The sequence below is a fragment of the Monodelphis domestica genome, chromosome 4, assembly GCF_027887165.1.
Source record: "Monodelphis domestica isolate mMonDom1 chromosome 4, mMonDom1.pri, whole genome shotgun sequence".
Taxonomy (NCBI): Eukaryota; Metazoa; Chordata; class Mammalia; order Didelphimorphia; family Didelphidae; genus Monodelphis; species Monodelphis domestica.
In genome coordinates this window covers 158,624,110-159,200,825 of record NC_077230.1, presented here as the reverse complement: position 1 = coordinate 159,200,825, position 576,716 = coordinate 158,624,110, and the positions used below count along the sequence as shown (strand labels likewise).

General features: G+C 34.6%; 1 protein-coding gene and 1 pseudogene across 4 annotated transcripts; both read right to left on the bottom strand.

The window, feature by feature from the left end:
- Positions 1-102,288: 102,288 nt before the first annotated feature.
- KCNJ3 (potassium inwardly rectifying channel subfamily J member 3) lies at positions 102,289-363,471 on the bottom strand. Of its 4 annotated transcripts, XM_007494181.3 has the most exons (4): positions 360,885-363,471; positions 349,153-349,369; positions 110,966-111,569; positions 102,289-102,401 (listed from the first exon to the last, which is right to left on the bottom strand). In XM_007494181.3, exons 1-3 carry the CDS (start codon positions 361,590-361,592, stop codon positions 110,983-110,985), a joined length of 1,512 nt encoding a protein of 503 aa, XP_007494243.1. In that variant the 5' UTR covers positions 361,593-363,471; the 3' UTR covers positions 102,289-102,401; positions 110,966-110,982. The 4 variants fall into 4 exon arrangements, with proteins under 4 accessions (XP_007494243.1, XP_001365736.1, XP_056649856.1 ...); XM_001365699.4 differs by lacking the exon at positions 102,289-102,401 and having other exon boundaries at positions 106,406-111,569; XM_056793878.1 differs by lacking the exons at positions 102,289-102,401; positions 349,153-349,369 and having other exon boundaries at positions 106,406-111,569.
- Positions 363,472-498,585: 135,114 nt separating this feature from the next.
- On the bottom strand, positions 498,586-501,482 carry LOC107649144 (glyceraldehyde-3-phosphate dehydrogenase-like; annotated as a pseudogene).
- Between the last annotated feature and the right edge of the window lie 75,234 nt (positions 501,483-576,716).

Here is a 576,716-nt window from a genome sequence, read left to right as displayed (position 1 = left end):
AATGAGATTGTGAAGATTGGATTTAGCTCTCCCTTGATTATAACAATGAAGATACTTAACTTTTCCTTTATTGTGAAGATTAAATTGTAATCTGATTGTAACAATGAAGGTACTTAGCTCTTCCTTTATTGAGAAGATGGAATTGTAATCCACAATCTATTTTTAGATTTTAATTTACAAAAAGATAACTCAGTATTTTAAGACCTTCTGCCAATTTAACTACAAAAAGATGTTAAGTAACTAGAAAAGGTGAACTAACCAAAAAAGTTAAGAAACCCAAAAGGTATAATCTAACCAAGGAAGGTATGAACTAATGAGTGGGCAGTCCTCAAGAAAAGTGTCTGCTGTAATTAGTAGATATAAAATTTAGCGGAGGTGAAACAAGGGAAAAATATCTTTAAAAAGAGGAACAGAGGCCAGAATTGGAGATATTTGATTCAAGATTTGAGTTGAATGGAGGATACTCTGACTCAGAGTTGGACTGGAAGAACTGAACCCCTGAAGGAACTCATGCAGGAGACCTCAGACTGCTTTTCTATTTTAGACAGTCACTGTTGGTGAGTAAAAATCTGACTTAGTGACCCTGCCTTTTCTGAGGTGTAAACCACTGAGAAAGGCCCATTGTCTTGAGACGTTTTTCCTCTGGCTGGAGTTTAGAAATTCTAACTGATATAAGAAGTCAGATCTCTCTCTCTCTCTCTCTCTCTCTCTCTCTCTCTCTCTCTCTCTCTCTCTCTCTCTCTCTCTCTCTCTCTCTCTCCTTTTCCTCTCTTCCTTCATATCTTCCTTCTATTATAAATAAACTATCATGCATTCCATTTACTTTAGTAATTCATTTTGGTATTTAGAAATTAAATCCCTGGTGAACATCTATAAAAATATTCAGAGTCCAACCACAAATAAATTTTAACAAGGTAAAACTGATTACAGTCTTCATAGGGGAAAGTGATGATTAAGATACTTAAGATACATATGGTATAAGAGAAATTTGAGATAGTTAAGATACTTTGAGATAATTAAGTGAAATAATGGGAGCAAGCTGATCACATTGCTAGTATAAGTGATAATTAAGATGCTTAAGATATCTATGATATTTGTTGTACTTAAGATACCTATTGTACTTAGGATACTTAAGGTAATGAAGATACTTAAGAACTTTCTCACCATTAGAACAATGAATCAGAGCATATGTAGAAAGAGAGCAGGAAATAGATTGAATATAATGGGATTTTTTTTAAATCAAGGGATAATAGGGAGTAATACGCTACAAAAAAAGAAAGAGAAATAGAGAAAGTTATGATGAAATTAGCTCACATGAAAAGTCTTGAAAGAATCAATACAGAGGAAAAGAAGATGAGAGAATGGAAGGAAATGCCTTAACCTTATTCTCAAAGAAATTGGTACAAACATTTGTTGAATAAATCTATATTACCCAACAGGAAAGTAAGAAGAGATAGAGAACAAAAAATGGAGTTTGGGTACAAACAAAAGGAAGAGGGAACTCAGGGAGGCAGATATCACTAAGAAAAAAAATTGTGAAAAAAATGTTAAAAAGAGAAAGATAAGGATAAACAGAGGGAAATCAGATTGAGAAAACAGAGATAGGGGAAAAGGACCTACTGGCACAAAAACATTTTCATTACTTTTTTTTTTTTAAATTTTAATATTATTTTATTTGGTCGTTTTCATACATTATTCACTGGAAACAAAGATCGTTTTCTTTTCCTCCCCTCCCCCCCCCCCGCCTTTCCCTCTCCCATAGCCGACGCATGATTCCACTGGTTATCACATGTGTTCTTGACTCGAACCCATTTCCCTGTTGTTGGAGTTTGCATTATAGTGTTCATTTAGAGTCTCTCCTCAGTCTTATCTCCTCCAACCCTGTGGTCAAGCAGTTGCTTTTCAGCGGTGTTTTTACTCCCACAGTTTATCCTCTGCTTGTGGGTAGTATTTTTTTTTTAGATCCCTGCAGATTGTTCAGGGAAATTGCATTGATACTTATGGAGAAGTCCATCACCTTCGATTGTACCACAATGTATCAGTCTCTGTGTATAATGTTATCCTGGTTCTGCTCCTTTCGCTCTGCATCACTTCCTGGAGGTTGTTCCAGTTCACATGGAATTCCTCCACTTTATTATTCCTTTTAGCACAATAGTATTCCATCACCAACATATACCACAATTTGTTCAGCCATTCCCCAATTGAGGGGCATCCCCTCATTTTCCAATTTTTGGCCACCACAAAGAGCGCAGCTATGAATATTTTTGTACAAGTCTTTTTGTCCATTATCTCTTTGGGGTACAAGCCCAGCAGTGCTATGGCTGGATCAAAGGGCAGACAGTCTTTTATCGCCCTTTGGGCATAGTTCCAAATTGCCCTCCAGAATGGTTGGATCAATTCACAACTCCACCAGCAATGAATTAATGTCCCCACTTTGCCACATCCCCTCCAGCATTCATTACTTTGCATAGCTGTCATGTTAGCCAATCTGCTAGGTGTGAGATGATACCTCAGAGTTGTTTTGATTTGCATCTCTCTGAGTATAAGAGATGTAGAGCACTTTTTCATGTGCTTATTAATAGTTTTGATTTCTTTGGCTGAGAATTGCCTGTTCATGTCCCTTGCCCATTTGTCAATTGGAGAATGGCTTGATTTTTTGTACAATTGATTTAGTTCTTTATAAATTTTAGTAATTAAACCCTTGTCAGAGGTTTTTATGAAGATTGTTTCCCAATTTGTTGCTACCCTTCTGATTTTGGTTACATTGGTTTTGTTTGTACAAAAACTTTTTAATTTGATGTAATCCAGATTATTTATTTTGCATTTTGTAATTCTTTCTAATTCTTGCTTGGTTTTGAAGTATTTCCCTTCCCAAAGGTCTGACATGTATACTATTCTGTGTTCGCCTAATTTTCTTATAGTTTCCTTCTTTATGTTCAAGTCATTCATCCATTTTGAATTTATCTTGGTGTAGTGTGTGAGGTGTTGATCTAAGCCTAATCTTTCCCACACTGTCCTCCAATTTTCCCAACAGTTTTTATGAAATAGTGGATTTTTGTCCCAAAAGCTGGGATCTTTGGGTTTGTCATATACTGTCTTGCTGAGGTTGCTTGCCCCCAGTCTATTCCACTGATCCTCCTTTCTGTCTCTTAGCCAGTACCAAATTGTTTTGATGACCGCTGCTTTATAATATAGTCTGAGATCTGGGACTGCAAGACCCCCTTCCTTTGTATTTTTTTTCATTAATTCCCTGGGTATCCTTGATCTTTTGTTCTTCCAAATGAACTTTGTTATGGTTTTTTCTAAATCAGTAAAAAAAATTTTTGGGAGTTCCATGGGTATGGCACTAAATAGATAGATGAGTTTGGGTAGGATGGTCATTTTTATTATATTGGCTCGTCCTACCCATGAGCAGTTAATGTTCTTCCAATTGTTCAAGTCTAGTTTTAGTTGTGTGGAAAGTGTTTTGTAGTTGTGTTCATATAGATCCTGTGTTTGTCTCGGGAGATAGATTCCTAAGTATTTTATTTTGTCTTGGGAGCTGTGTTGGAATTATATAGAAATGCTGATGACTTATGTGGGTTTATTTTGTATCCTGCAACTTTGCTAAAGTTGTTGATTATTTCAATTAGCTTTTTGGTTGAGTCTCTAGGATTCTTTAAGTAGACCATCATGTCATCTGCAAAGAGTGATAATTTGGTCTCCTCCTTGCCTATTTTGATGCCTTCAATTTCTTTTTCTTCTCTAATTGCTACTGCTAGTGTTTCTAATACAATGTCAAATAATAGAGGTGATAATGGGCATCTTTGTTTCACTCCTGATCTTAATGGGAATGCATCTAGTTTATCCCCATTGCAGATGATATTAGCTGATGGTTTTAGATATATACTGTTTATTATTTTTAGGAATGACCCTTCTATTCCTATGCTTTCTAGTGTTTTTAGTAGGAATGGGTGTTGTATTTTATCAAAGGCTTTTTCTGCATCTATTGAGATAATCATGTGATTCTTGTTGGTTTGCTTGTTGATGTGGTCAATTATGTGGATAGTTTTCCTAATGTTGAACCAGCCCTGCATCCCTGGTATGAATCCTACTTGATCATGGTGGATGACCCTTCTAATCACTTGCTGAAGTCTTTTTGCTAGTATCCTATTTAAGATTTTTGCATCTATATTCATTAGGGAGATTGGCCTATAGTTTTCTTTCTCTGTTTTTGGCCTGCCTGGCTTTGGAATTAGTACCATGCTTGTGTCATAAAAGGAGTTTGGTAGGACTCCCTCTTTGCTTATTATGTCGAATAGTTTGTATAATATTGGGGTTAACTGTTCTCTGAATGTTTGATAGAATTCACTGGTGAATCCATCAGGCCCTGGGGATTTTTTCTTAGGCAGTTCTTGATGGATTTCAATTTCTGATATGGGATTATTTAAGAAAACTATTTCTTCTTCTGTTAGTCTAGGCAGTTTATATTTTTGTAAATATTCATCCATATCACCTAGATTGGTATATTTATTGCCATATAGTTGGGCAAAGTAGTTTTTAATGATTGCCTTAATTTCCTCTTCATTTGAGGTGAGATCCCCCTTTTCATCCTTGATGCTATTAATTTGCCTTTCTTCTTTCCTTTTTTTAATTAAATTAACCAGTACTTTGTCTATTTTGTCTGTTTTTTCAAAGTACCAGCTTCTAGTCTTGTTTATTAGCTCAATAGTTCTGTCACTTTCTATTTTATTAATTTCTCCCTTAATTTTTAGGATCTCTAGTATGGTTTTCTTCTGGGGGTTTTTAATTTGTTCATTCTCAAGTTTTTTGATTTGCATTTCCAATTCCTTGGTCTCTGTCCTCCCTAATTTGTTAATATATGCACTCAGGGATATGAATTTTCCTCTAAGTACTGCCTTGGCTGCATCCCATAAGGTTTGAAAGGATGTTTCGCCGTTGTCATTTTCTTCAACGAAATTGTTAATTGTTTCTATGATTTCTTCTCTAACTATCCGATTTTGGAGTATCATGTTATTTAATTTCCAATTAATTTTTGATTTGGGTCTCCATGTACCCTGGCCGATCAATATTTTAATTGCCTTGTGATCTGAAAAGGCTGCAGTTAATATTTCTGCTTTTCTGCATTTAAGTGCCATGTTTCTATGACCTAGTGTATGATCTATTTTTGTGAATGTGCCATGTGGTGCTGAAAAGAAGGTGTATTCTTTTTTGTCCCTATTTATTTTTCTCCATATGTCTATTAATTCTAATTTTTCTAAGATTTCATTCACCTCTTTTACCTCTTTCTTATTTATTTTTTGATTTGATTTATCTAAATTTGATAGTGGTTGGTTCAAGTCTCCCACTAATATGGTTTTACTGTCTAATTCCTCCTTCAATTCTCCTAGTTTCTCTATTAAAAATTTGGATGCTATACCATTTGGTGCATACATGTTGATTAGTGATATTTCCTCATTGTCTATACTTCCTTTTAGCAGAATATATTTACCTTCCCTATCCCTTTTGATCAGGTCTATTTGTACTTTGGCTTTGTCAGATATCATGATTGCAACTCCTGCCTTCTTTCTATCGGTTGAGGCCCAAAAGGTCTTACTCCAACCTTTAATTCTAACCTTGTGAGTGTCAACCCGTCTCATATGTGTTTCTTGAAGACAACATATGGTAGGGTTTTGTGTTCTAATCCAATCTGCTATTTGTCTGCGTTTTATGGGTGAGTTCATCCCATTCACGTTCAAAGTTATGATTGTTATTTGTGGATTCGCTGGCATTTTGATGTCTTCCCCTAGTTCTGACCTTTCTTCTTTAGCTTTCTCCTTTTGAACCAGTGATTTACTTTAGGTCAGTCCCCCTAGTCCCCTCCCTTGAGATGCTTCCCTTTCTAGCCCCTCCCTTTTTATGCTCCCTTCCCCTCCCCCCTCTCCTTCCCTCCCTTTTTGTACTCCCTTCCCCCTCCCCCTCCTTAATTTTCCTTTCTTTCTTGCCCTAATGGATAAGATAGAATTCAGGATCCCACTGGATCTAGATGTTCTTCCCTCTCAGATTTGATTTCACTGAGAGTAAGGTTTAAGTACTTCCACTTCACGCTCTCTTCCTCTCCTTCTCATATGAGAGTTCTTCCCCTCCCCTTCCCATGTGTATCTTTATATGGGAAAGTTTATTCTATTGATTCCCCCCCTATTTCTTGAAGTTAATCTTAGTATTATCACGGTTCCCCCCTCCCTTTTCCTTTTTTTGCCCCAACTTTCCCCAAATCTTCTTGATTCCCCAATCTTTCCCTATGCATGTTTCTTCTAACTACTCTTATGATGATACAATTTATGAGAGTTACACAAAACATTTTCCCCACATATTAATATATATAATTAGATGTAAATGTAGTCCTTATAGAAGAGAGTTTGACTTAAAGAGAAAGATAAGATTTATCTCCTTTTCCCTTTCTTTCATATTTACCTTTTCATGTTTCTCTTGCTTTCTGTGCTTGGATATTGAACTTTCCACAGAGCTCTGGTCTTTTCTTAGCAAATGCTTGGAAATCTTCTATTTTGTTGAATGCCCATACTTTCCCCTGGAAGTATATACTCAGTTTTGCTGGGTAGTTGATTCTTGGTTGGAGACCCAGCTCTCTTGCCTTTCTAAATATTGTGTTCCATGCTTTGCGGTCTCTTAGTGTGTTAGCCGCTAAGTCATGTGTGATCCTTATGGGAGCCCCCTTATATCTGAAGCTCTTCTTCTTGGCTTCTTGTAGGATTTTCTCCTTTACTTGGAAGCTCTTGAATTTGGCGATTACATTCCTAGGCGTTGTCTTTTGGGGATTTAGTATAGAAGGTGTTCTATGAATCCTTTCTATTTCTATTTTGCCCCCTTGCTCCAGAATGTGGGGGCAATTTTCTTTTATAATCTCCTCTAGAATAAAATCCAATTTGTTGTTTACCTCTGGTTTTTCTGGGAGACCGATGATACGGAGATTTTCTCGTCTTCCTCTGTTCTCCAGGTCCGTGACCTTCTCAGTGAGATATTTTATGTTTTCTTCCAATTCATTAATTGTTTGGGTTTGCTTTATTGATTCTTGCTGTTTTATCATCTCACTTTCTTCTAGGTGCTTGATTCTGGTCATTAGGGACTGGATTTGCTTTTCAGCCTTGTCTGCCCTTGTATTGGATGCTTCGAGTTCTTTTTCCAATTGAGCAGTCTTATCTGTCAGACAGCTGATCTCTTTCTCCCATTTTTCTTTCCAGAAGGTTTCCATCTTTTGGATAAGTTCCAGTTTGAGATCTTCCAGAGCTTGTTGATAGTTTCCATTTTGGGAGGCGTGTTCTGAATTTTTTTGGATTTCCTCCTCATTCTCCTCTTTTCCTTGGGTACTTCCACCATAAAAGTTTTCAATAGTCACTTTTTTCCCTTTCTTCCTGGAGGCTTGATTTTGGGCCATGTGAGCCATCCCTTTGGTGGTTTTATTTCCCTTTCCTTTTTGGTCTGGGGTCTGGGTTATAAGAGTGGTTTTTCTGTGAATTTAGGTTGCTTCAGACTAGTTCTTCCCAGCCTCCGAGCCCAGGTATTCAGCTCCGCCCAGATAATCAGCACTCGTTGTTCAGCGCAGCCCGCCCGAAGTCCGCTGGCTTCTCCAGTGAAAGCGCCCTGAGACGTTTTTTCCTGGCAGTCCCCAGATCCCAAGGACCCTGGAGTGCCCCCCCAGACAGAGACGCTCCCCACTCACTCGCTGTCCCGGTGAGCGCTCAGGTAGCTCACTCTGGTTTAGTGGGGGAGGTGGGGTGGGAGAAGGGCGGCTCAGTTCACTTTTCTGTGCAAGCTTTTCCTTCTTTTAGTGTTGAAATGTTCAAGCCCCACGTACCTTTGCCTCTGTGGGGTACTGGGGAGTCCTTCTGTTACTCCAAAGGTGATTTTATGCTCCTTTGATGTAGTCTATTTCGTTCGGTGCTGGGGAGAGAAAGCGTGCAGCGTCTAGATTGCAGCCATGATTACCCGGAAGAAATTCATTACTTTTTTTGTAGTGGCAAAGAATTTGAAAGTTAAGGAATGTTTATCATTTGGGGAAGGGATGAATAAGTTATGGTATATGGTAATGTTGAAAAACTATTGAGCTCTAAGAACTGATAAACCAAATGAGATTAGAAAAACTGCAAAGAATTACATGAAGTTTGAAGAGAGTAAATCAAGATTAGGTTATACAGTAATAAAAATATTATACAATGATCAGTTATGAAGTACTAAAATATTATCAGCAAAACAAGACTTCAAGATAATGTCAAAGGACTCATGATGAAATAAATGTTATCCACAGCCAAAGAAGGAACTGTTGGCATCTGAATAAAAATCAAAGTAAAACACCTAAGTGATATGTGTTTTCATCTGCAATGTAGAGAATATGGAAATATGTATTGCATGAAAGCATTTAAATAATCTATATAAGACTATTTACTACCTCAAGGAGAGGGGAGGAAAGAAGGTAGAGAAATTTAAATGCAAAATGTTAGAAAATAATTGTCAAAAATTGTTTCTATATATAATTAAAAAAGAAAATTCAATCAAAAGAAAAAATGAGAAAATTAGCGATGCTTAAAGTCAATGAGTAAAGATGAATATATTGAGCTTAATATGACATGTAGATTTTTAATCATTGACTTTGGCTAGGTGTTTGTGAAATTAATATTTTTAATTTATCAAATAAAATTATCTGTTGGTTAGTGTATACATTTAAAGGTAGGCTACAATTTATACCCCAAGAACATGACTTAGAAATTCCAAGTAAATTCAAGTATAGATAAGGACCATTTACAAAAAATAAAAATACATTAAAGTATTATAAAGAAATAAATAAACAAGAGATGTTTGTGCATTGGATAATTATTAAAACTTATATTAAGACCATATTTTAGCTCTCCGGAATCCCATGAGAAAAGTGATTGCTTTTATATCAGGTCACTGTGTTTTCTTCTTTGGGTCATGGAATATAGCCTCTGGGATTCTACAAACTCAATAATCCTATGACTTTGAATTAACATGAATACTATGTCATGCAGAGAAGTTTTAATGCATCATGAGGAATGCTATCAACAAAATTAGCAGGGGTCAGCATCCTTAAAGTATTTTTAATACCCTCTGCTGATAAAAGGTAAGCTATTTCTTCAACATTTGCCCTTCATGTAGGCATCTGTTAGTAGTAGAATTCACAATAAAAATGGATAGTTTTTGTTCTTGAGATTCTAATAGAGAATGCCATTATTGTTATTATTATTTTAAATAGCTCTTATTGGTCACCTCCATAGGTTAAAGTTGTATCTCTATCAGATGCCTTGGTTTCTCTTATATTTTTAGTGTTTCCACAGAATAATTTTGTACAACTACTACAAGTTGTTACATTTAAATTCAACATAAACTCAACCAGGGAAATGCATTGAAGGAAGATGCTGGAGTGTGGTCTGAAGATTTCTTGTCCTCCTCAATTGCCTTCCCACCCCAACAACCAAAAATAACTCCATGAAATTATGACTAAACTCAGAAAAAAAAAACAGATGAGGGGCTAAACAAAGCTGAACAGCTAAAGGCAACTAGGGGAAAATATTTCTGACTTCCCCAGCCTTAGTCCCAGTACCATAAGCCCTGGGAGCAGGAACAGAAGAATTAAAGGGAACCCAAAAAGTGTTCTAGAAGGGCACGATTAGCATCATTACTTTGTTTAAGAATACTACTGGAATCTGAATTCAGGGCAGAGGAGCCTGGGATCAATTATATCTGTTGGCTCCACAGATTCCATCTGGTTCATGCTCGGGACTGAAGGAGTATATATACCTGAGAAGTCTCATTGACATCAAAGGTGGGATTTGGAGGACCAAGAAGAAAGGACTGGACATGTGTTTTGTCTTGGGTTGTAGCAAAAGGAGAGGAGAAGGGAAGAAGGGGCACTCACTGGTTTACTGAGGGACTGGGGCCACATTAACTGTAGTCACTCCCAGGAGAGTAGAGAGTTGTTGACACAGTGGGAGGCAGACTGGCTGCTTCTATCTAGTTGCAGTAGAAAAACTGCACAGGGGCTCTGGTTGAAGCACCTGAGCTGAATCATGGACTGGGATTTGAATGGGGATTTGGTTGATACATCTGACTCTGGACTATAAAAGTTCAATAACTAAATAGAACCTAGATAAAACATATGCACACCAAAACATCTACAACATGGAGTAAAATACATCAATACAATAAAAAATGTGGGAGTTCAGAAAAAAGCCAATAATTTAATCTATTAGCTTGGCTGCTAACATTTTAATAATAATAAATTAAAATGAGCAAGCAAAGGCAAAAGAACCCAACAATTGGTGGCTATTATGTGGACAGAGAAAAATCTCAATTCAAACTCAGAGGACAGTAAAATAAAAACATTTACTTTAAAAAAAAGCAAAGGAAATACAATAGATGTTCATAAGCTCAAAAAGAGCTTTTGAAGGAGTTTTTAAAAGACCTTAAAAAACAAATAAGAGAGATTGAGGGAAAACTAAAAAAAATAAGAGTAATGAAAGAAAATCAAGTAAAATATGAAAAAAAAAGGATCACCCAAGTGGAAAAGGAAATCCAGAAGCTTTCAGAAGAAAATAATGTATTAAGAACTAGAAATGGACAAAGGGAAGCTAAAGATTTCCCAAGACAACAAAAAAAATTGTGAAACAAAATTAAAAGAATGAAATAACAGAAGACAATATGAAACATACTGTCACATAAAAACTGATCTGGAAAATAGGTCAATGAGAAGTAATATAAAAATAGTTATACTCTTGAAAAGTTATGACCAAAAAAATAGACACCATACTCCAAGAAATCATCAAGGAAAACTGTCCAAAAATTTGAGAATCAGAGGCTAAAATAGAAATTAAAAGAATCTATCAATCACCACCTCAAAGAGACCCAAGATGAAAATGCACAGGAAGATCACTGCTAAATTCCATGGCTCCCCCAGATTAAGGAAGAATAATCTAAGCAACAAGAAAAAATAAACAATTTTTAATAAAGTTTATTAAGGCTGTATTTTCTATTTGGATAATATATTTTCAAAAATTTATTTTTCTCTGAAAATTCCTTTAGCTATATCACAAAAAAGGAACATTAGTATGTTCCTTTGTAGTTAATATTTTATGTAGCTGTTTTTATTTCCATGATTTGTTCTTTGACACACTCATAACTTGTCAGGCATTTTTCTTTATTAAATGCTAGTTTGAATTTTCCCCCCTAGATTTTTCTAATCTGGGTCAAGAAACAAAACAAAATGTACTGAAATAAACCATATTCTACAAAGTAAGCTCTTTTAGAAAGAATATGTCATTTTTTTAATGTTTGTAACATCAGACTAGAAAATTCCTTTGCCTGAAGTGAGTGCATAAAAATATATTTTTATGATTTTTAAATTATATTTCCTACTTCAGGAGTCCCATAATCACATATTTGCTGACTCAGATGGATGTATTAAGGAAAAATGAGGATTACAATATTTTTTCATCTTTTCAACTTCATTAAGTAGCATTCATTAAGCAAGTAAAAATTGGTCAAACTGATAAATTGTATCAACCTTTGAAATAACACAAAATCTCGCATTTTAAAACATTCAAAAATGTTCTTGAAACAATCATATGTAAAACTAGTTTTTCCATTAAGACATAATGAACCCCAGTGAGCTGGACAACAAGGATGATTAAGCATTGTTAAGAATTTTAGTGGACATTATTTACTATTATACATTCTTAGGTGTCTAAATTGTTTCATTGAAAAGACAGATCCTCTGAAGATTCTTTTCCATTATTTAAAATAATGTTAATATGATTTAACAAAGAAAGAGCACTGTTATGCATCACTTTTCAAATTTCCACTTGAAGTGTTTTTCCATTTATTTAAAGAGCATTTCCATTATTTTCTGAATTGTTGTATCATGGTGTAGGAGGCTTTGATTGGAGATGGCATTAATTATAAGTAAGGGTAATTTAACAGATGGATAATAAAGAGGTACACTGAATTACTGTGAGAATATAGACTTAGAAGGAATACAAGTACTGTCCAATTATTGGGCAGACTATTTTTTAAAAAATATTCAGAAGATAATCAGAATATTATATATATTTTAAAGATATTTCACTAAAATGAATTTTCAAGTATCTACATGTACGCATTGGTTCTCAAATTGTTATTTTTTGATAAATATTAATAATGATTCTCTTTATTTCCATTTGAAATATGATATGCCTTTGTACAAATAAAATCTAATATGTATAAGATGGAATTTCAAAACATCAATTAAGGGAATAAAAATTATTTACCTAAGAAAATTATTCTTGTTTTATAAAATAATTTCATTAAATGTTATATTCTTTTGGTTAAAGTTGGGGAGGTAAATATTTCATAATATTACTTCTTTGAAAGAAAGTCAGTCCCCAAAGTGTTAATAAGGAAAAATACCTGTTCAAAAATATTTATAGCTGTGCGCTTTTTGGTGGCAAAAAAAAATTGGAAACTGTGGGAATGTACATCGATTGGGGAAGGACTGAACAAATTGTAGTATCTGATGGTGATGGAATACTATTGTGCAAAAAGGAATAATGAACTGGAGGAATTCCATGTAAACTGGAAAGACCTCTAGGAATTGATGCAGAGTGAAAGGAGCAGAACCAGGAGAACATTGTACACAGGGACTAATACATTGCGGCAAAATTGAATGTAACAAACTTTTCTACTAATAGCAATGAAATAATCCAGAACAACACCGAGGAACTTATGAGAAAGAATGCTATCCTCCTGCAGAGAAATAACTGTGGGAGTAGAAATGCAAAGGAAAATATATATAATTAATCACATGGTTCAATGGGCATATGATTGGGTTTTTGCATTAAATATTACTCTCTTGCAAATATGAATAATATGTAAATGGGGTTTTAACACTGATACGTGTATAACCCAATGGAATTGCTTGTCAGCTCCAGGAGCAGGGAATGAAGAGGGCTGGGAAAAATCATGAATCATGTAACCATGGAAAATATTCTAAAAAAATAAAAACATTTTTTTTTAAAAAAAGAGAGTCAGGAACCCTTAAAACACAATCATAAAGTTAAATGATCCTAGGAATCATCTAGTCTAATACAACTCATTTTTATACATGAGGAAACTGAATACCAAGTTTATGAAACAGACAGAAAAAGTAAATCAGAGTAGCTGGAGCCCATTACAAAATAAGCATCAATGACAAGATAAAGAATTCTTGAAATTGAAATAGGACAAGAAAATTATTTAACGGAAAAATAATTTGTGTACAACTTTTTAAGAAACATGTCTATTAGAAAGTGTTATAACTATGTTACTATCTATATCTATACCTTTATCTACCTATCAGATAGCTAGATAGCTATAGATAGATGACAAACATTTAAAAAAGATTATTTAGTAGTCACAAGAATACACCATATAAGAGTAAGATTCCAAAAATCTATTTTCAGAGCTTTTTCTTCCCCCAATGTCCAGTCTTACATGTAATTCTAATAGACTCATATCCTATTTAGAAGTGTGGCTAATATATACAGTTGACCTAGAAACTGCGATTAGCATCTTAGTTTTTCTATTCATTTCAAAAGTAATATATTGCTAATTTTAATATAGTTTTTACTTTTATAAGATATTAATAAGGTACTTGGACCAAATGTATGTGTACATTTGTATATGTATATACAGATGCATTAACAATACTAAGGGAAACAACAACCAATATTTTATATTCCATATGAATGTATATTCTTACTATGTGCTATACATTGTGCTATGCATTTTTAATTATCTTATTTGAAATATATGAACACATGTATATGTTGCACAAAGCATATTTATATGTATGTTATGTAGTCATGTGCACAAACATCTGTGTGTACATATACATACATGTGTACATATAGTTACATACACTGTAAAGATTAAAATTAAGGGGAAACTGAGGCAGGTAGAGATTAGTTTCTCTCTGTAAGGAGTATTATATTTTATGAGGTTTATTAAAGATTAAGGATTAAATAAAAATATAGGATAAGAAACACATGCCTAGGCCAGAGAGGCCTAAACAAGATAATCTCACATGATGGAAGAGCCGCATCTGCTCCAAAATGGAAGTCCAAAAGAGCCCACAAAAGCCTTTGCAATCAGGTTAAATCCCTTCTATATCTTGGCCCACCTGAGAATTCAGTGGGATTACAAAGCATTTTGGGGAAGTGGAGCAAGGGCTTGTGGGGATTGAAGTCCAGAGTTCAAAATCCATTTTTTACAACACATGTATGTGCTTAAAATCTGTCATATATGCTATTATATTTATATGTTAACATATATGTGTATATATATACATGTATATATATACACATATACACATATACACATAATTATATATGGAGTATTAGAGGAAAACTAAAATCTTTAGAGTGAGGATTGTCCACCTGTCACTCGACTCTCACTTGTAGTTCCAAGAACCTATTGCATGTGCAACAGTCACCCTCCAATAAAGCCGTAACAGTAGACAGCTTATATCAGTTTGAGGGTAACTGACATGCCTCAAACCTGTCTAAGAGTTAGAGAACACATGTCTTCCTTCAATGAAATGGACTGACAAGAACAATTCATTCTAATAGCTGAGAAGGCAGCTGAAGCAGGTGTTTTAGAGTGATTAGAGCTTGGTCAGACATCTAAGATGCCAAAGTCAGTCACTAACTCAGAGGTTCTCATTAGTCTTCCTGACTTTTGTCCTGTTACTAGATTTTGATGACTTTGTGCAATGCTGCCTCACTAGAATCCAATTAAAAGTCAAGGCAAGATATCAGTATAGGGAACTGAGAGCTTAAATGACTTGTCTCTTAATGGTAATAATAGTAGTTCAATAGCAATTAACATACTTGCATAGTATGGCAAATTGTTTAAGACAAAGGAATATTAAAAAAAAAAACATAGTTTAGACAACTTTAGGGTCCAGCAGAGTGCCAGATAAATATCAAAATCCTAATAAATGCTTGTTGATTAATTATTAGATAGAATGTGTATAGAGTTGCATGTTTGTGAGAAGAAACAAAGGCCTTGATTATTCATATGTAATGCTACTAATCACACTGGTTAATCACTACATTGTCCCTGAAAAGAAATTTTCTGTTAAAAAAACAAACAAACATCTGATAGGTATGAGATTATATGTCCTACTTCTGTAAATTTGTATTTCTCCAATAAATAGTTTTTAATGTATTTTTTTCAAATGACTAGATAGCTTTGACTTCTTTAATATCTCATTCACTACTTATCATTTTCATTTTCTGATACATTAGCCAAGATGATAGATATAAGTTCAGATCTATAATATACATTTCTCTAACCAGAAGTGACTTAGATTTTTTTTTTTTCATATGACTACAGATGGCTTTGGTTTCTTCTTCTGAAAACTGCCTGTTCATATCCTTTGATAATTTATCAACCAGGGAATAACTTCTTTTCTTATAAATTTGATTCCATTCTTTATATTTTTGAGAAAGGAGGCCTTTGTCAGACACTTGCTATAAAAATTTCCCCCATTTTCTGTTTTCCTTCTAATCTTGGTCGCACTGGTTTTTGCTAGTGCAAAACAACAACAACAACAAAAACACTTAAATTTAACACAATCAAAATTATTTATTGTATATCTTGTAATGCTCTCTATCTCTTGTTTCTCCTAAATTCTTGCCTTATCCATAGATTTCAATGGCAACATTTTCAAAGCTCCTCTAATTTGCTTATGGTAGGGCCATTTATGTCTAAATTGTGTATTCATTTTGATCTAATCTTGGTAAACAGTGTGAGATGGCAATGTATATTTAGGTTCTGCAAAACTGATTTTAAGTTTTCCCATCAGTTTTTGTCAGATAGCTTGGATCGTTGGGTTTATCAAGCAGTAGATTACTCTGGTCATTTTTTTTTACCATATGTAATGTATCTAATCTATTCCATTGATTCACCTCCCTGTTCCTTAGCCAGAATAAGATTATTTTGATGATTACCACTTTATAGTACAACTCATGATCTGTTACACATAGGCCACTCTCCACCTTTTTTTCCATTAATTCCCTTGATATTGTCAGTTTCTTATTCTTTTAGATGGGTTTTATTATTCCTTTTTTCTAACTTTATGAAATAATTTTTGTTAGTTTTGATTAGTATGGCACAGAATAAGTAAATTATTTTAAGAAGATTTTTGTCATTTTTGTCATATTGGCTCAGTCTATCCCTGGGAAATTATTACTTTTTCCCATTGTGTAGTTCTAACTTCATTTGTGAGAAAAATATTTTGTAACTGGTTCATAAAATTCCTAGGTTTGTCTTGGTAGATAGACCTCCCCCCAAATATTTTTTATTGTCTACAGTTATTTTAAATGGTATTTCTCTTCCTATCTCTTACTGTTGAATTCTATTGGTAATATATAGAAATGCTGATGATTTATGTGGGTTTATTTTATATACTTCAACTTTGCTAAAATAATTATTTTAATTAGTTTTAAAATGGATTCTCTAGATTTCTCTATACCATCCTACCATTTTCAGAGAGTAATAGTTTCATTTCCTCATTATGTATTCTAATTGCTTCAGCTTCTTTTTCTTCTCATTGCTACAGTTAGCATTTCTAGGAAAATATTGAATAATAGTGATGATAATGGGCATTCATGCTTCTCCCCTGATTTTTTTTAAAGGAAGGCTTCTACTATAACTTCACTTCACTATTTTAACACTACTTTGTCTTTTGATGGCTTTAAATAGATGCTACTTATCCTTTTAAGGAAAGCTCCATTTACTCCTTTCCTATCAGGTGTTTTTAGAAGGAGAGTTGTATTCTGTCTAAAGCTTTTTTCTGTATCTATTGAGATAATAATATGATTTATAATAGTTTTGTTATTGATATGGCCAATTATGCTGATAGTTTTCCAAATATTAAACCATTTGCATTCCTGGTATGAATCCTAACTGCTCTTAGTGTATGATCCTTGTGATTTTTTGCTCTAATCTTCTTGCTAAATTTTTACTTAAAATATTTACAAAAATATCACAACAATATTGCAACAAAAATTTGGCAAAACAATGCATAAATATTGCAAAAAAATATAATTTTGTAACAAATGAAAAAGTATTTGCAATACTTCAGGAAATTGATCTATTGTTTTCTCTCCCCATTTTTGTTCTTCCTCATTTAGGTATTAGCGCCATATTTATGTTATAAAAATTTGATAGTATTCATTTTTCACATAATTTTGCAAATTTGATGATCACATATTTGAATTAATTGTTCTTTAAATATTTGATCTAATTTTCTTATTAATCCATTTGGAAATGAGAATTTTTTTCTTAAGGAGTTCAGTAATGCCATGTTCAATTACATTTTTGGTAATGGGGTTATGGGCAATTTATATTTTTGTAAATATTCACCCATGTACCTTAGATTGTCAATATTATTGGCATATAATTGGACAACAGATCTCCTAATAATTGCTTTAATTTTCTCTTCATTGTTGGAGAATTCACCTATTCCATTTCTGATACTGGTAATTGTATTTTCTTTCTTCATATAATTGCTCCTACACTTATTGATTAGTTCAATGGTTTTCTTTGTTTCAGTTTTATTCATACTTCCCTATTTTTAAGATTTCCAATTTGGTGTATAATTGGGGAATTTTAATTCATTCTTTTTTTCTCATTTTTTAAGTGTTATGCCCAATTCGATGAACTGCTCTTTCTGTATTCAATTGTGGTAAGCATTTAGAGATATAAAATTTCCTTTAAGTGTTATTTGGTTGCATCCCATAAATTTTGGCATATTGTCTCAATGCTGTCATTCTCTTTAATAAAATTATAGATTGTTTTGTGACCATTTTTTACCAACCCCGTTCTTTAGGATTAGGTTCCAATTAAATTTTAATCTGCATTTCTACAACCCTTTAATTAATGTATTGTTTGTTGCATTGTGGTCTGAAGAGAATATATTTAATGTTTTTGCTTTTCTGTGTATGGTTGTGAAATTTTTATGACCTGATACATAATCAGTTTTAGTGTAGGTGCTAATCTTCAGAAGAAAAAGTTATATTCCTTTCTATTTCCATTCACTTTTCTCTAGAGATTCTATCATATCCACCTTTTCTAAGTTCTATTTATTTTACATGCTTTCTAATGTTTATTTTTTGGTTATTTTTATCTAGTTCTTAGAAGGTAAAGTTGATGTCCCCCACTAGTATGGATTTTCCTCCTGTAATTTATTTAATTTCTTTAAGTAGTTGAATGCTATGCTATTTGGTGCATAGATTTTTAGTATTTGTTTTACTTAATTATCTATGGAACTGTTTATTACGATATTATTTCCTTCTTTATCATTTTAAATTACATTTGTTTTAAATTTTGTGTTTTCTAAGATCATTATTATTCCCCCTGTTTTTTTTCTTCAACTTCAACTGAAACATAATAGGTTCTGCTCCAGCCCCTTAACTTTACTCTGTGTGTGTTTCTCTCTGCTTCAAATGTATTTATGGTAACTCATGTAATGTAGGGTTCTTTAGTCCATTCTATTATCTGATTCCATTTTGGATGACTTTATCCAATTCAGCTTTATAGTAATTATTCCTTTGTATTTTATTCCATCTTATTTCCCCTATTTATCCTTTACTTTCTCCTTTCACCTTTTTTTCTCCTCAGAAATGTTTTGCTTCTGTTATTGTTAGATTTAGGGATGGAGACTGAATATAATAATTATTGTTTGCCAAGGATTTTCTTTATGAAATCCTAAATGAAACACTCAAGTCAGAATGGAGTTTTTATGATGATTTAATTATAACAGGAGAAATTATTAGATGGAGAGAGAAAAAGGGAGAGAAGGAAAGGAGTTTAACTCAAAACCGCTCTGGCTCAGGCTGAGCCAAGGTGGGAGTTTAAGGCCTTGGAGAGAAGGGAGTCAGTCTTTATCACTCATATGACTGATCTGAAGGAAAGCTGTAGGCAGGGTTCCTCCAAGCTCGAGCTCCAGGATCAAACTGGCATCTAGCTCTCTCCATAGGAAGTCACGAGAACTCCAGAGGCTGTTTTCTACCTTACTTCCTGCATCTCACATGTGACAATGGTGGTTCAAGCTTGGTTTAGGACAGCCCAGAGAACAATTAGTTATTTCTGATTTGTCATTAGCTAGCACATGCCCGTGTAGTGTGATTATGCACATTCCTGGGTACTAGACCAAGCAAGATGGAGGAAATTTAAAAATCACACTTCTTACCACCAAATCCCCCAATTCACCCTCTCTTCTATCAGTTCCCCCCTTCTTTAATCTCCCTCATCTTCAATTTCCCTTGAGAGTAAGATATATTTCTATACTTAATTGAGTTAGGTTTCTATTCCTGGTCATTTTCTCTAGTTGTCCCTCATGTCCTAACTGTTCTCCCTCCTCCACCCCAACTACTGACATTCATGGCTTCCTACAAATTCCAATTAAAATACTACCTTCTGCATAAAACCTTCCTTGTCCCTCTTGATTCCAGTGCTTTTCCTTTTTTTAATTATTTAATATTTATGCTGTATATAGCTTGATTTGTTTTTCTTTATATTGTCTCCCCCATTGAGATCATAAGCTTCTTGAATACATGTAGTGTCTTTTGCCTCTTTTTGGATTCTTGGTCCTTATCGCAGGGCCTAACACATAGGAAGTGCCTAAATTAAAGTTTATTTAGTGAAAGAATAAATGAATGAGATTATTAAATTCTCGAGACTAGACTAGTATTTAAATGGTTCTCTTGGTATCATGACTACTACAGAATTCTATAAGGTTAAACATTTAAATAGTTTGATCAAACATTTATTAAGCAATATGTAAGGTATTGTGTAAGGCACAGATATACATCATGGTTTAGTTTTCAAAGAAACAGCTGAGATAAAAAAAAGACTTAGTTTGAATTTGGCTTCAGTGATTTTACTAGTTGCATGACACTGAACAAGTCATCTAATTCCTCTAGGCTTCTGTTTCCTCATCTGAAAACTGGCAATAATACTAGCACCTACCTCATCCCATTGTCCTGAGATAATCAAACAAAATAAGGTAGATGAAGTACTTTGTAAATTTTAAAGCGTTTTACAATGTGTTACTATTACAAAAAAAAAAAAAAATTGAAATAGTCCCTGCCCCATTATACTTTTTGATGATGACAGAAAAATAAGAGGGTTCTTATTTGTCCAAAAATGCTTTTTTGAAGTGTTCCAACAGCAACTTTTATGGTTGCAGTATTTCTTCCAAATGGAGGGTGATTCTCCTGTGAGATGTCTTCATTTTTGTTTCAAAAGCAGTGCTAGGAATAACAACTTGTGAAATGAAGGTTTGACTTCTGATGCTTAAATCCAAATATTTCTGAGGTTTGAATGATTTCCCATAGGATTAAATGAGAGTTCCAGGGAAATCTGATAGCTTTGTTCTTTATTTCCTGTCCAAGCAAGGCCAAGGGAAATGCACTTTAGCTAAGAGAAAGAACATAGATCTACAATGTCATCCTTAGTGGCAAGAGACATCATGGCCTCAAATTGCTAATGCTGTTACAATGTATTTTTTTTCTATTTATGTCATGAGAGGGGTATTTTAAGCAAGGAGGAATTTTCTTTTTTTTTAAAGTATCGTACAAAATAAAGGGGAAAAAATTGGCACCCATGGCAAACCTGACATATACGTCAATTTGCAATGAGTACAAGGTTATCTTGATTTTCAGGACTCTTTGTTCTCTTAAAGCTCTGCCTTCCCTCACTAGCCCCTCTACCCCTTTCATCTTATGGGCTCTTGAGTTTCCCAGTATCATATTTCCTGGTTTGCTCACTACTATGTCTCTCTCTTCTTCCCTTTTCAAAACTCTGTCCCATTTTTTGAGGGATCCTTTCCATTTAGGTAACAATGAGTATGAATTGGTTTTAATGAGTCACTTTGCTAGATGAGAGAATTTCCTGACTCATTAAAATGCTAAAAGTCTCAGGTATAATGCATTTAAATAAGGGCATTGCTGCCCTATTTTAGAGGTTCTTTAGCTCAGCCTTAGACCAGTGTATTTCCTGAAAGAAGATATTTATTTTCTAAAAGACTTAAATAATTTTAGATAGATATTTGTTTCATTTGCCTTTTTACTAAATAACAGTTTGTCCCCTTTGATAAGTCAATGGCTATTTCTTAAAGATCTCTTTTGGGCCACTTACTATGGTGGATATAAGAGAAGTATATGATATACTACCTAATTTCAAGGAGTAAATACAAAGTAGTAGGAAAAAGGGAAGAATTTATATACCTCCTTGGCACATCCATCTGAGCTAAGCAATAAAGAGTTTTATAAATATTATCTCATTTGATCCTTATAAAAACACTGGGAGGTGGGTGCTGTTATTATCCCCATTTTACAGTGTAGAAAACTAAGGCAGTGGTCCAGTGACTTACTCAAGGTCACATAGTAAATGTCTGAGGTCAGATTTGATCTCAAATCTGTCCTGACTCCAGTCCCAGCACTCTATCCTCAGTGCCACCTAGCTTACCTTCTTTGTGCCTCAGTTTTTTCACCTGTAAAATAGGAATAGAGCTTGAATATATTACTTACAAAGTTCTTTCTATCTCTAAGCTTATGTTTTTCTCTCCCTAGTATGTGATTTAATGCCACAATGCCAAGTGGTAGGGTACAAAATTAGCTCAATTCTCACCTTCTGCAAGAAGGTTCCCCACCCCAATCTATAATGCTTTTCTTTTAATATTACCTTAAGTTACATTATATATATATATGTATATATATATACATATATATATATATACTCATATATTCAACATTGGTTGAACACATTGAGTTAAAGACAGAAAGAAATTGGAATGTAAAAGTGAGGGATAAAGAGAAAAGTGGTCTGATAGCTGTAAGATCCTGAGATAAAAGGTTACATACATAACATTGGACCAGATTACAAAGGATCCTAAAAATCTGTACAAAGACAGGCTTGATGCTTATATTTCAGAATTAATCCTTTGATTCTTCAAAATTTCTCAAAATCTATAATTTCATCGTCATGCTTGTCCTTCTCTGACTAAAACAAAACTAAAAAAAAAGCATCTATGCTTTAACAGCTTTATGAGTTGCTGTGAACACAAGATTAATTTCCTACTTGTTGACTTTTTCCAATTGTATCTCTCTGCCTTCCAAAAATTATGTTGGAGACATAATCAAAATCTTCATTAGATTGAGGAAAACCCTGAAAGCTAGAATTCTATTATCCTAGCCTTTGAGAATTCTACAGTATCAAAAGCCTTAGGGATAGGACTTTAATGGTGTAGAGTGTTTGTGTGTGTGTGTGTGTGTGTGAGAGAGAGAGAGAGAGAGAGAGAGAGAGAGAGAGAGAGAGAGAGAGAGAGAGAGAATCTGTCAATATGATTTATTTAAAATAAAGTCAATAGATGAAACTTCATGCTCCTGAAAATGTATTACTGAAAAGAACCACTGCCCTACAGGATCATTGACTAAATGGCCTGGTAGTGGTTTCAAACAGTAAAAATACCTCCTAAATGGAGAATATTTTCTTCCTCCTCACAAGGAGTCTGATGCAATAAGCATCATCCCTTGTTTGAAATCCACAAGACTGCACTCAAGTAGGTTCCTCCTTGCTGGAAGTTAGAGCAATACCTCTCATTTCTAATAAGGTAAACTTTTAGTATCAGCCTAAGCAACGCAATATTAGAAATATGCTCTGACAAAGTAATTCTGTCTCTGAAAGGAAAAGAAACTATATTTTATGTTGTATATATACACGCATACAGACACTGCTTGCTATAAAGAAAACTGAAATACAGAAATTAATTCACTAGATGAGTGTAAGCATCCTAAGTTGGGTAGACTAAATGTTTTTTTTTTATATTGTTTTCAAGCTAAAGGATTATGCAATTTTTAGAATGCACAAATATATGTTTAAAATGTAATCTTTTCTCTCTCTTTATTTTTAAAGAAAAAGGAAATAGTCTTAAAATACATAGTAGCTTTTTCTGCAAGATCCTCTTAGACCTACGGATACTTATACATACTCACATAGGTTTGCTGATTTGAGCATTTTCATGAAATGGATTGCTTAAGCAGAACTAATAATGAAAATATTCAGAATCTATAGAAGCTACAATCTTAAGGAAATTGATGTTCAGCAGTATATAGCCTTCCTTTTTTAGAACACTTTATCACTTATTCAGTCTGGTTTTAATGAATTATTCCTGAAAAAATGCAGGTGAAGACACAATACAAGACTAATTGTTAATTGATTTCTGTTTTAGAGGGGAAAAAACCCCCAAAACTTTGTACAGGCCTGAAATAACCATTTTCCTCTTGATTTACATTCAAGAGTGGGAGAAACTGGAAAGCTTTCTGCCTCTTTTCTCACTGAAACTGAATAGGAAATCTATAATTAGAAAGTACTATTCAACTTATTATTTTAAGAATCCTAATAATGAAATGCAAAATGCTGGTTCAAACAGCTTTGAACACCAAAATATGAATTTCCCTCTCCTCACCATCAGCCAGAAACACTTATCAAGCCCCTCATCACACAGAGGCCACGTGAGGCACACACAAAGGATCAAGTGACTGAATTTTTTTCAGTTAAAATGTTTTTTATTGTGTCATAAGTCTCCTAATGGCAGGATCTCATAGCTCCCTTGTTTCGTCTAGGCACATAATAATTTAGTAGTTTACCTAGGACTTTCTAGACATCACTAGTCAGATTATTGCTACTTCCCCCTATCCATCACTTCTATTATCTTCCCATCAGACAATTGGATTTTGCCTCTAGAACTACTCTAAACTTTGATGGTCCAATTTTAGCCTTAGACTTGGTTCAAAGTCTCCATAGAACTTCTCAGACATATTTAGCCAAGTGTAAATCCTTCTCTTATGCTTTCCAGATTTTCTTAATATGTTATCTTCTTCTATTAGAATATAAACTCTTGAAATTACCAAATATCTAATAAGCTTCAATTTGTATCCCTACAACTTAGCATAGAATCTGTAGTAGGTGCTTAATAACTGCTCCTTTTCTTCTTACTATTTATTTTAATTTACATTACTATAACTATTGTGTATGTCTTCTAGGTTCTACTATTTCATTCTAAATCAAATACATCTTGTATTTCTCTGAAATCCTCAAATTGATTTCTTATAATAAAGTAATGTTCCATTTACTCACAAAATAGAGATTATTCAAATATTCCCCCAATAAATGGGCATCTAATTTGTTTCTAATTCTTTGCTGCAACAACAAAAAGTATAACTATGAATATTTGTAGCGAATTAGGTAGCACAATGGATATATCACTGGTAGGCCTGGAATCAGGAATGCATGAATTTAAATCCAGATTCAGATACTTATTAACTGTGGCCTTGTTCACCTTTATCCCTTCCCCCCATTTATAAAATGAGATAGAAAAGAAAATGGCAAACTACTCCAGTATATTTGCCAAGAAAATTCCAAATGGGGTTATGAAGAGTCAGACATGACTGAACAATACCAATAAAATGACTATTTTGACATGGATGGAACATTTCCTTTGACTTCTTTTAGGTATATCCCTTGCATTGAAATGTCTTAGTCAAAGCATGAATAGCTAAGTTCTTTTTCTCACATAATTCTGAAATGATTGACAAAATGATTGGAATAGCTCTTAGTTTCACTGACAATGAACTAATACGCTGTCTTCCCACATATATTTCAATGGTAACTACTTCCATTTTTGCCTGTCTTTAATATGTTCATGGGTATAGAATGAAATTTATGAAGTGTTTTAATTTTTTACTTTTCTTCCTATTAAATTTTGGAGAATTTTCTCATTACTTATAGTTTTCAATCCTTTGGAAGACAATATTCTTTGGTCATTTTCCTAGTTGGATATAGCTCTTGGTCTTATAAGTTTGTGTCAGTAGTTTCATATGGCTTGTCATACTTATAAAATGTGCATCCTTTTATTATCTCCTCTTCTTCCTCCATCATGTGAAGTTTATTGTGGTATATAGATGTTAGTCTGAACCTAATTTTCACAAAAAGTATTCTGTAGTTTTCTTTGAAATTATTTTTCTAACAATAATAGCAACAATAAGTCACCCCATCCTGAAAGCAGAAATAATTTTCTTATCTCTGTGTATCTTATAGAAAACCCTGTTCTCCCCCATTTCCTATTACTTTTCAATAGAGATGGATCACATCAATATGGCTTCATGGAGTAAATTACAGAAGAGAGTGACTTAATTGTATATAATTATTTACTCATGACCACAGAAGCATAATTTCTTTAACTGCACATGCATGTCTATATACACATATATGTATACACATAAAAAAACATTTCCTAATTGATAAATTGTCAGAGGATATGAACAGGTAATTCTCAGGTGAATAAATTAAAATTATATTTAGTTATATAAAAATGTGCAAAATCTCTATTGATTACAGAAATGCAAATTAACACAACTCTGAGGTACCACCTCAAACCTATCAGACTAACTAGCATGACAGAAATGGAACATGATAAATGCTAGAGGGAATGAAAAAAAAACAGTTCACTGCTTGTGGAATAGCAAACTAATGCAATCATTTTGGAGAGCAATCTGGAACTATGCCTAAGGGGCTATTGTGAATATTAGTTTTGCTCCACCCTGCTTAATCTTTAGAATCTTAGCAACCAAGGATTAACTGTGAGGAGGATGGCCTATGACCAACATGTGCTATCAAGCGACAAATCAGAAATAACTGACAGACCTCCTGGGCTGTCCTAAGCTCAAGCTACCATTGGTACATGTGAGATACAGGAAGTGATGTGAAGAATAGCCAATTCATTTCAAGTCCCTTCCTCTCTCTGCTGGCTCTCTTGGAGACCTCGCTTTCACTTGGAGACTTTGGGCTCTCGCGTTTCTGCCTAGGGAGCTCCTGACAGCAGTTTGGCATTTGCTGCTTGGTGGCGAGGTTACTGAGAGAAGCTTTGTAGCATGGTTAGGTGAGGCATCTTCCCTCAGTGATCTGGGTGAGTGGTTAGGCTGATTCCTCTTTCCTTGACCTCCTAAAACACTATCCTCTGAGTAAGTCCCTCATCTCGGAGGAGACCTCATGCCTGGAAGCCAAGCTAGATTTAATCTTCTGAGAAGGCCTCATGGCTGAGGCCTCTGAACTTCTCTTGGTTTAGACTAGGCCAGAGTAATCTTATACCCTTTCCTTTCTCTCTTCTTAATTTTTTCCTACTATTGTAAATAAACCACCATAAAAATCCCAAACTGACTTGAGTATTTTATTGGGATTGAATTTAAATCCCTAGAGACCACTAAAATAATATCTTCAGTCAATAACCCTAATTTTACCCTTAACACTATACTACTATGCATAGCTATGACTTAGCAATACCAAATTGTGAACTTTAGATTAGAGGGTTAGACTACTTAGTCTAACAAAAATACTACTACACCTATACTTAAGGATTAAGTATTTAGGAGGATGGCCTATGACAGACATGTGCTAGCAAATGACAAATCAGAAACAACTTATAGACTCCTGGGCTGTCCTAAGTCAAGCTTAAGCTACCATTGGTACATGTGAGCTGCAGGAAAGTAATTTTAAAACCATCTATATATTTTACTTCACTTCCTCTCTCTGGTCTCTTTCTGTGGAGAGGTGGATCTGGCAGCAGCTTGCTGAGCATTTCAGCATCTTGGCATGGTGACAGCTATTGTCTGGGATTGGTGGTGAGCTTTCCTTGATACTCTACTGGGAGAATCTTAGTAGCCTAGTTCAGATGAGGCATCTTCACTGAGCTCTCTCGGAGTTTAGTCTGATTCTTTTCTCCTTTACCTGTCAAACACTACCCTCTTAGAAAAGCATCTAATCTTCTTCAAAGACCTCATGGTGGAGGTCTTTCTCTCTTTCTCTTTCTTCTCCTTAATTCCTTCCCTCTATATTAATTAAAATAACCATAAATTTCCAAACTGACTTGGGTATTTTATTTGGGATTATCTCTGGCAACCAAATTAATTTAGATCAGGTCACAACCCTAAAATTATCCTTATAGTCTGGTGACCATGAGAAACAGAGGGATACAAACACACACACACACACACACACACACACACACACACACAGAAAGAGGGAGAGAGACAGAGGAAGAGATAGAGAACTAATTATGGGAATCAGGAATGGCCTCTTATAAAAGGTTGACTTCTGAGTTAGGTCTTGAAGGAAACTAGAACTTCCAAAAAGAAAAGGTAAGTGGCTAGAAAATGCCAGGAATTGAAACAACTTATACAAAGGGTCAGACAGAATATAGATGGAATATCATATATCAAAAATAGCAAAGACTTCAGTATGACTGTATAGCAAATACAAGAGGCAGTTCTGTGTAATCAGAATGCAAAAGTAGGTTGTAAAAATCTTTAAATACCAAGAGGAGTCTGTATTTTATTCTAAAGGCAATAAAGAACCACTTTTAGAGGTCTTTGAACAAAAAAATGTAATAATCACATATGATTCAAGAAACAAAATAAATATAAACAAAGGTCAATTTAATACTATATTATGATTAACAACTCTAAGTGTTAAAAGAGTCTTAACTTACCTACTAAATTTTCAGTGCCTAAGATTAAGTATGCTCACAAGTAATAATGGAAGATGGTAATCATAAAAGTAAATAATAATAGCTAGTACTTGCTCTTCAAGATTTGTGAAACACTTTACATATATGATTTCATTTTATTTTCGCAACAACTTTTTAATTTGTTTTTTTTTTTTTCAGTTTAGTAAATTGAGGTTGAGAGAGGGTAAATGATTCACCTAGTTACATAGCTAGGAGGTGCCTGGGCCAAGATTTGAACACATTTCATGTTCTGTCCTCTGCCTACTATATCACCTCTATGAGATTTGTTAATGAGTAATTTAAGTGATGTGTTAAGAGGCAGAGATGGGCAAACATGTTGATTTGATAAAAAATGTCAGAAAATTTTTCTAGTCAAAGTGCAAAGTAATGAATTTAAGCCAGGCTATACAGAGTAACTATATTCTTATTTTACAGTTTTTTTCCAAGCCAGAATTGATTATATAATGATCAGTCTTGGTCCCAGAGATAACATGATGAAACCTCTTTCCTTTCTGTAGAAAAGGGAGGGATTATAGATATGGCATGTTATAGACATTATCAGATGCAGTCACTGCATGGATTGGTTTTCCTCCTCTGTTTTACTTTGTTACAAAGAAGGGTTTAATGGGGCTTATAAGGTCTGACAGTAATGCAAAAATGATACAAATGAATACAACTTTAAAAAATAATTATAAAAAGTCCAAAAGTGGTCTGGTTGAGTTCTAGTCGAGGTAGAAAGGATTACTTAGAACTTTTCAGCAACAATTCTGTGCACTGATGGAAATTCAATGAGCAGCACTATCTTTGGATAAAAGGATATCTATTTTATCCTCCATTCATATATCAGCCTATCACTAATTAATCCAATGAGTTTAGAGTGTGAATAACATTCCATCTGTACTTTGGCTTTTGAACAGGTAATAACATGTCTCAAAAAGCCATCAGCCATATTTAGAATTTGATAATGAAACACCTGAGAAAATAGGACTGATTTAGAAATAATGAAAAAAATTGACAGAGCTAAATCTCATGCTTTTAATATAAAATGCCCTCCCATCTTGGGGTGTAGAACAAGGTTAAACTGAGTGATGGATCATTTGAAATTCAAAAGTCATAATAATTTATGTGTGCTAAAATGAATTAAGACATACATTTCTGATTAATAGCAGTAATTTCCAAGTTGAGCCTTCATGAAAATTTAAGGAAATATAAAAATGTTCATTCAGCTCACATTTACCATATCTACAGTAAAGAGGAGTTTACAAGAGGTTGCAAAAGCTCACTCTATGAAGAACTTCATAATAATTAGAGCTGCCCCAATGCTGGGATGCTTTATGAGTTCTCTGTCCAAGAAAAACTGATAGTAGATGGATGACCACTTGTCATAGATATTATTGATAAAGATAATTAGGTAGTATCATGACTAGAGTACTGTACTTGGAGATAGGAAGATAGAATTCAAATTCTACCTCAGAAACAAGCTGTGTGATGTTGAATAAGTCACTTAAACTTTCTCAGCTTTACTTATCCCATTAGTAAAATGAAGATAATAGCACCTACTTCACAGGATTCTTGTGGGGCCCAAATTAGAGAGTTCAGGTAAAATGCTTTGTAAACATTAAGGTGCTATATATGCTAGCTATTTATGTATTACAAAGGAAATTCATGCATCTGCAAGGCAGTTATACTAAATATCCACAAAGATCTCAAGGTACTTAAAAGTTAATTTTAAATGTGTAAAAAACAAAGGTAAAAAATCTATTTTCCTACTATGGGATCAGAGGGACACTAGAACATAATGCAAATGAAGCTTTAAAATTATTCATGTAAAGATCAACTCTTTACTAAAAACATTTCCTTGCTTCACAATGGGGTGGAGGTGACTTAAAAAAAAAAGTTGTACCAAACAAAGCAAAACATCTGATGATTCCTACCACTTTAGAGGTTCCATATTAGGGTCCAGGAATAGACTGCCTGGCATCTGGTCATGAGCCAAGTTAATTTTGATGAACTATCACCAAAAATTGATCACCAGGTATGATTTGGAGGTGGTGGTGATGGCAAGAGAGCAAAGAGGTAGGGATGTTAAGCAACGCATTAATGGAATATCCTTAGGGATAACTATAGCCTGCATTGCTAGAAGGGATACACACATTGATGAAATCACAGAACCTTAAAGGATTAAAGTATTTTTCCCACTTCAATCAGTCAAGCTTAAAAGGAGAAGTGCTTCTAAAGGAATAGAAATAAAGATGAATTGAAAAATTAGAACAATGTTAGGTACCCTTGCCTCTGGTCCCCTGGGATTTAAATCTCAGTTCCATTAACATAACTCTTGCAGAACTCAGTCTATAGAAATAATCTCAGAGGTAATCTGTATAAAATGAAGTTTTGATCTAGTTTTTTTTTCTTTCCCCATTTTAATTCTTTTTTTTAATTAATGACTGTGGGAAGGTAAGGGTATAGATCATCTTCAAAAATGTAGGTTTTACATGTATGGGTATAGTACACACACACACATATATGCATATACATATATATATAATGTATTCAAGACATACTTCTTTTAGCTTGAATTAATAACAAAGCTTAGCTATGTAATAAGAATCTCTAAAATGGTCTGCATTCCCACCCTATATAATTACTAACTCTATGGAGTGAAAATGCTTCAAGACAGCTTCTTTTGAATAAGAGAATGACCAATCTATCCCAGTAATGTTGACAAGTCTCTTAAGTACTGGATAATTTCAGTGAATACTCATTTCCAATTTGATCTTCATCAGAGTATAATGGAAGTCATTGCCTAGCAAATTCTATTGTGCTATTTAGAAATAAATTGACAGCTGCTTCATAGAAACACACCATTGACAGTATTTAGTCTTAGGATGGGCAAGAGGAAGAAAAAAGAATTTAGTGATAAGCCAAAATTCCAAAAACAAGACTACAAGGGAATAATGTTGATCCTAGAAAACCTACCTGCAACTCTCAAAGCATGGTAATAGGTTAAGATATAGTACAGAGAATGGTTCATTTCCATTACAAGAAACTTGGTTTACATGACATTTTTCATCAATTTGCCTAGGGCAGCCATGCTTCTCTCATGGCTTAGCTCATGAGTCTCCAAAAATTTCCACTTTTCCTTCTTATGCTGACTGGATTTACCTATGCCTTTTCACACCCACAGCCCCCAAATTGATGATTTCTTCCATGAAAATTTCATTTGAGGATAGGCACAGGCCAGTCATGGTCATTTAATTACTAGGTCATACAAAATATAGGTACTGTGACTGGAATCAGGAACACCTGATTTAAAGTTTGGCCTAAGACACTGTAAAAATTGAAGAAAGAACAGCACTTGTCTCATAGAACTATTATAAGGGTCAAATAAGATAATAGTTATAAAACAATACAATGCTTGGCACATAGTAGGTACTTAATAAATGATTGTTCCCTCCCTATCTCCTTCACTTCTCTTCTGGCTCCATTCCTATAGTTTCAGATTTCCTATCTTGTCTCTACGTAGATTCTCTCCTTGACAGCATTCCTAGTTTTAAGGCTTCAGCCACTAGAAGTAAACTTCTAGAGAGTAGAGACCTTTTTCTTTACATTTGCATTCTTAGAATTAGAACAGTACCTGTAATATGTAAAGGATAATTTAATTAAGCTTATGTTCATTGTGTGGTACCTCTTTATAGCCTTATATCTTTGCATGCAATCCCATTACCTATTAGTTGATTGAAGGACTATAATTAAAATATGAATAATATTTTTAAAATCCCCTGCAATATTTTGCCAAAGGGAGTTTGCACATGCCTGCAGCATTCTGGTATGTGATCAGATGATCCCAAGGCTGTGAAGTCATATTATCTCATTTTGCTTTTATTATGTATATTTTGGTATAATAATTTTCTTGGAAGGTTTTTGTTTTCCATAGTATTGTAAGTTGATTTGAATTATTATTTTTAGGTAGATTTTTAATTTCTGTAAGAGTATAGTTAAATGTATGTTATTTTTGTAATTAGAAATGTATATAATTGAAATATCTATAACTGTAATGGGTGACTTGCATTTTGCAAGATATTGTCTTACTTTCTTTCCTCCTTTCTTTAACTCTCCCTGTCTTAATTAGAGAATATTTATACTCAATGAATCTCAGAGGGAAAATGTTTATTATAATTTATTTTTAATTAGCTATCTAGTGTAATTAGAAGCAGAGATATAGACCAGAGCAAGGATTTTTGTCCTGTCCCCTTTAAGACAAGGCTAGAGGAAGATGATTTTTTGCCATCACTATAATGGTTTTTCCTTCCCTTTCCAGTCAGAAGTCAGTGAGAAAGGCAGGCTTTCCGTGTATGGAGCTAAGGAGTGTGGTTTTTGCCTGAGGTCAACTCTTGAGACTCCTTGGCTTCTTCTCTTTTCAGACCTTCTCTGTGGTATCTCTGCTTCTCTTCTGCACTCTTCTGCCTGTTGAGGTCTCAAGTCTAACTTCTCTCAGGAATAGACCTTTGGTGGTCTTACTCAGCTGCCAAGGACCTAGAGGTGCCCCTGGCTCACTCACTGATTCTGCACATGCTAGTTCTGAATCTAGTGCACTGGCTCCATAGGTTATATGGGGAAGGGTAGATCAGCTTGCATTTTGGTGTAAGCTCTTTCATCCCCTTATAGTATGGGAATGCCCTAATCCCATATACCTTCAATGCTACACCCTACTGTGGAGTCCTTTAGTTCATATGAATTTTTTGTTTTGTTTTGTTTTGTTTTTTGTCCTTTTTAGGTAGTCTATATTGGTAGGCCTTATGGAGAAGTAGATTCCTGTGTCTAAGCTGCAGCCATGTTTACCTGGAAGTCAAGGTTGTCCTACTTTCAAAAGCAAAAATAGATGTAGTTGACTTAATACCCAGCCACTTCTAACCCCTTTATTGAGAGATTTGTGTAATTTGACTCTTTTGCATAAAACATATCAGGATGAAAAGTTCTAAGTCTCTCAGACTATGTTGAGTGTGTCCGGAGACCATGACTTTCTAATTTGCATGTTCACAATAAAATCAATTTTGCTCACAATATTGTTCCTAGTGTTTTTCTTTTACAAATATAGGAAGCACTTATTAAATACTTTCTCTAATATAACCTAATTACTCTAGTCACCTACCACATATACATTAAATTCCTATGATAAACAAAAGGGTAGAAAAGTTCATTTCAGCAAAATTCACCAACATAATAATTTCATGAGAAAGAAAATATGGCCTAAATATAGCCTAATTAAAGATGAATAGACAACAAATAGAAAAGAAGCACTGAACAAGGTAGTTTCAAGAAAAATTAGTGGAAAACTAAAATATTATACTATCCCTATCTCCAATCCACCAGTTTAAAAAATCTTTTGAAAATTTATGTTGGATTTCCTTTTTGATACTTCCATGGGAGGGCCTTGGTCTCAACCCTTTCACAGTCCACAAAGAGACACTGATTTTAGCCATCCATCTGAATAGTTCAAAGTGTTGGTGACAAAGGTTAGAAGAAGGCAGGGTACAGTCTAACTATAGGAGAAGTCCTAGAAAAGCAGTTCTCAAACATTTTATTATCTCAGAATCCCTTTATACTCTTAAAAACCATCAAGGACTCCAATGAGCTTTTGTTTATGTGGATTAAAACTCAATAATTATTGGATTAAAATGTGTGAATATTTATTTGTTAATTTTAACAAAATAAACATATATTAACATAAATCACATTTTTTCTGAAAAATATCTATTTCTAAAATAAAAATTATGAAAAAAACTATATCACATATTTTTCAAGGTTCTTTAATATGTCTCAATAGAAGACAGATAATCTGTTGTAATTGAATGCTTTGATTGTTTTGGTTGAAGCATATGAAGAAAATCTGGCTTTACACATCTGTATAATTGAAAAAGGGAGTATTTAAATACTTTTTTCAGATAATTGTGCATATTATTGTTGACATTGCACCAGTGCTAAACAAGTAGTAGTTTCTTAAAGGATATTATCACTGAAAAAACTGAAACTATACCAATGAACTTTTTATACTTTATTATATTTGAAATCCATTTGTCTACCTGGTGCTTTGAATGGATCTCTTACACATTTATGAGTTGGTAACTTCATTCATTGGTCATTTGAAACATTGGTTTTCTGAGTTATTCATATCTTCCAATTGCAGAGAAATTTCATTACAAACTATCTCAAAATCACCTTTGTAATGCACTGTGAAGTTAGCAAATTCATGAAGATAAATATAAAATTTTCAAAAATCTAGTTTTTGCATGACTGCTTGAGTCTTGTCATTGAAAAAAAAAATTCTGTCAGTCGTTTTTCCCTGAAGTGACAAGCTCACTTCATTCATTTTTAGGAAAATGTCTGCCAAATACCCAAATCTAAATAACCATAATTTTTCTGTCAGTTGATCTTCCAAGTAAAAATGAAATTCCATTAAAAAAGGGACTAGTTCAGCTCACAATTCAATCACATAAGTGTTTTTCCTCCATAACACCATCATATTTTTGTAAGAGGTAAAAATGTGTTTGCATACTTCTCATAAAGCATATCAAACAGAAAATTTAAAATATGTATAATAAATTAAGGTTTATTTAATCAAATTAGTAATTTTTAATTTTTCTTCAAGGACAGTCTAAGGTAAAATTGAATTTAAAATGTTTTTTGCATGGCAGTGACAAAGACAATAAGTACTAGTATATGGTTTGGTGCCACTTCCTTGATTCATGCTACTATTTAGCTACTACTGCTCTGCATAATCAGTGCAAATATCAACAAAGTTGTTCTAAGATAAACCATAAGATTCATAGGTGCTTTTCAACACTTGGAATATTTAAGAAACCCTTCGGTTTATTGTCATGGATAAAAGAAGAACTTGGATAATTTGTGTTTGCTGATGTCAGACAAATACAAGCAAAATGGTGAATTCAGCTTCATTTGTAGATTTATCCATTTGTAAGGCAAAATTATCATTCTGCAGGTGAGATATTACCCTCAGGTTTCAAGTTTGCTGCTACATCTTTAATTTATAGGTCACTTGGCCTGTAGAAAATTCCACTGTACCATCATGAAAAAATTAATGATAATTGCAAGTAAAATATTAGTATTATAATAAAGGGCACCTAGGAACTAGAATAGCTAGAGTTCTGTGCCTGGAATTAGGAAGACCTGAGTTCTATTCCTGCATCAGATACTTACTAGTCATCTGACCCTTAGCAGGTCACTTAACTCTGTTTTTGGACCAGTTTCTCCATCTTTAAAATAATGGCAAACTGTAGCATTACCAGCCACAACAAAAAAGTTCTCACATGGGTTTTAATCACCTGTGGAGGGAATCTAAAGACTGTAGATCAATGTATAAAATCTTAAGGACTAGGGAAAAAGAGACATGGGAAGAAAGATCTTCAGTATCCTATCAGCAGGCCAGGTCACAGAGAGAGCTTCTGACCTCACTGCAGTGTTTATTATAGGTTATCAACATTGGAGGTTTTCAGTCAATCAAGGGGAACAGAAGAAGTATTACTATAATATTAGCATCCAATTACAAGATATAGGAATGAGTAGCAATATAATTGTTTAGTCAGGTGGCCAGGAAAGAAGCTCATTTGAAAGGTCTTCCAGACTTTAGTCAAGCCTTCTTCTTCCTAGAACACTGGTGCAGACCTATTCAGAGTTTGACCACTTTTTCAGATGTTCAGTGTAAGTCTTTGACATTTCAAAGGACATTTACAAGTTGTTTGCTAGCTATCAGACTGCAAATAATTACAGAGGCTTAATTTTTAAGTTCCATAAAATTTAAGCCCAATCCAATTTAAGGATTCAGAAATCAGTCATGTGAAACATTAGAAATATATCCATAATTCTGGTCCATGAGCACTTTGCTCATTAGTCAGCTTTTTAATACATCTTTAATATCTTCATGATTCATTATAACTGAGACCCTTCACAAACTCCAGAATCTTTGCTAAGAAAACCCTAAATAAGGTAACAAAGAGATGGATGTTATTAGGATTAAAATTCTGTGGAGACTTCATATTAATTTATAATTATTTATCAAATTGTGAAAGTAGGTTGGATGGCAAAGAGTCACATAATCACATAGCCCATCATCCAGCTAACTTGCATTTGCTGCTTACTCCATATCCTATTCACCCCATCTGCTTCCTAGGAAAGAGAGTATAAACTCCTTGATCCATAATTTGTAACCCCAGTGATGTAACTTTTTCTGGATCTCCCTGATTGTACAGACTTGATAGCCTGGGTCAGAGGCCACAATCTTTGGGACACCCGGAGTCCTGAGGCACATGAGGCACAACAGGCAAACTTTGCCTTATATAGATAAGCCTCAGGACTTGTTCCCAATCCCATAAAAAGGGTAGGTAAATCCAAAATGAATTTTCAAAATTTTCTTTTTAAAAAAAGTGTGAAGGTACAATTAACTCTCCTTTTGTCTATTTTTAGTTAATCAAATCAAGAACTTAAAGTACCCCTACTTTGTAGCTAGTTAACCTTTAGTTAAGTGACCTCACAAGTCATTTACTAGTTCACACCCCCAAAGGTACAAGCACTGCCCTCCCTTGTTCAGCACTATGCAAATTGGGAACCTGCAATTGTTTCCTATAAAGAAGGAGAGAAACAGGAAATAGTGTGGGAAAAGGGATATAAAAAAAGAGACCAACATGGTCTGCTCCTCTTTCTTTCCTTGGTTTTTGGAGGGACTGGTTTTACGGAGCTCTTTCCTGCCTTGCCTTTTGAAGAAACTCTTCCTTTGGATTCTGCATCAGTGAGTGGAGCTGTAGAGACAGGTTTTTCCTTGGAGTCATTCTGTGTTGGTGGAATTCTGGCTGAAGACACCACAGGGACTTCTGATTGAGGACTTCTGGGACTTCCCGGTAGAGGTCAGGACTTGAGGGAGCCCTTGCCAGGGGCTGAGTTGGACTTCGCATGGTCAGCACTTAAGCTGGTAGGCTTTGAGTTCCTACATTTCCCACTTTCACTATCTCTACCTTGTTGTAAATAAAAGCTTCTAACAGTCATTTTGACTTAAGGGCTAATATTTTATGAACAGTGACCACTTTTATATCTCTTATATTGAGTCAACACCCAATTTAATTTTTACAAAAGAAAGAGGGGAACAAATTTTTGTTAAAATTCATACAAGGCAATGGAAATTACTAAGCATTAATAAAAATATTATGAAAATAATTCTGATATTTTCAATGCCTTGGAAATGGTTTTCAGAGACTCCTAGTGGTCCACAGGCTAGTATTTAAAAAGTATTCTTCTAGATAATGAGGTTCTAGAAACTTAGTGGAAGTCAGTCTCTACCCAAAGTTTATACTGAGCAAGAAGCTAGCTAAACCTCTATAGACAATGCAAAGAAACCAAAAATATTCAGTCTCTAGAATATTTATAGTAGTGAAATTAAAATATACCAAATGTTAGAAAGGAACACAAGGAAAAGTTCTAAGAAATACAAAAAAAAATGTCCAGAAGGCAAAAAAAACCCCAAAACATAAAGATTAGGTGCAAACTTCATTTCCTAATTTATAAATTCCTCAGAGTTAATCACAGACAGAAATTTAAAATAAATATAAATTGAAAGAAAGGTCATAATAACTGGAACAAGTATTATATTTTGAAAAAATGAAAAGGAGAATTGGAAAGAAAATAGAACAATAGAAAGAAATTCTGAAATAGTTAAAATAGAAATAAAACTTTTTAAAAGACTATAAAATAATAAAAAATAGGTCAGAAATCAAAACTTTTAGATGCAGAATAAAAGAAAACCATCAAGGAAGAAAAATTAAAGAACAGTGTTGTGAATCTCTCCAAAGAAGTAAGAGTTCTAGAAGAATGCCAGATTTGTCACTGAAAAATTCAAAAGCAAAAGAAAATGTTGCAGAAAATATATATTCACTTTGAAAGAACACAGGAAATCTGCACAAGCTGAAGTTAGAAATCTTAGAGACAATATAAACAAAGATAACCTAAGGATCTCCCAGGGAAGCATGATAATTAACAATACCTCAATAACACATTCCACTAAATAAAACAAGAAAATGTCCCAGAACATTTGAATACAGAAAATAAAGTACTTATTGTTCATATCTACATATTATTGCCAGAGGAAAATTGCTTCCCTTGAAGTTCTAAGACATGAGTGTTATATTTCATCATACCTAAGAAGTTTTGCTATTACCTTATTAAATTATACATGTAAGATGCCTCAAAGTTACATACAGTCTAGTACATCAAGACTTTTGGGATACCATATATACATGTATGTATATTTAAAAAAAAAACTATATAAAATCCTGTGAATGGGAAATCCACTACTCCAAAGTCAATGCAACTCTATGGCTTAGTTAAGAATTAACATTATAGGTTAGTATTATAGTATTATATCAGTATCAGTAAGTTTTTCTTTATTATATGTCATTATGATATGTTTAACTCTCTTTAAGAAATAATAGTTCATTTCTGTAATTCTAAAAATCTAAAAACTTTCCATATTTTGCTTTCGAAGTATTAGTTTAAACACAACCATGCCATCTGATCATATTTAATGCTGAGGAACTAAAATAAGACTTAACCCTTAGGGGAACTTGATGACTTTATGACTCTATAATTGATCCCTGGGGAACTGTAGTCTATCTTGTACTCAGCTATTGATATCAGCACTAATTGATTTTTGTCCCTGATCTTGTACCTGAAGCATCATTGTGTGTGTGTGTGTATAAAATGAGGCTACTCACAAGGTTTGAGGTCTTTGGTCTTCACCAGAGTCTGATTCTATTGTGAGACTGGCCCTCTCTCAATAAACCTATTTCTTTTTTTGGCTTGGAGATTTTGTTGGCATTTCTGTTGATCAATAATTTTTGCCACAATCCACAATTTATTTTACAGTGTTTTTGCATTCTTCATACCCTGAATGTGTATTTTTTCATAATTGAAATGAAGGTAAACTGAGGCATGAAACTTCAGTATTACTCAATTTTTTAATAAAGCTAACAGTTACCAATGAAAGAGGTCTTTAGATTCTCAGCAAATCAAAAAATTTCAAATGAGAGAAGTCAGATTATCTTTACAGCTAAAAGGAAGAGAATCCAGACTTGAGAAGGATGTAAGGATGTATCATAGATGAGGAAAACAATATGATTGGTTACAGAGTCTGAAGGAATACAGGAATGGGGGATAATGTGATTACCTGGAAATCATGAATGTGGGCTAGCAACAAATCACCCTTCCATCTAGGAAATTCTGATTTATTTAGGCTACCTGACAAAATAAGTAATAGTATAAGGATAAAATGTCTTTTATTTGTATAAGGGAAGTACAATAGTATAATAATAGGACAGAGATAAAGGCCTTACTTTTCATTAAAATGATTTGAAGAGAAATCATTTTTAAACCTAACTCAGAAAAGAAACCTGAATTTCTGAACTCATGAAATTCTGAACTTCACTCAGAGGTGAAGAAACGGACAGCCCTAATGATCTTGTTTTATGGAACCCCAAAATTTACTTTTGTCCCTTTTGTAATTATCTTCAAGGAACTCCAAGATTGGCCCTATTCTTAGACTGATCAATAAAACTTAAAGTGCTCAATGATCTCAGTCTAGATAAAATTAGTAGATATAATCAAATCTTAAGCACCTGTTTGTCTCAGAAGTTTCTCCATTGTATTTAGGCCTCTCCTACATAGTCTACCCCTGGCTAGAAACCTCCTTCCCTTGTTTTCATGTAATCTAATCAATTGTCCTTCCTTTCCTTCATTTCCCAAAGGGTATATAAGGTTCCAAGTTCTTCAGTTCAGAAGGAAAATTCCCTTCTAAGAAGTGTATTCCCAGAGTCAGTGTTACCAGAGGCCCAGAGCTCCTCTCCATGCAGTATTTTGTTCATAACTGTGCGGTGGCCCTTAGAGCATTGTCTTCCTTGTCCTGATTAAAGAATTGTTCTTTCTAACTAGTTTGGTAGTTCTGTGTTTTTCAAGGTTGACAGCCCTCTAGACAAAACTTCCTGCAGTGGTACAAAATAGAAATAATTATAAAATAGAATCAATTTGATTTTTGCTCTTTGCAAGGTCAAAGGAGAAAGTCTTTCAGTTATGAAGGAATGTCAATTCAAATAATGAAGGATTACTCCAATGCCTAATAAAGAGAAATAACAGAAATGAATGGAAAAGGCAATTATAAAAAGCAAAGGATTTTAAATTGCAATCACAAATATCAAATCTTAAAGACTTGAATAAAATAATTAATGAAAAATGTGTCTTCTTTTAAAAGACACATTTGAATCATTCATTCTGGCAAACCTACATAAATATTTTAATGTGAAAATTAAATAAAATGATCAAAAAAGACAAATCGGTGATATTAATTTCTTGGGTTTACAGATTTTTTTAAATTATAATTTTGTAAATTGTTTTATCAAGTGACAAAATGATTTCAGGAGCTAAATTCAAGGCAAATTTAAATGATCAAGAGAAAATATTGCAGAAAAACCAAATGAATATTTCCTGGACTAGGACTCATGATTCTCTGTAATATAATCTTCTTTTATGTGTATGTGATATGAATAACAGCAGAAAAGTACTACCAGGCAAAACATTATGGGACAATCATCCGTAATGGACTTTCCTACTAATAGTAATATAAAGATATAGGAAAATCCCAAGGGACTTACAAGAAATAATGCTATTCATGTTGAGAAAAAGTGGCACGGGACTCTGGGTTTCCTTGGACACTCTAAATCCTATAAGTATTTCAGATTAAAATAAAAACATGAAATTAATTTCCTTAATTACATTCTTGTTAATGCTGAGGAAAACATGATGTATGGCATCAAAGATTCACAATAAGGAAAGACCCCTGAAAGAAATATTCTCCTTATATTCTCCCCTAGATTTTAAGATGGACATTGACACTATCAGGTTGTATCTAGAACATCCCCTGCTCCTGCCTAACCTCATTCCATTCCCTCACTTCTGGTCACCAAGCCCCTGTATTTATAAGGGTATAAAAAAAATCCCAGAACTCATCCCCTCAGGGAGGTGGTATCCCATGCATGTTGTCCTCTCAGACACTTAAACATGAATTCAAAATTAATAAATTTCTCTTTTTATTTCTAAGCTATGCTATGGAGTCTTCCATTCTTACAAAGGGTACCCAGCTCAATCCCCAAGATTTTACCTCAAACCCCTCACAGCAAAAGAACTGTTGGGATAGAAACACAGAAGGAAAACATTTGATTTTTCACTTCTTTATATGAGTAAAGGATGTAAGGTTTTGGTTTTTGAAAGATTACTTTATTACAAAAATAAATAATATGGAAATAGGTATTGAATGATAATATGTGATTAACCTCATGGAATTGCTTGTCAGCTCTGGGGGAGGGAGAGAGGGAAAAAACATGAATCACATCACCACGGAAAAAATACTTGAATAAAAATAATTTTTAAAAATTAAAATAAAGAAAAGTACTATGAGGGAATAAAGGAAGGCAATACAAAACGTCAAAAAGAAGAGATAGAGATGCATCCCAACATAGCCTGGAGGTCAACACAAAAGGGAAGAGGGAGTTAATAGGTCTGCTAGACTAGGAGTTCAGAAGATGTGAATTTAATTCCAGCCTCAGCCACTTACTAGTTCTGTGACCCTGGGTAAATCATATAACCTCCTTCAGTCTTTGTCTTGATCTATTAAAAGGGAATACTGATACAACTTACCTACCAGTGTTTCTGCAGGATTAAATGAAATATTTGCAAAATTCTTTGCAAATCTTAAAGTACAATATAAATGTTAACTATAATAAAATTACTGCTATTATTATTAATTTGATTAATACCTCAAAAACAGTGGAGGGATATGGAGAATAGAATGAAAGCAATGGAAATTACATAGTAGAAGACAGGTGTCAATTCAGAAGAGGAAATGAATAGATGCCATTAGTAAATATTCTTGTAGATCTTCTAGAGAATGTCTATGTTTGAGATGTGTCATTTCCCCACTATAATAACACATAGCTTCAGATGTGATTGGGATAACAATAAAAAAGAAAAGGAAGTTACAGCCATAAATATAAGCAAGAGACAAAAATTAAGCTTGTTTGTAGAAGGAATCAGAGAATAAGCAAATAAACTAATGGAAATAAGCTTCAATAAATTAGTAAAATGAAAATCAACCCAAAGGATCAATCAATATTGTTTCTATATAGCAAGAAATAACTAATTGAAAAGAATTGTAAAATGCAAAAAATAAAAACTTTAGATTGAATCGCTTTTTATGCTTATGGTTACATGCATATAAACATTGGAACATAATCTGAAGAATGGATTAACTTTGGCTTTTATGAAAAGAATAAGAATGAGAATAAGGTAAAAAAGAAGAATAAGATTCTGGTACATACTAATCTAATATTTCTTAGACTCATAGATACAATTATATATTAAATCTACACTTGTGTTTAGTTCTCCACAATGACCAAATCTAGTTCAGCATTGGGTCACCAATAACACTGCTCTTAATTGAATTAGATGAAGTATTGTTTTGCTACATAATTGCCACCTCATTTATTTCTGAAATCACAATGGGAATAGGTAGTTCATAGAAATTAGCTTCAGATAAATAATCAAAGGGAATCAACTAAAATCAAATGGCACTAGTCCCACATGGCTTATTTATATAATTTTTATAAAATGACATATTCATGAGATCAATGATTTAGAAGAGGGTAGAGGCTCAGAGGTCATCTAACTCCACCCCTCTATTTAACAGGTTTAGTAACTAGAGTCCAGAGAGGCTAACTGCCTTATAAACAGTCATGCAGATAAGTACTAATATTGGAATTTGAATCCTTATACTCTCACTGCAAAGACAATGTTTATTCCATTATGCCACACTGTTTCAAGTTTTAAAAAAGGAGATAAAGAATCCTAGGGCACCAGAAGGTGATGCAAATGCAAGAATTTTAACAGCTTTCCTCCCTTTGAAGAGTTTAAAAGAACTTTTCAAATATTCTCTCTTATATTGTTAGAAAGCTCTTTAGAAGTAAAAGCTGTAGGGTTATAATATTTATTGAAGAAACTGAAGCATGGAAAGAATCAAATGACATTTCCAGGAGAATTCAGTAACAGGTTCAAAAAGAGAGTCTCACAGTTTATAATTCCTGTTTATGTTAGCTGGATAAAAATCAGCTCAAAAACAACTGACCAATTATTGTCATTTGCTTAGAATAAATGGATTTGTCTTCATAAAAGTATTCAATTGCTATTATGTTTCATGACTACAGGTCTGCTATAATTTTAAAAATTATAATTATTTTCTGAATTTTTTGATGATGATTCATTTTGTAATACTTGCAGTAATTATTTACTTATTGGGAGCAAATGGCTATTTTTGCTGAAAATATAATTTCGCTAAAATAGTAGAGTATTGGCATTTAAAAATATTATTCAATTTTCATGTATGCTAATGATTATAAAAAAGAAGATGCTTGAAATATATAAAGATTAATGCTTTAAGCCAAGAAATTTGGGCTCAGGACTTAGAGACATGTATTATGTATGTTACTGTGGTCCAGTCTTAACCTCACAACCTCTAAGTTTCCCCAAACTAATCTTAAAAGTCAATGGATAATGCCCAAAGGACCATAAAACAATGAATATATTTTGACCACACAATACCACTACTAGTCTATATTCCAAAGATATCACAGAGAATGAAAAAGACCTACTTGTGCAATAATATTTTTAGTAGCTCTTTTTGTAATGGCAAATAATTGGAAACTGAGGGAACATCCATCAATTTGGGAATGACTGAACAAACCGTAGTGATGGAAAACTATTGAGCATAAGAAATGATGAAATTCAGAAAAATATGCAAAGACATGAACTAATGCAAAGTGAAGTAAGCATAATCGGGAAAACAGTGTATACAGTAACAGAAATATTATATGGTTATCAGCTGTGAAGGACCAAACTATAATCAGCAAAATAAAGTTCCAAGATAACCTGAAGGGACACAAGAAAAAAAATGTTATCCACAGCTAAGAAAGAAACTGTTGGAATTTGATTGTAGATCAAAGCATGTAATTTTTCATTTTATGCCCTTCATGAATTTCTGTTGTTATATATGAGATATGTGTCTTTAGTCATGACATGGATTTTGCATAAAAGCACTGGTATAACCTATATCAGATTATTTATAGCTTTGGGGAAAGAAAGGGAAGGGAAGGAGGGAGAAATTCTGAATTGCAAAATGTCATAAAACAACTGTCAATTTTTTCTACATGTAATTGAAAAAAATAAAATTTATTTTAAAAAAAAGCACTGGGTTTCTATAGAGAAGGTTCATAATCTAGTGAGTTTCCACAACCAATGAAATCATGTCTAGTGCCCTGCCTTCACATCAAAATGATTTTTAAAATGTCTTACTAATAATACTTTTCATTCACATCCATGATTTTTTTTGGGACATGGACCTTATTTTCTCTTTACTCACACCTCAAATCAGTGGATACCATTGATCCTTATTATTGCCAAAGTAAGATGTGAAGTCCTTTTAAAGTCTTTTACAACTTTACCTCTCTTGACCATTTAATTTTTTTTTGCTTTATTGCCTTCCACATACTCTATGATCTAGCTATACATACCTACTTGTTTTGCCTCACACATGGCATTCCACCATCTGTCTTTGTTCTTTTGAATTGGTGGTCTCCTAGATCTGGGATTGAAATTTTCTCCCTCTTCACTTCTGCCTCTTAGCTTCCCTGATTTGTTTTTTAGATCATTTAGGGAAGAATAATGATGATGATGATGATAGATTATAATTTATAATGTAGAGTGGCTTGCAAAGCAAACAGATATAATTTCAGTGGAACCTGACAGCTCTGTAAGGCAGGGTTTTTTCCCCTCACAATTTTTATGGTTGAAGAAACTGAGGGTCATGAGTATTTCAACACTATTTTTTTCAGATACCTGGACCAGTGATATAGGATATCTACCACATGATTCAAAAGCCATTCACTATCCTAGAATTTAGAGCTAAACAGAATCTTAAATGTCATCTAGTCAAACCCCTTTATTTTAAGGAGAAGGAAACAAAGAGAAGTCCAATCATTTTCCCAAGCTCACAAAGTTTGAAAATGGCCAACCCAGAATTTGGAATTTGGTATTAGAATCCAAATTCAGTGTTCTTTTCACTGTATAGTATTACTTCTAATATTACAACACTTGTTTGAAGCATGAATCTCTTTTCCTCCTTTCTAATGAATTGTCGATTTATCTCTATCTACAGAATTGAAAATAAATTACTACTTTTTGAGGATGCCCATACTATTGTAAGAAATCTCTAGTTATTATGAAATTATTCTTTTTGTTTTGATCCTTGTTCTCTCTGCTGAGCCTAAGAAGAATAAATTTATTATACTCACATGGCATGATTCTAAGCCAACTTAGGTGATTACTCTTTTTGGAGACATTTTTCAATGACCAATTCAGGGTGAGAGAGTGAGTAGAGTGCCAGATTTTAAGTTATTCAAACATCAAATTCGGATTCAAATTGGGCTCTGAAATGAACCAAATCATGCAACTATGACTAAGTTAAATAAATTCTGTCTCTATGTCCACATCTGAAAAATATGACTAGTAATATCTATAGTACCTACTAGAAAGGGTTAGGAGGAGGATTAAATAAAATAATTTTCAAATCTTAAGAGTTTTAAAATTTGACTTGTTGGCATATGATACTTACTAAAGTCCCAGATCATTTATGGAGGACTGCCTGTTATTAAGGAAAATTAGATTATTCAGACTAAAAAGAAATAAAGTTCAGAAACCCCCAATCAATCCATTTTATAATACCCCAAAACTTAAGTGACTGCATCATTTCAGATATATTATCATAATAATATAATCACCTTCATTTCTTTTTCATTAATCCAGAAATTTGCCATCCATTTTCAGCCCCAGAAAGTAGATTTCCAAAAATCAAGTACACAATTGGGTCATGCCAGTATAATAAAAATAAGCACATGATCCAAAATAATTTACTATATTAATTTATTCTAATTAAACATATAATGTAATGGTCATCAAATTGCAGCAAGTGGCTGCCTGTTTTGGTATAGACTTGTGAGCTTATAATATTGAAATATTTTAATACAATAAAATGTTATTTAATATTGTACAATTCTTCAGCTTGCTTACTGTATAAAAACAAGCAGCAGGAAGTAATTTTCTGCCCTTTGATCTGGGAGATACTTAATAAAGAGCTAGACAAAGGGGACAGACTGGATATGTGATGTTTTTACATTCTCAAAAATGTGTAGTTCTACAGAGTAACTTAGAGTACTTAAGTGATTTGTTCAGTCACACAGCCAAAATGTATCAGAGGAAGGATTTAATCAAGGTGTATCCAGATCTGTAGACAGCTTGCTATCCACATACTATCTCAAGGAAAAAAAAACTAACCATGTTTGAAGGATAAAAAAGTCTAAATGTCTAGGAGTTCTAAACCCAAGGTAAACATATTATATTCTCTCCCCAAATCTCCCCCTCAAAGGAATCTGAGGATGGAATTCAAAGGGCCTATGAAATTAGATGGCAAAATAAAATATATATTTATTAGTTTCCTTTGTAATCTTACATTTGTATGCATTTAAAAGCATTATTCTGAGAAAAGAGAGAAATAGGAAAAAAAATATTCTGAGAACAGGCTTCTCCAGATTGATAAAGTATTCATATCACACGCAAAAATATAATTCTTATGTAGTTAAAGAACCCTAAAGTGTCAAGTTAAATTTTCAATAAAACAATAACATAAACAAGATCATAGAATATAAAATTTTATAGACAATTCATCAACATGTCTATATAATACCATGATAACCTAGAAAGAAGAGGTACAAGAAGAAATTCCATTAAAATTTTGTGGTGGAATGGGAGCCTACCTTCCAAGAAAATGCCAGAAATATATAAATACAAGTATAAATAAATATTTATAGAAATAAGGATATACTTAAATATTTAGGGGAAATGTTAGGATGAGCCAATATAAAAATATTATATTTTTCTCAATTAATTTACTTAATCAATACTATACTAAAGGAGTATTCTATGGAATTTGAACAACTATAATAAAAATAATTTATTTGGAGGAAGAGAGGTGAAGACTCAAGAGAAATAATGAAAAGAAGTAGGAATAAAGGGGAACCAGAAGTGCCAGATCTTAAACTATAATATAAAGAAATAACTATTTAAAATTTTTAAATTATACTCTTAAAAAAAAGAAAGCCCTATCAGTAGAATAGATTAGGTGTATACTATATGGAAGCAAATGTACCTAGTATTAGATAAATGCAAAAAAAATAAACTACTTGGATAAGAACTTTTACAGAAACTGCCGGGAAATGACCGTAGTATAAAATAAATTATATTCAGACCAGGAAGAAACAATTTATCTCTTACCAAGAAGTGATCAAATATATAAAATACATCAAAGTGTATTTACTTTGCTCAAATGTGAATATTCATAACATGAGCTTGGTTTTCTTTTCTTTTTTTTCAATGTACAGTGAGTATCAAGAAAAAAAAACTGATTTCTGTTGCATTTTTTTAAACTGAGAGGAAGTGGATGGTTCTCATGTAAAATAGTATATTCAATTTTAGAAAGATAATTGCATTATTTGTTATAGTTAACTGTTTCATGTTGTTACAAAATAACCTCTCCCAAGTGAGAATAATCTATAATTACAGGCATAATGTGCAAAATATATGCATCAAAATTCTTTTAAAAATTATGCATCAGAAACAATTAAATTCAGCAACTTATTGTTCAATAAACCCCAAAACATGAATTATCTGGGGAATTAACCATTTCACAACATCTACTGACACAAATGGAAAGGAGTACGGTTAAAAATATGTTTAATATATTATTAAATACTTATTAAGTACTACTGATGAGCCAGGTACTGTGCTAAGCATCGGGGATAAAAAGACAAATGTTAAACAGTTCCTGCCCTCTAGAAGCTCTCAATCTAGCAAAGGGAAGCTACATACATTCTCAGACTCATTTATTTAATCAATGGTTTTGGAACTTAGTGTGTGTGAGTCACAATGGTGGGTGGTATACATTCACTTTTCAATGTAGATAATTCAGATTTACCATGCCAAAAGCCAATATCATCAGATCAATTTAACTTTCTATTATCCACTAAATTGTATTGATGCTCAATCAATACATTGTTGGCCTATTTCTGTCCTCAGTTTTATATGTGAATTTTCTACATCTTGGAAGAACATACAGAATTTTGGCTCAGCTAACATACTATTCGAGGATCTAGGGTCATCTCCATGACACAGTGAAATAGAAATAGGGCTTTAGTGAATAATGGCTCAATATAGTTTTCAATATTTTTCTTTTACTATGAAATCAAGCTAAACCATGTTTGAATAAAAACAGACATTTATATTTCACTTCCAATGACTTTTGTGTATTAGATTTCTTCAGATTCAATCACCTTGGTTATAGTTTCACTTTTCTCTTAAAGAAAGACAAAGTTTGGCTTTAAACATAACTTCTTTATCATCTTCCTTTTACATTCACCACTTCCAGGTAGTAGCACCCTAAGGAAAAATATGTTCCTCACTCACTAGCCACTTAGCACTTAATTTTTCAGCAAATTGCTAAACTCTCTTCCATCCCAAAAGCTCAAATATTTTTGCAGATGTAATGAAGTGATCCTACCATAGCATCTAAATACTAGGGAAAAAACAATCCAAAAAAAAAAAAACAAAAACAAAACCTTCTCACCACCTGTGATAACATGATTATATACCATATTTTTCTTTCCCACATATTTGATGCTAGTTTTAACTTGAAATGTGACAAAGCTGTCTGTTCAATTGGTCCATGGGGATGAGCCTCTAATTTTGCCTCCTTAACAGCTTCACTGTGGCCTGTGTGCATATTAATGTGTCTTTGTACAGCTCTGAACTCAAATGGAATCAGGGCCTTTCAGACTTAATATAGATGGCTCAAGAGCAAATAAGCCATCATACTTATCTTAATGATCAGATGGCAACCATTGAGGCAAGGTGACAGATTCTTCTACAGGTCAGAGCTACTGTATTGTTATTAAATATTATTTCTATGCTATAGCTAAATAAACTTTTGCTAATTGTTAAGTAATCTGCAAGCATTTCGTTTCATTACACCAAAGGACCTAAATCAAAAAGGGGCTGATTATACTATCAAAATTCTTGACAGTGTCAACATAATATTAGAAAGAGATATGATTTTATGGGCACAGAAAACATTAAGATGTAGAAACATTAATTTTTTATTACTCTCTAACACCCAGGATATATCTTTTTTACTTGAATATAAAATACATAGATATAGAAATGCCATGGACAAGGTCCAGCCTCACTCGTGACTCCAGAGGTTCCTGACAGGTGGTGAATGAAAATCAAGTCAAGAAAATAACTAATGGAAGACAGTTGTATCTTTATGGCTATGGGAATTCTTTGCATCTGATAGCTGCTCCGCCATTCCCAGGTGTGGTGTTTATTTTTATACCCATTTTCTTGGCACACAGATACATTACCTAACACACATGCCTAAATGGAGATAATTGGAAAAGTGATACATTAACTTTTAACAAATCACTTGATTTACATTCTATATTCTTGTGTTGTGATTGCATATTCTTGACAGAATAAAGGTTTCACGCAAGATAGATGATTTTGTCACAGGTGGCTTAATTTTCTCATTACCCTGTGAGGAGTTTTTGAGCTTACAAGCAATCAAGGAAATTTACTTATTAGAAGTAATTAATCAGAAGTTCTTAAAGACAATTCAACAATCAAAACATTGTGGTTGAGAGGTCCTGGGAACACAATTCAGATTTAATACTAGACTGGTCATTTTTTAGGGTTTACGAGGGAGTTTCTGAGTTACTGGTTTGTGAAATCAAGTCACTGAGGCATGGTGAAGCTTAGTTTACCTGTAGTGTACCTGTATGTCTTGTATGGGCCTTTATGATTGATTTGTGTGCTGGCTTCATGAGAATAAGTTTCTGTAAGTGGGAAAGTTCTGGGCTTGGCTTGTAGCTACGGTTTTACTGGGAATTATGTACCTAAGTAGAAGTTAATCCATAATAGTCTTTTGGGATTGGGTTTGAGGGTCTGATCTTTTGGTGATGTTTTAGAGACTTAGGGTACAGCTATTTTGCTCTTGCATTATTACTTCTGAGACTAGGGGGGATGATAATCATGCCAATTCCATAGGTAAGGGATATTAATGAGAGAGGTCATGCAAGAGGGACTGAGTGGGCAATCACATTTTGCCAAGGGCCACTCTGTAGCCTTTTTAGCTACCACACGTGACTTTGTCAAGGCATCATGGCCTGATGGCTCCCAGCAGAGAAACATTTCTGTGTCTATAACAATTTAAATCTATATCCTTATCTATATCTGTTTTGTCTCCCCATTAGACTGTGAGCTCCTTGAGAAAATCTGCCTCTGAATTTCAATTTGTATCCCTGGTACATGGTACTTTTCTCATATTAAAGACTCAGCTTCTCTTCATTTTTCTTTTTCTTCCTATTATTATTTGGTCAACTGTATTTATGTATGGGCTAACCTATAATAGAAATAAAAGTAAAGAATATGGATAGATAATATAAAATCAGGATTTCTTATTAAGAGATACCACATCCTCAACTCTGGATTACTCCTACCAACTAAACCTCTACACCTATTAGCATTGAAATATCACTGGAAAGAAAAAATGGAAGCAGCCTTTCTTAACATTTTCAATTATAAATGACATGTGATAACTACAGGTTCAATATTAAATTGCTGCATTGTAATAGTGAATATTATTCATTGAGATGTAATGGTGTGCACCACACCAATCATTACAGCTTTTGTTACTTAGGAAATTCTGCTGATTCTTGTCTAGATATAGAAATAGATTCCTTCTACTCATTTATCCTTGGCCATAATTCCAGAGACAGTTCGGCTTTTTTATTCTTTTTATAAAACTGTAATGAAATTTCCATTATTTTAAAATGAAATAAAAAATGCAAACTGGAAGATCAACTCCATGGGGTTTTCTTTTAGATCAATGCTTTGGATTGAAATTAAAGTATCACATCAATTAAAGAAAAAAAAATAAGTTCATATTATGACAGAATCAGGTAGCATTTAGATCCAAAACTTGGTGAGACTGAATCCTTAATCAATGTGAAAGAATTATAAGATTTTTGCCAGTGGACAAAAGGAAGATGATACCACACAGGAAAATACTGTGTTTGCCTTAAAGGTTAGACAGACTTTTAAATCTAGGTTTAAAAATAGCAGTGAAGCAACAAGTAAATATTTTCAGTTTAGAGGACTCTTATTTTGGGAATTAGAGCTAAGCTCCTCAAAGGAAGTTGGTCTTTGAAAAGAATGGAGGAATACTTTCTTTTTATTTCCCTCTCTCACACTGACCATGTCTTGGGAGACTTGCTAATAACAGAATAAGTAACAGGGATTTCCCCTTTATAGAAAAGCAAACTTGAAGTATAAAGGATTAGCTTATAGAAAGAAGATAAAACTCTCTTTTGTCTTATTCAAGGAAGTCAAATGGTAAATACATTAAAGCACTTACAATAGAATAGCATTTCCATATTCCTTCACTTCATGACCTCATAATATGATGAAGGTTCAACTAAATGCTGGCTGGAACCACACAGATAGTAAATGTTCCCAGTGCCAGGCAAATAGACCATCCATCTGGGATGAAACTGAGGATACCAGTAGGAGATTGTATATCCAGATGGGAGAGACAGTCACTTGAGGAATAATAGCTTCAGGATGACCCTAGTAGCAGAAATAAATATAGAATATGGACTCTACAAAGATAGCAATTTTTAGAGCCCAGTAGAAAGCTACAAAAAAGGAAAATACCTTAAAAATTCAACAAAGGAACATTTTAACAAATGAGCATACGAGTTATTATTTTGCTATTGTGTTCCCTAAACATATGGTTCGTTTTCCTTGTACTTGAATTTTGTGTACACTCCATGGATCCCATGTGTATTTAGGAGAGTGTGCAACTAGGAAAGTCTGGAACCAGTTTGTATAGGTTTTAATTAGTTCAATGTTAAGTTTTTAGTGCAATAATTTATAAGAATTTACTTCTTAGAAACTGGCAAAAATTACAAATCAGGCCTTGTTTTATTGTTCTGTTGCCTGACAACAACAAAATTAGTGGAAAAAAATGTTAACTATGTAGACTAAACTAAAAATTGTGTTGTACATATTCCCCACACCTTTTTGAGAGTCAATTGTTAAACATTTACCAGAATATTACTGTGTACCACACAGTTCTGGAAGAATCAATTAGTGAAAACAAATCAGTAGGGCTACTGAACAATAGTAGTTGCAGTTCAAATTTTCAGTGTTATCTCTAGAAACCTGAGGATATCATTCTGGAGCTTGTTCTGTCCATGCCAGTAGAATTCAAGAAAGGAGCCCAGGATAGTATGCTACACAAACATGAGAGAATCAGCCTGCTTGCTACAAAGGTCTGAAGAAAGAAAATTTCTAAAGTCTTCATGAAGGAGTGATAACTAATTGCTTTAGTATACAAGAATTCCTAAATTTATAAAGGAGTTCTACGGTTTTCTGTTTTAAAAAAAATTGTTGTGGTTTTCCTCTCAAAATATCCCACTTTTCTAAGATATTTTTTATTTCATTTTTGGGTTATAAACAACTAATACTGTAAATTTCTGCTATTCTTTTCCTCCCTTAATTTTTAAAAGTCACTAGCTTAGCCAGTATCCTTTCTATTTCTATAGGAAAATTACTCTGCTCTTTCCACGGTCACTGCTTTCTAGCCATATCATAATGATCAATGGGCACCATAGAATGAAAGACATTCATATTTAACATAGAAAGAATCCTCTCCATAGCAGATATTGTTTATCACTCAGTAGGCAGAACTCTGATTAACCTTCATGACCTAAGGAAAAAAAAAGCAATACTAGTTGAGGTCAATGGCTATCACAGCATACAAAATGCCACACTAAAATGCCAGCTCTTAGAGAGATTACAGGGGAGAAAGGGATAGTGAAAAAGAAGACAAATCTTTCTTGCTTAAATCAAATAACTTTTACTAGGACATGTGTTAACATAGAATTATTTGCGTGTTGCCATCTTGTGAGCAGTAAATAAACACTTCTTCCTTTATCACAGCAGTAACTAATAATGAATAATACCATCAAAATCCACCTAGGTCACCAATATGCCATCTGCTTGGAAGATCTCAAGGATTTCCCCCCAAAAAAATCCCTGGCACCAGAATAGCTAAATATTACAAATAACATTATAAATCATGTGTACCCAACCTTCAGCATACAAGGTGCTACAACATTAAAGCCTTTCTCTGGAATTTGGAATCGGCAAGGTACAGAGACAACTACAGGTCTTCCACTAGACCTAGAATCAAAAAGCCTTGAGCTCAATTCCAAGGCCAGATACTTTCTAGATGAATGAACCTGGACAAATCATTTAACTTCTTTCCCCCTCTGTTTTCTTTTCCATAAAATGGAGAAAATAATAGCACCCACTCCCAGGTGGTTACAATGATACAGTAAGATAATATTTGTAAAATGATTTATAAACCTTAAAGTAAAATGTAAATGTTAGCATTGTATATTACTAATCTCTTTTAGGCCTTTGGTCTTTGTTTTCATATTGATAAAGAATAAGAATAACTTCTATCCACAGACATGGTATCAAATCAGAAAAATCATTCATTCTTGATTCATTTCATAGGTTTCTTCCATATAATTTTACTGCTCTGTAGAAAACTAGAACATACACCATAGCTTTTTTATGAAAAATAAAATGTAAGGCAATAGATAATAGTAGAGAGTTAGGAGTATTAAGATATGGGAGAGAAAAGTAAATTAGGAAGGAGCATTAAAGGAAGCAAGGATGAGTGTTTTTTTTTTAATAAAACATTGAAATCAAAGTCCCAGCTATAAAAAAGTTGTGACAATTTCTAGGAAGCATAAAGAAAGCAGGTCCAGTTTAAATCCCAGGTTTAGTGTTTTATAGCTGTATGACAGAGTATAAGGAAAATAATTTAATCTATATGAGCCTCAATTTATTTGATATTAAAATAGGGACAAAATCTTTGTTTAACAAGAAAGAGGCAATGTGGTATAGAGATTATATCCTGGGTCTATAGATAAGAAGAAAATGATTTATAATGCACCTTTGACCCCTAGTAATTGAAAAGTGTCTAGGAAACTTAGAAAGCAACTTAACCCATTAGAATCAGGGAGCTATAAGGTAGAAAGTTCCATTTGGAATCATGGCACCTGAGTATGAATCTTGGTTCTTCCACTTAATATGTGTATGACTTTAAGCAAGGAAAAGTGTGTTTTTTTTTAACTCCAAACATCAGTTTCTTTTTCTGTAAAATGAGAAGTGTGGACTCAACAATTTACCTCTAAATTCTCTTCCATTTCCAGATATGTGACCTTCTGTTTCTCTAAGATATCTCACAACTTTCTAAGATATTGTATTCTAAGTGGTTAGTGAAGAATATCTGCCATGACCCTAAGAGAAAGAAATTCTAGATCTTTTGTTTACACAAATAATATTCATCCTTCCTAACACATTAGTGGATGATTCTGAAAGTTTCTCGTATTAGTAAGTGTGAAATATGAACTCATATCATTCACTTCCATTTGGGACAAATGAATGCCACTAGCACTAGATTAGCAATCAGAAGATGGATTCTATAACCATCTCTGGAATTAACTAGAGATGACCTTGAGTAAATTGCTCTAGCTTCCTTAATTGCCAACTAGCTTCCTTCTTTTTTGGAACACAGTTTTGACCTGCCTTCCTTCAACTGAAGGGAACCATAAAGTCTGGATATTTGGAAATTATTATCATTTTTATTATTGGTCAAGACTTATGATGCAATCAATATAAGGAATTCTGTGTGAGCAAACTTCCCATACCAAACATTTAATCAACTCCTTCACAACTACTGTCTTAGATGGTCACCACCTGTGGCAATTAGAGGCTAAGAAATTTTCCTAGGGGACGGTACCATAGAGAGGATGTCAAAATGTGTCTTCTTGATTTTAAGTCTAATTCTCTTGACTCTAGGCAAACTGCTTCTTATTTGATATATACCAATATTAATACATTAACAAAATGTGTAAAGAATAAGTTTTTTTTAACCTATAAAAAACAAAGGAACTAAAAATTGAATGTTATCTGTAATACAACTTTCTTCTATCAGTGCACATTCTTAAAAACACATATTGAATTTCTTTCCTTTCCATTTCATTTTTTCCCAGTAGCCCAGGGTAGCTGCCTTTGTCATAGGCTAAAGGAATTTCAGGAAAGGTTTCTTTCCAAGGATTATAATTAACTCTTTTAACTAGTTTCACTGGTGCCTAATCATCTTACCAGAAGACCTTCCTTAGAGTTTTCACAATGAAGGTGACTATTAGAATTTGAATATTAACTGAGAGAATAACATGTTAAATCACTATTACCTTGCATTATTTCATGAGCTGCTGAACACAAAGCAAAGGCTTTAGGGAAGGGCATGAATCAGTTTTGAACAGAAAGAAGACAGGATCTGAGCCTCCCAATGATAGGTCCAAGTAGTTGGTGGGAGGAGGGAAAGAGTGGAATATTCAGGGTACTGTGTACCTTTGGAAGCTTGGAGAGATACAGAAGATGAGCAGGGGACTGAGCAGCAGGGAGAAATTGATCAACAATAAATTGTATATATGTCCCAATTCAGTCCAGTGATAGTCAGTAATTGCTAATTCATTAGCATGTGCATTCTTGTTTAGGCATCTATTTTTATTATATGGTCAAAGTTTTACAAAGTTACATGAGAAGCATTTCATGTGGAAATAATTCAGTTTCTAATAATTAGAGTACAGGCTTCCATCTTAGTAGATGCATTGTGGTAGCCAGAGAAAATGCAAACATGTATATATGTATGTATGTGTGTATATAATGTATACATACATGCATGTTTGCATTTTCTCTGGCTACTATGTATATAATGTATACACAAATACATACACACACACACACACACACACACACATATATATATATATATATATATATATATATTCTGCATTTTTATCTACTCAGAAGCAACCAAACCCTTTGTTTCTTTATCATTTTTCTGGAAGGTAGAGGCAAAGAGAAATAAATCAAATATCTCTACCATTCTGGATTATCAAGTCCTAATATACATTTTGTTCAAATTTTTCATGTTTTCAGGAAGACTAGTTTATTTAAAAATAAAATATCATCATCACATTCTCAACCCCACTATTGAAATCCATTGATCCATTGAAACTTTATCTTTGAAATATCTCATTTTTTCCTGTAAATGCTACATAACTTGAAAACTTTAGCTGCAAAGCTTATCCACAGGTCTGTTTTTGTTTGTTGGTTTGATTCAGGTTAATTTTGGAAATGGTGGGTAGGCTTGAGTAATATGAGTCATGACAAGACCTATAACTTCATAAAAGTAAAGATTTTTGGTAAAAAACTTTCATTATGTGTGAATCTGCAGGTTCTTTACAACTTAAAGAGATTAAATGACTTGCCCATGGTCACAAAACAAATATATGCATGACTCTGAACTTGAACCTCAGTTTTTCTGATTCCAGAGTCAGTTCTTCATCTATTCTATTGTGTTATTTTTCATCTCTACACCATGTATACTTAGAGGAATATGTCTGTGCCCAGGATTTTTGTTGAATGAAAGATCTTGCATTTGGAGGTTATTTCATCTTCTCCTGGAGGGGAAAATTAAAAAAAAAAGATAGCTTTTGTAAATGAAGAAACAGAGGCAGAGATCAGTCTCTTCACTAGAAATAGCAGTATTAGTAGAAATCTCAATTTCCCTTTCAGTTTTTTGTTCTAACTTCCATGAAAATATTAGACTTCCCAATGTAAAACTCTAGGATGGATGAGGAAATATGCCAAACTATTGGACAATCACATTTCCTAAGGAGATATAATGTGCTGTTCACCATAGCTTTTTGTAACATTTCATTTGGGAATTTAATTGCTTCATTTTACAATTCTAGTTTCCGGCATCACTGTGCAATTTCCCTGCAGTTTTTCTTGCAGATGTGAAGAAGATGGAAGAACAAGAATAATAGAATTTTGATTTAGCTCACCTGAGAAAAAAATGACATCCTTTGAAAAATGATGTGTCTGGAAATACTGCAGTTCCAATTGTCATTCCTTTCCTCCTGAGCCATCACATATTTCTCTCAAAATTTATGTTGTTTGAATCTTGTCCCTTAACCTCTCATGTTTCTTTTATTACCAACCAGGATACTGTTTTTTTTCTCTTCATTTGCAATCCTTTAACTTCATTAAGTACATGTTTTCTTCAACTCAAATGAGAGGACATTTCTACATGAAGGTTAAATTCCTTTACAGTTTCTTTATAACTAAAGACTACTAAGCCTGAGATAATAGTCTATTTATTCTGAGAAATATTAGAAGCTATTCAATGTTGGAACAAAGACAGAATGTAGACACCCTCTTGAAATGCTTTATAATGACATTGGCACAGTCTATTGTTTTTTTTTCTCATTTTTATTTCATTTTTTATTTGGTCAATTTCAAACATTATTCCTTGGCTACAAGAATCATATTCTATCCCTCCCTCCCCTATTCTCACCCTTCCAGTAGCTGATGCACAATTCCACTGTGTATTAAATGTAACCTTGATCAGAACCTATTTCCATGTTGTTGATGTTTGCATTAGGATATTCATTTAGAGTCTACATTCCAAACCATATTCCCTTGATGCATGTAATCAAGCGGTTGTTTTTCTTTAGTGTTTCTACCCCCACAGTTTTTCCTCTGAATGTGGATAGTGGTGTTTGCACATAGATTCCTCCAAGTTGTTCAGGATCACTGCATTGCCACTAATGGAGAACTCCATTGCATTAGACTGTAACACAGTGTATCAGTCTCTGTGTATAAAGTTCTCCTGGTTCTGCTCCTCTCACTCTGCATCAATTCCTGGAGGTCATCCCAGTTCCAATGGAATTCCTCCACTTTATTATTCCTTTGAGCATAATAGTTTTCCATCACCAACATATACCACAATTTATTCAGCCATTCCCCAATTGAAGGGCACCCCCTCATTTTCCAATTTTTGCCACGAACACAAAAAAGTGCAGCTATGAATATTCTTGACTGGGCCTTTTTCTTTATTATCTCTTTGGGGTACAAATCCAGCAGTGCTATGGCTGGATCAAATGGCAGACAGTCTTTTAGTGTCCTTTGGGCATAGTTCCAAATTGCCCTCCAGAATGGTTGGATCAATTCACAACTCCACCAGTAATGAATTAATGTCCCAAATTTGTCACATCCCCTCCAGTATTCATTGCTTTCCATAGCTGTCATGTTAGCAAATCTGCTAGGTGTGAGGTGATACCTCAGAGTTGTTTTGATTTGAATCTCTCTGATTATAAGAGATCTAGAACACTTATTCATGTGCTTATTAATAGTTTTGATTGCTTTACCTAAAAATTGGCTATTCATGTCCCTTGCCCATTTTTCAATTGGAAAATGGCTTGATGTTTTGGTACAATTGATTTAGCTCTTTATAAATTTGAAAAATTAGACCTTTGTCAGAGATTTTTATTATGAAGATTTTTTTCTCCTGATTTGTTGCTTCCCTTCTAATTTTTGTTGCATTGGGGTTTTTTTTTGTACAAAATCTTTTTAATTTAATATAATCAAAATTATTTCCTTTACATTTTATGATTTTCCCTAACTCTTTCTTGGTCTTAAAATCTTTCCTTTTCCAAAGATCTCACATGTATACTATTCTGTGTTCACCTAATGTACTTATAGTTTCCTTCTTTATGTTCAAGTCATTCACCTATTATGAGTTTATCTTGGTGTATGGTGTGAGATGTTGATCCTAACATAATCTCTACCATACTGTATTCCAATTTTCCCAGAAGGTTTTTATTAAATCGTGGATTTTGGTCCCAAATGCTGGGATCTCTGGGCTTATTATAGACTGTCTTGCTGAGGTCACTTACATCAAGTCTATTCCACTGAACCTCCTTTCTGTCTCTTAGCCAGTACCAAATTGTTTTGATGACCACTGCTTAATAGTACAGTTTAAGATATGGTATTCCTAGGCCACCTTCTTTCACATTGTTTTCATTATTTACCTTGATATTCTTGATCATTTGTTCTTCCAAATAAACTGTGTTATTGTTTTTTTCTAATTCTATAAAAAGTTTTTGGCAGTTTGATGGGTATGAGCCCAAATAAGTAAATTATTTGGTTAGGATGGGCGTTTATATTATGTTAGCTCATCCTACCCATGAGCAATTAATGTTTTTCCATTTATTTGATCTAGTTTTAATTGTGTAGAGAGTGTTTCATAGTTGTGTTCATATAGTTCCTGCATTTGTATTGGCAGAAAGATTCCCAAGTATTTTATACTGTCTGTGTTGAGTTTAAACTTAATTTCTTTTTCTAACAATTGCTGCTGGGATGAATTAGAAGTATATAGAAATGGTGATGGTTTATGTGGGTTTATTTTGTATCCTGCAACTTTGCTAAAGTTGTTGATCATTTCCACTAGCTTTTTAATTGATTATCTAGGACTCCTTAAGTAGACCATCATATAACCCCCTAGGAGTTATAGCTTGGTTTCCTCATTGCCTATTTTAATACTTTCAATTTCTTTTTCTTCCCTAAGTGCTACTGCTAGTGTTTCTAGTACCATGTTAAATAATAGAGGTGATAATGGGCATCCTTGTTTCACTCTTGATCTAATTGGGAAGGAAACTAATTTATCCCCATTGCAGATGGTGTTTACTGATGGTTTTAAATATATACTGTTTGTTATTTTTTGAAAAGGCCCATCTATTCCTATGCTTTCTAGTGTTTTCAATAGGAATGGGTGTTGTATTTTGTTGAAGGCTTTTTCTGCATCTGAGATAATTATGTGATTTTTGTTGCTTTGCTTGTTTATATGGTCAATTCTGTGAATGATTTTCCCAAAATTGAACCATCCGTGCATTCCTGGTATAAATCCTACTTGATCATAGTGAATACCCCTCATGATCACTTGCTGAAGTCTTTTGGCTAGTATTGCATTTTAGATTTTTGCATCTTTGTTCATTAAGTAGATTTGTCTATAGTTTTCTTTCTCTGTTTTTGATCTACCTGGCTTTGGAATTAGTACCATATTTGTGTCATAAAAGGAATTTGGTAAAACTCCTTCTTTGCTTATTCTGTCAAGTAGTTTGTATAGCATTGGGAATAATTATTCTTTGAATGTTTGATATAATTCACTTGTGAATCCTCAGGCACTGGAGATTTTTTCTTAGGGAGTTCATTGATGGCTTATTAAATTTATTTTTCTGATATGGGGTTATTTAAGTTTTCTATTTCTTCTTCTGCTAATCTAGGGAATTTATATTTTTGTAAATATTAATCCATAACTCTTAGATTGTCATATTTATTGCCATATAGTTGGGGATAATAATTTTTAATGATTGCCTTAATTTCCTTTTCATTAGAGGTGAGGTCTCCCTTTTCATCTTGGATACTATCAGTTTGGTTTTCTTCTTTCCTTTTTTTAATTAGATTGACTAATACTTTGTCTCCTTTATTTGTTTTTTCAAAGTACCAGCTTCTAGTCTTATTTATTAACTGAATAGTTCTTTGCCTTTCAATTTTACTAATTTCTCCTTTGATTTTTAGGATCTCTAATTTTGTTTTCTTGTGGGGATTTTTAATTTTTTCACTTCCTAATTTTTAAAGTTGCATGCTCAATTCATTGACCTCTGCCCTCCCTAATTTGTTAATATATGAACTCAAGGATATAAATTTCACCCTCCATACTACTTTAGCTGCATCCCATCGATTTTAAAAGGATGCCTCTTCATTGTCATTTTCTTCAATTAAGTTACTAATTGTTTCTATGACCTGTTCTTTAACTTACCAATTTTGGAGAGTCATATTATTTAATTTCCAATTAATTTTTGATTTGCCTCTCCCTATACCCTTACTAATTATTAATTTTATAGTATTGTGCTCTTAGAAATTTGCATTTATTATTTCTGCTCTTTTGCACTTGTTTGCAATATTTTTATGCCCTAGTACATTGTCAATTTTTGTGAATGTTCCATGAGTTGCTGAAAAGAAGATGAATTCCTTTTTGTCCCTATTTATTTTCCTCCACATATCTACAAACTCTAATTTTTCTAAAATTTCTCTTACCTCTTTCTTACTTATTTTTTGGTTTGATTTATCTAATTCTGATAGAGGAAAGTTCAGGTCTTCCTCTAGTATAGTTTATATATATATATATATATATATATATATATATATATATATATATAAATATCTATTTCATCCTTGACCTTTACTAGTTTATCCTTTAAAAATTTGGATGCTATGCCATTTGGTGCATATATGTTGAGAATTGATATTTCCTCATTGTCTATACTGCCTTTTATCAGGACATAATTACCTTCCCTATCTCTTTTAAATAGGCCTATTTTTACTTTGGCTTTGTCAGATATCATGATTGAGACTCCTGCCTTCTTTTTATCAGTTGATTCCAAATAGATTTGGCTCCATCCACTTACTTTTACACTAAGTGTGTCTACCTTCCTCATCTGTATTTCTTGTAGACAACATATGTTAGGATTTTGGTTTCTGTTTCACTCTGCTATTATCTTCCTCTTTACAGGTGAGATCATCCTATTCACATTCAAAATTATGAATACTACTTGTATATTTCCCAACATTTTCATTTTCTCTCCTTGTCCTGCTCTTTTATCTTTCATTATTTCCATCTATACCAGTATTCTGTTTTTAATCACTCCCCCTAATCCATACCCTTATTTTACTTTACTTTCCTCCCTCCCTTTTTATTCCTCTCTTCATTTTCTTTTGAGGTTTTTTAAGCTACCCCACATACTATCTCCCTTGAATTACTTCCCTCCTAACCCTCCCTTTCTGCCCCCTCCCTTATTATTCCCCTTTTGTTTTTTTAACATCTATTAAATTATCTTTCTCCTCTTCCCCTCCCCCATTTTTAAACACCCTTCCACTCTGCCCCCCTTAGTTTTCCCTTCTCAGCTTCACTATAGGGTAAAGAAGAGTTCAATATTCTAATGGGTCTAGATGATCTTTCCTCTAAGAATTGATTCCACTGAGAATAAGGTTTGAGTATTACCTTTTAGCACTCGCTTCCTCTCCTTCTTATACTTGTATTCTTCCCCTCCCTCTCCCATATGCCTTTTTGTGTAGTATAGATTATCCTAATTTTCTTATTCCTTCAATTTTCTCTTGATGCCATCCCCCCCTTTCTTTCTTCTTTTTTATACATGATTTTAAACCACTTAGTACCCCAATCTCTACCTATGGATAATTCTTTTAACTACTGTAATAGTAAATATAAATTTTGACAGTTGCAAATAACATTTTTCCATATATATAAATGATTTGGCCACATTTGAGGCCCTTAGAAAACAACAGCAACAAAAATATAAGACCCTTCTCTTTCTTGTTTATTTCATCATGTTTCTCATGTATTTTGGATTTCAATGTCAAATTTTCTGTTTAGTTATGGTCTTCTGGTTTTTTTTTTTACACATATTTGGAAGTCTTCTATTTTGTTGAATTTCCATACTTTCCCCTGGATATATATAGTCAATTTTGATGGGTAGGTGATCCTTGGTTGAAGATCCAATTCTCTTGCCTTTCTGACTATCATATTCAAAGTCTTGCAATCTTTTAGTGTAGAGGCTTCCAGATCCTGTGTAATCCTGATTGGTGCTCCTTGATATCTGAATTGTTTCTTTCTGGCTTTTTGTAATATTTTCTCCTTAGCTTGGAAGTTCTTGAATTTGGCAATTACATTCCTGGGGTTGTCTTTTGAGTATTTAGTGTGGTGGGTGATCTATGGATTCTTTCAATGTCTATTTTGCCCTCTTGTTGCAGAACCTCAGGGTAGTTTTCTTAGATAATTTCTTGTATTATGGTATCAAGGTTTCTGTTTTTATTCCAGGTTTTCAGGTAGGCCTATGATTTTCAAATTGTCTCTCTGACTTCTATTTTCAAGTTCAACTACCCTTTTAGTGAGATATTTTGTGTTGCTTTCTAATGTCATTTTCTTTGGCTTTGGTTTAATTCTTGCTATCTTGTGAGATCATTGGCTCTACTTGAGCAATTCGATATTTTAATGATAGGTTTTTCAGCTAATATCTTTTGATTTTCCTTTTTGGTTTGATCTATCCTGATTTTCCTGGCTTCCAGTGGGTCATTTCTGCACTTTAATTTGCTTATTATTTTAATAATGGGCTTCAATTTCCAAGTGGGAGATCCTGTCTTTTAAACTGTTATTTCTTTTTGGACTATTTCCCACCTTTTTCCCCACATCTCTTCCATTTTCCTGACATTCTCAGATTTAAAGTCTTCAAGAACTTGTTACCAATTTCCATTTTTTCCCCAAAGGTTTGGATGTGTTTAATTGTTGGTCATCTTCTGCTGCCTTTTCATTAGTCTCATTTTTTTCTGTATAAAAATGATCAAGGTTCAACATCTTTTTCTTGTTCTATTTTTTTTTTTGATTTGTGGATTTTAAATCCTGGGACTTGTTGGCCATTTTTCCTTCCTGGTCATATGTCTAAGTGAGGAATGTGGATGATTGTTGTATTGGGCTCTGGAGAGGTTTTTGCCCTGAGGGTATTTTTTCCAAGTCCTCAGCAGAGTCCAACTGCTCTTAGGGGCAGGTACAGCCCCCAAGAGCTTAAAGGTTGCCTTGTAGATATTTGGGTGTGGGGTGTTGGCAGGTCTCCTTATTGAGCACTGGAGAGGTTTTTGTCCAAAGTCTATTTTTTTGGTCTCTGTAGAGTTTTCCTTTGAGCCTCCCCTGTCTGCCCAGGCTCTGTGCCCTATCTCCACATATCCTCTGCTTCATGGTGTTCCTAGTCTTGCTCTTCTTATGTGTAGGTCCAGCCCCTGAGAACTTAGAGGTCGCCAGGAAGAGGTCTGGGTGTAGGGTGTAGGGACGTCTCTTTATTGCGAACTGGAGTGGTTTTAGCCCAAGGGCTTTTTATGATTCCCTGTGTCATTTTTGCTGTGAGCCACCCTGTTTCCCAAAGATCCACAACCCCCTCTCTCCATATTTCCTCAGCCTCCCAGTGTTCTGAGTCATTTCTTTTAGGAGTAAGTCTGTGTTGAAGTGAGCCAGCTTCCCTCCTGGAATTTAGAAGTATTCCGTGTGCTGGCTCAGACTCCATAAAGGTAGGTGAGGTGGGGGAGGAATACTGAGCTCACCTCTTAGTGGGGGAAATTTCACCTCCTTTTAGCATGGAAATGCCATAAATTTTCCTACCTTCTGTGCTCTGTCCTACTGTGAAACTACTTCGCTCTTTTGATCTTGGTTATATCTAATTGAGGCACTCTGACTTGATTGGTGGAGAGGAGAAGAAGAGCTCTGTTCCTACTCAGTAGCTATCTTGTCCAGGAAGTCCTATTCCTATACTTTCTACTATTTTCAATAGGAATAAGTGTTGTATCTGGTAAAAGGCTTTTTTTTTTTTCATCTATTGAGATAATCATGTGCTTTTTGTTGGTTTACCTATTGATATAGTCAATTATGTGGATGGCTTTCCTAATATTGAACCACCCTTGCATTCCTGGAATAAATCCCATCTGATCATAATGAATAACATTCATGATGACTTGCTGGAGTGTTTTTCCTAGTATCCTATTTAAGATTTTTGCATCTTTGTTCATTAAGCAGATTAATCTATAGTATTATGTCTCTGGTTTTGATCTGCCTGGCTTTGGAATCAGTACCATATTTGTGTCACAAAATGAATTTGGTAGAACTCTCGCTTTGCTTATTATGTCAAATAGTTTGTATAATATTGAGATTAGTTGTTCCTGGAATGTTTGATAAATTTCACTTTTGAATCCACCAAGCCCTGGGAATTTTTTCTTAGGGAGTTCTTTGATGGCTTGTTCAATTTCTTTTTCTGACATGGGATTATTTAAGAATTCTATTTCTTCTTCAGTTAATCTAGGCAATTTATATATTATATATATGAATATATATATATATATTCATCCATATAACCTAGATAGGCATATTTATTGCCATATAATTGGGCAAAATAGTTTTTAATGATAGCCTTAATTTCCTCTGTGTTGGAAGTGAGGTCTCCCTTTTCATCTATGATACTGTTAATTTGGTTTTCTTCTTTCCTTTTTTTAATTAGATTCACCAGTATTTTGTCTATTTGTTTGTTTTTTACCAAACTTACCAGCTTCTAGTCATATTTATTAGTTCAATAGTTCTCTCATTTTTTTTTATTTTATTAATTTCTCCCTTAATTTTTAGGTTCTCTAATTTAGTTTTCTTCTGGGGATTTTCAATTTTTTCACTTTAAAGTTGTTTGATTTGCATGTTCAATTCATTGAACTCTGTACTCCCTAATTTGTTAACATATGAACTCAAGGATATAAATTTCCTCCTTAGTACTGCTTTGGCTGCATCCCATAGCTTTTGAAAGGATGTCTCATCATTGTCATTTTCTTCAAATAAATTATTGATTGTTTCTATGATTTGTTCTTTAACTTACCAATTTTGGAGAATTTTATTGTTTAATTTCAAATTAATTTTTATTTGCCTCTCCATGTGGCCTAATTATTTTTTCATTGCATTGTGATCTGAGAAGGCTGCATTTATTATTTCTGCTTTTTTGCACTTGTTTTCAATTTTTATGCCCTGGAACATGGTTAATCTTTGTAAATATACCAAGGAAGGTGAATTCCTTTTTGTCCATATTTATTTTTCTCCACATATGTATTATCTCTAAATTTTCTATGATTTCATTCACTTCACTTACCTCTTTCTTATTTATTTTTTGGTTTGATTTATCTAGTTCTGATAGAGTATGGATCAAGTCTCTGACTAGTATAGTTTTTCTCTCTATTTCATCTTTGAGCTCCACTAGTTTCTCCTTTAGAAATTTGGATGCTATGCCATTTGGTGCAAGCATGTTAAGTACTGATATTTCCTCATTGTCTATGCTGTCTTTCATCAGGATGTAGTTACCTTACCTATTTTTTTTACTAGATCTATTTTGACTTTGTCTTCATCAGATATCATGATTGTGACACCTGCCTTCTTTTTCTCAGAGGATGCCCAATAGTTTTGGTTCCATCTGCTTACTTTTACCCTATGTGTGTCTCCCTTCCTTATCTGTGTTTCTTGTAGATAGCATATGGTAGGGTTTTGGTTTTTAATCCACTCTGCTATTTGCTTGCTTTTTATGGGTGAGTTCATTCCATTCACAGAGTTATGATTACCAGCTGTGTATTTCCAGCATTTTTATTACTACTTCTAGTCCTGCCCTTTCTTCTTTCACTATTTCATTCTACACCACTTTTTTTTAATCAGTCCCCCTAATTCCCACCCTTTTTTTACTTTCCTTTCTACCCCACTCCCTACTTATTCTCCTCTTATTTTCTTTACAGTCTTTTTAAAAATACCCCCTAGGGCTTCCGGGTAGGGATCGTGGCAGTCTAGACACAGGAAACTTCCTCTCCTCAATACCCACCAATACAGACTACCTCAAAAGACCAAAAAAAGAGAAGCGAAAGAAGTGACTCTATAATAGGGAGCAGATTTGAAGGTATGTAGGATTAGGGAATTTCCACACTATAAGAGGGTGAATAAGCTCCCACCCAAAAATGAGCTGATCTACCCTCCCCCACCCCTCCTACAGAGACAGAATCAGAGTTAGCATGTGCCAGAATCAGCAAGTGAGTGAGGGGCACTGCTAGAGTGAGCAAGGAGTCCCTTGTGAGCTGACTAAAACCACCAAAGATTTACCCCTGAGAGAATGTACACATGAAGCCCCAGTTGGCGGGCGAGCCCAGACCTTGGGCACTCTCGGGAAGATGGTGCAGAGAAAATGCCAGAATAGAGAAGGCTATGGAGATTCAAGAGGTTGCCTCAGGCAAGATCCTTGATCCTTAACTCCATACACAGAGACCCTGCCATCATCTCACTCAGATTTTTGACTAGAAAGGGAAGGAAATACCTCCATAATGATGGCAACTGTGCACAGGACCAACAAATACCCTCCAAGAAAAAAAAAAAGAAAGTGACCCTCGAAAATTTTTATGGAGGAAAAAACCAGGCTTCAGAGGAAATACAGAAGGAAATTTTTTAACAGTATTTTAATTGGTCATTTCCAAACATTATTCATTGGAGACAAAGATCATTTTCTTTTCCTCCCCCCACCCTTCCAACTCTCCCCTAGCCGATGGGCGATTTCCATTGGGTATCACATATGTTCTTCATTTGAACCCATTTCCATGTTGTTGGTATTTGCATTAGAGTGTTCATGTAGAGTCTCTCCTCAGACATGTCCCTTCAACACCTGTAGTCAAGCAATTGCTTTTCCTGGGTATTTTTACGCCCACAGTTTGTCCTCTGCTTGTGGAAAGTGTTTTTTCTCCTAAATCCATGCACATTGGTCAGGGACATTGCATTGACACTAATGGAGAATTCCATTACATTCGATTGTACCACTGTGTATCAGATTCTATGTACAATGTTTTCCTCGTTCTGCTCCTTTTGATCTGCATCACTTCCTGGAGGTTGTTCCAGTCTCCATGGAATTCCTCTACTTTATTATTCCTTTTAGCACAATAGTATTCCATCACCAACATATGCCACGATTTGTTCAGCCATTCTCCAATTGAAGGGCATCCCCTCATTTTCCAATTTTTGGCCACCACAATGAGCACAGCTATGAATATTCTTGTACAAGTCTTTTTCCTTATTATCTCTTTGGGGTACAAACCCAGCAGCTATGGCTACATCAAAGGGCAGACAGTCTTTTATCACTCTTTGAGCATAGCTCCAAATTGCCCTCCAGAATGGTTGGATCAATTCACAATACCACCAACAATGAATTAATGTCCCTACTTTGGCACATCTCACCAGCATTCACTATTTTCCTCTGCTGTCATGTTAGACAATCTGCTAGGTATGAGGTGATACCTCAGAGTTGTTTTGATTTGCATCTCTCTGATTATAAGATATTTAGAACTCTTTTTATGTGCTTATTAATAGTTTTGATTTCTTTATCTGAAAACTGGCTATTCATATCCCTTGCACATTTATCAATTGGGGAATGGCTTGATTTTTTTTTTGTATAATTGATTTAGCTCTTTGTAAATTTGAGTAATTAAACCTTTGTCAGAGGGTTTTATGAACATTGTTTCCCAATTTGTTACTTCCCTTCTGATTTTAGTTACATTGGTTTTTTTTGTTCAAAAGCTTTTTAATTTGGAATAGTCAAAATTAATTATTTTACATTTTGTAACTCTTTCTAAGTCTTGCTTGGTTTTAAAGTCTTTCCCTTCCCAAAGGTCTAACATGTATACTATTCTGTGTTTGCCTAATTTACTTATATTTTCCTTCTTTATGTTTGTGTCATTCACCCATTTTGAATTTATCTTGGTGTAGGGTGTGATGTGTTGATCCAAACCTAACCTCTCCCACACTGTCTTCCAATTTTCCCAGCAGTTTTTATTGAATAGTGGATTTTTGTTCCAAAAGCTGGGATCTTTGGGTTTATCATATACTGTCTTGCTGAGGTCACTTGCCCCAACTCTATTCCACTGTAGCAGTCCACTCCTAGCTATGGGCAAGGGGAACAGTTGGTATGTACATATTGCCTTAGAAGAGAGCATGCTCAGTCTTGAGCATGCTCAGTATTACACGTGGCTGGGAAAGCCTCTGACCCTTGACCCCAGCTTCCCCCAGGTTAGGCAGGAACACAGGTTTCTTTGTGCTCACCTGGTTGAGAGAAACCACACCTATACCTTGTCATTAACCAATGATGATCATCCCTGTGTACTGTGTATATTTGCATATCAAAGAGATTAAATATGCATCAGCCAGCTCCGCATTTCTCTCTTCTGCTCTTCCTCCCTTCCAGCTCACACTGATGCCTGTCCTTGCTGGGGCCTGGCCTTTGGCCAGGCTCCATCTCTAATCTTTCTCTATCATCTCTGACCAGTGTGGTATTGAATCTGGATCTCTGGACAAGTATTAGCTTTCAGAATGGTCCTTTGATCAGAGCTTTGCTGTGGCTCATTGATAATTAATAAAGACTCATTCCTGCCACCTCATATCTCTAATTCGACTCCTTCATCCCCCTCATGGTATCTAAAACTTCTATCCTTTCTCTATCTTCCTACCTTAAAGCTTCTCTCTCCCCTCTGAGGAAGCTTTATCAACTGATACTCCTTTCTGTCTGTTAGCCAGTAGGAAATTATTTTGATGACTGCTGCTTTATAATACAGTTCAAGATCTGGGACTGCAAGGGCCCCTTTCCTTTGTATTTTTTTTTCATTATTTCCCTGGATATCCTTGATCCTTTGTTCTTCCAAATGAACTTTGTTATGCTTTTTCTAAAACAGTAAATAATTTTTTTGGAAGTTCAATGGTGTATGGCACTAAATAGATAAATAAGTTTGGGTAGGATGGTCATTTTTATTATATTGGCTCATCTTACCCATGAACAGTTAATGTTTTTCCAATTGCTCAAATCTAGTTTTAGTTGTGTGGACAGTGTTTTGCATTTGTGTTCATATAGTTCCTGTGTTTGTTTTGGGAGATAGGTTCCTAAGTATTTTATTTTGTCTAAGGTGATTTTGAATGGGATTTCTCTTTCTAGTTCTTGCTGCTGAGCTGTGTTGGAAATATATAGAAATGCTGATGACTTATGTGGGTTTATTTTGTATCCTGCAACTTTGCTAAAGATGTTGATTATTTCGATTAGCTTTTTGGCTGAATCTCTAGGATTCCTTAAGTAGACCATCATGTCATCCTCAAAGAGTGATAACTTGGTCTCCTCCTTGCCTATTTTGATGCCTTCAATTTCTTTTTTCTTCTCTAATTGCTACTGCTAGTGTTTCTAGTACCATGTCAAATAATAGAGGTGGTAATGGGCATCCTTGTTTCACTCCTGATCTTATTGGGAATGCATCTAGTTTATCCCCATTGCAGATGATATTAGTTGATGGTTTTAGATATATACTGTTTATTATATTTTGGAATGACCCTTCTATTCCTATGCTTTCTAGTGTTTTTAATAGGAATGGGTATTGTATTTTATCAAAGCCTTTTTCGGCATACATTGGAATAATCATGTGATTTTTGTTGATTTGCTTGTTAATATGGTAAATTAGGTAGATGGTTTTCCTAATATTGAACCAGCCCTACATCCCTGGTATAAATCCTACTTGATCATGGTGAATGACCCTTATGATCACATTCTGGAGTCTTTTTTCTAGTCTCCTATTTAAGATTTTTGCATCTATATTCATTAGGGAGATAGATCTATAATTTTCTTTCTCTGTTTTTGACCTGCCTGATTTTGGAATCAGTATCGTGTTTGTGTCGTAAAAGAAATTTGGTTAAACTCCCTCTTTGCTTATTATGTCAAATAGTTTGTATTGTATTGTATAGTATTAGCATTAGCTGTTCTTTGAAAGTTTAATAGAATTCACTTGTGAATCCATCATGTCCTAGGGATTTTTTCTTAAGGAGTTCCTTGATGACCTTTTGGATTTCATTTTTTGATATGGAATTATTTAATAATTCTATTTCTGCTTTAGTTAGTCTAGGCAGATTATATTTTTGTATATATTCATCCATATATCACCTAGGTTGGTATATTTATTGCCCTATAATTGGGCAAATAAATTTTTAATGATTGCCTTAATTTCCTCTTCATTGGAGGTGATGTCCCCCTTTTCATCTTTGATGCTGTTAATTTTCTTTTCTTCTTTCCTTTATTTAATTAGATTGACCAGTACTTTGTTTATTTTGTTTGTTTTTTCAAAGTACCAGCTTCTAGTCTTATTTATTAGTTTAATATTTCTATCACTTTTGATTTTATTATTTTCTCCCTTAATTTTTAGGATCTCTAGTTTGGTTTTCTTCTGGGCAGTTTAATTTGTTCTCTTTAAGTTTTTTATTTGCATTTCCAATTCATTGACCTCTGTACTCCCTAGTTTGTTAAAATATACCTTTTAACATAATACATTTACCCTCCCTAGCCCTTTTAATCAGGTCTACTTTTGCTTTGGCTTTGTCAGATATCATGATTGCTACTCCTGCCTTCTTTCTATCAGTTGAGGCCCAGAAGGTCTTACTCTATCCATAAATTCTGACCTTGTGAGTGTCTACCACCTCATGTGTGTTTCTTGAAGACAACATATGGTAGGGTTTTGGATTCTAATCCATTCCCCTATTTGTCTATGTTTTATGGGTGAGTTCATCCCATTCACATTCAAAGTTATGATTGTCACTTTTGGACTCCCTGGCATTTTGATATCCTCCCCTAATTCTGACTTTTCTTCTTTAGCTATAACTTTTTAAGCCAGTGATTTACTTTAAATCTGTCCCCCTCTTCCCCTCCCTTGATATGTTACCCTTTCTAGACCTTCCCTTTTTATTCCCTCCCTCTCCCCCCTTATCTTCACTCCCTTTTTGTGTTCCTACCCCCCTTGGTTTTCCCTTCTTCCTTACCCGGTTGGATAAGATAAAATTCAATATCCCAATGGATGTGGATACTCTTCCCTATCAGTGTTGATTTCACTGAGAGTAAGGTTTAAGTAAAAATTCTCTTCCTCTCCTTCTTACAGGAGAATTCTTCCCCTCCCCTTCCTATGTGTATCTTTGTTTGAGAAAGATTATTCTATTTAGATCCTCCCCCTATTTCTTGGAGTATATCTTAGTACCATCAGCGATTCCCCCCTCCCTTTTTCTTTCTATCCCCCTCCTTTCTCCATATTTTCTTGATGCCCCAAACTTTCCCTATGCGTGATTCTTCTTACTACTCTAATGATGCATACAATTTTTGAGGGTTACACATTACTTTTTCCCCACATATTAATATACATAAATTGATATAAATGTAGTCTTTATAGAAGAGAGTTTGAATAAAAGAAAAAGATAACATTTTTCTCCTTTTCCCTTTCCTTCATATTTACCTTTTCATGTTTCTCTTGCTCTTTGTGTTTGGATATCAAACTTTCCACAGAACTCTGGTCTTTTCATTACAAATGTTTGAAAAATCTTGTGTTTTGTTGAATGCCCATACTTTCCATTGGATGTATACAGTCAGTTTCTATGGATAGCTGATTCTTGGTTGAAGAGCCAGCTCTCTTGCTTTTCTGAATATCATGTTCCATGCTTTATGGTCATTCAGAGTGGAAATTGCTATGTCCTGTGTGACCCTGATTGGTGTTCCTTTATATTTTAATTGTCTTTTTCTGGCTTCTTGTAAGATTTTTTCTTTTGCTTGGAAGCTTTGGAATTAGGCAATTACATTCCTGGGAGTTGTCTTTTGGGGATTTATCATAGAGGGTCTTCTGTGAACTCTTTCAATGCATGTTTTGTCCCCTTTTCTAGAATCTCTGGGCAGCTTTCTTTGATGATATCATATATTATGATATCAAGAATACTGTTTATTTCTGGTTTTTCAGGCAGACCAATGAATCTCAAGTTGTCTCTCCTTTTTCTGTTTTCCAGGTCTTTCACCTTGGCAGTGAGATATTTTATGTTGTCTTCTAATTCTTTAGTCTTTTGATTTTGCTTTATTAATTCTTGCTAGTTTGCAAGATTATTGTCTTCCAGTTGCCTGATTCTGATCATTAAAGACTGGTTTTCCTTTTCAGATTGGTCTGACCTATTTTTTGAGATTTAAAGCTGTTTCTGCATTTTCATATTTTGGTCTCTCACATTGCTGAGTTCCCTTTGCATTGTTTCCCATTTTTCCTGACAGAAGGCTTCCATCTTTTTGATAATTTCTGGTTTAAATTCTTCAAGAGTTTGTGGAGAATTTCCATTTCCTTTGGAAGATTTTGGAATATTTGTTTGTGAATCCTCTTTTATCTCCTCTGTATTTTGTATTTTTGCTCCATAAAATGTGCTCAAAGTCACCCTTTCTTCTTGCTTTTCTTGGTGTTTGGGAGCTTTTGCACTTCTGTACTGTATGCCATCTCTATCTGAGTGAGGAGGACTGGCTCTTAGTTTATCTGTCTGATGGATGGTCTGAGGCTTTAGCCCCAGGCAAATTGTCCATTCTCCGCAGCTGAGTTGTCTTCCCTGGGAATCCCATGGTCTGCCCTCCCCTGCCTGCCAGTGTTTCAGGTGTTACTACTCTCAGTTCCCTCCTGGTGCTTCTCTGCTGCCTTAATTCCACACTCTGAACCTGGCACAGCACTGTCCACAAGGTACCGCACTGCCTTTGCCAGCCCTGAGGTTTCTGTCCTTTCAGAAGACTCTGCACTCTAAGCGGGGAGGGGTCTTGGCCTCCTTGAGCTCTGAGGTCTCCTGGTGGTATTAGGTTCAGCTGGGTTTGTCTTGATGTGCCCCAAAGCAAAAATCTCTGCTGCTGTCTATGTTGGATGCCCTGAGAGTGGCCCAGGTTACTTGTACGGTATTACCTTTGGAGCAACCCCTTTGCAAGCCCTGATGTTTCTGTCCTTTCAGAAGACCCTGCACTCTAAGGGGGGGGAGGGGTCCTGGCCTCCCTGTGCTCTGAGGGATCCTGATGGGATTAGGTTCAGCTGGGTTTGTCTGGATGTGTCCCAAAGCAAAAATCTCCACTGCCATCTGTGTTAGATGCCCCAAGATTGGCCCAGGTTACTTGTAAGGTATTCCCTTTGGAGCAACCCCTTTGCAAACCCTGATGTTTCTGTCCTTTCAGAAGACCCTGCACTCTAAGGGGGGGGAGGGGTCCTAGCCTCCCTGAGCTCTGAGGGCTCCTGATGGGATTAGGTTCAGCTGGGTTGGTCTGGATGTGCACCGAAGCAAAAACCTCTGGTGAGACTCAGATGGAGCCCCCTGTCTCTCTCTGTTTCCCCGCCGTCTGTGTTGGATGGCCCAGAGACTGGCTCAGATTGCTTTCAAGGTGAGCCCTTTAGAACAGCCGACCCAGAGGCCCTTTTGCAGGCCCTGATGTTCCAGCTGCTGCTGTGGGCTCAGCGCTCTGTGTTGGGGGGGAGGGGTCCTTCCGAGTGATCTAGATTCAGGCTTTTGGGGGGCATACCTTATGATCCGAGTCCAGGAGGAGGGTTCACTGGCTCTGTCCTATTGTTAAGTTTGAATTTCAGTCCTGTAGGAGCATTCAGTTTGTGATCGGTAAGGAAAGGTTATCAGAGGTCTGAACTTTTGCTGCTTCTAAACTGCCATCTTGACTGGAAGTCCTACAGAAGGAAATTTAAATGAACCCCAAACCTTCCCCCCCCAAATGGAAATTGTCCACAAGCTCTGAAAGAATTTAAATTTGAGCTCATCCAAATGATGGAAGCCTTCTGGCAAGAGAAGTGGGAAATGGTTAAATGAGAAAATTTAAAAAAAATTAAAGCAGAAAACCAAAAAAGATTATAACAGAAAATCAGACCTTAAGGACCAGAATTGAGCAACTGGAAACCAGTGATCTTGCAAAAAAGCAAGAATTAACAATGCAAAGTCAAAAGACTGACAAAATAGAAGAAAACATAAAATATCTCACTGACAAGGTGTCAGATCAGGAAAATAGGTCATGATGAGACAATTAGAGAATAATTGGTCTACCTGAATAGCCAGAAATAAAGAGAAATCTTGACATCATATTACAATAAATCATCCAAAAAAACTGCCCTGATGTTCTTGAATAAGGGGGAGAAAGAGATGTTGAAAGAGTTCATAAAAGACCCTCTACACTAAACCCCCAAAAGACAACTCCCAGGAATTTAATGCAAAATTCCAGAGCTTCCAAGCTAAAGAGAAAATCCTACAAGAAGTCAAAAAGAGATAAATCAGATACCAAGGAGCACCAATAAGGATCACACAAAATCTGGCATCCACCACACTAAAGAACCTCAAAGCCTGGGGCATGATATTCAAAAAGGCAGGAGAACTAGATTTTCAACCAAGAATCACCTATCCATCAAAACTAGCTATATACTTCCATGGGAAAGTATGGGCATTCAACAAAATAGATTTCCAAGTATTTTTAAAGAAAAGACCAGAACCAAGTGGAAAGTTTGATATCCAAACACAGAGATCAAGAGAAACATGAAAATGTAAATTAGAAAGAGAGGGAAAAGGGTTAAAATATTGATTTTATTCAAACTCTCTTCTTTAAGGGCTACAATTAGATCAAATTATATATATATCAACATATGGCAAAAATGTTATTTGTAACTCTCAAAAATTGTATTCTTTATTATAGTAATTAGAAGAATCACTCAAGGGAAAGACTGATGCATTAAAGGCTATAAGATGATATGTAAAGAAAATAAAAAGGGTGGGGGGATTGATGATGGTATACTTGAAGGAATAAAATAAATGGGATAATATGTTTCACACAAAAATAAACATGGGAAGAGGAGTGGAAGAATACTCTGATAAGAAAGAGAGGAAGAGAGGGCTAATAGGTAATACTTAAATCTTACTCTCCATTGGGATCTTGAATTCTATCTTATCCTACAGGGTAAGTGAGAAGGGAAAACTAAGGGGGGCAGGGTGAAGGGAGTACTAAAATGAAGGGAAGGAGAGGAGGTAGGGAACTTAATAGACACCAAATAAATAAAAAAATAAGAAGGGAACAAAAAGTGAGGGACTAGAAAGGGAAGCATATCAAGGGAGGGGATTAGGGGGACTGAATAAAAGTAAATCACTGGTCTTAAAGAATATAGCAAAAGAAGAAAGGACAGAACTAGGAGAGGATAGCAAAATGCTAGGAATTCACAAGTGACGATCATAACTTTGAACCTGAATGGGATGAACTCAACCATAAAGCATAGATGAATAGGAGAATGGATTAGAATCCAAAACCCTACCATATATTTCCTCCATGAAACACACATGAAGCGGGTAGATACTCACAAGGTCAGGATAAAAGGTTGGAGTAAGACCTATTGGACCTCAACTGATAGAAAGAAGGCAGGAGTTGCAATCACGATATCAGCCAAAGCCAAAGTAAAAATAGACCTGATTAAAAGGGATAGGGAAGGTAAATACATCCTGATAAAAGGGAGGTTAGACAATGAGGAAGAATTGCTAATCAACATGTATGCACCAAATGGTATAGCATCCAAATTTTTAAAGGAGAAGTGGAGTTGAAGGAGGAAATAGATAGTAAAACTTTTCTAGTGGGAGACCTGAACCTACCACTATCGAATTTAGATAAATGAAATAAAAATAAATAAATAAGAAAGAGGTAAAAGATGTGAATTAAATCTTAGAAAAATTAGAATTAATAGATATATGGAGAAAAATAAATAGGGACAAAAAGGAATACACCTTCTTTTAAGCAGTACATAGTACATTCACAAATATTGACTATATGCTAGGTCTTAAAAACATGGAAAACAAATGCAGAAGTGAAGAAATAATAAAAGCATCCTTTTCAGATCACAAGGCAATAAAAATAATGATCAGTATGGGTACATGGAGAGCCAACTCAAAAATTAATTGGAAAATAAATAATATGATTCTCTAAAATCAGTTAGTTAGAGAACAAATCATAGAAACAATTAATCATTTCATGGAAGAAAATGACAATGAGGAGACATCCTTCCACACTCTATGGTTTGCATCCAAAGCAATACTCAGGGGAAAAATTATATCCTTGAGTTCATATATTAACAAATTAGTGAGGGCAGAGGTCAATGAATTGAATCAAAAAACTTGAAAGTGAACAAATCACAACCCCTTGAAGAAAACCAAATTAGAGGTCATAAAAATAAGTTATAAATTAATAAAATTGAAAAGGTTAGAACTATTGAACTAATAAATAAGACTAGAAGCTGGTATTTAATATAATAAAAAAGGAAAGGAGAAAAACAAATTAATAATATCATAGATGGAAAGGGACTACTCATCTCCAATGAAGAGGAAATTAATGCAATAATGAAAAACTATTTTGCTCAATTATATGGCAATAAAAATGGCAATCTAGGTGACATGGATGAATATTTACAAAAATGTAAACTGCCTAGATTAACAGAAGAAGAAATAGAATTCTTATATAATCTCAAATCAGAAAAAGAAATTGAACAAGCCATCAAAGAATTCCCTAAGAAAAAATTCCCAAGGGGTGATGGATTCACAACTGAATTCTATCAAACATTCAAAGAACAGCTAATGCCCATACTATACAAACTATTTGACATAATAAGCAAAGTGAGTGTTCTACCAAAATCCTTTTATGACAGAAATATGTTTCTGATTTCAAAACCAGGCAGGTCAAAAATTGAGAAAGAAATCTACAGACCAATCTCCTTGATGAACATAGATGCAAAAATCTTAAATAGGATACTAGCAATAAGACTCCAGCAAGTGATCAGAAGAGTCATTAACCATAATAAAGTAGGATTTATACCAGGGTTGCAGGGATGGTTCAATATTATGAAAACCATCAACATAATTGACCATATCAACAAGCAAACCAACAAAAATCACATGATTATTTCAATAGACACATAAAAAGCCTTTGACAAAATACAACAGACATTCCTATTGAAAACACTAGGAACTATAGGAATAGAAGGGTCTTTCCTAAAAATAATTAACAGTATCTATCTAAAACCATCAGTCAACATCATCTGCAATGGGGATAAACTAGATGCATTCCCAATAAGATCAGGAGTGCAACAAGGATGCCCCTTATCACCTCTATTATTTAACATTTTACTATAAACACTAGCAGTAGCAATTATAGAAGAAAAAGAAATTGACAGTATTAAAATTGGCAATGAAGAGACAAAACTATCACTCTTTGTAGATTGATATGATGGTCTACTTAAAGAATCCAAGAAAGTCGACTAACAAGCTAGTCAAAATAATAAACAACTTTAGCAAAGTTGCAGGATGCAAAATAAACCCACATATGTCATCAGCATTTCCATATATCTCCAACACATCTCAGCAGCAGGATTTATAAAGAAAAATTGCATTAAAATCACTCTAGACAATATAAAATACTTAGGAATCTATCTGCTGAAACAAACACAGGAACTATATGAACACAACTACAAAACACTTTCCACACAACTAAAACTAGATCTGAGTAATTGGAAAAACATTAACTGTTCACGGGTAGGATGAGCTAACATAATAAAAATGACCACCCTACCTAAACTAATCTATTTATTTAGTGCCATACCCATAGACCTTCCAAAAAACTTTTTTACCAAATTAGAAAAAAAAACATAACAATATTCATTTGGAAGAACAAAAAATCAAGGATATCCAGGAAAATAATGAAAAAAAAATCAAAGAAAGGTGGTCTTGCAGTCCCAGATCTCAAAATATACTATAAAGCAGTGGTCATTAAAACAATTTGATACTGGCTAAGAGACAGAAAGGAGGATCAGTGGAATAGATTTGGGCTAAGTGACAGCAGTGAGACAGTCTATGACAAGCCCAAAGATCCCAGCTTTTGGGACAAAAATCCACTATTTGATAAAAAGACAGTGTGTGAGAGATAGGCTTGGATCAACACCTCACACCCTACAGCAAGATGAATTCCGAATGGGTGAATGACTTGAACATAAAGAAGGAAACTATAAGTAAATTATGTGAATATAGAATAGTATACATGTCAGACCTTTGGGAAAGGAAAGACTTAAAACCCAAGCAAAACTTAGAAAGAGTCACAAAATGTAAAATAAATAATTTTGACTACATCAAATTAAAAAGATTTTTTACAAACAAATGAATTTAACCAAAATTAGAAGGGAAATAACAAACTGGGAAACAATCTTCATAACAGAAACCTCTGACAGAGGTCTAAGTACTCAATTTTACAGAGAATTAAATCAATTGTACAAAAAGTCAAGCCATTCTCCAATTGATAAATGGGCAAGGGACATGAGTAAGCAATTTTTCGTCAAAGAAATCAAAACCATTAATAAGCACATGAAAAAGTGTTCTAAATCTCTTATAATCAGAGAGATGCAAATCAAAACAACTCTGAATTATCACTTCACACCTAGCAGATTGGCTAACATGACATCAAAGGAAAGTAATGAATGCTGGAGGGTATGTGGTAAAGGCCAGACATTAATGTATTGCTGGTGGAGTTGTGAATTGTTCCAGCCATTCTGGAGGGCAATTTGGAACTATGCCCAAAAGGCACTAAAAGTCTGTCTGCCCTTTGATCCAGTCATAGCACTTCTGGGTTTGTATCCCAAAGAGATAATAAGGAAAAAGACTTGTGACAAGAATATTAGTAGCTGTGCTCTTTGTGGTGACACAAAATTGGAAAATGAGGGGATGCCCTACAATTGGGGAATGGCTGAACAAATTGTGGTATATGATGGTGATAGAATACTATTATGCTCAAAGGAATAATAAACTGGAGGAATTCCATTTGAACTGGAATGACCTCCAAGAATTGATGCAGAGTGAAAGGAGCAGTACCTGGAGAACATTGTACACAGAGATTGATACACTGTGGTACAATTGAATGCAGTGGACTTCTCCATTAGTGGCAATGCAGTTATCCTGAACAAGTTGGAGGGATCTATGAGAAAGAACACTATCCACATTCAGAGAAAAAACTGTGGGAGTAGAAACACAGAAGAAAAACAACTGCTTGATTTAATGGGTTGTATGGCTAGCGATGTATTTAACATCCTAGTACAAACACCAACAACATGGAAATGGGTTCTAATCAAGGACACACAGAATATCCAGTGGATTTGTGCTTTGGTTATGGGAGGGGTCGGGATTATGGGAAGGGATGGGAGGAATAGAAAATGATTTTTGTACCCAAGGAATAATGTTTGAAATTGACCAAATAAAAAAATAATATCAAAAAAAGAAATTTATAATCTTAAAAATGAGAATAATGAACGGATAATTAAACTTTTGTTTTTATAAGAAAAAAAATAAAATAAAAAGGGAAAAAATCCACCTACTCCCAGAAAAACCCTTTGCGGTTTCAATAACAGAGAACTCAATCAGAAACAGACTAATTTCATTTGAAATTAATTTTAATCATCTGTCTCTACTCCCCACAGCACCATTTTAATCTTAAATTTCCATTTCCTTCTCTATATTCTAACTTTCTATTGTTGATTATCATATGTCCACCACCTCTCCAGCTGATGATATCAATGAACCATGTTTACTGGAACAAAGAACTGTATCTGTCACATACATCTCATTAGTGAATCCAGGTCTATTTTGGTCGTTCACTTTTTTCAGTCTTATCTGATTCTTTGTGACCCCATTTCAGCTTTTTTTAGCAAAGATATTTCTTTCTCCAGCTTACTTTGCAGATGAAGAAACTGAGAAAAATAGAAATTAGTGAATCCTCCAGCGTCTGAGGCTGGATTTGAATTTAGGTCTTCCTGACTCTAAATCAAGGATGTGTTAAACAGTACTGCCTCGCTGCCCCTCCAGATCAATACCTGTATGAAAACTTCAGACCCTTTCCAAACTTTTCATTCTCTGAAGCATTGTTATTCATCTTCTCATCATTATTGCAAGCCTGGTTTTTATTACAATGGCACCTTACTCTGTACTGCCACTTTTATTACATTTTCTTCTGTTTGAGACAAATAATGAATATTTCCCTCTTTACATTATTGAACCACTTCTTATCTCTACCTGCTATCTTATTTTTCCCATATCTAGGTTTTTTTTCTTTTCTTTTCTTTTCTTTTCTTTTCTTTTCTTTTCTTTTCTTTTCTTTTCTTTTCTTTTCTTTTCTTTTTGCTTTTTGCTTCTCTGTGCATACCCTTCTTCCCATAGGAACCTAGAAATACCTGTTTTCGAACTTCTGTCTTAGGAAAGCCCACATGTAAAAATGGATCTTTTGCTTTGCCATTCAGATGTAAACATTAACAAGTCAACATAATTAAGTAAATAATTAATATTATATAAGGAATAGTACGTGCAAAAGGAAATGACTTTTAAGCCACTTTCTAAATGGGATTTAATTAAACAAAAAGCTTACTAATAAACTTTTGCCATTTTCCCTTCTATTAAAGTGATCATCTTTTGTAAAAATGGATTCTTGAATCCAGGACTTCAATCCCCAGAAGTCTTTGCTCCACTTCCCCAGAATGCTTTGTAATATCACTGAATTCTCACCTGGACTGAGAGCGAGATGGAGCATTTAACCTGGTTGTAAAAAGGCTCTGGTCTCTTTTCACTTCCGCCTCGGAGCACATGTGGCTCTCCACCTAGCAGGCAAGATATGTGCTTTCCTTACTTGTGTTTTCTTTATATTTTATTCTTCAATAAACCTCATAAAAATAATACTCCTTTCAGAGAGAAACTAATTTCTACCTGCCTCAGTCTCCACCTAAATTTTAATCTTTACACTTTAGAGTCTAATGGAAAAACTAAGCCCAGAATCAGACTCATTTTTTAAACATTTGTTCTTCAGAAAAATTGGAAACTATAAAAATCTTGCATTATTTTCTTTGGTCAGGATAGCAAGATGAGAAATAAATCAGCAATCTGAGATTTTTCAGCTAAGTGAAATACACATTGGATATCATTTTTTATTGGATGGCACTCTAAAAATAGCAGGAAAGTAATCAGTAAGCCAGTGGTAAAATGGACTTTAGGGTAAGAAATATTAAAAAGTCAAGAATTGGATCCATTACTTTGAGTGGGACCATATTCCAACTATAATGTTTGGGGCCTTCTACAGGAGAAAAGGAAACATATCAAATTAAAAACAGAAAGTTTGTGAATATGCAAGGGAATAATTTGTTGATGGAAAATTTCCATTTAAAAGGAACACACAAAATCTGTTCCTAACTCCTACAGAAATGAAGAATTAGAAGCAGAAAAATGGACAAAAGTAGTGTCTGAATTGAAATAGTACAGTAGTTAATCTATGAATTTGTGTAAAATCAATATTATTCTGTTACTACTTTCTAGGGATGAAGATTTTATATTTTGTACATGATTTTATTTATTAATTACTCTCTAAAGTTAGTTTTACAATTAGTTAATTCTTATTTCTAAAAGTAATGTATAATTTATTATGAGTGTATAAACACAAATGCAAAAAGAAATTTGTGAGGTTGGATAGCAGAGTAGGCCATGTAGAGGGCAGGTCTTAGAATGAGGAAGATAGGTTGAAATATTGGACTGCTGACACCTACTAGATATAGGACTATGGGCAAGTCATTTAACCTCCCAGTGTCTTAGACAATAGTCTAGGACACTAAGTTACAAACATGTTGTGCTGAATCTATATCACTAATTATAATTTCTCTCCCAGTAGTTATTTATTTTTATGAAATCACAGGTATAGGCCACTTACAAAAAAATATCATTTTCTTGCATATGGAGTTGAAACACTTCCATTGTTTTTTCCTTCTTCCTTCTCTTTCCTTAAACAAATGGCCCATCACAAAATTGATCCATGTTTTACCTCGTTTGGATAATTTTATTTTTAGAATCATAAATTCATAGTTTTAATAATGGACATCAAGTCCATTTTTCTCATTTTACAGATGAGAAAATTAAGGCCCAGAGAGTTTGTGAGTTGTTCAAAATCATGCAGTGAAATGAAGAAACTTATTAGGTATCTTCTCTGATTCCCCCATTTTGGTCATAGTCTGATATATCTCCTCTTATTTTATTCACTCCAAACACAGTGCCTCACACATAATAAGTACTTAGCACATATTTATTCAGTGAATTTTCTTTTTCCTGAAGAGAGAAAAATTTCGGTCAATATAGGAATATTTTCATCCATAGTCTTAGACTATTTTTCAGTTTAAAACAGATACAATTACAAAATGCACCCCTTCCCCATCTCAGGCTCATTAAAGGCTAATTTGGTTCCAAATGATGCAGACTACTCGCATCCTCAAAAAAAACCTGATTTTTATTTGATAAATAGAATTAGCATTCTGCTCAGTTAAGGATAATTTGTATATTCATTTCCCCTTGCTGTGTCAACAAGAAGTAGCAAGAGCATAAGAAAAAAGCTTAATCATTACATGATGGTAAGTACTCTGTAGCAGGATCTCTGCACTTCTAAGTAATATAATTCCTACAGAGATGTACTTCAATTATTGTTCAAAGATAAACATCTCTATATAATTTTCCACTCAGAAGTAAGAAAGAAACACAAGCAACTACATTGTACATCTTGCCTTCCTTTTTAGTAAAATGATACTGGGTGGTTGGGAATAGAATATGGCTTGCTCTGTGCCTCTGTTGGAAGTGGCAGGAATATGATATAGCAAAAGATAGTTGGAATTTATTTGTGATGGGAGGCATGACTTGGGAGGAATTCTCTCTTAGGTAAAATATTAGGTAAAAAAAAATCACATTAGGTAAAATAACTAATTTAGTCAGATATGGTATCTCCTCAACAATTGTGGATTATGAAGTAATGAATGACAAATACAGGTCATGATGGTGAACTAGACAGACAGTATTTTTAAATGTTTTGCTGGTTTTCTTATGTAAAAAACATCAGAGCTTAATGATCCATAACCAATCATTTTCAATGGACTAATCAAAGTAAGAGCTCATTGTATGCTTGTTTTTGTCTTAGTAAACAGTGGTTTATCTGTTTTCTTTGTCCTATACTTCTCCATCCGCATACATATACACTCTTTTTTTAAAGAGCATTTTATTTTGTCTTATTTTTTGAAAATTTTACTTAATTGGTAAATTTAGAATATTTTCCCTTGGTTACAAGAGTCATGTTATTTCCCTCCCTTCCCTTCACCCTTTCCCATAGCCAATGTGCAATTCCACTGGGTTTTACATGGGCTCTTGATCAAATCCTATTTCCATATTATTGATGTTTGCACTAGGGTGATACTTTAGAATCTATAGCCCCATTCATATCTCCATGGACCCATGTGATGTTGTTTTTCTTCTATGTTTATAGTCCCACAGTTCTTCCTTTGGGTGTGGATACTATTCTTTTTCATAAATCCCTCCAAATTGTTCTGAGTTGTTGCATTGCTACTAGTAGAGAAGACAATTACATTTGATTGTTCCATAGTGCATCTGTCTCTGTGTATAATGTTCTCCTGGTTCTACTCCTTTCACTCTGCATCAATTCCTGGAGGTCATTCTAGTTCACATGGAATTCTTCAAGTTCATTATACCTTTGAACACAATAGTATTCCATCTCCAATGTATACTATAATTTGTTCAGTTATTCCCCAATTGGAGGGCATCACCTCACTTTCCAATTTCTTGCCACCACAAAGAGCACATCTATGAATATTCTTGTACAAGTCTTTTTTCTTATTATCTCTTTAGGGTGCTCCAACATGCCCTAAGTACTCCACAGTGCTTTGCTGCTTCGCCATTTCAGCCATTGAACCTTCTTATTGGTTTCTTCCGCCTGTTCTGCTGAAGCAGTCTTCACATGCTGGGTGAGTAAAGCCCTGGTTCACCAGGGGTCGATGACCTGATGGCTGCCCTCACAAGGTTTAGCCGGCCTGTCAAAGCCATTGCCCAGAGTGTGGCCTCTGCCGCATGCTAACAGCTACTGGGAGCCACAAGTGAGAGCTAGGTGTCAGGTGGGGGTCAGAGGCTGGAGAGCTGCCCTAGGAGGGCATGACAAGCCCTCTATACCAGAGATACTACCCCTCCCTGAGCACCCCATACACCCCAAGACAACACGACCATCCAATGCAGCTGAGGAAGTCTCCAGATGTAACAATTTTTCATGCCAATGGACCCAGGCTTCCAATGCCAAGAGAGTGGGACTGTCTCTGTGCATCGACTTTTCCACTTAAATCTCTTTCATGCACAAGTATCTTTGTGCACACTCATCTATCCTAACCCCATCCACCCTCTTCAAGACCTGCGGCGATGGGGGAGTGGCAAAGCAACAGGTGGAGGTGACCACTGGCAGTTGTAGTCACGATCCTGCACATAGGTGGCCCATGGACCAGTGGTCACTTGGCCGTGTAGGGCAGCAGGGACGTTCGGCAGCACCCTGGGCGACTGAGCAGCCCTCTCTAGGACACCACTGCTCACCCTAATCAAGGGAGAGGAATAGAAAAGGTGTCCCAAACATTTCCTGCCCTACAAACACCCATACCCGGTCAGCACACCGCGGCTGGCGGGTCATCCCTTTAAGCGGTCAAAATCAAAAGAAACAAAATACAAAGAAACTCCTACTAGGAGCATGGAACATCAGAACATTACTTGATAGAGAGAATACCCCAAGACCTGAGAGAAGAACAGCTCTAATCGGTAAAGAACTGGCGCGATATAACATTGACATCACAGCATTAAGTGAAACACGCTTACCAGAAGAGGGATCACTCAGCGAACCCACCACTGGATACACCTCATTCTGGAAAGGTAGAGCCACAAATGAAGACAGAATCCTGTTGTTGAAGAAGGTGTTGGCCTGGTTATCAAGACCAGTTTGCTTAAACAGCTGCCAGACTTGCCTGTGGGCATAGCGAGAGGCTCATGAAGATCCGTTTACCTCTCAGCAAAGACCGGTATGTCACAATCATCAGAGCATATGCCCCAACACTCACTGACCAGCACAGAGGAGATCATCGAGCAGTTCTACTCTGACCTGAGTGCCATCCTGCACTCAGTACCCACAAATGACAAGCTGATACTACTGGGATACTTCAATGCCCATGTTGGCCAGGACCATGAAAGATGGAAAGGAGTGCTCGGCAAACACGGTGTGGTCAAAATGGACAACAAAGGCCTACTGCTACTCAGCAAATGCTCAGAGTTCAAGCTCACCATCACGATCACTGTTCAGAATGGTGAACAAATATAAAACAATGTGGATGCACCCACAATCAAAACAGTGGCATCTCATTGACTATATCATTGACACCGGTGAGACATCCAGGATGTAAAGATCACCAGAGCCATGAGAGGAGCTGAATGCTGGACAGACCACCAATTGGTTAGAGTAACTCTTCAAATGCGCATTGCGCTTCGCCATCCAAAATGTGCCCAGACAGTTCGCACGTTTTACAACGTGAGTCTTAGAGATCCATCTTATGTGCAAACATTCCAGTCCTGCCTGGACAACAAGTTGTCTGCCAAGGGACCACTCACTGGAAGCTCAACTGAGAAATGGAACCAGTTTAGAGATGCAGTGAAGGAAACATCAAAGATAGTCCTAGGCCCCAAACAACGCAACCACCAGGACTGGTTTGGCAAGAACAACACTGCTATTGAAGACCTATTGAGCAAAAAGAACAAAGCCTTTATGAAGTGGCAAAATAACCCAAACTCTGCTCCTAAAAAGGACAGATTCAAGTTTCTCCAAGCCATGGCACAGTGTGAGATCAGGAAGATGCAAGTCCAATGGTGGGAAAAAAGGCAGAAGAAATCCAGTGTTTTGCCGATATGAAAAACTACAAACAATTTTTCAGTGCCCTCAAGACTGTCTATGGGCCATTAAAGCCCACCACCACTACCTTAATATCCTCTGATGGGGATACTCTCATAAAAGATAAAAAAGGCATCAGCAACAGGTGGAAAGAACACTTCAGTCAGCTTCTCAACCAACCCTCTTCAGTCGACCAAAGAGCCCTTGACCAGATCCCCCAAAACCGCACCATTGAACAACTTGACATCCCTCCTTCAATAGAGGAAATCCAAAAAGCCATTAAACAAATGAGTGAAGGCAAGGCACCCGGTAAAGATGGGATCCCAACCGAGGTGTACAAGGCCTTAAATGGAAAGGTGCTCCAGGCATTCCATATAGTGCTGACCAACATATGGGAAGAGGAAGACATGCCCCCAGAACTCAGAGATGCCTCCATCGTATCCTTATACAAGAACTCACAAGCAGCCTGTGACAACTAGAGGCATCTCACTACTCTCCACTGCTGGAAAGTTCCTCACCCATGTTATACTCAACAGACTCCTGTCATCTATTTCAGAGCAGAACCTGCCTGAATCACAATGTGGCTTCCAACCAGATCGTAGCACCATCGACATGGTCTTCACGGTGAGGCAAATGCAGGAAAAATGCCTTGAGCAGAACCTAAGTCTCTACATTGTCTTCACAGACCTGAAAAAGGCGTTCGACACAGTGAACAGGGACACATTGTGGGTGAAGCTCAGCAAGCTCGGTTCCCCAGCGAAATTCGTCAAACTGACCCAGCTCTTTCACGTCAACATGACAGGGGAAGTCCTATCTGATGGAGAGACTTCCAATCACTTCAACATCTCCAATGGTGTGAAACAAGGCTGTGTTCTCGCTCCGGTACTATTCAACATATTTTTCACCCAAGTATTAGGACATGCTGTGATGAATCTAGACCTGGGCAGCTACATCAAATACCAACTGGATGGCTCACTATTCGACCTTCTCCACCTGACTGCAAAAACAAAGACAACAGAGAGACTCATCCTGGAAGCTCTCTTTGCAGATGACTGTGCTCTCATGGCCCACCAAGAAAATCATCCTCAAACCATTGTGGACAGGTTCTCCACTGCAACAAAACTGTTTGGCCTGACTATCAGCCTCAACAAAACAGAGGTGCTGTTCCAAACTGCAACGAGGCCAACTAACCAGCCGTGCATTACAATCGACGGCACACAGCTTTCTAACATCAAAACATTCAAGTACCTGGGCATCACCATCACCAACGATGGGTCCCTAGACCATGAAATCAATGCCAGGATCCAAAAGGCCAGCCAGGCACTCGGGTGGCTGCGCTGCAAAGTCCTCCAACACAGTGGTGTAAGCACTGCAATGAAGCTCAAAGTATATAACGCAGTGGTCCTCAGCTTGCTCCTGTACAGTTGTGAAACATGGACACTTTACTGGAAGCACATGAAACAGTTGGAGCAATTCCACCAACGCTCCCTCCGGTCAATCTTGAGGATCCGATGGCATGACCGAATCACCAACCAGGAAGTCCTCGACAGAGCCAACTCCACCAGTATTGAAGCCATGGTCCTCAAAACCCAGCTACGATGGTCGGGACATGTCATCTGCATGGACCTACAGCGAATACCAAGACAGGTATTCTATGGTGAACTGTCAGCTGGACTCAGGAAACAAGGTCGACCAAAGAAAAGATTCAAGGATCAGCTAAAGTCAAACTTGAAGTGGGCTGGCATTACACCAAAGCAACTAGAACTTGCTGCCTCTGTCAGAAGCAGATGGCGAACCCACATTAACCATGCTGCCACCACCTTTGAAGATGAGTGACGTCGACGTCTTGCCACTGCGTGTGAACGCCAACACCAGGCCACAACCGCACCTCCCGTAACAACTGGTGTCCCATGCCCAATGTGCCACAAACTCTGTGCCTCAGTCTTTGGACTCCAAAGCCATATGAGGGTACATCAATAGATGATAATGCACAAAGACAATTGTCATTCTCGGTCACCCAAGAGACTACCACTCTTTAGTGTATAAACCCAGCATGTGCTATGGATGAATCAAAGGGCAGGCAGAATTTATGGGCCCTTTGGGCATAGTTCCAAAATGCCCTCTAGAGTGGTTGGATCAATTCACAACTCCACCAGCAATGCATTATGTCCCAATTTTGCCACATCCCCTTCAACATAAATTAATTTCCTTTGCTGTCATGTTAGCCAATCTGCTGGGTGTAAGGTGGTACCTCAGAGTTGTTTTAGTTTGCATGTCTCTGATTATAAGAGATTTAGAATTCTTTTTCGTGTGCCTATTAATAGAATTGATTTCTTTATCTGAAAATTGCCTATTCATGTCCCTTGCTCATTTATCAATTGGGGAAAGGCTTGATTTTTTTTTTAAACATTATTTTATTTGGTCATTTTCATACATTATTCACTGGAAACAAAGATCATTTTCTTTTCCTCCCCTCCGCCCCATTCCCTCCTTTCCCTCTCCCATAGCCGACGCATGATTCCACTGGTTATCACATGTGTTCTTGACTCGAACCCATTTCCCTGTTGTTGGAATTTGCATTATAGTGTTCTTTTATAGTCTCTCCTCAGTCTTATCTCCTCCAAACCTGTAGTCAAGCAGTTGCTTTTCATCGTTGTTTTTACTCCCACAGTTTATCCTCTGCTCGTGGGTAGTATTTTTTTTTAGATCCCTGCAGATTGTTCAGGGAAATTGCATTGATACTAATGGAGAAGTCCATCACCTTCGATTGTACCACAATGTATCAGTCTCTGTGTATAATGTTTTCCTGGTTCTGCTCCTTTCACTCTGCATCACTTCCTGGAGGTTGTTCCAGTCTCCATGGAATTCCTCCACTTTATTATTCCTTTTAGCACAATAGTATTCCATCACCAACATATACCACAATTTGTTCAGCCATTCTCCAATTGAAGGGCATCCCCTCATTTTCCAATTTTTGGCCACCACAAAGAGTGCAGCTATGAATATTCTTGTACAAGTCTTTTTGTCCATTATCTCTTTGGGGTACAAGCCCAGCAGTGCTATGGCTGGATCAAAGGGCAGACAGTCTTTTATCGCCCTTTGGGCATAGTTCCAAATTGCCCTCCAGAATGGTTGGATCAATTCACAACTCTACCAGCAATGAATTAATGTCCCCACTTTGCCACATCCCCTCCAGCATTCATTAATTTCCATAACTGTCATGTTAGCCAATTTGCTAGGTGTGAGGTGATACCTCAGAGTTGTTTTGATTTGCATCTCTCTGATTATAAGAGATGATTAATAGTTTCGATTTCTTTGGCTGAGAACTGCCTGTTCATGTCCCTTGCCCATTTGTCAATTGGAGAATGGCTTGATTTTTTGTACAATTGATTTAGTTCTTTATAAATTTGAGTAATTAAACCTTTGTCAGAGGTTTTTATGAAGATTGTTTCCCAATTTGTTGCTACCCTTCTGATTTTGGTTACATTGGTTTTGTTTGTACAAAAAACTTTTTAATTTGATGTAATCCAGATTATTTATTTTGCATTTTGTAACTCTTTCTAATTCTTGCTTGGTTTTAAGTATTTCCCTTCCCAAAGGTCTGACATGTATACTATTCTGTGTCCGCCTAATTTTCTTATAGTTTCCTCCTTTATGTTCAAGTCATTCACCCATTTTGAATTTATCTTGGTGTAGGGTGTGAGGTGTTGATCCAAACCTAATCTTTCCCACACTGTCCTCCAATTTTCCCAGCAGTTTTTATGAAATAGTGGATTTTTGTCCCAAAAGCTGGGATCTTTGGGTTTGTCATATACTGTCTTGCTGAGGTGGCTTGCCCCCAGTCTATTCCACTGATCCTCCTTTCTGTCTCTTAGCCAGTACCAAATTGTTTTGATGACCGCTGCTTTGTAATATAGTCTGAGATCTGGGACTGCAAGACCCCCTTCCTTTGTATTTTTTTTTTCATTATTTCCCTGGATATCCTTGATCTTTTGTTCTTCCAAATGAACTTTGTTATGGTTTTTTCTAAATCAGTAAAAAAATTTTTTTGAAGTTCCATGGGTATGGCACTAAATAGATAGATGAGTTTGGGTAGGATGGTCATTTTTATTATATTGGCTCCTCCTACCCATGAGCAGTTAATGTTCTTCCAATTGTTCAAGTCTAGTTTTAGTTGTGTGGACAGTGTTTTGTAGTTGTGTTCATATAGATCCTGTGTTTGTCTCGGGAGATAGATTCCTAAGTATTTTATTTTGTCTAGGGTAATTTTGAATGGGATTTCTCTTTCTAGTTCTTGCTGCTGAGCTGTGTTGGAATTATATAGAAATGCTGATGACTTATGTGGGTTTATTTTGTATCCTGCAACTTTGCTAAAGTTGTTGATTATTTTGATTAGCTTTTTGGTTGAATCTCTAGGATTCTTTAAGTAGACCATCATGTCATCTGCAAAGAGCGATAATTTGGTCTCCTCCTTTCCTATTTTGATGCCTTCAATTTCTTTTTCTTCTCTAATTGCTACTGCTAGTGTTTCTAATACAATGTCAAATAATAGAGGTGATAATGGGCATCCTTGTTTCACTCCTGATCTTAATGGGAATGGATTTAGTTTATCCCCATTGCAGATGATATTAGCTGATGGTTTTAGATATATACTGTTTATTATTTTTAGGAATGACGCTTCTATTCCTATAATTTCTAGTGTTTTTAGTAGGAATGGGTGTTGTATTTTATCAAAGGCTTTTTCTGCATCTATTGAGATAATCATGTGGTTCTTGTTGGTTTGCTTGTTGATGTGGTCAATTATGTGGATAGTTTTCCTAATGTTGAACCAGCCCTGCATCCCTGGTCTAAATCCTACTTGATCATGGTGGATGACCCTTCTAATCACTTGCTGGAGTCTTTTTGCTAGTATCCTATTTAAGATTTTTGCATCTATATTCATTAGGGAGATTGGTCTATAATTTTCTTTTTCTGTTTTTGAGCTACCTGGCTTTGGAATTAGTAACATGCTTGTGTCATAAAAGGAGTTTGGTAGAACTCCCTCTTTGCTTATTATGTCAAATAGTTTGTATAGTATTGGGATTAACTGTTCTCTGAATGTTTGATAGAATTCACTGGTGAATCCATCAGGCCCTGGGGATTTTTTCTTAGGAAGTTCTTTGATGGCCTGTTGGATTTCTTTTTCTGATATGGGATTATTTAAGAAAACTATTTCTTCTTCTGTTAGTCTAGGCAATTTATATTTTTGTATATATTCATCCATATCACCTAGGTTGGTATATTTATTGCCATATAGTTGGGCAAAGTAGTTTTTAATGATTGCCTTAATTTCCTCTTCATTGGAGGTGAGATCCCCCTTTTCATCCTTGATGCTGTTAATTTGCCTTTCTTCTTTCCTTTTTTTAATTAGATTAACCAGTACATTGTCTATTTTGTCTGTTTTTTCAAAGTACCAGCTTCTAGTCTTGTTTATTAGCTTAATAGTTCTGTCACTTTCTGTTTTATTAATTTCTCCCTTAATTGTTAGGATCTCTAGTATGGTTTTCTTCTGGGGGGTTTTAATTTGTTCATTCTCAAGTTTTTTGATTTGCATTTCCAATTCCTTGGTCTCTGTCCTCCCTAATTTGTTAATATATGCACTCAGGGATATGAATTTTCCTTTAAGTACTGCCTTGGCTGCATCCAATAAGGTTTGAAAGGATGTTTTGCCGTTGTCATTTTCTTCAACGAAATTGTTAATTGTTTCTATGATTTCTTCTCTAACTATCCGATTTTGGAGTATCATGTGATTTAATTTCCAATTAATTTTTGATTTGGGTCTCCATGTACCCTTGCCGATCAATATTTTAATTGCCTTGTGATCTGAAAAGGGTGCAGTTAATATTTCTGCTTTTCTGCATTTGAGTGCCATGTTTCTATGACCTAGTGTATGATCTATTTTTGTGAATGTGCCATGTGGTGCTGAAAAGAAGGTGTATTCTTTTTTTGTCCCAATTTTTTTTCTCCATATGTCTATTAACTCTAATTTTTCTAAGATTTCATTCACCTCTTTTACCTCTTTCTTGTTTATTTTTTGGTTTGATTTATCTAAATTTGATAGTGGTTGGTTCAAGTCTCCCACTAATATGGTTTTACTGTCTATTTCCTCCTTCAATTCTCCTAGTTTCTCTATTAAAAATTTGGATGCTATACCATTTGGTGCATACATGTTGATTAGTGATATTTCCTCATTGTCTATACTCCCTTTTAGCAGAATATATTTACCTTCCCTATCCCTTTTGATCAGGTCTATTTGTGCTTTGGCTTTGTCAGATATCATGATTGCAACTCCTGCCTTCTTTCTATCAGTTGAGGCCCAAAAGGTCTTACTCCAACCTTTAATTCTAACCTTGTGAGTCGCAACCCATCTCATATGTGTTTCTTGAAGACAACATATGATAGGGTTTTGGGTTCTAATCCAATCTGCTATTTGTCTACGTTTTATGGGTGAGTTCATCCCATTCACGTTCAAAGTTATGATTGTTATTTGTGGATTAGCTGGCATTTTGATATCTTCCCCTAGTTCTGACCTTTCTTCTTTAGCTTTCTCCTTTTGAACCAGTGATTTTCTTTAGGTCTGTCCCCCTAGTCCCCTCCCTTGAGATGCTTCCCTTTCTAGCCCCTCCCTTTTTATGCTCCCTTCCCCACCCCCCTCTCCTTCCCTCCCTTTTTGTACTCCCTCCCCCCTCCCCATCCTTGATTTTCCTTTCTTTCTTGCCCTAATGGATAAGATAGAATTCAGGATCCCACTGGATCTAGATGTTCTTCCCTCTCAGATTTGATTTCACTGAGAGTAAGGTTTAAGTAATTCCACTTCACGCTCTCTTCTTCTCCTTCTCATATGAGAGTTCTTCCCCTCCCCTTCCCATATGTATCTTTATATGGGAAAGATTATTCTATTGATTCCCCCCCTTTTTCTTGAAGTTTATCTTAGTATTATCATGGTTCCCCCCTCCCTTTTCCTTTCTTTGCCCCAACTTTCCCCAAATCTTCTTAATGCCCCAATCTTTCCCTATACATGTTTCTTCTAACTACTCTTATGATGATACAATTTATGAGAGTTACACAAAGTATTTTCCCCACATATTAATATATATAATTTGATGTAAATGTAGGCCTTATAGAAGAAAGTTTGACTTAAATAAAAAGATAAGATTTATCTCCTTTTCCCTTTCTTTCATATTTACCTTTTCATGTTTCTCTTGCTTTCTGTGCTTGGATAATGAACTTTCCACAGAGCTCTGGTCTTTTCTTAGCAAATGCTTGGAAATCTTCTATTTTGTTGAATGCCCATACTTTCTCCTGGAAGCATATAGTCAGTTTTGCTGGGTAGTTGATTCTTGGTTGGAGACCCCGCTCTCTTGCCTTTCTAAATATCGTGTTCCATGCTTTGCGGTCTCTTAGTGTGTTAGCCGCTAAGTCGTGTGTGATCCTTATGGGAGCCCCCTTATATCTGAAGCTCTTCTTCTTGGCTTCTTGTAGGATTTTCTCCTTTACTTGGAAGCTCTTGAATTTGACTATTACATTCCTAGGGATTGTGTTTTGGGGATTTAGTATAGAGGGTGTTCTATGAACCCTTTCTATTTCTATTTTGCCCCCTTGTTCCAGAACGTGAGGGCAATTTTCTTTTATAATCTCCTGTAGAATAATATCGAGTTTATTGTTTATCTCTGGTTTTTCTGGGAGACCAATAATTCAGAGATTTTCTCGTCTCCCTCTGTTTTCTAGATCTGTGACCTTCTCAGTGAAATATTTTATGTTTTCTTCTAATTAATTAATTTTTTGGGTTTGCTTTATTGATTCTTGCTGTTTTATCATCTCGCTTTCTTCGAGGTGCTTAATTCTGGTCGTTAGGGACTGGTTTTGCTTTTCAGCCTTGTCTGCCCTTGTATTGGATGCTTCGAGTTCTTTTTCCAATTGAGCATTCTTATCTGTCAGACAGCTTATCTCTTTCTCCCATTTTTCTTTCCAGGTTTCCATCTTTTGGATAAGTTCCAGTTTGAGATCTTCCAGAGCTTGTTGATAGTTTCCATTTTGGGAGGCGTGTTCTGAATTTTTTTGGATTTCCTCCTCATTCTCCTCTTTTCCTTGGGTACTTCCACCATAAAAGTTTTCAATAGTCACTTTTTTTCCCTTTCTTCCTGGAGGCTTGATTCTGGGCCATGTGAGCCATCCCTTTGGTGGTTTTATTCCCCTTTCCTTTTTGGTCTGGGATCTGGGTTATATGAGTGGTTTTTCTGTGAATTTAGGTTGCTTCAGACTAGATCTTCCCAGCCTCTGAGGTTTCTTAGAGTGCTGGGTCCCTGATCACAGCCACACTGCCCAGGTGTTCAGCTCCGCCCAGATAATCAAGGTGTGGTCCACCCCTGTTGTTTAGCTCCGCGGAGATGTTCAGCGCAGCCCGCTCCAAGTACAGCTCCACTGAAGCACTGGATTCTCCAGTGAAACCCCCCTGAGACGTTTTTCCTGGCAGTCCCCAGATCCCAAGGACCCTGGAGTGCCCCCCCACCCCCAGACAGAGACGTTCCCCACTCACTCGCTGTCCCAGTGAGCACTCAGGTAGCTCACTCTGGTTTAGTGGGGGAGGTGGGGTGGGGGAAGGGCGGCTCAGTTCACTTTTCTGTGCAAGCTTTTCCTTCTTATTTTAGTGTGGAAATGTTCAAGCCCCACGTACCTTTGCCTCTGTGGAGTACTGGGAGTACTGGGGTGTCCTTCTGTTCCTCCAAAGTTGATTTTATGCTCCTTTGATGTAGTCTATTTTGTTCGGTGCCGGGGAGAGGAAGCGTGTGGCGTCTATATTGCAGCCATGATTACCCGGAAGTCGAAAGGCTTGATTTTTAAATATAATTTTTAAGGAGGGGAATGGGGTTAATTTTTAAAGGATTGGACTTGATTATTTAAGAGTGTGGTCACCAGGATTTAAATTAATTCCAAAGAGATTTTTTTATTTATAATTTATTTACAAAATGTAGAAAGTGTGAAGCAAGAAATCAGAGAGAGGATAAGATAAGTTTGAGCATTAAGTAATTTATTCCTTCCACCTCCCTGCAGTGAGAGTTAGTTTTAACCAACCTTGGAAAAGCAAAGGACCTGGGAAGTATCTCTCATGGTAGGTCTCTCCAGAGGATAGTTTTATTTTTTTTTGTTTTTCAGAAAAATACAGTAGTTAAGAGTCAGCTTTTCACTCACCATGTGTCAGTTCAAAGGAAGAGTTTCTCAGGTCCAGTTAGTAGATTAAAGAATGAAGAATTCCTCCAGTCTCCACTTCAAAAAATGAAGAACTCAGTCTCACAGGAAGTAACAACATCATTTCAAGACTCTTCTTTTTCATCTCTTCCTGTGTCTTCCCCAAATTTTACGTCCACCAATTTCAGTTGAAGTTTTGTTTTAGGACTGCTCAGAAGGCAGTCAGTTGATTGTGATTCATCATCCACTATCACACATGTGGGTTACAGACCTTCCCAATTCAATGTATGAAATGGGGTGTTTGTATCTTTGGTGATTAAATATAAAAATGAGTAGATCTCAATACTTATCTTTTAAGTACCATGGTCTAAAAATAGACAGGTAGGGATTATAATTTAACCATAACAATCAGGGGAGAGTTAAGTATTTTCATTGTTATAATCAGGGGAGTGTTCATTTTAATCTTCACATTTTGATTTAGTTCTTCATAAATTTGAGTAATTAGATATTTGTCAGAGGTTTTTGTTATGTGAAGATTGGATTTAGGTTCATATCTCCAGAAACCAGGGTAACTAAGTCAGCCTTTGCACTCACCACAGTGACCCTCTAAAAGGGAAGCAGTCTGAGGTCTCCTGCATGAGCTCCTCCAGGGTCAAGTTCCACAGTCAAGTCGGAGGGTCTGTCTTTCAGTTTCTCCTCAAGTGTCTGTCTTCCCTCCAGCTCCGAGTGACTGTTCCTTCATTCCAAGCCTGGGATGACTGATCTTCCAGTCCAATTCTGAGTCAGAGTTCTTCAGTCTGACTTGAATTGAATATATCTTGAATATCCTCCTTTGGCCTCTGTGGTTCTCTTTTTGAAGATCTTTTTCTCTTGTGTCACCTCCCCTAAATTTCATATCTACCAATCACAGCAGTTCTGCCCACTCTTTAGTTCACACTTTCTTTGGTTAGATTATAACTTTTTTGGTTAGATCACACCTTTTGAAGTCAGTTCACACCTTTAGTAGTTGAAATAGGTAGTTCTACTTTGAAGTACTGAGTTACCCCCTTTTGTAGATTAAAATGGGTAGATCTACTTCAAATACTGAGTTACCATCTTTTGGGAATTAAAATCTAAAAGTAGATTGTGGGTTATCATTCAATCTTCACAATAAATAAAGAGCTAAGTATCTTCATTGTTACAATCAGGAGATAGCTAAATCTAAACTTCACAATCCCCCTAATGATCATTGGGAAATTAATCTCCCCATTGATCATTTAACAGAATCATCTTGTAGTCCTAAAACCTTCTAACTATAGATGTATATACTTTTTTTTCTGTTTTTAAGAGGAAATTAAAATAGTTATGGAGAAATAGAAATGAGAGAAAGCAAAACCAATGTTTTTCTAGGCACACTGACAAAAAGCTAAATTAGGGGGCAGTTCCCTTTGGCATAAAAGTATACATTTACAATAAATGTTCAATTCCCTTTTGTTCAATCAATTGCACCCAAAAGTTCATTCTGGATCTTCTTCATGCAATGTAGGTTTCTGCAAGCATCTTTTTTTCAGAGTTCATTCTTCTGAATTCAAGGAGTTAGCAAATGTCTTTTCCTGAAATTCTTCTCAAATAAAATTATAAATATTGGATTTTTAAAATAAAATACAATATTTAAAATTTTGTTTTTAAAGAATTAGGAAGATTTTCCCCCAATTTGTTGCTTCCCTTCTTATTTTGGTTGCATTGGTTTTGTTTGTGCAAAACCTTTTTAATTTAATGTAATCAAAATTATTTATTTTACATTTTATAATTTTTTCTAACTCTTCCTTGGTTTTAAAATCTTTTCTTTCCCAAAAAACTTATAAGTATACTATTCTGTGTTCACTTAATTTACTTATAGTTTCCTTCTTTATATGCAAGTCATTCACTCATTCTGAATTTATCTAGGTGTAGGGTGTGAGATATTGATCCAAATCCAATATCTCCCATGTTATCTTCCAATTTTCACAGCAGTTTTTGTCAAATAGTGGATTTTTGTCCTAAAAGCTGGGATCTTCGGGTTTATCATACACATTCTTGCTGAGGTCACTTAGCCCAAATCTATTCCACTGATCCTCCTTTCTGTCTCTTAGCCTGTACTATATTGTTTTGATGACTACTACTTTATAGTATTTGAGATCTTGTACTGCTAGGCTACCTTCCTTCACATTTTTTTTCATTATTTCCCTTGATATCCTTGGTCTTTTGTTCTTCCAAATGAACTTTGTTATTTTTTTTCTAATTCAGTAAAAAAGTTTCTTGGTAGTCTGATGGGTATGGCACTAAATAAATACATAAATTTGGGTAGGATTGTCATTTTTATTATGTTAACTCATCCTACCCATAAGCAGTTAATGTTTTTCCAATTATTTATATCTATTTTTAATTGTGTAGAAAGTGTGTTGTAGTTGTGTTCATATTGTTTCTGTGTTTGTCTTGGCAGAGAGATTCCTTAATATTTTATATTGTCTAGGGTGATTTTAAATGGAATTTCTCTTTCTAATTCTTGCTGTTGAAATGGGTTGGAGATACATAGAAATGCTGATGACTCATGTGGGCTTATTTTGTATCCTACAACTTTGCTAAAGTTGTTGATTATTTTGACTAGCTTTTTAGTTGATTCTCTAGGATTCTTTGAGTTGACCATCATATCATCTGCAAAGAATGATAGTTTGGTTTCCTCATTGCCTGTTTTAATACCTTTAATTTCTTTTTCTTCTCTAATTGCAACTGCTAGTGTCTCTTGTACATTCTTAAATAATAGAGGTGATAATGGGGATCCTTGATTCAGTCCTGATCTTATTGAGAAGGCCTCTAGTTTGTCCCCACTGCAGATGTTTGCTGGTGGTTTTATATATATATTATAGATGAAAACGCACAAAGACAATCGTCATCCTCGGTTACCGAGAGACTACTACTACTACTACTACTACTATATGTGTGTGTGTGTGTGTGTGTGTGTGTGTGTGTGTAATGTTTATTATTTTTAGGAAATGTCCTTCTATTCCTATACTTTCTAGTATTTTCAATAGGAATGAGGGTTGTATTTTTTCAAAGGTTTTTTTCTGCATCTATTGAGATAATAATGTGATTTTTGTTGGTTTGCTTGTTGATATGGTAAATTTTGTGGATGGTTTTCCCAATACTGAACCCTTCTCTGTGCTATCTCCCCATGGGTAACCAAGGGCTTAGCTCTTCAGCCTGCTGGGCTCTCAGGTCTAGTTGTTCTCACGGGTAGATATTTGGTGGTCATAGTCAACTGCCAAGGAACTAAAAGTGCCCCTCACTCACTCTAGAAGTGCCCCTCACTCACTCACTGATTCTATACACTGGTTCTAACTGTAGTTGGGGTGGGGGAGGGTTGATCAGCTCCCATTTTGGTGGAAATTATTTCACCCCTTTATAGTGTGGAAATGACCAAATCCCTTGTACCTTCAATGCTGTGCCCTATTGTAGAGTCCCTTTGTTTATCTGAATTTTTTTTGGCCTTTTGAGTTAGTTTATATATGTAGGTAAAGAGGAGAGGAAGAGTCCAGCGTCTATACTACAGCCATGTTAACCAGGCATACACAAACTCTTACAAAACACAGCATATTCCTCTATTTACTTCCAAGTCATAAAAAATCAATTATGCCCATCTAATATATTTCCTTCCTTTCTATTGTACCCCTCTTTCAATCTATAGTTTCTCACATAGACTATAATTTATTGTACCCATACTCTAATTGTTAGAGTTATAATTCTATTCTTTCAAAATACATTTTAGTAGTGACAGCACTAATTTAATGATTGAGCTGGCTGGAAAATGTGGATCAAACAAATGTATTTTTAAAATTTGTAGATATTTTAAATAGCATTCCCCCTAATAGGACCTTCCTTTTCTTTTCTTCTAGTTTTCTTTTTGCTTCATTGGCTGAGGGTCATCCCTTGAACCTTCGATGTAACTATTCACCATTTATGATCTTCATGATATTACTGGCAATTCCAAAACATTTATTTCGTCTAAATGAGAAATTTAAAATTGGTTAGTAGCTAAATATTCCTAGTAAAAGGATGTACCAAGATCAAATGTAAGTAAGATGGATCAATAAGATAAGTACTCCATTTGTAATTTTTATTGAAAATGAAAAGAAGTTAAAACTTAAGATGAATTTTAAATATCTTTAACACGGCTAGTTTTCCTAATAGTTAAGTTGAAATAGATTAATTTGAGTCCTACAAGAATTTTATTTGGGAGGTTAATATGCAGACTTATGAAGATAAAAAGTGTCTTCATGTCATTATTTTAATATCAAAACAATTCATAGACTTATTAATGCTGTTTAAGGTAAATACTTCTTATAGGAAATGCTTTCCTTTGTTCTCCATTATCTGATATAATGGCTACTTCTATGAGACTCAAAGCCAAAATATTAATTTATGACTTACACTAAAAGCTGCTCAGGTTTTGTTTCAGGTACCTAATCAGGATCTAATTTGTACTGTACAGTCCATCAGTGTATGTAAACATTAGACCATGTTCATTATACATTCATTAGTCACTACAATGGAAGGCTGAACTGAGAGGCAGGTGCAACTATTGAGGCACAGACACTGAATGCTTAGAGGGGATATTTTATAATATTGAAGTTCCCATTTATTTGTATATATTTAATCTTTGAGAAAAGTCCCCTTTTGCAAATGCAACTTAAAGTCAATTATTTCATCTCTAAAATGTTTAAGATTTTTCTACATGGGACAATAATAGGAAGGGATCCACTAATGGACATTATTCTTTCCTGAGGGGTTAAAAAGAGATTCTTTTGAGCATTGTCATAAGAACATGGAAAAGAAAATAAAGTAAGCTATTCTTGTACATTTTTGGTAGGGAATGGCTAAATAAATTGTGGCATATGATTGTGATGGAATACAAAAATGCATTAAAATCATGAGAAGATTAATGTTTAAAACACGTGGAAAGATCTACATGAAATTATGAAGAGTAGAAACAAAAAGAACCAAGAGAGAAAATTATGTATGGCAACGGAAATAGTTTGCAGAATGACTTGGAATTATATGTCCAGAGAAAGGGCTGATAAAATTAAACAAAATATAGTTTTAATTTATACATATGCCTTCTGTGAAATGATGTCTTCTCTAGTGTGGGGAGGAGAGTGGTGAGGTGGAAGATACCTGAGAATTTTAATGAAACAAACAAATTAATTAATTATAAATATTTGGGGTGGCTATTGTTCTCATAATGGGGAAAATGTGTAAGTGAAAAGGGAGAAGCAATACAAAGATGTAAGACATAAAATTATTATTTTCAATAAGTTCTGGGGGAAATCATTTACCTGAAGTCAGTTGAAAAGTTTAGTATTTTTTTATTCAAAACCCCAGTTGCCAACGTGGTAAAAATTCTAATAACATTTATCTATTGGTGGTTTTAGAGATTCTTTAATGACACAAAGGTGGTGGAGCCCTGAGCATTGTCAAAGAGAAGGAAGCTTCTTCTTCTTTACACTCCCTTTTCTTTTCAAGTATTGGCTCAAATGTCTCCTCTTGGCCCTCAACCCTCTGGGGCTCAATCTGAGCCTCTCAAACTTGGACTAGATTTTAGGAAAGCAGGACAATGTGAGTATAGACAAAATTTTCCACGAGTGCCTGGAAAAACAGATATCCCCAAAATCAAGCTCTAACTAATTTTTATATTCTTCTCCTACAATGATAGCTTGCATTTCTTTTCTAACTTTGCCATTAAACAGATATTCTCAAAAGTAGTACCAAGTGTTCTGTTGGTAACTAAAGTAAATTTATTAAGCATTTACTATATATTGGGCAAGGACCTCAGATTCTAATGGGAAAGACGACATAACATATATAGTGTGTATATGTATACCTAGGGAATACATATGTACACATACACATATAGTACTCTGTGGATATGTTTGGGTATTCTAATAAAGAAAGGACTAGTTTGGCATGTTGTTGGAGTGAGGTTGAGTGACTGGGAAAGGCCTCCTGAATTAGGTGGGATTTGAGATGAGCATTGTAGTAATCCAGGAAAATTAGAGGTAAGGAGGGGAAACATTGCAAGTATTTGGAATAGCAAGTGCATGTGTTTTGTTCATTCTTCTTAATGGCTTTGTGACATTGTGTTCTTACCATTAAAGTATAATCTTAATTTACTAAAAGCTTACCAATTCTTATCTGCAGTGTTGTTGCTCAATCAGTCCATCAAGTCAGACTCTTCATGACCCCATGAATCATACTGTCCATGAGTTTTTTTTTTAAAGAAACTGAAATGATTTGCCATTTCCTTCTCTAGTAAGTTAAGGCAAACAGAGTTTAAGTCATTTGCCCAGGATCACAGTTAGTGTCTAAAGCTGATCTGAACTCAGGTCTTCCTGAATCTTGACCTAACATATCTATCCACTGAGGCACTCATCCACCCCTTATTTTCTTCATTATTGAATATTTAGTATGCTTTTATATATCACAAAGAAAATTATTGTCATGAGTACTAAAGAAATGAATATTCCCTTGAAATGAAAGATTGGACATTATATTATTCATACATTCAACATTACTCCTAGGAATATCAAAGAAATGATCTTTCAGTTGATATTTCTTAAGTTCCTTCTCTTTTCAAAGCTAAGAAGTAGTGTAATGCACTGAAAGATTCCTTACATCCAGGAAGAAGTTAGGTTTAAGTCCTACTTATAAAATCTACTAGGGTAAGATACTTTCTCTTTCAGTGCTTTAGACTTCGCTTTAATAGTCTACATTAACACCAACTATGGATCTAAATTAGCTTTTTCTCTGAAAAAAAAATCACAGATCTGGTAAAAATATTTTTAAAGTAAAAGGGACTTTTCAGAAAGTTCAGAAAGACAACTGAAACACATGGTTTATTGTGAAAATATTTATTGATCTTTTATTTTATATCAATTAGTTTTCTTCCACTTTCCAGTTTCCCATAGTGCCACATCTTATTACAAGGAATCTTCCTTTTATTTTCACTGAAAGAAACAAACAGGAATTGCCATTAGATTGCACACACCATGTTGAGTGCAATGGTACATTGGTTAAAAACCTTTGGTTTGGTGACTTAACTTGTGTCTAAATGAGATTTTGTGATTCATCACTTCCATTTAGCCACTGAAACTCCAGCTTAATCTAACTTATCAGTGAGACCGGATACAGTACCTTTCAACTTTTCAAAACACTGATCAGGAATCATTTACTTGGATAACAACCTGGAACTTATTTTGAGAATGAAGTTCCAGGACATTGGCATTCACATATTAATAATGACTTTAATGTCATGACCCCAATGCCATGTTTCAGAAAATAAATGATGATGCTTTTTATACTAGCCTACTACAAGCAAATACCAGAATTCTTGCATTTGAAAGTGTGCTTTTTTCCTTTTTTAAGAACAGTTGAGGGAAAAGAATCTATATTGTTGTTATAATCATAAGATGTTGAGCCCTAAACATAAAATTATTTTTGCTTTGTTTACTAAAATCCTAAATCTAAGTCTCAACAAAACATTCAGCTGACATTTGATTCTTAGAGGCCATAAGCAAGCTCTAAAAGGTACTATTAAGCTTTTCAAATAGACCCACTTGCCCAGTGGTCATCAGTTATATTGGTCATCTGAGAACTACTAGCAAGATCAAGTCTGGAGAAGGTCATCACAAAAAGAAAAATGCATAAAGTGATGGAGTTAAGCCACAGAATTTTATGAAGTGTTCTAAGGTGTAGAAGAATTGTAATATAGACCCCTGAGACTTCCAGAAAGAGTACCCAGGGTCATTAAATCATGGATCTTGAGGTCTATATTTTTTGAAGTTTTTTGTTTCTAGTCATCAATATCAAAAGTACTCCTAATTAGCATCCTTTATTCTCAAAACTCTCTTTTTCCCTTTTGTACTGATGTTGCAATTAGAAAAAGATAGTACTAACTCATTGAGAGCTAATCTTCTAGTAGATACCCTGGGGCACAAAAGAAAACAGACCCCCCAAAATGAAATTAGTTATTACAACTTTAATGAAAGGCAATGAGGGGATAATAAGGCTTGGGATAAGAAAAATCAGATTCAAATTACGTAGTTATATGAACATGGAGAAGTTGAGTACACTTAATTGAATCTTAGTCACCTCATCCAGGAAATGGGGACAATACAGGAATTATCCATTTTATATGATTGTTATGAAGAAAATGATTTCTAAATCTTCAAGATCAAGAGAACCATGAGGTATGAGTTAGTCTTTAAGTAAAAAAAGATAAATCATGAAAATAAGCATTGAGCTATATTGCCCAGAATCGAAAAGAAATCAGGATGGGTCTGACTAAAACTGCATTTTTTTTCTTTTTATTCTTCGAAGTTTTGGTTTGGTTTATTTATGTTTATGGTCATATATTTGAGGGGGAAATGTTGAGTTTATCATGCAGAAGATTTTTTTTAATTATAAGGGGGAGAAAGAAGAGGAATAGAAATTAGGTAGAGAGAAGACATTAACAATAGTGGTAACGAGCTAATATATAGGTGTAAAGTTTTCCAAGTGTTTTATATATAAAATTACACACATGCCCACACATATTTATGAGTCTGTCTATCTATCTATCTATCTATCTGTCAGTCTAATTTGATTTGGGGGACAGGGGTAGAGAAGATTGATGCTACTTGTTTAAAACTATTTCTAATATAAGGATCTCTCCTCAGTTGTGTAAATCCATGGGAAACAAACATTTTTTAAATGCTTAGTATTGAACCTGAACATGCAAAGTCTCCATCTGAGAAGGCTACCCCTTCCCCAAAATTTTCAGTAAGAAAAATGCTGACTGTAACAACTTTGTTTCATTCAAAGAACAATTATGATACTGAGCTACCACACTGAATGGAGAAGTCTTTTTAAATTGGCATTTAGTCCTCTAAAATTCCCTGTGACTAGAGAATCAGGGAAGTTGCAAAAGACAACAGAGGGAATGAGAGAGAAAACAGCAAATTTATTCACTTTGTTGGGTTTTTTTTTAACCCTTTACCATTCTCCCTCCTTGTCTAGATAACACTTTCTCTTTTTTGGAGTCAGGTTTATCTTCTTGAGTTCAAATATGGCCTCAGACACTAGTTTTTCAATCTATTGGCATGTCCTGGTTGCAACCACTCTTCCATTCTAAGGTCTTTCTTCACAGAACTTCAACAAATGTATGAAAATGCACATGAAATCATCGGGAAATGAATAGCTGATTTTAAAAGCATGGTTTAAGTGTTTAAGCAAGGCTATGTTCATGGATGCAAATTAGCTCATTTATTTTCTAGCTTAGATGATTAATAAAAGCCTCCCAAATAATCAGTCAGGTGCTATACAACATGGTGTCTTTTGATTAACAGTGTAATAACCACCTCAGGCTATACATTAAATGAGACAATACATTATAGAATTGTTCTGTTTCTGAATGGGAGTAGGGCTGTCAGAAGAAGATGAAGCCTATTTTTGTAATAGATTATAATACTATACATTCAAATAATAGCAATAGCAATGTTGTTCAACCATTTTTCAGTATTGTCTGACTCTTTGTAACCCCACTTGGAGTTTTCTTGGCACAGATGCTGGAGTATTTTTTTTTTTACATTTCCAAATCCAGCTCATTTTACAAAGGAGGAAACTAAGGCAAACAGGGTTAAGTTACTGGTCCAAGATCAAACAGAAAGTCAGTGTCCCATGACAATTTTGAAGTTTGGAAGATGAATCTTCCTGACTCCAGGTCCAGCACTCTATCCATTTGGTCACCTACCAAGCATTTATATAGCATTTAAGGTTTGCTAAGAGCTTTACAAAGAGTATCTGATTTAATCCTCACAACAATCCTAGTGGTTACAGACTTTTATTACGCTTTTGTAAATGATGAATTTGAGGCAAAGGATTAAGGATCACACCTCTGGAAAATATCTATGCAGGATGTGAACTCTGATCTTTTTGTTTCCATGCCCAGTGCTCTATCCACTGCACAACCTAGCTACATCACAAATATGCTTAATGATTCAATATTTCTTTTATATTCTCTTTACTGCCGCTATACTACCAGATTGAGACAAAATATTTGGTGATATTTGTGTTTAAATGCAGTCATTTCCACAAAATACACTCCACCCTTCAATACTTTGTTATATAAAGGAAGAAACCTTAATTCAATTTCCCTTTTGTTAATCAAAGAGGAGAGAGAAAGTATTTAAATGTAGCTCTCAAATACCTAAGGTCACTGAAATACCAAAATTAGACTCCAGTATCACTCTAGTTCTTTAGATTATTTCAATTTTCAGGACATTAAGGGCATTTCAGGACAGAATTCTTCTAAAAAGGCTTACAACTCAACAATAATATAAAATATCTCCAGAGCCTGAGCTTCCATAATTCAACTTAGTAACATATTTTAGAGCATATTCACCTTTTAGATAAGTCAATCTTACTGAAATTTTAAGTAATTACTTCTTTCGATCCCTCTGTATAAAACGGGTCTCCATGAACTTGGATGGGGAAATAAATGCATCTTTATTTCTTACTATTCTTTGGTTTCCTCTGTAATCTTGTATATTTTATTTTAGATATTTGAAAAATTATTCTGAGAAAGAATGCATAATCTTCACTAGATTGTCAAAGCAATGCATGACAGAAAAATCTTTGGTATAAATTAAAAGTATTAAACCTAATTTCCTTAAAGTTATTCATCTCCTATTTCTCTCCTTTAGGCTTACTCCTATGCCCTTTTACCTTTTTTCTCTTTTGTGTTTTTTTTTAACTGGATTATTGAATCTTGGCTAAGATAATATTCTACACCCCCATTGTGAAGCTATAGGTAACAAGGGAAGGTAATAAAAAAAATCCTTCTATTTTCTTACAGCAAACATCTTTGATCAGATCTCAGGGGGATTAAGCCTTATCAAAATTAAACTTACCCCAGAGAATCTAGGTAATGAGCTGATGGAAAGTGCAAAAATGACAAAGCACACTGTAAGAATTAAACCCAACAATATTTTGAAAGTTTAATAAAGCCTTGATAAAACTGAGCTTGCAGTAGTGAATACAAGAGTTTATAGTTTTTATAACCCAAATGAAGTTGTACATTTATGTAATTAGAGATTGCATGCCAGAAAATGCAATTAGTTGGATTCTAATTTAAATATGTACAATTTACAGTATAATTCAAGCATAGATTCCACAGTAGAGAACACAGACCTGCTGTGCAGTTAATCTGAACCTCCTTTATAATGTTAAACCCCCAGGCTGAGCAAAACTATAAGAGATGAGACAGTAGTAGTCTTACAAACAGAGCATGAGGCAGCTTTTGGACACTTTATATCATTCTTTCATAGCAAAGATGCATTGTTGCCCTCATTTTCTCTAAAAGAGTCAAATTGCCTCTCTAAGTGGCTATGTTACTACCAGAAGTGATTGGCTTATGTACTGGGACAAAGAAGTTCATTGTACTAGTTAATTGCCAACCTTCCTTAAGTTAAAAATTCAAACAGAATCATGTTCTGGTGGTTATTTTCATTACACTCATCAAAGAATATATTTTCATTTCATATCAGATGGTTAAGATATGAATTCACAAGTGATTTTTAAAGTTGAAGACACAAATTATCAAAATTATTTTATTTCATTTATTTATTTACAGCATTTGGATGAATCAAGTTGGAACATGTTCAATTTGATGGGTTCTGCAACATGAGAACTCTTTAAAAAGTAATATTTCCAGTAACTAACTCAAGAAGGATTATTCAATTCAGCAAACATTTTGTAGTGCAGAGGGTTTCTTTCCAGTGTGTATTATAATACTGAACACAAAATAAATGGGCCAAAGATCATTTTGAGGCAGGCTTCTTTTTATCACACACTCTTTCCCAAGTCCTAAGTCTCATAAAATCTGTCAAGTTTCAGTGCCCAGAAATTTATATTTTATTCAGTCCATAAAAATGCTTAAGGCCTCTGTGCTAAGGAAGGGTGCCATATACAAAGTAAACACAAGTTCCAAGAAATCACTTTGACAAGAGGCCTCCAGGTTGAACAATTCAGAACTAAGATGACTTGGTTGGGCTAGAGGTCAGAGAGAGCCAATAACTGGTGATGTGAGAGAAAAGGGCATCATTTATCTCTTAGCTATACTTGGTATAGTTGTGAACACAGTTCTGCTTCATAGTAATGAATTCACTGAGAATGACATGACTACCCAGGGCGTCTCTCACCCCCATTCCTAGAAAGCAAAGTGCTATATCACAAAAAGAGACAACAAGAACGAACAAGATTCACTCAGACAAATCCATTTGAAATAGAGAGATCTTGGAAATAAGTCAAATGTAAAAATGTACTTCAGACAGTTCCCTTCTGGAAATGATGTCTGTGGTTCATATAAGGCAACATTCACCAAAAAATAAAATACCACTATCCCCAACACACAAATAAATAATCTATCAATTTCCTTCAGCAAGTGAGTTAAAATGGAGGGCTTGGAATGGGCTCTGTACATGTTGGATATTCAATGTTGACTAATTACTAAACCATACCTTCCTTTTGATATTATCCTCTTTTTAAACTTTTTGATTTGATCCTCTTTTGATTTTTTTGGGGGGTGTTATCTTGATTTTTTACTTCAAGATTTAATAAAGGCTTGTTGACTGGCTCATCATGAACTTTTAATCACCTTACTCCAGCAAGATTCATAATGTCTTGAAACTTTACTCTTAAGTAAATAAATTACATTTGGGATAATCAGACACTTGCATAAGGGGAGATGCCACTGTAAGACGGAGAACTAATGATGTCTCAATCAGTAGGAAATTTGCCTATTCTGATGTTTCAGTCTTAATGCTATGAGTTACTACTCTCATAATTTACTAGTGAGTAAATATTTATGAGAGAGAGAGGGAGAGAATGAAAGAGAGATATTATCAGAGCTTGGAATTTCTTTCATTGAAACAAGATGGGGAAGGCCTTTTTTATTTTGTCACCTCTAAAATTTTGCCTGGGAGCCTTGAAAGATCAAGGAGTATCACACAGCTGGGCCTCTATTTATTAATGAGTGGCTCTCAAACTTTTTGGTCTCAGAATCCCTTAATATTCTTGAAAATTACTGAGAACATCTCTCCAGAAAGTTTTTTTTTTTGCTTTTGTGAGTTCTAACTATAAATATTTACCATTTTAGAAATTAAAACTAAAGTTTTAGTATTATTATGAAAATAGTTTTGTACTGTAGGTCCAACAGAAAGGGTCTTGATGACCTCCAAACTTTGAGAACCACAGTTTTAAATTATTCAAAATAGAATTTACCTAATTAAATTTAGCCCAAACAACTACCCTACTGCTACAGGAAGCACACAATAGACCCACAGAAAAAAAAACAACCAATTAATATGCCATATAACTATTGAGAACAGAACCCAGAGTGAGGATGACCTGAGTCTAAATACAATCTCACACTCTTACCAGCTTTGTGACCCTCAGCAAGTTATTTAACCATTTGTATCTTTAGTTTCCTTATCTGTAAAATGAGGGAGCTGAATCTGATGATTTCTACCAAGGTTGCTTCCAGCTCTAAATTTATGATACAATGATCCTTAAGAAGTTACTGAGTCAGAGTATACACACACACTCCTATAATAAAGAAAACAAAAAGTAAGGTAAATCACTGCTTTTTCAACCCCTTTCATCATTGATTGCTGCTTAGGAGAAAAGGTCTTTAAGAGACAGTGTATGTATATAATGGTTGGCTCTTCAAATTGCTGACTTTTTCATTCATTCAAAATCACCGTCTCTAGTATTCCACTGATCAGTAACAGCATTTTCTTTTTAACTTTTCAAAAATGTTAGAAATTGGGATCAGAAAAATTCAGTTGGCTAAGGCTCAGTTCATGTGCCAACTCCAAGTACTTCATGATTCTGCTAGCAATAGCTATAGCAATAGCCTCATTCTTCTTCCTCCTCCAATGAATATGTATATACTTATTTGTTTAAATGTTTACATTCTCCCCTATAGTATGTAAGAGCCCGAGGAGGGGCAGAGAATGTCTTTGTTTTATCTTTATAGTCATAGTGCCTATCAGAGTGCCCTGTATGTGCTAGGTAGGTGCTTAAGGAAATGCATGCTGGATCAGACTAATTAGAGTAGGGAGCCTAATGGAGCCAAAAGCTTGCTAACACTGTTCTGAAGGTATTCCTATTCCATTGGATTTCTGTTTTTTTCTACAACCCATGCATTTCTTCTATACACCAAGTTCCCTTCCAAGTTAATGGAATCAAAACATGGAAAAAGTTATTAAAAGTGAGGTAAGAAATGAGGGTAATAAAATCAGAGAGGAATAGAATAAAACTTGAAATCAATTTAGACACATTTGTTATAGATAGATATTTTTCATAGGTCACTGTTAAATGGTCATCTTGTTTAAAGATAATTTCTTGGTTTTAAAAGTGACAAAACTCCACAAACAACATTCATTGGGTCCAGTTGATTCAGGCTGAAATAGAAAGCATTCATCAGTGAACTTGTAATCAGATTCTGGTATATTCAAAGTAACTTGACTCCTAATTATAACCATAATGATTCAGCATTTATTCATATGCTAGGTCCTATATGAAGCTATTTGAGATTGTAAGTCTTTTGATATTTTTAGAAAACATAATTATTTAAACCTTCTCAAGAGTTTAAGAAAGAGGCTTAACCATTCCAGGAAAGGGACCAAATTCTGCAGATCTCAAATCAAGCAATATTTCCCAATTTTAGCATTTTCATATCATTTGTTAAAAAATCAGACACTTTATACAGTGATATTACTGCATATTTGTATCTTGTATTTAAAAAGTTAACTTTATAAGTGTTATCATTTGCACAGCCCTAAAATAGTACAAACTTAGTGAAAGCTTCTTATAAAGTATAAGTGAAAGCCTCCCATGATCCTAAGTGACAGATAAACTGAAACAAACATTAAATCAAATTTTAAAATGACAAATAATTTAAGGCTCAAGGAATTGGTTAATAAATTTGTAATGCCAATAGCCTTAGCATTCTAATAAAGTAAACATGCAGTAGGAATATTGTTTTGAACAAAACAATACAATCTCTATTGGAAAAATATATATACATGTATATATGTGCATAGGTACACATACATATATGTATATATATATTAACTTAAAGTTATAGTGTGCCCTGAAAGTTATCTACTCATTTTTGTCTATTATACACTTTAGAAATATAGGGGAGGATAACACCTCCTTAAATATTTTTCAGAATATACAATATAAATATAGTAAGAATCATGCCATAAAACTAAATGTGAAATTTGCACATTATTGCATGCTTGGTGTGATACTACATGCCAGTTAATAATAGCAGGTCCATTTTAACTTTCCCTTACTACAATTTCTATTCTCTGCATAGTCAGCATTACTTGAGAGGAGCAATGTTGCTGTGGATGCATGGAATACACAGGGAAACAACACCTTTTTCACAGTCTGTCCTATGGAGAGGCTTACTTTGTGAGACAAAATTTGGACTACTACTAACTTCAACTTTAAATAATACCTAAAAGTCTGCTCTTGTTATGTGAACCGGTCAGAGTTCATTTTTCTTAATTTGGCTGGAAGGTTCCCTTCCATTCTGGCTGTACCTCCTGACATCTTTTGAAGCTTTGGTGGCAAATCAGCCACTGACTGGCTCATGGGATCAGACAACATCTTTGTAGTTTTAGATACCAGTTTTTCTTCTGAATTGCCAGGAACTGAGCTTATTCGTTGAAGTTTCATGGGTAAGTCTCCCAAACTGTAGGCCTTTTCTGAAGTTGTAGAACTCATTCTTAGAAGTTTTTTGGGAAAGTCTTCTCTTCCAGTAATTTTCTGCAACTTTGATGGGAGTTTGGTACTAATGTCATCTATTCCATCTAGACATTCAACAGAATTATGCCTTTCTTTAGTATTAGTTATGGCTGGTGCTATTAAAGGGGAGGACATGAGAAGCATTTCCTCCTGTTCTTTCACACTGTAAGGAGGGGTGGGGACCTCAAAGGTTGCATGGAACTGAGAGTAATCAACTTTAAAAAATCCTTCTTCTAAGGAAATAACAGGGAAAAAGCGATGGCCCCAAAGAACTTCATCTTCAGTATATGAAGTCCGAGCTTGACAAGTCATCCCTGCAAGCAGAAAGAAAGCAAAAAACTTGCTAAATGATAGATAATTAAAAGCACACATTAAACCAGCATGAGCCAATAATTCTAATTTACATTATTGTAAATTACTTACAAATGTGATTTTTAGGACTGAATAAATTTATCATATGCTTGTGTATCTGGATTCTTGCTATTATCTTACCTTTCTGTAAGCAAAATGATAATTATGATATATATGAATTAAATCTAACTCCATAAAGTAGTTATCTTCTACCACTGAAAGACACCCACTGCCTACTTAGTTGCCAGATCCAACTAATGCTGATTTTAAAAGCTAATTAGCATTTGGGAATACTAGACTCCATTAATAATGCAAAATTGTGGCCAACAAAAGAAAAGTGTCAACCATTCTAGAATACATACATATGATTATGGTAAAAGAAACAACTGTGAAGATGTGGCAGTATTATTAAAATTAACCTGTGGGAAAATGGAAGTTAAAACATGTGTATATGTTTAGATATGTATACATATCTAAACATATTCATATACATACATATGTGTGTGAATACATTTGACTTTTAGAGGCTTAATCCCAATCCATAAATTACTTCATAAAAAGACAAATATCTTGTACAAGATGTAAGGCATGAAATGCAACCAAAGTATATCTATATTCATTCTCTAGGATTCTATATAAAGAAAGAAAATGGAAATTCAATGTTTTAGACATCATTCAGCATATACTATGCCAGTTCATCAAAAGTCCTCTTCTGTTTATTTTTCCCTTTCTTTATTTAGAATATTTTCTCATGGTTACATGATTCCATTATCGTGATTCATGATCTCCCCTTTCCCACCTTACCTCTTCCCTTCTACTTAATCCAATAAGCAGTTCCACTGGGTTATGCATGTATCATTGTACAAAACCTATTTCTGTTCTATTCATATATGCAGTAGCGCAATCCTTTAACATCAAAACCCCAATCATATCCCTATCACATTATGTGATCCACAACATATTTTTTCCAATGCATTTCTGTTTCCACAGTTCTTTCTCTTGATGTGGATAGCATTCTTTCTCACAAAGTTCTCTTCTGTTTAAAGGGAATTAATTATGTTAATGATGCTAGAGGCAGAGAGAGCATGGATTAATAATATTCCAAAGAAATACCTAAATTCACACCGAGAGATTTTTATCTTCTCCTCTACCAAGCAACTACAACAGCAAAACTATCTTGTAACACTAGTGGATGACACTGGACAATTTCTAATTCTTTGACCCTTCTGGAAGGGGTAGAGCTGAATCTCACAGAAGCTTTGTCTTATGTCTAGTTTGCTTTCTTCCTCTTGCTGATATGGGACTAGATATTTAATCAATCATACCTTATCATAACAATTAACTTGATTTTATCCTATGGGCAATATTGCCCTTAAATCTTGTGGCAAGTAATCATGCTGTCTGACAGATTTACAGTCTAGGGAAATGGAGACTGCAAAGAAGCCCCCAGAAAACAAGGCAACCACTGAATCCCCTTCTATGTGATCTCTCCCTTTAACTTTCCCTACTAATAGAATTGCTATGATTATTGTTTGTAACAATTAAAAGAGTGGATGTCTTAAACTGTAATATTTAAAAGAGTGTGAACCATAAACTGTAATAGTTAAAATAGGTGAGGTTGTAAACTGTAGTGATTAAAATAGTGGTAGACTTAAATTGTAGTAGATATAAGAGTGGATGAGTAAATTTTACCACAGAAAATATGTTTCACTACAGTGTCTTGTTTTAAAATTAAATATAAGGTGGTCGCCAGGGAAATATTCCAGGTTTTATAGAGATTTAATTAATTACAATGAGGAATTAAAGAAAGAGAGAAAGAGTAAGAAAGGAATAAGTATAAAGGGCCTTAAGTCAACATGGCCTAGACCTGAGTTTTTAGAGAGAGATCAGTCAGTCCTTAATCACTTACCACAAGATCTGTCTAAGCAAGAATATAGACACCAGTTCTGCCAGCCATCCTTCACCAGAGAGAGATTCTTCTGACTGTCCTCAAGAGCCTCTCCCAAGAGACTCCTTAGAGGCTGTTCTTTCAGAGCCTCCTCCTTAGAGCACTCTCCTTCTAAGAGCCTCCTTAGAGACTATTTTTCTTCAATTAAGACTGTCCTTTTCTTATATAGGGGGTTTTCTCCTATGTCACCTCCCCTAAGTTCTTCCATCTACCAATCATAGTAGACGTTTTCCAAAGGACAGCCCATTCTGAATTCACACCTGAGTAGACTAATCCTTTTAGTAATCCACACCTGAGTAGGCTAGAATCTCTGTGTAAGTTTTTTCATCTTTGCTCCTTGTAAGTTCACAAGTTGCCTGACCTTTATAGGTACTTAACACCCCTTTGTATTAATTCTAAAAATAGGCATGGCTTAAGTATGGGTTTAAATATTTTTCATTGTTCAGCAAGGACTTTTCTCCCCTAAAGCAGGCTTAAGTCCAGTGGAGTAGAGGTCTTCACATTTTTGATCTAAGTAGAGTTCTCACTGTCTAAATGGGGAATGGACCCAATGAAAAATACCCCAATGGAGAATTTTTTAACATTCACAAGTCTGAGAAATTTTAAGATTCACATGTTCTCTCCTCAATATAGGAGAAATAATATGAGAACAAATACTTATAGGGTTAACATGCATATATCCAAAGAAAATTATTCTTACAACAATAGTTCAGAGTTCCAATTTAAGTAAATTCCTAACATTCAAAAAGATTTTTGATTCTTTACTTCCTCACTCCACAGAGCAATTTACTCTGAACCTGGAATCCTTTACTATTGGTCTGATTCATAGCTCATCTCACTTGCTATTTTATATGTATCCCAGGATATGTGACTATCAAGTCTCAACCAATCAAAATTCACCTTTCATTTCATGTCCCAAAGCTCTATTGTCCCTTCAAACTGAAGAGTTTCTGTACACATTGTGATGAGATTATAGGAAACTACTTTAATATCTACTTTATTCAGTTGAATAATTCAAATCCATCTCTTCATGGTTGTATCAACTGAGGTATATTAAGATATTATAGACATGCATTTTATATAGGCATTAATCAGTAGTACAAAGGCACTAAGAGGTTGCTAAAATAATTGAGATAACACACACATACAAAACACAATTAATTTATTAACAAGCACAATTTCTTTAAAAAAAAACAACACTCACCTAGGAATCAAGGCTCAACTATAAGTTAATTCATTGTATGACCTCGAGCAAGTCATTTGCCCAAAATCTATACTAGATTGTCTCCTTATCTATAAAATTTCACTTGTGGTTTTACTTCATGAGATTATTGTAAGGAAGATGATTTATATAATTCAGAGCATTATATAGATTACTTCATTATTAGTATTGTTTACATATATTCTGCTTGAATATTTGAATTGAGAATAATTTATATCATGGGATATAACCCAACTATGACTCCTTGTATAACTGAGACAAATTTTTTCCTTCTTTTGAGATGAACCTGTTTCTAATTATATTCTGACCCAGATGAGTACAAGTTGACATATCGAAATTGCCATTAGGGATATATTTAGTACAATTTAAATAATTTTTAATAAAAAAGAACAAAGAAAATTTTAATGTTTCTGAAATGTTTAATGTTTCTTAATATAAACACTAGGGTATTGAATTAATTTTGATTCATGGAATTAAAAAAATAGGGAAAATAGAAGGGATATAACAGTCATTTTCTATCTTCATCTTCCATTTTCTTGTCCTTATAGAGACCACTCTCCTGCCTTTACCATGTTCCTTTACTCACTTCTTCCAAATTACAATATCCCCGGCTTTAAGTTTTTGTATTAACTTCAACCTTCCTTGAGTACATCAGTTATAACTCTCCATCTGAACCCTAATGAAACTAGTGATGGAGGTGGAATTAGGGGTGAAACAAGTAAGAAGTAAACAAAAGTGTATGTAGCTGTTTTGTTTTCTTGGAGGATTCTCTTGGCAGAAGTTTGTGAAATCTGAAGGAGAACATATAAGTGAGTTATATGTGTGTGTGATAGAAGGAGGACTTCAATGATTCCTTTACAAAAAGGTACAAAGAGAAATCATAATGGTATCCACTAAATGGAAAAGCTAGATTAATACTAGGAGTTCAGACCTGGATCTAAATGCAATTTTATATATCATTTAGTATAAAATATTCAATTAAAGATGAGATAATTGAGACTTTAAGAACTTAAGGTATTTATTAAAGGTTTTATGAAAGACATACTAGATATTTTCCCAAATATATTTGTTTAATATAAAGATAAACTTTGCCATTAGTTTCAAAATAAAAAGAACTTTATTGTGAAGTGGCAAGTTCCCTGTCATAGGAGTTCAGTAAATTGAGGAAAATTACCACTTGAAAAGGATTGCTGGAATTGGAATTCTTCCTAGCTGTAATGAATAGATGGCTGACATGATCCTTAGGATCCTTTTTGTCTTGGAGAGTCTGTAATTCTAGTCCTAAATATAGAATCAGACATGTTTTAAAAAGTGTTAATATCAACCTTATATAAATGGTTCTTTTGATAAAAGATATTTCTCTATTTTTGCTTCAGGAAATGATACCTCTTCATTTTAGAAGAATTTCCAAGGTTATAAATGGTTTTGTTTATAGTTTGAGAGAAATAAAATAATGTCTTTCAGGAATTATGGGTCTGCTTAAATAGGAACTAATAGTGAGAGTGGGAGAAAAGAGGAAAAAGCTTTTGTCTTGGCATATTTTGTCCCTGACTTTTTTAAAAGAGGGTTTCCCAAAAGAGATCTGTGTCTTTTTATACTTCAACCGGAATATACTTTTTTTTTTTACTGATATACATAAGGATTCAAACATAGACAAGGAAACGATCATTTCATTTCCAAAGGGAAATTGGACATGTTAGCTAAAGAGTATAAAATATTTTTACTTTACAATTTCATTGCATTCATTTCTACTCCTGTTGGTCTCCTTGATCTTTGACTCTCCACTCCTATAATTACTGAAGCAGGTGTTCAACCTGGTTGATGGAAGCAGCAAAAGTCTCCAACAATCTTTGAGCTCTCATTAACTTTGACCCTAATCTTCTTCAGTTAAATGAATAGTAATTCACCTGGGAAATGGGATCTGTGAATTCCATTACACTAATCCTCAAATTATTGATTTATATCATAAACTTTTGCCCAATAATAGTCCTCATATATCATGGTTAGCAATATTCAAAATCCTGCATTCTTTCTTTCTTTCTTTCTTTTTTTTAAATAGGTACCTTTTGGAGCAAAACAAAAACAAACAAAACAAACAAAAAGATTCCTACTTTTATTTAGCTGAGTCTTCCCAAGGTCCTATTTTCATTTGGCCAAATCTCTATCTTTCTTAAGTCTCTATTCTCCTTTGCCAATAAAAGACTTTCTTGAAAGTCACACCCTATTATTTGCAGAATCTCCTTCATTCTTGATCTCTTAAACTTGGTCTCCTTCCACTCTTTCTATAATTATCCTTTTTGGCTATTATTTTTCTCATGTCTCTTCCCCAGGCTGCACTCCTGCCTCAGTCAGTAGGAGAACACAGTAGGATAATTATTGCTCACCACTTCCACTTTAAAATGCTTACCCTACCATATTTATTCCACAAGCCCTCTGCTTCACAAGTTTATGCTGAATGGTTGTCACCTTGTCCAGAATAAAATTGTTTTCATTTACTACTCTTCCACAGTCCTCAGTGACTATAGCCATTGGCTTTAGCCCTAAATTTGGAACCAGAGTGATCTTTGAAAATAATATATAGATACAGACTTCAGCTTTTCCTTCTACTGCCTTGTCTTTGATAAATTCATGAGAAGCAAGTAACAGGTCCCCTTAATGAATCAACCTATTCAACTTCTATGACCTAAATTTTCAAATCGACTTCAATAACTTACAGAAATAACTGCACTTTGGACCTAATTAGCATTGGAAACTACTGCATCTTCACAATTCTGATCCCTGGTATTCTTCCTCTCCCACCAACTAATTATGCCTGAACCTCTTCTCCATGCATGTATTCCATATCAAAATTACTCAAAATTAGAAGATGGAAGCTATATATTTTTAAATCATGCAAATTAATCAAAACTAATTTTACAATAAAATTCTAAAGCAATTGAATCTGATGTAACAATTTTGGAGAGCATTCTGGTATTATGCCAGAGTTATAAAACTCTGGATACCCTTTGATCTAGCAATTCCACTATTTGATCTGTTCTGAAAGATATGCAAGGAAAAAGGAAAAGAATACATATGTTCTAAAATGTTTGTAGCAGTTCTCTGTGGTGGCAAAGAACTAGAAATTGGGGTAATATCTATCAATTGGGATATGGCTAAAGAAGTGTTATTTGATTGTGATAGAATACCAGTATACTATATGAAATGATGATCAAGTTGATTAAAAAAATTGAAAGACTTGTATGAAATAATGAAATAAGGAATGAACAGAATCAAGAGATCACTGTATATAGTAACAAAAATATTGCTCGTGGAATAACTATGAATGATTAAGCTATTTTGAATTTTCAAATCAACTACAAAGGATCCAAAAAGTAAGATGCTATTCACCTCTAGAGAAAGAATGGATAATTAGAAGTATGTCTACTATGGATTCACAGATATATCTATATAAATATTAAATATCTTTATCAATGTTTATCAATATAGATATATATGTGTCAAATGCTGGCCTTCTCTACGTCAAAATGAGGAGGGAGGGAGACAATGTGAAATTTAAAATGTAACAAAATAAAATTTAAAAATTTTTAAAAAATCTTAAAAATGTGAGTGTGGGGGTAGTTATTATTCCTCTCCTACATATCTTTGGGCATGTTTTTCCCAAAATAATTTCATGACTAGATTAGAGTCTTATAGAATTTTAAATATTCCAAATTTGGGGCAAAGTAATTGAAGATACACTTGCCCCTTTTTCATTTCATCTCTTTTTTTAAGCCTTTATTTTCTTCCCCAGTAACAACTCTAATACAGAAGAGCAAGGCTTTGGAAACTAGAGTTAAGTCATTTGCTCAGGGTCACACAGCTATGAAGTGTCTGAGGCCATGTTAAAACTCAGGTCCTACTAACTAGACTAGGTGAAGAAAATGCTTTCTTTAAGCAAATCTTGTTTAATGGAGAGGCTTCTCCAGGAACTAATTAAAGTTCTATATAATTTCATTTCATATTTAATCCTCTACCTTTTGCTCCACATTCCTTAAAGTATTACTCAGTGTTATGTAAGACTTCAGAAACTCTGAGCTCTGAAAGAGCAAAGGAAAAGAGAGTTTTTGCTTATTTATGATCTTAAAAAAATTTTTTAGATCAGACTTGTGAAGAAGTTCCTTCTACTAAAGCTAATCAGCACCTGCTTTGCAACTTCTAGACTTAGAAAATTGCCTAGGGAACTGAGAGGTTAAGTGGTTTGATAAGGATTTACATAGCTGTAATTCTTCACAGGAGGTACTTGACCCTAGGTCTTGCTAATTCAGAGGTTGTCTCTTTCCTTTAAAATGAAATAAATGGATCTAAAAGTCACCTTGTCTGTGCCTTTTCTATATATTTCATGTAGTCACATATACTAATTTTCAAAATGTCTATAATTTCTTTCATTTTGACTTCTGAAGCTTTCTTTTTTATTTAAAAAATATTTCAGTAGCTCAGATATGCCTCCTTTTCTAATGAATATACAACATGTAACTTCCCTAATGTCTATGAGAATTCCAGGGAAATGAGAGCTTTTTCTGAATTCAAGGATATACTGGGGATTTGAAAATCTTTTGTAAGATAGGTGATATAGACTGAGGAAACTGACATGTGTCCCAGTCATGATGCACATATTTTGGAACATTGTTTCCCAAGTAAGGGTCAGACCACTGGGTTAGCTGTATGGTATAATGGATAGAGTGATGGGTCTGGAATCAGTTAGACTTGAATTTAATTCTGGATTCTCAGATTTTCTACCTATATAAGCCAGAAAGATTACTAAATCTTAGTTTCCTTCAGTTTTCTCATCTGTAAATTAGAGAGAAAAATAGGATCTAACTTTGAGGGTTAATGTGAAGATCAAATGAGATAATAATTGTAAAGTGCTTAGCAGTGGCTGGCATGTAATAAGTACTACAGAGATATTGCCTATTATTATTATTATTATTATTATTAAAATGAAGTCATTGTCTCCAAGTCTTCTGAAGAGAGCAGAGTTCTTTAACAGTCAATAGAAAGGGAGAGATAATATATAATATAATTATATTTAATAATATAATGTTATATAACATAATCCATTGCTATGCATTAGTTAATTAGAATTAACAAAATTCTGTTCATTAGAATTAACATAAAGTCAATAATAGATTGCTTTCCATGTTCATCTGTAGCTTCTAAAGGCAAACAGGGTAATGTTTCCATGGGAAAAAAAAGAATTATGATGCCATTGTTTAACTTAGAAGACAGTTGGTACATATGAAAACATAATTCATTTTCCCATGGGTTTCTTGTTCTATACAAAAATTTCAAAATAAGAACTATATCATAGCCATGCATTACCAATGCAAATAACTCATCTATATTCAGTAAAGAAAATTCACAGTGGTCTGGAAATATAACTATTTGGTTTAATCTTCATAATAACCCCTTTTAAAATCAGCATTTGTTTCTAGATCTAAAAATAGTTTTTCATTCAGCCTTTTTGTAAAGTTCTACCAGGTGCTCTAATTCCTTTCTCTCTCACCTGATTTTTCAGATGAATAAATACAAATTGTACATTTTTTCAATAATTCCTTTTGATGTATAGGCTTTGAAATATCAGAAATGTATTCTAAATAACCGATGGAAATGCTTAATTACACTTGAAAGTGAAAGAGATGAATATTTTTTCCTCAACAAGGACCCTCTGAAATTTAACAACAGACTCAAACAGGTCCATTTACCAGAGGTTAAATACTCCTACCTTAATAGAATAATGATACAATTATTTAACTAAAAAGATAATTGATATAATCAGAAACATAATAATTTCTTATAAAAATATTTTCAGAGGTCCTGATGGGTTCACAAGTGAATGCTGTCAAATATTTAAAGAACTACTAATTTCAATACTATATAAATTATTTGACAAAATAATCAAAGAATTACCAAATTCCTTTTCTGACACAAATATGATGCTGATTCCAAAGTCAGACAGACTTAAAACAGAGAAAGAAAACTATAGGCCAATCTCCTTAATGAACATACATGCAAAATTCTTAAATAAAATATTAGCAAAAAGAATTCAGCAATTTATCAAGTTATCACAAGGATTATTCATTATCATCAGGTGAGGTTTACACCAGGAATACAAGGAAAGTTTAATAGGAAAACTATCCATATAACTGACCATATCAATAACCAAACCAAGAAAAATCACATGATTAACTCAACAGACACAGAAAAAGATTGACAAAATACAATACCCATTCCTATTCAAAACACTAGAAAGTATAGGGCTAGAAGGGTCTTTCCTAAAAATAATAAACAGTATATATTTAAAACCGATGGCTAGCATCATATGGAATGGGGATAAGTTAGAAGCCTTCCCAATAAGATCAGAAGTGAAGCAGGAATTCCCATTATCACCTCTATTATTTAACATTCTACTTGAAACACTAGCAGTAGCAATTAGAAAAGAAAAATAAATTGTAGGGATTAAAGTAGGAAATGAGAAGACTAAATTGTCATTCTTTGCAGATGATAGGATGATCTACTAAGAGAATCCTAGAGAATCAACTAAAAAGCTAGTGGAAATAATCAACAACGTTAGCAAAGTTGTATGATATAAACTAAAATGACATAAATCATCAGCATTTCTATATATTTCCAAAAAACTAAGCAGCAAGACTTAGAAAGATAAATTATATTTAAAATCACCCTACACAAAAAGGTAAATAGGAAAGACAGGGAAAAGGGGGAATGCTTTTTCTTATTCAAACTCTCTTCTTTTAAGGGCTACAATTAGATCAAATTATAAATATTAATATATGGGGAAAATGTTATTTGTAACACTCAAAAATTGTATTCATTATTATAGTAATTAGAAGAATCATTGAGAGGAAAAGATTGGGGCATTATAGGCTATAAGATGATATGCCAGAAAAAAAAGAAAGAAAGAAAAAGGGGGGGGAATAAAAGATGGTAGCAAGAGATACTTGAAGAAATAAAACAAATAGGATAATCTGTTTCACACAAAGATACACATGGGAAGGGGAGGGGAAGAATACTCTGATAAGGAGGGGAAGAGAGTGCTAATAGGTAATACTTAAATTCTACTCTCAATGAAATCAATTCTGAGAGGGAAGAGCATTTAGATGCATTGCTATATTGAATTCTATCTTATCCTACAGGGTAAATGAGAAGAGAAAACTAAAGGGGGTATGGGAGAGGGAGTACTAGTAGAGAGGGAAGGAGATGGGGGAGGGAACTTAACATACCCTAAATAAAAACAAAACAAAACAAAACAACAAGGGAATAAAAAGGGAGGGACTAGAAAGCAAAGCATATCAAGGGAGGGGATTAGGGGGACTGAATAAAATTAAACCACTGGTCTAAATGGATATAGAAAGAGAAGAAAGGACAGAACTAGAAGAGGATGTCAAAATGCTAGGGAATATACAAATGACAATCATAAGTTTGAATGTGAATGGGATGACTTCACCCATAAAAAGTAAATGAATAGGAGAGTGGATCAGAATCCAAAATCCTACCATATGTTGTCTACAAGAAACACACCTGAGGTGGGTAGATACTCACATGGTCAGAATTAAAGGTTGGAGCAAGGCCTATTGAGACTCACCTTATAGAAGGAAGCCAGGAGTTGTAATCATGGTATCAGACAAAGAGAAAGTAAAAATAAATCTGATTAAAAGGGATAGGGAAGGTAAATACATCCTGATAAAAGAGAGGTTTGACAATGAGGAAATATTGCTAATCAACATGTATGCACCAAATGGTATAGCATCCAAATTTCTAAAGGAGAAAGTAGTAGAATTGAAGGAGGAAATAGATAGTAAAACTATACTAGTGGGAGACCTGAACCTACCACTATCAAATTTAGATGAATGAAATAAAAATAAATAAATAAGAAAGAGGTAAAAGATGTGAATGAAATCTCAGAAAAATTAGAGTTAATAGATATATGGAGAAAAAAATAAATAGGGACAAAAAGGAATATACCTTCTTTTCAGCAGTATATGGTACATTCACAAAGACTGACCATATACTAGGTCATAAAACATGGCATACAAATGCAGAAAGGCAGAAATAATAAATGCAACCTTTTCAGATCATAAGGAAATAAAAATAATGATCAGTAAGGGTACATGGAAAACCAAATCAAAAATTATTTGGAAATTAAATAATATGATACTCCAAAATCTGTTAGTTAGAGAAGAAATCATAGAAACAATTAATAATTTAATCAAGGAAAATGGCAATGATGAGATATCCTTTCAAAAGCTATGGGATGCAGCCAAAGCAATACTCAGGGGGAAATTTATATCCTTGAATTCATATATTAACAAATTAGGGAGGGCAGAGGTCAATGAGTTGGACATGCAAATCAAAAAACTTGAAAGCAAACAAATTAAAAATTCCCAGAAGAAAATCAAATTAGAGATACTTAAAATTAAGGAAGAAATTGATAAAATCAAAAATAAGAGAACTATTGAAGTAATAAATAAGACTAGAAGCTGGTATTTTGAAAAACTAAACAAAATGGACAAAATACTGGTCAATCTAATAAAAAAAGGAAAGAATAAAACCAAATTAATAGTATCATAGATGGAAAGGGAGAATTCTCCTCCAATGAAGAGGAAATTAAGGCAATCATTAAAAACTATTTTGTCCAATTATATGACAACAGATATGGCAATCTAGGTGATATGGATGAATATTTACCAAAAAAACCGCCTTTATTAACATAAGAAGAAATATTATTCGTAAATAATCCCATATCTGAAAAAGAAATTGAATAGGCTATCAAAGAACGTCCTAAGAAAAAATCCCCAGGGCCTGATGGATTCACAAGTAAATTCTATCAACCATTCAAAGAACAGCTAATACCAATATTATACAAACTATTTGACAGAATAAGCAAAGAAGGAGATCTACTAAACTCCTTTTGCGACACAAATATGGTACTGATTCCAAAACCAGGCAGGTCAAAAATGAAGAACAAAAACTACAGAACAATGTCCTTAATGAACATAGATTCAAAAATATTATATAGGATACTAGCAAAAAGACTCCAGCAAGTAATCAGGAGGATTATTCATTATGATCAGGTGGGATTTATACCAGCAATGAAAGGATGGTTCAATATTAGGAAAGCCATCCACGAAATTTACCATATCAAGTAAAGCAACAAAAATCACATGATTATCTCAATAGACACAGAAAAAGCCCTTGACAAAATACAACACTCAGTTCTATTGAAAACATTAGACAGTATAGGAATAGAAAGGTCTTTCCTAAAAATAATAAACAGTATTTATGTAAAAACATCAGTCAACATCAACTGCAATGTGGATAAACTAGATGGATTCCCAATATGATCAGGAGTGCAATAAGGATGCCCATTATCACCTCTGTTATTTAACATTGTAATAGAAACACTAGCAGTAGCAATTAGAGAAGAAAAAGAAATTGAAGGTATTAAAATTGGCAATGAAGAGACAAAGCTATCACTCTTTGGGGATGATATGATGGTCTACTTAAAAAATCCTAGAGAATCCACAAAAAAGCTAGTGGAAATAATGAACAATTTTAGCAAAGTTGCAGGATTACAAAATAAACCTACATAAGTCATCAGAATTTCTATATATCTCCATCACATCCAGGCAGCAGGAATTAGAAAGAGAAATTCCTTTAAAATCACCCTAGACAATATAAAACACTTAGGAATCTATCTGCCAAGACAAACACAGGAACTATATGAACACAACTACAAAACACTTTCCACACAATTAAAACAAGATCTGAGCAATTGGAAAATCATTAACTGCTCATGGGCTGGACAAGATAACATAATAAAAATGACCATCCTACCCAAACTTATCTATTTATTTAGTGCCATACCAATCGAACTACTAAAAAACACTTTTACTGAATTAGAAAAACAAAACAAAACATAACAAAGTTCATTTGGAAGATCAAAAGATCAAGGATATCCAGGGAAATAATGAAAAAAAAATGCAAAGGAAGGTGGCCTTGCAGTACCAGATCTTAAACTATGCTATAAAGCAGTGGTCATCAAAACAATTTGATACTGGCTAAAAGACAGAAAGGATGATCAGTGGAATAGACTTGGGGTAAATGACTTCAGAAAGACAGTCTATGACAAGCCCAATGATCCCAGCTTTTGGGAAAAAAATTCATTATTTGATGAAAACTGCTGGGAAAATTGAATGACATTGTGGGAGAGATTAGGCTTGGAATAACACCTCACACCCTACACCAAGATAAACTCAGAATGGATGAATGACCAGAACATAAAGAAGGAAACTATAAGTAAATTAAGTGAACACAGAATAGTATGCATGTCAGACCTTTGGGAAGGGAAAGATTTTAAAACCAAGCAAGACTTAGAAAGAGTTACAAAATGTAAAATAAATAATTTCAACTACATCAAATTAAAAAGTTTTTGTACAAACAATACCAATGTAACTAAAATCAGAAAAGAAGCATCATATTGCGAAATAATCTTCATAACAAAAACCTCTAACAAAGGTCTAATTACTCAAATTTATAAAGAGGTAAATCAATTGTACAAAAAAATCAAACCATACTCCAATTGATAAATGAGCAAGGGACATGAATAGGCAATTTTCAGTCAAAGAAATCAAAACCATTAATAAGTACATGAAAATGTGTTCCAGATCTCTGATAATCAGAGAGATGTAAATCAAAATAACTCTGAGGCATCACCTCACACATAGCAGATTGACTATCATGGCAGCAAAGGAAAGTAATGAATGATGGAGGGGATGTGGCAAAGTCAGGACATTAATTCATTGTTGGTGGAGTTGTGAATTAATTCAACCATTGTGGTGGGCTATTTGGAACTATGCCCAAAGGGATCTCAAAGACTGTCTGCCTTTTGACCTAGCCATAGCACTGCTGGGTTTGTACCCCAATGAGATAATAAGGAAAATACATGTACAGGAATATTCATAGCTGCGTTCTTTGTGGTGGCAAAAATTGGAAAATGAAAGGATGCCCTTCAATTGTGGAATGGCTGAACAAAGTGTGGTATATGTTGGTGATGGAATACTATTGTGCTCAAAGGAATAATAAAGTGGAGGAATTCGATGGGAACTGGAATGACCTGCAGGAATTGATGCAGAGTGAAAGGATCAAAACCAGGAGAACAATGTACACAGAGACTGATACACTGTGGTACAGTTGAATGTAATGGACTTCTCCATTAGTGGAAATGCAATGAACCTGATCAACTTGGAGGGATCTATGAGAAAGAACACTATCCACATTCAGAGGAAAAACTGTGGGAGTAAAAACAGCATAGAAAAACAACTTCTTGATTATATGGGCTGAGGGAGATATGATTGGGGATATAGAATCTAAATGAACATCCTAGTGCAAACACCAACAACATGTAAATGGGTTCTGATCAAGGATACATGTAATACCCAGTGGAATTGCACATCAGTTAAAGGAGGGGTTAGGGGAGGGGTGGGAAGAATAGAAAATTATTTTTGTAACCAAGGAATAATGTTTGAATTTGAGCAAATAAAAATGTTAAAAAATATAAAATCACCCTAGACATTATAAAATATTAAGGAATGTATTTGCCAAGCAAACATAGGAATTATGTGAACATAACTACAAAACACTTTCCACACATTTAAAACTAGTTCTAAATAATTGGAAAAGCATTAATTGCTCACAGGTAGGACAAGCTAATATAATAAAAATGACAATCCTCCCCAAATTAATTTCTGTATTCAGTGCCATACCTATCAAATTACCTGTAATTTTTTTCATAGAATTGGAACAAATTATATTAAAGTTCATCTAGTAGAGCAAAAGATTAAGAATATCAAGGGAACTAAAAAAAATTGAAGAATGGAGACCTAGCAGTGCCAGATATTAAACTCTATCTTAAATCAGTTGTAATCAAAATACTATATGGCTAATGAATACAGCAGCTTTGGAAATTAGATAACACTAAACTGTCTGGGGCTTCCAAACTGTAGTTTGGTAACAGATATATTAAAATGTTCTTTTAAAGAATAGTACTGAAATTCTTCTGAATTAAAAAAAATAACTCAAATACCCTCAAAGACATGAATATTTTATATAATGAGGCTACAAAATTAGATATTAAGGAAAACTCAGAATGGGTAAATGACCTAAATATAAAGATGGAAATTATAAGTAAATTAGGTGAACATATAATAGTTTACTTGTCAGATCTATGGCAAAGAAATGAATTTAAGACCAAGAAAGAGATAGAGAATATTACAAAATGTAAAATGAATAATTTTGATTTCATTAAATTAAAAAAAAAGTTTTTTGTACAAATAAAACCAATGCAACCAAAATTAGAACAGAAGGAACAAATCAGGGGAGAAATCTTCATAACAAAAACCTCTGACAAAGGTCTAACTTCTCAAACTTATCATGAGCTAATTGAATTGTACAAAAAAATCAAGCCGTTCCCCAATTTCTAATTGGGCAAGAGACGTGAATTGACAGCTTTCAGAGAAAGAAATCAAAACTATCAATAAGCACATGAAAAAGTGTTTAAAATCTCTCATAATTAGAGAAATGAAAATCAAAACAACTCTGAAGCATCATCTCATACCTACCAGATTGAGCAATATGACAGTAAAGGAAAATAATAAATGTTGGAGGGGATGTGGCAAAATTGTGATGCTAATACATTGCTTGAAGAGTTGTGAATTGATCCACTTATTTTGGAAGGCAATCTGGAACTATGCCCAAAGGGCTTTAAAAGAGTACCTGCTCTTTTATCTAGCCATACAACTCCTGGGTTTGTACCCCAAAGAGATAATAAGGAAAATATATGTACACTCTCTTTGTAGTGGCAAAAAAATTGAAAATGAGGAGATGTCTGTCAATTGGGCAATGGCTGAAAAAATAGTAGTATCTCTTGGTGATGGAATATTGTTGGGCTAAAAGGAATGATGAACTGGAAGAATTCCATGTGAACTGGAAATACCTCCAGAATCGATGCAGAGATAAAGAAGCAGTACCAGAAGAACATTGTACACAGAAACTGATATACTATATCATAATCAAATGTAACAGACTTCTCTAATAGTAGCAGTGCAATAATCCAGGAAAATCCAGACGGACTTATGAGAAAGAATGCTATCCATAACCAGAGAAAGAATTATAGGAATAGAAACACAGAAGAAAGACACACAGTTGATGGTTTGATGACTATATGTTTAGGGATTTTGACTTTAAATGATCACTCTATTGCAAATATTAATGATATGGAAATTTATTTTGAACAATGATACATGTATAACCCAGGAAAATTTCTTGTTGGCTCAGGGAGGAGGGAGGTAAGAAGGGGAGGGAAAGAATGTGAATCATGTAACCATGGAAAAATATTCTAAATAAATAAATTATGGTGATGTGGCTTAATGCATAGATTTGGATTAAATAAAACCTGAGTATTTTACTTGTGTGACCTTGGAGAATTCTAATCCCTTATTGCCCTAGACAATTTTTTTAGGCTGCAAAGTGAAGAGAGGGCTTCTCATTTGGCAATTCTTACAATGATAAAATCAGTTCTTATTAACTCCCCAAATATAAATAAACAAACAAGTAAGAGAGCATATGTCACTTTTGTATTTGCATTCCTAGAGAATAACTAGTACATAAAAGGCACTTAATAAATGCCCGCTCATTTTATAAAGAAAAAATAAAGAATGAAAAACCAAGAAAATAAATAAATAAAATTTGTCATTATTGAGCAATTACTTTTTTTAGTCAGAGTACCTCTCAAAATGCCATCTGTTAAGTTAAAGATAGATTCTACTTACATTGGTGGAGGGAGTACTCATACCAATTAAATTACAAGAATGTGTGTGGGCAGGGAACAACAAAGTAGGATCACTTAGCTTTTGAAAATAAGTTCAGCTAGGGACAGGATAGAGAAGTTGGGGGACAGAAATAAACTTGGAGTTCAATTGTTTCTGCCTGATAAAAAAGTAAAATACCTAAGATACTGACTTGGGAGCAAGACCAGTGTAAGCTAAGTCTGTTGTTTGCTAGAACTTAATAATTGGGAAACTTTGCTATTACCTCATTTTGAGGGATAAAAGTGGTTATAATTGATGACTATAAAAGATAAGCAACTGAAGGAAGTAATCACGTATTAAACTTTCCAAAAGAATAAGAAAAGGATGAGTGACACTGAAATCCTAGAAGTTAAACAGTTTTTATTCTTGGTGTCTCTTCCCTTTTCTCTAAACATTTAAAAACACGATTTAATCTACTTCATATAACAATTATATGGAATGTAGATCTTGATAAAATCAATTATGGTGTCAGGGTAATTACACTGAGCACTTTCCCCAACCTTGTTCCTTACAGCTGCTCATTAAATGTAGTTACACAGATACCAAATATTTCCAATCAGGGCCCATCAACATTAGATTTTTGAGATCTGATTTCACCTAGGGATCTCATTAGTAAATGAGTGTTTGTAATCAATATATGGCTAATGAATACAGCAGCTTTGGAAATTAGATAGCACTAAACTGTCTGGGACTGCCAAACTGCAGTTTGGTGACAGATATATTAAAATGTTCTTTTAAAGAATAGTACTGAAATTCTTCTGAGTTAAAAAAAAGAACCAAAATACCCTCAAAGACATGAATAGCTTATTTACATAATGAGGCTACAAAGTTAGATATAGTTCATGAAGAGTTTTCTTTAGGGATACAGATCTCAAAATATATAAGTATGATTCATTTCCTATAAAAAAAAAAACCCTTGTGTTTACATTCCTAAGTATCACCTAAATTTTGAATAAATGCATTTTGATTTTATTATTCAAGCAACCATATAAAAACTCTTCTAAAAAGAAAAACCATCAAAGCATGAGTTGCTACACCTTGAAACATAACTGCTTCTTAACCTCCTAGTTGAGAAATATTTTAAAATAAAAATACCTGATCCATGGACATAGACTATTAAATATTGATTGCAATAAACTATTTCACTATTGCTGTTCCAAAGAAAATCTTTTATCCTCTCCTTTCCTTTTTCTCCCCATTATTTATTGCCAACACAATTGGTTTCCTCTACTAAATGTCTAGCTCATTTCTTTGAACTAACCTCATTCTTCACTTAAAAATAAAAAGAAAATTTTATTAAATGATCAAATAAAAGGGACTTAATTTGAAGAAATGTAGCCAATCTTAATTTATTCCCTTTAATTTCACAAGATCCTACAGCCAAATTATTGTTTTGTATCCTCTTTAATTAATTATGTACCTGTAACCTGGCCTTTGGGCAGCCCATACATAAATGGGAGTAGTCTCCTTGACTGGCTCTCTGTTTCTTTAAAAGTAGTGAGGCCAAGTAGGTTTTTCTTTTTTCCACTTTCTTTTCTTCTGTGCTACTAGTTCCTGTACTCAACTTGGACTTGGACTCCATGAGGGGTCTGGGAGTGTTTTTCTTCCATGTTGTTTGTTATAAGTTTCAATTGCTGGAGGTGATCCTCACATGTCCAAGGATTTGAACCAGAGACTTTGGAGACAGAATTGCAGATATAGCAGTACAGTCAGTGACCTGATTATGGAAGTTCTGAAAAGCCAGAGTACCTGGAACTTGAATTCCATAGGGTTTGGACTTAGAACTGAGACTGTACTTTAAGCGAATTAATCTAAACTATGAATTTAATCTACTTTCCCTCCCCCAAAACTGTGGTATAGAGGGTTGAGGGAGATGATGATTCCTACATATTGGGGGGATTTTATCGAAATATTTGTGATTGTCTTTTGAAATAAAGAGTCATCTTTCAAAAATATTCACTGTTTTACATAAACATTGTTCTTGTACCATTTAAAGGAAAAGGTAGAACACTAAAAATCAAGTTGGAATCCATTTTTTGTTTATATAATGCCATTTTGTTAAGTCATTTTCTATTAATGAATTAAAAAAAGGAATTGACCACTTGTTCAGAATGCTATTAGTTTAACCTGAAGTCCTTAAGTTTGCTCTTCAAATTGATCTATTCTACATTATTCTATATTCTGACTTATGTTGTGAATGAAGATTTACCAAATTATCCTTGTCCAAATAATAGGATTGTTGGCTTGTTGCATTGATACTGTAAAATCTTAATTGGCTACTTATGGTCCAGTATGATCAAAGCTAGTAGTCAGAGTTTATTTTACTACATGATTTATGTAGCCCCCCTTTCAGAAGAAAGATTCCTTCTATTAAATGTCACCTCAATTTTCCTTTTTGTTCTGCAGTACTATACTGAGCAAGATGTATAGAACTTCCCTAAACTGAGAAAGTTCACCTACTCTTTAGATATAACAAATATAATATATAATTACTTCTCTGGGTTGTTCCCGTAGCACTTTTTACTTGATTCAACTAATATTTAGTATGCATATTCACTAAAGAAAATTCATAATGTCCTTTTGATCCTATTCTTGACCTGAAAATAACAACCACAACCACCCTAAATCTGCATAAGTAACATTTAAATAATATTAAAACTTCTGGCACAATTCCCTCTAGAAAGCAGGCAGCAAAACAATGGAAAGTAAACACAATACTCCTAGAACTAGTGATATCTTATCTATTTGGCAGAAATTTTTATCAAACTACAGAATACTCTCTTTAGTCAGTGATTTTAACAGTCAAAATTTTTGCAATGCATTCCGATCAAATGTATATGCCTCATTACATATATAAATATATATTTGGTGTTCCAATATATATTCAGATTAAAGCTCTGTTATTCCTCATCAAGCACATGAATGACCTTTACATATTTATTTAATATGTATGAATAATATAAAAACTCAAGATACCTATCTTCATTTGAATTTTTTTTTTTGCTTAAGGGAAAAAAAAAACCTTAGCTAAAGAGATTTTGTATTCATTTTATTGTTGTTGCTGGTGGTATCTCCCAATATGCATCTTACAATCAAAAGACCAGAATGAATTATGATCAGAAAAAGAAAATTAAGGTTGTCCAATGAGGCAGATATATATGGGTGGAATGATGAGAGGGGCTATATAAAGGGATTTTATGTTCATTATTTATTTGACTGAAAAAGTTATTTAAAAGTGTCTTCCTTTATCTTATTTTCAAGTCTTACTTCCTCCTTCCTCAGAGTCAACTCAAAGCAAAAGAAGCTGTTTTTCCCATGGTTCTGTTTTCAGTAATTCAGCATAGTCAATTTTTCTAAAATTTAGGTGGTCATCCATAATCAATAAACATTTATTAAGTGCCTATGATGTGCCAGGCATTAAACTAAACACTTGGATACAAAAAGAGGCAAAAAGACCTACTCTACCCTCAAGGGCTTACAATCTAATGGGAAAGACAGCAAGTAAACACAGATATTCAAAGGAAACTATAAGATACATTTGAAATAATTATCAAAGGGAAGGTACCTAAGTAAAAAGGGGCTGGTAAAGGTTTCCCATAAAATATGGCATTTTAATTAGAACTTAAAGGAAGCCAAAGAATTTAGTAGGTGAAGTGGAGGAGGGAACATTCTAAGCATGGGAACAGCCAGAGAAAATAACCAAAGTTGGGAGATGTAGGGTAGTATTTGAGGAATGTCCCGGAGGCCACTGTCACTGGATCAAAAAATACAATGTAGAGAAGTACAGTGAAAGAAGATGAAAAAGGCACAAGGGGCCTGAGTTATGAGTAGCTATAAATGACAAAAAAAATTTATATTTCATCTTAGAGGCAATAGAGAACTAGTAGATTTTTCTGAATGGAGGCAGGAGAAAAGGGGAATGACATAATTGGACTAGGCTTTAAGAAATTATAGTAGTGGAATGGGGCATGAATTCGTGAGGAGAGACTTGAGGAATTCAGCAGCTATTACAATGGTCCAATTGTGAAGTGCTGATGACCTACACCAGAATGGTGGCAGTATCAGAGGAAATATTTCAGTGATTTGTAAGAAATGGAGATGTGAGAGATAGTGAGGAGTCCAGGATGACTCTTAGGTTGTGAGCCCAATGGACTGCAAGGATGGTGTTGCCCTCTACAGTAATAGAGAAGGTAGTATGGAGAAATTTAGGGGTAAGCATAAGTTGTGTTTTGATTATATTGACTTTAAAATGTCTAATGGATATCTAATTAAACTAGATAGCAGTTGGAGATGGGAGACTGGAGGTCAACAGAGAGGTTAAGGCAGAATAAATAAATTTGTGATGGTAATTAAATCTATGGAAGAAGATGAGATCACCAGATAGTAGAGGGAAATAGGAAGAGATTCCAGGGCAAAATCCATGAAATTCCTATTCTAAGAGGTTGTGACCTGGAAGAGGATTGAGAAAAAGAGACCAGTCAGATAGGTTGGATGAGAAAAAAGTGTCTCGAAAACCTAGAGAGACGAGAGTATCAGGAAGAAGAAAATAATCAACAATATCAAAGGCAGAAGAAAAGTCAAGGAGAATGTTTGAGAAAAAGCCATTGAATTTGGCAACTAAGATATCATGGTGGCACTGGGCACTAAACATAGGCCCACTGCACAATAAGGAGATATACATTCTGCTTATTCTTTCCTGGAAAGAAATTCACCTGTATTTTTCATCCTTAAAATATTTCCTAAATTTTACCCCACTTTGATCAAATAGAGAGTTCAAATATTTGATGTGCTATTTCATAAGTTATATCATATGAATTCATGTCAGAAGTGCCAACTCCCAGCACCTAGCATAGAGCCTGATAAAATGTTTAACAAAGTAGATGCTTAAGCAATGTTTAATGAGTGATTGATTATTGATTGACTTTCTAAGCAATGTTCTTGCAATCTTGTTCTGAAATGATTAAAAAACCACATATGTACATATATAGATGGATGGATTTTAAAAACTTAAACATTGTTGTTTTCTTGATTCTTATCCTCCATATACCAATACATGGTTACCATACCTTTATGAATAAGTAGACAGTCTTTGAGGATTGTCATGTAGAAAAATGTAATGCCTTATGACTAACTTGACAATGATTCTCTCTCAACTTAATAAGGCTTGTCCTTGGAATGACACTATGCTATTTATCTGTGGACTTCTACTTGAAGCTTTCTAGCTTGGCAGAGTATGCCAGAGCTTTGCAATATATTGGCATTAGAATTCATATGATGATGTAACAAATAGGAAATTAGTGTAGGACATAAATACCTAAATATTAATTTGTTTTCTACAGAATGTGAGGAGATATTTGTCATAGTGACATAGAATAAGGTATTTGGAGTTAGGCAGGTAAGTTTGAATCTGTCTGCTGACATTTTAATAGCTATGTGACCATAGGCAAGTCATTTAAACTTCCCAAGATTCCAGTAACAATAACAATAACATCTAGCATTTATATAGAACTTACTAAATACCAGGAATTGTGCTAAGCACTTCACAATTATTATCTTGTTTGATCCTCACAATAGTAGGGATGATGATACATTATTCTCATTTTTTAAAAATCAGGAAACTGAAACAAATAAAGGTTTAGTGACTTAAGCAGGGTTACTGATCTAGGGATATCTGAAACTTGATTTGAAGTCAGTTTTTCTTGAGTCCAGGCCAGATATTCTATTTAGTGTTCCAAACTAGATGCCTAAGCAATTCTCTAAGACTTAGCTACTAAGTTATTGGTAAATTTTCATCTGTATTGGTTGAAGATAGTTTCCATTCTAAGCAAATCAGAGATTAGTGAAGAGTGAAATGTAAAACATAACCAGTATGGCTTCTTCTTTCTTCTTTCACTATACTTCCTTAGATGTATTTTTTTTAATCCAGACCTCTAGGGCATTCCTCAAATAGTACCCTACCATCTACCAACTAAAAAATATGGAATTTTTTTTCACCAAAAGTTATTTGAACAACTGTCATTTCAGTGTCTCTAATTATTATGCCTTTATTTATTCTGGTCTTCCATCAGCCTCACAATAATACCACAATACTCCAACTATCATATGCACAGAGAATATTTTCTTAGGAGAGTAATTGTCCCTTTTTTCTTCTATTCTTTCTAAGACTTGAATCATAGATAATGAAGCATCATAACAATTATGGTTATAAGAATTCAATAACTTCTAAAGACTAGATCTATTCTATCAAGCTTATATCAGGACATATTTTTCACATTGTGAAAATATAACAATGAACTCCTAGCTTATAAAAACAAAATGTCTTACAGCATATGATGGAATTTAATTAGATCTGAGGGCATTATTCCTAGCCACTGAAAAGAAAATATTTTTAAAACCTTGCTGCAAGCAAACCATGAATGTCAACTTATCTGAAGTATTATAAAAGAAATTAAAATAAACACTTAATCCAATCTGTTTGTTAAAGTTTTTAAAATTACAATTTGGCAGTGCCATCATCAGTAATATCCTATTGATTGAGGTAGAGGTAGCGAGTAAGAAAAGGGGGGGGGGGATCAGGGCCGAATGAAGATGCTCAAGGTTTTTGCTTACTTATATTTCATTGGTGATCTTGACCACAACTCAAGAACAATGTCTCTATGTCTCTGCTCTCAAAGGCAACTGCTATTGAAAGCAATATCAAAACATGAGAACTGAACAATCATGTGGAAAGAAGATTAATGAAGAAGTTGTTTAAAATATGTATTATGCCATCTTGTGGTACCTTAATCTTGGGCATAGTCAAACAAACTTCAGATTTGATTAAAGTACAACTATAATTTTCTCCCTGAAAAGTCCTACTTTTTTTATTTACCAAACAATAATATATATCCTACAGACTCCTTACAGTCCTTGGAATAAGTAGTGGAAAAGTTGAAATGGTAATCATCCATTCCATATCATTTAGCTTTCCTATTACACGTCTGCTACTTACTACTCCATTTCAAAATGACAACTTAGTTCTTTTGATTTTCAACAAAATTGTTTCCAATCACCTAAATAGAGCTTTTTCTCCCTTTATTTTATTGATTGATTAAAAGAAATCAGTGGTCTTAAATATATTGAGATGAAATACAAAGACTCAGTCATTCATTTCAGGATTATTTACATAAACTTATGAAAAACATATGAATATATATTTCCAGGTTAGAATTACATATTGCTTGTCAAACTTAAAATAGGGCCATTCTTCAATTATTTCCCCTATGAATTTTTCTCTAGTATAAGCAATATATCTTGTTTCACATTATAATAAACATAAAAATAAGTACTATATGATAGTTCATGAACAAGCTATATTACCAGCCTTCTTAAGAGGGAAGGGATGTGAGGGATGTAGAGAACACGATTTGCAAAATATAAAAAAAAAATACTAAAAATTTTATTGTCATTTTATCTGGAAAAAAATTAAAATAAAAAAGTAAAACCTTCTTTTTAGAAACACCATAATTTCCACTTTAGTGGCTTAAGTTTTGACCACAAAAAAATACTAAATATTTTAGTGCTGAATAAAAAAAGCAACATATTATATTTGAAAAATATATAAATGCATATACTTTGTTGCCCCAAAATTCTCCATTTATACCTCATCATGGAGGAGACCCTGATGTCTCCAAAACTATGATGTCCCAAAAGTCTTAGAGAAATTTTAAATGATTTAAATTTTAAAAGACACTAAGTTTTCTGGGACTGGAGGCATAATAATGGATATTTAAGTGAGGACAGGTCTTAACAAAACTGCAAAGAGTCTTAAGTGAAGTTCTGGTGATGAACTGTGTATCTTTCATCTGTGAATCAGACAAGTTATAGGATAGTTCTGTACCAGGTTGACCACAAGGTAGTGAAGATTTTGGCTACAGTGACTCTGAGACCATCTACAAAGTTTTTGGTATGCTATGATTTTGTATGGATGAAGAGAGTACTCATAACAACAAAATAACAAATATTTGAAACATTGTACTGAATTGAGCTGTATCCATGAACTCTTGGTTTTAATGGCCCAATTACAAATATTTATTTGTGATTAAATATGGAAGTGTATGTGTGTGTATATATATGTATGTGTGTATATATACACACACATTAACATATATATTTCCAAAGGTCACTAAAATAAATATCTTCTTATAAGTGAATGTATGTTTCATGTGTACAATGTTATATTTATACTTGTTTGTGTATGATAAAGCTTAAATTATTTATTTACATTTAAAGAGATATATATGCATATATACATTATCATACATTATTTCTTCAGAACTCCATCTTTCCATTCTCTACAAGTGATTTCCTTGTTTGTATGCATGTTTGTGTGTGTCTGTCTACATGTCTTTGTGTGTAGGTATAAAATCAAACTTGCAAAGCAATAGGCAATTCAACATGGAATCAATACCAAATGTGAATATATAGATTTGACATTTATACAAATGTCTTTTTCAGAAACAACATATACTGGATATGAAAAATAGAAAAGGTATTTTTTATTTTTTTTAATTGAGAAAGGGTTAATTTTCTAGGAGCAAATGAGAGATTCTTTCTAACATCTTTACAAATTATAAGGAACAGAAATTGAGCTCTCCTACATAAAATTTAGAGTTTGTCACTGACTGTCTATATCCTTATTAAACCATGTTATTATACTTATGTTTATTTTATTTATATATTTATAATATTAGATCAATCTAGTAATATTATCCTTGTATATTTGTTATATATGCTACTACATATTATTATAAGGCTCTACAAAAAGAAATTTTATTAGAAAATTTTATATAGAAAATAATTATTTTCATTTAATGATGATCTTCTGTATACCCCAGATATTCCACAGAAAATTTCTAAAAGTGAAATTTCAGTACCAAAATGTCAACATGCTTTATCTATATATGTATATGTGTGTGTATATGTGTGTGTATGTATGTATGTATAACATTTTTTAAAACCCTTACCTTCTGTTTCAGAATCAACACTGTGTAATTGCTCTAGTCTGGCTCTCAATTCATTGAGCCATCTACGTGCCCCTTGCTTTCTATATTTTAATACTAGATTTATGTCATTTTTAAATTCTAAATAAATGGAACTTTGGATTGGAAATAGCTTAAGATAAACAGATATCCTTAAGTAGAATGGGAATTTTCTTGATGATTAAGACTATTTCATTTTTGTCTTTCTATTCCTAGTGACTTTGGTTCATATTTGATCAATGTCTGTTTAATTTAATAGAATATTAATTTGGAGCTGAAATAACTTTATCTCCTGTGTCCTGGGAAGATAACTTTAACTCTCCCCTGATTGTGAAGAATAAAACTGTAACCCCTTTCTATTTTTAGATTTAATCACCAAAATTGTAAATAACCTACTTAAAAGTTGAGTATGGATATCTGCCCATTTTTAGATATAATCACCCAAAGTGTAAACATCCCACTTAATCATTAAGTGGAAGGTCTGTGACCCATGTGTGCAATAGTGGGTGAGGAATCAGAATTAAACTAACTGCCCCTGGGCAGTCTTAAAGCAAAGTTTCAACTATGATTGGTAGACATAAAATTAGGGGAAGACACAGGAAGTGATGCAAAAGGAGCTGTAACTTCCTGTGAGGGAGATTTTTTCATTCTTTGGAAGTGGAGACAAGACAATACTTCATTCTTTGGAGTGGAAGCTGGACCCAAGAGCCTGTTCCTGTTGAGGCTGTTCTAAAATTTCTTCTTTCAAACTGACACATTGTGAGTGAAAAACTGAATCTTAACTGCTGTATTTTCTGAAAAAAACTAACCTCAGAAGATACTTACCTCTTGAGAGAATTTTCCCCAGGTCTTTGGCTTTGACAAGGCCTAAGGATTAACCCTCCCTGCCCGGGTTGAGCCAGGGGCCAGGGAGTAAATTACTTAGTGCTTAAGCTAGAAATCTTACCCTATCCTCTCTCTGATTTTCTTACTTTACTCTTTCTACATTTTGTAAATAAATTGTAAATAAATCTCTTTGGAATAAATTAAATTCCTAGCATCCACACTCTTAAATAATTCAATTTAACCCTTTTAAAAATAAACTGGCTTTCCCCCCTTACAGTCCTCACCAGTAAACATGTTGACAGCAAAGGCAAAATATTATAATTTAAGGTATCAATGTTTGATGATAGAAATTAAATGACAGTAGTAAAAGTTTCTAATCATTCCAACCTAAAATTGTAACTGATTAAAAAAGTATTAAAGATGTTATGTCATAAATTCCCTAAAATTTAAAATATGCTATTTGTAATATGTATGTATATATGTATATGACATTGGTTATATTGATTTGCTTTCAGATGTTTCATTTGAAAAATACTGCATTGTGAGAAATCTCACAAACAACCACATATGGACTAAAAACCATTCTGCGGCATGTTATCAAAATTCTGGTTATAAATTATTTTTTCCCTTGTTATATTAACTGGAACACTAATGAAGATTCCCTTCATCTTGTCTTTCACCCATATTTATTTCTTATCAACTGAGCAAGATAATAAAAATAATGAGAGCTGCTAACAAATAGGAGATTCTCACAAAAGAAAATATATATCTGAAATTTCAGATCTATCTATAGATATAAAGTAATCATTTTCTGTTGTAGTATCAACTAAGTATACATATAAGATTTATTTGCATGCACATGTGCATATTTACATAATCCTTTATATTTAACAAAGTAGTTTTCCCACAAAAATCTTGAGTATTAGGAAATATATTATTATCCTTGTTTTACAAATTAGGAAACTGAAGCACAAGCTTGTTAAATGATATGGGGCACCTAAGAAGTGCCATAGTAGATTAACACTTGTCCTGGAGTCAGAAATATCTATAAATCTGACCTTAGACACTTTCTAGCTGTGTGGCTGTGGGCAACTCATTAAACCTGTTTTTTTTTTCCCCTCCACTTCCTCAAATTTGAAATGGGGATAATGATAGCAATTACCTTCTAAGGGACCAAATGAGATAATAACTGTAAAGTGATTAGCACAGTGCGTGGTGCATAATAATTGCTATATAAATGTTAGTTAACTCTTTTATTTTTGTTGTTATATCCTCATTGTCATCATCATCATCATCATCATCATCTATTTCATCACTAATTAGCAAAAGATTTGGAATGTAACCTTGATGTCCTAACTCTAAAAACAACACTCATTTTTCAAATTCTTCTTTTAGAGTCTAAGTAAATCATTTTCATTTTCATTGCTTTGGAGTAGAGAAGTCTTAGGTACTGATCAATGACCTGTTTTTTAGCCATTTACCATTGTGACCTCTACAGTTTGGGGCTGTATATTTTAAGAACAACCATATTCACATGACTTTAAGGTAGAAATTCCCATAAGATAATATTCCCCCCACATTCAGATGAAGATCAAATGAGAAGAGGGGTTTACTGGAACAACAGAGGGTGAGAACTTTACACACAGGCTGAAACAGATTATCCCATGCCTGTCAGCAGTTTGTTTAACCACTAGTGAGGAAGGTCACTAAACACATATATAGGGGTTATAGATAATGATGAAATGGATATTTGAAGCATGTCAAATTGCATGATTTTCCCTACTTTAAAGACAAAAATTCTGTCAGTTGAAGGAGTGAACAAAGATGCACTAGAAATTTTAAGGCCTTTAGGACCCCAAATTCCAGTTCAAAATGAGTCAGTTCAAAGAGGACAAGAACAGAAACAAATAGCAGGGCAAATGATAAAGGGCATGAATATAAAAGCATATGAGCATGGATGCTTCTAAGATTAGACAATGAATCTGTTGTTTAATTTTGTACTGTGATTACCCAGGTAGCATAGCATTTGTGAGTTATAAAGTCCGTTTCAGAAAGCTGTATGACAATACATTTTACTCAAACTTTTATAGTGATATTGAGATATTGAAGTTTATCTGGAAAGAATCATTGGACTTGTTTAAGGGGGGGGGTTAAAAAGTCATACTAATTAGCCACTCTGATTAATGTGAACTAATTTTGAAAATCATTTACCTAGAAAAAAAAGATACAATGCATGAAGCAATGTGTCCTGTTTTCCCACTTGTCCTCTAGAGTTCATTAGGTTTTCATTATTTTTAAAATAATGTTCATTTTCTATTTATTCTGCAAGTATCCATTTTTTTGGACAATTTAAAATGTTTCTCTTATATTCCCTTCATTTTTATTCAAATGGACTGTAATACAAACTGCCTAGACTAACAGAAGAGGAAATAGAATTCCTAAATAATCCCATATCAGAAATTGAAATCCAACAAGCCATCAAAGAACTTCCTAAGAAAAAGTCCCCAGGGCCTGATGGATTCACCTGTGAATTCTATCAAACATTCAGAGAACAGTTAATCCCAATACTATACAAACTATTTGACATAATAAGCAAAGAGGGAGTTCTACCAAACTCCTTTTACGACACAAACATGGTACTGATTCCAAAACCAGGCAGGTCAAAAACAGAGAAAGAAAACTATAGGCCAATCTCCCTAATGAATATAGATGCAAAAATCTTAAATAGGATACTAGCAAAAAGACTCCAGCAAGTGATCAGAAGGATCATTCACCATGATCAAGTAGGATTCATACCAGGGATGCAGGGCTGGTTCAACATTAGGAAAACCATCCACATAATTGACCACATCAACAAGCAAACTAGCAAGAATCACATGATTATTTCAATAGATGCAGAAAAAGCCTTTGATAAAATACAACACCCATTCCTATTAAAAACACTAGAAAGCATAGGAATAGAAGGGTCATTCCTAAAAATAATAAACAGTATTTATCTAAAACCAACAGCTAATATCATCTGCAATGGGGATAAACTAGATGCATTCCCAATAAGATCAGGAGTGAAACAAGGATGCCCATTATCACCTCTACTATTTGACATTGTACTAGAAACACTAGCAGTAGCAATTAGAGAAGATAAAGGAATTGAAGGCATCAAAATAGGCAAGGAGGAGACCAAGTTATCACTCTTTGCGGATGACATGATGGTCTACTTAAAGAATCCTAGAGATTCAACCAAAAAGCTAATTGAAATAATCAACAACTTTAGCAAAGTTGCAGGATACAAAATAAACCCACATAAATCATCAGCTTTTCTATATATCTCCAACACAGCTCAGCAGCAAGAACTAGAAAGAGAAATCCCATTCAAAATCACCTTAGACAAAATAAAATACCTAGGAATCTACCTCCCAAGACAAACACAGGAACTATATGAACACAACTACAAAACACTCGCCACACAACTAAAACTAGACTTGAACAAATGGAAAAACATTAACTGCTCATGGATAGGACGAGCCAATATAATAAAAATGACCATCCTACCCAAACTTATTTATCTATTTAGTGCCATACCCATTGAACTACCAAAATACTTCTTCACTGATTTAGAAAAAAACATAACAAAGTTCATTTGGAAGAACAAAAGATCAAGGATATCCAGGGAAATAATGAAAAAAAACACATATGACGGGGGCCTTGCAGTCCCTGACCTAAAACTATATTACAAAGCAGCAGTCATCAAAACAATTTGGTACTGGCTAAGAAACAGAAAGGAAGATCAGTGGAATAGACTGGGGGAAAGCGACCTAAGCAAGACAGTATACGATAAACCCAAAGATCCCAGCTTTTGGGACAAAAATCCACTATTCGATAAAAACTGCTGGGAAAATTGGAAGACAGTGTGGGAGAGACTAGGAATAGATCAACACCTCACACCCTACACCAAGATAAATTCAAAATGGGTGAGTGACTTAAACATAAAGAAGGAAACCATAAGTAAATTGGGTAAACACAGAATAGTATACATGTCAGACCTTTGGGAGGGGAAAGGCTTTAAAACCAAGCAAGATATAGAAAGAATCACAAAATGTAAAATAAATAATTTTGACTACATCAAACTAAAAAGCTTTTGTACAAACAAATGGACTGTAGCAATTGTTTTAAATTAAAGACAAAACAAATTTTAATTTTTTGAATATTTTCATTCAAGTTGTATGTGCATGTTTGTATATGCATACATTATCAAGCTTAGAAAAGAAAGATTGAATAAATAACTTCAACAAAGCATTTTTTCTTATTTCACCCTTTTTTACAGTAAAAATATCATGGACTTACTCATCTATCCAGGCTCCCTCATTTTGTTATTCTGTTGTTTTTAGATAATATATTACAAATGAAATCTTTATTTTTTATGACATTATTTATGAACAGTCTTTAAGTTTTTAATGTGAAAACACTACATTATGTAAAAATGCAAATATGTTTTTGCTGACATGTTTAATGATCCTGAAGGGGTTTTCCTAATTTAAATGTCCATTTTCCTAAGTATTTTTAGATGAGGAAAGAAAGATATGTAAAAATAAGACAAATGTGAATATACTTAAATGTCTTTAAATTGACATAATTGTTTTATGTGACAAAGCCAAGCATTAAAATTTTGAGATAGTAGAAATCATGCAAAACTACATATAAGTTCTTATTTTCTTGGGAATCATTATAATCTAGTTTATTCACAACCAAAGAGAGAAATAACTTAAAGAAAAAAAAATTGTCAAGCAGCTGATGAAGGCTATATCCATGAAATACAAATGGTGAATAGCTGCCTTAATCAGAAAGGAAATAATATGGATCATCTGAAAAAATTATGCTAAAACACAACTCAAATCATGATGCAGCCTGGATTTTTTCCTGGGGCTTTCAAAGTGATAAATGATCTGTCTAAAATAATTTTGATTATGTTGTGAAACAGGGGCCAGAAGCAGAATTCCTAACTGGTCTGGTGACCTCAAGGGGGGATTTTATTTTTTATACTTTTAAATAAAAAATGATACAATATAAATGATATTAAGGAAAAACACTCACAAGAACCTATATATTCCTCTAAAGAGATTTCTATATAGCAAAAGCAAATGAATAAGAATGAGAGGAAGAAAAAAAAGTCTGTTTTGATCAATGAAATCTAGTCTACTTAATTATGTAAGCCTTATATAAGAGAACTGACACCTCAAAGGAAAAAAATATATATTAATTTCCATGACCATGTTAAAATGGCAATACACTTCACTGAAATGTTAACTTTTCATCAGATTGATGTGACATTACTCTCTCTCCCAACTCTTTCTTGCATCCATTTGGAATGTAATTATATAATAAAAGGTTTTTTTTGTGTGTGTGTGTGTGATTCTTTTTTTTCTGAATAATTGTTTTTTTTTAATTTCCCAAGGAGCTAGACATATGTGCATGAGCCCCTCTTTGAGAAGACAGAGTAAATTTCATTGATCAGATTCTACTGACTGCTGTTAAAACTGAGTATGCCTGGTGAAAAGCTCAAAGGTGAACATGGTGGTCTATGGACTTAAATTTGTGAAGTATTCACCCTTTTGAGCCCTTAACCATTTTTTGAATACTTTTTCTCCTGTGAACTTCCAGAAAATGGAGATGGCATAGAGCATGCCTCTCCTAACTTCCTTTTGTAATAGAAACTACAACTTAAAACACAAAGTTAGCTAAAGGGAGACCTGTATTAACCTAGTCACATTTAAGACTGAAATTCCTATTTCTGCTATTTGTTTGCTGTCATTTTTAGCTTTTTTCTAGTTTCTTTACTGCACATTGGGCATCAACTAGTACATTGGAGAGATGAATATTTCTAACTTTGGGGGTTACCTCTTTGGTAATTTTGAATTTTTGTCCTGAGCAAAAAGTCTTATAGGTTCAAACTCTCACTTAGCTAACAAAAGGGAGGCAGAGTATTCCAAAATGTGATTTGAGGTTTTTTTATTTTTGACATGTTTGGTAAGAAATCAAAGGATTTTATAACAGATGAATATATAACACAGTGGTAAATACTTCCCAAATTCTCTAGGGCATAATATGTAAATGAATTTGAATCAGAACAAAAGATAAACTAAGGAGGTAAGATTTACATTTTCCACCCACCTTTCTATATAATGCCCAGTCATCTATAAAGCCTAATTTGTTTGATAATATATTTTGCCCACTTTCAGTTCTTTCTCCATAATAGTAAATCCTTTCCACTTCAACAACCTACTACCTTGAATCCTACTTCCATGTAAGAATGTTATATTCTTTATGAAAATATATTTTACAAAGAGAATAATAAAGTAGGCATTTCATGCCAAGCAATTATTTATTTTGGCCAATAATTTTATTGTTTTTAAGAATATGAGTTAGGACAGAAACACCAGAAAAATTAAAATATATATGATTTGCATAGTTTCTTACAAACATGTTTTCAATAACCACACATTTAAAAAATATCAAACATTTGAAGTGTTCTTCATTCATTGATTGCTTACTTTGAGTTTTTACCATATACATGGAAGCCAAAGGAAGGAAGAGTACCTAGAATGAGGTGGTCAACAGTGTCAAAAGCTTTAGAATGGTCAATTAGTACAAAGGATGGCAAAATTCTTTTGGATCTATTACCTGCAAATGACCATTAAAAGGGCAGTTTCATGTTAGCATTCAAAACCAAGATTGAAAGAGGTTAAGCAATTTGCCAGAGGTAAGGAAGAAGGCAGGGAGTGCTGATTACTTTTTTAGGAGTTTGATTGTAAAACAGGGAAAAGATAAAGGGTAACAGCCAAAGAGGTTGACAGTATTTTGTGCTCTGATTTTATTTTGAAGCTCAAGACAATCTGGAGATATTTGTTAAGTACCCGGAAAAAAAAAAAAAGACAAGATAATGTGAACAAAGAAATGAGATAAAGTCAATGAGTTACTGCAGAAAGAAGGAGTCGGGGTAGAAGATGGAATTAAAGGGAGAAAGGCTGATGGAAAGAGAGGATCTTTTGGAGAGAAATGAAGTAAGTGATTAGCCATGTTGATTTTGAGGTGCTGGTAAGACATCTAGTTGGATATCAGAAGATTATAATGTCATCTTTTATATCATTCCTTCATATAATGAAGGAATCTCAGAAGACATTTGGTACAATATATCTTCTTCTAATTTTGGAGATGAGATTGAGACCAAGTGAAATTAGAAGACATAAGTGGTAGGCATGAGAGGCAGAATTTGAAACAAATCCTTTCCTTCTGGCATCAGGCATATAGAGCCATATAACTGGTATTCTGGAAAGATATCATATTTAATGGATGGGAAAGAATAAGAAATTTAATTACATTTTTTTTAAATTAAATTACAACTGAAAAAAAATTCAGCTGAATGTAGTGTCATGAAAGCCAAGAAGTAAGAGTGGTATCATAATGCTCATTATGATGACCATGCATCATGTAGAATTAACTGCTGAACATTTTACATTTTCTAAGAAAAATATGCAAAATTAAAATATTCAGAATTTTTAAAAGTATTCCAAAGCTTAAAGTGGGAAGTATTTGAATACATAGAAAAGCTTCATTCCTAAGGGAGAAAGGAAGAAAATTTACATTTATATAGTGCCTACTATGTGCCATGCATTACACTGAGTGCCTTTTTACAAATAACTCATTTGAAACTTACAAAAAGCCTACAAGGTAGATGTTATTTATTATCCCCAATTTATAGTTAAAGGAATTGAGGAAAGTAGAGGTTAAATAAATGATTTGATTAGTGTCACACAGCTAATAAATATTTGAGGACATATCTGAACTGAGATCTTCCTGACTCTGGGCTCAGCACACTCTCTCTATTCTGCCACCAATTGCCTCTGGCACTACCACTTGACTCTGACTATAGATTAAACTGTGATAATGCTTCCAAAGCCACATTATGTGGGATATTTATAATATAGTCAAAATCACTGCAGAATCCATCCATCAACTAATCAATTGGTCATTATGTAAGAAGACAAAATTATAAGCTAACAAAATCATTTTTAAGAATAATCACCCAATCTGACTTTTCAAAGTCAATTTATTTTTTTATTCATTTTAAAATATGTTGAACTATACAACATCAACCCAGACAATATTTACTGAGTAACTAGTTTGTACAAAGCACAAGTGATACATGCAGTGGGAAACATAGGTCCTCTGTCATTATGAAGTTTATAGTTTATTTAAGGAAATAAAACAATATGGTTGATACAACACACACACATTACAAAATAAAATAAACAAAAACTCCTAATTACTAATTCGACAAAATTATAGCCAGTCAAAGAATTTTAGAGCTAGAAGGAATTTTAATGTATTATTTAATTGATGATTCCAATGTGCCCAATTTTAATTTCATTTAATTGATGTGCCCAATGATGAATGGTTGATCCAATAGTCAATACTAGGATCTCAAAACTCTTGATTCATAAAAACTCTCTTTCCATTTCACATTAGTGAGAGTCCTTAGGTATAATGGGAGAGGTAGGAATTAAGATGAATTTAAAAAACCCTGGAAGATAGGGATTGACTAGGGAAAAGAGAGGGGAGGGTACTGCAGGCAGAAATGGTTCATTGAATGAAAATAACTTATATAAATGTAGAAATAAGTATGGTTTGAGCAAAGATGAGCATGCTGTAAAGGCTGTATGTTCAGAAAGATGGATTAATAATAAAGAAGATCTTTGATATGTTGAGGAATTTAAACCTTGCTCTACGTGTACTACTATTACCAATCACTTTAAAAGATTTTGAAGAGTACAATGCTATAAGTTGAAGAGTGAAGTGATATAAATGTTTTAAAAAGATGAATATTTCAGCAGTGTTCAGGGCAGGCTGGAATAGGATAATAGTAGCAAAATGAATGATAACATTCTGTACTAATCCATGTTTTAGAATAATGTCTTTATACTATGATAACAGCAATTGGAATAGGAAGGAAAGGAAAGATATGAATTACTGACTAAATTTGGTGACTGATTTGGAACAAAATTCATGAAAGAAATAAGTGTCAGATGCCTTGAATATTATGAATTTGATGACTGGAAGAATAGAAAGAGAGGCAATTAGTTTTAGGGAAAATGATACATAAAAGCCTCTTTATCCTAACATTTAATGCTCTTAATAATCTGCTTCAAAATAACTTGGCAGATTGGTTTCACATGACTATCCTTCATGGACTGTATACTATCTTTAATTTTATCCAATTAAATTTAAAAAATTAAATCAGGTAACTACTATGTCTCAAGCCCCAGTGTTAAATACTAGGTATTTAAAGACAGAATGAAAGCCATTACTTATCTCATAGTGTTTATTATATTCAAAAAGAATGTATACAATCAAATGACTGTTAGATGTCATTATTACCGGGCAAAATAGTGGGTTTGTAGTCATCACTTGTCTAGGGTGTCACCTAATTTATCTGGCCCATAATATCGTCATCTGTAAAATAAAGGAGCTTCAATATATAGTTGCTAGAGCCCTTTCTAATACTATGTCAAACTGATCCTCCATTAAAATTTGTAAATGAATTACAGAACTGAGATTCTTCCTACCCAAAGTTGGAAATAGTCTCTCTTTTTCTTCAGATATTTCAGATTACTCTAGTTTTCTCCCTTCTCACACTCTTTTTTATCATAATATATATAAGGTATCCAAAAAATCTTAGTGTTATTTACTTTGGGATCAACCAAAAAACATTTGACAATGGAAAAATCAAACTGCACTGAGGCACTGGAGACAATCTGTATTTGTGAGTACATGAAATTATTTAATTATAATCTACTTGAGGGCAAGGATGGTATTTAACATTTGTGTATTCATAGTACTTACCCCTCTGCTGAGTATATGTAAAGCAAATGCTTAATAAATGTTCACTGAATTGAACTGAATGCTAATAATCAGGGGATTAATAACTAAAATCTTCTACCCATTTTACTTTGTGAACTTCATTTCAATGAGCATAAATGCATATTTAAACTTCACTTAATTGTTCTGAAGAGCCCTAAACTTGTGGATACAAAAGAATCATTAAGATATTTACCAAACATTTATGGGGCATTTATTTTATGAAGACAGTGTAAGCCTCTTATAAAGATGAACAAAATACAGTCCCTATTTTCAAAGGGTTGATATTCTAGGAGAAGAAATATGATAGGCTCACAAAATGAAATGATTTAATTTTAAATCCTTGTTCAATGGATTCATTTAAACCAAAACTCTGACTGATGAAAGTAACTTTGAGGTCTTCACAGAAGAGTAAGATTTTACTGACTTTTGCGTCTGACACAAACACACATCATATAATTTAACAATTACTTTGGTGCTAATGTTCTCCATACAGCACATGCATAATGGATCCAAAGACAAAGAAATTTCCTGCCCCCCAAATTGGTTATAATATTCTGTGATGTAAAATATTTCAAAGATAGAGAGTAATTATGAATTAGTAGGTTAATTAAACTGTGACAAATATTTTAGAAGGGCATGATAAGGAAATTCACATGCTTGTTTGCATTTTAATTATTCTAAAGAAAAATGGAGGCAAAATGATTAGTGTAAGAGTAATGCTTACAAAGTCAGAAAGCCAAAATTCAAGTCAGAGGTTCCAACGTTTACCAGCTATGCATTCAAATGCAATTCATTTACATTTAGGAAAAGTAGTTTCTTAATATTTAACATACAAAGAAAACTACTTGTATTACCTACTTCACAAGGTTCCTGGGAGTAAAGTATTTTGTAAACCTTAAATAGCTAAAATGTGACTTATTATTAACTCCACAGTATTATATTACACATATATGTGCATAAACTATTTTCCTTAAAATAATGACAGAAATTATGACTTAGTCCACAGAATACTAGCCTCAGTTCCAGGAAGAGATGGGTTAACATTCCACCTGCAATGCTGACTGTGCCATCTTAGATAAATCATTTAACCTGAGTGAGTTAGACAAAGCTCTAAGGTAATATATTTAGAGAAGCTGCTGACCAGCATTAATAGAGGATGTTTCCTAATCCAGGAGTTCTTCACACTGATGAAATCACAGGTATAATTGCTATCTCTTACTTTCTAGGGTGTCCCAAAAGTCTTGGTGCTATTTTAAATTTAAATGCATTGAAAGAGACTCAAGACTTTTGGGAAACCCAATATAAAGTAAAATATAACATGTTTTATATAGATATTTATTCTGATATTAATGGTATAAAAATCATGGATAGAAGAGATGGAATCAAGATGGTGGTGTAGAGTCAATGAAAGTTCGGAACTCTGAAAACCCATTCTTACCAATTAAAAATGAAATTCTCCTAAGTGGCTGACAACCAAATCTAAGGACAGGACAGAGCTAAGGAACCCTCCTGTTGGACTCAACTTAAAAGGTATACCCACAACAAGTCTGAATTTGAGAAAACTCAGGTTAAGGGGAAGGAAAAAGGTAGGTCCCAGGATGTCTCCCCCACCTAGAGTATTGAGACTCCAGCAGTGGCTGGAATCTCTGGGCAGGGAAGGGAGCTAGGTTAGAGGGAGTACCTTGTAAGCAAAGCTGAGCCAGAATCAGGGATATGAACATAGGTGGTGCGTGTGCAGCTGCAGGAGAACATCAGAGAAGGTAGCCCAATAAAAGCTGAGACACACCATATTGCTGCTCCCCTTCCCAAGGTTTTAGCCTCAGGGCACATCTCTGCAAGTTCAACTCCACTGGGATTAATCTTGTCAAGACTTCAGAGGCCAAGGAAGCTCAAGCAGCAACACCCGTCCCCCACAGACTGCTCTGAGAGCTTTTCTGATTAAGCTCCAAGGGTGAAGGATGACAGAAAAGCCCATACCTACAGACCCAGCACATAATGAGAGGAGCAAGACTACAGGCAACTATAGGGGGAAAACAATGGGCAAATATGAGCAAAGAACAGAAACAGAAAAAAACAAATTACAATCAATAGCTTCTATCCAGGCAATGAACAAAGAGCAAATGGAATAGAGGAAGATCATGAAACACCAAGAAAAAACAAAGAAAACTACAGTGAATTGGACACAGGCTTTGTAAGAACTCAAAATACAATTCAAAACACAATTAAGAGAATCTGAAGACAACTGGAAAAAGAACTTAAAAAGCAAGATAAGTCATCTGGAAACAGAGACACTTGAACTAAAATGAGAAAATAGTGTCTTGAAAGCCAAAATTAATCAGCTTGAAAATGGCACAACGGAGATGAAAGATCAGAGGGAGAAGGATGACCAAAAAAGTCAGGAAGGAAATTCAGTCTTTAAAAACCAAAATACAACAATTAGAAGCAAGTGTTTTTACAAGGTGGCAGGAAAATATAACACAAAAATATAAAGAATGGAAAAATTGAGGAAAGTAAGAAAAACCTCATTCACAAAACAGAAGATTTAGAAAATAGTTCCAGGAAAGAAAACTTAAGAATCATTGGTCTATTGGAAGACCATGACAAAAGAAAAAGCCTTGACATAATCCTACAGGAAATTATCCTAGGAAACTGCCCTGACAATTTAGAACAAGAGGGAAAAGTTGAGATTGAAAGAAACCTTAGATCTCCTGTACTAATCCCCAACTGACAACACCTAGGAATGTTATAACCAAATTGAAGAACTATTAGACCAAAGAAAAAATATTACAAGGTGCTAAGAAGAAATCATTCATATACCATGGAACTACAGTGAGGATAACATAGGATCTGGCTGCATCTACACTGAAGGACTGAAAGGCATATAATATGATATTCCAGAAAGCAAGGGAACAAGGTCTACAACCAAGAATCAACTACCCAACAAAAATGATTATATCCTTACAAGGGAAAGTATGATCGTTTAACAAAATAGAAGAATTCCAAGCAATTGTAAAGAAAAGACCAAACTTGAACAGAAAATTTTATGCACAAAAACAGAGCTCAAAAGAATCATCAAAAGGTAATTAAGAAGGGGGGGCAAGAAAAAAAAAACAAAATAAAACAAAAACTTTTTTAAGGGACCCAGTAAATTAAAATGATGTGTATCCATATAAGAAAAGAGGATATTGGCAACTCTGAAAAATTGTTATTATCACTTAGGTAGCTAGAAGAATTTTACTTAGAGGGAACAGTGAGAAACTGAATATGATGAAATGCCAAGACATAAATATGTATATAGATATATGTATTCATAAATATATGTTTATGTATATATATGTATATATATAGAGAGAGAGAAAGAAATAAGAAAAGAGGATAATACTAAGAGAAATGGGAAAAGAAACAAAATGGGGTAAATTTTTACGTTCCAAAGAAGCTCATGACGGAAAGGGGGAGAACATCAATAAACTGGAAGGGTAAACAGGTTGGAGATAGGTAATACTCAGTGCTTATGTGCATTGAAATTGACTCAAAGAGGGGAGAACAAATACATTCAGGCAGAGAACTGATTTGCAACCTATAAAGAAGTAGAAGAGTAACAAACAGATTGGTGGGGAGGAAAGCAATACAAAGGAGGGAGAGGGGGGTAGTTTAAAAAGACTGTAAAGAAGATAAGAGGTGAATAACAAAGGAGGGGGGTAAAAGGGAATTAAAATCGGGGTGGGAATTAGGGGGAATGATTAAAAACAAAACAGTGGTGTAGAAGGAAATAGGGAAAGAAGAAAGGGCAGGACTAGAAGTAGTAATAAAAATGCTGGAAATACACAGCTGGTAATCATAACTCTGTGAATGGAATGAACTCACCCATAAAAAGCAAGCAAATAGCAGAGTGGATTAAAAACCAAAACCCTACCATATGCTATCTACAAGAAACACAGATAAGGAAGGGAGACACACATAGGGTAAAAGTAAGCAGATGGAACCAAAACTATTGGGCATCCTCTGAGAAAAAGAAGGCAGGTGTCACAATCATGATATCTGATGAAGACAAAGTCAAAATAGATCTAGTAAAAAAAAATAGGTAAGGTAACTACATCCTGATGAAAGACAGCATAGACAATGAGGAAATATCAGTACTTAACATGCTTGCACCAAATGGCATAGCATCCAAATTTCTAAAGGAGAAACTAGTGGAGCTCAAAGATGAAATAGAGAGAAAAACTATACTAGTCAGAGACTTGATCCATACTCTATCAGAACTAGATAAATCAAACCAAAAAATAAATAAGAAAGAGGTAAGTGAAGTGAATGAAATCATAGAAAATTTAGAGATAATACATATGTGGAGAAAAATAAATATGGACAAAAAGGAATTCACCTTCCTTGGTATATTTACAAAGATTAACCATGTTCCAGGGCATAAAATTTGAAAACAAGTGCAAAAAAGCAGAAATAATAAATGCAGCCTTCTCAGATCATAATGCAATGAAAAAATAATTAGGCCACATGGAGAGGCAAATAAAAATTAATTTGAAATTAAACAATAAAATTCTCCAAAATTGGTAAGTTAAAGAACAAATCATAGAAACAATCAATAATTTATTTGAAGAAAATGACAATGATGAGACATCCTTTCAAAAGCTATGGGATGCAGCCAAAGCAGTACTAAGGAGGAAATTTATATCCTTGAGTTCATATGTTAACAAATTAGGGAGTACAGAGTTCAATGAATTGAACATGCAAATCAAACAACTTTAAAGTGAAAAAATTGAAAATCCCCAGAAGAAAACTAAATTAGAGAACCTAAAAATTAAGGGAGAAATTAATAAAATAAAAAAAAAATGAGAGAACTATTGAACTAATAAATATGACTAGAAGCTGGTAAGTTTGGTAAAAAACAAACAAATAGACAAAATACTGGTGAATCTAATTAAAAAAAGGAAAGAAGAAAACCAAATTAACAGTATCATAGATGAAAAGGGAGACCTCACCTCCAACACAGAGGAAATTAAGGCTATCATTAAAAACTATTATGCCCAATTTTATGGCAATAAATATGGCAATCTAGGTGATATGGATGAATATTTACAAAAATATAGATTGCCTAGATTAATAGAGGAAGAAATAGAATACATAAACAATACCATATCAGAAAAAGAAATTGAACAAGCCATCAAAAACCTCCCTAAGTAAAAATCCTCAGGACCAGATGGATTCACAAATGAATTCTATCAAACATTCAAAAAATGATAATCCCAATATTATTCAAACAATTTGACAGAATAAGCAAAGAAGGAGTTCTATGAAATTCATTTTGTGACACAAATATGGTACTTATTCCAAAGCCAGGCAGGTCAAAAACAGAGAAAGAAAACTACAGAACAATCTCCTTAATGAACAATCTTAAATAGAATAGTAGCAAAAGGACTCCAGCAAGTTATCACAAGGATTATTTATTATTACCAGATAGGATTTATACCATGAATGCAAGGATGGTTCAATATTAGGAAAACCATCCACATAATTGACCATATTAACAAGCAAATAGACAAAAATTACATGATTATTTCAATAGACGCAGAAAAAGCCTTTGACAAAATACTATACTCATTCCTATTGATAACACTAGAAATCATAGGAATAGAAAGGCCTTTCCTAAATATAGTAAACAGTACATATCTAAAACCATCAGCAAACATCATCTGCAATGGGGATGAACTTTCTAGTTCATTCTTCCCAATACGGTCATGAATGAAATGAGGATGCCCATTATTACCTCTATTATTTAACATTGTACTAGAAACACTAGCTGTAGCAATTAGAGAAGAAAAAGAAATTGAAGGTATTAAAATAGGCAATGAGGAGACAAAGCTATCACTCTTTGCAGATGATATGATGGTCTTAAAGAATCCTAGAGAATCAACTAAAAAGCTAGTAGAAATAAATAACTTTAGCAAAGTTGCAAGATACAAAGAAAACCCACATAAGTCATCAGAATTTCTATATATCGCCAACATATTTCAGCAGCAAGAATTAGAAAGAGAAATTACATTTAAAATAACCCTAGGCAATATAAAATACTTAAAAAATCTATCTGCTGAGACAACCACAGAAACTATATGAAAACAAGTAGAAAACACTCTCCGCACAATTAAAACTAGATCTAAACAATTGGAAAAGCATCAATTGCTCATGGATAGGATGAGATAACATAAAAATAACAATCCTACCCAAATTAATTTACTTATTTAGTGCCATACCGATTGAAATACCAAAAAAAATTTGCACTGAATTAGAAAAAAAAAATCATAACAAAGTTCATTTGGAAGAACAAAAGATCAAGAATATCCAGGAAAATAATGAAAGAAAAATGTGAAGAAAGGAGTCCTTGCAGTCCCAGATCTCAAACTATACTATAAAGTAGTGGTCATCAAAACAGTTTGGTACTGGCTAAGAGACAGAAAGGAGGATCAGTGGAATAGACATTGGGTAAGTGACCTCAGCAAGACAGTCTATGATAAGCCCAAAGATCCTAGCTTTTAGGACCAAAATCCACTATTTGATAAAATCTCTTGTGAAAATTGGAAGACAGAATTGGAGAGATTTGGTTTGGATCAACATCTCACACTCTACACCAAAATAAACTCAGAATGGGTGAATGACTTGAACATAAAGAAGGAAACTATAAGCAAATTAGGTGAACCCAGAAAAGTATACATGTTAGATATTTGAGAAATGAAAGATTTTATGAACAAGAAAAAGTTAAAAAATCACAAAATGTAAAGAAATAATTTTGATTACATTAAATTAAAATGTTTTTGTACATACAAAACCAATGCAACCAAAATTAGAACAAAGTAATGAACTAGGAAAAAAATCTTCATAATAAAAACTCTGACAAAGGTCTAATTATTCAAATTCATAGACATAAATCAATTGTACCAAAAAATCAAGCCATTCTTCAATTGATAAACGGGCAAGGGACATGGATAGGCAATCTTCAGATAAAGAAATCAAAACTATTAATAATCACATGAAAAAGTGTTCTAAATCTCTTATAATCAGAAAGATGCAAATCAAAATGACTCTGAGGTGTCACTCACACCTAGCAGATTGTTCAACATGACAGCAAAGGAAAGTAATGAATGCTGGAGGGGATGTGGCAAAGTTGGGACATTAATGGTGGAGTTGTCAAATGATCCAACCATTGTGGAGGGCAATTTGGAACTATACCCAAAGGGTGCTAAAAGACTGTCTTCCCTTTGATCTAGCCATAGCACTGCTGGATTTATACCCCAAAGAAATAATAAGGGAAAAGATCTGTACAAGAATATTCATAGCTGCACTCTTTGTGGTGGCAAAAATTTGGAAAATGAGGGGATGCCCTTCAATTGGGGAATGGCTGAACACATTGTGGTATATGTTGGTGACGGAATACTATTGTGCTCAAAGGAATAATAAACTGGAGGAATTTCATGTGAACTGGAATGACCTCCAAGAATTGATGCAGAGTGAAAGGAGCAGAACCAGGAAAACATTGTACATAGAGACTGATACACTGTTGTACAATCGAATGTAATGGACTTCTCTATTAGTGGCAATGCAATGATCCAGAACAATTTGGAGGGATTGATGAGAAAGAACACTATCCACATTCAGAGGAAAAACTGTGGGAGTATAAACACCAAAGAAAAACAACTGCTTGATTACATGGGTCAAGGGGTATATGATTATGGATGTAGACTCTAAATGATCATCTTAGTGAAAACATCAACATGGAAAAAGATTCGGATCAAAGACACATGTAAAACCCAGTGGAATTGTGCATCAACTAAAGGAAGGGATGGGGAGAGGAGAGGGAGGGAAAAAATTTGTTTCTTGTAACGAAGGGATAATGTTCTAAATTGACTAAATAAAATGAAAAAAAAATCATCAATAACCCCATTTCCTTCATTAGGATATAAGATTCCTGAGGGAAAGATCAGTCTTTTTCTTCTTTTCGTATCCTCAGGGCTTAGTATAATACTTGACCAGAAGTATCCATTAAATAAATTTTATTCATTGATTAATAATCTAATTTTTCATCATATGTCCACATTATGAAAATACTTCATGGCTATGAGTGCTTTGAAAATTCTCATAAAAGATTTGGCTTAATACCTTATGGCACAAATTATTGTGTTTTTTTAATTTGTTTTAAAAATACTTAGTCTAATGACAAGCCTTTATAAATAATTTCTGTGAACAACCTTTTTAAAATAAAATGCAAATTTCAAACTACAGTTCTGAGTTCCCCAATGTAACTGAAAACCATTACTTTTAGTTATACAACCTCCAAGACTTTATTTTTTTGATCTGACAGTAGTCCAATATTTTTAGGCTGTTGTTGCTATAGCTCTTAATCTGCTTCTACCCCAAACTATACATATGCAGTTTTAGACATCAAGTTTTAAAGTTTTATGTCATCTAATGCAAGTTAGGAAATGAAGGCTCATTCAGGTATCAGGATTTGTCAGCCTTTAGTGTAAGATTGTTAAATAAGAATATTCCAAGGTCTCAGGTTTTGATGGAGAATAGTTATCTACTTAGAAGTTCAAAGAAAAACATGTAGAAGATCCTTAAGAAAGTTGGAAAATAAAAATTTCTGGATGCAGTAGTGTTCCAAATAAAGATGGAATGAAAGCTTAAACTAAAGTAGTCCAATGTACTAGAACAGCAAATACTATTGAACTGGCCCTAATAATATATAAGTAGTGTAATGAAGAGAACTAAAGAGACAAAGTGTAAAACATATCCTATATCCTATCATATAACACTGATTGCTTTCACTTCTTTGGATCTTCTAATCCAGTAGATGGCAAACCTATGGCATGGGTGACAAAGATTGAACACAGAGCACTCTGTGTGGGGACTTGCATTGCCTCCTCAGACTTTGTTACTAGAAAGCTAGAGGGACTTGTGACAGAACTATTTCCCTCCACCTCTCCATGAGTCTGAGACATTCCTCTCCTTACCCCACCCCTCTGCTCAGGAGCTCAATGCGAGTGATTCCTCCCTCCCCTGTCTGAGGTAAGGTGCTGGCCCAGGAGACTCATATGCAGCATGAGGGGGAGGCAGGGATGGCAGGCAGCTTAGTCTATGGTGAAGGTGATTTTCATGGTAGGGTTGTAGAGGAGTAGGTTTGAAGAGAGCATAGTTCACAGGGTGGCATATAGCATGAGAGGAGCAGAGTTGGAGGGGAATGAAGTGTTTGAGCCACTCTCCTCCCCCTTTCCACCTGTGCCTTTCATCAACTTTCCCTTTTCCCATAGCACAATGGGAAGGCTTCCTCCCTCCCCTCTCTGGGGTAAGGTGAGAGGAGGTGGAGGGTAGGGCAGGGTTTGGCACTCTGTCTTTAAAAGTTTCATCATCACTGTTCTAATCATTGTTTCCAATTATGAAAATTTAGAAAATTTAGAAGATAATTATTATTTTATTAGAGATCTATTCAAAATGTTTGAAGAGAGAGTATCCTTTCCCAAGATGGGGGACATAGGAGGTATTCAATAAACACTGCTAATTGATGAAAAAGGGGGAAAATTTAGGTAAACAGGTTAGTCAAAACACCACTCTTGTCAAAAATTCCTACCATTATTTCAATTGGTGGTAATGAAAGATTATTTTGAAAAAAGGAAGAAGGGCTTTAATATTAAGACACCTAATGCTGATAGTAGTAAAAGCTAGTATTTATAAAGTGTTCTAATATTTGCAAAATACTTTATAAATATAGTTTCATCCTTATAACAACTGTAGGAAGTAAACATTCAGCTAGGTACAGATTAGTGTGAATAATGAATTCCCAAGAAATGGTCATATTACTTGAATTTCTACAGCATATTTCCATTGGTCTGGAGCTAATGACCATATTTTACATAATTATAATGTAAAACAGTAGAAATGAGGAAATGAGGTTAGAAGGACTTTGGGTGAATTTCAGAATCACACAGCTAGTAAATATCTAAGGATGAATTTGAAGTCAGGTTTTCATGAATGGGGAGGTTGGATTTAAGGATAAAAGAAAAGGAACAAAAAAAGTATTGCTGAAAACTTAGAACAGAAATCAGACATCAAAAAGGTTAGAGAACTACACCTCTGAGAAAACAAACAAACAAAAACATCAGCTCCTTCTCTAAAACAAGATGACTAAGTCAGATAAGATATTTTCCATTAAGTTGCAAAGAAAGAGAAGGGGACTTCCTGTCAAGATGGTGGCTTAGAAGCTGCGAAAGTTCAGACCTCAGAAACCCTTCCTTACCGATCGCAAACTGAGAGCTCCTAGGACATCAAAATTTAAGCAGAACAACAGGACAGACCCGAGGAACCCTCCTCCCGGACCTGGATCAAAAGGTATGGCCCCCCAAAAGCCAAAACCCTAGATCACTTGGATCTAAGGGGCAGGCAGAAGGAAGGTCCCAGGACCCATCCCACCCAACCCAGAGTGCTGAGCCGAAGGCAGCAGCGGGAACTTCAGGGTTGGCACAAGGGCCCCAGGGCTGGCTATTTTGAAGGACTCACCTTGAAAGCAACCTGAGCCAGTCTCTGGGACACCCAACACAGACGGCAGGGAAACATAGAGAGAAGGGGGAAGCCTGTAGACCCCTGGCTGGGTCCTTCCAACTGAGTCTCAAGGGAGGTCCCAGCTTTAGGGCACCAGCTGAACCCAATCCCATCAGGAGCCCTCAGAGCTACTGAAAGGAGAGAAACTTTAGGGCCGGCTAAGGGGTTGCACTGAAGAGCTTACCTTGAAAGTAACCTGGGCCAGTCTCCAGGCATTCAACACAGATTGTGGAGGAGGAGGTTGTTTTTTTCTTTTTCTTTTTCTTTTTTTTTTTTGGCTCTGGGATCATTCGGCCCACACCAGCTGATCCTAATCCCATCAGGAGCCCTCAGAGCTTCTGAAAGAACAGAAACAGGGCCAGCAAAGGGCTAACTTTGAAAGCAGCCAGGGCCAGTCTCCGGGCATTCAACACAGATTGTGGAGGAGGAGGTTTTTTGCTTTAGGGCTCATTCAGTAAAAACAAGCTGAACCTAATCCCATCAGGAGCCCTCAGAGCCCAGGGAGGCCATGACCCCTCCCGCCTTAGAGAGCAGAGTCTTCTGAAAGAACCAGCTGAATCTAATCCCATCAAATGTCTTCAGAACTCAGGGAAGCCCAGGCTCCCCACCCATCCTCATTGACTGCTAGACTTTAAGCCAATCAAAAGCCTCCAGAGGACAGGGAAGCTCAAACCCCCAACAACCCTCCCCCAGAGACTACACCAAGAGATCTTCTGTTAAAGCTCCAAGAGGGAATACTGATAAAAGGCCCCAAAAAACAAAGAAAATGAGAGAAACAAGAGCACAGTGAAAGGGGGAGTAAGAAGGGGTGAATTTGAGCAAACAACAGAAAAAGATGAAAGCAACTACAATAGACAGCTACTACTCAACAAATGGAACAGAGGGGGAGACATCAGCAAATGGTAAACCAGAAATCCCAGCGAAATGGATACAGGCTATGGAAGAACTCAAAACACAATTAAGAGAGGCTGAAGACAATTGGGAAAAGAACTTAAAAAATAAGATAAGTCATCTGGAAACAGAGGCACTTGAACTAAAATGAGAAAATAGTGTCTTGAAAGCCAAAATCAACCACCTGGAAAATGGGGCAAAGGAGATGAAAGAAGAGGCAAAGGAGATGAAAGATGAGGTAAAGAGGATGAAAGACAATCTTCAAAGAAAATCAGACCAGAAGGAAAAGAAATGACCAAAAAGCTAGAGATGAAATCCAATCTTTAAGAACCAGAATACAACAACAAGAATCAAGTGACCTCACAAGGCAGCAGGACACAATAAAACAAATCAAAAAGAAAGAAAAAATTGAGGAAACTGTGAAGCATCTCATTTAAAAAACAGACGATTTAGGAAATCGTTCGAGAAGAGACAATTTAAGAATAATTGGACTATCAGAAGATCACGACAAAAGAAAAAGCTTGGACATAATACTAGAGGAAATTATCCAGGAAAACTGTCCCGAGATCCTAGAACAAGAGGGGAAAGTGGAGATTGAAAGAATCCACAGATCACCCCCTGTATTTAATCCCCAACTGACAACACCAAGAAATGTTATAGCCAAATTCAAAAACAATCAGATGAAAGAAAAGATATTACAAGTTGCCAAGAAGAAGCCATTCAGATACCGTGGAAACACAGTGAGGTTAACACAGGATCTGGCTGCATCCACACTGAAGGACCAAAAGGCATGGAATACGATATTCTGGAAAGCAAGGGAACTAGGTCTACAACCAAGAATAAAATACCCATCAAAACTGACTATATTCTTACAGGGGAAAGTATGGTCATTCAACACAACAGAAGAGTTCCAAGCATTCATAAATAAAAGACCAGACCTGAACAGAAAATTTGATGTCCAACCACAGAACTCAAGAGAATCATCAAAAGGTAATTAAAAAAGAGGGGAAAAACAAACAAAACAACAACAAAAATTTTATAAGAGACTCAATAGGTTAAAATGATATGTATCCCTATAAGAAAAGAGGTCATTTGTAACTCTTAAAAACTGTTGCTATCACCTGAGCAGCTAGAAGAATTACACTCAGAGGGAACAGTGACAAACTGTATAGAATGAAAGAACAAGATATAAATAGGTATATAGATATATGCATACATAAATACATATACATATGTATGTGTATATATATATGTGTATACATATATACATGAGTAGAGCTAAAAAAGAAAAGAGGTTATGACTAAAAGAAATGGGAAACGAAACAAATGGGGGTAAATTTATATGTCACCAAGAATTTCATGGCAGGAGGGGGGAGAAAATCGATACACTGGAAGGGTAAAGAGGTTGGAGACAGGAAATACTCAACTCCTAAGTACTTTGAAACTGACCCAAAGAGGGAAGAACAACCCAATCCATTGGGGAAGAGAATAGATTTGCACCCTATAGGGGAAAAGAAGGGTAAAAAATGGACTGGTGGGGAGTGAAGCAGTACAAGGGAGGGAGAGGGTGGGGGGGAATTTTAAAAAGACTACAGGGGAAAATAAGGGAGGGAATAAGAAGGGAGGGGGGTAGAAAGGGAAGTAAAATAAGGGAGGGAATGGGGGGGGCTTACTATAAACAAACATTGGTATAGAAGGAAATAGTGAAAGAAAAAAAGGCAGGATCAGGAGTAGAAATCAAAGTGCTGGGAAATACACAGCTAGTAATCACAACTCTGAATGTGAATGGAATGAACTCACCCATAAAACACAAGTGAATAGTAGAGTGGATTAGAATCCAAAACCCTACCATATGCTGTCTGTAAGAAACACACATGAGGAAGGTAGATATGCATAGGGTGAAAGTAAGAGGATGGAGCCAAACCTATTGGGCATCAAATGATAAAAAGAAGGCAGGAGTAGCAATCATGATATCTGACAAAGCCAAAGTAAAAATAAATCTAGTTAAAAGAGATAGGGAAGGTAATTACATCCTGATAAAAGGCAGTATAGATAATGAGGAAATATCTGTACTCAATATGTATGCACCAAATGGCAGAGCATCCAAATTTTTAAAGGAGAAACTAGAGGAGCTCAAGGAAGAAATAGATAGAAAAACTATACTAGTGGGAGATCTGAACCTTCCCCTATCTGAACTAGATAAATCAAATCAAAAAATAAATAAGAAAAAGGTGAGAGAAGCAAATGAAATCTTAGAAAAATTAGAGTTAGTAGACATATGGAGAAAAATAAATAGGGACAAAAAGGAATACACCTTCTTTTCAGCAGTACAGGGTACATTCACAAAAACTGACCATGTACTAGGGCACAAAATTATTGCAAACAAGTGCAAAAGGGTAAAAATAATAAATGCAACCTTTTCAGACCACAGTGCAATAAAAATAATAATTAGTAAGGTTACATGGATAGATAAATCAAAAATTAATTGGAAATTAAACAATATGATTCTCCAACACCAGCTAGTTAAAGAACAAATCATAGAAACAATTAATAACTTCATTGAAGAAAATGACAATGGTGAGACATCCTTTCAAAACCTGTGGGATTCAGCCAAAGCAGTACTCAGGGGGAAATTTATATCCTTGAGTTCATACATAAACACATTAAGAAGGGCAGAGGTCAATGAATTGGGCATGCAAATTAAAAAACTAGAAAGTGAACAAATTAAAAATCCTCAGATGAAGACTAAATTAGAGATCCTAAATATCAAAGGAAAAATTAATAAAATTGAATGTCAAAGGACTATTGATTTAATAAATAATACTAGAAGCTGGTACTTTGGAAAAAAACAAATAAAATTGACAAATTACTAGTCAGTCTAATTAAAAAAAGGAAAGAAAAAAACCAAATTGACAGTATCCAAGATGAAAAGGGAGACCTCACTTCTAATGAAGAGGAAATCAAGGCAATCATTAAAAACTACTATGCCCAATTATATGGCAAAAATATGGCAATCTAAGTGATATGGATGAATACTTACAAAATATAAATTGCCTAGACTAAAAGAAGAAGAAATAAATTACCTAAACAACCCCATATCAGAAAAAGAAATTGAACAAGCCATCAAAGAACTCCCTAAGAAAAAATCCCCAGGTCCAGAAGGATTCACAAATGAATTCTATCAAACATTCAAAGTACAGCTAACCCCAATACTATACAAACTATTTGACAGAATAAGCCAGGAAAGGGTTCTACCAAATTCTTTTTATGACAAAAACATGGTACTGATCCCAAAGCCAGGCTGGTTAAAAACAGAGAAAGAAAACTATAGGCCAATCTTCCTAATGAATATATATGCAAAAATCTTTAATAGGATACTAGAAAAAAGACTCCAGAAATTCATCACAAGGGTTATCCACTACGATCAGGTAGGATTCATACCAGGAATACAAGGATGGTTCATTATTAGGAAAACCACCCACATAATTGACCATATAAACAAGCAAACCGACAAAAAACACATGATTATTTCAATAGATGCAGAAAAAGCCTTTGACAAAATACAACACCCATACCTATTGAAAACACTAGAAAGTATAGGAATAGAAGGGCCTTTCCTAAAAATAATAAACAGTATATAACTAAAACCATCAGCAAACATCATCTGCAATGGGGAAAAACTCAAAGCCTTCCCAATAAGATCAGGAGTCAAACAAGGATGCCCATTATCATCTTTATTATTTAATATTGTACTAGAAACACTAGCAGTAGCAATTAGATTAGAAAAAGAAATTGAATTTATTAAAATAGGCAATGAAGAGACCAAGCTGTCACTCTTTGCGGATGATATGATGATTTACTTAAAGAATCCCAGGGAATCAACCAAAAAGCTAATCGAAATAATCAACAACTTTAGCAAAGTTGCAGGATACAAAAAAAACCCACATAAGTCATCAGCATTTCTATATATCTCCAACCCAGTTCAGCAGCAAGAATTAGAAAGAGAAATTCCATTTAAAGTCACCCGAGACAATATAAAATACTTAGGAATCTATCTGCCGAGACAAACACAGGAACTATATGAACACAACTACAAAACACTCGCCACACAATTAAAACTAGATCTAAACAATTGGAAAAAACATTGATTGCTCACGGGTGGGACGAGCTAACATAATAAAAATGACCATCCTATCCAAACTTATCTATCTATTTAGTGCCATACCCATTGAACTACCAAAAAACTATTTTACTGAATTAGAGAAAACCATAACAAAGTTCATTTGGAAGAATAAAGGATCAAGGATATCCAGGGAAATAATGAAAAAAAAAATACAAAGGAAGGTGGCCTTGCAGTTCCAGATCTCAAACTATATTACAAAGCAGCGGTCATCAAAGCAATTTGGTACTGGCTAAGAGACAGAAAGGAGGATCAGTGGAATAGACTTGGGATAAATGACCTAAGTAAGACAGTCTTTGACAAACCCAAAGACCCCAGCTTTTGGGACAAAAATACAGTATTTGATAAAAACTGCTGGGAAAATTGGAAGACAGTGTGGGAGAAATTAGGTTTTGATCAACACCTCACACCCTACACCAAGATAAACTCAGAATGGATGAATGACTTGAATATAAAGAAGGAAACTATAAGTAAATTAGGTGAACACAGAATAGTATACATGTCAGAACTTTGGGAAGGGAAAAAATTTAAAACCAAGCAAGACTTAGAAAGAGCCACAAAATGCAAAATAAATAATTTTGACTACATCAAATTAAAAAGTTTTTGTACAAACAAAACCAATGTAACTAAAATTAGAAGGAAAGCAATAAATTGGGAAACAATCTTCAAAACAAAAACCTCTAACAAAGGTCTAATTACTCAGATCTATAAAGAGCTAAACCAGTTGTACAAAAAAATCAAGCCATTCTCCAATTGAAAAATGGGCAAGGGACATGAATAGGCAATTTTCAGTTAAAGAAATCAAAACTATTAATAAGCACATGAAAAAGTGTTCTAGATCTCTTATAATCAGAGAGATGCAAATCAAAACAACTCTGAATTATCACTTCACACCTAGCAGATTGTTCAACATGACAACAAAGGAAAGTAATGAATGCTGGAGGGGATGTGGCAAAGTAGGGACATTAATGCATTGCTGGTGGAGTTGTGAATTGATCCAACCATTCTGGAGGGCAATTTGGAACTATGCCCAAAGGGCGATAAAAGACTGTCTGCCCTTTGATCCAGCCATAGCACTGCTGGGTTTGTACCCCAAAGAGATAATAAGGAAAATGACTTGTGCAAGAATATTCATAGCTGAGCTCTTTTTGGTAGCCAAAAATTGGAAAATGAGGGGATGCCCTTCAATTGGAGAATGGCTGAACAAATTGTGGTATATGTTGGTGATGGAATACTATTGTGCTCAAAGGAATAATAAAGTGGAGGAATTCCATGGAGACTGGAACAACCTCCAGGAAGAGATAACAGTGAGAGGAGCAGAATCAGGAGATCATTGTACACAGAGACTGACACATTGTGGTACAAGAGAACATAATGGACTTCTCCAGTAATGGCTTTACAATGTCCCTGAACAACCTGCAGAGATCTACGAGGAAAAAAAAAAAACTAAACTATCCTCAAGCAGAGGACAAACTGAGGGAGTAAAAACACTGGAGAAAAGCAACTGCTTGACTTCAGAGGTTGAGGGGACATGATCCAGGAGAGAAGCTAAATGAGCTCCCTAAAGCAAATACCAACAATAAGGAAATGGGTTCAGAGCAAGGACACATGTGATACCCAGACAAATAGCGCATTGGCTAGTGAAAGGGTGGGAGGGGTTTGGGGGAGAGGAAAAGAAAATGATCTGTTTCCAATGAACAATATATGAAAATGACCAAATAAAATAATGTTTAAAAAAAAGATGCAAAGAAGGAAGACCTGAGTCATTTGGTTTGTGATTCCCTGATAAAGTTTATCTAGGTAGCTGTTTGTTCATATGGCAACAATAGAGAACTGCAGTATCTTTGAGGCACTTGTCTAAGAAACACCAAGAGAACTATCTATAGTAAATATAAAACTAGATGACTACTTGCTATACCTGATAATTTACAATGGTTGAAATGCCACTTTGTAAGAGTCAGAAAACATTTATGATGGGGATATCTGGAGCAGTACATTGAAGCTCTTAGGAAGACAGATGTCATTGTCATCCTTTATGCCAAACTATGAGAGGCTTTGGAAGAGAACGGAAGATTAGAGAAGTGAAAAGTTCCTCAAGAAAATGTTCTCTCAGAATTGGATTTGTACCGTTCTTTTTATATCTGCCATCCAATGAAAATTTTGATATGTTTTTATACATCTCTAAAGCACTTTTCCCCCTTCCTCAATGTGTGTGGAACATGGCTCATATTTTTTCTCTCTTTTCCAAGATCTGCCTCATACTAGAGAACTTCAATGCATTTTGATTTTTCTTCAAATGTCCTAACTACTCTTTGTTTTACTCATTTCCCATTATCTTTTCCTCTAAACCACATTAGCCATACACAGAGTCAAACATTGATGTTGCCATTACACATAAATATAAAACCTCCATGTTCAAGAATTCCTATATTCTTTTGAACATGATTTGCACCTCTCTCTCTGCCATGCCTTAAAAAAAAACAACTTACTTTTCATCCACACTGTGACCTCTAATCTCTTGAACCCACAATTATCTCCCAGGTCATCTCCCTTGCACTAGCCACTCTCTTTACTCTTTATTATCTTGACCCCTTGGTGAATCAATTCACTTCTTTAGTCTTGGAAGTCTCCCACAATTTTTCACCTTCATTCCTACACATATGATGGTGAAGGCTAAAAAAGGCTGAAAAACATGAAATAATTCAAACTGGATCCACTACAAATTCATGTTACACAGCCACAACTGGGTTCTCAAATCTTATTAGGCAATCCTTCTATATGTGCCTTGTCAACATATTCTGTTGATATGCAGTGTCACATCTCCAGTTGCCTTGAACTGGATATTCAATAGACATCTTTAGCTCAACATGTCTGGAATGGAACACTTTATCTTTCTTCTTAACCTTTACTCATTCCTGTATTTTCTATTATTTTAAAGAACAACACTACCCTACCAGGCTCTCAGGTTCATAGTCCAGGACTTATTCTCACTTATTCTCAACTTCTCCCTCTCTTTCACTCCCCATCTGTTGCTAAGACTTATTATTTATAATTTTGCAACTTTTTTCAAATACTCTCCCTTCTCTTCTCTGACATTGCTATCGCTCTGATACAGGACATTATCACTTCACCTTTGCACCTGTTGTTATGTCTTCCTGCCTTTCCTCAAGCCAATCCATCCTCTACTCTGCCACTAAAACATACAGCTAGGAAGGAAGGAGAGAATTTGGAACTCAAATTTTTAAAAAAAAAAGGATGTTAAAAATGTTTACATGTTGAGGGAAAATATTTTTTTTCTTTTTTTCCTTTAGAATATTTTTCCATGGTTACATGATTCATGATTTTTCCCACCCCTGATCCATCCCCCTCCTGGAGCTGACAGGCAGTTCCACTGGGTTATACATGTATCATTGTTAAAAACCTATTTTCATGTTATTTATATTTGCAATAGAGCAATCTTTTAACATCAAAATCCTAATCATATCCCCATCAGACTATGTGATAGATCATATATTTTTCTTCTGCATTTCTGCTCCCACAGTTCTTTCCCTGGATGTGGATAGCACTCTTTCTCAAAAGTTCCTCTGCATTGTCCTGGATCATTGCAGTGCTGCTAGTAGAAAAGTCTATTATATTCTATTGAGCCACAATGTGTCAGTGTCTGTGTACAATGTTCTCCTGGTTCTGCTCCTTTATCTCTTCATCAATTCTTGGAGGTCTTTCCAGTTCACATAGAAACCTTCCAGTTCATCATTCCTTTCAACACAATAATATTCCATCACTAGGAGATACCACAACTTTTCAGCCATTCCCCAATTGATGGATACCCCCTCATTTTCCATTTTTCTTGCCACCAGAAAGAGCATGGCTATAAATATTTTTGTACAAGTATTTTGCCTATTATCTCTTTGGGGTACAAACACAGCAGTGATATGGTTGAATCAAAGGGCAAACCTTCTTTTAAAACCCTTTGTGCATAATTCCAAATTGTCCTCCAGAATGGTTGGACCAATTTCATCTCCACCAGTGGAATATTGGTGTCCCAATTTTCCCACATCCTTTCCAACATATCACTTTTCTTTGCTTCCATATTGGCCAGTCTTCTAGGTGTAAAATGGTACCTCAGAGTTGTTTTTTAAAAAATATTTTAAAAAGAATTTAAAAATACTTAGAGAAATATTTGAAAAAAACAGTACCTATATCTCAAGGTTGTTGTGAGAATCAAATGGATTATTTGTAAAGTACTTAGTGCAATGCCTGGCACACAGTGAGTACCATATAGATTTTAGCTGCTATTTCTTCTATTACTATTACTCTCTAGCACAATACTCTTTATTAGCTACCTGATGTAGCTGTATGGTTAAAACATTGTAGACAATATCTCCTAATGGAGGATCAAAATAAATTCACTAAATAGCAATTTTAAAAAATTGCTAGAATACTATTGTGGGATAAGGAATTTGCAATAATTCAGGACAACCTGGAGGAAGGTATGAGAATGAATGCTATCCATTTTGAGAGAAAGAAATGTCAGAGTAGGCACACAGAAGAAAAGCATATAATTCATTACTTGTTTATATGGACATACAATTTGAAGTTTGGCCTTTAAAAGATTATTTAAAAATGAATAATATGGAAATAGGTATCAAGTGATAACACATGTACAACCCAGTGCAATTGCTTGTCAGATGGAGGGGGGAGAGGAGTCAGGAGGGGAGGGAGACAACATGAATCATGTGACCATGGGGAAATATTTAAAAATTAAAAAAAATAAAAATAAAACGAGAGAAAAATATATACCAACAAAAAAATTGCACAACTCTGACCATGTCACTTGCTTACTCAGTAAACTCCAAACAGTTCATTATTTTCTTTAGAAATAAAATGTGTTTTTTTTTATTCAAAGATCTTCATAACCAATCTTCCTCCTCCTACCTCACTAATCTCTTTATACCTTACTCACTTACATATTGTCTGATCCACTGACACTGGTCTCTGGGATATTCTGCAAACAAGGCACCCCATCTTTTATTTGTGGGCATTTCTCTAGCTGTTACCAGGGTCTGAAATGCTTTCCTTCCTTAACAACATCTAGTGATCACCTTTAAGGCCTAGAAAAAAAAATTTCACCTTTTACAGAAATCCTTTCCCAATTCCTTTTACTTCTAGTGTCTTCTTTCTATTATTTCCTATTTATCACATATGTGTTATTTGTACATATTTGTTGGCATGCTTCATTATCTTATGAGCTCCTTGATGGGAGGAATTATCTTTTGCCTCTTTTTCTATCCCCTGTGCTTGATATAGTACCTGACACATAGTAGGTGTTAAATAAATATGAACTGATTAATCTGAAGACCATAATTTAAAATTCAAGGATGGAAATTTCTTGGTTAGAATATATCTTTTAAAGCCAAATTGCCTTAAGTCTTACACATCTAATCAAAATGTCTTTATGTTGTAAAGGAAAATGGGTTAAGAAAAATTGTCTTGGTTTCTCTACCAATATTTGACATAAAACACAGATTAAGACTTGATGTAAAGAGGCCCTTATGGATAATCAGAGATGTTGAGATGTGTAATGGATTATCTCAGAAGCTAGTGGATGTGTCTTTGTTAGAGATCTTCAAACAAGGGCTACTAATTATTTAATAATTTCCCCATTGATGTTCTTTATGAGAATCTACTGCTGCTGCTGCTGCTGCTGCTGCTGCTGCATTTGGACAGCTATTACTAAGCAATTGATCTATCAACAATTTATTAAGTACCTACTATGTGCTAAGAAGCAAAAGGGAGCCCAGGCCATCCTGGTACTTACAATCTAATCTTACTATTACTACTGCTGCTACTCCTCCTTCTGTTGCTACTTCTAATAGTGCTGCTTTTATTATTACTATCAATCTATTAATAAACATTTATTAGGCACCTCTTATGTTACAGGCATTTTAGTAAGTTCTAGGGATACAAAAAGAAAATTAGTTGTGATTACTATTGCTATAACTACCACTATTGTTCTGCATCCTTCTGTTGCAGCTACTACTACTACTACTACTGATGCTCTAGTTACTACTACTACTACTATTACTAACCCTAACACTGATGCCCATACTGTGCTAGTCTAATAATGGCATGTGATGACCACAATGATGTAAAATCTTTAAGAGTATGAACTTTTTCTTCTTTGAATCCATTGTGCCTTCTACATAGGTGGTAGTTAAGAAAGGTACAAGTAATTTGGATAAACTTTTAAAATGATGAATTACCTTTTAAAAACATCCCTTAGGAAATGTGTTCCTTCATCCTTGATATCATTTCAGTTTATGATTAATGTTTTGAAAATATATTCCTATCAGCAGTTAAAGTTTTTATCATGAATTGATACTTTATTTATAAGTATGCAACTGCAAAATAAAAATGCATCTATTTGCCAAATTACAAAAAACTACAGATAATTATATCTAATGAGATAGAACTTTAGCTTTAAAACAGAAGATCAAAGCTTTTAGTCATTATTGAAAATCCTGATCTAATTACTACAATCTTACCAGGCAATGGAACTGCCTAGGCTTTTATGTTCTTGCTTAGCTAGTTAAAATTTCATGGAAGACTGACATCATTGAGATGCAACACTTTATTTCCTCAGGCTCCAATTAACAAAAAGCATGTTATATTATGCAAATATTCAATTATAACATATAGATTTTGATTTATATAATAACATCTTGCCCAGAGGAACAATAAAGTCAATGCTATGTCATGGTTGTTGGAGCTCATCATAAAATAAAACAGGAAATAACTACTCCAAAAATAAGAACAAACCAAAAAGATATAATGACCTCTAGCAATTTGAATTTCCTGTGCTTCTTTTTGATGTATTCTGTTAAAAATCAGTATTTTAAAAATACCTACTTTCATTACCTATAACTCAAACATTCTAAGTTTAAATTAAAGCTCTCTATAGAATGCTCAATAATATCATGACCCAGATATAGATATACACAGATTTTGGTCACTTCCATTAAGTCCAAATTAATTTTAAAATTAAATGTTTTCTTTGTTATAATTTCCACAGTATTTCTTGTATCTGTACCCTTATTTTCCCTCACAGATATCAAACTACAGCTATCCTAGAGCAGCCCTCTAACAGCACTCCCCTAAACAATTGTGAGAACTTCTTACCTACTTGGTATCTTTGCTTCAAGCCTTTCCACCTTCCTATCCATCTTCCACAGAGCTGCCAAATTGATATTCTTAAGGCACAAGTGTGATCATGACACTCCCCTGGTCAAGAAGCTTCTATAAATATTTAGTTTGACTCTAAGATAAAAAAAAACCTCTGTTTAGTTTTTAAAGCCCTTAACAATCTGGCATAAGCCTATTTCTAATTTCATACTGTTTCCCCTAAAATACTCTATGTTTTGGCAAAGCCAGACTTCTTGCTTTTGATATTGGATTTTCCTTGTCCTGCACTGGACATATCTGTCCTGCATAGGACAAATCTCTCATGCTTAGAATGCCTTCTTACCTTGTCTTCTCATCTTAGAAGTCCTAATTTCTATTTAGAAAAAATATATCATACCAATCAATCATACCTAAAACTATCTATGATTTCTTGAATGCTCATTCTTTGTGATTCATACCCAGATCCTCCTATTAGTTCACCAAGTTTGTCCATCCAATATTCTAGGGATCTTGCTAATTTTCTTTTACTGAGAATAGCAATGTAGGACATGAACTCTCTCTTTTAAAATAACATAATTCACTATGCTTTTAATAGTTACTTTCCATTTCAGTCATGAAATAACTCTGGGAAAATATTGTTTTTAATGTAAGCCTTTGTTTAAGGGAGAAGTTTAGTATATTGAAAAGTGCTTTGCATTTTCCCAAAGACAACCCAGCCCCATTCTGAGTTATTTAATTTTGGACCCAACTCATTCTCCATTTATACTGACTGTTCATAGATATAAATACTCTGATAAATGAGCTCTATGAGTTGTACAATCACATATTGAAATATAATAGACATTTTTGTCAACTTTTTTATGAGTCATTTATGCTGAGCTCTATTGAGAGGTTATGGATTTCATTTGGTACATTCTGTAATTGTTTAGGTCTTAATGCAATCAAAATAATATCATTTGTAAGCTAGGATGCCTAGATTACAACATTGTTTATTGGGACTCCCTCTTTCAAAATCAGTATAGTATCTTGAATGTGTCTCATTATTTACAGGTGTTTTTCTATTTTAAAACATGAGTTCCTTGAGGATGAGTACTGTTTTTATTTCTTTGTATCCCCAGTTCTTTTGACATTGCCAGGAAAATGCATATGCCTAAGAAGAAGATATTGAAATACTGCCTGATCATTAATATTGATAGACATAAAATAGAAAAAAATATTTGTTTACGAAAATAGTTGTCATTGTCATAGAAGAGACCAAACACAGAATCCAAAGGGAAAGATTCTCTAAAGATGGTGAATTATTCAGATACTCATGTTTTCTGGTAACTTTATCTCTATTTCATTGAGCTCTGAAACATTGCACAACTTTCTAAATGAAGTTGGTAATCAATCTAAAGATTTGAACCTAAGTATCCACACAGAAAAAAAAAAGTAGATGAAGAATGACAATTTTCTAGACTATAATGTACAGATTCTGGGTCAACTGAATGAGATGAAAAGAGAGTGCTGTTATTTTAATGACTGATCACTTCTTCAATAAACATCTTTTTAAAACTCATATTTTTCTATTGGTGTTGTATGGCTGCTGCAAGGCCCAGAACATTGAATTAAAATTGAGGATGGACAAATGTAAAACAGAAAAGAATATGGTGAGCTGAGGCAGTCTCAAGACATTACAAAAAAGAAATTATGAAAGGGAAATCACATAAAGTGATAATAAAGAACCTCTAGTGAAAAAGAAGATGGAATGGTAATGTGGAAAGTACAAGGCATAATTAATGGACAGCTTATCCATCTCACAATCCATTGGCATGTTAGTGCTGTCAAGGGAAAGCACATTACATGCACATTGCAATGGACATGGATATACTAAATCAGACTTATGAGAGTATATGGATACAAGCTGCACGGTAGAGACAGGTATGAATAAGGTGTGATCTGTACCATTAAGAGAATATTTAAAGAGATATGAATCAAAAATCCATTTGAGTAGCAGAGAAAGAACTCTTTGATCAGTTAAGACCTAAAAAATGATTTGTTTATGGCCATCTAGATTCAGATTCACTTAATTCTCAGAGACAGTACTATTTACTGCTCATTTAAATGGGTACGCTAATTCTGATGATGTCTAAAATGAAGATAGTTGATACTGTCAATTATTTTCAGAAAGTCAAGAACATTCATAAACAGTACAACTGATTGATAACTTATACTAAATGTAAAACACCGTATGAGATGTTACTTGGATTTACCAAGAAAATAATAGCTGGTCAATGAAATTACCACCAAGTAGAGTAATCAATACCAATAAGCATTAAGATTACACCAGAAAAATGTCACAGAAATACAATAAATAAATAATTTTAGTTAGATAAATGTGGAAATTATCAGAATACCTGGGCTTATGATATTAACAGGTCATTATTTAGGGAAAAAAAGGAAGCAGGAGATGACAGGGAAAACATAGCTCCTCTTCCTTTCTGAGCTCTCTACTCAGAATTTTTCAGATAGCCTTGTATGCTTCATATCAGCTGATCTGTATTCTTCTTAGCAGGCAATAACATTAGGAAACATAACCATCCTCATCAAATCATGTGCCATTAAGCTATAACAATTACTTCCAACCAAACTGTCTTTCCATTCTGTCAACCTCAAAGAAAATGTTATGACCGAAATGTCACCTCGAATTTCAAGTTTCTATTCCTGGCATTAATTTCATTAATTATAGCCTTTTTGTTTTACTACCTAGCTGCTGACAGAGCACTGGCTTTGTTTCAGCCAACTAATCAGATTAAATAAATTTAGATTGAAATACATGGGACACATAGAAGAGCAATTGCCTTCCAAATATCTTTTTGAGCTAAGAGAGTATCAGAGTTATGTCATAATGATTTGATATTCCTAAAATGTAAGTTTGCTGGTAGTATTATCTTTGCCTAATCAATAGAAATGAGGTGCAAAAAGTGATTTAACTGGCTTCTATCCTGAAATACCAAAAAGTTAGTAAGAGTTCTTATGAAGTAGAGAATTATTTACTTTATAATTATGTGATTTGAGATGAAAATGTTTAGGAGGGAGGGAGAGAGAGAGAGAGACAGAGAGAGAGAGAGAGAGAGAGAGAGAGAGAGAGAGAGAGAGAGAGAGAGAGAGAGTGAGAGAGAGAGAGAGAGAGAGAGAAGAGAGAGAGAGAGAGAGAGAGAGTGAGAGAGAGAGAGAGAGAGAAAGAGAGAGAGAGAAAGAGAGAGAAAGAGAGAATTAAGAGTTTAAAAGTCAAGAATATTGGACACAATTGACCCATTTGATTTTACAAGATGGGGATTCAAAAGACTGAATGAAGATTTAGAAGATATGAATTTGACACTAATTGTGTTACCTTCTACAAATAATTTAGCCTCTTGGGTCCTCAGGTTCCTTATTTATAAAGGGAGGATAGTACTACTTGTATTAGAGAATTTTTTTAGGATCACAGGGAGAATATTTGTGAAAGTATTTTGGCACTATGATATAAATAGGTGTTTTCCAAGATTCCACCAACTTATAAGCATATCCAAGCACAGGGACACCCAATACACATTAGGAATGAATTTAAAGCTATAACAAAAGTCAAGCAGAAAGAGTTGAAGAGTTAAGATAACTATCGAAGCTAATTCTAGCAACAACTAAGTCCTTGTTTTAAATGAAGAAAAATATTTTCTGCTGGGTTTTCAAGCAAACAGCTTCCAGTTTATCACATAAATAATGTATGCAGGATGAACTATGAAAAGGAGACTTTAGAGATTAGTTACATGTCTAAAATAGTTCAGTCAGTTAATAAATGTTAAGTTCCTACTGTGTGGTAAGTGCTCAGGATACAAAAACAAAAGGTAGTTCCTATAAGCAGCATGCAGCAATTATGTACAAATAAGCTATGTACAAAATAAATTGGAAATAGTCAACAGAGAGAAGGCACTAGCAATAAGAGAAATTAGAAAATGCTCTCTGGAGAAGTTGAGTTATTAATTCAGAACTGAAAGAAACAAAGGAAGCCTCAGAGAAAATGAAGGCTCATAAATTCTGTTCTCTGACAAAGTGCCTTCCATATGTTAAGTTCATAAAAAAAAAACATCCTAGTAACAACCATAGAGATACCTTTGTCCTATATATCTTAATTATGCATTAACATATAAAAAATATTTAAAAGGAGATAAATGTTTACCCCATGATCAGAGGTTTGATCAATAGATGGGGAGATACTCTGCATGTTCCTCTTTAAAGATTAGTTATGTTTCAGAACATGTAGAGTTCCTTCTTCATATGATTCATGGCTACTTGAAAGAGATCCACAGTATCCACTAATAGTCCACAGAGGGAAAAAAGAATTTAAAAGAGATGTGGAATGCATATTTCTAGAATGTAGGAAGAGGTCAGAGTAAAAAGTTCTGATCAAATTTAGTTTCCTTTTACTTTCCCTGAAAAAGGGTAAATTTTCCAAAAAAAAAAAAGTAAAAAAAAACAGAACAACATTCAAGGGAAAAGGAAAATAAATTATTGTAATGTAATCACCAAAAAAATGTTAAAGAGAAAATGAAACAAAGTAAAGAAAGGTTGTATTTTTGACCTTGTCATCTTCTGTCCATCCTTTCTTATCCCAGCTATGTATGGCATATTGCTCATGGTTAGTGATTATAGTGACTACTGAGTTAAAGAATTTTGAAATGAACAGCAAATACAATTAAATGTCATTAAAGACTTTCTATGATCAAGAAAACTAACTATCTCTTGACAAAGGTGAGGATGGATTCAGAATGCAGAAAGAAGATACATATTTTTGATACTATGAGATTAATTAGTAATTAATCAATTAACAATTGAGAATAATAATTCTTTTTATTTGAATTCATATTTGTTTTCAGGCTTTCTTTTCAATACTGAGAGAGAGGAAGAGAAAATTCACTAATATTTGTTAAAATATTTAATTCAAAGGAATTGTTCCTACTCCAAAATATTATGATAAAATCAATAACTAAAATACTATGTTTAACATAAAAGAAAAATGCCCAGAAGTATTTTAAAGTTAAAACAAAGTGCCAATTATAAGAATCTACAGGTCATCAGAAAAAATTATCTATTTAAAGCTATCTATTATTTGAAAGAATTTACTGCTTCAATAAAAGATGGAAGATGACAGCTATATTTGATAATTGTCTTAATCAAGTCAATCTTACTACCAACACTGATTTAATCACAATTTGACAGATGATAGATGCAGAGAGAGAGAGAGAGAAACAGAGAGAGAGAGAGAGAGCGAGAGAGAGAGAGAGAGAGAGAGAGAGAGAGAGAGAGAGAGAGAGAGAGAAATGACTTAAACCAAAAGCCATATAAGTAGCAGAATTCATGTAGTTGTAGCTGTGGCTAAAATCACTATTACTATGCCTTTACTCTTCCATAAACTACAGCTGAAGAAATTTCCTGGAAATTTTAGCCCCATTTTTTTTTTCATTTTTCAAATAGAAAGACCTAGGAAAGTTTTTTTTTCTTCCAAAGTGCATTTCTCTATTGTTAGAGAATTGAATGTCTCTGGTTTACTTTACTATTTTAGATAACCTGATTAAAAGTCCTCGGCAGGAGGCTGTTTAAATTAAAAATAAAAATAAAAGACAATTCTCTTTAGCAACCAGTACCCAAGAAGGGTTAACTATGAATTACTTTATGATCTAGACTGCTATATTTGAGATTTGTGTTCAAAAAGTCAGAATACACTATTTTTTCACAATGTATTCCTGGAAACTGCTTGCAACAGAGCAGTCATATTTTCTTATGAGAATAATATTATAGATGGGAAATTCTGTCTCAACCAAAGACTCAGCAACAAACAAATCAGAGACATGACCAAAATGTCCCAAAATAAAAAAAAAGATAAAACATTTTACTTTTTATAGTGGAAGCAAGGCATGGGAATAGTAAAGACTTGGAATCAAGACATCTCATTTCTAGTCCTGGATTGACAATTTACTCTCTAATCTTAGAAAAGTCATTTAAATGTTTTAAGCCTCATTTTAATTGTAAAAAGAGAATTATACTCCATGTTACATAGTTTTGGAAAAAATCAGTTTATAAACACAAAGCACCATATATTAATACATGTTATTATTATAAAGTTGGTATAAAGGTATCCCAGATTTTTATGATACAAGTCACATATAAGAACATGAGTTTATTGTGTTATAAATTTATCTTACAATTATAATATGGTGATAAATAAACATTTAGTTAGTGGTAAATTTATTCACCTATCTGTATTTTGGATGGGCTGTTTGGAGATAATTTGGATAGAGGAGGTCTCTAAAATGCTATCCACAAAAGTCCATTTATATACATACGTTTCCTAGTTTCTATTGGAAGAATTCAAAATCATCCAAAATGCAATATTAAGTTCTTAAGCTATGATTACTAGAAGATGGTTATATTCTACTATGCTTACTTTTTCCCTCCACCTCTTCTTCCATTGATCATGCCTAATTGCACATAAAAGTAAAAAAAAAAGAATCTACCTCATAAATTTAATGTAATATTCTGCCCTGTGCCCGTATGCGCTATGAACTTTATTTCTCTAAGCAAGTTATTTAGTTTCTTTAACATTCCTGGATCCATGCACCCGCAACAAATATCTATCTCTTTTGAGTAGACAGGAGAATATAGGACTATCAAGTAATTTATTAAAGCATATTAGTAATATTATAGTTTAAAGACTAAGTAACTGATGGTTTCTCAAATCATGAGATACATCAAATTGTTTCCCTATATAATGCACATCTGACTATTTTGCCTGATATTTTAGATATATGGATCCAATGACAGTATTAAGTAAATCCTTTAACTGTATGTCTATAAAATTATGAATTTGATTTTTTAAAATATTGATTTCATGTTCATTTTAAGTATTCAGTATTTTCTGACTTATTATGTAACTTAAAGAATTCCATATTAAAGCAAAATACTCAGTTTCCCTTTTTATTATGTAGAAGATATTCACTACAGTGTCTAGTTGGTTTTATTTTCCTTTTACTGTCAGAGAAATATCATTGAACCATGGAGACAAAAGTGATGAAATTTCTAGATAATGGAGGAAAATATGAACTCCTGGGAATTGGCAAAAGATTCAGACTCAAATTATGATCCTTGGGTAACTGCTTCATTCTTTACCACTTTATACCCATAAAAATAGCTCAAATCAGGAGTTAGTCTTTATCTTAAGATATATAAAATTCTTGTAAACTATATATTCATGCAGCACTGAGAGCTGGAATTTAAAGCACCATGGCAGCTTTATTTTGTATGCCTTCATTTAACATATTACTATTTTAGAAAAAAAAATTTAAATAAAATTGAGCATTCTGTGATGACTCATAGCACCTATAATGTTTCAACAACTGCTCAGTCCCATTTGCAAGCATCTGAAAATACCACAAATCTACACTTAAGAGCTAGAATCAGAAATCTATTTTATCACAAGTACCATGTTTTCTGGTTTGCAGCATCATTAAATTTGACAATTTGCTCTGCAGGTAGTGAAGGCTACAGTGGCATGTTATGATGCTCTGACTCCAGAAATATGAAGCTAGCACGACAAAACCTTTTTTTAATGTCTCTGCTGTCAGACAGATGCACTTTATAAAATTAGCAAGTTTTTTTTTCCCCCTTCTTTCTTGGAAAGGTTTATGTGCTAGCATTTTCCATCATCACTGTAAGACTCTAAAGGGAACTGGCTTTGTTTTCTTCAGAAAAGAAAACCATCCCAAGCAACACATTTTCATGTTAATGAAAGCTCACTTAAAATTATTTCAGAAATTATAACCTGAGGATATACTGGTTATTAAAAGCATACAAACAGAGGATGAGAAAATATAAGGCTATAGGTACCAAACCTGTAATTTATTTCCATATTCATTAAATGATTACCCATAAGACATATTGCTTTTCTGCTTGTTTCTTAAAAAATCACTACTCCACATATAGCCAAATAATGGGTCATTATGATTTTTTTTTCTTTGAGTCTTATTTCAGCGTCAGATCCGTACAAAATGTACTGGCCACATTTTTGGTCTTTATATAATTCACAACTTAGCTTACTCAAGAGCTAACTGGCATTTAACTGCCTTCCTGAAAAATCTCTATATACTCTGAAATAGTATGCAGAGGAACTTGGCAAGGCCAAAAAGAAGGGCTTTTGCAGCTTAAGGCAAAAGGATATGGGACTTCTTTTTCTATGTGGAATTCCAGCTGAGTTCTGATAACAAAGAAAAAATGCCAAACACATTTGTTGGTTTTGAGATTCAAACCTGTCCTAAAATTTCCTTAGTATTTGAAAACAGAAAGGTAACAGGAAGAAACCTTATTTTTCCAACTTCAAACTATAACTGATCACAAAAAAAGAAAATTATTCATAGGACAAAAAGGCAGCTTGTATCATAATTTTCTGCTTGTTTATGAGAAAGACAGCTAATTTGGGTATATGGACACCATACTTTGCTAGGAAAATAAAGAGCCATTTGGAACCCATTGCTTTCCTATCTGCATCAGTGAACCTTGAATTTAGTTTCCAACTTTGAAGACTTCCCTGTGTATGCAGTCCCCAAACCTCCCCCCATCCCAAATTAGAACAAAACTGAGCTATTGTTTGCACCTGGAAATGAGTGTTTCTGAAAAAAAACCATTAGCCACGTGGAAGTCATACAATAATAAAGTCCATCATGCCTGCTGTTCATTTTGATAACATCATCTCCATAAGAAAATACACTATAATGTTTACTCCTTTCAAAGGTACCAAAATATCTACTCATTTTGCAAATAAGTAAATGACCTTCACTTGGTTCTGGAGCATTAAATAAAATAATGGATTTTATTATCAAAGTAATCAAAAAGTGCAGTTAGTTTCTGGTGTTAGAGCCTATAAATTGTTTCTGGAATATAGGAGGAGCTTAATACTTCCTGACTGACCCACTGATTAAATCAGTGTGAAAATCATCAACCCATTTCTAAGTGTTTCATAAGACAATGTAATTTGAAAACATGCCTCTGATGTTCTTCTTATTCATGGTAGCTTCTGAGCTGAAAGACTTAGGCTCTGAAGATACAGTCAACATATGCATGTAGTATAGGGAGTGGGGACAGCTTATGTCACAGAGGATGTGGTAAGCAATTAAGCAAAGGAAAATGTGGGTTAGCAATTAGGAAGCATCTCTACACAATGTTATCTATTAGACCAGAAAAAGTTCTCCTAAGGGAAGCAGTTGAAGCCTTATTGCCAAAGTCATTTCAAGTCGACTAGACAAAACAATCAAAACCATCTTAAAGGGAACATTCATTAGAGCTAGGGGGTTGGATTAGATAACCTAATAGATCTTCCTAGCCTTACATTTCCATGATTTTACAATTCTAGGAGGCTTGCCAGAAGTTTGCTGGCTCAGTGGAGAGGTTTTAATTTTACTTTTAATGTCATATCTAATCGGTGAATGGCAGTAATAATGAAAGCTTGGACTAGCTTTCTCTCCAGGGTTCAAATTTCTGGCAGTAAGCTCAATTCAGCTCTAACATAAACCTCAATGAAACCAATAATTACATACTCTTCCCTATGTTTGATTTCTAGTAGACACCTAAGGCTCATCTAGTTGGTGCAAATGTAGAATAATTAAAATTTAAATCAGACATGTTTACTAAAAAATAGTGTTCAGATAGTTTTGAGAAACCTTATAATGATTAAAGCTGTAGAATGTCTATTGTTATTATTAGAGTGTAAAAAGAATAAACACTGTACTGAAGAACTTGATGAAACTCTTAATACAAAATTTAGAGACACCCTGGCTACTGGAGAAGTTGATCTTTACTTAAAACATAATGAATGTACTAGAATGGAAAGGGTTTACTTTTGTTTCCACACATGAATTAGTTTTCTACATATGGCTAGTGGCTAATATGGGAACTAATGATCATAGAGCTTTATTCAGGAAACAAAATAGAAGCCCTAAATTATTTGAAATCAAGCACCACAACTTTATCTTTTTAATATAAATGTAAGCATTAAAACAATGATGAGAAAAAAATCAAAGAACTTTATGCTTTATCCACTTCTATTTCAAGAAATTACCACAGAATAATTTAAAACCCTTAAACAAAAATGTCCCATTAAAAGAAACCCAGAAGAGTTTTCTTTTATTCTGTACAGCCTATAGAAACTTCTATGGTTACTACTTTGTTGAGTATGACTAAGCATTTCCATTTGTATCTCAGAAGCGATAAACTTTCCCTATGAAGACTGTAAAAGAGTACTGCTGACCTAGCCTATCCAGATCAAATTAGGCATTTTGAATGTAATTTCTATTATTCACTATAGCAAACTGGTTTTGCCTTTATGCAGCTAAAGAAAGTAAATGTAGAAAATAGCAAAGAAAGGGTGCAAAGATTTCATTTTTCTTTTTAGCTTAGTTTATAATTACATTGCAATGCTCAGCACAGAAGACAAAAAGGAAACTAAATGCAGGGGGAGTGGAATCTTGCTGGAAGAAATTACTGTAAGCCTCTCCACAAGAAGTCAGCCAGTCTTCTCTCTGAAAGTGTATATGAAAGGAACAAATGGCATCTGAATCTACCCCAAGCAGCAGAGAAGGATATATTGCAAGTTTGGAATAGCATTCCCTCCACCTCAGGAGCACAGCAGAATCTCAACAGATAGAAAAGGTAATAAGAGGGGGAGAAATGATTAGTAGAAAAATGAGCAAAGGACAAAGAAAAAACAACCTTAGAAAGTTATTATAGTGACAGGGAAGATCAAAACATTAACACAGAAGAGGGCAACAATATTTAAAAACCCAACATATGAAGCCTCAGAGGAAAATGAGAAAGGATGTCATGTTCCAAAAGACCTCTTGGAAGAATTTGAAAAGAAGTTAAAATAAACAATAAAATAAATGGTAAAAAGATTTAATAACTTGGAAACTATATTAGACAAATGGTAATGGTGGCTCCACCTCAAAAAATGAAGAAAACAACTCTCAAAAGACTAAAATGAAATGAGCCAAATACAAATAGAAATACAAAAATTCAAGGAAGAAAATGACTCAAAAAAAAAAAGAGAATTGAACAAATGGAAACTAATGACTCCATGAGTCAGGAAACTATAAGCCAAAAAAAAAAGAATGGAAAAATAGAAGAAAATAATACTTCATTGGAAAAAAAAACGATTCAGAAAATAGATCCAAGAGAGACAATATAAGAATCATCAGAATCCTGGAAATTTATGATTTTAAAAAGTGCCTGTACACCATATTACAAGAAATCATCAGGGAAAACTTTCCTGACATCCTTGAATAAGAAGGGAAAATAGAAATTGAAAGAATCCACCAATCACCTCCTGAAAGAAACCTTAATATAAAACATTCCAAGATTATCATAGCAAAATCCAACTGACCCACAGGCCCAAGATAAAGGAAAATGTGCTGCAAGTAGTCAGAAGAAAACAATCCAAATATCATGGAGCCCCTGTCAGTATTACACAAGGCCTGACATGTTCTATAGTAACGCACCAGAAGGTACAGATGTACTCAATTCAACCTTACTGAAACACTTAAGTTTTCACTTTTCTGTTCACATTTTTTCATGCTCCTCTTGAGTATTAAATTTGGTCATTGAATTTTCTTTTTAGCTTTTTTTTTTTCAGGAATCTCTGGAAGGCCACTATATCATTAATTATTACTTTTTTTTCCTGGAAGGTTATACTATGATTCACTGGGTATCTGATTGTTGGCCGTAAGCCTATATTCTTTGTCTTTTGTAATATCATATCCTATGCCTAATAGTGATAAAGTTCTTAAGTATCTTAAATACTTAATGCAGCTTAAATAAGGCAGTAAGAAGAAGTATTCATAGAGAAAATAAAGAGAAAAAGTGAAATATGATGGGTTGATATCTAAAAAATAGATATATTGATAAAAGAACAATGGGCATGGATCCAACTGTTTTGATTTCATACCAACAATTTGTAGGATTAGACAACCTTAAGTCTTTTTAACATCAAACACAATTAATATTAGGAATTTCATATGGAAGAAACTCTACCATGTCAAATGTCATTTCCTATTTCTTTTATTTTATCTCACTATACTTGATAAAGGAAAATCTTAAAAGACTCAAAAGTTTTCTGTTTGAACCACTCTAAGGTTAAAAGTCACTCCTTTGGACCTCAACTTATAAATCTTACTGTATTTGCCATATCTAGAGATTACAAAATAATTTTGTTTTCTTTGAAAGCTAATGGTTTTATTTTCATTTAGTTAATAAAATTTGTTTTCATTAGTTTTTGCACTAAATATCATTAGAACTAAAATTAGAAAAATGGGCAAACACTTGAACATAATATTAATATTAATAAATTGGGTTTTGAGTGATTTCTTTTGTAACTTATTTGCTGTGTCTGGGGCACAGTCACAGAATAAATAAATATTTGGGGAATTAGCAAATAATTATTTGTTGGGAATGATAATGAAAAAATCAGTAAACAAAGATGAAGATGTAGAGTACAGATACAAACTGAATTATGGCAATATATAAAATATGTCTTTGTATCTGTCTATTTCTCTATCATCTCTTGTCTACTTATTTAGCTCTTTACATAATTTATGTTCATGCTAATGGGTTTTTTTTTTACAAATATGTTTGGTTTATAATTAGAGCTCAACTTCTTATCATGGCATTGTAAGCTAAATCTATCAGGATGCTGAATTCAAACTCTTCTCTTATCAATGTATTCCATGTTGGACATGAATGTGGACTGTTAAATATCTAGTAGTTATGAAATATGCTTTAAAAAACAATCAGTAATGTATCTGATTTCAAATGCATTATCTCCAAAATTTCATCCCTTGATGTTTAAATCTAAGTACAATGAAAGAAGACTATATAAATAAAATTGACAAATATGACTATGTTTCACAAGAGTGGAAGAAAGATGTAGCACTCCTAAAGAAACAAACAAACAAAAAACTAAGAACCTAAAAAAACAATAAACAAATTAATGAGTAAAATTATCAAAAAGAGGAAAAGGAAAATTAAACCACCAAAATACAACAATGGGTAAGGTGGAAAAGTAAATCACCAAAATACAATGAAAAAGGATACAAGGAAAATAACTGACAAGAACTTTTAAAAATCAGCCATTACTATGCAGAGTTAATAAGTTTAGGACATTCTCAGAACTAAAATAAACTGGACTTAAGATTCCCAGTCTAAAATGAAGAAGCATATATCCATAGCCAAGACAATATGAACTATAAAGTTGGCAATTCTGAAAACAGGTGCTGTGTGAAACCTCAAATGTGCTCATTCTGAAAGTATACAACTACAAAATTCTGATAAATGGGGAACTCACTCATGGAAGTGTTATATTCATTTGAAAACATAATAATAAATCACCATAAGAAGGGAATTTTTATATCTTTGAGGTACTAAAAATGCAGACCTTATCAAAAATTCACCATGCAGTGGGATACCAAATTTTAAACACAACTAACTCAGTCATAACAGAAATAGAATCTTTTCTTCATGAAAAAGCTCCAAAAGAACCAAATGTCAGTACACAAAAAACATATAAAACTAAACATATCCATACTCCCAAGGCAAGTTGTCTCTTACTTAACAAAATACATACAGTCCACCAAATTTTTATCTAATTTTCTTGATGAAAATCCTATTTAACTATGAATTTTCTTTATTTCAAAAGTAGTCTATCAGAAAAAAAAAATTGATCTTATGGGTAACAAAAAAGGTATTTTTAAAATGTAGCAAATCTCTTTAAAATACCTATAAAAGAAAATCAGTAACATTTATTTATGTTTTTTTTTAAACCCTAACCTTCAGTCTTAGAATATATATATATATATATACCCAATACTGGACTGGGTATTGATTCTAAGGCAGAAGAGTGGTATGGGTTAGGCAATGGGGATTAAGTGACTTGACCCTGGTCACACAGCTAGGAAGTGTCTGAGGCCAAATTTGAACCCAGGACACCTCCCTCTCTGGACCTGACTCTCAATTTACTTAGCCACTCAGCTTCCCCCCAAAACAGTAACGTTTAGATAAAATATAAACAGTATTATTCAAAATAATAAAGATTACTAAAAAGGACAATAAAACAATATATTAGAATTTCAAAATATTTAATCACCTGCCCCATCTATTATAAAATATTTCCATTACAGACATACCTAATATCATTTAAAATGTAACTTAGTAATTTTTCAGTCAAATCCAAATCTTCGTGACTCCATCTTCGTAAAGATACTGGTGTTATTTGTCATTTCCTTTTCTAGTTCATTTTAGTAATCAGAAAACTAATGAAAAGTTAAGTGAATTGATCAAGGTCACAAAACTAGTAAATGTCTAAGGCCAAATTTAAACTCAGAAGATTAGAAGGGTCTTCTTACTTCAGGTCTGTCATCCTTTCCACTCCACTATTTAAATGTCAACTTTGGAAATATCTATGGTTTTATCAGAATGAGTAAAGTATTAATGGTTTGGTTTTGTTATTTTTAAGATAATGTTAACTATTTTGCCTATATGTGTACCTTTTTGTTATCCTTTCTCTTTTTAAGCTCATTGATCTCTTTCTAAAAATCTCAGGAAGCCTGTTTTATTTATTGATATGAAGAGGCAGGATATGGAAATAGATAGTAAATTGATATTTCTAAAGTACAAGTCTTAATCATATTATAGCCTTGTTTAACAAACTTCATTGGTTCCCTATCATCACCAGAATAAAATATAAACTCCCTTCTTTATGATATAAAGCCATTCACCATCTGGCTCTAATCTTTCTATCCAGGCCAATTACAAAAGCATACAATCTATGCTGCAGTGGCCTACATGCTATTCCTTATGTGCTATTCCCTCTCCCACCTCAATATCTTCACATAGACTTTGTCTACCTTGCCAGAAATGTTCTTCCTTCTCACCTCCATCTCTTAGAATACTTAGCATCTTCCAGGCAATAAAGGCATATGAAATATTTTGTGAATAAATTAGGGTTTTTTTCGCAAAGACTATAATCAACAGCTGACTAATCAATATTCATATAAAATTATTTTGTCTTTGACTTTATGCCTTTAAAGAAACTTTGTTAATTATTAATCACCTAGGTGAAAGGTGCTTCATTAACACATTTTCCCATTAAAATTCCTATAAACAACTGAAAACATAAGTCAAAGTTTCCTTTTTAGCAACTTCACCTAGTTAAAATCACTTCATAGTCATCCAACAATTTGACAAGGAATGGAGAAACCTGCTTCAATTTCCCTGCATGGGAAGCACTCTCTAGATGATGAAAAGTAAAGAAAACCTGAACAGTGTTACTAGCATTTTTGTTTGTGAGTCTGAATTAGTATGACAAGAGAATGTAATGACAAAATTGTCAAGATTGTCATGATCTTTTTCTTTTGGGCTGAAAGTTAAGTACCTTTTTTAAAAGTTCATTCTCCATGGAATAGCTATCCTATATCTCTATGTAAAGGACTTTGAATCAAGGATCCTAAGAAATTATATCAATGGGCCCCCAAATTGTATAGATCTTTGCACGTTGAGAGTGTTTTGAGTCCAGCACTGGTGACTATACATCCATAACTTGAAAATGCTCATTTATCACTAGAGTGGTAGCCATTAGGCAATGAATTTTTCTGGCCACAATGATTCATGAACATGTAGAAAGGTTAAATTATGCTACTGATGTGTAGAAAGGCTAAGATATGAATTAGCAGAAGATTTATCAATAGAGAAGAAATCATGAATTTTAAAGAAACCTCTAAAAGTGTATGTATTAATAATGTATATTATCAATATACATATATCAATAATATGTATTATTACATATGATAAAGAAAACAAATATATCCATTAAAAAAGAGATTAAAAACATGGGAGCACTTTATATTAAAATAATTATTTATTTTGAAACATTTCAGAAAATGATTTTTAAGCATGGTGTTTAGTTTTAAATACTCATTGAAGAATAGCCAGTATCAGAAAAGTCAATTTGTAGTTTCAGTGTTAAATGGATCATAGACATAGAGGTAGAAGGGACCTTAAAGGACTTTAGCTTGAAGAATTTTTAACCAACATTGTCATGGGAGAACCTGGCATTTTATTTACTGAATATCTCTGTTAAAACTTTCTATCAAAAACCACAATCTTGTACCCCCACCCACCAACAATGGGCAAGGTATATTTCTCTGAGGAAGTGAAATGACTCATATAGGTCCTTAGTGTCTATTTGTATTCATGGAGTAAAATCCCAATAACCCCAAACAATGATTGCACAAGTATTATCAGAGCAATCTTAAAGAGCTAGCATAATAGGATGATCAGATACAATTAGACACTGAGAAGTTCTAAATACTTCAGTGATTTCTAAAGTCTAATTTGCTTTCATAAGATCCCATCAGGCAAAAGAAGAATATTCATTATCACCTTTGCTATACAGATGAGCTAATTGGGGTAGCTAAGTTTTAAGTCACTTTCCTGATAGCCAGAATCAAAGACTGTACATTGTACAAAGAGAATCTGTACATTATAGTTCCCTGTATAATAGCAGACTCATTGATATATTCTTATTGGAAAAATCTTATTCTACTGTAGACCATATATAAAACAAAAAAGTCAACAAAACAAAACTTAGGTAGTTTGATGTAATGAAGAGGAGAAATCACAATTCAACTTCTCTGATTTTAAAATTATAAATGGAAAACGTAACTTTCCTCACTAAGTAAAAATATTTTAAAATATTCCAAGAAGATAAGGAGTTAGAGAATCAGAAAAAAATAGTAATAGAAATAGGAAAATGATTTATAAGAAAGAAGGAAATAAGGGAGAGGAGAGGCAATGAGAGACACACACAGAAAAACAAATTGCTAGATATATATATATATATATATATATGATGGGTATGGAAAAAGACAGAGATAGAGAGAGACAAAAATAATTCAGCAACTTAGCTTGAACGTGATGATTAGAAATTTATATTAAATTTATGCTATTAGTCTACTTTTAACTACTATTTTAAATTTTGTTTGCCCTGAAAATGCTTTTATATTTGTTTACAAAAACATATCAATTAAAGTTATAACAAAAGATAAAAAAGTAAATGGGGATTCTGCAAGGAACAAGAATGAGAATGTCAAGAACAAGAATTTGAGATGTCAAATCCAGAATATTAATGGTTAATAAATATATTCTGGAGGGTGGAGCTAGGTGGCATAGTATATAAAGAGCTAGACATTGACTCAGGAAGATTCCTGAGTTCATATGTGGCCTTCAGACACTGGCTGTATGACCTTGGGCAAATCATTTAACCTTGTTTGTCTCCATTTTCTCATATGTAAAATAATCTGTAGAAAGAAATGCCATTAGAATCCAGTGTCTTTGCCAAGAAAATCCTCAAAAATGAGGTTTTAAAGAGTCAGACATGACTCAACAATAACAACAGTATATATTCTGAATTGGAGAGGGTAGGAATTTAGGGAGAAATACATCTGGAATTACACTCAGTGTAAGATTTCCTTCTGAATTCCTGCACAATTGATCATAGTATAGTGGCAAAAATATTGTATTTATTGTCAGCACAAATTCTGGCTATGTTCTTTATTACCTGAGTGATTTTGAGGAAATCACCCTCTCTGAGTCTTAAATTAATTTTCTGGAAAATGATAGGATTAGACAAGATGACGTTTGATGTTCCTTCCAGTTCTGTATCCTATGTTTGAAGAAATTCACTATAGTGAGGCTGGGCTTATGTGAATCAATACAATCAGCACCAGGGAATTTAAGTGTGACATACTCTAAAGAACTTTTGATGTATTGTAATAACTAGCATTTATTTAGTGACTATTATTTGTGTTTTACAGATGTTTCATTAGATACTGACAACTTTTTATTATTATAAAACCCATTTTAAATTTGAGGATACTGAGGCAGAGATTAAGTGACTTGTCTAAGGTCACAAAGCTAGTAAGTGCCTGTGAGCTTATTTTAACTCAATTCTTCTTGACTTTAGGCCTAGCACTCTATTCCTTGTACTACTTTTTGTGTTCAGTTCTTTCAGTAATGTCCAACTCTTCATGCTCCCATTGAATATTTTCTTTTGCAAAAAGACTGGCATGGCTTTCCATTTCCTTCTACAGATTATTTTAGAGTTGAGGAAACTGAAGCCAATGGGGTTAAGTGGCTTGCTTAGGGTCACTTAACTAGAGTGACATATGGTTATTTGCCTTACTCTCTCAGACTCATCAAGGTTCAATGGCAAGACAAAAGTCAGTATGAATGGGGTTAGTTTGGGATGTAGTAGATATTCTTAGTGTTTTTTATGTCTAGCAAATTCTAACCACTCTTCAGAACCTCCTTGAATCACCTTCTTGGCAATTGGATCAAACTGTTCTCATCTGCCTATTCCACCAAGGATAGTCTTCTCATACTTGAGGTAGACATCCTTCTAACTCACTGCCAATTGTGAGTCCTTTTGGTTACCTTCAAACTAAATAAACTCTATATGATGTTAACTTAATCAATAAATAAACATTAAGTACCTATAATTGGAGGATATTCATGTGAAAAACATGAAAGCAAGTGGAGTTTATTTAATCTAAGTTCCTCAACATAGCAGATAACCTAAACTATTAGTGAGTAGTTGTTTTTTTCTCACCAAATAATATTTGTTAAATCTCTCCATACAAGTGGGATTTATCATGTGCAAACAAAAACACTGATATCATATGACATTTCACTGCTTCAAGGAAGGTAAAAGGAGGCTGACTTGACAGTTCAAAGTAATAGAACTTAATAGCTTTGACATTTAAGACATCATCAGAAGGAGGTGGAACTATTCATTCAATGTTTTAGAATCAGCCATAAATCAGAATGTCAAGATAAATAATGAAACATTAAGTCTTTCAAACCATTAACAAATATTTATTAAGAATCTTCTATGTGTCGTTTACAGTGTTAAGTATATATGGGGATATAAAGGGAAAATCAGTCTCTGCCCTCAGGATGCTCACAATTTAAAGAAGGATGTACCCTACTCTCAGTATATGAAAGGAGCACAATTACCTGCCAAGACATGTGTCAAAAATTTTGTTCAAATTATCTCATTTGATGATCACAAGAACAGCAGGAGTTAGATGCTATGACTATTCATATTTTAGAATAGAGGAAACTGAGGCAAAGAGGTTAATGACTTGCCCAAGATCTGGTAACTAGCAAATATCAGTACTCCCTAACTCTTGGTACAGCACTCAATTTTGCCAACAACTACCTAGATCTACCTCAAGGTGGCAGTGTTGTCTCTTTTTGACTAAACAGAGGAGTTATTTTTGCCTTCTCTTCTTTCAATTCCATGAATGAATAAAAGATCTTGAAAGTTCAAAAAGAACCACAGGCCCTGCATGGTTTCTTTAACAGAATTTCTTCTTCATAAATGAGTTTTAGGACACTGTATTCTTTTAGGAAATAAGTAGGAATTACAAAGACTTCCTAAGCCTAAATCAAATAGACACTTGGGACATGGTAGCTCTTTGTAGTAGAAGGAAGTAAATTCAAAGACAGATTAAATGCTTGTCAGTTATCTATAACGGGCTGGCTATTCTGTGTTCAGTATAGTGATGAAACTCTTCTTGTAAAGAGGATATCCTCAGTAAAAACTTCCTTTCTTCATAAAGAGAAGAGTTGTTCTAAAGTTTTCCCTAGAAATACTATTTGCATGAAGCACATTTTACTTTAAGATATCTGAAACTTACCAAAGTCGCTGAGCCCTAAAATAAAAGACAGATAGTAGAGTCCACTCATTCTCTTATAGAGATATCCTCAGATAAAGATTTCAGTTAAAGTTACAATATTAAAGGAAAAATTTATTCTACAAGCATGTGCCCTTAGAATACAACTATTTACAATCTATTAAAAGCTTCTCAAGAGATGCTGTCCATCAGCAACCATGAGACAAATGGAATATCACCTAGCAGAGACTACCACCCAAGAAGTTAGCCAGAACAATGTGAAGACATTGATGACTTTGCCATTCTATTTTGTAGCCTCAATATACATTTTCCTTATTTATTAGACTCTTTATGTATGTTCCTGAGCCAAAAAAATTTCCTACCTCTTTTTCCTTTCCTATCCAAAGAATTTGCAATCTTTACACTGATAGTGTATGTGTGATAGAATGTATTTCAGGTTAACCGGAGAAATATATAATTGCTACATTTCAAATTATTATATTTTATTACCTGGTTGATTAATAAAAACCAATATACAGGTGTGGCTCATTGCTTGTATACAGAGTCAAATTGTGCCCTAAAATTAGAGTGACTGTGTGGGAAATTAGCTTTGTGCATGATATAGAGGAATATATTTTAAATGAGTAACCTTCCAATTTAATAACTATTTTCCTTTAAGAATATTGATGTTTATTAGCACAGTATCATTTTTATAAAGTTGACATATTTTTACTTTTGTCTTTTTATCATTTAGACATATACCTTCTACCACAAGTGTTTGAAACAAAAATCCAACCTACAAAGATACAAAGTGTGACTAATGAGACCAGATAGAATCCAAAGACAATGGGTAGCAGAAATAATTATAAAACATGTTCTACTATATTATATTTTACAGTTTAATTTTGCACTAAAGAAGAACAAGAGTAACACTCAAGAGGGAGAAAGCGGAGATCTGAGGCAATGAAATATTGTATCTACTCGAAGATGACACATTTTCAAAGGGAAATGAACATATTGGTGAGAATTCAAAGAACAACAAAAAAGATTATAGATTTGGAAAATAGAAATTGCAAAGAAAGGTTAACCAAATAATCGTAAAGAAGCAATATCTGGATGTTGAGTTATCCACTGAGTCAAAATATATGAGTCAAAATAGATATGAGTCAAAATAAGGTTTCTGTTCATTTCTCCATAAAAGCTAATACTAAGACTAAATAAACTACAACTAAAAAGAATATTTATTTGAGGTTAAACATCAAGAAACACATTATTTAAGAGATGGAAAGGGCCTTATATATGATTTGTGAAGAAGCATGACATAGTAGAAAGAATACTGTACTTGGAATCAGGAGAGACATGGTTTCAAAACTGAACTATATCACATTCTAGTTCTGTGAGTATGGATGGGCAAGTTACCTAACCTTTCTCACAATCTGGGTTTCCTCATTTGTAAAAATGTGAGTAATGAAGGGCATCTTACCTTAAAGAATTAAATAACAAAGAAAATAATCAATATGGATTAATTTGCAACCTTTAAACGTTGGATACAATTACATAATATTATTATTGTATCATTTAATACCTTACTGCATATCTATGGAATCTTATGCCATATGTATAATATTCACAAAAAAGCAATAGAATATATTTTAAACGCTTACCTTCTATCTTAGAATTAATACTAAGTATTGGTTCTGAGGTAGAGGAGTGATAAGGGATAGGTAATGGAAGGTTAAATGATTTTCCTAGGACTACACAGTTAGGAAGAGCCTGAGGATGATTTGAAACTAGGACCTCCCATCTCTAGGCCTTCCTCTCTATTCACTGAGCCACATACCTGCCCTTCCAATTCTGCTTTTTAAATAATTATTCTCTTCAGTAGATTTTTACTCTTATTTGATTATTTGGCCAATTCTGTTTTCAAGGCATTATTTTCTTCAGTAGAATTTATAATTCTGAGGGGCAGCTGGGTGTCTCAGTGGATTGAGAGCCAGAACTAGAGATGGAAGGTCCTAGGTTCAAATCTGACCTCAGACACTTCCTAGCTGTTTGACCCTGGGCAAGTCACTTAACCCCCACTGCCTAGCCCTTACCACTCTTTTGCCTTGGAACCAATATACAGTATTGGTTCTAAGATGGAAGGAAAGAGTTTACAAAATAATTTATCTTTCTTAAATAAATTTAATCCCATAGCAGATGCTAGTAATCCAAGACATGAAAATATTTTTCTCTGAAGCAACATCCTCATTTATAATAGGAGCTTAATGGCATTCACTTTCAGAAAATGACACCAGCATTGCTTGAACAATACTTGAAGTTCATATTTGGAGAAATCTTAGTTCAGAGTATATAACCTCAAAACTCACATCCAAGTTGGGCTTCAGATGCACTTGGATGAATTAGTAGTTTCATTCCCTATACCAATGCAAATCATAATCCTTCTATGCATTCTTATTTGACTGTACCATAATTTTGCTTCCTGGATATTTAAATCTGAACTGTGATTGCTTTTTATTATGTTATCTTGGTTAGGAGGGCAAAATATTTCTTCTACTGGTTCAGTTACATTTCTTTTTTTCTGCCTGAGAATCAAATATGTTTCATTGGTATTTCTCTTTGATATGCATATCTCCTTAGAGACGACTGAATCTTGAGATAACTTCTTTGGATGTATTTTTTTTCTTCAGATTTACTTGGCTGTGTTCTTTTAAGCACTTCTGACAGAAAAAATCAACTCTTCTAAGGCAATATTTTTATTTTTAGGCAAATCATTTTCACATGTCATAAAGCAAGAAGACATGCTCAAACATTTTGCTACTGTCATGAAGAATGTCCTATAGGACCCCCAAAAGAAAACTAAATTAGAGATCCTAAAAATTAAAGGAGGAATTAATAAAATTGTTAGTGAAAGAAGTATTGAAATAATAATTAAGACTAGATGCTGGTACTTTGAAAAAACAAATAAAATAGACAAAGTACTAGTCAATCTAATAAAAAAAAGGAAAGAAGAAAATCAAATTGATATTATCAAAAATAAAAATAGAGACCTCACCTCTAATGAAAAGGAAATTAAGGTAATAAATAAAAACTAATTTGCCCAATTATATGGCAATAAATATGGCAATGTAGGTGATATGGATGAATATTTATGAAAATATAAATTACCTAGATTAACAAAAGAAGAAATAGAATACTTAATACAAATTAGAAAAAGAGATTGAATAAGCCATCAAAGAACTCCCTAAGAAAAAATCCCCAGGACCAGGTGTATTCACAAATGAATTGTATCAAACATTCAAAGAACAGCTAACCTCAATACAATACCAAATTTTTGACATAATAAGCAAAGAGTTATATCTAATTCCTGATTCCAAAGCCAGGTATATCAAAAACAGAGAAAGAAAACTGCAGACCAATCACCTTAATGAACATAGATGCAAAAATCTTAAATAAAACACTAGCAAAAGCACTCCAGCAAGTTATCACAAGGATTATTCACTATGATCCTGTGGGATTTATAACAGGAATGCAAGGACAGTTTAATATTAGGAAAACCATACACATAGTTGACCATATCAACAAGAAAACCAACAAAAACCACATGATTATCCCAATAGATGCAGCAAAAGTTTTTGACAAAATGCAACACTTGTTCCTATTGAAAACACTAGAAAGTATAGGAATAGAAGGGCCTTTACAAAAAATAATAAACAGAATATATCTAAAACCATCAGCAAACATCATCTGCAATGGGGATAAACTAGAAGACTTCCCAATAAGATCAGTAGTGAAATGAGTATACCCATTATCACCTGTATTATTTAACACTGTACTAGAAACAGTAGCTATAGTTAATTAGAGAAGAAAAATAAATTGAAGCTATTAAAATAGGCAATGAGGAGACTAAGCTATCACACTTTGCAGATGATATGATGGTGGACTTAAAGAATTCTAGAGAATATACTAAAAAGCTAGTGGAAATAATCTACAACTTTAGCAAAGTTGCAGGATACAAAATAAAGCCACATAAGTCATCAGCATTTATTTCCACCACATCTAGGCAGCAGGATTTAAAAAGAGAAATTCCATTTAAAATTACCCTGGACAATATAAAATACTTAGGAATCTATCTCCCAAGGCAAACATAGGAATTATATGAACACAACTACAAAACACTTTCCACACAATTAAAACTAGATCAAAATAGTTGGAAAAACATTATTTGCTCATGGGTAGAATGTGCTAACATAATAAAAATGACAATACTACCCAAATTGCTAATTTAGTGCCAACCTATAAAATTATCAAGAAAGAATATCAAGAGAAATAATGAAAAAAAAATATGAAGGAAGATTTCCTAGCAGTACCAGATCTTAAATAGTACTATAAAGCAGTGGTCATCAAAATAATATGGTACTGGCTAAGAGACAGAAGGGAGGATCAGTGGAATAGACTTGGGTTAAGTGACCTCAACAAGACAGTCTATGATAAATCCAAAGATCCCAGCTTTAGGTACAAAAATTCACTCTTTGACAAAAACTGATGGAAAAATTGGAAAATAGTATGGGGTGATTGGGTTTAGATAAATATTTCACACCTTATACCAAGATGAATTCAGAATGGGTGAATGACTTGAATATAGAGAAGGAAACTATAAGTAAATTAGATGAACACAGAATAGTATACTTGTCAGATCTTTGGGAAAGTAAAGATCTTAAGACCAAGCAAGAGTTAGAAAAATTATAAAATGTAAAATAAATAATTTAGATTACATTAAATTAAATGTTTCTGTACAAACAAAAGCAATGCAACCAAAATAAGAAGGGAAGCAACAAATTGGAAATATTTTCTAACAAAAACCTCTGATGAAATTACTCAAATATATAAGGAGCTAAAGTAATTTTCCAAAAATCATGCCATTCCCCAATTGATAAATGGGCAAGGGACATGAATAGGCAATTTTCAGATAAAGAAATCAAAACTATCACTAAGCACATTAAAAAGTGTTCTAAATCTCGTATAATTAGAGAAATGCAAACCAAAACAACTCTGAGTACCACCTCACAACTAGCAGTTTGGCTAACATGACAGCAAATTAAAGTAATAAATTTTGGAGTGGATGTGGCAAAATTGGGACATTAATGCATTGCTGGTAGAGTTATGAATTGATCCAAATATTTTGGATGATAATTTCAAATTATGCCCAAAGTGTTTTAAAAGATTGCCTCCCCTTTGATCCAGACATATGACTGCTGGGTTTATACCCCCAAAGAGATCGTAAGGAAAACAATTTTTACAAAAATATTTCTAGATGTGCTCTTTGTTTTGGCAAAAAATTAGAAAATGAGGGAATGCTCTTCAATTGGGGAGTGGCTGAACAAATTGTGTTATCTGTTGGTGATGGAATACTATTGTGCTAAAAGGAATAATGAAATGGAGGAATTGCATGTGAACTGGAAGGACCTGCAGGAATTGATGCAGAGTGAAAGGATCAGAACCAGGAGAACATTGTACACATAGACTGATACACTCTGATACAATTGAATGTAATGAATTTTTCTACTAGCTGCAATGCAATGATCCAGGACAATTATGAGGTACTTATGAGAAAGATTGCTATCCACATTCAGAGGAAGAACTGTGGGAATAGAAACACAGAAGTAAAACAACAGCTTGATCACATAGGTTGATGGGGATATGTTTGGGGATGTAGACTCTAAATGATCACCCCAGTGCAATTAATAATATGGAAATAGGTATTGATCAATGATACATGTAAAACCCAGTGGAAATACACATCAACTATGGGAGGGAGTTGGAGGAAGGGGAGGGAAAGAACATGAATCATGTAATAATGGAAAAATATTCTAAATTAATTAATTAAATAAAAATTTTCAATTAAAAATATTAAAGCCATTCAAAACTTAGGTCATATAACCTAAAAGAGACTTAGGAAAAATGGATTATTCATCAAAGATATATAATATTGAATGTGATAAAACTCAATGTTAATGTTGAGGAATTAAATAATATATGTTAAAATATTATGAGTCACATTAGGTAAAATACTTGTATTAAAAGGGGGATATGTACACATTAAAAGTTAATTTTTTAAAATATAAAACTTTGTGTGGTGCATTATACAAGTAAATGTTAAATATTTTTCTTTTTCTTCATTTGTTTGCACACAGTTGTTTTGTATCACCTTTAGTCTCTCATGTGAATTGATTCAGTATAAATCTCAAAGCAAAGAAGCAAGAGAAAATTTAGTATTTAGAACTAGTGCTGTAGGGAAAGGCCAAGCAAAAATGAGATAAGGGTGGGATCAACTGTAAAACAAAACCCATGAATGAAAAACTTTAAGAGTACCTTTAGTGGCTCCTTTAAAAATATTCTCAGCTAATCTAAAATTTCACCAGGATATAAAATTTGTGTAAATCCTTTCTACAATATAACTAATGTTATATTGGTTTTGCATCTAATAATATTTTTCATGAGTTTTGTAGCTCTATAAAGTTTATTTGATTTAAAGGACAATCAAGAAAAATGACAAATGTCTACATTGTTAACAAAATAGTAATCAAAATTAGAGTGAAATCAATGGTCCAATATTTATCCCCTATATTCTAATAATTAAATAGATTAATAGTGGAAAGAATCAATTAATATATGAAATTGCAGCTGAAAACACCCTTAGTAGGTGTCTGGCCCGGATCACCTGCCTCCCATACATCAGGAAAAAAAAAAACAAAAAACAACTTACAGAATAAATGAGCTTTCCTATTTGGAAAAAGTGAAATATGAGAGATAGAGAGACAGAGACAGAGACTGAGACTGAGAGACAGACAGAGACACACACAGACAGAGACTGAGAATATTAGTTTCATGTTGTTCTCTTGAAACAGGAAGCCAGAAGACCAGAGATCATTCTCAGAACCTCTTGCTGACTCCACTCATCAGACAGGCACAGAGCATTGAATGTTTTATCTCCACCAAAAAAAAAGTTTCATAAAAATGGGCTTTGATTTAATGGTTACATTATGAAGAGGAAAGTTTTCATTCTGGGGCAGTTGGCAGGTCTACTTAAAATTTCTGATTGTCTTATCAAGGAAGGAAACAGAAGATGAAAATTTTAATTTTAATGATGAAAAATACCAAATTAAGTTCCAACCTATATCACCAACTCAATATACCAAATTATGCATTTACTAAGCAGTAAATACTTCTTTGAGAACTTTTAGAAACAGACAAATCCTTTAAATAGAATAACATGATTGCTACCACTAATGTTCTTCAAAGCTTAGGAGATTTTTGTTCTGGAAGTGAAGCATTCCATGAACACATGGTGCCAAGATAGTTTTGGAATTAGAGAGATTGTGGTTCAAGTCCTGTTGAATTCTGACATAAATTGGTTATTTGACCAGAGACAAGTAACTTAACCTCTCAGTGCCTCAGTTATCTCTTATACTATAAAGTGCTGATGATTTCCCTAAAGGGGGAGGGAACTTCTAATCCAGGAGCTTCTCACATTAATGAAGTTGAAAGTCTAGACTAAATTAAAAAAATTAAAACTTCCATTAAATGTATAACAGAGATCTATATTGCTCAGTGTGCCATAGCTAATGGAATTAGTTAATTTTCTAGTCACTGAATTCAGGTCAATTTTTAAGGTTTCTTTTGTGGCAACAATTTTGAATAAACTTCACAAAAACATTAAATGTTAACAAGGAAATTCCTGATGACTAATAGCACTTAAAATAGAGTGAACAGTCTATTAGAATACAAAACAAGATATTTTTTTCTTTCATTAAATTGTAATACAAGAAGTTACTTCATATTTACCAAGAATTTTAGGGGCAGAAAATCAAAAGCACTATATATTCTTTCATAGTGACAGTTAAGGCTTTTTACTTGGGTTTGCTGTAGCAATGGTCAAATGGAAATAGCAGTTGCTACATGGATCTAGAGAAGACCTCAGGGGTTACTGGGAACAGATTCAAGATCCTCCTATCAAATGAAGGTAGAAAAGAGTCTTGGAGTAGAAGATTTGGCTTTAGGAGAACCCTTTAACTTCTGCCACACTTTTTTGAGATAATTTATTTTCTGTAAGATATGAATATTATTATAACTGAGGATAATATTTCTACCTATTTCATAGGGTTTTGTGATATTCAAAGAAAATAATTGATATGAAATTGCTTTAAATGTTTAAAGTACCATGAATGAATGGACAATAAACACAGGTTAAAATAAAAATCTGGATAATTAATAACCCTATTCCTAGGATAGTGATATTAGGTTTCCAAAATATTCTTTGAATCCACAATAGCACCATAGTCTCTAAATCAAGAAAGAAAGGGGTTGGATGTTTCCTCAAATTTGTAGATATAAATAGACTTGTCAGTTAATTACAGAACTACAATTAATACTCCTAACTCTAAACACTTCTCAGTTCATGGCAAGGACCCATGTTTGTTCATTTCAAGTAATAACTGTTCCCTTCATGTACACTGACATGTTAAATTAATATGCTTTTGCATAAAATACAGATCTTATCTTTCCTCATGAAAGGAATATGGCAAGTCAGTACCTCTCTTACTTGGGGGGATTTTTTCATGGAAATATAAAATCTATAAAAACTTAGTTGGATTTCAATACATGGTTTCTTTCTTTGTCATATTTTAAAGATAATAAGCACTTATTAAATGTCTTATACAAGATTGTGATGGACATATTTTATTTTGGGAAAAAATCTGAAAAGTAATTTGCATTGTAAATTTGTCAAATTTGTGGTAGCAATAGATGAGCTTTATTGGCTGGGGTGGAAAGGGAATGTTCTCAGAATAACTTCAGTTTTTTCAAACAATAAATCATAGCCTTTTATGAAATTTGAAAATAGGCTTCTTTCAGTGTAATAGTAAATTCATTAATATCAATGAATTCCCCAAGACTAATGTCACGTGACATAATTCATCCAGTGGAACTAATGAGTGGGAGAAGGAGAATATAGAATAGGGCATGCAGAATTCTCTCTAATGGGATTCATTATGACTTGGTAATTTTCAACGTTATTCAGGCAGAAATACTTATTTTAGGGTTGGAACAAAATTTTGGTGATCTTACGGATATACAACATAGCCCACTAAAATCAGCATGGTCACCCAATTTCTTTACCCACCTAAATGTGACAGTGGCTACATTATTCAGGAAGAGAAAAAGAAACTGTGTATGAGTGAATAACCTTTTTTTCTTTAGCCCTGTATTATCTAAGAAATAATTCAATATGGGTTTAGTGAGTCATGGAATTAGAACTGAATTAAGCAAGCATCTGTACTAATTAAAAACAGACTGCTTTTGTACCTCTTTAGAGGAAAGAAGACAAAAAAATAAACAAAAAATATACAACCCATAAGAGGGAAATTGGCTTTCTTTTTCAACATGATGCATAATGGCTAGATATGGCTATAGTTTTAGATAAGTCAAAATAATTTAAAGCAATTTTTGAAGTCTTCTTTAATAAAAATTTTGTTTTGTTTTAATAGTGTTTAAATGAGTAAATTTAATCCATCAGAATTTTAAGTGCCTCTAGGTTTATATCTATTCTAAAATTTTCTCCTTGTGTTGGAATCAAACATATATGCTTACCCAATAAGTTTAACTATCAATTTTATAAGTTCAGGATTTTTGGAGTGAAAATAACTTCATAGAGATGGCAAAAGGACAAAGGAAGAAAGGCATTAGTACATATATACAATTAATTCTGAATGTGTAGTCCTAAATGGACTAGGTTGAGGAAATGCAAGTAGATTTGGTAAGAAATCAAAAAGTATACCAAGTAAATTTCAGTTTTAATTTTCACCAATTGATAAATGGACAAAGAATATGAACAAGTAGGTTTTAGAAAAAGAAATCAAAGCTATTAATAGTTATATTAAAATTCTAATAAATCTCTGCTGATTAGAGAAGTGTGAATTAAAGCAAATCTGCAGTATAACCTCACATCTATCAGATTGACTAACATGACAGACAAGGAAAACAATATGTTAGAGGGGGTATAGAAAATAGGTTTATTAATATACCATTGGTGAAATTGTGAACTGGTTAAGCCATTCTGTAGAAAAAAAAATGAAACTATGCTCAAAGGGACTTAAAATTGTGTATCTTTTGATCTAGCAATCAAAGATAAAGAATGAGAACCTAAATGTAGAAAAAAAAGTATTTATAGCAGTTCTTTTTTGTTATGGTAAAGAATTAGAAATAGAAGAAAGCCATCAATCAGAGAATAGCTGAACAAATTGTGCTATATAATTTTGATGGAACAATATTATGCTATGACATGACAAGGGAGAGACTTTTCAGAAAAACCTAAGAAGACCTATATGAACTGCTGCAAAGTGAAGCAGACAGAAATAGAAGGTCATTGTACATAGTAACAACAATTATCAACAGTGAAAGAATTTAGCTGCTCTTAATTAATACAATGATCTAACATAATTCCAAAGGATCCATAATGAACAGAGTAAAGATTGAATGACCTTTTTTTTCTTTCTTTTTTTTTGCAACAGATGATATGGAAATATATTTACATGCTTTCACATGAATAACTGATCTACTTCTTGCCTGCTTCAATATTAGAGGAGTGGCTGGGGACAGGGAAAGAATTGAAAACTCAATTCTTTTAAAGGATTTTAAAATAAAATATAATTACTACATGAAAGAGAAATCTTTAAAAAATGATACTTAAAAGGAATTCCAACTTCACTTCTAAACTATTACTTCACTTCTAAACTATTTTCTTGTTTTAATTACCATATATGAAGATACCCTCATTTTCTAAAAATTATATTTTGCTTTATTACACAAGTAAGACTACATGAACACCAGGAGAAAGAAACAAAGATATTCCCACTCACAATTTATTCTTTTTTTCTTTCATGCTTCAATGTACCTTTTTATTTCTATTATCTCCTACATGGGGTGTATGGGGTGTTCAGGGAAGGTTAAGTACCCTTAGAACGGAGGGCTTGTCGTGCCCTCCTAGGGCAGCTCTCCAGCCTCTGACCCCCCACCTGACACCCAGCTCTCACTTGTGGCTCCCAGCAGCTGCTAGCATACCGACTGGATGGCTCACTATTCGACCTTTGCTGCCTGACCACAAAAACTAAGACAACAGAGAGACTCATCCTGGAAGCTCTCTTTGCAGATGACTGTGCTCTCATGGCCCACCAAGAAAATCATCTCCAAACCATTGTGGACAGGTTCTCCACTGCAACAAAACTGTTTGGCCTGACTATCAGCTTCAGCAAAACAGAGGTGCTGTTTTAACCTGCACCAGGGAGGCCAACTAACCATCTGTGCATAACTATCAACGGCACACAGCTTTCTAATGTCAACACTTTCAAGTACCTGGGCAGCACCATTGCCAACAACAGGTCCCTTGACCATGAGATCAATGCCAGGATCCAAAAGGCCAGCCAGGCACTTGGGCAGCTGAGCTCTAAAGTCCTCCAACACAGCAGTATAAGCACTGCAACGAAACTCAAAATGTACAACGCAGTGGTCCTCAGCTTGCTCCTGTATGGTTGTGAGACATGGACACTGTACCGGAAGCACATGAAACAACTGGAGTAATTACATCAACGCTCTCTCCGATCAATCATGAGGATCCGATGGCAGGACCGAATCACCAACCAGGAAGTCCTCGACAGAGCCAACTCCACCAGCATCGAAGTCCTGGTCCTCAAAACCCAGCTATGATGGTCTGGACACGTCATCCTCATGGACCCACAGCGACTACCAAGACAGGTATTCTATGGTGAACTGTCAGCTGGACTCAGGAAACAAGGCCGACCAATGAAAAGATTCAAGGATCAGCTAAAGTCAAACTTGAAGTGGGCTGGCATGACATCAAAGCAACTAGAACTCGCTGCCTCTGTTAGAAGCAGCTGGCGAACCCACATTAACCATGCCGCCACCACCTTTGAAGATGAGCAGCGTCGACGTCTTGCCGCAGCATGTGAACGCTGACATCAGGCCACAACTGCACCTCCCGTAACAACTGGCGTCCCATGCCCCGTGTGCCACAAACTCTGTGCCTCAGCCATTGGACTTTAAAGCCACATGAGGGTACATCAATAGATGATAATGCACAAAGGCAAGAGTCATTCTCGGCTTCCGAGAGACTACTACTTTCTCCTACATATTTTTCTTTATCACATACCTAGAAATATATTAAAAACAAATAGAAAAAAACTGCAGGTGTGGAGTAAGGGAAGAAGGATTTATTAAGCATCCCAGACACTGTGCTAAGCACTTCATAAATATCCCCTTATTTGGCCCTCTCAATAACCTAGGAAATATATGTTATTTTACATTTGAGCAAACTGAGGCTGAAAAAAAGTTAAATTGCTTTTCCTAGGTTACATAGTGTCTCAGGCTGAAACTGAAATTTACTCCTCCTGACAGGTTCAGAATTCTATCCATTGTGACACCTAGAAGCCTTCAGGGTAACAGTAAAATATTAGACATTTCACTTTGTTGACACATGGAGGAATGGATAAGTGAATTCAAGTCACTGGTGAACTCCAAAGTATCCATTTTATCTGTTTAGAAAATTTCAGGAGGATTCTAATCAAGAGCAAAGGATAGCATCCCAAAAAATCTTGACTATACTTGGGACTCCAAAAATCTATACCTGTTCTCAGGTAAAGAATGCATATTGATTTTTTTTCCTTATTGTCTATAAAACAGCACTAATATAAATGATTTGTTGGAGACCTTAGAAAAAGATGATCATTCTATGAGGAGTAATTTTTCATTTTGCAAGTATTGGAGACTAAAAAAAAAAATGGCTATTTTTCTATTTCTGTGTTCATAGGCAGAGACAAAGCAGGTCTAGGAATAATAACAACTACCTCTACTTAATGCTTAAATATAAACAAGATGACTTCCTCTTAACAACCTTGTAATTAATGTGGAGAAAATATTATCACTTTAAATTTACAAATGAGGAAGTTGAGGCTCAGAAAAATTAAATGATATAAATGTAAATCCATTATGTTTACATGTTTAAGACCTAGGATTGAGCCTGGGCCTTGTGATTCCAATGTTATTGCTCTTTGAAGCACAATATGCTGTCTCTAAGTATAAATGTCTCTACATTAATGGTAAACTTTCTTCATGGAGGATCAGGAGCAGGACTGAAACATGGTACCCTACCCAGAATGGCCAAAGTGGAACCACATGTATATTAATGAAGAACATTTATAATAAATAGTCAAACTCTTATGGGAAAATTTCCATGGCCCTTTAAAAAAAAGTTCATATTTTAGCCATCATATATGGGATTTTACTCCTTGAAATACAATGACAAAGATTTTCACCTACCTTAGAATCCCATTTTGATGAATTATTTATATTCTTTAAAGGACTTTGAAAAATTTAAAATATATAAAAATTAAATAATGGAATTGCTTTATTCTTGTTTTTATTGGTGCTAATTCTATTAATTACATTGAAACATATTTCTATTTTAAAGAAACCCAAAAAACCCTAATGGGACATTAAACTATATTAAATAAATTTCTAAAAAATTATTCAGTAATCAAAACTAATATTAAAAGTTTTCAATATCTGTTAAGAAAACAAAGATGATGGCAAAGTAATGGAATAACCAATAAATGAAAATAAAATGTGAGGTAGATAATATTCTTCTCTTTAATAAAAGGCACAAGACCAAGTTGTTAGGTGAACAAGAATTTTTAAGTGTTTTTTTTTTTTATGTTTTGAGCACTTTGGTAGGAAATAAGACGACAAAGAACAACCAAAAAAATAGTCCTTGCCTTCAAAGAGCTCATATGAATGTCTTAGAGATTAAGAGCTAAAAAAGCTTCTTGCAAAAGGAAAGATTTTATCTGACATTTGCAGAAAACCAGGAGGCAGGGAGGAAGAGGGAAAGAATTCCAGGCACAGACGACATCTAGTTAAAATGTTTAGGGTTTGGGGATGGAATCTCGTGCAAAAAAGGAATGAAAGTGTCACTCGACTGAAAATATGGGAAAAAGAGTAATAAAAAAGAAAAAAAGAAAAAGAGTATAAAAAGACTATAAATGTATGAGGGGTCAGATTATGAAGGTCTTTAAATGTCAAAGAGAAGATTTTTATTTTTGATCAGGACACAATAGGTAACCAGTGGAGATGACTGAACAGAGGTATGCTATTATCAGACTTCCTTTAGGAAGTCCATTTCTCAATTTAGCAGAGGATTTACTGGAGTGAGGAGAGATCTTAACCAAGGAGACTAATTGGAAGGCTATTGCTATACTCTCACATTGTGAAATGATGAAGGCCTGAACCAAAATGGTAACACTCTCAGAAAAGAAAAGTGGATATATGCAAGGGCTATTAAAAAGGTAGGAGCAATGGCAATTAATTGAATATGAGTGATGAGAGAGTTAAGGGACAAGGATGTTACTGAGGATGCTAGCCGGAGTGACTGAAAGAAACAAGTGATAATGTCATCAGTAATAGGAAATAATGTAGAAAGGAAGGTTTTGCAGGGGAAATTAATGGGTTCGTTTTTGGATATATTGAGTTTAAGATATATATATATATGAAATACCTATTTTGAGAAGTCAAATAGGGCATTGGAGGTATGAGATTGTAGGTCAGGAGAAAGACAAGGACTTTACAAAATAGATTTGAGAATCATGGTCATAGAGATGATAGTCAAATCCATAGAAGTTCAGGCTACCATGAAGCAAAACAGTATAAGATGGAAAAAAGAAGAGTGGCCAAGACAGAGGTTGATAGACACCCATTGTTAGTGAGTGTGACTTTAAAATGCAGAAAAGTTTTGAATTAATGTGGATTGAAATAATCAGAACCAGGAGAACATTATACAGAGTAACTGTAACATTGTGAGAGGAACAAATGTAATTGATTTTGCTTCTAAAAGCAATACAAAGCTCAAAGACAAATCTGAGGGACTTATGAGAAAGAATGCTATCCACATCTATAGAAAAAAACTGTGGGAGTAGAAATCCATAAGAAAACATATGACTTATCACTTCTTTATATGGATATAAGGTTTGAAAAGATGACTCTATTACAAAAATGAATAATATGGAAATAGGATTTGAGTGAAAATATATGTATACCCCAGTGGAATTGCTTGTCAACTCTGGGAGAAGGGAGAAAAAAGAAGAGGGAGACAACAAGAATCATGTAACCATGGAAAAAAATTAAAAATTAAAATATTAAAATCTAGAAAAGGAGACTGATGAGTGGACAGAGAGGCGGGAAAACTAGGTGAGGGTAGAATCACAAAACTAATGAATAAGTTTTCAGAAGAGGGTAATAACAGTGTCAAAGGCTGCAGAGAGGTCAAGAAAGATGAGGATTGTGAAATACTTATCATACTGTATTTGGAATTTGAGAGCAATTTGCCACTAACTAACTAAAAGTCCAGCAATAGCCTCCTACACTTTACATCCACTTTCACCCCCTCCCAAGCTTTCCAGATGCTTGATACATATTTATTGAGTTAAATTGACCTTTTAAAAAAGCAAGATATGTTGTCATGAAGGGAAAAGTTCTGAATGTGAATTCTGTCAGCTTAGATGACAGAGATCCAGATATAGAAGAACCCAGCTCTTAAAAGAAAACCATTCCTTGTTGGGGTCAGTATGTCCCAGTAAGAAAGGAGCCATGGATACTCATAGAGATGCTTCTGTGCTTTGCTAAAGGTCACTGTACAAGAGTTGGACCTGTTTACACAAGCCAGAGGTAGTTATCTTGGATGAACTTGTGGCCTTCAGGAATGTTTAGGCTTCTGGAGGAGCCCAAGAATGTTTAGGTTATTGAAGGGAATGTTTAGGTTACTGAAGGTCCCTTGGTATGCTTGGGCTCCTGGTACTGCCTCTTTATAAACAAAATTCTTTAAGAGAAGTGCTTCCTAAATATTATATAATGACCCAGCGACTTAGCAAAAATCTCTATATAAAACTAACTCAAATTATAATAAAATGAAACTGTGTGGGGCACTTCCACCTGGCCCTGACTTATTTCATTTAGGTGTTCAAACACTGATAAGAACCCTGGAGCTGACAGTTCCTCTCATTTGGAAAAGAGAAACTTCTTTCTCTTCCTCATTGCCCAATGATCATGAATGTTCTGCAGTAGAACTTTTCCAGAAGAAGATACTTCATACAAAAAGCATGTAGGTCAAGTGACTCAAGGCATAAAACCAAAGAGTCAAGACAGTCAAGAAAGAATTATCCCTAGCTATCAGGAATTGAACCATAGTGCTGCACAAGGTCTTGGAGCTCAACTATGTAAACTATTCAGGAGAGAGATGCCTTCAACCAATCACATTGTGAGAATACCCTTAGAGGAAAAAAAACAACAAACCACTGGGTTTTTCGAGAATTGGACCTGTTAATTACCTGAGGTATATGTATTCCTCAGGACTAATGTACTTTGAGTGTGAGTCCATACTTCCCATTGATTTTATGATTATTTAAAAAAGAGTGTGCCCCAAATTTATGTATTGTTGCTATGGTTCTTATGATGCTATATCATGAAAAATGCTTTTTCTTTAATCCAATTGTGCCTTCTTATTGACTACTGAAGGTAAATGAACACAAGTGGTGGTTTGTGAACAACAGTTTTAGAAATACAGACCCACCAAATTCTGTGGAATATCCATTCAAAGAGGAAGTGATGCAATATGATCATAGATCTATAGCTGGAAGGGACTTCAAATACTATCAATTCAAATCTTTTATTTTAGACATGAAGAAAACAGAAATGTGCATAATTTAAGTCAAATTTCTAAGGTTAGTCCTATAATATATGGCAGATCCAGATTTTGAACTTGGATCTTCTAACTCCAAGTCCATAACTTATTCCACTACACTATACAGGTCAGACTACCTCACCAATCTTTCATTTTGATTTGTGAAGAAGGCCAGTGTTGTTGCTGAATTTCTTAGTTTTTTTAGCAAAAGTGGTGGATGGATACAAGTCATTATATATCATCCTGATTAACCAAGGGAGTTTAGAATTTTGTCCTCAAGTATTGGTTTTCTTTAGAGAAAAAAGGGGGAAAATCTTTATGATTAAGTATCATAAATTAATTTATGCACATAAAATCTAAGTATTGAAGTAAAATTTCCTGTGCAAAAGAAAGAGACAGATACTAAAAGAGCTGCCTATTCACGGGCTTATTAAACTAAGGATAACTATACCTTAGTACTAACATGTCAGTGTAGCCTTTTGTATTTTAAAATAAGTATAGCTAAAAAAATAAAATGTGTAGGAAGTAGCATGTTCACACTGAAGTGAAATTTCAATAGTAATGAGTAGTAGCGTTGATTTCAGTTAAATTAAACCAATTTAAATTCATTTAAATCACTGTTTTGAAAGAATACATTTAACTGGTTTCTTTTCTTCAAGATTACATTCTTGTTTGACATAACTAATAAAGACTCTTGAGAATTTATACATAAAGGTAAGTTGCAGTTTCAGAGGTTATAGTCTATAAATTGTAAAGCAGTGATCTATCTTGATATTTTTCCATGCAAATTTTACCTTTGTAATGTAAAAACAAATGCTTATTTGGTTGTTTCATTTATCAAAGAAATGTGATATAATTTTAAACTGAATGGGAAATGAACTTGTTCCAAATCAAGATATTAATTATGGTTTTTTAGGAAATGTTTTTGCCCTGCTAAATAATAATAGTGATTCAATAAACAACAAAAAATTTATAAAATATTAAGTATCCTATATAATGTTATTCAAATTATATATTTATAGGTATATAATGTATAATGGCTTGAATAAAATCCATTGCCACATTTTGTCATTTCTATCTTTGCAACATCTTTATAATGCATTCCCTTCTCTCCACTCACACAAGTACCACATAGTTCAGGATCTTGTTACTTTCAGTTAAACTATGGCAACAGCCTTCTAGGTGGTCTCATGCCTCTTTGTACTTTAATCGATCCTCTACTCAGCTGTTAAGGTAATCTTTAAAATGTGTACATATACCAAGGCAGCACCTCCTCCCCACCCCCCACCCCCCGCACCCCCTGCCGTTTGCCAAGCTCCACTGGTTCTCTATAACTTTCAGGTTTAAACATAAAAAGTCTTCAGTTGGTCATTTAAAGCTCTTCATAGTCTTACCCCTTCCTAACTTCTGCTCTCTCCACACTCTCACTCTATTACCTAGAAATACTAGCCTCAAAAAAGTCTCTCCACCTTCCATTTCTTTGCTCAGCTGACCCCTATAACTCTGGAATACTTTGGTCCCACAACCTTTCCAATTAGTTTTCCTAATTTGCTTAAAGATTCAGCAAAAATCCCTCTTTTTGAAAGAGGCTGTTACTAATCCCCACACCACCCCCAGTTCTCAATGCTTTCACCTTTCATATTATCTTTATTTACTCTATATGTCTTCAATGTTCCTAGTTATTTATATACTCTCTTCCTCATTGGAATATATTTCTTCTTGAGTATGGGGGTTCTTTTTTATTTTGCTTTTCTTTGTTTCAACAGATCTTAACATAGTGCCTGGTCCATAGTAAGGGCTTAATAAATGCAAAAAATAATTTTATTTTAAACTTTAGATCTTTCAGTAATAAGCAAGAAATTCTTCACATACTTGTTTAAAAATCAAATGGATACTTCAGTCATATTATCAGGTGATAATTAAAATATTAGATTAGGTAGCTAGCAGCCTTCACCTTCTTTTTCTGTTTACTTGGAGATTTGTAAAGAAAGTTTGATACATTCAGATATTTCAATTGCCAAACAGGTCCTACTTTTGACTTGACCACCTAGTTCAATGAAACAAAGCTCTCTTCGTAAATTTTATTTAGGCATTTTTTTTTCAAATTCCTTACCTCAGTAGTTGGAATTTTTGTTTGTCTAATAACATACTACTATGTGTTTTGTTTTGGTTTGCCTCTGTATGTTTTCTATGTAATTTCTATATAATACTTTCAATTAATTCAGCCCTCTGTTTTTCAACCAGTAACTGTTTGGATAATTATTGTGAGATCTGGTACTACAGGTCCCCTTCTTTTCCACTCCCCCTCCATAATTTCCCTTGAGGTTCTTGACATTGGTCCCACCAGATGAATTTTGCTATCATTTTGCTTTTTTGATATGGAATCTTTTGATTGATAGTTGAATTGGCACGACATTTACTGAATAAGTGAGTTGTGGAATTTTATTATAAGAAACTCTTACCTTAAAGGAAGGAAAGAAGGAAGGAAGGAAGGAAGGAAGGAAGGAAGGAAGGAAGGAAGGAAGGAAGGAAGGAAGGAAGGAAGGAAGGAAGGAAGGAAGGAAGGAACGAATGAACGAACGAACGAACGAACGAAGAAAGAAACCCTTACCCCCTTACCTTCCATCTTAGAATTAATACTGTGTATTTGTTCCAAGGTAGAAGAGTGATAAAGACTAGGCAATGGAGGCCAAGTGACTTGCCGAAGGTCACACAGCTAGAAAGTGTCTGAGGCCAGATTGGAACCTAAGACCACCTGTCTCTAGGCCTGGCTCTCAATTCACTGAGCCTTTCAGCTGCCTGCTGCATCCTGCATTTATAAAAAAAAAACTTATATTGGCTCAGCTTACAAATGAACAATATTTTTTTTTCATTTAAGTCATTTCTATCAATATTCTTTTGTTGTTGTATCATATAATTCTTAAGTATATCTCAATAAAGGGATTTCTAAGTATTTTATTAGTTCTCTAGTGATTTCAAATATAATTCCTCTATCTCCTTCCATTGAATTATATTGTATTATATATGTGGGTGGGAACATTGGTGATGTAGATTTATTTTATACATTGAAAGTATTTAGAAATTTCTCAATGTAATGGTCAACCAAGATTATAGAAGATTGATGAAGAAGGATGCTACCCACATGGATTTGGCCATATGAGAATTTGTTTCACTTCATTACGCTTATATGATATAAGGATTATTTTTTCTATTTTTCTGGTTGTAGAAGTGGGGGTGGAAAGGAAACAATTCATGATTTTTAAATAAAGATTCATTCTTTTAAAAGAAACAGTTATTGCTTCTAAAAATTGGTTATCATTTCAGTTTTTTTTATAAATTGCAGTGGTTTAAAAACCCATTACCTGTTCACCAACCTTCTCATGGACAGGAATTTTAACTTATGAGCCTGATGAAAAAATTTATAACCTGTAATGTCCCAAGATATTGGTTCTAATTTTGGAAACCTGAGTGTTTGATTCTCAATGCAATTATAGCATGTATGCATTGATCTTCCTTTGATTTTCAATTAATATAACATATTTGTTTCTTCCTAAGAATTTTAATGTCAGAAACAGTGTCCGTTTAGGACTATATAATCCTGCCTCTAAAATGAACTCTATGATTCTGGGCAAGGCAACTCTTTAAGATAATACATTGAACATATGAGAAAAATCATACACTATGGCTAGATGGGTTTTATTCCAGGATTGCAGGACTGGTTCAATATTAGGAAAATTATCAGCATAATTAACCACAGTAATAACTAAAATAATAATAATATGGTTATAGAATATAAAGTTGCAGAAAAAGCTTTACAAAATACAACCAGTCCCATTAAAAATATTAGAAAAGGTACCTTCACAAAAATTGACCATATATTAGACCACAATAATATTATAGTTAAATGTTGAAAAGTAGAAATTTTATATATGACTTTCTCAGACCATAATACAATAAAAATTACATATAATAAGGGACCACAGAAACAAGAATTAAAAAACTAATTGGAGGCTAAATAAATTAATCCTAAAGAATGACAGTGTTAAAAAAGAAATTATTGAAAACAAATAATTTCATTAAAGAGGATGATAAGACAATATATCAAAATCTATGTGATACAGCAAAAGCAGTAATTAAAAGAAAATGTATATCTTTGAATCCTTATATTAATAAAATAGGGAAAGAAATGATGAATGAATTGGGATTAAAATTTTTAAAACTAGAAAAGAAAAGACTAAAATATCCCCAATTAAACAAAAGATTAGAAATCCTAAAAATTAAAGGTGAGCTCAACATAACTGAAAGTAAGAAAATCATTGAATTAGGAAATACATCTAGGAGTTGGTTTTATGGAAAAAAATGACTAAATTGATAAACTATTGGTCAATATAACAAAAAAATATGAGACAGAAGAAAATGAAATCACTTGCATTAAAGATGAGAAGGGTGAATATACAACACATGAAAATGAAATTAATGCAACTATTAGAAGTTCTTTTGTTTAACTACAGGAAAACAAATTAAACTCTGAAAAAAGTAATGGGAGAATACTTACAGAAATTAAACTACCTAGACAATCAGGGCAAAAAGTAGAATACTTGAATAGAACTATTTTAGAAAAAGAAATAGAACAAGACATAAATGAACTTCCTAAGGAAAAAAAAAAACATGAGGACCAGATAGATTTACAAGTGAATTCTAGCAAACATTTAAGGATCAACTCATTAAAATATTAAACAAATTATTTTAAAGAACAGACAAAGAAGAAGTTTTACCAGCCCCCTTATCTGAAACAAATATGCTGCTAATACCTAAACCAGGAATAGCAAAAACAGTAATATTATAGAACAATCTCTATAATGAATGTGGATGCAAAAATGTAGTTAGAAGACTACAATAACATGTCACAAAGATAATTCAATGTAACCAAATAAAATTTATACCAGGAATGCAGGAATTATTTAATATTAGGAAAATTATTAACATAATTGATAATATCAGTAATAAGAACAAAGAAAAACATGATTTTATCAATGGATACAGAAAAATCCTCTGACAAACTGCAACATTCATTCCTATTAAAATCACTGGAAAGTATCAATATAAATGGAGTTCTTAAAATTATATAAAGCATCAACTTAAAGCCATTAGCAAGTGTTTTCTGTAATGGAGAGAAGCTAGAAGCCTTCATAATGAGATCAAGAATGAAAAGAAAAGATACCCATTATCACCAATATTATTTAACATAGAAATGCTAGCAATAGCAATAAGAGAAGGAAAAGAAATCAAAGGAATCAGAATGGACAAAAAAGATATTAAAACTCAATGTTTGCTGATGATCTGATGGTATATTTAGAAAATCCCAGAAAATCAACTAAAATGTCATGTGAAACTATCAACAATTTTAGCAAAGCATCTGCTTATAAAATACAAATCATACATAAATACATCAACACAAAATGTCTACAAATTACTGAAAAAAGTTCTTTAAGAAAGAGAAAGAGGTGCCCCATTTAAAATAATCACAGATAGAAGAAAATACTCAGAAGTATACCTGCCAAAACAAAACCAGAAACTATATGAACATAATTATAAAATGCTTTTTTACACAGTCAGATCTAAATAATTGGAGAACTAATAAAAGCCTATCTGAGCTAATCTACTTATTTAATGTCATCCCAATTAAATTACCAAAAAGTGTTTTATTGAGTGAGAAAAAAATACAAAAATTCATTTGGAAGAATAAAATAATAATTATATAAAATTTATATAATAAAAAATAAAAAAATAATAAAAGACCAAGAAAAAAACAAAGAATTAATGAAAAACATGTAAAGGAAGAAGGTCTAACACTCCCACATTTAAAATTGTATTATAAAGCAATGATTATCAAACTATCTGGTACTGATTAAGAAAAAGAAAGGTAGACCAGTGGAACAAAACAGACATACAACAGACTGCAGTATAAGATTATAGTAGTCTGGTATTTGGTATAAAACTAAATATCCAGGATTGTGGGATAACAAATCACTGTTTGTAAGGAATTGGAAGGATAACTGTAAACTAATTTGGCAGAAACTTAGATCAATATGTTATATCATTCATTAAAATAAGATCAAAATGGATCCATGATCTAGACATGAAAGGAATGTAATAGGTAAACTAGAACAAAGAATACACTAACTATCTGATTTATGCTTAGGAGAGGAATTTATGATCAATAAGAGATGAAGAGCATTATGAAATGTAAAATTGATTATTTTTAATACATTAAATTGAAATGTTTTTGTAGAAATAAAATAAATGCTGCCAAGATTAGAAGGTTTCATATCTAAAATATATGGTAAATTTTGTCAAATTTATAAGAATAAGGGCCATTCCTTAAATTATGAATGGGTAAAAGATATGAAAAGCCAATTTTCATATAAATAAATCAAAGTCATTAATAGGTATATGAAGAAATGTTCCAGATAAATATTGACTAGAGAAGTTCAAAGCAAAGAAATTATGAGATATCATCTCCCATCCCCAGAAAGGCTAAAATAAAAAAGGGCAAAGTGCCGAATGTTGGAGAGGATGTGAAAAAATGGGGATACTAATGCACTGTTGGTAGAGTTGTGAACTCATCTAACCATTTTGGAGAGCAACTTGGAATTATACCTAAAGAATTATAAAACTGTATATAACCTTAGACAAAACAGTACCATTGCTGGATCCCAAGGATATTAAGGAAAGAGAGAAAGAATCTGTATGTTCCAAAATATTTAGAGCAACTCTTTTTGTTGTGGCAAAGAATTGGAAACTGAGGGGATGCCCATCAATTCAGGAATGGCTAAACAAATTGCAATATATAATTGTGATAGAATACTACTGTGCTATAAGAAATGATGAAAAAATTGATGTTTTACAAATTTGGAAAGAAATGTCTGAGATAATGAACAGTGATGTAAGTAGAATCTGGAGAACATTCTAGACAGCCCTAGAGCTAATACTAGAATGATGAACTGAAAATGTTACGGATAGAAAGTTAACAGAAAGAGAAAGCATAAAAGACTTAATTTATATGATTATCTTGGCCTCCATGATATTATCCTAAGTGATGCAGGGAGGGGTTGGGACATTAGTAGATGAGATCTATTATGTAGATATGATGAAAAGTAAGTTAAAAATATAGGATATCTATGATCTAAAAAAAACATAAAAAAAGCATAGAAATGAATGGAACTTTTCTCAAAATGATAACTAGTATCCATCTAAAACTAAGAGTAAGCATTTTCTATAATGGGGATAAATAAACTAGATGCCTTCCCAATAAGATATGGAGTGAAGCAAGGATGTTCATTAGTATCACTTCTATTCAATACTGTACTACAACTGTTAGCTTTAGTGATAAGAGAAGAAAAAGAAATTATAGGGAAAAAAGGCACTGATACAAAAGATGATCGCTCTTTGCAGAAAATATTAGAGAATCAACTAGAATTACCAACTTTAGCAAAGTTGCAAAATATAAAATAAAATTACATAACAATATAAACCATCAGCATTTCTATATGTTACCAACAAAATATACCAGGAATAGATATAAAGGGAACTTTAATTTAAAAACATTGTGGACAATGTAAAATACTTGGGAGTCAACTGCCAAGATGAACCCCAAAATTATTTGAACACAATTACAAAAGACTTCACTCAAATAAAGATATACCTAAGCAATTAGACATGTCAAGACAATATGATAATAAACCTATATATAACGGTTTGCTTATTCAGTGCCATACTAGTCAGACTATTAAAAATAATTTATAGATCTAGAAAGAATAATTTAAAATGAGTTAAGTATATCAAGGGAATCAATGAAAGATCTCTTACTAAATAAGTGATATGGAGGATCTATCTCAGGAAGTATGCTGGATAATTTTGATTACATTAAGCTTTTTTCTTAATTTACAAAGAATAAAACCCAATGCAACCAAAATTAGAAGTGAAGCAGGGAACTGGAAATTAACTTTTGTAATAGATTTCTCTGACAAAAGTCTTATTTCTCAAATATTGGGGGATTTTAAATTTATGAAAACAAAAGCCATTTCCCAAATCATAAATGGTCAAAAGTTATGAGCAGACAATGTTCAGAAGAAGAAATCAAAGCCTCAGTCATGATGTTAAATAAGTATAAATAGCTAAATATTACTATTGATTAGAGAAATGTGAATTATAATTCTGAGGTACTACCTCACATCTATCAGACTGGCTAACATGACAGAAAGAGAAATGACAAATGTTGAGTGAGATGTGAAAAAGTAGACACTAATGCCATGTTGGTGAAGTTGTTCACTGGTCCAACCATTCTGGAGATACATTTGGAACTATAGCCAAAGGGCAATAAACTGTGCCTACTATTTGACTCATTGTTATCACTACTAGGTTGGTACTGCAAAAAGGTTAAATAAAATTAAAATGGCCCTATAGTCATGTTGGTGAAGGTGTGGAATGAAAGAAAGCACTGCTCTGTTTCTGGAGGTGGCTGCTCTGTTTCTGCTCTCCACCACTCTTCTCTCCAGCAGCCCAGTGCAAGCACATCCTCCCTCTGCTTTCTGGGCTCACATGTATTTTGAAGGTACAATTTGTGCACATGATCTTTAAAAGGTTAGCTAACACTTCACTGTAAGTACAAAAACATTTATACCAGCTCTATTTGTGGTGGCAAAGAATTATAAATTTAGGAATAGTTAGAGAAGTTATGATATATGACTGATTAAATGTTCTTATTCTATAAGCAATGAAGAGGGAGACGGTTTCAGAAAATTCTGGGAAGATATCAACAGATACAAACTAAGCAAGCAGAATTAGAAGGTCACTGTGTACAATAAGAGCAATATTATATGATCAATTATGAAAGACTTGGCTAGGATGACCAATAAAATAATCTAAGACACTTCCAATGGACAATGATGAAAAATGCTATCTGTCTTCCCTAGATAAAACTGCCATACTCTGATTATGAACCAAAGTATAATTTTTTTTTCAGTTATTTTATTCCTTTTTTGTTGCTGCAGCAGTAATATGGCTAGTATGGAAATGTGCTTTGCATGATTTCTGATATATTGATTGCCTTCTCAATGGGTGATGGAAGGCCTGAAAAAGGGAGAGAATTTGGGAAAATATCTGATTAATAAAAACATTGTTAAAAATACTAAATTAAAAGTAAAAAAAAAAGATAATAAATAGCAGCACAGGTTAACATATTCATTGGTAAAGAAAATTCCTAAGCAGGAATTTTCTGCATGTATAAAATTACAGATCAGATTTGGGAAGACTTTGCAAAATTGTCACAATCTAAAACAAGCAGGACTAAGAAAGAAGGAAATTTTACTACAATAACAACACCGTAATTTCGAACACTTTGTACAACATTATAAATACAAATAATATTACAAATAATACAATACAATAATAATACAAATAAATACAAACACTTTACTGTAATAACAAAAACACTATAAATACAACCACTTGGAAAGAAATACAGGGGGGTGGAGTCAAGATGGTGGCATAGAAGCAGCGAAAGTTAAGACCTCTGAAAACCCTTCCTTACTGATTACAAACTAAATGCTCCTACGGGAATGAAAATCAAACCTAACAACAAGACAGAGCCAAGGAACCCTCCTGCTAGACTCAACCTAAACAGTATGCCCCCAAAAGCCAGAATTCAAAAACACTCGGGTTTAAGAGGAAGGAAGAAGTAAGGTCCCAGGACCCCTCCCCTACCTAGAGTGCTAAGCCTCCAGTGGCAGCTGGAACCTCTGGGCAGGAAAAGGTGCTGGTCTGGAGGGAGTACCTTGCAGGCAAAGCTGTGCCAGGCACAGAGCGTCCAACACAGGCAGTGGAAAAGCAGTTGGAGAAGAAACGCAGAGCATAAAGCGGGCAGCAGTAGCAGAGACACTTCATATTGCCCCTCCTTCCCAATGTTTTGACCTTAGGGCACATCCAGCACCCCAACTGAACTTAATCCCATCAAATTATTCAGAGGGCAGGGAAGCTCAAACTCCAACACCCCTCCCCACAGACTGTGCCGAGAAATTTGATGACAAAGCTCCAAGAGTGAAGGTGGAAATAAAAACTCCAAACCACAAAAAAATGAGAGGAGCAAGAGCTCAGGCAGCTGCAGTGAATAAAGAAGGGGTAAATATGAGTAAACCACAGAAAAATAAAAAAGAAATTACAGTAGACAGCTTCTCTATAGGCAATAAACAAAGAGCAAATGGAACAGAGAAAGATGAGGGAACACCAAGCAAAAAAACAGAAACCCCAGTGAATTGGATACAGGCTCTGGAAGAACTCAAATTACAATTCAAAACACAATTAAGAGAGGCTGAAGACAACTGGAAAAAGAACTTAAAAACTAAGATAAGTCATCTGGAAACAGAGGCACTTTAACTAAAATGAGAAAATAATGTCCTAAAAGCCAAAAATGAGACAAAAGAGATGAAAAACGAGGCAAAGAAGATAAAAGATGAGGCAAAAGAGATGAAAGATGAAGCAAAGAAGATGAATGATAACCTCCAAAGAAAATCAGACTAGAAAAAGGATGACCAAAAAGGCAGGGATGAAATCCAGTCTTTAAGGACCAGAATGCAACAACTAGAAACAAGTGAATTCACAGGGTAGCAGGACACTATAAAACAAAATCAAAAGAATGAAAAAATTGAGGAAAATATGAAGCATCTCATTCACAAAACAGAAGATTTAGAAAATGGTTCCAGGAGAGACAACTTATGAATCATTGCTTTGTCAGAAGACCATGACAAAAGAAAAAGCCTGGACATCATACTACAGAAAATTATCCAAGAAAACTGCCCCAATACTCCAGAAGAAGAGGGAAAAGTGGAGAGAGAAAGGATCCACAGATGACCTCCTGTACTTAATCCCCAACTGCCAACACCCAGTAGGAATGTTATAGCCAAATTCAAGGACTTTCAGACCAAGGCAAAAATATTACAAGTTGCTAAGAAGAAGTCATTCAGATACCATGGAACCACAGAGAGGAGAACACAGAATCTGGCTGGATCTACACCAAAGAACCAAAAGGCATGGAATATGATCTTCTGGAAAGCAAGGGAACTAGGTCTACAACCAAGAATCAATTACCCAGCAAAACTGACTACGTTCTTACAGGGAAAAGTATGGTCATTTAACAAAATAGAAGAATTCCAAGCATTTGTAAAGAAAAGACCAGGACTGAACAGAAAATTTGATGCCCGAGCACAGAACTAAACAGAATCATCAAAAGGTAATTAAGAAAGAGGGAAAAAAGAAAAACAAAGCCAAAAATAAAAACCAAAAAATCTTTTTTAAGAGACCCAATAAATTAAAATGATATGTATCTCTATAAGAAAAGAGGTCATTGGTAACTCTTGAAAATTGTTATTATCCGGGAGGTCCTAGGTTCAAATCTGTCCTCAGACACTTCCCAGCTGTGTGACCCTGGGCAAGTCACTTGACCCCCATTGCCTAACCATTACCACTCTTCTGACTTGGAGCCAATAAACAGTATTGACTCCAAGACAGAAGGTAAGGGTTTTATAATAAAAAAAAATGTTATTATCACCTGGGCAGCTATAAGAATAACACTTAGAAGGAACAGTGACAAACTGTATAGGATGAAATACCAAGACATAACATGTATATAGATATATGTATGTATAAATATATACATGTGTATATATATGCATAAATATATACATATGTTTATACATATATACACATTCTAGAGCTAAAAAAAGAGATTAATACTAAAAGAAATGGGAAAAGAAACAAAAGGGGGTAAATTTATATGTCACAAAGAAGCTCATGGCGGGGAGTAGAGGGGAGAACATCAATACACTGGAATGGTAAAGAGGTTGGAGATAGGAAATATTCAACTCTTATGTGCATTGAAATTGACTCAAAGAGGGAAGAACAATCAAATACATTGGGGCAGAGAATTGAGTTGTGCCCTATAGGGAAGTAGAAGTGTAAGAAAGGGATTGGTGGGGAGGGAAGCAGTACAAGGGAGGGAGGGGGGTAGTATAAAAAAACTGAAAAGAAAATAAGAAGGGAAAGAAATTCAGGCATCCCTTGATTATTAAAAAAAATTAAAAATACATAAATACAACCACTTTGAAAAACTTAAGCATTTTCATAAACATAATGACCAGCCAAGACTCTAGAAGACTAATGATTAAAAATATTATCTATTTCTAAAGGAAAGTTACAGTCTCAGGATAGAAAATGAAATGTTTAGCCCCTACCATCAGTGTAAGTATGTGTCTATATACACATATATATATATTGAAACTGCATATGTATATACATATGCATATGTATGGATGCGGGTATATGTATATACACATATATACACCTTTAATGTGGGAATTTATTTTTCTTAATTCTACATATGTGATGCAAGTGTTTTCATTTTCTTTTTATTTACTCACAATCATAGGGAATATGGGAGAGAAAGAGTTAGGTAGGGAAAAATAGATTTTTCTAACAAATGAAATAATTCTTAGAAAAATCAAAGGTCAAAAACATATATTAAAAAAGAGCTACATGTGGTGGTGAATACTTATAATTCTGGCAACCTCAGAAGCTGAAGGAAGATCTCCCAAGCTTGGTAGTTTTGAGCTATATTGGGCTATAGAGTTTGAATATTTGGAATAAATTCTGCGTTAATGTAGGTGAGATGTCCATGGGAGTGGGTATTTCCAGTTTAACTCAGAAAGGGTAAATTGGCTCAGGTGATAAACAGTATTAAGTCCAAGATCTGTGCATATCAACAGTTGGAAAGGATCTATGGATAGCCTTTGAACTTAGAGCCTGGGCCAGATAGAGAGACCCAATTTATGGAAATGAAAAAAAGGATAGAAACTAAGAAAAAAAAAATATATATATATATATTTATCCCCAAGATTCAAAAGGAAAAATCTAATTAAACTCTAATAATGATGAATATTTATTTATTATGGGAAAGTACTTTTGGACCTAAATTGATTAAGAAGCAAAAATGCTTAATTTGCTTGGAAAAAGTTTAATGTAGTTATTGTGACTGAAGTTCTTGTCAATATGTTCTCTGAGGGTATTTTCCATTATATCAAGTCTGTTCATGAGATAACTTTCACCAAAAATCCATAGCATCATAGAACTTTTTAAATGGAAGGAAAACATGTTGAAATTTAAGCTAGATTTGGAAATTAAAAGAATTAAATTTGATTGCTGGTTGACTTGCTTACTAACTGTGACTTTGGACAAATCATTTAATCTTCGGAACTTAATTTCCTCATTCAATTAGGAGTTTCTTTAAAGATCATTCTAGCTCCAAATTTTTGATCCTACAATCAAAATCCAATCCATTCATTTTAAAGACATTGAAACAAAGGGTCAAAAAGTGAAAATTTTAAGATATAATACTAATGTAACATAAATCTAAAATATCATACTAAAATATGCTACAAACAGATCCATAAGAAATTGTTAGCTACTTGAAAAGTAAATAGTTTAGAATAATCAATGTAAGCAAAATATGAAACACTACTATGAAGAGACCCATTCTTTATTTTTCTTTTTTGCCTTTCTCAGGACATCATTAGATTGAGATATTTTACTGGTCACTAAAATGTTCATTAGTCGGTTCTGTTTGATGGAACTGGAATCTACATTTTGTTTTCTCAATTTGAAAGTTTTATCTTTGACACCTAAAAACTGGGCATATTAGTCTTTATTGTCTAAATATATGGCATCCAGCAACAGAAAATTTGTTATTTGTAGACACATTTAGGAACTAATTATATCTACTGTCTATCAGTTTCTTCTCTATGACCTACAAGTATGCCTATGTCTTCCCTATACTAAAAAAAAACAAAACAAAACAAAAAAAAACACTTTCCTGACCTGTCCATCCCCACTATCTATCAATCCATCTCTCTCTTCTCTTTTGTGGCTGAATGTCATCTTTAATCAATGTTTTTACTTTCCTCTCAATTCTTTTCTTACCTCACTCTCAACTTCATCATTCGACTAAAACTACTGTATTCAAAGCTACCAGTGATTTCATAATTGCCAAAATAAAAGGCCTTTTCTTTTCTCAAATTTCACCTTTTTTTTTTACTTCTGTAGTCTTTGATACTATTGGTCAGTCTTTCGTAATCTGTTCTCTCTAGGTAGCATTACACTATTTCTGTCCTCCTTTTACCTTTTGATCTATCTTTCTCAATCCCTTTTGCTGGGTCTTCAGCATGCCTGCTGACACTTGATATTTTTTGGGGCTCTGTCTTGTTTCAAATATCATCATAATGATGATTACTCTCACACCTACTTAATCCAGCCTTAATCTTTCACATCCAGCTTCTTAGTGGACCTCTTAAACTAAATATCCTTTGGATATTTTAAAATCAACATTTCCAAAAGTAAACTTAATATCTTTTTCTCAAACCCTCTTAATCTTCCCTAATTCTGTTGAAGAAGCCACCATTGTCTTATCACCTTGGCTTGCAACCAAGGTATGCACCATCCTTGACTCCTTGATATCTCTCATTCCCAGTAACTAAACTCACCACAACTTAGCAAGTTAGCAATTCTATCTTTGCAACATTCCCTCAAACATTCCCTTCTCTCCTATGACACTTCTATCACTTTTTTCAGTCCCTTGTAGCCCCACATTAGGGCAACTACAAGTATTCTAGTTAAGTCTCCATGTCTCAAGTTTCTGGACAATTCCAGTCACTTCTGAACTCAACTGTCAAAACATTCTTCCTAAAGTATGTTTGATCCTATTGCCCTCTTCTCCCCATCCTCATTCAATGAATTTGAGTGGATCATTATCAATTCCAGGGTCAAATAATAAACTCCATTATTAGTATTCAAAGACCTTTATAATTTATCTCCCTTCCACATGTTCTTTTTGCTTAAACCATATACCCTCTCATCTACTCTGATTCATGAGTAGTCTGTCTTCCTTGCTACACACTATATTCTATCTCCTGGATCTAGGCATTTTCACTACTTTCTCCCATATTTATAATTCTACCTTTCCTTCTATAGCTCAAGTTCCTGACTTGTTTGATTTCCTTCAAGTCCCAGCTAAAATTCCACTTTTTATTGTATGCAGATCACTGTGCTAGGCACTAGGGAGTGAAATAACTATAATTAAAATACTAGGTGGAGCAAGTAATTATAACTAATTTAACTATTTATTAAGCTAAGGGAGTCAAGGGAGGAGATTTGGAAAATCTAATCTTAACCCACAAAGTCTGTGTACTAAAACCCACTAATAATTTTCTATGCTAATCTAATTACTTGCTTAATAACTATTTAAGATTAAGGGAGGGGCTGGTAGGAGTAAGGATAAGGGCCAAAATAGTCTCACAAACTGGAGTCCTCTTTGAGTTTGGCAGAAGTCCCAGTAGGAAGAGCAGCACTGCAGGACCACACAGGATCAGGTGGGGAGTGATAGTATAACACACACTGCCCACCAGTATAATGTTATCCACTATTTCTACCACTTCCTTAAGATGATTTTGATTGAAGTAAAGTCCAGTCACCTGTCAGCTTCAAAATATCCTTCTTCAGAGAGCCACAACACCAACACCCTTCTCTCTTCCAGAGAAGCCAATTGCCTGTCAGCCAGGAACAGCATTCTCAGAGCTCCAGAATGTTGGCTTATAGAATCTTCTGCCTCTGCCTTGTAAGACTTCCTTGTTTGTAGGATTTCCTGCTCCTGATTTGTAGCAAAGAGCTAATCCTTCCAACAGGAGATAGCATCTTTAACTAAAACATGTTGTTGTTGTTTTTTTTTCCTTTCAAACAATTTATAGATTAATAGAGGGCAGGGTAAAACAGAAACCCAGGTAGTAGCTAGAATACATGTAGCAAGTGATATTATAATAAATACATGGAAATTTACTAACAAAGCTAGCCTATGCCCTTAGGTTTAATCTTTTTTTTTTTTTAGTATTCTTTCCATCTCTGGTATGAGTTCCACATTATTTCAGACTTCAAGTTTCCTCCAAGTAGGAAAGTAGATCAGGGGGCACAGAGACTGCTATACTCAATGTTCATTTGAGGTCGTTATCTCTTTTACTTATTTAAGTACATTGCCATGTGTGACCAAAAACTGAAAGGAGCTTCCCAGCCCTCAGTATGTCAGTGTGAAAAATATCCAGTTATTTAAAAAGAAAATACTTGGATAATATATAGGAATTTTAAGTATGATGGTTATCCAAATAATTGCTTCATTTCTTTATTTCACCATGCTAAATAGATTTGGTAATGGATTGGGAATCATTGTTATATGATATGTATACCTAAAAAAATTACCATTTTGCTTCCAATATGAACGAAATCTCACTTATTTAAAAGTGGAGGAATTCCATGGAGACTGGAACGACCTCCAGGTAAGTGATGCAGAGCGAGAGGAGCAGAACCAGGAGAACATTGTACACAGAGACTAATACACTCTGGTATAATCGAACGTAATGGACTTCTCCATTAGTGGCAGTGTAATGTCCCTGAACAATTTGCAGGGATCTAGGAGAAAAAAACACTATTCATAAGCAAAGGATAAACTATGGGAGTGGAAACACCGAGGAAAAGCAACTGCCTGACTACAATGGCTGAGGGGACATGACAGAGGAGAGACTCTAAATGAACACTCTAATGCAAATACTAACAACATGGCAATGGGTTCGAATCAAGAACACATGTGATACCCAGTGGAATTATGCGTCAGCTATGGGGGGTGGGAGGGAGGAAAAGAAAATGATCTTTATCTTTAATGAATAATGCATGGAAATGATCAAATAAAATACTATTTAAAAAATTAAAAAAAGAAAAAAATCTCACTTATTTAAAATGAAAGAAATGAATTGATGTTTAAATATATGAGTAATGAGTATTATCTAAATATTTAATTGAGAGGCTCATGTAAACTTCATAGGAAATTACCACTGAAAGATTTTATACAAATATGAATAGTAATACCTGATTTTTATTTCACAAACCTGCAAGAGTTTCTTGGGGGAGTACCATTGAACAACTAAGTAACAGTGGCAATGGTATTATTAACTCTGACACCTGCGTGGGGGGAAACATACTAAGAGGAAGTTCTCTGATAGCTACTACAGATGATTAAGGAAAAAAAACAGGCTTTCAAGTAATAAAGTGGGAAGTTACAAGAGATCTAAAACCCAAAATTAAATCACAAAGGAAATATTCTTACAATTTAAAATGTCCAGATACATTTTTGTCTTTAATAACAGAAAAAAATAGATTTTTTTCAACTTTGCCAGCAAGCTTCATGTAAAAATAACTAGGGTGCATTACTAGGTCTGTATCTCAGAGATCAAAGAGAGAAAGAGCCTGCTTGTCCAAAAATATTCATAGTAATTCTTCTTGTGGAAGCAAAGAATTAGAAACTGAAGGGACATCCATCAAATGGGGACTGGCTGAACTAGGTGTACCTTATTATTATTATTGTGCCTTAAAAATGATGAACAAGATAACCACAAGAAAACAATAACCTAAAAAGACACATGAAGTAATACAAACTGAAGTGAGGAGAACCAGGAGAAAGTTGTATATAGTAATAGCAATAAAGTATGATGATCAACTGTAAATAACATATTATCATCAATGCAAGGATATAAATCAACTCCAAGTGACTAATGATGAAAAATCCACTATTATAGGAGTTGACTGAGTCTGAATGCAGATTGAAGCTTTATTTTTTTAAGTTAATTCACTTTATTTCCTTAACGAATTTTTCTCTAATGAAAGAAACAGCATTAAACAGCATTCACTTCTTGCCAACTTTTTACTACTATTTCAAATTGCTTCTATTATAGAACAACAATATTGTTCAGCAGCAACCACTTGGTGATCAAATTAAAAGGTTTTAAGATTTTCCTAAAATGACTAATAATAATCAATAAGCAGATTATTAGGGTCTGAAAAAGAAATCTGGTTTTCCCCTCATTTTCCTGGAAGGGATTTCTGTCACATTGTTTCTCTCTAGAAACCACATTTGAACTATGTAGAAAGCACAGATAAACCTATGTTAACTGTCCAAAGTATGCATCTAAAAGTACGAAATTACAAGAATTATAGCTATTTCAAAATTTGATAGTATTCCTGGAATAATGAGATAACTCAGAGTTTATCTCTTACAAAATGTATTCAATGTTGTAAATATGGGTGTGGGATGATGATAAACAGGTAGTAGATAAAAAGGTAGGTCTAGAGTCAGGAAGACAGGAGTTCAAATCCAATCTCAGATCCTTAGTACCTGGATGACCTTTCAAATCAGTTAAACCTGTTTGTCTCAGTTTCCTCAGCTATAAAATGAAGATCATAATAGCATCTCCCTTTCAGGGTTATTGTGAGGATAAAATGAAGTAATATTTGTAAAGAGCTTAGCACAGTGTTTGGCACATGGTAGATGCAATCTTATTCATTCCTCTTAAAAATCAGCAGGCACACCTACAGGTTCATACACAATATATAAATATACTTCCATTACAAGTAAAGTAGAGCATGTAGGAAAATGTTTCTTAGAAAGCAAGAGAAAAGATAGATCTGCTTCCATGGGGAGCTAAAATTACATTCTACTCTAAAATTATCTGTGGCAAGCCATTCTGTATCAAAGCTAATTTTTCCTCACATCACTGTTATGCATTAATAATGAGGATTATTCAAAGATGAAACTGTTTGCTAACATCCTAAGCTCTTTATTTTTCTCTGTAGTGAAGACTTAGTCAATGCAAATTTTGGAACAGCATTACTTGGCACTTTTTTTAAACATCAGCAATGTGCCAGATTTACCTTTATTTGTGAGCTATCACCATAAAATACATTTCAAAATCTCAGTCTCAAAACAACTTTAAATTCCAATGGAAATTTTCAGAATTTTAATTCAATTTACTTATTCTCTGAAGAAAAGTGTGCATGTTTTAAAATATATTTTATCTTTAAAATACATTAATCTTATGCTCATATTCTGGTGGTGTACAATGGTACAGTGGAAAGAATGCTGACTTTGGAATCAGACATCTTTCTTTTTAGAAATAATTTTTTTGTTATTTGTTTATTTGTTTGTAGAGGATTTGGTAATGAAGGTATTACTACACACAGTTTCAAGAAAAGACAGAATCTATGTCAAAAACAATGAAAAGTGTATTTTTCTTATTTCTTGTAATACCCAGATTCTACTACCTGACACAAAAGACTATTAATATTAGTAGGTAAGTTTTACAATGCAAAAAATATGGAAATATGTATTGTATGATAACATGTAAAAACTATATAACATTACCTGCATGTTGAGGAGGACTTTAAAAAGAGGAAGAAAGAGAACATGGACTGCAAAATGTCAGAAATGATTATTTAAAATTCTATAGACATGTAAAAAGTGAAATAAAATTTAAAAATCAATTAAAATCATATTGGAATATAGTAGGTACAATATTATTCATTTCAAATAAAAATTTAAAAATTTAGTCTTGGTATAATCAGCATGTTGTTTTATTGCCTAACATAAAGGAGCTGCTAAATCAATACTTGCTGATTCATTATAAATGTCAATTTTACATCATTTTACTTCTGTCTACTTATACTTTGGTACAGTTTTGAAGTGATCTAAAGTTTCTTATTTTTTTCCTTCTTTTTTTGTAGCCATGGAATTTAGCAGTGACTGGCAATTTGCATGCACTTTAAACTGAGTGAGTAATTAGCTGATAGGTATTTAATGAATACCTATAAATAAATAATGTGGAATGATACCTGTAAGAAAAGGATCTGGAAATTGTACTAAAAAACAATGATAGGGGGCAGGGGACAGCTGGGTATCTCAGTGGATTGAGAGCCAGGCCTAAAGATGGGAGGTTATTCAAATCTTGCCTCACATACTTCTTAGCTGTGTGACCCTGGGCAAGTCACTTAACCTTTATTGCCTAGCCCTTAAACTCTTCTGCCTTAGAACCAATATACAGTATTGATTCAAAGATGGAATTTAAGGGTTTAAAAACAAAAATGGAAACAAAATACCATGATCAGGTCAATTTCTTTTGTTCCAGTAAGTGTGCTGTGAGTAGGGGGACAAGGAAAGGGAGAAATTGACATGAGAGGATGAGGAGGGGAGAGAAAAAGAAGGAGAGAGAGACAGAGACAGAGACAGAGAGACAAAGAGATATAAAGACATAGACAGTAAATATCATTGTCAATGTCCTTAGGAGAGAACCAGGTTTTCATGATACAAATAAGGTCGAAAAATAAGAATTTCAGGGCAAAAATCGATTTTAATTACATCAGAGTGGTTATCCTAGAGGGCACAGCAGAACAGGAGAATAAAGTTGTATTAAGTCTTTAGATTAGTATGTGTATTGTTAATAGGGAGAAAATATAAGTAGCTTAAAAAAGGGGGCAGGGGAGTCTTTTTGATTTAACCAATAAAATTCTAAGAGTATAAGTGGAAAGAGGAGCTTGTCAAGCATTGGAGCAACCAGTTAATAGTAGCCTCCATCCTCCAGGATACTATGATGACTGAGAACAGCATCTATGAAGGTCCAGTGGCATCAGTCTTTAGGGCTTATCACATCAGATACTAAAAACCCTGGAGATATAATGGCTAGGTGAAGGGGAGAGAAAATTCTTGCTAAGCATTTGGTTCAAGCTAAGTACCTGTCAAGCAGTTCCATTGGACAAATAAAATTCACTGTTGCTTTTAGTTTCTCACTCTTATTCCAAGGCAGCAGAGGAAGAGGTTTACCCAGAAGTTATCATAGATAAGCATGAATAGCCTCCTGATTTCTAAGTTGCCTGGTGCTTCCATAGACTCAGAACATCTGATGGATTTCCTACTGTGTTCAGTGTCAGTTTAAGATGTTTTGGTTAATTCAAGACTTTAATAGTTGGAAGCTGAAAGCAACAAGTATGAGTGTCTTTCTTTTTGTTTTGTTTTTTTCCCAGAATACACAGCTCCACTTCAGACTCCCATCCTACCTTCCACAGATACATGTTAACATAGAGTATAGTCTCCTTCAGTAAAGATCTTCTACTGCCTCATACTCTTCAATACCTTATTCTGAGACCATGGAAGCCATAGCACAAGGCATTATGGGAAGGGAACAATCATAGAACTTGGCATCACAACATCTGGGCAGGAATCTTAATTGTACAATTTACTATCTATGCAATCATGAACATGTCATATGGTCAAAAGATAATTAGAAGGGAATTTATGGAGTGATTACTATATTATGACATATATGGAATATATTTGTTTCAGCCAATCAAATACTTATTTCAGAAAGAGGGATGTGATTCCTAAAGAGGTCTTACCCAAAGTCATACTGGAAATAAGAAGCAGGGTCAGGATTGAAGTATGGATGGCCTGGTATCAAATATAGTACATGCTATGATAGCTCAATCTTTTGGAGTTTAAGTTTCCTTCTCTGTAAAAATATAATAATTATACATTTATTCATGATACAGAGACTAAAGATTGAAAGAAACAATGATGCAGTCTTTTGTAAACATCTATCATCCACCTATCATCCTCTATTATTATCATGAAAAAATGGGTTTATCACAAGGTGAAAGTGAGGAATAATTAATGAAGAGTTGCAAGGGTCATGGTTACCCTCATGATGTCTGAAGAACTAGAAGTACACTTAATAGACATTCTATGATGAACTTTTCAGATATTTATATACTCATTCATCCCATATATCATGTGAATTTCCTATAATCAAAATGACAAAGCTAATTATGCAATAAACATAATACCTTAGATTCTTTAAATGCTTTTCAGAATTCAGAGCCAGATTTTTTTTTTGGTGAAAAATAAAAGGAAAGAAGAAATGTGAGGATTTTATATGTAGATTCTCAATGGCTGCTGATTAGAAAAAAAATAACTATCTCATATTCCAGCTATATTTTCATATCTTTCTCAAACAATTCAATAGAAATGGGAATGATACTTCTAGAAGAATATTCTGTATGCTAGCAGAATCTATAAACACTGACTACTTCATACCTTTCTTAGTATTCATTTCACTGAAATAGTTTGCAAGTAAAAAAAAAAATATCCCTGTATAAGCTTTTTGTTTATGACAACAGACCTACAGTCTGGGGACCTAGATTTTATTACTGACTTTCATTCTAACACTGATTCACCATGTTACCTCATACAAGTAATCTGATTTCACTGCTCATCTATTTTGTAATCTACAAAATGCATACATGTGTACAGTTGTAATAAGGAGAAAGAACCTCTACTTGCATTTCAAATATGTATGCTTCATTTTATTTTAATATCAATAGTCTCATACTATCCACTACTTATATTTTGTAATCAATGCTGGGGAAATTAATCAAGGGATCTAATGTTTTAAATGTGAAAAAAAACTTCACCATATTATTAAAAACCTGACTATATCTGGCAAGTATGCCAAAAGAAAGCCAGCACCTAAATGATTATTTGTTCACTCAAATAAGGACCTTTACTAGTCTGCCTATCAAGATTGAAAATCTTACTCAGAAGCTTAATAAAGCATTAACTAAGCAGAACTAACAACTTTTTAAACATATGTTTATTATAATGTTTCAATATTTCAATAATGCCAAAATAAGAGGAAGAAATTACCTTCAAATTATAGCTATAAAAATAAGATTATTAAAGGAAAGGTCAGTGGTATAAGGTGGACCATTTTACTATAGATTTATTTCCATCTTTCTTTTGAGAAGTTCTCATTAATCACTAGTCTATTCATACAGATAGATACAAGAAATACTTTTAAAAGGATAATACATGAAAGATCCCCACACCTAAAACCTTTAACCATCGCAATTTTCTCAATTTAAAGTGGAGTGTACAATTCTTGTCCCAGAGTCAGAACAACTTAAAATATTATATATAGTTTCCAAAAGCACATGCTTGTGAGTTTTCTTTCTTAGCTTGTCAAAAATTTCAGAATCCACATTTCCCAAGAATATCTTCTGATATGTTGTTGGAAGATTCAAATGTCATTTGTAATGAAACCATAAGAGAATTTATGTATTATTATGGAATTCAGCAAGAAAAATGCCTATAAAAGAAAAAAGTTTATAAATAGGCTAATTCTTCTTTCCATTCAATGTGCTACCTTCAAAAGATCACATGCTGTAGCATTCAAATCCTGCTCTTGTTGTTCTTTGAGGTAAATCACTTAACTGCTTAGGCTTTAATCTCTTCAACTGTAAAATAGGTGGGTGGGACCAGATGATCTCTTTAATACAGAGATGTCAAACTTCCCCCAGCCAAAACTCCCAAGTAGGGTACAAATAGATTAAAGTGTAACTGGGAAATATTTAACAATATAAGTAAAATACCACACAGATATTGTTAACTTGTGGTTTTCAAAACCAGTACTGAAGAGCAGGTATCTCCAATGAATATTCAATTGTTGCCAGGATCCAAGACAGCTCCAAGGCACACATGATGAAGAAAAGCTATCCATCATTATACAAGAAATTGATGAAGTCTGAATGCAGATTAAAGGATGCTATTCTTCACTTTATTTCCTCCATGAATTTTTCTCTAGTGTAAGTGATATGTGTCTTTCACAGCATGATGAGCATGGGAATATATATTGTATATAGCTTATGTACAATCTCTCTCAGTGTTGACAAAGGTTTTCAAGTTTACGTGCCCAAACTGAAACTTCAAGCTACCTGTGAGCCTCCCTTTCTTCCCACCAGCATTATCCCAGAGAGCAGAAGGAAGAAGTACTTGCTCTTGGCAGCTATACAGAGGGGCAGGGCATAAAAAAAAATGTCCTTAGGTGCTGGGTAGAGTGTAAATGGAGCAGTTCCCCCATGGGAGTCCCAGCACATGTGCCAATACTCTATCAATGCTGACCCATATCATATTACCTTCAATCCTGTGGAAGAAGGAGGAGTGGGAGAAAAAGAGAGTATATTGATCTCAAAACATCAAGAAATTATTGCAAGTTGTATCAGTAGGTAATCTGGGGGAAAAAATGTTTAAAAAATTTTAAAGAGGGAATTAAGGAGAAAGTAGTGAATAATTGTCTAGAGATATGCTACTACTTATTAAAAGTCCCCCCCCAAATCTTCATGTTGTTGGTCCCAAGAAGTCAAGCAAATCTTCACCACACAGAACTTTTCTTTGGGTATACAAATACTTTTTTAATGACATGTAAATAAATTGATGAAAAAAGTAAGAGATGCAGCATGGTATAGAGGATAGGTAACTCTCTTCAGAATTTGGAAGACCAGTAATCAAGTCACACCTGTGACATAAATTTGTTTCATGACCCTCTTAGTACTCCATACAACTTACAAAGACTCTTAAATTGCAAAATAGCCACTCAAATATACAGATCACAAAATCCTAGATTTAGAGCAGGAAAGAAAACAACTGACAAGTTAACAAGTCTAGCCCTTTCATTTTACAAATGAGGAAACAGATTTGGATAAGCTAAGTGGTTTGTCTAAGGTAAAAAAGCTAATAACTACCTGAAACCATATTCATATTCAAGTATTTCTCAACACTAAGTCCAAGATAAAAGATCTGTTGAACAAATTGCTTCATCATCTTGGTAACAATATCCTACCTTCTCCTCTCATGCAAGTTAGGTCATTTTTCCTTTAAAAGGTATTGAGATATTCCTTGAGATTGATTGGCTCAGGAGTAAAAGACTCTGCTCTAGATTTCACTTTATCATTGGCTAAACATAAAGCAACCCCAAGGAGCTCCAGGGTGAATCTGATATTTGCTAAGTGTATCACCATGGGTAACAGCCAGAAGAGCCTTACTCAGCTAAATTAGTTCAAGGTATCTTGAATACTAATTTTATCCTAGACAAATGTTCTTCTGTTATGGTCAAGCAAAACACTTTGTGCCTGCTATCTGATGAGTTATACATGTCTCATTTTGTGCTAATACAAATTCTAAACAAATTTGGTGGAGTGGTACCTAACTTGAGTGAGGGTCAGTCCCCAACACTTAAAACAAATGAAATCAGAAATCCAGATTAAGTAACAACAATATTACCCTCCATTTATAAGTCTTCAATGGATTCATTTCTTCAATCTCATCAATTCTTCTCATTATACATATGTTATATACATATTATCAAGATATGTGGTATGGGTACTGATAGCTGTTGGAGAGGATAAAATTAACTGATTCACATAGAAAGTGAGTATAAGCAATAACTTATTACAATGACTTATTACAAAGAACTATCCAGATTAATTAAGAAGTCATAAGCAGGCCACATATGTAGGAAATGAGAGACAATTTGACAAGGGGCAGACCTATTTTTTAAATCACATATTTTGCTTTAAAAGTAGTATTTTCTTGGCAGTCATAAGGTATTTTCTAATGCTTCTTTTCTATCATGTAGTTGGTCAAACAACAACAGAGTGATGCCAGCAGTAAAGTGTAGTAGATAAAAGAATGTGCAATATTCAGGGAGGGTGGTGATAAATTCAACACCAAAAGTCTCACACTAATAAAATTACAAATAAGTACAAAACCCCATTACCAACTAATATCTGTATAATGATTTCAAATTTATAAATCATAGCACATGTATAAAGTGGGACAACAAGATGTTGAAAAAGAGACATAAATGCACTTGGAATTAGGAAGACATCTTCAAGAGTTCAAATCTGAATCAGACATTTATAAACTGTGGGACCAAGGACAATTCACTTAATACTGTTTGGCTCAGAGCTGAAGAAGGAAAAAGGTAAACTAGTATTTTTGCCAAAAAAAGCCCAAATGAGATCATAAAGAATTAGACACAACTGAAAATGATTCAAAAACACCAAAAGTTTTAAAAGTCAGTGCAATTTTCAACTTTAATTGCTTCAGATTTTAAAATTTAATTCCTTAAAATTGCACTAAACCTTTTGGGACATCCTATGCTATTATCTCAATTATTACTGTGGACAGCTACTTGACCAGGTAAGGGTTCTGTTTGTAACAAGAACCATACTTCAGATACAGTTAGGGAAGAGGAGGGAATCAGAGAGTAATATAGAGAGTGCGGAACTATTGGTCATGTCTTGAGAGCTATACAAGTAAGTTATTAATGAGCTAACCTCAGAGTATGGCTGGAGAATACAATAGCAAAGTAATCATTCCAAATGGCATTCAGATAATTAAGCATAATAACATTTCATGGAAGAAATTTTATATAGTTAATTTAGTAAAGTCTTCTGTTTCCACTCATTTATTATTTAGTATTACTGAGTATCTACAAGACAGGAATTCTACAAATGCAATGAAAGATGGAAAGACTTTGGTCCATAGGGATATCTTGCTGAAAAACAAATAATTTATACTTGAAAGAAGCCTTACCAATGCAATGAATTAGAGAAAGCCTTTAGCAAAAATGGGTATCTTACTAAACATGAAAACTTTTACACTGGAGAGAGTCCTTCTGAATTTAATATTTGGGAGAAGACCTTCAACCAGAGCACAGAAACTTATTAAACACTTGAGAATTTATATTGAAAGCAACATTATAAATAGAATGAATGAGGAAAGCCTTTAGTCAAACAGACACCTTACTTTAGTCAAATAGATACTTACCAAATAATTCACTGGAATTGAAATTATAAATGTTGACAAGTGTGGGAAAGCCTTCGACCAGAATTAATCCTTTACTGAGTGAACACCTAGGAATTAATCCTTGTGAAAAAAATGAAAGAAACCCTATAATTTGAATGAATAGAGTAAAAAAAAAGTCTTTAATTTGGACAAAAACCTTTTTTATGTCTGAAAAAATTATACTAGTGAGAAACTATATTTTAAAAAATTTAGAGGGGCTAAGGAGGCCACAGTATAGAAGCAAGGGGCTTCTTCTCCTCACCACCTAATGATAAAAAGTTCATCAAAAGGACAAAAACCAAAAACAGACAAGCAAAGGGGTTCTTCCATCGGGCACAGCTTTGAAGGTAAGCAGGGTTTGGGCATTTCCATGATATAAGGGGGTAAAATTACTCCTACCAAAGCACAAGCTAATCAACCCTCCCCCACTGCACCTAAGGAGCCAAGACTCAGAGCGAGAGAGGGGCAATTGGTAGGTTTTGGGATGACTGGCTGAGGACAACACAGACTTACCCCAGAAAGCAGCAGAACTTGGGACACCAGGAGGCTGAGGAACATGGAAACTGGGAATGGAGATATGGCAGAAAGGGGCTGCACATAGCAGATGCAGAGGAGACTGAAAAGTGGCCTCGGGGCAAAAACTGCTCCATAACTTCATACAAAGACCTGCCTACCCTCCTCACTCAGACTTCCACGTAGGAAGGGAACAAAGAACTAGCACAGAAATGGCCACAACACACAGGAACTATAGTCAGTAACTAACAAAACAACAATGACAACAACAACAAGAAAAGAACCTTGAGGCTGGATAATTTCTATGGAGAAAAATTCCAGACTGCAGAGGATGACAGACATGCAAACACATTCAAACTGTCCAAAAAAAATGGAAATTGGTCACAAGCTCTTGAGGATCTAAGATTTGAGATTATGAACCAAATTAGAATGATAGAACAAATTTGGAAAGAAAAGTAGGATATAGTTAAAAAAGAAAATAATGGTTAAAAAAAACAGAATCTTGCAATTGGAAAAAGAAGCTCAGAAATCAAATGAAATGATGAGTAAATTGAAGACCAGAAATGACCTGTTGGAAGCCATGAAAAGCAGGACAGATCAAACTGAAAAATTCATGATTCCGAAGCCAGGCGGGTCAAAAACAGAGAAAGAGAACTATAGAACAATCTCCTTAATGAATATAGATGGGAATATCTTAAACAGGATACCAGCAAAAAGACTCCAGCAAGTGATCACAAAGGTAATTCACTATGACCAGGTAGAAGTCATACCAGGAATGCAATGATGGTTCAATATGAGGAAAACCATCCACATATTTGACCATATTAACAACCCAACCAACAAAAATCACATGATTATCTCAATAGAGGCAGAAAAAGCCTTTGACAAAATACAACACTCATTCCTATTGAAAACATTAGAAATTATAGGAATAGAAGGGCCTTTCCTAAAAACAATAAACAGTATATATCTAAAACCATCAGCAAACATCATCTGCAATGGGGATAAACTAGAAGCCCTCCCAATAAGATTAGGAGTGAAACAACTCTATCATTTAACATAGTACTAGAAACACTAGCAGTAGCAATCAGCGAAGAAACAGAAATTCAAAGTATTAAAATAGGCAACAAGGAAACTGAACTATCACTCTTTGCAGATGATATGATGATCTACTTAAAGAATCCTAAAGAATCAACAAAAAAACCAATGGAAATAATCAACAACTTTAGCAAAGTTGCAGGATACAAAATAAACACACATAAATCATCAGCAGTTCTATATATTTCCAACACATCTCAGCAGCAAAGTTAGGAAGAGAAATTCCATTTAAGATAACAATAGATAATATAAAATATTTAGGGAAACTATTTACCAAAACAAACACAGGAACTATATTAACACAACTACAAAACATTTTCCACACAATTTAAACTAGATCTAAGCAATTGGAAAAATATAAATTGCTCATGGGTAGGATGAGCTAACATAATAAAAATAAAAATCCAATGCAATTTAATTTACTTATTCAGAGCCATACCTATCAAACTACCAAGAAACATTTTTACTGAATTAGAAAAAAATATAACAAAGTTCATTCAGAAGAACAAAAAATAAAAATATCAAGGGAAATAAGGAATAAAATGTGAAGGAGGGAGAGTCTAGAAATACCAAATCTTAAACTGTACTATAAAGCAGTGGTCATCAAAACAATTTGGTACTGCCTAAAAGACAGAAGGGAGGATCAGTGGAATAGACTTGGGGTAAATGACCTCAGCAAGACAGTGTACGATAAATCCAAAGATCCCATCTTTTGGGACAAAAACCCACTATTTGATGAAAACTGCTAGGAAAATTGGAAAACAATATGGGAGAGATTAGGTTTAGATCAACATCCCAGAGCCTTGATTACATTAAATTAAAAAGGTTCTGTACAAAGAAAACCAAATATAACCAAAATTAGAAGACAAGCAACAAATTGGGGAAAAAAATCTTTATAACAAAACCTCTGACAAAGTTCTAATTACTCAAATGTATCAGGAGCTAAATTATATGTACAGAAAATAAATCCATTTCCCAACTGATAGATAGGCAAGAAATATGAATAGGAAATTTTCAGATAAAGAAATCAAAACTATCATGAAGCACAGGAAAAAGGGTTCTAAATCTCTTATAATTAGAGAAATGCAAATCAAAACAATTGTGAGGTACCACCTCACTCATAGCAGACTGGCTAATATAACAGCAAAGGAAAGTAATAAATGTTGGAGAGGATGAGGCAAAATTTGGACATTAATGCACTGCTGTTGGAGTTGTAAATTGATCCAACCATTCTGGAAGGCAATTTGGAACTATGCTCAAAGGGCATTAAAAAATTGTCTGCCCTTTGATCCATATGTACCACTGCTGGGTTTATACCCCCAAAAGAGATCATGAGGAAAAAAAAATGTTTACAAAAATATTCGTAGTCGCACTCTTTGTGTTGGCAAAAAAATTGGAAAATGAGGGGATGCCCTTTGATTGGGGAATGGCAGAACAAATTTTGCTCTCTGTTGGTAATGGTATACTATTGTGCTGAAAGGAATAATGAACTGGAGGAATTCCATGTGAACTGAAATGACCTTCAGGAATTGATGCAGAGTGAAAGGAGCAAAAACAGGAGAATATTATACAAAGAGATGGACATACTGTGGCACAGATAAATATAATATACTTCTCTACTAGCAGCAAAGCAATGATATGAGAAAGAACACTATCCAAATCCAGAGAAAGAACTATGGGAAGTAGAAATACAGAAAAAAAACCTGCTTGATCACATGGTATGAATTTTAAAACTATTCTACCCTGCTCAGACCATATCAGACCATACTTTAGAAGATCTGATTTAGCTATCTCCTGATTAGAAACAATGGAGATACATGGTTTTACAGAATCAATTCTTGGGAACACTACATTTCTCCACCCTACTTAGTTTAACAAGGTCAAGAATGTCTGTATCATACTCAAGGATTAAGTATTTGATAAAATGGCCTTCAACATACATGTGCAGAAAGAGTGGATAGACCCCTGGACTGTCCTAAGTCAAGCTAAGCTAACATTGGCACAGTTGAGACACAGGAAAGTAATGTAAAACCATCTATATAGGGCAATTCACTTGCTCTCTCGGTCTCTTTTCCCGGAGAGGTGTCTCTGGATGGCAGCATGCTAAGCATTCTGAAATCTTGGTGTGGTGGCAGCATTGCACACAGTCAGCTAGAAGTCTATGGCATTAAAAATAACTGTAAGAAAAGCCAGAAACACAGCAGGGAAACAATGTAGAAATTTCCCAGAATGTCCACAGTAGACTGAAAAATATATAATCTGAAAGGCTTGCCACCCAAAATTAGCAAAAGCACAGAACTCCCAAAAGAATGTCAGAAACTCATAGCACAAACCTTGTAAATGACTAGGAAGAGCAGCAATAGCAACAACAGATACAGTAGCATTCACACCATACCACCACAGGTTCAGGTGTTCCAGGTTGACACCTGCCTTCAGGTTCAGAATTCTATCCACTGCAACAACTAATTAACCTTTCTTCCACTTAGGCACCCCTTAAAATGCTAATCAAGGTTAAATCCTAACAGCAAAATAGAACTGTAGTTTTCTTTATCATATGAAGGAAAATGTAATAACTTCAATAAAAAATAATTTTCCTTCCTTACTAGCATTAATAAATTTGGGAAAACCTAAAATGTAATAAATATCCAACAACCAAATATAACAGGGGAAATATAAAACTCCCCTTTGTATGATACTACTATATTGAAAACTGTTCCCATTAGTTTATCATACAGTAAATAATAAACATCAGGAATGTTACATAAATTTAAAAGTGAGATAGAAAACTTGCAGTTGCAGAAAATATAAGAAGATTTAAATTTGATTTCTCTGAGTATAATTTCTCCACATAAGTCTATATTACAAATCTCATCAGAACGCAACAGGCCAGGAGCTAAGTGGCTGAAAAGAGACTTGTGACTGAACAAAAATTCTCTCTGAATGACATGTTTTATTTAATATTTAAAATTTTTTAAAATACCTCAGGAAATAAAAGGAATTCCTATACCTTAGGTTTGATATCTTTCTTTTAGAAGCAAGATAATTTTCCCCTCCTGGGCAGAAGCAAACAGAAGGAAATCAGAAAGAAAAAAAAACAATGTATTTCTACTTTAGATGAGTGGGAGACAGGCAATAAATACACCCCAAAACCATCTGCCTTAAAAAAATCCTTACAAGGATTCAGGGAAATGCAATGAGGGGGAAAGAAGTCCAAGATTGTCATCTAGCCCATAATCCCATCCCAGTGCAAGGGGAAGCCCTAAAAGTCAGTTGCCCTGGCAACTGTGTCCAATACTGCATTTTAAAGAGTTAGAGAGATTAGCACAGATAGATAGATAGATATATACACACACACACACACACACACACACACACACACACACACACACACACACACACACAAAGACAAGGCGATCATCGAGGTAGCATTAACTAAGTTATAATTTCCAAAGAAAGACCATTTTTTATGGCTTGTCATGGGTCTTGTTATTTCTAACTGTTAGACAGTCTGGGCAAAGAAATACAAATTTAACAATAATCTATACAGATGGAAATTCTGAAAGGAATTTACTAATATTTAATGTGAATTTTGATGTATGACCAGTACAATATACAGTATAGTTGTAAACTTCCTTAAAAAGCATAAGCTAAATATTGAAATTATTATTTCCATATGGCACAGATTGGTCAATAATGAATCTTGATAAATAAAAAATATTATAAAAGCACTCATAGCAGAATATTTCATATATGTTCATGTATCTATGTATGTATCTATGTATTTATATGAATTTATACACATACATATATACATATACCCACAAGTGTGATAGGGTATGTATTTACTGAGATCATACTGTTCTGAAAGTACATTCACATTTAGCTTATTTCTTTACTGAAATGCTTTCATTTACCCTTGAAATTTTTCATGTGCCTCTATGTTAAAATCAAATGGAGAGGTTGATCGACTTCCAGTCAAGATGGCAGCTTAGAGAAAGCTAAAGTTCAGATCTCCTGAAACCCTTCCTTACTGATCTCAAACCGAATGCTCCTAGGCCACCAAAATCCAAAACGATCAACAATATAGACCCTGGGAGTCCTCCTCCTGGACTTGGATCTGAATCAAAAGGTACACTCCCCCCCCAAAAGCCAGAACCCGAGACCACTCTGACCTAAGGGGTAGGCAGAAGGAAGGTCCTAGGACCAATCCCCCCAATCCAGAGCGCCGAGTCCGAGTCCCAGGCAGCAGAGGCAAACTCAGAGCACCAGGGCCTGCTATTCTGAAGGCTGCTTCCTGAAAACAACCTGACCCAGTCAAGGGGGCACCCAGACAGCAGGGAAACAGAGAGAGATGGGGGAGCTCTTAACCCCCTGGGAAGAGCCCTCGGAGCTCCGGGAAGCCTTGGCCCCTCCCCCCGCAGAATGCTGCAGCTGACTGGCTAAGGCACAGGAACAAGGGCCAAGCTAGGCTCAGAGCGTGGAAGTAAAGCAACGGAGAAGCATCAGGATGGTGCCGAGGAGAGGAGGGCAGTAACAGGGACACACCAGCAATTCCTAGCTCTCTGGGAGGACAGAATAAAAACTGCATAGAATGGACAATCTACCTAGGGCTAAAACCTCTGAACGCCAGACAGAGATAAGAAAAGCTAATCCTCCCCACTCAGATAGAGATGGCAAACAACACAGAAGCACAAAAGCCCCAAAATTCAAAAAGAAACAAGAAGAAGGGGGAGACTTTGGACAAATTTTATGGAGCAAAAATTCAAAACACAGAGAAGATAGAAGAGGAAACACAAGCAAATGCTCAGATACCTTCCAAAGGAAATGGAAACCCTCCACAAACCCATGAAGAATTTGAATCTGAAATGAGGAAAAAGATGGAAGCCTTCTGGGAGGAAAAGTGGGAAACAATGCAAAAGAAATTCACGCATCTACAAAACTAGTTTGACCAAACTGTAAAAGAAAACCAGGCTTTAAAGCAAGAACTAATAAAGCAAAGCCAAAAGACCAAGAAATTAAAAGAGAACATAAAATATCTCACTGACAAAGTGACAGATTTGGAAAATGGAGGGAGAAGAGATAATTTAAGAATAATTGGACTTCCAGAAAAGCCAGAAATAAACACCAAACTTGACATCATAATACAAGAGATAATGAAAGAAAATTGCCCAGAGATTCTAGAACAAGGGGGAAATACAGCCACTGACAGAGCTCACAGAACACCCTCTACACTAAACCCCCAAAAGACAACTCCCAGTAATGTATTTGCCAAATTCCTAAACTCTCAAACAAAAGAAAAAATCCTACAAGAAGCCAGAAAAAGACAATTTAGATATAAAGGAATGCCAATCAGGGTCACACAAGACCTTGCAAGTTCTACTCTAAATGATCGTAAGGCATGGAACATGATCTTCAGAAAGGCAAGAGAGCTGGGTCTTCAACCAAGAATCAGCTATCCAGCAAAACTCACTACATACTTCCAAGGGAAAGTATGGGCATTCAACAAAATAGAAGATTTCCAACTTTTTGCAATGAAAACACTAGAGCTCTGTGGAAAGTTCATTATCAAAAATCAAGGAGCATGGAATACCTGAAAAGGTAAATATGAAGGAAAGGGAAAAGGAAAAAAAAATGTTATCTTCTTCTTTTACTCAAACTCTCTTCTATAAGGACTACATTTATATCAATCTATGTATACTAACACGTGGGGAAAATGTAATGTGTAAATAGGGGGAAAAGAAAGACCAGATAGAATAATCGTTCTCACACAAAGATTCACATGGGAAGAGGAGGGGAAGAAAACTCCTATAAGAAGGAGAGGAAGAGAATTTTTACTTAAACCTTAATCTCAGGGAAATCAACTCTGAGAGGGAAAAACATCCAGATCCATTGGTATCTTGAATTCTATCTTACCCAACAAGGGTAGTGAGAAGGGAAAACCAAGGGGGGGAGGGGGAGAGGGAAAACAAAAGGGGAGGGAAAGAGAGGGGGGAAGAGAGGGAACAATAAAGGAGGGACTAAAAAGGGAAACATATCAAGGGAGGGGACAAGGGGGACCAATTTAAAGTAAATCACTGGAATAAAAGGCAGAGCCAAAGAAGAAAAGGTTAGAACCAGTGAAGGATATCAAAATGCCAGGGAGTCCAAAAGTGACAGTCATAACTTTGAATGTGAATGGGATGAACTCACCCATAAAACGTAGTCAAATAGCAGAATGGATTAGAATCCAAAACCCTACCATATGTTGTCTTCAAGAAACACACATGAGGCGGGTTGACACCTACAAGGTCAGAATTAAAGGATGGAGTAAGACCTTCTGGGCCTCAACTGACAGAAAGAAGGCAGGAGTGGTAATCATGATATCTGATAAATACAAAGCAAAAATAGACCTGATCAAAAGGGATAGGGAAGGTAATTAAATTTTGTTGAAAGGGACTTTATATAATGAGGAAATATCACTAATCAACATGTATGCACCAAATAATATAGCACCCAAATTTCTAATGGAGAAAATAGGAAAATTGGAGGGAGAAATAGACAGTAAAAACATATTAGTGGGAGACTTAAACCAACCGTTATCAAATTTAGATAAATCAAACAAAAAAATAAATAAGAAAGAGGTGAAAGAAGTGAATGAAATCTTAGAAAAATTAGAATTAATAGACATATGGAGAAAAATAAATAGGAATAAAAAGGAATACACCTTCTTCTCAGCACCACATGGCACATTCACAAAAATTCACCATACATTAGGTCACAGAAACAGCACACCAATGCAGAAAAGCAGAAATAATGAATGCAGCCTTCTCAGATCACAAGGCAATAAAAATAAAGATTAGTAATGGTACATGGAAAACCAAATCAAAAACTAATTGGAAATTAAACAATATGATACTCCAAAATCATTTAGTTAGAGAAGAAATCATAGAAACATTTAATAATTATATCGAGGAAAATGACAATGGCGAGACATCCTTTCAAACCTTTTGGGATGCAGCCAAAGAGGTAATCAGAGGTAAATTCATATCCCTGAGTGCATATATCAACAAACTAGGGAGAGCAGAGATCAATCAAATGGAAATGCGAATAAAAAAACTCGAAAGCGATCAAATTAAAAACGCCCAGCAGAAAACAAAACTAGAAATCCTAAAAATTAAGGGAGAAATTAATAAAATCAAAAGTGATAGAACTATTGATTTAATAAATAAGACAAGAAGCTGGTACTTTGAAAAAACAAACAAAATAGACAAATTACTGGTCAATCTAATTAAAAAAAGGAAGGAAGAAAAGCAAATTAACAGCATCGAAGATGAAAAGGGGGACAGAACCTCTGATGAAGAGGAAATTAAGGCAATCATTAGAAATTACTTTGCCCAATTATATGGCAATAAATACACCAACTTAGGTGATATGGATGAATATATACAAAAATACAAACGGCCTAGACTAGCAGAAGAGGAAATAGAATTCTTAAATAATCCCATATCAGAAAATGAAATCAAACAAGCCATCAAAGAACTTCCTAAAAACAATCCCCAGGGCCTGATGGATTCACCATTGAATTCTATCAAACATTCAGAGAACAGTTAATCCCAATACTATACAAATTATTTGACATAAAACAAAGAGGGAGTTCTACCAAACTCCTTTTATGACACAAACATGGTACTGATTCCAAAATCAGGCAGGTCAAAAAGAGAGAAAGAAAACTATAGAACAATCTCCCTAATGAATATAGATGCAAAAATCTTAAATAGGACACTAGCAAAAAGACTGCAGCAAGTGATCAGAAGGGTCATCCATCATGATCAAGTTGGATTTAGACCAGGGATGCAGGGCTGGTTCAATATTAGGAAAACCATCCACATAATTGACCACATCAAGAAACAAACCAACAAGAATCACATGATTATCTTAATAGATGCAGAAAAAGCCTTTAATAAAATACAACACCCATTCCTATTAAAAACACTAGAAAGCATAGGAATAGAAGGGTCATTCCTAAAATAACAAATAGTATATATCTAAAACCATCAGCTAATATCATCTGCAATGGGGATAAACAAGACGCATTCCCAATAAGATCAGGAGTGAAACAAGGATGCCCATTATCACCTCTACTATTTGACATTGTAGTAGAAACACTAGCAGTAGCAATTAGAGAAGAAAAAGAAATTGAAGGCATCAAAATAGGCAAGGAGGAGACCAAGTTATCACTCTTTGCAGATGACATGATGGTCTACTTAAAGAATCCTAGAGATTCAACCAAAAAGCTAATTGAAATAATCAACAACTTTAGCAAAGTTGCAGGATACAAAATAAACCCACATAAGACATCAGCTTTTCTATATATCTCCAACACAGCTCAACAGCAAAAACTAGAAAGAGAAATCCCATTCAAAATCACCTTAGACAAAATAAAATACCTAGGAATCTATCTCCCGAGACAAACACAGGAACTATATGAACACAACTACAAAACACTCTCCACACAACTAAAACTAGACTTGAACAATTGGAAAAAACATTAATTGTTCATGGATAGGACGAGCCAATATAATAAAAATGACCATCCTACCCAAACTTATTTATCTATTTAGTGCCATACCCATTGAACTCCCAAAATATTTCTTTACTGATTTAGAAAAAAACCATAACAAAATTCATTTGGAATAACAAAAGATCAAGGATATCCAGGGAAATAATGAAAAAAAAAAACACATATGATGGGGGCCTTGCAGTCCCAGACCATCAACTATATTACAAAGCAGCAGTCATCAAAACAATTTGGTACTGGCTAAGAGACAGAAAGGAAGATCAGTGGAATAGACTGGGGGAAAGCGACCTCAGCAAGACAGTATACGATAAAACCAAAGATCCCAGCTTTTGGGACAAAAATCCACTATTCGATAAAAACTGCTGGGAAAATTGGAAGACGGTGTGGGAGAGATTAGGAATAGATCAACACCTCACACCCTACACCAAGATAAATTCAAAATGGGTGAATGACTTAAACATAAAGAAGGAAACCATAAGTAAATTGGGTAAACACGGAATAGTATACATGTCAGACCTTTGGGAGGGGAAAGACTTTAAACCCAAGCAAGACATAGAAAGAACCACAAAATGTTAAATAAATAATTTTGACTACATCAAATTAAAAAGCTTTTGTACAAACAAAACCAATGTAACTAAAATCAGAAGGGAAACAACAAATTGGGAAAAAATCTTCACAGAAACCTCTGGCAAAGGTTTAATTACTCATGTTTATAAAGAGCTAAATCAATTGTACAAAAAATCAAGCCATTCTCCAATTGATAAATGGGCAAGGGACATGGATAGGCAGTTCTCAGATAAAGAAATCAAAACTATTAATAAGTACATGAAGAAGTGTTCTAAATCTCTTATAATCAGAGAGATGCAAATCAAAACAACTCTGAGGTATCACCTCACACCAAGCAGACTGGCTAGCATGATAGCAAAGGAAAGTAATGAATGCTGGAGGGGATGTGGCAAAGTAGGGACATTAATTCATTGCTGGTGGAGTTGTGAACTGATCCAACCATTCTGGAGGGCAATTTGGAACTATGTCCAAAGGGTGAAAAAAGAATGTCTTCCCTTTGATCCAGCCATAGCACTGCTGGGTCTGTACCCCAAAGAGATAATAAGGAAAAAGACTTGTACAAGAATATTCATAGCTGCACTCTTTGTGGGGGCCAAAAACTGGAAAACGAGGGGATGTCCATCAATTGGTGAATGGCTGAGCAAATTGTGGTATATGTTGGTGATGGAATACTATTGTGCAAAAAGGAATAATAAAGTAGAGGAATTCCATGGAGACTGGAACAACCTCCAGGAAGTGATTCAGAGCGAGAGGAGCAGAACCAGGAGAACATTGTACACAGAGACTAATACACTGTGGTATAATCGAACTTAATGGACTTCTCCATTAGTAGTGGTGTAATATCCCTGAACAATCTGCAGGGATCTACGAGAAAAAACACTATGCATAAGCAAAGGATAAACTATGGGAATAGATACACCGAGGAAAAGCAACTGCCTGACTACAGCGGTTGAGGGGACATGACAGAGGAGAGACTCTAAACGAAATTCTAATGTAAATATTAACAACATGGAAATGGGTTCGAATCAAGAACACATGTGACACCCAGTGGAATCACGCATCGGCTATGTGGGTTGGGGGGGAGGAAAAGAAAATGATCTTTGTCTTTAATGAAAAATGCTTGGAAATGATCAAATAAAATATTATTTAAAAAATCAAATGGAGAGATTTCTGGAAGAATTTTATAGCAATAAAACTTCTGAGAAATATTTAGTCTGAGTAACTGATTATTTACATTGCCATTTAAAAATCAAACATTAAAATGTCATTCTATTTTTTGATTGTTTGTAGTTTCTCATCTTTTGGGGGGGTTGGAGATAGAATGTTAAGGTATCCCTAAAACAGCAAGTTAAGTACTGATAAGAATAAGATTTACAATTACCTCCCATTGGTACATTTAAAAAATCTACTTTCAGTAGCATTATTAATTAATTAGAGCAACCTCAGTGTATAACTTCTGTTAGATGAAGAGTATAATTCAATATGATATTAAGAATCAACATAACATACTTATGCATTTCCTTAAAGAACTTTCTACCAGAGATTAAAACCAATCAGATATTTCAAGTACCTTCTATTACATAAAGCATAATACAGTTTCAGAAATGTAATGTTCTTTCTCCAGATATTTTTGACAATTAAAAATGAATATAACAAGACACTACAAGATTTGACATCAACACATTATTCAAATGTAATTTAAGGACATGTAAATTACTACTTCATCCTTATTTACCTATATACATTTCCACTTTTTCTGTACCCTAAAATATTCTCAGAAGGTACCAGAAGAAAGATTGTCTTTTACAACAAAATCTTTGAGGAGAATGGCTATCATTTTGTTCTTGTGTATCCACTACCAGTCCAAATCCTTGATAGTAGTAGACATATATTAAGTGTTTGTTTAGCTACATGGAATTGAATTGGAAAAAGTGTTGGTCTAAGAAAAAGGGGGCTTGGGTTTTAATTCTGATACTACTAATTAATATTGCTGTACTTTGGTTTGCTCTTCTGGAAAATAAGGGAGCTAGACTAAATTATCATTGAAATTTTCTCAGCCCAATCATATTTATTATACTTCTCAAACAGGAGGAATATGGTCACAGAGCATTAGGTGGTCTGGTTGGGTGAATAGTATAAGAGGGAATTTCAGGATCCCAAACATGACACACCTTTACCACCTCCTTGGGAAGATGGTGAAGACTCTAAAGAGGTAAGTCATTTCCTATTTTGAACCATCTATAGAGGGGAATAAATAAATACCTGCATTTTGAATCTCACAAAGTTGTTATGGAGAAATAGTGTCTAGATCCTAAGGCACTAGGGAAAGAATTTAATACTAATTTTAACTAGATGATTTCTAAGATCTTTTCCATCTCTAATAATCTGTGATTCTATTTGATCAGAAGTGAATGTGACCATGGCAGTATTGGAGGAGAGGTTCCTTCTGTCCTGCACTATAACAAAAAAAACTTAAATGGAGATGATGCCCGCTAACTTCAAGTATTTGAAGTAGTATTAGATAGAAGAGATCAGTCTTATTTTCTGTTTGGCTTCAATGATCAGAAGTAGGAACAATTTGATATTAAAAAAAAACAAAGGAAAATAAATGAAAAGCAAAAGCAAAACCTTTCTCATATCCAAAAGTAAAAAAGATTTACTCATGTTCCTCTTCACTGGGGAATTTTAAGAAAAGGTTAGATGATTATTTTTTGAAACATGGTAGACTCTATTTATAAGAGAATTGTAGCCAACAATTTATGGTTTTCAATATGAATCCATCAGGGATTCATTCCTCTTTTAATTTGGCACCATTGCTCGAGATGATTTAATGTTCTTTCCAAACCTAGAGTACTTAGAATTGGTAAATTGAAAATTGAGGGAGTTAAGGGAACCACACTGACTCCATCTTGTGACTCAATTTTGGAACTAGCTCAGTCCTCTTTCTATTCAATTATGGGCAAGTTCAATTTCTATTCTGTGAGAAAATCCTATTTAGTTGGGGAAATTGAGAGAAAATTATAGCTTTGTTTAAGCCTAGTCTTGTGTGGCTGGGATGCTGAAAAATGCCTACCTTTTGCTTAGGACTCTTAACTAAGGATGTAGGTTATGTTGACCAGAAACCCAATCACACTCAAAGATTGAGGTGAATATTTTCTCATAGTTGTAGATCTCAAGCAAAACCTATATGTGTTATCTGAAAACTAGCTCCATACAGATGATCAATTATTGTTTCATTGTTTCACTAATTGTTTATAGATACTTGAGTTAATTCTTCTGAAATCAGGGAATTGCACCTGTGTGCTCATCCTCCCACTTTAGACTAATCTTTCTTTTGATTAGAAATTAGATTACTTAATGTATTGTTTGCTTTTAATTAATTAGACCTATTTGATTAATATTTTTAATGTATAAAATTCTACCTCCCTCTGTATTTGGAGTCTACCCTATACTGAGGAAGGGGTCTGTTACTTATTTGTTAGGCAACTGATATGCTTAATGAATTGAAATAATTAGTTCAAACCTTTGTTTCCTTGGTCATTTCATCTCTCAATCATCACAGTAATTAAACTAATGAATGATGACCAAGCAACCAATATCTGTCCATTCATAAATACTTTTGAAACAGCATAGCCTAATGAATTCTATTCTGAATATATATTTTAGGGGATCTGGATTAGGATAGTTAGTTATATGGATCTCCTTAATCTCATATTTTAGAACAAAGGCCTTCTCTTTACAATTGACATGTTTTATTAAGCCGGGAAAATAAACTTTATGTTCCTGAGTATCCATTATGCCACTGATTAAAGAAAGACCTTTATCCAGTATCCAGGACTGGATAAAGAGCTACACATGGAATCAGGAATATATGAGTTCAAATCAGGTCTCAGATATTGGCTGTATGATTCTGAGCTTGTCATATGGATTATATGTTGTCATAAGGATAAAATAACATGTTTATAAAGTGTTACAAACATTACCATGTTTTATAATTGAATCATAATTCTTTTCCTCCTCCTCCTTCTTTATTGAATCCAGATAAATAAAATTCTATAACTTCAACAAACATTTCAAGCTATATTGTCACAATATGTATTACTAAATAAATACAGAAATATAGAAATTTAAAATATGAGCTTCCAATCAGAACAGATCTTGTTAATACTTTTAGTTTACAGGGGGTTTGATTTTCTTTCTTTCTCAATACTGGGGAGAGTAAATTAAGTAGTGGAAAGAGACAGGTAGGTTTTCATTGATTAAAAGACTATTAATTTTAAAATAATTTATTAGCTTCAAATTAAACAGATACCTATTAAAGAAGAAACCCTTCTTTTTAAGATCCTTACTTTAATGCTTTTTCCTCCAGAATGTCTCCTGCCTCAGTTAGATATAACTGAATTCTATTCATTACTTAATATACTAATCCAGTAATACGGAACATTCTTTGACCACTATTGCCTGTATGTATATAAGTTATGATATGTATGTATGCTCTCTAAATTCTCAGAGCATTCAATGTATATGTAACTTAGACATAAACATTACATATACATATATGTATGTATTATTATTGATGTTTTATCTGTCTTCTCAAAAAAACTATAATCTCTTTAAGGTAGGGACAGATACAATGAGTTATCTTGAATCAATCCTCAACTTCTTTCAAAGGGGTATGTATCTCTACAACATTCAATATAATTTGTTGAATTGAATCTACCTAGTATTTTTGTCTATTGCTACATTTTTAAATGGCAAATTCCACAAATAAAAGTCAAAAAATAATAAATGCAGTCCCTTGGGATGAGCTTTATTTAATTTCTATAAATTCATTTATTAGGCCCTATAATATAAAAATCTGAGATTAAAATCAACACCCAGATTTTCCATCAAAAAGCAGTCTTCAAACAGGATTTTCCAGAGAACATAATAACTTCTTCAATAAGTTTTGATTGTCAACCAAGTTTACAAGTGAATCATTATAAATTGTAATTGAAGTATAAGGAAATAGAAATCTACCACTTATTTCTAAAATTTCTAGATTCATTGCCTAAATTTTCACTCTTAACTAAAGGTATGTTCCTATGGAAGTCTGCATAAATAGATTTCCTAAAAATTAGTCATATTTCTATTTATTTGCAATAAAATATGAAATGAGATATAGCTTACTCATCGGGAGTTCTTAGTACCAGTGAAAATGCAAGTTCATTTCCTGTTCTTATAACTTGAAAAATGTTTATCTTCACAAGGTAAGTTGTGAAAAACCACTAGAGTTTCAATAAAAAAGAGAGTTCTCATTTCCAGCTTTGGTATTTACTAGCCCTGTGGCTTAAAACAACTCATAATCTCTGGACCTCAGTTTCCTCTCTCATAAAATAAAGATATCAGTATTTGCATTTTCTACTTAATGGGATCCTTATAACAGGAATTAAATTATAAATATAAATTATAAATGAGATAGCATTATTGTTACTATTTCTGCTTGATCTCAGGTAACCAATAACTCTTGGTACTAAATGCTTAAAATGGCTTTCTGCTTTTCTCTCTTTCCCCTGTTCAGAAGTAGTTAATGATCTGTAAACAAATATTACCAAGTACTAGAGGGAATTGCCTATTTCAGAGTGACCCTATGAGTCACTCTGAAAATGAAGAACCTTTTGTAATGCAAACAATCAACAAAGAATTTAGTATTTTATATTCATTTATATATCCGATTTTAATAAGAGAAATGCACCCTGTAATGCAACCGGATAATTAGAATCCAATTCAATCTGTTGTAATCCTTTCTCAAACACTGATTAGTCTTTATGAAACTGAGTAAGCCATTAAATCTCTTTTTATTATTCTTAGTTTCCACATCTATAAAATGAAGATCACAAGGATCAAATAAGACAATATACATATACTGCTTTGCAAATCTTAAAGCCCTATATAAAAACTATCAATATTATTATATTTAGATATATTTATATATTACTAATGAAAATATAATATTTAATAAAATGATATTTAGTATTAAAATAGTTTAATATTATATGATAAAAGACTCTGGTTTGATCTTCACCAGGATAAATTTAGTTTATCCTTTTCTATATTGGCACTATTTATATTATCAATCAGAAAGTCTGAGAGTATAGTGATACTAAGAAAAGTAGTGGTCGACTAAACTAAAATTTATTAATCCCAGGAAGGAAAGGGAGGAGATTCAAGGGAGAGAGGAAAGAATAAAGGGAAGAAGGAGGGAACAAAGGAAGTAGGGATGGAGGATTACATCAAGAAGTTTATATTCTATTGGTCTTTAGAGTCAGTTGACATAGAATTGGTAATTACCATTATTACAGAGACTGAAAAAATCTGGCCTACATATTAAAATCCAAAGATTAAGTAAGGATTCTGCATGTGCTTTCTCCCCAGCAGTTTTAATCATGCTAGGAATGCTAAATCCTTTCCTTATATTGGGGGAATTGCTTCCACACATTGCTTAATTAAAACTGTTAATTGTAAGTAGTGTTGTTGGCTTCCATCAACTGTTAATTATAGTGTTTCCAACTGATTTAGCTATCTCATCAAAATACTTTTTTTTTGCCTGAACATTGTCATTAGTCTTTGAACCAATGATAATATGTTACTCTTTTAAGAGCTACACTGAAAAGTGTGCCACAGTGGTAAGTTTAATGAAATCTTTGGAAAAATTTAGTCAGTCAGAGCTGTTAGAGGAAGCAGCAACAGCAGCTTCTGAAAACAGAAGACTAAATGGATCAATTACTCTCATTCCTCTATTTGTATGATTGAGTATAATGAAGATATTTATTTAGCAATGACTTCCCAATTATTTGAAGTGTGGTGTTGAATTTGCTGATTTATATATATGACTACAAATTGCTGTATTAAATATGTTTAAACAGCTTACTACAGTGAAGATTTTTTTTTCCTTTTTTCTATTTAGAGTAAGAAAAACTAGGATTGAATCAGAACTCTGCCACTTACTAATCAAATGACCTTAGGCAAATCATTTAACCTATCCAAGCCTCAATTTTTTTTGTGTTGAAATGGATATCACAATACTATGTAAAAGGTTGTTATGAGGAAATTATTTTGGAGAATGAAAAACACTTTACTATTTTAAATAAAAAACATTTAATGTCACATGCTAAACCTATACATTCTTTTTCCAATCTTTATATAAGCTAAAATTGAGTTAGAATAAATGTAACATTACCAGATTAGATTTAAGCAATCAACTTCACAAATACATCATGGAGGGGATTATTTTCTCTGAACTGAAGATTCAATATAAGCTATTATATAGCAGAACCTCAGCACCCCAATACCCCCCCAAAAAAAGAGGTACTCAAAAAGACAAGGCTTCACTGACAATAATAGTTTCTAAGAAAATGGAAATTATGAAATGAAGATGTTCAGCTGTGAATAAATTCACTATTTTTAGCAATGCAAGGACCCAGGAAACTCCAAAGGACTCATAAAGAAAAAAGGCTATTTACCACCATAGAAGGAACTGACAGTTTGAATACAGATTGATGCATACCATTTTTCACTTTATTTCCTCCATGAATTTTTCTCTAGTATAAGCAATATATGTTTTATTTCACAATGTGATAAAATGGAACTAAATATTGTATGGTAATACATGTATAACCTATATCATATTATCTGCCATCTTGGAAAGGAAGGTGAGAATATGGATCACAAATGTCAGAAAATGTGTATTAAAAGTGTATCAACATGTAAAATTTTTAAAAAGAAAATAAAAAAGGAAATTGTGATCTTTCATTGCATCCTTCCTAGTGAGATGCTACCTGATATATTTAGGTCTTGGCAACACATTTTCAAAAAGGTCAGATAAGTTTACAGATATGTTTAAAAGCACCAAGAGAAGGACCACAATAATGGTAAGTCAATCTAGTATACTGTCCAAAAAACCCTAAATGAGGTCATGAAAAACCATAACTGAAAAAGAAATAAATCAAATAAATAAATATGTATGTATCCCATACAAATGTGTATATATGTATATATATACATATATGTATATGTATACTTTTCTGACTTGGCAATATAAATAGTAAGTGAAAGATACACAGAGACATATAAGTGTTTAATTCTTAGCAAAGTGCTATCCAAGAAGGAACTGGCTATCTGAGGAAATTCTGGTTCTTTTATGGATAGTTCAGTTTGATATCTGGGGTTCTTTTCAATTGTGAGATTTATGTGATATGTTGTATAAATTAATAAAACAATTATTTGCCTTCAGAAAGTAAAACCTATTACTAATTGGCAGGGACCATAGTTTCTTCATAAGAATATTAGATCTAACCTATAAAAGTTCCATCAAAACATTAATTCCATTAAAAAACAAATTATTTCAGATCAATGTTCCATTATATTAAAGTAGGTTTCTATGTTACAATGATTAATTTTTAGGGGAATAAAAATCATTTTATATTTATAATTAGTAACCTCTAGCTAAATGATATGAAAATGATTTTCTGTTTTAGCATAGATTATTGACAGAATACTTTCAACAATATATTTGGGGCTAAGAATTTGTTAATCATCTAATTACCAGATTCAATAATTTTAATATTCTGTTACTTTAACTCCTTGTCATATAGTAGTAGTAGTAGGTAACAGTAGCAGAGGCAATTACAGTAGCAATACCAGCAGCAGTAGCAATAGCAGCAACAACAGTAGTAGTAGTAGTAGTAGTAGTAGTAGTAGTAGTAGTAGTAGTAGTAGTAGTAGTAGTAGTAGTAGTAGTAGTAGTATATCAATTAGATATTCTGGAATAAGTAATGAAAGTTTAGTGTTGGGTAAAAGACTTTTTTAGCCAATCCTACATTAGAATTTTAGCTATTTTAAAATTTAATTACTAGAGTAGAATTTTACTACTTTGTACTAAGTGGACTTAAGTATTCCTAGGGAAAAGGAAATATATCTCCTTTTCTTCAAAAGTAAGGAAGAAACATAATGAATTGCAATGACTACAGAAACATTTTAATAGATATGATTTATAGATCAAGATAGGATATAAAATATAAATAAATTTTAATTGATATATTAACTTTTTAAACTTCTAGAACTGAATAAATGAGAAAAGAATAATTTAAATAGGAAAAGGACAAATTATTAAAAGATCATCAGAATACAAAAAGTCTGAATATGTCCAAGTCAGAAGCAAAATTAGGTAATTGATCTTTGAGGAAAGAAAACTACTATTCGAAGAGAAAGAATAATTCATTTAAAGAGAAACCACTGAAGCATGGAAAGCTTACAGGTATATCAAAATATGTGCCATAAGGGTGGTTAGCAAAACTGGAAAGAAGGCAAAGCTTTCACAGGAACTCTCACATATCCCTTTCTATACTCTTATTCCATTTACTATAATTACCTCTCCTCATCTTCTTCCTGAGTACCAAAATGCTTCTATATTATCTAAAATTACCTATTTAGTGCTTTAGCTATTTATTTTTTCCCTCACACTGTTCCATTTCTGAAAAAAAAAAAAACTTTCCCTTCTTTTATCATTAGTGCATATATCAGGAGGAAATCACACACAAAAAAATCATATTCCAAAGAAATTCATAGGATCATTGATTATAGAATTAGAGTTTTAAGGGACCTTAGAAAACACGTAGTCTATTCCTACCCTTTGATATAGCCATACCACTGCTTTGTTTATACCCCAAAGAAATTATAAGGAAAAAAAAGACTTGTACAAAAATGTTTATAGCCACTCTTTGTGGTGGCAAAAAATTGGAAAATGAAGAGATGTGCTTCAATTGGGGAATGGCTGAAGAAATTGTGGTTATATGTTGGTGATAGAATACTATTGTGCAAAAAGGAATAATGAAATGGAGGAATTCCATGTGAACTAAAACGACCTCCAGGAATGGATGCAGAGTGAAAGGAGCTGAACCAGGAAAACATTATATACAGAGATTGATACATTATGGCCCGATCAAATGTAATGGACTTCTCTACTTGCAGCAATGCAATGATCCAGGAAAATTCTGAGGCAATTACGAGAAAGAACACTATCCACAACCAGAAAAAGAATGTGGGAGTAGAAACACAGAAGAAAAAAATTGCTTGATCACATGGTTCAATGAGGATATGACTGGGGATATATATTCTAAACAATCACCCTAGGTCTTGAAATAGGTCTTGAGTAATGAAACATGTAAAACACAGTGGAATAGCTTGTTGGTTACTAGAGGGAGGTATGACAAGGGGAGGGAAAGAACATAATTCATGTAACCATGGAAAAATAGTCTAAACTAATTAAAAATAAATAAACTTAATTTAAAAAGAAAAGAAAACATTTAGTCTAAACTCGCCTTTTTGTAGAAGAACAGAGACGCAGAATGCTAATGTGACTTTTCTAAGGTTACACAGGTAAGTATAGAATTTGAACACATACATATTATGTAGAAAGATTTGTTCTGAGGGCTTTGAAATATTGCTTAATGATTGCTCCCTAGATTAAAGTGAGGATCCCATCTTCCTTTCTCTCTTCCAGTTCATCAGAACAGTGGTCAATAACGTGGTCCCTAAATAAGAAGAGCTTGGAGTCCCCTGAATCCAGATGTTATTTTTATCCATGAAGTATTAGAATTTCTATAATTTTGAAACAAAAATCATGGAGGCATTTCTTTGAGGGGCATTATTTACCCAGAAAGCCTAATATTATAACCTGGATGAGTGACTATAGGATTGCAGAGGCACTGTCAACTACACAATAATTCCCCCCTCAAAGTTGCTCTACGTTCTGCTGAGAATAAATGTTTGTCAATATCCTTTGGTTAATCAACCATAAAGTCAGATTCTAAGATGATCATGATTAAAGGATTTTGAAGCTTGAAAACTGAGATAAGCAAATATCACAGTGCTTTAAAAGCTCACCAGTGTCATATAAGAGATATTTACTCTATATTTTGTCTGTAAAAAGATGAAGCATTAGCATTTACCAAATTATACTTAATCCTGAGATAACTATAATTGGCTAAAGAAGAGATTTCATGTTCACAATAATTTAGCATTCATACACAGTTCTTTTTACTAAAATTACCCCCCATAACAAAAGTTTAGAAAGAACAGGCATAATCAGTAGTTATATTCACCATACAGAATTTAACTGCCAGCAAAGATATTCTTTAAGGGGATAGAGTACTGCTAAATTCCCAACACTAAATAGAATCTCCTCCATTCCAAGGTCCATGATTTAGTATTTTAATATCCACAAACTGCCCATTTTGGAAGAATTCAAATAATACTAGTAGCATCTGACATATCAAGAATACATTAAGGTAGTAGAGATCCTTTGGGACTCAGTCTCTCTTTTTTTTCCCCTTCTATTTCTCTTTATTGTTGTTATCCATCCCAAAGAGAAAATGAAGAATAGGAATGAGGCTAAGTGATCCGCTGAGAACTATCTCTAGGGTGCAAAACACAAAACATTCTAACTGTTAGAAAGCCAGAAGACAAATAAATTGCTCTTTGACATTTTCAAAGATCTTTTCACACAACAAGGAAGGAATGGTGAATTATGTGATAGCTTATTGAAGCACTCTGGATAATTAACACCTAATAATTTATCTCTAACAGTATCAGTTAATACTTATTGAGAACCTGACATCAAGACAAGGGCAAATCCAACTTCGCTCTCTGTTGACCTGCCAGAGTTGGGAAATGAACGTGAAGGTTATACTCTCAGGTAAAACTATCAGAAGAAAGACAAGTATGGAAAAACTCAGGAAAAATGAACCTATTCTTACCCTGGGAATAAAAGAGGGGTAGAAATAGAATTTAAGGGGTCCAGATAGGACAACCAAAACAATCCCAGACATATTCATGCTATAAGGTCAGGGCGATAAGTATATAAGCACAAACAAGCCTAATAAGTTACTCACATGACAAACATGGAAATATGTATTATATGATAACATAAGTACAACCTATGCAACCAAATCATAATACCTGCAAACAGTTGGAGGGAGAAAGAAAACATTGGTCACAAAATGTCAGAAAACAATGATTAAAATTTGTATCAAATGTAAAAAAAAAATTAAATGTTTAAAAAATCAATGAGAAAAATAAACTAATCACAACAAAATTTAGTGTTTCAATGGATCTGTGATCTCCCCTTATCCAAACTGTATATTTCAACCAAGCCATACCTTCTTATCTCTAACCAAAGTCTATGCATACAACTTGTATAGGTTTCCCAGTCAAGGTGATTTAGGCCTTTATCTGTTTTTCTTAACATTTACATTGATACAAGTTAAAAAGTTAAGGTTATTGGTCCTTTATCATATTAGCTTGCTTCCTTTTCTGGTCATTCTACTAAGCAGAAGTGGTATTTTCTATAATACTTCCCATACATAAAGTTGATATTTGTAAGAGGCAGCCTACTTAGGGCCATCATGTGTCAGGTCAATACTGCCAGAGGACTCGGAATTTTTATAATATAAAATAACCTCCTTGTTTCAATACAGATTCTTTAATACTCTATCCTAACAAATAACTATGTATTTAAGGAGACATCATTCTTTCACCTCTTCCATTTTCTCTCAAATTGCCTATAATTTTTCAGTTCTAAATTGTTCCCTTTATGTCTCCCTAGTTCCACATGAAGTAATTGTATCCATTTTTATAAATTAATGTAAGTTCTCAACCATAACTTTCCAAATACAGTTGCAGAAATAAGTTTTAAAATGGGAAGCATATTACATTCCAGGACTATAATTAGGTAGTCATTCTAATTTGCTATTTAATACTATCTTATGACTTTATTGGTCATATATAGAAAGTAGAAAGAAGCAGAAAGAATTTGGATTTCAAACTTATAGTTGTGAATGTCTACATCTTTATTTACACAAATAAAGAAACTGAGTTGGAAAGAGTTAAATGACTAGTCCAGTCATAAGTTCAATTTAACTTCTTAAAGTTAAATCCTCTTGGAGGCAGGATTTGAACTGAAATCTGCCCTACTCCAACACCATCATTTGATCTGTTTCCAATGAATCAAAATTCTCTTTATCTTAGCTCCTAATGGCAAAGATGAAAAACATCACAATCCAGTAATATTTATACTATGATCATAGTATATTTCCCTACATAGTCAATTTTGCTCAGTCATTTTTATAACTAAGATGTATTTATGCTATCAATTATTTTGGAGAAACTATAAATTTAATTTGGAAATCTTGTTTTATTCTCTGAACTTCTCCTGGTTTTTCTGAATTGCAAATGTTCACTTACATGACCACAAGCCTCAGTACAATTTTCATAATATGCAATTGACAAGTTTGCCTGTAAATTCTGTCATCCAAAAATCATAATTTCCTAGTGCTTTCATCTTTTTAACCTTTCTTATTAAGAATTACCTCAGACTTTTAAATTTAGTGGTCTAAGCTTTATACACACCTGTTGACTCTAAGCTTTTAAAAGTAATTGCAAAGAATAAAACACTAAGCAGTTTTTTGAATGTGACTAGCAACAATGTCTCTTCCAAGAAATGTCTAAGATACAATAGTTAGTTATGTGTTATTCTTCATAATTTAATATTTTGATTGATGATCAGTTTATATTTCCCAAGATCTTCAAACTCTATGTCCTACCTCTTGGATTGGCTCTCTGGTTCATCTTCTCTAGCTTATTTGTAAAATTCTGATGCCATGCAATGATTGAAAATTTTCTCCTTAACTTAACCCTAGAGCAATAGTAGCAAATATGTGAATGCAGACCAAACCAGATTAAAATGTATTTGGGATACATATAACAAAAATGAATAAAATATGGTTAAATATAATGTTAATATGTGGTTTCTAAGCCAATATGTACCTACAACTTACATAGGGTTTTAGTGATTCCTATTACTATTTGACAGCACAGATGCTCATTTATTGCTATATTTCATGCAATAGGACTAGGTGAATTTAGGGAGAAGAAAATTGATACCTATCTTTTCCCTCTGAACTCCCTATTAGGAACTTATATTTGGTCATCCAATCTCCAACTTCTTCCTTCAAGCACTTAGAGAAGACTAATTTTCTAGTAAAACTCCAAGTATGTAACTTCCCTGAGTAAAAAATCTTCAATGGCTAGAACTTCTGAATTGGCATTTAAGGTACTGATACCAGTTTCATCAAAGACACTGTTATGCAGCCCAAATCCGATTAAAATATGTTGTAAATATTAAAAAATAAATGAAAATACAATAAAACATAGATAAATTGATATGGATTTTTCTAAGACAATATACACTAGAAGGAATCCTTATGTATTGATTAACATCATTTCTATTTGAGATTTATATCACTGTTCCATATCATGATCCAAACACGCCATTCTACTTTAATCTCACACTGCTTTCCCATACTAGTCAAACTAGACTACCTTAAAAATTGTGTATCTCTCTTACTTCATGAATGACTTTCTGCCTTGTAATTGAGTTATTTCAATCCTTGCTGTCTTCTCTACAAGACAATAACCTCCTTAAGGGTAGGAATGGGCTTTTACTTATTACTTTGTCCTGCTAATGTTCTTTTTTAAGCCTCAATTTCCACAGATGTTCAGTAAATAAATGATGAGTTAATAATAATTTTTAAAACCCCTTAAAGCTTTAAAATTTAAAGACATATAAGAGGAAAATTTGATTCATAAGAGTTGACACCTGAGGAATGCTGTTGAAAACAAAATCACTAAATTAAATTTGGTTGTCAAAGATATGTCACATGCTAATAAACATAGTCACATATTGGAAGGGATCTTAATTTCAAACTTAATTATACATATAAAAAATTGTTTGGATTTTAAATGACTTGTCTAAGGTCACTTAACAAATCAGCAACAGTTCTGGAACTGTAATTTGCATATCATGATTTCCAGATTCAAGACCATTTTCACTCCCTAGCCTATATTTTCCTCAGTCTTCTAAATACTCTGGAAAAAATATGATCAGAAAGTAACAAAATGCAAAAGAAGAAAAATCTCAGGAACAGATCTAACAGCACTGCCAATAATAAAAATAAAATAAAACATTCAAAACACACACACACACACACAAAAAAAAAAATTGAAGTACAATACATGTAATCAAGATTGATAATTCCTAGGGGGCAATTTTGGAGTGGAAAAATGCCCATGTAAATTTATATCAACAAGAACTTTCTATTCCATTTTTAAAGAGAAATCTTGATGAACTGGGATACAAGAAGAAAACACATAACAAGCTTTAGCATAATTAACATGTGTTACAGTGCTAATAGCAGTGAATGAGAACAATTAACTCAGTCCTGCCTCAGCAGGTTAAGAATGGAAACCAATGCAATACAGAACAAACAACATTAGGAAGAAAGTAGCCCTGCATAATCCAGTCAGAACAGAGGTCAGGTGAGACCCAGATCAAGCCGCAGTGTGAGTAGCTGATCCCAATAAAGTTTATCTTGAGCAGGATTAGGCAGAAGCCAACTCAAATCAGCAGAAATGAACTGAACATCTGCATAAAAAGCCAACTAGGCTGCCTCTGCAGAGAGCTCAATCTTAGACCAAACCTGTTGAGTTAACTTGAGGAACAGTACTACTGCAAGGCAGTACTACCTCGATCCCAGGAACAGAGATATGTTTCAGTAGACAGATAGTCAAAATCAAGGGAGAAAAAAAATAACTCCATTATGAGCAAAAGACAAAGAAAAAGCCTGAAGCTAGAAAAATATCTCAAAAATAAAGATGACCAAAATACAATCTCAGCAGAAAACAGCAATACAAAAATGAAAATATGTGAAATCTCAATGGAAAATGAGAAAAGATGTCAATCCCAAAATGAATTCCTGGAAAAGCTGCAAAAAAGAATAGAAAGATCTGGCCTCAGCCACTTCCTAGCTGTGTGACCCTGGGCAAGTCACTTGACCCCCATTGCCTACCCTTACCACTCTTCTGCCTTGGAGCCAATACACAGTAATGACTCCAAGACAGAAGGTAAGGGTTTAAAAAAAAAAGAAAGAATAGAAAGATAAGTAATAGAAGCTTAGAAGAAAAATTAGAAAAAAATACCTCAGTAAAGGAAAAATGAAATATAATACCTTGAACAGGAAAATGGCTCCCTAAAAAGGAATTACAAAGCCTCAAAGAGAAAATCACTCCCTAAAAATTAGAATTGGACAAATGGAATATAAAAGCCTCAAGAGACAATAAGAAATAGTAAAATAAATTAAAAAGAATGAAACAAACATAAGAAAACTTGAAATCTTTCATTGGAAAACAACTAATGAAAAACAGATCTAGGAAAAATAATCTAAGAATAACTGCCTGAATAGCTATTAAATAGATTAAAATTAATAGATTAATAGATTAAAATTAAAAAAAAAACCTAGACACCATATTGAAAGAAATGATCAAGCAAAACCACCCCAATGTTTTTGAAAAAGAGGGGAAAAGAAAACTTGAAAGAATGGACCAGTTTTAGCCAAATTCCAGAAATCCTACACTAAGGAGAAAATCCTTTAAGCAGCCAAAAAATAATTCAAATATTGTGAAGCCACAATCAGGATTACCAAGGACCTAGTAGTTTTTACATGAAAGGATCAGAAGGCATGGGTTATGATATTCCCCAAGGCCAAGAGTCTAGGCCTACAACTAAAACTACAAATCTCCTACCCAGGGAAACTGAGCACAATATTCTAGGAGAAGAAATACAAATTTAATGAAATTGAAATTTCAAACATTCCTGACCAAAGGACCAGAGATAAAAAGAAAATTCAACTATCAAATTCAACAACTCAAGGGGTTCAATGGGATTAAACTAATCATATCCCTAACTTGAAAAATGATAATTAGTATATTTAAGATTTCTATAGGACAAGAGCTAACTAAAGTGCTTAATATATTTAAAGCAATCAGGGGAAACAATGTGGTTAAACTAATTGCATTACATATAAGAAGCTGAAAACTAAGATGCTTAAAATAACTATAATACTTAAAGTACTTAAGATACCTAAAGTATTTAGGATACTAAAGATACTAAAAATACAAGTGATATGAAATTAAAATAAGTAGAACAATGAACTCAGAAGAATTAGAAATAAAATTAATGAAAAAGACAATGGAACAAGATGGATTTCAGAATAATACTAATAATAACATTCTCCACAAGTGATATAAAAGACAGAGGATATGCCTGACACACATAGTTCAGGCTTAATACATGTATACTTATAGACTCAGCAATGTATGATTAGAAAAGGATGTAGATTGATCATGTAGTGAAAATGAGAAATCTCAGATGGATCATACAAGTGTACCATTATGAAATTCCCATTGAATGAATCCTCTAAGTAATATTTGTGGTAAGTCACAGACATATTATAAAGGGTTAAGTGTATAATCTATATCAGTGGAGGGAGCACCTAGAACAATGAAATCATGATCTGAGTATCAAAAGGTTATACAAAAATTTATGATTCAAGCTATAGAATTTTCACTATATTCTACACATCCTAAGTAAAAGTATATATTGTAGTTTTGTTTTATTACAGTGTTCCTAATTATAAGTAAAATAAAACATATAACAAGAAAAATAGTTGAAATTATGGCAAAGTGAAATAGATGTTCTAGCTGAAATTAATGTAACCTACTTTATATTACTGGCATTTATTAAATGTAACCTAAAGCTCTTTCACTGGAAAAAAATAAAGCAAGTATTTTTTTTTATTTAAGTTAAAACAGCAGCTGAGATAGTATAGATGACTTGAAATTCACTCAGAATAGATCCTTATGGAAGAATTATCTTTGTAAGATCAAGATATTACAAATCCATGAATAAGCACTCCAGCAATGTTTGAGGAAAATCTATGATAAGACTTTATATACACTTAAGATGTTAAAATGTCATCTTCGTGCTTGAACAGGATTCATTATAAGATAGGATAAGGGCATTAACATTTTTATCTCTGATATTAATTATTTTATGATTGCTGATTTCATCTGTGTGGGTCCTTCTTTCCATCAATGCAGATCAGATCCCATCAACGTCTTTTAGACAGTTTCATGTGCTTGATATGGCTAACCAAATAAATAAACGTATTACTTAATAGTCAATTTTCTCATGAAGAGGCTATCCAGACTTAGCAAGATTGGTCTTCAGATGCTTCACTACCACTGAAGCATTATTTGAGGCCTTTCCAGCTTAGTAAATCCTGCCAATACTATTAGTTAGCTGGCCCAGCCTTCAAGAATCCAGGGAATGACCTTCAAAAAATTTTAATGATTTGTTTCTATTTCAAATGAGATTCCCTTTTGCTTATTTTTGTGGGATGACCTCAAATGTCCCCTTAAAATCAGTTCAATTTTCTTTGAGTCTAGATTTAAACTAAACATCATTCCTGTAGGTAAATTACCATTGAAATTTAGTGTTATTTTCAAACCATATTCTCTGTTATAAAACAAGAGTAATTTATTAAGTTGGGAAGCATATTACAGGAAGAACTATTAAAGCACATTACTGCCTGAATAAGAGATGTGAAAACAGTGTCTATAAAAGGAAATGGCTCAGAATGGAAAAAAAGATTCATTTGGCTAAATGGCAAGAATAATCATGTAGGAAAGGGAAAGACTTCATAAAATTCATCAATAGGATACTGCAAGTAGTGATGGCTAAGTACCTTTACTTTAAAAATCTTAATTTTACAGGTGAAAGAAAGAGGAGTCCCATATAACCTTAAGTTCTAAGGGAATTCAAGCACCTCAGAAATTCAGAGGATATAGTCATTATAGGGAAGAGGGATCAACAAAGCTTATTTTCCACAGTTCCATGTTCCATGACTTAGCATATCCACAGTCACGCATGTTTCCATTTTTTGTAACTGTCTTTATTGTGCTTGCATCCTCCGTCTATTCCAGAGAAAACCAGAACCCAAAGGCAGATGATACCCAAAACAATGATTACCCTGACTGAAGTGAGAGACTTTATGATTCTGTGGCCTAACTGTCATAAAACTTTACACCCTAAATGAACTTATCTATAATGTAATCAGAAGAGTATTTGGGGAGACAGGAACAATTCTATAATATTTGCCCATGATCAGACTACCCCAAAATGTTTTTCTTTACTTTATAATACCAAAGACTGATTGATTTGAGATTATCTGTTGCTAAGGCATTCCATAGAGCAGACCATTCTCAAGGGCCCATACTAACAATAAGGCATTGAGATTAGAAGACAAAAACTATACAAACAGTTCTGAAAGGAATTCATATTATACCAACAGAATGTAACATTATACAGAGATATACAAAACATATGCAGAGTTACAAAAAATAAAATCAAAAGACAAGGAGGAAGTATTTTCAGGACAGGAGGAAAACAGGAAACCAGTTTCCCATGTAAGGCCATGAAAAATAGAGATGGAACTCTTCACAGGAAACAACTAGTAAGTTGATTTAACGGGAGAGTGAAGAGATTTAAGATAAAATAAGCATGCAGACCTTATAGAGTGGGATGAGAATTTTGTATTTTACCTTAGAGGCAACAAAGGATCTAGTGAATAGTAGTGAAATGGTGAGATTCATATTTTGCAAATATTAATTATCAGTTATGTAGAAAATGAATTGAGCAGCAGAGAAGTGTAAAAGATAGAGACTAATGAAGAATATACTGCAATAATATATGTAAGTCTACTAGAGTATATTAAGAACCAAGTACCATGTTACTCTTTGATTATACAAAGAAAAGTAAAATATTAGCCCCTACTCAAGGTCTTCACAATCTAAGAGTATTATCAGAGATGACAAGGGCAATGACAGGTGACTGGACATGATGCTAAATAAATCTCTCTTGATATAATGCTTCCCTCTATTGATTATTTCTTATATGTTTTAAATATATCTTATTTGTGCATTGTTGTTTGTATGTTGTCTCTCTCATTAGATTTTTAATTCTAAGGGCATGAGGAACTAATCTTTTGATTTTCCTTATTTAATATATTCTTCCTGACTGACTTCCTGATTGTTGATTGATTAAAGGTTATATAATTAAATAAGATATCATGTGAGGAGAAAGAAAGGAAGGGATGTGAGTGATATTATCAAAACAGTCTCATCATGATTTGGCAAGCAATGGTAACATGGATTTTGAAGGAGAAAGAAGAGGTACGTATGGCTCCTGCATAACCAGATGATATGTAGCAGCTTTGTGTAACCAGAAGAATGATAGTACACTCAACAGAAATAGGCAAATTTGGTGGAATGATGGAATTTGGAGAAGAATATTACATAATTGAAGTTTTGGAAAAGAGGAAGAACAAGTATTTGTAAAGCACCTATATGAACCAGGCAGTGTGTTCAGCCCTTCCTAATAATTATCTAGTCTGATCCTTCACAACTCTGCAAGGTAAAGCTGTTATCTCTACTTTGAAGTTCAGAAAACTGAGACAAAATTTAAGTGATTCTGCCAAGCTCACAGAACTATTAAATATCTGAGGATTTGAACCCAGGTATTTCTTACCCCAGGCCTCATACTTTATCCACTGCACCATTTAACTACCTCAACAAGTTGGGTTTGAAATACAAAAGGACATCCAAGAGGTGAAATCTAGTAGGAAGTTGGTAGTTCAGACCTAGAGTTCAAAAGTATAGAAATTTGATATTAAATTATAATGATTTTATGTCAAACCTTTCTTGAACCTTGAGTTTTGAAGGTCAGCCAGCTTCAAAGCTAGATTAATTTGCTTCCAGGACTCAGGGCATGTCACTGGACTGGCTTTGCTGAGGTATAATATAGACCTGCTCCTTTTTTATCTATAAACTAGAATTTCTTAGGTAATAAAGACAACAAATTCTAGCTACCATTTTGTACTATAGTGACCCAGCCATGTGGCGAGGAGGAAGGGGCACATTGGCACTTTTAATACCTTCCTCTTCCATGGAGATGTGGTGGTGGGTGAGTTGCAGTCTATAGGTATACCATTTCAGTGGCTATTTCCCAATTGAAGATGTCTTGGGATGTATTGGGGAGGAACTGACGAATGATATATTCCAAAAGGTATTTAACACATTTTTATATTGATCATTTTAGATTCTCTTGAGCAATAAATTAATGAATTGACTTAAAATTAAAAATTATTGCCTCTAGAGAATTTTAGTAGTTACAGGAGAGAAATTGCAACTGTATGAAAAGCACAGAGAAACTAGAAATTCTCTAAAAATATTGTCTATTATATCAACCCATTGCCTTATCCCATTTATCTTGAACAATGAGTTTGTAAATTTGAAACAATGAAAACAGAAAAATCACATAGATGGAAGACTGTATATGAACTTTACTACTTAAATCCCTTTCTCCCAAATACTCAAAAGAATGTGTCATTTGCCTCTGATTCCCACTAGAAGTAATCCTTGAATATATAGAATATCCAGGTATCAGATATGATGTGGAAACAAACGTACATGTTCTTTCTGAGTATGACTGATAATTTTATTGTTGTTTTGAGTCCTTTCAGTTGTATCTACTCTTTGTGACCCCATTTTGTAGTTTTCTCAGCAAAAAATAGTAGTGATTACATTTCCTTCTTCAGTTCATTTTATCAATGGGACTGCGACAGAGAAGAGAAGTTTAATGACTTATGCAGCATCATAGTAAGTGTCTGAAGCCAGATTTGAACTCAAGAAGATGAGTCTTCCTGACTCTAGGTCCGACATTCTATCCACTGCACCACCTGACTGCCCATGCCTGATAATACATCACATTAAAATAGACCAGCTCTTGAGTAGGAATTCCTTCCTTACCTGAAACTTAAAACTTGAGCAAGAGCATATGCTGAGTCAGCATTTACTGGCACAAAGAGATGCTTTTGTCTAATGAAAAAGGTTCTAAATGGCTTCTGCAAGAATTATCCAAGTATAGACCTATTTTTCCCTTCCTTTTTCATGCTATATAAACTTTCCATCAGCATAAGGGGTGAATGCCTTGCCAAGAGCTCCTCATTAAATGACAACAATGTCTTTTCCTCATTTCTGAGTAATTGAACCTCCAAGTTGGCCAAGTAAAGAGATTATTGGCCCCAAAGTAAAGAAGAAATGATGGAGTATTTTAGAAAAATATTTTCTCTCACCAACTACTCTAAGTTTTACATTTCTTTCAACAATAATATTTCATTAGAACTTAGAATCAAAAAGGAATTTAAATAATACCTTTCATGCTAAAACAATTTCACAAGAGATGATAAATTGAAAATAAGCATGAGCTTCTACAACTTTGACTTAAGCAAGACTGAAAGTCTTTCAATTTTCAATATTAACTTTAGATAGGACATTTTTAGAATATAATTGAAAAAAAGCACTAGACTGGGAATGAGGAGAAATAGATTCTTGTCCTATCCCAATAACAGTGACTTCCTTATCTTAATCCATTTCTATTTTTGACTCTCAATTTTCTACTTTAAGAAATGAAAGGTTGAATCAGCCAGATGACATCCAAGGTTTTTTCCAGCTTTGACTATCTATGACTTTAAGAGAGGCCCAAATATCAATTATTATATGATATTGTTTGATAGTGGCAAAAATTAAGGTTTGGAGTTCCTAAAAAGTTTTAGGAACATTTGACTGGATATTTATAGAGGAAAATATCTTTGGAGAACTTATCCTACTCTTTCATTTTATAGATGAGTATAGTATGGTTCAGAGATTAGGAGATTTGTCTAAGACTACATAGGTAGTAAGAATATGGCAAAGCTAGATTTTGTATAGAAGACCTGTAAGTACAAATCTGGAAATCTTGTTAGTATGTCACATTGCTAAATTTTTTATTTATTTTTGTTTTAACAATGAAAAGGAAAAAATAACTAGTGAATTTCACACTGCCATTCATATCACCTGCTTATTTCATAATTGCATATTTAATAACTTCTTTATAGTTGCTGAAATCCCCAAATATAAGTTACTGTTTCACCCTAGTCTATCAACTTTACTTTTAGCAAATATCTCTCATAATACACAAATATCTTCTGGGATAACTCATCACATTTTTATTTATATTTATGTACTGGTTCTCTGGAAAACTGATAAATTCCTTTATAATGGTACTATGAAGATATCCACTTCTAAAATATAACTCATAAATCCCTATTGGTGTGATTTCTCAAAGAACTGGTTCTTAGCAAAGATATTTTCTAATATGGTATAATAGGAAGTTCAGAACACCCTCCCTTCCAACAAAAACTTGGGAAAAACTGTCTCAGAAGGGCATACAAGTTTTGAAGGAAGGGAACAAATAAACTTAAGTGCACAATGGAAATGCAAAAAAGGATTTGAAGGCCCCAGTGTCCTTTCTCTCTTCCTAAAGTTTTACATAGTGGCACAACTGAGTTCCCAGGGTCAGTTCTTCTCTGGCTCCCTTCTCTGTTGCTGGAGGTCTCATTCCTAAAAGCTGCTTCGTCCTTTGAGCAAGTGAGACTCTGTATCCCTGTCTGTCTGGGGAGTACATCTCAGTTCTCTCCTGGATGGAGTGGCACTTCTGTTATATAACTATTTAAAAACAACACAGTGGACTTCCTGGTAAGCATGGCGGCAATCTAATCCTGCTTACTTACTCTTCCCAGCAGACACAGACAAGGACTACCCCAAAGGACCATAGGAATCATTTGCAGAGGAGCAGAAGACCTGTAAAGTGGGGCACAGCATAGAAGGTGCATGGTATGAGGGCTTTTCCAGTCTATGAGAGGGTGAAAGGGCTTCCACCCAAACAAGAGATGATCCACCGTCCCCCACCCACACCTACAGAGCCAGGGCCAGCACACACCAAGACAAGCGAGCAAGGGACACCTCTGGAGTAAGTAGGGGGCATCTATGGGTCTTAAGTATCTGACTAGGACAGCAGGGGATCCACCCCTGAAGGGAGCAAGGTGGAAAACCCCAGTGTGCAAGAGGGTGCAGATCTTAGGTGCCCAGACCCAGTAAGCCCGCCAAAGCCAGGGAGGGAGTGAGGAGTGTTTCTGGAGATAGCAGGGGGCACTTCTGGGTCCTTGAGAGCTGACTAGGACCCTGCAGGGACTTACCCCTGAAAGAAGCTAGACCAGAAACCCAGGTGGGCAGGAGAGTGCAGATGCTGAGTGCCCCTGGGAGGGTGGCACTGAGAAGATCTGCAAAGGACTGTGGAGAATCGAGAGCCTGCCCCAGACAAAATCCTTGCTCCTTAATTCCATATGTAGAGAACCTACCCAGTTAATTCAGATTTCTGACTAAAGAGGGAAGGGAAAAAATCCAAAAAATGGCAAATCACGCACAGGAGCCACAAAATCCTTCCAGAAAACCTAAAAAGAATGCTGTGACCTTCGAGAATTTTTGTGGAGGAAAACCCAGGCTACAGAGGAAATACTGAACAAAACTCAAACAAAGGCAAAAATAAACAAACAAAAAAAATTGTCCACAAGACCTGGAAGAATATCAAATGGAGCTTATCAAAAAGATGGAAGCCTTCTGGAAATATAAGTGGAAAATGGTTCAAAAAAGTGAAGAAATCATAACTGAATACAAAAAAGTTAAAGCAGAAAATGAAAAGATTATAACAGAAAACAAGGCCTTAAGGACCAGAATTGAGCAACTGGAAACCAATGATCTTGCAAAACATCAAGAATAGAAGAAAGCATAAAATATCTCATTGACAAGAAGACAGATCAGGAAAACAAAGGAAGAAGAGACAATTTGAGAATCATTGTTGTACCTGAAAAGCCAGAAATAAACAGAAACCTTGACACCATACCACAAGAGATCATCCAAGAAAACTGCCCTGAAGTTCTGGAACAAGGGGGCAAAATAGACATTGAAAGAGATCACAGAATGCCCTCTACACTAAACCCCCAAAAACCAACTTCCAGAAATGTAATTGCCAAATTCCAGAGCTTTCAAGCTTAGAAGAAAATCCTACAATAATCCAAAAAGAAACAATTCAGATACAAAATACCACCAATCAGGATCACACAAGACCTGGCCACTTCAACACTAAAAAACCCCAAAGCCTGGAACACGACATTCAGAAAGGCAAGAGAACTGGGTCTTCAACCGAGAATCACCTATCCATCAAAACTGACTATATGCGTCCAGGCAAAAGTATGGGCATTCAAAAAAATGTAAGATTTCCAAGTATTTGTAAGGAAAAGACCAGAACTAAGTGGAAAGTTTGATAACCACACACAAAGATCAAGAGAAACATGAAAAGGTAAATTAAAAGAGAGGGAAAAGGAGAAAATTTTCTTCTTTTTTTGATTCAAACTCTCTTCTTTAAGGGCTACAATTAGATCAAATTATATATATATATATATATATATATATATATATATATATATGTATACCCCATATATGTATTCCCCATATATATACATATGGGGAAAATGTTATTTGTAACTCAAAATATTTTCATTATTATAGTAAATAGAATAATCATTCATAGGAAAAGATTGGGGCATTAAAGTATATAAAATGATATAAAAAAGGGTGAGGGGGAATCAATGATGTTATTAAGAGATACCTGAAGTAATAAAATGAATAGAATAATCATTGACACACAAAGATACACATGGGAAGGGGAGGGGAAGAATATTCTTATAAGAGGGAAGGGAAGAGAGTGATAATATGTAATAGTCAAATATTACTCTCAGTGAAATCAACTCTGAGAGGGAAGAGCATCTAAATCCATTGGGATCTTGAAGTCCATCTTATCCTACTGGGTAAAGAAGAAGGGAAAACTAAGAGGGGTATGGGGTAAGGAGCTCAGAAAAAAAAAGGACGGAAGGAGAGGGAGGAGGGAACTTAACAGACTCTAAAAAAAACAAGAAGGGAACAACAAGGGAAGGGTCAGAAAGGAAAGCATATAAGGGAGGGGAATAGGGGGATTGACTAAAAGTAAATCACTGGTTTAAAAGGATATAGCAAAAGAAAAAAGGTCAAAAACAGGAGAGGATATTAAAATGCTAGGGAATTCAAAAGTTACAATCATATCTTTAAATGCGAATGGGATGAACTCACCATAATACATAGACGAATAGGAGAGTGGATCAGAATCCAGAATCCTACCATATGCTGTCTACGAGAAAAACACATGAAGCGAGTAGATACTCATGAGGTCAGAATTAAAGGTTGGAGCAAGACCTATTGGGCCTCAACTGACAGAAAGAAGGCAGGAGTTGCAATCATGGTATCTGACAAAGCCAAAGTAAAAATAGACCTGATGAAAAGTGATAGGGATGGTAAATACATCCTGATAAAGGGAGTAGAGATAATGAGGAAATATCACTAAAGAACATGTATGTACCAAATGGTAAAGCACCCAAATTTCTAATGTAGTAACTAGTAGAATTGAAGGAGGAAATAGATAGCAAAACTATACTAGTGGAAGACCTGAGCCTACCACTATCAAATTAAGATAAATCAAACAAAAAAAATCAATAAAAAAGAGGTAAAAGAGGTGAATGAAATCTTAGAAGAATTAGATTTAGTAGATATATGGAGAAAAATAAATATGGGCAAAAAGGAATACACCTTCTTTTCAGCAACACATGGCACATTCACAAAGATTGACCATATACTAGGTCATAAAAACATGGCATACAACTGCAGAAAAGCAGAAATTATAAATGCAACCTTTTCAGATCATAAGGCAATAAAAATAATGATCAGTATGGGTACATGGAGAGCTAAATCAAAAATTAATTGGAAATGAAATAATATGATTCTCCAAAATCAACTACTCAGAGAACAAATCATAGAAACAATTAATAATTTCATTGAAGAAAATGACAATGATGAGACATCCTTTCAAACTCTATGGGATGTAGCAAAAATAGTACTCAAGTGAAAATTTATATCCTTGAGTTCATATATTAACAAATTAGGAAGGGCAGAGATCAAAGAATTGGGCATGCAAATAAAAAAACTTGGAAGCAAATAAATTAAAACCCCCCAGAAAATAACCAAATTAGAAATCCTAAAAATTAAGGGAGAAATTAATAAAATTGAAAGTGATAGACCTATTCAAGTAATAAATAAGGCTAGAAGCTGGTATTTTGAAAAAAAAACAAAATAGACAAAATATTGGTCAATCTAATAAAAAAGAGGAATGAAGAAAATCAAATTAACAGTATTATGGATGAAAAGGGAAACTCACCTCCAATGAAGAGGAAATTAAGACAATCATTAAAAACTATTTTGCCCAATTATATGGCAATGATATGCCAATCTAGGTGATATGAATGAATATTTACAAAAATATAAATTGCCTAGATTAAAAATGAAGAAATAGGATTCTTAAACAATCCCATATTAGAAAAAGAAATTGAACAGGCCATAAAAGAACTCCCCAAGAAAAAATCCCCAGGGCCTGATGGATTCACAAGTGAATTCTATCAAACATTCAAAGAACAGTTAATCCCAATACTCTACAAACTATTTGACATAATAAACAAAGAGGGAGTTCTACCAAATTCATTTTATGACACAAATATGGTACTGATCTCAAAGCCAGGCAGGCCAAAAACAGAGAAAGAAAACTATAGATCAATCTCCTTAATGAACATATATGCAAAAATCTTAAACAGGATACTAGAAAAAAGATTCCAGCAAGTTATCCGAAGGTTATTTACTATGATCAGGTGGATTTATATCAGGAATGCAAGGCTGATTCAATATTAGGAAAACCATCCACATATTTGACCATATCAATAAGCAAACCAACAAAAATCACATGATTATTTCAATAGATGCAGAAAAAGCTTTTGATAAAATACAATACCCTTTCTTATTAAAAACACTAGAAAGCACAGGAATAGAAGGGTCATTCCTAAAAATAATAAACAGCATATATCTAAAACCATCAGCCAACATCATCTGCAATGGGGATAAACTAGATGCATTCCCAATAAGATCAGGAGTGAAACAAGGATGCCCACTATCACCTCTATGACATAGTACTAGAAACACTAGCAGTAGTGATTAGAGAAGAAAAAGAAATTGAGGTTATTAAAATTGGCAATGAGGAGACCAAGCTATCACTCTTTGCGGGTGACATGATGGTCTACTTAATGAACCCTGTAGAATCAACTAAAAAGCTAGTGGAAATAAACAACTTTAGCAAAGTTGCAGGATACAAAATAAACCCACATAAGTCATCAGCATTTCTGTATATCTCCAACACATCTAAGCAGCAGGAATTAGAAAGAGAAATTCCATTCAAAATCACCTTAAACAATGTAAAATACTTAGGAATCTATCTGCCAAGACAAACACAGGAACTATATGAACACAACTACAAAACACTTTCCACACAATTAAAACTAGCTTTGAGCAATTGGAAAAATGTTAATTGCTCATGGGTAGGACAAGCTAATATAATAAAATTGACCATCCTACCCAAACTTATCTATCTATTTAGTGCCATACCCATTGAACTTCCAAAAAACTTTTTTACTGAACTAGAAAAAAAACATAACAAAGTTCATTTGGAAGAACAGAAGATCAAGGATATCCAGGGAAATAATGAAAAAAAATACAAAGGAAGGTGGCCTTGCATTCTCAGATCTCAAACTATATTATAAAGCAGTGGTCATCAAAACAATTTGGTACTGGCTAAGAGACAGAAAGGAAGTTCTGTGGAATAAACTTGGGTTAAGTGACCTCAGCAAGACAGTCTATGACAAACCCAAAGACCCCAACTTTTGGAACAAAAGTCCACTATTTGATAAAAACTGCTGGGAAAATTGAAAGTCAGTGTGGGAGAGATTGGGTTTGGATCAACGCCTCACACCCTACACCAAGATAAACTCAGAATGGGTAAATGACTTGAACGTAAAGAATGAAAGAGTAAGTAAATTATGTGAACACAGAATATTATACATGTCAGATCTTTGGGAAGGGAAAGATTTTAAAACCAAGAGTGACTTAGAAAAATCCACAAAATGTAAAATAAATAATTTTGACTACATCAAATTAAAAATTTTTGTACAAACAATACCAATGTAATTAAAATCAGAAGGAACCAACAAATTGGGAAAGAATCTTCATAACAAAAACCTCTGGCAAAGGTTTTAATTACTCCAATTTACAAAGAGCTAAATCAGTTGTACAAAAAAATCAAGCCATTCTCCAATTGATAATTGGGCAAGGGACATGAATAGGCAGTTTTTAGTTAAAGAAATCAAAGCTACTAATCAGCACATGAAAAAGTGTTTAAATCTCTGATAATCAGAGAGATGCAAATCAAAACAACTCTGAGGTACCACCTCACACCTAGCAGATTGGCTAACATGACAGCTATGGAAAGTAATGAATGCTGGAGGGGATGTGGCAAAGTTGAGACATTAATTCATTGCCGGTGGAGTTGTAAATTGATCCAACCATTCTGGAGGGCAGTTTGTAACTATGCCCAAAGGGCAATAAAAGACTGCCTACCTTTTGACCCAGCCTTAGCACTTCTGGGTTTGTACCCCAATGATATAATAAGGAAAAAGACATGTACAAAAATATTCATAGCTGCTCTCTCCGTGGTGGCAAAAAACTGGAAAATGAGGGTATGCCCTTCAATTTGGGAATGGCTGAACAAATTGTGGTATATGTTGGTGATGGAATACTATTGTGCTCAAAGGAATAATAAAGTGGAGGAATTTCATGGGGACTGAAACAACCTCCAGGAAGTGATTCAGAGTGAAAGGAGCAGAACCAGGAAAACATTGTACTAATACAATGTGGCACATTGACTGATACACTGCGGTACAATTGAATGTAATTGACTTCCCCATTAGTGTCAATGCAATGTCCCTAAACCACCTGCAGGGATCTATGAGAAAAAACACTATCCACAAGCAGAGGACAAATGTTGGGAACAAAAACACTGAAGAAAGGCAATTGCTTTACTACAGGGGCCGAGGGGATATGATTAGGGATGTAGACTCTAAATGAACATCCTAGCACAAATACCAAAAACATGGAAATGGGTTCTGATCAAGGACACATGTGATACCTAGTGGATTCACATGTTGGCTATGGGAGAGGTGTTGGGAGGGGAGGGAGGAAAAGAAAATGATTTTTGTATTCAATGAATAATGTTTGAAATTGACCAAATAAAAATGTTTAAAATAAAAAAATAAAAATAAATAATAATAATCATCCACCCAATAAAATAAAATAAAAGCAACACAGTTTTGAGGAGGAAAAAATACTTTCTCATCTCAAGAACAATTCCCTCTTAGAGATAAGTTCTCCCTTAACTGAGGACTCCAAATGCAAGAATCTCTGTAATTGATATATCTGCTAGCAACCACTTAGTCTTCAGAAGCCTTGCCTTTCTGACTGAATGGTATTCAGTGTGGGATTACATGTAAGCAACATGTTACTACATCAATACCAGTGACTTTAACTAAGTTGGCAGAGGAGAAGATAGAGTAATAATATATCTCTTTTCTCTACTGAAGAAAAAGAGGTGATCAGGAAGGTAAAAGATACCCTGATAGCTGCCCAACTTAATCATTAGCATCAGAGTACCATTTTCTCCAATTCTTCTCATTGGAGGATTAGGAATTTAGTAATGGTTAACAACTACACTTAAGACAAAGCAAAACAAACAACCAGCCTAACAAAAAAACACAAAGTACAATTCAAAACAAAAAAAAAAATCCTGATGTAAAAGAAATCACTGATCTCCCACTATACTCATTCCTCAAAAGATACCATAACCAAGGGAAAAATGGTATCCAAAGTGGCCTACACATGGAGATAGGGCTGGATCCTAAGAAAAGAAAAGACAAAGTTTCCAGTAAATTTTGAATCAATTTCATTGCAACACTCTTGAATGGCAGGATTACTAGGAAGAACCTATCACCAATGTTGGGGTGAAAATCACCTTTAAAGGTTGTTAAAATATTAATTTATGGTCGCCAGGGAAATCAGCTATGTAATTCCCTAAATGAAACTCTCAAGTCAGAATGGAGTTTATGGTGGTTTAATCACAAAGGGAGTAAGAAAAGGGAGAGAGAGAGAAGGAGAGAGGAGGAAAGGGAAAATGGTTAACTCTGATAGAGTCAGAGGGAGTTTTTAGGCCTGGAAGGCCAAGGTAAAGAAGGGAATCAGTCCTTGACTCATGTGACCGATCTGAAAGAAGCTGTCTGTGGGCCTCCTCTCTTCTCAAGCTCCTCGCAGGAATTGCCTCTCCCTCAGTCCACAGGAAGTGAGCGAATTCCAGAGGCTGTTCCCTACCTCATTTCCTGTACCTCACAAGTGCCAATGGTGGCTCTAGCTAGACCTAGGACTGCCCAGAGGTCTGTCCTTTTTTGCACATGTCTGTTGAGGGCCATATTCTCAAATAATTAAATCTTGAGCTTTTTGCTGCAGCTCTTCCTAATCTCTACCTGAGTAGGGTGGAGATTTTAGTTTCCAAGACCTGACTATGTTGCTCCAAGTATCTCCGTTGTCATTGATCAGAAAATAGCTAAATCCCATCCTCCAAAGGATGGTATGAACAGGGTGGAGTAGTTTTGAAATTCACACCAATCTGTAATACTAGCATTTTCATTTACTCAGATTTGCTAATTGTCAAGAATTTTACTACTAAGGGGACTGTCATAAAGGAAACATAGTTTTACTGACTAGGATATAGATTATCTTCCCACTGAACTGATCAGGGCACTCCATCCTTCCTCCTTCTTCTTGTCCAGTTATTATTGGATATACCTTTCTAATCCATTTAGGTGTGTCTCCAAAATTCTTGGGCAGGCTCAATATAGCTATAACCTACACAATGTTTCCCCTCTTTCAGATGACAATATTCTGTACTACATAGGAAAACAGTCTTTTCTTCATTAGAGTCTCAGTCCTGACTCATTTTCTAACTTTTACTGGACAAAAGCATTAGTTTTTACCTGAGATGTTACCACTGACTTAAAAATGAGAAAACTAGAACACTGCCTACTCCTCTGTGTACCCACCCTTAGTATTCAAAAGGTCCTTTTCCATGATGACTTATTCATTAATTTTCCCATTATTATATTAGGACCAAAGCACACAAGTCTAATTTATCTGGAGGCAAGCAAGATCACTAATAGTCAGTAAAGATAAGGTATTACATCAGAACAAAAAGCATCTAACTCAAACTTTGGAGCTTTAGGCCTATATTCTGGGATAGCCTAGGATTTTTCCCAGTCCAAAGGACTTGGGATTACTCTAGGATATAAGGTTAGGTCTAGGGAAAATCAACATTTTCAGAGTTCCAGACTATATAGTCACTTCTAAATCATCCCCAAGTCCTAGGATTTACAGTGTAGTTATTCAATATAGCCTCCTAACAACAAAGAAAAACAGTTCTGCAGCTTTAGTTATTTTACCATTGTGTCAGGAGATAAACATACATAATTAGCTCAAGAAACATTTTGATAGACAAGACTCTTAAGAGTTACAGTGAGCTCTCATCAGTTGAAATACTAATTGGGTTGGATGAAGTCATGAACATTCTAAATAGGACATTTAATAAAAAAGAAAGGGACACACCATCTGTTCCTGAGTCAGCAAGTCAGAGAATTTGAGATCAACTATTTTATTTGCTTATATTATGAAACTTTTTAAAATAGTTGTATTTTTGGTTGTTTTAAGAGGCCCTGTGGGCAAAACTGAAAAACAGAATCAAGATCAAAACTATAGAATGTGAATTTCAGATTAGAAATATAATGACTTAGAGAAATAATAGATGATAGTTGTAATAGCAATAACTTGAGGGGTACCCATTTACTTAGAACTAGATTTTTAATTGATCATACTATCCTCCTAAATAATATGACCATACATAGTTAATTTAATGAGGTGTAATACCCAATTTTTCACTCTCCCAATGTCAACAAAAGATGCTTCCCAAATTCATATTTCTGGACACTGTTCACTCTCATCCATTCAGCAACTTGTAGCACTTAAAGATCAACAGAAGAGATTATCTACTTTCTTTAATATTACCATCTTCTCTGTAATCATTCATTTAAATGTGCATTTATCCAATTTCCACAATATACTGTAAACTCTTATTTTATAATTTCTTGGGAAGTTTCATAACTGTACCCTGTAAGATGCAGACTCTCAATTATATTAATAAAATATATTCTGCCTGAATGCCCCCTTATTGCCCCCCCCAAGAAAAAGAATACTAGTCCTGAGACTCTGAGATGCTTGACTCTATAAGACCTGCATAAAATTTAAGGAATTTAGCTGTATTAAAAATGAAAATACCTTCAAGCACTGCATTCTCTTTAAATGGGAAAGAAAGGAAATCAGAATGCCCAAGCTCCAACTTATAAAATTTTTGTAACTAAGGAACCTTAGAATTATTCAACATACATATACCTTAATGAGTCTGTTATACTAAGTATTTCTGCAAAGCTAAGCATAACATTTTATGGCAATGCCATCAAAATAGTAGAGATTGAGACTAAGCTTCCAAAATATATTAAAGTAGTTGGTCTTTCCTCTACTTAACCAACTTTTTATCCTCCCAGGAAGAAAAATGCCTTATGTGTATGTGTGAGAAGCTGAGGGGGAAAGAAATGGAATGGAAACAGAAAGAATAATATACTTTTTTTTTCAGAAAAATGCATTTTAAGCTCTTCTTCCCACATTCCATAGACTTGCAGCACAATTTCTGATAAGGAAATAGTCTCAGCCAGCTGTCTCAATGCTATATCCTCTTCCAAAAAGACTCACTTCACTTATTATACCACTCTGCTGCTCACAAATACAGAATCAGCAGCTTTGCTTAGTTGCTGTTCTTCAAGTGAGCCAAAAATGGAAGGGAGGAAACCTTGCAGATATTCTGTGACATTCAAATAGGCCTATATTAGTCCTGCTCAGTGACCACTTTATTTACAATTCAATTAAATGTTTTCAGACTTGAAAGAATACATGTTACAGCAATGTGATATCTATTATATATTTTTAACCAAAAAATATTTACCTCCCAAAGTTTTGAAACTTTGGACTCTAAACAAAACATTTTTTTCTTATCTACCCTTTATCAGAATGATTCTTCACTTATTGCCCACTAGGACTATGATATGTTAAAATAATTTTGACATTTGAAAACTGTAATAATGAGATTATGGAACCTCTATTACATTTTTACTCTGATACATCTTCAGGTCTTGAGTAGGTATTTGAAGGTTATGAAAGGGGTTTTGAAGTTGTATCATACTGTAAGAAGTTGGAAGAACTTTCAGCATACATACAGTGCCAGACTATGTTTTGTGTCTATTACTCAGTGACAGTCAGTTATCTCAGGACTACCATGCAGAATTTAAGAGACTCATCAACACAAACTTGACTCTTAGTTGATTCTTTTTTTGACTATAGAAATTTGGGAAATTAGGATTCTGACTGTAATGAGAGAAGATGTCTATCCTAGAATCAGTGATCTTTCAAAGTAGTAAAGAAGGTTTTTGAAAACTTGCTTGCCCATAGGTTGATATTTTGACAAGTTATCATAGATTGTTTGGGGAAGTGGGGAGAAAGGGTGGCTTGCAAAACATCACAGAGATTCATAAAAAGCCCTCGTGCTAAAACCTCTCCAGTGCTCAATACAGAGACCTCCGTACCCCCTACTCCCAGATCTCTTCCAGGCAACCTCTAAGTTCTCAGGGGCCAGATCTGCCCATAAAAACAGCAAGACTTGGGACCCCAGGTGGCAGAGGAAATGTGAAGATAGGGGTTGCAGAATTTGGACAGAGAAAGGAGACTAAAAGCAAAACACCACAGAGACCTGAAAAATAGCCTCTTGAAAAAAACCTCTCCAGTGCACAATACAAGGACTTGCCTACACTCCACACTGAGACTTCTGCAAGGCAATCTTTAAGTTCTTAGGGGCTGTACCTGCCACTAAGAGCAACTGGACAATGCTGAGGACTAGGGAAAAATATCCTCAGGGCAAAAACCTCTCCAGAGCTCAATAAAAACATCATCCACATTCCTCACTTAGACATATGACCAGGAAGGAACAAGGAAATGGCCACCAATTCCCAGGAACTAAAATCCACAAATACCAGAAAAAAAAAAAACAAGAATAAAATCTGCACCCTTGGTAATTTTTATGCAGAAAAAACACAGATTAAAGAAAAGACAGCAGAAGATGGCCAACAATTAAACACACCCAAACCTTCAGGAAAAAATGTAAATTGGTCACAAGTTCTTGAAGACTTTAAATCCAAGATGGTCAGAAAAATGGGAGAGATGTGGCAAGAAAAGTGAGAAATAGTCCAAAAAGAAAATAACAGTTTAAAAGACAAGATCTCCCACTTGGAAACTGAAGCCCAGAAATCAAATAAAATAATAAGCAAATTGAAAACCAGTAATGACCTGCTAAAATCCATAAAAAGCAGGATAGATCAAACCAAAAAGGGAAATCAAAAGTTCTTAGATGAAAACCAGTCCTTAAAAACTAGAATTGCTCAAGTAGATGCCAATGATCTCACAAGATAGCAAGAATTAATAAAGCAAAGCCAAAAAATGGCAGATTAGAAAGCAACACAAAATATTTCCCTGAGAGGGTGGTTGACCTTGAAAATAGGAGTCAGAAAGACAATTTGAGAACCATAGGGCTACCTGAAAACCTGGAAAAAATCAGAACCCTTGAAACCATACTTCAAGAAATTATCCAAGAAAACTATCCTAAGGTTCTGCAACAAGAAGGCAATATAGACATTGAAAGAGTCTATAGATCATCCATCACACTCAATCCTCAAAAGACAACCCCCAGGAATGTAATTGCCATATTCAAGAACTTCCAAGCTAAAGAGAAAACATTACAAGAAACCAGAAAGAAACAATTCAGATATCCAAGAGTACCAATCAGTATTGCACAGGATTTGGCAGCCTCCATGCTAAAAGACCACAAGACTTGGAATACAATATTCAGGAGGGCAAGAGAATTGGTTCTACAACCAAGGGTCTCCTACCCATCAAAATTGGCAATATACTTCCAAGGAAAAGTGTGGGCATTCAATAAAATAGAAGACTTCCAAATATTTGTAAAGAAAAGACCAGAACTAAACAGAAAATTTGACATTGAAATCCAAAAACAAAGAAAAAACATGAAAAGTTAATAAGAAAGAGAAGGGTCTTATTTTTTTTTGTTTCCTAAGGACCTCAAATGACACTAAATCGCTTATATTCCTAAATGGAAAAATGTTAGTTGTAACTGTCAAAAATTGTATTAACTATTATAGTAGTTAGAAGAATTATCCATAGGTAGAGATTAGGATACTAAGTGCTTTAAAATCATATATAAAAAAGAAAAAGAAAGAAGGGGGTAGGAATGGCATCAAGAGAAACTTGAAGGAATAATAAAATTAGGATAACCTATACTACACAAAAAGGCACATGAAAGAGGGAGAGGAAGAATACAAATATAAGGAGGGGAAGAGAGTACTAAAAGGTTAATGCTCAAACCTTATTCTCATTGGAATAAATTCTAAGAGGAAAGAACATCTAGATCCATTGGGGTATTGAACTCTGTCATATACTATAGGGAAACTGAGATGGGAAAACTAAGGAGGGGAGTGGATGGAGAGTTGAAAAAGGGTGGGAATGGAAAGAGGGAGAAGAGAATTTAATAGACTTTTAAAAAACAAAAGGGGAATAAAAAGGGAGGGGAAGAAATTGGGTGGAGAGGGAAGTAATTCAAGGGGGGAGAGTTTCTGGGGTAACTTAAAAAGACCCCAAAAGAAAATTAAGAGGGGAATAAGAAGGGAGGGGGGGAAAGGAAAGTAAAATAAGAGTGAGGATTAGGGGGACTGATTAAAAACAGAATACTGGTGTAGAAGGAAATAAAAAAGAGGAAAGATCACAGCAAGGAGAGAAAATGAAAATGTTGTGAAACACACAGGTAGTAATCATAACTTTGAATGTGAATGGGATGAACTCACCTATAAAGCAGAAGCAAATAGCAGAGTGGATCAGAAACCAAAATTCTACCATATGCTGTCTACAAGAAACACACATGATGAAGGTAGATATGCATAGGGTAAAAGTAAGAGGATGGCACAAAATCTATTGGACATCAACTGATAAAAAAGAAGGCAGTGGTCTCAATCATGTTATCTGACAAAGCCAAAGTAAAAATAGAATTAGTTAAAATTAGAGATAGGGAAGGTAATTGCATCCTAATAAAAGGCAGTATAGACAATGAGGAAATATCAGTACTCAACACATATGCCCCAAATGGCATAGCATCCAGATTTTTAAAGGAGAAACTAGTGAAGCTCAAGGATAAAATAGATAGAAAAACTATACTAGTGGGAGACCCAAGCTTCCTCTATCAGATCTAGATTAATCAAACCAAAAAATAAATGAGAAAGAAGTAAGAGAAATGAATGAAATCTTAAAAAAAAAAACTAGAGTTGTAGATATGTACATAAAAACACTGCAAACAAGTACAAAAGACAGAAATAATAAATTCAACCTTTTCAGACCACAATGAAATAAAAATAATAATTAATAAGGGGACATGGAGAGCTGAATCAAAAATTAATTGGAAATTATACAATAAGATTCTCCAAAATCAGTTAGTTAAAGAACAAATCATAGAAATAAAACATTTTCATTGAAGAAAATAACAATGATGAAACATTATTTCAAAATCTTTGGGATACATTCAAAGCAGTACTGAGTGAAATTCATATGCTTGAGTTCATATATTAATGTTAGAGAGGGCAGAGGTCAATGAATTGGGCATGCAAATAAAAAAATTAGAAAGGATATCCAGGGAAATCATGAAAAAAATGCAAAGGAAAGAAGACTTGCAGTCCCAGATCTCAAACTATACTATAAAGCAGTGGTCATCAAAACAATATAGCACTGGCTAAGGGACAGAAAGGAGGATCAATGGAATAGATTTGTGGTAAGTGACCTCAGCAAGCCAGTCTATGACAAGTCCAAAGATTCCAGCTTTTGGAACCAAATCCACTATTTTATAAAAACTGCTGGGAAAATTAGAAAACAGTATGGGAGAGAATAGTTTTAGATCAACATCTCACACCCTACACCAAGATAAACTCAGAATGGGTGAATGACTTGAACATGAAGAAGGAAACAATAAGTAAATTAGGTGAACATAGAGTAGTATACTTGTCAGATGTTTGGGAAAGGAAAGATCTTAAGACCAAGCAAGAGTTAGAAAAAATTAAAAAATGCAAAATAGATAATTTTGATTACATTAAATTAAAATTTTTGTACAAACAGAACCAATGCAGTCAAAATTAGAAGGGAAGCAACAAATTGGGAAACAATTTTCATAACAGAAACCTCTGACAAAGATATAATCACTCAAATTCATGAGGAACAAAATCAATTATACAAAATCAAGCCATTCCCCAGTTGATAAATGGGCAAGGGACATGAAGAGGCAATTTTTTGATAAAGAAATCCAAACTATTAATAACAACATGAAAAAAATGTTCTAAATCTCTTATAATCAGAGAAATGCAAATCAAAACAACTCTGAGGTATAACCTCAAACCTAGCAGATTGGCCAACATGACAGCCAAGGTTAGTAATGAATGTTACAGTTGATTTAGCAAATTTGGGACATTAATGCATTGCTGGTGGAGTTGTGAACTTATCCAACCATTCTCGAAGGCAATTTGGAACTATGCCCAAAGGGTACTAAAAGGGTGTCTGCCATTTGAGCCAGACATAGCACTGCTAGGCTTATACCCCAAAGAGACAATAAGGAAAAACACTTATACAAGAATATTCATAGCCTCACAGTTTGTGGTGGCAAAAAATTGGAAAATGAGGGGATGCCCTCCAATTGGGAATAGCTGAAAAAATTGTGGTATCTGTTGGTGCTGGAATACTATTGTTCTCAAAGGCATAATAAACTGGAGGAATTCCATGTGAACTGAAATGATCTCCAGGAATTGATGCAGAGTGAAAGGAGCAGAACCAGGAGAATATTGTACACAGAGACTGATGCACTGTGGTAAATTAAAATGTAATGAACTTCTCTACTAGTAGCAATGCAATGATCCAGAACTATTTGAGGGTACATATGAGAAAGAACACTATCCACATCCAGAGGAAGAACTGTGGGAAAAGAAACACAAGAAGAAAAACAACCACTTGATCACATGGATCAGTGGGGCTATGACTGGGAAAGTGGACTATAAAAGATCACCCTGGTGCAAATACTAATAATAAGAAAATGGGTCTTGATCGATGGCACATGTTAAACCCAGTGGAATTGTTCATCAGATATGGGAGGGGGAAAGGGGAGTGAAGGAACATGAGTCTTGTAACCATGGAAAATTATTCTAAATCATCTAATTAAATAAAATTGAAAATATAAAAAATAAACCTTACCAAAAAGAAAAAAAAGAGAAAGAAAATAGATATGCTTCACACATAGTCATTTGGAACTAACAACAACAACAACAAAGATTAAGGCCAGGAATGGCTGGAATCTTCATTTGGCAGACATGTACAACAGGTTTATCATGCATACAACACACTGTTGAGAACTGGATATATGGAGATAGAGAAATCACAGTCACTGTCCTAAAAATAATTTACAATCAAAGAGTGTAAATAGGAAATAGCCACAAATTCCAAAATAAAAAATGGAATCTAATATGTGTGGAAGAGAAGTATAAAAGACAGATCTCGTCTAATTGGGAGTAAGGAAGTAGACGACATTATTAGGAACACTTTTTGAGGAGGAAGTGACATTGAAGCTGTACTTTGATGTAAGAGGAATATTTTAACAAGTGAATTCCTGTTTTATTTTTAATTAATTTAATTTTAGTAAGTCATTCCTGGCATCAGAAAGTGCTGAAGCAAATGCTGAGAAACAAAAAAAGAACTGGATAAATTTGGAGAATGTTAAGCAGTCAAATCTGGCATATTAAAGAATATTTTAAAAGGAGGAATAGATGTGTAAGACTAAAGCAAGTATCTAAGTTTATGTGGAATGGATTTTGACACACTCAGAATAATATTCTCAAATGAATAAAATAAAATTCATTGGATTACAAGGAAATAAAGCTTTTTTTATGTTCACAGTTTTCATTTTAAGAAGACGTGTTTTAAAGGAAATTTGAAGTCAGGTTATGGACTTCTTTAATCCCATTCTAAGATAAATTCTCTATTTATTAGAGAAAGTTCATTAAAGATTTTTGAGAAGAGTGACACAATCAGAACAGTACATTAAGCAGATTACTTTGTCAGTAATATGTCTGAAAAGGTTATGGTAGGAAAAAAGTGGAGGCAGGGGTATAATTTTTGAGTGTATATTAATAATAAATGTATAAAATGATGATGATGATAGGTATAATGAAAACTTAAACTAGGGTAGCAACTATGGGAACAATAAGAAAGACAAGGATGGTAGAAATGTTAACGAAAGAGAATTATCAGGCCATTGATGGTATATGAGAGATGAAGGAGATGGAGATAAAACTGATATAAATATTTTAGCTTACATGATTGAGAGGAAGGCAATGTGATTAAAGAAACAAAGAGAGGTTTAGGAAGACATTTTTTAAGTTCAGTTGCTGAACACATTATCAAATACCTTTGGATTTGAACTCAAATTACCTAAATTTGAATCTTGGCTGTGCTATTTGAGCTCACAAAAGTACAGATTTAGACCTTAATGTCCACAATGTCCATTTTGCTCAGGTTATAACTCAGGAACCTTTTGCACAGGGTAGTTGCTTTGTAGTGACTTTCTTTGTTATCTCTCAAAATATGATTTGAACACGGATCTTCCTGTATCCCCTGTCTATTACACAACCCATTACTTCATGTTACTTTCATGTAATCTTGGACAAATCATAATACCTCTCTCAGTCATGGTTTTCCTGCCTATAACCTATAGGGAGCTGAATTAGATAAGGGTTTTTTTTTACCTGAGGTCTACAAGTTCTAAATGGGTTCCTGGACTTGAATCAAAAAAATACATTTCTATTTTAATCTACAAATATATAATTTGTTTCTGTTGCAGTCCTATGTATTTTATTTATTGAACCATCATTTTAGAAGGAACTCATAATTTCACCATAATATTTACAGGGTCTACAATATCAAAAAGTTAAAAAATACCTGTTCTAAAAGTCCTATCATCATGACATTAAGACTGAGATACAGAATTTACCTTTCATCTCAAGAAGGGAGCTAACATGAATAAAAAAGTGACTAGTAAACATGCTTCTGGCAAAGGGATGCAAAAGTAGGTCATGGATAGGTGTTCCAGTTTGAGCTATTAATAATGTATATTATCTATGTCATTTACATATGAATACAATTAGACTCCAACATTCATTGTGTACTTACTGAATGCAAAGCATTCTAAGTGTCTCAGAAAAATACAAATGATCAATGGGGAGACTAGTCTCCCAATGATCATCAGGGGGGATTGTGACTCTTGAAATTTCTGAGACTTGTGAATGTTAAAAAAATTCCCCATTGGGGAATTTTTCATTGGATCAATTCCCTACTGGGACCATTCCCCATTTGGAAAGTGAGAACTCTACTTAGATCAGAAATGGGAAGATCTCTACTCCACCCATACTTAAGACTGCTTTAGGGGAGAAAACTCCTTGCTGAACAATGAAAAATACTTGCACCCATACTTAAGCCATGACTATTTTTATAATTAATACAAAGGGTGCTAAGTACCTATAAAGGTCAGGCAAATTTACATGGGACAAAGAGATGGAGAAACTTACTCAGAGCTTTCCTGGTGTGAATTACTCAAAAATCCACACCTTCTTAGGTGTGGACTAAGAATGGTCTGTCCTTTGAAAAACATCTACTGTACATGTCAGACCTTTGGGAGGGGAAAGGCTTTAAAACCAAGCAAGACATAGAAAGAATCACAAAATGTAAAATAAATAATTTTGACTACATCAAACTAAAAAGCTTTTGTACAAACAAAACCAATATAACTAAAATCAGAAGGGAAACAACAAATTGGGAAAAAATCTTCATAGAAACCTCTGACAAAGGTTTAATTACTCAAGTTTATAAAAATCAATTGTACAAAAAATCAAGCCATTCTCCAATTGATAAATGGGCAAGGGACATGGATAGGCAGTTATCAGGTAAAGAAATCAAAACTATTAATAAGCACATGAAGAAGTGTTCTAAATCTCTTATAATCAGAGATATGCAAATCAAAACAACTCTGAGGTATCACCTCACACCTAGCAGATTGGCTAACATAACAGCAAAGGAAAGTAATGAATGCTGGAGGGGATGTGGCAAAGTAGGGACATTAATTCATTGCTGGTGGAGTTGTGAACTGATTCAACCATTCTGGAGGGCAATTTGGAACTATGCCCAAAGGGCGACAAAAGAATATCTACCCTTTGATCCAGCTATAGCACTGCTGGGTCTGTACCCCAAAGAGATAATAGACAAAAAGACTTGTACAAAAATATTCATTGCTGCGCTCTTTGTGATGGCCAAAAACTGGAAAACGAGGGGATGCCCATCAATTGGGGAATGGCTGAGCAAATTGTGGTACATGTTGGTGATGGAATACTATTGTGCTAAAAGGAATAATAAAGTGGAGGAGTTCCATGGAGACTGGAACAACCTCCAGGAAGTGATGCAGAGCGAGGGGAGCAGAACCAGGAGAACATTGTACTCAGAGACTAATACACTCTGGTATAATCGAACATAATGGACGTCTCCATTAATGGCGGTGTAATGTCCCTGAACAATGTGTAGGGATCTAGGAGAAAAAAACACTATTCATAAGCAAAGGATAAACTATGGGAGTGGAAACACCGAGGAAAAGCAACTGCCTGAATACAGCGGTTGAGGGGACATGACAGAGGAGAGACTCTAAATGAACACTCTAATGCAAATATTATCAACAAAGCAATGGGTTCAAATCAAGAAAACATGTAATGCCCAGTGGATTTACGCGTCGGCTATGGGGGGTGGGGGGGAGGAAAAGAAAATGATCTATGTCTTTAATGAATAATGCTTGGAAATGATCAAATAAAATATATTTAAAAAAAAAACATCTACTGTGATTGGTAGATGTAAGGACTTAGGGGAGGTGACATAGGAGAAATTACCCTTTAATTAGGAGCTCAGATAGGAGCTCAAGGGACTCATTCTGAAACATTCAGATGGAGGATTGAGCTGATTAAAGCAGCTGAAAAGATGCTGGCCTGATGTCACTAGAATCCTTGCTTGAACAGATCTTATGGTGAGTGATTAAGGACTGACTGATCCTTTCTTTTAGGGCTTAGGCCTGGGTTGGCTAGGGCTGCCTGGGCCGGCCTATTCTTTTCTCATTTATTTTCTCTCTCTCTCTCTCTCTCTCTCTCTCTCTCTCTCTCTCTCTCTCTCTCTCTCTCTCTCTCTCTCTCTCTCTCTCTGTCTCTCTTTTTAATTCCTCATTGTATTATTAATTAAAATCTCTATAAAACCCAGTTGACTTGGGTATATTCATAATTGGGAATATTTCCCTGGCGACCACCTTATATTTGATTTGAAACAAGACACTGTAGTTAAAACATATTTTCTGCGGTCACAATTTACTCACCCACTCTTATATCTATCATAATTTAAGTCTTCCACTATTTTAATCACTACAGTTTAAGACCTCAACTATTTTAATTATTACAGTTTATGACTCCTACTCTTTTAAATCTAACAGAATATAGCCTCATGAAGAGAATAGTCCAAGTGAATGAAGTTGGTCTGAAAAAAAATATTTTAAATAAAGCTTAAGTGCAGTAGAATTTGAATGTACATCAGAACACAACAACAGAATATCATGTATCCTGATTTTTAAAAGTACTATAGCTACTGCAGGAATTATCCAAGAGTCAACAAGAGGAATTTATCTATGAAAAGTGACCTAGTCTGAATCATTACCAACTTCCAACTTTGCAGTGACAGTACTCTTACTAAACTTACCAAGAAGCTGTCATAATATAAAGGTGCTCATCTATTCAAAAGGGTGTGAGCAAGCTAGTTTGGGGAAGATGCTGAATATAGCTATCATTCTTAAATTTATTTAAGATCAGGTATCAGAAGGTGATAAGTGCCCAGAGAGGTATCAACTTGCAAGTTGCAAGAAAATAAAGCTTAAGTGAAAATTGCCTAGTATGAAAATGATTCAGCTCAGTCACAACATCAGAATGCTACCAAAATCATTTTTCCATACCAGAAGATTCTATTCTTAGTAATATTTACAGCATTAATTTTAAACACATTTTTAACATTTCATAGTTGTTTCAAAATAATTGAGTTCCTATACAATTCTACACATTTTATTTTATACATATAGTCATATAGATCATTTGCAAAAATATAACAATTACAAAAAATTTTCTTTGAACATTGAAAAAAGAAAGTCTGATGTGTTAAGATCAATAGATGGTGAAAAGTTGGAAAAGAGATACAATGGCTAAAAGAGTATGAATCAAAAAAAGATTTCAACATACTAAAATACTGCCAAAATCTAAAAAGATGAAATTTAATAAAGGTAAATTTAAAATCGGGGTTTAAAATAACCAGTCAAAGATGGGTACAATGTAACTAAAGGGCTAGGTTTTTACATGGCCTCAAAACTCATTGAGTCAACAGGGAAATGGATGTTCAAATATGATTTAATCTTAGACTATATTAGGAGAGGCATACATATTAAGACTACAGAAGTGGAAGTTCTGCTATAGACTACCTTATCAGATAACATCTGGAGTATTGCATTTAGTTCTGAACACCATATGTGAGAAAGGATACTGCTAAACTCTTTCATGTCTAGAAGATTGTAACCAGAGTGAAAAAGGACCAGGACGACATGCTTTGTAACTGTGTTAGTGAACCTATGGCATGCATAGCAGAGCATCCTGTAGAGGTTGCTCCCTTCCTCCTCTTCATGCATGCCTGAGAGCATATCTCACATGCCCTGCCCCTCTGCCTAGCAGCCTTATGGGAGCACTTCCTTCCTCTCATTTTTGGGGTAAGGCAGGGGGTTCACAATGTGGCATAAGGATTAAAGTTTTGGCACTTCCTGTCTGGGGTCCCTAAAGGTTCACCATCATTGTTCTACAATAATCAATTTTTTAAAATAGGGATGGTTAGTCTGGAGAATCAAAGTTTTGGGTTTAAAATATGTCTGTCTTTAAATATTTTAAAGATTTTCCTGTGGAAAGAAATCAGATTTATCCAATATGTTCTTAGAGGAGAGAACTAGGAACAATGGGTGGAAAAGAGAGATTTACTCACCTCAGGGTAAGTCAAAATTCTCATAAGGGTTAGAACTATTCAAAAGTAGAATGATCTGCCTCAAGAATTATTGAGTTTCAAGAGATTTCTGCTTAAGAACCTAAGCCCAGCTGGAGCTGTTTTGGGAACTGAGAAACCTCCCAGAAGCATAGCAAAGGTAGAAGTGGTAAAATAGAAATAATTGCCTCAGGACCTGACACATCACTAGGAATTTGTACTAGAAGAGCCCATATCCACATCATTTCAATGGAAAATCTCATACAAGAAATGAAAGAGTCCTGGGCACTGGTTTTGGTTTATGAAAATTATCACAAACTGAAATCCCCTGTGGTGATACATTCAATACCATCATTATCAAAACCTGGCCCCACATGTTGTGACTACTTAAACAAACTTCTTTACTTTGTTATCCTGACTTACTTAAAATCCTAGTTGGTTTGATTATATGGCAAGTCATGCCATCATCCATTAGGCACTCAGGAGCAACATGAACACCATGAAGTCCAAGGATGTATCCTCAGACTTTGTACAAATTATAAGAACTGGTTTTTACAGCTTTCTCCTCCATTTCAGCTCCAATCACTCAATATGCTGATTCCTGCCTATTGCAAGGTACATGAGGTTCTACTTTCCAATAGCAAACTTCTCCATGACCAATTCGAAGACTAAGTAAGTATTTGACAATTTTTGCAAGTGGCTTGTTAAGAATATCTGCCTGCACATCAGCTGGAGGAACTTCTGGTGCTATCATCAACTCAATTCTCTTCCTAGAGGAGAAATTTTTCAAGACACCACTGCCACTTTCATATGAACAAGCAAAGTATAGACCCAAAGAAGAAACATAAGAGGTGCCAACACTACTCCTTTGCAGAGGTGGGAGGGCAAATGGTGTAGTACATTTGAATATTTTTGCAGATTTTTTTCAATGTATTGATCAATTTGCCTTTTTTTCTCCTTTCTATTCTTTCCTCTGTAATAAATATGATTTAAAAAAAAAAGAAAAATGAGTTTCTTCTAATTAGATGACCAATTGCTGAATAGTTTTAAAAGAGATATTTATTCAAATATGGTTTGGTCTGCATGGCATCTCAATTATATTACAAATCTAAGATTTTGTAATTTTCTAAATCTGATGTGACTACCAAATAAACTAAGGTGAAATCTGATTACATTAATAGAAAATAAAAAAGGTTTGGAACACAGAAAGTGATATCTAGTTAGATCATGTAGTACTCTGTTCAGTTAAGTGTATCATATTTCAGGAAGTCCATTGACCTACTAGAGCAGGGGTCCCCAAACATTTTACACAGGGGGCCAGTTCACCATCCCTCAGACTATTAGAGGGCTGGACTATTAAAAAAACAAACAAACTATGAACAAATCTGTATACTGCTGTCTGGGACAGTGGAGACTGCAGTGGGAAAGTAATGGGCCTGTCACACCTTGCACAAGCCCATCACCACCACCACTATACCAGGCAGCAGTATACAAAGTGTGGAATCCCCTCCTCCAGATCTCTGCTCACCATGCTGATGTCTTCCATTCTGCAGCCACATAATCCTTTGTTGGGTGTCTGGTTCTCAAAACAAGGTGCCACCCAAAGGATTATGTCACCAGAAGTAGTACTGTACCTGAGAGACACTGCAATATACAGTGCTCCCCTCACTGACCACCAATGATAGAGGTGCCCCTTCTGGAAGTGTGGTGGGGGCCAGATAAATGACCTCAGGGGGCCACATGTGGCCTGCAGGCGGTACTTTGGGGACCCCTGTACTAGAGGGCAAATAAAGGAACAGCAGTATGCTAGAATCAGCTAGTAGCATCTCAGTTATGGGAATCAATTATTAAATTTTCAGCACATCTAAGATTTTGGAAAACACTAAAAATCAGGGCTTAATTTATTATTTTGTTGATTGTCAATATTTAAGAAACTGATAGGGTAAATATTAATAAAATAGGTTTAAAATAAAAGTGTTACAATATAAACAAATATAGTTTTTTTAAAGAGAATATTTTTTTTAAACATTTAATATACCATTTCTAAGAAGAAAGATCAAAATGGTGAAGGGTCTAGAAGCCATGCTGCCTAAAGATTGGTTATGGATGATAAAAAAAAAATAGCCTGAATAGTAACTTTAGGGAGGACAAGGTAGTTATCTCACCTATAATCTGAGTGAATTATTAAATACAATCTCTAAGATCTTTAGCTATAAATCCTACCATCCTGACCTTGAGTTTGAAGTGAAAATGTCACTTCTTCTCAAGAACAGTTGATAGAGAGTTGTAACCTGAAAAAGATAATAGAATTACATTGCTTGTCCTCAAAGGGGAGAAAGAAGAGCCAGAGGTTGAAGTGGCCAGGAGGGTAAATTTAGACTAAAAGCAAGGAAAAATATATTTCTTAAAATTAGAATGGTACATAAGTACATTGGGCTGCCTTAGAACACAGTGGATTTCTTTCTCAATTGAGATTTTCAAGTGAAAGTCACCATTGGGAATGTTGTAACTCAGATTTTTAGAACACATTGCTTCTAAGGTCTATTCTAATTCAGATTACATAAATCTGTAACTATTTCTGATCTAAAAAATGGTACTCTTTAAGTTTCTAGAACACTAGTATCAAAGACTCTTTAAAATTCCTTTAACCAAAAGATTTATAAGCTGGGCTTGATGATCTTGTTTGTTTAAAAATTTTCAATAACTATGTTTTAATATGATTGGGTTATATATAATTCTGCACATTTTCTTTTATACATTTATAAATGTTATTTTGATGAAGGTTTCATCAGACTGCCATGTGGCTATTTGATATGCTTTGATCTAGTTGAAGATGAACATCTAAGGACTCCCCTGAATGAATCAACAAAGTAATTGGTGCCCCAGAAATGAGGTATAATTTGCTCAAATCACAACTGTTTTTGAGCAGAGGTGGATCTAAAACCCAGTTCACCTATGTCTGTTCAATATTCCTCTCATTTTGCATTGGTTTCTTACAAGGGCAGCTTATTTTTCTTAAAACATAATGATTCCCATTCAAGTTTTATACATATGTGATTTTGAAACATTTGATCATCAAAAATTATCTTGAATTTACGTATGAAGCATGTGAAAAACTATTTACAATAGAAAACCATTACCATATATATATGTATTATTTCATGTGCCTCTGTAAAACATAGAGAGGAAGAATGGTGTAATTATTAGAGTAGATAACTTGGAGGCAGGAAAGTCTGGGTTCAAACTTGACTCAGCTATTGCAAAATCATGCAGTCACTTAAAATCTTTGTCTCATTTTCCTCATCTGTAAAATAAGGAGGTTGGACTTTGGCCTCTAAGGTCCTTCCAAGCTTAAAATCTGTAATCCTATGAATGATTTTTTTTAGTTATAGTCAATATTATTTAAGGGCATTAAATAACTTCCCATAATCTTTCACTAACTACATTGTTAAATTATTATTTTGAGAATAAAAGAAGTATTGCCCAAGTGTCATCTTTTGAATATAAAATCATTGAAGTTATTAGTGGAATTTAATCTAACATTTTCCTGGTAGTTGCCTAGCATTAATATTTATAGAACTCACATTAGGTTACTAATTGGTCATTGATATATGATAACATGCCAAACACAATAAATGTGGGAAAAACTAATTCACAGATGTTTTCTGCAATGAAACTTGAGTAAAGAACAAGATATTTATGCATCAGTGCTAAAATCTGGAACAACCTGTACTAAAAAGTTATTTTCTTGCAAGCTGGAACTGGAATACAGGCTATTAAAAAATGAACTGTCTCACCTAATTTTAGGGTTAACAGTTTTATTAAACCAATATAGCAAGTGTTTACAAATGGCCTCAAATCAATCAAACAACTAATTATTACTAAGGCATCACATAAAAGATTATATATTAGAGGCTACTAGGTTCATATTTAACCTAAGAAAAAACAACATTCAAAACTATGCAAAAAATGGAATAGATTCTCACATCTCTTCTAAACCTATGATATGTTTCAGAAAAACAAAAAATAGTACATTTAACATGATGTGATTTTATCCATGGGATTATTTTCTGCAGTATTGTGCACTGTGATGAAACTTTAAATTCTGCATTAAAGTATTGTGTTATCTGCTTAAATTCCATTTTATGTTATTATATTTATAACTAGAACAGTGGCTAAACAGCTGGGATTTGAAAGCTATTTGAAAAACTAGCTGTGGTTGCTAAGGGGGCCATCATATGCAAATTCAACTTAGACAAGACTGAATTAAGAAAATTTTTTAAAAAATTGTTCTTGAGAAAATGAAGTCTTCTGTTATTTTAAGGGAAAATTAAGTAGTAGCCAATTTTTTTTAGAAAAGGACAGTGATAGGGATTTGAGAAGTATGTATATATTTGTATATGTATACACATATATATTCATATACATACATATATAAATATGCCATATATAGATACATAAAATATAGATTTACACACATACATGTTTGAGTATATACCAAAAGTATATACATTTAAGTAACATGTATACATATATGTGTTATTAGACTCTCATTCTATAATAATCTATTAAAATATTTAAAGTACTAAGTGTCACCTATTTTTATTATTACTATTATTATTCTCATCTCATTCCTGTTCTCTTTTTGGTGAAGTTCAGTTTGAAATTATCCATTGTTCTCTTAAGTTTAAAGTTCTGCAGACTACTGCACAAGGGGATAAACTAATCGGTTTTTATTTCCCTTCCACTGAATTTAAGAGTATTATATGTCATATTATTTTTTATAAAGTCACTGAAAGTATCATTAGTAAAACTCCAGTAAAAGACATGATAACAATGCTGACAATATTTTATTCCTATATGTCTTTTAGCTTTTCCTCTAAGTCTTTATATTTTGACTGCTTTTCATTTCATAAAGTTTAGAAATTGTGAGTTTTAATATTATTCTTTACTTGTTTTTCAATAGTGTTCATATCAACAGTCCTAGGATAAATTGTTATCCTACTATTCCTTCTATATATTTAATGTTCTGTGGATTATGCAAAGATGAATGAAATAACTGAATTGTTCACTTGAGAACACATAAAACAGTCTCTTTAGACTTAATGAAGGCATCTTCAGTATAATTCTATTAGGAGGAAGGACATCAAAGATTTTATATATATGATATATATATTACATATATATACACATACACCTTATCCTGTTTTACAAATTTCCCTGCTCAGATCTCTATATTTTTAAATCTTTTGAATCCATGTAGTTTAGAATATATGAATTATCAATTTTAAAAATGTTAAGATTTTGTGATTCCACTCTAATTATGATTATTGATCTTATATCATCCATACCTTTGTATGTGTATAGAACATAATGTAATATCAAGAAGGATAAAAACAAAATGTCTTTCTCTTAGGTATTTATCTTTAATAAAGATAGAAAAATAAACCATTAATATCCACTTAAATTAGTTCTAACAGCCTCGCCTCTGCCTTCTTTAGAAGAAAAATACAAGCAACTGAAAAGTTAAAAATTATTTACTAGAAGGGTGCCTGAAGTTAAATTGAACTCTTTGAATCATAAATTTAGAGCTGGAAGTGAACTGTAAGTTCAACTGGTCCACTACCCTTATTTTACAGATGACGAACCTAATGCCCAAAGAGTGATTTTTCCAAGGTCACTCATAGAAAAAGAGGTAGAGTTTTGAATTCAGCTGTTTTAACTTCAAATGAAGCATATTTCTCACTATACAACATTGCCTCTTTTCTAGTGCTCTCAGGAAAATATGCAATTCCAAGGAACAGATGTAAATTAGAAAGGAAGGAAAAATAAATAGGGATGAAGAGAAGATCTGGGATTATATTAGTATAAAGAAACTACACAGTGAGTAAATTCCCTCTCCCAAGATGGGTTAACCCCATCTCAGCATCTCAGTGTTGACTAGAGCACTCAAAGTCACAAAGTCAATATGTATGTATCTGTAGGAAGGACCTGAATCGATGTCTTCCTGCCTTTGAAGCTGACTATGAATTCACTTCATCATGATGCCACCTTTAATACATGTGTAAACAAGTGTGGCAGCTAGGTAGCAAAGTGAATAGACTACCAGGCTTGTTGGAAGGAAGTTTCAAATACTAGCTGTGTAACCCTGGGCACTCACTTAATCCTATCTGCCTCAATTTTTCACCTGTTAATTGAGCTGGAGAAGAAAATTGTAAGAAAACCCTAAATGGGGCCACAAAGAATCAGACACAAATCAAAGGACTGAACGATAACAAGGATAAGTCATTTACATATTACATTTCTCTGGGATAAAATAAGAGCTGTCCTGTACCTATTATATGCAATGATTGCTCGAGAGTCAATAAATGAAATAGGTACTCTTGTACCCTCATCTGTGTAGACCTAGATTTGAGCTACTTTGGATATATATTGGGTAATTTCACAGAGGCAAATCTGGGAAAGAATGAGGCAATGAAAAAAGAGAAAGGGGATTTAAGAAGGTGGGGAAAGAGGACATTTCCAATACTGAACCTAATTAAGAAAAGCCTTGACTTGATGTTGCAGGGCCATGGGATAAATACTTTTTTTTAGCAAAATATAATGTTTAACAATATAAAATATTTAGGTGTTTCATAATGATTTTTTCTTTCAAGAAGGACAATGGGGAAAATAGTATGTTAGTCTCAGTCTCTCAGCCACCTACAAACATGATTGGAGTCTATATATTAGGAAAGTGGGCCCATAACTCAATTTAGCAAATATTTCATTCCCAACAATGCAAATCTCTAATAAATTCTAAGACGATTTCAAAGAAAATCTCTCTTAAAATAACTAAGAATCTAATAGAGAATTTTCTGTTTTATTTCTACTCTTGGATAAATTAGTGTTATTATGAGGAGGAGAAAGAGGAAGAGGAGGAGGAGGTCATTCCTTCAAAGAGTTCACAATCTAATGGGAAGACCTTTTCATCTATCATTCACCTCTTATGCCCTTGCAGTCTGGCTTCCATTTATATGCATCAAGTTGTCTAGGGATAGAATGAGTGATAGAGAATGAAGTGAAATATAAGAAGATAAAAAACATTCCCTTAGACCTTACCAATCATTTCATTATATTTAATCCAATGGCCATTTCTCAGCCTTCATCCTTTTTTTTACTTTCCTGAAGTGTTTCATAACATTAATCCTCCCTGTTTTTTTGTTTTTTTTTTTTTTTGGTATATACTCTCATCCCTGGGTTTGTATGGTTCTGCACTGTGTGCCAACTATCTATAGTGTCAGAGTCACAGAGACTCAAATTATCGGAATTTAAGAATGAGTTTGGGGAAATTTTTATTTTTAAGACACACAGAACTGTGTTCCTCTTTAAGAGGTCCTTTATTGAATATTCACTGGAGATTCAAAAATATTATGAATTTTCATGTTGTTACTGTATTCAGATACTAAATGAAAAATAAATCATCTCCTACATGAAATATTTGGCAGCATTCTCACACCGAGTAAACTATTCCCTGAGGCTATATGTATGCAAGTGCAGCATAACCAAAGATATTACTGAAAGTTTTGTCATTTCAATTCTCTATGGCTCATCCATATGACTGTGCTAGATGGTAAATCAGTCATTCTTACTCACATCTGTATCTTTCAGCATCTGACAGTCTGAAATCAACCTAAGTGCTGGAACAAGTTGCATTAAACACTTTCAGGTCACTAGGATATCTTCTAATGTGGTGAAACCAGAAGTTTGATCTTTGCTCCTTTCAAAGAATAGGCAGATTGACTATCAAAATTTGAGATCTCTAACATTCCTATGTAGTAGTGAACAGGGTCCCAGTTTCTAAATGATACTATATCCATTTGAAAAAAGTTGAAATAGTTTCCCAAAAAGTCAAAATTTCCCTTAGGAAAAAACTTAGGCATGGAGATTCTATCTAAATAGGCATCAGTGAACTGAGATCATACTGAAATAAAGCTAGGTAGAATTCCCACTAAGGAAAAAAAGAAAATGAACTCTTGAATAAAACTTGTCAGTGATAATAAACCATTAGGACTGAAAGTATTTTGCAAGCAATGGGCTCTTGTTCTTTAATATTAGGAAGGAATAAAATGATATACCAAAGAGATGTATTTAATATATTTTACTTCTAGCCCTACAGTTTTAATGCTTTATTTTATATTTTATTTTAACTGATAAATCATCAGTTTTCCTCTGCATTTCTATTCCAACAGTTCTTTCTCTAGTGGTGGATAGCATTCTTTTTCATAAGTCTCTCAGAATTGTCCTAGGTCATTATATTGCTGTTAGTAACAAAGTCTATCATATTTGATCATTCCAGAATATTTCAGTTTCTGTGTATAATGTTCTCCTGGTTCTGCTTCTTTCACTTTCTATCAGTTGACATACTAGTCCTGCATTTTGGTAGGTCTCTAATTTTCTCAGGTCCCTAAACAGAGAATATATTTTTCAACATGTATTTTACACTATTTTCCCATAGGTTAGGTTCATAAATTTGTGAAGTGTATAACTCGATGTCCTTGCAAAGTGTATATAAATTAGTTTTCTCTTGTAATTCCAAATGATTTTGTTCTCTAGAATAGTTAGATGAATTCATAACTCCACCAACAATCTATGAGTTTGGCACTTTACATTTTCCCTCTTCTTGGACAGCAGTAAAATGGGTGGAGTACTACCCCTTTTCTTTAGGTAGAGACCAAGAAGTCATTCACTTATATCTCTGTTTTACAATAGTTGAAAAAAGGATATTATGGGTGATTATTTGACTCTCTCAGATAAAAGTTTTGGTGAAATAAATAGATTTAATTTTAATTTAATAAATGGCCCTAGACTGAAAGACCCTCCCAATTTATATTTCTGTGTTCTCATGGATTATGATCTCATTCATGCCGCTATTCTCTCTAATGATACTGATTCACAGTTTATCCATCTGTCTCTCTTAGCCCAAGCAACATTTTCTTCCCTGTGCACAGCTAAGTCATCCACAGGATGTCTAACAAGCATGCTGAAGATATTCCTCAGATTATTGCCATTACACTGGTAGCAATGTATAATTCAAGAAGTCCATTTATTATTTTTCACTCTCACTATAGGACTAACTAAACACTTTTGTGCTCATTTGTCTCTTTGTGGTAGAAAAGATATCACAAGTTCATCACTGGTAAAATGTTGGAGCCTAAATGACAATAACAACCACCCCCTGCATTCACAAGGTGCTTCAGAAAAAACAAAATGTTTTATTTAAACTATTTGAGTCTAAGATTTTAAGCTGTTATGAAACACATTTTTAAAAATGAGAAAATTGAAGCTCAGAAAAGTTAAATGACTTGTCCATTATCAAATAGCCATTAAGTGTCAGAAGCAGGATGGGTACACAGATCTTTCTGATCACTAACTAGTCTAGCATGCTAACCACATCACCTTACTATTATAAATATCTGTCCTTTCTTTGAAGTGGCTATATCTTGTTCTTTTTCCACCCCAAGATTATGGCTTACCCTTGTTTGTAACCATGTAATAGAGCATCAAAAAAGAATCTTGATATTTAAAAGAAAGAGCTTTAGGACAAAGCTAATGTTCATTGAAAGTATTACATAATTTTGAAAATGTTAATTTTGGGCCTAGTTCAATATCCATCTGCTCTGTCTGTCCAAAATATAGGTACTCATGGAACATGTCAATGAGCTGCTCATTCAACTGTAATTATAGTCTAGACAGCAGACTTCCTATGTTCACTTGTTAAGCCAAACTCTTGTGAATAATTGTTAATCTCATTTAGGAGACTTGGCAAGTATCCAGAGATTGATACAATCAATGCAATGTCATCCACAAATAGGAATATCTGTAAGATTTCATGATCTTTAGGGAATTCTTCTGTGATTTGGATACTGTACTGGACATCCCTATGACAGTGGAAAACATCTGGCAAATAGGCACATCCTATTGAATTAACTGATTGATATTCATACTAGTAGGATCAAAGTAAGTTAACTTTGTTGTATTTCTCATGCCATTTTATATAATCTTTGTATGAATAAGAAACACATAACTGAAGGAGAGCTTTTGAAAATGTGTTTTTCCTGTTGAATTATGTTTTTATTAAAGTCAAAAAAATGATAAATAAAGTGATATATTTTATTAGCTATACCTTTTAGTCAACTGTGAGATTGTAAAGATATGTTCTGCTAGATTATATAATTTGTGAAAAATCTGCCTTGAATAATTTTTATTTTCTTAGACTTTTAGTATGTAAAATAGTCCAGAGTATTTTTTTAAGTAGATAAAATTTTATCATTAAAAGTGCTAAGGTTCGGAGGACTTCCGGTTAAGATGGCGGCTTAGAGAAAGCTGAAGTTCAGATCTCCGGAAAACCCTTCCCGACCAATCTCAAACTAGAAGCTCCTAAGGCGCCGAAATTCAAAACGATCAACAGCACAGACCCTGGGAACCCTCCTCCTGGACCTGGACCCGGTTCAAAAGGTACGGCTCCCCTTAAAAGCCAGAACCCGAGATCCCTCGGACCTCAGGGGTAGGAGCGCAGAGTCCAAGGCTCCCGGAAGCGGCAGCCGCGCCGGGCTCAGAGAGCAGGGTCTGAGGAACAACAACCCTCAGGGTCTTCTACCCAAGTCCCAGTCCGGGTGAAAGTTACTGCCTGGGGCCTCCGCTGCAGAGAGCTGGTCAAAACAACAGCAACCCTCAGGGCGGGCAAGACAGCCTCACGGGCTGGATCCTGCTATCCAAGTCTCAGTGAAAGTCTGTGCTCTCGGAGCTTGGGGAAGCGGCAGCCCATCCCCCCTGCAGGCCGACGAAACAGCCTCACGGCCAGGGATTCTGAAGGCAACTTCCGGAAATCGAGCCAGGGGGAGAGTGTGGCCTCGTGGTCCGACCCTTCCATTCCAGTTCCAGTGAGGCATATTCAGTTTAACCCAGGGAACGCTCATAGAACCAACATCTGCCCAGGACTAAAGCCTCTGATCACCAGACAAAGACAAGAAAAGCCAATCCTCCACGTTCAGAGATGACAAACTCTACAGAAGCACAGAAGCCCCAAAATACCAAGAAAAATAAGAAGAAAGGGGCGACTCTGGACACATTCTATGGAGCCAAAATACAAAATACAGAGCAGATAGAAGAAGATATACAAGAAAATTCTCCAAAATCTTCCAAAGGAAATAGAAACTCTCCACAAACACATGAAGAATTTGAATCAGAAAGGACCAAAAAGATGGAAGCCCTCTGGGAGGAAAAGTGGGAAATGATGCAAAAGAAATTCACGCATCTACAAAACCAGTTTGACCAAACTGTAAAAGAAAACCAGGCTTTAAAGCAAGAACTAATAAAGCAAAGCCAAAACACCAAGAAATTAGAAGAGAACATAAAATATCTCACCGACAAGGTGATAGATCTGGAAAACAGGGGGAGAAGAGAAAATTTAAGAATAATTGGACTCCCAGAAAAGCCAGAAATAAACACCAAACTGGACATGGTGATACAAGATATAATCAAAGAAAATTGCCCAGAGATTCTAGAACAAGGGGGCAATACATCCACTGACAGAGCTCACAGAACACCTTCTACACTAAACCCCCAAAAGACAACTCCCAGGAATGTAATTGCCAAATTCCAAAGCTATCAAACAAAAGAAAAAATCCTACAGGAAGCCAGAAAAAGACAATTTAGATATAAAGGAATGCCAATCAGGGTCACACAAGACCTTGCAAGTTCTACGCTGAATGATCGTAAGGCATGGAACATGATCTTCAGAAAGGCAAGAGAGCTGGGTCTCCAACCAAGAATCAGCTACCCAGCAAAACTGACTATATACTTCCAAGGGAGAGTATGGGCATTCAACAAAATAGAAGACTTCCAACTTTTTGCAAAGAAAAGACCAGAGCTCTGTGGAAAGTTTGATACCGAAAATCAAAGAGCAAGGAATACCTGAAAAGGTAAATATTAAGGAAAGGGGAAAAATGTTATCTTCTTTTACTCAAACTCTCTTCTATAAGGACTACATTTATATCAACCTATGTATACTAATATATGGGGAAAATGTAATGTATAAATAGGGGGTAAAGAAAGACCAAATAGGATAATGGTTCTCACACAAAGATTCACAGGGGAAGGGGAGGGGAAGAAAACTCCTATAAGAAGGAGAGGAAGAGGGGGGGGGGGTTACTTAAACCTCAATCTCAGGGAAATCAACTCTGAGAGGGAAAAACATCCAGATCCATTGGGATTTTGAATTCTATCTTACCCAACAAGGGTAAGGAGAAGGGAAAACCAAGGGGGGAGGGGGAGAGGGAGAACAAAAAGGGAGGGAAAGAGAGGGGGGAGGGGGAGGGAACAAAAAGGGAGGGACTAAAAAGGGAAACATCAAGGGAGGGGACAAGGGGGACTGATTCAAAGTAAATCACTGGACTAAAAGGTAGAGCCGAAGAAGAAAAGGTTAGAATTAGGGAAGGCAATCAAAATGCCAGGGAGTCCACAAATGACAATCATAACTTTGAATGTGAATGGGATGAACTCACCCATAAAACGTAGACGAATAGCTGAATGGATTAGAATCCAAAACCCTACCATATGTTGTCTTCAAGAAACACACATGAGGCGGGTTGACACCCACAAGGTCAGAATTAAAGGATGGAGTAAGACCTTCTGGGCCTCAACTGATAGAAAGAAGGCAGGAGTGGTAATCATGATATCTGATAAAGCCAATGCAAAAATAGACCTGATCAAAAGGGATAGGGAAGGTAATTATATTTTGTTAAAAGGGACTCTAGACAATGAGGAAATATCATTAATCAACATGTATGCACCAAATAATATAGCACCCAAATTTCTAATGGAGAAACTAGGAGAATTGAAGGAAGAAATAGACAATAAAACCATACTAGTGGGAGACTTAAACCAACCATTATCAAATTTAGATAAATCAAATCAAAAAATAAATAAGAAAGAGGTAAAAGAAGTGAATGAAATCTTAGAAAAATTAGAATTAATAGACATATGGAGAAAAATAAATAGGGATAAAAAGGAATACACCTTCTTCTCAGCACCACATGGCACATTCACAAAAATTGACCATACATTAGGTCACAGAAACATAGCACACAAATGCAAAAAAGCAGAAATAATGAATGCAGCCTTCTCAGATCACAAGGCAATAAAAATAATGATTAGTAATGGTACATGGAAAACCAAATCTAAAACCAATTGGAAATTAAACAATATGATACTCCAAAACCGTTTAGCTAAAGAAGAAATCATAGAAACAATTAATAATTTCATCAAGGAAAATGACAATGGCGAAACATCCTTTCAAACCTTTTGGGATGCAGCCAAAGCGGTAATCAGAGGCAAATTCATATCCCTGAAAGCTCATATTAACAAACAAGGGAGAGCAGAGATCAATCAATTGGAAATGCAATTGAAAAAACTCAAAAGCGATCAAATTAAAAACCCCCAGCAGAAAACCAAATTAGAAATCCTAAAAATTAAGGGAGAAATTAATAAAATCGAAAGTGATAGAACTATTGATTTAATAAATAAGACAAGAAGCTGGTACTTTGAAAAAACAAACAAAATAGACAAAGTACTGGTCAATCTAATTAAAAAAAGGAAGGAAGAAAAGCAAATTCACAGCATTAAAGATGAAAAGGGGGACAGCACCTCCAATGAGGAGGAAATTAAGGCAATCATTAGAAATTACTTTGCCCAATTATATGGCAATAAATACACCAATTTAGGAGAAATGGATGAATATATACAAAAATACAAACTGCCTAGACTAACAGAAGAGGAAATAGAATTCTTAAATAATCCCATATCAGAAATTGAAATCCATCAAGCCATCAAAGAACTTCCTAAGAAAAAATCCCCAGGGCCTGATGGATTCACCTGTGAATTCTATCAAACATTCAGAGAACAGTTAACCCCAATACTATACAAACTATTTGACATAATAAGCAAAGAGGGAGTTCTACCAAACTCCTTTTACGACACAAACATGGTACTGATTCCAAAACCAGGCAGGTCAAAAACAGAGAAAGAAAACTATAGACCAATCTCCCTAATGAATATAGATGCAAAAATTTTAAATAGGATACTAGCAAAAAGACTCCAGCAAGTGATCAGAAGGATCATTCACCATGATCAAGTAGGATTCATACCAGGGATGCAGGGCTGGTTCAACATTAGGAAAACCATCCACATAATTAACCACATCAACAAGCAAACTAGCAAGAACCACATGATTATCTCAATAGATGCAGAAAAAGCCTTTGATAAAATACAACATCCATTCCTATTAAAAACACTAGAAAGCATAGGAATAGAAGGGTCATTCCTAAAAATAATAAACAGTATATATCTAAAACCAACAGCTAATATCATCTGCAATGGGGATAAACTAGATGCATTCCCAATAAGATCAGGAGTGAAACAAGGATGCCCATTATCACCTCTACTATTTGACATTGTACTAGAAACACTAGCAGTAGCAATTAGAGAAGATAAAGAAATTGAAGGCATCAGAATAGGCAAGGAGGAGACCAAGTTATAACTCTTTGCGGATGACATGATGGTCTACTTAAAGAATCCTAGAGATTCAACCAAAAAGCTAATTGAAATAATCAACAACTTTAGCAAAGTTGCAGGATACAAAATAAACCCACATAAATCATCAGCTTTTCTATATATCTCCAACACAGCTCAACAGCAAAAACTAGAAAGAGAAATCCCATTCAAAATCACCTTAGACAAAATAAAATACCTAGGAATCTATCTCCCAAGACAAACACAGGAACTATATGAACACAACTACAAAACACTCGCCACACAACTAAAACTAGACTTGAACAATTGGAAAAACATTAACTGCTCATGGATAGGACGAGCCAATATAATAAAAATGACCATCCTACCCAAACTTATTTATCTATTTAGTGCCATACCCATTGAACTACCAAAATACTTCTTCACTGATTTAGAAAAAACCATAACAAAGTTCATTTGGAAGAACAAAAGATCAAGGATATCCAGGGAAATAATGAAAAAAAACACATATGATGGGGGCCTTGCAGTCCCAGACCTCAAGCTATATTACAAAGCAGCAGTCATCAAAACAATTTGGTACTGGCTAAGAAACAGAAAGGAAGATCAGTGGAATAGACTGGGGGAAAACGACCTCAGCAAGACAGTATACGATAAACCCAAAGATCCCAGCTTTTGGGACAAAAATCCACTATTCGATAAAAACTGCTGGGAAAATTGGAAGACAGTGTGGGAGAGACTAGGAATAGATCAACACCTCACACCCTACACCAAGATAAATTCAAAATGGGTGAGTGACTTAAACATAAAGAAGGAAACCATAAGTAAATTGGGTAAACACAGAATAGTATACATGTCAGACCTTTGGGAGGGGAAAGGCTTTAAAACCAAGCAAGATATAGAAAGAATCACAAAATGTAAAATAAATAATTTTGACTACATCAAACTAAAAAGCTTTTGTACAAACAAAACCAATATAACTAAAATCAGAAGGGAAACAACAAATTGGGAAAAAATCTTCATAGAAACCTCTGACAAAGGTTTAATTACTCATATTTATAATGAGCTAAATCAATTGTACAAAAAATCAAGCCATTCTCCAATTGATAAATGGGCAAGGGAAATGGATAGGCAGTTCTCAGATAAAGAAATCAAAACTATTAACAAGCACATGAAGAAGTGTTCTACATCTCTTATAATCAGAGAGATGCAAATCAAAACAACTCTGAGGTATCACCTCACACCTAGCAGATTGGCTAACATAACAGCAAAGGAAAGTAATGAATGCTGGAGGGGATGTGGCAAAGTAGGGACATTAATTCATTGCTGGTGGAGTTGTGAACTGATCCAACCATTCTGGAGGGCAATTTGGAACTATGCCCAAAGGGCGACAAAAGAATATCTACCCTTTGACCCAGCCATAGCACTGCTGGGTCTGTACCCCAAAGAGATAATGGACACAAAGACTTGTACAAAAATATTCATAGCTGCGCTCTTTGTGGTGGCCCAAAACTGGAAAACGAGGGGATGCCCTTCAATTGGGGAATGGCTGAACAAACTGTGGTATATGTTGGTGATGGAATACTATTGTGCTCAAAGGAATAATAAAGTGGAGAAGTTCCATGGAGACTGGAACAACCTCCAGGAAGTGATGCAGAGCCAGAGGAGCAGAACCAGGAGAACATTGTACACAGAGACTAATACACTGTGGTATAATCGAACGTAATGGACTTCTCCATTAGGGGCGGTGTAATGTCCCTGAACAACTTTCAGGGATCCAGGAGAAAAAAAACACCATTCATAAGCAAAGGATAAACTATGGGAGTGGAAACACCGAGAAAAAGCAACTGCCTGAATACAGAGGTTGAGGGGACATGACAGAGGACAGACTTTAAATGAACACTCTAATGCAAATACTATCAACAAAGCAATGGGTTCAAATCAAGAAAACATCTAATGCCCAGTGGACTTACGCGTCGGCTATGGGGGGTGGGGGGGAGGAAAAGAAAATGATCTATGTCTTTAACGAATAATGCTTGGAAATGATCAAATAAAATATATTAAAAAAAAAAAGTGCTAAGGTTCTTACTCATATTTTCTTACTCATATTTCAATAATGACATAATGCCATAGTGATGAAAATATGAGAATATATATGTATATAAGTAGGTATGTATATATGTATTATCAATGTGGAATCTAGAACCCCTCAAACTTATAGCCTTGTGAGATCTGATAACCTCCCCAGTTTAGCTAGCTTGAAGGTGAAGACCCCAGACCTTGTCATGTGAGTTTCCCCCTGAGGTAAAAGCCCAACTTCACAAGTTCAGATTAACAACAGACCTTAAAGTAGTTTAGGTGAAGCTAGCAAATCCCATCAGGTGTTAAGTATCTCTTTTTGTCCCAATGGTTTCTCCTCTTAGGCCAACATTCTTGACCAAGGTAGCCCAGCCCTTGGCTGCAACTTTCCCCTTTGTGTCCATTGTAAAGCATCAGCCTCTCACAGATAATCTAGACTAGGGCTCTTCATTTTCTTTGTAGTCATTGTAAAGCCAGAGACTATACTCTCCCAACCTCAGTCCCCAGTTCGCCTAAAAGGGTATATATATATTGCCCAAATTCTATGGGGCTTTGGACTTGTCAATCTAGCATGATTGGCAAAGCTCAGGGGTTGAAGGTCAGAGTATCCAGAGTCTCTGGGCTCTGTGTGGGTTGGTGGCTCTCAGCTCTGTGTGGAGGCCTGAGAGGAATTATGCCAAACACTCTCTCCTCAATTAAAGAGTGGTTTTTCTGATTATTTAATAGTTCTGTATTTTTACCAGTTTAACAGTACACACACACACACGTATGCACATATGTATATTTCTGGATATAGATATTGGTATGAACATTGATAGATATAGATATTATTTAGGATGAAGTTTGGGTGAATTGAAAGTACTATCCATTTATGTAATATATGCTATACTTACTGAAACATAAACTTCTCTTAAAATCTTTTAGAAATTATTAAATAGGTCTAAGTAGTTACAGTATCTTCACTATACTTTTTCCATTAGTAGTTTTAGCTTATTATATTTTTTCAGTTTTTTTATATCTTCTTTTATTTTGGCTACCTTAATAAATCTTATAATGTCATCAATATTGTATTACATGATCCACAGGCCTCCTCTGTTCATACTTAATCTGGAATAACTGTTTCTTGTGTCTGTTTTCTTTACTGACATTTCCATTTCCTCCTTTGACATTTCAGGAACTGTGATATTAGAATACAAATGTAATAACTACACAAATTCTTGTTCTGCTGTGTTAGTAGTGTCTAACTCTTTGTACCCCATTTGGAATTTTCTTGGCAAAGATAATAGAGTTGTTTGCCATTTCCTTCTTTAGCTTATTTTACAGATAAGAAAACTGAGGCAAATAGGGTACAGGGACTTGCTCAGGGTCACATAGCTAGTAAATATCTCAGGCCAGATTAGAACTCAAGAAGATGACTCTTCTTGACTTAGGTCCTATCACTCTGTCCACTGTGCTACCTCACTATCCTGACTATACTATTATCAATACAAAAAAAAATAGAATACTAAAGAAATGTTGAAAATTCTTTTATATTTTTTCTGTTTATTATGTTTCCTTCCAGCTTCATAAATGTTGTTAGAATGATATAGATTAATTGGATCATCCAAAGATTTTTTAAAAGTATATTTCTATTACTTCTTCCTGTTTTATAAGTTTATATTACACATAATTTCCATTGGGTTTTGCAAATGAGTTAATGTTATAAACCACTATTGTCCTTAATTTTTGTAATCTCTTTCTCAAGTAGAAGGAAAACTATTTGTAAACTGAGGTGGTTTTTAAGCTAGTTTACCCTCCATGTTTCAATTATTTCTATATAATTGAGAGTTTATAGTCATTTCCATTTTTCCATTTCTAAATTTTCATATCAATACTTCACTTAAATAGGATTTATTTGAACTGTTTTAATTAATATTTAAAAGCACTGGGTTTGGAGTCATAGGGTATAGGTTCAAATCCTAGTTTTTTTTTTGGCAAAGATCCTGACTGGTTTACTATTTCTTTCTCTGGTTCATTTTACAGATGAAATAAATAAGGAAAACCAGATTAAGTAACTTGTCCAGAATCACATAGCTATTATGTGTCTGAGGCCAAGTTTGAATGGGGGTCATTCTTTTTCCTCCACAAACTCCTACTCATGTCCCCAATATGGTGAGGACAAATCCCTAAACTCTAAAAGCCAAAGTCAGTGGGAGGTAAGCATTAGCAATTTCTACCCTGTCAGAAAGGTTTTAAGTTCTAGGGCACAGAAACAACAACAAAATTGTGCCTGCTTTTCAAATTGAGCTTAGGAAAGTATAGACAATCTCCTATCACTATGTTGCTTAGTAGGTGATGACATTCTTTAGCTGTGACAGCCCACAAAATTAGGAAAATACAAAATGGCCCTTAGACCTCGAGGGCCCCCTTCTACCTCTCCAGAGATGGAAGCAGAAACCTAAAAGGGAATAAGGGATGCTAAAAATCACCAAAATCTCAAACCATGGATACATGTTAATATAGCTACTGGTATTCTAATTGTAAGATCCTCTAAATGTGGAGATTCAATGTCCAACAAGTCTACATACAGGGGCAGAAATGGAATCTTTTCAATTATTAGAAAGAAAAATTTCCAAAACCTGAACCCAACTGTTGATGCCCATGAGTTTTATAAAAAGTATTAGAGAAAGCCAAGTAGAATATGAAATTGGGCTAATGTCATAAGTTTCTCATATATTTATTTTGTTTTAAAAATCTTAACTTCCCCATAAGTTCTTCAAAGAACTGCACAAAAAACATAGCCTTAATCATAGCAATAAAACCACAGTGATAAATCAATAAAACAAATAATTGTTATACCAACTAATAGGTGTGATTTCTTATGACAAGTACAAACTAGTTTTCTCTAGAGAACTATTATTTTCATTTCATTCCTTAATAGACTGTGAAGCTTAATTTTAAGATGATTTATGCCATTAAAAAAATAAAAGCAGAATATTTGTCTGTTCCTGCCATTAAAACAAATAGGATTAATTTACCCAGTCTATTCTTTACATATAATATTCTAAAAGGCTATATTTTAAAATTACCCAAAAATTTTTTACAAAAGTTCTAAATTATTTTAAAAAACTACCTTTTATTACTATCATCCAAAAAACCTCCCAAATTTATTCTTCATTTGTTTAATGTTTACATAGTTTTAGTTGTCTTAAGCTTGATACTTGATATTGATGATAATACTTGACTTAAGCTATGTGTAAAAGAAAACTAATACTGGAAGGAGAATATTCAAATGATAGCATAATTTCTGGAATAGTTTTATTTTAAAACTCTTTGGAAATTTCCCAAGATGCTCATTATAATTCTTCTTTTGCAAGATGACAAAATTCAAATGTCTTAACAATTTTATGGAGTATGGATGAAGTAACAATTATCTTTTTAAAAAATTAAAGGTACTTTTTCTAAGAAAAGCAAGATTTCTTGATGGTGATGATAGAATGGAGCCTATTATATACACTTTATAAATGGAAGAAATATTAAATAGAAAATTTTTAAAGTCTAAAAAGTATATAAGACTTTAGGGCTTTCTTGATAAATCACTATGACTAGATTAATCAGAGAAAAATAATACTATATGACAGTTGCAAATTAAACTTTCTTGCTTGGAGAGCAATCAGAAGTTATCTTCAAGTGATCTAGATGCCTTTAAGAACACAGAAATCAGAATCTGAGGTAAAGATGAGGAAAGATGACTATATACATTCTGCCTTAAACATATTGAATACTGAAATTAGCAGTGAGTTCTTTTTTTTTTAAGTGTAGGAGAAGCAATGAGGGAAAATATTTTTTGGATTAGATGTTGGTTGCAAAAGCAGAAATGGTGCAAAACTTCGGAGGTAGTATCCATGCAATCTTAGAATTTATGATACAGAAGAATAAAAGAGAGCATACTGTGACATGTACCTTAGATTTGGGAAGTTTTGTTTTTAAAGAACTCAAGGGGGAAAAGTTGCACAACAGAGGAGAAGGAAACATTTCAATGATTAAATTCTAAGCACAAAAGAGCAAAAGGAAAAAAAAAAGAGGCTTCCCTAAAGAGAGCAATGTGGATGCACCAGATGTCTAGTCAGTCAGTCAACAAATATTCATTAAACTCTATGTGCTCCTGGACAGACTTATATGAAGTGATGCAAAATGATGTGAATAGAACTATAAGAACATTATACACAGTAAGAGTAATAATAAGGCAGATTGAAGCATAACTGTTTTTCACTTTATTTCCTCCATTAATTTTTCTCTAATGTAAATATGTATTTTCTTTCACCAAATGATGAACAAGTTAATATGCATTATATGATAACATGTGTATAGCCTATATCATATTATCTACAATATTGTGGAGGAGGGGTTAGAAGGAGAGAAGAAAGAACATATATCAGAAAATGCCAGAAAATTATTTTTAATTGTACTGACATATAATTTGGAAACAATTAAAATGATAAATGAATAAACTATGAGTTAAGGTATGTATGTTATGCCATGGGAATACAAAGAAAAGGGAAAAGGTACATTCATTCTAGTGGGAGAGTGAACTTGTTAATAGCTACAAGATACATAGGGAATGGATGACTAATTCAAGATCTAAAAATTAGACATGTAGACTGAAGAAAAGATAGATTAAGACAAAAGAATGTGATTTTAATCTATGAATGACAGGACTACTAAAATTCAGAGAAACCAAGTGAATGAAATTATTGGTAATGGGGAAGAAAAGTTTTCTTAGCCATGTTGTGGACATTAAGAATGTCAAATTAGGGATACAGTTGCTGGAAGAAGTAGATGGGATAATTAGAAGACTGAATTGCTAAAAATGTTTTGTCTTCCCTTTTAAAGTGAAAGGTCTTGGATTATAAATGAGAGAGCAAAATTGGTTAACAAGAAATTAAAATAAAATATAAGTAATGAGATGGAAACATAGGGCCAACCTGGCTTTAATTAGTGACTTGAATGTCCTGGGGCTAAGAAAAACTATATAGTAGTGGTATATATCAACTTACTAAAAATGACAGATAACATTTTTAAGCTTCTGTCAGTGTTTTCTGTAATGCAGAATGGGACAGTGCAAGGCTGACAATGGGCAAATGTTTCATATTAAAAAGAGAGAGAGAAAGACAGAGAGACAGATTTTTCAAACTTTATGCAGAGAGCTGGATGTCAATTCCCAACAAAATCTGAACATGAAGAATTAAAGAATTATTATTTTTTAAATGGCATAATGATCACTAAAAGACAATAAATCCTGAAAGAACATGTTAAACTAACCCTGTTTTCTTTTTTTGAAAAGTTTACTACATTAGTAGATTAGAGGATTGTTGAAGACATTATGCTTGGATGTTAATGAATCATTTTGCAATGTCTTCCATGAGATTCTTGTGGACAAGATAGAGAGAAATGGTGGGAAAATGCTACCACACTTTTGTGAAATTAAAGAAAAATGAATAAGCTTCTAGAGTCACTATCAAATAGGAGGCCAATTTTAGGAAAGAACACACAGGAATCTGTCCATGTGGCATTATGCCATTTGAATTATTTGAATTAGGGCATAAATAGTATACTCATTTATAGATGATACAAAGATGAGAAGTATAGCTAAAATGCTGGATGATGGATTCAGGTTCCAAAAAGTCAATGAAAATAAGGTAAAAGTCATCCAGCTGGTTGCATTTGTTGGTACATAGTAGAAGGAATTCTTGTTCAGGTAAATGCTGAACTCAAATTCCCTTGCAACTCTAAAATTCTATAATTATCAACATAGTTATAAAAAAAAGCTAACATTTGAGAGCACTCATATCCATGAATACATGTTTAAGCTCAGTTAAAGGTTTCATTTGTCCACAAGTATACTATATGCATCAGAATTTTCTGTAGCAAATCTTATTTTCAATTTCTTCTTGACATCAGATACTGTGCCTATTTCATAAATTGATATTATCATAATGTTTACTTTCTATTGCTCCATGAATGCAGCTTACAGATCCCAAGAAACTGGAAAGGTAATCCTTTTAAACCAAAAGTATTACCTCTGCTACCTCCAGGATATAGATATGGAGAAAAGATTTAAAGCAGGAGTATAAATCTGCTTAAGTGTATTTTGCATCTTTTTGAGAAATAATATCAAGGGATGAAAAGAGAGGAAGAATTGAGAGAAGTTATTATTATTCATTCTTTGGAAAATCTATTTACCAATAAACATGGCTAACCCAGAGCTGATTATGGCTTCATAAACACATATGTAATAATTCAGGATAAGTAGATACTGCCATCAATATTTAAAATTCAGATTACAAATAACTTATGTTGGCATAATTAGTTCCTCACATTTTTCTTCTACAAGAAAATAGTCTTTAGACACTTAAGAGATTAAGTAGAGATGTTAAAATATGTCTGGAGGATGATGGAGTTTATCCTTACCAAAATTAGCAAGTGAAGCTACTCTATATAGAATAGATTTTTTCCATAAATATTAAGATTTTATATTTTACTGAGCATCAAAAGGGAATAAGGATAGATGCTGGGGCATTCCCAAAGCAGAAGACCCCCTGAGACCCTGAGAGTACACAATGAACATCTAAGGTGTTGTGGTGAAAATCTGGAAACTGGAAACCTTATTAAACTTTGTTTTCAAAGTGTTTTCATCACTACAATTTATAACATCTTACCTCATCTGTGCTCCATTTTCAGCTCCCAATTCACTCCCTTGAAACCCATGAAATATAACACCTCAGAAATTTTCATTTAATTATATTTTTATGATAAATAAACTGTAATATGAAATGAAATTTTCAAAAATCAGTCTCTACCAAAGTTGGATAAGAAAAAATTGATAAAAATTATTTTAAAATATTCACTTTCAATATTTTGCCTGAAAGGATCTTAAGGGGTCAACTGGGCTATTTCTCTGCTTTCAGATAGATTCAGATGATGTCCTTCTTTTACCTCTGATACAAAAATGACTAATTTGATATTATAAAATTCAAGAAAATGAACTCAGAAGAAAATATGAATTAAAACAAAAAACAAAATTTAAAAAGATGTACATTTCATAATTCAAGAAGGCAGAATTCAAATAGAACAGTTAGCTGAGCCTAAGCACCTTACCACTAGAATATTTTTATAAGGATAGACAAATTCCTTGGATCAAGAATTTTTAAAATTAGAAGTAGAAATTGGAGAAAAATAGAAAGCAGATGACAAGTAAAAGATGAAAAAAATTTCATAAACACTGTAAGATATGCCAAGATTTTTATACTTTCCAAAGCAGATTTGATCTGATACATACCATAAAATTTCTCTGCTTTCTTTATGACAGTGAAAAAAATAAAAGTTTAAAGACATTAGATATGTGGTGATACCACCACTAAGAACATAAGGAAGATGGTGCCTAAGTAGAGTGTTTCTATTAAAAGGAACACTGGATCTATTTAGAGATACTAAGGAAATATTCCTAAAAGATCCATTTAAGTAAAAAAAATATGATAAAACTATATAAAGAAATCTGTTTAAAATAATTCAAATTCAGCATTAATCTAGAGGAAGAATGGAATTATAAATTCTAGGATTATGGTTTTAGAGCTGGATAGGAACACAGAGGTCAACTGTATAGTTTGGCAGGTGAGGAAAGTCATAGATTTTGACTTCTCCAAGATCACACAAATATTTAAGTAGCAAAACTGGAATGTTGACCAGTATTATCTTGACTCTCAATCCAAAGATCTTTCCATTAGACTACACTACCTTTTCAAGTAATATCTAGGTTTCAGACATGTTCTGAATTCAGTGTCATCCAAAGACAAAGCATGCCCTTTCAAATTCCCTTCAGGCTTAAAGATTCTGAGGAAAATTTAAATATAGATGATCAAAATACACCTGTCAATTGTAAATACATAAGAAAAACTGACCAAATAGTGTCTTTTTTAAGAATGACATTGTTATAACACTAGTAAAGCAAATATAAAGTCAGAAAAGATAAATTCTGCAAATGCATAATTTATGGGTTTTGAAGCATACCATGAAACATATTAAAGTGCTTTTTTATTTGGATCTTACAAAGATATTGCTATTGTCTAGTGATACAAATATTTTTCATGAGGACAAGGAGGGATTTTAAAAGGGTAACAATGCTAAAGAGAAAAAAGCCTACCATCTGCAACAGGAGAACTACATAAAACCCAGGGGTACTTTTCTATCCAATCAACCCCCTAATACCTCTGCCAAAGAGCCAGATGCTGAAATTGGAAGAGTCTCATCCAGGGCGCAACACTGGGGTTTTGCAATTACTATCCAAAAAGCATTACCTTGGCACAGGCGATCTCAGGAAGAATCAGCACTTTCTGTGAGGATTTTCCCCCTCATTACCAGGAGTAGCTAATTAAAATTCTATAAATTAAAATGAACACTAGTAATTCTGCATGATTTTCAATAATGTGAAAATGCAGAGAAAACAAACAAAATTACCCTAAGGAATTCCAAGAAAGGTTAAGCAAACTCAGAAAATGCCTAGCAGCTATTTGGGAGGGTGAAAGAAGGGGAGGAAGTTCCAAACAAATTAAAATTTGGGGTGGGGGATTGGTTGTAGTTTTGTTTTGCTTTTTATAGAGAATAGATTTCACTGTCAGAAAGGATTAACATAAAGTAAATAAATAAGTTAACTAGCTTCATTTGAATTCAAACCATAAAGGAGGGGGTCTTATTTGGGGAAAATGAGATTTCTAGAGAAAAACAAGAATAGATAATATGTAAAAGCAGACTTTATGGTATTCAAAACTTAGTTTACCCGGTGATAATCACTAAATATCTTAATGCTCAAGGTAATTCTTCAAATCTAAAGCACAGAGAAAGTGGTTACCCCATTTTGGTAGGATATTCCAGGTACCTATGCCAATGTTTAAGAAAATCTTTATACTGCAAAATAAGATACAATTTAAAATAGAGTTAAATTTTTTTTAATACCAGAGATATATCACAATCTGCATTTTCAGTTTGACAAAAATCATCCCAAGAATATTCATTGCTCACTCTCCTTCTGGAGAACATTTTAATTATACATTTTCATGCAGTCATACAGTATATCTTTGGTTTGTGAGTTTCCCTTTAAGACATTATTCCCCAAAAGAGAAAAAAGTGTCTAGGAAAAATCTTGTTGCAAAACTGTCAGGATATTTTTCAAATACTGATAAGAACAGAAGTGAAGAGATCCTTCAAAATAAGGAGGAGAAAGCCCTCCTAATGTGTTTCTTTCAAAAAGACAAGAGAAGAAACACCAAATTAACTTCTCTAAACCTGTTACTGTGAAAAAGGGATGACAGGAAAAATCTATAATTTCACTGTTTCATAATAAGTGTCAAAATCAAAATGGGGGTGAAGAAAAGAAGCCCCCTTCACCATGAATCACTATGGACAAAATCATTCTCCTAGAAGGGACTCACCAGAAGGAATAATTAATAAAGGCCCTATAATTCATGTGCTTTTGTTTTTGTTTCACTCCAGAAAAGCCTTGTTATCCATTTTTTAATTCATTTTATTCTATAACAAATCACTTCAGGGGATCATAAATTTTTATCTGTGAAGAAAAGGTAATAAAGGTGGGTAATAAGATTTTCCCCCCTCCAGCTAGCTTTTCACTTATACCCCATTGCTTTCCACTTCTATTTATAGACAAGAAACACCAATACACTCAGTTTAAAAATTACAATACCCTGTTGCAAAACACACTGAAAGGAGCTGACTGATCCCACAAGTAATAATAATAAAAACAGATTATAGATATGCTGTCAAAGAACAAGTATGTCAATGGAACAATGCATTCAAGAGGTAATATATTAATAAGGGAAATAACAATGGAATTGGAATAAAGAATTACTGGGTTCCAGTCTAATCCCTGTCACTTAACTATATGATCTTGAGCAAGTCACTTAATCTCTCTGAACTTCACTTTAATTATGTATAAATTAGGAATAATAATAATGATACTTTCCCTATCATGTTAGTCACATTGTAGTGAAAATAAAGAGAGAGGAAAATGGACCTGGAAACAGAAAACCCAGGGGGAAAAGGAAAGATTCCTCTAAACCCATCTGGCCAGAGAAGACCATTCCTGATGATCATCCATAAAAAGATAAAAATGGCATGAATGTTCCACCCTTCTGACATCTGTATACCTCCTTGATACACAACTTTATCCATTTCAGATCCCTTCTCCCAAAATCAACAGTCCTTGAGGTCACATGCCCACCTCAGAATTACTTGAAAGTCCCATTTTTCTTCCCCTCTGTTTTCTGGCATGTACCCAGCTACCTCTGAAACCAATAAAAACTCCATCTTTTGTTACGTTAAGCAGGAAGACTTCTACCTGCAAGCCTGCCTCACAACCACCCCTCTAATTATTAGATTATATTAAGATTAGAATTACAAAGATGCCCCAATAAATTCAAAAAGAACATCTTTGTAATTCCTGAAGTGTGGGGATTCCTCATGAATCAGACCTGTTTTCACCCCATGACAATAGTATGTAATAATAATAATACTTGTACTATCTTATAATTGCCATATGATTCAAGTAATAACAATAATAGTTGATATTTAAATACCACCTTAAGGTTTGCAAAACACTTGACACATATCACATTTTATTATTACACCTACTCTGTGAGGAAGGAATTATTCTCATTTTAAAAGAATATTACCTCAAACTTTTCCAAAGCTCCATATGAGGATAAAAGTAAATCATTATAAAAATAACTAAATTAACACCTTGGATCTGCTTGGTCATATGACAAAAAGTCTTCATTTACAAAATATAGATGTTTTAGTTTGTTCTCAAATTCTAGAATTTAATAATAAGCAAACAACTACACAGTTACTACCCTGTGAATGCCTTCTAAAGAAAATGCAAATACCCTAGCCTAGGATCCAAGTCTTTCCAACATGTTTCTTTAAAACACCTGTTCAGCCTTATTTCAAGATATATCCTATTGCATCCTCTAGACTACAGTTTCCAAGTTTCTTCTTGATGGCCCACATTGTTCACCTGACCTGGGCTGACCTAAAGCACCCTCAAGATTCTACAATGCCTTTTCTGATCTTCCCATCTCAAAATGTTTCAATTCCTCTTGAAATGACTGGCCATTTTTTTTCCCCAATCTTAAACCTGTTCCTACTAATGTTGCAGTTATGGGTATACAGCTCATTTTTTCCTGTTACATTATAATTTGCTGAGAATATAATATATCTTTTCATTTGTATAGTCCAAGTATTTAGCAGTTTATTGCATAAAGGAGGCACTTACTAGGTATATGCTGAATAGAGTGTACAATTTCTAAGAGGCAAAAGCAGACTGAGATAACATCTATTAATTTCATTAAACTATGCATTTCATATTCTCCAGCTTTACTATACTTTGTCTAGTGAAATTAATATTGTTATTATTAAAGGTAAATAGTTAGGGTTGGATTTTTAAAAAATAATCATTTTAGAGACTAGGCAGGCATGTTCCCCAATGTTTCCTTTTCAGTTGGGTTTTCCATCCCTTCCCAATTCTGATTCAAGAGCTTAGCTTCCTAGTAGGCCAATTATTGTCACCCTCAACATGAGACAATTTCCCTTGAGAGGAAAGCAATATTCTCTCTTCCCCTAGGTGTTTGTTTAGTAGAGTTTCTACTATTTCATTATATTACTGTACCCCAACAGGATGCATAACATTATATACCAAATGATAGTAAAAGCCAGGTGGAACTCACCAATTATAGATCCATTTTGAGGACAGCTTAGGTACTTCTTCTAAGATCCCTTCTATCTTTAAATACATGACTCCATAATCTTATGACATCTTGAAGCAGCCTATTCCACTTTTTGAAAGCTCTAAGGATTACTATTTTTTTCCTCTCCTTATATTAAGCTAAATTTGTTTCTCTGTAACTTTAATTTTCTAGTTCTATTCTCTAAGGTTAAGCAGAACAACTCTAATCAACTGTATCTTTGAAAAGACTTGAAGGCACATAGATTTCCCCAATCCCCTTAGGGCAGTAAGTATTTATTAAGTACCTACTAAGTATCAGGCTCAGGGCCAAGACCTTTACAAGTATTACAGCATTTGATCCTCAGAAACAACAATCTGTGAGGCAGGTATTATTATCATCTCCACTTTATAATTGAGAAAACCTAGGCTAGCAGAGGTTAACTGACTTGCTGAGGGGGTCAAAAGCTAGTAAGTATGTGAAGCTGTATTTGAAATCAAGTCTTCCTGACTTTAAGGTCTGGTGCTCTATCTAGCTGTCTCTCCTCCAGGATAGAACCAGCATTCAGGTTTCATGTTTTTCTCTATCTTTGCCAGACATACAGAATTTCAAATCAGTCAAGGCCAACAACAAAAAAAAATTAAGTGTATTTCAGATCCTCTCTACTGATAATGGCAAATATAATATATTGAGAGAACTTTTAGGTCTAAATCTAATTTTAGCTAGAATGGGCTCCACCAAAGACTTCATGGCAGGCCCTTCAAATATGTGTATTACAAATTGTGCCCTCTTTCACTGCTGAAAAAAAATAACTACAAAAAAGACATCAGAAGCAAATGTAAAACCTAAGCTTTAAGATTATTCTACTTTATGATACACTGAGTGACTTAAAAGAAATTAAAATAAAAAGAACTCATAAACCAGCCTGCCTAGTGTGGAAGGTGGGAAGAAAAAAATTTTTCAGAACAATTCTAGTACAAGAGGTAGAGGAAGGCAAACTAGAATTTAATTCTTCCATAACAATTTAGACAAACTCTAAATAGTAGAAGAATGACTTGAGTGAAAACCAGGTATTTGGAGATATTATTACATTTGGTGTTATTATAGTGACCTATTTACCCCATAATAAGCCATAGAGTATCTCACATTGTATATAGGGAAATAAAACATTTTTAATCACATAAAACATTATTGTATGTAATTTTACAATTGGAATATAGGAAAATTGCCTTACTTCAAACAAATCTGACTTCTGGAAACATATAATTGGTTATAGTCTAATAGGATGTCAGCTGGGAAGAATTGGGGCTGACCACAATGGAATTGTTAAAATTATTTCATTCCATAACTATATCCAAGGGGATTTGGCACAAACATTGGTGAGGCTCAAGCTACCTATCGTCTCTTTAATCAGTTTTTAAAAAAGCATTTATTAATGCCTACTACATGTAAGGCAGCTTGTCACTGCCAACCCAGAATTCTCTCATTTCATATGATAATGTTGGACAAATGGATTAACATGAAAAATATGCATGTCTGCATATTTTCCATCTGTCTCTTGATCCAGACAAGCACAGAGCTTTTGGATTTCTTATGTTGAGGGAAGAACAGATATGACTTTTAACAGGTATAGAGAAAGATATTTTTTTATTCATACCAAATCTTATTCTTTAGATGTTCCACAATTAACACAGATTATTTTTTTTAGTATGGCAACAAAAACATCCTCATTCAATTAGGGTATCTCTAAGACTAGAGATAAATCTCACCAAGTCAAGTGGAAAGTTGGCAATTACCCAGTGTATACTTCCCATGGAAATAGCCAATACAAAATAATTCAAAACAAAAGTATCTATATATTCTATATTCAGTGTTATAAACACTGAAAAAATAGGCAAGTATTCTGAGACAGAGACTGAATTCTATAGTCCAATAGGATGCCTACTATAGGTAAACAGATTAGGTTATCTTTATATCCAAGCAATGAATACTTTCTTTAAAAAAAGTTTATGTTCTTTATTTTTACTATTAATAGCTCACAATTTTCCTAGCTGGCTGAGTAAAAAGTACCAAATGAGTGGAGAATTGCCAGGTGTCTACTCTGAATTGCATGCATTTGGTCCAACTTGGCCAGAAAAATTCTAAATATTTTTTTCTTCCTGTACCATTGAAAAAAGTCACAATTTCAAAAAACCTTAATTTCTTTTTGTGCCCTTTAATCCTTAGTACTTTTACAAATGATTTGGAAACAATGAGTTACCTGATTAATATTTTGCCATATTATCTTTGGCAGCTCCAAAGGCACATATCAAATTTTGATAAGCAGATAGTGAATCAATGTAGAAAAAGCAAAAATAACGAACTAATTGATATTGACTTAGAATATATTACAAAAGAAAGTGTGTGTTAACATTTTATCTTATTCTAGTACCCTTTTTTACCACTCTTCTAGTCAGTATCATAAGTAAGCCAGCATAAAGATGACAATAGCAGGAAGTAGATTTGAAAAGGGAATGTAGAAATCATGAACAAACAATCCCAAAGAACAAAGAAACATCATTTACAAATGGCATATATTTAGCAAAAAAAAAAATTGCACCCTGAATAAGGAGAAGCCATTGAGGTTTCTCAGTTCCAATGATGTGAAAATCTCAGACAAATTTCAACATCCACAATAAGACATAGATAAGTATTAGTCTGCCCCCCCTCAAAAAAAAAAACCTATAAAAATGAGACATAGAATCTCTGACCCTCAACCATTCTTCTGTCTCCTAATAATCCAAGTTCATAACTCCAATTTGCAGTCAAATAATTCACCCCCACCCCATTCTCTTCCTTTCACCAGCATTCCTTTACCACTTATCTTCTGTCTCCAAACCATCTACCACTCTATCTACTCTACCACTTGTCTCTGTGTTGTTTGCCTCAATACCCTTTGCTCTTTATAAAAAAGAGGCTGCTGACTTGCTTTCCATTTCTATCGTATTCTTTTCTGGCTAATTCACAAAAGAATGGTGTGCTTGCTCCATTTCATAAATTAATTATCAATTAAAGTTCATGCCAAGTATTGTAAAATTTCCACATAAACATTTTGTGTAAAGAGGATCTGAGAGACTTAGGTTTTTATTTGTTTATTTTTGTTTTTATTTTAACTCAATCTTTGAAATACTTGTGCCAAAACACAGTCTTGTCTCTGGATTGCTTTTCTATTTCTAAAAAGCCAATTGAGGTCTGTTTTCTTTCTTTCTTTTTTCTTTTAAAAACTGATTTTGGCATGGAAAATTACCCATGCCTAAAGAGAAAGGAGGTGAGAAATAGAGAAAACAGAGAATTTCACAAATGCTCATTCTAATTAGGAAACAATATAGTGTTCACAGAATCAAAACTGTCCTGGGAACCTATAACATGAAACCAGATGTGTATGAGTATGAAATTTAAGGCAAATGTAAAAAAAAATGAATTTATTATTTCACTGGTTCCCCTGTTAATACTTTCAAATTCTTATTTTATAATCAAAGAAAATTTTAGATTAAATCATGGATACATTCCTTCTTAAAGAACCTTGGACATATCTTAAATAAATTATTCTATCTATTCTCAAGAAAATGATCAGGAAGGACAAAAATTCTCATGTTTGGATATACCAATTTTCGTCTAACTTTGTTTATACATACAAGTAGATGAGTAGTTATAAAATTAACCAAATATTAAAGTGTTTCAGATATTTTGCTTTCATTTCTTTGAAGTTATTCAGATAGTTCCATCAATTCTCTACTCCAAAATATAAGCTTTTTTACATGGCCAGATCTTACAAAGGGGAAAAAGGAGTGATGATTTTTAATGAATTCATTTTTATTGTAGTAATTCACCATGTTAAGTTACAGTTGATTTACTGTGTTTAAAATATACTTATGCCAAAAAATAGATCTGGGCATCCTCCCATGTACTCATCACTTTCAATAATGCATTCATTAGTTCTACAAAAGAAAGATAAAAAATAGCTGTTGAATTGTTTTCAATACATTTTCTAGTTCCCCACTCCCCTCCAAAGGTGTTCCATCACTATGCCATTCTTCACAGGGGAAGCAGTAAAAGTCTCCTGCAGGGCCTGAATTATGAATCTGGCAGAGCAGGTAAATAATATATTTTGTGTTGTGATAAGAGGCAAATTTGGAGATTTTAAGAAAAACTTTCATCTTTTATGAATACTCACAATCCTCATTCTAATAGTAACAAAAATAAGTTAAAAAATTATACCATTTAGTATTTGTCAGGAACTTTGATGCCAATGGTTTCAAAATCCATGGTTTTCTGAATGGTTTCTGAAAATCCAAAATTCTTCATTTACCTCAATTATATGAATTATTTGGAAGAAAGAAAAGAAATTGAATATCATCAAAAGATCTTTAGGATATTAAAACTGCAAATAAATTTGAAAGTATTTGAATATGAATATCATAATTAGAGTTCATCTAACAAGCAAACTGAGTTCCAAGGAAGGGACATGCCCAAAGTCAAATATCTAGCTTGGGGCAGATCTTAGATAAGAATTTAAATCACTTATATTAACATAACAATGTACAGTTTCTGCAAGGTTTTTATAGAATTTAGGACTAGCAGGGAACTCAAAATATCAAATACTTTAATCCAAGAAATAGGAAACCTAAAGCAACTAAGGAAGATCAATGCTGTTTTTAAATTTTAATTTGACCTCTATTCTTAATAGGTATACAATAAAACCACTGTTTGAACAAGATGATATAATGTTATCAAATTAGAGAAATAAGGAAATATTCAATTCTCAATATTTTTTGCATATTCTCTTATTAAAGATGCTCTTCAAACTAGAAAAAAATAGAATAAGAATGAATAAATTAAAACTGGTGCTTAAAAATGGAGCAGCTAACTGATCACTAAACATTTTTTAAGCTTTAGTTGATTCCTCTAGTCCAGAGAAATACAGTCCAGATTATGGAAGGATGCTAAAAGCATTCAGGTAAACAATTATCCCAATACTCAAGAATTAAAAAAATAACTTGCAGTTAATTTGTGATGAAATTGTAAAAGAATTATTTAATCAGATTAATACTTGCAAAATAAATAAGGATCACTGGGAGCCAGTATGGGTTAACTTAGAACAAGTTTCAAACTAAAACTAATGTTGTATTCTTAGACAAAACTACAAGGAATAATAAATCAGGGGTGATGGATAAATAAAACATTTCATCAGGATATTTCACAGAGTTTGTCACCATGCCTTTTTGGATTTATGTATGACACAACTGTTGAAAGTAAAGCTGATTCAAATTCATTTATAGTGATACGACAGCAAAAGAAAGAAAATCACATCATTATATTTTGACACCCTGCTAAAAAATTGGAAGCAACGATGTGAGCTTTCCACTTTCTAGGTTTTTGTTATGACAAAAAGAGCTACTATAAATATTGTTAAACATATAATTTCTTTTCATTTTTCTCTGATCCTCTTAGGAAATAAATCAAATAGTGATATTACTGGATCAAAAGGTAAATTCAATTGTATAACTCCAAGTATAATTCCAGGTTCAAGTCTTTAAAATGTGCCTCCATTATTCCCTTAGATTTTCTCAGCATATTCTTATATATTTTCAATAAAATTATGTGTGAATCTTGGAATATGTTAACTCATTGTCTTCACTGTAGTTAATAAAAGGGTTATTCATAGAATTATCTGGTGTGCTATATATAAGTATTGTCTACTTTTCACTGGATTGCAAACTAATTACATATTTCCACTGAGATTTCACTATTTATGGCTAATCATTATCAATAAGCTATAATTATCAAATGTCTACCACACAAAGCCCACCATAGTAAATTCTGATAGATAATACTACACAAAACATAGGCAATATATTACCTGCTTTTTGAGAGTCTAAAAGCTGATTGGATAAATGTTATGTCTTACGTGTAATGAATACTTTTACAGATATATGTACATATATATACCTAGAGAGAGAGAGCAGGTTGGTGGCACTGTGGATAGAGCAGTGGGCTTGGAATCAGGAAGTGTCATCTTTATTAACTCAAATTTGGTCTCAGATAAATATTAGCCTAGCTATGTGACTCTGCACAAGTCATTTAATTCTGTTTGCCTTGGTTCCCTAACTATTAAATGACCTGGAGAAGGAAATGGTAAACCAGTCAAGTATATTTGCCCAGAAAAACCCAAATGGGGTTATTTAGAGTTGGACATACCTGAAATCATTATACAACTCCATCACCTAAATATGTGCATGTGTATGTATATATGTGAAATAGTCATAAAGTATGTGTGTACATATATATATATGTATATATATATATACATATATATATATGTATATATATAAACAAAAGTTGAAAATATACTAAAAAAAGAGTAAAGTCACAGAGGGTAATAGTATGAACAAATCTTAAGGACCTTATAATTGGAACTTTCATTTTATACTTTAGGAAAGTGGGCCTGAAAGAGGAGAAATGATTTAGTCATAATCACACAACTAGAAATGGTTAAAGAAGGGATTCAAACATGGAACTCCAGATTCAAAGTCTAGAACTTTTTTTTTCACTATGTATAACCTGTGTATAAATGCTATTTAGACTCAGAGGGTATCTGACTAGGGGCTGAATTATCTAGAGATTCAAGGCAAGGACCACTGAAGCCTAAAGTAGAGTTAAACACACCCAGTCCATAATTCAAACAAATATGAGACTATTTCCAACTCCAACATGCTATCATAAAATCACTTGACCAGGTATGTTGTTCTGGAAGTCTATTACTACTTATGGGTAACTCAGTTTAAGCATGTATACCCCTGATACTATCATTATAAGAGGCTACATTTAAAGCTAGAAGGGAATTTGGAGGCCATACAGTTCAATCACCTCATTTTATAGCTGAGAAATAAAAACAGAGTTACGCTTATTGAAATTCTCTCAACAATATTTCTTAATATTATAATTACTTGTCAAGTGATTGGTCAAGGCCTCATAATTATGGTCAAAGGATTCTCTCAAATTTCCCAAACACCTCAGCAACTCCTAGCCCAGGTACCTATATGTACTTTTAGAAGCTCATTATTTAGCTCCTCCTTTGAACATCCCCAGATATCTCAAATTGATAATCAGTTAATTAGGAAATGGGCTATAAAACCCTCAGCTTTCGCCACACTAAGAAGAGAAAAGTTGACTTGATTGTCATGCAAGCAGGAAGAGAACTGTTGTAAAACCTTCCTGGTAGCCAGAACAAGTGAAAGGATTGTATTCCTAAGGTTTTTAAAAGAGAATGAAAAAATCTATAGACTAACTGTACTCAGATTGAAGACCTGGTTCAGGAATTTTCTATATATGAACAGATTTTCGTCTTTGTAATCCAGGGCCCTGACATAAAAATAATACAGTATATAAAAAATAAATTCTCACAGAGGTTAAATTTAGCCAAGCATATAAAAATAGTAAGTAACATAGCCAAGATTAGAACTTCAGTCTCCTGACTCTACACCCAACAAGCTTTCTAGGGTACCATGTCCCTGCATAACCTACTCCAGAACTAAATATACATTGGTTTCATCTCTAAAATATTCTGCAAAAATAGAGAAGAAACACATAAAGGTTGAAAATGTTAAAGAAAATATAAACAATATAACAAGTGAAGACTCTTCCCCCCAATTAGAAGGGGAATATATAGACCTATACAGTAGTCTTTACAATAATGAAACATTCTTCTATTTTCCTTTTAGCTATGAGTACTATAATCTCTTATCAATATCTTAGCAACTTGTTACTTTTATAAGACAGTTCCTTCATTCTCAAAGAGCTAATGTTTGCCATTAAACAAGTTAGCGTCAATATAAGTTAGATTCTGAGCAGGGATTTAGTGGTTTCAGGACAATATGTTGTATGTTTCTTGAATAAAAGAAATTTTCTTTCTTTGCCTTCTTTGAACATTATTATTTTTTTAAACCCTTACCTTCTGTCTTGGAATCAATACTGTGTATTGATTCCAAGGCAGAGGAGTGGTAAGGGCTAGGCAATGGGGGTCAAGTGACTTGCCAGGGTCACACAGCTAGGAAGTGGCTGAGGCCAGATTTGAACCTAGGACCTCCCATCTCTAGGTCTGGCTTTCAATCTACTGAGCCACCCAGCTGCCCCCTGAACATTATTTTTAAAGGGTTCCACTACTTTGGATACTGAGGTCCTTGGTTATTAATTCTAATTTTCTTGTTTATTCTGCTATAATAAGCTTAAATAAATGCATTTGTGAGATAATATCAGCTGACATAATGGTGAACTGGTAGACAGATACTAAAATGGGTTATATCACTTAAAAGCATTTTCAAATTGTTATTCAGTTGTTTAAGTCATGTCTGACACTTGGTGACCCCATTTAGGGTTTTATCAGCAAAGATACTGGAATAGTATGTCATTTCCTTCCCTATCTCATTTTACTTATGAGTAAACTGAGGCAAACAAGGTTAAGGGACTTGCCTAGGGTCACACAGTTAATGTCTGAGGTCAGATTTGAACTCAGGTCTTCCTGATTCCAATCCTGGCAGAGTAAGAAGTAACCTAGGGAGAAATTCTCCTCTCATCATCCCATACAGAAACGTGATACTAATACATCAGTAATGGCAAGAAGAGGGAAATTGAAAGACAACCCCTCCCCAACTACATACACACAAGATAATTCTTACCAATAAAAAAGACCAACTAGCCAGACCATTATTACTTCTACTCTTTTTCCCATCCCCACTTTTGTACAACACCCATACTTAGTCCATATATGCATTAGCCCCTGGTGGCTCTTTGAGCTCCATAGCAAATACAGTTTGAGGTACTCACATTTGGAGTTAACCTCTTTTCAATGTCCTGGGTAGGACCATATCCTTTGATTAGGTGGAGATACATAAATCAGAGCAGCTCTTGTGCTCAAGAGCAAGCACACAGAGTAATTGTAGAGGAATATGCAACTGCAGAGGAATCGAGCAAATTAAAGAGGCAGCAGAGGCTAAGAACATAGTACTGGTACAATTAAGTACAGGAGGATATACTGTATAGCAGAAGCAATGAGAGAAAAGTGAACAGATTAAATTACAAAGGTTCTCCTCTAACTTCTTTATCACAAGCCTTCCAGGTTCAGCAAGAGGGGCATTCATAAAGAAGAATGTGGAAGAGTAAGAGTGAGGATCAGGTAGAAAAGGACAACAACAGTGACCTCATGCACCATACAGCAACAGACAAGTTACTCTCACTTTTTGAAGGCCCCATATTTTGTCCAACATTGGAAATATGAGAAAACATAAAAGACTGGGAGTGGAACAGAAAAGCACTGGCCCTAAAGAAGGGACTAGATAGATGATTGACTATTTAAACAATGAAACCATTGAAAAAACAGTATAATGCCTAATACATACATTTAATATGTAAATTAAAAAAGAACAAGTAATTTATAAAGATAACCATCTCAGTGAACAAATTATTGTTATTCAGTTGTTTCAGTTGTGCTCAACTCTTCCTGACCCTGTGCATCTCTCTCTCCATGGGCTTTTTCTTGGCAAAGTTAATGGAGTGGTTTGTATTTTCCTTCTCCAGTGCAGAGTTTGAGTGACTTATCCAAGGTCACACAGCCAGGAAATCTGTGAACAAGTACTTAGAAGCAGAGAAAATTGAGTTGAAATCTCTTAAGGATGATGGTGATGATATAACATATTTCTCAAGGATCCAGAAAATAATGTTTCTACTCTAAGAATATCCAGAAGGGCTCAGAAAACAAATAAAAGATTGAAGTGAAAATATCAAAGATATAAGATCAGAAATTAAAGTTCTTAAGAAAGGTTAATAAAGTAGAAAATTTAGAATAAAAGCCACCCACTCTCTTAATTTCTCTAAAAATAGTAAGACAGAATTGTGACTAAAAATGGCAGAAATAGAGAGATAATCCAAAGACAACAAGATTAGAAGAATACATAAAGTCTCTATTAAACAAAAGAATACTGAATTTGAAGATAATGTTTATGGTCTTCTAGAAAAGCATCATGGAAAAAGGAAATCTGAATGACATTCTATAAGAAATCATAGAATAATTTGCCTAGAAATAATGGAAAGCATCAAAATATAGGTGAAGACCACAAAATACCAACAGAAAATAATCTCCCCCCAACCCATCTCTGTCTCTCCCTGCCAGTGCCCCTAAACCCCCTCTGTCTTTCTCTCCCTAAGCTTTATTAGGAGATTTAATTATAGTACTGGTGCAGTAGTACTTTGCAATGGACAGCAGGACCAGAGGCTTTGTTCTTGCTGTTTATGTATTTTTGCCTAAACTGTTTAAGGAGGGAGTGAGGTGAAAATGCAAGATATGCATAGTATGCAAGTGATCAAAGGGGCAAAATACATAAATGTTCAATCCAAATGGAATTGGGATTTTCTTGGCAAGGGTAGTGGACTCACTGGCTATTTCCTACTCCAGTTCGTTTTACAAATGAGGAAACTCAGATAGCAATGGAAAAATACATGGTGGGTGTGAGGAGACTGAAATGTATTAACAAATGAGACACTTTGTAGAGCTTGTATAAATCATGTCATCAGGAAATGCTATGATTGTAAAAGATGATGGGCTAGTTGTGTGGCAACAGTGAGGAATACTTAACTAGCAGATAGCCCATGTCCTCTGCTAGTTCCATCATGATGTCAAGTGAAAGTGAAAAAGGCCTTCAACACACTTGATGAACTGTTCTCAGGAAACTTACTTGGAAAAGAATCACACAGGGTAGGGGGGTATGAATGGGTTGCCATCTGAATCAGTGAGATCACAGATCTCCCTGAATATAATAAATGTCTAAAATTCATGCCTCAATTTTTAATTGCTTGTTCATCCTTATTCTTTCCTCTCAAAGCAGGAAAAGGATCATTTCAGGACTATGTATCTTACTCCTCTCTTCACAAGTAAGCTGGGAAATAATTCTTTTCTTATTCTTCATTAACAATTTTTTTCACATTATTGTTGTAGATCACAGAAAAAAAAAAAACTAGCATGCATCTCAGGTGCACGGTTTCATTAAAAAGCCTTTAATCATTTAAAATGGCCTGAAACTATAGTTCTGAAGGTAAAACAAGTAGTAGGAAGGGATTATGATTACATTCACATAAGTGCCAAGAATGGGAAAAAAATAGACAATTCAAAAAAAATTTCCTCCATTAGCAATGAGATGTATCCTTTCACATTATTTTGTTCATTTTACTCATTGAGCAATATACTATGTAAATATCAAGATATTGTATAAATTTGATAAAACAATGGAAAGGGCTCTAAGCTACCAATCAGGTGAAGTGATGCTGATCCTAGTTCTTACATTAACTAGTAGTATGATATTAAATGAGTCACCCTCTCTATGATATGGTAATCATATTGACTTTTAAAAATTTAGAGAAATGATGTTACCAATGGTAAATAATTGTCTCATGACCTGTCTTTGGAGAGTTCTCTATACAAGTGAAGTCTAATAACTGATTATCCTTGGAGAGCTTAGTAAGCAAAATGTAAGGACTTTACTTGCTTCTTCAAATAACAAAAATGGCAACCATAACCTGAAGTTCAGATAAAAAGCACAGTGCCTATACCTCTTCTATGAAAATGCCTTGTTAATTTAACTATTTTTTAATTTGTATGCAGGAACTATATGCACTGTGTTTAAAAGTATAACATCTTTTGATCATGAAGACCTGATTATTTTCCTTGCATTCTAGTAGTCTTAGTCTTGAGGTTACAGAATTCATGGGGCTAACAGAAGTTGACCAGAGAGAAAAGCTTCAAAAGTTTTGTTTTGTTTTGTTTTGTTTTATATAAGTACTAGTATTTGGTACAGAAATATAGAAAGATTACTGCAAGTGGAAATAATTTCTTAAAACAAGCATATTATGAAAATTCTTATATTTCATTTTATGAAGAGAACCACTATTTTCCAATTTCTATTTACCTAATGAACTTATATTTGGAAATAAACAATTCAAGTTATATCATCCTATTTTATATATTTTTTCTATTTACTTTCTCTTATAAATTTTAAAATGTAATAATGAAAATAAATGTAATATGCAATAATTTAAATGCTACATTAAATATTAGTAAAAATTGTGGTCACCATTTATAAAATTAACTATTAAGTCACAAGGATGATAGTAGCTTTTAACAATTTAATTTAATATAAATATAGTATAAGAAAGAAATAAAGAAGAAATGAAGTAGAAAATTATTCCCCAGCCTACCACCCTAAAGTCTGATCCATAGAACTTTAGCTCACTCCTGGACAAGGTTCCATTCTCCATGTGTAAGTTCAGTAGTCTCTTTGGAGCAAGAGTCTTACCAGCCTACAAGGGTGTCTTCTGCCAAGCCACCAATGCCCGAATGGAGTAGAAGAATTAATACTAGAAAACTCACACCAAAGATCTCCAAAAAGCTCCTCTGTGATCTCATCTTTTATAGCCCTTTTCTCCAAGTACCTTCCTATCTCTCTCTGAGCTGGTCTCTCACATCTGAGGAATCAATCAAAGGCCCTCTGACCCAGACCCATAACCCTTAGTGCCAGGTCATGTTCCTAGGGCTTTTAACCTGTGACCTCTGTTTGGAGCATTCCAGCCATGCTAATGGGATAGGTCAGAAGAGAAAAAAGTGTATGACCCTGGGAGGAAGGGGTTCCCTTTACAAAAAAATAAGATTCAACATTATCTATAAGCTCGTGAAATCTGGCTTGAAATTTTCTCAGAATAACATCTAAAAATATCAGATAGTTCACAAAATTTCTGATTTCAATATAATGCTTTATAATTTGAAAAGTGCCTTCTCATGACTTGCTTATTCATTCTCAAAAAAAGTCCTTGTGAAATGGAATCAAGTTTTTTAGTTTTGTTTTCCAAACAAAGAAATTGGAAAATAAAGGAAATTCAGTGATAACTAAAATCAGAGTGAAATGATATCAGATCCAGACTTAAAGACTAAGTCTGTCAATATAAATTCACTGGTTTTACCTTTCAGAGCTTCCCTAATCGATGATCCCTAATGCCAATCTCACAGAATTCTATTTAATCCCTGTCAACCTAGGCACTGATCTAAGAATAATTAAAAAAAAAATTATTCCCTTTTTGAAAAAATAAAGGACTCAAAATGGTTTGCTTCAATGACTAACAATATCTAGCAGCCATTTCAACCTGAAATTCTTTTAATTGTCCTTTTCTGAACTGTGTCATGAGCATATCATCACTTATTCAACAGTAAATAACTGAACACAGTGTTCTAGCTGGAGTCTAATGCATGTGCAGAAATCGTAATGATTTGTAGTCTATCCATCAGTTAGTGACACTAACATCCTTGTTTGGCATTTATATCACATCTTCACAAAATGTTCCACAATTACTATCACATCCTGTTCTTGGTTATGATGATGAATGACAGTACTTCTTTATTCATACTCCTGATTTATACTGGTTTTCTACCCATGCTCATTTGCGTTTGACTTCTTTGATTAGGAGAGCCTTTATTTGCACAAAAGTCCTCTTTCAAACCCTTCAGTATGTTTGTGTATACATATTATCATGATTGGGTTAATGGATATCTTCCTCTGCCTCCCAATTCCTTTCAAGGTCACATAATGCATTAGTGAGCTTCTTAAAACCAAAATCTGTATCACCCTAGGGACCTATATCCTATATTGTCTGCCCTTCTTCAATACAAAAAGTCCATTAATTGTTATTTTTCAATAACTATAGTCCATACATTGAGGAATTTTTCATTTAGGTTCATTTAAAACTTGCAGGCATTAGGGTGGTAGGTTTGAGTTCATTTTGCAAGCATCATAATTATCTATAAGAAGTACAACTGGGCATAAAGTCTGAAGATAACTATATAAACTGGTGGTTATAGCTTTCAGAATTTTTAAAGGCAATCAGGTAGAGAGAAATAGGGAGAGAATAAATATTTGTATAGTGACCCAATCACTATGCTTTTATAAATATTATCCATTTGATCCTCATAACAATCCTTTGACACAGGTGCTATTATTAACAACATTTTAGACTTAAGGTAATTTAAGCATGGATTAAAGTGATTTGCCAAGTGACATACAGCTAATAAATGTCTGAAGCTAGATTTTAACTGTGCTTTCATATGATTATATTAATTGTATCAATAATCTTCCTCTCCACCCCAATATCACCCTCATTGTCACTTTGTCTCATTGCCTTTTAATTCTTTATGTTTCATTTATCACCCCTCTTTTTTACCCCTACTCTTCTAAATCAGATCTGAAATACCAAAGAGAAGGATCATCTTTAGTGTTCTCTTTTTTACCAATAACAAATAGCCACAGGCACCTGACAAAATATGCTTACAGTACTTAGGGTTAGGTCGTATGATGAAATAATACATAGCTATGAGGAGATATGGAATAAGGGGTAAAGATCAAGGGATTAAAATGTTTGAGAATGATGAAAACTTTATGAACCTAAAAGTTAAGAGGGAAATTTTTGAGATATCATTGGTGACAAGAAATTTTTAATACTCTCTACAAAGTAGGATCTAATCAACTTGGACAAGTAGGAAATATTTGTTTCTAAGTTATTTTCTCCTATAGGGCAGGAATTTATCTTGGTATACAACATAGAACTTTCCTCATAGGTGGTAGTCAATGTGTATCTGTTTAATCATGTTGCTAATTGTCTGAATTGTAAAACAAAGGTATATTTTACAACCGCATTTTAGAAAATGGCACATTAAATGAGGGAAACTTAAAGTCCATGTTGAAAGGTAGTGAATTATAAACTATTTGCTAAATAGAAAAGATCAGATGTATTGTTCCTGCAGACATAGAATGCTATGAATAAAAAGGAAACCAATTGATGTTTTATAAGAAACAAAACAAAACAAATAAAATGCTGTTAAAATATTATTAAAAATTAGGGAATTAAAAAAATAGACTGTCCCAAATGCTTCGATAAAAGAGTAAAAGTAGCCAAAATTGAAATAGGTCATTTGCAAGTATATAGAATAAAAGTAAAATTAAAAAATTTGAAAGGATACATAAGGAAATGCCAGAAAGAATGAAAAAAAAAGAGGTAGAAACTAAATACTATTAAAATGGCTGCTATGTGCACCACCTAATCTGTGCTGAGCTATCTCTATGGAGAGGGTAAAGACTGGACGTGGGATTTCATTGTTATAAAGATGTCTTGGTAATGGGGTCCCTTTACCATTGAAGGTCAATAACTTTGGTGCTCCTCATATTCTTAGCCAGTTGCTTCAAGCTCTTGAAAAGTTAAATTACTTGTTGAGGGGACACATAGCCAGTATATAAAAGAGGTCACTTAAACCTAGATCTTTTGCATCTGAATCTCTAACCATAATGCAACACTACCTGTCAAGCTACCTCTTCAGAAGAATTAAATAAAGAAGCATTATAAAATTAGAAAGAAATATAAGTTGGATAGATAAAGCTTAGGGGCTTGTTAGGAGTCAATTTTGAGATTCTCAAAATGTAAACAAATTAATCCATCCACTGGAATACTCAGCAAAGTTGTTAAAATGATAGCAACCTATCTAATGATCAATGATTGTTCTCAAAGGTCACAGCAACCGGAGAAAGTACAGTTATAGACGACAAAGATGAACTAAGCCAGTGAACTAAGCCAATGACATAATCAAGGATACTGGTTTTAGTAAGTATAAAAATAAGATGTGTCCATGGGTCCTCTATTTGACTGGGACCTTAATTCAGTAAGAATATATATATATATATTTATTAATATATATATATATATAATATATATATATATATAATATAATATATATATATATATATATTCCAACTTATAAGATTATAAAACTATAAGAAAGCACGTATGGTGTTAAATTAACTCCACAGAGGGGGTATCAAGGTGAATCAGTGGATTGAGAGCCAGGCCCAGAGACAAGAAGTCAGAGTTTCAAATCTGGCCTCAGAAATTTCCTGGCTATATGGCCTTGGGCAAGTCACTTTACCCATTGCCTACTGTTCTTCTGCCTTGGAATGAATATATAGTATTGATTTTAAGAAGGAAGGTAAGGGTTTTAAAAATTTCACTCCAGATAATAACCATATGGGGAAAAAACATAAATTATTACAATAGAATGGTATATTGTGAAATTAAAATGATACACAGTTCTCAATTAACCAAACCAGTTTACATTATGTGAAGTTCATTTCTTACTAATTTTATTCACTAGTAAAGTAAACAGGAATACATGAATATTGCTTATTTTCTTTCATTTCCTAATCATAATCACATTTGGCAGTTTATTATTTTTAAAAATTTTTAAAAATTTGGTCAATTTCAAACATTATTCCTTGGTTACAAAGATCATTTTCTATTCCTCCCTTCCCTCCCCCAAACCCTCCCATAGCTGACACAAAATTCCACAGGTTATTATATGTGTCCTTGATCAAAACCCATTTCCATGTTGTTGGTGTTTGCACTAGGATATTCATTTAGAGTCTACAATCCCAATCATATCCCCTCCACTGATGTAGTCAAGCAGTTGTTTTTCTTCGGTGTTTCAACTCCCATGGTTTTCCTTGGGATGTGGATACTGTTCTTTCTCATAAATCCCTCTGGGTTGTTCAGGAACACTGCATTGCCACTAATGGAGAAGTCCATTACATTAGATTATACCACAGTGTATCAATCTCTCTGTACATCGTTCTCCTGGTTCTTCTCATTTTGCTCTACATCACTTCCTGGAGGTCATTTCAGTTCACATGGAATTCCTCCTCCTTTGAGCACAATAGTATTCCATCACCAACATATACCACAATTTGTTCAGCAATTCCCCAATTCAAGGGCATCCCCTCATTTTCCAATTTTTTGCCACCACAAAAAGTACAGCTATGAATATTCTTGTACATGTCTTTTTCCTTATTATCTCTTTGGGGTACAAACCCAGAAGTGCTACGGCTGGATCAAAGGGCAGATAGTCTTTTGTTGCCCTTTGGGCATAGTTCCAAATAACCATCCAGAATGGTTGGATCAATTCACAACTCCACCAGCAATGAATTAGTGTCCCTACTTTGCCACATCCCCTCCAGCATTCATTACTTGTCTTTGCTGACATGTTAGTCAATCTGCTAGGTGTGCAGTGATACCTCAGAGTTGTTTGGATTTGCATTTCCCTAATTATAAGAGATTTAGAACACTTTTTCATGTGCTTATTAATGGTTTTGATTTCTTTGACTGAAAATTGCCCATTCATGTCCCTTGCCCATTTATCAATTGGAGAATGGCTTGATTTTTTTTGTACAATTGATTTAGCTCTTTGTAAACTGGAGTAATTAGACTTTTGTCAGAGGTTTTTGTTATGAAGATTGTTTCCAAGTTTGTTATTGCCCTTCTAATTTTGGTTACACTGGTTTTGTTTCTACAAAAACTTTTTTAATTTAATGTAGTCAAAATTAATGATTTTATATTTTGTGACTCTAAGTCTTCTTGAGTTTTAAAATCTTTCCTTTCCCAAAGATCTGACATGTATACTATTATGTGTTCACCTAATTTACTTATAGTTTCCTTCTTTATGTTCAAGTCATTCACCCATTCTGAGTTTATCTTGGTTTAGGGTGTGAGGTGTTGATCCAAGCTTAATCTCTTCCACACTGTGGGTGATAATGGGCATCCTTGTTTCACTCCTGATATTATTGGGAATGCATCTAGTTTATCCCCATTGCGGACGATGTTGGCTGATGGATTAGATAAATTCTATTTGTTAGTTTTAGGAAAGATCCTTATATTCCTATACTTTCTAATGTTTTCAATAGAAATGAGTGTTGTATTTTGTCAAAGCCTTTTTCTGCATCTATTGAGATAATCATGTGATTTTTTGTTGGTTTGCTTGTTAATATGGTCAAATATGTGGATGGTTTTCCTAATGTTGAACCAGAGTTGCATTCCTGGTATGAATCCTACCTGGTCATAGTGAATAACTGTTGTGATCACTTTTGCTAGTATTCTATTTAAGATTTTTGCATCTATGTTCATTAAGAAGATTGGTCTCTAGTTTTCTTTCTCTGACTTTGACCTGCCTGGCTTTGAAATCAGTACCATATTTGTTCATGAAAGGAATGTGGTACAACTCTATATTTGATTATTATGTCAAATAGTTGGTACTGTATTGGGATTAGTTGTCCTTTGAATGTATGATAGAATTCATTTATGAATCCATCAGGCCCTGGGGATTTTTTCTTAGGGAGTTTTTTGATGGCTTGTTCAATTTTTTTTTCAGCTATGGGATTATTTAAGAGTTACAGTTCTTCTTCTGTTAATCTAGGCAATTTATATTTTTTGTAAATATTCATCCATATCACCTAGATTGGCATATTTGTTGTCATATAATTGGACAAAATAGTTTTTAATGATTGCCTTAATTTCCTCTTCATTAGAGGTGAGCTCTCCTTTTTCATCCCTACTACTGTTAATTTGGTTTTTGTCTTTCCATTTTTTATTAGATTGACCAGTACTTTGTCTATTTTGTTTGTTTTTTCAAAATACCAGCTTCTAGTCTTATTAACTCAATAGTTCTATCACTTTCAATTTTATTAATTTCTCCCTTCATTTTTAGGTTCTCTAATTTTGTTTTCTTCTGGGGGTTTTTAATTCATTCACATTCTAGTTTTTTTGATTTGCATGTCCAATTTCATTGACCTCTGCATTCCCTAATTTATTAATATATGAACTCAAGGATATAAATTTTCACCTGAGTACTGCTTTGGCTATATCCCATAGAGTTTGAAAGGATGTCTCATCATTGTCATTTTATTTGAAGAAATTAATAATTGTTTCTATGATTTGATCTCTAACTAACTGATTTTGGAGAATCATATTATTTAATTTCCAATTAATTTTTATTTTTATCTACATATGCACTTATTGAGCATTATTTTTATTGCCTTATGATCTGAAACAGTTTCATTTATTATTTCTTCTTTTTTGCATTTGTTTGCCATGTTTTTAAGACCTAGTATATGGTCAATCATTGTGAATTTACCATGCACTGCTGAAAAGAAGGTGTATTCCTTTTTGTCTCTATTTATTTTTCTCCATATATCTATTAACTCTAAATTGTTCTAAGATTTTGTTCGCATCTTTTACCACTTTCTTATTTATTTTTTGATTTATCTAAATTTGATAGTGGTAGGTTCAGGTCTCCCACTATTATAGGTTTACTATCTATTTCCTCCTTTAATTCTACTATTTTCTCCTTTAGAAATTTGGATGCTATACCATTTGGTGCATACATGTTGATTAGTGATATTGCCTCATTGTCTATATTCCCTTTTATCAGGATGTATTTACCTTCTCTGTCCCATTTAATCAGGTCTTTTTTATTTTGGCTTTGTCAAATACCATGATTGCAACTCCTTCCTTCTTTCTATCAGTTGAGGCCCAATAGGTCTTGCTCCAACTTTTAATTCTGATGTTGCGAGTATCTACATGCCTCATGTGTGTTTCTTGTAGACAACATATGGTAGGATTTGTGATTCTAATCCACTCTCCTATTCATTTACATTTTATGGGAGAGTTTGTCCCATTCATGTTCAAAGTTATGATTGTCACTTGTGAATTCCCTAGCATTTTGATATCCTTTCCTAATTCTGTCCTTTCCTCTTTTGCTATATCCTTTTAAACCAGTGGTTAACTTTTAATCAATCTACCTAATCCCCTCCCTTGATATGCTTCCCTCTCTTGTCCCTCCCTTTTTGTTCCCTTCTTGTTTTTTTAGAGTCTGTTAAATTCCATCCCCCCTTCCTTCCCTCAATTTTTGTACTCCCTCCCCCTTACCCCCCCTTAGTTTTCCCTTCTTACTTACCCAGTAGGATAAGATAGAATTCAAGATCCCAAAGAATCTAGATGCTCTTCCCTCTCAGAATTGATTTCACTGAGGGTAAGGTTTAAGTATTATCTAATAGCCCTCTCTTCCTCTCCTTCTTATAAGATCATTCTTCCCCTCCCCTTCTCATGTGTATATTTGTGTGATAAAGATTATCCTATTTATTTTATTTCTTCAAGTATCTCTTGGTACCATCTTAGATTACCCTAACCCTTTTTCTTTTTTTTTATAGCATCTTATAGCCCTTGATTCCCTAATCTTTTCCTATGAGTGATTCTTCTAATTAATATAATATTGAATACAATTTTTGAGTGTTACACATAACATGTCCCCCATATATTAATATATATATATATATATATAATTTGATATAGTTGGAGTTCTTAAAGAAGAGGGTTGAATAAAAAAACATTTTCCCCTTTTCTCTTTCTTATATACTTTTTCATGTTTCTCTTGATCTTTGTGTTTGGTTATCAAACTTTCCATTTAGTTCTAGTCTTTTCTTTACAAATATTTGGAAATCTTCTATTTTGTTGAATGCCCATACTTTCCCCTGGAATTATATAGTCAGTTGCGATGGATAGGTGATCCTTCGTTGAAGACCCAGTTCTCTTGCCTTTCTGAAAATCATGTTCCAGGCCTTGCCATCCTTTAATGTGGAAGCTTCCTGGTCTTGTGTGATCCTGGTTGGTGCTCCTTAATATCTGAATTGTCTGTTTTTGGCTCCTTGTAGAATTTTCTCCTTAGTTTGAAAGTTTTGGAATTTGGCAATTACATTCCTGGGAGTTGTCTTTTGGGGATTTAGAGTAGAAGGTGTTCTATGAACTCATTCAATATCTATTTTGCCCCCTTGTTCAAGAGCATCAGGATAGTTTTCTTGGATGATTTACTGTAGTAGGGTATCAAGATTTCTGTTTATTTCTGGATTTTCAGGTAGACCAATGATTCTCAAATTGTCTCGTCATGATCTGTTTTCTTGATCTGTCATCTTGTCAGTGAGATATTTTATGTTTTCTTCTATTTTGTCAGGCTTTTGTCTTTGCTCTATTAATTCTTGCTGTTTTGAAAGATTATTGGTTTCCACTTGCCCAAATCTGGTCCTTAAGGCCTGGTTTTCTATTATAATCTTTTGGTTTTCTGCTTTAATCTTTTGAATTTCCTTTTTGGTTTGGCCTACCTGCTTTTCGTGGCTTCCAGCTGTTTCTCCAATTGGGAGTTCTTTTCCCTCAAATTGTTATTTTCTCTTTGAACTATTTCCCATTTTTCTTGCCAGAAGGCTTCCAACTTTTGGATAAGCTCTAATTTAAATTCTTCAAAAGCTTGTGGAAAATTTCCATTTTTTTAAAGGTTTTGTCATTGTTTGAATTTCCTCTTTATTTCCTCTGTAGCCTGGGATGTTCCTCCGTAAAATTTTCAAGGGTCAGTGATTTTTTTTTTTGGTGGTGGATGGAGTTTATGGCTCCTTAGTATAATTTTCCATCACTCTGGGGACTTTCATTCCCTTATTAGTCAGAGATCTGAGTGAGATGGGCATGCTCTTTGTGTATGGAGTCAAGGAGCAAGGATTTTGCCTGAGGCAAGCTCTTGAATCTCAGCCACTTCTGCTGTTCACTGCTCTTTGTACCTCCATGCCGAGAGTGCCTATGGTCTGTGCTCCCTAGTCCTCCAGGGTTTCAGGTGTAGCTTCTGCTGTTTGCTGACCTTCTCTCTATCTCCTTGCTTAAAGTGCCCATGATCTGCACTCCACAGCCTGCCAGAGTTTCAGGTGTAGCTGCTCTCAGGGGTAGGTCCTTGGTATTTTAGTCGGCTCCCAATGTCCTAGAGTTGCCCCTTGCTCACTCCAGAGGTATCCCTCTTTCACTCGATGATTCTGGCTCGCACTGGCTCTAACTCTGGCTCCAACTCTGGCTCTGTAGGTGGGGTGGGGAGGGTAGATCAGCTCACATTTGGGTGGAATATTTTTCACCCCCTTATAGTGTAAACATGCCCAAATCCCATGTACCTTCAATGCTGCACCCTACTATAGAGTCCCTTCTTTCTCATGAAAATGTTTATTTTGGGGTCTTTTGAGGTAGTCTATATCGGTTGGTCTGAGGAGAGGAAGCGAAGCGTCCTGTGTCTAGACTACCGCTATACTTACCCGGAATTCCCCCTGTTAGTTTCTTAGATACCGACATGTAAGCAGACTATAATTCAGCAGGAAGTACAAATTGAAAGAATTTTAGGAATGTTAGCTCAATATAGGCTTACTTTATACCAACAGGCTTTAGGGGAGAAAAAAAACACTTTTAATTGGCTCCTCATTTCTACAACCAAGGAACATGAGAGACTGCTAGATAGTACACTTAAAGAGAGAGTAAATGCCTTACTTCTTTAAAGAATGAGCTAAAATATATTTGGTAAGCAACAGAGGAAGGGATGTTGTGAGCAAGAAACAAATATCTATTAAGTATATACATCATACCAGGTACTGTGCAAAACACTTTATAACTTTTTTTTTCATTTGCTCCTCAGAGAAACAGAAAAAGGAATATAATGAGATTTTTACAAAAACTAAAAAAAGTAATAATTTGTGAAGTCCCTAAAGATCTAGTTAAGATGGGAGTGGAGGTGGGAGTGTGATTATTCACTTTTGATTTCAGCTAAAGGAGATCTAAGTAGATTGGTTCACAAAAGGGTAGAGTCCAGTAGAGCAAGAAAGTTTATGGATGATTGAGATTGGAAAATGAGTATTAGAGGGAGGTTCTTCAGGATGTGAAAAGGCATAGGACAGAGACTTAGATGAAGGAATGAGAATTGGTATAAAGAATGTTGTCTGAGTGAAATCAACCAATTAACAAGCTTGAAAATGAGGAGGCAGAATCACAATGGTGGTATAGAGGCAGCAAAAGTTAAGACCTCTGATAACCCTTCCTTACTGATTACAAACTAAATACTCCTAGGGGACTGAAAATCAAAGCTAATAAAAAGACAGAGCCAAGGAACCCTCCATCTGGACTCAAATTAAAAGGTATGCCCCCAAAAACCAGAATTAGAGGACACTTGGGTTTAAGGGAGAGGAAGAAGAAAGGTCCTGGGTTCCCCCTCCCCCACCTAGACCTCTAAGGCTCCAGCAGCAATTGGAACCACTGGGTGAGCAAAGGTGCTGCTCTGGAGGAAGTACCTTGTGGGTAAAGCTGTGCCAGGCTCAGAGCATCCAACACAGGTGGTAGGAAAGCAGAGGAGAAGCACAGAGCCCAGAGCCAGCAACCTAGTTGCAGCATCAGAGACACTCCATATTTCCCCCCACCTTTTCCTGAGGTTTTGGCCTCAGAACACATCCAGCTTGACTCAGTTGGACTTAATAACATAAAAGCCTCCAGAGGGCAGGGAAGCTCAAGCTCCAACACCCCTCCCCCACAGACATTGCTGAGAGATTTACTGACAAAGCCCCAAGGGTGAAGGCTGAAAGAAAAGCCCCAAACCACAAAAAAAATGAGAGGAGCAAAAGAACAGGCAATTGCAGGGAGTAAAGAAGGAGTAAAGACAAGCAAAGAAAAACAAAATTAAAAAAAAACCAACAACCAAAAATACCCTTTTTTTAAGAGACCCAATAAGGTAAAATGATATGTATCCCTATAAAAAACAGAAGACATTTGTAACTTTTAAAAAATATCATTATCACCTGGGCAGCTAGAAGAATTACACTTAGAGGGAACAGTGACAAACTGTATAGGATAAAATGCCAAGACATAAATATGTATGTAGATATATGCATGCATAAATACATATATATGTATACTAGTGCTAAAAAAGAGGTTAATACTAAAAGAAATGGGAAAAGAAACAAAAGAGGGTAAGTTTATATGTCACAAAGAAGCTCATGGCGGGGAGTAGAGGGGAGAACATCAATACAAGAGAAGGGTAAAGAGACTGGAGACAGAAAATATTCAACTCCTACCTGCATTGAAATTGACTCAAAGAGGGAAGAACAATCAAATACATTGAGGCAGAGAATTAATTTGCACCCTCTAGGGAAGTAGAAGGGTAACAAATGGAGTGATGGAGAGAAAATCAGTACAAGGGAGAGGGTGGGGGTAGTATAAAAAGAATGTAAAGAAAATAAGAGGGGAATAAGAAGGGAGGGGGTAGAAAGGGAAATAAAAAAGGGTGGGAATTAGGAGTACCAATGAAAAACAAAATATTGGTATAGAAGGAAATAGTGAAAAAAGAAAAGCCAAGACTAGGAGTGGAAAGCAAAATGCAGGGAAATACACAGCTCATAATAATAACTCTGAATATGAATGGAATGAACTCACCCATAAAACACAAGCAAATAGCAGAGTGGATTAGAAACCAAAACCCTACCATATGCTGTCTATCAGAAATGCACATGAGGAAGGCAGACATGCATAGGGTATACATAAGAGAATGGAGTCAAATCTATTGGGCATCAACTAATAAAAATAAGGGAGGAGTCACAATCATGATATCAGACAAAGCCAAAGTAAAAATAGATCTGCTTAAAAGATATAGGGAAGGTAATTACAGCCTGATAAAAGGCAGTATGGACAATGAGGAAATATCACTAATCAACATGTATGAACCAAATGGCATAACATCCAAATTTCTAAAGGAAAAACTAGTGGAGCTCAAGGATGAAATAGATAGAAAAACTATACAAGTGGGGGACCTGAACCTTCCTCTATCAGAAATAGATAAATCAAACCAAAAAATGAATGAGAAAGATGTAAGAGTAGTCAATGAAATCTTAGAAAAATTAGACTTAGTAGATACGTGGAGAAAAATAAATAGGGACAAAAAGGAATACACCTTCTTTTCAGCAGCACATGGTAAATTCACAATGATTGATCATGTAATAGGTGGCAAAAGCATTGCAAACAAGTGCAAAAGAGCAGAAATAATAAATGCAAACTTAATACAATCACAATCCTATCTAAATTAATTTACTTATTTGGTTCCATACCCACTGAACTACCAAAAAGTTTCTTAACCGAATTAGAAAATACCATAACAAATTTCATTTGACTAAACAGTAGATCAAGGATATACAGGGAAATCATGGGGGAAAAAAAAACGAAGGAAGAATGCCTTGCCGTCCCAAATCTCAAACTATACTATAAAGCAGTGGTCATCTAAACAATTTGGTACTGGCTAAGAAACAGAAAGGAGGATCAGTGGAATAGACTTGGTTTGTGACCTTAGCAAGACAGTCTATGATAAGCCCAAAGCTTTCGGGAACAAAATCTAGTATTTGATAAAAACTGCTGGGAAAATTGGAAGACACTATGGGAGAGATTAGGTTTGGATCAACATCTGACACTCACACTCTACCTCAAGATAAACTCAGAATGGGTGAATGATTTGAATATAAAGAAGGAAACTATAAGCAAATTAGGTGAACACAGAATAGTATACTTGTCAGATCTTTGGGAAAGGAAAGACTTTAAAATCAAGCAAGTGCTAGAAAAAACCACAAAACGTAAAATCAATAATTTTGAATACATCAAAGTAAAAAGATTTTCTACAAACAAAATCATTGCAACCAAAATTATAAGGGAACCATTGGGAATTGGGAAAAAATCTTCATAACAAAAACTTCTGACAATGGTCTAATTACTTAAATTCATAAAGAGCTAAATCAATTGTACAAAAAATCAAGCCATTCTCCAATTGATAAATGGGCAAGGGACATGAATAGACAATTTTTATTTAAAGAAATCAAAACTATTAATAAGCACATGAAAAAGTGTTCTAAATCTCTGATAATCAGAGAGATGCAAATCAAAACAAATCTGAGGTATCACCTCACACCTAGCAGATTGGCTAACAGGACAGCAATGGAAAGTAATGAATGCTAGAGGGGATGTGATAAAGTTGGGACATTAATGCATTTCTGGTGGTGTGTTAAACTAATCCAACAATTGTGTAGAGCAATTTGGAACTATGCCCAAAGGTAGCTAAAAGTCTGTATACCCTTTGTTCCAGCCATAGCACTCCTGGGTTTGTACCCCATAGAGATAATAAGGAAATAGACTTGTACAAGAATATTCATAGCTGCAATCTTTGTGGTGGCAATGTATTGGACAATGAGGGGATGCCCTTTAATTGGGGATTGGCTGAACAAATTGTGGTATATGGTTGTGATGGAATATTATTGTGCTAAAAGGAATAATAAACTGGAGGAATTCCATGGGAACTGGAATGACCTCCAGGAGTTGATGCAAAATGAAAGGAGCAGAACAAGAAGAACATTATACACAGAGACTGATTCACTGTGGCACAACTGAATGTAATAGACTTCTCCATTAGTGGAAATGCAGTGATCCTGAACAACCTGGAGGGATCTACGAGAAAGAACACTATCCACATTCAGAGGATAAACTGTAAGAGTAGAAGCATAGAAGTAAAACAACTGCTTAAATACATGGGTTGAGGGGATATTGTTGGGGATGTAGACTCTAAATGAACATCCTAATGCAAACACCAACAACATGGAAATGGGTTTTTATCAAGGGCACTTGTAATACTCAATGAAATTGCACATCAGCTATAGGAAGGTGGTGTTAGGGAAGTTGGGAAATAATATGATTCTTGTAACCAAGAAATAATGTTATAAATTGACTAAATTAATTAATTTAAATTTAAAAAAGAGCTTGAAAATGGAAAAAAATGGAAAATGATAGAAAATTACATCAATATAATAAAGATAGTGGCTAAAATTGATGTCATGGACTTCAAATGTTGATAAGTGAAGAGAATCTTCTATTCCAAAAATGATACTAGGGACTATTTTTTTTTAAGTAGACCCTTTCTTTTTCTTTCATCAATGAGGTTAGACCTTTGTTAAGAGAAGAGTAGGAAACTCAAATTGGAGAGCAGTTGTGAAGCAGCAATATAAATCCTCACCAATGAAGTACAAGTAAAAGGAGCAAAGCAGTTGGTTTATATATTCCTTCAACAAGCATTTATTATGTGTTTACTATGTTCAAGTCCATGTGATAGACACTAGAGAAACAAAATGGCAAAAAAAACTTGTCCCTAATCTCAATAAACATTTTTTAAATGTACAGAAGCAGGAAAATATTTCAGTTCTTCCTAAACATGGTGGTTTTATTATTCTGTCTGTAGTGTTGTTAATTATTGGGTCATCAAACTCCCTCATCATGCAGTATAAAGGTGAAAGGCCTTCCCTATATATACACATACATAGATACTTCAGTTATAGGCTATGAAGGCCTAGAACATAATCATAAAATATTAATGAGATCTTAAAATGACATAAAAAATAAGTTTGTGTCCTGACTCTCATATGATCTGAATGCCTTTTCTATTAAGGCGTTAAATGAAGAACACTATGGGATGAGTAATCAACTTTGCTATATATTATGAGATTTTTCAATAGCTAAGTCCTGGGGAGTTTGAGTAGGAAGCTGGACAAAGTTTTGGAGCACCCATATGCCTATTTTTACAAGATGGTACCAAGGATGGGGTCCAGGTTTTTCCCTTCTTGTTCTACCCTCTGCACCATTATCATGTCATTAGAGATACCAGACCTAGAGGAAAGACTATATCCAGTTAGGAGCAGAGACATATTATACATATAGAAAAATGATTCCTCTAAGTAGAAAAGACAATGCATACAAACAGGGTCCTGAGAACTCAGCTAAGACACTACACCCAAGGGAACTGCATGGGGATGCTACAAAGAAAGAATAGACATCCTAGTCATGAGGCACCATGAATTGTAACCTGACTTTGCCAATACACATTCTAAACATTTACCTCACTAACACTACAGCTAAAGTTCTGTATATGAGTAATTTTCCTGCATGATTGTCATGCCATATTAGCTAGAAATAAAGTGGAATTAAAAATATAAGAAATCAAGCTTAAATCTCTCATTAACATTAGCAAAAAAAAAGTTAGTAAGAATTTCAGGCTTGTCACATTGCCATCCAAGTTTAAAAATAAAAAAGAAAGGTTGTCAATCTGAAATTTTAAGATATTCTCATTATTACAAGGTTCCTGATAGCTTTATGCAAAATAATAATGCACTCACCTTGGGTATTCTAATATGGGAGATGAAAATAAATCAAGTAATAAAAATAAGCAGAATGTAAATATTGTATATATTATCATTCCCTAATTGGCCATATACATTTGAGCTTCAAAATTATTAGTAAAAGATTCCTTAGACTGTCAAAAAACGATCCCAAATTTAAGTTACATTCCAGATCAGTATTCTTATTAATAATAAATACTTAGTAAACTATAAACAGGTGTGCCAGGACATCCAGTACCACAAATGCACTCAATTGTCATTATTTGGAGTTATGAAACCATAAACCACAAGAGAACAATAAAATATTTATTTGACATCTGTTCTCTAAGTTGTGATAACAAGTCATCATTTGAACAAATGAGCCAAAATTAATATGAAATTTATCTCAAAAAGTTTTAATTAATAAAACACATCTAAAACATATTCAATAAAGAGTAGAAAAATAGATCAACAGATGGCCTTAGAATTAGGAGAACCAGAGTTCAAGTCCCATCTCTGACAGGTGCCCCTATACAAATGTGTAACCATAGACAAATCACTTAACCTCTTAGTTTCACCAAGGCAACTCTCAGAGTGTACAAATTACAGAAAAATTGCTCATCTACTTGAGAGGAAGGAGTTGCCACACTGAGAGTTCCCTAACCCAGTGAAACCAGGGATTCAGACCTATTCCTACTGCCAATGTGTGTGTGTGTATGTATGTGTATACATATACATATATATATATATATATATACACACACACGTGCACTTATAGTACTAAGGGAAGTTGCCTAATTTGCCAACTGAATCATCTATATTTCAAAGGAGAAAATTCAAATAGGAAGTCTTAATAAAAAATTAGATAGAGCTTAAGTATCCAAAAGAAGAATAGAAAACTGTAAATGTTATATAGAAGTCTTTAATTACAGATTATGTTAATATTTCCCTTGGTTCTTTCCTAAGACACTGACAACTTGAATAGATATCTAGTGAGAATGATATATGATCAAATATCTTAATGTTTGCAAGAAGCAGTGTTTGTTTCTGCAAGTCTTTGTGTTTCCTTATTATGTTATACTCACAAATAAATACTCAAGACCTTTAGACAATCCATACAGTGTTTCCTCAAGGATAAATATTATCATCTCCATTTTATAGGTAAAGAAATAGATAGGGGAAGTGATTGTCCAGAGGTCATGAGGCAAGGCAGCCATGAAACTAAAATTTAGAAGTGTCTGAACAGCATTCCTCATATCAAATAATGATCAATATTTAATGTTTATATATATTTATATATTATATGCAATTTATTTTTAAAAAAGATATAATTTTCTTTAATTACCAAGGAGACATATGTATACAAATAGACATATATGTATACACACACCTTTATTTTCTAGTTAGTGCTTAATATACATTGAGTCTATTGAGGATCATTACTTGGAATTTTTTTAACATCCTGATCCCAAATTAAGGCTCTCTCCACCCTTATGCCACTTCAACACTAGTCATTTAATATGTGGATTCCCAAAAAACATTTTCATTTTGTACCTCACTTTTTTGCCTACTCTCATACTTCCCTAAAATAATTTAAACAAAGAATTAGTACAGTATTTAGATGAGCCTTGGGTATTATCTATACAAAGTTCCCTCTCTCAAAAAAAATGATCAAAACTAGGTAAAAAGCAGTATGTAAAAAGCATTGTTCATGTATACTATTTTTTAAAAGAAAGAAGCTTCCCATTAAGGTTATGGTTACTAATAGTTTCAATAGTTTTTTTTCAGGGACAGCCAAAGTATAAAACATAAAAGCAATTTTTCATGGAGCACAGGTCGTCAATGACATGATCCCATTCTCCTATCTCAAAGGTATGAAGCTATAGAGAATAGATTTAAGTGGATATCATAGGTTTTCATTCCAAAATGAGCAACCAAACACCTTGTAAGGATCTGGATCGATTTTTAGTTTTATGTCTATACTTTTTGTTTCTTATACTTCATTTTCATTATGTAATCCTAATATTCCAAAGAACATTCAAAAGACATTTCATTTAAATAGAAACAAGTAACAAGTCATCACATTTCAATCTGAGACCCAATAGGTTTTGGTATAATTTTTGACAAGTAAAGTCAAGTATTAAAAAAATAGAAGAAAATAAAACTTTGATATGGCTACAGTAAGATTTGTATCACTTAACCATTTTTCTACTCACCAGTTGTTTCCACAATGCCCTCTAGGATGACGACAATCTCGAACTGTTCAGCTTGCATGCTTCGCTGGGATAGGTCATAGAAGGGGCTTTTGGCATCGATCACGTGGCAAATTGTGAGGGGGGAAACAAGAAAAAGTTGATCTGCCCCTGTACTAAAACCTACATCCAGTTCAAGTTGGTCAAGGGGGAGGAACTCACCCTCAGGTGTCTGTCGAGACTAGACAAGCACACAGAAAAAGAAAAGAAATCACCACTAGTACTGAAATGTTCAAGACACCCCAACAGCAATTCACATCACTGTCAACATTCTACCCTCTCAGACATCTGCAACCAAACCCAAATAAATCATTATATGTCTATTTTGTAGCAAATGGGCAGAAGCTCCATATTGTTTGTATAGCAAATAAATGCAATATTTATAAACAATATGAAAGGGGTAGGGGCTGGACCTGTGTTTTCATTGATATAAGGAGTTCAGGATTGAAGAAACAGATCTCTATCAAGCAAGTTGGCCTCTTTTCTAAAGCTTAAAGTCTAAGAGAATTGTATAAAGCAATGAGAGAGTAAGTGACTTGCCTAAAGTCATATAGCTAGAATATATTAGAAGTGGGATTCCAAATCTAGTCTTGTTTGAAAGGTGATGGCTGACTATCATGAAATTAAGATTATTATAATTACAGCTCTCAAAGTCATGAACTTTGGAATGAAAAAAGTGTTTTTAGTACAAAATACAGCCTGCACTAATGTGCAATATAAATAGAAATGCATTCCATCTCATTACAATGTCAGAAAGTTTGGGGGATTTCGCAAGATATATAACTCTTATGGAACATTTTGTTTAAACTTCTTACATTATGACAACTAATGATTCAGTAAATTAGACATGTCACAAGTTTATTAACACAAAGAAGTATCAGAAAAAATTTTGGGAACTAAATTGACATAGTGGAGATGCTTGAATATTAACAAAATAATAAAAATGATACAAAGTAATGAAGAAATAAGTGTTTTTTTTTTCTCTTAAGAGTAACTTTATGTACTTTAAAGCTCATCCAATATAAAAAGATTGTAGATACATTTTGCTAGGGGATTTTAGAATATTAATTACAAGCAAATTATTTTAGAGCTTTTAAGTTTACTATTTAAATAGTATAGAAAGAAAATTCATTTGTGAAGAGGTTTTCTTAATTGAAATCTGCTTAACCAAAATATGATTTTGATAATGTTATATTACTTAAATGAGTTAAGTAAAATATGCTAGAAGCAATAGATTTCTATAAAGCAGTCATTACAAAATAAAATTCCACTGAAATTAATTATTTATAATGACAACTGTTCAAATATTACAGACTTGAAAAATGCTATGGCAAGCCTTATGAAAATCAGTGTAAACATAAAGCTATCAATAGATTTAAAATGGAAGATATTCTCCCTTTCCATTCTCTTTTCATTTCATTCTTATCTGTTATTAAGAGGTAGATAAGGGAATTGGACAAAAGTCAGAAATTTTTCTTTACTTATTGAGAAAGAATAATGGAGGGCTGCGGGGTAGCTCAGTGGATTGAGAGTCAAGCCTAGAGACGGGAGGTCCTAGGTTCAAATGTGGCCTCAGACACTTCCCAGCTGTGTGACCCTGGGCAAGTCACTTGACCCCCATTGCCTAGCTCTTACCACTCTTCTGCCTTGGAGTCATTGACTCCAAGACAGAAGGTGAAGGTTTAAAAAAAAAAAGAATAATGGCCAAGAAGTAAGACTGATTTGATAAACACAAGTTTTTCAGGCCCGGAGAACATTGAGGACATTTTTTGGTGTAGGAGGGGAGGATGCACACCCAATTTGGTAGAAAGAACGGTAATGAGTTTATTTTTGTCTCAAGTTAAGAATTAGAAAATGGAATTCATATGTCCAAATGACATCTTCTGCATCATACAGGATCAAAACAAATTTGAAAATTAAAAAAAAAGGAACTCATCTTAGAAATATAATGCAAGGTTTCATAATGGTGGAATCTGCAGTGGTAAAGAATATTAGGACCAGCATTTGGTCACAAAAGAACTTCAGTGCTGCAATATAGTGAAGCTGCTGCCAGCATTGATAATAAAAAACACAGTTGTAAGAAAAAGACCCAAAGAAATCAATTAGATCCACCTAATTAGCCTCTGACATTCAGTAACTAGACTGAAGCAATCTATATTGAAATAATGAATGATTATGAACAAAAAACTATACCAAACCTATTTGTCCAAAAGGTACAACCAAAAGTATTAGCATCCTTTATTTTTTTAAGTAGATTTGTTCATTTTATGACTTTTGAAACTCTTCAATTCTTTATGTCTCACTTTTTTTTATAAAATCAGCATTGGCAAAACTAGTTTTCTATAAAATATTATGACCTACTCAAAAAGAGGTGCTATACAAACACAAGGCATTGTTATTGTTACTGATTGTAAATGGCAACTTCATTACAAAGACCCATGCTCACTTCTGCATTTGCTGTGATAAAGATATGTGTCATAATCTATAAATAGTTGGTATTTTATTTTGGAACGTTCAGCTCTCTTGCCTCTCCCAAGAAGAATTTCATTTCCAGTTTTTGTTTGTTTGTTTGTTTGTTTGTTTGTTTTTTGCTCAAACTGACACTGGAATTAAGTATTATCTCAATACACACTAACTGAAAGCATAGAGGGATAAACTCTTTGTTCAGTAGACTTTGTGACAGAAGAAAAAAAACAATCTGACAACATCTATAAAGAGGTGAATTGGGGACTAAAAGAGTTCAGAAGATGAAGTTTGGTTTTTAGTTTTAATGCTTATAAGCTTAGTTCTCAGACTTTTAGATTTAGTTGTTTAACCATGGGGCAAGTCACCTTATTTCTATGAACCTCTCTGTCTTTATCTGATAAAAAGTGACTACTCACACTGCCTCTAAGTCACAAGGATGTTGTGAGAAGAAAATCACCATATAAATGTAAGTTCTAATTATTATTATTAAGTAGAAACACTAAATTAGGGAAGCTGGGTATTGACTACACAGAGAAATTATAGAGCTCAAAAAGACCCCTTTCCTGAAAGTTCTATTTCTCTTAAGGTCATGTCTGATCCCTCAGAATATTCCCTAATCTTCCATCCATGTCTTTGTGAACAACTTAACCATGATGTACAACCTTAAAGGGAAAAAAAAAGTTGTACTTCATTTATCTGGCATCACTGGAAAATGAAATTCTTCAGAAAGGGAACAATTCAAATAAAGGAGGGAATTGATGACCTCTAAGGTCCATTTAGCTTCATGTTTAACATCCTGTGACACAGACTTTATAACTAGTTTTAATGGAGTCATTTCCTATTTAAAAAAAAAAAAAACAAATGTCATGGGAAAGGGTTTCCTTTAATCCCGCTTATCTGCTCAAAAACCTTCAAAATTTCTCCCACTACTAATAGGATAAAAGACAAATTCTTCAGCATAGCATTTAAAATCCTCCACTATCTGATTCCTAATTACCCTTTCAACCTTATATTATACTTCCTTTAGGATCAGAAATCTAAAGCCATTAGACCCCTCATTTTATGGATGAGAAAACTAAGACCAAGAGAAATTAAGGGACACAAGTTAGGATTATACAAAGTCAGACAGGATTTGAGCCCATGTCCTCTTACTTCAGAATCAGAAGACACTCATTTGATACCACTCTCATATATTCTTTATTCTAGTCAAAAGTAAATTTCAAAGTTTTGTCCTGACTTCTTTGATCCTTTTGTATATGTCATGCCACATGCCTAGCATGAACTCAATTTACATCTAACCAGCTGAAATTCCTCTTTTCTTTCAAGCCCCATCAAGTAACTCCTCTATAAAGCATTCTCTAATTGCCCCCCAACTGAATATTCTACCTTGTCTCGTGTCATGTGTATGTGTCTTATTTCTCCTACTGGAGAATAAATTTCTTGAAGATAAGGATTATGACATTTTTAAAATCTTTGTATCTTAAGCACTTAGTGCAATTGCCCTGCTCATTTAAACTTTTCTTCATCAGTCATCATTTTAAAAACCTATTATTTTCCCATGAAGTCATATTTTATTTTAGTTTGTCTTTTTCCTCTCTTATCTGGTTGTCAAATCTGATTATTATAAGATTAGCTTCTTCATAACTTTTACCTTCTTACTCTAGTAAAGTCAGATACTTAAAATTATTAAGAAAAATGGTTTAAGAATTAAAAATTAAGTACTAAAAAGGACCAATAAAGTTCTGAATGAGGAAAAGAGTAAAGTTTATGGCTTTGTCATAGGGACTTGTGGTAATCTGTTCCATTCCTCAGATTCCAAGCTTGATTGGGGTTTATATTCAAAATTTCTGAATAAATGGGATGCTACCTATCATGTTTTTAAGACATGGATAACACATCTATGTTCATGATGAGACACATTTAAAACATTATAAAATCTTGTAATAAACATATACATTGGCTTTAGTGTCAATAAAGTTAATTCCAGCTTACTCTAATTCTATTTCTGCATCACCCTAATTTAAAGAAACTGATTTGAGCCAGCAAACATCAACTGATTAGGTCACCTGATTTCTAACAACTTAATGAATATATGCATAGAAACAAAAAAGGGTAAAGTGAAGGGGAAGAAGATACTTTTTAAATAATAACTTTATAACGTAGAATTTTTCATAAGTATAAAAATTATTTCCACCAGTCTGAAATTATTTATTAATATTCAGCTACAAACTAATTTTTCTACTGATCTAACATTTACTATGTTTCAAAAAACACATTCATTATACTTTAATTTACCTTACTATAAACAACATTATTCCAAATAAACTTACATTTAAATAAATGTGAAAGCCATTGATGTTAATGTTTACTTCTACCTTCTTATATGAGCAATTTTATGTTTCATAATTAAGATGCCATTGAATTATTTATAGACTAATCTTTTTTTAGCTTTATCAATTCCTCCATTTTAAAGGGGGAAAAAGCATTTTTAAACAAGTCATAACATTTATTTTTGTGTAATCCAAAACTATACTGATAAAAGTACTAAAATGATTGGTTGAGAAGTAAGAATATTCAATATTTGCAACGTTATACAACCAGTTTTATATTTTTCACTTAATCAACTAGCTAAAGGCATGTAAATTCAGCATGAGGTTGAAAGAGGGGTTTTTAATTATATAAATTCATGACCTTGTAAGTTCTAAGACTTTATAAAAATATCCAATTAATTAAAAATCAATAGAGTAACTGGCTCACATAGGATTATAAATCATGAAATGTTAAGTCTGGAAAAGACCTCAGAATTAATCAGTATCAGTCAGTTCTCTCCTCTTATAGCTGAAAAGCTGAGACCAAAGAAGTGATGATTTAATATCCCCTACCTATGTATTCTTACATAAAGAAATCTGAACTCATGTCTTCCAGTGTTCTGTCCATTATACTTTGCTCATGTCAACATATTACAGTGAAATTTATTTACAAGTGCTAAATTCCAGTGATATATTTGCCAACAGATTGCATAACTGGAGGAGAGGAAAACAAGATTTTTTCCCGTAAATTAAGGTTATTGTTTCATTTTCACAGACCAGGAATGATTATGTAAATAGCTAAATTATATTCAGCAGAAATAATTGGACAAATTACCATGGGATGATGTGGATTGAATTCTTTAGGATGTTATATGCAATAAAGTTCCTAAAAGTGAACATTAGTTATAATTTTTCAAATTTTCCAATGAAAAATCATTGTTACCCATAACTAATTTTATAACCCCCTTGTCTCCAACAAAGGTTTAAAAAAAAGGGCACCAAAGATACAGATTGGAGGCAATCCTAATGATAACCTTACTTAACATTTCAACTAAAGCTTAGAGATGGTAAAAAGTGCTAAAGGGGAAAAACAAAATTCAAGGGGATATGTCTCACCCTTGCCTTTTTCTGCTTTCCTTTTGGGAACTATATGACAATGAATCAATGTTTGATCTTCATTTAAGGGGTTGGGTTGCCTAGATTTTGCCAATAAATATGTTTCTGAAATACGTTATTATTATTCTTAAAGACAGTATTAAAATATAATTTATTGATATGTTACACTTGGTAAAATGTAAGGCAAAGCAATTTGCTGTTTTCCTCATCCATTACCCCTCATCTCTCATTCATCCTCTCATACTATATCTTTACTTGAGTTATAACTATTTCATCCCCTATTTAAAAATAAAATGCAGTAGGTCAGTAGAGATCTTCATGTCACTTTATTTATACTTTCTGGATATTTTTCTTTAAAAGCTTTGACAGAATTGGTAGCCTAGGGAAAGCAGAAAACAATGAGCTAGAATTGTGTAAGGACTCTCTACTCTTTCATTTATAAATATACTTCCTCATCCAAAAATCTTTAAAAGGTACAGAGAGAAGCTCAAGTCAGGAGAGAATGGGAATTACTCTAGGATAGAATTTAAGTATGGGCAACAGAGTTAGAAATAGAGACCAAAACATAGTAGAGCAAGGGCCAGGATAAGTATTAAAACTTAGTGTGCCAATAATGTTAAAAACAGATATAGCCTTAGAAGAGCAGTAAAAAGAAATCAAAAAATTTGGAGTGTATCATTTTAGTTCATTGGAGTATATATGTGCAAGGGGTTCCATTGTGTTGTATATCTTCTATCTATTTATACTGAGAATGTCATATATACATGTTCCACTGAAGGAAATGCTACAGGGCCCAAGTCAAATATGCAGACTTGAAATATTAACCTCAGCAAATAATCTGAACTTAAAAGTTTTATCTTCATGTATTTGAAAACATATGTCATGTATTATGATGGCCTCAAGGCTACCTGGAATTTCATAACTCTCAGATGAAACAACCACTTGGGTTGTATGGATACGTTTAAAATAAAATATAAGGGAAGATAAGTTTTCTTTGTTTTTTTTAACATATCACCCTGCTGCTGACTAAAGACAACTCCACTCCTGCTTCTCAACCAATGCCATTCTCTTTGCTTTCCTTCTTTCCGCTTTTGCTTTTAGAACTTGCTGTGGAACTAGAGATCTTGATTTCTATTTTCTTCACTCAGACTTTATGCTATGAGTATAAAGTCTAATCTTTTCCAACCCCTACTTTTGAAAAATTTACTATTTTAAAAGAACTCTTACAATTTAAGGATAGAAATATGCCTTTTTATACATGTGTGGTAGTAATAAAATGAATCCCGATCCAATCCAAACCAAGCTATTTTAAGTAGATAATGTAATTTGTTGGAGGATTTGATATTAGGCTATTGCCAACCCTCTCCCCAGGAGTTCTTGAAAATTAAATAATATTAGTATTTCTATTGATAATTTGCATGATGATACACCCAACCCACATATAGGGTTAAGGTCTCTCAGAATGTTAAAAGTGAAAGAGAGAAAAATGTTAAATTCATAAGATCATCTGAAGAAAATTGTCTATCAAATACAACATGCATTTGTATAAGAACAAAAAGAGCAAAGTCCTATTAAGGATAGAGCATTAATTTACAAATGGACTGTGACCTATAATCTGAATGAGTTAGCCATTATTTCAAAGACTAGCATGATGATAGAATCATAAAACAAAGTATATATTATAGAAGTGCCAGAAAATCATCTGAAGTTCTAATTAAGTTGAAATTGTTTGACTTGATGCTCTTTTAGATTTCTGTAGTTTGTACAACAAAAAAGAGCTCTGGCTCTACAGTCAGATATTTTAGTCTTAAATTTTCACTCTGCCACTTACTATTTGTGTGAATGTCAATTTTATCATCTGTAACATGAGGAGATGAACCTGATAACCTCCAATGTCCCTTCCAGCTTTTAATCTGTGATCCAACAAATGACTTTCAAGGAGTACACTGCTAAATACAAGTTACCAAAGGAGGGTACTGAAATTCTTCCCCTGATAATCATTAATAATACAACAATTAGAACTATAGACCAAGGTGTTACCTTGCTCTTAGAGACTTGACTAAAGAATCATATGAAGTTCTTTAGTTTAGACACAAAAATACTAATAGTCCAAATACTTTTTTTTCATTAAGTAGTTGCATTTTTCTAGCTAGAGTCCCTTCATACAAATAGTCCCTTTTCAAAACTTTCAGTGTATAGTTAAATTTGCTTGTTATAGTTTCCACCTTGATTTTTGCCAGAATTGAAAAACAATCATATTATTCTAGGGCAACTGGGAAAGGGTGGAAATAAAAATAATTTTCATTTCATATCATTTGTACAAATAAGTGTAGATAAATACTATGGATCACAAGACTAAACCTCAAAAATATAACATAAAATTTTTGTTTTATGTTTTAGAAATATGTTTTCAGATATACTAAAGCAGACTGTTCTAAATAATAAAATGAAGGTTCCACATTTGAAGGATGTTAGAGAATCCAGTTTCCTTCTTGGAATAAAAAAAATTTCTTTGGGACAAGTGAAAAAGGAAGCAAAAATTTAAAAAAAAAGGAAAGACAGTGAAAATTAACTTCCATGTAGACCTATAGAAAGCAAATATAAGAGAGGCAGGAAAAATGTTCCTGCTGGAAAGGATAAAAATATTTTTCTACATTACTACATATTATATTATTATCTTTGAAGATAATACGATCATAGAAAAGAAATTAGACTTTGCTATAGGACATCAAGGAAATGTCATTTTCACAGAAATAACTATATTTCTTTCATCTCTGTAGAGGTTGTATTTTTTCTTCTTCAAATTATAAGTAAAACTCAACATATAATACCAAGGAAAGACATTCAAAGTTGGGAATAAACTTTCAAACTCCTTGGGTTGAACCTAAACTCATAATTCACTGCATGAGTCTTTGTGGAAACAAATGTTGACCTAAATTATAAGTAAATATTTAGTGTCACATATTTTAAAAATGCAGTTAGTCCATAAAGGTCACTTTGCCAGTACAGCTTTGAGAAAATTAGCCCAATAGCTGACAACTATCTATTAAAAAACATGATGCTTTCAAATTTGAGAAGAAAAAAAAATGTGATCCTGTTTTATCAAAATCTAAGACTTATTTAGGGTTTTTTCAGGTTATTTTTAAATGAGGGCAATTACAATAAACATTGACCTCAAATGAACTACTAAAATTGGCTGGGTGAAATGTTGCCATTGTGGTCACCACTTCAGTAGACTGTCTTCCCATATTTCTGCTAAGAAATTAATTCTCTATATAATTTTTTCTTCATCTACATAACTGTTATAACTCCCCTTCCCCAGCATCTCAACAATCAAAAGGATTTAAAAAGACCATTGCAATGAAATTTTAACCACTGATTTATATGACCTTGTATTTATATAGCACCTTGCTCCAAGTTCCTAAAAATTCTTAAACATTAGGTACTCAAGCAAGGAACTTCTAATGGATTGTGTGATCTAAGTGGAGTTGCCTAAGGGCCCAGATGCACTTCAAGAAAATGTACTTCTATGTGAAGAAGCAAAAATAAGCTGCTTATTTTCAAATAACTTCCATGTATGGCTGAAAAATTTTATATCTACAATGATGTTTCAAATCCCTCTCCTAAAGTAATTTTCTCAGTATAAAAATTAGTTTTTATCAAAATGTTTAAATGAATTGTTTTTGGTTTGATAAAATTGGGGAATGTCCATCAGTATATCATAACCTTTTATTTTTTTCATTTTGGTGAGGCACAAATAAGACTGACCATACTTATACCATTGAAAGAGAGGTTTATGTGGCACATAAAAAAATACTTCCTAAAAAGACATACATTAAACATTATTCTTTTTATACAATGCAAAGTACTTCTTTGGAGTTCTTCAATAGAAGAATCCCATCCTTTGCTTTGGGATTATTTTATGATCAGTTCCTACCCTACAGGGAAGGAATTTAAAGAAATGATAATTCAAGGGACTATCTATGATTCTTTTTTAGTGTGTATGGAACTAAATAAATGTATCAATATACACATTTATACGTATATTATCCACATACATAGGGCAAGCCAACTTACACTATAACATTACAAAAATGGCATTTCTAAAGCAGACAAAGGTCACTTATTTAAACAATAATCAATAAAACAAATTTTCTACATATTTATTAATGTGGACAATCCCTAGAGCTCACCAAAGAAGAATGTGACCTACATCATTTTTTTTTGTTCATAATTATTATCAGGAGACAGTTTATTACAAACTCTTGATGTGTGTAATAAATTATCTGAGATATTACAAAGAGCACATACTGAATAATATAGCAAAAGCATTAATGTTTACAGCACAGCCTAAATTGTAGAATACTTTAATGAGTTATATAACTTTTATATATTACAATTAAAGTTCCTCTCAGAAAATCTTTTTATTCAATGTTCACTGTGTGAGTTCTTGCTAATAATTAAAGCATAATCATTAGTAGACCTAACAAGTAAGGCTGCTTAGGGTAAACACTATATTCTCAGATTAAGACAGGGATTCAAACTTTAGAGGCATGCCTTTGAATTAAGTGATTAATACATTTAATTTTATTAATCCTAGTTCAGAAACTGGCTTCAACCCACCCTTCTTTTATTAGTTAATTCAGCCCCCTTTTAAAAAATTATCATATATATCTGAATGCTAACTAAAGCTAACTCCTCCTGGAAATGACGAATTTAAAATCACTCACATAGGTTAAATTGATTTGAAATGTGGTATTCTGGAGCCTAATTGGATGATTCTGCCATAAAAGGACAGCTGTGTCTCTTGTTTGCTCTAGTGCCCTCTAAAGACAAGATGGGCATGGTCATAATCACTCCATATGCAATTTATTTTAGTCATTTAAGCTGCTGATGTTTGGAAGCCTTCTTTAATGGATATGGAAAAGCTTCAAGTACAAATTGTAATTGACAATGGCTTCATAGAAACAGGCAATTTAAAACCTGCTTAACAGAGGCACTGATAGAAAGTAGGTAGTTAAGATTTCAAAAAAGTATTTCAATCTTCCTCTGCAAGAAGTTCTAAAACTTAAATTTGAGAGGAAAAAATAAAAGCTAACTCAAATCCAATCGTGACTTCCACTTCTGGTAATCACTGCTTTAGTGATGCTAGTAGAGAACTAATGAGTTGGAATGGGTTAATCAGATTGGGGGGGGAGGGGGCAGGATGAGTTTATTTTGTTTTCCTCAGGATTTTTGCTTTTCTTCCCCTCCTCTCAGGAAAACAAGATTAAAAGTGTTTTTGTTTTTTTTCTTTTAAGGGAAAAGGCCACAGGTGCCAAATGAAAGTGATAAGTGATATTAAAGATCCTTTCCCACCCCACTCCCAAAATAAAAACTGTCCAATTTAATAACTCAAATTTATTGGAGAAAGGTATGGAAAACAGAAACAAATCTAAAGTGTTGTGAAGGGCAACAAGAAAAGGCCGAAAGGGGAAAAAAAGAACAAAACCAGGTACATAATCCCCTCTGCATTTAGAAAAAAGAACCCCAAAAGATGCTCCCAATAAGTGTTACTATTTCATAAAGGGACGCTTTCTCCTATCATAATAAATTAAATAAAGGTATGAAAGGCAGCGAAAAGAAAAATGGATTGAGCGCCCACTTTGCTTTCCTAGGACAGAAAGTGAGTTTACCTGTTGGGATTGCGAACCAGAAGAAAAGCTTGAAGGGGAATCTAAGCTCCGCCTTGCTGATTTTTCCAGTGGGTAAGGGTGAGGGTGAGGATGAGGGTGAGGATTCAGAGTGGGAGGATGTCTGACTTACTTTGAGCAGCTTGCAGCGGATCTGAGCGGAGACCATGTGGCTGTTTCGCAGGTTTCCCACTCTGAACATGAGTGTCAGCTTCCCGTCCCTCATGGAGATCACTGAGTGCTCGCTGAACATAAGGGTCTCCGCCCGCTTCTTGGGCTGGGACATCTTAATGAACATGCAGCCGATCAGGAAGGCATCCACGATGGAGCCCAAGATTGACTGGAAGAGGAAGAGAATGATTCCCTCGGGGCACTTGTCGGTGATATAGCGGTAACCATAGCCGATGGTGGCTTCAGTCTCGATGAAGAAGAGGAAAGCAGAGGGGAAGTTGTAGACATTGGCCACACAGGGCGTGTAGTTGCCGACGTGGGCTTTGTTCAGGTCTCCCCTGGTGTAGGCGATCACCCACCACATGGACGCCATGAAGAGCCACGCCACAGTGTAGGTGAGGATGAAGATGAACAGGTTCCAGCGCCACTTGAGGTCCACCAGAGTGGTGAAGAGGTCGGAAAGGTAGCGGCTCGTCTCGCTGCCCAGGTTGCCGTGTTGCACATTGCACCGCCCGTTCTTATCCACGAATCGCTGCCGCTTCTTCCTAGGAACCAGCTGCTGCTGCTGCTGCTGCTGCTGCTGGGGCCCCTGGCCCTGCAAGCCCGCGCTGCTGGACGAGGTGGTCACTACCTGGTAGTCGTCCCCAAATTTCCTGCGGAGCGCAGACATAATACGGGGGAGCGGGCCAGATTCAAAAAGGAAGGAGGCGCAGGAGCGAAGCGCTGCAAACCAATACCAACAAAGGGGAGGGGGGTAGGAAATGAGAGGAGAAGCAAATGGGGAGGGAAGGAAGGAGGGAGGATACCCAAGCAGGTATCCTAAGTCTCTTAGCCCCCCTTTTCCTTTCCTGCTCAGGTACAGCGCCTTGGCACCTCCCCTGGGACAAATTCCTTCTTTCTGATTTGAGTCCTAAAAAAGGGGGGGGGGTGCTCTCCCACACTTAACAGCAGGAGAAATACAGGCAAGAACAGAGCCTAGTTTTACCTTTGTACAATTAAAGCTCTTTTCTCTCTTCTTTCCTCATTTCCCTTTCCTTCTACCTCTTTTCTTCACTTCTCTCTCCCTTCGGTTGTACCCGCAAGTTGTAATAAAAAACAAAACATTAAAGAACAAAACAAAACAAACAAACAAACAAACAAAAAACAACCCCCCCGAAAAACACCCTACTCCCACTCCACCTGCATATTAGCTGAGCAGCTAAGACTGAACTGCTTCCCTGGACCCACCCCCCTCCCCCCAAAGCCACCCCTCTTCCAGGCTACCCGTGTCAGTCTCCCTGCTTCCTCTCCACTCTGGGTTCCTATCCTTCCGCCAAAATTGGATACAAAGGCATGTCTGACCAGTTCTGATGCGACACCCCACAAAACGCCCCCCTTCCTTCGTTCTCAGAAGATAGCACAGCAGTGCCCTTCTTAGAGGCAAATCCGAGACTTCCTTCAATTCGATGCCCGGCCAGGCTTTCACTGGCGCCAGACAGGGCTCTTCAGCTGGACCCAAGAGTGGCAGGGCCGCCCCCCGCGAAGAGACGACGGGACTGGCAGTACCAGATCTGGGAGAGGGATCGCCAATGGGGGGGGGGGGGGCGGTGCGGCGAATACAAGGGAGGAAGAGAAGGCAGCAGTAGCAGCAGTGTCTTCCCTTCTCAAAAGCCTCTTACTCCCAGGTTGTTTCCTTCCTCGCCCCCACTTTTCCTGGTTTACCACGTCGGGTGCCAACGCAACTCCCCGATAGCCCGCCTGCTCCAGTGCGCACCAGAGAACACCCCCCCCCCCTCCAAAGGAATCCTGGTATGCTGGGCACAGCTCCTAGTTTCACTGCGTCTCTTCTCCCCTCCCCTTTCTCCCCCTACCCCCAACCCTTTCCTGGCAAATCGAAGTGATGCCTTTAGCAAGGAGGTTAAAGCTGGAAGCTGGCGATCACACTTTCAGGTCAAAGAGGAACGCTGTTCCTCTGTTTCCTCTTCATAACAAGAGCATTTACCTCTCTCTTCTCCAACCTACCCCTTACCCCTTTTCCACTTCAGTGTGTGTGTGTGTGTGTGTGTGTGTGTGTGTGTGTGTGTGTGTGAGAGAGAGAGAGAGAGAGAGAGAGAGAGAGAGAGAGAGAGAGAGAGAGAGAGAGAGAGAACGTGAGGGAGAGAGAGAGAGAGGGAGCAGGAGGGAGAGAGGGAGAAAGAGAGGAAAGAGCAGAGGGTCTGTGGGAGTGTGGTGTTGTTGGTGCGTGTGATCAGCTGCAGAGCTCTGCTAGCCCCGCCTGTCCCAGCCTTCCCCCAGTGTTCCAACAGCCTGAATTGCACCTCCGCTCCCGAATTGAGCCTGCAGTGTCTCACAGCACAAGAAAAGGCAAGCCCCTAGAATCAGCAGCGTCTCAAAATCTGCTTGCCAACACCAGCCAACTCTCCTTTGCCCCATCAGCCAGAAACCACCGCAGCAACCAAGTACAGCTACTCTGAAGGAAAAGCATTGCATTCTGTGGTTATAATAACTGTGGCTTTAACTCAAAATGATGCCTAGTTGTGGTGCTCCATCATTTACAGCAGAGGTCCCTTTAAGTAGGGAACAACCAGCATCTGAAATAGGGAAGCAAGAGAAAGGGCTGTAAGAACAAGGTGCATGCAGCAGAGGGACTTAAGAAGAAAAGTGCTGGGTGTATAGGAAAGGTTCCCGACTTAACTTATCAACAATTGCTATTCAATGTAAGAATCCAATATTCCAAATGTTATTCATCAACTTTTAGAAAAGCTGGGTAACTGGGAAGGCTCAGTTAACATAATGAGAGAGAGGGGTACAAAAGGGAAAGATTTGGAAGAAGGCACTAATGTTTATTTTAGTTTCCCTGCTTCTCTGAGGAGAAAGCAGTATGGGTAAATAACAAGAGGGTCTATTTGGGAAATGATAGAATTATTTATTGCAACTAAGTATAAAAGTCATCTATTTGACCTAACCAGAAAGTATCCTATATTAAATGTTTTTGGCATGTATATGTATGTATGTATATGTATGTACTCCTTTTTCTCTCTCCTCCTCTGTAAATTCCATTTAAACAGAATCTACACATATTGAAACACCAGCATGATACAAAAGATATCAGGGAACTTTTCATTACTTGAAATATATGACAAAATATGTTATATGTTTTTTGATAAAAAATAAATTGGTGGTTTGACTGTACTAAAGGTTTTCTACCATTGTTTTGTTGCTAAGATTATATAATAGCACTGTGCTCTTACTATGCTTGTCTATTTTGCTGATGGCTGTGCTTTGGAGTTAGATTTGCCTACAAGAGAACACAAGCCATTTAAAAGTTAAGTGATGTTACGGACTAAGTAAAAAGTCAGCAAAGGTCTTATAAAAGCTTCCTTAAGTAAGGGGTTTTCATCTCCCACCCAAATCCTGCCTTTACTAAAGTCTTCCTGAGCTGTAACATAGTGGAAAGGTATCATTAAATTAATGCAGAACAATGTCATGGGATACAGAAAAACAAATAAAAATATAAAGATAGCATTAAACCCCAAAGTCATCTGAGTTTGGTTGCGTCATACTTCCTATGTGGCTGAACCTTTGACCTGCTTTAAACATTTCAATGATAGACCAGAGAGTCCAGGTAATAGAAAAAGTGACAGCATCCACAACAGCATCATCCTGAAGGACAGCTGGCCTATCAGCATTGAAGTCATATTTTCAGTAGTTTCAGCTCCATGGGATAGGACAGGTAGAAAATGAATGACAGACAGTTGGGTACTAAAGCAGCTGCTGCCTGATGAACTGGAACACTGAAAGCAAAAAAGGGTCAAAGCAGCAGTACAGCAAAGAGAGCTGTATAATTCTGGAAAACTACCTAGAGTGCAACATTAGGCAACAAATGGGAATGTGGGGAAAGCTGGTGCTGTATGTTTTTTGCTAAACTTATAGATAGCAATAGCAGGAACGTCAAAACTAAAGGACTTTGAATTTATGCATCATACTAATTAGGAGTGATAGATTCATACAACCACAAGGCCCTTCAATTACCCAATGTATTGCATATTAAAGCAAAGATACTTGATTCTGGGACACAACATACTTTAAAGAAAATTTCCAAATAGACAAGCTAAAAATGATAGTTGCTTTAGCATTTCAGTATTTTTATGCTATAAACATTATATTTATTTCATCATTCACTGGATGGCACAAAATCTTCGATGTGAACCCTAATATATTAACAAATGGATGAATGTTCTATATCTCCTATATAATTCCCTACCCACTCATCCCCTTCCCATTGCTAACACTGATGACAATTTGTTGTAAAAGAGGAAAAGGCATGGTAGTCTAAGTTCCTATTGCTTTATATGGGATATTTTCCTTGGGCTAAGTCCCTGATTATTCCTTACCACTTGGGAGGAGACCCTTCTCTGAACTTCCTGTAAGTGTTGTGGAGAAACAACATTGCATTCCCTTTTTTTTTTTTAATGCTCCTATAAAAGATCGCTGTTTGTTTTCTCTGTAGGAAAAAAAAACAGTTTCGGATGTGATTGTTCAGATTTAGAAAAAGATATTGACTTATTAGGACAGATAATTCATTTCATCCCATCTTTAATCTTTGCTCCTTACTGTAGCTTGTGATTAAAATTATCTGAAGGTAGTATACTAATTTATAATTATTTATTAGTGAAAGTTGGAGAGAGAGAATCACATAATCACCTGGCTGCACCTAATTAATCTGAATTTTGCCACACTTGTTCTCTGGCCCAAAGAGCCTGTGCCGGCAAAAATCTTCAGTCCAAGCACACCAAGAGTTGAAAGCACCAAAAAAACAAAAACAAAAACAAACCCCTTACACTTGCTCAGTCCCCTCTCTTATAAAATCTTTGACATCATTCCTGGGTCATTCTGGTCAAAGATATTTGATCTCAATCCAAGTCAGAGTCAGTCTTCTGGACACCAGGAGTCACAAGGGACTAGGGCTGGTAGAGAGGCCAGAAAACAATAAGGTCTGTGTTATCCTCCCATAATACACATCACCATCCATTCAAAAAGTGGTCTATCTATAGAGAACTGTTCTAAATTCTACCCCCTACAGAAGAATAATTAAAAAAAAAAAGATGTTCATTGCTTGATATTCCAAAGTTCCATCACTATAGTAAGACTTTATGGAACAGTGGCAGAAGACTTGGAAATTAGTTTGTGCTTTTTTTTTTTTGATTTGTTTCTGAACATAGTGAAAAATATTTAAACTGTTAATGCACTCTTAAATACCACCTTCTCTAAATCACCTGTATTGATACCTAGTTTTTATTCTTTTGAAATCAGATTTCAGTGAGTAGAGAGTAAACATTTTCAAAAAGTTATTCACTCAATAATAGTAAAATTTAATAAGATGATGACCACATAGGAAATTTGTAGCTATCTGTAATTATCCCTTAAACAGGTACTGTTTTTGGCTCCAAGAACAATTGAAACAGGAAAATAATTCCTGTCTCCTTGTCCTTTTCCAACCTCTCCTCATCTAACTCTTAATCTAGTAATTTTAAATCCTATTCTCTCAGCACCAGACAGATGAATGTCAGAGTAGATCAAGATGAGAGAATATCTTCCTCTGTACTAATCTGAGTAGACCAAAAGGACTTTTCCTAGCAACTGTTTGGGTATTAAATTTGTGTTGAAGATCTATACTAAAGCTGATGCCATTCAGCTTTTAGACTTCCCATTTGTTTTTGTTTTCTTTTGAGGGAGATAAAACATATAAAAAAAGAATTGAAAACCTTTTATAAAATATCAAATAAATAATAAGCTACCTTGCTGTTTATGTGGACAGAAATGCCTTTCAAGGGGAAGTTTCCTTTATGATAAACCAGAGAACAAGAATGTAGTGATTCAAAAAGCCAAATGAAAGTAAAATAGATGGGAAAATAAGAAGTCAAAAACCCAGTTCCAGCAACCAGTTGACAAGATCATTCCTTTTCATTTTATAAGGCAGGAGTTGGCTGCTGATAAAATGTCCTCACATAGTCTGTCAATGTCAGAATGCAAAACTCATGTCAAGATGTCACACAATGATTATTTATGCTTCTCTACAATACTGATGAGTGACAAAGCAGCTCTGGAGCTGTGAAAGGTTGCATACAAATTGTTAGTGGATAATACCGCTTAAGGACAACATTGGTATAGGAAGTAATTTAATATGCATAATTAAAACATAGTTTACCTACAATAGGAAAAGCATATACACTTTTATTGCCAATGAATTTTCTAAAAGAGGTACATGCTCTTAAGCTTTCTTAGTGACATTGAAGGATACTAAACATATAGTAATTACATATTTTGCATCTGTAGTATTTATCAAACAATTTATTTCTCAAATGCCATTTTATTTCTCATAGGCTTAAATTAAAGAGGAAGCAAAGAGTAGTGAATGGAAAATTGGCCTCGGAATCAAGATATGGATTCAAGGGCTACCCTCTGATAAAATAACTGGCTGTGACCCTGGATAAGATTCAAGGATTCACAGTGTTCTAGGCAATTCTCTAAGATTAAAAGTTGGAGAAGAGTTACAAATACATGGTATCAGTCTCTCCAGTGGCAATTCCCTATACCACCAAAAACACAGGTCTAGAACAGAGCACATGGGAAAAGAATTTTTTTAAATTCAAAGATATCTCATTTTCCCAACTATATGTAAGAATAATTTTCAAAATATATATTCAAGCTGTTTCCTTTCTTTCCTTCCCCCACCCTGGATATGGTAAACAATTTGATCTGAACCATACATGTATTATTAAGCAAAATACACTTCCATAGTGTTCATTGTTATGAGAGCACATTTACACAAAATCAAAATCACAAAATACACTGGTGTTAAAGACAGTATACTTTCATCTGCATCAATCAAGGGTTCTTTCCACAGTTCTTTTTCTGAAGGTAGATAGCCTTCTTTGTCCTTCAGAATTATCCCAGGTCATTGCATTTCTGAAAGTAGCTAAGTCTTTCACTGTTGATCATGATATAATATTGCTGTTATTGTGTAAAATGTTCTCTTATTTTCTCTTATTTTGTTCTGCAACAGTTCCTGCAGGTCTTTCCAGCTTTTTCTGAAATCATCTTGCTTTTCATTTTTTAGAGCACAATAGCATTCCATCACCAACAAATGCCACAATTTCTTCAGTCATTCCCCAATTAATGGACATCCCCTCAATTTCCAATTTTTTGCCTCCATAAAAAAGCTGCTTTAAATATTTTTGTACATGTAGGACCTTTCCCTTTTTTTTATTTGTTTGTGACACAAATCCAGTAGTGTTGTTACAAGATCAAAGGGTATACGCAATTTTATAGGCCTTTGGACACAGTTTCAATATGCCTCCCAGAATGATTGGATAAGATCACAATTCCATCAACAATGCATTAGTGAGGGACATATTGAATTTGTGTTTTCATTGCTGTAGAGAATTCCTAGATAATGAAACTTTCTCTACCAGAGCAGGTTAGCACTATCTTTGTAACTCAGAGTCTAGAATGTTAGTTACCTAAAGGTTAAGTGTCTTGACTGGGTTCACACAGCCAGGATATGTCTGGAAGGAGAAAAACTATTTTTAAAATACAGAAAATTGCTCAGGAAAATCTGGTCAATTTGCTAAATCAACTTTAAAGGATAAAGCAATTGATTGGGACCCTTGTTCTATGAAAGTGACTCAATTCAACCTAGTTAGGTGTGAACATATCTTTAAAGTAGTTAGTTCTTCCATTTCCACAGTTTGATACATTTATTTTAAGGACCTGGATTGCCTCATACCAATAGGTATGAGGATACTTATTGGCAAACTATAATTTATGTCACAGATAGAATGACATAATTTTAGTGTGTGACATTTGCACTACCAGTTCTTCCTTATTTCCAATAATATTCTATAATATTTATAATCAATTAGCATGATTTTAGAATCCAAAAAATACCAGTCAAGGTGGACAGAATCTCTAAATGATTAGAAATCTTGTGGGACCAATGATGGTCAAAAACTATATAAAAGATTAGAATGATAATGATATTCTTTCAATTAACTGTGATTATCTAGCTAGACATCACAACCAAACAATGCCAGATGTCCACAAATATACTCCAAATGTGAATTCCTAGTGGATAAAATATAAATTTATCATTTTTTACTTTGCTTCAAATGAAATGTATGGCTACTTTCTAAAGGAAGTTGCTTCATCCTAAAGATCTTCCTAATCACTCTGTTTTATACCAGCCTCCATTCTTACATATATACTTTCAATTGGAAACCTACATTATTAAAAAAAAAACAACAAAGTATGGATTTCTTTCTAGAATATGAAACAAAAATAATTTTGAAATGAATCAATTAACTCTATAAGTGTATATTCCAAGGCAAAAACATTAACAATAGAAAAACTAGAAAATATACAAATCAATCATGTACAGTGAAAATTACTAAAAAAAATTGAGCTGGATAAAAGAAGACTTTCAACACATTAGGTAAATTTTCAATGGAGAATTTTTTTTAAAAACATAGAAATTCTATAGGATAAGAAAGCTTGGAAGGGTGGTCATCTATGCTAGTGAGATGAATATACATTGATCTCATTGAATATAAGTTCTTTTAGGTCACAGATTGCCTTGTGTTCTGTGCATCCTTAGCACTTAGCTTATTCTTTGTTTCTTGATTTCTTATTTGATGAGATCAGAGCTGCTTCAGAACACCATAATAAACCCTCATTTGATATTCAGCTACATAATTGAGTTTTCTCAATAAGAATATACAAATAACCATAGAACTTGTAAAAATCATACTTGTTTCAATGCAAATCTTTCTTTAATGTGTCACATGTTGCCCCCTGTCTTCTTAAAAAGGATGTACAAAAAAAAGTTTCACACTTCCTATATGATTCAGTGTGATTATTAGGAACATCCATTCTCTTACTATAATATAATGTTACCCTCAGGAGCTTTTGAAGTATGCATAACTATTTGCTCCTGCACAAAATGACTTTGTACTCATTTAACATTTGAGAGTTCTTGTGTATTCTCTTTGTTTCCTTCCTTCTTTCTTACTGTCTTTTTTTTTTTAAGATATAAGGCCCAGCCCAAACAAAGTATTTTATATTGTATGGAAAGACTTGACAGATGTGATTAGTAAGCTATCAGTTGAAATGGTCTTGTTTGGAAAATACCACTATTATTAAAATGTTTTTAAAAGTGTGTGCAAGTCCTAGACTAGTAAATAAAACTTCTATTCCACACAACATTCTAGGATGCCATATTAAAAGAGAAGTTTGTGAACACTTAGAAAAGAAAAAGAGGTGATCATTAATAGCCAGCATTGTTTCATTATATACAAGTCATAGCTACATAATATCATTTTTTCCATACTGAAACTGTTACTGGTAGATCAGGAGAATGTTCTGGACATGACAGATTTCATTATTAAAGCCAATAATGCCATCATTGGAAGGGGGAGATAGAATTATTGGTAAGATGGAAATGTATTTAGGTGACTTTGTTACTGTTTGAATTGTTATACCCAAAGGATAATCCTTAAGTGGGTAGACAACAGTTTGGGAGATGGTCTCCCATGAAGTACACCACTCTTTGGTGTTGTGCAGTTTAATATTTATATCAGTGAATTGGGTGAAGACACAGATGCCCTGCTTATTAAATTTGCACATGATTTGTGACATATTAGTTAACAGACTACATATCCAAATAGATCTGTGAAGATTAAATTTAAATCTCCCTTGATTATAACAATGAAATTAATTAACTCTCCCCTGATTGTAAAAATTAATTTTTAACCCCTAACTATTTTTAGAACACCCTTCTTAAAGTTGAGTATGAAGATCTGCCCATTTTTAGATCTAATCAGCAAAAGTGTAAACATCCCACTTAATCATTGAGTTGGAGGTCTATGACCCACATGTGCGATAGTGGGTGATAAATCAGAATCAACTGACTGCCTTCTGGGCACTCCTAGAGCAGAGTGTCAACTGTGATTGATAGACATAAAATTAGGGGAAGACACAGGAAGAAACGCAAGAGAAAATGTCTTTAAAAGGGAGTGACAACTTCCTGAAGAAATTCAATTCTTCATGCTTTTGAGGTGAGGCTGGTGAGGGGAAGAAGGATCTGCTGACTGGACCTGAGACCCTGTTCCTTTAACTGACAGGTGGTTAGTGAAAAGCTGACTCTTAACTGCTGGATTTTTCTGAAGAGACTTCCCCAGGTCCTGGGCTACAAGGGCAGAAGCCCATTGGGTTGAGGACTGAACTCTCCTGTATGGGTTGAGCCAGGGAGCTGGAGATAAATTACTTAGTGTTTAGGCTAGATATCTTACCTTATCCTCTCTCTTCTTACTTCACTCTTTTTACAATTTGTAAATAAATTGTAAATAAATCTCTTTGTAATTAATTAATTTCTGGTGACCAAACTCTTAAATAATCCAGTACAACCCTTTTAAAATAACCCCTTTTAGCCCTTACAGATCTCAACAAGACATAGTAAGAGGATTAATTAAAGAAGATGAAGTTTAATAGACATAAATGCACATGTGATTAATTTTAAAAAATTAAATATAGAAGAGCTTTGGCTAGAGAACATTTCTTATGAAAAAGATCTGATAGTATTCTTAGACTACAAGCTTAATATGAGTTAACATTCATGTCTGAATGTCCCCAGTTTTGCTTTGCAAATAGAAATGCTTTTTCATCCATTCATTAATTTATTCATCCACCAGATCCTTATAACAACAACAATAAAACTTTAGGTAAGTAAAACAAACTAATATATTGGCCATGTCTGACAATACATGCCTCATTTGCCATTTTGAGTCTACTGTTCCACTGTAGAGAAGATAGATATGAATCACCATTAGTCCTTGATTTCCCATCATTGTTCATTACCTTGTTCAGGGTTCTAATATATTTATGTGGTATTTTCCTATGGTCATCATGTAATAGCTAGTGCTCCTTATTTCTTTCTGAAGCACAAAATATGACATTTGAAATCAAATGAGTGGAAGATAGAAATGCACACTTAATACTATTAAATTGCATAGCTATATCTTACTATAAAAATGTCAGTCATGAGTTAATTTTCTCATCTTTCAAACAGAAAAGCTGCTGTCTCATCATTTGCTTCAAATAAAGAAGTAATTGTGGCAGTATTTTAAAACTACATCTTTAGTGACATCTGTCTACAATAAGGGTAAAAGAAGAGAATGTCACTTCCAAAAATAAGGACTTTTTAATGTGATTTTTCTGATGGGAGGTTTAGGAGTAGGGAATGTTTGACTTAGAAATATGCCTTTTTAAATATTCTCATTATTCATTATCAGACTTTACTAGGACCAATTCCACCAACAATGACATCTACCTACCAGAGGTACATAAATAGTAACCCAGGAAATTGTGCTGCTCCCAAACTTCATTCTAAGTTTGATAGGTTGGCTAGTAAGACAGGTGGCAAAGTAGAAAAGAGCACTTGATTTGAGTGAGAAGCTGTTCAGTAGTTTTTGATTTTTTGTGTCCAAGGATTATGACATGCCAGATCCTTCTATCATCCACTGTTTCCTGAAGTCTTTCCAAGCTCATGTTCATTGCTTCCATGAGGCTATCTGTCCACTTCATTCTATGCCTTCCTCATTTCCTTTTGTCTTTAATCTTTCCAAACATCAGTATCTTTGCCTGTGAATCTTAAAATTTCTCAGACTCTACCTTAGAACATTTGGTTAAGGCTATTCCCCATTTTAAACAATGGAGGTACTTAGTCAGGAATCTATATGAGAACTTTAAAATCACTCCACCCATACTTAGGCATACTTTAGGGGAAGATAAAGTTGTAAACTCCTTACTGAACAATGAAAAAGTACTTAACTAATACTTATAGTGAGGCAAAAGCCCTTAAGGTAGGTCTCTTTATAGATCTAATACAAAAGGGTGCTAAGTACCAATGAAGATTAAATTAACCACTAAAAGGACAAGCTTAGCAAAGAGATGTGAATTACTCAGAAGTTTTAGTCTACCCAGAGAAGGTGCTAACAAGATGTGAATTAAGAAGGTGATAACAAGATGTGAATTAAGAAGGTGATACAAGATGTGAAATAAGAATTTTCCTTTGGAAAATGTCTACTGTGATTGGTAGATGTGAAAATTTAGAGGAGGTGACATAGGAGAAAATTCTCTTTAAAAGGAGGTCAGAGGCCTCTGGACTGAGTTCAGCTTAGGAAGCTGAATTGGAGTCTCACAGTGGCTGAACTTAGTTGAGCTCAGGAGGGTCTGTACTGGAGGATCTCTCTGAACACTAGAGTTTTGCTTGGAAGGATCTTGTGGTGAGTGCTTAAAGACTAACTTAGTTTTCTCTCTTAAGGAGAAAGGCCTAGGCCATTGGCCTAGGCCCTATTTCCTCTTACTCTCTCTCCCTTTCCTTAATTCCTTAATTTGTATTAATTAAAATCTCCATAAATCCAAGCTGACTTGGGTATTTCATATTTGGGAATTTTTCCCATGGTGACCACTTTATTTTTAATATAAAATCAAGACACTAAAAATTTATCTTTGCAGTTTTGGCAATTCAAAGTCTTAAACCCATATTTTCTCAGTCACAGTTTATGGCAACCACTCTTTTGTCTGTAACAGTTTATGGCTGACCATGAAGGTTGTGATGAAAAACCCTCAAAATTTCTGTGAAATCTCTTTCCTTTCTCTCTTTATTACTTGCTCTGTCAGTCAGTCTTTTTAAATGTGCTAACTCGGCTTCAAAACACAGCTGCAAGAGCGGGTGAGTAAAAACATTTTGATTTCTCCTTAAATTAAATAGAACACAGCTGTTTTAAATCTTAGCAACAGGACACTAGGATCCTGGCTAGGAGAGCTGTTTCTAAATCTCCTTCCTTTAGGGAACAACTGCCTAAATTACAATTAAGGGAAACCTGGGAAAAACTTTTGACCTTGTCCTGCTCCCCACGTATTTACTTTAGAAATATGTGGATACAGCCAGTTCACAACATACTTAACAACTGGCTATTCAGCTCTATGACCAACCTTGTAAAATTTGCATTCATTGCCTCTCTGAGATTTCTCATACCATAGGGCTTATGGAAAAGTATAATCGACAACCTACTCCCCCTTGGAATTTAGATTGTTATAGCTGTAATGTTGTATTTCCTTACAAAACCCACTTCTCAGTCAAACCAACCGAGTGTTCCTTCTACTACTCTACAAAATGCAGAAATAACTAGTCTGCTTGAATTATAGAGGAAAGTCAGGGAGAGATTGTAGCTTTTATGAGAAGCATTAAAAGAGTTATGAACATATTCAGAATCTCTGTCCAACCCTGCTCTGGACACTAACTCTCCGAGCCAACCCACTGCTCCCCCTGCCAACTTAGCATTAGAACCCCCTGTCTTAACCAAACCACCCCTCCCCCTGCCCCATCGACCTCAGAAAACCCTACTTCTAACCAACCCACTCCTCCCCCTGCCCATGCTTTTGATCCCACACCCTCCACTCTGAGTTCACAACCTGCCCATGCTCCCAACCCTACCACCTCCACTCTAAGTTCACACCACACCCATGCTTCAGACCCTACTCATTCCTCCAACACTAATACCTCTGTATCTTTCACCCAGCTACTAACCCTTCTTCCTTTGCCCCTACTTCCCACCCTGCCCAATTTAATTCCCAGATCCTTCCTACCTCTAATCTTTCTGGTACTATGGGACAACAACAAACCCTCTCTCTCAGTGTGCCCAAATCTTTTCTTTATCATACCTACCCCATTGAAAATGAATTAAGAAGCCTAGAAACAGGAGTACCAAAAAATTCAGATAGGTTATTTCCTTTAAGGGAAGAACACACTTTTAATTAAGATGGAAACTTGGTATCTTTAAGACATCATACATCTTTAACCCTGAAGATTTAAATAAATTTAAGGAAAATCTTCCATCATTTGAGGAAGAACCAATATTAATTATTAAAAAATTAGAGAACATATTCAGAACTTTTGACCCCACTTGGATGGATGTTGAGAATTTGTTAGAGACATTTTTAACAAAAAGAGAAAAAAAACAATGTCGTCTCTCAGGCTAATCAGAAGCAAGGTAGAAAAGGAAATTATTGGCCAACTGAAGATCCACATTGCAACCCCAATGTTGAACTAGATCACACAAAACTAAACCAGGCCAGAGAAGCATTATTGACAGCCATGAGAGCTTACTCTGATTGACCTGAAAAGTGGTCAAACTTTGAAAAAACCCGACAACAAATTGATGAGACCCCCTCCCAGTTTATGGACAGACTTATTGATTTGGAAATACATATATGGACCTTGATTTATCCAGAGAAAGGGACATTAGGCAAATGTATAGGCAATTCATTGAGAATTGTTGTTCAGTGATAAAAGACTACTTTAAAACTAGCTGTACTAATTGGGACTCTATGGACCTTGAAGAATTGAGGAGAGTAGTGTAAACCTCAAATTTCCTTAGACTTATAATTGTTGAAAATTTCACCATTGGGATATTTCATACTTGGAAAATTTCTTACTGATAGTCTATTGGAATGGGAACTCCATTGGCATGGGAGGTTCCTTCTCTTCCCTTCTTAAGATTACTTTAGGACAGAAAACCTTTTGCTGAACAATGGAAAGGACTTTGACCTATGCTTAAGCATAGAACAGGAATTTCTTTGAGTCTTGATTGATTTTAGAATTGATACAATGGAGATACTTGGAATAAATCTCCACCCTATTCAGTCCTAATAGGATTGAGTAAGGGCTACAGCCTAGATCAAAATTTAATTATTCCAATCTCTACCATACTCAAGTTAACAGGATTTAGAAAGGGCTGTAACAAAGGAGTATAGATTTAATCATTTGAAAATATGACCTTCAACAGACATGTGCAAAAGCCAGAAACCTCTGGGCGGTCCTGGGTTAAGCAAGAGCCTCCATTGACAGGGAAATTGATGAAGAGTGATTGGTAGATGTGAGGACTGAGGGGAGGCAACTTGGATGGTGTCCTTAAAGATAGGAGGGTCTGGAGACTGAGAGGGAGAGGATTGAGTTTTTGGTCGGTGTGGTTCCTGGGCTCTGAGGAAGCTTGCTCTGAAGGAAGCTGAAGGTGGGGGCCTCTGAGACTGTTTCTCCATTTTGGACACGTGAGTGAAAGGGACTGATCTCTTTTCTTTGCCCCAGCTATCTAAGGGCTTGGGCCTTTTGGCCCAGCCTAAACAGAAGGGGTATTTAAGCCCTATTCCCTTCTCTCCCCTTTCTCTCTCTATATATATCTCTAATTCCTTTCTTGCTCCTATTGTAATTAAACTCCAAAAAAAGGCTGACGGCTGACTTGAGTTTTTCATTTAGGAATTACATAGCTGATTCCTTGGCGACCTTAAATTAATATATATCAGTCTTTTAAAGTGATTCCCTTGTAACATTGTGGCTGACCACACGGGAGTCTAAAGAATCCTCTCAATAAAACTTTTTCCTTGCCTTTTTACTATACTGTTTCACCACTTAGTCCTTTTTTTTAAAAAAAAAAACTTGGCTTAAAGACACAGCTGCTAGAACACGTGAGTATAAAAAACTTTTTCTCTTTTCTCCTTAAGTTAAATTGGAATCAGCAGTTTTTTCTTTTTCTTCCCTTTAATCTTAAGGGACAGCTGGGTAGCTCAGCGGATTGAAAGCCAGCCCTAGAGGCAGAAGGTCCTGGGTTCAAATCGGACCTCAGATACTTCCCAGCTGTGTGACTCTGATAGACAGAAAACAGCTGTTTTTAAATCTCAGCAACAGGACTCTAAAGTCCTGGCTGGAAGAACTGTTTCTAAATATCCTTTCCCTTAAGGAACAACTTCCTGGATTAAAAAAAAAAAAAACCCTGTGGAAAGTTTGTTGCTTTGCCCTGCTCCCCACGTGTTTTGTGAAATTACAAAATATACATATAAAAATGAGTACTACATTCTTTGACAATTATATGGCAGCTGAAGAAGTAGGGGCATTGAGGAATGAAGGATACCTCCAAATTTTTATATTAATAGGTACTGTCATTTTTGTACTCCTCAATACTATATTTAGAGATGAAAAAATAAAAAATATTGAGGATAAAATAAAACAAAATGAGGATAAAATAAAACAAAATGAGGATAAAATAAAACAAAATGAGGATAAAATAAAACAAAATGAGGATAAAATAGAAAATATTGAGGATAAAATAGAAAATGTTGAGGATAAAATAGAAAAAAATGAGGATAAAATAGAAAATATTGAGGATAAAATAGAAAAAATTGAGGATACAATAGAAAAAATTGAGGATACAATAGAAAAAATTGAGGATAAAATAGGAAATATTGAGGATAAAATAGAAAAACTTGAGGATAAAATAGGAAATATTGAGAATAAAATAGGAAATATTGAGGATAAAATGGGAGATATGGAAGATAAAATAGGAAAAATTGAGGAAAAAATGCAAGCCCAATTAGAAGATCTAAAATGTTTCTTACAGGATCAATGGGCAAACACCCACTCTACCAGAAACAGACCTGTTTCTGAACCTTTGAATGAGGAAATTTCCTTCCCTGAAATAGAGATGGAAAACACCTTACCTATAGCCCAGTTAACAGACTGCTTCTCTCGTGCAGTGAAAATCTTGTCTGAATTTAATCCCCAAAACCCTTCCCCTGCAATCCCAGCTTCTCATGTTCCTTCTCCTACAGAAAACCAAATTCCAATGCAAGGGAGATCTTGTCCTCCTAGAGAAACCTGTCCTTGTCAAACTGACCCACAGGTGCAAAATTCAACTAGAGGCCTGTTTCCTCTAAGAGAAGTACCTGAAATAGGACGAAATGGGGATGTGGTGACTTTAAGACATAGGATACCGTTTACTCCCCAAGAAATAAATGAATTTACACGAAATATCCCCACATATGAACAAGATCCTTTTCTAGTAACAAAAAAGATGGGAGACATATTTTTTCAATATAATCCGTCTTACAAGGACGTTGAGAGCTTACTACAGGCTTTTTTAAGTGAACGTGAAAAAAATAAAATAATTGCTCATGTCAACAAAACCCGGGGGCGTAATGCAGCACATTGGCCATCTCAGGATCCCGAATGGGACTATAATAATCCTGAGGACTATCTACAACTATACCGTTGTAGAGAGGCCATCCTCACGGCCATGAAGGAATGTGCGGACAGTACAGATAAGTGGATGGAACTGGAAAAAATTAAGCAAAAGGAAAACGAAACACCCTCCAGATTTATGGACAGAATTATCGAGTTTGGGGACAGATACTTAGATTGGGACTTAAATAAAGAGAATAGTTTAAGACAAGTTAGAAGAATCTTTGTAAATAATTCTTGCAAAGTAATTAAAAATTATTTTAAAACACAATGCCCAAGATGGTCAGATATGGACCTTGAAGAATTGCGAAAAACAGCTATATATGTTTTTAAGGGAAACGAAGAAAAGGAGAAAGAGAATAATGATGACATGGAGGAAATGAAGAAAAAAATGAGATGTGTAATAGATAGGATAACTAAATTAGAAAGTGGGCATGATAATGAACCAACGACAATTGCCCCTCTCCAGAAATCCAATTATCAATCCATTACTTGCCACTTCTGTGAGAAGAAGGGCCACAAAATGATGGAATGTAGAACCTTTCTTAAGATGTTTGGAAGGAATACACAGTTTAATAATGGTTTTAGAAATAATAACTATAGAAATTATGATAATGGTTATAGAAACCAGAATTCTAGAAATTATAATAATGACTATGGAAATAACTATAATGAATATAGAAATAAGAACTTTAGAAACCAGAATTATAGAAATAGGAATTGGGAAAATGACAATGCTCAAATTAAAGACAATTATAATGATAATGAACAACAACAATATATGAGAAATGGAGCTCGTCCAAAAAATACTCGAGGTGCTAATGATCCTCAGAGAGGTGCCCTTCAGGAGGGTGCCCAGGGAACTTCCCAGTATAATAAAGATGATTCTTCTTAGATTGTATTGATTTTGTTGATATTAATTAACCTTTTTCAGTTTTTTTTCTCTCCTCTCCAAATAGTAGGAAAGATGAATAAAGAACTTAAGACTATGATTGGCAAATTATGCACTGAGACCCATTTAAAATGGCCTGAAATTCTCCCTCTGGCCCTATTTTATCTTAGAAGCAGACCTAGAGGAGACTTATATATTTCACCATTTGAGATGCTTTTTGGACATCCGCCTATACAGGCTAAGCCTTTCTCCCCGGCTTATACATCGCTATTAGGGGGAGATATTACTATTGCTTCCTATATACAGGAGTTACAGCACAAACTACGTGAACTTCATGAATCTGGAGCTGCAGTACAAGCTGGACCATTAGACTTTTCTCTGCATGACCTGAACCCAGGAGATAAAGTTTATATCAAGAATTTCAAGCGAACTGGAGCAACTGAACCTTCATGGGAAGGACCATTCCAAATATTATTAACTACTCCAACATCTATAAAGATTGGAGAAAGAGACTCTTGGATTCACTGCTCACATGTGAAGAAAGCATCTTCTGCTGAGACTGATTGACTCTATCCTATCATATGAACTGTGACTCTATCTTATCATAAGAATTGGAGATAATAATCCATAGACAAATGGATGCTGGTTTTTTTTCTTTCAAGAATATATTGAATTACTGATTTTTTTTCTTATTTTTTCTTATTTCTTTTCTTTTATTTTTTATCAGAATATTTGATTTTTTTTCATTTTTGTACTGAAGGTACACATAATTAATATTAATTTTTTTTCCCCTGCAGTAATACAAGTTAATATATATACTCTTGCTATAATATCAATATATGCCTAAAAGCTTTAAACTATGGGAACCTGCCATTTATTGATAAAATATTATAGGACTGTGATTAATGTTTGTGTCTGATTCCAGGAAAAGGGATAAAAACAAGGAGCACAGACTAAACCTGAATAGTGCCAATAGAGCACACATGAAATATTAAAGTGAGACTCAAGGTTGCGACGCTTAACTTATGTTTAAGTCGTAGGACTTCCTTGTATCTACACTCCTTTCGAAGTACTCAAACAAGTACAAAGCTTGACTATCATGCTGGCTCCCTATATCTCTGAAGGAAAAAAAAATCAGACAAGGGAATGACATTTCCCCATCAAAATAGAATTCTAATTCTTTTCTTCTTATATTATGGCAACTTCCTGTAGTCTTGGCTACAAATGGCTAAGTGAAATATTACTGCATTCTGTCCTACATACTTGTGGGATAGAAATTACTTTAAACTGGACCTATACAAGGTCTATTTTGAAATTTTCTTATGTTTTTGATTATTTTTCTATTTTTTTTTATAATTGACACATACAACCCCATACCTGAACATTGCATTCTGAGCTAAACTTGATAATTTTTTTTAAATACTTACTTCAGGGGGGATTGTATTTTAATTTAAAATCTAAGAATTTTTGAATTTTTTTGTTTGAGATTTTATTTTTATAAAAATCCAAGACTTTTGTTTAAGATTTTACTGTTATAAAAAATTTTCAAAGATTTTGATTTTGTTCGAGAAAAGATCTTCAAGAAAGAAGCTTGAAACTTTTATATCCAGAGAATGAACTGTTGCAGAAAGATGCCAAAAACCTACACTTCATCAAGAAGATCAAGAATGAACTTTGGATGTGATTGATTGGACTGAACTTTTGATTGAACATTTATTGTAACATTTATGCCAAAAGGGACTGCCCCTAATTTGGCTTTCTGTCAATGCGCCTAGCAAACATTGGTTTTGCTTTCTTTTCTTTTCTATTTCCTCTCTCACTATTCTAATTTCTCTTAGAAATTGAATATTGTGTATATCTTTAGTTAGAAGTGAATTTAGAACTACAAAATGATTATGTTAAATGATCAATGGGGAGACTAGTCTCCCAATGATCATCAGGGGGGATTGTAAACCTCAAATTTCCTTAGACTTATAATTGTTGAAAATTTCACCATTGGGATATTTCATACTTGGAAAATTTCTTACTGATAGTCTATTGGAATGGGAACTCCATTGGCATGGGAGGTTCCTTCTCTTCCCTTCTTAAGATTACTTTAGGACAGAAAACCTTTTGCTGAACAATGGAAAGGACTTTGACCTATGCTTAAGCATAGAACAGGAATTTCTTTGAGTCTTGATTGATTTTAGAATTGATACAATGGAGATACTTGGAATAAATCTCCACCCTATTCAGTCCTAATAGGATTGAGTAAGGGCTACAGCCTAGATCAAAATTTAATTATTCCAATCTCTACCATACTCAAGTTAACAGGATTTAGAAAGGGCTGTAACAAAGGAGTATAGATTTAATCATTTGAAAATATGACCTTCAACAGACATGTGCAAAAGCCAGAAACCTCTGGGCGGTCCTGGGTTAAGCGAGAGCCTCCATTGACAGGGAAATTGATGAAGAGTGATTGGTAGATGTGAGGACTGAGGGGAGGCAACTTGGATGGTGTCCTTAAAGATAGGAGGGTCTGGAGACTGAGAGGGAGAGGATTGAGTTTTTGGTCGGTGTGGTTCCTGGGCTCTGAGGAAGCTTGCTCTGAAGGAAGCTGAAGGTGGGGGCCTCTGAGACTGTTTCTCCATTTTGGACACGTGAGTGAAAGGGACTGATCTCTTTTCTTTGCCCCAGCTATCTAAGGGCTTGGGCCTTTTGGCCCAGCCTAAACAGAAGGGGTATTTAAGCCCTATTCCCTTCTCTCCCCTTTCTCTCTCTATATATATCTCTAATTCCTTTCTTGCTCCTATTGTAATTAAACTCCAAAATAAGGCTGACGGCTGACTTGAGTTTTTCATTTAGGAATTACATAGCTGATTCCTTGGCGACCTTAAATTAATATATATCAGTCTTTTAAAGTGATTCCCTTGTAACAGTAGCAACCTATGTTTATAAGGGTAGTGTAAAAAGACCTGAGGAAGGCAATACATTAGTGGAAGACTTAAAGAAAGAAATTGAAATGTTAGAGACAATTGAAAAATAAAGGAGAGACCATAGCACCTTTATAGGAATCCATAGATGAATTAGTAACCTGCCACTTCTGTGAGAAGGGCCACAGAATGATGGAATGTAGAACGTTTTTTAAGATTATTGGAAGGAATCCACAGTTTAATAACAATTTTAGAAATAATAACTATAGAAATGATGATAATAATCATAGAAACCAGAATTTTAGAAATTATGGAAATAACTATAATGACTATGGAAATAAGAACTTTAGAAACCAAATTATAGAAATAGGAATTGGGAAAATAATGACAGTGCTCCAAATGAAGAAAATGATAATACCCAACAATATATAAGAAATGGTGCTCTTCCAAAAAATACTCGAGGAGCTAATGCCCCTCAAAGGGGTGCCCTTCAGGGTGTTGCCCAAGGAATGTCCCAAACACAATGAAGGTGTCTGGGGGGGGGGCGCTGGGGCACAGGAATCAGAGGACACAACCTTCGATTTTCCAGACCCTGATGTCCTACTACCTGTTGTCCCTATCCACTGCCCTCCCCATACTAATGAACCCCATGTTACCTTAAAGGTGGGTAATACCTATTGTCTCTTAGACACTGGAGCTACCCAGTCTGTATTAAATATGTTCCAGATTTAAATTGTTATTCTGTTGACTCACAAAGTGTAGTGGGAGTATCAGGAATACCCCAAAGAGTTAAAAAAACTTCCCCCTAGAGGTACAACATTCCTTCCTTTTGATGCCTGACTCCCCTTTAAATTTGTTGGGGAAAGACCTTCTATGCAAACTCAGAGCCACAATAACTTGCTCCCCAGATGGTTCCTTATCATTGGAAATATCAGTGGAATCTTTAAATTTACTCCCTGTACTTCTCTTAAAGAGCCAGGAGGCAAAAGAGCCTCCCACTTTTGAAATACCTATGGATATACTGGAGTCTCTTTGGGCCACATCTTCTGATGTAGGCTTACTTAAATCTGCTGTTCCTGTGCAGATAAAAACTAAATCTATCCCACCTCCTTCCATTCCTCAGTATCTTCTCTCAAAAGAGTCAATTGAAGGTATTACCCCAGTAATTAACCCATTAATTAAACAAGGAATAATAATCCCTTGTAAATCTGAATACAACACATCCATCCTGCCAGTTAAAAAAACAAAAAGAGGGCCTGATGGCAAGCACCTCTATAGATTCATACAGGATCTGAGGGTGGTGAATAACCACGTTATAAAGAGACACTCCTCAGTTTCCAATATAAATACTATTATTTCCTCTCTTCCTAGAACAGCTATATACTTTACAGTAGACTTGTTCTCAGCTTTCTTTTCCATAACTATACATGAGAACTCCAGGAATATTTTTCTTTCACCTGGAAGGGCTCATAATATATATAGAGTCATCTGCCACAGGGTTACATGGAAAGCCCGAGTTTATTTGTCCAAATTTTGAGCCAAGACACAGATAATATAACATTTAAAAATAGCAAATTAATCAAATATGTAGATGATCTACTCTTGGATTCAACAGACCCAGAAACATTTCAGGAAGATAGCAAACACCTTCTTTTGGAATTGCACAAAAGAGGACATAAAATCTCGAAGAATAAAGTTCAGTGGTGTCTCCCTAAAGTAGAATATTTGGGGTTCATCCTGACTGCAGATGCTCGCTATATTTCGCCAAAACAAATTGAGAATATTCAAAATTTAAGCACTACTACTCCTAAGAAACAGTTGAGAGCAATTTTAGGAGCAACAGGGTTTTGTAGACAATGGATTCCTTTCTATGGGGAAATTACTAAACCCCTTATAGCACTAACAAAGGATTTGGTCCCGGAACCCCTCAAAATAGAGCCTGAACACTTGTCAACTCTATCAGATCTAAAACAGGCTATCCTGTCTGCCCCTGCTCTAGGCATCCCAGATTATAACAAGTCATTTACTTTGTATGTACATGAGTAAAGAGGAGAAGCTTCAGGTGTTTTAACTCAGACTTTGGGACCTTCTCAGTGCCCAATTGCTTATTATTCTGCCCAACTGGACCCAGTAGCATCAGGAGCACCACCATGTCTTAGAGGAGTAGCTGATACAGCCTTATTAGTGACAAAACCTGTTGATCTAGTATTGGGATGCCCATTAACAATTATGTGCCCACAAGAGGTAGAAGCATTATTGCTAAGGCATAGAACACAGGCATTCTCGGAGCAGCAAATTACAAGATATGAAATAAACTTGTTAAATATGAAAACATTACCTTGAAACGTTGTACTACTCTTAACCCTGCCACCTTGCTTCCAGATTTACCAACTTCAGGAGAACCATTACAGAATTTTGAAACATTAGTGTCCATAGTAGAAAAGCCTCAAGATAATCTCTTCAACCCTCCCTTGGACAATGCAGATCTGATCTTATTTACTTATGGTTCCTCTATTATGAGGGATGGCATACTCTACACTGGAGCTGCCATAGTCTCAGAATTTGCTACTGAATGGTCAGCTTCACTACCCTCTAACATTAGTGCTCAAGGAGCAGAACTCATAGCTCTGAAGCACACTTGTATAATTGCCAAGGATAAAAGGCAACAATTTATACAGATTCTAGATATGCTTTTGGCATTTGTCACTCAGTTGGAATGCTATGGCTCCAGAGAGGATTTTTAACCTCACCTGGAACATCTATAGCTAATGCAGAAATTACTAACGAAGTTCTTTCTGCTCTCCAGCAGCCTGAAGCCCTAGCTATAGTTCATTGCTCTGCCCATACAGGTGGCACTGACCCTGTATCTAGGGGAAATGATCAGACAGATACTGCTGCAAAGCTGGAAACCATAGAAGGACCTGAATTAATTTTAATATTAACAACCACTGATGATTTAAATTTATCATTTTCCTATAATGAAAAGGAAGTGGAAAAATGGAAACAAAAATTCAAAGCAAAACAGATTAATGGAGTATGGGTGTCATCTGAAGGAAAACCCCTGTACCCTAGAAGTTTCTATCACCAAATTTGCTAATCTATTCATAAGAATGGTCATTTTGGCACCCAGGGCATCATGGACTCTGTTAAGAGAGTATGGATAGCCCCTGGTATAAGTACTATAGCCTCTAAAGTGTGTTCAGCCTGCTCTACCTGCCAAGCATATAACCAACATGCATTTCATGGCAAAGCATTTGGTAGACATCCTCTGGCTTACACAGCTTTTGAATATCTACAGATAGATTTCATAACAATGCCAAAGGCCGGACATTATAAATTTTGTCTAGTTATTGTAGATCAACTGACCAGATGGCCGGAAGCATTTCCTGTGATCCGAGCCACAGCGTCTTTTGTTGCTAAGATACTTTTAAAAGAAATTATTCCTCGCTTTGGACTACCAGCATGTATTGATTCAGATAGAGGAAGTCATTTTACTTGATTATGTCCTAAACCAGATATATTCTTGCTTGGGGATAACTCCCAAATTCCATGTTCCATATCATCTCCAGAGCTCAGGCCAAGTTGAATGGATGAACAAATAACTTAAAACTATAATTGGAAAATTATGCACTGAGACACATTTAAAATGGTCTGAAATTCTCCCTCTGGCCCTATTTTATCTTAGAAGCAGGCCTAGAGGAGACCTACACATGTCACTATTTGAGATGCTTTTTGGACATCCGCCTAAACAGGCTAAACCTTTTTACCGTGGATATACATCACTATTAGGGGGCGATACTACTATTGCTTCCTATATACAGGAATTACAGCACAAACTGTGTGAACTTCCTGAATCCAGAGCTGCAGTACAAGCCAGATCACTAGACTTTTTTCTTCATGACCTGAACCCAGGAGACAAAGTGTATATTAAGAATTTCAAGCATACTGGAGCAACTCAGCCTTCATCGGAAGGACCATTCCAAATATTGTTAACTATTCCAACATCTATAAAGGTTGGAGAAAAGGACTCTTGGATTCATTGCTCACATGTGAAGAAAGCATCTTCTGTTGAGATTTATTGACTCTATCCTATCATATGCATTGAAGATAATAATCCACTTGACAAGTGGATGATGTTTTTGAGAACACATTGAATTCATGATTTGTTCCCCCTTGTTTTTATTATTGCTTTTCTTTTCTTTTGATTAGAATATTTGATTTTTTCCTTTTTTCTCATTTCTTATACTAAAGGTACATATAATTAATATTATTTTTCTGCAGTAGAAAACCATATACATACATACACACACACACACACACACACACACACACACACACATATATATATATATACTTTGACTTTGTCAACAAGATGATGTTTCAGCTTTTTAGTACACGATTCAGATTTGCTGAGGCTTTCCTCTGAAGAAGCATGCATCTTTTAAAATTTCAAAGCTGTAGTCATGATCATGTTTGAGTGCAGGAATATAAAATCTGACACTGCTTCCATTTCTTCTCCTTCTATTTGCCAGGAAGTGATGAAACCAGTTGCCAAGATCTTAGTTTTTTTTTTTTGGTTTTGTTTTAATGTTAAGCTCCAAGCTAGGTTTCACACTCTCTTTAAGAGGCTTCTTAATTCTTCTTTATTTTCTGCCATCAAAGTAGTACTATCTGCATATCTGAAATTGTTGATATTTCTCCCAACAAATTTAATTCTAGCTTTTGATTCATACAGCATATTTCACATTATGTACTCTGCACATAAGTTAAATAAATAAAGTGACAAAATACGGCCTTGCCATTTGCCTTTTCCAATCTAAAACAAAACAATTATTCCATATCTGGTTAGAACTGTTGCTTCTTGATCTGCATATAATCAGGAATCAAGCAGATGGCCTAGTACTCCTATCTCTTTTGTTGTGATCCTCTTAGTCAAAGGCTTTAGTATAGTAAATGAAGCAGAAGTAGGTATTTTTCTGAAACTCTCTTGCTTTCTCCATAATCTAGCTAATGTTGGCAATTTGGCCTCTAGTTCCTCTACTTTAACAAAAACAAAACCTGCTCTTCTGATGATTCTTGGTTTGCATATCACTGAAGCCTAGCTTTTAGCACCTTAAATATAACTTTTATTATATGTGAAATGAATGTAACTGTTTGGTAATTTGAACAGTCTTTGTTATTTTCTTATCATTTTCAAACTAGTTACCACCTTTGAGTCTTTCAAATTTGCTGGCATATTGAGTCTAGAACTTTAACAGCATCATCCTAAGGATTTTAAATACCCTAGGTAGAATTTCATGATCTCTATTACTTTTATTGTTAACATTGCTTCCTAAGACTCACTTCACTTCATTCTCTGCTATGTCTGATTTTAGATCTATAACTACACCATCAAGGTTATGGGTGACAGTATGGTCTTTCTTTTATATTTCTTCTGTGAATCTTGCCATCTCTCTTAAATTCCCACCATTTTTGTGGGTTTTTTTTTTGAGTGAGAAGATTTGAATTCAAATTCCATCTCATAAATATGCTAACTGTGACCTTGGCAAGTCACTTATTATCAAGAGATAAGATAATAGTCTTCTAGATTTGCAGTTGAGAGGGACATTAAAGGTCATCCAATCAAATTCTTTTGCAAATGAAGGAAATAAAGCCTAGAGCATTTAAAGTATTTGCCCAAGATCACAAAGGTGGACTTCCAGGTAATCATGGCTGCAATCTAGACGCCACACGCTTCCTCTCCCCGGCACCGAACGAAATAGACTACATCAAAGGAGCATAAAAATCACCTTTGGAGGAACAGAAGGACACCCCCATACTCCCAGTACTCCACAGAGGCGAAGGTACATGGGGCTTGAACATTTCCACACTATAATAAGGAGGAAAAGCTTGCACAGAAAACTGAACTGAGCCTCCCTTCCCCCAACCCACCTCCCCCACCAAACCAGAGTGAGCTACCTGAGGGCTCACCGGGACAGCAAGTGAGTGGGGAACGTCTCTGTCTGGGGTGGGGGGGACACTCCAGGGTCCTTGGGATCTGGGGACTGCCAGGAAAAAACGTCTCAGGGCAGTTTCACTGGGGAATCCGGCGCTGATTACGGGGGTCAGCGGAGCTGTACTTGGGGCGGCTGCGCTGAACATCTCCCTGGAGCTAAACACCAGGGGAGGACCACACGTTGATTATCTGGGCAGAGCTGAACACCTGGGCAGTGTGGCTGTGATCAGGGACCTAGCACTCTAAGAAACCTTGGAGGCTGGGAAGAACTAGTCTGAAGCAACCTAAATTCACAGAAAAACCACCCATATAACCCAGACCCCAGAACAAAAAGGAAAGGGGAATAAAACCGCAAAAGGGATGGCTCACATGACCCAAAATCAAGCCTCAAGGAAGAAAGGGAAAAAAGTGACTATTGAAAACTTTTATGGTGGAAGTACCCAAGGAAAAGAGGAGAATGAGGAGGAAATCCAAAAAAAATCAGAACATGCCTCCCAAAATGGAAACTACCAACAAGCTCTGGAAGATCTCAAACTGGAACTTATCCAAAAGATGGAAACCTTCTGAAAAGAAAAATGGGAGAAAGAGATCAGCTGTCTGAGAGATAAGACTGCTCAATTGGAAAAAGAACTCGAGGCATCCAATAGAAGGGCAGACAAGGCTGAAAAGCAAAACCAGTCCCTAACGACAAGAATTAAGCAGCTCGAAGAAAGTGAGATCATAAAACAGCAAGAATCAATAAAGCAAACCCAAAAAATTAATGAATTAGAAGAAAACATAAAATATCTCACTGAGAAGATCACAGATCTTGAAAACAGAGGGAGAAGAGAAAACCTCCGAATTATTGGTCTCCCAGAAAAACCAGAGATAAACAATAAACTCGATATTATTCTACAGGAGATTATAAAAGAAAATTGCCCTCACATTCTGGAGCAAGGGGGCAAAATAGAAATAGAAAGGATTCATAGAACACCTTCTATACTAAATCCCCAAAAGACAACCCCTAGGAATGTAATTGCCAAATTCAAGAGCTTCCAAGAAAAGGAGAAAATCCTACAAGAAGCCAAGAAGAGGAGCTTCAGATATAAGGGGGCTCCCATAAGGATCACACACGACTTAACGGCTAACACACTAAGAGACCACAAAGCATGGAACACGATATTTAGAAAGGCAAGAGAGCTGGGTCTCCAACCAAGAATCAACTACCCAGCAAAACTGACTATATACTTCCAGGGGAAAGTATGGGCATTCAACAAAATAGAAGATTTCCAAGCATTTGCTAAGAAAAGACCAGAGCTCTGTGGAAAGTTCGATATCCAAGCACAGAAAGCAAGAGAAACATGAAAAGGTAAATACGAAAGAAAGGGAAAAGGAGATAAATCTTATCTTTTTCTTTAAGTCAAACTCTCTTCTATAAGGACTACATTTACATCAAATTATATATATTGATATGTGGGGAAAATGTTTTGTGTAACTCTCATAAATTGTATCATCATAAGAGTAGTTAGAAGAAACATGCATAGGGAAAGATTGGGGCATCAAGAAGATTTGGGGAAAGTGGGGGCAAAGAAAGGAAAAGGGAGGGGGGAACCATCGATAATACTAAGATTAACTTCAAGAAATAGGGGGGGACTCAATAGAATAATCTTTCCCATAAAAAGATACACATGGGAAGGGGAGGGGAAGAACTCTCATATGAGAAGGAGAGGAAGAGAGCGTGAAGTGGAATTACTTAAACCTTAGTCTCAGTGAAATCAAATCTGAGAGGGAAGAACATCTAGATCCAGTGGGATCCTGAATTCTATCTTATCCATTAGGGCAAGAAAGAAAGGAAAATTAAGGAGGGGGAGGGGGAAGGGAGTATAAAAAGTGAGGGAAGGAGAGGGGGGTGGGGAAGGGAACATAAAAAGGGAGGGGCTAGAAAGGGAAGCATCTCAAGGGAGGGGACTAGGAGGACTGACCTAAAGTAAATCACTGGTTCACAAGGAGATAGCTAAAGAAGAAAGGTCAGAACTAGGGGAAGATATCAAAATGCCAGCAAATCCACAAATGACAATCATAACTTTGAACGTGAATGGGATGAACTTCATCCACAAAACGTAGACAAATAGCAGATTGGATTAGAACCCAAAACCCTACCATATGTTGTCTTCAAGAAACACATATGAGACGGGTTGCGACTCACAAGGTTAGAATTAAAGGTTGGAGTAAGACCTTTTAGGCCTCAACTGATAGAAAGAAGGCAGGAGTTGCAATCATGATATCTGACAAAGCCAAAGCACAAATAGACCTGATCAAAAGGGATATGGAAGGTAAATATATTCTGCTAAAAGGGAGTATAGACAATGAGGAAATATCACTAATTAACATGTATGCACCAAATGGTATAGCATCCCAATTTTTAATAGAGAAACTAGGAGAATTGAAGGAGGAAATAGACAGTAAAACCATATTAGTGGGAGACTTGAACCAACCACTATCAAATTTAGATAAATCAAACCAAAAAATAAACAAGAAAGAGGTAAAAGAGGTGAATGAAATCTTAGAAAAATTAGAGTTAATAGACATATGGAGAAAAATAAATAGGGACAAAAAAGAATACACCTTCTTTTCAGCACCACATGGCACATTCACAAAAATAGATCATACACTCGGTCATAGAAACATGGCACTCAAATGCAGAAAAGCAGAAATAATAACTGCAGCTTTTTCTGATCACAAGGCAATAAAAATATTGATCAGCAAGGGTACATGGAGACCCAAATCAAAAATTAATTGGAAATTAAATAACATGATACTCCAAAATCGGATATTTAGAGAAGAAATCATAGAAACAATTAACAATTTCATTGAAGAAAATGACAAAGGCGAAACATCCTTTCAAACCTTATGGGATGCAGCCAAGGCAGTACTTAGAGGTAAATTCATATCCCTGAGTGCATATATTAACAAATTAGGGAGGACAGAGATCAAGGAATTGGAAATTCAAATCAAAAAACTTGAGAATGAACAAATTAAAAACCCCCAGAAGAAAACCATACTAGAGATCCTAAAAATTAAGGGAGAAATTAATAAAATAGAAAGTGACAGAACTATTAAGCTAATAAACAAGACTAGAAGCTGGTACTCTAAAAAAACAGACAAAATAGACAAAGTACTGGTTAATCTAATTAAAAAAAGGAAAGAAGAAAGGCAAATTAACAGCATCAAGGATGAAAAGGGGGATCTCACCTCCAATGAAGAGGAAATTAAGGCAATCATTAAAAACTACTTTGCCCAACTATATGGCAATAAATATACAACCTAGGTGATATGGATGAATATTTACAAAAATATAAATTGCCTAGACTAACAGAAGAAGAAATAGTTTTCTTAAATAATCCCATATCAGAAAAAGAAATCCAACAGGCCATCAAAGAACTCCCTAAGAAAAAATCCGCTGGGCCTGATGGATTCACCAGTGAATTCTATCAAACATTCAGAGAACAATTAATCCCAATACTATACAAACTATTTGACATAATAAGCAAAGAGGGAGTTCTACCAAACTCCTTTTATGACACAAACATGGCACTAATTCCAAAGCCAGGCAGGCCAAAAACAGAGAAAGAAAATTATTGACCAATCTCCCTAATGAATATAGATGCAAAAATCTTAAATAGGATACTAGCAAAAAGACTCCAGCAAGTGATCAGAAGGGTCATCCACCATGATCAAGTAGGATTTATACCAGGGATGCAGGGCTGGTTCAACATTAGGAAAACTATCCACATAATTTACCACATCAACAGGCAAACCAACAAGAACCACATGATTATCTCAATAGATGCAGAAAAAGCCTTTGATAAAATACAACACCCATTCCTACTAAAAACACTAGAAAGCATAGGAATAGAAGGGTTGTTCCTAAAAATAATAAACAGTATATATCTAAAATCATCAGCCAACGTCATCTGCAATGAGGATAAACTAAATCCATTCCCATTAAGATCAGGAGTGAAACAAGGATGCCCATTATCACCTCTCTTATTTGACATTGTACTAGAAACACTAGCAGTAGCAATTAGAGAAGAAAAAGAAATTGAAGGCATCAAAATAGGCAAGGAGGAGACCAAGTTATCACTCTTTGCAGATGACATGATGGTCTACTTAAAGAATCCTAGAGATTCAACCAAAAAGCTAATCGAAATAATCAACAACTTTAGCAAAGTTGCAGGATACAAAATAAACCCACATAAGTCATCAGCATTTCTATATAATTCCAACACAGCTCAGCAGCAAGAACTAGAAAGAGAAATCCCATTCAAAATTACCCTAGACAAAATAAAATACTTAGGAATCTATCTCCCGAGACAAACACAGGATCTATATGAACACAACTACAAAACACTTTCCACACAACTAAAACTAGACTTGAGCAATTGGCAAAACATTAACTGCTCATGGGTAGGATGAGCCAATATAATAAAAATGACCATCCTACCCAAACTCATCTATCTATTTAGTGCCATACCCATGGAACTCCCAAAAAAATTTTTTACTGATTTAGAAAAAACCATAACAAAGTTCATTTGCAAGAACAAAAGATCAAGGATATCCAGAGAAGTAATGAAAAAAAAACACAAAGGAAGGGGGTCTTGCAGTCCCAGATCTCAGAGTATATTACAAAGCAGCGGTCATCAATACAATTTGGTACTGGCTAAGAGACAGAAAGGAGGATCAGTGGAATAGACTGGGGGCAAGCAACCTCAGCAAGACAGTATATGACAAACCCAAAGATCCCAGCTTTTGGGACAAAAATCCACTATTTCATAAAAACTGCTGGGAAAATTGGAGGACAGCGTGGGAAAGATTAGGCTTAGATCAACACCTCACACCCTACACCAAGATAAATTTAAAATGGGTGAATGACTTGAACATAAAGAAGGAAAGTATAAGAAAATTAGGCAAACACAGAATAGTATACATGTCAGACCTTTGGGAAGGGAAATACCTCAAAACCAAGCAAGAATTAGAAAGAGTTACAAAATGCAAAATAAATAATCTGGAATACATCAAATTAAAAAGTTTTTGCACAAACAAAACCAATGTAACCAAAATAAGAAGGGCAGCAACAAATTGGGAAACAATCTTCATAAAAATCTCTGACAAAGGTTTAATTACTCAAATTTATAAAGAACTAAATCAATTGTACAAAAAATCAAGCCATTCTCCAATTGACAAATGGGCAAGGGACATGAACAGGCAGTTCGCAGCCAAAGAAATCAAAACTATTAATAAGCACATGAAAAAGTGCTCTACATCTCTTATAATCAGAGAGATGCAAATCAAAACAACTCTGAGGTATCACCTCACACCTAGCAGATTGGCTAACATGACAGCTATGGAAAGTAATGAATGCTGGAGGGGATGTGGCAAAGTGGGGACATTAATTCATTGCTGGTGGAGTTGTGAATTGATCCAACCATTCTGGAGGGCAATTTGGAACTATGCCCAAAGGGCAATAAAAGAATGTCTGCCCTTTGATCCAGCCATAGCACTGCTTGGTCTGTACCCCAAAGAAATAATGGACAAAAAGACTTGTACAAAAATATTCATAGCTGAAGTCTTTGTGGTGGCCAAAAATTGGAAAATGAGGGGATGCCCTTCAATTGGAGAATGGCTGAACAAATTGTGGTATATGTTGGTGATGGAATACTATTGTGCTAAAAGGAATAATAAAGTGGAGGAATTCCATGGAGACTGGAACAACCTCCAGGAAGTGATGCAGAGCGAAAGGAGCAGAACCAGGAAAACATTGTACACAGAGACTGATACATTGTGGTACAATCGAAGGTGATGGACTTCTCCATTAGTATCAATGCAATGTCCCTGAACAATCTGCAGGGATCTAAAAAATACTACCCACAAGCAGAGGATAAACTGTGGAAGTAAAAACACCGATGAAAAACAACTGCTTGACTACAGGGTTGTAGGAGATAAGACTGAGGAGAGACTCTAAATGAACACTATAATGCAAATTCCAACAACAGGGAAATGGGTTCGAGTCAAGAACACATGTGATAACCAGTGGAATCATGCGTCGGCTATGGGAGAGGGAAAGGTGGGGGGGGAAGGGGAGAAAAAGAAAATGATCTTTGTTTCCAGTGAATAATGTATGAAAATGACCAAATAAAATAATGTTTAAAAATTTTAAAAAAAGGCAATAAGTAACTGCTGTCATTCAAACTCAGATCCTGTGACTGATCATGACTCTTTCAAATATACCTTAGTATCTTCACTTTCTGTGTATAGGTGAACAAAGGATACACACAAAATCAAATACTTTCTTAAGCTCACATAATTACTACTACAGAGATACTAATAAAATGGTTTGCTCTATTCTGAGGTTTTCAAAATATAACATCACATATCTGTTATAGATAGGGTCTAGATATAAAGTGGGTTATGAACACCAAAGTTATGTAAAATTGAGACCCTCAGCTCTCATGAAGGCTTTTAAAACATTCAATTTTCTTTTGGGTTTGCCTTAATCCTCCAAATTACTTTCACATTAGCAGATCTATATTCCAAATTCTGAATCACTAAAATTCAATTATAAATCCAGAACAACCAAACTCTTCTACCAATATACTCAATAACCATGGTAAAGAATGAACACTTGCTTGGAGGCATAAGATATGGAAACACTCTTAATATCCAGTTGTCAAATGCTATCTATTCTATTTTGGTAACATTGTCTATTATGTCCCCTTCTACACTGTCACCACCTTGGAATAGGTTCTCTTCACTTCAAAACTGGGCTTCTGCGATAATCTTCTGTTTAGTATCCCTGTCTCAAATCTCTCCCTATTCCAATACATACTTCATTCACCTAACATAGTGACCTTCCTTAACTGTGAGTCTAACCCTATCATCAGTGATCTTTAGTGGCTCCCTTATAGCTCCAGAATTAATAAAATATAAAATCCTCTGTTAGTTTTTAAAATCCTGCATAATTTGGCCCCTTGCAATCATCACGGTTTTCTTATACCTTATTCTCTTCAATATAATCTATGATCCAATGGCACTGACCTCCTTGTTTCTCCTCATGGAAGATACTCTATCTCTCAACTCTGGACATTTTCACTGTCTGCCCCTGTGCCTGGAACTTTCTCTTCATCTCTGCCTCATGTTTTCCATGCATTGTGTCAGGACCCAGCTAAATTCAAATATTCTTTGAGAAAACTTTCCCAATCCCCCTTAAAGCTAGTGCCATTTCTCTCAGATTATCTCCAGTTTATTTTATCTGTATCAAATTTGTATATTCTCTACCTCATGGAGCTATGAGATCTTTGGGAGCAGATTTTTTTGTTTATTTGTTTTATCTTTTCTTCTCCATCACTTAGCACAGTGCCTGACTATAGTAGGTTTTTTTTAAAAAAATATTCTTCTCATCACTGTCTCCCTTAATCTTCCCTCTTTCATCACCAACACCCTCTTTCTATTACCTTCTTCCCTCCTACCTCCCTATTCTGTAAGATTCATTTTTCTATTCAGCTGATTGTATGTATATATTGTATATATATGTATTCTTGTATATATGTATTCTTCCATTTTTGAACCAGTTCAAATGAGTCAGGTTTCACTTCATTTTCCATCTTCTGTAAAAGCTCTTCCTTGTGTGTCTCTTTTATGTGAGATAATTTTCTCCATTTTCCTCTGCCTTTCCTCTCTTTTCAGTAAATCCCTCATCACCCCTCACTTTTATTTTTGTTCTATCAAATCAGTCATCCTTTTTATAAACCATACTTCAGTCACACAATGTTTATATGATACCTTGTTTTCTTAGTTTTGCCTTTTATAAGCCATAAAGCATACATATGAAAATTAGGAGTGGTACCTATCATACCTCCTCTTAAGTCCTCAACAAGACAGTATCTGTCTTGTTTAGTACTGTTAAAACTATGTTTCTTCACACTGATATTTATCTCATTTTTTAAAAATATTTCTTTGTCTCTTTGTCATATTAAGCTGTTCCCATAGAAGTAAGGCATCATTCCATATTGTTAACAAAAAGATCCAAGTCATCAAATGTATACCACACATTGTTTTCTCTTCAAAACAATGCCCTTTGGGGATTCCCACAAATCCATTCCTAAAGCTATGCATTTTCATACATATGTTTTAGCAGCATATATTAAAGCAAAGTTCTCTTTCTGCTCATATCAGATACTAAATGTTTTTCATAATAGTGGCAATACTTGCATAACTTGACAAGCAATATAAAACTCTTCTTTTGCCCCAAAACACTCATTTGCCCTTTTAAACATTAATTGCTTCATATGAAGAAAACCTTAAAGAGAAAATATACTTCATGACAGTAAGAGAGGAAATTTTCAAATGGAAGTCCTCAGATTAATAAAATTTACCTTTACAAGTTTTAATTGGGTTCTACTGTTTACACTCATATATAGAAGAGGGAGAGATTAGAAGCAAGGAACATTTTTGAAGGTTATTAAAATTGTGATTTTAAACAAATGTTTCCTAAAAAGAGCATCATTTCTCTTCAAAGCTCTATTTCTGGCTCTATGGACTTTGCTATCATGAATCAGGACTTGCTCAGTGCCTTGGGCTTTCTCATACTAGAATATTTCTCTACAATGCTGGCCCCCTTCTCCCATTGGTAAGTTCCTTTTCGAATGTCAATTTTGTGGATTGACCCAGTTCAGCCATGCTTCATTTCCCTCCCAGCTATACTTCTGATTCCAAGGACTTCACCTCAATATTTCCTACCTACTCAATTATCTGACTTTTTTATGTGTTAACTTCTTCCATTAGAATTTAAACTAATTGATTGTGGCTTATATTTCTAAACCTAGTACTTAGCACATGCGTGGAATATAGTAAGCACTGAATAAATGCGTATTGCCTTGTCATGCCCTAGAACATTGTGTACCTGTTTCCTTTTAATGGTTGATTTAAATATGATTATAGGAGCTAAGATTTATACCATAGATATGTCAGTGCACTTGGACAAACGCTAATTAAAGTGATGCCAATGGTAAATCTAATATTGCTTTTTCTTTATAAAAATGTTCTTCTGAAATGGGAACTATTAAAGTCTTTTTTTAGACCTGTATTACTTACCTGAGTTAAGCTAGACAAACATTATCTGATTAATCTAAATCAGGGCCACAAGATACCATTATTGCCTGGTTTTCCTTTTGTGGTGACAAACTGAAGAAAATTTGCTTAATAGGAGGGCATCAGGGACACGGTGAGAAGGAGATCAGTTGTCATCCAGAAAGATCCACACTAGGAGCACAGCAATTGTTAACAATGCCTCACTGAGCAAAGGTCAGATGGGTTTCTCTGGGAAATGTCTTCCCTCTCCAGTGTGACAGATCTCAGGTGTGGGCTTTGCAATCAAACAACCCTGTTATGGACTGCTGAGACACAGCAGGAGACACAGCCATTTGGTGGGCAGCAATCAGAGCCAGGCAGCTTTCTTGAGTATAGGCGTCACACAGCTCGTGAGGCAAACAGGGACAGATCTCCCAAACAGCCACAATAGTTATCCAGGACTGGCTTCTTAGGTGCCAAAAAAATTGTTAATTATGTATGGATTTTCTCTTTCCTGCTATGACTCAGGTAATAATTATAGGCAAGCCCACTTTATGTGAATAGGAAAGAATGGGTAGAACTCTATATCCATAATCTCTTCCAACCTTAAATCTTATGATTTTAATATATTCCAAAGAAACTAATTGTTAGAGAGAAGAGCAAAAGTGGCAAGGACAGTCTTAGGAACAAGCATCTGTGTAGGTAGCATGATTCAAGGAAATCCTAGGCAGAGATCCAAGTTGAAAAAGACCACATCTGATCTCTGTATTATAAACATTTTAGCATTATTCCTTTGATTCTTGAAGCATATGCTAGTTTTCATGTGCTTAATGGCAATGTGCAAATATTACGAATATATCTTTTCTCATCTAGTAATTAGTTATCAGGTCATGTTATAACAGGAATGATAACATAGAAATAAAAAAAAATCTTAGATTTTTATTATGAACTCTGTGTTTTCATTTAAAGTCTCTTTGCCTTTGTTTACTTGTCTATAAAAATGACCAAACAGAAAATCTCTCAAAATGATTTAAATTTGAGTTCTAAAAATATTGCCTAAATTCAGACCCTACAATGCACCATGCTGTATGATGTGGGAGATAGAACAATAAAACAAAGTCCCTACTTTCAAAGACTGCTATCTAGGAAAAGAGATAAGATATGAATGCACAAAAATTAAAATGCAAAAAACAGATTTTAAGGACAGCATGAGAGAATTGTTAGTTGAGTGGGTAGAAAGATAACCTCGGCATCAGGAAGACTTGAGATCTAGTCTCATCTTTAGCAAATACTGGCTGTGTGAATGGATGAATTGCCTAGTCTTTCAGTGACACCAGGTAATTATTTAAGATTATAAATCATAGAACAGATGCAATTTTTGTTTGGTAGGGAGATTTTCTTTATGTCATTCTTTTCATCAATGTAATTATAGATCCAGTCAAAAAAAGGGAGTGGGATATATGAGAGTGTAGGTTGTTTTTGTTTGTTTTTTTTTACATTATTCTCAGGCAAGTCCTAGTTTCTAAAAGCAGAATCATGATTAGCCATCAATTTTTCAGGAAAAACAAAGATTTTACCTATAAAAGAGTGAATTTTAGGGACACCTACATACCACTGTTTTCTACTTAATGTATATTGTTATTATGGAATATTAAGGACTCCATTATTCACTGTAAATCAATTCCTTGTGTTGACTCACAAGAGCCACTTCGAGTTTCCTAAAACGTATAAGCTTTCTTTCCTCCATTGTCTTTGAGACAAGCATGAAAATGGATATCTGTCACTAGTGTAGAAAGAAAATAAAATAACAATCATTTTTATCCTTACTTTTCAGTATATGGTTAACCACCATGACTAGGACAACTGATATGTGGGAAGAGGCCAGGGGCTCTGACATGAATAAATTCAGACTGAGGAAATCACCATTCAAAGTAATAAAAGTTAATCTTTAAAATGGTTCACACTTAAGGGATTTTTTGTTGTTTAGGCCACATCTAGTAAATTGCCTATTCCAAGGAAAATTCTTAGAGATGCATCATTTGCTTTTCACTGAAGTCAGTGTGACTGCAGCAGAGCTGTTCCGGGATGCTCAAAACTAACACACAGTGCCAAGCTAATGGCTTGCTTCAGCATTGTGCTTTCTGCTGCAGAGATGTGTGGAGCCGATTGACAGGCTCATAATCAGCAACAACTGTGAAACAGGAGATATGACACTATTGAAAGATGAATTCATTCCAGTCATGGCTGATAGAGAGAGTTTTGGGGGAGGAAGAGAATGTTCTCTAAAAGAAGAAGCACTTGTTTTAGCTTTGGCTGCAGACCTCTAGACTTGAGTTAGATAGCAACTGTAACAAAGTATGACAAAGTCTCAAAACTATTGAGATTCCAACCAAAAGTGCTTGGTCTCAGACTAAAATTTAACTTTTCCCTATGAAATAATTGTAAGAAAGAGAAGTTACATTTACTTAATTAGTCAACATGGGATTGCAGGAAAGTAAGAACCTACTTTGGCTCCCTGATATAGAAAATAAACATGTCTCAGTATATGATTCAAAATACTCCAATTCAGGAGGCTAGGTACTTTGCATCTGTGCTTTTAACAATATGCATGTTCCCCACAATGGCATAGTCTATCCCTTCATATATCCTCTGGTAAGTTCTCTGCAGGGGATCTACCCAATGCGCTGAGAACCTTGGTATGATATTTAAGGGATGCCAGTAGATCTGATGGGTAACCCAGGTCTTGTTATATGACAAGTCCACTTCCTTTTACAGTTGTATATCACTTTGGTAATACTTTTTGCACTACTTATGCACAACTTTTTGTTGGTGATATTCTGCCACATTCTCTTGCTTAAAAGTTTTTTTTTTTTGTAATAGCTTTTTGGATGAACTACAACTTTAATTCTTCAAAAATGATCACATTTGAAGATTTTGTAGCCATGCAATTCTGGTCTTGGATCATTTTCCATTTTCTTATTGCAGAATACTCAGGCAAGTCCAGGTCATGCATGCACAAACATAAAAATGCTTTCTCTCTCTCTCTCTCTCTCTCTCTCTCTCTCTCTCTCTCTCTCTCTCTCTCTCTCTCTCTCTCTCTCTTTCTCACACACACACACACACATACACACACACACACACACACACACACACACAGAGAACAACATTTTCCACAGCCATGAACATCAGCAGAACCTCATCTCACTTCTATTTTGACATTGCTGGACATCCCCCATAATAGTAATAAACATGGGGAAACAGTTTGAATCCTAAAATAGCTTATTTTGCTACTCTTATAGAACCATTATCTGTTAGATTCAGAAATGATATACTTATTACCCTCCCCCACAAACTTTAAAAAAACTAGTTTATCTACAAGGATTTATTGAGTATATATTGTCTATATATAGTATATTTTAAAAATGTATTTAGATTATTTTTCCATGGTTACATGATTCATAATCCCCTCCTCTCCTTTCTCCCCCTGAAGCCAACAAGTAATTCCACTGGTTTATACATGTATCATTTTTCAAAACATATTGCTATATTATTCATATTTTCAGTAGAGTGATCCTTTAACATAAAAAAAACCTAATCATATCCCTATTGCACTATATGATTTGAGCACATATTTTTCTAATGCATTTCGGTTCCACAGTTATTTCTCTGGATATGGATAGTGTTCCTTCTCACAAAGTCCTCTGGATTTTCCTAGGTCATTGCATTGTTGCTGGTAGAAAAATCTATTACATTTGATTGTGCCATAATGTATCAGTCTCTGTGTACAAAGTTCTCCTGGTTCTTCTCCTTTTACTCTACATCAATTTCTGGAGGTCATTCCAGTTCACATAGAATTCCTCCATTTCTTTATTTCTTTCAGCATAATAATATTCTATCACCAACATATACCACAATTTATTCATCTATTCCTAATTGATGGACACTCCCCCCCATTTTCCAATTTTTGGCCACCACAAAGAGCATAGCCATAAATAGTAGTCTTAAGGACTTCAGTGTATACTTTAGATTATTTCCCTTATTGACTCACGGCATTCACTTTGTTAAATGGATTTTCTTAATCTTTCCCTCTGTCTCTTTAAGAGGCTAGAGAACAGAATTTCTAAGTAGATCAAAACTGACAGGAATCAGTGAGCAGGAGCTTAAGATTCTGTTACCAGAGAGACCAGAACTGGGGAGAGGAAGTAGCAGGCTCTCTGATAGGAAGTTAGGGGAGACCATTGGTCATTGAAGAAATAAGGAAGCAGTCATGGATAGTTGAGAATCTTTTGCTCCTGGGATCTCCAGAGAGCAGGACGTCTGTCTTTGAGGCAAGGGTCTACTGGCAGTTGGCTACTGACAGTTGGGCTGCTATAGAAAACTGATTGAAGAAGTGAGTGAGTTGTGACTGTCTATTATTTTAGGGAGTTAGGTAGTTAGTGAATAATTTATAGAGTAGAGTAGAGTAGAGTAGAGTAGGCCTGGTGTACCAGGCAGAAGAAACTGTCCTGAGAAGACAGAGATAATTTTAGGAAATTTTAGGTAGTTATTAGGAATTTTAGGTATATTTATGTGGTATAAGATTAATAATCTCTTTCCTCTTTTCTAGCTTTCTACCTATACTTCTTTCTCTAATTAAACTAAGTTTCTGTTAAACTGCTCTCCTTACTTTGTTGAACTTCTTAATTTAACCCTTACAACTTTAAGTTTTGTGAAACTTATAAAATTTCTCTAGTGTCTTTAAAATAAGTGAAAATGGTATTGGCATTAATATAGAAATAAAATAAAATAATGAGAAACTCTATGATTACTTTTCAATATCTCAGTAATTATTCTTCTCCAATGTTGTTACCTAGGTGAGGATCAGGAGTTGTGACATGAACAAATTAACATTAGTCCGTCATCATCCAAAGGAAGACAAGCTAATTTTTAAAAAGTTTATTTCAAATTTACACTCAGCAAGGCACTGAAAAGAAAGTACAAAGTTTAGATTAAAATCTGATGCTTTTCCTTCATGAAGCTTCAATTTTAGTCGACAATAAAGATAAATGATGAGTAAGTTGAATCTTCAAGAAGTTAAGAAATAGGCCAAAGGTCATAAAGAAAAGCAGTGGAAAGTCATATATTATGACTTACATATCTCCCTAAGAAAGAAAGAGAGAGATAGGAAGGAAAGAAGAAAGAACTAAAGAAAGGAAGAAAACCACAGTGATTTTATATTTTCAATAATACTGTAATGAAATGCATTTAGGTGTGTATAGAAATCAAAATAGGTAACCATCCCACTTCTACAACTTGCAAATTTGCTATAGTATCTACTAAAACCTCCAGATTTATTTCTATGAATAAGAGCCATGACAAGTGATATGTAATTATCCCAGTGAATGTGCTGGATAAACCTGAACAGTTTTCTGTTCCAGTATCCTAAAACCTAGGTTTAAGACTTATATAGAAGCTTAGCCTTGACAGGAAAAATATCTGTAATTACAGGAACTAAATAAGGCATTTTAAATGTTGAGGTAGAAAATGTCATATACATCTTGAGCTAGACTTTTCTTTATCATTTGGAAAAATAACCTATGAATACAGTTTCAGCACCATCATTAATTAGTTTTGTGATTCTGGATGTCAATTTTCTCTTGACCTTGCTTTCTTTATCTGTAAAATGTGTGGGAAGGATCAGGGGAAGGGTGATTTATCTTGGAAGTTCTTTCAAATTATAGCATTCTATTATTCTGTGATATAGCCAAAGAAAATTCAAGGTAAAACCCTAAAATTATCAGTATGTTTTTTTCTTCTGTGGATTAAAAACAAACAAACCCAACCTCCCAAAAAACAAAAAATAAGACCTGTCTTCTCGTGCCTACTTTAGAATTTTCTCCAGGAATGTGCATCCCTAAATGCAGGAATTCTTAACTTTGTGTGTATGTATGTGTGTGTGAAGCCTTTGGAAGGCCAATGAAACATATGAAACTCTTCTTAGAATAATGTTTTTTATTAAATGAGTAAAATTAAAGACTACAAAGGAAACCAGTTATCTTGAAAATCAGTTATCAAAATATATATTAAAATATCAAATTGACAGGCATTTTAAATTTATCCACAGAGCCTGACCTAAGAGCCCTTTCTTTAAAATGCAGTATTTAATAATAATCACAATACTAATAACAACAGTCAAAACAGTTGGCATTTATAGGGAACTTTAGAATTACAAAGTGCCTTACAAATATTTCTTCTTATCCTCATCACAATCTTGGGAGGTAGGGACTATTGTTATTTACATTTTACAAGTGATGGAACTAAGGAAAAAAAGGTTCTAATATATCTAGAAATTTTTAATGATACAGGTTGTCTTAGTCTATTTCTATTAAGGACAAAGAGCAATTGCTTTATTGACTTAATTGGAAACTATCTACCCAATTACAAGTTTTGTAGCAGTTGCCAGATGTTCATTAGTTATTGCTTATTCAGAGGATTGGCTATATTGGTATCAATGTATTTGTCTTGATTTATTTTTAGGTTTATTAGTGTGTGAACGTATACTGTAATTATGAAGAGCAGATGATCAACCATCTGCAAATATCTATCCCCTTTTCAAGGACTTTCAGACCAAATTGAGTCATGTTCTACTGATGAGTTTCCCCTGGATTAAAAAGCTTTGCAGCAGTGTAAATTACAATAATTATGGTGCTGAAAATATATTGTTGCCTTCCAATGGAAGCTTCCTTTTCTGTCCTTCCATCCCTCATCAATAAGATCTAAAATAAATGCCTTCTTGTGTCATATGTTAATAAGTGTCTCTACAACTCCTTAGGTCAAAAATTTTAGTTGAGTTTGACATAAGGATTATTGTTGATGAATGTGCAATTTATTTCAGGATTCAAATCAGGCAAACTAAAATAGTACATTGAAAATCCTTGGTTCTTGGTGTCACTTAGCTCAACTCACGTGGACTTTTGTCCTATCAAGATTTCAAGGTTTGCTAGCTTTGTTGTTCTGGAGAAAACACTGACTGACCTTGTCAATGTAGGAAAAAAAAACAAATAAGACAAAAAAATCTAAAGGAATTTCAATTTTATTCAAATCAGCTGAATGGAGCATTTGCTTTCTTTCAGAGAATTTGCTAATGGAAATGAGTTCACCAGGGAATAATTTTAGTCTGAAAGATGTGCCTTGATTTTCTTCCCTTAGTCACACAGGCAGCATGTTAGAAATTCATCTGACTGGTAAGGAGTAAGAACATGAAACAGTGCTCTGTTTTAGTCATTCACACCAGAACAATACCTAACATTGATTAGTTTGCTGGAGTTCATTAGATTCTATTGCTTTTAGACATTTTTCCTTAATGAGTACCTCTAACAAGTGACTAAGATTTAAGGTGAAAAATATCTTAAACTATGACATATCTGAAGTGTTCCAACATCTCTCACACTGTTGTATACTTTAATTATGGGGTCATCTTTATGGTGTGTGCATGTGTGTGGCTATGTTTCAAGAAGCTATAGGTTAAGATGGGAATAAGGCAAGGGACTAGACTTGTAGTTTCTTTGGTGTAGGTTATTTCTAGGTGAGGAAGCTCTATCTATAAATTCAAACCAGCATGTTTCCTAATTTGTTATCTTAATTAGTTTTCTAAATCTATAAAAGGTTATGATCTTTCCAAAATAATATAGGCAGGACTTGAACTCAGATATTCCTGATTTTGAGGCCAGGCTGCCTCACTATTGTTATAACCTATACTCTGCCAGTCTTTGTTACCAAAGGCAAGCTCATCTTAATTGAAAAAAGGAGGAGCTCAGAAATATACAGTTCAGATCCCCTGTTTTATCTTCACAGAACCTCAGAGTAGGAAGAGAATTCAATTGCCATTAAATCCATCTAATATATGAAAAATGTCCCAATTTTAGTACACTAAAGATGTGGTCATTCATTCTCTACCTGAAGACCACCAAAGAAGGCAAATATATCACCTCTCAATGCAGCCCACTCAATTTTTGCAACATTTTTTTAATTGTTAGCATTTTTTTTCCAGACATAAAGTCCATATATCTCTCTTTTCAACTTCCATATGTTGCTTCTGGTTTGTTCTGCTGTACCAAATGGAATAAGTCTATTCCTTCTTCCTTATGATGGCCATTCAAATATTACAACATTCCTCCAGGGTCTTTAAACATCCCCAGAATAATGAATCATTATTTCTTCATTTTACATTGATTCAAGATCCTTTAACCACCCTGATGTGTCTTTTTTGTTCATACTCCTAGTTCTCAAAGTTATTCTTAACCTGTAGTGACTAGAACTGAAGATTCCTGCACTTAGTTGAGGACCAAGTTCAGTCAGACTATTACCTACTCATTTTGCAAACTATAACTATCCTAATGAAGCCCCAAATTGCTTTAGTTTTATTTTTTATTTTTGCTGCTACAACACATTATTTAAACAGGGCTTTCACTTCATTAAAATGCCATATCCATTTTTAAAAACCAAACTGCCTTTTTAACCACTCCCTCCATTTTATACTTGCAAAGGTTTTTTTTTTCCTTTTTTTGAGCCCAGGTGTATGACTACATTTATTACTATTGACATTTATCTTACTTGATTTAGCTCACTGCTGTGGCCCAAAATGATCTCTTTCATTTCAATCTTTATCATTCAACATATCAAGAAATTCTCCATGCTTTCTCTCACCTAAAAATCTGGTGAGCATGTCAACAATACCCTTCTCCTTCTCATTGATTAAAAAAATAACACAGATGCAAGTCAGATCTATCGGATACTTAAGCAGAGACTACCAGCAAGTTGTTTTTGAATCATTAACTGCTGCTCTTAGAATCAGACCACGCAAACATTCTGAGTCCATATCATTATATTATTGTCTAGTCCACTGTTACAAGGGAATCACTTTAAAAGACTGATATATATTAATTTAAGGTCGCCAAGGAATCAGCTATGTAATTCCTAAATGAAAAACTCAAGTCAGCCGTCAGCCTTTTTTGGAGTTTAATTACAATAGGAGCAAGAAAGGAATTAGAGATATATAGAGAGAGAGAAAGGGGAGAGAAGGGAATAGGGCTTAAATACCCCTTCTGTTTAGGCTGGGCCAAAAGGCCCAAGCCCTTAGATAGCTGGGGCAAAGAAAAGAGATCAGTCCCTATCACTCACGTGTCCAAAATGGAGAAACAGTCTCAGAGGCCCCCACCTTCAGCTTCCTTCAGAGCAAGCTTCCTCAGAGACCAGGAACCACCGACCAAAATCTCCACCCCCCATCAGTCTCCAGACCCTCCTATCTTTAAGGACACCATCCAAGTTGCCTCCCCTCAGTCCTCACATCTACCAATCACTCTTCATCAATTTCCCTGTCAATGGAGGCTCTCGCTTAACCCAGGACCGCCCAGAGGTTTCTGGCTTTTTGCACATGTCTGTTGAAGGTCATATTTTCAAATGATTAAATCTATACTCCTTTGCTACAGCCCTTTCTAAATCCTGTTAACTTGAGTATGGTAGAGATTGGAATAATTAAATTTTGATCTAGGCTGCAGCCCTTACTCAATCCTGTTAGGACTGAATAGGGTGGAGATTTATTCCAAGTATCTCCATTGTATCAATTCTAAAATCAATCAAGACTCAAAGAAATTCCTGTTCTATGCTTAAGCATAGGTCAAAGTCCTTTCCATTGTTCAGCAAAGGGTTTCTGTCCTAAAGTAATCTTAAGAAGGGAAGAGAAGGAACCTCCCATGCCAATGGAGTTCCCATTCCAATAGACTATCAGTAAGAAATTTTCCAAGTATGAAATATCCCAATGGTGAAATTTCCAACATTTATAAGTCTAAGGAAATTTTGAGGTTTACAATCCCCCCTGATGATCATTGGGAGACTAGTCTCCCCATTGATCATTTAACATAATCATTTTGTAGTTCTAAATTCACTTCTAACTAAAGATATACACAATATTCAATTTTCTAAGAGAAATTAGAATAGTGAGAGAGGAAATAGAAAAGAAAAGAAAGCAAAACCAATGTTTGCTAGGCGCATTGACAGAAAGCCAAATTAGGGGCAGTCCCTTTTGGCATAAATGTTACAATAAATGTTCAATCAAAAGTTCAGTCCAATCAATCACATCCAAAGTTCATTCTTGATCTTCTTGATGAAGTGTAGGTTTTTGGCATCTTTCTGCAACAGTTCATTCTCTGGATATAAAAGTTTCAAGCTTCTTTCTTGAAGATCTATTCTCGAACAAAATCAAAATCCTTGAAATTTTTTTTTTTTATAACAGTAAAATCTTAAACAAAAGTCTTGGATTTTTATAAAAATACAATCTCAAACAAAAAAAAAATTCAAAAATTCTTAGATTTTAAATTAAAATACAATCCCCCCTGAAGTAAGTATTAAAAAAAAAATATCAAGTTTAGCTCAGAATGCAATGTTCAGTTATGGGGTTGTATGTGTCAATTATCAAAAGAATAGAAAAAATAATCAAAAACATAAGAAAAACTCAAAATAGACCTTGTATAGGTCCAGTTTAAAGTAATTTCTATCCCACAAGTATGTAGAACAGAATGCAGTAATATTTCACTTAGCCATTTGTAGCCAAGACTACAGGAAGTTGCCATAATATAAGAAGAAAAGAATTAGAATTCTATTTTGATGGGGAAATGTCATTCCCTTGTCTGATTTTTTTTTCCTTCAGAGATATAGGGAGCCAGCATGATAGTCAAGCTTTGTACTTGTTTGAGTACTTCGAAAGGAGTGTAGATACAAGGAAGTCCTACGACTTAAACATAAGTTAAGCGTCGCAACCTTGAGTCTCACTTTAATATTTCATGTGTGCTCTATTGGCACTATTCAGGTTTAGTCTGTGCTCCTTGTTTTTATCCCTTTTCCTGGAATCAGACACAAACATTAATCACAGTCCTATAATATTTTATCAATAAATGGCAGGTTCCCATAGTTTAAAGCTTTTAGGCATATATTGATATTATAGCAAGAGTATATATATTAACTTGTATTACTGCAGGGAAAAAATAATATTAATATTAATTATGTGTACCTTCAGTACAAAAAAATGAGAAAAAAATCAAATATTCTGATCAAAAAATAAAAAGAAATAAGAAAAAATAAGGAAAAAAAATCAGTAATTCAATATATTCTTGAAAAAAAACATCCATTTGTCTATGGATTATTATCTCCAATTCATATGATAAGATAGAGTCACAATTCATATGATAGGATAGAGTCAATCAGTCTCAGCAGAAGATGCTTTCTTCACATGTGAGCAGTGAATCCAAGAGTCTCTTTCTCCAATCTTTATAGATGTTGGAGTAGTTAATAATATTTGGAATGGTCCTTCCCATGAAGGTTGAGTTGCTCCAGTTCGCTTGAAATTCTTGATATAAACTTTATCTCCTGGGTTCAGGTCATGCAGAGAAAAGTCTAATGGTCCAGCTTGTACTGCAGCTCCGGATTCATGAAGTTCACGTAGTTTGTGCTGTAACTCCTGTATATAGGAAGCAATAGTAATATCTCCCCCTAATAGCGATGTATAAGCCGGGGAGAAAGGCTTAGCCTGTATAGGCGGATGTCCAAAAAGCATCTCAAATGGTGAAATATGTAAGTCTCCTCTAGGCCTGCTTCTAAGATAAAATAGGGCCAGAGGGAGAATTTCAGGCCATTTTAAATGGGTCTCAGTGCATAATTTGCCAATCATAGTCTTAAGTTCTTTATTCATCCTCTCCACTTGGCCTGAGCTCTGGGGGTGATATGGAACATGGAATTTTGGAGTTATCCCCAAGCAAGAATATATTTGATTTAAGACAGAATCGGTAAAATGACTCCCTCTATCGGAGTCAATACGTGCTGGTAGGCCAAAACGAGGGATAATTTCTTTTAAAAGTATCTTTGCAACAAAATCTGCTGTGGCTCGGGTTGTAGGAAATGCTTCCGGCCATCTGGTTAGTTGATCTACAATTACTAGACAAAATTTATAACGTCCAGCCTTTGGCATTGTTATGAAATCTATCTGTAGATGTTCAAAAGGTGTGTAAGCCAGAGGACGTCCCCCAAAGGCTTTTCCACGATATGCATGTTGGTTATATGCTTGGCAAATAGGACAGGCTGAACATACTTTAGAGGCTACAGTAGTTATACCAGGGGCTATCCATACTCTCTTGACAGAGTCCACGATGCCCTGGGTGCCAAAATGACCATTTTTATGAATAGATTGGCAAATTTGGTTATAGAAACTTCTAGGGAGCAGGGGTTTTCCTTCAGGTGACACCCATACTCCATTAATTTGTTTTGCTTTAAATTTTTGTTTCCATTTTTCCACTTCCTTTTCATTATAGGAGAGTGATAAATTTAAATTATCAGTGGTTGTTAATGTTAAAATTAATCCAGGTCCTTCTATGGCTGCTAGTTTTGCAGCGGCATCTGCTCGGTCATTTCCTCTAGAGACAGGGTCAGAGCCACCTGTATGGGCAGAGCAATGAACTACAGCTAGGGCTTTAGGCAGTTTGAGAGCAGAAAGAACTTCATTAATAATTTCTGCATTAGCTATGGATTTTCCAGCTGAGGTTAAAAATCCTCTTTGGAGCCATAGCATCCCGACTGAGTGACAAATGCCGAAAGCATATCTAGAATCTGTATAAATTGTTGCCTTTTTATCCTTGGCAATTATACAAGCTTGTTTTAGAGCTATGAGTTCTGCTCCTTGAGCGCTAATGTTAGAAGGTAGTGAAGCTGACCATTCAGTGGCAAATTCTGAGACTACGGCAGCTCCAGTGTAACGTATGCCATCCCTCATAAAAGAGGAACCATCGGTAAATAAAATCAGATCTGCATTGTCTAAGGGAGTGTCCAAGAGATTATCTCGAGGCTTTTCTGCCATGGACACTAATGTTTCACAGTTATGTAGTGGTTCTCCTGAAGTGGGTAAATCTGGAAGCAAGGTGGCAGGGTTAAGAGTTGAACAGCGTTTCAAGGTAATATTTTCACTATTTAATAAGGTTATTTCATACCTTGTAATTCTCTGATCCGAGAATGCCTGTGTTCTATGTTTTACCAATAATGCTTCAATCTCATGTGGGCACATTATTGTTAATGGACATCCCAATACTAAATCAACGGTTTTTGTTACTAGTAAGGCTGTAGCAGCTACTCCTCTAAGGCATGGTGGTGCTCCTGCTGCTACTGGGTCTAGTTGGGCAGAATAATAAGCAATTGGGCGCTGAGAAGGTCCCAAAGTCTGAGTTAACACACCAGAGGCTACTCCTCTTCGCTCATGCACATATAAAGTAAATGGCTTGTTGTAATCTGGGATGCCTAGAGCAGGGGCAGACATGATAGCCTTTTTCAGATCTGTTAGAGCTGACAAGTGTTCAGGCTCTAATTTGAGGGGTTCAGGAACTGAATCCTTTGTTAATGCTATAAGGGGTTTAGTGATTTCCCCATAGCAAGGAATCCATTGTCTACAAAACCCTGTTGCTCCTAAAATTGCTCTCAGCTGTTTCTTAGTGGTAGGAGCACTCAATTTTTGAATGTTCTCAATTCGTTTTGGAGAAATATAACGAGCACCCGCAGTCAAGATGAATCCCAAATATTCTACTTTTTGGAGACACCATTGAACTTTATCCTTAGAGATTTTATGTCCTCTTTTGTGCAATTCCAAAAGAAGGTGTTTGCTATCTTCTTGACATGTTTCTGCATCTGTTGAAGCCAAGAGTAGATCATCTACATATTTGATTAATTTGCTATTTTTAAATGTTATATTGTCTGTGTCTTGGCTCAAAATTTGCTCAAATAAGCTCGGACTTTCGACATAACCCTGTGGCAGCCGACACCAGGTATATTGTGAGCCCTTCCAGGTGAAAGCAAAAATATGCCTGGAGTTTTCATGTATTGGTATGGAAAAGAAAGCTGAACACAAGTCTACTACTGTAAAGTATGTAGCTGTGCTAGGAATAGATGAAATAATAGTATGTATGTTAGAAACTACGGAGTGTCTCTTTATAACGTGATTATTCACTGCCCTTAGATCCTGTACGAATCTATAGATGTGTTTGCCATCGGGTCCTTTTTTTGGTTTTTTAATTGGCAGGATGGGCGTGTTGTATTCAGATTTGCAAGGGATTATTATTCCCTGTTCTATTAATGAGTTAATAACTGGTGTAATACCCTCAATTGCCTCCTTTGAGAGGGGATACTGAGGGATAGAAGGAGGTGGGCTAGATTTAGTTTTTATCTGCACAGGAACAGCAGATTTAAGTAAGCCTACATCAGAAGAAGATGTGGCCCAAAGGGACTCCGGTATATCTTTAGGTATTTCAAAAATGGAAGGTTCTTTTGCCTCCTGGTTTTCAGAGAGAAGTACAGGGAGTAAATTTAAAGATTCCTCTGGTACTTCTAATGATAATGAGCCATCTGGGGAGCAGGTTATTGTGGCTCTGAGTTTGCATAGAAGGTCCCTCCCCAGCAAATTTAAAGGGGAGTCAGGCATCAAAAGGAAGGAGTGTTGTACCTCTAGGGGTCCTACAGACACCATTCTAGGAGGAAGTCTTTTAACTCTTTGGGTTATTCCTGATACTCCCATTACATTCTCTGAGCCAATAGAATAACATTGTAAATCAGGTGTTCTCTTTAATACAGACCAGGAAGCTCCGGTGTCTAATAGACAATCATAATAGGTGTTACCCACTTTTAAGGTAACATGGGGTTCATTAGTATGGGGAGGGCAGTGGATAGGGACAACGGGTAGTAGGACATCAGGGTCTGGGAAATCAAAGGTTGTATCCTCTGATTCCTGTGCCCCAGCCCCCCCCGGGCACCATCATTGTGTTTGGGATATTCCTTGGGCACCCCCCTGAAGGGCACCTCTCTGAGGGTCATTAGTACCTCGAGTAATTTTTGGACGAGCGCCATTTCTCATATATTGTTGAGTATAATCATTAAAATTTTCTTCAATTTGAGCATTGTCATTAAATTCCCAATTCCTATTTCTATAATTCTGGTTTCTAAAGCTCTTATTTCTATATTCATTATAGTTATTTCCATAGTCATTATTATAATTTCTAGAATTTTGGTTTCTATAACCATTATCATAATTTCTATAGTTATTATTTCTAAAACCATTATTAAACTGTGTATTCCTTCCAAACATCTTAAGAAAGGTTCTACATTCCATCATTTTGTGGCCCTTCTTCTCACAGAAGTGGCAAGCAATGGATTGATAATTGGATTTCTGGAGAGGGGCAATTGTCGTTGGTTCATTATCATGCCCACTTTCTAATTTAGTTATCCTATCTATTACACATCTCATTTTTTTCTTCATTTCCTCCATGTCATCATTATTCTCTTTCTCCTTTTCTTCGTTTCCCTTAAAAACATATATAGCTGTTTTTCGCAATTCTTCAAGGTCCATATCTGACCATCTTGGGCATTGTGTTTTAAAATAATTTTTAATTACTTTGCATGAATTATTTACAAAGATTCTTCTAACTTGTCTTAAACTATTCTCTTTATTTAAGTCCCAATCTAAGTATCTGTCCCCAAACTCGATAATTCTGTCCATAAATCTGGAGGGTGTTTCGTTTTCCTTTTGCTTAATTTTTTCCAGTTCCATCCACTTATCTGTACTGTCCGCACATTCCTTCATGGCTGTGAGGATGGCCTCTCTACAACGGTATAGTTGTAGATAGTCCTCAGGATTATTATAGTCCCATTCGGGATCCTGAGATGGCCAATGTGCTGCATTACGCCCCCGGGTTTTGTTGACATGAGCAATTATTTTATTTTTTTCACATTCACTTAAAAAAGCCTGTAGTAAGCTCTCAACGTCCTTGTAAGACGGATTATATTGAAAAAATATGTCTCCCATCTTTTTTGTTACTAGAAAAGGATCTTGTTCATATGTGGGGATATTTCGTGTAAATTCATTTATTTCTTGGGGAGTAAACGGTATCCTATGTCTTAAAGTCACCACATCCCCATTTCGTCCTATTTCAGGTACTTCTCTTAGAGGAAACAGGCCTCTAGTTGAATTTTGCACCTGTGGGTCAGTTTGACAAGGACAGGTTTCTCTAGGAGGACAAGATCTCCCTTGCATTGGAATTTGGTTTTCTGTAGGAGAAGGAACATGAGAAGCTGGGATTGCAGGGGAAGGGTTTTGGGGATTAAATTCAGACAAGATTTGCACTGCACGAGAGAAGCAGTCTGTTAACTGGGCTATAGGGAAGGTATTTTCCATCTCTATTTCAGGGAAGGAAATTTCCTCATTCAAAGGTTCAGAAACAGGTCTGTTTCTGGTAGAGTGGGTGTTTGCCCATTGATCCTGTAAGAAACATTTTAGATCTTCTAATTGGGCTTGCATTTTTTCCTCAATTTTTCCTATTTTATCTTCCATATCTCCCATTTTATCCTCAATATTTCCTATTTTATTCTCAATATTTCCTATTTTATCCTCAAGTTTTTCTATTTTATTCTCAATATTTCCTATTTTATCCTCAATTTTTTCTATTGTATCCTCAATTTTTTCTATTGTATCCTCAATTTTTTCTATTTTATCCTCAATATTTTCTATTTTATCCTCAATATTTTCTATTTTATCCTCATTTTTTTCTATTTTATCCTCAACATTTTCTATTTTATCCTCAATATTTTCTATTTTATCCTCATTTTGTTTTATTTTATCCTCATTTTGTTTTATTTTATCCTCATTTTGTTTTATTTTATCCTCATTTTGTTTTATTTTATCCTCAATATTTTTTATTTTTTCATCTCTAAATATAGTATTGAGGAGTACAAAAATGACAGTACCTATTAATATAAAAATTTGGAGGTATCCTTCATTCCTCAATGCCCCTACTTCTTCAGCTGCCATATAATTGTCAAAGAATATAGTACTCATTTTTATATGTATATTTTGTAATTTCACAAAACACGTGGGGAGCAGGGCAAAGCAACAAACTTTCCACAGGGTTTTTTTTTTTTTTTTTAATCCAGGAAGTTGTTCCTTAAGGGAAAGGATATTTAGAAACAGTTCTTCCAGCCAGGACTTTAGAGTCCTGTTGCTGAGATTTAAAAACAGCTGTTTTCTGTCTATCAGAGTCACACAGCTGGGAAGTATCTGAGGTCCGATTTGAACCCAGGACCTTCTGCCTCTAGGGCTGGCTCTCAATCCGCTGAGCTACCCAGCTGTCCCTTAAGATTAAAGGGAAGAAAAAGAAAAAACTGCTGATTCCAATTTAACTTAAGGAGAAAAGAGAAAAAGTTTTTTATACTCACGTGTTCTAGCAGCTGTGTCTTTAAGCCAAGTTTTTTTTTTTTTTTTAAAAAAAGGACTAAGTGGTGAAACAGTATAGTAAAAAGGCAAGGAAAAAGTTTTATTGAGAGGATTCTTTAGACTCCCGTGTGGTCAGCCACAATGTTACAAGGGAATCACTTTAAAAGACTGATATATATTAATTTAAGGTCGCCAAGGAATCAGCTATGTAATTCCTAAATGAAAAACTCAAGTCAGCCGTCAGCCTTTTTTGGAGTTTAATTACAATAGGAGCAAGAAAGGAATTAGAGATATATATAGAGAGAGAAAGGGGAGAGAAGGGAATAGGGCTTAAATACCCCTTCTGTTTAGGCTGGGCCAAAAGGCCCAAGCCCTTAGATAGCTGGGGCAAAGAAAAGAGATCAGTCCCTATCACTCACGTGTCCAAAATGGAGAAACAGTCTCAGAGGCCCCCACCTTCAGCTTCCTTCAGAGCAAGCTTCCTCAGAGACCAGGAACCACCGACCAAAATCTCCACCCCCCATCAGTCTCCAGACCCTCCTATCTTTAAGGACACCATCCAAGTTGCCTCCCCTCAGTCCTCACATCTACCAATCACTCTTCATCAATTTCCCTGTCAATGGAGGCTCTCGCTTAACCCAGGACCGCCCAGAGGTTTCTGGCTTTTTGCACATGTCTGTTGAAGGTCATATTTTCAAATGATTAAATCTATACTCCTTTGCTACAGCCCTTTCTAAATCCTGTTAACTTGAGTATGGTAGAGATTGGAATAATTAAATTTTGATCTAGGCTGCAGCCCTTACTCAATCCTGTTAGGACTGAATAGGGTCGAGATTTATTCCAAGTATCTCCATTGTATCAATTCTAAAATCAATCAAGACTCAAAGAAATTCCTGTTCTATGCTTAAGCATAGGTCAAAGTCCTTTCCATTGTTCAGCAAAGGGTTTCTGTCCTAAAGTAATCTTAAGAAGGGAAGAGAAGGAACCTCCCATGCCAATGGAGTTCCCATTCCAATAGACTATCAGTAAGAAATTTTCCAAGTATGAAATATCCCAATGGTGAAATTTCCAACATTTATAAGTCTAAGGAAATTTTGAGGTTTACACCACCTACCTCTACTTTTTCCATCTAGTTAGTATGAGATACTTTAACAAAAACTTTGCTGAAATCCAGACAAACTGTTTCAATAACGGCCGTTTTATCCACTCGTTTAGTTAACTGTGTCCAAAAACAAAATAAAGTTAGTGTAGCATAATCTCTTCATTTCTCAATGGAGCTTTCCTGTTTCTTAGCAATTATTCCCTTTCTTCCCAGATGCTTAACCAATCATTTCCTTAATCCTAGAGATTTCTCATGAAGCAAAATGAATCTCAGCATTAATAGCTTTCAGATTCTCTCTCTTTTTTTTAACTTTTGGAGTTCTCCCTGTTGGTATGGATTGTCTTAGGTCAGGATGACAAATAATTTAGCCATAGCCATGGCACTCTATGTCAACTTCTCAGTCAGTGCTTTATAACTAGATCTCCTTGGTTCTTCACCTTTGCCTCTATACTCATTCTGTAATCTATATTTAAAACTCATCATCCATTTCCTTAATGCACTGGAGTACTCAGTAGTATAATTCCTCAAGCAGAACAATTATATTCATTTCTCTTTTTAATCTTATCCAAATGTTCTCAAATGTGTACTGTTCCTCAGGTAATATCAAGAAGTCAAGATATTTTCAAGTCAATAAACATTTATTAAAGCATTTTTGGATCCAGAGCATTGTGCTAAGGAATGACAATACCACCCCAAAAAACCCAAACTAAACAACCCCTCCAAAAAACTAAATACATTAAAACAGCAACAACAACAAAAAACCAAACCAAACCAAACAAGACTAAAGCTAAAAACCAAAACCAAACCAAAAAAACCCTGAAAGCCAAAATAGTCCTTATTTTCATGGAACTCATAATCACACCTATATCTATATCTATATACGTATATGAGTATGTGTGATGTACATGTGTCTGTGTATATGTATATGTGCACATATACACATAGGTATACACACACATATGTGTGTGTGTGTATATACATATATATACACATACATACCAAGATTTGAAAGACAGAGAGAGAGAGATTTGCAGGCATTGGGGACAACCAGGGAAAGTACCCTAATGGAATATTTTGTGTCAGCATCAGTAAGGAGCCCAGTGTCACTGGATCAAACTTTACATTCCTGGGAGTAACATGGAAAAGTAGGAAGGTGTCAAAATATAGAGGACTTTAAAAGCCAAATGAAGCCTTTAACATTTGATATTAGAGGTAATAGGAACCTCTGGTAGTTTATTGAATAGGGCAGTGATGGCAAACCTTTTAGAGATTGAGTGCCCAAACTGCAAAGCTCACACTGCATGTGAGCCCATTGTAAAGGTGAAAATCACCTTTAAAGGTTGTTAATATTCCTTGCAGAGAGAAACTAATTTCTACCTGTCTCAGTCTCCCCCTAAATTTTAATCTTTACACCATCCCCACTTTAACTCAGATAGGGGAGGGAGAAAGTCCTCCCACTGGGTTGCTGGGCAGAGGGATGGGTGATGAAATGTCCTTAGGTGCATGTGGAGAGGGGGAGGGGAGCGGCCTACCCTGGCACACATTCCAAAGGTTCACCAACATGGGAATAGAGGATCAGACAATCTTTAGGAATGGCAATAGAGGATGAAGTGTAGTGGAGAGATACTAGAGGAAGGAAAACAAATAAGAAGGCTACTATAATAATCCAGTTTTGAGGTGATAAGGGTTTACATCAATGTAGTGGCAATGCTAAAGGAATGCTAAAGGCAATGCTAAAGGAAACACTTGACAACTGATTGGATATGTGAGGTGAAACTGAAGAGTACAATATCAACATTTAGAATCTAAGTCACTAGGATGATGGTGGTTCTCTAAACAATAATGTGGAATTAAGGAAAATGGGAGAATTTTTTAATAAGATTTATTTTTATCTTATTCAGTTTAAGATTTTTTAGGAATATAATTCAAGATAATCAATAGGAAATGCAAATTTGGTGTGTAGAATAAAGATTAGTGTGGGATAAGTAGATATGAAAATCATCAGCAAAGATGTCATTGAATTCATGGGAGTTGATTGTGTCCCCAAGTGAAATAGTATGGAGAAAGAAAAGAAAGACCAAGATGACATCCAGAGTTGGCAGATACAATTTGAATGAAGATTCAGCAAAGATAACTGTGAAAGAAAATATTGTATAAGATAGCAGAATAACTAAGAGTGATGTCACCAAAATCTGGAGACAAGAAAAATATCAAGAAGAAAATGATTGACATCAAAAGTTGCAGGTATGTCCAAAGTGTAAGGTTCAAGAAAGGGACATTTGGTTTGTCAATTATATAACTGGTAACTCTGGAGAAAATAGTTTCAATTGAATGAGGTTAGAATCAAGATTATAGAGACTTAAAAGAGTAAGATAAAAGGAGCTAGAGGCACAAATTCTATATTCATTGTCAAGGAGTTTAGTCAGGGAAGAACAGAGTTATATAAGATGGAAGTTATTAGAGAGAGATGGGTCATGTTATAGGAGAGACATGACCATGTTTGTAGATAGTGGGGAAGAACCAATAGACAGAGAGGGATTGGAAATAAGTGAGAGAGATGGAGTGGAATCAAGATGGTAGAGAAAAGGCCGAGGTTCTCTTGAGATCTCCCAAGTTCCCCTCCAAACAACTTTGAAATGAACCTCAAAGTGAATTTTGTAGCAACAGAACACACAAAAGGATAAAGTGAAATTATTTTCCATGCCAAATAACTTATAAAGTTGCTAGGAAAAATGTGTCACACTAAAGTGAAAGTGTAATGCAGTCCAGAGCCTTGGCAAGCCAGTCACAGGTCTTGGGGACAACTGAATCAGCAGCAGAAGCTTCCTGAGGTCTCAGCCCATAATTGTCATAGGTTTGGAAAACTGATCAGAATGAGATTAGAGGGGTTCCTTTGCTGGCACTGGGTGAAAGTTTCTGTTGCATTGTCCATGCCCCAATCTGGGTCACAGTATTAGGAACAGGAAAAACCCTAGTACCCTGGAACATTTGACTGCATGGAAGCAAGGACTCTCACCAAAGTTCAAGAAGGCAAAGAGCACTTGTTGTTACTTAAAAAGCATAGGTCAAAAGAGTCATAAACACATTTCACCTTAAATTGTAATGTTATGGAAGATCTGAAAATTTATAGACCTCTAGAACACTTCAAAAAGCACCTACACAATAAAACTAAAGATTAGAACAGGAGCCTCTCCACACCATGAGCAGAGCCCAATTTTAACATTTTTTAAAGCTAACAGTCAATAAATAGCCTGAGAAAATGAGAAAAATGCAACAAAAAACAGCTTGGTTATGCAAGTTATATAAATGGAGATTTTGAACACAAGACTTTATTCCCCAGAAGTCCTTGGTATTTCCCAGAATTCCCTATAATCTCTCCTGCATCTCCACGTTGGTAAGATCATGATTGGTATTTAACTGGCAGTAATGTCATCCATGTCCTCTCTCTCTTCTTGTATGAGGTAGCATCAGAAGTGACTGTGGTAAGGTGGCGATGGCTGAAATGGCCAACTAGCCATGGGCATGTGGTTTTTATTTTGTATGCTCTTTATTCCTTGTTTTCTAATGATCTTTAATAAATCTCATAAAATATAATATTTTTATTATTAGAGATATAAATTTAATTTTTACAAAGTGATGATGAAGATCAAAATGAACTCAGAAGACAACAGAGTAAAAATTGCTACAACCGAAGCCTCACAGAAAACTTAGAATTAATCTTAGGCCCAGAAAAAAATCCTGGAAAATTCTCCAAAAATATTTCCAACATTAAAAAAAGAGATGAAGAGGAAAATTGGGAAAATAAATAAGAGTAAATTAAAAAATCATTAAAAATAGTCAACAGTTTAGAAAAGGAGACAAAAAAAAATACTGAAGAAAATAATATTTTTACAAAGAAGGATTGGCCAAATGGTAAAAGAGGTACAAAAATCCATAAAAGATATATTTTTTTAAAACATAGAACTGAACAATTGGAAAACGATGTACAAAAATTAACTGAAGGAAAGAATTCTTTTTTTTTAAACCCTTACCTTCCATCTTAGAGTCAATACTGTGTATTGGCTCCAAGGCAGGAGAGTGGTAAGGGTTAGGCAATGGGTTCAAGTGACTTGCCCAAGGTCACACATCTGGGAAGTGTCTGAGGCTATATTTGAACCTAGGACCTCCTGTCTCTAGGCCTGGCTCTCAATCCACTGAGGTACCCAGCTGCCCCCTGAAGGAAAGAATTCTTAATAAAACAAATTGACCAAACTAAAAAAGAGACGCAAAAGCTCACTAAAGAAAACAATTTCTCAAAAGTTAGAATTGGGCAAGTGGAACCTAATGACTCCATTGTTTATCAAGAGACAATGAAGCAAGGAATAATAAAGTGGAGGAATTCCATGGGACCTGGAATAACCTCCAGGAACTGATGCAAAGTGAAAGGAGCAGAATGAGGAGAACATTGTACACAGAGACTAATACACTTTGGTACAATCGAATGTAATGGGCTTCTATGTAGCAATACAGTGATCCTGGACAACTTGGAGGGATCTAGAAGAAAAAAACTTTATCCACATTCAGATGAAAACCTATGGGAGTAGAAACACAGAAGAAAAACAACTGCTTGAAAACATGGGTCTAGGGGATATGGCTGGGGATGTAGACTCTAAATGAACATACTAATGTAAACAACAACAACATGGAAATAGGTTCTGATCAACATATGTAATACCCAATGAAGGAAGGGTGGAGGGAGAAGAGGGAGGGAAATAATGTGATTCTTGTAACCAAGGAATAATGTTCTAAATTTACTAAATAAATTAATTTTAAAAAAGAAACAATGAAGCAAAATTAAAAGAATGAGAGAAATAGGATATGTGAACTAGCTCATTGAAAAAACAAAACAAAACAAAAAAAAATCTGACCTCGAAGATAGATCCAGGAGAGATAATTTAAGATTTATTGGACTACCTCAATGACATGATTTTAAAAAGGATCTAGAAATCATATCTCAAGGAATTTCAATAAAAAAATTCCAAGTTGTTCTAGAATCAGAGGGTAAAATTGTTTGATATCTTAGGGAGCAAGGGAAGAAGAGATAGAAAAATTAACTCTCAAAATTAAAAAAAAAGAATGGCAAGAGATATTTTTACATGTATCTACATGGAAGTGGTCATGATAACATTAAATATTAAAAAAAAGAAAAGAAGTAAGAGAGTGGGAGTGATAGAGGGAACCATTCTTAGGAAAAGACAGAATGGAATGGAACTACTTCTCCATGAAAAAGGGTTTGTCTTGAAAATGTAAAAGGTCATCACTGTATGTCAGATGGGGTAAGAAGAAAGAAGAGCCAAAAAGAATATCTTGGTAAACAGTCTCAGGTGAATATCTCTTTGTCATGTGTTTCTACCCTCATATTTCTTCTATAAGATCTGTTTTTTTGGTAAAAGATACATTACTCCATTTTTGAAGTGTAATAAAAATTGTTATCATAGCATTTCTTAGTATTGCCTATAAAGTCTCATTTACCTTCTTTCTTTAAGATCTCATGTTTACTTTGTTCCTTCATCATGCTGGCACAGAAATATCTTAGACATTAAGTAATTTCCAACATTCTCAATTATTAAATTCTGTGCTATGAATGATATGGTACAATCTATTCTACTATCTTTATGTTATACCTGAATTCTCTGAGATCTTAGCAAAATCAGAAAGCTAATATTGCAAAATAAAAAAAACAACCATTATTTCCTTAGATGATTCCTAAAGCTAGTATGTATTTCTATTTTATTTTAGAAATAAAAACTTGCTAAAAATAGCTAGAATAATAACAAATGTCTGATCATCTACTTTCAAAAGGTAAGGTGCTGATACTATTTGTCTGAAACTCTTTTATGATTTTATCACCCATCTGGGAGGCTGATGGTGTATGGGGTATTCAGGGAGGACCAGCACCTTTGGTGTGAGGGTTTGTAGAACCCTTTTCAGGGCTGTTCATCTATCCTTGGTGCTTAACTTTCAACTAATTCTGAACTGTGGTTCCAAAAACCTATAGCATGTGCAGATGGTGTAAACCAGGTTGAAGGTAATTGATAGTCCTCAAATGCTTGAAGAGTTAGGGGGATGTCAAACACAAGCATGTAAAGAGTTCCCCCTGAAGACTGGGAATATGTTATTCTAATAGCCAATGAAAGCAGATGAAGCAGATTCTGGAGAGAGTTTAGAACTTGGTTAGATAATAAAGATGTCAAAGTGGTCTTCTGCATCCTACGTCATTGCCAGTCATCCTGACTTTTGTCATGCCACTGGACATTGAAAACTGAAAAAGAGAGAAAGGTCAATAAATGTGTGCAACTCTGCCTCAGTTAAATCCAATTCATGCACAAGTGAAAGCATTACCCCTGTTATATTTTTTGTCCTCTGAAACAGAGGACAGACAACCATACTATTTATCTGAAGACTCAACAGATTCCATTACCCATTTTGGAGGCTAATGGTAGGCATAGGCTTCCCTTTACTTATCAGCACATTAAGATTCACTTATAAAAATAAGTTGGAATAATTATGGTTCAGAAACTGTTATTGCATTATACTTTAAATTTCATGTTACTTATATGGGTAGAGTGCCATAGCAGAAATCTCAAAAAGCAGAATTTAAATCTGGCCTCAGTCACTTGTTAGATTAAGTGTGCCTAAGGATCATTGAACTTCTGCATGCTTCAGTTTCCTTAATTATATTATATTATTTATATTATATTATAATATAATTATATTATTATATTATTAAATAAATAAAAGAGATAATATAAAAACCTACCTCATATGGTTGTTGTGAGGCTCAGATGAGATAAGCATAGTACCTGATAAACAATTGGGGGCCTCATAAATGTGTGCTCTCTTCCCTTCTCCTTTTCTTATATTTTTCATAAATAATGACATTAATGATTTTCTTCTATAAAATGTTAAGGTCAACAAAGACCATGTTGGCATGGAGAGCTACCCAGCTGATTTCAGACTTAGGTCAAATTAGAAGAGCAGCACCAGCTAGCACACAGAGAGGCTGGAAATTCCCATGTGTCTCTTGTGTCTCATAAATTAGCCTCCTCTATTCATTTAGTATGACTTCTTTTTTTATTATGCAGTCCTGGATTCTTGAAGGCTGAGTACTAGAACTTACACCCCATTAGCCTCCAGTCTAAAGTTTTGTTATAAATTTCTGATTGTGAAGCTACTCTTGCTCACAGAAAAATACAGAACTTCAAAGTTAGAAATGACTTTAGGTTTCAGCTCATCTAAATTTTACCAGAATAAAAATTGCTCCATTGATATACTTTACAAGTTGTCTTCAATTTTCCTTAAAAAGAGAAAAAACCCCACAAAAATCCAGCATACTAGTCATTCAGGCAATAAATATTTATTAAGCATCTTCTCTATGTCAGGCACTGTGCTAAGGACAGGAGGGATGAAGGACACAAAGAAAGGCAAAAGATAGTCTCTACCCTCAAGAAACTTATAATCTAATAAAAGAGAGAACATGCAAATAACTATATTTAGCCCTTGGATCAAAGGGACAGCTGAATGGAATCTCATCCTTGATAGGAATTGATTACTCACCCTCTGTCTGTGTAAGGAGTCAGCTAAATTGGTGATAGCTATAGAAAAGAGAGATCCAGTTTCTTGTGACTTTTGGCATTGAGAAATGACACACAATTCAAGACTTTCTTCATGACTGTTAAGGGAAAAAGCTTCTGGGAAAGAAAGGCAACATGTAAAGGAGCTGTCAGTCACTATCATGCCCCCATTCTCAGCTTGCTACTCTAGAGGTTTCATGGAGTTTCTCCTTGAGAAAAATCAGGGAGTTTGTGTGTGTGTGTGTGTGTGTGCGTGCGCGCAGGCACGCGCACATGCATGCTGGTGTAACTGTCTCTCTGTCTATCTTTGTCTTTGTCTCTAAGTTATCTTGCTCTCAATAGGTGTGCTCATTTACTCTATATTTTCTGGTGTATATTCTTATATGTATAATTTCTCTGATTACAAGGTTTGCTATCTATTTGGATAAATGGGTTTGGTTGTCATCCATTTCAATACCTGGGTTTATTTGCTATTTGATATGTATATTCATGGTGGACCTGGTATCTAGTAGGAAGGGAACTAGGAGATATGAACACACATACATGTATACATACGTTGGGGCCTTCATTTCTCATTAGAGGATGATGACCAGTGGTGTAGCTTGAACTTAAAAATAGCAAATAAATGTAATTCTAGCCCTGTATCCTACTCTCTGAGGAGAGCAGTATGACCAGCCTATGGTCCAATCTTCTGCTTTCTCTCTTCATGAAGGAATCAAAATATTCCTTGGAGAAGGGTAGGAGGAGATCCTAGAAATATCTGTTCTTGCTTCCTTCTGAGCCACATCTAGATGGACCTATGTGGGATTATATAACCTACACAAACAATAGTGCATTGGAACCCTGCCATGTCACATATGTACAAAGTATATAAAAAAATAAGAAATATTCAGCATAAGAAAACTACTAAAGTGAAGAGGGATTTCAAAAAGCTTCCTGTAGAAAGTGGGGGATTAGTTGGGATTGAAAGGAAGTCAGGCAAGCCAGGAAGGGAAGCAGAAATGAAAATGGAGAGTATTCCAGGAATATAGTGCTTCCCAAGACAGTCAGTTCCACCTTAAATGGTTCTAATCACTCAGAAGTTTTTCCTTATGTCAAAACTAATCTGCTTCTTTGAAAGTTTAAAACACTTCCAAATATACCAGACAATAAGCACAATTTTATTCTTTCTTAATGTAATAAATCTTTTAGATACACAAAGGAAGTTATCATGTTATTTATAAGTCTTCTCTTAAAATTTAAAATACTTACATCCTTCAACAAATGATTAGCTTCCATGTCTTCTAGTCCCTTCACCATCTAGATTTGCTGCAACTTATTAAGGTCTTTCCTAAAAAGTGATATGTGGAAGTTGTAAGGGGGAAATGAGGTTAATTTTAAAAGGGTTGGACTTTATTTTTTAAGAGTATGGTCCCCAGGCATTTAATTAATTCCAAAGAGATTTTATTTACAAGTTATTTACAAAATATAGAAAGAGTGAAGTAAGAAATCAGAGAGAGGATAAAGTAAGTTATCTAGCCTAAACACCAAGTAATTTACTCCTGGCCCCTGGGCAGGGAGAGTTAGTTCTTAACTGGAGGTGTCTCGGTCCTTGTAGCTGAGACCCTGAGAATTCAGGGAATCTCTCTCAAGATGACAGGTCTCTTCTGAGGTTAATTCTTTCTGAATATCCAGCAATTAAGAGTCAGCTTTTCACTCACCACCTGTTAGTCTTAGGAACAGTGTGACAGGTCCAGTCAGCAGATCCTTCTGCCCCTCTTCACCAGACTCACCTTGAAAGCATGAAGAATTGAACTTTCTTCAGGAAGTTGTCACTCCCTTTTAAAGACATTTTCTCTTGTGTCACTTCCTGTGTCTTCCCCTAATTTTACATCTACCAATCACAGTTGATGTTTTGCTCTAGGACTGACCAGAAGGCAGTCAATTCTGATTCATCACACACAATCTCACACATGGTCACAGACTCAATGATTAAGTGGGATATTTACACTTTTGGTGCTTAGATATAAAAATGGACAGATCTCCATATTCAACTTTAAGTAAGCTGTTCTAAAAATAGTCAGGGGTTACAATGTAATCTTCACAATCAGGGGAGAGTTAATTAATTTCATTGTTTTAATCAGGGGAAAGTTAATCTTAATCTTCACAAAGTAAACCAAATACTCAAAAAGTGTTCTGATCAGTACCATAAGTAATAGTACTTCCCACTTTTTGAGACCACTAAATGTAGTGATGGATAGAATGTTGTCTTAGGAAAGTTATGGGAAATCTTTTGAGCTTGGTGTGTCAAAATACACCAAAAAATCAAGCATAACTTGGGCAATGTGTCACTTTGAGAAAACTACCATAACTTCATGATATTTATAGTTTAAATAACAAAAATGTGCAATTGTAATATATAACTTTATTTAATAAACCAAAAACTAGTTATTTAACTTACCTGCTTAATGACTTCTTTGTTCATCTGTCAGTTGGTTTCTTTTGTTGGTCTTGATATTATTTAACTTGTGTGGGGTGCTGTAAACTAAGATAACTGAGGGGGATGGGGAATTCTTTAATTAACCTGTCTATTAGTGACTTTTTTCTTGCTGAATTTCATTGACTATATCATTAATGGGAGGCTGGTATTTTGTACACTTCAAGCCCAAGCAAGCACTCCTAACTTCATCGGTCAATCTGTTTCTTTTGTTGGTTTTAATATTATTTAATGCTGAGAATAAGGTCTTACAAAAATATGTAGAGGGAAAAATTGTGAGTAAAGCCATTGCTATATTTTTCAGGGTGCTAAAAGTATCTGGTAATCAGTTCCAGGAACTCCTCCATTGAATGTGGGGTGGAGCACCACCCAGTCTTCCACTGGCCCAGCTTTGCCCCTCCCCTCCCCAGCTAGCTGGCCCAAGGGTGCCATAAGAGCAGTGGCTGCTACCCACCAGCCTGCCTGCCTAACCCTGTGGAAACCCCACAAGCCCCAGCCACCTGGAACATGTATTGCCCACTGCTTGCCCACCCTCCCCTGTGGGCAGCACATGGAGCAGCCCTCCCCCCCAGCCAGGCCAGGGCATGGCCATGGCCTTAGCTGTGGGCATGAGGCTCCCTGAGTGGCTCCCAGACCCTGAGGAATGCTGAGCCCGCATGTGACCATGTGTTATCAAAAATGGCTATGCATGTCGACATGCATGTCATAGGTTTGCCATCACAGTTTTATGAGTAAGAAAGTTCTGATTTAATTTAGTTTCAGACACATACTAGCTGTATAACCCTGGGCAAGTTACTTAAGGGCAGTTTCAGTTTTCTCATCTATAAAACTGGGATAGTCCCTCCTTTCCAGGTTGGAGTTAAGATGAAATGAAGTACTTCCAAAACCTGTTGCAAACATTAAAACACTATATGAGTATGGGGTAGTTAGTATTAATTTTTATTATTATTAATTATTAATGCTATCCCTACTTCAGTGCCATCTTCATCAGATAGCATTTTAATTGCTCTGGTACATTGTTGCTTAGTAGCTAACATTAAAATCCTTTATTTAGAATCCACTAAAAGAATTACAGAACTATTATCTGCACTACCCCCTCTATTCTGTACTCTTATGGTCAATTTTGTTTTAAACCAAAATATAGGCCTTAACATTTATACCTATCAAATTTCATACTGAATTTGGCCCATCAATCTAGCCTATCCAGATCTCTCTCTCTCTCTCTCTCTCTCTCTCTCTCTCTCTCTCTCTCTCTCTCTCTCTCTCTCTCTCTCTCTCTCTCTCTTTAATAACTGCTTTCATATGTTGTATTGTTCATTTTTCCCAATTTGTGTTGTTGTGGCAAAAAGCCCCACTTTATTATAATTTAGTCAGTAAAATGTTTATTCCAGATAATGTTACAAGCTTTTCTCCAAGTTATGACACAGAGAAACAACAGAAAAATAAAGAGAAGTGTATCTCTATTTATCTTCTGAATATGAGCCATTTATGACAGGTTCTTAGAGTATATGGAACTCAATCAGTCAGCCACTAGTCTTGTGGGACAGGGTGAACAATTGACTATCATGGAAGGAGTTATAAAGACTTTTTGCTAATAGGCAGCTAAGAGGCACAGGAGGTAGAGGTAGGCCTGGAGTGAGGAAAGTTTGAGTTCAAATTAAGGCTCAGATATTGTTTGGGTAAGTCACTAAATAATTTTTGGCACAGTATCTGGCTCATAGAAGACACTGTATAAATTCTTGTTCCCTTCCTTCTTCCAATTTTCCCTTTCCCCCCACTGTTAGTTTCTGCAGTCCAAGATGATGAGGAAATTTGATTTTTGTTTGATTGACCTTGTCCAAGTTTTTCAATAAAGGGCAACAAAACATAGATGTGAATGAAAACTTATCATTGAAATGGAGGCTTATTTTAAAATTTTACTTATCATGTGGAGAGGGAAAATATAGTGATCCTCTTCCTCTGTTGCATAATTTAAAGATAAATGCATATATGTATACATATTACATATATGTATATGTATATATGTACATACATACATACCCATATCCAAGTCATTGGTAAAAAATGTCAGTAACAATATAGAGCAAAGCACAGATGTCTCTTTGTTATTGCACTTGAGATTCCCTCAGTTTTATATTATTATATTACATTAATAGCCATTAATGATTCCTCTTCAATCCAGTCATCCAACTAGCTCTAAATACTCCTATAAGTTCCCTATAATGTAGTCATCATTTTTGCATCTTGTTCAAAAGACTATCATGAGTAATTTTTTAAAATTCCTCCATGAAATTTAGGCATATTGTGTTTACAACTTTCTTCTTTTTGAATTGTAAGTTCATCAAAAATTAATATTGCATTAACTCATATTGTTTTGTGAATGTCTGAATGTCCTGAGAAACTCAATATGGTTCTTATTATTACTCTTCCACCTTCTGAATGCTAACCAAAAATCCTTTTTAATAATTTTTTCTAGGATGTTAATAATCAAAGTTAAGATCATTGCTTTATAAATTGAGAATTCCACCCTCTTCTATTTTTCGAAATCCTAAACATTTGCCATGTTTAGTACTGAAGCATCTTTCATCTGTTTATTTTTTTTGAAGATGATATATGATAGAGCAGCAATTATATTTGCCTTGGGATGTAATTCTTCTGGCTCTGCAGATTTAAACTCATTGATAGCAATTAGATGTTCTCTTACTACCTTTCCAATTACCTAGTTTTCAATTTCTTGGTTGCTTGGTTTGAGCTATATTTTCCAGTTTAACAATCTTCTTCACTGGTAAAGATAGCAAAATGAAAATGAGTTCAGTATTTCTAATTTCTTTCTGTTACCTATTCTCATGATCAATATACACTGATGTAAAAAATGGAGATTGAACCCAGGACTCCAGTCCCCAGAAGTCCTTGCTCACTTCTCAGAATGCTTTCTAATCATGCTGAATTCTCACCTGGGCGAAATCACAAATTATTATTTAAAGGAGTTCTCCACCTACTGAAGGGCTCATTCCTGTTTCCACTTGCAAGCAGAGGGCTCTTTCATGATGTAGGTGAGGTTAAAATGGGCCTCTCGGCCCACCTAACACGTGCTTCTCTTACTTGTATATTCTCAATTTCTCAACCTTTAATAAAAGTCTAAAAATATAATACTCCTTGCAGAGAGAAACTAATTTCTACTTGCCTCAGTTTCCCCTAAAATTTCATCATAACAGTTGAATTTTAACTGTTACACTGAGCATTCTTCTATTGCTTTCTCAATCTTTTCCTTGCTCTCAACCTATATTTTAAAAGCTCCATTATTCTGAATCCATTTAGATCACATTGACATTTTCTAATGAACCCTGAAATTATTATTTTCAGAAATATGCTTGTCCATGCTTTAGCTTCCTCACATGACTTTCTCAAAAACATGTTTGTCAATGAAATCTCTAGGCATTTGTGTCACAATATTTAGACTAAACTTTTCTTCTTGATCAAAATTATGTTCTTTGTAGCAACAGAAATCCACTTTTAGAAGTTTCCCATCCCTCATAAACTTTTATGCCATAGAATCCTACAAATCTAAGGGGCATATGAGGCTTTCCTTTCTTGTCTGAAGTCTGCTTCTAATTGATAGTAGTATATGACCTCTAGGATTCATTTGTTACCCAGGAATTTATAATCCTTGACAATACTTTCTTAGTTCCTGTATTTATACTTATGGTTAGTAATGGGTAATGGTCCTTGGCTTTCAAAGATTTTTTTTTACTTCATCCCCATACATTCTTTAAAAAGACAGATGGACTTCCTGGGAAACATGGCTGCAATCTAGATGTGAATCGCTTCCTTTCCCCAGCACCGAAAGAAATAGACTACCTCAAAAGAGCATAAAAATCATCTTTGGAAGAATGGAGGGACTCTCCAGTACCCCACAGAAACAAAGATACATGGGGTTTGAACATTGACACAATATAAGAAGTAGGAAAAGCTTGCACAAAAACGTGAACTGAGCTGCCTTTCCCCCTCGTCCCCTATGGAACCAGAGTAGGGGCTCAGAGCACTCACTGGGACTGTGAGTGAGTGAGGAATGTCTCTGTCTGGGGAGCACACCAGGGTCCTTGGGATCTAAAGACTGCTAGGGAACTACCTCTCAGGGAAGTTTCACTGGAGAACCCTGTGCACTGGAGAGAGCACAGACCATGGGGGCCCTGCAAACTGTAAACAGTGTGGAGTCTCGAGAAATTGTAGAAACTGCCTAAGGCCAAAGCTCTGCTCCTCGCTGTAGTGAGGGGGTGGGGAAATGCCAGGCTCCCTGGAAACTGACAGGGAATACCAGAGATCCACCCCTCAGAGCAGTTTTACAGGATATTCCTGTGTACCGGAGAGAAGAGACCACAGAGCACGGGGGCGGGTGCGCTAACAAACCTCAGAGGCTGGGAAGAAATAGTCTGAGGTACCTTAAATCCACAGAAAACCCGCCCACATCACCCATAACTCTGACCAAAAAGGAAAGGGGAAAAAACCACCAAAGGGATGGCTCACACTACCCAAGAGCAATCCTCCAAGAAGAAAGGGAAAAAAAAGTGACTATTGAGAACTATTATGGGGGAAAAACAGGGGACAGAAGAGAAAGAGGATAAAATTCAAACAAAATCAAAATATGCCCCCCAAAATGGAAATCATCCACAAGCTCTGGAAGAACTCAAAATGGAGCTTATCCAAAAGATGGAAACCTTCTGGCAAGAAAAATGGGGAAAAATTCAGAAAGAGATCAGCAGCCTGATAGACAAGACCTCACAATTGGAGAAAGAACTGGAGGCCACAAACAGAAGGGCAGACCAAACTGAAAAGCAAAACCCTTCCTCAAAGACCAGAATCAAGCAACTGGAAGACAGTGAGCTTGCAAAATAGCAAGAATTAATAAAGCAAAGTCAAAAAATTAATAAATTAGAAGAAAACATAAAATATATCACAGACAAGGTGGCAGACCAGGAAAACAATGGAAGGAGAGACAACTTGAGAATCATTGGTCTACCTGAAAAAACCAGAGATAAACAAAAATCTCTATGCCATACTACAGGAAATTGTAGAAGAGAATTGCCCTAATGTTCTCGAGCAAGGGGGCAAAATAAAATTAGAAAGGATTCATAGAACGCCCTCTATACTAAATCCCCAAAAGGCAACCCCCAGGAATGTAATCACCAAATTCAAGAGCTTCCAAGATAAGGAGAAAATCTTACAAGAAGCCAAGAAGAGGAGCTTCAGATATAGAGGAACTCCATAAGGATCACATATGACTTTGCAGCAAACACCCTAAGAGACCACAAAGCATGGATTATGCTATTCAGAAAGGCAAGGCAGCTGGGTCTTCAACCAAAAATAAGCTACCCATCAAAACTGACTATATACTTCCACAGGAAAGTATGGGCATTCAACAAAATAGAAGATTTCCAAGTATTTGCAAAGAAGAGACCAGAATGTAGTGGAAAGTTTGACATCCAAATACAAAGTGCAAGAGAAACATGAAAAGGTAAATATGAAAGAAAGGGAAAAGGAGAAAAATGTTTTCTTTTTCATTCAAACTCTCTTCTAAAAGGTCTACATTTATATCAAATTATATATATTAATATGTGGGGAAAATACAATGTGTACCTCTTCAAAATTGTATGCATACTTTGAGTAGTTAGAAGTATCATGCATATGGAAAGATTGGGGCAACAAGATGATCTGGTGAAAGGGGGGAAAGAAAGAAAAAGGGAGGGGGGAATCGCTGATGGTACTAAGATTTACTTCAATAAATAGAGGGAAAAAAACTAAATACAATAATCTTTATCACATAAAGATACACACGAGAAGGTGAGGGGAAGAATTCTCCTATAAGAAGGAGACGAAGAGAGTGCAAAGTGGTATTACTTAAACCTTATTCTCAGGGAAATCAACTCTGAGAGGGAAGAACTTCTAGATCCATTGGGATCTTGAATTCTATCTTATCCAACAGGGTAAGAGAGGAGAAATTAAGGAGGGGTAGGGAGAAGGAGTATAAAAAGGGGGAAGGGAACAAACAGAGAGGGGCTAGTAAGGGAAGCATATAAAGGGAGGGGACTAGGGGGACCGATCGAAAGTAAATCACTTTTTTTTAAAGGTTATAGCTAAAGAAGAAAGGTCAGAATTAGGGGAGAATATCAAAATGTCAGGGATTCCACAAGTGACAATCATGACTTTAATTGTGAATGGGATGAACTCATCCATAAAATGTAGACAAATAGCAGAATGGTTTAGAACCCCAAACCCTACCATATGTTGTCTTCAAGAAACGCATATGAGGCGGGTTGATACTCACAAGGTTAGAATTAAAGGATGGAGTAAGACCTTTTGGGTCTCAATTAATAGAAAGAAGGCAGGAGTTGCAATCATGATATCTGACAAAGTCAAAGCCAAAATAGACCAGATTAAAAGGGATAGGGAAGGTAAATATATTCTGTTAAAAGGGAATAAAGACAACGAGGAAATATCACTAATCAACATGTATGCACCAAATGATACAGCACCCAGATTTGTAATAGAGAAACTAGGAGAATTGAAGGAGGAAATAGACAGTAAAACCATATTAGTGGGAGACTTGAACATACCACTATCAAATTTAGATAAATCAAATAAAAGGCAAATAAGAAAGAGGTAAAAGGTGTGAATGAAGTCTTAGAAAAATTAGAGTTAATAGATATATGGAGAAAAATTAATAGGGACAAAAAGGAATACACCTTCTTTTCAGCAGTACATGGTACATTCACAAAGACTGACCATATACTAGTTCTTAAAAACATGGCAAACAAATGCAGAAGTGTTGAAATAATAAAAGCAACCTTTTTAGATCACAAGACAATAAAAATAATGATCAGTATGGGTACTTGGAGAGCCGACTCAAAAATTCATTGGAAAATAAATAATATGATAGTCCATAATCAGTTAGTTAGAGAACAAATCACAGAAAAATATTAATCATTTCATTGAGGAAAATGACAATGGTGAGGCATCCTTTCAAACCTTATGGGATGCATCCAAAGCAGTACTCAAAGGAAAGTTCATATCCCTGAGTGCATATATTAACAAATTAGGGAGGGCAGAGATCAATGAATTGGAAATGCAAATCAAAAAAACTTGAAAGTGAACAAATTAAAAAACCCCAGAAGAAAACCAAACTAGAGAACCTAAGAATTAAGGGAGAAATTAATAAAATTTAAAATTTTAGAAGTATTGAACTAATAAACAAGACTGGAAGCTGGTACTTTGAAAAAACAAACAAAATAGACAAAGTACTGGTCAATCTAATTAAAGAAAAAGAAAGAAGAAAAAAATTAACAGCATCAAAGCTGAAAGGGGGGACCTCACCTTCAATGGATAGGAAATTAAGGTAATCATTAAAAACTACTTTGCCCAACTATATGGCAATAAATATACCAATCTAGTTGATATGGACAAATATTTACAAAAATATAAATTGCCTAGACTAACAGAAGAAGAAATAGAATTCTTAAATAATCCCATATCAGAAAAATAAATCCAACAGACCATCAAAGAACTCCCTAAGAAAAAATCCGCTGGGCCTGATGGATTCACCAGTGAATTCTATCAAACATTCAGAGAAAAGCTAATCCCAATAGTATACAAACTATTTGACATAATAAGCAAAGAGGGAGTTCTAAAAAATTCCTTTTATGACACAAACATGGTGTTGATTCTAAAGCCAGGCAGAACAAAAACGGAGAAAGAAAACTATAGACCAATCTCCCTAATGAATATAGATGTAAAAATCTTAAATAGGATACTAGGAAAAACACTCCAACAAGTGATCAGGAGGGTTATTCACTATGACCAAGTAGCATTTATACCAGGAATGCAAGGTTAGTTCAATATTAGGAAAACCATCAACATAATTGACCATATCAATAAGCAAACCAACAAAAATCACATGATTATTTCAATAGATGCAGAAAAAGCCTTTGATAAAATGCAACACCCTTTCCTATTAAAAACGCTAGCAAGCACAGGAATAGAAGGGTCATTCCTAAAAATAATAAACAGCATATATCTAAAACCATCAGCCAACATCATCTGCAATGAGGATAAACTAGATGCATTCCCATTAAGATCAGGAGTGAAACAAGGATGCCCACTATCACCTCTATTATTTAACATAGTACTAGAAACACTAGCAGTAGCAATTAGAGAAGAAAAAGAAATTGAAGGCATTAATATAGGCAAGGAGGAGATCAAATTATCACTCTTTGCAGATGACATGATGGTCTACTTAAAGAATCCTAGAGATTCAACCAAAAAGCTAATTGAAATAATCAACAACTTTAGCAAAGTTGCAGGATACAAAATAAACCCGCATAAGTCATCAGCATTTCTATATATTTCCAACACAGCTCAGCAGTAAAAACTAGAAGGAGAAATCCCATTCAAAATCACCTTAGACAATATAAAATACTTAGGAATGTATCTCCCAAAACAAACACAGGAACTATATGAACACAACTACAAAACACTCTCCACACAACTAAAACTAGACTTGAGCAATTGGCAAAACATTAACTGCTCATGGGTAGGATGAGTCAATATAATACTTATCCTACCCAAACTTATTTATCTATTTAGTGCCATACCCATTGAACTTTCAAAAAATTTCTTCACAGATTTAGAAAAAAAACATAAACAAAGTTCATTTGGAAGAACAAAGGATCAAGGATATCCAGGGAAATCATAAAAAAAAAATAAAAAGGAAGGGTGCCTTGCAGTCCCAGATCTCAAACTATGTTATAAAGCAGCAGTCATCAAAACAATTTGGTACTGGCTAAGAGACAGATTGGAGGATCAGTGGAATAGACTTGGGGCAAGTAACCTCAGCAATACAGTATATGATAAACCCAAAGATACCAGCTTTTGGGACAAAAATCCACTATTTGATAAAAACTGCTGGGAAAACTGGAAGACAGTGTGGGAGAGATTAGGCTTGGACCAACACCTCACACCCTACACCAAGATAAACTCAGAATGGGTGAACAACTTGAACATAAAGCAGGAAACTATAAGTAGCTGAACACTGAATAGTATATATGTCAGACCTGTGGGAAGGGAAAATCTTTAAAACAAACAAGACATAGAAAGGGTCACAAAATGTAAATAAACAATTTTTATTCCATCAAATGAAAAAGTTTCTCTACAAGCAAAACCAATGTAACTAAAATCAGAAGGGAAATAACAAACTGGGAAAAAATCTTCATAACAAAAACCTCTGACAAATGTCTAATTACTCAAATTCATAAGGAGATAAATTAATTGTACAAAAAAATCAAGCCATTCTCCAATTGATAAATGGGCAAGAGACATGACTAGGCAATTTTCAGCCAAAGAAATCAAAACTAATTATAAGCACATGAAAAAGTGCTCTAAATCTCTTATAATCAGAGAACTGCAAATCAAAACTACTTTGAGGTATCACTCACACCTAGCATATTGGCTAACATGACAGCAAAGGACAGGAATGAATGCTGGAGGGAATGTGGCAACATTGGGACCTTAATGTATTGCTGGTGGAGTTGTGAACTGATCCAACCATTCTGGAGGGTAATTTGGAACTATGTTCAAAAGGTGATAAAAGACTCTCTACCCTTTGATCCAGCAATAGCACTGTTGGGTTTGTACCCCAAAGAGATAATAAGGAAAAAGACTTGTACAAGAATATTCTTAGCTATGCTCTTTGTGGTGGCCAAAAATTGGAAAATGAGGGGATGCCCTTCAATTGGGGAATGGCTGAACAAATTGTGGCATATGTTGGTGATGGAATACTATTGTGCTAAAAGGAATAATGAAGTGAAGGAATTCCATGGAGACTGGAACAACCTCCAGGAAGTGATGTAGAGTGAAAGGAGAAGAACCAGGAAAACATTTTACACAGAGACTGAAACACTGTCGTATAATCGAACGTAATGGATTTCTCCATTAGTGTTAGTACAACGTCCCTGAACAATCTGCAGGGATCTAGAAGAAAAAATACTATCCAAAAGCAAAGGACAAATTGTGGGAGTAAAAACACCAAAGAAAAGCAACTGTTTGACTACTGGGGTTGAGGGGACATGATTGAGGAGAAACTCTAAATAAACACCCTAATACAAATATCAAACATGGAAATGGGTTCGAATCAAGAACAGATGTGATACCCAGTGGAATCACGCATTGGCTATGTGAGGGGTGGTGGGAGGGGGGGGGAGGAAAAGAAAATGATCTTTGTTTACAAGGAATAATGTTTGAAAATGACCAAATAAAATAATGTTCAAATTGAAAAAAAATTAAAGGACTCACCTTTAAATCACACAGCTGGAAAGTGTCTGAGGCCAGATTTGAACCTAGGACCTCCCATCTCTGGGCTTGGCTCTCAATCCACTGAGCCACCCAGCTACCCTCATTTTTTCTTTAGACCCTTACCTTCCATCTGGGAGTCAATACTGTGTATTGGCTCCAAGGCAGAAAAGTGGTAAGGGCTAGGCAATGGGGCTCAAGTGACTTGCCCAGGGTCACACAGCTAGGAAGTGGCTGAGGTCAGATTTGAACCTAGGACTTCACTCTTGTTTGTGGGATATTTTCAAATGGCTGCTTTGGTCCCCCTTTACAGAGCAGTATCTCTATAAAATAACACTATCATTCTTTTTCCTTCCATCATTACTGGATAACCTCACTCAACATAGAATAGTGCCCAAGATGGAACCAAAGGTGTTGTATAGAATTGAATCACAAAATAATGTAATTTCTTAGAAACAACAATTGAGGGTTACCCAAGTAACACTGGAAAAAATATGAGAGCAAGAAGGTGGTAGCCTGTTAATAACAAAGAATTTTATATAAGATGAAACATAAAATATAATTTCACACGGGGTATATGTGAAATAAAAAGAGATGGCATCTTTAATATTATTTTGAGTGTTATTTTGAACTCTTCTCCTTTGGGAATTGTGCAAAGATTTCTAGTAGTTGCTTTGAAAGTTTAAGATAGTTAAAGATGCTTTCAGTACCCTAGTTCTGGCATATCTTGGGTTTCTTTTAACTTAAAATGGAAAGTTGTTAACCAGACAACTAGAATTGGTTAGTGCTAGTCTGCCATTGGTTTCTGCCCTCCTCAATGAAAGTAAAAGATAGTCAATAGATCACACATCACTTATACTTTCTCACTGAACTCAATTCTCAATCTTTTGCAATTTGATAAGCAACCTATTACTTTGCTGAAGTAATTCTCTTTAAAAAAATTTTTTTTATTTCATACATTGTTCCTTGGTTACAAAAATCATTTTATTTCCCTCCCTTCCCTCCCCTCCCCCTCCCATAGCTGATGCACAGTTTGACTGGGTATCGCCTGTGTTCTTAATCAGAACCTATTTCCATGTTATTGGTATTTGCAATAGGGTGTTCATTTGGAATCTATTTCACCATTCATATCTCCTTTGACCCATGTAATTGAGCTGTACTTTTTCTTTAGGGTTTTTACTCCCACAGTTTTTCCTCTGGATATGGATAGTGTTTTTTCTCCTGTACCCCTCTAGGTTGTTCAGGGTCATTTTGTTGCCACCAGTGGAGGAGTCCATTACCTTCGATTGTACCACAATGTGTCAGTCTCTGTGTACAATGTTCTCCTGGTTCTGCTCCTCTCACTCTGCATCACTTCCTGGAGGTTGTTCCAGTCTCCATGGAATTCCTCCACTTCATTATTCCTTTGAGCACAATAGTATTCCATCACCAACATATACTAAATTTGTTCAGCCCTTCCCCAATTGAAGGGCATCCCCTCATTTTCCAATTTTTGGCCACCACAAAGAGTGCAGCTATGAATATTCTTGTACAAGTCTTTTTCCTTATTATCTCTTTTGGGGTACAAACCCAGAAGTGCAATGGCTGGATCAAAGGGCAGACAGTCTTTTATCACCCTTTGAACATAGTTCCAAATTGCCCTCCAGAATGGTTGGATTAATTCACAACTCCACCAGCAATGAATTAATGTCCCGACTTTGCCACATTCCCTCCAGCATTCATTAATGTCCTTTGCTGTCATGTTAGCCAATATGCTAGGTGTGAGTGATACCTCAGAGTTGTTTTGATTTGCATTTCTCTGATTATAAGAGATTTAGAGCACTTTTAATGTGCTTATTAATAGTTTTGATTTCTTTAACTGAAAATTGCCTAATCATGTCCCTTGCCCATTTATTAATTGGAGAATGGCTTAATTTTTTTCTACAATTGATTTAGCTCTTTATAAATTTGAGTAATTAGACCTTTGTTGGAGTTTTTTGTTATTAAGATTGTTTCCCAGTTTGTTATTTCCCTTCTGATTTTAGTTACATTGATATTGCTTGTACAGAAACTTTTTAACTTGATGTAGTCAAAGTTATTTATTTTGTATTTTATGACTCTTTCTAAGTCTTGCTTGGTTTTAAAATTATTCCCTTCCCAAAGGCCTGACAAATATACTATTCTGTGTTCACCAAATTTATTTATGGTTTTCTTCTTCATGTTCAAGTCATTTACCCATTCTGAGTTTATCTTGGTGTAGGGTGTGAGGTGTTGTTCCAAGCCTAATCTCTCCCACACTGTTTTCCAATTTTCCCAGCAATTTTTATCAAATAGGGGATTTTTGTCCCAAAGGCTGGTGTCTTTAGCTTTGTCATAGACTGTTTTGCTGAGGGCCCTTACTCCAAGTCTATTCCACTGATCCTCCCTTCTGTATCTTAGCCAGTAACAAATTGTTTTGATGACCACTGTTTTATAATATAGTTTGAGATCTTGGATTCCAAGGCCACCTTCCTTCCTTTGCTTTTTTTTTTATCATTTCCCTGGATATCCTTGATCTTTTGTTATTCAAAATGAATTTTGTTTATGTTTTTTTTCCTAAGTCCGTAAAGAACTTTTTTGGTAGTTCAATGGGTATGGCACTACATAAATAGATAAGTTTGGGTAGGATGGTCATTTTTATTATGTTAACTCGTCCTACCTGTGAGCAGTTAATGTTTTTCCAATTGCTCAGATCTAGTTTTAGTTGTGTGGAGAGTGTTTTGTAGTTGTGTTTATATAGTTCCTGTGTTTGTCTTGGCAGATATATTCCTAAGTATTTTATATTGTCTAAGGTGATTTTGAATGGGATTTCTCTTTCTATTTCCTACTGCTTAGATGTGTTGGAGATATATAGAAATGCTGATGACTTATGTGGGTTTATTTTGTATCCTGCAACTTTGCTAAAGTTGTTGATTATTTCCACTAGCTTTTTAGATGATTCTTTAGGATTTTTAAAGTAGACCATCATATCATCTATAAAGAGCAATAACTTGGTCTCCTCCTTGCCTATATTAATGCCTTCAATTTCTTTTTCTTTACTAATTGATTCTGCTAGTGTTTCTAGTACTATGTCAAATAATAGAGGTGATACTGGGCATCCTTGTTTCACTCCTGATCATATTGGGAATGCATCTAGTTTATACCCATTGCAGATGATGTTGGCTGATGGTTTTAGATAGATACTGTTAATTATTTTTAGGAAAGATCCTTCTTTTCCTCTCTTTTCTAGTGTTTTTAATAGGAATGGGTGTTGTATTTTATCATAGGCTTTTTCTGCATCTATTGAGATAATCATGTGTTTTTTGGTGGTTTGCTTGTTGATATGGTCATGTGACAAGGAAATCACTTTAAAAGACTGATATATATTAATTTAAGGTCGCCAAGGAATTCAGCTATGTAATTCCTAAATGAAAACTCAAGTCAGCCGTCAGCCTTTTATAGATTTTAATTACAAACAGGAGGAAGAAAGGAATTAGAGAGAGAGAGAGAGAGAGAGAGAGAGAGAGAGAGAGAGAGAGAGAGAGAAAGGGGAGAGAAGGGAATAGGGCTTAAATACCCCCTCTGTTTAGGCTGGGCCAAAAGGCCCAAGCCCTTAGATAGCTGGGACAAAGAAAAGAGATCAGTCCCTATTAATCACGTGACCAAAATGGAGAAATAGTCTCAAAGGTCCCCATCTTCAGCTTCCTTCAGAGCAAGCTTCTCAGAGCACACTCAAACCACTCAGACCAACTCCTCAACCCTCCCTGAGTCTTCAGACCCCTCTATCTTTAAGGAAACCATCCAAGTTCCCTCCCCTCAGTTCTCACATCTACCAATCACTGTCCATCAATTTCCCTGTGCCAATGGAGGCTCTAGCTTAACCCAGGACCGCCCAGAGGTGTCTGGCTTTGCACATGTCTGTTGAAGGTCATATTCTCAAATAATTAAATCTTTGATCCTTTGCTACAGCCCTTCCTAAATCCTGTTACCCTGAGTAGGGTAGAGATTGGAATAATTAAATTTTGATCTATGCTGCAGCCCTTTCTAAATCCTGTTAGGACTGAGTGGGGTGGAAATTGTATTTTCCAAGACCTGATTCTGTCATTCCAAATATCTCTATTGTATCAATTCTAAAATCAATCATGACTCAAAGAAATTCCTGTTCTGTGCTTAAGCATAGGTCAAAGCCCTTTCCATTGTTCAGCAAATGGTTTCTGTCCTAAAGTAATCTTAAGAAGGTAGGAGGAGGAACCTCCCATGCCAGTGGGGTTCACATTCCAATAGACTATCAGTAAGAAATTTTCCAAGTATGAAATTTCCCAATGGTGAAATTTCCAACATTTATAAGTCTAAGAAATTTTAAGGTTTACACAATTATGTGTATGGTTTTCCTAATATTGAACCATCCTTGCATTCCTGTTATAAATGATACTTGATCATAGTAAAAGACCCTTCTGATCACTTGCTGGAATCTTTTTCCTGCTATCCTGTTTTATGACTTTTGCATCTATTTTCATTAGGGAGATTGGTGTGTAGTTTTCTTTCTCCATTTTTGACCTGCTTGGCTTTGGAATCAGTACCTTATTTGTGTCATAAAAGGAATTTGGTACAACTTCCTCTGTGCTTATTATGTCAAATAGTTTGTAGAGTATTGGGGTTAGCTGTTCTTTGAATGTCTGCTAGAATTCACTCGTGAATCCATCAGGCCCTGGGGATTTTTTCTTAGGGAATTCTTTGATGGCCTGTTGGATGAAGTAATTCTCTTAAAGGAAATACATTTGGTAATCTTTTCTCAGGCATTTTACTGTAACTCTCTGCAATTTTTAATACTTTTCACTTGTTGAGTAGATAACTTTTATTCCTGAATGTCCCTTCCTTACTTAGTTTTTGTGGTAATTTCTTTACTTTTTACCTTCTACCTACCTTACTATACTTTTAAAGTTGCCCATGTTTAATCATTCATTATCCATTTCTTAACGTTTTAGAATGGCTATGTCTCAAGTTGGGACAATTGGGTGGTGTAGGGTTGTGTAGTAGATAGAGTGCTGGGCCTGAAGTCAGGAACACTCATCTTCCCAAGTTCAAATTTTACCTCACACATTTACTAGCTGTGTGACACTGTACAAGTCACTTAACTCTGTTCACCTTAGTTCCTCATGTATAAAATGAGCTGAAGAAGGAAAAGGCACACCATTCCAGTATCTTTGCCAAGAAAACTCCAAATGGGATTAGAAAAATCAGAGAAGACTGAATGGAAAATTCTCTCAAGTCTCAATTGGGTTCTTTTCCCTTTTAACAACAAAATGAACAAACAAATAAAAATGTTTTTATTGCCTCTAACATAAAAATACAAATTCCCCAGACTGCCTTTTAAGGCCCTTCACAATCTGACTACAAAATCTGTTCCTGGTATTCAACATTCCCTCTCTTATTGCTTTATATTTACCATTAGAATCCCCCCTGTGAAAGGACCAATGTTTTTTTCTCCCTAATTGCCTGACTTCCCTGACACAACTTAGTGCTCACACTCAATCACCAGACATCTTCCTTGCCCTCCAGCTTTTCTATTGGCTTCCCTGGTCCAGCTTCATTATGGTCTAGTTTCCCACACCTGTAACCTCCCCCACATCCCATGAAATCTAATTGACCCCAGATTTTCTAAGTTTTCTGGCTCATGGAGACAAAGGGCAGGGGTTGGATGGAGGTGGAAGGTAGCTCATATAGTGAAACTTAAGTGTCACTGAATCCTTGCTGCATATTCTTGCTATTAGAACAAAGAAATTCTATCCTTTGCTAAATGTTCAGTAATCTGCCCAGATACCTCATTTCTACATGTAACCAGAGCTAAGCCAACAGTATTGCCATACTTGGACTATTCTCTCTCCTCTTCTTTGTCTTTCATATCTGTTATATATCTTCAGTATTATGCTCAGATACTATTTATTCTGCTTATCCCTCCTCCCCCTGTTACTAGTCCTCTCTCACCTCAGATTTCTTGGGATTTATTAAAAAAAGTATTATATACTTCCTTCCCCTTCACAAAATGCAACCTCCTTAAGGGATAAGACTATGAGTGTAGCCACTTACATAGAGCAGATTGCCTAATAAATGATTGCTCAATTGGATTGATTATCTAAGCCCTGGGGTGCTTTTATTTCATTTTACTTTTATTTACTTTGGGAATTTCAGTGCTCATTATCACTTCATCAGAAAGATTGCAAGAGACAAAAAATTAAACTTAAATTAACTTTGCTTTCTTAATAACAATCCCGGGGATAGATATTAACATGGAAGATTTATAAAAAAAAGACTAAAATTAGATTTCAGAATTATCTGTGGGTTTAATTTTTTCTTGTATATCCATTTCATTTATTCTTTGTCTTTTCCATGTGACAAATAGATTTTCAAGAAATAGGACCTTAAAATCTAGAGCTGTTAATGCTAAATTAATTTCATAAGTTTTTATAGATAATTCAAAATATTCCATTATTTGTCATATTAAAAGTGATTTTGTCAAAAATATTAAACTGCCATTCTTAATAATTCAATTAATATTTATTGAATTTATTTTCCTACTACTTCCGTTTCTCTGTGATTTAATTAATATGTGTATGCTACACTAGCATAATTACAAAAGAAGTACAAATTGGATTTGCTAGATTGTAAGATCATTGAGGACAGGCAATAAGTGATCTTTTATTTTTTAAATCTCCCTCAGCACCAAGACAATGCCTTGTTAAGGGCAAACTTAATAAAATTTTGTTGAAAGCATTATTATCAAACTGAGACTAGCCATAATTAAAAAAAACCCAATTGAAACAACAGTTTATTAAAGAGAAAAATATAGTTTATCAATCCTATAGGAAAGAATCACTCACTTTTAAATATATAAAAGTAGCAGCAAACATTTCAGTAAGACATTTTGAGAGATTTGAACATTTAAGATGAGATATACTGGCAACGGATTCTTATACAAATCCTATTTGAATGTCATTATTTCCCTTTCTCTTCTCTCATACTGGTGACAAGATATTTAGCAGAACTTCTTATTCTCATTTTTAAATCAACTTATGTACTATGTACCATGGTAAATGTCCCAATTCCTACAATATCTTTGTAGCTTAGGATATTAGAAAGTACCAAGAATAATTGAGATGTCTGTATGCTCTCTGAATCCAGAATCCTAAGTGACTTTAGAATGCTAGAAATCTTAAAAGCTATTAAATAACATTTGAAGCATACTTCTTTTCAACTTACTTTATTTTTCTTTGTGTGTATAGGTATGTTTTCTTTTGCAACATGGCTAACATAGAAATAAGCTTTGCATGACTTCACATATAAAATCTTTATGAAATTGTGTGCCTTCTCAATGGATGAGGGCTGTGCTAGAGGAAGGGAGAAAATTTAGAATTCCAAATTTCTAAAAATGAGCATTCATTAAAAAAATTAAGAAATATTTAATGAATGAATTTTAAAAACATAATTTTAAAATGTATTACATAATAGCCTTAATGCTAATTCCTCTGGGATTGGTCAAGGATTAAGTTAAACTTCCTGTTGCCACTTGGCAAGTGAGTTTTTTTTTTTTAATCACTTCACTCCATAAAGCTGTCTTTTAGCATTTGTCCTACTGGAATCAGCGGATTCCTATATTTTCCCTATATTTTCATTTTTGTCTTGACCAAAAAGAAGAGAGAAATCAATATCTTTGCAACTTGTGAGTATTTCAAAGGTTAAGAAAATAATAGCTGAAACAGCCAACGAATAAGAGTCCTCTAATCTTTCATTTAATTTAAGCTGTTTTTCTAATTACATCTCCCACAAAACTTTAAGGAAATAATGAGAGGTTCAAAATTGATCTCTGTGTTTTACAATAGGCTGTTATCTCTAATAACAAATTCTTCTATCTTATATTTTCCTTTGCCTTTCACTGTATAAAGGATATTTGTGACATGACAAATATAGGTGAGAAAATGGAGATGAAAACAAACTTTCAGGGATTGTATAAGTTTTATTTTAAAAATTCAATAAAATCAACATGTATTTCATTGTGTTTGTTTCACTTATACATTGTATTCAGTATAACAGAAGCTTATCTCATATCTATCATGTAAGTATGAGACAGTCAAGACTTTTGAATCAAAGTTTCTAGATTCGGATCATAGCAGTTCTACTTCTATCACCTGTGTTACCTTAGGCAAATCATTTAACATCCCTGGGCTTTCTTATCTGTAAAATGAGGGGCTGGACTATAGAAGCTTTAAAGTCCCTATCAAGTCAAAATCTTTGATTCTATGATTGTATTCAGAAAGGTAATTTTACTTAATTGCTAATGAAATATTCAAATGCTTTAATGAATCATTGGTCTAAGAAAGAATTTAAAGGACTCTCTATTAAAAACCTCAGTAGCTCCTTAGTCATGACTGATAAATGAGAGCTACTCAAAGAGCTTATTATTAAAGAAGTCCAACTTAGGATAAAGAACAATGAATTATGAAAATCATACTTACTGTGATCACTTGTGAACTGACCAAGAAGGAAAAAAATCCTTCTGTATTAGTCCAAGAGACTGATACAGGATGGTCACAATCTATCCTGTTGACCTGGCAATCCATTACTGGTACTATATGATATAATGAATTCAATAGTGTAAGTCAGCGTCCCAGAGTGGAATGTGTTAAGAAAGGAGCTAAACAGCAACAAAAAGAAAAACAATGTTGTAGGTCTATGACCCTTATGGAGTAAAACGGCATTATGCCAGCAAATTGAATAACTCCATTTGAATTGTTTTATGTAAAGGGTGAAATTATGGTTGAGACAGAATGTATAATTAATTTAGGTCACCAAGGTTTTTAGTTATAAAAATCCTAATAAAAAACCCAAATAATAAGCCAAATTTTATGGTGATTTAATTGATATAGTAGAGAAAATTAAGAAGAAGAAAGGAGTAGGTTTTTTCTCTCCCTCTCCCCCCTCCTGATTAATATCGGGTGGGGAGATCAGGAGATAAGGGAGTAAGGGTTTGGAGTATGAAGGAGGAAGGATGACCTCCAAAGGGGCTCAGCTAAGATGCCGGAACCTGAAATCAGCTCCAGGGAAAAACTCACCACCCAACACTCCAAGATGTCGGAATGCTTAGCAGGCTGCCAACTAGAGTCGTCTCTCCAGGTTAAGATGAAGAGGCAGGAAGTGACATGCCTTATATGGATGCTTTTACACCACTTTTCTGAGTCTCATCTGTACCAATGAGGACTTAGTTTGACTTAGCACAGCCCAGAGGTCTGTCCTTTTTTTGCACATGTCTGTTGAAGGCCATTTCCTCAGATAATTAAATCTTGAGTTTTTTGCAGATCTTCAAATCTTGTTAAACTGAGTAGGGTGGAGAATGTAGTTTCCAAGACCTGATTCTGTTATTTCAAGTATCTCCATTGTTACTGATCAGGAAATAGCTAAATTACATCTTCTAAAGAATGGTCTGATTAGGGTAGAATAGTTTTAAAATTCACATTTAGTAAGATTTGGAAGATCACCTGGCAAGATAAGATACCTGACATGGAGGTCCTTTCTCAAGCTGCACTCTGAAGCATTCAGACTCTCCTTCAGATATCACAGCTGGGTTGGACTAGCCACTTTATTCAAATGTTAAGCATTTAGTTACCTAAAAGACTAGTTTAGGAACAACTCACTGTAGGTATGTGCTCAAATGAAGGTCAGAAGGAGTGATAGGAAACTCTAAAAGTCTCTCTGGAAAATTTCTGGCACCTGAGGAATGTCTGAAAAAGTTGTGATATAGTTGTGACTATAATTGAATACTCTTGTGCCATAAGAAATGGCCAACAAAATGATCACAAAAAATACCTGGAAAGCCTTACATGAAGTGAGGCAAAGTGAAGTGAGCAGAATCAGGAGAGTGTTACATACAATAACAGTAGTGTAGGGTGATCAACTGTGAACAACTTAACTATTATCAACAATGCATGGATCCAGGGCAACTCCAGGAGACACATGGTAAAAAACGCTATTCATTTCCATAAAAGAACTGATGAAGTTTGAATGCAGATTAAAATATTCATTACTCTTTATTTCCTCCATGAATTGTCCTCTAGTGTTTTAAAAGGAAGAGAGGATTAGGGCAACTTTGCAGGGGCATGAGACTAACAGGGAGAGAATTCTAGAATGGGAAAATGAGGGAGAGACAGTTAAATGAGGTTTAGGGGTCTCTCTCTCTCTCTGGTTTTGACCTGGAGAAACAGTCTGCTTTTTCTTAGTGGTTGATACTACCATATACTACCCTGACTTCCCTATCCTGATTTGCTGTCCAGCTGCCCTAATTGCTTTACTACTCTGCAGCCCTTCCTGCTTTGCTGATCGGTTTTATCTACTGCAGTTTGGCGATCCTGAACCATCTGGCTATCTGATTGTGAGACCAGGTCTGGGTCCTTTTGTATCTAGGACCTTCCTTGGGCCTTATCAGGCTTAAGCAGACTCTTTCCTTAAAACCAACTAAGGGGTTTAGTCATAATTTAGTTAAGATCAGGGACTGGGGATTTAGGCAGTAAGGGGGCATTAGAGATGGGAAAAATCAGTCTGAAGAAATCTCTGTCTTCTTTCACAATATGATGAAAATGGAAATATGTTTAGTATGATAACACATGTATGACCTATATAATAATACCATCTTGTGGCGGAGGAGGGAGAGAGAACAAGAATCATGAAATGTCAGAAAATGAGTATTGAAAATTGTATTGACAATTAACCTGGAAAAAATAAAAATGAAAATGAAAAAGAACTTAGGTAGAAATGAGTCTCTCCTTCACTTTATTGCTCTTCAGATACTTAAAGACATTTATCATTTTCTCCCTTTTTTTCTCTTCTTCAAGCTAAATATTCCAAGTTCTTTCATTTATTCTTCACACATGTACCTGAGTCCCTTTGTAATTTTGGTTTGTCTTTCTATGAAACCACTCTAGCTTATAAATCTCCTTCCTAAGATATGATGCCCTGACTTCGCCTGACCAAAATTTTCTAAATGCAGTGGTCTCATTTGGACCAATCCCCTCATTAGTAATGAGTGAAATCCATCCTCACATATAGGCAGCTAGTTGCATAGTGGATAGTGTTGGTCCTAGAATTAGGAGGACCTGAGTTCAAATCTAGGGTCAAATGCCTGCTACCTCTATGACCTTGGCCCAATTACTTAACTCTGTTTGACTCAGTTTCTTCACCCTCATTATAAAATGAGCTGGAGAATGAAATGCCATACCACTCCATTATCTTTTGCCAAGAAAACCCCCAAAGAGGTAACAATGAATTGGTTATAACTAAACAATTTAGATATAACCAATTAAATAACAGCCTCTCTTAAAATTTCATTAAGTTCTAATTTGTTTATTTAGCTAGTATAGCACACTATTGATAATATTGAACTTTAATCCATTGAATATCCCAATTCTATTTCAGACCATCACCTTCCTAGGCCTTTCTTGCTCCATCTCCTACTTCTAAAGTTCTTTTTTTTTAACCAAAATGAAAGCTTTTATATTTATTCTCAGCAAATTTCATCTGATTAGGTTTTGCTCAATATTATAACCTGTTTGATATTTGGGAGATCCTGATTTTGTCATATATCATACTATTTATCTATTTTGGTTTTGTATCAACTGCAAATTTTATAAACACCTTATCTGTGCCTTTATCCATATTCTATTATAAATTTATTTAGTACCACCAACAATAATAATAATGTCTGAGACTTATATGGTGGTGTAAGATTTGCAAAGTATTTTAAAATTTTATTTCATTTTATCTTCCTAACAACTCTAGGAGATAGGTGTTTTGCAGATGAGAAAACTGATTGAAAACAAACTGATTTAGTTACTTGCCCAAGGACACATAGGTAGTAAATGATTAAATGAAATTTGAAAGCAGGGATTTCTAACTGTAGGTCTAGTATTCGATTCACTGTACCACCTAGCTGTGTCTAATTAATTTATTAATGGTGATAAAAAAAAAAAACACTTGAAGAAAATTATTTATTGGAGGGGAATTGAAGTGGGCATTTTAAATTATAATAGAAAGAGTAGTAGATACAGGAAAAGGAATAATTTCAACTATAAATTCTGATATTTATTTTATTCATGCTCTTGGACAAAACCTTTTGCATCTTTGGGACTCAGTTTCCTCACATGCAAAAGGGAGGTGATGGGGTTGGACCAAATAATTTCTTACAGTTCCAAAGCTGTGGTCCTACAAGAGCAAGAAGAGCCTATAATATGTTTCTCATAGGTACTCTATGGATACACTATGAACATCAATAATCCAAAGTTATGACAGTCCAAACATTTTGAAAATAATTTGTAACTATAATAATCCAGAAGTCTTTGGGTCAGGTTATGGTAAGCCAAAGAGAAAAAAATGTCAAATGTGTGCCTATCAGTTGGGAAATGGCTGAATAATTATTGATGAATTGAATATTATTATACTATGAAAAAGGGCAAAAGGGAAGATTTGTATGAATTTATCTAATGAGCAGAACCAAAAGAACAATTTATGCAATGACTAAAAAACCTCTGATAAAATGAATTCTTTTGATGAAGTGTGTTTCCATCCTCATGACTTGATAGAAATGGTAGATGTTAGCTGCAAAATGAGGCTTGTCTTTTTTTTTCATACATCTAATGTATGCAACTGTTTGGTTTAAGTATACTTATTTATTAATAGAGAGGACTTACTTTAGAGAAGAGATAATAATGAAGCAAAAGAAGAAGAAAAGAAAGAGAGTTAATGAAACATTTAAAAAATGCAGAAAAGAGCAGAAGTTCCAGAAGGGAACACTGACAAATAAACAGTGTTGGTTCTACCATAACAAACATAATTAAGATAAGATAAAGATACCAAGCTATACTTAATAGAGATTTACTATTTCATACAATCTCCCCTCACCCCAATTGTCTTTGCTTATGTTTGTTTTATAGTAAGTTAGACTGGACCTGCAGTTTCATTACTATAGGGAGTTACCAGGTAAGGAAACATGCTCTACAAAAATAGATTTTCTACAGCTTGTTTTCTTAGAGTTTTCTGTAGTACTGAAAGGTTAAGGGACTTGCCCATTGTCAAATAGCCAGAATATGTAAGAGACAGGAAAATAATTCACTTTTTCAAGTGTTTCAAAATTAACTTTCTATCCACTATGCCATGAAAGTTCATAATTTTAAAAAAAATGAAAAATTAAAAAAAATACTAGTGTCTCATCATTGTCATTATCTATACTCCTTTTAGATTTATGACATATAGGTAATGGTGACTTGAATACATCAAGGGCAGCTGAGTGCTTAATTATACCTTCGATAAATCAGAATCTAAAAATTCTTGATCTAATTGCCTAACTAGAAAGTAAAGCTCATGGTGCCTTTGGAAGACATGTGAATGAACAATCATATAAATAGCATTTTTAATAACTTATTTAATTATTTGTCCAAAAGTAGTTTTAAATTTTAGACACTGAAATTCCACAGTATTTCAAAAATGCTTAATTCACTAAAATTCCTTTTTCAAATATTTATTATAAATATGTAAACTAAAATTTGACAAAACAAATAAAAATATAATTAAATATAAATAATATCTCACTTAAATTTTTTAAAAATTCTTACCTTCTGTTTTCGAATTAATACTATGTATTGGTTCCAAGGCAGATGAGTGATAAGGGCTAGGCAATGGGGATTAATTAACTTGTCCAGTGTGGCACAGTTAGGAAGTGTCTGAGACCAGATTTGAGCCTAGGGCCTCCCATCTCTAGGAGTGGCTCTCATTCCACTGAGCCACCCAATTACCCCCAATATCTCACTTTTAAACTCTCAATATGCTGACCTGAAAGGATACTTATTCAGAGTTTAGTGACTCCCTTTTCTATTTGAAATTTACACAACTACATTAGAACACTTTAGGGAGGAAATATATTAAGATATGGAGAAAAATATTGCACATAAATGCAAGTCCTGGGGCTAAAATTCCAAATCATATTTGAAATATGTTGTATATCCAGAGAATGGCTATTATGTCCCTCCCCTCTCCTTCTCAAGATTCTGGAAGAAACCCTGGGGTGTCAGCATTTCTAATGCTGTAGCTCTTCAGTCCCCATTTACGGACTCGTCTCTGCCATTGATTATATGTTAACACATAATTAGTCAGCCAGAAAATTCTGTTTTAGAAAAGGATATTTATTAAAGTGTTTTAGTTAAAATAGTTGGTACAAAATATTTCCCTAAGGATTATACACTTTTTCACTCTTCTGTTTTTATAGAACCTAAGAAAAAGTAGGTTCAGTTTTAGAGTATATGTGACAATGACTCTTTGAAGACCCTTTCTCCTCATCAAAGGACACTAATGGGTTCCCTTTAGGGAGGATGCCACTTGATACTAGGCTCATTATATAGAGCTGAAGCTTCTTTTCCATAGGGAGTCAAATTTATACTAGCTACTGATTTTGAAATGGCCACCAGTTACTGCTATTCCTGTAATACTCTAATATGTAGGAAGTCCAAATATTCCCTAACCTCTAAAATTTACAAGATCATCTTTTATTGAAGGGTGGAGGAAGGTAGGGAAGGGGAGAAGAGTGGACATTGACTTTTCCTTCATTCCAACTAATTCCTTATGAGGAGCTTATTTACATTATTCTATACTTCAACCTGCCTGACTGACACTAGAAATTTCTAGATTTCAGAGCGGTCTGCAATTTGATACAAAGCCCAAAGGCAATGACAAAATTTCTTTTGCTAATACTAACTTACTTCTTTTGAAAGGTCATTAAGTAATCCACCTAATCCAATGGTTTCCACCACTTTCAAAATTGATAAAGGACTTTTATATTAAAAACTTATAATTTATTATACCAGAGGTGCTCCAATTTGATTATGGTCATCATTATATTCTAGGCAGGATGATGATTGATTAATTCACTGGCAATGTCTAGGCCTTATTTATCATAATTCTAATTTAATGATTTAGTCAAGAATCCCAAGTAACATTCATCTTTAAGATCATTATTGGACCAAGAATTGTCTGGAAAGGTCCAAATCCAATCTTGATTTTATTTACATTTTATGTAGTAAATAACTACTCTTTCATAGAATGTATCTTGTTTTAGTTCCAGTTTCATGGAAATAACCTTCTTTTAGCTCCTACATAATTTCCTCCCCCTTCCCATTTTTTACTAAAATACCTTATGCAAATCCATAATTGTGAAGATTTTCCCTTGAAACAATGATAAAAGCCCATCTCAATGATGAAGATTTAGCCGTACTCTATTCTTTGGGAACTAGGCTTTTAATGAAAAAATAAATGAATCCTGCTATGTCAGTACTTTCCCCACCTATATTCTAAGAGGTATAAGAACTGTTCATCTGAGGGAAGGGTATTTTTGGTTCACTTGATAAATGGTTGTGTCCTAAGTGCTTCCTCACATTTCTCGGCTGCTGAGAACCAAAATAAACTCCAGGTTCTGGGTCAGGCCTAAATCAAAACAGTTTAATTGTTTAGGCTCAATGTTGGAACAGAATGAGACTGAGGAAAACCATATAATATTTTTAACATTAATTTACTGAACAATATCATGGAAATTATATTCAGCAAGGAAATAGCATTAATGTAATAGTTTGGTGTAGATCTTGTTGACTTTGTATTTTCAAAAATGGTGAACCCATCCAAAAATATGCCATTTTTTATTCCTTAGATAATCAAGTAAGCAGATCCAACCTTAGTCCCCTGACAAATTAAGATTCAAGACAAATTTTGTTTACTTTTTAGAGGAAAAAACAACAATAAAACCCCAATCTCTCCTATATGGGAGATACCTGAGATATTGCTTCCACCACATGAGAGAAACAAGAATCTGGGGCCAGAAATGAGCTATCACAACATAAGATCTAGCTGAATCAGAAGTCTCAAGCACTGTACCTACTAAGGAGTAGCTGGTTTCTACTTCCTCTTTATTCTTTCAATTAACCTCAATTCACTATGTCAGCCCAGAGTACTCATTTTCTGCACTCTATGCTTTGAAGCCAAGCACTAATCAATTTATCTCATCAGGCTAACACAAGTTTCAACAGAAAAAAAAAATAGAAGAAAAATTGTACGTCTACATTTACCAAGTCTTCTTTGCAATTTAGTCATCTCTGGAAATGTGTATGTTCTTATTACAGTGTTTGCAGTAGAGAAACTTAGTAGCAAAATAACTATGATTAGTACCTTCTGTTTTCAATCGCTTAGAGTTCTCTATAAATTTCTCCTGCTGGGATGCCATTTTGAGGTTTAGTCTATGACCAAAAGGATTTCTTTTCTCAGGAACATAAGAAAATAAATGTAAACATTTTAAAAGGATCCCAGGTAAAGATAAATGAATTTAAAGTCCCACTTTCCACAAATTATTCTATTTTTTTTACTGTACTCAGTTGGAATTACTACTGAGGCCAATAAATTTATCATTTATTTACTGGTATAGCATTATTGAGTAATATATTAAAAGCACTTTAATAAATGCAATAGATACAATTCAAGGAAGATGTATTTCAAAATATTAACTTTAGTAATGTTATATTTGTAGTTTAATACTCTATTGACCTAATGCTTACTAATGAAACCCTCCATTATTTTTAAATTTTATTTAGAATATTTTTTCATTGTTACATGATTCATGATTTTTCCCACCCTTATCCACTTCCTGCTCCGGAGCTGACAGGCAATTCCACTGGGTTATAGATGTATCATTGTTCAAAATCTATTTCCATATTATTCACATTTTCAATAGAGTGATCTTTTAATGCCAAAACCCTAATCATATCCCCATCAAACCACGTGAATAATCATATGTTTTTCTTTTGCATTTCTACCCCACAGTTCTTTCTCTGGATGTGGATATAATTTTTTCTCATAAGTTCTTTGGTATTGTCCTAGATCATTACATTACTACTAGTTGAAAAGCCTGTTATGTTTGATTGTGCCATAATATATCAGTCTCTTTGGACAATGTTCTTCTGGTTCTGTTCATTTCACTGTATCAATTCCTGCTGGTCTTTCTAGTTCATGTAGAAATCCTCCAGTTCGTGATTCCTTTCAGCATAATAGTATTCCATCACCATCAGATACCACCAAAAGAAATCACATATATTTTCACATTTGATTACAGTTGTAGTAGATACTTCCAAATATCCTACTTGTTAACCATTACATGAAAATCAGAGATATTATATTACCACCAAATCTTCCCTATTGCAATATTATTTCCAGTTGACTGTGTTTTAATATATTGCTTTCCTTTGAAATGTTATGTAGTTTTATACTGTGTATTTAAAAACAATAGTTTGAAAGAGGGTCCATTGGCTACATCAAATTGCCAAAGAGGTCCATGACACTAACAATTAAAAAAAAAACTCTCATAATATGAGGTTTTAAAATCACCATCCATACTTGCATCCATTAGCCTAGGTTGTACAAAGTGTGTGTGTGTGTGTGTGTGTGTGTGTGTGTGTGTGTGTGTGTGTGTGTGTGTGTGTGTTTGGTTAATATCTTTGATTTCGTTGCTATGGAAACTGCCCAGTAAGGAAACTTTCTCTACCAAGGAAGATAAATATAATCATATATTTACCTCTTAATTACCCTGGGTTCCTTAAAGACTTAGCTGAAAACCTATTTTCTTCAGAACCTTTCCCTAGTTCCCCTCTTCTACCACCACATACTTTCCTTCTGAGATTGCCTTTCTTCTGCTCTCTTCATATTTTGTCTTTAACAAGATATTCACAAACTGTTTCTGTCTTTAGAATATGAGCTCTTTTAGGTCAGGACCTGTTTTTGCTTATATTAAATCACCAGGATTTAGAATAGTGCTTAGCACATAATACCATCTTAATACATGCTTTTGAACAGATTGATGTGACTGCCTGCTATGACTCCCTTTTGGGGGGTGAAGGGAAATGTGGGGGAATGATAGCATATTTTAAATATGTTCCTCCTCTAAGTCAACATGCCTTGGGACTAATCAACATATTTTAGGTCTTCCTTTCTCTAGGGGCATAGTAACAGTCAACTGGCACATAAAAGAAACTAATATAATATATCAAGTCCATTCATTCTTGCCACTTATCTAGATATCCCTAGTCATCACACCTATGTATTACTATGCATAAATTCCTTTTTATCTCTTCTCAGTCCTTATACCACTCACATAATCCATGATTACCAATGAATCTTTGCTGTGGCTAGGTATAAACATGTCCTGCTTTTCATTTCTCCTTTTGGCTCATATTAGGCTCTAGGCAATTGGTACCTAGATTATACGAACACAGTCTCAGGAATACTAATACTGATGTAAAAGGGAGAAGGATTAGGGAAAGAGCTATCTTCATCCTGAATAATAACAGAAAATCCTTATTCCCCTTACAAATTGTATTGCCTTACATTAAAGTTCAGTCAAATTGACATCTTTGCTGTTCCCCAAACTCAGTATTCCATCTCTACATTCACATTATTTCGTATATGGTTTCCTTCATGCTTGGAATCAATGAATAATTAGTGATTCACTCATTCAATCAATAAGCATTCATTAAGGGTTCATTATGTTCTGCCTAACTACCTTTGGAGTCTATCTGTCACTCAAATCTCACATATAGGTCCAAGAAGATGTATCTTGTATGGTGGCCACATTACATTGAAACAAGCTAAGCAGGCAGACTAAACCAAGTTGAAGGCAAGTGATAGGCCCCAGACCCTTCTGTGAGTTAGGAGGATGTTTACTCTGAACATGTAAAGACTCGCTCTGGAAGAATGGGTGGATAAAAACAATTTATTCCAATAGACATGAAGGAATTTAAGGCAGGTATAGAGTTCTTAGTTTGGTCAGACTTCAAAGATGCCAGGATCATGCTCTGCATCGCAGGACATTTCCAGTTGTCCTGATTTTTGTCTTGTGATTGGACTTTAATGATTTTGGAAGAGAGAATTGAGGTGGAAGAATTTATGCAATTCTGCCTCACTTAAATCCAATTCATATATAAATCTTCACTCTATTTTGTCACCTTTTTTAAAAAAGAAGGATGAACAAAACAACTATGTGCGAAGCATTGGGCTAACTGTTAGGGATCCATGAAAAGCAAAAACACAAAAACAAAGTTTACACATGGTGATCACATGTAAATAGATAGATAGATACATAAAAGATGTATGCTGAGATAGGAAATAATCAGAAAGGAGAGACTCAAGTCTACTAGTGTATTAGTAAGCATAGACACTTTTTTCCTATAGAAGTGGCATTTGTATTATCTCCCTACCTTCACATATTATGCCTCTAATGGAATCTTAGCTTTTTGAAGTTGAAACAGCTAGATAGGTAGTGGATATAACTCCTGGATTCAGGAGATCTGAAGTTAAATTGAGTCTCAGACACATATAGTCATTTAACCTCTGTGTATCCAATTTTTTTTACAACTTCAAAATGGGCATAATAATAGCATCTACTTCCCAACATTATTATGAGTATAAGTTTAAATTATATTTGAAAGGTCTGTATAAATAGTATCTGTTATTTTAATTATTAAGATCTATTTGGGTTTCAACTTCTTGTCCAGGATAACATAAGAAATATCTAAATATTGATTAATTGATAATAAATTTGGTGAATTAAATCATTTACCCAAATTAAACCATTCATTTTAAAAGTTCTCTTCAATTTTTGTTAACCATAATTATTTTGCTAACATTACATAAATCTTTGAATGTAAGAATCATGCCTTATTCATTTTTTAACCCTTTCCCTTAGTGCCTAACAAACTATCTTCAATACAGTAGAAACTTTTAATAAATGCTACTGACAACTTGAAATTGAATTGTATGTTAAAATATAGGCTCTTATATTATGTTTTAATACATTATATGCTTGATAATTTGCCTACTCTACATCTTCTAAATAAGTGTATTATCTCCACTACTTCATAGACCTGAAAACCACACCAGAAAGGTTGTTATTGTTTCTAAATTATACTTACACTTGAGATAGAAGGAGGGATTATATCACCAGGGATCCTCATTTCCAAAGACATTGTGAGCATACTCATCTAATAATGATGCTAATCCTTGTTTTGTCTAAAGGTCTTTGCATCTTTTAAAACACTTAAGAAGCATTAATGACTGTGAGATATTAACACTTATCAAGAAGAATAGGTCTTGGCACATAAGTGTCTTTTCAGGATAGACAAGAACAACTTAGTAAATTTACATCATTCTGCCAAACTTAAGGAGAGTCAAAATATTTCTCTTTTCTCAATTGAAGGTACTGATTAAGGGATTACCTTCATCACCACACCATTCTTCCACTTTTTCAAAGCAAATATTATGCATATCTGACTCAAATACTTCATTATCATTATCCCTGATTCTACCTCCAAATTCCCATTTCCTCACATCCCTACTTTCATCCAACTACTCTGTCTTACCACTCCTATACTTAATATCACCCCATGCCCTCACTCCTCCCATGCCCACACTTATTTTCAACACTATCTCATCCAAATATCAACATTGTGATTCAATTTCATTACCTCCAATGCTTTATCAAAGAACCATTTGCCATAACACTTGCTGATGGTGGATGTCCACACAAATTCTGTCTGGGTCCCTTTTATTTTTTTCCTTCTATACTCTTCCATTTAGTAATCTCAATTCTGAATTAAATTATCATTACTCTGTTTTATTGATTCTCACATCTACTTATCCAACCTTAATATCCTTCTCCTAATTCTTTGATTTTCACCTCCCATTATTATATATCCAGAACTCGATATCTTATAGCAAAGTAACTAGATAACTTAAGTTCATAAGATCTAAAACTTAGCCCAGTATTTATTTTTCCACTTTTCAATTACCTTCTTCTTAAATTTCCTATTATTTTCAGGGCAACTGATAACTTCCCAGTCACTAAGGCTCACAACTGCACAATCATCATACATGGGAATTGTGGGAGTTTGTTTAGAATGACTGCATATTTGTTATAAAAAAGGTTCTTTAGGGCGGAGTCAAGATGGCAGCTTAGAAAGCAGCAAAAGTTCAGACCTCAGTGGAAGACCCTTCCTTACCGATAAAGAGTGAATGCTCCAAGGGCACTGAAATTCAATCTGAACAACAGGACAGAAGCGGGGAACCCTCCTTCTGGACTCAAATCAAAAGGTACGCCCCCCCCCCAAAGCTGGAATCCGAGAATACTCAGGGCTAAGGGGAAGGCAGAGCGAAGGTCCCAGGACTCCTCCCCCACAACCCAGAGGGCTGAGCCCCCAGCAGCAGAGGGATCCTCTGAGCAGGCAAAGGTGCTGGTTTGTAGGGTCTACCTTGTGAGTAGCAGGGTGCTAGGCTCAGAGCATCCAGCTTGGACAGCAGGGAGGAAGCCATGGAGAAATGGGTGGTGGCTGGGTCTCTCCATGGGGCTCCAGTCTCACCCCTGCCTCGGGCACATCCAAACCAATGCAGTTGAACTAATCCCATCAGAACTCCTCAGAGTTTAGGGAGGCAGGCAAAGGCACTTGCGTACAGTGGAGAAGCAGCTGGAGAGAACTAGAGAGAGCCTGAGTGGCCCAGCCTTCCAGGAGTCTTCAGAGCCTCAGGGCTTCATACCACATACAGCACAACCCAATTGAACTCAATCCAATCAAAAGCCTCCAGAGGACAGGGAAGCTAACATTCCTCCCCTAGAGACTGTACCAAGAGATCTAACAAAGCTCCAAGAGGGGAGACTGACAGCCCCCAAACCAAAACAAAATGAGAAGAGCAAGAGCACAGCCAAATATGGGGAGCAAAGAAGGGATAAACTCGAGCAAACAACAGAAAAAGAAGAAAGAAATTACAATAGACAGCTTCTGCACAGGTAATGAGCAAAGAGCGAATGAAACAGAGGGGGAGGACCCAGCAAAGGAAAAGTCAGAAATCCCAGAGAATTGGATACAGGCTTTGGAAGAACTCAAAATGCAATTCAAAACACAATTAAGAGAGGCTGAAGACATTGGAAAAAGAACTTAAAAACTAAGATAAGTCATCTGGAAACAGAAAATAGTGTCTTGAAAGCCAAAATCAACCAGCTGGAAAATGAGGCAAAGGAGATGAAAAATAAGGCAAAGCAGATGAAAGATGAGGTGAAGAAGATGAAAGATGACCTCCAAAGAAAATCTGACCAAAAGGAAAAGGACAACCAAAAAACTAAGGATAAAAATCAGTCTTTAAGAACCAGAATATAACAACTTGAATCGAGTGACCTCACAAGGCAGCAAGACGCTATAAAACAAAACCAAAAGAATGAAAAAATTGAGGAAAATATGAATCATCTCATTCACAAAGCAGAGGATTTAGAAAATTGCTCAAGGAGAGACAATTTAAGAATTATTGCCCTACCAGAAGACCATGACAAAAGAAAAAGCCTGGACATTATATTACAGGAAATTATTAAAGAAAACTGCCCCAAAATCCTTGAACAAGAGGGAAAAGTGGAGATTGATAGAATCCACAGATCACCTCCTGTACTTAATCCCCAACTGACAACACCCAGGAATGTTATAGCCAAGTTCAAGAACTATCAGACCAAAGAAAAGATATTACAAGCTGCCAAGAAGAAGTCATTCAGATACCAAGGAACCACAGTGAGGATAACTCAGGATCTGGTTGCATACACACTGAAAAAAAGAAAGGCATGGAATACGATATTCCGGAAAGCAAGGGAACTAGGTCTACAACCAAGAATCAACTACCCAGCAAAACTGACTATATTCTTACAGGGGAAAGTATGGTCATTCAAAAAAAGAAGAAGAATTTCAAGAATTCATAAAGAAAAGACCAGACATGAACAGAAAATTTGATGTCCAAGCACAGAACTCAAGAGAATCATCAAAAGGTAATTTAAAAAAGAGGGGAAAAAAGAAAAACAAAAAAAATTTTAAGAGACTCAATAAGTTAAAATGATATGTATCCCTATAAGAATAGAGGCCATTGGTAACTCTTAAAAACTGTTGTTATTACCTGGGCAGCAAAAAGAAGTATACTTAGAGGGAACAGCAACAAACTGTATAGGATGAAAGGACAAGACATAAATAGGTATATAGATATATACATGCAAAAATACATACACATGAGTATGCATATATATATATATATATATATATATATATATATAACTAGAGCTTAAAAATAGGTTAATATTAAAAGAAATGGGAAAAGAAACAAATGGGGGTAAATTTATATGTCATAAAGAAGCTCATGGTGGGAGGGGGGAGAACATCAATACACTGGAATGGTAAAGAGGTCAGAGACAGGAAATACTCAACTTTTACATGCTTTGAAAGTGACTCAAAGGGGGAAAAACAATCCAATCCATTGGGGGCAGAGAATAGATTTGTACCATATAGGGGAGTAGAAGGGTAACAAACGGTCTGGTGGGGAGGGAAGCAGTACAAGAGAGGGAGGGAGCAAGGGGTTAATTTTAGAAAGACTACAGGGGAAATAAGGGGGATAAATAGGGAGGGGGGTAGAAAGGGAAGTAAAATAAGGGTGGGAAGAAGGGGGACTGTTCAAAAGCAAATATTGGTGTAGAAGGAAATAGTGAAAGAAGAAAAGGCAGGTAAAGGAACAGAAATCAAAATGCTGGGAAATACACAGCTAGTAATCATAAATGTGAATGTGAATGGAATGAACTCACCCATAAAACGCAAGCGAATAGCAGAGTGGATTAGAGTCCAAAACCCTACCATATGCTGTCTACAAGAAACAAATATGAGAAAGGTAGATACACATAGGGTGAAAGTAAGAGGGTGGAGCCAAATCTATTGGGCATCAAGTGACAAAAAGAAGGCAGGAGTCACAATCATGATATCCGACAAAGCCAAAGTAAAAATAAATCTAGTTAAAAGAGATAGGGAAGGTAATTACATCCTGATAAAAGGCAGTATAGACAGTGAGGAAATATCTGTACTCAACATGTATGCAACAAATGGCATAGCATCCAAATTTTTAAAGGAGAAACTAGAGGAACTCAAGGACAAAATAGATAGAAAAACTATACTAGTGGGAGATCTGAACTTTCCTCTATCCGAACTAGATAAATCAAACCAAAAAATAAATAAGAAAGAGGTAAGAGAAGAGAATGAAATCTTAGAAAAATTAGAGTTAGTAGACATGTGGAGAAAAATAAATAGGGACAAAAAGGAATATTCCTTCTTTTCTGCAGCATATGGTACATTTACAAAAATTGACCATGTATTAGGGCATAAAAACATTGCAAACAAGTGCAAAAGAGCAGAAATAATAAATGCAACTTTCTCAGATCACAATGCAATGAAAATAATAATTAGCAAGGAAACATGGAAAGGTAAATTGAAAATTAATTGGAAATTAAACAATATGATTCTCCAAAACCAGTTAGTTAAAGAACAAATTATAGAAACAATTAATAACTTCATTGAAGAAAATGACAATGATGAGACATCCTTTCAAAATCTATGGGATACAGCCAAAGCAGTACTCAGGGGAAATTTATATCCTTGAGTTCATATATCAACAAATTAAGAAGGGCAGAGGTCAATGAATTGGGCATGAAAATTAAAAAATTAGAAAGTGAACAAATTAAAAATCCTCAGATGAAGACTAAATTAGAGATCTTAAAACTCAAAGGAGAAATTAATAAAATTGAAAGTCAAAGACCTAGTGATTTAATAAATAAGACTAGAAGCTGGTACTTTGAAAAAACAAATAAAATAGACAAAGTACTAGTCAGTCTAATTAAAAAAAGGAAAGAAATAAACCAAATTGACAGTATCCAAGATGAAAAAGGAGACCTCACCTCTAATGAAGAGGAAATTAAGGCAATCATTAAAAACTACTATGCTCAATTATATGGCTACAAATATGGCAATCTAGGTGATATGGATGAATACTTACAAAAATATAAATTGCCAAGACTAAAAGAAGAAGAAATAAATTACCTTAACAACCCCATTTCAGAAAAAGAAATTGAACAAGCCATCAAAGAACTCCCTAAGAAAAAATCCCCAGGTCCAGATGGATTCACAAATGAATTCTATCAAACATTCAAAGAACAACTAATCCCATTATTAAACAAACTATTTGACAGAATAGGCCAAGAAGGAGTTCTACCAAATTCATTCTACGACACAAACATGGTACTGATCCCAAAGCCAGGCAGGTCAAAAACGGAGAAAGAAAACTATAGACCAATCTCCCTAATGAATATAGATGCAAAAATAGTAAATAGGATACTAGCAAAAGGACTCCAGCAAGTCATCACTAGGGTCATCCACTATGACCAGGCAGGATTCATACCAGGAATGCAAGGATGGTTCAATATTAGGAAAACCATCCACATAATTGACTATATTAACAATCAAACTGACAAAAATCACATGATTATCTCAATAGATGCAGAAAAAGCCTTTGATAAAATACAACACCCATTCCTATTGAAAATACTAGAAAGTATAGGAATAGAAAGGCCTTTCCTAAAAATAATAAACAGTATATATCTAAAACCATCAGCAAACATCATCTGCAATGGGGATAAACTGGAAGCCTTTCCAATAAGATCAGGAGTAAAACAAGGATGCCCATTATCACCTCTATTATTTAACATTGTACTAGAAACACTAGCAGTAGCAATTAGAGAAGAAAAAGAAATTGAAGGTATTAAAATTGGCAATGTGGAGACCAAGCTATCACTCTTTGCAGATGATATGATGGTTTACTTAAGGAATCCTAGAGAATCAACCAAAAAGTTACTTGAAATAATCAACAACTTTAGCAAAGTTACAGGATACAATATAAATCTGCATAAGTCATCAGCATTTCTATATATCTCTAACCCATTTCAGCAGCAAGAATTAGAGAGTAAAATACCATTCAAAATCACCTTAGACTATATAAAATACTTAGGAATCTATCTGCCAAGACAAACACAGGACCTATATGAACACAACTACAAAACACTTTCCACACATCTAAAACTAGATCTAAACAATTGGAAAAACATTGATTGCTCATGGGTGGGACGAGCTAACATAATAAAAATGACAATCCTACCCAAATTAATTTACTTATTTAGTGCCATACCCATTGAACTACCAAAAAACTTCTTTACGGAATTAGGAAAAAAAACATAACTAAGTTCATTTGGAAGAACAAAAGATCAAGGATATCCAGGGAAATCATGAAAAAAATGCAAAGTTAGGAGAACTTGCAGTCCCAGATCTCAAACTATACTATAAAGCAGTGGTTATCAAAACAATTTGGTACTGGCTAAGAGACAGAAAGGAGGATCAGTGGAATAGACTTGGTGTAAATGATCTCAGCAAGACAGTTTATGACAAACCCAAAGACCCCAGCTTTTGGGACAAAAATCCATTATTTGATAAAAACTCCTGGGAAAACTGGAAGAGAGTGTGGGAGAGATTAGGTTTGGATCAACACCTCACACCCTACACCAAGATAAGTTCAGAATGGGTGAATGACTTGAACATAAAGAAGGAAACTGTAAGTAAATTGGGTGAACACAGAATAGTATACCTGTTAGACCTTTGGGAAGGGAAAGATTTAAAAACCAAGCAAGACTTAGAAAGAGTCACAAAATATAAAATAAATAATTTTGACTACATCAAATTAAAAAGTTTTTGTACAAACAAAACCAATGTAACTAAAATCAGAAGGGTAGCAACAAATTGGGAAACAATCTTCATAAAAACCTCTGACAAAGGTTTAATTACTCAAATTTACAATGAGCTAAATCAATTGTACAAAATATCAAGCCATTCTCCAATTGATAAATGGGCAAGGGACATGAACAGGCAGTTCTCAGCCAAAGAAACCAAAACTATTAATAAGTACATGAAAAAGTGTTCTACATCTCTTATAATCAGAGAGATGCAAATCAAAACAACTCTGAGGTATCCCCTCACACCTAGCAGACTGGCTAATATAACAGCTATGGAAAGTAGTGAATGCTGGAGGGGATGTGGCAAAGTAGGGACACTAATTCATTGCTGGTGGAGTTGTGAATTAATCCAACCATTCTGGAGGGCAATTTGGAACTATGCCCAAAGGGCAATAAATGACTGTCTTCCCTTTGATCCAGCCAGAGCACTACTGGGCTTGTACCCCAAAGAGATATTAAGGAAAAAGACTTGTACAAGAATATTCATAGCTGCACTCTTTGTGGTGGCCAAAAATTGGAAAATTAGGGGATGCCCTTCAATTAGGGAATGGCTGATTATATTGTGGTATATGTTGGTGATGGAATACTATTGTGCTAAAAGGAATAATAAAGTGGAGGAATTCCATGGAGACTGGAACAACCTCCAGGAAGTGATTCAGAGCGAAAGGAACAGACCCAGGAAAGCATTGTACACAGAGACTGATACATTGTGGTACAATTGAAGGTAATGGACTTCTCCATTAGTGGCAATGCAGTGTCCCTGAACAATCTGCAGGGATCAAAAAAACACTATCCACAAGCAGAAGATAAACTGTGGGAGTAAAAATACCGATTAAAGCAACTGCTTGACTACAAGGGTGGAGGGGATAGGACAGACTCTAAATGAACACTCTAATGCAAATACCAACAACATAGAAATGGATTTGAATCAAGAACACATGTGATACCCAGTGGAATTGTGTGTCGACTGTGGGAGAGGTGGTGGGAAGGGGGAGGGAAGAAAAGAAAATGATCTTTGTTTCCAATGAATAATGTTTGGTAATGACCAAATAAAAATTAAAAAAAAAAATAAAAACAAGGTTCTTTAAAATAAAAAAAAATAACTCTTCTTAAGTTATTCTTATTTTTTGGGGGTGGGGGCTAAGTATTATTGTTAATTGCAAAAAAGAATAAAAGAAAAAAATGAATCCAAGACTAGATGGAAAGCAGGAAACTGGGATTTCCTTAAAAAGCATATTTCCATTTTAATGACCTCATTTCTCAAATATATATATGAAATTGAATAAAATTAAAAAAAATCATTCTCCAATTTATAAATGGTCAAAGCATATGGAAAGGCAGCTTTCAGAAGAAGAAATCAACGTATTTCTAATCATGAGAAAAAATTCTCTAATTGCAAATTACAACTGTAAGGTACCAGCTTATGCCTAAAATAATGGTTAAAATGACAAAAAAGGAAAATGACAATTATTTGAGAGAAAAATTGAGGCATAATATGACGTTGGTGGAATTGTGAATTGACCTGACCATTTGAAAGAACAATATGGAACTATACCCGGAGGGCTATAAAATTGTGTATACCATTTGAGGCTGAGATACTACTGCTAGATTTATATCACAAAGAGTTGAAAGAAAAGAGGGAAGGATTTGCACATAGAAAAATATTTAGGGCAGCTATTTTTGTGGTGGCAAAGAATTAGAAATTGCAGGGATGTCCAACAATTGTTAATGGCTGCAAAGTTATAGTGCATGATGGAAATGGGATATTATGCTATGAGAAATATAGAGGGAATTATTTCAAAAAATCTGGGAAGTGTAAGGGTTGAAATAGGGGTTTTGACAAAATAAGAGAGCAGCTTTTAATAATTTAAGTTTTACTGAGAATACAGTAGAGCTGTAAATTAATTTTATCCCTTTAAGGAGGGGGTATTTCTAGCAGATTTTAACAATTAACAATTTAGTTTTATTAAAATAGAGATAGTAAAAGTAGGAGTTCAAAAAAGTGAGGAGAGATGTTTAATAAAAAAATACTTGTTTAATTTGAGAAAGAAGTAGATATATAAAGATAGAAAAGGAGAGATTACTAATCTTATACCCTATAAATATACCTAAAATTCCTAATACAATCTAAAATTCCTAATACTACCTCTAACTATCTTCTGAGGACAGTTCTGTAAAGGACAATTTTATAGTTGTGATGTAATATCCAAATTAATTATTGGTTGCCATGGGATATCCCAAATAATAAAATACCCAAGTCAACTGGTAATTATGGTGATTTTAATTAATAAAGAGAAGGAATTAAGAAGAAGAGAGAGAGAGAGAGGAAAGAGTTAATTTAAATTGCTCCAGCTCAGGCTGAGCCAGGCACAAGTTAAAGGCCCTGGCCAAAGGGGCCTCCCCTGAGCCCAAGGGAAAAGGAAGTCAGTCTTATAACTCACCATGAGACTGTCTCAAGGAAGCTGTCTGAGGGAGCTCCTCCAGGCTCAAGTTCCAGGATCAAACTGGCGCCCAGGCTGCTCACAGAAAATGATCAGCCAGATCCACCTCTCCAGTGAAAGAGTGCAAAGAGAGGAAGTGATATGGCCTATATAGATGGTTTTACGTCACTTTCCTGTGTCTTATCTGTACCAATGGTAGCTTAGCTTGACTTAGGACAGCCCAGGGGGCTGTCAGCTGTTTCTGCACATGTCTATCAAAGGCCATCCTCCTAAATACTTAATCCTTGTATATGGATGCAGATATTCTTGACCTTGATAGACTAAGTAGGGTTCACAATGTAGAGTTCACAAGACATTCCTCATTCTGTTAGACCAAGTATCTCCATTGTTACAATCAGGAGATTACAACTTTATCTTCCCCTAAAGTATGGTCTGAGTAGGGTGGAGTGGTTTCAAAATTACAGATTCTTCTGCCTGATTCAACCCAGATCTAATCTAACCTACTCTATCTATAAATTATTAGTGAACTCCCTAACTCCCTAAAAAAATATAATGGATAATCACTTACTTCTTCAATTCATTTTCTATAGCAGCCCAGATGTCAGTAACCAACTGACACCAGATCCTTGCCTATGAGACAGACCTCCTGCTCTCTAGAAATCTCAGAGGTAAAACACCCTTTAAAAGCTAAAGCCAAAAAAGAATTTTTGAATTTTTTTTGTTTGAGATTGTATTTTTATAAAAATCCAAGAATTTTGAATTTTGTTTAAGATTTTACTGTTATAAAAAATTCAAAGATTTTGATTTTGTTCGAGAAAAGATCTTCAAGAAAGAAGCTTGAAACTTTTATATCCAGAGAATAAACTGTTGCAGAAAGATGCTGAAAACCTACACTTCATCAAGAAGATCAAGAATGAACTTTGGATGTGATTGATTGGAGTGAACTTTTGACTGAACATTTATTGTAACTGTACACGTTTATGCCAAAAGGGACTGTCCTTAATTTGGCTTTCTGTCAATGCGCCTAGCAAACATTGGTTTTGCTTTCTTTTCTTTTCTATTTCCTCTCTCACTATTCTAATTTCTCTTAGAAAATTGAATATTGTGTATATCTTTAGTTAGAAGTGAATTTAGAACTACAAAATGATTATGTTAAATGATCAATGGGGAGACTAGTCTCCCAATGATCATCAGGGGTGATTGTAAACCTTAACATTTCTTAGACTTATATATGTTGGAAATTTCACCATTGGGAAATTTCATACTTGGAAAATTTCTTACTGATAGTCTATTGGAATGTGAACCCATTGGCATGGGAGGTTCCTTCTCCTCCCTACTTAAGATTACTTTAGGACAGAAACCTTTTGCTGAACAATGGAAAGGGCTTTGACCTATGCTTAAGCACAGAACAGGAATTTCTTTGAGTCATGATTGATTTTAGAATTGATACAATAGAAATACTTGGAATGACAGAACCAGGTCTTGGAAAATACAATTTCCACCGCACTCAGTCCTAACAGGATTTAGGAAGGGCTGCAGCATAGATCAAAATTTAATTATTCCAATCTCTACCCTACTCAGGGTAACAGGATTTAGGAAGGGCTGTAGCAAAGGATCAAAGATTTAATTATTTGAGAATATGACCTTCAACAGACATGTGCAAAGCCAGACACCTCTGGGTGGTCCTGGGTTAAGCTAAAGCCACCATTGGCACAGGGAAGACATGGACAGTGATTGGTAGATGTGAGAACTGAGGGGAGGGAACTTGGATGGTTTCCTTAAAGATAGAGTGGTCTGAGGACTGGGGTGGTTGGTTGGAGAGTTTTTTGGCTCTGAGAGGTTGTGCTGCTCTGAAGGAAGCTGGAGGTGGAGGCCCCTGAGACTATTTCTCCATTTTGGTCACGTGAGTAATAGGGACTGATCTCCTTTCTTTGCCTCAGCTATCTAAGGGCTTGGGCCTTTTGGCCCAGCCTAAACAGAAGGGGTATTTAAGCCCTATTCCCTTCTCTCCCCTTTCTCTCTCCTCTCTCTCTCTCTCTCTCTCTCTCTCTCTCTCTCTCTCTCTCTCTCTCTAATTCATTTCTTCCTCCTGTTTGTAATTAAACTCTATAAAAGGTTGACTGCTGACTTGAGTTTTCATTTAGGAATTACATAGCTGAATTCCTTGGCGACCTTAAATTAATATATATCAGTCTTTTAAAGTGATTTCCTTGTCACATCAGTAAGCTCAGACCTGCCTTTGTATTCCAGCAACTAAATGCCAACCACACCACCAGCAATCTACCTCAACAAACAACTCACATCCAGCAGTCAACTTCCCCACAACTGCCAGCCCTAACTCTAAGCAACTGACTGACTAAATGTCAAAAACTGATTCTCCTGTCAGCAACTGACAGCCTTCCACTGATGCCCGCTCAGCAGGGCACCACTCCCTGCCCATTCCTACTTCCTGTCACTGTGGTCTGGTTAATCCCTACACATCTCTATGGTAAGAGGACTTCCAGATCCCCCATTAAATTAAAGAAATTAAAGAATTCCTTTTTACAGAAGACATATGAATTGATGAGAAATGTTGAGTATGCAATTTATTCAGTTGTTCCACTAATGTATTCTTTAGTCAGTACTAGACTGTTTTGATGACTTTATAATACAGATTAATATTTGGCACAGCTATGGCACATTTATTTTTATTTTTACTTGTTCATTCATTCCCTTGATATTCTTGGCCTTTTGTGCTTCCAGATGAACTTTATTATTATTATTTCCACTCTATAAAATAATTTTGGTTAGTTTCATTGGCCTGGCACTAAATAACAAAATAAGTTAGATAGAAATGACATTTTTATTAAATGGGTTCAGCCTACATACAAGTAGTTGATTTTTTCCAATTGCTTAAATATGATTTCATATGAAGCATTTTGTATTCGTGATCATATAGTTTGTGGATTTTGTCTTGGCAGGTGGACTCATATTGTTTAGAATTTTAAATGAGATTTCTCTTTCTAGCTCTTCCTATTGGACTTTATTAGTTGGATAGAGAATACTGATGATTTATTTTATTTATTTTATATCCTGCAACTTTGCTAAAGTTGTTAATTGTTTTTGGTTAGTTTTTGTTTGATTTTCTAGGGTTCTTTAAGTATTACTTCTTACTTTATTCAAAAAGCAATAGCTTTATATCATCATTGCCTATTCTAATTTCCTTAATTTTTCTTCTCTTATTCTCTATAGCTAGCATTTAAAAAATTTTTATTTTTAAGTATTTTTCCATGTTTCCATGATTCATTTTCTTTCCCTCCTCTCTTACCTCCTCACTCCCAGAACCAACAAGCAATTCCACTAGGTTATGCAAATGTTATTTATCACTTGATACCTATTTTCATATTATTCATTTTGGCAATATAACAATATTTTAAGACCAAAACCCCAAATCATATACCCATATAAACAAGTAATGGCATATGTTTTTCTTCTGTGTTTTGATTTCCACAGTTCTTTCGCTCAATGTGGATAACATTCTTTTTCCTAAGACTCTCAGCATTGTCCTGGATCATTGCATTACTACTAGTGGTAAAGTCCATTACACTGGATCATTCACAATGTTTCACTTCCTCTGTACTAGGTTCTCTTGGTTCTGCTCATTTCACACATCAGTTTCTGGAGGTTCTTCCAGTTCATGTAGAAATCCTTCAGTTCATCATTTCTTATATCACAATATTATTCCATCATCATCATATATCACAATTAATTCAGCCATTCCCCATTCAAGGGACACCCCCATCATTTTCCAATTTTTTGCCATCACAAAAATGTGAATAAGAATATTGTTGTAAAACCCTTTTTATTATCTCTTTGGGGTACAAAAATAGTAGTGGTACTGCTGGATCAAAGGACATGTACTCTTTTAAAGCTCTTTGGATAAAATACCAAGTTGATTTCCACAATGGTTAGATCAATTCACATCACCAGCAATGAATTATTGTCCCAATTTTTCCACATCCCCTCCAACATTTATTATTTTCATTTACTGTCATATTGGCCAATCTACTAGGTATGAGATGGTACCTCAGAGTCATTAAATATGTATTTCTCTAATTGAGAAGGATTTAGAATGCTTTTTCATGTGATTAATGATAGTTTTGATTTCTTCATCTGAAAACTGTCTATTCATATTCCTTTCCCATTTTTCAATTGGGGAATGGCTTACTTTCTTATACACTTGATTTATTTCTTTATAAATTTGAGAAACTAGACCTTTGTCAGAGTTTTCTGCTATAAAATGTTTTCTCAGTTTGTCACTTCCCTTCTAATTTTTGCTGCATTCATTTTGTTTGTACAAAAACTTTTAAATTTAATATAATATAGCTAGCGTTTCATGTAAAATATTGGTTAGTAGTGGTGATAATGGGTATCTTTGCTTCACTCCTGATCTTCTTGGGGAAGTTTCAACTTGATCTCCATTCTAGGTAATATATGTTGATGGTATTAGATAGATGCTATTTATCATTCTGATGAATGCTCCACTTATTCCAATATTCTCCAGTGTTTTAAAAAAGATGGATATTGATTTTTTTTTCAAAAGCTCTTACTGCTTCTATTGAGATAACCATATGGTTTCTGTTGGTTTTATTACTCATATGGTCAAATATCACAATGGTTTTCCTAATGTTGACCAATCCTGTATTCCTGGTATGAAATCCATTTTATTGTAGTATATGATTCTTGTGTTATGTTTCAGTAATCTCCTTTCAAGTGTTTTATTTAAAAATCTTTTATTAATGTTATTTAGGGAGAATTATCTATAGTTTTCTTCCTGTTTTTTTTTATTCCTGGTTTAGTTATCAACATCATAGTTGTGTCATAAAAGGAATTTGATAGGTTCCTTCCTCAGCTATTTTTTCAAATTGTTTAAATAATATAGGGATTAATTGTCCTTAAATATTTGGTAGAATTCACTTGTGATTCCATCTAGCAATTTTTTTCTGTTTCTCTTGCTTTTTTGTAACATGGATGACATGGAAATATAATTTTTTGATTTCACATGCATTATTGATATAATATTTCTTGTTTTCTCAATGGTGGAGGCAGAAGAGGGAGAAGGGAGTAAATGAAAAGATTGACATTTTAAAATATGAATGTCAAAAATAAATAATACATTTATGTTATAAAGTATGACTGTAGCATAGTAACTAGTATATTATTTAGCAATGTTAAGTGGAATATTAATAAACTTGGTTGCTGTTGAGATTTCTATTTCCTTTTTCCTTCTCAAGGATCTTAATCAGGAGAATAGTATTGTCCTACTTGCATAAAAACCTACTAAAAACTAAAACTCATTATAGACTATAATGTTAAGAGAGAATTGATTGCTTCAAGGTAGCAGAACTTCTGAATTGGACAAGATACTGAGAATTTGGTTATTGCAGGGAAAATTTTATCTCAGATTGACAAAGAAAACAATGGGCATTTCCTCAGTTTAGCCAGTTGACAGTATTGCTGAAAATTGCCTCAACTTAATTTTTTTCTTCTTAAAAAATTAAATTTTTGCTTGTCAGCTCTAGGATGGGGGAGAGAAGAGGAAACGCAAAGAAAATGAAACATGGAAAAATATTTAAAGATAAAAATTAAAAAAGAGTTATATTTTAATCAATGAAAATCTATCTTTTCTTTCCTTGTACCTCCTTCCCTTAATTGACAAACAAAATATTTTTCTTGAACATATATATATAGAAAAACAAAATAAAATGTATTCTCATACTTTGTATTATGTGTGTGTATACCAGAGAGCTTACTTCCTCAGTGTATGTAATATGCCATACTACTCAAGATAAAGGCATTCCGTATCCTTTGTTTCATACTGAATGGGTGAGGGTAGCCTCCTTTGATAAGTTTCTTAACTAGAACAAATTGCATCCTTCAACACTAGTTACACTGAGGTAATTGTTCTTTCTTCTATATTCTTTCCTGATGTATTTAGAGAGTGAATATCACCCTCCCCTATAGTGTGGGTACCATGAACTGAAGGAGAGGAGAAGATATCTGTCAGAAGGGTCTCTTGTTCTGTATTGCTTATCCTTCCCATTTTCAGGTCCTAGTAGTAATCCCTACTAGATCAGCCATGAGAACTTTAGGCCCTGTTATCCAAGAGAGATATTGCAGCCAACCAGGATAGAAGACAACCTTGAAAAGATAGGATGTTTGAGCTCAATGGAGACTTAAGACTTAAAACTGCTTCTGTGTGCTTTATAGTAACTGAGGTAAACTGTGAACCTAATTCCCTTTCCCCTCCCCAAAATGAAATATCATCTGTGTATGTTTGAGTCGATGGATTACTACTTCTCTGTGTTAGGGGGAAAAGTTTGTATATTGGAGCTTTGAAATAAATATTTCTTTGTAAAAGATAATTTGACTGTTAATGAATAAGTGGAACTGAGATGCAGAGGACCCACACTTTCCATTTAGGTGAAAAACCACTGACAGTAGACCTTGCTTCCTCCCTTCCCCTTAAGAGCACCTTGGTGGTACCAGGAAAATATAACATACTTAGTTTTCAAGAAGTGGGGTCTAGGGTAATCCATGTTAAAGAATTAATAAAAAGGATAAATAATATGTGATTGAACATCTAATGTAAAACTTCATGTCCAGAACTTCACTTAGACTCAAGACACATAACTGTTCCAAACCTAGGAGTTCTAAGAAAGGCAGAGTTAAATTTATTTAAAAACCCACAGTCCTTTGTATAATCAAACACTGTAATACAAGAAGCAGAAGTACCTGTAGGGTATATCTTTATGTGAATGACTCAGGAACTCTGAATTTGTGACTTGACTCACCTTAATGGCATGGGCCAAAGGCTTGGAGGAAGAAAATTGGTATTCCATTCAATGCCTTATCATTGACAGTGATCTCTGACCACTTCTCATGTGACTAACTCATCTCTAGTAGAATAGTAGTATATAGACAGTGATGGTCCAGATGTGAAGAAAAATTCTCTACTGGGTTCATTACTTATCACTTTGCCTCTTCTTTTTATATCCTTGGTCTTGACTACATTTCTGTGCTGAACATAACTTACTGTGTTCTTTTCAGTGTCTCATCTTCATGGGCATACCCATCATCAGGGGCTTCATGAGTATAGTATTGATACAAGATATCAAATCTCTTTTATATAAGATTATAAACTTAATGATAATTTTAGAAATCACTACATTTATTTCATTTGCTTTATGTATGAGAGAACTGTAACTCATTAGGCAGGTTAAATAACTTGCCTAAAGTCACACAAATAATAAGAAGCAAAGGTAGGATTTAATCCAGGTCTGCCACTTTAAGATAATATTTGTAGCTATGCAGTATCCACCATGACAATCCTATCTTTTTAGAAGACATTATACCAAATTACAAGATTGATTAAAGCTTTTCCTTCACCTTCATGGATGGGCAAAACTTCAGGAAACTATAAAAAAAACCCAAATAGCCAGGTTTTGAAAACTAAAAATGAAAATTCAAAGATTTTGAATGCAAAATTGGTACCTGCATAGCTATTTAGGAATCTGTGCAAGTCAGTTTGGGATACAAATTTAAATGGGTAACACCCCAGTAAAGAAGTTGGGCTAACCCAGGTACAAGGGAATCTATAGGTTCAAACCTGTTGGTGAATAAGAGTATGTCTACTCCAAGCATGTGAAGACTTCCTCTGTCAGAATGGGTAGATGGGAAAAATTTGTTCCCAAAGCCATGAAGGCAGCAGAAGTTGACTCTGGAAAGAGAGAAAGAATAGGCTGACAACTTTGTGTAACTTTTTTTCATTTCAATTCTATTCACACATAAGTCAAGACATCAGCCACCATACATTTTTTTTATGATGTTGTTATTTTATTTTTTTACCTTTTTTTAAGTCCTGCGGTAATGGTCAAGTGATAAAGCAGCATTTATAAAGGATGCTGTAGCCACACCACTGAATACAACTGGACTGGGTCAAAGATTGGCTTCTCAGCTAGCAATACCAGGATTCAGCAACCTCCTGTGTATCTGACTAGACTTTTTTAAAAAGGATTTTACTGCTTACCTCCCAGCATGAAGAAAGTACTAGAAAATGTATTCTAAAATCTCTCCACTTCACTCAACCCTGAGGCATGTGAGAATACCTCTCCATGAGTCAAAACACAACAAATTTTGCAAAGGTAATTTCACTCATAATTGTTACATGGAATGTGTGCACACTCAAGAACTACAAAAAGCTCAGCAAACCTCTAAGATGAATAGCTTTTATGGCAAAAAACTCAGCATCACTGCATCAGAAGCCTTAATTGAACCAAGGAAATAAAAACCAGCTTGGTGGAGTTGCCAATGTGATGAGAAGTACCATGAAGATGATGTAGGTTTTTCAATCAGATTTAATTTAGTCAGCAAGCTTGTATGTCTCCCAAAATGAGTGAATGACAGGCTCCATAATAGTGTGATTGCTACTTGGATTATATTGCCACAACACCATCAGTAGTGTGTATGCTCTAACCATAATGAATTCTGATGAGATCAAAGAAAAATTTTATAAAGACCTGGAGACCCTCAACATAAATATTCTGGAAGAAAACAAGATTGTAATTCTGGGTGATTTTTAATGTCAGAATAGGCATAGACTACTAAACATGACAGCCAGTCTTTGGAAAGAATTGAGTCATAGCAACAGCAAAGGTTACTGAAGACTTGTACATCCCCAAAACCTTCTCATCACCAACTCTGTCTTCATCATGGATCCACTCTCACCAAGCTTTGGCATTTAATAGACTACATCACTGTAAGGAGAAGAGATATGCAATATGTGAGAGTGATGAAGGCAATGTGTGTCTCAGAGTGCTGAAGAGATCATACAATTATCTCTTCCAAGCTAAATGTTTGCTTTCAACAGAATCTGTGGTCCTAGGTCCTAAGGCAACATGATATTCAGGAGATTCTACAATTATTGCTGACCTTGAGGGAAAGCTGAGTCAACTCACAGTTAGCAATAGTTAAGCATAAAGAGTGGGCAATTTTCAGAGTCCTGATGTATAATACATTTGCTCATCTGGGACAGAATGGTCATAAAAATAAGGACTGGATTAATGAAAATGATAGGGGAATTGAGAAGCTGCTAAATAAAAAAATAACTTCACAGGGTGTACCAAGTGGAGAAGAAGGTAACATTTAACTCTAAGAAGGTACCATTTAACCCCATCAAAAATAAAGTTCAAGAGAAGTTTACAGAGATTCAGGATTCTTAGTTCAATAACAGGATGAATGAAATTCAGTTTTACACCAATAGCAGTAATCTAAAGTGATGATCTGAAAATTATTTATGGGCCAAAGATTTGTGGTGTATCTTAAATACTCAATTCCTATGGTGCCAGACATCAGTGATAAGAACATGATCCTGGAGAGATGGGAAAAACATTTCTACAGTGCTCCAAACAGATCATCATCAACAATGCTAAAGTCACTGACCATGTACCTCAGTTTGAATCCAGTCCCTCCTTAGCCAAATTTCATATTAAGAAGTATTGAATGTCATTTAACTACTCTTGTGTGGCAAAGTGCCTGACATTGATTTCATATCAGCAAAGATCTACAAGGAGGGGGGTCCACTGCTTATACATAATCTGATTGAAATCTTTTTGGCTATATGTCAAGACAAGGTTGTCCCCCAGGACACCACGAATTTCTCATTTGCTTACCTCATGTAGGCAAAGGAAATTGATTGACCTTGACAATTACAAATCTCTATTAGTCATTACTGTCAATATTCTTGCCATATACCTCCTTAATGAACTGATCCTTCACCTGGAAGATGGTCACCTACTTAAAAGACAATATAGCTTTAGAAAGGGCCAAAGATTGGTTGACATATGTTTGCTGCTGGATAACTGCAGAAGAAGGAGTGGAACAGGAGACTGTACACAATGTTTGTTGATCTGACTAAGGCCTTTGATACTGTCAGTTTTGAAGGCTTGTGGAAGGTCACAGCAAAATTTTATTTCCTGGAGAAGTCCATCAGTTTTTTGATGACATCCTTCCATGGCTTCTGAATGAAAGATAATGTTCTCATGCTTTCCTAGTTAGCAATGGAGAGAGCCAAGGCTATGTATTTATATTAATGCATTATATTTATTTTTATTTATTTATTTTTTTAATTTGATCAATTTCGAACATTATTCCCTGGTTACAAAAATTATTTTCTATTCCTCCCTCCTTTTTCCCCTCCCCTCAACTCCCGTAGCTGATGTACAATTCCACTGGGTATTTCATGGGTCCTTGACCAGAATCCATTTCCATATTGTTGGTATTTGCATTAGGATGTTCATTCAGAGTCTACATTCCCAATCTTATCCCCCTTGACCCATGTGATCAAGCAGAAGTTTTTCTTCTGTGTTTCTATTCCCACAGTTTTTCCTCTGAATGTGGATAGTGTTTCTTCTCATACATCCCTCCAAGTTGTTCAGGATCACTGCATTGCCAATAATGGAGAAATCCATTACATTCAATTATACCACAGTAGATCAGTCTCCGTGTATAACATTCTCCTGGTTCTGCTCCTTTTGCTCTGCATCACTTCCTGGAGGTTGTCAGTTCTCATGGAAAACCTCCATTTTATTGTTCCTTTCAGCACAATAGTATTCCATCACCAACACATACCACAATTTGTTCAGCAATTCTCCAATTGAAAGGCATCCTCTCACTTTCCAATTTTTTGCAACCACAAAGAGTGCAGCGATGAATATTCTTGTATATGTATTTTTCTTCATTACCTCTTTGGGGTACTAGCCCAGCAGTGCTATGGCTGGGTCAAAAGTTAGGTAGTCTTTAGCACCCTTTGGGAATAGTTCCAAATTGCCCTCCAGAATGGTTGGATCAATTCACAACTCCACCAGCAATACATTAAGGTCCCAACTTCGCCACATACCATCCAGCATTCATCACTTTCCATAGCTGTCATGTTAGCCAATCTGCTGTGATTGAGAAGATACCCAAGAGTTGTTTTGATTTGCATTTCTCTAATTGTCAGAGATTTAGAACACTTTTTCATGTGCTTATTAATAGTTTTGATTTCCTTAACTGAAAACTGCCTAGTCATGTCCCTTGCCCATTTATCAATTGGAGAATGGCTTGATTTTTTGTACAATTGATTTAAATCTGTAAATTTTAGTAATTAGATCTTTGCCAGAGGTTTTTGTTGTGAAGATTATTTCCCAGTTTGTTATTTCCCTTCTGAGTTTTATTACATTGGTTTTGTTTGAACAAAAAGTTTTTAATTTGAGGTATCAAGATTATTTATTTTACATTTCATGACTCTTTCTAAGTCTTGCTTGGTTTTAAAATTTTCCCCTTCCCAAAGGTCTGAAATGTCTACTATTTTGTGTTCACCTAATTTACTTATAGTTTACTTCTTTATTCAGTCACCCATTTTGAGTTTATCTTGGTGTAGGGTGTGAGGTGTTGATCCAAGCCTAATCTCTCCCACACTGTCTTCCAATTTTCCCAGCAATTTTTATCAAATAGAGGATTTTTGTCCCAAAAGCTGGTGTCTTTAGATTTGTCATAGAATGTTTTGCTGAGGGCCCTTACTCCAAGTCTATTCCACTGATCCTCCCTTCTGTTTCTTAGCCAGTAACAAATTGTTTTGATGACCACTGCTTTATAATATAGTTTGAGATCTGGGATTCCAAGGCTACCTTCCTTTGCTTTTTTTTCATCATTTCCTTGGATATCCTTGATCTTTTGTTCTTCAAAATGAATTTTGTTTATGTTTTTTTTCCTAATTCCGTAAAGAAGTTTTTTGGAAGTTCAATGGGTATGACACTAAATAAATAGATAAGTTTGGGTAGGATGGTCATTTTTATTATGTTAACTCGTCCTACCCATGAGCAGTTAATGTTTTTCCAATTGCTCAGATCTAGTTTTAGTTGTGTGGGGAGTGTTTTGTAGTTGTGTTTATATAGTTCCTGTGTTTGTCTCGGCAGATAGATTCCTAAGTATTTTATATTGTCTAAGGTGATTTTGAATGGGATTTCTCTTTCTATTTCCTACTGCTTAGATGTGTTGGAGATATATAGAAATGCTGATGACTTATGTGGGTTTATTTTATATCCTGCAACTTTGCTAAAGTTGTTGATTATTTTGACTAGCTTTCTAGTTGATTCTGTAGGATTCTTTAAGTAGACCATCATATCATCCTCAAAGAGTGATAGCTTAGTGTCTTCATTGCCAATTTTAATACCTTCAATTTCTTTTTCTTCTCTAATTGCTACTGCTAGTGTTTCTAGTACAATGTTAAATAATAAAGGTGATAATGGGCATCCTTGTTTCACTCCTATTCTCATTGGTAATGCATCTAGTTTAGCCCCATTGCAGAAGACCATTCTATTCCTATATTTCTAGTGTTTTTAATAGGAATGAGTGTTGTTTTTTGTCAAAGGCTTTTCCTGTGTCTATTGAGATAATTATGTGATTTTTGTTGGTTTGCTTGTTGATATGGTCAATTATGTGGACGTTTTTCCTGATATTGAACCACCCTTGCATTCCTGGTATAAATCCCACCTGATCATAGTGAATAACCCTCCTGATCGCTTGCTGGAGTCTTTTTGCTAGTATCCTATTTAAGATTTTTGCATCTATGTTCATTAAGGAGATTAGTCTGTAGTTTTCTTTCTCTGTTTTTGACCTGCCTGGCTTTGGGATCAGCACCATATTTGTCTCATAAAAGGAATTTGGTAGAACTCCCTCTTTGCTTATTTTGTCGAATAGTTTATATAGTAATTGGATTAGATGTTCTTTGACTGTTTGATAGAATTCACTTTTGAATCCATCAGGCCCAGGTGATTTTTTCTTAGGGATTTCTTTGATGGCCTGATCAATTTCTTTTTCTGATATGGGATTATTTAAGAATTCCATTTCTTCTGTTACTCTAGGCACTTTATATTTTTGTGAATATTCATCTATATCACCTAGATTGGCATGTTTATAGCCATATAATTGGGGAAAGAGTTTTTAATGCTTGCCTTAATTTCCTCTTCATTGGAGGTGAGTTCTCCATTTTCATTTATTATACTGTCAATTTGATTTTATTCTTTCCTTTTTTAAATTAATTTGACTAGTACTTTGTCTATTTTATTTTGTTTTCAAAACACCAGCTTCTAGTCTTATTTATTAGTTCAATAGTTCTATCACTTTCAATTTTATTAATGTCTCTCTTAATTTTTAGGACCTCTAATTTGGTTTTCTTCTGAGGATTTTTAATTTGTTTGCTTTCTAATTTTTGGATTTGCATGTCCAAATCATTGACCTCTGTACCCCCGTCCCCAATTTGTTAATATATGAACTCACAGATAAAAAATTTTCCCCTGAGTATTGCTTTAGCTGCATCCCAGAGATTTTGAAAGGATGTCTCATCATTGTCATTTTCTTCAGTGAAATTATTAATTATTTCTATGATTTGTTCTCTAACTAACCAATTTTGGAGAATCATATTGTTTAATTTCCAAATAATTTTTGGTTATGTTCTCCATGTTCCCTTACTGATTGATATTTTTATTTCCTTATGATCTGAAAGGGTTGCATTTATTATTTCTGCTTTTCTGGATTTGTATGCCATTTTTTATGACCTAGTATAAGGTCAATCTTTGTGAATGTGCCATATGCTGCTGAAAATAAGGTGTATTCCTTTTCTTCCTTATTTATTTTTCTCCATATATCTATTAACTCTAATTTTTATGAAATTTCATTCACCTATTTTATCTCTTCCTAATGTTTTGTTTATTTGACTTACCTAAATTTTATAGTGGAAGGTTCAGGTCTCCCACTAGTATAGTTTTATTATCTATTTCCTCCTTGAATTCTACTATTTTTTTCCATTAGAAATTTGGGTGCTATACCATTTGGTGAATACATGTTCATTAGTGATATTTCCTCATTGTCTATACACCCTTTTATCAGGATGTATTCACCTTCCCTATCCCTTTTAATCAGGTCTATTTTTATTTTGTCTTTGTAAGATATCATGATTGCAACTCCTGTCTTTTTTTCTATTAGTTGAGGCCCAATAGGTCTTGCTCAGACCTTTAATTCTGACCTCATGAGTATGTGTGGAGGCAATATATGGTAGGGTTTGGGATTCTTATCCACTCTCCTATTTGTCTATATTTTATGCATCAGTTCATACCATTCAAGTTCAAAGTTATGATTGGCACTTGTGAATTCCCTAGCATTTTGATATCCTCTCCTAGTTCTGTCCTTTCTTCTTTTGCTATTTCCTTTTAAACCAGTGGTTTACTTTTAATCAATCCCCCTAATCACCTTCCTTGATATGCTTCCCTTTCTGGTCCCTCCCTTTTTGTTCCCTTCTTGTTTTTTTTTTTAGGTTCTGTTAAGTTCCCTCCCCTCTCTCCTTCCCTGCCTTTTTGTACTCCCTCCCCCTTAACTCCCTTATTTTTACCTTCTTCCTTACCCTGTGGGATAAGATAGAATTCAATATCCCAATGGATCTAGATGCTCTTCCCTCTCAGAATTTATTTCACTGAGAGTAAGGTTTAAGTATTACCTATTAGCACTTTCTTCCTCTCCTTCTTATAAGAGTATTCAGCCCCTCCCCTTCCCATTTGTATCTTTGTGTGAAAAAGATTATTCTACTTATTTTGTTTTTTAAAGTATCTCTTGGTACCATCATCGGTTCTCCCCCACCCTTTGTCTTTTTTTTTGCATAACATCTTATATCTCTTAATGTCCAAATCTTCTCCTATGAGTGATTCTTCTAATTATTATAATATTGAATACAATTTTTGAGAGTTACAAATAACATTTCCCCCATATATTAATGTGTATAATTTGATCTAATTGTAGCCCTTAAAGAAGAGAGTTTGAATAAAAGAAAAACATTTTTCTCCTTTTCCTTTTTTTCATATTTACCTTTTCATGTTTCTCTTGCTTTTTGTGTTTGGATATCGAACTTTCCACTGAGTTCTGATCTTTTATTTACAAATACTTGGAAATCTTCTATTTTGTTGAATGTCCATACTTTCCCCTAGAAGTATGTAGTCAGTTTTGATGGATAGGTGATCCTTGGTTAAAGACCCAGTTCTCTTGCCTTTCTGAATAACATGTTCCAGGTCTTGCGGTCCTTTAGTGTGGAAGCTGCTAGGTCTTGTGTGATCCTGACTGGTGTACCTTTGTATCTGAATTTTCTCATTTTGGCTTCTTGTAGGATTTTCTCCTTAACTTGAAAACTCTGGAATTTGGCCATTACATTCCTGGGAGTTGTCTTTTGGGGATTTGGTATAGAGGGTGTTCTATTAACTCTTTTCAATGTCTATTTTACACCCTTGTTTGAGAACATCAGGGCGGTTTTCTTGGATGATTTCTTGTAGTATGTCAAGATTTCTGTTTATTTCTGCTTTGTCAGGTAGACCAATGATTCTCAAATTGTCTCTCCTTCCTCTTTTTTTTCCTGATCTGTCATCTTGTCAGTGAGATATTTTATATTTTCTTCTATTTTATTAGTCTTTTGACTTTATTAATTCTTGCTGTTTTGCAAGATCATTGGTTTTCAATTGCTCAATTCTGGTTTTTAAGGCCTGGTTTTCCATTATAATCTTTTGTTTTTCTGCTTTAAACTTTTGATTTTCAGCTATAATTTTTTGGTTCTCTGCTATATATTTTTTTTTCATTTTCTTTCTGAGCCAATTCCCATTTATCTTGCCAGAAGGCATCCATCTTTTTGGTAAGCTCCAATTTAAATGCTTCCAGAGCTTTTGGACAATTTCCATTTGTTTTGGAGCAATTATTCATATTTCCTCTTCTGCTATTTCCTCTTTAATCTGTATTTTTCAAGGTCAACTCCTTCTTCCTGTTTTTTGTTTTTTGTTTTTTGTTTTTGGTGTTGGGAAGTTTTCCCTGGGCACTGTTTGCCATTGTTTTTCCTTCCCTCTCCAGTCAGAAATCTGACTGAAGAGGGCAGGCTCTCTGTGTATGGAGTTAAGGAGCAAGGCTTTTGCCTGAGACAAGCTCTCGAATCTCCGAAGCTGCACTACCTTCGTTGGGGCGCCCAAGGTCTGTGCTCCCCTGCCCACCTGCCTGTGTTTTGAGAGTAACTGCTCTCAGGGGTAGATCCTTGGTGGTCTTAGTCAGCTCCCAGGACCTAGAGCTGCTCCTTGCTCATTCCATAGGTGCCCTTCACTCACTCATTGTTTATGGCAGGCACTGGCTCTATCTCTGGCTCCATAGGTGAGGTAGGGGAGGTTAGATCAGCTTGAGTTTGGGTGGGAGATTTTTCACTCCATTGTGGTGTGGAAATGCCCAAATCCCACTGTAGCCCTACTGTAGAATCCCTTCATTCTTATGAAGATGTTTTTTGGAGGTCTTTTTAGGTCATCTATATCAGTGGGTCTGAGGAGGGGAAGCGCCCTGCTTCTAGACTGCTGCCATGCTTACCTGGAAGTCCTGTGTCATTCTATTCATTCATTTTAGCATGATGTTTTGGGGGTTATGGTCAGTCACCTTCAGTGAAGTTGAAAATGGCATCAGGGTCAGCTCCCACACTGATTATGAATTAAATTAAAAATCCCCTAAGCCAAGAATAAAGTGGAGGGACAGTTGGTGATAGATTTTTTGTTGAAAGATGAGGGTACACTCAGTGTAGCCTTTGAGGATGAGATGCAACAGATCACAGATTTTGTGCTAATTTTGGTCTGACAATACCAAGAAAACAAGTTTCTTCACCAGCCAGCCAACATTATACCATTTATATGTGTCACTTTAGGTTACAGCAAATGTGGAAATTCTGAATGCTATAGATAAGTCCACTTACCTTTGCAATTTACATTCTTTTTTAAAAATTCTTACATTCTGTCTCAAAACCAATACCTGGTATTGGTTCTAAGGCAGAAGAGCAGCAAGGACAAGACAATGGGGGCTAAGTGATTTGCCCCAGGTCACACAACTGGGAAGTGTCAGAACCTAGGACCTCCCATCTCTAGGTTTAAATCTCAATCCACTGAGCCATCCAGCTTCCCCCTGCAATATACTTTCTTTTTTTTAAACCCTTACCTTCCATCTTGGAGTCAATACTGTGTATTGGCTCCAAGGCAGAAGAGTGGTAAAGGTTAGGCAATGGGGGTTAAGTGACTTGCCCAGGGTCACACAGCTAGGAAGTGACTGAGGCCAGATTTGAACCTAGGACCTCCCATCTCTAGGCCTGGCTCTCAATCCACTGAGCTACCCAACTTCCCCCCTGCAATATATTTTCTAGGAATCCCCATAGACAATGAGACTGATGCATATATTGCCAGATCTGGCTCATTGTTTCAGAGGTTCTGAAAAAAAAAAAGATGGGAAAGTGGAGTTATTAGGCAACTGTGCTGACCTCATAGTTGTATGACTGTGAAACCTGGGCAGTATATCAGTGCCATGGCAAAAAAATTTTGCTGTTTCCACTTGAAATTTGTTAGAAAGATTCTGAAGACAATTTGGCAAGGCACTGGACATGAAGCTCTCTCCAACTAAATTTCCAAATATTCAAACTCTGTTGCAGAGAGTACAACTTGTATTACCCTGAATGCCAAACTCATATTTGCCTAAAAGACTATTTTATGGAGAATTTGCACAAAGTAAGCACTCACATAGTCATCAGAGTTTGAGGATACTCCCAAAGTCTCTCTAAAGAACTTTGGAAGATGGTGATGCAGGATTGCCTAGCATGGCATGCTATGTTCTATAAAGAAAGCAGAATCACAGTAGCACAAAGGAAATGTGAGAAGCATAAACCATCACGAATGTTCTAATTTACTCTTTGTGCATAACCTTTGATAGAGTCTTATGAAGTCATATAGGACAGGACAATCACTGTACTCTGATGCCAAACCTGTGATATCATTTGATTTTGAGTACAAAGGACAAATGACAAGAATATGCAATATATATGAAATGAATTTGAGGAAAAAATTCTAAAGAGATTAGATAAAATAAGAAGAGAAATCAGAGCTTAAGGAAGGTAAGGATTTTAAGAAGTAACTATGAGGAGGGAATTCCAGATATGGTGTTTGTGTGGAGTGAACATGAGTTGGTTAGAACCATTTTCAATAAGGAACAAAGGAAGTAAAAGGAAAATATCCAGTTTTATGCACAAAATGAAATGAAGCTATAAAGGAAAGCCTTTAAATACATTGGAAAGTAATCTGTGAAAAATATATAAAAATAGATCACTTCTAAGGTCCTTTGCTACTTCCACATATTTTTCCCCTATTAAAAATTGAAGTCACATGGAATGGATGGGCTGCAATACATCCTAAGGGTTATAATATCTATTTCAGTGATATTTTAGATCCATTGAAGTGTTAAAATACTGTATTAAATGAAACATTTTCAAATGAAGAGCTGGTAATAGTATACCAGGTGGAAATAAGCAAACATTGTCCCTTTTTGCCTTGGTAAGGTCATAAACCTAAGGAAATGAATAAATTTTCTGCCCCAAAATTAAAAAAAAATGTTTCCTCAAATGTCATTCACGGCATGAGAATCTCTGGCTTAAGAGTTATATAAATTTTTACTATTGTGAGTCCTTTTCTAGAAGTGGCCACAATCCAAAGAAGAACACAGGTAATCATAAGACACATCTAATTTGATGTTTTAATTAATTTGCCTTCTAATCACCAACAATTTTGATTCTTTGGAGGTTATTGTTTTACATGATGTATTGCTTAATATCAGCCCTAAGAGATCACAGAATCATAGCTGTGGAACAGAAAGCCATCTTGGAACCAATGTCTCCTATTTAAAGATAAAGAAAATGAGACAAGGGAAGGCAAATGACTTGTCCAAGGCCACTTTGGTAATGAGTAGAAGAGGTGAGATTTGAACCTAGGTTCTCTGCCTTTAGAGTCTGTGTTATTAAAATGATGGGATTTTGTGTTAATGACTTCTTTCGGTAATACTAGATGTTGTAGTGGATAGAATTCTGGGTCTAAAATAAGGAAGATCTAAGTTCAAATCCACTCTCGCACACTTACTAGCTATGTGATCCCAGGCAAATTATTTAACTTTTGTTGGTTTCAGTTTCCTTATCTGTAAAATGGAGGAAACTGTAGCAGGGTTATTGTATGGATCAAATGAGAAAATGTTTGTACAGCATTTATCACATAGTCTGTACTATGTAGAGATTTATTATTTTGATCTGTTACTAATTCTCTTCTATCTTAAATATTAAACTAAAAATTGTTTTCAAAATTGCATCATTTATATCACAGATCCCTTTTGTGGACACTTGGTCTGGCCCACTGGCTCACTCCATCTCCTACTCCTTTAATATCCTTTTCCTTATTTAGCTCATGTGCAAATAGAGTTCAAATTTGGTGGCATTACTATCAAGGATGAGGAATAAAGAAATATAGTTTTTCATAAAATACTGGCCTAGCCAATTTCTAGTTTTATCCTAAATTGTGTTGGGATGATCAAGTCATTTAAGTTTCATATCAAGATACCTTTTTATTTGCTGTTTTTATTTTATTTTTTTTGCAAAGATACTACTCATAAATTTCTAACTTCATTTTCTGTCACATTTTTACAATTAAGCTTATGTTCTGAAATGGTGTTGCTTTTGGCTGTCATGCCTCTCCATCTGGCAAAATGATCAGGAATTTGTTGTAATAGGTAATTTATGGGTGCTTCTATTCTTCTTGTTAGGGCAAGTGCTTTACAAATTAAAATTTTGTGGTAATGGTGACAATCTAGATCAATTACTTTTTCTCTTCATTTCCCCTTTCTTGACATCAGTAGTATATTTGATTAGGTCAAATTGGCACTATCATAAAATACATTATGTATTTTACTAATCTTTACTAAATTATGTTAAATGTACATATATATATATATTTACTTTAACATTGATGATCTAAGTACTTTGCTATTGATTTTTTATTTGGAAGTAGCATATTGGTAATTAGTAATTTTCTTCATGTTAAAATAATCTAATTTCTTTGTGAGTGCATAATAATACTTACTGCTTGTCATGTTCAAGGTTCTTCTAACTCTTTTAAAAAGATCACTTATGGAGGGGCAGATTCAAGATGGAAGTATAGAGGAAGCAAACTTTCAGACCTCTGAAAACCCTTCCTTACAGATTACAAATTAAATGCTCCTAGGGGACTAAAAATCAAACCTAACAACAGGTCAGAGACAAAGAAACCTCCTGCTGGACTCAACTTAAAATGTACGCTCCACAAAAGCCTGAATTTGAGAACACTTGAGTTTAAGGGGAAGGCAGAAGGAAGGTCCCAGGACCCCTCCCCCACCTAGATCACTGAGTCTCTAGCAGTAGCTGGGACCTCAGGATGGGCAAGGGTGCTGGTCTGGAGGGAGTACCTTGTGGGCAAAGCTGTGCCAGGCTCAGAGAATCGAACACAGGTGGTGGGGAAGCAGTTGGAGAAAAAGCACAAAGCAGGCTGCCTAGTTGCAGCAGCAGAAACAGTCCACATTACCCACCCCGTCCCCAATGTTTTGGTCTCAGGGCACATCCAGCTCTGCAATTCAGCTGCACTTAATCTCATCAAAGCCTTCAGATGGCATCAAAGCTCAAGCTCCAATACCCCTCCCCCACAGACTGTGCTGAGAGATTTGCTGACTAAGCTACACGGGTGAAGGCTTACAGAAAAGCCCCAAACCAAAGATCCAACAGAAAATGAGAGGAGCAAAAGCATAGGCAACTACAGGGAGTAAATAAGGGGTAAATATGAGCAAACAACAGAAAAAGAAAAAAAAAGAAATTACAAATGACAGTTTCTATCCAAGCAATGAACAAAAAGCAAATGGAACAAAGAAGGATTAATGAACACCAAGCAAAACAGAAATTCCAGCTAATTGGATATAGGCTTTGGAAGAACTCAAAATACAATCCAAAACACAATTAAGAGAGGCTGAAAACTGGGAAAAGAACTTAAAAAGCAAGATAAGTCATCTGTAAACAGAAAACAGTGTCTTGAAAGCCAAAATTAATCAGCTTGAAAATGAGGCAAAGGAGATGAAAAATCAGAATGAAAAGGATGACCAAAAAGCCAGGGATGAAATCCAGTCTTTAACAACCAGAATACAACAATTAGAAGCAAGTGACTTCACAAGGCAGCAAGACACTATAAAACAAAATTAAAAGAATGAAAAAATTGAGGAATATATGAAGCACCTCATTCACAAAACAGAAGATTTAGAAAATTGTTCCAGGAGAGACAATTTAAGAATCATTGGTCTACTAGAAGACCATGACAGGAGAAAAATCCTGGACTTCACACTACAGGAAATTATCCAAGAAAACTGCCCCGATATTTTAGAACTAGAGGGAAAAGTGGAGATTGAAGGAATCCACAGATCACCTCCTGTACTTAATCCCCAACTGATAACACCCAGGAATGTGATAGTCAAATTCAAGAACTATCAGACCAAGGAAAAAAAATATTACAAGCTGCTAAGAAGAAGTCATTCAGATACCATGGAACTACATTGAGGATAATAAAAGATCTGGCTGCATCTACACTGAAAGAGCAAAAGGAATGGAATATGATATTCCAGAAAGCAAGGGAACTAGGTCTACAACCAAGAATCAACTATCCAGAAAAAAATGACTATATTCTTACAGGGGAAAGTGTGGCCATTTAACAAAATAAAAGAATTCTAAGCATTTGTAAAGAAAAGACCAGACCTGAAGATAAAATTTGATGCCCAAACACAGAACTAGAGAGAATCATCAAATGGTAATTAAGAAAGAGGAAAAAAAGAAAAACAAAACAAAACAAAAACTTTTTAAGAGACCCAATAAGTTAAAATGATATGTATCCTTATAAGAAAAAAAGTCACTGGTAATTCTTAAAAATATCACTGATGTAATGTGAAGTTATGAAACTTCTGAGCAGTTTACAAACATTGATCTCTTTCATTTTTAACTGTGAAATAGATCTTTCATCACATTTTTTACTAACTTGACTTTACATTTTCAGTGAAGTTGCTCATTTACATCATCATTGATAGAGATTGTGTGCTTACTCAGTGTTCCATATCTGAATGAGTATTAGAGTTGGTGAATGTTTGGGAGAGGATTGATTTTGTTCTTCTGATTTCCTGTTTTAAGAAAGGAAATGCTTTGGTTCAATTCCTCTTCAGGGAGAGGCTACAGGAAAGAAAGACTTCAAAATAGCTGACATTAGGAGTGCTAGGAATTTGACTACAATCATATCCCTAGTTTACTTCATTAGTAACTTTGGGAGATTTCCCCTTGGGTAAAGACTATCTGTCCTCATTGATTGAGCTGAAATAGATCTCTCAGTGGGAAAGTTAATTCAGTCTTTGTATGATTGGGTGCGTTCTAACCTCTATAAATTCTCTCTGATTCCTCTTTCCCTTTGGCTTGGAAAAAATGTGTTCCTCTTTTATTCACAATATGTGGTCTTTGTGTGATATTTTAGGTAAAGGTAATAAAGCCTTGGATATATAGTTCATAGCATGTTTTCCCCATTTAGAAATGCAGTTTGCATACATACTATATTTCTTCTAAACTAACAATATTAAGAGAACCAGATAACCATAATTCTAGCTTGGTTCTATTCCCTGAAAAAAAACAGAGTTGCCAGTCTTGTAACCTCAGTATCCTTCTCCCAGCTTGACAAGAATCAGTCTCCCTTGGAAAAAGATGGGCAAAAGTGATTCTAGAGAAACTATTCATATTTCCCTGCAAGCCCCACCTAGGTATACCCACATAAAACCCACATAATCTATGTGAACATAGCATATACATTCATGTTTCTATGTTAGCAGATGAAGAAGGGGTGGGCCAAGAGAGAAGGAAGAAAAGACAAGGGGAAGAAGAGGAAAGAAGATGTAGAAGGGTAAAGGGGAGACAAGAGGATTGACTTGGTTTGGAGAATCTTGTCAAGTATTTCAAAGAATTTCTGCAGTTCATCTTTTGTAACTTATTTAGTTTCAGAATGGGAAAAATTATTCACTTGTGATACCAGATAAGTGAAGTGTTACCATATTCATCTTATTTAATTTAATGAAGTTCAACTAGATCATCTCTAAGGTATATTCCAGCTCTAATTCTGTGATCCTAAACATGCTAATTTCTAATATTCTTATTAAATAATTGTGTATAATAATGCTTCATTTCCTTGGCATCACAAGTGCAAATGTATTTCCATAAACTTAGATAACTGAAGCTAATTCCTATGCTACTGATTTTTTGTTATAAAATATGCATTTATAAAATATGAATTTTAAAGAGAAATTCTTCTAAATTATCTAAGTTCTTGCTTAGGTAAGCAACACATTCTACAAATAATCCAAGCCTTAAAAAATTGGCTTTGGGCTATGATTTTGAAGTCAGTATTATTACACTGTGGCATGATAAGATAATAAACTCAGGGGAAATGCTAATTAATAGGACATGCCCCACCACTAAAAAACCCCATATTGCTTTGCTGTTAAAATTCTTTGGTCTTATTTTACCTTGTTATCTATCAGTTTTTGTTGCTGTCAATTTAGAATCATTGATTTAGAGTGGAAAGGAACTACAGATATATTCAAGTATAATACTCTCAGATTTTAAAGATTTTATAGTCTCATATAGGCTGTGACTTATCCAGGATCACAGAAAGTGTGATATATTTTATAGAATTCAAATCTTCTGACTCTAAACCAAGCACTCATTCCACTGCACTGCAATGTCTTCTTCTAGAAACAGCCTCACCCCCATTTTAATATGATAGGTTCCAGTACAATTGCTGATTAAAACATTATTGAAAATCCAGGAAGCACATCTCTGCCCTCCAGCAAAAGGAAACCATAAGTAGATTTTTTGCTGAATGGTGAGTTTTGTTTACCTGAACTGTGCTCTTCTGACTTGAGTTTTTGAGCATCCATTTGCACATCTCCATCACCTTTTCTCTACTCTTCTGTTTTGGCTCCTCTTCTTAACTTAACTCAGTTCCTCCATAAGTTTTTGTTACTGCCTACTCTGTCACCTTTACAATTACCCAGCTTTCTCCCTGTCAAATCTGCAAACATTAGGAGATTTGTGCCAGTAATTGAGGGCAATTGACAGGCCCAGTTGGAAGAAACCTACAGAGACAGAGCCAAGGCCCAGATTTAACTGGAAGCTGCAAATCAGTAGACTTATTAAGACAAGTCAGTATTCAAAGAGTGATAAAACCTTCAGAATAACAAAGCTTAGTTCTAAGAACTGGCATCTTTCAGAGACAGGAAGTGGAGTACTTATCAGTAGTTTCAATTCAAGGAAATCACATTGAAGTATCTCTGGAAAAATGTACTACATAAAAACTATAGACAGCAAGAAAATGAAAGGCAGTACCATATAAATTCTTTCCTTTAGAAAGCATTCCTTTATAATGGCAGTGTTCTTAGTATTTCCATTCTTTCCCGGTCGTCCTTTGACAACAGAAGACAGCAACAATAGCTTTAATGTTTACAAAGTGTTTTACTTGTTATTTCACTTGATCCTCCAATAATCCTCAAGCAGTCAATAAACATTTATTAAGTATTACTTGACAAGCCAAAGATACAAAAAGAGACAAAAGAGAGTTCCTGATTCTGGCATGCATTGGATGATCATGGCATCTTTTTACCTGACCAAGCCCTAAGCACTCTATAGTGTCTGTTTCAACTTTTGAAACATTTGTTCACATCCTTTTATTCTCCTTTTCTTACCATTTATTTTTATATATGTAACATATTATATTATGTAACATAATGATAGTACAATACATATGATTTGCTACAAATATGTAATACGTTATAATAAATATGTTTATCTAAGAGAAACAAATTCTCACATTAGTTATGTTAAAAAAATCTACTTATACTATCATATAGAACACATTTCCTTATTTGTAATGTTGAGAAATTGGGCAGATATTGGTTATACTAGAGAAAAATTCATGGAGGAAATGAAGTGAAGGATGTTACACTTAAGTCTGCATTTGGACTCTGTCCCTTACATAGCAGTAGATATACTTTTTCATCATTAATTCCTTGGAGGTGTCTCTGATCCTATTTTTTTTGGTTGATAATAGTTAAGTCATTTATAGTTGAACATCATACACTGTTGTTACTATATACAACTTTGCCCTGGTTCCACTCACTTTGCATCACTTCATATAAAACTTTCCAGGTTTTTTTGTGATCATATTGTTTGTCATTTCTTATGATCCAATAATATTCCATTACAAGCATATAACACAACTTGTCCAACATCCCTTTAGTTTTCAGTTCTTTCATACCACAAAAGAACTTCTATAAGTATTATAGAATATTTAGTTTCTTTTATCACCTTAGAAAATAAACATAACAGTGTTATTACTGTGTCAAAAGGTATATAGAGTTTTATAACAAGGTATAATTCCAGATTGATGTCCAAAATGGCTACATCAGTTCACATTTTCACATCTCCTCCAACAGCTATCATTTTGCCCTTTTAACATTTTAGCCAATCTAATAGGTGTTAGATGATATCTCAGAATTGTTTTGATTTGCATTTCTCTAATCAGTAATGATTGAAAAGCATTTTCATATGGTTATGTATAGCTTTTATTTTTTTCATTCAAAACATGTCTGTTCATATATTTTGACCATTTATCAATTGGGGAATGACTTATATTCTTATCTATTTGACAACTTTTTTTTTCCACAACTTATTTCTTTCCCTCTAATCTTGGCTACCTTAGTTTTATTTGTACAAAACTACTTCAATTTAATATACTAAAATGATCCATTTTATATTTTATAATGTTTTCTATTTCTTGTTTATTCATAAATACTTTTCCTATCTATAAATCTGATAGATATATGCTCTTTGTTCTTAAGTTTTTTAAAAATAATACTTCTCTTTATACCGTCATGTATCTATTTTGATCTTATCTTGTTAAGTAGTTTAAGTAGTGCTCTCTATCTAGTTTAATTGCTGAAATACTTTCCAGTCTCCCCACTGCCAAAATTTACCAAATAGTTATTTTTATTCCCAACACTTGGAAATTTACCTTTGTCAAACACAAAGTTACTATTGTACATTTGACTATTTGTTGTATATCTATTCTATTCTACTGATCTTTTCTATTAGTCAATACTAAATGGTCTTTATAATTAATTATTTTAATACAGTTTGAAATTTTTTACTGCTATACCTTCTTCCTTAACATTTTCCAATATTTCCTTAAATATTTGTGACCTACTTTTCCAAATACATTTTGTTATTTTTCTTAATTCCATAAAATTATTTTTGGGTAATTTATTTGGTATGGCAAAGAATAAGTAGATTAGTTTAGATAGAATTGCCATTTTAGTTACATTGGCTCTGTTCACCCATGAGTAATTAATGTTTCTCTAGTTACTTAAATTTGACTTTATTTATAGAAAATGTTTTATGATTATGTTAATATATTTTCTAGGTTTGTTTTGGAACATGTACTCCTGGTATTTCATTCAATCTGTGGTTAATTTAAATGGATTAACTCTTAGTATCTCTTCTTACATGATATTGTTAGTGATATATAGAAATGTTGATAATTTATGTAGATTTATTTTATAGTCTCCTATTTGATTAAAATTATTGAATCTTCAATAAGTTTTTAGTTGAACCTGTTTGGCCACAATGTATAATGCTTGTGACATATTGATGTAGTCTTATATCAAATGTTTTATTTAAAATTTTTGCATCTATATTCATTAATGAAATTGGCCTATAATTTTCTTTATTTTTGCTCTTCTTGCTTTAGGTATTATCACCACATTTATTTCATAAAAGGAATTTGGTATGACTCCTTTTTTATCAATTGTTTTAAATAATTTATTTACTATTAGAATTAGATAATTTTAAATGTTTGGTAAAATTCATTTATAAATCCATCTGGTCTGGATGCTTTTTTCTTAGTACAATCTTTTATAGCCCATTCAATTTCTTTTTCTAAAATAGATTTATTTAAATATTCTATTTCCTCTTCTGTTAGTCTAGCCCATTTATATATTTGTAAGTATTCATCCACTTCACTTAAAATAAAATTTGTTGGCACATAATTGGGTAAAATAACTTCTAAGAATTGTTTTGATTTCATGTCATTAATGGTAAATTCCCTCTTTTGAAGGAGATGAAATGAAATAAGAATATTTGTGTAGACAGAGAGGCTTGCTTTCAAAAGGAATAAGTTTAGCACTTATTGTGAGATCATGTGAAGGAGGAGATTGTGCCAAAAAGTATCTAGTGATATGAGACAAGAAGGAAAGAAGATGAGTGTGCTTACAGAAAATGTCCTTAAAATTCTCTCTAAAATGTAAGGCAAGTTTCTCAGCTGAGTAAGAGTAGGAAAAGTGAAAGCCATGGGAAGTAGTTTCTATTATTACCCTTACTTTACAGTGAGCTGAAATGCCCAACTCTTTTTTTTCCCATTCCAACATTCATTGGATCCTTTGTCTTTACTCCCAACTACAAAGAACAATGACTTTCCAGAAAAAAGGAAGGACTTAACATTTTCTCTTCCGTTACCCTTCTTCTACTTCTGCTTCTATCCTGTTATTATTTGCCAGGGAAAAATAAAATAACAAAGTTTTGTTAAATGGAGAGCTTTATTTTATTCACAATTTTATCCTATTTGAGGGAAATAGATGATGGATCTATTTCTAATTTCATTTAAGTAAAGAACTTAGGGATTGTCATGAATATTCTTTTTGTAGATCCTGCTGATTTTTTTTTAACAGTTTGAAATTGTGTTCTGGTTGCCTTAAGCGAAGAAAAGTTTTTCTGAGTGGAAACTGAAGGCTTGAAACTTGACATGGATTCCTGCTAAAATTCTAGAATGTTAGTGAATATCTATAAAAGGAGAAAGTTATTAGAATCAGCATCATTTCATCAAAAATAGGTCATATTGGGCTGATATTTCTGTTTTGAAAGGACTAGTTTACTACTAAATATCATAGACAGAGTTTAATTTAGATATTAAAAAACAATTTGATGAAGAATGGAATTGAACTGTTCCTTCAGGAAGCATACATTCTTTTTTTTTGTTTTGCACTGAATGTGATGACTTTATTTATGGTACACAAGATAAGACTCTATGCTTCTTCCTCCCCCCCCACCCCCACTATAGGGATACCTCGGGGCAAGGATGTGACTGGGGCATGGGATGGCCAGCATAGGGATATAGGTTATTATGGATGTGGGCACCTCAGTGGTGGAACTACTCTCTTTTTTCAGCTGGGAATGAAGATCCACAGCTTTCCACTTTACTCCTTATATATATTTTTTGATTTTTTTTGTTTGTTTTTTAAATTTAAATTTCATTATTTCAATGTAGAACATTATTCTTTGGTTACAACAATCATATTCTTTCCCTCCCTCACTTCCACCCACCTGTACAGTAGCCCACATGAAATTCAACTGGATATTTCTTGTGTCCTTGATCAGAACCTATTTCAATGATGTTGATGTTTGCACTAGGATGATCATTTAGAGTCTACATCCTTAGCCATATCCCCCTTGACCCATGTAATCAAGCAGTTGTTTTTCTTTGGTGTTTCTACTCCCACAGTTTTTCCTCTGAATGCAGATAGTGTTCTTTCTTGCAAATCCCTCAGAGTTGTTCAGAATCACTGCATTGCCACTTATGGAGAAGTCCATTATATTAGATTGCACCACAGTGTATCAGTCTCTGTATACAATGTTCTCCTGGTTCTGCTCCTCTCACTCTGCATCAATTCTTGGAGGTCATTCCAGCTCACATGGAATTCTTCCAGTTTATTATTCCTTTGAGCACAATAGAATTCCATCACCAACATATACCACAATTTGTTCAGCCATTCCTCAACTGATGGGAATCCTCTCATTTTCCAGTTTTTTGCCACTACAAAGAGCGCAGCTATGAATATTCTTATACGTCTTTTTCCTTATTGCCTTTGTGGGGTACAAACCCATTGGTGCTATGGCTGGATCAAAGGGTATGCAGTATTTTAGCTACCTTTGGGCATAGCTCCAAATTGCTCTCCAGAATGTTTGGATCAGTTCACAATTCCACCAGCAATGCATTAATGTCCCAACTTTACCACATCCCCTGAAGCATTCATTACTTTCCTTTGCTGACATGTTAGCCAATCTGCTATGTGTGAGGTGATATCTCAGAGTTGTTTTGATTTGCATCTCTCTGATTATAAGAGATTTAGAACACCTTTTCATGTGTTTATTAACAGTTTTCATTTCTTTGACTGAAAATTGCCTATTCATGTCACTTGCCCATTTATCAGTTGGAGAATGGCTTGATTGTTTGTACAATTGATTGAGTAATTAGACCTTTGTCAGAGGTTTCTGTTATAAAGATTGTTTCCCAATATGTTGCTTTCTTTCTAATTTTGTTTGCATTGGTTTCCTCTGTACAAAACATTTTTAGTTTAATGCAATCAAAATTATTTCTTTTACATTATGTGATATTTTCTAACTCTTGCTTGGTCTTAAAATCTTTCCTTTCCCAAAGATCTGACATGTATAATATTTTGGGTTCATCTAATTTACTTATAGTTTCCTTCTTTATATTCAGGTCATTCACCCATTCTGAGTTTTCTTGGTGTAGGGTGTGAGGTATTGATCCATCCCAAATCTCTCCCATACTGTCTTCCAATTTTCTCAGAAATTTTTATCAAATAGTGGAATTTTATTCCAAAAGCTGGGATCTTTGTGTTTATCATAGACGGCCTTGCTGAGTTCACTTACCCCCAAGTTCATTCAACTGATCCTCCATTCTGTCTCTTAGACAATATCTTATTGTTTTGACGACCACTGCTTTTTAGTATAGTTTGAGATCTGGTACTGCAAGCCCACCTTCCTTCTCATTTTTTTTTTCATTTTTCCTTGGATATCCTTGATCTTTTCTTCTTCCAAATGAACATTTTTATGGCTTTTTCTAATTCATTAAAAACAAAAGGTTTTTGTCATTCAATGGGTATGGCACTAAATAAGTAAATGAGTTTGGGTAGGATGGTCATTTTTATTATGTTAGCTCGTTCTACCCATGAGCAGTTGACATTTTTTGAGCAGTTGACATTTTTCCAACTACTTAGATCTAGTTTTAATCGTGTGGAAAGTGTTTTGTAGTTGTGTTCATATAGTTCCTCTGTTTGTCTCCGTAGATAGATTCCTAAGTATTTTATATTGCCTAGGGTGATTTTAAATGGAATTTCTCTTTCCAATTCCTGCTGCTGAGATGTGTTCAAGATATATAGAAATGCTGATGACTTATGTGGGTTTATTTTGTGTCCTGCAACTTTGCTAAAGTTGTTCATTAATTCCACTAGCTTTTTAGTTGATTCTCTAGGATTCTTTAAGTAGACCATCATGTCAACCATTAAGAGTAATAGCCTGGTCTACTCATTGCCAATTTAAATACCTTTAATTTCTTTTTCTTCTCTAATTACTACTGCTATTGTTTCTAGTACAATGTTAAATAATAGAGGTGATAATGTGTATTCTTGTTTCACTCTTGATCTTATAGGGAATACATATAGTTTATCTCCATTACAGATGATGTTTGCTGATAGTTTTATATAGATACTGGGGTGTATGGGGTGTTCAGGGAGGGGTAGTATCTCTGGTATGGAGGGCTTGTTGTGCCCTTCTAGGGCAGATCTCCAGCCTCTGACCCCCACCTGACACCCAGCTCTCACTTGTGGCTCCTAGTAGCTTCTAGCATGAGGCAGCAGCCACACCCTGGCTTCGACAGGCCGGCTAAACCTTGTGAGAGTAGCCATCGGGTCATAGACCCCTGGTGAACCAGGGCCTTGCTCACCCAACATGTGAAGACTGCTTTGGCTGAACAGATGGAAGAAACCAATAAGAAGGTTCAATGGCTGAGATGGCGAAGCAGCAAAGCACTGTGGAGTGGTTAGGGCATGTTGGAACACAAAAGAAAACACAGCCATCCAATGCAACTGAGGAAATATCCAGGTATAACAACTTTTTGTGCCAATGGACCCAGGCTTCCAACACTGAGAGAGTGGGACTGTCTATGTGTATTGACTTTTCCATTTAAATCTCCTTCATGCACGATTGTCTTTGTGCACACTCATCTATCACAGATGAACACGCACAAAGACAATCGTCATCCTTGATTACCAAGAGACTACTACTACTACTACTACTACTATATAGATACTGTTTATTATTTTTAGGAAAGATCCTTTTATTCCTATGCTTTCTAGTGTTTTTAATAGGAATGGGTGTTGTATTTTGTCAAAGGCTTTGTCTGCATCTATTGAGGTAATCATGTGATTTTTGTTGGTTTGCTTGTTGATATGGTCAATTATGTGGATGGTTTTCCTAATATTGTACCATTCTTGCATTCCTGGTATAAATCCACCTGATCATAGTAAATAACCTTCCGATAACTTGCTGGAATCTTTTTGTTAGAATTCTATTTAAGATTTTTGTATCTATGCTCATTAAGGAGATTGGTTTGTAGTTTTCTTTCTCTGTTTTTGACCTGACTGGCTTTGGAATCAGTACCATATTTGTGTCATAAAAGGAGTTTGGTAGAACTCCTTCTTTGCTTATTATGTCAAATAGTTTGTATAGTATTGGGATTAACTGTTCTTTGAAAGTTTGATAGAATTCATTTTTGAATCCATCAGGCCCTGGGCATTTTTTTTCTTATGGAGTTCTTTGATGGTTTGTTCAATTTCTTTATCTGATATGGGATTATTTAAGAATTCCATTTCTTCTGTTAATCTAGGCCCTTTATATTTTTGTAAATATTCAACCATATCACCTGGATTACCATATTTGTTGCCATATAATTGGGCAAAATAATTTTAATGATTGCTTTAATTTCCTCTTCATTAGAGTTGTGGTCTCCCATTTCATCTACAATAATGTTAATTTGGTTTTCTTCTTTCTTTTTTTATTAGATTGACCAGTACTATTTTGTTTGTTTTTTCAAAATAACAGCTTCTAGTCTTATTTATTAATTCAATAGTTCTTTCACCCTCAATTTTACTATTTTCTCTCTTAATTTTTAGGATCTATAATTTAGTTTTCATCTGGGGTTTTTTAATTTGCTTGCTTTCAAGTTTTTTTAACTTATATGTCCAATTCATTGACCTCTACACTTCCTAATTTGTTAATATATGAATTCAAGGATATAAATTTCCCTCAAGTACTGCTTTGGTTGTATCCTTTAAGTTTTGAAGGATGTCTCATCATTGTCATTTTCTTCAATCAAATTATTGTTTCTAGGATTTGTTCTTTAACTAACTGATTTTATGGAATCATATTATTTAATTTCCAATTAATTTTTGAATTGGTTCTCCATGTGCCCTTACTATTTCTTATGTTTATTGCGTTATGATTCAAAAAGTTTGTATTTATCACTTCTGCTATTCTGCATTTGTTTGCCATGTTTTTATGCCCTTGTACATGGTCAATCTTTGTGAATGTACCATGTGCTGCTGAAAAGAAGGTGTATCCTTTTTGTCCCTATTTGTTTTTCTCCATATATCTATTAACTCTATTTTTTCCTAAGATTTCATTCACATATTTTAGCTCTTTCATATTTATTTTTTATTTTATTTATCTAGATTTGATAGTGGTAGGTTTAGGTCTCCCAATAGTATAGTTTTACTATCTATTTTCTCCTCCAACTTCACTACTTTCTCCTTTATTAACTTGGATGCTATCCCATTTGATGTATACATATTTATTACTGATATTTCCTCATTGTTTATATTGCCTTTTATAGGGATGTAGTTACCTTCCCTATCCCTTTTAATCAGATCTATTTTTACTTTAATGTTGTCAGATATCATGATTTCAACTCCTGCTTTCTTTCTATCAGTTGAGGAACAATAGATTTTACTCCAATCTTTAATTCTAAACTTGTTCATATCTACCTGCCCCATGTGTGTTTCTTATAGACAATATATGGTAGGATTTTGGATTCCACTCTGCTATTTGTTTTTGTTTTACAGGTGATTTCATACCATTCACATTCAAAATTATGATTGCCACCTCTGTATTCCCCAGCATTTGATATCATCTTCTAGTTCTGTCCTTTCTTCTTTTGCTATATCCTTTTAAACCAGTGGATTGCTTTTAATCAATCCCCCTAAACCCACCCATAATATGGTTCCCTTTTGTAACCTCCCTTTTTGTTCTCTTCTTATTTTTTGGGGTTCTGGTAAATTCCCTCCCCCCCTCTCTTTCCCTCCATTTTCCTACTCCCCCCCACCTTCTTCCCCTTAGTTTTCCCTTCTTACTTTCCCTGTAGGGTAAGAGAGAATTCAATACCCCAATTGATCTAGATGTTCTTCCCTCTCAGAATTGGTTTCACTGAGAGTAAGGTTTAGGTATTAACAATTAGCACTCTCTTCCTCTACCTTTTAAAAATAGTAGTCTTTTTCTACCCTTCCCATGTTCCTCTTTGTATGGTATTGGTTATCCTATTTATCTTATTTCTTTAAGTTTCTCTTGGTGCCATCTTCTATTCTCCCCTCCCTTTTTCTTTTTTTTTTTTGGCCTATCATATTTTACCACTTAGTATTCCAATGTGTTATGTGAATGAATCTTTTAATTACTATAATAATGAATATACTTTTTGAGTTACAAATAATATTTTCCCATATATTGATATAAACAATTTGATCTTATTGAAGCCCTTACAGAAGAAAGTTTGAATTAAAAATATTTTCCCCATTTCCCTCTTCTTCTTATTTACCTTTCTATGTTTCTCTTGATCTTTATGTTTGGATATCAAACTTTCCACTTAGTTCTGTTCTTTTCTTTACAAATACTTGGAAATAGTCTATTGTGTTGAATGCCTATATTTTCCCCTGGAAGTATATAGTCAGTTTTTATGGGTAGATGATCCTTGGTTGAAGACCCAATTCTCATGTCTTTCAGAATATCATATTCCAAGCCTTGCAGTCCTTTAGTGTGGAAGCTGCCAGATCTTGTGTAATCCTGATTGGTGCTCCTTGATATCTGAATTGTCTCTTTTTGGCTTCTTGTAAAATTTTCTCCTTATCTTGGAAGCTTTGGAATTTGGCAATTACATTTCTGGGAGTTGTCTTTTGAGGATTTAGTGTAGAGGGTTTTCTATGAAATCTTTCAATGTCTATTTTGCTCCCTTGTTCAAGAACATCAGGGCAGTTTTCTTGGATAATTTCTTGTATTTTGATGTCAAGATTTCTGTTTATTTCTGGGTTTTCAGGTAGACCAATGATTCTCAAATTGTCTCTTCATGATCTGTTTTCCTGATATGTCATCGTGTCAATGAGATATTTTATGTTTTCTTCTATTTTGTCAGTCTTTTGTCTTTGCTTTATTAATTCTTGCTCTTTTGCAAGATCATTGGTTTCCAATTGCCCAATTTTGGTTTTTAAGGCCTGGTTTTCTCCTACAATCTTTTCATTTTTTGCTATAATCTTTTGATTTTCCCTTTTGGTTTGTTCTATCTTGCTTTTTCATGGTTTCTTCAATTGGGAGTTCTTGTTCTTTAAACTGTTATTTTCTTTTTCAACTATTTCCCACTTTTCTTTCCATAAGGTTTCCATCTTTTTGGTAAGCTCCAATTTAAATTCTTTAAGAGTTTGTGGCCAATTTCCATTTTTTGGAAGGTTATGGCACATTTATTTGTATTTCCTCTTCTGCTATTTCCTCTTTATTCTGCATTTTTCCTCTTTAAAAGTTTTCCAGGGTAAATGCCTTCTTCTTGTTTTTCTTGATGTTGGGAAGTTTCTCCTGGGCACTTTTTGCCATCACTATGACTGTTTTTCTTTCCCTTTCTAGTCAGAAATCTGAGTGAGGAGGGCAGGCTCTCTTTGTATGGATCTAAGGAGCAAGGGTTTTGCCTGAGGCCAGCTCTTGAGTCTCTGCAGCTTCTGCTGTTTGCTCTGCTCTTCTGTATCATCTTCCCATGTGCACCCATAGTCTGCACTCTTCAGCTTGCTGGGGTTTCAGGTTTAGATGCTCTCAGGGGTAGGTCTTTGGTGGTCTTAGTCAGCTGCCAAGGACCTAAAGGTTCCCCTCACTCACTCTAGAGGTATCCCTTGCTCATTCATTGATTCTAGAGAACTCTGGCTCTGACTCTGTTTCTGTAGGTGTGGTGGGTGTGGATCATCTCATGTTTTGGTGGAAGCTTTTTCACCCCCTTATGGTATGGAAATGCCCAAATCCCACATACATTCAATGCTGCTCCCTACTGTAGAGTCCCTTCGTTCATATGAATTTGGTTTTTTCTTGGCTTTTTGAGGTAGTATATATTGGTAGATTGTGATAAGAGGGAAGAGTCCTGTGTCTAGACTGCCACAATGTTTACCTAGAAGTCCCATCCACTTACTCCTTTGAAGCCCTGTACATCATGAGGTCTACTACATGGTGGCTGTAACTGTACTCATTGTCATACCAAGAAATGAGTTTGACAAAATGGTCATTGAGGGCAATGCCAGCATCAGCATTGAAGGTAGAAGATTGGATGTCACTGATAAACTAACAGATTACAACCTGGTCCTCTGTGTAGTCCAATATGCCCTTTGAGAATCCCTCTTCAGCTTGCTTCACCACATTTTTAATATCATTGTATTTGGCAGCTTTCTCCGTGTGGCAAGTTAGATCCACCATGGACACACTGGGAGTAGGAACACAGAAGGCCAGGTCTGTGAGCTTCCCGGTCTTGCCACAGTCTTGGAAGCACCAGTGCAAGTAGAGATGATATTTTGGGCAGCCCCATACCCATCATGCCACTGCTTACTAGAGGGGCCATCTAATGTCTTCTAGGTAGTGGTAATGGCATGGACTGTGGTCATGAGTTCTTCCACAATGCCAAAGTTGTCATGAATGATCTTGGCCAAGGGAGCCAAGCAGTTGGTAGTGCAGGAGGCATTACTGATTATCTTGGGGGAATTATCGTATTTCTCATGGTTCACTCCCACCATGAACATTGGGGCATCTACAGAAGAGCAGAGATAATGGCCCACTTGGCTTTACCCTTCAAGTGAGCCCCAGCCCTTTCCATGATGGTAAAAACACCAGTGGACTCCACAACATAATTGGCTCCAGCATCTACCCATTTAATGTTGGGGGAATCCTGCTACTGAAAGAAGGTAATGGCTTTTCCATTGATTATCAGCTTTCCATTCTCTGACTTTACAGTGCCCTTGAATTTGCCATAAGTGGAATCATATTGGAACATGTAAAACCATGTAGTTGAGGTCAATGAAGGGGTCATTGACGGCCACAACTTCTACTCCACCACTGCAGTTGAATGCTTCCCTGGTCACCAAGCATCCAATACGGCCAAATCCGTTGAGTGCAACCCTCACCATCTTGTTTAAGGGAGGAGACTACAGCAGAGGATCCTGGCAGAAAGCTTGGGAGAAGAACTGAGAGCCAGGGAACATACATTCTAATGGAGAGATAAAATGTAAAGTATTAGGGACACATAATATATAAAAAGTAGATGAAATGAATCTGAAAAGGAAAGGTACTAGCAAATGAGAGGTTCAGGATAGATCTCATTCAAAGTCTGTGATTGGAGCTGAGTTTTAATATTAGCCAGGGAAATGAATAAGCTAAATGAAAAAATACAAAAATGCATTAAAAAAGGACAGATAGTGCAAAAAAATTGAAACAGCACATGGAGTGTCTTGTTTAGGGAATGGCATGGGAGGCCAAAGTAGCTGGATCTTCAGAGAGTAACATGTAAGAAGACTGAATATGTAGTCATATGCTAGGTTATTAAGAACTTTGAATACCAAATGACATTAGATTTGGTCCTAGAGGTAAGAGGGAACCCCTGGAACTCACTAAACAGGTAAGTGATTACCTCTTAGAGAAATTGTTTTGGCAGTGGAGTGAACCATGAATTGCAGTGAGAGAGGTAGATATATGAGGCAACATCAGTTTGAAGGTTATTTTCATTGTCCAAGAAAAAATTCACAAGAATCTAAACTATTTTATGTCTGTATAGGTGAAAGATGTACATGAGTGATTTTGCAGAAATGGTAATTGGTAATAGATTGTATTTGAAGGGTAAGAATAAGGAATTGAGGATAACTTGGAAATTGTCATCTTGGGTACCTTCAGCAATAATTGTGTAGACAGTCTAGAAGTAGGAAGTACTGTGAGAAAAAGATAATTAATTCAGTTTTGAACATGCTAAGTCAGAGATAATTAAAGAGCTAGATAGATAATTTATCAAGTAAGGAAACTTAGAAACATAGAAGCTACAATACTTGCCCTAGGTCTGTGATGGTGAACCTATGGTATGTGTGTCAAATACAGAGTGTACTCTGTTGACATTAGCACTGTCCCCTGCCAGAGTTCATTTCTAGAAAGGCAGAGAGACTGAGGCAGAGATGGTCCCTTCCTCTCCTCACCTCATCAGAGGATATTTTTCTTTTTCTTTTCTTTTTGAAAATTTGGAATATTTTTCTATGGTTACATGATTTATGATTACCCCCTCATTCCTTCCCACCTCCCATAGCTGACAAAAAAATTCCACTGGGATATACATGTATCATTGTTCAAAACCCATTCCCATGTTATTCATATTTGCAGAAGAGTGATATTTTAACATTAAAACCCTAATCATATCCCTATCAAACTATGTGATTGATCATATGTTTTTCTTCTGTGTTTCTGTTCCCACAGTTCTTTCTCTGAATGGGAACAGCATTCTTTCTCAAAAGTTCCTTTAAATTGTCTTGGGTCATTGCATTGCAGGTGGTAGAAAGGTCTATTACATTTGATTATGCTATAATGTATCAGTCTCTGTGAACCATGTTTTCCTAGTTCTTCTTTTGCTAAGGACATTTTTTCACATCACCCACCCCTCTGCCCAGAATTCCATTGGGAAGACTTTTCCCCTCCCTTGTGTGGGAGAAAAGCAGGAAGCTTGGTGCTCAGTCAGGGGTTGGGGGGGTCAGGTCATGGCATGTGGTCTCTAAAAGTTTTGCCATCACTGTCCTGGGATATACATTTATTAATGCTAGTGAAAGGACTAGATTCCAGGGCTTCTAATTTCCTTTCAATTGTACTAGATCCTAATATCTGTTTCATATCCTTCTGCATAATAGGCTCATTTAATTTCTCAATATGTTTGGAGTTCTCAGAAGCTATTTGGATGATTTGAAAATATTTATTTTAGGGAATTATATTGAAAGGCATGGGAATCTTACTTTTTCTGTTTCCATTAAATATGCTGAATTACTTTGTAAAGATCCTTTCCTGGGTGGCATGTGTTGTCACTACTGCAGCTTTCCTAGAATTAGCTCCTCCCTGGAAATAATTTAGGGGATTTGGGTCCTTACTCACTTTTATTTTTTTTTTAAGTTTTACTTCAACTAACAACAAATTTTTCTCTCCTCTTTTTATTTAAACCATCACTGGGAACACTGAGTTTCCTCAGCTCTATCTCTGGAGTCAGAGAACTTTGATTCAAATATTTCCTCGATTGTGGGAGCTTAGGAAAAACACATAATCTACCCAGTCTCAGTTCCCCCATCTGTAAAATGAGGGTGAGGACCCTTCCAATTTGTGACCAATTATCCTGTGAACTTATCACCTGATTTCAGAGATCTCTGGTAACAAAATAAATTTCTTTCTTCCCCTTCCACTATCATACATTTGTACCTAAAATTCTAACACCCAGTCTTCTCCTTCTATTCAGTATGGCCTAAGGACTGTGCTAAACACAATAAGCAAGGCCTTCTTATGTTTTAATCACAACTCTTAAGATCCTAAAGATGAATTTTCCAGGGGTTATTTAAAATTTGTTAATTTAGAATTTATTTTGTTATATAATACACAGTAATATGAATGGACTTGTAGCAAATAGAATGTGCATATGAGAAAGTCTCTCTGGAAAGAACTAGGTAATGCCTAAATTCTAATTATTTTATTCTAATTAAATTATTATCTGAAATCTAAAATCTGAAAAAATTATCTGAAAATGCTCAGACAAAACTTGATTCAGAGATCTCCTTTAACCTAGAACCCATGCCCAACTTTGTTGCTAAAAAAAATAACTAGTATGGTTACAAGAGTTAGAGCTTTTCTCCAGAACACAATATACACTTATGCTGATTCTTGGACTTGCCCACCTAAATACCCAAAATTGATCTCATAAAGCAACTCCACATTTCCTCCAACTGAACCAAGAAACATCTTGAATCTTGGCAGTCTTTCGAGGTTCTACTCATGCTCCTGCCTAATATGGGTCATGCTGCAACCACCTTTGGACTCTCTTGGACTTAGGTTTTTGATGAAAATGTGTTTATTAGGTCAATCTTGTTCTGTCCAGGTAGAAAACTGGATACAGAAAAAAAATTAAATCAGGTTTAAATATTCACTTGCTCCCCTTGATAACAGATGTAGGCAAGCAATAGCACTGAAACAACAACAAAATTAGTTCATTAATAAACAAAGCAGAAAATAATCTCAGATATATTCCTGAATGATACAGTTTCATTTTGCTTTACATGCAGGTAGCTTGGCTGTAAAATCTATGACTACTGTAGGAAAAGTATAGACCAAGTCTCAGTGGCCCTTTGATTCTCTATAATCACCTGCTTTCCACTTATTGCTGTCTCCAATGTAGCTCTCTCTGGTTTGCCTCAGGCATTCCTTGAAGCTTTTAGTCATGTTGCAGATCAACAGCTGTTGCACATCTCAGATATGTCATCTCCTTACTCCACAATCTGTCCAACAACAAGAAATTGTTTCTATGGTTGTTCATACTTAAAAGCTTTCCTTGCTGTGCATGATGACATATCATAGTAGACATTTTAGTAAAAACTTAATAATAGTTGTCAAGTAGAATTGATACAGGCCATAATCAATACCACTTTTATCACATCATTCCTTGGCTTAGGAAGCTGAAGTGCTATCTGTTGCCAATGGCAGGGCATCTGCACCTCTCTTTCAGACTTTCAAGACTTCATGACTTTGCCTCATGCTATTCCTCTAATATTATCTCCCACTACTCTTCAATATACATACATACATTGTGTATATATATATATATATCCTTTGTTACTAAGAGGTAGGTCAATTCTTTGCCCTATATAGTATGTTTAACTGTTGTAAATGTCAAACTTAATATTCTATGGGCATATCAGAAATAACTCATCTTTTCTCACTAATTCTTCCTCCTTTCAGACTTTCCCTTTCCTGTCAAATATAGATCTTTAGTCAGATTTATAACCTCAGAGATGATAACTCTTGACTTCTTATTCATTCTCAGGCTATATATATACATATCAGAATAATTGACAAATCTTGTTTTTTTCTGCTTCCACTTCTTTCAAATTTGTCTTTGTCTTACCTTTCCCATGATTGCTACATTAGATGAATCCTTTATCATCTCTTCCTTGAACAACTGCAATAGCTCCTATATAGTATTTCTATTTCAAATCTTTCTCTACTCTTACCCATATTCTACACAGCTACTAAAACAATTTTCATAATGTACCACAAGTGAAACTAAATTACTCTCCTATTTAATATATTATTACTTAGAGAGTAAACACCATAGAAAGTACTCTAGTTAGAATCAAAGACTCTTTCCTTTCTAAACTCACATCTTTCATACTTATACATCATTAACCTCTATGTAGACAGTTTAGTAAAACTGATTAGTTATTGTTCTTCACTTACTACATTGCATCTCTTAAATCTCTGCTTTTACATAGGCTGTCCTCATGCCTGGAAAGTATTTCCAGCTTCATCTCTATCTCTTAGAATCCATATATTTTTATAAAGCTTAATTTAAGCACTGAGATCTCTATAGATCCTACAAATAGAGAGCACATCCCAAACATTTTTGTTTATATGTATGCATGAAGAGGTGAATATGAATATATATGTGTGTATTATGTATACATATGAATATTTACATATGTAAAACATATTTATGCATTACATTTCCAAATACAAGGTAAATTGTTTGAGTTATTGGACTATCCAGTAATTGTCTTTGTATTCTCGCCAACTGGCACAGTGTAGACAAATGGTGAGCATTTAACAAATACCATTTGTTGATTGATTCATATCAGACATCATTCCCTTTTTGGATACAGGAGAATTTGTAAGGAATTTGAAGTCAGAGGACCTTAGTTGGTATATTTACTGTTTTAAATACTTACATGACCTTTGGCCATGTACTTAAATGTCTTGATCTTATCTTCCTTATCTGTGAAATGACAGGATCTCAAAATTCTCTGACATCTATAGATACTAAGGTCCTATCATTTTCCATTAGAGTTATAACATATGAAATGATACCTTGTGCCCTGGAGGCTCTTGAAGATTATGCCAAGAGAGAACAAATGCTAGGAGGATGTCTGAAGGAAACAAGTCTTTGAGTGAGGACCTTGTTCTTCACAAAGTAAGGGAACAATATTATTAAAGAATGAATGTGGAAAGAAGTGGGGGAAAATTGTTGTCTCATCTAGCTGTAGCTCATAACAAATCCTGAGTTGTTTCTCTGCCTAAGAAGGTAGCATTTAGAGTTGATGCTTTTCCTTTGGTTGAAATTTAACATAAAAATGAAATCCCTTACTCTCAAATTCACATTAGTCAGAACACCAAGACATGTGATTGGGAGACCACATGGTCAACCTAAAGTCTTGGCTTCTGTAAGAGGCTGGTGGGTAATGTAAAAATAGAGACTTGAATCCAGGACTTCAATCCCCAGAAGTTCTTGCTCCACTTCCCCAGAATGCTTTCTAATCTCACTGAATTCTCACCTGGACTGAGAGCAGATTATGATTTAAAAGGTCTCTGCCATAGGCGGGGTCTCTTCTTTTTCCTGTTCCAGCTTCCAAGCAGACGTGTCTCTTTTTGTAATGTAGGTGAGGTTGTCTAGGCCCCTGGGCCTAGACATGTGCTTTCATATCTTGTATTTTCTTTAATCCTTAATCTTCAATAAACCTCTAAAAATATAATACTCCTTACAGAGAGAAACTAATTTCTACCTGCCTCAGTATCCCCTAAATTTTAATCTTAACAGTTGACTTACCACGTCAGGAAAATGAAATACTCTCAATCTTCTGATTATTTTCTTTACTGATCTTTAGTTCAGACTTAGTTCAGCTACTGCCTAGAATTTTTTTAAACCATGTTTCTCCAAGATGCTTTTATATAAAACCATCTTGATCAGCTCCTGCCTCCGGCCATCCACTCCAGACCAGTTTGCTGTGTGACCTGCCTACCCAACAAACTCTAGCCTTGGAGCAGATCACTCATTGCTCAGGACTCATTTCTACCAGCTGGTAACAAATTGGGGGTATTGGCTCCACCTGGGTGGATCATGCTCCACGTGGGTGGATCTGAGCTTAGGTGGGAGAGAGACAAAAGGGAAAGAAGAAAGGTTTTTTCAAGTAGGAACTTAAAAACATGGCTATTTTACAAGAATATCTTTTAATTGCATTGATCCTTTTATTGACTTCACCTGCCTGTCAGGGAAAATATTCAGCTCTGTACAACCTTTTAGATAACTTTGGGGAAAAAACTCTGTGGCTCAGTGAACTGAGAGCCAGGCCTAGAGATGGGAGGTTCTCAGTTAAAGTCTGGCCTGAGACACTTCATGGCCATGTGGCCCTGAGCAGATCACTTGGACCTCATTGCTTACCCCTTATCAATTTGCCTTCTGACAATAGACATCTAAATGGATAATTAAAAAAAAAAACAAATAGACTGGCAGTTATATATTTTAAGGCATTTCAGACTCCAATGGTTTATACAAATCTCTGTATTCTATTGCATTTTACTGTTTGCTTTAAGATAGAACTTTGATTTTAAGTTCATATATTACTGGATTCAATATTATTCTGTTATACTGTTCATTTAATGTACTGAGTTTTAAAATTCTGTTGCTTTTCCCTATAACCATATTGAGATCATTGTAATGAACCCCTTATATGAAAAAAACAGCCTTTCTAATTTTTGCCTTTGTAAATTGTCACATAGAGGATAGATGGACTTCTTCAGAACTGGTTACAATTGCTATAACAACCTTTGGAAATTTTAATGTGCTAAATATCTCAACTGATTTTAAGGATTTTTTAAATATGATTTTTGGAATTTTTTCTTAACAATCTCTGGTTATTTTGCCTGCCCCTGACAGGAGGTGTAAGGTCAATTCTAGCTGAAGTGGAATACAATTATAACCCCCAACCTTTCTGCATTTCTAAATATGTGAATGGAAGTTGGAGCAGTTAATCACAGAGGTGTATAATGTTATATTTTGGGGGGATAGAAAATGGAGGATTAGAAAACAGGAGTATAATGGGAGATTTAAATGGGGTGTGGAGGAGTTGAGGGGAGAGAGGGAATATTGGCCAAAGGTCATGTAAGTATTTAAAACAGTAAATATACTAACTAAGGTCCTCTGACTTCAATCTTAGCAGTAGACAGAAAGCAAACAAGAACAGTTCTAACCTTCAGAAGTAATTGGGCCTAAATCTTCGGGCTGAACCAAGAAGAGGCACACCACACCAGACTAGGCTGAACATGCTTCTCTCTCCTCCAACACCAGGAAGAAGTCCAACCCTGGCAGGAAGGAAGTGCTAGTCATAAGACCCAACTGCCACTCCCAGCAGGAAGGAAGTGCTAGTCATAAGACCCAACTGCCACTCCCAGTTGCCCCTTCCCCCAAAAACTATTAGTCTAGTTTCCTTTCCACAATAGGAAAATAGATCTTTATGGTTCTGAGGCCACTTTTCTAATCATAACATTATAAATCATTAAAATATTGAGTAAACAGATACTGGAAAGACAAGGCAGATTTTGTGAGGAGATACCATTCAATAATAACTAGTGGTGTAGTGGAAAGAGTACTGAGATTATAGTTCTAATATTTCCTTAAATACTCATTATCTGTTTAACTCTGGGGCAAGTCATTTATTTTCCATTTGCCTCTGTTTCCTTACCTATAAAATGTAGAAAATAATTGCATTGAACTTGCAAGATTATTGTAAAGCTCAAATGAGGTTCCTGGGGGAAGGAAATCCATATATGTATACTCACAATGTAATATTACAATGACCTGGCAACTTCGCTCTAGTTCATTATTTGGCCCAAGGGGAGAGTGACCCAGAAGGAAGCTACTCCTCATAGCCAAAATGGTACAAATTTAAAAATCCTCTATGTCAAAAGTAAATTGTAAGTGAATAATGGAAGGAGCTATAAAACAATGAATCATACCTTATAGCTGCTAAAATTGAAAAAACGGGAGATTATGCACACATCTTCAAAGTGTATCAAAATTAAAATAAAAATCAACACAGTTAAATGATCCTTGCATTAAAATCAGCCTTTAATTTTTCTCTGCCACATCTATATTTTGGTTTCTTGCCTAGTGGAAATGAACTCCTATTAAATAAATGAATACCTTTCATAAACAATGAATGCAGACCCTGTTGGGTACATCATCTCTTTCTGGCATATCAAACCACTATATATGAGTAAGCTCCTTGTGCAACACAGAGAGAGTACACATCCAAGTTCTTTACCAGCCATTTGCTATTTCCAGATATACTTGCCATGGTGATAAATTCCTTTATGTGTTGCTTTGGTTGATCTTCGGTGAAGATCATGGTATATATATATATATATATATATATATATATATATATATATATATATATATTTAAAACACTTCTGCAAAATTCATAAGAACATGATTTTCATGTAAGTTTAATATATACGTATAAAATAAGTGAATTAGTTTGAAATTAAAATCAAATTATTATAAAGAGATGAGTTACAATATAAGTACAAATTCCTGTTGGAATATATGATAGAATAAAAGTATATAGTATAAAATTCTGCATGGGATATTAATATAATATAGCTAAATCTCACACTGGATAGTATTAACATTTGATAGATAATTAAAAGAAATGTAGAAAATATACAGCAAGACAGAGAAAAATTATGATCTATGATTTAGCTGATTAATGTAAACATTAACCAAATAGTTAATATCTAAGTTTCAACAACAACAACAACAAAAATACAATGACTAATATACTAAACAGACTTGAAAAAAAATGAAAAGAAGTCAAAAGCTACTTTATAGGGGGAAAACATAGATCATAGAGGGATCTTAGAAGTTCCTTTTGAGACTATGAATGTTGGACAACTGCGCACAAAGAAACTAGATTAAAACAATACAGCCAGGAAAGGAGGGGATTGGGACTTGCAGGTAAGCATGGCAGAAATCTAGACATGAATCATTTCCTCTCCTCAGCACCCAACAAAATAAACTACCTCAAAAGAACATAAAAATCATCTTTGGAACAACTGAGGGACTCTACAGTAGGGGTGCAGCACTGAAGGTACATGAGGTTTTAAGCATTTCCACACTATAAGAAGGAGAAAAAGCTTGCACCCATATGTGATCTGAACTACCCTCCCTCACCTCACCTACAGTACCAGAGTCAGGACCAGCACGCCCAGCAGAGACAGTGAGTGAGCGAGGGACATTTCTGTAGTGAGTGGGGGACACACCAGCGTCCTTGGGATCTGACTAGGACTGCTGGAGATCTACCCCTCAGAGAAGTTTTACAGGATATTCCTGCACACTGGAGATCACAGATTGCAGGTGGTCTAGTAAACTGAGGAGGCTATGGAGATTGCAGAGAATGCCTGAGGCAAAAGCCCTGCCATGTAATTCTACAGAAAACCTGCCCATCTCACTCAGATTTCTGACTAAAAAGGAAAGGGAAAACCACCAAAGGGATGGCTCATTGTGTCTAAGACCAATCCTCCAAGGATAACAGGAAAAAAGTGACTCTTGAAAACTTTTACAGAGGGAAAACCCAGGCTATAGAGAGAAAAGGGGATGAAATTGAAACAACATCAAAATCTTCCCCCGAAAATGGAAATTGTCCTCAAGCTCTGGAAGAATTCAAATTGGAGCTTATCCAAAAGATGGAAGACTTCTGGCAAGAAAAAAGGGAAAAAAATTCAAAGAGAGAACAATAGTCTGAGAGACAAGAACTTCCAATTGGAGAAAGAGCTGGAAGCCACAAAAAGGAGGGCAGTCTAAACTGAAAAGGAAATCCAGTCTTTAAAGACCAGAATTAAGCAATTGGGAGACAACAAGCTTGCAAAACAGCAAGAAGTAATAATGCAAAGTCAAAAAACTAACGAATTAGAAGAAAACATAAAATATCTCACTGACAAGGTGACAGACCAGGAAAACAGAGGAGGGAGAGACAATTTGAGAATCACTGGTCTACCTGAGAAAGCAGAAATAAACAGAAATCTTGATACCATACTAGAATAAATCCTTCAAGAAAACTGCCCTGAAGCCCTTGAACAAGGGGGAAAAATATAAATTGAAAGGGTACATAGAACACCCTCTGTACTAAATCCCCAAAAGGCAACTCTCATGAAAGTAATTACCAAATTCAAGAGCTTCTAAGCTAAGGAAAAAATCCTACAAGAAGCCAAAAAGAGACAATTCAGAAACGAAGGAGCACCATTCAGGATCACACAAGACCTGGAAGCTGCCACACTGAAGGAGGAAAAGTCCTGGAATATGATATTCAGAAAGGCAAGAGAACTGGGCCTTCAACCAAAGATCACCTATCCATCAAAACTGACTATATACATCTAGGGGAGAGTTTGGGCATTCAACAAAATAGAACATTTCTAAGTATTTGTAAAGAAAAGATCAGAACTCAGTGGAAAGTTTGACATCAAAAAGCAAAGAGGAAGATCAACATGGAAAGGTAAATATGAAAAAAAGGGAAAAGGAGAAAAATAATTTTTTTCTTTTATTCAAACTCTCTTCTATAAGGGCTACAATTAGATCAAATTATATGTATATATATATATGTATATATATATTTATATGTGGGGAAAATGGTATGTGTAACACTTAAAAATGTATGCAATAATAGAGTAATTAGAAGAATCACTCATAGGGAAAGATTGGGGCTTTAAGGTGATTTGGAGAAAAAAAAAGAAAGAAAAAGGGAGGGGGGATCGATGATAGTACCAAGATATACTTGAAGAAACAGAAATTCACTAAATAGAATACTCTTTCTCATACAAAGATACACATGGGAAGGGGAGGGGAAGAATTCTCTTATAAGAAGGAGAGGAAGAGAGTAGTAATTGGTATTACTTAAACCTTACTCTCAGTAAAATCAACTCTGATAGGGAAGAGATTCTAAATGCATTGGGATCTTGAATTCTATCTTATCCAAACAGGGTAAGGGAAAAGGGAAAACTAAGGGTGGGGTAGGGGGAGGGAGTACAAAAAGGAAGGGAAGGAGAGGAGGGAGGGAATTTAACAGAATCACCCCCCAAAAAAACAAAAAAACAAAAAGGGAACAAAAAGGGAGGGACCAGAAAGTGAATCATAGCAAGGGAAGGGACTAGGGGGACTGATTTAAAGTGAACCACTGGTATAAAAGTTTATCACAAAAGAGGAAAGGTCAGAATTAGGGGAGGATATCAAAATACTGGGGAATTCACAAGTGGCAATCATAACTTTGAATGTGAAGGGGATGAAGACACCCATAAAATATAGAGAAATAGGAGAGTAGATAAGAATCCCAAACCCTACCATATATTGCCTTCAAGAAACACACATGAAGTGGGTAGATACTCACAAGGTCAGAATTAAAGTATGGAGCAAGTCCTTCTGGGCCTCAACTGATAGAAAGAAGGCAGGAGTTGCAATCATGATATCTGACAAAGACAAAGTAAAAATAGACCTGATTAAAAGGGATAGGGAAGGTGAATACATACTGATAAAAGGGAGTGTAGACAATGAGGAAATATCACTAATGAACATGTATGCATCAAATGGTATAGCATCCAAATTTCTAATGGAGAAAGTAGTAGAATTGAAGGAGGAAATAGATAGTAAAACTATACTAGTGGGAGACCAAAACCAACCACTATCAAATTTAGAATAATCAAATCAAAAAATAAATAAGAAAGAGGTAAAAGAGGTGAATGAAATCATAGAAAAATAGAGTTAATAGATATATGGAGAAAAATAAAAAGGGACAAAAACAATTGCACCCTTTTCAGCAGCACATGACAAATTCACAAAGATTGATGATACATTAGGTCAAAGAAACATGGCATACAAATGCAGAAAAGCAGAAATAATAAATGTAAACTTTTCAGATCATAAGGAAATAAAAATAATGATCAGTAAGTGTACATGGAGAGCCAAATTAAAAATCAATTGGAAATTAAATAATATGATACTCCAAAATCAGTTAGAGAATGAATCAAGAAACGATTAATAATTTCATTGAAGAAAACGGCAATGATGAGACAACCTTTTAAACCTTATGGGATGCAGCCAAAGCAGTATTCAGAGGAAAATTCATATCCTTGAGTCCACATATTAAGAAATTAGGGAGGGAAGAGATCAATGAATTGGATATGCAAATCAAAAAACTTGAAAGCAAACAAATTAAAACACCCCAGAAGAAAACCAAATTAAAGATCCTAAAAATTAAGGGAGACATTAATAAAATTGAAAGTGATAAAACTATTGAACTAATAAATAAGACTAGAAGCTGATACTTTGAAAAAACAAACAAAATTGACCAAGTACTGGTCAATCTAATTAAAAAAAGGAAAGAAGAAAAGCAAATTAACAGTATCATAGATGAAAAGGGGGACCTTACTTCCAATGAAGAAGAATTTAAGGCAATCATTAAAAACTTTGCCCAATTATAATGGCAATAAATATGCCAATCTAGGTGATATGGATGAATATTTACAAAAATATAAATTGCATAGACTAACAGAAGAAGAAATAGAATTCTTAAATAATCCCATATCAGAAAAAGAAATTGAACAGGCCATCAAAGAACTCCCTAAGAATAAATTCCCTGGGCCTGATGGATTCACAAGTGAATTCCATCAAACATTCAAAGAACAGCTAATCCCAATACTATACAAACTATTTGACATAATAAGCAAAAAGGGAGTTCTACCAAATTCCTTTTATGACATAAATATGGTACTGATTCCAAAGACAGGAAGGTCAAAAATGGAGAAAGAAAACTACAGACCAATCTCCTAATGAACATAGAAGCAAAACTTTTAAACAGGATACTAGCAAAAAGTCTCCCGCAAGTGATCAGTAGGGTCATTCTCTATGCTCAAATAGGATTTATACCAGGAATGCAAGGATGGTTCAATATAAGGAAAACCATCCACATAATTGACTATATCAACAAGGAAACCAACAAGAATCACATGATCATCTCAATAGATGCAGAAAATTCCTTTGAATAAAAACAATACCCATTCCTATTAAAAACACTAGAAAGCATAGGAATAGAAGGGTCCTACCTAAAAATAATAAACAGTATATATCTAAAACCATCAGCAAACATCAACTGCAATGGGGATAAACTAGATGCATTCCCAATAAAATCAGGACTGAAACATGGATGAACATTATCACCTATATTAGTTAACATTGGACTAGAAACTTTAGCAGTAGCAATTAAAGAAGAAAAAGAAATTGAAGTTATTAAAATTGGCAATGAGGAGAACAAGCTGTCAGTCTTTGCAGATGATATGATGGCCTACTTAATGAATCCTACTGAATCAACAAAGAATCTAATGGAAATAATCAACAACTTTAGCAAAGTAGCAGGATATAAAATAAACACACATGTCATCAACATTTCTATATATCTCCAACACATCTCAGCAGCAAGAATTAGAAAGAGAAATTCCATTCAAAATCACCCTAGACAATATAAAATATTTAGGAATCTATATGCTGAGATAAACACAGGAACTATATGATCACAACTACAAAACACTCTCTACTCAACTATAACTAGATTTGAGCAATTGGAAAAACATTAACTACTCATGGGTAGGATGAGCTAACATAATAAAAATGACCATCCTACCCAAACTCATTTATTTCTTTTGTGCCATACCTATTGAACTTCCAAAAACCTTTTTTACTGAATTAGAAAAAAACATAACAAAGTTCATTTGGAAGAACAAAGGATTAAGAATATCCAGGGAAATAATGAAAAAAAAATATAAAGGAAGGAGGCCTTGCAGTCCCAGATCTCAAAAAAAAAACAGTGGTCATCAAAATAATTTGGACTGGCTAAGAGAAAAAAGGAGGATCAGTGGAATAGATGTGGGGTAAATGACCTCAGCAAGACAGTCTGTGACAAACCCAAAGATCCCAGATTTTGGGACAAAAATACACTATTTGATAAAAACTGCTGGGAAAATTGGAAGACAGTATGGGAGAGATTAGTGATGGATCAACATCTCACACCCTACACCAAGATAAACTCAGAATGGGTGAATGGCTTGAACATAAAGGAGGAAACTATAAGTAAATAAGGTGAACACAGAATAGTAGACATATCAGACCTTTGGGAAGGAAAATATTTAAAAACCAAACAAGACTTAAAAAGAGTCACAAAATTTAAAATAATTTTGAGTACATCAAATTAAAAAGTTTTTGTATAAACAAAGTCAATGTAACTAAAATCAGAAGGGAAGCAAAAAATCAGGCAACAATCTTCATAACAAAAAGCTCTGATAAAGGTTTAATTACTCAAATTTACAAAGAGCTAAATCAATTATACTAAAAATCAAGACATTCTCCAATTGATAAATGAGGTAGGGACATGGATAGGCAGTTTTCACTTAATGAAATCCAAACTATTAATAAGCGCATGAAAAAGTGTTCTATATCTCTTATAATCAGAGAGATGCACATCAAAACAACTCTGAGATATCACCTCACACCTAGCCCATTGGCTAACATCACAGCAAAGTAAAGTAATGAATGCTGGAGGAGATGTGGCAAAGTTGGGACATTAATTCATTGCTGGTAGAGTTGTGAATTGATCCAACCATTCTGGAGGGCAATTTGGAACTATGCCCAAAGGTTGATTAAAGACTCTCTGCCCTTTGATCCAGCCATAGCACTGCTGGGTTTGTACCCAAAAGAGATAATAAGGAAAAAGATTTGTACAAGAATATTCATAGCTGTGCTCTTTGTGGTGGCAAAAAATTGGAAAATGTTGGGATGCCCTTCAATTGGGGAATGGCTGAAGAAATTGTGGTATATGTTGGTGATGGAATACTACTATGCTAAAAGGAATAATAAAGTGCAGGAATTCCATGGAGACTGGAGCAACCTCCAGGAAGTAATGCAGTGCTAAAGGAGCAGAGCCAGGAGAACATTGTACACAGAGACTGATACACTGTAGTATAATAGAACGTAATGGTCTTCTCCATTAGTGTCAATGCAATGTCCCTGAACAATCTTCAGGGGTCTATGAGAATAAACACTATTCACAAGCAGAGGACAAACTTTGGGATTAAAAACATTGAGGGAAGGCAACTGCTTGACTACATGGGTTGAGGGGATATGATTGAGGAGAGACTCTAAATGAACACCCTAATGCAAATAACAACAACATGGAAATGGGTTCCTATCAAGGTCACATGTGATACCCAGTGTAATCATGTGTTGGCTATGGGTGGGGTGGGGGGGGGGAAGAAAATGATCTTTTTTCCCAATGAATAATGTTTGAAAATGACCAAATAAAATAATGTTTAAAAGGAAAAAATGACAGCTAAAAACAGAAGCCTCAAACTGGAGCTCCTTACTGTCTCAAGAGATGATCTATTAAAAAAAATTAATGCTGAAGGATCATTCACTGGACCAGCATGATTTTTTTCTAATGAAACAACTCTAAGTAATAAGGTTGTTGTTCCCCCCCACCCCAGAATGTGGTATATTTCTTTTTTTTTATCATATTCATATTTGTTGGCCAGTGGTCTTTGGAACTCCAAGAAATCCCATTAAGAATTCCTGTTAGAGAGTAAAGATGGTGGCTTAGAAGTAGCAAAAGTCCATTCCTCTATGAAAACCCTTCCACACCAATAAAAATAAAGTACTTCAAGGGGTATAAAAATCAAATCCAGCATGAAGACAGAAGTGAGGGACTCTCTTGCTTGATTCAATGTAAAAAGTACACAGAGAATGTTGAATTCTCAGTTTAAGGAAAAGAAAGAAGGAAGGTCCCAGGGCTCCTCCGCCATCTACTGTATTGAGACTCTGGTGGTTAGCGGGATCTCCAAGCAAGGGCTACAAAAAGAATGGAATGTCTTGCTACCACAAGTATGCAAATCTCAGAGCTCTGAACATAGTTGGCAAGGAGGCAGCTGATGGAGAGAAACTGAGAAGAGGGCAGGCTAATGTCAGCCTTCAGTCACCACACCTCCATCTTGGGCCTCTGCCTTTAGTAATTTTGGCCTTAGGGCACATTTAGCTCTATAGATTACCTCAACTGGTTCAATCCAGTTCATCAATAATGAAGAGATCCCTTCAGAGAGCAGAGGGACTCAGTTTCAAGGAGCTGGCAGAAAACCAGAGGATCAAGGGGGTCAGAGTGGACAGAGAGCCTGGCTTGGCAGCAGGAGAGAGCCATAGGTCTCTCCTGCTCAATCTGATCTGAAAGCCTCTGCTGGCAGTGGGGAAAGATCTGGTTCCCCAGGGCACATTAACACAAGTGGTCAGCTCTAACAGCCTAATTCAGTTAATCAGCTGAGAAGAGAAGAAGCTCCTTAAGGGCAGAAAAGCCCAAACTCAGAGATCCAGCAAATAAACAGTGGAGAAAAATGCAGCCAATAAGAAGAGGGAAAAGAAGAAAAAATATGAATAAACAACAGAAAAAAAGAAAAAAAAGAAATTACAATCAACAGCTTCTATTCAGGTAATAAACAAAAAACAAATGAAACAGAGGAGGACCAAGGAAAAATAAGCAAAACTTCAGGAACTTCAAAGATTTGGACCAATGGACTGGAAGAAAATTCAAAAAAATAATTTAAAAAACTTTGAAGAGACATTGAAGAAAATTGAGAAAAGAACTTCATAAACAAAATAGGTCATCTCAAAACAGTGGCACATGAACTACAACAAGAAAATAGTGTCTTGAAATGCAGAATTGACTTGAAAATTGAGCTTGAAAATGAGACCAAGAAATTAAAAGAAAAAAACAATGACCTAAAAAGAAAAATAAATCAAAAGGAGGAGGGTCAAAATGTCTGGAATGAAATTCACTCTTTAAAAATTAGAACCAAACATTTGAAATGAATGACTTCAAAAGGCAGCAAGAATGCATAAAAAAAATCTAAAGAATTAAAAAATTGAGGAAAATTTGAAATACCTCATTTATAAAACTACAGACCTGGAAAATTAATCCAGGAGAGACAATGTAAGACTTATCGAACTACCTGAAAATCATGACAAAAGAAAAAGTCTGGACTGCATTCTACAGGAAATTTTCCAAGAGAATTGCCCTGATATTTGTAAACAAGATGGGAAAGTAGAGGCTGAAAGAATTGACAAATCACCTCCTGCATTAAATCCCCAATTAACAATGCTCAGAAATGTTATAGCTAAGTTCAAGAAATTCCAAACCAAAGAAAAGATATTATAAGCTATGTGAATGAGAGAGTTACAGACTGAATTGCAAGGACGTGGTTTACAGGAAAACATCAGGCATGGAGAGAATGGAATTCTGCTGTCAACAGAGGATGGGCTAGAACCTCTAGCCAAGAAAAGGAGATCAGCAACTGGGGAGAGGATTCTTCTCTATTTTGAACTTGAAGGGAGAGGAGCATCTTGCTGAGCTCAATCTGTTGTGATCCCTTATCTATCTGAAGAAAATCAGATTAGCCATCCTTCCTCAGTAGTGAATAGAACCTTTTTCCCTTCGGGGAAGATAGGAGACTATCCAATTAAGAAGATTTTTAATTGATGTCTTCAATAACTGTACATCTCTCTATGCCATGAAAATACAACAGCCTGCCTCTACAATCTCTCAGGGCCTCAGGTCCCCAGACCTGAGCCATCAGCCCCTGAGGGGAATTTAGGTTAAAATAGAAATTAGGTATTTCCTAATTTTCCCTCTACCATAAAGCTACCATTCCTAAATACTACAAAGAATAAATAGATATTATTAATCCAGAAGAAACTATACATCTTATTCATCTAATGTGCTAAGGGATTCAGAATAATATCTAGAAGGGAAGAAACCAGAAACAAGAGACTGAAGGAGATATCCTCCTTACCTTTCAGCTTTGGACCTTGATCAAATCTCTCACCTTTCCTTGTGTAGCTCTACCTAAGAGAGGAAGTAGTGCTCCTTTTATATGTTGCCTTTCTCTCTTAGACTTTGCAAACTTTAGTTCCTGATACCCAACTAGTATAGCTGCTAAAAAGAGACAATTCAGATATCATGGAGGCTCAGTCAGGATTATACAGGGCCTAGCTACATCCACACTGAGTGACCTGGAACGCATGGGATATAATATTCCAGAAATCAAGTGAACTCTACACCAAAGAATCAACTACCCAGCAAAATTGACTATATTCTTGCACAGGAAAGTATAGTCATTTAATAAAATAGAATATTTCCAATCCCTCCTGGAGAAAAGACCAGACTTAAAGAGAAAATTTACTGCCAAAATACAGTACTCAAGAGAACCACCAAAAGGTAATCAAGAAAGGAAAAATAATTAAGGGACCCAATAAATTAAAATGATTTGTAAGGGGTGTAGAGTAAAGATGGCCTCTTAGAAGCAGCAAAAGTCCAGACATTTATGAAAACCCTCCCATATCAATCAAAAACAAAGTACTTCAAGGGGTCAGAAAACCAAATCTAACAAAATGGCAGAGCTGGGGGACCCTCCTGCTCAATTAAATTTAAAAGGTACTCAGAGAAGGCTAAGTTCTTGATTTTAAGGAAAAGGCAGAAGGAAAGTCCCAGGATCATTCCCCCACCTACTGTGCTGAGTCTCTGGCCATTGTTAGGATCTTGGGGAGGGCTCCAGCCTGGAGGGAATGCCTTGCTTCCACAACTGTGCCAGGTTCAGGGCTCTAACCACAGCTAACAGGGAAGCAGCTGGAGGAGAGGAGTGGAGGGGAGGGCAGCCTAGTCACAGCCACTACTTTCCATATTTGCCTTCTGCTCCTTGAGATTTTAGCCTCAGGGCACATCCAGCTCCTCAGATCAGCTCTACCTAGCTTAATATAGTCTATCGTTAGGGCAAAAGAAGCATTCAGAGGGCAAGAAAGCTCAATCTCAAAGACCCTTCCCCCACCAATTGCACTGAGAGCCTCTGTAAGAATCCTGCTGATACAGAACTTATGGTCAAGATGGCGGCTTAGAGGCAGCAAAAGTTCAGACCTCTAAAAACCCTTCCTTACTGATCACAAACTGAATGCTCCTAGGGCACCAAAATTCAAACTGAACAACAGGACAGACCCGGGGAACCCTCCTCCTCGACTTGGATCAAAAGGTACGCCCCTCAAATGCCAGAACCATAGATCACTCAGATCTAATGGGTAGGCAGAACTAAGGTTCCAGCACCCATCCCCCCCCCAACCCAGAGTGCTGAGCCCACAGCAGTGGGAACCTCAGGACCAGGAAAAGGACCTCAGGGCTGGCTATTCTGAAGGACTCACCTTGAAAGCAGCCTGAGCCTGTCTCTGGGGCACCCAACACAGATGGCAGGGAAACAGAGAAGGGGGAAGCCTGTAGCCCCCTGGTTGGGTCCTTCCATTTGAGTCTCACAGGAGGTTCCAGCTTCAGTGCACCAGCCAAACCTAATCCCATCAGGAGCCTTCAGAGCTTCTTAAAGGACAGAAACCTCAGGGCTGGCAAAGGGGTTGCTCCGAAGGGCATTCCTTGAAAGTAACCTGGGCCAGTCTCAGGGCATCAACACAGACTACAGAGGAGGTTTTTGAGGAGGTTTTTGTTTGTTTGTTTGTTTGTTTGTTTTTTGTCTATTTGTTTTTGTTTTTTTTTTTCTTTTGGGGCACATTTGGCCCAAACCAGCTGAACTTAATCCTATCAGGAGCTCTCAGAACCCAGGGAGGCCACTACCCCTCCCCCCCCTTGGAGAGCAAGGTATTCTGAAAGAACAGAAACCTCAGGGCCAGCAAAGGCACTGAGATACCTTTCGGACAGTGCTGTGCCAGGCCCAGAGCATGGAAGTAAGGCAGTGGAGAAGCAACTATAGGGAACTGAGAGCAGTAACACCCAAAACGCTGGCAGGCAGGGGAGGGCAGATCCTGGGTTTCCCAGGAAGACAGAGCAGCTGCAGAGAATGGACAAATTGCCTGGGGCTAAAGCCTCAGACTATCAGACAGATACACAAAGAGACAGGCCTCCTCACTCAGATAAAGATGGCAAACAGTACAGAAGTGCAAAAGCCTCCAAAAACCAAGAAAAGCAAGAAGAAGAGGGTGACTTTAGATGCATTTTAAGGAGCAAAAATACAAAATAAAGAGGAGATAGAAGAGGAAACACAAGTAAATGCTCCAAAACCGTCCACAAGAAATGGAAATTCTCCACAAACTCTTGAGGAATTTAAATCAGAAATTACAAAAAGATGGAAGCCTGGAATGAAAAATGGGAAACAATCCAAAAGGAACTCGGCAATCTGAAGCACAAAAAAATGCAACTACAGAAACAGTTTGACCAAGCTGAAAAGGAAAACCAGGCTTTAAAGGTCAGAATCAGGCAACTGGAAGACAATGATCTTGCAAAAGAGCAAGAATTAATAAAGCAAAACCAAAAGCCTAAGAAATTAGAAGAGAACATAAAATATCTCACTGACAAGGTGACAGATTTGGAAAACAGAGGAAGGAAAGACAATCTGAGAATAATTGGATTTCCAGAAAAGCCAGAAATAAACACCAAACTGGACATGGTGATACAAGATATAATCAAAGAAAATTGCCCAGAGATTCTAGAACAAGGGAACAATACAGCCACTGACAGAGCTCACAGAACACCCTCTACACTAAATCCCCAAAAGACAACTCCCAGGAATGTAATCGCCAAATTCCAAAACTTTCAAGCAAAAGAAAAAATCTTACAAGAAGCCAGAAAAAGACAATTTAGATATAAAGGAATGCCAATCAGGGTCACACAAGACCTTGCAATATCCACTCTGAAGGACCATAAGGGATGGAACATGATTTTCAGAAAGGCAAGAGAGCTGAGTCTTCAACCAAGTATCAGCTACCCATCAAAATTGATTATATACTTCCAGGGGATAGTTTGGGCATTCAACAAAATAGAATATTTCCAAGTTTTTGCAAAGAAAAGACCAGAGCTCTGTGGAAAGTTCAATATCAAAAAACAAAGAGCATGGAATACCTGAAAAATTAAATATGAAGGAAAGGGAAAAGGAGAAAAATGTTATCTTTTTCCTTTATTCAACCTCTCTTCTATAAGAACTACATTTATATCAATTTATATATATTAATATGTGGGGAAAAAGTAATGTGTAACTCTCAAAAATTATATGCATCAAAAGAGTAGTAAGAAGAATCACACATAGGGAATGTTTGGGGCATCAAGATGATATGGAGAAAGGGGGGGATAGAAAGGAAAACAGAGGGAGGAATCATAGATGGTACTAAGATATACTCCAAGAAATAGGGGGGGGACTAAATAGAATAATCTTTCTCAAACAAAGATACACATGGGAAGGGGAGGGGAAGAAAACAAGAAGGAAAGGAAGAGAGTTTTTACTTAAACCTTACTCTCAGTGAAATCAACTCTGAGAGGGAAGAGCATCCAGATCCATTGTGATCTTGAATTCTATCTTACCAAACAGGGGTAGGGAAAAGGGAAAACCAAGGGGGGGGGTAGGGGAGGAGGGAACACAAAAAGAGAGGGAAGGAGAGGGGGCAGGGGGAGGGAAAAAAAGTTGGGGCTAGAAAGGGAAACATATCAAGGGAGGGGAATAGGGGGACTGATTTAAAGTAAATCACTGGCTTAAAAGGTTATAGCTAAATAAGTAACGTCAGAATTAGGGGAGGATATCAAAATGCCAGGGAGTCCACAAGTGACAATCATAACGTTGAATATGAATGCGATGAACTCACCCATAAAATGCAGACCAATAGCAGAATGGATTAGAATCCAAAACCCTACCATATGTTGTCTTCAAGAAACACACATGAGGTGGGTTGACACCCACAAGGTCAGAATTAAAGGATGGAGTAAGACTTTCTGGGCCTCAACTGATAGAAAGAAGGCAGGAGTTGCAATCATGATATCTGACAAAGCCAAATAAAAAATAGACCTGATTAAAAGGGATAGGGAAGATAATTATATTTTTTTTTCAAAGGGACTTTAGATAATGAGGAAATATCACTAATCAACATGTATGCACCAAATAGTATAGCACCTAATTTTCTAATGGAGAAAATAGGAGAATTGAAGGAAGAAATAGGCAGTAAAACCATATTAGTGGGAGATTTGAACCAACCACTATCAAATTTAGATAAATCAAATAAAAACAATAAACAAGAAAGAGGTAATAGAAGTGAAAGAAATCTTAGAAAAATTAGAGTTAATAGACATATGGAGAAAAATAAATAGGGACAAAAAGGAATACACCTTCTTCTCAGCACCACATGGCACATTCACAAAGATTGACCATAAAGTAAGTCACAGAAACATGGCATACAAATGCAGAAAAGCATAAATAATAAATGCAGCCTTTTCAGATCACAAGGCAATAAAAATAATGATCAGTATGGGTACCTGGAAAATCAAATCAAAAATTAATTTGAAATTAAATAGTATGATACTCCAAAATTGTTTAGTTATAGAACAAATCATAGAAACAATTAATAATTTCATTGAGGAAAATGACAATGGTGAGACATCCTTTCAAACTTTTTGGGATGCAGCCAAAGCAGTAATCAGAGGTAAATTCATATCCCTGAGTGTATATATTAACAAACTAGGGAGGGCACAGATCAATGAAATAGAAATGCAAGTAAAAAAAAAAACTTGAAAACGAACAAATTAAAACCCCCCAGAAGAAAACCAAACTAGAGATCCTAACAAAAGGGAGAAATTAATACAATAGATAATGATAAAAGTATCAATTTAATAAATAATACTAGAAGCTGGTACTTTGAAAAAACAAACAAAATAAACAATGTACTGGTCAATTTAATTTAAAAAAGGAAAGAAGAAAAGCAAATTAACAGCATCAAAGATGAAAAGGGGGACATCACCTCCAATGAAGAGGAAATTAAGGCAATCATTAAAAATTACTTTGCCCAATTTTATGTCAATATATATACCAATCAAGGCGATATGGATGAATATATACAACTGCCTAGACTAACAGAAGAAGAAATAGAATATTTAAATAATCCCATATCAGAAAATGAAATCCAAAATGCCATCAAAGAACTCCCTAAGAAAAAATCCCCAGGGCCCGATGGATTCACAAGTGAATTCTCTGAAACATTCAAAGTACAGTTAATCCCAGTACTCTACAAACTAACTCTACAAACTATTTGACATAATAAGCAAAGAAGGAGTTCTACCAAACTCCTTTTATGACAAAAACATGGTACTGATTCCAAAACCAGGCAGGTCAAAAACAGAGAAAGAAAATTATAGACAATCTCCCTAATGAATATAGATGCAAAAATCTTAAATAGGATACTAGCAAAAAGACTCCAGCAAGTGATCAGAAGGGTCATCCATCATAATCGAGTAGGATTTATACCAGGGATGCAGGGTGGATCACTATTAGGAAAACCATCCACATAATTGACCATATGAACAAGCAAACCAACAAAAATCACATGATTATTTCAATAGATGTAGAAAAGGCCTTTTATAAAATTCAACACCCTTTCCTATTAAAAACACTAGAAAGCATAGGAATAGAAGGGTCTTTCCTAAAAATAATAAACAGTATATATCTATAACCATTAGCTAATATCATCTGCAATGGGGATAAACTAGATGCATTTCCAATAAGATCAGGAGTGAAACAAGGATGCCCATTATCACCTCTATTATTTAACGTTGTACTAGAAACACTAGCAGTAGCAATTAGAGAAGAAAAGGACATCAAAGGCATCAAAATAGGCAACGAGGAGACCAAGTTATCGCTCTTTGTGGATGACATGATGGTCTACTTAAAGAATCCTAGATATTCAACCAAAAAGCTAATTGAAATAATCAAAAACTTTAGTAAAGTTGCAGAATACAAAATAAACACACATAAGTCATCAGTATTTCTAAATATTTCCAACACAGCTCAGCAGCAAAAACTAGAAAGAGAAATGCCATTCAAAATCACCTTAGACAAAATAAAATACCTAGGAATCTATCTCCCGAGACAAACACAGGAACTATATAAACACAACTACAAAACACTCGCCACACAACTAAAACTAGACTTGAGCAATTGGAAAAACATTAATTGCTCATGCGTAGGACTAGCCAATATAATAAAAATGAATATCCTACCCAAACTTATTTATCTATATAGTGCCATACCCATTGAACTTCCAAAAAATTTCTTTACTGATTTAGAAAAAAACATAACAAAGTTCATTTCGAAGAACAAAGGATCAAAGATATCCAGGGAAATTATGGAAAAAAATACAAAGGAAGGGGGTTTCAGTCCCAGATCTCAAACTATATTACAAATCAGCAGTCATCAAAACAATTTGGTACTGGCTAAGAGACAGAGAGGAGGATCAGTGGAATAGACGTGGGGCAAGTGACCTTAGCAAGACAGTATATGATAAACCCAAAGATCCCAGATTTTGGTACAAAAATCCACTATTTGATAAAAACTGCTCTGAAAACTGGAAGACAGCGTGGGAGAGATTAGGCTTGGACCAACACCTCACACCCTACACCAAGATAAACTCAGAATGGGTGAACAACTTGAAATAAAGTAGGAATCTATAAGTAAATTAGGTGAACACTGAATAGTATACATGTTAGACCTGTGGGAAGGAAAAGTCTTTAAAACAAAGCATGACATAGAGTCAAAAAATATAAAATAAATGATTTTTATTACATCAAATGAAAAAGTTTCTCTACAAGCAAAACCAATGTAACCAAAATCAGAAGGGAAATAACAAACTGGGAAGCAATCTTGATAAAAACCTCTCACAAAGTTTTAATTACTCAAATTTATAATGAGCTAAATCAATTGTACAAAAAATCAAGCCATTCTCCAATTGATAAATGCGCAAGGGACATGAATAGGCAGTTTACAGATAAGGAAATCAAAACTATTAATAAGCACATGAAAAATGTTCTAAATCTCTTATAATCAGAGAGATGCAAATCAAAACAACTCTGAGATATCACCTCAAACCTAGCAGATTGTCTAACATGACATCAGAGGAAAGTAGTGAATACTGGAGGGGATGTGGCAAAGTCGGGACATTAATTCATTGCTGGTGGAGTTGTGAATTGATCCAACCATTCTGGAGGGCAATTTGGAACTATGCCCAAAGGGCAATAAAAGACTGTCTGCCCTTTGATGTAGCCATAGCTGCTGGGTTTGTGCCCCAAGGAGATAATAAGGAAAATGACTTGTACAAGAATATTCCTAGCTGTGCTCTTTGTGGTGGCCAACAATTGGAAAATGAGGGGATGCCCTTCAATTGGAAAATGGCTGAACAAATTGTGGTATATGTTTGTTATGGAATACTACTGTGCTAAAAGGAATAATTAAGTGTCAGAATCCCATGGAGACTGGAACAACCTCCAGGAAGTGATGCAGAGGAAGAGGAGCAGAGCCAGGAGAACATTGTACACAGAGACTGATACACTGTGGTATAATCGAACATAATGGACTTCTACATTACTGGTAATGCAATGTCCCTGAACAATCTGCAGGGATCTAGGAGAAAAACACTATCCACTAGCAGAGAACAAACTGTGGGAGTAAAAACACCGAGGAAAAGCAACTGCTTGACTACAGGGTTTGAGGGGACATGTCTGAGGAGAGACTCTAAATGAACACTAATGCAAATATCAACAACATGGAAATGGGTTCGAATTAAGAACACACGTGATACCCAGTGGATTCGCGCGTTGGCTATGGGAGAGCTGGGGGGGTGGAGGAAAAGAAAATGATCTTTGTCTCTAACTAATAGTTCTTGGAAATAATAAAATAAAATATTGTTTAAAAAAAAAAAGAATCCTGCTGATGATCACAGGGTGAAATGCTGAAACCACTACAGAATACCCTGTAACAGAGAAAGAACCACAGCTCCCTTTAGACTCTACAACTTAACCTACAGCTTTAGCTTCTACTGCCAGCTGGGAAAGATCTGACCTCAGGGCTAATTAATACTCCATCAGCCTAATCTAGTCAATCAGCAGAGCAGAGAAAAAGGCCCTCTATGACAGAATAGCCCAAATCCACAGATTCAGCAAATACTCAGAGGAGAAAGAATATAGTCAATAAGGAGAGGGAAAAGAAGGGAAAAGTATGAATCAACAAAAGAAAAAGAAATTACAATAAATCAATGGTACCATTCAGGTAATGAGCAAAGAGTAAATAGAACAGAGAGGGAACAAGGGACATCAAGCAAAAACACAGAAACTCCAGCATTTGGACAAAGGCTTTGGAAGAACTCAAAATATAATTCAAAAAATAATTAAGAGAGGCTGGAGACAATTGGGAAAAATGAAAAAAGCAAAATAAGTCATCTGGAAATAGATGCACATGAACTAAATTAAGAAAATTGTATTTTGAAAACCAGAATTGACCAGATTGAAAATGAGGCAAAAAATATGAAAGATGACAAAAAAATAAAAATAAAAATAAACAGACCAGAAGGATAAGGATGACCAAAAAGACAGGGATGCAATTCAATCTTTTAAAAATAGAATCCTACAACTAGAAGCAAATTAATTCCCAAGGCAGCAAGATTCTATAAAATAAAATCAAAAGAATGAAAAAATTGAGGAAAATACGAAAAACCTAAGTGATAAAACTCCAGAACTGGAAAATAGATCCAGAAGAGATAATTTAAAAATTATTAGGCTACAGGAAAATCATGGCACAAGAAAAAGCCTGGACGTCATTTTACAGGAAATCATTCCAGAAAACTTCTTCAATACTCTTTAACAAGAGGGAAAATTGGAAATTGAAAGAATGCACAGATTACCTCCTCCATTTAATCCCCAATTGTCAATACCCAGGAATGTTACAGCCAAATTAAAGAACAACCAGACCAGGAAAAGATACTACAGATTGCTAAAAAGAAACCATTCAGATATCATGGAGCCACAGTTAGTATAACACAGGATCTGGATGTAGTCACACTAAAGGACCAGAAGGCATGGAATATGATATTCTAGAAAGGAAGGGAACTAGGTCTTCAACCAAGAATCAACTATCCAGCAAAATTTATAATATTCTTGCAGGTGAATGTATTGTCATTTAATAAAATAGAAGATTTCTAAGAACAACTGAAGCAAAGACCAGACTTAAACAGAAAATTTGATGCCCAAACACAGAACTCAAGAGAATCACCAAAAGGTAGTTAAAAAACCCAAAAAATATTTTTTAAGGAATTCAATAAGTTCAAATGATTTGTATTCCTATAAGAAAAGATGATATTGGTTACTCTTAAAAATTGTTACTATCATCAGGATACCTAAAAGAAGTAAACTTAGAGGGAACAATAACAAACTGTATAGGATGAAATGTCATATATATTTATATATATAAACAGACCAGAAGGATAAGGATGACCATAAAGACAAGGATGAAATTCAGTCTTTAAAAATTAGAATCCTATAGTTTATATATACATTTATAAACTAAGGGTAAAAAAAAAGAGGATAATACTAAGAGTAATGGGAAAATAAGTAAAATGAGGTAATTTTATATTTCATAAAGAAGTCCATGGGAGAAGGGGGGGAAGATCAGAACAATGGAAAGGTGAAAGAGTTTGGAGACAGTCTCTAAGAAAATTTTAATCATTATAGTGGGAAGGATCAGAAAGCTTTAAATGGACGAAAAACTCTAATTCCAAATTCTATCATCAGCATCATCAGCATCAGCATCAGCATCATCATCATCAATATCAACAACATCATCATCATCAAGAAAAACATCATAAACATCATCCTTAACATCATCAATATCATCATTAACATCTTCATCAACATTGTCATTATCATCAACACCAGCAGTATCAACATCATCAACATAATCATCATTACTACCAACAATATCAGTGTCATCAATATCATTAACATCAATGTCAACATTAACATCTAACTATCCATTTGCTGAGTGGCTTAACCTAATAGCATACTATGTAGTGTACTGAGTGACAGTTAAAAGACCTAAACTCTAGGCTTGAGTGCAACTATTTTGTCATTTGGGGGTAAAAAGAAAGCCTTCTTTTTTCTGGACTCAGTTTCTTCATTTATGTATGAATGAAGCTTACCTGGACTCTGCATTAAGTTAATCATTTAAATCAAAGAATAAACCAGGTGTAAACTTGAAAAAAAATTATTCACTTAAAAATGAATGATACAGAAATGTTTTGCATGATAATACATGTATAATCCAGATTGAATTTTTTGCCAGTTTTGGAAGGGGGGAGGGAATAAAGGAGGGTGACAACCCAAGTGTCTCTCCTCTTGACACTTTTCAGTCCTTAAACCATAACAGCAATCTATTCCTAGAACCTATTTCTCTCTTTACAATTATGGTATCCTTTATATTGCTCTTTCAAAATTTTTCTTAGGTGGTTACAAGTTCAGCACATTAATCTATTCACTAAAATATAATCTTTCTAGCATCAACCACATAGATTGATTAAGTGGTGTAAATAATATAACAAATGCAAAAGACTCTGTAAAGCTTATCAGATTATCATCATAAAAATAATTTGTTTTCCTACATGAAAAGATATTGGAAACTCTTAAAATTGTTACTATCATTGAAGTAGCTTGAAGGGGGTATACTTAGAGGTTAGAGTGATAAAATATCTGGGATGATATGTCAAAAATATATAAAAACTAGGTGTAAAAAAGTATAATACTGAGAGAAATGGATAGAGATAAAATGGGAGGAAATATATATTTCATAAAGAAGCACAAAGAGGGGAAAGGGGGAAAGACCCAGACAATGGAAGGCAGGAAGAGGTTGACAAGAGGTAATACTTAAATCTTATGCTTATTGGAATTGTCTTAGAGAGGAAAGTACAGTCAAATCAATTGGGGCAGAGAATTTTATTATGCCCTATAGAGAAGTAGAAGAATTATAAATGGCATGGTCAGGAGGAAAGCAATACGGGGAAGGAGATTTTGGGGGATTGTTTAAAAGACACTATGGTAAGAGGTAGATAATAAGAAGGGAGAGGGTAGGAAGGAGAATAACATTGAGGAGGGGAAAGTGGGGAAATGGACTAAAAGCAAAAAGTTGAAGGGGAGGATATGAGGGATAAGAGAAAAGGCAGAATCAAAGGAGGAAGTCAAAATAGAGGGGAATGCACAGAAAATTATCATAACACTGAATGTGAATGGGATGAACTCACCCATAAAAAGCAAGCATATAGTAGAATAGATTAAAAACCAGAACTACACTATATGATGTATAAATCACTGGATTTATAAAAGAGGAAACAAAATACTTAAACAATTCTATCTCAAAAAAAGAAACTGAATGAGCCATCAAGGAACTCTTTAAAAAAATTCCCAGATCCAGATGGATTCATAAGTGAATTCTATCAAACATTTAAAAAACAACTAATCTCAATACTATACAAACTATTTGACAAAATAAGCAAAGGAGTTTTACCAAATTCCTTTCATGACACAAATATGCTATTGATTCCAAAGCCAGGCTGACCAAAAGCAGAGAAAGAAAACTATAGACCAAATCTCCTTAATGAACATAGATGCAAAAATCTTAAGTAGAATATTAGCAAAAAAAAAAAAAACTCCAGAGAGTTATCATGAGGATTATTCACTATGGTCAGGTAGGATTTATACCAGGAATGCCAGACTGGTTAAATGTTAGGAAAACCATCCATATAATTGACCATATCAATAACCAAACTAACAGAAATTACATGATTATCTCAATAGATGTAGAAAAAGCCTTTGACAGAATTCAACACCCATTGTTATTGAAAACACTAGAAAGTATAGGAACAGATGGACCTTTCCTAAAAATAATAAACAATATATATTTAAAACCAACAGCAAGAATAATCTGAAATGGGGATAAGTTAGAAGCCATCCCCAAAAGATCAGTAGTGAACCAAGGATGCCCAAGAGATGCCTCTATTATTTAAGATTGTATTAGAAACACTAGTGGTAGTAATTAAGAAAAGAAAAAGAAATTGAAGAGATGTAAGTAGGCAATGAAGAGTCTAAACTATCACTCATCAGATGATATGATGGCTATTTAAGGAATCCTAGAAAATCAACTAAAAAGCAAAGGGAAATAATCAACAGCTTTAGCAAAGTTGCAGGGTACAAAATAAACCCACATAAATCATCAGCATTTCTAGATATTTCCAACACAACTCATATTTATTTAATCTTAAAAAAAAAGAATTCCTGGTAGATGAAGGCATAATTGAAAGTTGGTTTGTCTCCAAAGTAAGTCAGAAAGCATCTTTCTATGAGTGGTTGATGAATAAAAGGATAACTGGACTTACAGAAGGCTTTCTATTTTCTTTTAATTATTAAATTTAGAATTAGAATAGATATTGGTGATAATTTGTACTGGAAATTCCTTACTGTATAGAGGGAAAGACTCAGGCACAAAGAGGCTAAGAATTTATCTGTCGTATGGGTAGTAAGTAGCAGTGACAGTATTTCAATTCCTGTTCTCTGACTATACAGTGCTTTTTCAACTATACCATGTTGTCTTTTATGAAGATGGGGCAATTTTGAATCATTAATTCATACAGCCTTCTCATCATTTTTAGAGGCAATATGCTAGGAAAAGTGTCAAGGGTAGTGGATAAAAAGTGGACCTTACAACTAAAAGCCTTGCTTTTACTGCATATATTGACCATGTTTCCATGAAAAAGTCACTTAACTTCTCACTGCTCTTGGTAACTTTCTAAGTTGCAAAGAAGATGCCCAAATTCATTGGTAGACAAAATTACATTATCTCTGAATTCCCTGACCAAAGAAATCACAGGTCCAATTCCTAACTCCCTACCCCCAATCTTCACTTTTCACTGTATACAAACAGATTTCATTACTTCCACAGTTCTATAAGATATTCTTTTTGTTTTTTTTTTAAGTTCTTTATAACTTTGCTCCCCTCAACCTTTCTAGTCTTCTCACATCTAACTCCCCTGATATACTCAGAGATCAAATGACATTAATCTCCTTGCTGCTCCTTGAAAACAAAAGTCCATCTCCGAATTCCAAGCATTTTCTCTGGCAGTCCTTCAAGCATAAAATATGTTTCCTTTTTATATCTACCTTTTGGTTTCCCTGGCTTCCAAAAAGTCTAAATTAAAGTACATTCCTGCAACCTTCCCACCCAGCCCCATGTACATATACAAGCAAGTCTGTCTTAATTTTCTTGCATTTACTCTGAAATTATCCCAGATTTATCCAGATAGGTCTTTATTGAATACAGCTCTTTGCATGTGATTTTCTGCACCATACTGTGAATTTTGAGAGCATGGCTTTTTTTTTTTCCATTTCTTGTATCCCTAGCACTTGGAATAGTTCCTGGAACATGGCCTTTAATAAATGCAAATCATTTGACTGGGCAGTACTTTCACCAGTTTAGATCATAATCCATTCACATTCTTTTAGCCTTTGAGTGTCTTGTTCACATTTCCATATTTTCTTCATAGTGAATCCAGCCAGTATACTAGGGTCTTTCATCTGATTCTTTTAATAGTTCATCGATACCAGTGCAGCACTCATTTCTTAATCTTAATACTACATGACCTGATCATGTTATTTTCTAACTTCATTATCTTTGAAGATAGATTTTACATCACTTACAAGCAAGGCGTAAAGTCCTTCCTAATAATAGGCCACATGTATACATCCACCATGAATCTTTCCATTATCTTTTGTATAATTTAATTTAAATTCTTCTGAGACTGTGATACTTTACAGATTTGCAAGCATATTCCTGGGAGAAAGAATAATGAAAGAGATTAAAACACATGCACATATAATCTCAATGTATTTATATATCCTTCATAACAATTAAACATGCTGATTACAAGGGTAGTAATCATTATATCATTAAAGTGCATTATTCATATTTGAGTGTATAACTTTATTAGAATTCAATGGAGTATTTCCGGTATTAATGCTGACTTTCAGGAACTGATTTTAAGGAAGCCAAAGCCATATAGATATGCACTGAATGATAATATACAAAATTATTTAGGGTTACAATAATATAGGGTCAGTAAAATAAAATCCATAACCTCTGCTTTGCTTTTAGAATTTGTATGGCTTCTCTGAAAAGAAAATGTTTGATTTTCACATTAATATGGTTTCCATGACAACTGATCTCTGAGATTTTCCAACTTTGTAAAAAATAAAAAAATTCTTGCACAGATCCTACTGATCCTTGATTATCTTCTATTGCCCTGTCTCCCATAACACCAAAACAACTAAAGAGTTTTCTGGAAATAGCAGAATAAACAAACGGTTGTGTTTTTTGACATGGTGAAAAGAAGAGGCAACCACATACATTAATCATGTCTATTATGCAGTAGGAACTATCCAACACACCAAGAACATAAACAAAGCTAGAAAAATTGCCCTCAAGGGGTTTATGTTCTATAAGGAGCATTAGTTTTTTAAGTAAAATATAGATACAAACTCTAGCTCTTCAACTTTGATTTGGGGTTATTTGGTTTCTTTGATATGATACTTCCTCATCACGTAGAATTAGTAAGATAATATTTAGAATATTTACCAAACAGCATTTTCAAGAGGGCAGATGAGATAATGAATGAATAAGAGTTTTTGTAAACCACTCGTTAACTGCTTTTTTTAACCTACATATTCATTTATATACAGTAAAAACAAAGACTTGGCTTGAATAACAGATATGTTTCACAGAAGGAAGCTAAAATCATGATGAGTAAAAAAAGTCTGGGATGTAGATTTTTATGGTCTGCCAGACAACATTTGGTACTATATTCATTCTAGCCAAAGTGACAAGGTTTTTGTTGTGTTTTTTTTTTGCCCTCCCTGCCTACTTGCCAAATCCTTTCCCTGTGAATTTTTTCCTAAATGAAGTTGAGCAGTATTAATTAACAATAAAATAATATAAAATTTACTATTCAACAATTTGATAGAAGAAAGGAAATTAAATATTAAGAACATATATAATATTTTCTATTCTATGAAATCAAAAGAAAATATTATAGATTTGTGACCATATTTGAAAAGAAATTATGTGATGTGAGGGTATGAGTCTTCCTTTAAATATCTCAGTATTATGCATTTTGCCATCTATTTTTTTTTAAATGTCTAAGACTGCACTATATAAATTGGCCCAAGTTTTCACTTTTTCATCTCCAAGGATTTAAGTTGACCATTTGTATCATCATCTCCTTTCCTTATGTTGATGTAATGTAATCTTTATAGTATTATAATATTTAAGGTGTGGCTAGTCAAGATCAACAATGTGATTCATTCTGTTTCTTCATTACAGCTCTATATCATTTTAAGATTTAGAAAATAATTCACAAAGGTTTTTTTCTTGATTCTCACAAGTCTTGGAGGTAAGTGCTATTATTATCTCCATTTTTTCAACTGAGAGAGCTAAAACTGAGTGAGATTAAATGACTGATTATTTTGGAATTAAAACTAAAAGATCATTTTTCATGAAATAGTCACTTTATTAAAACTATTGTTTTAACTGAAGAGTATTCATGGAAACAGATATTTCATACAGAATTTATGATAGAAATTTTAATCACTATGATCATGACTTGAATAATTGACAAAAAAAGAATGAAAAATTTAAAAAATATATAATGAATAAAACAATAAAAATAAGAAATTTAATATTTAATCAGGAACACAAGTTAAATTTCCTATTCAACAAATGGCATATTGGAAGAGTATCAATAAAATCTGGCCTCTTACTTCTTATAATTAGAATAGCAATATTGCTATTGCAGGGGTCAGTATATTATATATAAGAATAAACTTGAATGCCAATCAAAAAGCAAAAGATGTTCTGGATGACAACAACAAAAATGAAGTCCATTTAATTGGGTGGTTATTTTAGTTAAGCTTTCAATTATGAAAAAAGATTCAATATTGACTTACTTTTAAAAAATGCTTTAAGTAAACAAAGGAAAAAGTGTGGGAGTAGAAACACAGAAGAAAATACAACTGCTTGTATACATTGGTCGAAGGATATGACTGGGGATGTAGACTCTAAATGAACATCCTAATGCAAACACCAACAACATGGAAATAGGTTTTGGTCAAGGACACATGTAATACCTAGTGAAATTGTGCGTCATCTATGGGAAGGTGGGGGGAGGGGAGGGAGGGAAATAATATGATTCTTGTAACCAAGGAATAATGTTCTAAATTGACTGAATAAATTAATTTAAATTTAAAAAATGCTTTAAATATAACTTGAGGGGAAAGAAACTTTTTCTACTCTTTAGGTTATCCTGGTGGGGGGAGGGGAAGGAAGTGGGGGAAATGCTAACATAATACTTACTGGCCTAATCTTACAGATAAGTAATTTTCTAAGAAAAAATACATTAAAGAATTTTCAATGATCCAGACAGCTTTAACACATTTCAGTGGAATTGTACATTTATTCACAGATGATAATAAATAAATCACTTCTGAAGCACAAGGTGCCAGACTAAAAAAACAATGTAGAAGCTTTGACATGAATGACCTGGCTTTTTGTTTAACCCAAATGAGGTGAAGTAACTTGTCTAATATTTAATTTTATACCTGCATAAAACAAACTATGATAGATATCTCAAAAATTAGACAACATTTTGTGGTAGAAAAATATGGGATTTGGAGTCTGTAGAAATAAATTTATATACAATGTGACTGACCACATCTGTGGTGAGTTTGGGAAATATCTTCTATTTCCAAGTTTCAGTTTAAAATAAAGGGCTGAAGTGGAATCTATTATGCTTCAGCTAAAATTAAAAGATCAGGGGTAGCAATCATAATCTGAAACAAAGGGAAAGTAAAAACTGACACAATTGACTTAATTGAGATAAGGAAGGAAATTGCATGTTGATAAAAGGCATCATATACAATGCAATAATATTAGTATTAAGCATATATACATCAAATGGAATCCAGATTCCTAGAATTCAAATTCATATAATATTCAGCCTGCAGGTTATAATAGGCCCACAAAACTCCTGTATTCAGCCCCAAACCAGAATAAAATCTAATTGGAGGAATATTTAACAAAACAAATAAAAGTATTAAGGAAAATAAATAATATTATTATTATTTTTTTTTTGTCAACTCTTATAGGTGTTATTATGTCTGGGTTAGTAGATCCTTTTTCCATTTGAGTTTGACACCACTGATATAGTCTTACTCTGTGGTTATGATCGAAACCTAAATTTATTCAATATCCATAAAATGGCTACTAAATACCAGCTACTGTGTTAAACCTGGGATACAAAAAGGGTGAAAAAATAGTCTCTATACTCCAGGAACTCAAAATATAAGGAAGTCAATAAATATATTGTGACAAGGAAATCACTTTTAAAAGACTGATATATATTAATTTAAGATCGCCAAGGAATTCAGCTATGTAATTCCTAAATGAAAACTCAAGTCAGCCGTCAACCTTTTATAGAGTTTAATTACAGACAGGAGGAAGAAAGGAATTAGAGATAGAGAGAGAGAGGGAGGGAGAGAGAAAGGGGAGAGAAGGGAATAGGGCTTAAATACCCCTTCTGTTTAGGCTGAGTCAAAGGACCCAAGCCCTTAGATAGCTGGGGCAAAGAAAAGAGATCAGTCCCTATTACTCACATGACCAAAATGGAGAAACAGTCTCAGAGGCCCCCACCTTCAGCTTCCTTCAGAGCAAGCTTCTTAGAGCACCTCTCCAACCACTCAGAGCCAAAATTCTCCAGCCACCCCCTCAGTCCTCAGACCCCCTCTATCTTTAAGGAAACCATCCAAGTTCCCTCCCCTCAGTTCTCACATCTACCAATCACTGTCCATCAATTTCCCTGTGCCAATGGTGGCTCTAGCTTAACCCAGGACCGCCCAGAGGTCTTGTGGCTTTGCACATGTCTGTTGGAGGTCATATTCTCAAATAATTAAATTTTGATCTATGCTGCAGCCCTTCCTAAATCCTGTTAGGACTGAGTGGGGTGGAAATTGTATTTTCCAAGACCTGATTCTGTCATTCCAAGTATCTCTATTGTATCAATTCTAAAATCAATCATGACTCAAAGAAATTCCTGTTCTGTGCTTAAGCATAGGTCAAAGCCCTTTCCATTGTTCAGCAAAAGGTTTCTGTCCTAAAGTAATCTTAAGAAGGGAGGAGAAGGAACCTCCCATGCCAATGGGGTTCACATTCCAATACACTATCAGTAAGAAATTTTCCAAGTATGAAATTTCCCAATGGTGAAATTTCCAACATTTATAAGTCTAAGAAATTTTAAGGTTTACAATATACATATAAGCCATATTTAAAATAAATGGATATTAACTAATAGAATGGAAGAATAAGAATAAAGAGGGTCAGTGAAGACTTTATATTAAAATGGGGTTTTAGTTGGGATTTAAAGGAATCTGAAGAAATTAGTAGTCAGAGATAGGAAGGAGAACATTCTAGATATGGAAAACAGCCAGAGGAAATGATCAGATTCAAGAAATGTAATGTCTTGTTCATGAAACAGCCAGGTCAGTCTCACCAGATGGATCAGTATATGTAAGAGAATAAATTCAAAGAATAATGGTAGGAATAGTCTAGGCTATGAAATGTTTTAAATGTCAAACAATACATTTTACATTTTATCCTGGAAGGTATAGGGAGTCACAGGAGTATATTGAGTAAGTGAAAATGTGATTCTATAAAATCAGTTTTATGGCTGAATAAAGGATAGATTGGAATGGGGGAAAATATGAGGCAAGCCCACTCATGTGCAATAGTTCAGACATGAGTTGATAAGGGCCTGCCCCAGAGTGACTGTAGTGTCAGAAGAGAGAATGGGGACTTATTTGAGAGATGGCACAAAGGTAAAATAGTTTTTAGCAACAGATTGGACCTTAGTATTGAGAATGACAAGTGGAGGGTGACTCCTAGGTTGCAAGATTCATAAACCCAAAAGATATTGATGCCTTTTCCAATGGTAGGATTTTGTGGTAGTCTAACCTTCACTCTCATCCTCTGTCAATTTACCCTTCAAACCACCAAAGATTAATTTTCCTTATGCATAGATCTGGCATACCACTCTGTTCAACAATTTCAGTGGTTCCCTTTTTGTTTTAATGAGTAATGTTCAAATTCTCTCCCCCTCCTCCCAACTGAAAATCCTGGCATGATACTTTTGTAATTCCACCCCTATCTCATATTCTTCACCAGATTACTTTATGCTTCAGTCATCTTGCCTTCCTCCCGTACCTTGGAACATAATTTGTACTTCTAAACTGTCAATCAATGAGCATTTACTGTATCTAATTTCTCACAGGCACAAAAAAGGAAAAAGAGAAAACTCCTCCCTTCAAAGAGGTTATATTCTAATACAGATATCTATAATATTTTTAGTGTCATGAACTTAGTAATGTGTTGAAGCCTATGTATTCCTTAGGATGATTTGTTACTGTTTGTTTTTTGGATGAATTTATATTTACATATTTAAATAAAGTATTTATTGATGTCGTCTAATTTTATGGAAGTATTACTCTTCATTCCCAGAAGGCCATTTCATAAAAGGATAAAAGGGAAAAGGGAAAGATAGGAAAAAGAAGAAGAAATCCACTACAAGTGATAAATGCACTGACAAATCAGAAAATATGTGGATACTAATGTGGTTTAGTGAGTCCCTCACATGTCTTTTCATTTGAGTCATTATTTGCCTCTATATTCTGTTACATTCATTTTTATTAGTATAGTAATATTCTCTCCATTTACATTGTCATGGTTATTATATTCTTGGGCATACATCCCCCTTGGCTGTGCTTAGTTCACTCTGCCATAAGTTCACAGATATATTTCTATGCATCTTGATATTTATCACATATATCATCTTTGAAGTGCATGATGTTACATTCCATTTGTATAATAGGGTTTGGCTATTCTTCAAATGTTGAACATTCATTATTATTCCAATTCTTTGCAAACACAACAAAAGGGAGCACTAAAATATATATTTTTTAATTTGGGGAATTTCTTCTTATCTGTGGTTTTCTTGGGACATAAGCCTAGTAATGGAGCTTCTAGTTCAAAGGGAATTGATATTTTAAGCACTTTATTTACATAATGCCAAATTAATTTGCAAAATATTTGTACTATTTCAAAGTTTTATCAGCAATGTATTAGCTATCATCCATAACCTCACCAAAAGGATGTCATTTTTTCATCATCTTTGCTAATATGCAGGGTAATACTTCAGATTCATTTTGGCTCTCTTTTCCTTTATAAGTGATATGTGAAGATTTTTGGAATTCTTTTTAGAATTTTTTATTTGTATCTATAGGCCACTTGTCTATTGAGAAATCATAATTGTTGTTGTTTAGTGATTTCAATCATGTCTGACTCTTTAGGACCCCTTTTGGGATTTACCTAGGAAAGATCTTTAAGAGGTTTGTCATTTCCTTCTCCAGCTCATCTTATAGATGAGAAAACTGAGGTAAATAGAGTTAAAAGACTTCTCCAGGGTTACAAAATTATTAAATGTCTGAGTCTGCCTGTCTCTTTCCATCATTCTATCCCAGGAACACATAGCTCTCACATTACACACCCACATATACATACATACACACAAACACATACACACCTACTTTATCTTGAGTACTTAACTTGCATCCAAGAAATATAATACAGATTTTTCCCCCATTGAACTATTTCCTTCCTTATCCAAGACTCATTAATTCTATTTGTGCAGAAGCTTTTCTATTTCATGTAATCAGTTATTTATTTTTACCTTTTGTAACTGTCTCTATCTCTTCTTTAGTAGAAAATACATTTGTTGCCCATGGCTGTAAGAGGTATATAATATACTCCTTTTCTATATTTTAATGTAATATGATCTTTAATATTAATGTTACATATCCAATTAGGATATTTTCTGAATGTGGTATAAGGCATTGCTCTAAAACTAATTTCTGACAGACTGGTTTCTACTTTTCCTGGAAGTATTTTTAATCAAATAGAAAGTTTTTCTTGGTTAATTTATATACTTTATTAAGGACTAAGTTATTGTTTTCAATTATTTCTGCTGTTTCCTGTCTAGTCTGTTCCATTGACCTAAATCTTTTCTTCAATCAATATAAGTTTAAAAACTGCTGCTTTATAAAATAATTGAAGTTCTATTCCTGAAAGTGCTATTTGTCTTTTCATTTCCTTTAATGATCTAGAGTTTTTTTTTTGCAAATGAATGTTGTTGCCATTTTTTCCAAGTTCTATAAAATAGAACCTTGGTAATTTGATTGGTATAGAATGTAAATTAATTTGGGGAGCTCTTTATTTTTTCATTTTTCTTTGCATGATCTAATCATGAGCACTGGCTATTCTTCCATATAGTTAAGTTTTTCTTTATTTCTTTAAGGTGAATTTTGAAATCTGAATCCATATGAGTCTTTTGTATGATCTACCCAGTAAAACTGCAGATATTTTAATTATTTTATATCTATTTGGAATAGAATTTATCTTTTAATTATTGCTTCTTGCATTTAGTAATTACTATATATGTAAGGAAAGGACACTAAGTATAGAGGTGTATACCTGCGACTAAGATTCATTGTATGTATTTGAATGGCATGTAGAAGATTGGAGCTAATATGCTTTGTTTGGAGGGAGGGCATACCAGGCTAGAATTATATTTGTTCAATTAAAGATCATTAGCCTAAGAAATATGACTGTTGCAATCAAACTGATCAGAAATTCTAATAATTGGAGGAAATTATATATCACCTACAGAAAAATTAAAAAAAAAGAAAGCATGGCTGTTGATTCTAAATACAAAATATTGAATTTACCAATTAATTAAAAAAAATAAGAATTTCTGCAAGCAACCAGAAAAAGGATTTTCAAATACAAGGGAAAAATATTTGAATACAAAACTATTCTGTATCCATAAGAACGTACAGGAGAGAATGATATAATGTATTCTGAAAATCAGTGGAACTCAAAATGTATTCCAGGGAAATATAATGATAAATGAATAAAAGATAGATATTAAATAATAAATGAATTTTAAATATCCTTAGATAGAAAACCAGACCTGAAGAAATTAAATTATTTACTTCTTAAACACCCCAGATAATTAACAACCACAGCAATCAAAAACAGCAATATTACAGCAACAGCATAGAAACCAGTGAAAAACTTCTTTCTAAATATATACAAAAAGGCATAAGTTTAGTGGAGGTAAAAGTAGAGAGGTTGGTCTGAGGTATTATAGACAGAACTCATGCCACCTTATCTACTAATGAATCAATGTTTGTTTTCTAAAATTAAATTAGAAAAATTTGAGGATTTATGAAAAAAGAGTGAAGTAAGAAAATGTATAGAGGGCAGTGTGTGAAGAGCCTAGTGAAAATCAAGTACTTGCTATGAAGGGAAGGTGACCTTTGCAGTCTCTAAGGAAGTGAAGAGTTTCCAAAGGAATAGTTGAGGAGGTGGCAGGATAAGAGGACTCAAAAAGAAGCAGTAAGAATCCAGTTGACTGGCATCCCAGGGTGAAGGCTGCAACTGAGACAGAATTTCTTAGTACCAGCATGGGAAGCTCAGGACTCTGCCTGGGTATCTGGATGGAGGCAACTGGCAAAAAGGAAGAGAGGAAGATGAAATTAATTACTTTCAACTTTCACACCTTTGCTTTCACTTTCAGCTTCTGCTGACAGCTGGGGAAGATTTGGCCTCAGGACACATTAGTACAATACATCAGCTCCATCAGCCTAATCCAGTTAATCAGCAGAGCAGAGAAGAAACTCCTTGAATTTGGGCATCAGATCCAGAAAATAAAGAGAGGAGCAAGAATAAAGCCACTAAGGAGGAAGAAAGAAAGAAAAAAATAGAAAAAGAAAAAATATTTTAAAATAGACATCTCCTATTTATGTAATGAACACAGAACAAATGGAACAGAGGAGGACCAAGAACCAGCAACCCAAAACTCAGGAGCTCCAGAAAATTGGACCCATTCACTGGAAGAACTCAAAACACAATTATAAAACAATTAAGAGACATTGAGGAAAAATGGGAAAAGAACTTTAAAAAGCTATATAGGTCATTGGAAAACAGAGGTAAATGAGCTAAAACAAGAAAATGGTGTTTTAAATGCCAGAATCAACCAGTTTGAAAGAAAATGAAAGATGACCTACAAATAAAAATAAACCAAAAAAAAAGGAGAATCAAAAATCCAGAGGTGAAATTCAGTCTTTAAAAATTAGAATTGAACAACTAGAAGCAAATGACTTCACAAAGCAGCAAAAGTCTGTAAGACAAAAATCAAATAATGGAAAAATTGAGAAAACTATGAAACACATCACTGATAAAACAATAGACCTGGAAAATAAAGCCAGAAGAGACAATTTGAGAATTTTCAGACTACCTGAAAATTATGACAGAAGTGAAAGCCTAGACATGATTCTACAGGAAATTATCCAAGAAAACTTCCCTGATATACTTGAACAAGAGGGTAGAGTAGAGATTGAAAGAATCCATAGATCACTTCCTGCATTAAATCTCCAACTGACAATGCCCTGGAACATTATAGCCAAGTCCAAGAACTTCCAGATCAAGGAAAAAATAGCACAAACTGCTAAAAAGAAATAATTCAGATATTATGGAGTCATAGTCAGGATTACACAGGACATGGCTGCACCCACACTAAAGGACCAGAAAGCATAGGATATGGTATTCTGGAAAGCAAGGGAACTGTATCTACAACCAACAATCAACTACCCAGCAAAATTGACTATATTCTTTCAGGGGATAGTATGGTCATTTAATAAAATAAAAGATTTCCAAGTATTCCTAGAGAAAAGATCAATCTTAAACAGAAAATTTGATGGCCAAATACAGAACTCAAGAGAATCACCAAAAGGTAATTAAGAAAGCAAATGTATAAGTCTATCAGATATTTAAATATGTCTTCATGTCCACTATTTCTAGTGTAATTTCATACCACTTTTCTAGACCATGATAAAACTGAAGTTACTTTATCTTTGATGTATAATTTCTGTTTTAGAAGACTGTTACAGGTAATTTAGATTAGAGCAAATATTTCAAAGTCTATCTTTTTGGTCATGTCTCTTAGTAGTCTATCTGTAATCATAATTGAATTGAATTATAAATTTAACTTGTAGGTTAATGGAAATAAAGATATATTTTTCCAATCCAAGTTCATGGATCACTTAAGTGTCTGTGGAACCCATATTAAGAACTCATTTTAAAGGTTAAAACTTCCTTTTTTCAATTTATTATCTTAACCTTTTTTATTCTGGGAATGTCATAATTCCACCTCTTCAACTGATATATTCCTACCTATCCTTTAAGGTTTATTTGAAATATCATATAATTTCACACTCTCTAAGTCATTTATCATGTCTTAATTTCTATTTTAATTACCTTCATTCAACTTCTTCACCTACAATGAGAGAAGATACTAGACTATAAAAATTGATTTTTAAATCTACTCTAAGGATAAATACAATGGTCAGTTGGTTAATGTTAGTTCAAGTTTATTTACTGATAAACAACGAATATATGATGACTTGTAATTATTATGTAGTTAATGGATGTTTATATGTACATAATATATCTATTATTAAACTATGTAGTCTTTGAGGGAAGATATCTCTTTCTATCTCTACCAGAACCTGTCTAGATCTGCACATATCTATCATTTACAGATTTTGTATTTTTTTTACTAACTCTTCTCAATACCTGTAATACTTTCATCCCTTTTCTCCATTACCTATTTTTTTCTGGCTTCCTTTAAGTTCTAACTAAAATCCTGTCTGCTATTAGAAGCATTTCCTGATGCCTTTTAATCCTAATGCTTTTTTATTCATTGATGATGTCCATTTTAAGCAGTATATATCTTGTTTATACAATCTTGGTTTTCATATTTTCCTGCCATTTGCATTTCTTTGTGTCCCCAATATTTAGCAAAGTTAATAGCATATAATGGGTGTTTCAAAATCTAGCTTTTCTGATCATCAGCTTTTTCATTTATAAAATAGGGAGAATATGTGCTACATGTGGTTTTTATGAAAATCAAAGTAAATAATGTGTGCAAAGCACTTAAAAACTTATAGGACTACATAATGCCATTTGTATTTATGTAGTGCTTTGCACACATAAAAATTGATGATGAATGGTCATTGAATGAATGAATGAAGTAATGAAAGTCAAAGGGTAAAGGACAAATCACAGGGAATGTGATTCTTCTGAATTCTCCTCTATTTTACCTTGAACATGACTCAGGTTTTGCATATTGATAGTTCAGGGCTTAATGGATAGCCATGAGACACAGTGAAAAGAGTGCCATCCCTGAAATCAGAAAGTTGCATCTCTTTGAGTTCATTCAGCATCTTTGCCAATAAAACCCTAAAAGGAGTCACCAAAAATGAGGACTAGTTGAATGACTGCTAGTTCAGGGCTTCTTTTTTTGATCCTCTAGAGGACATGATATATGGGTTTAAGCATCAGTGTCAATTTAGTTTCAATGGATGAAGGATATTTCTCCCAAAAAAATAATGAAGAAAAAGGCACATCAGCAGATGATATTTATTGAACATCAAAAAATGCACTGTACACTAAACAGTACATAGAGAGAAGTATTTATTTCAACACATGTTGAGAAATACACTTGAGAGCAATTGTACCAGATGTCAATTTGCAATGAGTTCTAGGGCAAGAAAAGCAAGGGTGGGGCAGGTTTTCTCATGAGAAATAAAAATGGATATGAAGATCAGTAACACTAATAGAATTACATAATAATTATTTCAATTAAAGACTATTACCTGACCTAGTACCTTCTAAAATTTTAGACATAATATTTAAAATTTTTCACTATTTAAATTTTTTCAGTTAACATATGTTTTGATTCCTTTCAAATGTCACCTAAATGTATAGTAAGAGTGCAGACAAAAATCCCCAGAGAAGGTTGCCACAGCAACATCCCTTCAATTAAATGCATGAAATTGATTTTCTTTTAAAGGTGAAAGGTAGTAGAGTGAGGGACAGTGTGCAGGCACATTGTTTCAAGTTGAAGGGAGTATACAGACAACAGTAACCTAAACTGAATGAGTAGAGAGTGGTTGGAACAGCAGCAATTGCAAATGAAAAGGAGAAATCTAGAAGAACAAATTCTAGAATACTAGTCTTTGTCAGGATCTTTGGAATTTGATGTCATGTGGAGGGAAGAGAACAACTAAGGATGGAGGGTCAGGCAATAAGGAGATTATTATAAGTTAACGAAATGTAGTAGAAAAGCCTACTACTGTCCTATGACAAATAGTATCTTTGTCCCCTTAGAACCAACATCCTTGAATAAAACCCCTGAGAACTGGGTTATCTAGAGGTTAAAGCATATAAATTTTCCCCCCTTCTTTATAGATGAAAGATGCTAAAAAGAAAATATGGACCCATATACAGAAGAAAGACTATCACAAATTCCTACATATTTTAATATGTTATTATTGCTCATTACTTTCAGTGGCAAGTATTTCTACTTATTAATAAAACTTTTAAAATGATAATATATTTTTAAATGGGGCTTGAGGAATCTCAATAATATGACCTGCTACTGGTGTCCACATTTATTTTTGTTCAAGGAAGGAAGGAAAGAAAGATGGAAGGAAAGAAGAAAGAAAATACTTTCTAGATAGGCCATAGAACCCAGTAAATTTGTGAAACAGGAATATTGTCTCTCATCTCTTTTTCATTTGGGACTTAAAGAAGGCAAAGTAATTCTATAGGCAGAGAGGCAAGAGAGAATTCAAGGCAGACAGGATAGTCAGGGTAAAAACATATTGTTGAGCTATGGAGTATCTTGATTATACTATAAAAAGAAGGCTAGTAGACTCTATATTGAAGACTATATCATAAAATTAAGGTGGAAGAAGGCTAGAAAGATAGAATGGAGGTTGATCATGAAGGGATTTGAATGACAAACAGTGGATTTTATAGGATGTGGAGCCACTTATGCTTAAGTAGGGAACTGATCTGACCAGACCTGGATTTTAAGAAAATCACTGTGGTGACTGAAGGGAGGATGGATTAAAATGTAGAGAGAAAACAAAATATATATTATGCCCTTAATATCTCTGTATTATCCTGTACCTCTTTGGGAGATAAACAGTGTCTAGAAAAAGAAGGGAGGAAAAATTTGAAAATAAGAATATAATGATGAATTCTAATTTTTCCTATTTATCTTCACAGTAGTACTCCAAAAAGTACATTCTCATTCCATTTCTCCCCTAGATGATGGCTTTTCTAAAAGTTTTATTGGCATTTTGCTTTTACATTTTGAAAACATAATGCTTTCACACTGAGAGAAGTTTCCAATTACAAAATAATACAATTAGGCAAAAAAACTAATGACATAGTGATATCATTGAAAGTTCACTCCATTTTCTGCAACTATAGCACCCTACTACCCTTTCTATTTTAAAATTTGTTTTTTAATAAACAAAAAGCTATATTTTTTCTTTTTGCTGTCCCCTTCCCCAATGAAAAAAAAGACAAAAAGAAAAACAAAAAAGAAAAGAACCCCCCTCAAAAATTCTAACATGAAGTCCCTAAATTCTTTTATTGACTGTAAACAAATATGACAACCTAAATTCATCACCTCTGTCATGAGATGGATAGTATGTTTCATTATTAATTCTCTGGAATTATAGATAGTTGTTATATTGAACATAGTTCTCAAAGTTTTTCTATAATGTTGCTGTATAAAATAATTTTATTGGTTCCGTACAGTTAGATCTTCATTGATTTATAATATGCAAACCCTAGGCTTCACAAATCTCTTGACTATATATATTAAAGGATTGGTGAACTTAAAAGCCTTACTATTTTGATATCTTTCCTTATAATTGGTTTTATTTATAATCCTACATAATTTATTGTTTACATTTTAACACCTTATTTTCAGGAATCCACAGATTTCATCAGACTGGCAGAGTCCTGACAAGAAAAAGGTTAAGAACCCTTCCCCTATGAAATGGGAGAAATCACAAATGTACTGAAAAGCCAGTAGACAGAAAATAGGATGCTTGTCAAATTCTAGACTTATGAAAGGCATAAACATGGGTAGGAAATATGTTCACAGTGGTTTTGGAGAGAAGATGTCAAATTGTTGATCACTAGGAGTTAGCATGAAATGGAAAATGAGATGTGGAAGGGAAAAGGAAAAGGATTCTTATAGACTCCTATGATGGCTCATATGTATATCATGTCAGAGCCCTCTTGAGGAGTGGTATAAAAGAATTCTTCAAGAAGATTAAGTTGCAATTTTGAGTGGTAATATAGGTTGAGAAGAGTAGGATTCTCATTTTCTGGGAAAGGGAGAAACTACAATGTATTGGAAACTGAGAAAACTACAGAAAGAAAACTGCTGAGCAACTACAGGATGGTGAAAGAGGTGCATGATGGTGTCAGGTTAAGAATAAGAATTCATTAAGCACTTGTTATATGCCAGACCTTGGACTAGAAGCTGGGATAACAAAAAAGGTCAAAAATAACCTTCTTCTCCTCAAGGAACTCACAATCTGATGTTAGATACAATATGAAATATATATGTATATACACACAAGCCAAAGAAAAACAAATCAAAGGTCAGGCAATGATAGATAATGAATTCCCAGATTATTTGGTTAGAAGCCAATGAGCAACCATAGAAGGCCTCTTGGGAATGGAACCTCCACCATAATGGTTATGTACCTGTTGGAGAATAAAAGAAGGACATTATTTTTTTTCAACTCATATGTAATAGCACTATGATATCTACTGGGACAGAATAGAGTGAATTTAAAAAAAAACATAACATATTGATGCATTTTCAGTTTACTTTCTTCTTAAGGAATTGAGGTAGCCTTTAATAATCCACTGATTATTTCAATTTAGGAATCTTATTTCGGAATTGGAGGCTGCTTTTCATGGTTCTGGAAAACAATTTATTTAACTGTACTAAGCAGCTTATAAATATTATCTCAATTGTTCCTGAAAACAAACCTAGGAAATAGGTGCTGTTATTATTCTTACTTTATAAGGCAACTAGTTGGTATAGTGAATAGGGCACTGAGCTTGAAGTCATGAAGATCTGAGTTCAAATTCAGCCTGATCTAGCTGTGTGACCCTGGGTAATTCACTTTCCCCAAGTTTTCTCATCTATAGAATGGAAATAACATGATCTATGTATTGTCCATCTTGACAACCACAGTGAGACTAAACGTCTTCCTCTCAAATTCTATTTCTAAAACCATCAGCAAATCAACCCTAAAGTATGCTTCATTATGCTTACCTTTGACTCCTTTTAGCATTTCTCTAATTTCCAAACCAAAAGATCTATTCTTGACCACCACAATTACCTGTATATGTTTTCTCTCATTAGAGTATAAGCTCTTTGAAAACTGAAAATGTCTCCAAGTTTGTGTTTGTATCTCCTATGTTCAGCACAATGTTTGGCATAAATTAAATGCTTTCAATTGTATGTGGTATCTTTGTACATAGTAATCTGCATGTTGTCTTCCCTATTAGAGTGTAAGTTCCTTGAAGACAAGGACTGTCTTTTAACTCTTTTGGTATCCACAGTGATTAGTACAGTACCTGGCACATAGTAAATGCTTAATAAACAGTTAAAAATGATGATCTATTTTATTTCAGCTCTTATGTTACTTTTGTTCATCTGGCTGGAGAACCTCCACCCTAAGTGGATGGATACAACTTTCCTTGAGAAATCTCAGTCTATCAACTAAATAGAAGCATTCTCTGAAAAAGTTTCTGACTTCTAAGGAGGCAGAAAAGAAACTAAATTGATTCTATGCTATTCGAATTAGTGATTCAAAGAACATTATGCATGATGGCCAAAAACACTAGATCACTATCAGCTGTCTCCAGAACAGCAGCCATGTATGAGATATAGTCAACACATTTTTTCCTTTACAATTCATGTATAAAAGGTTACTAGCTGATGCTTGCTTTTAATCTGCCCATCTGGTGCATTCATAAAGCAAGATGTTGCAGTTTAGTCTGAGATAACAAGCAGTCACTACTTCTTTATCTCCACAGAGGAAAGCCCGTGGGGCCAAAGGAAAGTAACTATTATTTTCCAGAATTTAGGAGGTTGTCCAACTCCTGCTGAGAGCTTTATAGGCCATATATGATATAAAGCAAAATCATTTAAAAACCCTCCAGTCAATGCCTGGACAGTGATGCATGCATGTAATTCCACATTTTATTATAAAAGCAATTAACAAAAAGAATTCTTGGCAGAAGTGAGCTTGGAATGAATCCCCTACCCATAAGTGATCCTTCAGACAGATGTACACACAAAATTACTATATATATAGATGCATGAGTATGTACACACATGAATATCAACAATATAATCTATATATGTATGTATGTATAAACATGTATAGATATACAATTTATATAATATTTTACATATTCACGTAATTACATGGTACATATGTACACACATATGCCATGCAAGTCATACACACGTATGTCAACCTATATATACATGTATACTGAATGTAAAATATATGCATTTAATATGTTAAATACTGTAAGGATGATATTGGAAAATAAGTATTTTTTTTACTTTACTTTAATTAGTCAATTTGGAACATTATTCCTTGTTTACAAGAATCATATTCTATCCCTCCCTCCCCTGCCCCCATCCTTCCCTTAGCTGAAGTGCAACTCCACTGGGTATTACATGTGTCCTTGATCAAAACCTATTTCCATGTCGTTGATGTTTGTTCATTTAGAGTCTACATCCCCAATCATATTCCTCTCGACCAATGTAGTCAAGCAGTTGTTTTTCTTTGGTGTTTTTACTCCCACAGTTTTTCCTCTGAATGTGGATAGTGTTCTTTCTCATAGATCCCTCCAGGTTGTTCAGGATCACTACATTGCCACTAATGGAGAACTCCACTACATTCAATTGTACCACAGTGTATCAGTCTCTGTGTACAATGTTCTCCTGGTTCTGCTCCTTTCACTTTGCATCAATTCCTGGAGGTTGTTCCAGTCTCCATCAAATTCCTCCAGTTTATTATTCCTTTGAGCACAATAGTATTCCATCACCAATATATATATATATATATATATATATATATATATATATATATATATATATATATATATCACAATTTGTTCAGTCATTCCCCAATTGAAGGGCATCCCATCATGTTCCAATTTTTTTTTTTTGCCACCACAAAGAGTGCAACTGTGAATAAGTATTGTTTTATTAGTTTAGAGATAAGAAATAAAGTGGCTGGCTTGAGAAAAGAACTGCAGTTTGAAGCAGAGCTGAGAGCATGTTGATTTCTGATGTTGACAGTTATAACCATTTTTCTGGGTCAATTACTCTCTCTGGCAGTTGGCAGTTGGTCTCTTGCAGTTGGCAGAGACACACACTCAGAGACTCTCTCTCAGGGCTGAAGGAGGTAACATCTTTGCCTCTCTATCTGTCTGAGGAAAAGATCTGAAGGAGTTCAGTGTTTTCCTTTCCCAACTTGGGAAACACTATTGAATATCTATTGTATTTTTTATAGATTGTTTAACTCTGAGAAGATCAAAGAAAACCTGGTCTTTGGTTGGGACTCTGCGTTTCTTCAGGCTCAGAGTCCTAACTTGATTCTTGTTGAGACTCAACCAGCTAGCCTTTGCTATTTTATAATTTGAAGATCAAGTTAAGATTTATAAGGATATTAGCAGTAGTTTTTATTTAGATAGTATAAATTTGGGTTAGTAAGATCAGGGAGACTTAGTATAGACTGTGAAACACAGGAGAAGTGGTTCCTTGTAGAACATGGGAGTTTATTTGGGTAAATTTAAAATCCTTTAGAATTAGAAATTCTTCTTTATCCTTATATATTTCAATAATATTTTTTTAAATTTTTATGAGTCTCTTTAGTGTCCTTGCACCTGGCCCTGAGGAGAAGTTCATCTTTGAGCTTCATTTCATCACTTAGGATACTTTTGATTACATTTATCAAAAGTATCTGAATACTTTTGAACCTAAATTGAACAATTTCCCATTTAAATATTTTGTTTTTATAACTCACCAATTTTATTTTTACAATACTATATATAATATACTATGTGTTTATAAATACCCACATCATACCTACAATATATGCATGTGTTTGTGTGTAAATGTATATATATATATATGTGTGTGTGTGTGTAACATATAAACATGTCTAAAGATAGTCCAGTAAGGCTGCCTTATGTGAATTAGACATAAAAATACATATTATATGTAATATAATAACATATACAGGTGCCAAATCGACCTGCCTTTCATAATGTCCACTCATACATACACACACATACACACACACACACACACACACACACACACACACATATATATATATATATGTATGGTATATAAATAATTTATACATGTGATATGTACAGGCATTTGTTTATACCCATACATTTATACTTTTATACCTCCATTTATTCATCCATCCATCCATTCATCTCTCCATCTATACATATCAACCTATTGGCATATACCAGTTGTGAATGCACTATTAATCTAGCTAAAAAGATTCCTATTTCCAAACTTGACTTAGGTGGAATCTTGAAGCCAATCTTTGTCTTTGTACATATTGTTAACTGTAAAGAAAAGAGAGTAGTCCAGTTGAAATATGCATGCAATTTTAACTACAGGTATTTTGCAATAACAAATGGTGCTCTGAGGTTTCTAGGTGGGACACCAAGGAAATAAAGGAAAGAAACAGTTGCATCATATTTCAAAATATTTATATGGCTCTCAAATGAGGCCTGTTGCTACAACTGATTATTGTTACATTTGCAGATTAATCATTTACATTGACAAGTACAAAATACTCTTTTCATTTTGGTTCTGACAAGCACAAGTGTGGACTAAAACATTAACTAAATCCAATTTGTTCAATCAAATTTTCCATGGTTTCTCTCTGAAGTTGAATTCCATTCTGTGACCTCAGTTATTAAAAGTTATTTTGATACAGATCTATGATAGCTATCAGAAAACTGGATATGTTTTTTTCATAGAGAACTTATTTGTTCTGGGTTTCCTGAGGTAGTTTTGTAGGGGAAGTCACTGTGGAAAAGAGGAGATAGACTGAAACCTGGAAAGACATTGGAAGTCATTAAGCTAGTTGTAGACTCACTATAGGGTTTTCTTTGGGGTTGATACAATACCATTATCTTAGACATGAGATAATTGTATAATATGCATTTCAAAACTACTCCACCCTATTCAGACCTTTCTTTAGAAGATTGGATTTAGCTATATCCTGATCAATAACAACAGAGATACTTGGAATAACAGAATCAGGTCTTGGAAACTACAATCTCCACCCTACTCAGTGTAACAAGATTAGGAAGGGCTGCAGCAAACTCAAGGTTTAATTATTTGAGAATATGGCCTTCCAAAGACATGTGCAAAAAAAGAGACACCATTGGCACCTGTGAGATGCAGGAAGTGAGGTAGAGGACAGCCTCTGGAGTTCTTGGGACTTCCTGAGAGGAGGGCTAGAGGCAGTTGCAGACTGGTGCTTGGAGCTGGAGGAGCCCCACGGACTGCTTTCCTTCAGATTGGTCACATGAGTGATAAGGACTGATCCCTTTATACTATCCCTGATAGCCTTGGCTATCCAAGACCTAAAGGCCCACTTTGGCTCATCCTGAGCCAGAATTGTTATTTAAATTTCTTTCCTTCTCTCTCTCTCTCTCTCTCTCTCTCTCTCTCTCTCTCTCTCTCTCTCTCTCTCTCTCTCTCTCTCTCTCTCTCTCTCTCCCTTTGATACTTTCTTCCTCCTGTTTGTAATTAAAACACCATAAAAAAAGTTGGCAGCTGACTTGAGTGTTTCATTTAGGAATTACATAGCTGAATTTCTTGGCGACCTTAAATTAATATATATCAGTCTTTTAAAGTGGTTTCAATATCACAGTGTGGCGACCACAAAAGTCTAATGAGTTCCATCAATAAACTTCCTGAATTTTCTTGCCTTTTTATTCTATTTTCTCCCCTCTCAGTCAGTCTGGATATTTTTTAATTTTTTTTAAACCCTTACCTTCCATCTTGGAGTCAATACTGTATATTGGCTCCAAGGCAGAAGAGTGGTAAGGGCTGGGCAATGGGGGTCAAGTGACTTGCCCAGGGTCACACAGCTGGGAAGTGTCTGAGGCCAGATTTGAACCTAGGACCTCCCATCTCTAGGGCTAGCTCTCAATCCACTGAGCTGCTCAGCTGCCCCCCAGTCAGTCCGTTTTAACAGATAACTTGGCTTAAAGACACAGCTGCTAGAACAGGTGAGTATAAAAAACTTCTTCTCTCTTCTCTTTTCTCCTTAAGTTAAATTGGAATCATCAGGGTTTTTTTTTTTCCTTCCTTTTAGTCTTAATGGGGAGCTGGGTTGCTCAGTGGATTGAGAGCCAGGCCTAGAGACAGAAGGTCCTAGGTTCAAATCTGACCTCAGATACTTCCCAGGTGTGAGACTCTGATAGCTAGATAGATAGCTAAATATAGTTAGCTGACCCTTGTTTAGCAGCAGGAAAACTGGGAAATGAAGACCTTGTTTTGATTTCTCACAACAAAAACAGCTAGGCCACCAGAGTACAAAGACCATTTTACTGCTTTCGGGCTTCTTTCCTTAAATTAGATAGAACACAACTGTTTTAAATCTTAGCAACAGGGCCCTAAGGTCCTGGCTAGGAGAGCTGTTTCTAAATATCCTTTCCCTTAGGGAACAATTGCCTAGATTAGGAGTGGAAAAAAAAACCTGTGGAAAGTTTTGGTTTTGTCCTGCTCCCCACATGTTTTGTGAAGACCATTAGAAAAATAATTATGAAATATATATAAAAATGAATACTACATTCTTTGACATTTATATGGCGGTTGAAGAATTAGGGACATTGAGGAATACAGGATACCTCCAATTTTTATATTAATAGGTAATATCATTTTTATACTCCTCAGCACTGTGTTTAGAGATGCTAAAATAAAAAGATCATTTGAAGATGAAATTCAGAAAAAGCACCAAAAAAATTGAGGATAAAATGCAAGAGAACATGCAAACCCAATTAGAAAATTTTAAATGTTGCTTACAGGATCAATTGTCATAGAAATGACTTTAAATTGGACCTTTACAAGGGCCCATTATGAAGTTATTCTTGTTTACTCAACATTTTATACATAGATTTTGGTATTTTGATTCTAATTTTGATTTTTTCCCCTTTCTCCCAAAAGATTAATTTTCTTCCATATTTTTTCTCTTTTTTTTATTATCTTTGAATTCTTTTAATAACTGACTCAAACACCCCCATAACTCAACAATGCATGCTGAGCTGAACTGGATATTTTTAACACACACTTCAGGGGGGATTGTATTTTAATAAAAATCCAAGATTTTGAAAAGTTTTTTTTTTCTTTGAGAAAGATCTTCAAGGAAGAAGCTTCCTAAGCATTTCTCTCTTTTTTTGTCAAATAGGTGTAGTGTTGGGATGAACAATTCTTCAAGTGTTCCATAGAATAAGATAACCAATAATGATTTAGAGCATTTTTCACAAAGTTATACAGTTTTGATTTTTCATTCAAAAATTATCTGTTAATAGAAAGATGAAAACCAAATTGATAGTATTCAAGATGAAAAGGGAGACCTCACCACTAATGAAGGGGAAATTAAGGCAATCATTAAAATTATTATGCCCAATTATGTGGCAATAAATATGGCAATCTAGGTGATATGGATGAATAGTTACAAAAATATAACTTGCCTATACTAACAGAGGATGAAATAGAACACCTAAAAAACCCCATATCAGAAAAAGAAATTGAATGAGTCATCAAAGAGCTCATTAAGAAAAAATCCCCCAAACCAGATGGATTCACAAATGAGTTCTATCAAATATTCCAAGAAAAACTAATCCCAATATTATACAAATTATTTGACAGAATAAACAAAGAAGGTGTTCTACAAAATTCCTTTTATGACACAAATATGGTACTAAATCCAAAGACAGGCAGGTCAAAAACAGAGAAAGAAAACTATAGACCAATCTCCTTAATGAACATAGATTAAAAAATCTTAAATAGGATACTAGCAAAAAGACTCCAGCAAAGTGATCATGAGGTTATTCATTATGATCAGGTGGGATCTATACCAGGAATGCAAGAATGGTTCAATATTAGGAAAACCATCCACATAATTGACCATATCAACAAGGAAACCAACAAAAATTACATAATTATCTCAATAGATGCAGAAAAAGCCTTTGACAAAACACAATAATCATTCCTTTTGAAAATACTAGAAAGCATAGGAATAGAAGGGCCTTTTCTAAAAATAATAAACAGTATCTACTTAAAACCATAAGCAAACATCATCTGCAATGGGGATAAATTAGAAGCCTTCCTAGTGAGATCTGGAATGAAACAAGGACACCCATTATCATCTCTATTATTTAACATCATACTAGAAACATTAGCAGTAGCGATTGAAAAAGAAAAAGAAATTGAAGGTATTAAAATAGGCAAAGAGGAGTCCAAGCTATCACTCTTTGCAAATGATATGATGGTCTACTTAAAGAATCCTAGAGAATCAACCAAAAAGTTACTCGAAATAATCAACAACTTTAGCAAATTTGCAGGATACAAAATAAACCCACATAAATCATCAGTATTTCTATATATTTCTAACACATCTCAACAGCAAGAATTAAAAAAGAGAAATTCCATTTAAAATCACCCTCAACAACCTAAAATACTTAAGAATCTTTCCGCTGAAACAAACACAGGAACTATATGAACACAACTAGAAAACACTCTCCACACAATTAAGACTAGATCTAAACAATTGGAAAAACATTGATTGTTCATGGGTAGGATGAGCTAACATAATAAAAATGACAATCCTACCCAAATTAATTTACTTATTTAGCTCCATATCCATTGAACAACCAAAAATCTTCTTTACTGAATTAGAAAAAAAAAAAAAACTAACAAAGTTCATTTGGAATAACAAAAGATCAATGATATCCAGGGAAATAAGAAAACAAAAATGAGAAGGAAGATGGCCTTGCAGTACCAGATCTCAAACTATACTCTAAAGCAGTGGTCATCAAAACAATAAGGTACTAGCTAAGAGACTGAAAGGAGGATCAGTGGAATGAATTTGGGGTAAGTGACCTCATCAAGACAGTCTATTATAAGCCCAGAGATCCCAGTTTTTGGGGACCAAAATTGAGTATTTGATAAAAACTACTGGGAAAATTGGAAGACAGTATTGGAGAGATTAGGTTTGGATCAACATCTCACACCCTACACCAAGATAAACTCAGAATAGGTGAACGACTTAACATAAAGAAGGAAACTATAAGTAAATTAGTTGAATACAGAACAGTATACATTTCAAATCTTTGGGGAAGGAAAGATTTTAAAACCAAACAAGAGTTAGAAAAATAAAAAAAAAAGTAAAATAAATGATTTTGATCACACCAAATTAAAGATTTTTTGTACAAACAAAACTAATGCAACCAAAATTAGAAGGGAAGCAACAAATTGGAAAACAATCTTCATGACAAAAACTTCTGACAAAGGTCTAATTACTCAAATTTATAGAGTTAAATCAATTATACAAAAAATCAAGCCATTCTCCAATTGATAAATGGGCAAGGGATATGAGTAGGCAATTTTCAGTTAAAGAAATCAAAACCATTAATAAGCACATGAGAAAGTGTTCTTAATCTCTGATAATCAGAGAGATGCAGATCAAAACAACTCTGAGGTATCACCTCACACTTAGCAGATTGGCTAACATGACAGCAATGGAAAGTAATGAATGCTGAAGGGGATGTGACAATCTTGAGACATTAATTCACTGCTGGTGGAGTTGTAAACTGATCCAGCCATTCTGGAGGACAATTTGGAACTATGCCCAAAGGGCACTAAAAGACTGTCTGACTGCATGCCCTTTGATCCAGTCATAGTACTGCTAGGTTTGTACCCCAAAAAGATAATAAGGAAAAAGACATGTACAAGAATATTCAGAGCTGTGATCTATGTGGTGGCAAAAATTTGGAAAAAGAGGGGATGCCCTTTAGTTGGGGAATGGCTGAACAAATTATGGTGTATGTTGGTGATGGACTTTTATTGTGCTCAAAGGAATAATAAACTGGAGGAATTCAATGTGAACTGGAATGACCTCTAGGTATTGATGCAGAGTGAGAGGAGCAGAACCAGGAAAACATATTACTACCTAGTAGTACTATACTACTAGAATACCATCCCCAACAATTTCACCTAATATTTCTTTTTTATATATTTATTGAAGTACTTGTCATTACTTCCAAAAGTTATATGTTTGACTTTGTTTTTAGAGAAAAGTCGTTTCTCTCAGGGACTTCTTCCCTGAGATCAGGGAATATTTTTTGCCTTTTCTTTTGGCACTTAGCAGTTCTCTGATAAATTAGGTGATTGATACATGTTTTACTGATTGACTCAATAGAATGCAAATTACTTGAGAGCAAGGGCTCTTTCTTTATTGGCTTTGTATCCCCAGGGCCTAGTGCATATGTTTTTATACATATGTATTATAGGCCTGGGTAGCAAAGTGGATCAAGAGCCAGGCCTAGAGACAGGAGCTCCTAGGTTCAAATCTGACCTCAGACACTTACCAGCTGTGTGACCTTGGGCAATTTACTTAACCCTCATTGCCTTGCCCTTACCACTCTTCTGCCTTTGAAAAAATACCCACTATTGATTCCAAGACTGAAGGTAAGGATTTTAAAAAAAAAAGAAATAGACTGTGCATAAATTACGTAGACCTGGTCCATCTAACATTGGAGGCAATGTGCTTTATCATAGAAACATGAAAATATTGCAAAAGAGGACTTCAATTATCCAAACCCCATAGGAGATTTCTAACTCCAATTAAAACAAAATTTGCAGTAATTTATTCTTCCAAGGATTGGAGCAAATAGTGATAGGATCAACCATTTTGGGTGTGATCATGACTTACTGAAACCAACAAGAAATTGATTTTTAAAATAGAAATAGCAAGTATTCTGGGGATAAGCAATACTGGATTTATTATTGGAAACTAGAGGAAATGGGGGGGGGGGTTAGCTTGACATGCACCTAGATTACTGAGGATTAAAAATAGATTTCAATGGATTTAGATATCAGGAGACCAGAGAAAGAAAAGTCTGTGATTCATTATTTATGGAAGTGAGATAAATTCTTCTCTAGTCAGGCCAACCATTTTATTTGCATAGGAAAGGCAAATGTAATGGGGTGGGTTAATTTTCATTTTGTATCACAACTCTTTCTCTGATAGAACACATAAGTATCTAGGAACATATTTGTATATATTCTAATGAAATTAAACATCTTGTTATCTTTCCCAAATTCTTCTCTACATGACTACATAAAAGTAAAAGTTTCCTAAATTAGTATTACAAATTCATGTCCCACAGAGACATTTTGTGTTAGAAAATTCTTGTCATTCATTCTCATGAATTAAATTGGAAGAGGAAGAATGTGACATTTGACTGACAAAATTGAAAAACTTTATTCCCTGGTGATTTTCTTAAATTTATTCCCAAACTTCATTTATTAAACCTCCTCTTTATACAATGTATTTTTATGAGGTTCATCATAGTACACTTCCATTCTTCATGCCTTTCAATTATGCAAATAGTATTTATATAAGTCAGCTGTGTTTTCTGATGGTGCTGATCCATGAAACAAGTCCAGAGTACAAAGAAGCAATGTAGGTGGGCAAATTGAGAAAAAAGACAGATTTAAATAAATGTGTGTGTATGTGAGATAGAGATACAGATAGTGAATAGATATAGATATAGATACATATATAGATAGATAGATAGATAGATAGATAGATATAATTAGTAGGAAAATACAGAGGAGAAATATAAAATTAGGGAAATATATTAATTATAGGAAGAGAAAATTTGTGAATGAACATCTGTGATAATTATGATAAAACAATCAATTTAATGGATGTTTATGAAGTTCTTGCTATGGTTACAGTACCTATTCTTAAGTAATTAGAGGGCCAGTTTTTTTTTCATTTTTTAAAATTTATTTTTATTTTTTGTTCATTGACTTTTATTTTTTCCATTTGAATTCATTTATTTAGTCAATTTAGAATATTATTCCATGGTTACAATAATCATGTAATTTCCCTCCCTTCCCCCCACCTACCCTTCCACCAGCCAATGCACAATTTCATAGGGTATTACTTGTGTCCTTGATCAGAACCTATTTCCATGTTGTTTACACTAGGATGTTCATTTAGAGTCTACATGCCCAACAAAACACCTTCAAACCATGTATTCAAGCAATTGTTTTTCTTTGGTGTTTTTACTCCCACAGTGTTTCCTCTGGATGTGGAGAGTGGTTTTCCTCCTAGGTTCTTCCAAGTTGTTCAGGGTCATTGCATTGCCACTAATGGAGAAGTCCATTACATTCGATTGTACCACAGTGTATCAGTCTCTGTATACAGTGTTTTCCTGGTTCTGCTCCTCTCACTCTGCATCAATTCCTGGAAGTTATTCCAGGCCCCATGTAATTCCTCCACTTTATTATTCCTTTTAGCACAATAGTATTTCATCACCAACATACACCATAATTTGTTCAGCCATTCCCCAATTGAAGGGCATCCCCTCATTTTCCAATTTTTGGCCACCATAAAGAGCACAGCTTTGAATATTCTTGCACATGTCTTTTTCCTTATTATCTTTTTCGGGTACAAACCCAGCAGTGCTATGGTTGGATCAAAGGGCAGAGAGTCTTTTAGTGCCCTTTGGGCATAGTTCCAAATTGTCCTCCAGAATGGTTGTATCAATTCACAACTCCACCAGCAATGAATTAATGTCTCCACATTGCCACATCCCCTCCAGCATTCATTACTTTCCTTTGCTGCCATGTTAGCCAATCTGCTAGGTGTGAGGTGATACCTCAGAGTTGTTTTGATTTGCATTTCTCTGATTATAAGAGATTTAGAACACTTTTTCATGTGCTTATTAATAGTTTTGATTTCTTTAACTGAAAATTTCCTATTCAGGTCCTTTGCCCATTTATCAATTGAAGAATGGCTTGATTTTTGGTACAACGGATTTAGCTCTTTATAAATTTGAGTAATTAGACGTTTGTCAGAGGTTTTTGTTATGAAGATTGTTTCCTAATTTGCTGCTTCACTTCTGATTTTAGTTACATTGGTTTTGTTTGTACAAAAACTTTTTAATTTGATGTAGTTGAAATTATGTATTTTACATTTTGTGACTCTTTCTAAGTCTTGCTTGGTTTTAAAAGTCTTGCTAGGTAATTTCTGTAAAATGTTGTATAGGCTTTTAAAATAAAATTATGGCTTTTAGGTAGATCAATAATTATTAAATCATCTTTTCTGTATCTATTTTCCAGGGCAATTTTTTCATTGTATCTTTATTTTTTCTATTTTGTCATTCTTTTGATTTTATTTTATTGCTTCTTGATATCTCATGAAGTCCTTAACTCCATCTTGTCCAACTCTCATTTTTAAGGAATTATTTTCTTCTGTTAGCTTTTGAACCTCCTTTTTTTTTTAAAGTCTTGCTTGGTTTTAAAATCTTTCCCATTCCAAAGGTCTGTCATGTATATTATTCTGTGTTCACCTAATTTACTTATAGTTTCCTTCTTTATGTTCAGGTCATTCACCCATTCTGAGTTTATCTTGGTGTAGGGTGTGAGCCAGTTTATTTTTTTTAAAGCTAAACATTTTAATTTCCACTGACAGAAATTTTTTTCCTTCAATGCGTGTTCAGGAAATCTTTCCTGAAGAGTATAGTGAACCAAGTGTCCTGCTGAATATGAGAACTACCCAAAGATGCTTCTGATATTTATCATAGTTAAAGGATCTTTAGTTTCATTGATGGATATCCTTCTACTTACAAACACCTCTTTTCTTCAGTAAGTGTAAGGTTTAAGCATTCCCCCTTTACCATCCTCATCCTCCTTCACTATACTCTTCAGGAAAGATTTCCTTGGTTACAGAAATTACCAAAATAACTATTCTGGTATTCTTGAATAAGTATGTAAAGTGGAAATTGATAGAATCCACTGGTTTACATTCTGAAATAAATTCCAAAATGATAACTCTAAGTAATATTATAGGCAAATTCAAGAACCACCAGGAGAAAATGATGTAAACTGCTATAAAGGAACAATTTAAATATAATGGAGCTACACTAGGGATCACACAGATGCCACACTAAAGGATCAGAAAGATTGGAATGCAATATAATAGAAGATAAAGGAATTAGGTTTAAAATCCAGAATCATCTCCACAGGAAAAAAAATTAATATATCCTTTCATGGAAAACTTGATCATTTAATAAAATGGAAGATTTCCAGGCATTCTTGATGAAAAGACCAGAACTAAACAGAAAATTTGATGTTCAAATACAAGACTTGAGAAACATAAAAAGGAAAACAAAAAAGAAAATTTAAGAGATTCAATAAAGTCAGACTGTTTGTATCCCTACATGGGAAGATGATATTTGTAACTCTTAATTTTTTTTATTACTATCATAGTGAACCAAGTGTCCTGCTGAATATGAGAACTACCCAAAGATGCTTCTGATATTTATCATAGTTAAAGGATCTTTAGTTTCATTGATGGATATCCTTCTACTTACAAACACCTCTTTTCTTCAGTAAGTGTAAGGTTTAAGCATTCCCCCTTTACCATCCTCATCCTCCTATTACAAAAATAATCATAGCTGCACTCTTTGTGGTGGCCAAAAACTGGAAAACAAGGGGATGCCCATCAATTGGGGAATGGCTAGCAAATTGTGGTATATGTTGGTGATGGAATACTATTGTGCTAAAAGGAATAATAAAGTGGAGGTATTCCATGGAGACTGGAACAACCTCCAGGAAGTGATGCAGAGCGAGAGGAGCAGAACCAGGAGAACATTGTGCACAGAGACTAATACACTGTGGTATAATCGAACGTAATGGACTTTTCCATTAGTAGTGGTGTAATATCCCTGAACAATTTGCAGGGATCTAGGAGAAAAAACACTATGCATAAGAAAAGGATAAACTATGGGAATAGAAACACCAAGGAAAAGCAACTGCCTGACTACAACGCTTGAGGGGACATGACAGAGGAAAGACTCTAATGTAAATATTAACAACATGGAAATGGGTTCGAATCAAGAACACATGTGACACCCAGTGGAATCATGTGTCGGCTATGGGGGGCGGGGGGAGGAAAAGAAAATGATCTTTGTCTTTAATGAATAATGCTTGGAAATGATCAAATAAAATATTATTTAAAAAAAAGAAATGCTTTTCTTCATTGAATTTTTGAACTTTAAAACAATATTGGCCAATTCTTGCTTTGTATTGATTTTATTTCTCTTTTCCATTTTCCTCTATCTTATTTGATTTTTGAAATCCTTTTTTTCTCTTCCAGAACCAAAGTCCAAGTCCTATTTAATCTTTGAAGTTTTCCCTGTAGCTCCTTTGATCTCACTATCCTTTTCAGAGTCTATACCTTTTCTTTCTTTGTATCAATAATACTTTTCTATGATTAGTTGTTTGTTTTTTGGAGTTTGATCATTTTTCTATCATTTTTATACTTTTATTTTTATATTAGGGGTGAATTCTGTTCTCAGAGTAGAGAGGGAATTCTCTTAATCTTCTGTTTTCCTTGATTTTGACACCCCACACACACACTTCTAGTTGTTTGTTTTAGCAAGTTTTCATTCTTCCAAGGAGTTGGAAGTTCTAAAAGTCATCTCCCATTGTGGAATCCATCTCCTCACTGAGTCACTGACAACTTGCAGGGCTCAGATCACTGTGTGATACTTTGTGCTGGGGTTCAAGGTCTCACTTCATTTCTAGGCAGGGGATCCAGGCCTCAATCTGGACTTACGCTGGGCAGGTGAACCATGGACTGCCTTGCTCTGAGGTGCAGGTCCCCACTCAATGCTTGGTCATGAGTGCCTTCCACAAGATTCTTGGTACCTTACTGCCTGCTAGGTTTTGGAACATCAAATGGTAGGCATGGAGGTGCTTTATTACTGGTTTAAGCAGGGTCTTGGGTTCTCAAAGTCGGCTTTGTTCCAGGTTCATATCCTGGAGTAGTAAGGATAGAGTGAGGAGGTGATTGCTATTGATTTGTTCTGGTCTTCTTTATTGTGGCCATGATGTTGGGCTGTGTGGCATTGCTGCAAGCTATGTTATTCTCTTAAATGAGAAAACTAGATCTTCTCTGCTTATTTCCAAGTTGTTTATTTTAGTAAAGTTGCTTAACTTCTTGTTGATTTTATCATTTCAGTATTTCTTTTGAAGAGCTGTTTTAGAGTCATTGGGAGAGGATTCTCAGAGAGGTTTGAACTTTCCTTGCCTCTACTCTGCTATCTTGACTCTTTCTCCTGACATTATTATTGTTGACATCATTTCTTTTGAAGACAATGATTATAATTGCTCACATTTCAACAGCGCATTAATATTTCTGCCATGATTTTTTATAGATAGGAAGAATGGACATAGATCTGCTTGTTCCCTGATTTTGACTCCAAAAATTGCTCAGATCTGCCCTCTATTAATGGAAAAACAAGGACAGTGTACATTAAGAAATTCCAATGGGGCCTGGGGCAATGTTTATCATGACTACTTTCTCCAAAATGGTAACTGCTTAGTAGACTCCCTATTGCATTATTTAGTCAATATTTTTTTCAAAATATACTTTTCACTGAAAGCCCTACATACCCAAAGGTACCTTTAGGAAGGAATAATCACAGTGCCTGAACTTCCCATTCTAACAGCTCTCCCTTTGTTAGAAATTACTAGATCTAATAGAGACTCATTAATATTAACTATAAATATTAATTATCTTTAGTGCTAATTAACTTCTAATAATTATCAAACTGTTATTTGAGAGGGAGATATATCTCATTAGCATCTATTCCTACATATTACTTAGTATTAAAGATTAAACTATTGATTAATTTATGTCAATGTAGATTAAGGTATCAGAAAAGATTAGCATTTTAGGTCCAGAACACCTGAGATAGGTATGATTTGTCATGTGGATGAAATTGGGAAAGAGGAAGGAAGCTTATTCAAATAGAAACTCCCTGGTAGCATATTGACATAGATGACCATGATTAACATCATCTATATTATGCTTATATTTAAATTATTTAGTTTTTATTTATTTATTTAAAACATTCATTTTTTATGACTTTAAGGTTTCCAGGTATCCCATCTTTCCTTCCTCTCCCTGCATGTGAAAAGGCATTATTTGAGCAAAAGACACACACACACACACACACACACACACACACATACAAAAAAACAAACTACTTTTTGCTTATGTCTATTTATCAGCTCTTTGTCACCAAGTCATTCTCCAATCAATATTTACTTTGCTATTTACAATGTTCTCTTGATTCTCCTTGTTTCACTCAATATTTTCATGTACATTCTTCCCATTTTAAAAAAGTATCTTTCTCATTAGGGAAATGCAAATTAACACAGCTATAAGGTATCATCTGATACCTATCAGCATGGCTGAAATGACAATAAAGAAGAATTATAAATGTTGGAAATGTGGAAAAATTAAGATACTAATATACTGTTGGTGGAACTGTGAATTAATACTATAATTCGTCAGAACAATTTGGAACAATTCCCAAAAGATCATAAATATGTACATATTCTTTATCTCAGTAATACCACTACCATATATATATATCCCATAGTGATCAATGGTATGGGGAAAGGGCTTACTTGTACAAAAATATTTATAACAGTTCTTTTGGGAATGTCCATTAGTTCTTATTAAATCCCCAAAGGGGACTGGACTGGGACCAGGGTTCCACTGGTAAGGAATGGGGAAAATAGTAAGAGAAAATATAAAGGTAGAAATAAGAAGGACCTCACCTGAAGATAAGGGTGAGGGAAAAGATAAGAATCACAGTCACCATCACAGTGTGGAATCAGAAGGGACCCAGTGCTGATAGCAATGGGTTTGAGTTTATTGAAGACTGGTAGATCTTTTAAAGGTTAAAAACCACAGGAGTTGCAATCACCTGTGAGAAAGGTCCATGGGAAAGTATAACAAGAATGTAGGTAGTGCACCTGGTAGGATAGTGGTTGGGGCAAGACAATGGTTCCAGGAATCATCTGGGGTTCATGGAATGGTCAGCAATCTCGTTATGGAAAACTAAAAGAAGGTGGAGGCAGGGGCACCTGTTCTCAGACAGACCCTGAGAATTCAACCTCTGAGGAGGGCACTCAGATCTTTATTTAAGATAGACCACAGAGATATCCACCTCTGACAAGTTCTGGAATGGCTGAACAAGTTGTGTTCATCGGATATAAATCCGATGGCACACTATTGTGCCATAAAAATTTATGAACGAGATGATCACAAAACAAAACCTGGAAAGATATATAAAATGATGCAAAGTGAAGTCAGCAGAACAAGGAGAATGTTGTTCACAGGAACAACAATAGTGTATGATAATCAGCTATGAATGCCTTAACTTATCAACAATGAATGGATCTGGAATAATTATAAGGGTCTCATGATTAAAATGGCTATCCCCTGGAATAGAAGGAATTAATGGAGTCTAAATGCAGATTGAAATATAGCCTTCTCCTCTTTGTTTCCTATATAAATTTTTCTGTAGTGAAATTGGTGTCTTCTTTCACAGCATGATGAACTCAGAAATATGTATTATTGCATGATAACACATGTTTTCATATAATACTTGCTGTCTTGGAGAGAGGGGGGAGATTGGGGAAAGAAGGAAACATTTATCACAAGATTCAAGAAAATAATTGCTAAAAAATGTATTGATAAGTAATATAGGAAAAAATTTAAAAAATTAAATTAAGAAAAAACTAACTTGTTTGTCATTTTTATACCATGGTAGTATTCCATTACAAACATATGCTATAACTTGTTTCTCCACTCTTCAATTGATGTGCATCCTTTCAATTTCCAGGGTTTTTCTATCAACAAAGAGGGCTGCTATGAATATTTGATAATATAGAAGTTCTTTTCATTTCCCCCTTTTCCTTTTAGGAAATAAAGTTAATAGTTGTATTGCTGGATCAAAATGTATGCATTTTTATAACTCTGGCATGATTCCAGACAGTTTCCCAAACTGATTGGATCAGTTCACAGTTCCACCAACAGCATATTATTGTTCCCATTTTCCCACATCCCTTCCAACATTTGGCATTTTGCCCTTAATTTGGCTGACTCTCAGGAGTTTTGTGGACAGCGATGGGTATGTGGGGAGTTTGTCACCTCTAGTACCATAAGGGTACCTTGACTAGTGAAATCTGGGAAAGCCTTGTAGCATGACAGTAAGCATGAATAAAATATCCTTAATAACACTAAAAGAGAAAATGGGAATTGTATTAAGGGGGGGCATACTTTTCTTATTTTACTATCTTGGTTGGGGTCAGCTCTGATTTGAGGAACTTTCTCTAAAAATCAATAGTTACTTAAGTCACTGATAAATTACTTCCCAATAATCACCAAAATAGAACCATTGTTCATTGAAATATATGAGGTTAATGTCAATAAAATTATGTTATTCACTCTGCTAAAACCAGAAATAGGTTAGCTGAAAAGTTGCAGAGTTGGTCTTAATGGAGAGTACATCATGAGGGAAGACTGGGAATGTTATCATACTTGATAAAGTGCATGAAATAGTTCAAAAGGCATAAAACTTGGATCTAGAAGACCTGAATTTAATTTGAGACCCTATCATTTACTATCCAACTAACCTTGGTAAAATTACTTATGACTCTAATCCTCAGTTTCATCAAAAAGAAAGAAAAGTATTTCAAGACTTGAACTGCTTAAACAGGAAGTTATGCAAGGAATGTTTTTGGTAAATCATAATTTACCATATTTTATTACCATAATTTACATAATTTGGTAAATCATACTATATAAATGAAAATTATCATAAAATTCTATAAAAAGATATATTTAATACCCCTGACAACTAAAGCTGTATTCCAACTTTGGGTTTACTGTTAAGCTGCAGATTATAATAGGAAGACATAACATTTCTGGGCTACTGTATAGATATTGTACAATTGATTCTGAGAGAGGAATGTATTGAATCAGCAGTGGTCTCATGGTGCAACCTGTGACTTCAGTCACTTGCTGTGAATGTATAAGTGCCAGTGTGACCTTCTACTATAGAAACCAATTCATGATACTCCTTGGCAAGAATAAGCTTTTTTCCCCCCATTCCATGAGGTCCATTTTTTCCTATGGACCTCATCCTGAATTGCTTCTCTCTAGTGAATTTATCACATATTATTGTATATAATACTTATATTCATTTCTGCCTTATCTCCTTGTAAATCATAAGCTTCACAAAGGTAAGAATCATGTCATTTAAACATTCTTTCTTCAAATTATTGGCATGATAATCTCACACAATGGACATTTAATAAATATTTTCTGAGTTACAATTGAATCACATATGTCCCTGAAGAAATGTTGTGTGTCAGACCATATTATAAAATGTGTGAGGTCTTAAGCATGCAAAGAAAGCAGCAAACAGAAAGACAAGTCACTTAACTTCTCTCAACTTCATTCTCTTCAAATGGAATATTAAAATGTTGGACTAGGTGAGTTTTAAGGTCCGTTTCAACTCTAAGTCTTCTTCTCTTGAGATGCTATGAATGTAGTAGGATTTAGAACTATTTAAATTAAAATATTTCATCCCTAAAGAAAACTGGCAGAGCCATGAAAATGGGCCCAACTACTTAGCAATGGTGACTTACAAATTTTAGAACCAATAGCACTGGTGTAATCAGTATACACCTCATTGCATAATGCTGCCTGAAGTAGGAAAACGCCTATGGGGACAAAATCACTGGGCAATTTAGAAAAATGAAATTTATTCTGGATCCCATAAAAGGGGAAGTTAATCAACCAAAAGTCTGAGGACAATTCTGAAACTAGTTCCAACAACTGAGCTTTAGCATTACAATCAGATTCCAGTATCTTTGTTCAATCCAGTGGAGAGTGTGAAATAAGGTCACATTCCAGAATCTTCAAAACATCTCCTGGGCATGAAGAATCACATCACTATTTTAGATGTGTGAAGGACAGTAACAATTTCTCTGGCTTCATTGTTTTCAGTGAATCAAGTATCTCTTGTTTCAAGAGACAAGACTGCTGACAACTTATTGCTTCCTGTGACTTAAGAAACAATCTATCTTGAAGCACTATTTTCTTTAATCCAGCAAGATCTGACTCTTACAAAGTATTCTGAGATATTTGATGGCAAGGCTAATAAAAAAAAATCTCAAAACAGTGATTCTTCTTCCTCTCTGCCACAGAAACAATTCTCTTTTAAGGTGAATTATTTCCCTGATTCATCTTTAAAAGCTTGGCTTTGTCTTCTGTATTTGGAAATAAAATGTGTTTTACATGGAATAAAAATATTAAATTGCTTACTGCTCTCATCACCACCAGGGATAAAATTGAACATAGTAAAACAATTCTGTCTGCTCACACATGAGACTTATTTTATTATCATTTTACTTCTTTTTCCAACCTACAATTTTTTTAGTTCATTTTTTTTGTTGTTGCTGATAATGTAAGATTTATCGAAAGACCTCTTTAATTTGTGGCATGGTATAGTAGGGGTAGAGCTTTGTGTCCTTGGTTCAAATTTTAGCTCAGACACTTAGTAACTGTGTGAATCTGGGTAAGTCACTTAACCATTCTGGGCCTCAGTTTTTTCATCTATAAAATAAAAGGATTTGATCTTGACCTGTAATATCCCTTCTTCATGTATGATCCTTTGATCTTTCCAATAGTTATTTTGTTTTGGTGCACATTTTTCTAGTTGTTATATGAGCAAATATAGCCTCAAAGGTTACCCTATTAGGTCCTACCAATTTCCAAAACAATTTCATTCAGTATTCTTAGTAATACTGAATTGCAGAGAGTTTTAAAGAGTTTATATTTCCCTGAAAAGTATATTGAGTTTATATAAAAGAGAAAATATCTCTTTAATGTTTATCATCAGTCTCCAACAGAACTCTAGAAATATCATCACTAATTTTATACAGTATGCTTTGGGTAATATTATTTTTGCATTATGCTCAAATTTTTACATAGTGAGAATTTATCTAACAACAGTCCCAGATCAAATATGAAGATAATTTTCAAAGTGATTAACAAGAAAAGAATAGCAAAGTAAATATTTCAATACTTTGTTGGGGCTGTGATCTCACCAATATTTGTACTCTTTCCAGTGATTAATGGCACAATTAAATCATGTCTACCTTCTTGAATAATTCTCATTCATGTCTTACTTTAGCAAAGAGAGTACACCCAATATCAATTTTTAAAGGGAAAATCCAGTTGTACAACCATTCCTCAATGTCTCATGCTCTATAAACCCTGTTCCAGGATAACTCATGGATCTAGCAATATATCCTGCCTGGAATACATTTCATAATGTTTCTATTCAATCTCCTTATCTGTGACTTCTCTCTGCTTCTCAAGCTACTATTTGCTCTTAATAAATCAGTGAATTATTGCCAATTTCTGGAGTTATCTACTATCTGCTAATGGGGCTTCACTGTCAAAGATGATATGGTGAAGTTATCCACATATATCCGGGGAAAATCAGTGCCTTTTCTATTCTTTTGTTATTTAGGTTTATTCTTAAAGCCTGCCTTTCAGTATCATTATTGTAAGCCATAAGGAAACCTCCAAATCAATGGTGCTCAGTGAATGTCAATTTCTGCTTCTATATACCAATTCTCCAATGACAGAATAACCATGGTAACTATTCAGCCTAGTACATAAATATACAATGCAAGATAGTTATTCAACAATATGTCTTCAGCCTGCCCAGTTATACAGTGTACTTCAATATCACTATGCTTCTTTTTCTGTTCAGTATACTTTGTTTGTTGTATTATACTCAGTAGTCAATGTGATTTTAGCAATAAACCAAGAATAATGAAATTTTCATTACCAACATTACAGTCATTATTTGAATCAACTTGTTTGACCTTGAAAGAGATTTTGCATTAAATGTTGTAAAAATAAATTCTACATGTTAGACATTGTTATTGTTAGGGGGCATCTGGGTAACTCAGTGGATTGAGAGTCAGGCCTAGATATGAGAGGTCCTAGGTTCAAATCTGGCCTCAAACACTTCCCAGCTGTGTGACCCTGGGCAAGTCTCTTAACCCCCACTGCCTAGCCCTTACCACTCTTCTGCCTTGGAACAAATACACAATATTGATTCCAAGATGAAAAGTAAGAGTTAAAAAAAAAAAAAACCTCAGAGTTAGTTGTATAAGCAGTTCACACCTTGAAATATCAATGTAGCCTAGATGCTCTCTTATACTTTTCACTCCAAATAATATTCAAAGCAATTTCTGCACTACTAGAGCAGTTAGTGGTCTTTTGAACAAATAATCTAATAAGCCTTCTTTAATATATAAATAATGGTGAGTAACCAACACAAAATGGAAAAACTGGGTTTCTTATGATTATGAAAAAGTAGCCTCTGGTACCCTTTGCTACTTTCACCAGATTTAGAATGGCTATCTATGGGTAATTGGTGTCCCACAAAAAATAATTTTTAAATCCCCTCTTATTATTAGCCTATCCAAATCTATGAATATTTTATCAAAACATGACATAATTAAAATTTTAAATGGAAATTATTGTAATTTTGATAAGATTCTCATATGGAAAGCTTTGAGGGAGTGGTGAAAATATGCTTTGAAGATGGTGGCTTTGACACAGCAAAAGTCCAGACCTCTCTAAAAATCCTTCCACACCAATCAAAAACAAAATGCTTCAAGGGGATAGAAAACCAAATCTAACAATAGGACAGAGCCGGGGAATCCTCCTGCTGGATTCAACTTAAATGTTATGCCAAGAAAAAAAAAAAGCCTGAATTCTTGAACTCTCAGGTTCAAGGAAAAGGAAGAATGAAGGTTCTAGGACCCTCCCCCCACCTACAGTGCTAAGTCTCCAGTGGTGGCTGGCATCTCTAGGCAGGCAAGGGCTCTAGTCTGGAGGGAGTGCCTTGCTTGCACATTTGTGCCAGGTTCAGGGAATTAAACATAGATGGCAGGGAGGCAGCTGGAGAAGTGCAGAGAGGGCAGCCTAGTCACAGGCAAAATACTCCATCTTGCCCCACTCCCTTGCAAGGTTTTGGCCTCAGGGAACATACAGCTCTGCAGATGAACTCTACCCTGCCTTAATCTTATCAATAGGGCAGATAAGAAGCCCTCAGAGGTCAGGGAAGTTAAATCTCCAACACCCTTTGCCCATAGACTGTAGTGAGAGTAGCTATAAGAATCCAGCTGACTGGGATCTCAGGACAAAGGCTTAGAGAATACCTTGCTAACAGGGCAGGAAGCACAGCTCCCTCTGACCTCCACATCTGCATCTATACCTTCAGTTTCTACTGCCAGCTGGGGAAGATCTGACCTCAGGGCTCATTAATACTCTATCAGCCTAATCTAGTCAATCAACAGAGCAGAAAAGAAGCTCCTTCAGGACAGAATAGCCTAAACCCATAGATCCAGGAAATAATCAAAGGAGCAAGACTACAGCCACTTACAGGGGAGAAAGAAGGAAAAAATATGGGCAAACAACAGAAAAAGAAAAAAAGAAATTACTGTCAACAGCTTCTATCCAGATAATGAACAAAGAAGAAATGGAACAAAAGAGGATCAAGGAACACCAAGCAAAAAACACAGAAACTCCAGCAAATTGGACACAGGCTTTGAAAGAACTCAAAACACAATTAAAAAAAATTAAGAGAGGCTGAAGACAAGTGGGAAAAGAACTTAAAAAGCAAAATAAGTCATATGGATACAGAGGCCCAAGAACTAAAACAAGAAAATAGTGTCTTGAAAGACAGAATTAACTAGCTTGAAAACAAGGCAAAGAAGTGAAAGATTACCTACAAAGAAAATCAGGCCAGAAGGATAAGAATGACCGAAAAGCCAGCGATGAAATTCAGCATTAAACATTAGAATCCAACAATTAGAATCAAGTGACTTCACAAGGCAGCAAGAGTCTATAAAGCAAAATCAAAAGAATGAAAATATGCTTCATTTTATAGGGATAAGGGATATAAAACTGTTTCAGTAAAGAAAAGAGACCTGCTAATCTCTTAAAGGAAGGATGGGGGCAGTTGGGTAGTTCAGTGCATTGAGAGTCAGGCCTAGAAATGGGTGGTCCTAGGTTCAAACCTGGCCTCTAGACACTTCCTAGCTGTGTGACCCTGGACAAGTCTCTTAATCCCCATTGCCTAGCCCTTACCACTCTTCTACCTTGGAACCAATATGCAGTATTGATTCCAAGACTGAAAGTAAGGGTTTATAAAAAAGGGAAGAGTAGATTCTTACGAACTTATTGGTTTGTCTCTGTGGTCTCCAGGGATTTCTATAGGATTGGTAGAATTGCTCTAGTCATTCACATTTTGTATCCCTATTCCAACTGCAGATCACAACTTTTTTTTTCATTTTTGTTCACTCTTGATTTTCTTTGACCCCATGTAAAAAACAATCCTCTTTCCATATGGTTTCTTCCTTTTTCATTCTCATTCAGTTGCAAGTACTTCCATGAGTTTTATTCCTTCTAACCGTCTCCAAGAAAAATCAGAATGTGGCTTGTGGACATCTGAAGATGTACTACAGAGCTATCATTTAGGGCAAGCTTCCTCTCTTACACATAGTTAGATGAGAGTGTTCAGGTGAAAAGGAAACCTAGATATTTAACAGCTTAACAAGTCACATTGATCACTCAGAATCCTGCATGAAATGGAAGCAGTAGATTAGTCTGTAAGGAAACTGTAGCATTTATGAGAAATTACTCACTTGACACAGACCAGCAAGGTGTTAGCCAAGCTGAACAAGACAAGACAGGACAAAGCAAGGCAAAACAATAAGAATATATTAAGCCTTTAATATATGGAAGACATTATATTTGGTGTTAGAGATACAAGCATAAGTAAACACACTTTCTGATGAGGAGATGGAAAATGGGACAGGACTTGAACACATCAATAGATGAGGATAGATGAGGATAGACTAATGGATTGATTGGTGGCCACATTCATTGGAGTTAATTTAATATGCGTAATAATGCCATTCTGTCCAGATACTAAGGCACCTGGCCAAGAGTCTTTTCGTGGAAAAAAAAATATATATATATATATGTACATGATTCTACCTGATCTGGTTACTGGGTTAGCAATTTTGAATAATGATTCAGACATATCATATTTTATCTGTTACAAATCACTTTAGATTTACAGAGGATAGAGATACATATCTTCTTTAGCTACTTCTAGAAAGGCTAACAAAATAAACACATTTTTATTTGGAAGGAGTTTCAGAACCAATCTACTTCAAATTAGACTAGAACAATAGTTCCCTTTTTTTGCAAAATACCTGGTATATGGTCATCCAGCAATTTCTTTAATGCTTCTTGTAAAGAGCATTATATCTACAACCTTCTCTCCCTCATGTTAGCTCTAATTATTGGGAAGATTTCCTTTGTATCAAACCTAAATTTACCTTTCTGCAACTTATACATGTTGTTCTTCAGTATTCCCTTGGTGGCAAACCTGAACCTTTTGTACATCATAGGCCTTCAGAAACATGTGCACAGATCTCATATCTCCTACCCCAGAAAAGGGGTATTGTGAGACTATAATTTCTATCTCAATCACTAGTTGTTCACTAATCATATCTTTAGTAATCTTTCCTATATTTTTTCTAGAAATCAGTCAATTTACTATCAAATAGTACATAGACTTCATTCTCTTACATTTAAAAAATATACCTCACCTGTACTTCTTTCAAAGATCACTAAAGGTAGCTTGATACTAAAATCTCTTATTCAATTTTTTAGTGAATAAGTATTATTTTTCCCCCTACCAATAACCAACCCCCTTAAGGAAAAATAAAATATGACCTTTTCAATAAATACACATAGTTAAGCAAACAAATTCCCATATTGGCCATGCATAAAAATTGTATGTGAATTTGTCATTTTAAATGCATTTCCTCTCTAGCTGTTGGGTAACATTATTCATAATTCTTCTAGTATTATACTTGACCTTAACTGTATTGATAAACATTCTCAAGTCAAAGATGTTCATGTAAAAATATTTTGTTATTATAAAAATGGTTCTGCTGATTCTTTTCACTTTAATTCATATCATTTTCTAATAGTCTCTGAAAATTTTCCTTTTATTGTTTTCTATGGCATTATATTCCACTACATTCAGATAACCACAATATTTTAGTCATTCACTAATTAATAGGCAATACTTAGTTTATGGAGATTTTTATCATCACAAAAAAGAATTGCTATAAATTTTATGTGTATATGTGAATTTCTTCTTCATTTGATTTATTAGGTCCATGCTGTGAATTTTAAAACTATTCCACCCTAATCAGACAATACTTTAGAAGATCTGATTTAGCTATTTCCTAATCAATAACAATAGAGATACTTGGACTAACAGAACCAGGTCTTGGGAACCCTGAATTTCACCACCCTACTTAGTTTAAGAAGATTAGGAAGGTCTGCACCAAACTCAAGATTTAATAATCTGAGGAAATGGCCTTCAACAGACATGTGCAGAAAATATGCACAGACCCCTGGGCTGTCCTAAGTCAAGCTAAGCTATCATTGGTACAGATGAGATTCAGGAAAGTGACATGAAACCATCTATATAAGGCATGTCACTTCTTCTCTCTTCCTCTTTCCCTGGAGAGGCGACTCTGGCTGGCAGCTTGCTAGGCATTCCAACAATCTTGGAGTGGTGGCAGTTATTTTGTCTGGATTTGGCAGTGAGTTTGCCCTGGAGCTGATTTCAGATATGGGCATCTTGGCTTAGCCCTTTCCTTTTTGGAGTTTAAGTTGACTCCTTCCTCCTTCATACTCCAAAACCTTATCTCCTAATCTCTAGCTGGGTGGGGGTTGGGGGGTGGGTGAAAATCTACTCCTTTCCTTCTTCCTTCTCCTTAATCTCCTCCACTATCAATTAAATCACCATAAAATTTCCAGCTGACTTGAGTGTTTCATTAGGATTTTACAAATAAAATCCTTGGTGCCCAAAATAATTATTACATTCAGTCTCAACCATAATTTTAACCTTTACAGTGCTCCAAATGGAGCACTGTCCAAATTATTATTAAAGTAGTCCAAATTATTATTGGATTAATTAGTCCAAATTATTATTGGATTAAGTAGTATGCATAATCTAGGAATTTTATACAGAGTTCCAAATTATTTTCTAGCCACTCAGCTAGATCATTTCACAGTCACACAAAGAAATCATTAAATAATTTTACCCTATAGTTCCTTCAACACTAACATTTTTCCTTTTTTGTCATCTTATATAATCTGATGACTATGAGGAAAAATATTAATTGCTTTAATTTCCATTTATTTAGTAGTTTCTTTAATTATTTAACTGATTTGAATCATTAGCTAGAAATTTTTAATGTATAACTAGTGATTATTTGATTTTATTCTCTTTAACATTGCATATTCTTATACTCTGATTAAAATTTGAATAAGTTCCTTATGTATCTTGGACATAAAACCTTAACAAGGGAATTTGGTACAAATATTTTCCCCAAGTAATTGTTTCCCACTTAATCTTTTAAAAATAGCAATGATAAGTTTTATTTATTTTTAAGATTATGTGTCAATATAAATTCTTAATATTCACTTTCTGACATTTTGTAATCCATGCTCCTTTTCTCTTTGGCACCTTTCTGCCCTCTTCAAGAAAATGGGCAATATGATATAGGATGATTATATATTATCATTCAATACATATTTCCATGTTCATTCCTTTATGAAACAAAACACATATTGTCTACACTAGAGAATAGTTCAGGAAACAAATAAAGTGAATAATGTTATGATTCGATTTGCATTTGTATTTTATTTGTTCCTTCTATTTTGGTGAATATCAGTTTTTTATCATGAATCTCTTGGAGCTGTCCTGAGTCCTTGCCTTTTTGATAATAGTTAAGACATACACAATTGATCCTCATAGATTATTGTTGTTACTGGGTACAATATTATCCTGGTTCTATTCACTTCATTTTCATCATTTCATATACATCTTTACAGGTTTTTTGTGATCATCTTGTTTGTCATTTCTTATGGCACAATAGTATTCCATTATCAACATTTACCACAACTTGTTCAGCCATTCCCAAATTGATGGGCATTCCCTCAGTTTCTAGTTTGCCACCACAAAAACAGCTGCTATAAATATTCCCCCCTATTTTAACCTCTTTGGTATATAGAGCTAGTAGTGAAATTGCTTGTCAAATGTTATACACAGTTTTATGTCCCTTTGGCCATGGTTTCAGATTGCTCTCCAGAATGGTTGTATCAGTTATCAGATTCACCAAAAACTCCTTAGTG

Coding starts and splice junctions, on each gene's coding strand:
- KCNJ3 (XM_007494181.3), bottom strand. CDS start 361,592: ATGTCTGCGCTCCGCAGGAAATTTGGGGACGACTACCAGGTAGTGACC. Junction 349,370..360,884: donor TCCGCTGCAAGCTGCTCAAA/GTAAGTCAGACA, acceptor GTGCTTGTCTAG/TCTCGACAGACACCTGAGGG. Junction 111,570..349,152: donor GGGCATTGTGGAAACAACTG/GTGAGTAGAAAA, acceptor TTCTGCTTGCAG/GGATGACTTGTCAAGCTCGG.